The sequence below is a fragment of the Gavia stellata genome, chromosome 5, assembly GCF_030936135.1.
Source record: "Gavia stellata isolate bGavSte3 chromosome 5, bGavSte3.hap2, whole genome shotgun sequence".
Classification (NCBI taxonomy): domain Eukaryota; kingdom Metazoa; phylum Chordata; class Aves; order Gaviiformes; family Gaviidae; genus Gavia; species Gavia stellata.
In genome coordinates, this window is record NC_082598.1 from 58,111,805 (window position 1) to 58,623,192 (window position 511,388).

The window sequence follows — 511,388 nt, forward strand, 5'->3', positions numbered from 1 at the left end:
GATGGTAGGGACAAGCAACCAGAGAAAGGTCTGGATGGATTGTATGCTAACTGGAAATCTGCTTTGCAGACTTGGTCCCAGTGCTGATCCCCCTTGCAAACTCATCCTTGGGACCTCTTAAGAAAAAAACCATCATATATAAAACATCAGAGCAAGTTTATCTGTAGCATAAGCAAGCTTCATTCTGCAGATCTCATTTTAGCACTGGATCCAGATAGTGATCTACAGCAGTTTAGTAATCAGAAAGATTTTTACACTGGTCTGAGATAAAATCTCTCTCTGGTCTGAAATCAGAGAAATTGACTGACAGTGTCTCTACCGCAGATAAATAATATAAAAGAAGAAAGAGCCATATGGAGTATTTATTATTCTGATTAAAATAGTCAGCAAGTTAATTTTAATGCAGTGTAAATGCAGGTTTTATGGAAGGGAAAGTACATAGCTAAACGCTATGTAGCGGTTTTCCATTGCTACAGGGACCTCATCGCAACGTAGTTAAAGCCCCATCCTCTGTTTCAGCGGGGCTGAAAGCCTGTTAGTGCTCTGAAATGATGAAAGCAAATGAAATTGAATAGCAAACAAAAAAAGTTCAGACTCGATCAGTGATGATGAGAGAACTCCAACTGGGTTCTCTTGGGAGCGATGATCAAGAATTAAAGTCTTGATTTTTTTTTAAGCTAACAAATGAAGCTTCTTTATTCTACTTAAATGGGATAAGAAAGGCCCTATTAAAGAGAGCTAACAGTAGTATTAATCTGCAAGCCGCATCCCTGTTGGCCCCAGTAGGGAAAAAAAAAAGGAAATGCTTCTGAAAATGTTTAACAAAACCCACACAAAATGAGAGGAGCAAGAGATAACTCAGAGATGTGCAACTTTGTCTGCACGAAGGAAGAAAAGTCTGTTTTCATGAGTGAGGGAAGAGGCAGGCGCGTGGGCTGCAGCTCTCATCCCTTGCGCTCCAACCTCCGGAGTTTACAGCCTGCGAGCTGATTGCAGAGGGGCACTTGCCAGGTGTATGAAGGGGTGGCCTGGACTTGGCTTTTTGCATTTCTTTCCTGGTTTTGACTAAGGATTTGATCCCCCCAGGCACCTGCCTTACCAGGATTACTTGCATTTCTGGCCCGAACGATCTCAGCAGGTGGCTATGTGGGGGCATCATGCCCATTCCTGGGCAAGCCTCAATATTGGCTCTCTCTGCTGTCACATTGGCAGCCTTTAACGTATGCTCATCTCCGTATAAGTATTGCTTAGGCTCCGAATTTGGACAGCTGTGAGATTATTGTACCATCTGTAAGCTGTACGCTCTCCTGAATTGCTGGCTGGCTTGCTGGCTAAGGGGATGTTTCAGCAGTCCTGCTGTATCTCCTCCCATGTCCGCATGCTCTTGGTGGTACCGTTCAGCATTGCTGGTTTGACTCTAGCTGGCAGGGAGAGCAATAGCCATGAAGATGTGTCAACATCACTGGATGCCAACATGTGGAGGCAACCTGAATGCATGCCCAAGACTCCTCAGGAGTTAAGATGTAGCTGCTAAGCCTTGGGGCTGTTTCTGCACAACCATGGTGATGTGTGCCAGCTAGATCAGTCACAGAGTAATGCCGTAAGGACACCTTCACAGTGGTGGTGGACTAATCCCTCAGCAAGGGAGGAGAGAGAGAGAGACAGCACCAGTGAGATGAGGCAGAAGAAACCTTGGCATATATATTGCAGTAAGTTAGGAAGGAACCATTGATACGAGAACTGAGGAAAAAATATCCTCATTAGTCTAAGACATAGAAAAGATGGGGGGGGGGGGGGGCGGGCAGGGAAGAAGCATAAAACTTGGCCCCGTTGTAAAACTACACAAAACAATAGTTGCACCAGAGTCTTACGTTACTCTTTTTTCAGATGGACCAAGCCCATCTGTGAATCGGTATCCAAAATACAATTTCCTCCTCATCTCAGATCAATGTTTAAATGCTGGTGATCAGGAAGAGCTCTTGGTATGCAGATTAGGTGGTCAAACACTGGAACAGGTTGCTCAGAGAGGTTGTGGAGTCGCCATCCCTGGAGATATTTAAAACCCAACTCAACACAGTCCTGGGCAGGCTGCTTCAGCTGACCCTGCTTTGAGCAGAGGGGTTGGACTGGATGATCTCCAGAGGACCCTTCCAGCCGTTTTTCCCTTTTCACCCAAACTCATCATGGGCTCAGATTGCAACCTCTTGAGGAGATCAGTACAGTTCTTAAACTACTTCTCACCAAAGACATGGGAGATGTCCCAAGAAGATATGTGCTCTTACATAAAACTCTCAAATTCTCCAAGACTTACACTTTAAGGTAAACATTTGCTCTTAAAAACACAAGCTTCCTGATTTGCTGTTACTGATTGCATGAAACAGAGCAGTGATGAATTCAAAGCCAAGATCGGGCCCTTTAGGTGGGTCTCAGAACTTCTAGCTGCTACACGCAAACCCCATTACTACCGAATTTTGACACAGAATAATCATTTATCCAAGCTATAATGGGTCAGAGTTTTGACAGTGACTGCAATGAGAGCACGATGAGGTCCTTTGAGTGGGGCTATATTTTTCAAAGAACCAAACCTGATTCCTAATACTAGGAAGTATGCTCAAATTACATGGCTGTATATTTTAAATAGAAATTCCTTTTAATAACCTGGATTTAATGCATTTTACAATGTATTTATTATCTCACACTGTGATATTTTGTAACTTAGATTTTCAGCTAACGAGTAGCTCATCTAATGAAAATAATGATTTTTTCATGCTGTACTACATGGAAACTTAAAGTATTTCAATTAAACAAACCACCTCATTAGTGTGCCTTGATAATATAGTTGAGTTTTCTTTGATATGGTCAGAAATATCTAGCATGCTTTTGGGATGCAATCAAACTCTCCAATAAACTTGTTGCTAAAGACAGCTGCCTAGCACCATGTATTTCTTGAGCAGTCAAATGACCTAGTTTAGAAGTGTTTGAAGCCATTTTACACTGTGGCAGGAGAACAAATTAACCTTGTTTAACAAGTAGTTTTCAATTTGTGTTCCAGCGCTCTTCCTCACTCTACCATCTCCAGGGCAGTAGCACGGCCTTATTTCATCCTCCCTCTTCCATATCACGTATACGTAATGGTACAGCTTTGGGAAGCACCTCTCATCTGCTGCACGGACCCTGGGAGGAGGCACTACCATTGCACTCCAAATTTATCTGAAGCCACAGGGCTGGTTATCTGAGGTCTGCTTCACTCTTCTCTGCTCTAGGAAGAGCAAAATCACGGCCATCGCTGCCTTTCGCTTTGAGTTCTTTGGCCTGCTCCTTTGGAAGGCTTGTTTGAATGAATATTGCAAAGATAGCAGAGGAACCTGCAGGAGAAACCCAGCTTTTGGTCGAGCCGAGACCAAACTGGGCTACATCTTTACTGCAGAAGATTTCTGTGGCTGCAGCTAATTCTTGTTGGGATGTGGGGTCAGACCTTTGGCTATTATAAATCAGCAGAGCTCTATTCAGGGAGCTGGTTTTTATCAGATGAAGATCTGGATTCACATTCCCGTCGTTTGTCTGAGAACAAGCATTTCTGGGTAATACTCTTTCTATATAGGGTTAGTGTACGTTAAAGCTACGGTGAGGTGCTGTTTTTTAGGCTCTCCCCTTGGAAAATTTGGTTCAGATCTGGCTCCCACCATAGGCAAAATGAGTTGCAGGAAATCTCTCTGATCGTTGAAAGTGATTAGCTGCTCCCCAGTCAGCTGCAGTGGACCATACATTAAACACAAGATAGCTTGACCTTCTATATGTATTCACTATAAAGTAAAAGCAGAGGCAAAGGCTTTTACTAGGCGCAGCTTAGTCCTCGTGCCAGCTTACCTGCAGTAACCTTTCCTCTCACTCTAGTCTCTAGTCCTTTAAATCATGACTTTAGCGTGGCTTTTTATCACTGTTAAAACCACATTAAACAACAAACAAACAAACAAACAAGCTTCTTACACACCAAACTTAACTGCTGAGCTGTAATAGATTCGGGAAGCTACGTGGTATCTCCCATCTGCATTTCTTCCTCCCGCAGCAGCAAAACTAGACGGCACATGTTACTTTTGTTTCTCATCAAGTTAATTTTTGACGCCTTCTGTTCTGAGCTCAGCAATAAGATACTTGTCTTTGCCCTGTTGCAAAGAAATATTTACACCCAAAATACAAGCTCCCATCCACCTACGCCTGCCTATTACAGAACCCTACATTCTAAGCTTAATATAAGTTGGCAGTGTCCCTTTAATCAAAATTTCATGCTGGTCTTCAATCTCCTCAAAGCACTTACTAGAGGCTTTAGAAGGGAGAGAATCATTAGCGCCGCTGTCCTCCTCTGCTTCCCAGCGAGCGGGAGGTTTGACCGTGGGGTGTTAGGCAAACCCAGGTTTTGTCTTGCTCCCCACAGAGCCCTGTTTCGCGATCAGACTGTCAGGCTTTTGCTCTTTTTGCTGCTCACGGGGAGGAGGGTGCAGAGCAATCTAAAAACCTGCTTGAGAGCAAGATGCAGCCAACGCTTTTCTTCGGGAGTTTAGAGGAGGCCCCTGCTTGCGCCTGCCAGCTCTGTACAGGCAGGTACTAAAACTCACCTCTGAGGGTGTCAGAAATACTGCATTCAGCTGTCTCAATTTCTGCCGCAGGCATATCTGCTAAGAGAGGAACCAGCCAGTTAGTCTGGGACATTCAGCAGAGCTCAGCTCCCGCTCGGTCCTTCCCATTCCTGGACCTGCGAGACGCCTGGCTTGCAGCTCGGCAGCTGAGCGCTTGGCAAGCTGGCTGTGAGCCCCCCTGAAAATTTGGCCTTGAAGCTGCAAATATGCAGCTCAGAAACCCCCGCAAGGAGCAGCCAGTCTGATCCCAAGCGTAAGCCAAGTTCCTCACAGCTTCATCAAAAAATAACACCTTCTGGTGCTTTTGCCATGCACAGCAAAGTACAGTGTTGCAGAAATATTTTGTAGGCAGCTTTCTATACAATGACCTGCTGCTCTGCAGGTGCAGCTACCCAACACTGATCCAGGCATTTTTTTCAGCACAGCATCGCATTTTGTGGTGCTATCAAGCGGTGTGATATGCTTTACGTTTTAATATGCTCCGTTGTTTTCTTCTCAAACCACTTCCTTGTTCTTCCCAATCCCCTTAAACCACGGCAATCTTGTGTTATACAGCAGTATTTCTTTGTTGCAGAACTTCATAAATACAGGTGTATATGGGTAGCTGTAGGCCTTAATTTTTTCTGTTAAACACCAGTAAAAGTGTATCTGGACAGATAGCTAGATACTTTAATGTGTCGCTAATTTTTAACGTACAGTTGAGGGTGTACCTAGCGAGGAATATCCAAAGCCTCACGTGCACAGATGTGCACTCACTCTTTCTGCTTCCCTCCCTTTTGCATTTAAAGTGTGTCGTAACATGCTGGACTTTTACCTTTGGAGAATTTGGTTCAAATCTGACTTACACTGTGAGCAAAATTAAGTTGCAGGAGACCATTCTAAGTATTTAGAATGCATCTAAAACCATTGAAAGCATTTGCCTAATCTTTAGCACATTATAGCATGGTCATCACCATTTACAGTATGTTACTCTCATAGCTTTTAACGTACGTTCACAGCAGGGCACTACCTTGACAGCTCCTGTAGTGAAAACCAGTGTGAGGGGAGTATGTGCTGCATACAATGCAGCCTGACAGTCTAAAGGGCAGTAAACTTGGCCCAGTGAATGAGCGGTAGATCATCGTTTGAAGGTGGATAATTCTACATTGGTTTAAGATGTAGTTATCTGTACAGAAAACACATCCGAAGGGACTGTTGCCTTCCCGTCTTCTTGAAGAAGGCAGGCATTTATGGAGAAGTAGGGTCTGGAGGCAGAGGGAGAAGGCAGAAGACAGCTCCTTTCGTAGTCTTAGCGCCGAGATATGGATACACTTAACTGAAGGGGGAAGGGGGGATGCTGTCTCCTGTCTTTATATGATGAAAATAAAAAGTGATCAGGATAGATTTTTGTTATCCTCTGGGCATTAAAAGCTTAAATGCAAAATGCATGACTTATCATATCTAGCCAACTCTTAGGGGTAAATAGGCAGTATGGGGAATTAGTTGTTGTTAATTGGACTTCTGAGCGGAATTCCCAGGGTGCTGCACTGCAAGCATACCCCTTTTGTTTGAATATTGAAAGAGGGGGAAGCCAGCTCTCTGATGGATTCATTCCAGTAGAGAACAGCAGAGCACACTAACTCCTCTTCATCCAAATACTTAGTTGCGTTTGTTGAATGTAAATATTTTAGGGTTAATTTATACACGTGCTATAGAAGGTATTGGGTTTTTCATTGACCATTCTAAAACTGTCAGGCAGGTCTTCAAGTAGCATAAATTGCCTAATTGTTCTGTAACATCTGAAGATACGGCTCGCTGTCTCTTAAGCCATCATCTAAACGTATCAAACATTTCCTATGAAATTTGGGGTGCTCGATTCTGCCGCCGGTGAATTGAACTCTTCAGTACTGCATGGCAGTGAGTGCAGTTTCAGCGATACAATTTTATTGCAAACAAAAAGCGCAATCCTGAAAACCATATTTTGTGTTGTTTTATCGACATCATGCACAGTATTTCTTCTTTAGAGAGTTTTAATAACGATCACAAAAGACAACCAAAGATCTCTCACAGATTCGGGAGACGCAGAAAAAATAGGTTTTGCTTCAGGCTTTTGTTCTAGGAGCCAGTCCAGTCTGCACATGCTGAAAAAAGTGATAAAGTAGCAATCCTGGAGCAGAGGCCACAGGTCACACACCTCCTTTAACAGCCTGTTGTAGCTGATCCTCCTTGCATAGCTAATTGCCCCTGGTATAATCCAAATGGAACAGAAAAACCCAGGCTAGCCTTGCATGTTCCCGTCAATAAAACATCACAAAGAAATGTCCCTAGTGCTCCTGAAGTACTCAGAAAAATAACCTAGGGAGATGCTTAAATGGATTATAAACCTCTTAGAGAATCTAAGCAGCAAAACCTTCCTGTACCTCTTCATGTATGTTTAAATCACGAATACATTTTTTTAAAGGTACACTGATGCATGATTGACCTTTCATTATTCTTTACCTCTCCCCTCACTCCGGCATGGTCAACATTTGCCATGGTAGGTAGCTCTTCCTATTTTAAAGAACAAAGCAGCAGCAAAATGTCCAAAATGCCAGAACCCTTCAACACTTAACCTCTCACTCCATAGTTTGGTCCCAGTCAACGCAAAAGTGTTCTATTGTTTATCGGCCTTGAAATGGAGTCTAGCCTATACCTTTCTCACCTGGTCATGGGATCCATGTCAATTTATGGCAGATGTTTTTGAGTCATTTCTTGTGGTAAGCAGCTCTGTTGGAAAGGAGCAGCTACTCCTAGTATTTGGTGTTTACTACTCTCCCAAAACTTCTGCAAATAAAGAATTGCGCACTAATTCTCTTGGTGGAATCCCTGAGATTTTATTGAATAGTAAGACTAATTACTCTTATTTTAAAACTGGGAAAGCTGGACTTAGACCAGTTAGGACTAGCACTTCGGTAACTAGATTGTTAAGGTGTTTGGGAGATCACACCGAGCTGCCCGAAGACACTACATTAGGGACACTCAAAATCATGGTAACCACCATCAGTGCCCACACAGCTGATTACACTGCCATTAATTAAGTGATTTACCCAAGTCTGCCATAGGAAGCTGTGTCAGTGAGGGCGCTTTGCCCTTCGATCCCGGGCGCAGAACGCTGGGAGGCACATCCTCCCCGTACGGCAGGAGAAACGCAGCCGTACCCCTCACCTCGGTCAGCTGCCGTCGGGAGAAGGAGCAGCGAGATGACGATCCTGAGCAGCTCTGGAGATGTTTCCAGTGCGAGTCTTGCTGGAGATGTGAGCTGCCTACAGCATCATACACATTGCTGGGAAAAGATTGCCTCCGTGCCCTTGACGCCTGGACGGCCAGAAGGCTTAGACGTGAGCCGCAGACAGGATTTACCTTGTGTTTAACACCGAGGGTGAAATACAGTTCTCTCAGCCTGGAAGAGCTGCGAAGAGCCCCTTTATTTTTTCATTGCTCTGCACTGTAGATGGGTGGACCGACATAATACCGCTGCAGCGGGAAGACCGAGCCGGGAGATGTCGTATGCCAGGGACCCCTACTTCATCTCGGGGACTGGATGAAAAGCAGCCGTGAGCCGCCACCGCGCAGAATTCACGTCTCAGCTGCGTGCTCTGCCCGCAGGCTTGGCACCCTGCTCCGTCTTAAACACTTTCCGCAGGGGGAGCGCGCACAAAGCCTATTTAATTAGGCATTGTGTAGGTAGGACGAACTCCATCCCAAGGGAGATGGAGGACTGCATGTCTCCTCCAGATGGTGGGATTATTATTATTATTTTTTTCTAAGGAAGGAGAAAGTAAGCAGGTGTGAGTATGGGGCCTACCTGTATTTGTTTTAATCAGCAACTTTAAGCAAACTCAGTGTTCTCATCAGAAAAGGGGAAAAATAAACAGCTGAGCGCTGTGATTCATTTACACTTCAAATATACTTTGAGTTGGTTATTCCTCAATTAATCAAATAGCTGGTGTATCCCTAAAGTAGTATAAAGTGACACGCTGTGTGAAATCAATTTTCCCTTCCAAAATCATTAAATTCAGTAGCCTGTGACTACATCCCTGCTAATTCTAGTACCGGTCCTTTCATCCTCCATTAACTTTGGCACGCCTAACAGGCTGTCAAAAATAATTTCCCAGAACGTAAATAATTCAGAAATTAAAAATTAATAAATAATAACAGAGAGCTACTGGGAGATAGACTGGGTCAATTAGTCAGCTCTGCATTCTGTTTCTTCGCAGCAGGGGGGCAGCCACATTCGTTACTAGAATCTTTCCTCCGATTCCTAGGTCTGATTTACGGCTCTTCATTACTGGATCCAGTCAGACACAATTACCTCCATCACTATCTCAGTTCCTAACTTCAAAGAAACACACATTTTCTCGTCTGCTTTTTTTCTCCTTGCAGCAGCCTCAGCTTGACGTCCCTGGAATTTCTTCCACGCGGACTAATTAATAAGACTTTGACTTATCATATTCACTTCTCTTCTTTGATGTCCTACCTTAGTCAATCATCCTATTTAATTAGAATTTCAATGATAACTTTACTTATCTCGTGGCTAGATGTAAATTAAAATAACGGGATTTTAATTCTCTTTCTTACGGGGTTATGACATTTCTGACAGAAAAAGTTTCAACCCAAATATGATGCTATGTAGTTCCTATGCTAGGAGTGCGTTCCACTAAATTGTTTTTCCCTTTGCTACAAAATAATTTTGCTTGTTTAACAAGCTCCACTGAAATGGAAATGAACTACAGTTTCTCGTAACGTAATTTGCACAGGTCCGTGTTGTGGAAGGTTATGTTGATATAAATGAATATAATCAGATTGTGACACATGCCACTTACTTAATGAGGAAAGGGAATGGGATTTTTAAGAAATAAAATCGCTCTGGAGAGACAATGGACCACAGGGCCTCTTCTTTCTGCCCTTCCCGGCAGTTGCTAGCACTTTTCCAAGGTTTCTCACTTCCTTCCCTCATTTACAGACCTAATCCTGCTGGTTGTATCCAACCAGCACCTGAGGTTGGATTCCGATTTCAACCAGACATTTCTAAAACACATATCCATCCGCTGCTCATAGGAATGGTATTGTGGCTGCGGCTTAACCGGAGCAGTATATCCCTCAGCTGCCACTGTTTTTTCCTCTCTGCAGTACCCAGTACATCCTTGCACACAGGCTCGCTTTCCTTCCCATCACCCCTCTTCGAATCTGCCAGTCTAGGTCGGTACGACAGCAAGTGAATACAAGTGAAAACAATCTCTTGTTTTTTAATTGAAGCTTATGCTGCAGGGACAGCTGTAGAAGGATCCGTGAAGAGAGGCTGATGGAGCAGCAGAGTCCTCGTGGGGCCTGGGAGATCCCTGGAAGTGGGACAGGAGGGTAGGAAAATAAAGGGGGATGCTTTCTGGGGGTCCAGCTGGGCTTATCGAGCCTTACTCATTTGGGCGCTCTCGCTCTCACTCCGGTGGAACTTCCCATGTGACCAAGCAAACTATTGTGCACATAGGTAGGGACTTTCAGAAAAAGGAGAGGTAAGGAGAGGACCATGTGGAAAAGAAAGCAAGGATGGTCAACGTGTCAAGAACCGGTCTTAAACCGTGAACAAAGCGTTCTTCTGGTGCAGTAAGCAGAATACGGTGACAACTTGATGGCCGGTGCAAAATGCACCACATGACTAATCTGCCATCAGAGATGATTATCTTCCTAATCATCTCTGGTGGAAAAGAGGTTTCCAGTCCTAAACCGCCCATAAGCAAATACACCCTGGAAGCCAACCTCCAGTTTTCGTAAGGAAAAACACCCACATCCTCAGGCACTGTGCTTCCACTGACGTCCTAGGCAGAGAAAAAATGGGGTTTATGGGATGCCACTGTTACTTTTCCAAGTCGATGGGTTGTGCGTTTGCTACTCCTTCCCCTTTGTTGTATTCAAGGGAAGAAGAAAGTGCAGAAAGAGTTAATGAGACACATCGGACATGGAAAATAACTGCTCCCCAAAGAGACGGTTCTGTCCCATGAAGAGGTAGGAGTAGCAGAGAACATGAGAGAATCACTTGACTAGCACTAATCTGTACAAAATGGGCTTCGTGAGCTCCTGCTTCAAATCTTAGCCCCACAATAGATAGCATTAAACCAGTTGTCATCAAGCTAACATTTCTAGATGCTCCGGCGAGCCGTTTGCCTGACAGCCCTGTTCCTCTGACAAAACCAACTGAAAATGTTTGAAAAACTAGGCCAGCGCATCGGCAGGAGCGAACCGCTGGAATTTAATTGACGGCTCCTAAAATTTACACCAGTTGAGATTAGAGCCCAAATCGGGTAAGTTCATAAAAATATCGATGCTGTTGTTCAATAACAAAATAGTAACCTGTTGCACTGACGACATCTATTCCATCATAATTTAATAGTGTTGTTCTTTAACAATTGGATTCTGTTACACTTTTATATTTAAGCATGATTATTTAATCTAATTTAATTGGCTTTCTTATTCCCCTCAGGGTTCTGGGCCTAGAAAGTTCATATTAAATACTCTAATTGCTCTGAAATTTACTTGTCGTCTGAAATATGCTCCTATTTTAAATATACCCTAAAATCTAGTTCATACATATTTTCTCTTCTTTCATGAAGTAAAAAAATTCTGATGTCCATAATTTGCACTTAAAAAGAGTCAATAATTAACCAAAATAATAATTACAGATCGAAAGCAGGGAGGATGCAGTACAATGAACTGCGAGTTACAAATCCGTAAATAAGGCCGGGAGCACACATCAAAGCTTTCTGAGCACCCGCTGCTCTCCAAAAGCAAAGCTGAAGCCGCTAATGATGGCAGCAGCATCCCACATATTTAACCCGCAGGTCCCTGGTTATCACTGCAGAACATTGCTCAGGCCAGCGAAGCACAAGAGCATTTTGGGGCTCCCAGCCGCTGGGCCCGATCCTGCGCTCCTTGCAGGCGGTGATTTCCATCGACGCTATCGGAAGACTTCTCCCGTACAAGTCAGCATCAGTTGCGGCAGCGCGTTTCGCAGCTTGCCAGGGACCCGCACGTGCGGACGGGAGCTGAAACAAACGTCTGGGAGAAGCAGCGTAATCCAGCGGGGCTCCTTTTAGCGAGCGATCCTCCTTTCCTTCCTGCGACAGCAGAGCTTGATGCAGTTGCACGGGGCTGACAGGGGTAGCTTTTCTGCCTTTATTTTTTAATAACGGCAGATTTGGCAGATCTGACACCACCGGAACGCCGTTTCTGGCTGTTGACAAGCCATCTTACGCTCCCTTCACTCTTGCTGTTCCCTTTTTTTTCTTTTCTCAGGGATCTACCAGAGGCTGTTAAATACAGAAGTCGGAAACCACGACGCAGGAGGTGGGTGTCGGGCGGTAGCGCGGGCGTCTGGAGAAGCGAGGCGCAGGGAGGATAGCGCTGCGGCGCTCAAGGCAAGGTGCTCTTGACCAACTTGAACACTGCCAAAAGAGGGAAGGAGCAACCCTCTCCCCACTGCGGCTGGCAGGAGAAGGGGTGCAGCCTTCAAGGGGGACCAGCCTTTCGCCCGGGTAAGTTTTGCGGACGAGCACGCCGTTTCCAGGTGTGCCATCTGCCCGTTTGCTGGGGAAAAAGCCCGTACGAGCGATTTGTCATTTAGAGCTTAGAACAGCGGACTGAGCAACGCCTTGCGGGCCTGTAACTGTTGGACTTGATGATCTTACGGGTCTTTTCCAACCGCAGTGATTCTGTGTGTGATTCTGAGGACAGAAGCTGGTGCTCTAGAAAAACAGCTTTTCAGTAAAAGATACAAAAAATAAAAAAAGGGTGTGGAGGGAGAGAGCATGCGTAGGATCCCTGCGAAAGGTGAAGCACCTGCAGCAGAGAGGATTTTGTCGTGCTTTACCACGTCCCCCCGGGGTCCAGCACCTCCCGCACCTCCCGCAGCTCCGCTGCCGGCTCTGCCGGGGCTGCCCCCGATCCTGCCGCTGAGCGGCGCCCCACGCCGCCTCAGCCGTACAACATGGCGCCACACTAGCGCCTCCGCGTCCGTACAACATGGCGGTTGCTCCGCCGCGGGCGGGAGACGGGCTGTAGCGCGCAGGCGCTGCTATTCCTTCCGGGCTCCAGCGCGCCGCTATTTCAATGTTGACCCGCGCGTTCGCGCTTCCTCTTCCGGGTCCAGCGGCGGCAGGTATGGCGGCGGGTGGCTGAGGGCTGTTGGCGCCCATCCGCTCCCATCCGCGCCCCGGCGGGAGGTGGGGGCTGCCGGCGGGCCTGGGGGGCTGTGGTGAGGGGCCGGCGGGCTGTGGTGAGGGGCCGGCGGTGGGGCAGAGCTGCGCGGCGGAGAGGACGGCCTTCTCTAGGCCTCTGCGGCCCGTCTTCCGGGCCGGGCCCGCGTCTCCCCGGGCCGCAAGCGAGCCGCTGCCCAGGGCTGCGGCGCTGGCACCTGCCTTCCTCCGGCGCAGCGCCCGAGGAGTGCCGGCCCCGGTGGCGTGGGGGTTGCCCTGAGGGGCTCTGAATGCGGCCGGCGCGTCGTTGGGGCGTTGCTCCCTTACGCCGCTGCAGAAGCGGGGTAGGGCGGGTTTCGCTGCCCTAGTCGCGTTGTGTTGGGCCCGGAGAAGGCTCCGGTCTGGGCCTAGAGTGTCACTAATATAGTTTGTTGTCGGATGAGGTAGGAGGAGACAGTGGTGTGTTTCTTTCAGCTCGTTTTTCAGCCTTGGCGATGAAACTTACATTGACTAGAAAACACGCAGCTGGTAAAGCTTTAAACGATTTTCTGGAGGAGCGTGACCTCATATAGGCAAGACTAGAGTGTTGAACTGCATTCAAGTTAGTTTGGATGAATCTTTATTGCAAATCACATTCTATCCACTGTCTCATGTTTTGGGTTTTTTTTAATGTAGCTGTGTTGGCTGTCATTGATGAGGAAATGCTTTCATTTCATTAATATTAATACAGAATCAGCAGCTGCTGATTCAGATCTAGCTTGGTGCTTCAGTGCAGGTGATGTTGTGATGTGTGAAATTTCCTGTGGACATTGAGCCATTAAACCAGTGCTGCTTTGGTTTTGACTTGTTTAGGTGTAAAAAATGGTTCAGCGCCTGACCTACCGCCGTAGGTTGTCCTACAACACAGCTTCAAACAAGACCAGACTGTAAGTAATATGTAGTTTCTAAGAAAACTTAATTTTTAAGACAGTTAAGTTTAAGTTTGGATTGTTACAGTAACAGAGTATTTTTCTGCCGTATTTAGGTCCCGTACACCAGGGAACAGGATCGTTTACCTTTACACCAAGAAAGTAGGGAAGGCACCGAAGTCGGCATGTGGTATATGCCCAGGAAGACTTCGTGGTGTAAGTATTAGCCTTATTGGTGTTAAGATTTTTTTTTTACAGCAATGTTTTTCTCAGTACAAAGAGCCTTTTCAAGTAATATGCCTGTTTCTTGATGAATTCTTGTTGGAACAACTTTTTTCTTTAAAATACTATTATCTGAATGTTGTAAAGTTTAACCAGTAACACAAGCTTTGAAAGCTTAAAAAGAGTAAGTGCTTTTTTTAATGCTTGTGGTTCTCATTGCTGTTATATCTGAACCTTCTTGTTCTATAAATTATAACTGGCTGAAAATTTTAGAGTTAGACTGAGGTGATACTGTAGCAGGTTTAAAAGTCTAAATTGGAGCTATTAGGTAGGCTTTAAAAAAAAAACAAACACGTAAGCCAAGTTTGACTTTCAGTTTTAGAAAAAAGGGATAAATGTTCTTAACGTGATATTATCCTCCAAAATGTATTCTTGGTGTAACACCGTTGCTCTTAACAGTGATGGGAATGCTTGAGTAATGTCTGTCTTTAAGCAGTTCCTATGCTTGGGAAAACAATCTCTTTTATAAACAATTTTTAACAACAAATCTATTGGTGAACGCCTGTGGTAGAATGAAAAGACCAGCTTAGGAATGCTGAAGATGGCATGTACAACAAGCTGTGACTTCAGTCAGGTTTTTGCGTCTTGAATAGTCAACTTCAGGTGGTACTGCTTTTTTAAACTATCGAAGCGAATTTTCTTAATATGGCTGTTATCCAAAATGACTGCCTTTATGATACAGTTCTCATTTTTGCTTTCTGTAGGTTCGTGCTGTACGTCCTAAAGTTCTCATGAGGCTGTCAAAAACGAAGAAGCACGTTAGCAGAGCCTATGGTGGTTCCATGTGTGCTAAGTGTGTCCGCGACAGGTAAACTTACATAAAGCTAACTTTATTCTTGAGGTTACTTTGTATGAGATTTTTGCGTCTCACTGCATAACATGGGCCAAAATTTTGTCTGGGTCTGACGGTGCAGTAAAAGGGAGGAGGGGGTAAGCATGGGGCACATTAGCAGTGATGTCTGCGATGTTTGCCCCTTGGATTTGAGCTATCTAATGCATGTGGAGCTCCTTCGTAGAGAGTTTGTGTTCTTCATGATTTCTTACTGCACTGTGGTGCTAAACAGTCTGTTCACTCTGGATTTTTATTTTATATTCAGCCCCCATAGTAAGGATTTTTCTCTTCTATTCTTTTGTCTTATGCAAAGATACTAGTGTAAGATCAGTAGAGCTTTTGGCTTTTTTTGTGGTGTTTTGGGATTCAAAGATACTAATTGGTTGCACATTAAGCATCTTTATGTGTTTAAGCTTTAAGATGGCCTTTACTGGGCCTCACTGAATTCAATTTCATTGGGTAACAACCATACATCACATACTTCCTTGGCAAGTTTGAGGAAAAAATGTGTATTACAAAGAATATGTCATCTCTATGAATGTTAATCAAAGCGGATCTCTGGAGTCAGCAATCTAATGCTGTTTTTTTCATCTGTAGTGCAAATCTTGCCAGTGTTTGTTTTTTTGGCTTGTGTGAGTTCTAAGTTAAATCACATTAGGTGCCACTGAAGACGAGTTGTTACAGCTGCAGATCCATAGCATAGCTTTTATGTGTTAAAAGCCAATTCTTTTCCGAGTGTTTTCCCAAACACTTCATGAGCTTGGTAGGTCGCTTTTAATATATGAGTATGCCTTATTCTACCTAAACCAAAAAACACAGTCACCTTCCCTGTAATCGGCAGGTTTTCTCCTGCATCTGTTCAGGTATCTTTGGTAGGTTTTGTGTACCAAATCCATATGGAATGGGATTGTAATGTTTCAAGGTAGAAGGGCGCGTGGTATATTTGTGCTTTTAACTCGAAATCATCAAATAGGCTGTTGATGTGAGTGTTGTCCCTTAGGTCCATCTGCATGGTGGCCCTACATGTCTTCCAGAAATAATGATAAATAGGTATGACTTGACCTGCCAGCGTTTTCTCTGTTTATGTGCAAAAAAGCTTTAATCCTGAGAGGGGAGCTGTTCTTGTTTGGATAACTGGACTCACATAAAGTTTTCTGTAGTTCTAAGGAAGAGAGCTGACCATGACTGGTCATGCCAGTTCTGACTTGAAGAACAGCTAAATCAGTTTGCCAGCGAGGAGTTTTGCTTTTTGCCTTTGAAGTTAGTGACGGTGGTAATTTTTCCAATGTTTAGCCATCAGGCATTACCGTGCTTGCCTACAAGCCGCTCACCCTAAATCTGCAGGCGCACTAGGCCTTCTTCCCCAAACTTCTGCATTTGGACAGTGCCACTGTCCCTCTCTTTTGATGCTGGCAAGAACATCGATGGCTTCTCTTTTTATGTAATTGTGGAACTAACACCACATGTGCAATGAATGTTGGAGACAGCAAAGCTAATTGTAACTTTGGCTTATTTTTGTGTTTTCTCTTAAGTGGATACATGTCCTAAAGTTGTTGTTTTTCCTTTCCAGAATCAAACGGGCTTTTCTTATTGAGGAGCAGAAGATCGTTGTGAAAGTGTTGAAGGCACAAGCACAGAGCCAGAAGTCAAAGTGAATCTATTTGTAGTTTCAGCCCAATAAATGAAAGCTCCGCTTTTCTTGTGTCCTGTCATTCCACGTGCTAGTCAAAGCTGGTAGGAGCTGCTTCTCACAGCTTGTTAAATGCAGAATTGGGTTTTGGTGCAACAAAAACAGTCAGGGTGCTGTGTTCTGTGCTGCCTGCAGACAGGGAAATCAAGCAGGTGGAAGGAGGTTGGGTTAAATAGGACTGTCTCACAGTCCTGTAGAAGGGTGGGAGTAAGTTCAAGCAATGCAATTTTTTTCATGGCAACAGCTGTGTAGGATGTCATCAGAGGACTTGGTGCAGAAGGAGGTTGGGAATCTGAAAAAGAAAAGCAAATGAAGGGAGGCTATGACTAAAGAGTGGGAGAGAGATTGTCAGACTAAGAAGAGGTGAGCTAGTATGGGCCTAAGGTAGATTTTTTTTAATAGTATGTGCTGTAGTTACTGTTACTCAAGTCTGAGGGTGGGGGGGAATTGTCTGACTTCTTGAAGCCAGTGCTGTGTCCACCAGACTGTTACATACTGTTACACCTGGATATCCTGGAGGAAGGCTGTTGTATTCTGTTTGTTGTTAGGTGCTTCCCGGATCAGCAGTTATGGGTATGATACAAGCAGAGCCCCGGGGCCCAGCTAGGGTAGACCTTTAACGGCTCCCAGAATTAGGTTTGAGAGTAGCAATTTAGGCCTCTGGTATGGAAACTTGAAGCAAAGTTCTGTTGGATCTTTATCCCTGAGGATGTCATGGTAATGTAAAAAGCAATTGTAAAAGGTGAAAATGGGCTTGTTTCGCTGCTTTGCTTCATTCTGTTGTGCAGAGAGAACTGTAGATATGCCTCTAACACTAGCCGGGAGTGCTTTAAAACACTCGGGGATAATTCTTGCATCACGTGTGGGTGCAGTGGTGTTCCTCACCCCCAGCTCTGAATTTTGGAACTTAGTACGACAAGAAGTGGGTATCTTGTTTTTACCAATAACAAATCTTTGGGATTTTTGAATAACCATTTTTTCAAAAAGGAGTGAACTCAACCACCGGAGTAAGGAAAGAGGAGAAATAATTACTGAACACGCGGACTTACTTGGGAGCACTGAGGATGCCATTTGAAGAGGTTTCTGAGATCACTTGGGGAGTCTGCTCAGGCTGTGGCCCTCAGAGGTGTGTGCAGATTTCTCTTTCTGACTGTACACTGTCTGCTTGCACTGTGCCTAGCTCTGAAGCTTGTCAGGCTGTGCAGTCAGCCAAGAAACGGGTCACAGAAAGCTTTAGTTGATGAAAAGACCTGCCCTTTTTGGCGGCAGCTAGCTGGTACCCTGGGTCAGCTGCCTGCAGGCTCACAGTGGTGGTGGTGCCTCCTGGGTTGGATTGCACAAGATGGCTGTGGTCCAGGATAACACCACGCCTGGCGAAAGGAGTTGTACCTCCTCAAAAGTTTCTTTGCAGTGTCCCAAGTCATTAAAATAATTCTGTCAAATTCTCAAAACGGATAAAATGTTGCAGCTAACTCAAGTAGCTCTTAAGTACGAAGCGTTTCTGTCTCCTCAGCTCAGGTTGTGCTAAAACTTGTTCCAAAGGCTGCAGATAATTAAAGGAGGTTTTAAGAGTAACATTAGCACCCTGGCATTTTTAGGTGCTGTTAGTATAGTTAGTTTACAAGGTTAAAATTCTATTAGTTGTTACTTTACTGTGCTAGTACAAACTTCAGTACTTTGGCATGCTGGAAAAATGGTTTTAAAGCAGAAGTGGCAAGTAGGGTAGGCGTGTCTAACCTGCTCCCACAGTACTCTTGATTTACATTAAAAGCTGTGAGATTAGAGGTTTTCCTTGGGGCTTTTGGAAAGGAGGCAAGATGGAGGGAGAATACTTTTGGAATAATTAGGCGAAATGTCACACACATCTGTTGAGAGGCAAGTCGCATTGAGAGGGAGGTTTTTTCCAAACAGGAGGGCTAAGACTGAAAGGGCTTGGTATTGAGATGGTGTGTACTGCCTCTCTCCGGTGTTAAACTCTGGCTGCTGAAAGGCACCCCTCTCCCGTGTCCGGGGCTTGGTTTGGGGGTTTTGTGTGGTTTTATGGCCCTGTTGCTCCTCTTCAGCTGGCGCTTCCATTCAGCCCCCGGCTGTCAGGTGCCTTTTCCGAAGGAAACGCTTCCCCTGACGTCAGGAGGCTTGCACCTCCCCACAGGGACTATTGCGTAAGGGAGGCCGGTGGCGAGCGCTTGTGTAGCCCTACGCGCACACGCGTGTCCGCGCCCACCGGCCCCGCGGGACCCGGGAAGGGGCGGCCACGTGGCTGCCCCGCCCGTGGGCGGGGCTCTCGCACCTTGCCCCGCCCCCGGCCCCGCCCCAAGCGCCTCGCCGTTACCCAGCACCGACACGTCAGGGCTGTTGGGTCCTGGCAGGTGAGTAAGATGGAGGGATGCCCCGGCGGCGGCGGGCGCTCTACGTTTCCAGGTGGTTTTGCGCAGACAAAAAAAGTCTCTGCTTTGTGCCGGTCCTTCCCGCCCGGGGCGTCACTTTTGGGTGCTTTCGTTTAGATTGGCTCTTTTTTAATCGGTAATTTACCCCTGTCAGGACGCGGCAGCCAATTTCCGTTTCCGCCTTCGTGTCCGCTCGCGGAGGGCAGCCGCGGCGGGCCGAGCCGCTCCGCGCCGCCGCCATGGAGACGCTGTACCGCCTGCCCTTCGCCGTGCTCGAGTGCCCCAACATCAAGCTGAAGCGGCCGAGCTGGGTGCACATGCCCTCCGCCATGACCGTTTACGCGCTGGTGGTGGTGTCCTACTTCCTCATCACCGGAGGTGAGGCCGGGGCGGGCGGGAGACCCCGCTTACGGAGTAGCTCTTCCTCTGCGGGGCGGGCTGCAGGCCCCTGCCCCGGGTAGCAGAGCCCTGAGTGCTGCTGAGCACTCGTCCGGCTCCAAATCGGTCGTAGAACACGAACCTCGGCCACCTCCGGGCTTCCCTGCGGTGTTAAAGCGGTTCTCGCGGTTTGCTGCTATGAGTCAAAAGTGATGCTTTCTTTTCTCCCCACAGGGATTATCTATGACGTGATTGTGGAACCTCCCAGCGTGGGGTCGATGACAGACGAACACGGGCATCAGAGGCCGGTGGCCTTCTTGGCATACAGGTGGGAGCAGGGCTCAGCCCCCGCAAGTGAGGTGCTGCTAATGCCTAAGCACAAGTGAATGAACCCATCTTACAGGGCTGTGCATCTACCTTGGTTTTTTTGAGCTCTCTGTGCAAGGCAGGATCCGTTCTATATCAGTCCTTGGTTTGCAAATATTCCAAAAAAACCCAACCCCAAAACAGCGTTGAAATAAATGGAAATAGAAAAACTCAGTCCTTCTAAAACTTCTAAAAATGAAAAGTCTGGTAAGAAAAAAGTTTTGAGCTGGCAGTACTTACCTTCCTTCCAAACGCTTGCTATTAAAGTTGAGTTTTATAGTGGATGCGGACACATTTGGTCATATTTCATAACAGCATACATAATGTTTGTGAAACTTCCAGTTCTGGCCTTTTTAAACTCTAATGTAATTGGGACTCTTGTGTCTGAGGGTGGGGAACACAGTTACAAATGTGTAACAACACAGACTTCTTTGACTCTTCTGCTTCTATTACTGAAAATTAGCTATAGACTACTTAGTAATAAACTGGTCCAGGGAGGGTTAAATCTACATTTGTAACTCTGTTTTTATGTGTGTGGAAACAAATAATGGTTTTTGCTGAATACCAAGAAAGTTCTTTGAATCTGTGAGGTCTGTGAAATACCTCGTGCACGGACTTTGACTTGGACTAGTATATGTCTCAGACTGGCTTGGATAGTTGCAGTGTACATGAATCACGCTACTGCAGGGAGTTGATAGCACTTTAGTACAATTCAGTGAAAACAACATGAAAGAAGATGAAATTGTTTGTTTTCAGGATATGAGGCAATAATGATAATCTCTGTTTCTGTATTAGCATCCACAGTAGTTTCATCCATGCCAGTTCTATGAGGTTGCTAGTATTGCGAATTACAAGGTGTGTTGGGTTTGTGTGGCAAGATTTTGGTAGAGAAGGGGCTACAGGGGTGGCTTCTGTGAGAAGCTGCTAGAAGCTTCCCCCCGTGTCTGATAGAGCCAGTGCCAGCCGCCTCCAAGACGGACTCGCCGCTGGCCAAGGCTGAGCTCATCAGCGACGGTGGTAGCGCCTCTGGGATAACATATTTAAGAATGGGGGAAAAACCTGCACAACAGCTATTGCAGCTGGAGAGGGGAGTGAGAATATGTGAAAGAAACAACTCTGCAGACACCAAGGTCAGGGCAGGAGGAAGGGTGAAGACCATGGTGAGGCAGGCTGTCCCTCTGCACCCACGGAGGTCCACAGTGGAGCAGATATCCACCTGCAGCCCATGGAGGACCCCAAGCTGGAGCAGGTGGATCCCTGAAGGAGGCTGTGACCCCGTGGGAAGCCCACGCTGGAGCAGGCTCCTGGCAGGACCTATGGACATGTCGAGAGAGGAGCCCATGCTGGAGCAGGTTTGCTGGCAGGACTTGTGACCCTGCGGGGGACCCACGCTGGAGCAGTCTGTTCCCAAAGGACTGCATCCTGTGGAAGGGCCCCATGCTGGACCAGTTTGTGAAGAATTGCAGCCCGTGGGAAGGCCTCACGTTGGAGAAATTCATGGAGGACTGTCTCCTGTGGGAGGGGCCCCATGCTGGAGCAGGGGAAGAGTGTGAGGAGTCCTCCCCTGAGGAGGAAGGAGCGGCAGAGACAACGTGTGATGAACTGACCGCAACCCCTATTCCCTGTCCCCCTGTGCCGCTGGTGGGGAGGAGGTAGAGAAGATCGGGAGTAAAGTTAAGCCCAGAAAAAGGGAGGGGTGGGGGAAGGTGTTTTAAAGATTTGGGTTTATTTCTCATTATCCTACTCAGATTTTATTAGAAATAAATTAATTTATTTCCCCAAGTTGAGTCTGTATTGCCCGTGATGGTAATTGGTGAGTGATCTCTCCCTGTCCTTAGCTCGACCCACAAGCCTTTCGGTATATTTTCTCTCCCCTGTTCAGCTGAGGAGGGGAGTGATTGAGCAGTTTTGTTGGGTTGACCCTGGCTGGACACCAGATGCCCACCACACAAGGAGAGGAAAAAGATTCAGTGACTGTGGGAAGCAGGAGACTCGTGATCCAGGTGCAGTATTCTTTCTGCATCTTGGCTTCCACTCTCACCATCTGAGCTTTGGAAGAAGGAAATCCGACAGTGTAGGCTGACAGAGAGCCAGGGCGCTTTCAGGCTGGGTCCCCACAATCTACGTGCAGGCTCAGTGAGCCAGTAGCAAAACGTACTGCAGGAAAGAACTGCTTTTGCTGTGTGCTGGAACCAGTAGATGTGCGTATGTGCTGACGTAGTGCTTTGAGTGGGATTTGTGCTGAGATGAGGATTCAGGCACTGCTGCCTAAACATTGGGATGGGAATAAGAGTTGGAAAGCTTAACGGCCCAGGGGTTGTGGTTCCATACTTTGAATCATCTGTGAAACCAGGTGCTACTTTGGACTAGATATTTCTGAAAACTGATGAGCTTGTGAGGTAGCCATTAGTATACGCTATTATGTATAAAACTACTAATATGCTTGACTGGTCACCTTGCAGACTATCGGTCCCAGAGATAAATTACATATCAAAGCTTTAATGTAACTGCATAACATCAGTTTTCATTCCTTCTTTTTATTAGAAAGTCAGCCATTGAAGTTATTCATCCTGTGTATTTGTACAGCTGAAGCAAGTTGAGTAGATGGGGTTTGAAATGTAACTAGTGTCTTTAAAATTGATCTTTTTCTGACTCTCTCTTCTCCCCCCCTCTTTTTTTTTCTTTAGAGTAAATGGGCAATATATTATGGAAGGGCTTGCATCCAGTTTCCTCTTCACAATGGGCGGCCTAGGATTCATAATTCTGGATCGATCCAATGCACCAAATATCCCCAAGCTGAATAGGTTTCTTTTGCTCTTTATTGGATTTGTCAGCGTGCTTTTGAGCTTCTTCATGGCCAGAGTTTTCATGAGGATGAAATTACCGTAAGTGATTTAACACTCTTTCAGCTTTTCTTCTCTTCTGTGGCTCATGTGTGCCTATGTTAAATTCAAGAGTAACAGAAAATACAATGAGGTATGCTAAAGATGTGCAGCTTGGCTGTAAGTTGCTTTTTTTCCCAACGCTTTTTTGGAACAAGCTGCCTTGAATGAGGTGGGATGTTTTGGGGCCAGCTACTGTAAGATTGTGCTGTGGTTAGAAAAAGGTGACGGTTCCTGGTATGTCAGAAGATTTGATTTGTGAGTCTGACTTACAATGACTTTTAAGGTAGACTGAGTATGTACTGGTCAGGTAACAGTAATTACAAGGTAGGGCTTTGAGGAAAAAGCAAGTGTCAAAGAACTTGAAGAAAGGCAAATGAGTACTTTATAATGACAGTGTACATGAGAGATCGTAACTAGAAGAACTGATGGCAGCAGTAACGAGTGTTCAGAAACATCCAAAGCAGTCCTAAAGTAAAGATGATGTCTCAGGTTTTTTTTGTTGCTGGAAAACCGAACGTAACATTGAAGCGTACAGTATATGTGATGCTTTAATACATCTATACTCACAGATCAAAAAGTAGGAAAGATCTGGAGCTTTCAGGCTATGCAAAATCCAAATGTAGGATTTTCAATCCCCCCCCCCCCCCCCTTTATTTCTCAGTCCATCTATTTAATTTAGAACAGCCGAAACCTGATGTTTGGAGGTACTGGTAGTTAATTTCTGGAGTAGCTCCGTGAGGTGTTGACTTAACAATGACAGTCATTCCCCCTTTCTTATATATTTTTTTAACCTCTGCAGTGTAGTTAAAAAATTTTGTTTCATAACACAGAAGTGATGTGTTCCCTCGCAGCAGGTGGCTGGGTAGGGACCTGCTCTCTATTTTTTTTTTTTGCTTCATCGATGCTATATATTTTCTTGTTTCATTGAGTATACATTTATCTTAACAGTTCTCTTTCTTAAACTTATTAAAGAAACAGGGCTTCAGAGAAATGGAAGAGAAAAAGAGACCAGAGTTGTGTTGAGTGCCAGAAAATGTCGGGTTATACTGAATATCTTAAGACTGGTAGTTTGTGTAAAGGGTACAAATAAAGAACCTTTCATAGGGTTTAACCTGGGCTTCAAAAATGCCAAACAATTACCAAAGCTGGACTGAGAACAAGCTAATCCATTTTGAAGAAAACCAGCTGAAGAAGGAGCGTGTAGTTAAGCTGGCCAGTTTGTACCTTGGACAGGATTTATTGTTTTAAATAGCCTTGATCAGCAGAGTTTTTGGCAGTCTGATATTTTTCTTTTAAGACCATATGTCTCTTGATTTTTTTTTTTGAAGAGTGCTGCCTGTGTTTGCTAACTTTTTTTTCTAACTTATATTTTTTCTGTAGGGGCTACTTGATGGGTTAGTACCTCTTGTGATGTATGAAAGCCTGAGCTGAATTTACTCCTCTTCATGAAGTGTTTTAAGAAGAAGCAGCAAGAAACAAATTCCATAGTCACCATCAACAGGAAAGACACCTGGCCATGAGAAACAACTGGGGAAAGAGTGCTTTCTCTGCAAACAAACTCTCACTACCAGTGGCTGATTTGTAGTTTTTGAAGCAATGTTTTATCATTTCGGTGTTAGAGCTTTTGAAAAGAGCAAGTTACCTAGCTGGGTTTTTCTTTTATATCCCAACTCAGTATGAAACAGAGAACCTATCTTTTAGCTCTACCTGAAAAGAGTATCAGCCATTGGCTTGACAGTTCTTTGTTGCAGGTCTGTCTCCTCTTCCCTTTGCGGGACAATTACATGTGTGCATCGGAGAAGAAACACCTGAAATGTTTCTTTCCAAGTTATAATTAGAAAACTAGTAACTTTGGATACTTTACAGTTAAATACAATGTGTCTGAAATGATTTCAAAGGCACCTTTTGCCTTGATATTAATGGCTCTATGTGAGCAAATCCAGACATGCACTGGGAACGGCAAACTGTATGAATGTGCGTTTCTTTTTGAAAAAGTGTACGAAAGGAGCCAAATAAAACTTATTTTCTACAAAGTTATTTGACTTCTATGCAGTTCCTGAAGCTTTTTCTTGTGTGCATGGCCTGTTCTACATCCAGGTTTGAAATGCCATACCATAGCATGACCACATAATTTCAACTGTATTTTTCACTATTGGATAATGATTTTTTTGTTTTAAGTATCAGGGACAAGAAACCTCATATTTTCCATGAACTCATACTGTATCCAGATGACATACTGTTATCAGTAGCCAAGGAAACTTACTTCTGAAGCTGCTGGTTTGTCGTGTGAGAGGCGAGGTTCCGACTTATTTTGTCTTCATTTTAAAAGATGGAATGTTACTATCACGTTTCATTGAAGTAATGTATTGCATTCTGGGGGAAGAAAAGACCCCTCTAAACCTCCATAAATGTCTTTTTTGCAAGCCATATGTGTATGAAGCACTATTTTCATCTCTATAATAATTGTCAGTGAGAAATGTGGTTTATTCCCATAACTGTGAAGTAAGTATTACTGTTCACGTACTTAATTAAATTTCTGAGCTTGAGCTGTTAATCATCTGCTCTCAGGATGTCACTTCCACTCCCTCATTCTTACGTACAATGTGACTTCTGCGTTTGTTCATCTTACATGTTTGTCATTAAGATTTAAGGTAGCTTAAGCTGTTTTATGAGGCTCATAACTGCAAAGTTCCAGTCTTTTCAAAGTGGTTATCTTTTGGTCACTCTGGTTTTGCTGAGACATATGCTTACCTTCAAGGGGGAGTATTGATAATATGTAAGTAAATAACTGGATGCATAAGTCAACTTTTTAATACATCTGATAAGGAAGTCAAACCAGAAAGTCACTGAGTAATAGAGATCCCTATGGCTCAGTACTTGTCCCACTGCAGTTCAGCTTCAGCCTCCAAGTTTGCAGCTGATTCTAAATGAGCATGCTCTTAAACACTGTTTTTAATGGCATAGTTGAATGCCTGTGGTCTATGAAATGCATTTGATTGTAATTGCATGCTAGGTGACATAACTTGGGACAAATAAAATGGACTTACAATTGCAAGGTAGAAGATAGTTTTGGGAGAGTAAGAATAAGATGACTCTGTCTGCAACAAACAAGGTTAAATGATCCCTTATGTTTCTTTGGTTACAGGCTATGAACTAGATCTTGTCTGATCTCTGATCCTCTGCCAAAGCATGAGGCGCAGAGAGAACCAGGAAAACGAATGCAGAGCAGAAGACAGACCACCCAGAAATTAGGACCGTGCTAGGTAGGAAGATGTCAGAATGCACAACTGGAGGTTGGTTCATTTTGGATGTGGTTTTAGAGGCTTCTTGGTCACTCAAGGAAAAATTTCTACTGAGCACTGTCAAATAAACTGCAGCAAAGAGATATTGCTACGTGTTACAGGAATCCCATTTTCAGTTAAAGAAAGGCTGATATGTTCTGTAAACATATGCTGTTCTTTATAGGTAACAGCAGGTGGCCTCTACTGTAGCAGTTCAGGATAGTAATAGGAATATTTAAGTGACTGAAAGAAAACTACCTGTAACTAGTGACAATATCCATCTGTGTTTGGTGCTTATATCTTCTAGGGTGAACTGAACTGGATTGTGGGGTGGGAAGTTAAAAACGAATTTGAAGCACTGTGAAGAGGTAAAGCAAAGCTTATAGGAACACATCTATCCATGATTAAAAACAGAATTTTGGCAGAAAGAGTCAGGGTGAAGTGTAGAGGTCTTGATTTTCTGACTCTCTTGATGGAGAAAATACTGAATCCATGGCTCCTCTGTAGACTTCAGTATAATCTCTGAGTGATGATGCCTAGTCAATATAGTCAGGAAGAGATACATAACCTGTGTAGCTTTTGAAAGTTAGTATATGGATATATGAACCCTTAACAAGCCAAATGATCTTATACTTAATTGAGTTAAGCTGAAAAATACCTCTAGATAAAGAAACCCAGACATTGTTTTCTTTTTTCCCCCTCAATACTTTTTCCAGACTTCAGCAAATTGTGGAACGGTAACATAGAATCATTTAGGTTGGAAAAGACTCTAAGATGATCAAGTCCAGCTGTAAACTTAATGCTGTGAAGTCCACCTCTAAACTATGCCCTTAAGTGCCACATCTACAGTCTTTTAAATACCTCCAGGGATGGTGACTCAACCACTTCCCTGGGCAGCCTCTTCCAATGCCTGACAACCCTTTCAGTGAAGAAATTTTTCCTAATATCTAATCAAAACCTCCCATGGCACAACTTGAGGCCGTTCCCTCTTGTCCTGTCACTTGTCACTTGGGAGAAGAGACCAACACCCACCTTCGCTACGACCCCCTTTCAGGTAATTGTAGAGAGCGATGAGGTCTCCCCTCAGCCTCCTCTTCTCCAGACTGAACAACCCCAGTTCCCTCCAGCCGCTCCTCATCAGACTTGTGCTCCAGACCCCTCACCAGCTTCGTCGCCCTTCTCTGGACACGCTCCAGCACCTCAATGTCCTTCTTGTAGTGAGGGGCCCAAAACTGAACACAGCATTTGAGGTACGGCCTCACCAGCGCCGAGTACAGGGGGACGATCCCCTCCCTACTCCTGCTGGCCACACTGTTTCTGATACAGGCCAGGATGCCGTTGGCCTTCTTGGCCACCTGGGCACACTGCTGGCTCATCTTCAGCCGGCTGTCGATCAACACCCCCAGGTCCTTTTCTGTGGGGGAACTTTCCAGCCACTCATCCCCAAGCCTGTAGCGTTGCATGGGGTTGTTGTGACCCAAGTGCAGGACCCGGCACTTGGCCTTGTTGAACCTCATTCAAGTTAGCCTTGGCCCATTGATCCAGCCTGTCCAGATCCCTCTGCAGAGCCTTCCTACCCTCCAGCAGATCAACACACCTGCCCAACTTGGTGTCATCTGCAAACTTATTGAGGGTGTACTCAATCCCCTCATCCAGATCATTGATAAAGATATTAAACAGAACTGACCCCAAACCTGAGCCCTGGGGAACACCACTTGTGACCGGCCACCAACTGGATTTAACTCCATTCACCACAACACTTTGGGCTCGGCCATCCAGCCAGTTTTTTACCCAGCGAAGAGTGCGCCTGTCCAAGCCATGAGCAGCCAGTTTCTCCAGGAGAATGCTGTGGGAAACAGTGTCAGAGGCTTTACTAAAGTCCAGGTAAACAACATCCACAGCCTTTCCCTCATCTGCCAAGCGGGTCACCTTGTGATAGAAGGAGATCAGGTTAGTCAAGCAGGACCTGCGTTCATAAACCCATGCTGACTGGGTCTGATCGCCTGGTTGTCCTGTACGTGTCGTGTGATGGCACTCAGGATGGTCTGCTCCATAATTTTTCCTGGCACCGAGGTCAGACTGACAGGCCTGTAGTTCCCTGGACCCTCCTTCCGGCCCTTCTTGAAGATGGGCGTCGCATTTCCTAACCTCCAGTGAACTGGGGCCTCTCCAGTTAGCCAGGACTGCTGATAAATGATGGAAAGTGGCTTGGTGAGCTCTTCTGCCAGCTCCCTCAGTACCCTTGGGTGGATCCCATCCGGTCCTATAGACTTGTGTGGGTCTAAGTGGTGTAGCAGGTCGGTAACCATTTCTCCTTGGATTGTGGGGGCTTCATCCTGCTCCCTGTCTTCCAGCTCAGGGGGCTGGGAACCCGGAGAACAGCTGGTCTTCCTATTAAAGACTGAGGCAAAGAAGGCATTAAGGATCTCAGCCTTTTCGTCATCCTTTGTCACTATGTTTCCCTCTGCATCCAATAAAGGATGGAGATTCTCCTTAGCCCTCCTTTGTTGCTAACATATTTATAAAAACATTTTTTATTGTCTTTTACGCAGTAGCCAGATTAAGTTCTAGTTGGGCTTTGGCCCTTCTAATTTTCTCCCTGCAAAACCTCATGACATCCTTGTAGTCTTCCTGAGTTGCCTACCCCTTCTTCCAAAGGTCATAAACTCTATTTTTTCCTGAGTTCCGGCCAAAACTCTCTGTTCAGTCAGGCTGGTTATCTTCTCCACTGGCTCATCTTTCAGCACACGGGGACGGCCTGCTTCTGCGCTTTTAAGATTTCCTTCTTCAAGAATGTCCTGCCTTCCTGGACTCCTTTGCCTTTCAGGACTGCCTCCCAAGGGACTCTTCCACCAGGCCCCTAAACAGACCAATGTCAGCCCTCCGGAAGCCCAAGGTAGCGGTTCTGCTGACCCCCCTCCGTACTTCTCTGAGAATTGAGACAAGTTTGGAAGGTCTGTGCCACTGAAACAATTTTTGGAAGGAGGGGGACATTTCAGCCATTTTGAGGAGATACTGATAAATACTCTTGCTGGTAAAGATAAGCGTGGCACTTTTTATAAGTCCAAATACCAGCTTTTTAAATGTGTAATTGTTAACTAAAACCTATAATATTTTTTACAGGTAAGTTTATTTACTGGTATGAAGTAGTCCGCACTGATGCCTGAAATAAACTGACGCCTTAGACTGATGCAGAATATTTTTTAAGCACTGCCATTAGACTTTCTTACTAATTTACAGCATTCTAATTCTAAATATATTGTGCTTAATGGAATTTTGCTTAGGAGGCTGAAAGCGCTTCAGTTACCTACTCACAAAGCTGGATACCAGTTATGTATTCTATATGCATAAATACATGTTCTTAATATATGAATTAGGAAGCACTAGATATTAGACTTAAGAGTTACATTCTTGGAATCAGAGACAATCCTAAATTTCTTCTGCCGCTCCCACTGCAGGGACCCAGCGTGGGTATGAGGAAGACAGCAATTCTCACTTGTTTTCCTGACACGCATGGAAATGCTGCAAGAGATGGAAACTGCTTTCCTACAGCACAGCAACGTCTGTGACAATGTAATTGGTATTGTGCGTTTGTGAATGTGATGATTGTATTTTTCCTTCAGCGTTACAATTTTCCTCACAAAAAGGGTTGCAGCAATAGCTCTGGCCTATTTTTAGAATTTCTAATTGTCACTTCTCAACTTTGCAGTTACTTTGGAATATTTTTCTTCCAGAACATGGTTAAAGAGGGTTGAAACCATTACAAGGAAGGAATTGGAACAACTGTAAAAATCTCAGAAGGAGAATATTTTGTAATGTTCTGCAGTTGCATTGAGGCCTTTCGGCTATACTGATGATGGGAGAAATCTGGATAAATCTGGATTTCAGTAACAGCAAAAAATACGCTAATGCATCGAACTCTTCTTAAAGGGTAGTGTTTCATGGGAAGCAGCTACTAGAAATAGGAGAGTTTCTAGGTGACTCGGTTTCTTTGGTAAGAACTAATTATGCTGGTGTCTTTTTTGTTTGACATGGATACCCGTCAGTGAAGAACTGGACTGAGACCACGAGCTCATTTTAGAGCAACAGCTGTGGCACTATAATGGGAGTCAAGCGTGTCTGACTTGCACCACGTTTTAATTGGTGATATAGATGCCAGGCGCCACATTCTGATACCTAGTCTCTCGAATCTATAAGGCAACTTGCCGAGCTCCTGTTTGATATCAGTTTTGTTACTAATGTTCTTTGGGTGTAAGCTGGAGTTTCACTTCATCACATAACTATCCCATGTGGGTTCTATAAATGTCAAAGCTCTTAGAGTGTTGTACCTGCAGGCTGCAAGAAATAGCATTTAGCTGTGAGTAAATCAGATCAATATGGTATCACCTGCTGCCTTATGCATGCGAAAGACTGACATTTGTAATTTCCTTCTTTTTTTTGTATCAGTTTTCACTACAAAATCAATGTTGAGGTGGGGTCTGGTATCCCTTTGTTGTCGGTGGCAATTGTATGCTCTTAGCTGGAAACAGGGAAGGAAAAATTTTGAAAGGACTCGGACTGATTGGGTTCTTCTAGAGTAAACTGTGAAAGCTAAACTTTTTCTATGTTAACTTGGTAGACAGGCTGAAACAATTTCAGAACTTTCCGCTATTCCTGAAAGCTCCTGGACGATAGGTAGTATGTTCACTATATTCAGCCTTCCAGTACCTCATCTGTCTTTAAATGCGGCTGAAGAGTGTGAGGGATGGGGACTAGTAAGAAAATAAGCTTAACTTTAGCCTGAAGAAAAAGTTTTGGGGCGTGGGGGAAGCATTTTAAGCAGCTGGAAGAAAATGGCCAAAGGATGAGTAGCCAACTTGGGTTTTTAAAGAATAAGTCTTATGAAGAAAAAGCCGTACATGAGAGTTACGGGCCCCGTGGATAGAAGAAAAGCAGATGTTTAGGCTGTAGCTTTTGATACTGTCTTGCATGTTATGGAAACTTGGCTTAGCCAAAACAACTGTAAGCTGGATGCAAAAGTACTTGGAAAACCATTTTCAGAGAGTGTTTACTGATTAGTTGGTGTCCTTTTATCAAAGTGGAAAGATAGATACTTTTCTTTGAGGTCTGTCCTGTGGCTAGTTTTGTTCAACACCCAGTGACCTGGATGGAGTAGGGAGTACTTACTAAATTAGCAGAAATCATAGCACTCAGAGGCTGCTGGGAGGGCAGAATTAGGATGCATAGTGATCTTAACAAATCAAAAAGAGTGCCCTAAAAAAAGGTAGGCTGGTTCATCCTTTCTAGGAACAGGTGCAAAACACCAATGTTACTCAAGCAAAATAACTGATGAAAAGTGGGATTCCTCAGAGTAAGTCCTTGGGTTCTGCTGCACCGTAAGCTGACAAGGAATGTTTGCCTTTTGTGCAGCAATACACCATCACACTGAGATATTTGCAAAACTTTTAACTACAAAGTATATGAGGCATAAAAGTGAAAAGGAAAGGAGTAATTTCATTTCTGCGTCAGTAGTAGGTAGAGCTTAAATAGCGGCAAGGAAGAGTTGGGATAATACTAGAAAAATATTTTTGAGGGTGAAATAGTTGACTACTGGACTAGCTGGTCTATGGTGGTGATGGGATTTCTGCTGTGTGCAGCTTTAAGAACAGGCTAGGCAAATGCTTGTTAAAATCTGCAGATACGTCTGGCCGTGTTTTGGGGTGAGGGATTGGCTTCTTGAGGTGTCTTCCAGCAGCTGCCCATCCTTATTACTCCACGGATGAGAACAAAACTTTTGACCTTCCAAACACCGCTGCTCTCTGTCTTTAAAAACAGTTATGGAAAGGTCTTTGTAAATAACTGAATCTGTCCTTTAAAAATATCCCTGCAGTACAGTTGTAGGACAGAATCCTGCTGGCCTTGGTTCAGTCTGAAAAAAATCGAGTAGTTATATGACCTAGACATGACAGCAGAAAAATAGCTCCATTAACTGCCTACTGCCAGAACAGCAAATGAATTAGCTGTGAGGTAAGGAAAATAGAAATGTATGGATGAATGTTTAAGGCCTTTTCCTTTCCTAATTTCCATGTTGGTCTTTCACCTAAACTGTGTTACAATTAGGCGGCTGTCAGTATGGCTGCTGTATTAGAACAGGACGATGAGGGGGTGGAGGGAGCCTGTGATATTTCTAGGAAGTATTTTGCTGATGGAGCTTTCTCTCTGTTTCTGCCTTCTCGGAGCTGGAGCAGCAGTAAGACACTAATACACTTTTCAATTACACGGGCTTCTCCAGACCCCTCCTTTCAGGAGCTGTACTTCACTGACCCATGGAATTTAACTTCTTTCATGTTTTACCCAAGCGTGTCTGCCTCTCTCTGCTACAGTTGGATGTTACACCAGCTCTGAACTACTGTGTTTCATCTGCTTTTGCTGGCCCGCTGCTGGCCTGAGCTCTGTTCGAGGGATTTATACTATTGTCTTTCAGCAGCTGCCATCCCTTGGTTCTTTGCTGTCATTCTAGACTTCCGAGTTTCAGGACACCACTGCTGGTTTTGATCGCTCTCTTTCTAACTGCTGTGGTATTTCTGCCTTCACAGGGTGTTATTTATCAGCCTCCTCAGCTCTTCCACTTCCTTACTCCTCCTGCTCTGGTACCTCCTCTTTTATCACACCGAAATCCATCACTTCGCCCCACCAGCCACTTGGCGATCCATCAGCCTTGCTCCTCTTGGCTTTCCTACCTCTGTTCCTTCTACTCTGACTACAGGTCCTTTAATATTCCCTGCTGACCACTGTCTGAGCTACTTCACCCTGCACTGACTCCACACTTCATTAGCTCCCGCTATCTGTGGCAAAGCTCAACCTCCTGGCTTCTCTCATCCTTTCAGCCTCTCTCATCCTCTCGTTGTTCCTTTGACTGTTCCAGTTTTCTCTTAGCTGTCTCATATCTTCGTCCTTATTGTTCTACACTCCGCACCATCTGTTGTGCTGCTGCCTGCATGACTCATCCCGAAAACAATAAAAATCCTACTGCATCCCCAAGCATTACACCAGGGAGCCAGCGAAGGCACTCCTGTATCCAAAATCTACATCAACAGCAGTCAAGCCAAGATCCTCATGGAATTCAGGTCCATAATTTTGGTTTAAATCAATAGAAGTTAACTGCCAAATACATCTGAGAATCCTGCCAAAGTTTCATCGCAACTCTAAGAAAAGGAGGCAATTGTTTCCCAGGGCTGGATTTAAAAACACCTCTTCAGGGATAACCTGAAAGTTCTTAAGTTTCTTAGTGGATAACTATTTTTTTTTCAGCTCATACATACAATTACTGAGTGTTTTATGAGCATAGACAACATATGGTCCGTACACAATGGAACAAACTAAGAAAAATCTGTCACAAATACCAAGATTCATATACACAGTAGACAAGGCAATAAATATGAAAGCTCATAAAACCAGGGAAATGGAATGTTCCATCAGACCTTTTTTAAAGGTACACAAGGCACACAATGCTTAAAGCCACTGCTACTTAACAAAATGATTAACAAACTAGATTGAAATCATCGTTTGGTTTCATAGCCCAAGCAGGAATTATTTTAGATGTACGAGGAAGTTTTTCCCCTCTACTGTTTTAAAAGGCAGTAGAAACACATAGTGGCCTTAAATCCTACCTGGATAAACCCAGTCTGTACTTCACTGAAATCAATGGAGAAGGACGGATGCAAAGAGGGAAATCAGGCTTGTAATGTTTCGGATGTGTCTCGGAGTTGTGTTTAACCGCAGCTTGTTTACGAGACTGTGAGTGAACAAGCGTCATTTTGGCTGGTCAGTACAAAGTATTGCCTTTGGGCAGCTGCGTTTGGAAAAGAAATGTCTTTTCCTTAAACGTTGTAAATAATGGCTGAAGCTGACTACAGAAGTTCTTTCTACCATTAGTAGTTCCAGCACCGTTATTAGCTACTACTCTTAATCTTTTCCAGCCTTGACACCTTTTAATTTTCCGTAGCTGGAGTTTCAATGACCTGGTAAGCCCTTGGCTCACCACTGGATGGCAGTCCCTGCAACGCTATTCAGGAAAGTCTGGTTGTAAAAGTAGCGTGCTGAAATCACATACTGCTTTGCACAAGAGTATCTACATGAAATATTACAGTGGTGAGTATATTTGGATCCATTTCTCTTGTTGCTAAAGTATAAGTATGTGAAAGACTTTTCTGTAGCTTTCTTTCGCTTAAATTCCTTTTCCAATTGAAACTTCAGGGCTTAAAAGCATACAAGAGGATAACAACTTGCACTTCTATGGCACCGGCCAGCCAAAAATTTCAAAGCACTTTATACAGACTAGGTCACTTAAGAAGTCAGTGTGTGTGTATATATATATATTTTTTTTATACATACATATAAAATATATATGCTGACTTTATCCGTAGCTCATAAAAGGGAAAAATATCTGGAGTATTACAAAGTTGTATGAGTTACTCAAAATTACAATGTTCCGTAGAGAGGTAAAAAAATAAAGCCTCAGTCTTTTGATTGAACATCCACTATATGTCTCATGGTGGGGAAGGAATTAAATGGCTAAAAGGAACGGACTATTTAAATGGTTAAAATACAGTAAGGGTAGGGATAAGAACTACTTAGCATTGAAATCGTGACTGATGTCCATAAATTAAAATTAAAAGTCAGAACATAGATTGGAGAGCTAGAGAAAGCCATGTGGACTTCACCAGGATTTCTGTGTGTATTATTATAAAGTAGGGTGAGTTTATTACCACAAGAGTTTAGAAAAGTTCTTGCCAAAACTTGGAGCTCTCCCTGCTGGCATCTGTCTTGTAACCTAATGTGAAAAAGTGTTGATACAGCCCCCATAAAATACTGCAATCTATAAGATGCATTTACCGAAGGTAGTAGGGATTTTACCCTAGTGTACTTTAAGGCAATGAGAGTCTCTTGTTTCGCTTGGATAGAAATTTAAATGACAGCTTATTACAAATAAGTCCTGTAGATGTCTCTTCAACAGTGAAAGGGAGATAAATGAAAATCGGAGGAAGAACGTGTGCATCAGCGCCTGTCGAAAAGACCCCTTTCAACACCCTTTACAGATGCCTGCACCTGAGCATTTCAAAGCATTAATGTCTGTCACACAGATTTTATGCCCCTTTTACGGATGAGATATTGAGACACTAAAGTGACCGGCTTAAAGTTATGTAGCAGCTTAACATCAGAGCTAGAATAAAATTTAGATCTGATTGTCAGTTCAGCATCTACCACCAGCGTTAGGCACTGTCAGTTCAGCAGCAAGCATTCACTAGAGTTTTTACAATAACTTTTTTTGTTCTAGAGATTTTCAGGACTTCTTAAATGTTTTTGTCCAGGGGCACTTTCTATAAAAAAAAATTTTTGCAGCAGCATTTTGTTGAAACTTTAAGCACAGTACTTCCCCTCCTGCGTACTGGTTTGTTGGCAAGCTCCGTCTCTTCCATTTCCTGAGATGTAGACCGCTTCACTGCAAGATCATTCCTGGTGTCTCCTACACCCTCCTTTACATCTCTTGTATTATTGAACCAGTTCCTCCCAGCTCTCTCCAGTTAGTGCTAAATTTTCTCCCTTGATAAATTTTCAAAGGAGCCCTGTTATAGTTCCCCTTCTCTTAGCCCTTTTGCTTGTGCCCCATAAACTTCTGCTGAAATATCACATTATTCTTTGCCAAGCACACCCTCCTTTAAAACTGCCTCCGATCCTCTGGTGCCTCCAAAATTAGAGGACCAGAGTTCAGCTCCGGCGCTGAGACCGATCCGACGGTGCCGCTCCATCTCCTCCTGCTGCCCATCTGTTTGCAGCCATCTGCTGCGTCTTGCCCAAGGGTAATTCATAAGCTCCTTGGGGCAAGGGCAGCCTCTGTTTCTGCCACACCTTGTCCACGTAAAGGACTCCTCGGCGCTTTGGTTACACCCATAGTAGATTTTGCATTAATTAAATTTCATCACGAGAAACCCTACCACCAAATTCCTGACCAACTGTACTGTCCAGCTCTGTCAGATTGAGGTTTCAGATTACTTTCTTTCTAAAGCTCTCTTTGCAACTCTTCCACTGTTTTCCATGTCCGGCTTTCCTTTCCTTTCCCTCCACCCTCCTCCCCAGCTTTCTGCTTGCAGGGAAGTGCCGGTGCCCTCATTAGCGTGGCCCAGTTCTTTGCATTTCCGAGGCCTTTATTCAAACCCCCGGCCAGCGACTTTCTCCCTGTTTATTCTGAGCTTTTCTCCGCCTGGGAGCGTGCCCCGGCACACCCTCCGCTCCTGCCCAATCCTTTCCCATGCTGACGCAGTCTGTTTTTTGGTCCGCTGCCTGTCCCAAGATAACCTCGCTCACTGTCCCCGCACGGTCACATCCTCTCACTTAGGCAGAGAGGGAGTTTTCTTCTCAGCTGGACGGTCTTGAGTGGGAAGACTACTGTAATAACACGCAGACCGTGGGTAGATAATCTGGGAGACAAAGCACGTTACTTTTTATTGTTCTTTGAGCTGATACCACACGCAGAGGCACGTTCTGCATAGAGCCAGGCAAACGGCCGCATGGCGATGACGTTACAGCAGCTCTAGTGCAGTTGGACACATATGCTCACCCTTTCTCAGTCCCTGTCCCATCAGAAATGGTGAGGACAGGGAAAAATTGCAGGAATTTAATGATCTAGTACTTGACTGCGGGGGAGGCAGGATATTCAGTTATTGTTGACCCTTCCTAGGCTGAGGAAAATATCCGTAAAGAAAAAATGTCCCACAGGGTTAGAAAGACCAGTCGTTCACTAAGGAATAATTGGAGTACAGTCAGGTTAAAGCCGCAAAGCTTTGTTCCTCACTGAGATACAAGCTTCTTTACGGTGCGAACGTCCGTGATTCCAGGGTTTTGGTTTGGCCCGCTGTACAGGCAACCAAGGCCCAGCTGTGACTGGCATCCAGAATTACAGCACATTTGCCCAAGGTTTGGAGATGTCGTTTAAGGTTTTCCTGTTGTATGGGGAGTATAGACTTCCCCAGTGCACACAGTGGAACCATATTTGTGCTCTGAAATTCAGGTGGTGATCTATGAGTTGCTGTGTTGCCCTAATAAATTCAGAAAAAATCATATCTGCCTGAAAAGTCTCTTGTATTCTCTTGTGTTCATTTATGAAATGTAACTGCACATAGATTAAGGATTAGTGGACGAAAGGAGGTTGCTGTAACTCATGCCTGCTTAGCCATGATGTAACACGGTTGTAAAACATTTTATTAAAGGCTTTTTGTAACTGAGACCCTCTTGCCCTGTACACGTTTCCCTGTCTCGTAGTGGGAGCTTGGGAGAGAATTATTACAGGCAGCTTTGTGCTATGTCTGCACTGAAGGAAACGTCCTTTGGTCCTAAGGAGCTCCACTGTGGGTTCACGTACGAGCTTTAAGGCAGCTCCATGCTGATTGCCCTCCACGTAACCTCTGACACGAGGGGCCTTTGACGATTCCCATTTCAGAGTTGTAGTTTCTTGTTGATTACAGAGGATACTTTTTGAAGTTACTATTATTAAAAATACGTGGTCATTGCTTGTTGTGTGGGAATGCTTAGAGGAGCGGACTCACGTTGGGTTTCATTGCGTTGGCTTTGCAGACCCACGGGTGGCATTGCTGAGCTCAGGGTAGGTTGGGTAGGGAGGGAAGAGGAGTCTGGTGATGAGAGCGCTCTTCCTCCGCAGGTACTGCCCCCTCCACCCCTCCAGCCTGAAGTCTCAGGTGGACTTGCATACACAGTGGAATTGAAACTTTTTGGTTGCTGCCAGAACGCTGTTTCTGACACATTTCAGGGAGTCACTGGCACCGTATTTTCTTATCGCCTTGAGAGTAAGAATTAAACTGCCAAGTTTAGTTCTTACCTGTTTTTGCAGGGAGCATCTCTCCTCTGCTGATCTCCTGGAGCCTCATTGCTCTGCATTTTACTTAGATGTATTGCCCTCTAGGGACCTGTGGAAAATTCCCTGGCGGGAATTGCTTCTGGGTGGACTTATGTCTGTGAAAGTTGGATGTTTTGTACCCTGTGAACACAGACTTTTAAAGCCAGACAGTCTGAGAAATATAATTGCACTGTGCTTATTTGATGACTGCAAGGATACATGGTTTTGACCTTTTTTATTAATGCAGTACTTTTTTTGCTGATGAAAGGAAAGACATGGGAAGAGTACTATCTCGGTCCAAGATCTTTCATATGATTACAATTCGCCCTTAGTAAAACCCAAGAATGACCACCAGGATAGCAGAGGATGTGGGATATTTTGAATAGCTTCTGTATATACCATTTGTCTATGTGACTGTTGATATTGTAGGCGCAAAGGGTTAATCTAGTCCTAAAAGGATTACACATCTGCAGGAAGGCAGACGATACTTAACCAAATTGCTGAAATAGCTAGTCAGCCAGTTCAGGCACTAAAACATATTTTTCTCCCGAGTCCAAAAGAGGACATCCAGTATAGGACAGGAGCAGAACTATAGCTTCATGAGCAAAAAAGTCTGCTGACTGGCTGAATCTGTCTTATCTGCTGTAACTAACAGAGAAGACAGGAGAATGATAAAACCCCAGGGGAAGGACAGGAGGAGACAAAGATATTGACCTTCTGCTCCTTAAAAAGAAAGTTCTTTTCAGCAAGGAGAGTCAATAACTAGAGGTGACGCTTGAAGAGAAGTGCACACTGTATTGCTGTGGAAGATGCAAAAGACTCTCAGGAGGGGTTAGGCAACTGAGATGGAGTCCTGCGCTCGTGTTTCAGATGCATGGAGCAGCAACCATAGGTATGTCTCACATGGTGCAGAGCTGCCAGGTGGATGCTGACGCGAGTTAGGTTATCCACATGCCACAAGACAGGGCCATGCAGAGGCTGGAGTGCTGGAAGCAGCACAGCTGCATTAGCTTGGTGCCATAGAGATATAAAAACTTGTTTGGTATTAGTTTAGGTGCTACTATTCACTGTACTGTGCTGCTTCAAGGCCTGAAAAGAAGTCACTTGGTGATACCTACATCTTCATTGTGCTGTGTAGACGTAGCCTGTATCTTTCATTTCATTTGTGAGTAAAGCGGCTGAGGCTGAGAATTTCCTTTTGACAAAGGGGGTGTAAGGAAGTAGAAAGGTGGAGTTCTGGCAAGAGCATGCAAGGACTGTAGGGGAGTCTTGCAAAGTTGCTCCTTAAAGTCTTGAGGACCCTGACAGGGGGAAAGAAAGAACAAACATCATTGCTGGAGTCTGGAGAATGTTTTCAGGCCAGATGTAGTGCCCCTGTATGAAAAGTCATCCTGGCCAGAGCAGTAGGAAGCACAATTGAGGTTCAATACCAAAATATGCTGACTGTTCACAGAAAGACCTCTGTCAGTGTTGTAATAATTTTCTTCTCGTTTTTTATGAGCTGCATTTTGTTGTTGTAATCTCCTTGCCCTGTTTCAAGCTTTGCAAGAAAAGTTGGATCCTTATGCAGATTCCCATTGATACCAATGAAAATCAGCAGTGCGTGTCAGCGAAATCCTGACCAAATGTGAGTTTTCCCTGCAATATCATTCATGTCGGAATTCACCCCAGAAACTTGTTCTTCCTTTATTTTATAAAATGATGAGGTACGTTCAGTTGCTTGCAGTTAGTAGCATGACAGTAGTAAGCCATTAAAAGAAGGATAGGGACTTTGCAGATGAGCTCAGGAAACTCTTGCTGCTCATAAGGGACTCAACGGCAGTGATTGTGAAGGAAGCTGATGGGAGCTCTGGCAGAGCAGCTGGGGTGAGGAAATGTGGAGTTAGACATGGAGGGATAAACGGGAGGGAGGGAGGAAAGGCAGTCGTATCTGGGATTTGTAGGTGGTGACAGGAAAACTATATTTGCTGTGACAGTAGATAGTGAGCTAGTGGGACATCTGTCACCCTTGCTTTTCAGCTCTATGGAAAATACTGTTAGGGCTTCAAAGTCATATTGCCTTTTCAAAGTGAAATGATCAAATAGCATGTTTCAGGGAGGATCGCTGTCTACCTTAATCCCATGCATGATCTTTGCCTTTTGCCCTTGGTTTGTTAATTCACTCAGTTGTTTTGCGCACACTTATCAGACATGTAAGAGCCAGGCCAGCATATCTCATCGTTATCAAGGATGATACTTTGAGCTCTAAAGAAGTTACATACGGGGGTAAAAGGCTTGCGATTTGTACAATATATTAGCTACTGTTTTCCAAAGCATGAAAATCAGCGGAGCTTTATAACCCTGTTGTAAATAGGGAAAGACAGACTTTTAACTGATGGAGACAGCACCTGCAATGAAATACATATTATGAAACCATGAGCATGTTCCTTTATCACAGGACACTGTTGGGAAATGCATTAACTGTTAACCGCCGGTTAACTGGCAGGTCAGGCAGGCAAACCAAGGATTCAACGTAAAGGTCTATTACCTCTTACAGCAACGCGAGGTATGACAGCTCAGCTGGGATAAATCAGCGAGGGCTTGTCAATGTGCTTCCCCTGCTGCTGTCTATTTTCTAGTGATTTGGGAAAGAGCATATTTTGGTCTCTGGAGATACTAGAATGGGCAGCAGTTACTCTCATGAATACAAATGAGTCCTCTCTATGAATCTGTCTATGCATCCACATTAAAAAAATTAAATGCTATAAAATAGGACTATGACATGGAGGGAAAATAGCAGTTGGTTGTATTTCAAGGGTCCATTGATAGGCTATAGCTTTATGAAAAAGGACTTTAATTCCTCAAAGAAGGGCTGAATAAAAAAGAAGGCTAATGATTAAAAGTAAAGAAGGTTGCTTTGGAAAAGTATTAGCCACTCATTAAAATACCCAAAAGGCAAAATAAGTCTGCTTTGCTTCTTAGTAAATTATGTGTAAAAGCTTTCAAAATTTGCGTTGTCTTGAGCATAATTGAATGTGTTCTGGAGGTGGAGGGAAAGGAAGGTGTGGAGATATGTGCTAGAAGGAATCTAAGTCTTGTCCACTGAGGAAGGAATCTAAGTCTTGTCCACTGAACTTTCCAGAACTGTAAAAATCTGGGGGTAATGTAAGAGACCACACTCTGAAAAAGTGGCAAGATAGAAGGATTTCTGGTCGTACCAGATAAAACCCTACTTTTGGCAAATGGTAAAAGTAAAGTTTTAGAAAATGTTTGAGCCAATCTAACAGCGTGCTGCTTTTTTTACTTTAATTCTGCATTTTTCTGAACCCTCAGTGAGTTTGCTCAAACCAAAACAGAAAAAAACTAAACCGTGGAAAAAGAGTGATTAATTTTCTGCCGTCTAAGCTTCCTGACCTGGTTCTCCATAGCATCAGATGAGTGCTGGTGCTGGCCAAGGGGAAGGGTGGGAAGATGCAGCCGGGGGTCAGAGGATGTGAAACCGTCCTTTTGAGCAACTAGCTGTTCACTAAGGAACAGTTTTACAGTATGTCGAAGCCAAAATTAACTCAAATGCTATGCAAAGAGAAGATTCAAAATAATGCTTTTTTAGGTATGTGATAGGCACTTTCTTGATCTTTTTCCAAGAACTGTGTTCACCCTTGTGAGTTGTTGCACATAAAAAGGAACACAAAGTTTAATATTGCAGATTGGGATAGTCACAGAAAATTGAAATAGACAAAAAAAAAAACCTTTTGGAAGTGAAATGAGGGGGATATAGAAACGTGAATTCAGTCGCACATCAGAAATCAGGAGAAAGGGCACAAATCTCTTGTTTTACTTTTGGATAGGCTGAATGATTTCAAATAAATAGAAAAGCCCAGAGCCTTACTAAAGAATGGCAGCAATTGTCCAGCTTCCACCAAGTCTCTTTTATTCTGTGATCCAGGCCACCAACCACTGGCAGTCAGTGCTTTGGTTCCAGTTTGATCTTGCAGTTGGCGCACAGGTGAAACTCCCAGGGGGTTTAGGTGGAGACCCACCCTCCAGATGGGAATGACAAAATAATTCAAACATTGTCTCATTTGTCACGTCATTCCTCCTCTGGATATCTTTTTGGGGTCGGGTGTGTGTGTGTGGTTGATGTACAGTGGCACAGTGGGTAAGGAATTGCTTTTTCTTGTTAAATATATGTGTTGGATTCCACAAGTGGCTTGATTCTTCTGTCTTTACTAGACAAAATACCTAAGAGGTTCACTAAGTATTTTGCCTTAATAAGGACTGGAGAAAGGGGCCCAGAATGTGAATTCAGTCCCTGGGTCAAGTGTGGATCACTCACCCGAAGGCTTAAATGGTAAGTCCCTTCACGGCCCCATCTGTATCCAGGGCAATTTCAGAAAGATCTAACGCCATCCCAGCCTAATGGGGACCCAACTTTGAATTGCTGCTGTTTGACTTGAGCCACGGTCCTTGCCTGCTTCTGCTGGGAAGTTCACCAGGCATGTCATGAAAGGTTATCAGTGTAACCCAGCCGGGAGGCATCGCGGGATAAAACCAGCCAATTTCAAGTAGAGGGACAAAAGGTCAGAGCGCTGCAAACCCAATACTGCCACCAGCATCTTGGGTTACGAGGTTATGGTACAGAGGAAGGAGGGGGATGAAGCGTAGCCTAGTAAACACTCAGTCAGCTCTCAAAAATAGAAAGTGACATGGATCCTAATGAGAGAAATATGAAACTACCGTATAGTACATATTCACCTGCCATTATCACTTACACATGCTGAGAGGGAGGGCAGCTGGCTCCAAACTCCTCTCCAAAGCAGGAAGATATTTTTAAATAAAGTTAATGCATTAAATTTGAATTACTTTGGCAGCAGGAGAGACTCTGGAACCTGCATGGACATTTTGGAAGTGCTTCACTTTGGATAACAGTATTTCATGGTGTCTCGGGTTGAATCAATGTTGTTCCAGCAGTTTACATTCAGGTAAAACTGAGTATAGAAATGATAAAGCTCTCTTTCTGATACAGTCTTAATCCATTTGAACATTCTTTTTGGTTAAACTACTGCCTGTTTCCTTTTCATTTGCTGTATGCCAGAAAGCAGGTCTTTGAGGGACTGTCTTCAATCTATATTCTTTGCTTCTAGGGAAACCTCTAAGTGGAAAATAGTTCATTGCAAGTGAAACCCCCTTGGTGCCATCTTTGATTCATGGGTATATCTATCTCCTCTACTGCATCATCTGCAAAATTCTATATAAGAAAACAGCTTAGGTACCGTTGTGTGATACGAGCATAGGGGAAAGATTCTAGCTGTGAGATTTCCACCACTATTGCAAATTGTATTGGAAATAAATAATGCAGGCATAGATAGTAATGCAGCAGTAATGAGGTTAGCTAGAAAGTCTCATTTTACATTTGACAAGAAAATAGAAGACGCCAAAGGAAGGAGGTTGGCCAAAAGACTCTATCATCTAAACTGTTAGTCTGTATAAGCCAGAGTCCTATTAGTCTCCAACTATGCTTCTGAGTCAGCACAGCGTGCTGGATTAGCTGGAGTGCCAGGTCCTGCTCTGCCTCTCAGTGCATGTCAACATTGGAACAAGCCATGAAAAAAACAGGTTTTGTTTCACAAATACCTCCAAGGCTTTCAAAACTTTTGAAATCTTCTGAAATCTCTAATCAGACATGACTTTGTTGAAACCTCTGCTTGCAGAGTGAAAAGGTCAGTCTCTGTATTTAAGTTTTTCTCTCTTACGTACACTGGACTTGCAAAATCTAGTCAAAAACGTTGAAACTGATAGTTCAAACAAATGTGTTTGGTTTGACAAAACAATTTCTGAAGCAAAATCTATTCATTAAACAGACCCAGTGTAGATCCAGCCTAGTTATTCAGAATAAGGCAGCTAGAGGGATGGGGCGCTCGCTCAAAGACTCCTGCACAGAATAGGATTTTTGTAGTCACTCCTTCTCACCACGTCTCAATCTCACGTGCCTCGGTGGCCCTGGAACCGGTTGCATGGTTTTGGAACTGTTTTGATCAGAAACTTTATGGACAGTTTGTTCCTGCATAAGGGCTGTTGATGTACCTCTGCCCTGTACTGTTTGGAACTCTTTATTTAATTCTTTTCAGGCAAGCCATGGACTTTTACTGTCCTGATAAGTACGTTCCTAGTACCTGGAAATAGTGTAGTGTCCTGCTGCTACCAATGTATTCCCATTTATCTGGGAAAATTCCTGTGTATTTTTGTAGGAGACCTGCTATGATTCTGAATAAAGAGTGACTGAAGCTTCCCTGTCTTAAACCAAGGCTGTCTAACTGTTTTAGAAAACCTGAATCAAATTACAGTAATTCTCCTTTAAGTGCTTTAAAGTTTATCTCCTTGTAATGTGTATCCCATCTAATGCAGTGCAAACAGTACTGAATTGGGCTGCCAGGGGATTTGCAGACACGCTGTGCAGATGATATAAGCTAGTAAACCATGATATTTGTAGGTGTATGCCATGCCAGCCTCTAAAAACACAATTATCTCTTCTTTTTATTTTGGTATCCATGACCAAAGCACTGATCGTGCTTTGCCAGTGTAATACAGAGATTGCCATTTACCAAGGATTACACTTTGTATTTTAGTAACAGTCAATTGTCGTAGGAGCCGTAAACCTGGACCAGGCTTTCAATGTTCCAGGTGCTATACAACTAAACACCAAAATGACAGTTCCCCAAAAACTTTCAGTGAACGTAAATAAAGCGAGTCAACAGTGACATGCAGCCACTTAATGTAGTATTGACAGACCCTAAGGAAAGTCACAAGAGCAAAGGACCAGAAAGGACAGTTAGGATTACCTGCTTTGATTTATTAATACTTTCAGGCCTACATCATGCCTGTAACCTTCAGCTAACCTGCAGTATTTATTTGGAAGAGCTGGAAAATAAAGGGAGTTAGGCTGGAGGCACAGCTGAGAAAGGAACTGGAGTTAACGCCGGTCACGGTAAATACAGCTTTGAGTAGATAGATGGATGATGTCAGTGCTGTTTGGAAACGGGGACTGGAAAGATGAGCTGGGTGTCAGCAGAAGGTAATTCTGTGCCTCAGGACCCACCATAACAAAGGCTGCATTCAGATATTTGTTTTAAAAAAGGAAGGAGAAAGAGGGAGAGATCAGAGTCAGAAATGGCAGCAGGGCAGTTCTGGAGTAAGCCTGACAAAGCAGGAGCAATTTAGCAGCACGACGAGTGGTCAATACAAAACATGTCCTGCTAGAAACACATATATAGTAATTTATTTCTGTATTTATAGCTCTGCTCCACAATAATGTCAACCTTTTCCACACTGCTTATTAATTTCCTCAGTCATCAGAGACACAAAAAGGGAGACCCTTTAAATACAGAGTATTTATCGAGTGCTTTTGCCTTTTTTATTATTATTGACTAAGCTACCTGCTAGTCTTAACAGTAACTCACTACAAACAAATGATTACTCATGGTTGATGCCATATGTCCTACCAGGTCGCTCAAGGTTCAGTAAGAAATTAAACATCAAACAAAAAAACGTGCAATAGCCAAATGCAGCAAACCAACTAAATGATAGTTTATGGGGATTCTGTTGCTCACAAAGACTAAGCCATGCTCTCACCACCTCTAAAGGGTATATCTGCTGCTATATCCCTCTGCCCTCTGGTTAGCCTGAATCACACATAACCCGGGAAAAGAGCCAGCTTTTGTGATTACAGAGTCCATGAAATTCATGCAAACGGATGAGCGGGGTCAAATGCTTGTTGCTCCTGAAGGGCACAAGAAAATCTGAATCAGGGAGGGGAAAAACAAAGAGCAATGTCAGTCATTTTAGGCTCCTTGTTTCAGATGTTACTGGCTGTGTAATATGTGCTCGAAAAAAACGATTCCTATTTTTGGGAATTCAAGTGACATGTAGTGTTTCTTGCACATTCTCTTATGTTTGTTTTCCCTATGCCTGGTGCCTTTGCACTATAAAAACATAGAAGTCACATGGTTATGCAGAGCTTAGAAAATATCCTATCTTCCAGTCCAACGTTGTTCCTATCATGCAGTCAACGCACAGTCACTAATTCTATAAGCCTACTAGGATGTTATGTCACCTCCTATGAAAGCCTTTGATGAAGGTGATTCAACTAACCCAGGAAGCGGGTTATCCCACTGCATAATTTGCTTTATAGTAAAATTAGATATGGACTCAACCAACAAAGTTTGCATTGAGATCCACATTTTTCTGAGACTTGGATTCACTTAAGTAATTTAAAAAATATTGTTCCTAGACTACCTTGTAAATTCCTATGTAAAGTTAGACAGTCAATTGCAGAAGAACTTAAGGCTTGCATTTTCAATCTTAGAAGAAGTAGAAATAAAAGTAGTAAAGGATGTAAGGGGGCAAGAACCTAATCCTTTCGTACTAAAATAAAAAAAGTTCTAACAATTTGCCACCTACTCCTGTGCCCCAGAATGGCTCACATCAGTGTTAGCCTCCAGAGCGGGGTGTCTGCATCCAACCTAACTATTGGGAATGGTCTCTTACCTGCACTAACTCCTTGACTGTGTCCAGAAAAGTTTGGAAAAAAGCTGCAGGCCAACGTCATGCAACACCCTGTGAGAACAATTTAAGAGCATAGACAACTGAGCTGCTATATGCAGAAATGTTTGCAGACACTGCTAGCCAGACATCGAGCCTAAGTTTATCTGACCTTAATTTTCAGTTGAAAAAGAACCGGGTTATTTCTGCACTGTATGTGACAGAGAATGAGGTTGTTCATATTGAAAAAGTTTCTTCTCCCAACCAGCCTCCCAAAAATGAAACCACCTTCCAGGAGGGATGTGTTTGGGGAACACCAGAGCAAAGAGCAGAGGCTCCTAAAACAGTATCCCATGCCCTGGGACCAGGGGCGGGGAAGGATGCGTGCCCTGGGCGCTGCCAGGCCCGGTGGCCCCATAGCTACCTGCGAGGCTGTGGTGTTTTGGAGGCAACTGTTCCTTTGGAAGAACAAGTTCTGGTTTTTGTAGAGCAGAGCCAATGGTGTTTTTACAGGTAGCCCCTGTCCCTCTGACAGCCTCTCTGGCCAGAGGGCTTCATAGGGAGGTAAGGGTCTGTCCCATTGGCTTTTTTTGTCTCCTTCAGCATATCTGTGAAGCTTTCAGCGGTGAGCAAGTACGAGTTTGCCTGACAAGCCACGTGCTCCAGAGCACGTGGGGTGCTGTGATAGTTTGTCAGGGGGTGATGCAAGGTGAGCGGGGTGCCTGCGAGAGGACAGTACTATTTGATCATGTTGAACAGCGCTGGGAGGTGGTAGTGCCGTGTGACGCAGAAGACACCCAACTCTACGGCAGCCTCTACGTGGATTTGGCAGGAGGTGTGTTGGGTTTAGGAAGTGAGGCGTAGCCTGATGCTATGGCCCACTAAGGGTATTTTTCCTCTGCCAAGCTTATCATAGGTCTGTGCAATAGCAGTTCTAAGTAAGTTTAACAGCTGAAGCAATTCATATTGGAGAAGTTCTTCACCCAGAAGTTTATTTTAAACTTTAGGGTTTTAGTTGTGTTCCTTGAAAGTGTGTTTCACCAGAAGTTGTTACTTTGACCATACCCATGAAGCAGAACAATTTTTTCTGAAAGATGCTTTCTGAAGTGGCTTCCTTGAAAGCCACTGAACATACCCTGAAAGCAAAAGACAAATATTCCAATATGTTACTCATTTTTTAGAAAAGCTGTTGATTATTCGAGGTCTTAACTCATAACTTTGGATCATTTGCGGTTGGCAAAGAATGAACCAAGTAGATTTTACAGAATGGCCATGCATGATACAAATCATACTTACAAACCAACTAACTTTACGGTGAAGCCTTCCCCAGCCAAAGAACATGGTACCTTTGGAGGATTAGCTGTAATCTCACTTTTCCTTATTTTACTCATTATGAATTTGGAGAGGGGATTAGTTCGAACTACACTAAAGCCCAACGTTTGTACAACATCTAACACAGGGTTTTGTGTAGTTTAAACAACTTGCTGAATCTCAGTTTTCAGTTCAGGTTAACCGCGTTGTACCCAGCTATTTAAGCATGCTCAAAATTGACATATAAGGGTTTGAAGGTGAAAAGGGGAGTAGAGGTTCTTAAGCTTTGATACCAAAAATACAAATTTCAGCAAAAAGTAGAGGTTGCTTGCTGTGAATTACATTAAGCGCTAGCAAACCAAGGGACAAAAATGACTGCATGTAAGGTTTTGAGCACCAACCCTAGAAGAAGTGTAGCTATCTTGCTGTTATGTTAATCTGTGCTAAAGCCAGTTTTGTAGGGGAATGAAGTGTCTGCTGTGAGCTGTCTGAATAGAGAAGTGTTTCAAAGTGACTATTAAAAATAGCTTGATTTTTCATGTGGTATTTGGTATTTGCTGGTATTTGCTTTTCTTTTCTTTTCTTTTTTTTTTTAAGTAAATAAAAAGACCCTAAAAATCGACACACAAACCAAGTATCTCCTTCAGTGACATTGTGAATTCTGCCCTGACTTCTTCCCTTTGAGAATGTGACCAGCCACTGTGGAGGAAACAAGATTCTGTTGTGGGCAGGAGAAGGACTCCGGAGACCAATTGCTGGAGCTTCGCTGCCCAAAAGCTTTGTGGATGGCTTCTTCACTGCAGGTCAGGAAAGTGTTTCAGGCACTGTTGTTCAGTTGGAGCTGCCTCTTTCACTCTTGAGCATACCAACGCAAAATTGAAGCGTGAAGTGTAGCAAAGCGTAATCCTCTGGGCTTGTGAGTGCTGGAACTAGTGGTGGGAAACGGGATGGGAGGAGGAGAGAGCCTGCGCGGCAGGCAGAGGTGCAGTATAAGTGGTGGGGGCTCAGAAGGTACGGGGGAGAGGTAGCAGCAGTGAGGCTTTTCTCTCCCTTTCTGTCTCTGTTTAAAGAAAGTTACACTTGATTTATTCAGTGAACAAGCTACCGTATGTATCCCTCAGTCACTGCTGCCAAGAGAGGAGGAGTTGTGATGGATGAGGAGGGCAATGTGAATGCAGTGGAAAGTCTCTGATAGGATGTGGGGGAAAAGGAGGATTCCTTTTTCCAGACGAATGGTAGACATAATTTCTTAGACACTTACAATTGCCTATTTCACTAGAAATTAATGCTAGGAATGAAGTGGACTTCATCTTTCAACCAGCTTGTTTAATTTGTGTTGGTACTTCCTTTTTATGGTATCTTAGTGCAAGATAGCACAACCTGAGAGTATGTGAGCTGGTGGAAACCTCTGGAGTGTAGGTTTGTACTTCAGGCTATCTATGCACTTTGGGGGTAAAAGCACTCTGTCAGTTCACACTTTTTTTCAGACAGTAGTTTGAATGCATGAGACGGGGATGCAGGCGCGTGAATAAATACTGGTCCAAGGCTGTTGTGACTTGCATAACTTCACTGAAGCCAAAAGTGCCACAGTAATTTATACCAGCTGGGAATATGGTCCATTCTAACAAATTTAAGAGCTGTCTTTCTTAATAAATCTGATGAGCAAGCAGAAGCTTGATACATCCTTTCATGGGGAAAGCTCTGTGTGGCTCAAATATTTACATACGTGTTTCAGGATGGACATGCACACTCCTCTCTCTGTCTCCCTTACTCTGTGAGATTGCTCCAGACCTTTGAAACGCTCAAATTCCTGATGAAATGTGCTTCCAAGGCGTTTTAAAAAAGAACAGTCCATGGAGGCAAGGAATTCATGTAGGATAGGTATCAAGACATCTCATTGTAGCAGTCATAAGCAATATAGATAGTCTCTCCTAATCTGAAACAGCTTCTCTCTTTTAGATACATTACAAATTAGTGGAAGACCAGTGGAAGACCTCCTGCTGTTATTCCACGTCCCTGAGGTCAGCCTCTGTCATGCTCTGGCTGGATACCTTCATGTGAAGTAAAAGGTAGCACATATAAGTTACTTGAAATTTATTCCAGTGGCTCCCCACCCAAGCCACAGAGGGTCTCAAGTGTTAATGGACCTAGTTAACTAGTGTAACTGGTGCCACATGCTGAGATTTTACGTGTCTTAAAATGCATTGTTCGCTGCCAGCCATTTTTTGTTCAGTTCATACTGCTGCTGGAGCCTAGAGACACTCCTGCTAGAGATGCTGCGTCTCTTCTTTTTCTCATTTTGTTTTCTGAAACTGAAAATCATCATCACTGGTGTGTTCAGTGGCTCTTTAGGTATCATCTCCAGCAGCGCTCTTCATCAGCAGAATCCGAGGATCGCCTAAGTCCTGGTGTGGTGATTTACAGATGCATTTTTGCTAGAGTAATGAGTGCGTCTGGTGGGCATCTGTATGAGGCTGGTATCTAACTCCCCAGCCTCAGGGTACACCATCCAGTACCAGATACTGGCTCTGTTCACTTCGCGAGCATCCTAGAGCCATCGTTTGACACAGATGAGATGAATACACTTGACGATTGAATTTCTATCAAATTCACCAAAGCACATCAGATAGAGTTTATAGACTCTATGCTATCTACAGCAGGACAGTTTATGCCTCATCTGGTGTAACATCTGTCAAAATAAACTTCCCCTCTCTCTGCCCCCCAAATTTAATAAGCTGAATGTGTACTGAATCAGCTGTGTGTAGCTTGTGGCCACAGTGGTTTTGATCTGGTAGGAGCCAACCTAAAACTGTCACATCAAATCCTGGCCCTAGGTGTATGGTCAAGAGCACAGTACTGAAAACTGGGCTTCCTGCCTAGCTAGCTGAAGGCTAGGACACAAACACCAGTTTTGTTCAGAGTACCAGCTTTTCCCACAGTCAGAACCGCAGCCAAGGAAAAGAAATACAGAGTGCCTTGAATGATCTGGAGCCATCTATTGCCACTGCTTTGATTTTTTATTATTTTTATTTTTTATATGTATTTTTTGTTCGACAGTTGTGCCAGGCATTCCCAGCAGCAAGAGTGGCTGCATACGCAGAGGAGTGAGTATTTCCTTTTTGACTTTATGAGCCCCCTTGGAGGAGGTTGATCATCCCATTCTACGAGGGTTAAAAGTCATGGCGTAAGCAGTGCTGGCCTGCTATGTGGTACTGGAAATGAGCGTGCTGCTTGTCCCTCTTGCAGGGAAAAGGAGTAAAAAGCTGTCTAAAGAGCTACTGACTGCTAGTGTCATCATCATTGCTCTGTTTGGAGGCTCTAAAAGAGTATGGCGAGCAAAATCTTGTGCAAGACTATGGATCTCTCTGAAAGTAATGTTATCGGCTGCCGCGGTGATTCATTCTGCAGCTGTAGTGTCCAAGCTGATCCTCTCCCCACCCCTCGCAGAGTTATTGAGACAGAGCCTGCTATGCAAGCTACATAGGGGTCTTGAGTGCTGTGGTCCTGAAATTCTGAACCTAAAGGTACAAGCAGAGGCCTCAGATACCTGGAGATCATTAGTTACAACATTTGCTGAAGAATTCAAGGACGTTGGCAGGAATTAATTAATAAAAGGCTTCTCCAGAAGGACTCCCTTCTTTTTTACTATTGCCTTTATCCTTACGGCAGAGCTGAATTAAATGTATTCCAAAAACCCTATTGAAAATGGAAAGAGAGAACAGTGAAAGACAATATCAAATTCAAGTAATTCTAAAAAAAGAGCTCTCAACTCTGATATGTGTCAGATCCCAAATTCTTTCTTTCAGAGTGGATTAATCTAAAGTGGAACGAGGCACACTGATTCCAGAACAGGTTTTCACACACGAGTTATTCTGCAACAGTTATTGCAATGTACATGTACTCTGTCCTGGTCAGAATTAACTTTCAAGTACAGACAAGCCTTTCCATTAGACTTGAGCGAATTGCGAAAACATTTAATAAAGGTAATTAGTTATAAAATCTGCAGTGGCATTTGTAGTTCAGTTTGGTTTTGCTTTTCACAAACATTCTGTGAGCTGGCACTAAATCCCCTATATTTTCCAAGCAATGGGGAACCTTGTCAATTCTTCTGTGACAGTGTTTGCCCAAGTATTGATACCAGAACTTTTGATGTACCTGAAAATTGTTAAGGACTACTGCTCAGGGAGCACTTGAAACTTAAATAATGAAATCTCTGTGAACAGTACTCATAGCATTACAGATGTAAATGATTCCTGAACAGCCTACTGGGTCACGACGAATGTTTACGACTTACTTTCATAAAGGGAGCACAAAGAGAACTGTCAAAGACATAAGCCTACACATCCCTATTTGCCCGGACCGTGGCCGTCACTAGCTTCATTACCACGGATTCGTCCTTCCGTGTACGTTAGCGCTGATATCGAAAGCAACAGGAGAATGAAGTTCCCTGTGCATTTTGCGTCAAGTTCCAAATCAATGTTGAGTTTGTCATTGACATTTCAATGGCAAGCACACCTCCCTATTCAAAGGATGAATTGTGGCACCGTCTCCTTTAGTTAATCCTTTTTAAAAGTGCTTAAACATCAATGGTAGTATTTGGCTCTGCATGCATGATTTCTGGGCAACTACTCAAAACTTACTAAGCAATAATCTTTTTGTTTAATCATTCACTGCAAACATGTTACATAAAATGGACTGATAACAGAGTCATGAGACTCTTTTTTCCACTGGTATTATACAAATGATGAGACTTGAAAAAGTTTTTGAAAGCTAGGCAGTGCAAAATTAAATTTGCTGCTGCTGTGAGAAACAAGAACTTTTTTCAAACCGCTGGAATTAGATCTCATTAAGTCACTAGTGTGTCTCTTCCCATGTGAAATAGATCATCTTTTGGAAAACGCAGGTCCTGAAGGGATGATGCATATTGTTTGGTTCAGGTAACAGGTAGGACGAGGGAGACGCGATGCATCATTAGAAGCTGCACAGGCTTTTGTGGAGCCTAACCAAGAGGAAACACTTGCCTACTGCCAAAAAACTTCAACCAGTTCAAGCAAGCCGTCATTGCATACCCACTGGGAGAGACTCCTGGGTCTGAGATGAAGCAATGCTGCTGCTCTAAGGCCCTCAGCAAGTACATACAAGGGGCGGGATTGTAATACCCTCTAGATAGGCATTAGCAGGAGAAATATATGGAAATACACTGGCACTGCTCCATGCTCTGTTGGCTGGCAGAGATTTCCTCATGTTGTGCACTTAGAAGGTGCTTAAAGTCATGTGATTTTTCTGCCTCCTTGTTTTTATTTCCCATTTGCCTCTTGCTTAGGACAACCTGGTGCCCACGGGTTGGAATATGTCACTGCTTTCTCCCTGCGCGATCTGCTTTTCATGCCTATGGTTCAATTGCCACGATCCTTCCCGCTTGAGCCGCCTGCTGCAAACCGTGTTCAGCAGGAGCCAAAAGCAATGTTTGCTTTGCAAGGCGACATTGCAAATGAAGCAGTATTTGTTCAGAGAAGGCGAAAAAAACACAGTGATAGAAAATGCAGGTGTGACTGGCGGACCACTCTGCAGAAATGAATGCTGTATTTGGGCAAGCCGTTGGCTTGTTTATTGTGTAAGTGTAAAGCACTTAATTCAATAGAAACCAGTCTGGAAAAACAGGAAAGAAAGAATAGACTGTCTTGAGGTAATTCACCATTCAGCAAGCACAGGGGGATCGTTACCGGACATGCCAGAGCTGCCACCTTTGACTTTCAGCCCCTGGCAATCCACCCAGGAGCCTGCCTTGAAAGAAGGCAGGAGGGCAGTCTGTGAACGGACCAAGAGAGAGGGGATGGGGGAATGTAGTTGTGCCCCTTTTTCTCCAGGTACTTTTTGCGTGGGGTGTGAGAGGGAAAGCCAGCAGAGAGATGATTTTCATCTAGGGAATTTTGAAGATACTCAGTCTGTTGGTCAATATTCCCGTAGGCGCTGTAGTTTTGCTTCGAAATGCTGAAAAGGAGATGTTTTTTTTGCTTTCAGAAAGCTAGGTAATCCGTGTGTACCACTGGTCTCAGATGCCTGAGCAGCAGGATTGTGGGTGCAACCCGTAACGTCCGTGCCGGCGGAGAGATTTACGGCCCCACGCTCAGCCCCAGAGCAGAGCAGCTCCACCTCAGGAGAGCTCAAGGCCGTGACGGCTGACGATACGGCGCTGCCAGGTTTCAGCAGGGTAGCTGGCCCTGTTGCGGGGACAGCTCGTAAGATCGCAAAGCGGTTGTAGCTTTTGACAATTTTCCTGTGTGTGCAGTTAAAGAGGCCTGGCTGTTTTTGTTTACAGGCATTCTGTAGGCATTTAATGTTTCGAGGGTCTCTAAGGCATTTTTTGGTTGCAAGGTTTTCCACAAGAGCTCATTTCTGACACTATTAAACCTATAGGTAAACCAGGTTAATCCATACAGCATGTTTTGGTGCAAAGATTTACTCGATTTGAAGATTAGCATGCAATGAAGACCTGAACTCCTGAGATTTTTTTGTTTTGTTTTATTAACGTAGTCTAATTTGTCAACTACACTTTTAAAGCTCTGTGTTTTTCAGGATTTGTACTTAGATGGTATTTCTTTTCTTTTCCAGCAGTGGCCTACACATATCTTACTGTATTTTCCTTTTCCTTGCTGCCTGTGGAAATATCTTTGCCCATGACAGCAGTAAGCTGAGGTATTCTTAAAGGGTTCACCTGCAATTACGAGTCTCTGCTCAAGACTCCCCCCTTCATAAAATTTATTTTGTTCTTTATCTCAAAAATATGTCAAACGGTGATTCCCTCTGTTTCACATTACATTTCTTGAACATAAAGAGCTTGCCTCACAGATAAATTGCTTTGGAATGTGTCTGTATACATGTTTCTAGATGTGTTTGTGCAAAAATAAAAGTATATATGTATATAGATATAGACACTCCTACCCTCCCCTATATGCATAATGTGCATGCACACATATTATTTATAGAAGAAATGCCTGTATAAACAGCTGCTATTTGTTGTTCTAGATTGTTCTTTTGGCATGTGAAATAGCAAGTTTATACAGAAGGCATATTGTCAGTAGCTGGCAAACCTTTGAGGGACAAGGAGGAAGAAGATGTTTGATAACTTTATGAACTCCAGAAGACAAAATAAAAGTGAAGAGAAAATATATCTGGAAGCAGGTACCCAGCAGCACCTGAAGGTTTACGCTGCTTTGGCTGTACTAGGGGAGGAGGGAATGCTTGCAATACAAAGGTCTCTCTTAGCACGCTTTCCAGTGTGCCCCATCGCCCTGCTCTCAAATCCAAACTGGGGAAAGATTCATAGCGTAGGTTAGGTGTAGCAAAAAGAGAACAGGACTCTCATGGGGATGCAGGGAATAAGTAAATAGGGGCATGAAGGAAAAGCCTTCTGAACTTCATATGAAGCCATGCGCATTTGTGGGCAAATATTTTCATACAGTGCTCGCAGGTAACTCTCCAACCTCTCTTGTGAATCCCGAAGGAAATAGCTTAACACACTTCAGACAAAAGAGGGAAGAGGCAGTCCTTGCTTGTAGATATTTGTTATATTTACGCATTTATGTCAGAAAAAAACTTTCTTACATCAAATCTAGCTTACACTGGAACTCACTGTTTTTTCACTGGAGTTTTGCCACCTGTAAGTGTCCTCATTTAGCTGTCAGTTAAGAAAGCAGCATTAAATGCCGTGATTATTTTTGCACAGATGCGTAAGTTGGAAGGGAATCTGGCCCTGTCTCACAGAGACTCGTAGGTCTCATCTGTACTACAATGCTGTTCTTCAAAGGCGGCTGTGCAAAATATAGTCTGTTCTTATAGTTTGATTTCTTTATGGTTTGTATGATCTGTGTCTTGCCTAATAGAGAGTAGAATCAAGCTAACTTAATTGGGAGCTGATTATAAGTACTGTGAACGGAAATCTTTGTTCTCAAGAGCAAGCCGCTGGAGCGTGTTAGCAGCGCATTTTCCAGATGAACTCCTTTCCTGCCTTATTTTGTGACTAGAATGAAGAAACTAAGGAACGGAGACCAAAAACTTTCTTTTTGCAGGGAAGAAATGCTCTGTGCCAGCTGAAAATGTATTTACAGATCTTTAAGCTTCCTGGGAGATGCTAGTCAGACTGCTCGCTTCCCTGTTGTTCTGTGGTTGTGTCTCTTCATTGCTTCATGATATTTCACGTAAACAGTCTCTGCACATTGTAGGGCTTTATTTCCTGACAAAACCACATGCAAGTAGGGAATAAAATGAGGTAACTGCAAATAAGTAAATTGAACTAACTGTACTTTGTGACTTGCAGTCCTATATAATCGGGATCGTGCCTGATAAGGTGATTAACCTTCACAAACCATAATAAAGGTTATTACAGCTGCTTTTACATGTGGAAGGAAATAGCGACATAAAGATGTTAAGTCACTCACTGAGCCGTGTAATGAATCAATAGCTAAGCTGAAACCAGGAATCCTTTTCCAGGCTTTCATGCGACCACAAGACTTTCTGCCTTGTCCATTATTAAAGACTTTTGGCAACCTTCAGTGACCTGTGCCGAAACACATTTCTTCATGTTTTTCCCCTTCTGCTTCCTTTAATTTTTTTTATTCCATATTGTTGTAAATGAACTGTATTGTGATATTGGAGCAGTGTTTACCCTAGCACACATGAATGGTGTCAGCAGAGGTGGGAGAGACTGGAGGTTGTTTTGCTTAGTGCATGTTGGTCTTGAGTTGTGAAGCTCATCAAAGGCTTTAGACTTTTTGGTGCTTGTATCTAGGGTCTTCATTTAGGCCCAAATGTGTTTCCTTATGAAATATCAACATGAAGAGTCCTCCTGTGTAGACTTCTCTCTCATGGCCTTTGTAAGACACCCTGCATCTCTGGAAGTTGAAGCCTACAGAGATGACAAGACACAGTCCAGGCACACGACGAGTCAGTGGGAAATGTCTTTTCTAATTCAGCTTTTCTGCTGAACCACAAGCACCAACAAAATCAAATGGTCCAGGTGGGAAAACACAAAAGCGTATGGATAGCAGGGATAGGGAAACCCTGTCACAGTCATTTGGCTTTGTCTTCCCTTGCATAGTCCTTCTGCTAAAGCTTGGCTGGCAGCAGCACAGGCCAGGTCCTGGTTGAAAAGAGACACTACTAGAATGCCTGCTCAAGTCATTGCTGAGAAACCTGGAAAATTAAACTAACCTTTCTGCTGCTATGAGCTAATTTGCTGTGCTTGCAAGCATTACTCACTTGTTTTTACTGAATTATTATATTAAATGGAGAAAAAAACAACAAGGTAGATCAAACATTCTTATATACAATATGCTTATAGGCATATACACAGTTCTTTTAACCACACAGTATAATGAATACTCTTTCATTGACATCCCAGTTCCTTACTTTGTCTTCTCTAGTATATTACTGAATGCAGCTTACTTCAACACTTACTGGTTTTTCAGCTCTCTGCTTAGAGTGTCTGCAGCGCTGGGGACTTACTATCCAAGAGATGTCTATACAAAGTCTTGGTCCCATTTTGCAAGAGACATTTAAGCAGCTTTCTCCACTGAGAAAAATTTTTGGATGGCTGTTTTTGACTTCTTTTTTTAGGCTCTATGTTTTGCATGTTGGTGCTGAAAGCTGTGGTTTAAGATGAAGGTGTCCCAGGCCCAGTTAGACATTGGACCCAAACTTTTACCACATTAAAAATGAAATTTTGCCTCTGCTTTATGATTATTATTTTTTTTTTTTGAACAAAAATGCCTTGCCCATTGTAACGGCACATGTAAAATAAGTGTTTCAGACTTGTCCCTTGGTCCCCTTCATTCATCTCCCTTTTTTTACCAGATATCATCAGAGATTGCTTCTTTGGGGGGGGCGGTGGGGGTCTGTGGGAAACGGGGATGGACTTTTCCCCTCTGGACTTTGGTGTGTTGGGGCTGTCTGTTAGTTTGCAGCCACCAAACTTAACAGCTGTGAAGATTATAAATGTATTTTCTGATAAGACACTGTACTGTATGTCTAAGAAACCATCCATCTAGAAAGCAACAGACAAAATCTAATACTACTGCATAATTCTTCTACTCAGTGTATTCCCATTGCAATGGTTAATGGAGCTAAGGCTGAGGCTTTTTTCCCCAGCTGTGGACATGCGGCACGCTCTGTTTCCCTGGCAGTTCAGTGGTGCTGTGGTGACACGGCGACTTTTGAGCCTGATTCTTCTCCCCAGAACAATGCCAGCTAAGGCACAGCTTTCCCACTCCACACAGGTTCAGCAGTCATCAGTATTTGCAGCAAGCACCGTCCTTTCTTTTTCCCTTGGTCTAACCAGTCTGTTTGCTTAAAAGTCTTAAATGTGCAATATAAAAGTGATTGAAACAGTGGTAAACTGTGAGAACGCAATAAAATTTTACCTTGATTCAGCTTCCAGTAGGATGATGAGCTAGAGTGAAGATAAAAGTAACTAACTAACTCCAGCGTGAGATGCCCACTTGGGATGGAGCCACTCTGGCTCTTCCTCCTGCTGCAGGTCCTGCGTGGTGGACTTTGGGATAGAGCGGGAACATTAACAACGATGTAATAGTAGTAATTCTAGTAGGTCCAGCTCAAGTCCTGGTAACTGTTGGATTGGTTCCTCCATTTAAATGATAGTGGGTTTTCTCAGTCTGTATTATAGAAGTGACAGCCTTTCTTGTTTAAAGCAAAGAGAAGACTTAATCGTTCTAGGCAACTCGCACCTTGCATAATGAGCGGAATCAATAGGTGGAGAGCTTCCTAACTTGCGAAGCAGAAACTGGGTGAAGAACACTGGTAAATTGGAGCAATGGTTATTCCATGTATTTCAAGCAAGACATAGGTAGGGTAGAGGTAGAGGCACAGGCCCCTTGTGTTTATGAAGCTGTAATCTTCACCTCCTCCCAGATTTAAGCTAGTTGGATTTTTTTTCCAGTTCTTTGACATGCTTTTGAAAATTAATGACCTGCCACAAGAGTCAGTGCCATAGCAGAGACTGGTGGGCTGCGTGCCGTTAAGCTTAACCCTTCCAATAAATTGCACAAGTATTTGCTTGCTGGGAAGCGCGTGCTGCCGCTGGTGCCGCACGTGGTGGATGAAGTGTAATAATTGGTGCAGTTTCATGTTGGAAAAGACCTGTGGCGTCCTTCCTGGTGCAGGGTTGCCAGGGGCTGAATTGTGGCAGCTGAGGTAACATCTGGCTCGGAGGGTAAGAGCTGCCGACGGCTGAGGGCCATGTAGGGCCTTGGGGAAACACAGCCCAGCCCGTTCTGCTTCGGCATGGAGACAACCCCCAGCCAAAACTGAAGTTACTTCCCTCATCAAATAGGTGTTACTGGAGAATAAAATTAAAACAAACAAAAAAACCCCCTCTTTACGGAGACCATCATAATTACAAGTAAGAGATTTATTTTTACGGAATAATTATTCAAGGATCATGAAACAGAAAATAAGCCAGCTTGAGGACGTTGGAAGATGTTACACCAGAAACATCAATATTAATATAGCAAATTGTGGAAAACATGAAATTAGATAAGGTGCTCAATTTTCAGTCGTATCAGTAGGGTCATTAGCAGCAATTACAAAACAGCAGAACTTACTTAGGGTTATTAAAACTGAAGAGGAAATACATTTTGTCTTTTTTTTTTTTTCTGAAGTACAAAGCATTTGTAAAGCCCTCAGTGACTTCCATAGCATGGAGTTGTGCATGTATTAAAAAAAGAGAAGCAGGGCTTGTGTGCTCTCGTTGAAATTTAACACTGACAAGGAGGCAAGCCAGTCTAAAGTATCTGCAGCACAGATAGGCAGTGGCTGCACGCATGTTTTATGCAGTGGTCCTCTTATTTTAGTAATCTATCAAATGTTAGCATAGCCATTTATGTGTCAGGATCCCATGCAGCTGGTATGCGACTCCGCATCACCACTGACAAAAAGTAACAGCACTGCTGCAACAGGATCAGGCAGTAATTCTCACAACTGTCAAAACAACTGAAATCCATGGGAATGCAAGCTGGGCTGTCCCTGGGAACCTCACTTTGAGAGACCCTCAGGTTAAATTCAATCTGTCAGTGTGTTTGAAATTATATATACTCTACTTGCATTTTTTTTGGACTGAGAGGGTTCAATATATAAACTTCTGGAAAAAATAATAATCATAAAATCTTACTCTATATAAATAGTAATCTATAAAAGTTGCTTTATCCATAGAAAATTAGGATCCAGATTCTTCATTTTCTTTGAACATAAAGTGAGAATCATGTCTCTACACACATAGTGGTAGCCTCTTGGTAGAGCGTCGTTGACATTAACAAAGCTACACCAATTTACATCAGCTGGGAACATGGTCCACAGGACCTAAGTTACTCTGGAAGATAAGAATAATTTCTCTCTCAAGCATTGTTTCCTGAATTCAGCCATTAAAACATGGGAAGTAATTAACATCTCAATATTACATATTGAAATTTAAAATATTGTAAAAATAGCATGTTAAGCCTATAATTTTAAACTTAATAGGATTGGCATTTGCTTGTATGGTGGTTAAGCAATTCAGATTCTGTGCAATACGGGTAAATACACAGATTTCAGTTAGGTTCTGTACCTATGTCAAGCCTGCCATCAGCACCAAGGTATTTGTGTATCACTTGTCCGTTCTGTCACATCTAGATTTCAAGCCACATGGTGCAGTTCTCATGTATCTGAAAAGGTATTTTAAGCTCCTACTGAAGCTAATAGGAATTCAGCCAGTTTATGGAAGGTAGGACTAGGCTTCAAAGAGATCCTAGGACTCAGACTATTGCACTCTTCATCTCAAAAGCAAGCCAGACACAAATTCAAACTGAATGAGGGAACTTTCCCTCTTCATGTTCTTATTCCTTTACTTGGCCCTGAGCGTTCTTTAGAATAAAGCCCATTTTCTTGTCTGCAGGCAGCTCCATTCATATGGCCAATGCCTTCATTTGCACCTTCTGGTTGAGAACTCCCTTCAGTCATCTGAAACAGAAACGAGATGTCAGTGGCGGCACGTGCATGTCTTCCAACAGGCATCCATTGGACTTGGCTCCCATTAGGGAGCTCTGCCTGACTCTCCTCTTTTAGTAGCACAGCTTCTTAGCTTTGAAAGAAATTGAACCAAATGTGTACAAGTGTCTGTAAGAGGAGGCTTGCACCCCAAATCTAGTATAATCGAGACAGCCAGTAATTCTTAGGGTCTCTGCCTTAATTACTACATCCCTAGATAGCTGAGCTATTGCCTTTCTGCTATTTGCAGCATCACTGGAAAACTCCAAGGGACAGCTCAGCGAGCCTTCCCTTAACACAGTGGGTGTCATGTTTTTAAGGGTGTGAGAAATTACGTATGATTTATCCAAAGCTGGGGCTGCAACTTAAGACGTCCTAATTTGGATGCACATGAGCCATTCATACTCAAAGAGCTATGGTGGAAATGAAATCCTTGAAACACTCCAAAAACTTGGACACCTTCCAGGCTGAAGGCTTGCTTAGAAAGCCAAACATCCATCGGTAGCATGCAATACCTAGAACTCGTAAAATTGTTGACTGCTGAGCTCACAATTTTGTGCAGCCTGAAGTCTAGTTGGTCTTGTTTGCACACAAGGCAGACAAGGCGAGGGGCTTGCCTATAACACATTTCTCGTTGTAGATCTGTATTACTCAGCTCTTTTTAGATTTGCCCCAGTAACGCAATCCTCTCAGGTTTCTAGCAGCAGGTTACGTTCTGAGCTCAGTTTCAAGGCACAGAACCACTCACACCACCAAAAATGAAGGTGTGCTCTACCAAAGTCATTTATACTTGCTTTGCCAAACGCCTATCTGACTAAGAGTTCAAAAAGAAATTGAAAACATACTTTTGTTTTACACTGTGCATTTGTAGATGCATTATTTTCTGTCTTCATTCCAGTTGCCGCTTCCATTTCTATAAAAAAATAAGAAAATAATTAAATTAAAAAGAACGAGGGGTAAGTAAGCATACAGTCAATTTAACAGCTGGCTGAAGTAAAAAATATCTCATCAGCTATTCCTCTGGGCATTTATCACACGAAAGAATAACTGAAGAATGATGAATACTTCCTAAAACATTTTTCTGAGGCAATGTGATTAATGTATCATCAGGACTGTGTAGCTTGGGGGTGTTTAGAGAAAAGACTGAAATTAGCTGCTTGACCGTAGCAGGGGGGTTCAGATAGACCTTTCAGAGCTGAATCCTGCTTTTGTCCAGCAGGTTCGTGCTAGTCGAACTCCAGTTACTGTAATCTCAGGAGATGGGAACGTTCAATGTAGAATGGGCTTGGAGAGTCCTTATGCTAATAGTATACCTGACGTTATTTTCCCCTGGATTGGTCCCCAGGTAGAGGCTAAATAGAGCCTGAAAACCTTCAGGCAAAATTTGAGTGAGACAATCATGTTCGCCAGTTAAAAAAACAAAGAAAAAAAAAAAGGTAGAGTACATAATGGAAATTTTCACCAGTGCTTCAGCAGTGTCTATCAGGCCTGTGCTGAATTAATATATTCGTTCCTTAACATATAGCATATGAGACCAGAAATGAGTAGTAACACTGAGTCTGTGAGAAAAAGGATCAAAGAGCAGGATTTCGCCTAAAAGTTTGGATGAAGTACCTATGGGGCTTTTTATTTATTTATTTCTAATAACTGGCATTACGAACAGCAGTTTGGACAAGTGGTAAGAGATGTAATTGATTACTTTCTCTTGCATGTAATGGCCTAGATTCTGGTGGCTGGTGTTTTTAATGAGTCATCTGGAAATGAGCAAAGAAGAGTATTCCTCTGAGCACTAAAGCATACATACCCGTGAGAAGCGCATCAATTGTCTCCACTACGTGTTTTGCATCTTCCATTGTGAAACACATTGGTGGTTTAAATTTTAGTATGTTTCTGTGGGGTCCATCTGCACTAAGAAGGATTTGATGCTCTTTCAGCCTGTGGAAAGAGGCAACATCTGTGTTAGACACAGATTTAAAACTGTATTGTGTCCCGTCAGACCCTTCTGACTGTTAGATTTTGAAACTTTTCTTTTTCTAGTACTATGTTATCAAAAGCATCACAAATTTCAGCTGAAATTAATGACTAACTGCTGGCGAATATTAGGAGGCTTTGATCACTGCACATAGTCTTTAAAAGCCATTTACTTGTAAATAAGGTGAAGGGCTTCAGCTGTGGCTGGTGTTCGCTTTTGTTGATCTTTCACCAGATCCACTCCAACAAACAATCCAACACCCCTGGAGTAGAGAAAAAAAAAATACAGACAAGTGAAATCCAGTGTCAGTAACCCAAGCCTTCTGCTGCAAATGCAAAAATGTTTCTAACAACTACAGTTCCCTTCCCTGGGGCACAAGCGGGGAAGGAACAGGAAAGAGAGGAGACACTCTCTTTGGTCGTCTTTTGGCACTGGCTACTTCAGACGATCAAGTGGGATAACAGATATTTCTGGATAAATAAATTTAGCTGGCTCATTAAGGCTACGTGGCCAGTTAAGAATGATAGAATAGTTTTCTTTCTCTCTTATCCCGCAAACCTCAAGCCAGGGAGCTGGGGAAGACATAACCAAAACCAAGAACTACAAAAACCCCACGACCACCCCCCCCAAAAAAAAAAACCCAACCCTGAAGGCAGTTATCATGGTAGTAAGATGAGATGAGGAAAACCCACATCAACATCTCCAAATGAAACGGACCAGAGATTTGAACAAGGTCTCCATCATCCCAACAGTATGCTGACAACTGGGCTATGGTATGCGGATGGCTTTCTCCTACTCTCTCCCAGACCCTTTCTACAGGCTACGCTTATACCTAACTAAGGAGATGGAGGGACAACTTTTTTGAAAAATATATTGCCTTACAGTATCAGTTTTGGGTAGTCCATTTTAAAAAAGAGAGGTAGCATAATCGTGACATAATGTTTCTGTGTTCTCCTCACCCCAAACTTGTTGATTTTTCTAGCACAGTTATTTTTATTTTCTGAGATTGCTGTAAGGCACCCACCTGATATCTCCCACTAAGGGATGCTTCTCCTTTTGCTCAGCCAGCAACTCCAGGAGATAATTTCCTACACGTGTAGCATTTCCTTGGAGATCTTCTTCTTCTATTACCTCCAGCACAGCCAAACCAATAGCACAAGACACTGGATTGCCTCCAAACTGATAGTAAAGACAAACAGGAAAACAAAACCCATCAGAAACATTCATCTGTGTCTAGCCACATAGTTTTCACTTGCTCTCTCTTGCTTGGCACGTCATGAGGCAAGCTTGAAGAGGTGGGGATTTTGTGCCGTGCAGCCTGCGGAGCACCATCCCCCACGCTTTGGGCAGCGTACGAGGCCCAGGGGAGGGCCCCCTCTTCCTCCGCTTTGCGTTTATCAGTAATTTGAAGATTTCACAGCTGAAGCGTTCAAGCCGCTGTCATGGTTTGCCGATTGCACGTGCAGGCAAAATGCTCCTGTGAAGAGCAGTGGGTGATAGAGCCGGTATTTCTTGAACCGAGGGGTATACACTCCATTGAAAACAGGGGGACTCATGATAGCTGGGAAGAAGGCTCAGTCACAGGAGCAGAAAGAGGACTCAGTAAACAAGAAGAAAGCTGCTCCTCTGTGGCATGCACTCAGCTCAAATGCCTCCTGGTAAAGGGTCACTGTTTTGTTAGGTGACAACTGCAGAGCAAGGTCTGCCAGGGCATGAGCCCCACCAGCACAGAGCTTATCCTCGAAAATGAAATTTTACATGGTCATTTCAGAGGGGGGAGAGAGAGAGAGAGACGTAAGGGAGAATTTATCTGTATGGATGTGAGTTGAGATGCTCTGACTTGCCAGAGAGCTAGTGCTGGTCCATATTAAGATATACCACTTGGTACAGAGCGTATTTTAAAGCCTCTCCACTTGCTTTTAGATATTAGACTGTGGTTGACTCGAGCTCTTAGTAATGTGATGCAGTGATGGGTGCGGATGTTGGCTGAATCACCTGAACAATTTCTTATTGCTAAACACAGACCAAAAGTGAAAAAGGCAAGCCTTCCCCTACGAACTTACTGTATTGAAATACTCCAGTCCGGAGGCACCAAAACTTTCAGCGATTTCCCTTGTTGTGACCACACAAGACATAGGGTGGCCATTGCCAATGGGCTTTCCCATGGTGACAATGTCAGGCACAAAGTCTTCGCCTTGCAGCTGGAATGCCCAAAAATGCTTCCCAACTCTGCCAAAGCCAACCTGGACCTCATCAGCTATGAACACTCCACCTGCCGCACGCACGTACCTGAGAACAAATAGAATAGCTTGAATGACTAGTGCTGCACTACACATCTCGGGTAGGTAATCGAGGACAAGGGAATTCGTACTACAGCATTTCTCCAGTGTGAGACCAGGTTAGGAAAAAAAGAAAGAGCGTGGCTGCTGAAACACAGCTCTACCTATTTCAACTGATAAAATTTTTAGTTTGCTAAATGTTAGGAAAAAAAATCTGATATTTTGATGCAAAATAGGGGTACTGGACTGGTACTGCAGGGTTATATCTCAACTTCATCTTCCATCAAACTTATGGCCTGAGGATTAAAGATAGAAAAGGAAAGACGATTATCCAGCTAAAAAACAATGTCAGCTGATGTTCCATAAAAAATAGAAGTGGAATCATACTATTCAAAAAGTAGAAAGGAACCACAGATAGCCAAGAACAAGAGAGGGTGATAGCTGAACTGATTGGATAAGCCTATAGTGAAAAACCTGTTTCTTTGGTTAATTTTCCAGTTACGCCCTTTTGAAGTGATGTACGTACTCTGCCACTTTCTGGAAATAGCCCACAGGTGGAATTACTTGGCCTCCACAGCTCTGCATGGATTCGGCTATGAAGGCAGCAATCTACAAAAAACAAACTCAGGTGAGAGCTGTGTTCATCTACTTGGCCTTTGCACAAATATCTAACAGTCTAGAAACAAAGGTTTAAATGTGTGCCTTAATTTAATCGCGCAATGGGTTGGACAACTGAGGGCTCTTGAGAACAGCTATGGCTACAGAATTTATTCATATTGTAATCTGGGGTGCCCAAATTTGCAGTAGCCAGGGCCACCTTTGCAACCTGATGGGAATACAAGGACCTCCGCTAAGCCCTAGTCCTACAGCTGTTGAAGTGGAAGGCACTTACTGGTGTCAGTGGACGTTGGATCAGGCTCCTGGGAGCTCTGTAAATTTATTTACAAATTTCAATTTACAGGAGATACACAACAGTGTTTGCCATTTTCCCCAAGAGGTTAATGAAACTTGCTTAATGCCAAGGCTCTTCAGTAATGGGTATATGTGGTGATCAGCTTTTTTGTTCAGTCCTGAACACCAGGTAGAGGTGGGTAGAAGCTGAACTGTAAGATGACCTGAGGCTACGCTTTGGGCACCCCTGCCTAATGCAAATAACTACACAAGTAAAACGTCAGCATGAGATACTTGACAAAAGAGGAGAAAAATTCTACAGGTGAAATAATTCCAGTTGCTAGGAATGAAAAAGAAAGTTATTTCAAGTCAGGAAGGGTAAGAGCAGCGGATCAGATACACTGGAACATCAAAATTTGTTTCTTGTCAACAGCAGAGGTCTATGCAGCAGAGATATGATATTACCCCAAAGTCTCAGCATAAGTCTGCTATTTAAGGGATTGCATCCCCACACCACTTGTGAACCCCTCCCTGAGCATCAAGAAGTCTCTCTGGGCTGGTGCAGTCTTCCTGGAAACAAGGCCGAGCAGTAACGTGTAAAGAACCGTACACTATATTTGAAGAGGCATGCTACGGCCAAAGAGTACGAAGCTTCCCATAGCAGGTGAGGCTTAGCCTTTAGCACAACTTGTCCTGCCACAGGTCTATGTCACCAAAACCTAAGAAATATGCAAAAGAAAGGAAACAAGGGAAGAAAAAAACAAAACTATCCGTTAGTAGAGAATAAAAAAAAGTTGATGAAGAAACTAAAAGAAGAGTGGTGTAAGTCCATTGGACTAGAAGGGGACATGTTGTTCCAGTCTCCACTGAAGTCTTCCGTGACTTCAGTGGGCTTTGGATCAAGCCCTACATGTCTCAAAATGCTAACCCCATCATACAAAACATTAACAGACATTTTAGGTATACCTGTTCAGAAATTGTCTGGTTTTAATCAATGTCATATTGTATATGATTGAAAGGTTCATCTTTTTAGATGACTCCAAAGTTATCTTAAGCTACTAGACTCAGAAATGCATTATCAAGATTTTATCTTACGTATTTTCTCCATGCCCTGGAGACTTTTATATATCTTTGCTAGAATTCGTGATGTAGCTTCTCAGCTGACCTCAAGATATTTACAATCTACTGATTCAATGCATAAAATAGAAAATTAAACTGCTTTGGTTGTATCTGCTTATTTACAACTGCATTTTGATCCTTTCATTGATGCCTAGAAAAATTATGGTAAGAGCATCAGGTAGAAAAATGGCCCATTTTGAACACAGAACCCACCACAGAAAAATGAAGGGCAGGGGGAAGCAAGGGAAACTGAGTCAAGAAACATGTCCTTAGTTGCCTGTTTCGTGTCCCCATGCCACACTTAATGGATGAAGCCTCAGCATTTCCAGAGCACAAAACACACACCTTGCGTCCATTCTTCTGTGTTTCTTCAATAATCTTTTTCACCTCTTCAGCATAAGCACTTGCTGGATCTGGGTGGTCTTCCCTATATTTCCCTCTGTAGATATCTGGAGAAGGAGCCTGAAAAGACCAATATTTTTTTTTTGTTTTAAAGCCCATCCTTCTATGAAACATTTACTTTCTTTTCTATTGCTCTGCGTTTTTGTCTTTCCACACAGATAGATAATAGGAGTTAGTACAGCCTGAATTTCACCATGGAATTGCAAAAATGCTTACGGGAGCCTAAACTCAATCCAGCCCTGTGATGTGTTCAACATTACTGGACGCAACTGTTGAAAGAGCCACCGTCTACTTCATCCACCTTTCAAGACCATCCCTCCTCTCCCAAGACACAATACTGAGTCCTCATCCATCATCTTATTTCAGATTCTTGCAGAAAGATCCATTTCTGCAACTGGAGAATAGGGTTTTCCAGTCTGTCACTTCCCTTCCAGCGTCCTAGTCACAGTACAAGTCTGTATGACCTTCAAGCTTCTACAAACAGTGTTGGGAGAGGTTCAGTAAGTGAGAGAAAGGAAGTGGTATAAAAAGGTGGCTACTGCTTCGGCAGTGTGGTTAATGCAAGGAGGTCTAGATAGGAAAGACCTGCTTGGTGTACACCTCTGGGCTGAGAATGATTTTTGCCTTTGTAAGATACACAAGTTCAGGCTGAAAATCAAAGAGTATCCCACTCAGTTGGGCACCCCTGAGCTCTGTACCCAGGTCTGTGTGAACTTGTGGTGTCCTCCTTCCCAGTTTTTGGAAGTAGACTCAAAAGTCCTGCGTATCTTTAGCCAAACCAACACAGCAGATATTGGCTAATTTCTTCAAACTGTGTAACCATACAGTGCAGGGACTCAGGAAACTTGTGGCACAATGAAGGAAATCAGCCTCACAGCTGAATAGTCTCTTAGAAATCCAGAAGCAAACAATTTTGCTGTATTTACTGCACTGTCAAACAGCCACTGTCAAACAGTATGTACTCTAGCATCAGCAAAACAGAACGGAAGTACCTTTACGCTAGAAGCAGGTAATTCAATATGCTGCATAACAGGCATAAAAATGACAAAAAGCAAAAAACCACACTTACCACATGCACAAACTCCTTCTTGCTGTCCTTTCCCAGCTGATTAAATTTATAGGGGCTGATGTCAATCAGAGATGTAACATGGCCATGGTAAGCACTGCACGAGTGTTAAATATCGAAGTCACTTTTCATCAAATGTATAGAAGAGCTAAATTTACAACTGTGCCCATAAATAATCCAGAATAAGCGACTGTATCTGCAACACAGTAGCAATGTTTGTGAAGGGATCGTGATTCAATTGACTTTTTCTCTCAAAGGCAATATGAAATTGCTGTTGACTTTAATTCACTAGCAAGACTGGAACCAGGAGGATTTTTTCTTGCATAAAATCAAGTTCCAGCATGGGGACAGACCACGATGATGTCCCCTGGACAGCACCGCTGCCCGAGCAGCCTTACCTAGCAATTGAAGGGTGGGTCCAGCTCCCTCATTTCCAACCTGTGGCCCCCACTCTGGCCAACCCAAGCTTTGCAAGCTAGACCCCAACACCATTGCAAAGACTCCCAAGAGCGTGCATTGCATCGGAAGGTGGGGATTTCATGCAGCAGCAACACACCGCTACCTGCCCTGAAGGCCCTACAGGCTAGACTGTTTGGCAGAAGCCACTTTCAGGATAAGGATGAATATTGTTTGAATATAAAAGCTTCATTGTTTGAATATAAAAGCTTCATATAGCAGAATATGCTAAAGCTCGTTACTACTGAGGCCCATTTCATTTAGAAATGAGGAAACAGAGCCTTTTGAACCTAAAGCATGTCGCAGCTTCATTCAGGGAATAAACACTTTCATCCAGCCATAAACGTGAAGCGAAGGGAACCTCAAAACAAATCAAAGACCTGTCACAATCTCCCAGTAGCACACACCTAGGGCAGAGACTCCTTTTGAACTCCTTTGTCTTCTTTACACCTTTCTACTAGCCAGTCAACAAAATCTGCCAATGGACACAAAGAAAGGACAGAAAGCCCACGCTGACTGGGATGGCAGCTATGGCAAAAGCCTACGGAGCCTTGGGACCTGGGCAAAAAAATACCCTGTGGTGTTCAGGAAGACAAGACGTTGCAGCAAAACAGTGACACAGCTAGCTCCACTCTCAGTGGCTCCAAATCTTGGCCACGTAAGTCAAGGAGGGGTAACAGGGATCTGAGCACGGCTGAGTCAAACGAGCTTTGTGCCGTTCACATAGAGGCACGTGCTCCTGGTGTTGCTCCGGCTGGACTTTCTAATCACAACCTGAGAAGAAGATCCAGCCCTACAGAAGCGTAGCCTCCCGATTTTGGAGCTGCTTGGTTTTGTGTGCGTACTTGCGTTCGCCGGAGGAGAGCTGAGCATCGGTGCAGCACCGTTGCAGAGCTACAGGATCTTTCTTCTTGACCACTGAATATTTATTTGTACAACAAGAAACATGTCCAGCGGAGCGTGACAAACAGAAAGCCCTTTTCCAGAGCAGCCCAGCGGCCAGACCACTCACTGATGTTGAAAACCAACATTCAAGTCTCTGGCCTGAATTGCTTTGGGAGTCTCTGTGGGAAATGCCCTGTAAAAGGTGATTGACCTTCTGGGGTGACTGACCAACTTATTTCTCAGAGGTCTTCAAAACTCATGTTTATCCCAATGTGGAAAAGGGATTTCCTGACCTGTTCTAGTACGAAAGCAGCAAAGCTTTTCTTTCAGCAGGCAGTGGAGTACAAACAGCGGGGCGTTGCTGCAAGGCCGCTTCTGAAGTAATGGCAGGAGTTGCTGGCTGCATTCACATAAGCTACTCTACGTACTTACTTCTCAAGGGTGATCACATCTTGGTGCCCATGGTACTGCCGAGCCAGTCGTAAAGCAAGATCATTTGCTTCAGACCTGCATAATAACAGATACAGCCGCAAAATAGTGAGGAAGTGCTTCCAATTAAAATGGTATTCTGACACAGAAGAGGAGGCACGGGACTAAGGGCTATAATAAAGCAACACAGCAAGCTCTGTTACTATACAGATTACAATGCTAAGGTTGAGACTGTAAATGCCATGTAAGAGGGCAAATTAGAAACAGCCCTTTGTATAAACAGCAAACAAAGAGATGCTTTCTTTCCCTCCCCCAGTTTGCTTGTAGACATTTACCTCCTCTTGGTACAAATGAGACCGCTTCGCAGCTGAGAGTGCAACGCGGCTGCAAACCCTCAGAAAGCAACAGTGCGCCAGCCCCGTCTCCCACCCTCCCCAATGGCTCCGTCCTCCCCAGCGCTTGCACCATCAGGCAGCAGAGAACGCAAATCTGCTCCCCGGACGAAGACCCAAGCTTCCAGCCTGACCCGTAACAGCCCCTCTGCTCACAAGTCCCTGCAGGTTGTCTGTTCTGGCAGCGTAAGTGATAGCGAACTAATGGGACCACCTAAAGAAGACTACTCGTTTCCAAGGTTGTATGTCAATTTACAGATAGCATTCACCAAGTTGTACATAACATTCACCAATATGCAGTCTAATTTGCTTTTCTTGCCTTTCCCCCCCCCCTTTTTTTGCATAGCATTCAGCAGACCAGTTTCAGGTTTTGGCTCTCTTGCGTTGAGCCATCACACTATATATGACAGCTGCAAATAGGAAGGATCCTTCGATCAGTCCTGGAAATATTTTTGTTGCTTATTACTAAGCCCTACTTAGTAAGATTTAGACCAAGCTGTTCTGAGTGTCCATCTCAAACAGGAGCAAAATAGTCATAATGGAAAAAAATAAAGATTCAGACATACCCAGAGTTAACAAAATAGCAAACAGAGAGTTTCTCGGGCAGGGTGGCTGTAAGACGCTGCGCGTACTGAACAAGGTTGTCATGCAGAAACCGGGAATTTGTATTGAGCAGTTCCATCTGTTTTGTTGCAGCCTTTATCACATAGGGATGACTGTGGCCAACTAAAGAAGAAAACAATTAGTTATTATTAGCAAGCAGTCAATTATTGAACCACACAGGGAGATTCAGAGAAGCGCTGCGAACATCATCACTCGGAAGAAGTGTGTTCTGATCCCTGTTAGAGATGAAGGAATACAAGCAGTCTTACAAGTTAAAGTGCTTACCATGCGCAACGTTGTTGATACAGTCTAAGTATTTCTCTCCTTTCTCATCAAACATATATTGGCCCTGAGCACGCACTATTTTCAGAGGGTCCTTGGCAAAGAAAACTTTGCAGGAAGGCCTAAAAAAAAAAAAAAAGTATTAAATAACAGCATTTTAGTTTTCTTAGTTTTTCCCCCTCTGAGTTTTAAGGGGGTCGATCTTTTGCAGCTCTGGAGACAACTGCCTCCCTCTGCAAAGAGCTTGTGAGTGGTTCAGACAGTGGTCAAGCGGGGCTCTTGCTGAAATCAAAACCAGCCACCGCGTACCTGCCCAGGCGCAGTGGGAACAGGAGTAGGTCTTTAATAAAGGGTGTTTTCAAAGCATGATTCTGCCCGCAAGCAGCTTCACGCACGCACAGTGACTGCAAAGTTGTTCCAGGTCCTTATATGTCCTGCTGCATTCCTAGGCTCTAGCTCTGGTTGTTTACATGCCTTACGAACACGTATGGCCAATTAACTCGCTGGGAATAAAACTAAGTTGTTCAGCATTGTTTTATACTATGGCCAAAAATTCATTACGCGATGGGTGACTGTACCGTAGAGAGGTCACATTCACGAACAAAACACTAATTCCTTGCAGGCTTTATTTTTAGAGGTGCTGAGCAGGTCCTAAAAATCTCAGTATCTCATCCTGGCTGCTTTGGATAAATTCTCTAAAAGAGGCTTTTTATAAGCACCTAAATCCCACTGGCTTCTAGCAAAACTCAGGCTCCTTGTAAAATTATCCAAAGTACTCTCTAAACGCTCTTTTTTTTTCTTCTTCTTCTTTTTTTTTTCCCCCCTCTCAGAGAACATGCCAGCTATGTAATTATGTTGAATGATACTACTGAGCAGAAGGAAAGTCTTCTGAACTTTTAGTAATGTATACGGCCTCAGATAAACACAGTTATTTCCAGGTAACTCAGATAGTGCTGCTAATGCATCCCTATTGTCAGGAATAGTGAGATGATGAACTTGCAAAGCCCAAATGTGACTCTTAGAAAGTGAAGTCGGTTACTTTCTCGTAGTTTCTAGCCTTGTTGCATAGGTCTTTGCTGACATCTTCGGCTATTCCTCTGGTACACTTTAAAATCAGTGCACATCATCATCATCCTCACCGGCCAGTTCTTCACTACAGTTTTTTCTTCTGTTAGGTGTCAGACCTTTCTGTGAAAGTTTCTTTCTGTTCGCTCAGCACAGCCCAATCCTATAATCCTTGCACAGGCCAGAGGCCCTTGACATTGAGCTGGCCCCCAAAGGGAGGTTGATGTGCACGCTTTATGAAGCCATGACTTCCGTGACCCCTCAGCGAGCTTTCCATACCTTCCACACATTTAGGATGCACTCTGCAAATAGCCAGTGCTGGTTTTAACAGTCTGGACTCACTGTTCGCTTGGCAACACCTACTGAAGGAGGAAGTAATGGAATATGGCAATATGGGGGCATCAGATACGCGCGTGGCCGGGGCTGATGCTCAGGTCACAACTGCCGCAGCCTTCCTGCATTGCCCCCCGTTAGACTCGGCTTGAGAAACCTCCTCAGTGTCATTTAACAGAGACCTCTGTTTTGCAGGAGCGTGCGGTTTATTCACAAAAAACACCCCGAAACAACCCGCACAGCAGCGTTTTAGAAACGCGCCTGGGTACTGCATTCTGGTTGTGGTTTCAGCTGTTCATAAAAATGAAGTGGCGTTTGACAGGCTGTGTTTTGGTGAAGTGGCCCAAAGATCTGGCAAGTGGAAGGGCTGACGGCTCTTCGCCTTCCCCCGCAGCCCCCGGGGCCCCGCAGGGGCTTGCCCGGGGTGGGGGGGGGCGGCCCAGCGCTGGAAGGCCCCGGGCAGCGCCGAGGGGGTCCGGCCGAGCGCTGTCACCGCCGCGGGAGGGTCCGGTGCAGCCGCCGGAGACCTTCCTCATCCTCATCCTCATCCCCATCCTCATCCCCCCCCCCCGCCCCGCTGCCGGCCCCGCCGCCGCCCCTACCCGATGTGCTTCCTCCGCAGGGCCAGGGTCTCCGCCTTGCTGTAGCGCTCCTCCATCCCCACGGCACGGCTCGGCACGGCACGGCACGGCTCGGCACGGCACGGCTCGGCACGGCTCGGCTCGGCTCGGCTCGGCACGGCTCGGCTCGGGTCGGCACGGCTCGGGTCGGGTCGGCACGGCACGGCACGGCACGGCACGGCACGGCACGGCACGGCTCGGCACGGCTCGGCTCGGCACGGCACGGCACGGGGCTCCCCGCCTCTTATGCCGGCGCCCGCCCTGCCCAACCCCTCCTCCCCGCCTGCCTCCCTCCGCCTTCCCCGCCGGGACGGCCCGGCCCCCCCCGGGTTTTCCTTTCGGGGCCTGGCGGGTGTCCAGCCGCGCCTTGTCCCCGCGCCGCGGAGGTTTTTTTAGCCACGCAAAAGAGCACCGACTGGCAAACCAAGCGGCTTGCCGCGCCCGGGCTTGCCTTCCCTCCGTCCGTCCTTCGGGGGTCAGAGCACTTCTGCGGCAGACATCCCCGCGGGGGGCAGCGGCCGTTGGTGTAATCAAAATCAGGGGCGGAATTCAAGGACCTTCGCAGCTCCTTACCTCCCAGAACCTGTCCGTAAGCGTACGCTGAGCTATAGCCTTGTCTACACCCATCAGAGCCAGTACCCGTATTTCTTGTGAAGCGGGGCGAATTAGGAAGAGCTACGGTTTTGCTACGTTTCTATAAATGTAAATAGAACAGGGCTCTGATGCATCGATACACCCTATTTCAGCGTAGCCAGGACCGAAGTATAACCAGTCATATAATCCCTTTCTAACCGCAGTGCCAATACAGAAGCGATTTGCTTGAATGCGGCATTTCTTCCTGGTTACCCTTGATAACCATCTCACTGGACATCAAAGCCCACGAGAAAAAGAGGGGGCGATTTCACAGGGAAGAAGGGCAGAATTCACGTCAAGAGGCATCGCATTTGAAAACGGCAAGCGAAGCTGCTGGTGGAGCACCTCGGCTCTACCCTCTCCCTGCCACGGATGCACCCTTCTCCTCGTCTGGAGGCCGCTCCTTGAGCTGCGCAGGCAGGCAGCAGCAAAACCCGCGCCCACGTCCCTGCTACCCCATCTGCAGCTCGGCTGTGCGCCCTGCAGCGCGATGCGTGGGAGAGTTTTCAGGGAGCACGGGCAAAGCCACACAATTTCCGATGCTGACGATACTTGTCTTTGCTAGGTGGGTCTCCAGTAAGTCATCCCAAATTTTGCAGATGGAAGAAACACACCTCCTGGTTCTTACATTTTTTTGTATCTCTGCCAGTAAGCCACCTTTCTGCTTCGCTAGCCAAGCATTTCTTTTCCTACAGGCGTTTTCTTGAGCGTCTTCAGAGAGTGTTAATTTTGAAGCTCTGCAGCTTTCACATCCCTGCATTCCTCGGAAACCTTGCCTCACCACCACCGACCCACCGAGTAGCAGAAGTGGTAGGAGGCACCAGCAGCTACACCTCTATATCCCGGTGTTACAGGACATCTGGTTCGGAGAGTTTTCTTGGTTACGATTTTCGGTAACCCCAGCAGAGACAGCAGCTGCCTGCCTTCAGTGCCTTGTCCAGGCAGAAGACAACGTGGACTTAAAAGATACGAGGGAGCTGTCAAAGCTGTCAGCTGTGCAGTATCGTACGGGCAGCGACGAGATGCACTGATGGGGCTCGAGAAGAGAACAGGCATTTAGATCTCCTAACATCCAAATCGAGCCTGCCAGGAATGCTGTCTGCTTTTCCGTTTTGCCCGCATCTCTGAAAGCTGGGGAATTAGATATATTGTAGTGTTGTACACGTTATATACCAGACCTAATTGCAATCCCTTTGTGACAGTAATGTAAAGAAAGGCTAGAGTCCAGGCAGGGAATGGCAGCATGTGAGTCGGTGAGTCCAAAGGAGTTTCAGGAGAGATGATTTTCCTACCCCCGGCCAGTGTCTGCCCTCTCTCTGTGCCAAACACAGCCTTGTCCCCTCTCTGGGGCTGCTGAGAGCGCTAACACTGAAAAATCTCAGCTGTTTATGCTGACCTGCCTGGTCTTGCTGGCACAGAAACCCTGGACCACGAACAGATTTAAGGGATGTGCAAGCTACCGTGCTTCAGCTCCTTTACAGGCACGCATCGGTAGCTGGCCCTGCTCGTATCGGGGCTCTGTGTTCCAGGATTAGCTAAAGCAAGTTTGTTTGCAGCTAGATGAGTAATTGCTTGAAGCAATACTCGACTTCATCAGGACAGCTCAAAGCAGCAGGCGAAGTAGCTTCTTAGAAGTGGGGTGTGTGGGGTGTGGGGTGTGTGTTACTTCCCTGTTCCTTCACTACCATGGAAAAAAGCTTAACAGTCAAGGAGATACCCTCCCTCGTAGCTCCTCGTTCTTGTATGCTCTGCAGGCCTGCCAAGTCTCATGCGTAGAGCGGAGGAGGTCTCCCCCCACCCCGATTCGTAGAGAGAGACCCTGCCCGAGGCACAGGGCTTTCCAGCACCTTGTCACTTGGCTTGTTTAGACCTCTCCTGCTCCTTCCACTTGCCCTCATAATGCTGTGGAGTAAATACTAGCCGCTATTTCTCCATGATACAGAGAATTATTAAAATAGTGTCTATTTTTTTTTTAATACTTGTGTTGTGTGGTTTTTTTTAAAGCATACTGTTTTCTCCGTCCTGCTCTGTTTGCTTTCTGAACATTTTAATTGATTTTTTTCCACCCTTGTTTAAGTGATTTGCCCTGCCAGGGTACCAGCAACCAGCAGCCTGGCTCCCTGTGTGAATGATGCGAAGGAGTAAGTATTTCTAAGAGCTATTCAAAGCATCCAAGTAAGGTATCTTTGTCTCCCTATTTAACTGTTTAAGGAGTTACTGTACCCTGGAAAAACGTGTTGCGAGTGCATCCTGAGCAGCAAACCCATTACAGATGGTCAGCGGAAAATGCTTTGCACTGAAGATCGGTTTCAGCATGGAAAGGTAAAGATGGCCAAACCGTACCCGCCGGCACCTTCTCAGGGACAGCCAGCTGTGTGGTATTTACTCTGAAAGGGGAACTGACTTGCCTGCGAGTTGATGTGGTGATGGGTCCAGCAGCCCCCCGAGTCAGCCGCACGCAGGGTGTGTTAACCGGGTACAAACGGGCCAAGGGGAGGGCAGAAAAGAGCCAGTTATGTTACCCACGGAGCTTCACGGCAGCATCGCTTTCCAGAGCCATTTGCATGCTTGCTGGCTCCTGAATAACTTTTGTCGAGGATCGTTCCAGTGCTGAATGTACCAGTAGTGTTTGCAGTTCCAGATTTTTAAATGGCAAATTTATTCTATACACATCTTTCCAACACAAGATAATTGATACAATAGTGAAAGTTAATAGTTTAGATTTTTTTGGGGGAGGGGCATATTTGTTCTTATCAGTTTAATCTTACCCAGAATCAATTACCTCACAATGGTCTTAGTATGCCAAAGAGTAGAGAGCTCCCACGGCGGCAGGAGAAGGGAGGGGAGGATGCCCTGTGAGTACTCCCTCTGCAAATTAGCAGAAGCCAAGAGAAGACAAGACAAATTAGTAACCCTGGGAAGACAGAAAGACTCTGCTTGCAGGAACATGGCTTAAATGTTCTGACATTCCCTTTGTTTTCTTTAAATATTTATTTAGGTGCGGTTGTTACTACTTCACAGAATCACAGAATCACAGAATCACAGAATCACAGAATCACAAAGGTTGGAAAAGACCTGTAAGATCATCAAGTCCAACCATTACAAAAAACAAAACAAAACAAAACAAACCCCAAAAAACCACACCACAAAAAAAAAAACCCAACACACAACACCCACACACAAAAACCACCACACAAAAAAACCACCCACACCACACAGCACCATGCCCATCAAGCCACGTCCCACAATGCCACGTCCACACGCTCCTTGAATACCTCCAGGGAGGGTGACTCCACCACCTCCCTGGGCAGCCTGTTCCACTGTGTTACCACTCTCTCAGTAAATAACTTTTTCCTAATATCCAGTCTGAATCTCCCCTGGCGCAACTTGAGGCCATTTCCTCTTGTCCTGTCACTGTCACTTGGGAGAAGAGACCAACACCCACCTCTCTGCAACCCCCTTTCAGGTAGTTGTAGAGAGCGATGAGGTCTCCCCTCAGCCTCCTCTTCTCCAGACTGAACCACCCCAGTTCCCTCAGCCGCTCCTCATCAGACTTGTGCTCCAGACCCCTCACCAGCTTCGTCGCCCTTCTCTGGAAGCGTTCCAGCACCTCAATGTCCTTCTTGTAGTGAGGGGCCCAAAACTGAACACAGCATTTGAGGTACGGCCTCACCAGTGCCGAGTACAGGGGCACGATCACCTCCCTACTCCTGCTGGCCACACTGTTTCTGATACAGGCCAGGATGCCGTTGGCCTTCTTGGCCACCTGGGCACACTGCTGGCTCATCTTCAGCCGGCTATTGATCAACACCCCCAGGTCCTTTAGTGCTGGGCAGCTTTCCAGCCACTCGTCCCCAAGCCTGTAGTGTTGCATGGGGTTGTTGTGACCCAAGTGCAGGACCCGGCACTTGGCCTTGTTGAACCTCATACAGTTGGCCTCAGCCCATCGATCCAGCCTGTCCAGATCCCTCTGCAGAGCCTTCCTACCCTCCAGCAGATCAACACACCTGCCCAACTTGGTGTCATCTGCAAACTTGCTGAGGGTGCACTCTATCCCCTCATCCACATCATCAATAAAGACATTAAACAAGACCGGTCCCAAAACTGAGCCCTGGGGGACTCCGCTTGTGACCGGCCGCCAGCTGGATTTCACCCCATTCACTACAACTCTCTGGGCTCGGCCATCCAGCCAGTTTTTAACCCAGCGAAGAGTGTACCTGTCTAAGCCACGAGTCACCAGCTTCTTCAGGAGAATACTGCGGGGGACAGTGTCGAAGGCTTTGCTGAAGTCCAGGTAGACAATGTCAACAGCCTTCCCCTCATCCACTAGGCGGGTCACCTGGTCATAGAAGGAGATCAGGTTGGTCAAGCAGGATCTGCCCTTCATGAACCCGTGCTGGCTGGACCTGATCCCTTGGTTATCCCGCACGTGTCCCGTGAGCGCCCTCAAGATGAACCTCTCCATAATCTTCTCCAGCACCGAGGTCAGGCTGACAGGCCTGTAGTTCCCCGTTTCCTCCTTCCTGCCCTTCTTGTAGATGGGCGTCACGTTGGCAATCCTCCAGTCATCCGGGACCTCCCCCGTTGACCAGGACTGTTGATAAATGATGGAGAGCGGCTTGGCAAGCTCCTCCGCCAGCTCCCTCAGCACCCTTGGGTGAATGCCATCAGGCCCCATAGACTTGTGAGTGTCCAGGTGGCATAGCAGGTCATTAACTGCTTCCTCCTGGATCGTGGGGAGTTTGTTCTGCTCTCCATCCTTGTCTTCCAGCTCAGGGAGCTGAATACCCTGAGGGTATCTGGTATGGCTGTTAAAGACTGAGGCAAAGAAGACATAAAGTACCTCAGCCTTTTCCTCATCCTTCGTGACAATGTTCCCCACCGCATCCAGTAAAGGATGGAGTTTCTCCTTGGCTCTCTTTTTGTTGTTAATGTATTTATAGAAGCATTTTTTGTTGTCCCTCATGACCGTGGACAGGTTGAGCTGTAGCTGGGCTTTCGCCTTTCTAATTCCCTCTCTGCATGACCTAACGAGGTCCTTGTATTCTTCTTCACTTGCCTGCCCCTTCTTCCAGAGGTGATAAATTCTCTTTTTTACCTCGAGTCTCAGCAAATGCTCCTTGTTCAGCCAGGCTGGTCGTCTTCCCCGCTGACTCTTCTTATGGCACATGGGGACTGCCTGCTCCTGCACCTTCAAGATTTCCTTCTTGAAGAATGTCCAGCCTTCCTGGGCCCCTTTGCCCTTCAGGACCGTCTCCCAAGGGACCCTCTCAACCAGTGTCCTGAACAGGTCAAAGTCTGCCCTCCAGAAGTCCATGGTAGTGGTATTGCTGACCCTCCTCCTTATTTGGCGAAGAATTGAGAACTCTATCATTTCATGGTCGCTAAGCCCAAGACGGCCTCCGACCTTCACTTCTCCCACCAGACCCTCTCTGTTTGTAAACAGCAGGTCAAGTAGGGCACCTCCCCTGGTAGGCTCGCTTACCAGCTGCGTGCGGAAGTTATCTTCCACACACTCCAGGAACCTCTGGGACTGTTTCCTCTCTGCTGTGTTATATTTCCAGCAGACATCTGGTAAGTTGAAGTCCCCCACAAGAACAAGGGCTTGCGACTGTGAGACTTCTGCCAGTCGCTTGTAGAACGCTTCATCGGCTTCTTCGCCCTGGTTGGGTGGTGTATAACAGAACCCCAGCAGGATATCCACCTTGTTAGCCTTCCCCCTCATCCTTCCCCATAAGCATTCAACCCTGTCATCACAATCATCGAGCTCTATACAATCAAAGCACTCCTTGACGTACAGAGCCACCCCACCGCCTCTCCTTCCTTGCCTATCCCTCCTGAAGGGTTTATAGCCCTCCATCGCAGCACTCCAGTCATGCGAGTTGTCCCACCATGTTTCTGTGATGGCGACCACGTCATAGCTGTCCCGCTGCACAACGGCTTCCAGCTCCTCCTGTTTGCTGCCCATGCTGCATGCATTGGAATAGATGCACTTGAGCTGGGCTATCGATCTTGCCCCCGACATTGGCACGCCACCCCTAGGCTCATCTCTAGGTACCCTGGCTTCATCCCCTTCCCCCTTCAAATCTAGTTTAAAGCCCTCTCAATGAGGCTTGCCAACTTATAAGCAAGGATCCTTTTCCCCCTTGAGGATAGTTGAACACCGTTTGCACCCAGCAGGCCCGGTGCCGTGTAGACCGCCCCATGGTCAAAAACCCCAAAATTCCTCTGACGGCACCAGTCTCTGAGCCACAAAAAGTATTGGGAAAAGTTTTCAACTAGCAATAATCGCGCCTCGGATTAACCTCACAGGCTATGATACTGCCACTTGCGCAAAACTTGCTGGAAGATGAATGCTTTGTCAGTTCCTTGTTTTGTTCTTTTTGTTTTAAAACATTTCTTTGTGTGTGGTTGTTGTAATTGAACGACTAGGTGAAGCTGTGTGAGATGGGGATATAAAAAGCCGCTTCTGTTGCATTTTTTTTTTACTTTTGTAGAGTCCTTGTTACAAATGGGTAGGGATTAGCAGGTTTAGTAGGTCCACAAAGCAGAGTTGGATGTGAGTAATGGCCTTTAAGCATTTAATTAAAAGCTCCATTAAAAAAAAAAAAAAAACCTAAACGAGAGGGAGAAGCGTCAGGCATTTCACACGCAGTACCGTGACGTGCTTTGGAATGTCACAAAATTATGAAGTAGGTACCTGGCTAGGAGGGAATGCCAGCGGAAAGTCGTGTGCCGTGAGTGCGGGAGGATGCGAAGGCTGTAGGATATTGGTTAGCTGAGGTTTGACTTCAGAAGGAGCGGGGGTACCGAAAAAATAACAGGGAGGCAGCAAAAGGACGGAACGGGAAACCCACGGGCAGTTAGCTCTAGCAGCAGCCAGAGCGCCTTGGTTGTTACTATACCAGTAACGACGCTACCAAAAATACGTAGACTGCAGGCAGAGCGCTTATGGTGACTCGGCAAACGTCAGAGTAGCTACGGCACCGAGAGGAGCAAGAGTGGGACGTGCCCTGAGCATACTTTGTGTCTGCTTCTTGGCAGGACAGCTGCAGCAGCATCTAGAACTGCCTTCCCTCCTCTACGAAAGGAGAAGAAATGAGAATGCTGGAAGGAAGAAAAGGCCAAGGGTGACCACAGCAAAAGCCAGGACTCCGCCTGGCTCGGGACTGCCTGGCTGGGGCGGCAGCAGTGCTCGCAGCCCAGGGGCTGCACGTCCAGCATGGAAGGCAGCGGCTGCTCTCGGCCTCGCCGGGCACGTTAAGCTAGAAGTACCTTGTCTGGGAAAGGGAGCAAAGCTATTCTTAGTCCCCCGCAAGAGTCTAAAACAGAGCTAGATAAGATTAACGGACGTTTGTGGAGATTACCAAGAGTTAAGCGTAGAGGTCAAACCCCCACGGCACTCATTCTCTCGCATAGCCTAGAGTAACTACATTTTTGAGGTGAAGGAAGGGGAAACAATGGGGAGTGTTTTATTTGTCTGAAATATTTTGGGACTTAGAAAACCCGAACATTTAAATAATGCTTTGAAGAGATTACAGCTGCTGCCCAATGTTCTATTTTTAAAAAAAAAGTCCTTTGTTCAAGGAGACTCCTGCAAAAATGCATCTTCTTAGACCAGGGTGCTTGAAAATACACCATTTTGCAATAATTACTATGCTCCATCTTTTCTGAACAAACTGGATTTGCGGTAAAACAGACCTTCACGTTTTCTAGCTTGTGCTGTGACTCCTGACACCGCATGCGTACGTCTTTCTCAGCAGTCCAGGTTTATTTTCCACCTTCGATATTATAGAAAGGAGAGATAGGTGATTTTCAGCTTTATTTCTTTGGATCCTAGGATGCCTGTGGACTTGCCTAAGCAATAGTTTCCACTTCTGGTTAACACATAGACCCTTGCAGCTTTTCTAGAGCGAGGAAAGGCTCTAAGGTTTGCAGCAAGTCTTCTGCCTGCCTTCCTTTTGTGGATGCCCATAGCCTGTGCTGCCCATTTAGAAAAGATGACTGGACGGACTTGACTTTGAAGGGCAAAGACATATTAAGAGTAGGAAGAGCAAGGAGGGGTTTTTTATTGCACGCTGTAGGAAAACAGAACATGTTGCAAAGGCCCCGATTTTTGTGTGAATGCGAATGCTGACCACCACGACCTGCGCTAGACTTCGAACTACGGATGGGCACAACGCAGCGCACGCTTTTTCCAATCCAGACCGACAAGAGCAACTTTTTGCCCCAACACTAACAACTTTATAACTATGCAAAATCAGCAGCAATGGTTGGATTAATATTTTAATAATTACACACTTTTTACATTATGAAAATAAATCATAAATAGTGTAAAAATAATTCTGAAGATCAACTTCTCACAAGCAAGAAACAAACCCCAAAGTACAAAACTGAAAGAAAACAAAACAGTATTCAACTGAAAAACAAGGAGAAATTTTAATAATAAAAACAAAAGCATGCTGTTTGATCGGGTTCAATTAAGTCAGGACCAGAGGCCACGAGAAAGTGGTAATTAATAACAAATTAAAATGGGTGATTAAAACCTTGCAATTCTTTACACTACTCGTCAAAAGAGGTCTCATGACATATTTACAGTGCTAAGACACTCAAAATATTTCTAGTATTGATAATACGATACTGACCCATGGGTTTTTCCCCCCAAGCATTGTAATCCTTGCCAAATTACTTTTCTTTGTATTTTTATCTCTTCTACTGCATTTATGAGACCATTTGCAATACAAAAATAACGGCACATATAGATGAACTTAAAAAAGTAAAAAATACAAATAAAAATATATAATATTTTCCAAAGGAAAAAGTCAGATACATACATCTTAGTAACATTTTTAAAGTTGTGTCATATTTTCCCAAACATGTACAATAATATAAGAATATCCACATATATGTTAACAATATGTAAAACATTCTTCCACCAACCCAACTCTTCATAATACTTCAGAGAAGTGTGCAAGTACCAATGGTATCTGGGAAATCCATACAATTTCTTTTTTAAATAGAAACAAGTAAAACACTAACGGTCCCAGGTTAAGTTAAGGCCCCCTGTTTTCCAAAGAAAATTCAATTTCCAAGCAGCATTGATAATCGGATGCATTTAAAAACAAAATGAAACAAAAACAACACTCCAAATCCTTTTTTTAAATACAAACTCCACTTGTTTTGTGGAGTATCTTTTTCAAATTCTGTCAGCAATGATGGTGGCAGGCACTTGTTTCTAACAGCATTTAATGAATCCAACCACCGTGTAAAATACTTCAGTAACAGAGGGTGCAAGAAAACCTTCATTTGTACATTCAGATCCATAAAAGCAAGTTGCAGAAAGGGAAAAAAAAAAGTAAAATCAGGTGTTAGTTTTAATTCTGGTCACTGAAATTGAATCACTTTTTGCAATGACTAAAAATTAGACTTTCTTTTGACCACTATGTTTGCAGATATTAGTGTTTTGTGTGACCCTTTAGTGTGAAAATTTAGGTCTCTCATTAGGTGAAATACAGAGATTTAAACATGTAATTTAAGATAGTCAAGCAGCAGAGATCAGGAAATTTGAAAGGAAAGGTCAACTTCTGCATGCCTTGAACATCGTCATCACATTCAACAGACTGGGACTATCTCTGCAGTCTTTACTCACTGAAGCGGTCCTGATTGAGGCAAAACCCCACCGTTGACATTGATAATATTCCCCTGGGGACACAATACCTGGGTCCTTCCTTCTGCATGTCTCAAAGCGCTTTGCAAGGGAAGGATGTGTCACTCTCCCCGTTTCATTGCTGGGGAGAGCGAGGCACAGCCAAGTGAAGAGCCTTGCATGGCCGAGCCCAGGTTTACAACCCAGTTGCGCAGCAGTCAGTGGGACAACTCCCTCTAAACCCCGACGGGATCCAGGATCTGAACCAGACCTCCTGACGCAGCCCCCAGCCTTAGGCAGCACCACTTTCCCATGAGGACCAAAGGTCTGCTCGTCTCATTGGGGGTTGCATCGTCTCTTCCGCTGGCATAGCTGAGTAACTGATGCTCACGAGCACTCTTCCACGAGCACAACGCTCAATGGAGCCAAATCTAACTTTCCACACCGTGCATCAATCTTAAGAATTCTCCCTTTTTAAACTCTATGCTTTACATATGTGCAGGTGGATGGATTTGATCATTCTGAAACTCATTCATCCCACTTACATGGTAGACTAAAAGAATATATAAACAGCTGGATGAAGAGTGTCATTCTGCCTTGCTACACTATCAGAACGTGACATCAAAATCAGCAATAAATAAAAATATAAATCAAAAAAATACGTTGTATCATTGCTCCATGAATTAACGTTTCATGCTTTACCTCAGGAAAAAATAAAAAGGTATCCAAAACGTCCTGAAAGAAAGATTCCCTATAGCTAATCTATGAATATGAAGACAAGGACCATGTGTGTCGGACATATTCCATACAGTGCTTAAAAGACTTGCTGCTTCTGTAGCAGGACTTCCGCGCAATGTGGTTATAATACACTGGGGTAACAGATGATTACAAAACTTGGTATGAAACAAATACTGAAAACTCTCAAAGAAACAAGAATTAATCATACCTGAAAAAGTTGGGGATATAGAAACTGTGTAGACTAACACCACTACACATTTCTACAACTGAAGAGACTGGTAGAGGAACTACTGTTCCCGTCACAAACTAAACAAAACAAATCGTATCTGTTTGGAGGAATGCTACTAAAAGGTACAACAACACACAGGTGGTTCAAACTGTAGCTTTGCCATCAAAAGGAAAAAGATATACTAGCACCAAAAACAGTCGCTTTTTAAACAAAATAAACACGTTGCAAGTCTTCACAGGGTGCTTTTCTTGACGAAATATTAAACCAAGTTCTTTTTTTTCTTGTACTGAACATGCAACTTTTCTAGATACTGCTAGGTTTCATTTCAAGTCAATCTTTTTGAGATGCAAGTACTAATGTCAAATCTATGTATGTAGTTTAGCCTGTCAAGTTAAAATGTTTATCTGCTGTTCACCCATGGTCATTTAAATGGAATGAACCTTTCATGATATTGAACAAAACAGAAGCTTAAAAAGTTAAGTTAGATTATTTGAAGGAAGAAAAAAAAAGTATTCCTACCTGGCGGGAGTTAAATATAGAAATTACTTTACAAGACAGAAAAGAAAGTGAATAAAGGTGCTTAAGTGTTTCTTCAGCAGGTTCTCAGTGTCAGGGAGTTAAAGGAGAATTGAGTTTTGACTAATGCTTAACAGTAGTGTCTATAATTATTTCCTGAATGAAGAAATCATGAACCAAGGTTCTGCTAGCTTTATTGATGCATATAGAAATGGGTGCTATGAGGACAGTTTAAAAATGTAGATATACAAATTTAAAAAACATGGAAGTGCTAAGGACAGCATGCATTTAATAGCTCTTTATCTTGTTGCTATTTCTTAAATGAGTTGTGTTTGAGGACACTCTTGATATGGAATTGCTAAAACATCTAGCCAGATGATAAACATCCTACTTGATTTTGCATTGGAATACTCTAATACTCTGAGAGACATTTAAAAAACATTTTGTCTTACTGTGTGATTGCCAGTATTTTGTATTTTATAAAAATGTTCAACTTCTGGTCTTCACATCTACAGTATACCTAGCCAAACGTGCCAAGTCAGGACACCGGCATAAGAGGCTCTTTTCTGTCAGGTGGGCAGCTTGCTCCTCGGCCTGGGTTTGGGTGATGTTTTTTTTTTTTTTTTTGAGATAGTGCCTCTTAAAGAAGCAGACTGAAACTGGCAAATTAGGGGGCTTACATGGTGCTCCTCTTGTCCCCTTTTCTGGAAAGTCCCTCATTCACATTACTGCTGTAACACTCTGCCTATTAACACTTCATATTCAGTCTATGCCACGTGAAGGCTTTTACTATTGTAATCGTGATTATTCAAACAGGCCGATACTTGCATCTCTGAAAATTTAAGCAAAGAAAAGCATTTTTCCTCATACCTGTGAACGCTTGTTTATATCTTACTATTGGAGGATGGAATTGAACAGTAAAAAATATATATATATTCAGTATATATATCTATATAGCATTGGAATTTTGTTTTTATTAGTAAGGTACTACTAGAGGGAGGCCACTAAATTAATTTTTAGTTTTAAAAATCTGTGGAAGATTTCCCCCCATGAAAAGCTGTTTTTGCCTCTGATATACCGAAACGACAATAAAGGTTTAGCAAAGTGAAAGATCGCATTATAGTGGCATTCCCATTGATCTGAGATTGTGAAGCAACTCGAAAAGTGCAACCACAGCAGGTCCCCATCTTCACGTGATTTAGAAATGATGGAGCAAGGAAAAATGTGCATTCCAAGGGCAAGGTGCCCGCACATGGATGGAGACAGGCTGTCTACCTCAACTTTAGTTTTGGTCTACATATGAAAGACAACTCTCAGAAAAGTAACTAAAAAAGTTTGTGATCATCCTGCTGTACACTAGGAACGGAAGTGATATAAAAAGAATTTCCATCTGCCAAATATGGCACCATTTCTCATAAACTAGTCTCTCAAACTAACTACAGTGCACCATATGAAGACTCAAACCTGGAAAAAAATACCTCATGGCAAAAACTACAAATGTGCACAAAGTAAGTATTTCTAGCAATAAAAAAAGTGGAGAAGCAAAACTTTGCCAACGTTTCTCTAGAAAGCTAGTCATCTGAACAGAAATGGAGAAATACCGACACCTTTAACAGTGTAGTGCGATGACAAGTGTGCGGTGGTAATCACACAGACTTGTTTCTCTCCAATGTTTTTTGAGTAATAACGTCCACTAAGGTCACTGTAACAGCAGAAAAAGAACAAGATGAATAAATCAGTCTGTGAAACACAAAAATAAACTCTTTTCTTTTTTAGACTTAAAGGCTTCAAAGACTCTGAAATAAAAACTGCTAATACTGAAACAAGGTGAACATGTGGCTTGAAGTATTTTCTTCAATGCCATCATCACAAATGTTGACTAGATTACTGAAATGCATCCTTTATGGCAACAGTTACGGGAAAAGGAAACAAAATTAACCATAGCTTCCAAAATTCTTCAGAGAAGTTCAGCTAGTTTTGTGTAATTTAAACTGAATCACCTGAAAACCACACCATGGTACATACGTCTCTCGTCAGTTCCGTTATCCTCCTCCTCTGGAGGATGTTCCGATTCATCCCTGCCTCAAGAATGCTTTTTCCTCCTTCCATGCTGTCCCAAAATGCAACACGCAGAGCACATACTCTGTCCATCCTCGAGTAAGGTTGAGAAGCTTCTGGTCTCAGGCGGTGACTGCCATCAAATGATCCCCGCAGCACCTCTGTAACCTTTTCAAACAACGCACAGAGAAGTCTGGTTTCTTCTTCAAACTTCTTTCCTTCTTGATTAAGGACTCGATAGGGCCTATCGTGAATGTCTTCACGACCGTGAGCAGTGCAAGGCAAACCGATGCTGATTAACAGGCGGGACCCTCTTTGATCAAAGGGGCCGGGTGACCCGCAAGACTGGAAGCCATCCACCTGCAGCTGGAACTCTATTCCCCAAAAATTCAAGGCCTCTTTCTATCCTCCTCTGGTTTATCTCTTTTTAGCAATAAGCCATGGTGTGACTCCCTTGAGATGACAAAAGGAAATGATTCAGAAGCTGGAATCAAAGGTCACCGTGAGCAGCCATTTAGCACGTGACGTGATCACACAACAAGCAGGTTTGGCACACAAGCTCATGCTTTTAGTCCGTACAAACAGATATGGTGGCATGAATCAGTGACGTGTTTAAGATGGACATGGAAGCCAAGTCAGTAAACTCCAACGGCAGCTGGTACAGTACGTTTCATAGCATTTTGCTCTTATTTGGTCACAATTTCTTGTAAACTAGTTCATGGCACTCATTGTCCATGCAGGTCCACAAGCCAAAATATAAGAATTTACAGAAATAATCAGATTTCTAGTATTGATCGCTGTATTGAGATCTCTCTCTCATTAGAGAGAGAATCTTTGCAGGTTTACCCTGCAGTTATATATCACCTAACTGCAGATGTAAGTGAAAAAAAGATGTACACACGGACTATTGCAAACAAGTAGAAGCAGCTACATGTAAACATATCTCAGACTTGTAAAATCAAATTTTCAGTTTTCAACTATAAATACAAAAAGTGGAGCACTATATACACAACTTCATGCTTGTAAGGTTAGATTCATCACTGCAGAGACAAAAAGAGATACAGATTAATCAAATTAGTAAATCGGTATTTCCGATGCCTATTCCAAACACATAGATACGGCAGAGTTGCAAATACAGATAGTTATTTCCTCAGCACCAGGTATTCTTCAGAGATAAATGCACCCAGGATTTCACTTATGCTTTATGTTTTCTAATGTATTATATGCCAGCATCCCTCGACCTACCTTTTTTGGAACGCTATGCTTTTAAATCTAGCACTGTCTAGTTAAATCTTTACTAAAATCATGTCGCCACTTAACATTAGCATACAACATAACAACCAGGAGAATGTATTGAAGAATAGAAAGGTAAGGCAAAGAGAAAGGCAGGATGCACTGTTCTTCTAGGTACCCCAGAAAAATAGTATCATAATAGATCAGTAGAAATATTTGATAAAAATGCCACATCCATGAGCTTTTATAAAGAATGGGAAGCAGTGATCATGTGCAGAAACCAAAGGATGTGTGAGTCTTCATATGAAAGAGAAAAGTCTTGGACTTTCTAGAAATCTAACGCCAACTGTTTCTACAATACTGCCTCAATGAGTTCTTACTTCTACATATATTACAACCTCATCACACCAGCTACTGTCATGGAGAGGTCTTATTTTGCATTGCTGCATGCATCTGTCTAAGAGGCTCTGAAGTACATCCTGATACTCTTCAGCATGACTGTGACAGGCTTTGCTGTGTGCCAAGGACATACTGCCCCTGAAAAGAAAAAGCTCTGCCAATCCTACCTTTTGCCAACAGCCAGGCATTGGTAATCCATCGGGACCCTGTTTCAAGGGAGGGGGAAAAAAACCGAAAAAGAGCATAGTTTAGTTTCATAGGATAGATATTCCATCAATATCTGTTAGAACAGCTGAAGCAGCTCTGAGTTTTTAATCTAATAAGCAGCTACCAGTTCCTAACTTATTTCCTCTCTTATTCTCAAGGCAAAGGAAAAGCCAAAGGAGAGAAGGTTTACGCTGTAAATGCATACGTGCGCCTCTCTGCCATAAAGATTTGTTTTTCCCTAAATCATTAGAACATCTTCATCAGTTTCTTATTGCTGTTAGAGCTCAGGCTGCGTATTATTTTAAATATAATCTGTTATTCACAACAATCTGTAGCTGAATGTACACGATCAATGAGCAAAAAAATATTATCACTTTTATCTGGAGGGTATTGTGTTTTATGGGCCCCTAGTACAAAGTTAACCCAATGATAAGATAGCAAGACTCAAATTTGAGTAGGATCTTTTCTGTTCACTTTCATCCTTAGCTTTCGAATGAAGCAGCAAAATCTTAAGGCCTGAACATACCTCAAGTGACACAGTGGAAGAAAACACCAGCGGTGGGAGCAGGGCGGTACAGCAGCACTGACTATTTCACCACTTGGACAATACGGCCATCTAATTTCTTCTTATATTAGTGACAGCTACTCCATTGCTTTTCTGACACCACCCTACTTCCGTGTATCTCCATGTGTCCAGTAAGATCAGAGCCAACTTTTGACCACAGTCATACTGGTTTTCATGGAACTAATTCCAATTTACATGGCTATACAGTGCTTATCCAGAGAGTTACATGCTCAGAATTAGAGGCACGTATCATGTTACTAGACTATACATGAGCAGAAAAAAAGATCAGGCCTTGACATTTTTTAGAATATAGAATAACAATACTTATCGTGTGAATTTACATGCGAAGATAGTGGTTAATGAGAATTTTTGAATGTGCTTGCATGTAGTCTGATGGGAACGGCTTGCTGCCCAAAGCAAGAAACAGTGCTGTTTGTTTAGCAGCTTATTCTAGTAATTACCTATGAACAGAATATTTTTCATCCATCAACGATTGTTAGTGATTCTCCAGATATAAATGATAATACAGAGACAGAGAAATATTTTTAAATTACAAAAGCATGCTTGATTATCCCCAACAAAATATGAGATATGGTTACCATTAACCGGAAGCAAACAAAATGGACTATGGAATAATCTTAATGGACTATGCATTTAAGATTAAAATCCATTGACTTCAAATTAGAAGTGCTATAGTTGAAATAAAATCTACTTAATTTAACATTCGTCTCAGAGAACCGTGCTTAACCACCAAACAATATCAGAACATGCAGATCAAATTTTACTGCGAACAATTAAAAAGAAAATCTTCCTTGTAGCTTTAAGAAATGTGTATGTACTGTTCTTTTCTTTTGGTTTTTTAAATGGAAAAGAATTTCAACTTACTTTGCCATTAAATAAAAATCACTGTTGCCAGATTGGTACAAAGGAGAGGGTCAACAAGTAGCATTTTAGTATAGGTGGGAACTTGAATTCATGCTAACATAGGGTGGGGAGTGTCGTGTGTATTCCAGGAAGGTAAGTTCCAAGGGTAAGACCATTAAATTGAAGACGTTAAATAACAAAGACAGTGAGGGTTTGGGCTGCAGACCGTTATCTTCTTACAAACCTCAGGTAAGCTTTTCATTTCCAGATCTGTTTGAATACTATTTGTTGAACAGGCCAGACACCAAAAATATTACTTGTGTAAGGTCTGGGAGATCAGGCTCCAGCTTGACTTACTGGAAACCTATGACTTGATTTTTAGAAATAATATTTACATCGTTCTGTACACGACTCATTTTGGCCAAATCCTGAAAACATGCACCTAAGACTGCAGGGATTTGAAGGAAGTCCAGGGTGCAGAGTAGCTCTGGGATGGGCTAGGGTGAAGAACTGAGCCAGTGCAGACAGAAGTCATCAGACTTGATTAGAAGTGGACATTGTGCTGGATTTCTACAAAGGCTTGCGTTCGGGGTGAGTAAGGCAATAGGTATTTTGTGAGGAAAATAACAAACCAACGATTCTCAGGGAAAATGTAGGAAGGACACAAACTTATAAATTGCCATGTGATGTGGGAGCAAACTGCTGAGAGTTAGGTTTGAGGTGTCAACAAAAACGTGTGTTCTCTCATTGCGGTTATGATCACTGAAGCAGCTGGTTTGTTCATGCACATGCACGTGTTACGTGAATAACGTAAAGTCAGCTCAGAAAAACATTACTTTACATTGAGAATGGCTGACTACAAACAAAGGAACCGCATGCAGGGTTGGTAGGAAAGAGAAATACTGTACCAATTGGCAAGGGGCATCCAGCCCATCCAGGCCAGGCTGGCCTGGCTCCCCTTTTTCCCCCTTAATTCCACGGAATCCCTGTTTGTAAAGATTAACTTGCAATGTTACTGTCAAGGAAATGCCTTCAGTATTGACTTAGCTGGAGCGAACAAGTAACAACAGAGAGGCAAGAGGAGCAAGCTGACCGCCGTGGTGTGATTTCAACCTGTGGGGCACTGACTCTGGCACATCCCAAATTTGGTTCCTTTCTAACGTGTTTGGCAGAAAATAATGGGAAAAAAACACCACCAAACCCCACAAATTTAGCCTGAAGGTCTTAAGTCTGGTGCATTAAACCAAATTAGGAGGCTGAGAAACAAAGACTGCTCCAGAATTTGCTAGGACTTGGGATAAGGCTGCATTAACAAAGAGCAACAGGTGACAGAGTAGCTGGTGCTTGTTCCTCTCCCCTACTTTCTTATTCCATCAGTCTACAGCAGGACGATCAATTGTCCAATACACAAGTGAGACGTACCAATGGGCAAGGTGCATCTAATCCAGGAGCACCCTGTTCTCCTTTCTCCCCTTTAGGCCCCTTTTTGCCTTTCTTTCCCTTTTCCCCCTGTGGATACAATGGTTTGGATAAAACAAGTTTCATTCTTTTGGAAAAAAATTAAAGAAAGCTTGGTTTAAAAGTTTGGGATTTTCTTTTTAAGCCAATGGAGAGCTGAAAGGACACTTACCACTGTGTTCTGGTTTGGATGGTGCATTATGTGGAAAAATAAATTATATGATCACAAGCAAGAACTGCAATCAGTCAGTATTAGTTTGTGTTGGTATTTCATATCAGTATTGTGAATGTTTTGAATCCTAGAACAGGGCTTGAAATCATTGATTTCTTGAGACAGAGGCAAATCTGCAAATCCCCCCAATCCACAGTGCAGAATACGAGGTCTCCTATTTGTCTAAGTGACAGTACTGAAGTGCACATGCATGCTAAGCTGAATTTGTCGGCCTCCCTAGAAGATTTGTCACTAGTCAGAAGTAACTTTGCGAGAGCAGAGTACTTCAGCATAGTCTCTCTAAAAAAGACCCGTGGCATGGATGCTGTGCAGGGACGGCTGGTCTCTGGCTAAATTCTATCAGCTTCCTCGGAGTCATGTCAAGAGTGAACTTGGCCCGGAGCATCCTTTGCTGAACTGACCCTTTGCACTCCAATAGGAGTTTGGGATAAATCCTGTTCTCAGTGGTGTCCACAGAAACCCCCAGACATCACTGAAGGTGCACTCCTGTCACTCCAAATACAACACGACCATTTCAAACCCCGTTACAGGAATCACAAAACATTCGACCTGCTTGATGGAGAGGTGCTACGACACTTTCAATGATTTTGTAATGTCTTAGTATCATAAAGTAATCAGAAGTGATAATTAGATGATTTATTTAAATATTCCAATATCTAAATGTTCTCTCTACTGCAGGCAACGTTTCATCTACTTATTTTACCAAAATTCAGTCCTTTGATTTCACACTGAGTTTTCTTTTTAAATGTAAAACTTCCAATCCTTTAAGTACTCATGGAAATGAGTTGACTCCCCTCAAAGCTACCTGCAAAGATGACCTCACCTTCAAGCAGTATAAGATGTTTAGAGAGTTCCTTTTATAACTGATTTCACACCAGTTGATCACAATGGTAAATGAGTTTCAGGTTTGCTCTCAATTTCACAAAAATCAAAAAAGGTGTCGTTAAAAAAAATGAAACAAATTGTACTAGGATTGTAAAAAATGGGATAGGAAGGATGAGTAAATCAGGAATACCACAAAGAAATGGGAAAAATAGTCATAGGAAAATTAGTATGACATTGGAGAACCAGCAAGCGAGGTTGTGGCTATTGGGAGGATTTAATTTGTGAGGAAAAGGGTAAAAAAGACAGAGGAATTGTAAGGAATGAAGGTAGAAGGAGAAGGAAGGAATGCCCCTTTGGAAAGACAGATGGATTTTGGTGAAGCATGGTAAACAGACATTTAACTAGTTCTACAACGGTGCAGAAAGACTTAATCCATTAACAAGAGAGAAAAACCGTTTTTACACAATTAAAAATTAATTAGCTATATCATATTTAAAAAAGGAAGGAAAGCACATTATTCATTTCATATCATAGCACACTTGACACATTTAAATGAAAAAAAATCTTTTCCATGAACAAAACATTCTGCATTCATGACACGATGGGAGGAAAGTTTCTTGTCTATCTTTTCTGTGTGCCAAAAAGTCGCAGGATAATATTTAGGAAAACAGCAACCCAAACACTACCCTTCTTTACCACGTTGTAAGACTGTGATGTAAAAAAATCCCCACGAGTCAGGAACTGTAAGCTGGCTAAGTTTTCATCTTACACCTACAAACATGACAGCGTAGCACAGAAGTCCAACAGTTTCAGGGTCAAATCTCATGTTATTTGTGCTCGATGTAACCCCAATATATTTGCCATGAGTGTATGCAAGCACAGAGCATGGACATATGCCAAAAATGATTCTGCAAATGGACAGTACAGTTTGGTTTCTGACTCTCTTTTTATCTTTAGGACTTGTATTTCTTTAACTTGTTGTGTTACAAGACAGCAGATAACTACTGAAACTTCCAGTTTTGCAGGGCAAACCCATGATCTTATTCAAACCAATGCAGCAGTCATCTGTGTAGGGAATAGTCTGGATTTCCCAAGTGCTTTACTACTTTTTCCACAGACTGAGTTCTTGTCTCTTAATCTTCATCTCCTTACCCTGAACTATAGAGATCCACAGGAGATATGGAGAATCTACATCTGATGAAGATTAAAAAAAATGTCCTTCCTGCCCTTCCTCAGTGCCTAGAGAAATACAAATTTGTGGCACTTCTGTAACACTGTTATGGCTGGAACAATCTCCAATCCTCACGTGCACAGATTTTCATCAATGCAGAGTGTAGGGGGAAAAGGATGATGCCTTTTCAGCCACTGGTGTGATACATCATAGCCCTCTGTCAATATTTATAACAAGAGACACAACTGCCCATTTGGGATCAGGGCCTCCTTCCCTCCCTCTCCCTGCAACACAATCTCTACCTTTTGTTAAACGTTATTCCTTTTTAAAAGGAATTTTTTTTCTATTCGTACAACTTGAAAATACAACATCAATTGTACAAACCTTTTTCATGCTGAGTGCTCCTGGACTATAATTTTATATGAGTAATTATAGCTAGAACACTTTTAAAAATTATTTTTACAGCCAAGTTAAGCAGACGTTATAATGCAAACACTGACTTGCTTTCACTGTAGCAGAACTACTGACAGGCTAGAATAAAAATCATCAGTCTAGGACTCATCTCAAACTGCAGAAGTAAAGATTTATTCCCTGCCTATCATAGTACATCTATGAAAAAACCAAGCGTCACTGGTTCTCAAGAGAATGTTAGTAATGATATCTATTTTTGCAATGCAATTTGAATTCTGTTTCTTAACTAGAAAATCGCTAATCTCGACTTGTGCGATGTCAGTCTAACAGCCAGTTCTGGAAGGAATAGTTAAAAAATAAAAAATCATGAGCTAGACCCTCAACTTGTAAACTGGTTTATCTATATTGAAAAGGGTGCTGTTACACCAATTTGGTCATAGATAATTAGTAATTCACATACGGAAAACCACCAGAACTGAGAAAGTTTGTTACAATGAAAGCTTCTATTAATTGCATTACTTTGTCTTTTGAGATTCAGCTCCATTTGGAAAAGGAACTACTCATGCAGGTAAGGCGGTTTTGGTAAAACCAGTTTACTTGCAAGACACAAGTATTCCCTCATTTCTGGAAAAAATGTGTCAAAACTGTGCAACAAAAGTCTCTTTCACAGAGATCTCAAGCTGTATCTTCCCTGATTTTTCACCAAGAAATACCTTCCTTTGCCTTCTAATTTTCTTTGAATATTCTGAGAATTTTTAAGGCAGAGATTCCATCTCCATTTTCACTTTACAGACTTCCTGACAACCCTCTCAATCTGAAAGCCCATAAGATAACATGGTTTCTGACATACCTGTCAGACTTGCTAAGTACTTTATCCCATGCATTCTCCTCAAGAAACAGGTTTCGCCTTTTCCTGAATGTCTAGCAGGATGGAGGACCAGACTTCCTAGGAGATGTGTCCTGCAGCCCAAGAGAACAAGGCTACACGGGCAGCCTGAATCGCAACTGAACTCCAAAAAGGGCCTAACTGTGCCTTGTGCCCACACCCAATTCCCTCGCCCTCTTGCAACCGGAGGCCCTGTGTTTGAGCTATTTAGTCAGTCTCTGGGAATAAGGAACTAATAGCCAAAAGCAGCATGCTGGACTCTAGGACATGAAGATATTTTTACACCCTGAGTGCAAGAATCTCAGCGGTTCCATTTTCACTTGATGTCATATTTATCTAAGCCAACTGTTCTACCAGCTTTCCAGCTTTTCTTCCAGGGGTCTTCCGGAGCTCCGATGGCTGTGTTTTGTCTGCCTATCTCTAGCTGTACATGGAAACACAGACTCAGAAGGTCTGGTTGGAAGGGACTTCTGGAGGTCGCCTAGTCTGACCTCCCATCCTGAGCAGGATGATTCCTGACCCTAGATCAGGTCAGACCAGACCAGGTCCTGCAGTCCTCCTTGGGCAGTCCTCTCTGGGTAAAATGTCCCAGCACCGTGCTGCCCTCCTAGGGAAGAAGGTTTTCCTAATAGCCACTCGCAACCTCCCAGGAGCAGCTTGTGGTCCTGTGTTTTCCCATTTGCCATTACCCAGGATAGTTTTGCTCCATCATCTCTGTATCTCCCCTTCAAGTAGTTTGGCATCCTCTTCATCAGACTAAGCCAGGCCACCTCCTTCAACCTCTTCTATCAGTTGCGTGTGCCCCAGGCCCCTGCCAGCTCCAATTTCTCGAGTTTCTCTTGAACTGGAAGGCTCAAAGTACCATCTGCAGTATTCAAGCAACCTCACCAGAATTGACTGGAGAGGGGTAATAACTTATTTTAATCTTCTGGACACAACCCTTCTAATGTATCCCTGCATGAGAACATACTCTTAAGCTCATTCAATTTGGCACCTACTGTAACTCCCCCTTAGCACAGGCTGGCCATTTTGCCGGTCATCTATCAGAGCTGGCAGTTATCAGTTACACCTTTCTACTGATAACTGCTCTCAAAAAGAAAAGCTGTTCACTTGTGACAGACGGAACTGCAGTCTTTGACAGCAAGCAAGAGCTCACCATTCATCGTGATTACTCTGCCAGGTCAGACACTGCCTTCATAACATTGACAGAGCACCTGCTTAAGCGACACTTGTTCTGTAAAATCAGTACCTCCCCAATGATCTCTGAGCTCAAAATAAGCAGTATAACAAGGGACAGAAGGGAAGGATGCATTTCATAGTACCCTTATCAATGCATTCTTGGGAAGCGTTTTGCCTCACAGTATTAAGAAAAGGAGATAGCTCAGACAGCCGTGGTGACTTTTTAACCCTGCTTCTTGTTTAAGACACCGTGATGGGAAGTGGACCTAGTATAACCCCGTACATGTCAGCTCGGGGAAAACAGTTGTCTGAACTAGAAAAAAATCACCTGCTGTATGAATGGACCTCTATATTAAGTGGCTTGGTGTGAGTGCTAATTCAGCAGTTTTAGCAACTGGGCTCTGTGTTGGTTAGAAATAGGGGAGATTTGCTCATGAGCTTTCTCCGCACGCATTTAGTCCTAAATTGCTTTTTACTAAACATATTTCCAAGTCACTGTGTTGTCTGGACAGTGAAAATGAAGTTAGGCTGTTTCTGTTAACTTCACTGTCTGGTTGGTTTACCAGAACGGCAGAGTGTATGATTTAATTTCAATCCACAAGTATCACGAAGTACTTAATTGTAAATAAGGCTGCCAAAAATAAAAATTTAAACAGTTCCTGTCCTTATCCATTTGGTGTGGGACAGGTAGTGTGTACAGGCATGGTAGTCTAGGATCAACTGCACATCCTGCCAAGGAACAGAGCTGGGCTCTTCAGTATAAAATTAGTACTGCAATGACACATTTCAGTGATGTCTGCATTAAAAATTTCAGGCTGACAAGGATTTTCAATGAGCGTAGGACGGATTGGAGAAAATGAGCCTAAAAAGCAAGCTGTGCTTTGGGACATATGTTGATACTACTAGTTCTGTGCGTAGATTTTTGTGTCTTTTCATGGTTTTCCTTAGCATGTGTCTGTGACCTGCCTTTTGGCACACAGTAAAACAAAGATAAGTTTTAATGGGACAATTTATAGCATAAAGACAGCAGAACTGTCTAGGCTGAGGAATCAAGCAACAGTTAATAACACTGTGGTCACCTTTTCTCCCTTTTCTCCTATATCACCCTTTTCTCCTCGAGGACCAGGGAAACCCTATGAAAACAAAATGGACAAAGATAGGTCGACTTTTATTCACACGCAGGTTAAGTTTTCAAATACTCTTGGAAAACATAAGAAAAGATGATTTCACTACATGCTTTGTATGTGTATGTGTGCACACATGCATGCACACAAGAGCGTGTGAGACAAGCAAGTCATCGTGTTTGGTAGAGTCATTTTGCCAGCAAGGGAAAGAAATCATATCACTTGAAATCGCAATAGTCCATGCTATGTAGCATATGTACATTCTGGAAAAGACTCCTCCAAGTTAGGGATTTCAGTGTAGCACCAGAGGAAAAGGCTTTCAGTAAGTCTTTTTTAGCATGCCAAAGAAAGAGCCTAAATTTTGAAATATATCCCTTACAGGTTATGGAATTATTCTCTTTAATTAAGATAAATTTACTTAACCAAATGTTAGTGACTCCTTGTTCTTCTATGACTGAGTCACAAGTCTGAATATTTTCTTACCAAGCGCAGTTTTTCAGCCTACCGACTTCCAAAGGACCAACTACTTGTGTTACTAAGCACTATATCTGGTGGGGTCTGCGTATTGCATAATCTTTGTCCTCTTTATCATAGAGAAAGAGCAAGTGCAGCATTTAACCTACTCTCTGTATGTACTGCATGCACACTAAATGGATACAGAGGTGCTACACTCACTAAGCTATTTCTTGAAAAACGCTTACCTACCATTAAGAGTGTATCGGTCATACATATTACTTACATCAAGGCCAGGCTCGCCATCTTTGCCCTGCCAAAGAACCATATAAACTACGTTAGCGTCCCTAAGCTGCGATACCAACGGCCACCTTGACGCCCGACTTCTGCGCTCCCTCTATACAGTGGTACCCCGTGGTGCTAAGGCTGCACACACAGCATTGCCGTTAGCGAAGGACATCGCTGTCAGTGTTTAACATTTCCAGGAACTGATAACTTGACTGTAAAATTTTGCTTGACTGTAAAATTTTGTTTGTACGCAGATTCCAGGAGCAAGCTAAAAATACAGGGAAGTCTATCATTTTTCATTTTTACTTCACAGGAAGGGGAAACAGAAATCAGATTTTTTTTTTTTTTAATTTAACTCACAAAAGTGACCCTCAGATAAACATGCACTGCAAGCTAATTTAACACTCCACGGAGCCTGAAAACTGTCTCTAGTCATTGACTCCTGATCCAATTAAATGGATCCAGTTAAAAAATGAGTCTGTATTCCAGCTTAAATTAAAAGTAATTGAACAGATTAGACTGGAGAGGGTAGGGAAACATTGCAAGTCTCTTGCAAAGGCTGGTTGTGCCTGGCCAAGCACATTTACTCGGCTTTTCTTGTGTCAAAGTACAGAACAGACATGTGTATATGTACACACCTGACCCAGTCATCAGCAAAGTAAACAGAGTAAGGCAACCGATTTTATTGGGGCTATCCTCATTAGGGCAAAGGAAGTTCTCACTCGTATTTTAAAAACGGATAATATCATTTAAATGGTTGACTTAAAGCATGTCATCTCCACCTGTGAACGATGAACAATGAACTTCTCAAATTGCTTCTGAGCACACGGCACAGAAATGAAAACCAAACTGGGCTCTGAAGTGTCAAACGAAACAAAACCGTAATGGCGAAGTAGCCTTGCAGCACAAAAATCCAAGCAGCTTATTGACATTGAGAAAATCACAGCTTTCCGCAGTTCCTCCCGAACTCCTGCCACTCTCGCATGGTCCCCAGACAGCCGATGGCCACGGGCTGCGGAAACGGGAGGGCTTGCAGTCTGGATTTCCTCTCTTGCTGGTTCATGTCAGGTTCGTTTCATTACTTTTGCATGCCCACATGCCCGGCTAGGAATCGAAGTCTGCGATACAGACCAGTGACCTTGCACCCTTAGGGATTATTACCTATCTTTGCCTTTTCCAGCTAATTGTATTGCTAGGGGAAAAGCAGTCATAAAGCACACAAAATTTAATCAAGGAGTGATGAAAAGCGCAATGTGTACAAACTCTGTGCAACTTACAGGCAAGCCGTATGGTCCTCTGGGTCCAGGGTCACCTACAGTTCCCTTTTCACCCTAAGAAAAGAATACAGAACAAGCAAACAAAACCATTGTCTATCTTAGACAGAAACGATCTCTACCAAGTGCTTTAGGTTAAAGTTTATGCATTCCTAAATCTTTTGAGTGAAAAATATCCAAGCTCATTTATTTTTATTAAATGATTAAGGGGCGAAGAGAAGGTGTGTATTCCTTCCTAGGCACAAGGACTTTTCAGGCATATATTACATTTGTTTTTAAATCCATTAGTAACTGAAAACCTTTTTCAAACTGAACTTGCACCGATTTCAATTTTAAGCTTGTAACAGCTGCAACGTCACACTCAGTAAAAATCCAATGTTGTAATGAAAACTGAGGATGTACAGCATCAAGCTCCAGCACAGCCGCTGAGATGCAACACAGTGGCAAGCAAAAATAATGCGTCCATCAAAGCTTGTATTTAAGCAGGCGATGCTATTAACAGTGACATTGTGAAGATTATCCCATGCACTGTACTGTGTTGCTAACTTCTCGGTTGGATTCTAGATTAGTGCTGTAAATACGCTGGCTTATTAAATCAATTAATCAATTAAATTAGTGTGCAAGACAAACAAGCACAGAGATTAGTCCAGAAGTTTGATCTCATTCTGCACTAAAATCCACGGAAAAATTACCAGTTTCCAGAGGGATGCTACCAAAATAATTTTGCAAGCTTAATATAGAGCAAACTTTTCCAAATGAAACAAAATTTCAAGGCGACAAATTTCAGGCTGACAGGAGTAATCATCTTTGCTCTCCAGTTGTTCTTCATCAAGATTGATATGGAGTTAAACTTCCCGAGTCAGCCAACGTTAGCCCATGTAAGTGTGAGCAAACCCCTCCGTGAACTCGTTAGGGAGGCAGGGCTGGTAAGTAGGTGCCGGCAGCAGTCCTGTGGTGCTCTTTCTTCTGAATAAAATCCAGCAGGAAAGCCACACACTCTTGAGAGAACTAAACTGCTCAAAGCGTTGATGAAATTAAAAAAAAAAAAAAAGGTCCTGACCACCTCCAGTTTTCAAAGCTCCTACTCTGGATTTGTTACGGAGGGTTCCCTGGATCCCTTCTTCACCTCCTTCGCTTAACATAACAGCAAGGCTTCGTGCAAGGCTCCTGGCATACTAGAAATTGCAGCACTTAAGCTCTTGAGATAATTCTGTGTACAAGATCTTCTAACAATCTGGGTTATTTACTACTCATTATTAATTCATTACTCTGTTATTAAATGCACAAGACACGTAGAGAAGTAGATGTGCACCGTGGTGATCACGGGCACAGCCGAGGCCCTTAGCACAGCTCTGCAAATGGGCTGCTAAGTCTCAGTTTTATTGGCTGGATAATACAAAAAAGCAGGCACCAGAATAAACCGGGTCTGAACCTGCTGTTGAATAATCACAGCAGTAAGGAGTTTGTCGGAGTAACTGACATTTGATCTATTTTAGATACTTGATATTTTTACATAGGTGGACACTGTCTATACTCTAGTGGAGAGTAGATGTGTAATGTCTGGTCTTTCTGGATTCTGTTAATCTCCAGCCATTTCTGAGCAGCGCTTAGGTTGGACGCCCTTGCTGAACAATAGGTGGTATTGGGAAGTAACAGCTGATTTTCAAAACAGTAAATCCCTTGCAGCTTTAAAACCTTCTGCTGAGAAGAAACTAATGTGCTGACCTATGTATATAACAGCTACAAAACTGTTTGATCAATACTTGAAATACGTCAAGACTAGTTAAGTGTCTTTTTTTTTTTTAAATCTTCAGCAACAAAGACGATGTACAAAGTCCTCTCAAAACAGGCCTATAATGTTGCTAAACATATGGTAGACATAAAGATACTGAATGTATCAGTCTAGGAAGTAATCTCATCTGTTACGTAAGAATATATTTAAAGAAATGTATCTCACAATTTTTTGCCTCCAATACAAAGCACATGCTGAAATGTGTTTGGAATATCAGATGAGGTCCTGAATGTTTATGGATTACACAAGACTGATGGACTGTCATGGACATACTGCCCTCAGCCATCACGATAAAGCATTTCCTTCAGGGAAACAGACATTTGCAAACTTCAAGAAGGTTTTTAACATCTTTTTGTAAGACAATTCATCAGTGCCCAAAGAACAGAAACAGTAGCCTTTGGTTTTGCCTCCTATTTCACTTCAGTTTCCTGAACCATGAGTGAATATGAACTACCATTTGCATGAATAAAGCTGCATAATCGGTCTCTCCATTAAGATTGATACAGAGATTTCATAAGACTGTCATGGTGACAAATGTTTTAACCAAATTAAAGAGAACGCACTTTCCCTCCCAGTACAGAACATGTGTAGTGATGACAGTGTTGCACAGGCTACACATGTGAGAGCCAAAAGCAAGCTCAAAACCAGGTCTTTGCTGTCAAGGCAAGAGTTTCAGAAAATTATCATTTAATTAATTTTGTCTTTCAGCTTCTTTTGGATGGACAAGAAGTTGGATACAGATTATGCCTGTCATTACCCTTTAGGTTTATATGTCCCCTTTCACTAGTAGTAGTTTAAGATGTTTATCTGTTTACCACTGTTCTCTATTTTCTCTCAAGACAATATATAAGTGAGATTAATCAGTAACAGCCAGATTCAGAGGCCTGTTATGATCAACTCCTTCAATTAATGAAGATGGTCTCAGTAAAAGCTCTCTAAGCACCTAGAAAAATGGTATTTTCAATAGCTGAAGAATTTATTAAGGACTGTAAGACACCAGCCTAATAAACGATATTAATTCACGCTATTAATTACCATTTCTGTTTCTACCAAAGAAATGCACAAAAACACAGTATTGGAATGTTTACCGGTATCATACTTCAGGAAATGTTAAATCCTGTGTTAGTTTTTAATAATCAATGAACAGTTTAGAGAGACAATTACATGGTTAAGCTCACACAGGGAGTTAATAGCGCATTTATTCTAAAATTCATATTTTCCTATTTTCTAGTGACATGCACTATTTTCCTGGTCTACTTTCTCACCATCTAAATAAGTTTTGTATAAAGACTGATGTTTTCTATTTTAATTAAATAGCTAAATTGGAACCAAACTGACCAACCCTAATTTGCAAAACAGTCCGTTCTACCCAAGAAGAGTAATCCAGTATTGCCTCAAATGCAGCCTATGCAACAACGAATCCATGATTTCTACAGGAGAAATCACTAGGCTTCAGTTTGATTAAACTTGCTTTCCTTAACTTTTAAGGAGACATAAATATATAGTGACCAGCATTTTACATGCATTCTCTTAAAGTGAGATTGTCTTTCCAAATTTTAAATAATGTGGATTTAAGAACATGGTTATGTTTCACGTTAGGAATCCCTAGTGCCCTTCTGGGTTAATATTGGCCCAAGGTTTTTCTTATCAGTATGGTCAAAATATGATCCTGTCCAGTGATAGTGAGCAGTGGCACTATGCACCATTTTTAATTAAAAGGCAAAGTCTGAAATCTGCGGGCAAAAATGTTTTCCTCCTGCTTTCACATAAACAAGTTCAACAGTTGCAAATGCAAGTTGTAAAACTGCATTAAGAACACATGATTTGTTATTTAGATAACAAGACGTATATCAACGCCAGGCACCTGTTAGATAACTATGCTACAAACAACTCCTCCTCCCAAACAGTATTGAATAATTAAATGAACAATTACAGAAATAATCTCGCTAGTTGATTGCTTGGAAAAAAATACTTCCATCTTTCTTGTGAACTTCCTCCCATTCATTTAGCTACATAGAAAATGGTGGGTGTGCAGAAATTTCTTGCACACTTTAGTTTCTGTATTTTTGCAAACCTGTCCCTCTGTGCTCATGCAATTATTGAACTGATTTACATCGCAGCAGTTCCTATCCCCTTTGTAACTACTACTTGTCAACAGCCATGGTAGGGCTGATTCTAGATCCAGCTGTATCACTTATTATGACCTTGGATACTTTAATAAGAAAAAACAATTACAGTTCTTTTCCATATGTTAGAAGAATAGTTTATACTACAGCACATTGTTTTTGAAAGAAATTTCAACCGGTAGTACATACATGTATCCTTCAAGATAAAAGCTCATAATGCAAGAATAAAATGTACAGTATTTATATGTGCTTCCACACGTATATCTCATCTAAATTATTTCCTGAAGTTCAGAAGATGATGTTCAACTATCTTTTCACAGAGTTGATAAAAAAAAAGAAGTTATGTCCTAGCTGAAAAAAAGACTTGAATCTGTAATTCCCTAGGAAAAAAAGAAAAATACCCCAGTTCTTCAGACAGTTAACGAGCCTGAGTGGTAATTACAGTCTACTGTTCCCATTTTGGACTACACTGCATGTCTTGTATTTATTTCTCAACACACAGCTCTGTAAAAGGTGTTCAAAAAATGTGTAGACGTGGGACTTCGGGACATGGTTTAGTGGGCGTGGTGGTGTTGGGTTGATGGTTGGACTTGATCTTACAGGTCTTTTCCAACCTCAATGATTCTGTGTGATTCTGTGAAAAATGAATCATCAAGTTACGCATACCTTTCTCAGATGTACCGCTGTTAAAGCTAACTGGACCTGTGCCATATGGCTGTGTCCTTAATACAGCAAGTCTGAAGTCGTTTTAGCACAGCTGTTTTGTAAAAGTGAGAAATTCAAAGAGACAAAATTCTGGGCTGGCAACTCCTTGGAGGCTTTAGTAAGTATAAGGTATCATCTTCGATTTTGTTGTACAAGTCGATGGTTGTATTATTAAAGATGATGGCCTCACAGTTAAAGATTAAGGTCCCTATCCTATTTCCATTGGAGAAAATTTACTGTGAATATTTCAAATTAAATAGGAGGACTCCTATCTTCTAAGCTTAAAAAAAAAGGAAAAGCTTAAATTTTATAGAGGTTAGAGAATTTTTTCAAGATAAAACATTTAAGGGCAAAGAGGAGAGAAATACTCTTTTTTTTTGCTATTGCATACATATCTAAACAGATCACACTATCTCCTTTTGTCCCAGTTTGTTCTCTCAACCCATTTACACAAAATAATAAAACAAATCAAAATCACGGTCTGTGTACCACCGTGAAAGTCCTGTAAGTTTCTTACTGATTAGTCATGACAAAATACCAGCTCCTCTGAAGTTAATGAGTTACAGAATCAGCCCTTAAACAGATAACTGTGTGTGTAACCAGAATACATATACAGTTCTGGGCTGATCCTTAAACAGATGAGATACTGTTAGGTTTAATAACGTCTGGGCACACTATAAGCAGCCATATGACATTTTGCCATTTCGACAGTTGCTTTGTAAAGAGAAGCATGGCGAACATATACTTACTCTGTCTCCTTTGGGACCTGCAGGGCCATGGGGACCAACTGGGCCATCTACACCCTACGAAAGGAAACAAAGAGGGTAAGAGAGAGGTCTTGTTCTTACAAGCCTTTAGTTTTAATAGTTGTCTTCTAGCCAAGAACTAACATGGAATCAGTCTTCATTGGTTGAAAATTCAGACTTCCTTGTGATGGGACCTGGCCAAACAAATCCATTTGGCTTTCAAAATTCCACCTATAAGCTCTCCTGTTATGGAGTAACCCATCCATCTTCTAGTTGGATATTACTTTATTCATGGAAGTCATCGGATTGACAAAGATTTTAAATTTATTCAAAGAAATTTTGCCAGGAAAAATGGAATGGGCCAAACAAAGATTATTTTTTTAAAAAAACCATTTGATTATTTTTTAAATTGAAATGTCCACCAGTAAGGTGGACTTACCTGTTGCAATGATCAATGGGAATCTCACAGAAGCCTTCAAATACATAACTTCACCCCTCTTTCACTTTATCCATTTCTTTATCATTATAAAAAGCAAAGAATTTAACATTTATGTTAAATTCAAGAATGCCTGCAGCAGAACCCCAGCACGTCTGCACCCATTTCACTGATTCCATATTAGCATTAAACAAGGATGCTTACTCGTGTAAACCAAATCCCTAACCTTACTCAGGAAAATAAGCACCCCAACCAAGGCAGTTATCCAACCAAAAATCAAAACCAAACTGCCTTTTTAAGATCCAGAGCTCCTTCTATAGAGAATTGCATTCTCCTTCCCCCACACATTGCCCTAAGAGTCTGCTGGAAGCCCCATCTCATACAGCATGGAAAACGCCTGCAGCGTTTGGCCTTCCTTCCCCTGTGCCGTGTGTGAGCACGGCCGGCGGAGCCGCTGGAAGGCACACGGACTGGCTAACGAAGAGCGACACGGAAAGACGAGGGACTCACCCGGGGTCCTGGCTTTCCGTCTAAGCCAGATGCTCCCTGTGTGGTTAGGTGGAAGCATGGATGATGGGTACAACAACGAATGACAAGAACGTGAGATTAGTAAGTGGTGCTGATGAATAAACATAATTCAAACGTACAGTACAAGTTGTGACAGGGTTCTGGAATGGGTATCACATTACTACAGCATGTTAGTTAAAAATTCACATAAAACATCAAGAGCCTGATTCCGTTCTCACATTAGTGTAACGTCACGGACCCACCCCTGCCTTCTTGTCACAGTGTATTAGACCAGAATAGGGTCAAGCTATAGGAGTGCTCCAAACACCAGATGTTAGGGTGTTTTTGAGCCTTAACACGCAAATATTTACTTTGTAATTTACTTGCATACTTTCTAATTTGTAAATAACGACAATACTGAATACTACACTACACAAAGAAAGAAAAACGTATGTTAACCGTGATAGGAAGCATTGAAGTGCAAGAATACTGCGGTACGCGGCCAACAAAATCTGGATCCCGACTACAATGGCCTCATTCATTTCCAAGAGCCCGGGAGACAATCACATTTCCTGTTTTCCCAATAAACTCCCAGTTCAGAGCACAGTCAAGGGCTGGAAGCGGACAGCACCCGGCACTTCGGGCAGTTTGCTTCAGCATCCTTGGGGAGGGGCTGACCTCTGGTGGGTTTTATGCGAATAACAGAGCAGGAGGGACAGATCTGCTCGACTATCCCAGTAATGCTGGGGCCGGGGGGGGGCAAAATTGTTTGGGACATAGGGAATAATCTAGGGGGGACCCCCCCCCCAAAAAAAAAAAAAAAAAAAAAGAAAGAAGAAGAGAAGAAGAAAAAAACCTCACTATCGGTAAAAATGAGCCGTCTTTAGAAAGTCAAACACTTGGGCTTTGCTCCTTAAAATGACATTTAGAAAAAGTAGCAAGCAGGAGCAAGACGACATCTATATAAATTTAAAAAACTCATGGCATATTTTGCTCTGGGTTAGAACAAACTTTTCTGGCGGAACAAAAAATTTCTCCTTTCTTTCAGTCATTTGCAGGGGGTTGGCTCAGACCTCAAAAGCTCCCTCTCTACATAGCTGTAACTGTCAACTTGAAAATGATTTTTTTTTCAAAATAAATTAAAGTTCTCAGTGAAGCTGACCTTGTCCAGAGGCCCTGAACATAATTCTTGAAAATATTAATTAGAGGGGTTTGGGTTCCTTTGGGTCAACTAAATCTTTTTTCCTCCATTTGACTATTTACAATGTAATCACATGGAGTAACCCTCACACTAAAAAAGAAACAAAAAAAGGGAAAAATGAACTCTTTTTTGTGAGGAACAAATAAAACTAACTTTTCAGAGTGCTTTCAAACACACAAAGTATGCACACAAAGTATTTTCTCTTTTGTCAACCTAAATTTTAAGAACTATAATGTTTCCATTTGAAAATTTATTTTTAAGGTCCTTCATTTCTTTCTAAGACAAAATTTATGCCAAACACTCAGAATGGAAATTTTCTAAAGAACAAGGCAAAAGTAAAAATCCATCCTCCCTAATGAATGAGAAAAAAATAAAATTCCCTAAGCCAGTTTTTAATTTTCCTCAGTTAGACTTCTCTATTTTAACTGCAGAAGTGCAAACAGAGGAAGAACAACTGAGGATACGGAGAGGGGAAAAAGGGAGGATTCCTTTTTAAACGCAAACACCATACAACACTTAAATAACAATGTGACTAATGTAATGGGGGTGATGGCATCCTTGTGACACTGAACACTTTCAACTGACACACAACAAAAAAAACCTGACGGCACTGGGTGTTACAGGACGTTACTTTGGACGATAGCACAGATTTGGGGTAAAGCAAAACAAGACTGATGCTCTGCTCTAACATGGTATATTCTGTGTATGCTGTTGAGTAAACCAGAGTTGTTCATCAGGAGTAGAAAGAGAAGTTTGTGATTTGCACTGAGATTGAATAGTTGGTTTTTTTACTTACTGGAAGACCAAGGGGCCCTCTGTCACCCTTTTGACCTGGTTCACCCTTCAATCCTTTAAGACCATTTAACCCTGGTTCACCCTAAACGTAAAAGTATAAATGCCAAATTTTTGGTGCTATAATGGGTGTTTAAGCCGGGACAGAAGAATCCAGTCTCAGAAATGGCTGCAAATTCCAGTTTGAAACGAGGACACAAATTCAACCTTCTCAGCGTACGGGCACTTTACATACTGATACAGTACTGAGCAAAAGCACTTGGGAGGTGTCTGCTGGAGATTTAAAATCTGTGTGAAAAAAACCTACAGGAAACTTATGAGCAACAGATCCTTCTGAATCTTTTCCTCATAATTATCACTATAGTTAGATGGTTGGAATTAAGCATGAGTTTCAGGGGTTTTTGGAATTTCCTCAAATCCCATAAACCACCCTATGCAGATAATTCAAACTGAAACAAAACTTGCAGAAAAATAAGCCATAAAACTGGAGGTTTCTACAGTGGGATCTCCTGAAAAGTACATTTTGTAAGGAAGCAATGTTTTTTCTTAGGGCAAACTGGAATTTGCAGCAAAATCTTACATAAAGATATTTTAAACCTTTAAGCATACATAATTAACCAGTGACAAATTAAAAGCAGCAGTATAGCTTACACAATGCCGAGCTATTTGGGAGGTCCATAGTTTCTGTGTTCATACAGAGAAGTTTAAACAACGTAAGAAATGGCACTTGTCTCCTTGTGATTGTTAAATTATGCATAGGCTATGACATTAAACATCACTGAGAGGAGAATGGTGGGCTTGGAGTCGCCAATAAATCATTCTTGCATCATGAAAAACTACCTCACCTTGAGGGCTGGCCAGTCAAAAAGAGTACTGACCACGCCTGTCTCTTTTGGGAAAGAGAAATACGCGGCTATTTCATCCAGGCTGCTCCCCACAGCCTTGTTCCTATGTTTCTCTTTGATGTATTATGTTACCTTATATCATATTCTTTTTTTTTTTTTTTTTTTAAATCTGAATAGAACCTAGTCCGCTGCTTTAAGTAACTCCAGACATCATCTGCCTGCTTTGCACCCTGCCTAAGCAGCTATTTCTTCATTCTTCTTCTATTTGACGCGATGTGACTTTCAGAGCGGTAGCACTGAAACCGCTGAAGTTTTGGAAACAGACCTGAGAAATCTCCCAAAAGCCCGAGTCTCGGGCCAAAAGCCTGAGGTAAGGCAGGGCTGGTGCTAAGATGGAACAGACTTGACTTCAAAAAATGATTTATGACTCAGGCTTCTCACGCCAAGGTAACACAAACAGTCTCATAACGATTCAAACCTGTGATTTTCTGTCTCACACCTTAAAAAACCAAAACAAAATCCAAAAACTAAACCAAAACCCCCCTCCTCCTCTTACTTATTTTTTGAGAAAGGTACATATGATTAGGGAACAACAGTGATCGTGCCTGACAACAGCACTGGCCCTAATGAATGCTATGCTATAGTGTCACACTGAATTTTAGTTTGGTGATGATTACTGAATTTAAGCACAAATTAAAATACCCAAACTGTGCCAAAACCCACTTCCCCCCTCCTGAGCTGTTTTCTGGGGCTTAGAGAGTCCCTACAGTGTATCTGCACGTACTACGCTGTGGAAAATGTTCAAATAGTATTGAAGACCTGCCTGATCAGGGATTCCAGGGTGGAAAACATGAAAATGAGCTTATGGTGGGGAACTTGCGTAATGTGTGAAGGAACTGGTCAGCAAAGTACATGGCACCTAAGAAGGTGCAAGGCCATTCATACTGGAAGAAGTAGGAGATGCAAGAGAGCATAAATGAAGAAGAGTTTATTTGACTCCTTTCCTGAGCATATAACACGCCTCTGAGTTCAACAGTAATTGCAACTGCGAGTGCAATGGTGAGTAACTTGCCCGTAAACAGGAAACTAAATAATTTAGTGCCACCATCACAAATATTAATACAAAGAATGGATTCAGCCAATGCTCAGGAGAAATACTATTCAGAAACAACCACAGAAAATTTTAAAAGCTTTTAAGCTATCTGTTAATATTAAAATCTGCTTTAAGGTTTAAGAATATCAGAAACATTTATTAAATGAGACATAAGACAAAACATAGCTGCATGCATTAAAGAACAAAGCGTGACACTTTGCAGACATCAAGCACATGACTATTCAAGACAGCCATTAATTTACCTTTGGGCCAGGCAGTCCATGAGGTCCCTGAAAATAACGATACCATTTTTCATTATGAAAAGATGCCACAAATTTTTAAGAGTTTGTTGCTTTATAGGGGTGCGAGTTACACCTGTATTTTTGTCCTCACAAATGAAATGCAGCTGCCTATAAAGCAACTGTAAACACCTGATCAGAGAAGGAACCAGAGCACTAGCGTGTTAACACTAACATAGGCAGGTGCAATTTGTTTCTCTAATTCCTATGAATTTCAAGACATGCAGCAAAGGTCCTAAATGAGGTCCTTCTCTAACGGTGACAATAGTCTCACAGCACTTCTATTATGTGGGCATTAATATGACAAGAGGGCTGAAGCCCCTTCTAGCCCCGCTCTTCCTCCCGAGCTTACCATAGGTCCTGGAGGGCCGTGTGGCCCTGGTGGTCCAGGGGGTCCTATCGCCTAGAAATAAAAAATGATGGCATTAAATCACACAGAGTAAAGAACGCCCTCACAAATATCAAAAGTCAGACTGAGTCTTCTTCTGTTGGCAAGCACTTACAAACATAGCAATGCAACGGTGCACATTGACAGCATATCTAGAAAGGGGTTTAGGAGTGGGAATTACTTCGATTCAAAAGACAGGGTACCTGAAGCGTAGAGTTGCCTGTGCCATATGGCAGCGTGCCTGTCTCCTGATTCTTACTCCTAGGGTCTAAGATACACTTTAAGACACTATGGGGAAAAAAATAATCTCTCTAAAACAAACAGTACTGAGCAGGGATGCTTGAACTTTTAATATTTTATGGTATGTGCTCCTTAGCTGTCTCTGTACTACATAATCCACAGAAACAGAAGAAGAGGATGTGTGATTTTATTCCTCCCCAATACAGATGAATGGAAAAGATACTAAATTCAACCTAGGGTTTGGCATATTTTCAAAACTGCCCTTTGTCTCTCCTTTTTTTTTTTTCATTTAGCCCACTTGTACCAAGAATTCCCTAAAGTCTTTAAAACAGGTAATCAGGTTGCTCAGCATCTAGTGCGTGCATATTCTGTGCTGGTTTCTGTGTTCCTAACAAATCCATGGAAGAGAATTTGATGATGATATTTACGGTTCAATATCGCCTCTCTTCCCGGGTTTAATCCCAAAGGGCTTTTATTGTAATCTGCAAGGTGGCAGCAGGGATGCTAAATCACATCTCCAGACTTGCACACAACCCCTCTGCTACACTGGCTGTTGGCGATGGCAATAGTGGCAACAAAATGAACTTTGCAACGTAAGACAGAGATTCCATCATCTGTGAAATCTCCTAAAAACTGCAAGCCTTGTTTCAAGGGAAAACAAGACGAACGAGTTAGTGAATCAATTTGTAACAAACTAATTTTCATTTCAGCTACGGCTCCAAATACCCAGGGCATGTCACCACTGACAAGGCAATGGTAGTTAATTTCTGCTCTGAGGTTTCCTAACCTACTGTGCTCTGATAATGTTAATCACCCATATCATAAAGGTATTGTGTGTGGAGGTGCTTTTTTTTTCTTTTTTTTTTTTTTTTTAAAAATGCCATTACAATGCTTTGAAAAATCAGAAGAATGTCCTGTCTCGTAAAACTAGTCTCTATCCTGGGTCACACGTCACTATTCCAGACATCTCTGAAGTCCATCTAGTCTGGTTCTCATTGAACTTTCTGAGATCCCCAGAATACAAGGTGTAGAGAGAGATTTGGTTTTGGTTTTTTTTTTTCATCAGTTTTGTCTCTCTATTTTATCTTGCAAAGCATTTATCTTTTGGTTCTTTACAGAGCCAGAAGGGGAGCAGGACTGTCATTGGTAGTGAGAGAATAGAACAGAACAGGATTATATCTTTAGAATTTCTTAAAGAGTATTTAGCTCTATGACCAGAAGTCTGTTCATTCGCAAAAGGGCAAATAATTATTCAAAGAAGAAAAATATTTTGCAAGTTCAAGTGTAGGAACCATCAAGGATGTCAGGAAAGATCAGTCATGAATATGAGGTATTGTTCAGAATCAAAAGCAGGAGAACCGTTGCTGGACTACTACGTTCCTTGCAACAGCATGCTGAGACTTACTGAAGGGCCTTGGGCACCAGGCAAACCAACGTCTCCTTTTTCGCCTTTCATACCATTGGCTCCCTACAAAATCATTACAAACCAGCATTTATAAACAGCTTTCATCGTATTAGCAATCAATCTAGAAATGATAATATTTATTTGCAAATTACGACAATTTTTGGAAAAGAACAATACAGCACACATACAAAGGAATTCCTTCCTTTTTTACATTTTGGTGTTACTTTATTGACAACTGTTAACAAATGTAAAGGTATGCTTTTAAATTGTCAGATATGAGTTGTGGCATATTTACAAGTCCTTAAGTTGGCACTCCATTCATGATATATTGTACTATGGATACATTTTTGGAATTGTTTCTATTTTCACTGAGAAATTTCATTTGTACATAGATATATACGTATATAGGAATAGGAAGAATGCATCCCATAAATATTGCTGCATTTTCTCTCCCTCCTCAGTCTAGGCCATCTGAAATTCCTAAGAAGTGTTCAAAACATAGCTCCTTTCTCCTACAAGCTACACTTGCCCAAGTTGTGCTACACATTACAAGAGAGGTACAAATCTGATCAGTGTGCCAACTAATCTCTCTCTTCCCAAAGCAATATTGTGTTTGACCGTAAGTGGAGTGAAAAATTCTGACAATCTTACACCTCCTCCTAGATTAGCTGCACAACAATCTCAGAATTTTCCTCTCCAGTGCTTTCTGCCCCATTTGCAATTTATCAGCACTGTTGAAAATTCCTGAGAGTGGAAGAGAGAAAAAATACAAACATTTTAGCTAAAATTAATTCATTTTTCATACTCACTGGCAGGCCAGGCAGCCCAATTCCTCCCTTTTCTCCAGGCATTCCAGGATCACCTGTATCTCCTTTTGAGCCTTTAGGACCCTAAAATATGTACTTATTCAGCAAGTCACGTGGAAAAAACAGAGTCACCAACAGAATTCTAGCTTTGATCCTAATAAGCAGAGTAAGTCATTTTATGCATTGACCTTTGCTATCGATACGTAGAAATGCAGCCATTATTAGACTGCAGAGTATGCAGCAACACAATAATGATCTTTATTAATTACTATCATATTATTATGATTATGAAGTCTAAGCTACAACTTGGGATCACAGAAATAATCTCCTGAAATAACCTATGGTTGCTCACATGATCCGCACTACATGATTTATGCATAACGTACCTGCTCCCCATCAGCTCCTGGAGTTCCTGGGGATCCTGGTTCACCCTGCAAAAGATAAGATGGAATTGGATTATCCCAATCGTCCCAGACATTAGAGGAAAGAGACAGTGCTAAATGAACTAAACTGAATTGTAATGTCTGAGATTCGTAAATTGCCATAATTAACAACAAGAAAACCAGAGAATATTCAGTCCAAAGGAACAGCATATATACAATACCTGTATGCAACATGTTGGATAAATAGCCCTGCCGATTAGGCCAACTTTGGGTTGCATAAAGGCCACACAAGTGCATAAGAAGAAAGAAAAAACGAAGAAACCCTAGAAGCCTGGTGAAAATGCCCTAATCCAATGGAAACTTTGTGTCAGTTACTATAATAAATATGGAATCACAGCTCTCGATATATGTAGGGTAGATAAAGACTTTATGTTTTCTTTCCCTGGCTAATATAAATCACTCAGTGAAGGCATTCACGTCCACCACATTGCCCTACGCACCAGTTCCTGAATAGCATTCTCCAAGGAAACAAGCTACATTGATGGCTAGAGACTATGATCCTGGAAACAAACTCCTGTAAGGTTGAATTCTGCTTTACGTCATTAATTTTGAATGGGAATGCTCACCCATGTGAAGGAACACAACCTCTTCCACACTCCAACTCCTCTGTGTTTTACAACATACTCCAGGCTGCAGAAATGCTGGGTAGATCCTAGTGCAGAAAGCCATTTCTGCACACTTAACTGTGTATTCCATTATCAGTTTTCATGTAGAAGAATGAACCTGGTTTCTCACAATTTCTCAAAGCAATTAACACATATAATGTGATGTATTTCCATATGGTACCTTGGATGAAGCCTAAAATTGAAACATCTAGTATTGTTATTGAAGAAACACGTATTTACTCTTGGAAGAGCTTAGAGTCACTGATAGAAGATATGATATATGCTGCATTTAAGAAATAGGAGAATTATCTCAACTAATTTAAAACCAATTTAAGGAGAGTCCACTAACTGCGACACCTTTTTTTTTTTTTAAAGTCCAGGCAAATTTATTATTTAAATTTTATAGAACAGTGCAGCATATGGTATTCATTGTCTCTGTGTGGGCTGCTCGCTAATAGTTCTGGTACTACACACAGCACCAGCCAGGCGGGATTAGCAGGCTTGAGTTTGCAGCCAGACTCTTGCCCACACGTGCACGTTTTAATGTGTCCTGAGATTAGAAAACTGTGCTTATTTGGGTGGGCACCACTGTAATATAAAAGCTGCATTTACACGCAGTCATCCTGTGGGCCAGCGGCGCCTTGCGCACGCTGTTTTGCCTACCTCACTCCCAGGCAGCCAGAAGCGATGCGCAGGAGCGACTGTCTGGTTGCGCAGCCCCTTTGCAAACACACAGAGCACCCTCTGCAGTGGCAGTCCTAGGGAACAGCCTCAGTGCAGATCCCTGGGGGAGATGCTTCTGCCCTGTTTTGGTACTGATTCATTTTGCTGGTTCTCAGCTGAGCATCTCTGTGTGGCAGCTAAAGAAAGCACCTATTCTGGAAAGCTACATTTCAAAAGGCTAGGACGCAAAGTTTGAAACATGCCACATTTGGTAAAATTACAGTTAAATATGCTGTACAGGAGAGCTCCACGTACCTGTGTGCACACGTCAGTTAAAAAAGCAGAAAATACCTCCACCCTTAAGATACAATGGGTAAAATAAGGAAGATCACCTTTGGCCCTTGCAGCCCTTGGGGTCCCGGTGGTCCTGGTGGCCCCTAAACAGAAACATAGAAACCTCTCAGCTTTTAGTTCCTGCAGGTCTTGCCACGTAAACACCAGCTGAATGTTAATATAGCTATGGTAACAAAATGGGTTAGCTTTTTAACACAAGGGGACCAAGACCAGTTATGGACAAGTGGTTAATCTATGACACCTCTCACCAAACAGAAGGGTACCACAAAAACCAATGTTAAAATAACAGTACAGCTCATATTTCATAATGAAGTCCTGCTGCTCCCACTGATGAAATGGCAAAGCTCCTCTTCACGGCAAGGAGACCAAAACTCACCTCAGCCACATTTGCCAGCCCTTACATCCTGATCCAAACCAATTCAAGCTCAGGAGAAATCTCCAACTGATTGCAAAGAGGATTCTGCTAAAAGATGCTAAGTGCATTTGAGGATACCCAGTGCTTTGTGAATTTGCCATGGAATAAGTTGCAACTATTTCTTTCATTTCTACCTCAGGCTGTGGACACAGTGTCACGTATCACATATCGGTCTGGATGGTGCACAGCGGGGATGCTTTAAAAAAATATTTTAAAATCCCCTCCGTTAATATAGACAGAGCATTTGTACATAGGACTAACAGCAATCTGGCAGAGAACAACTTGCAACAAAAAGAAGAATAAAATAATTTGCTTATATCAAGCCTGCACCTTTGAGGGGAGGCTGAACCTGCAATACTATAAGCATCTCCTAGCCGGCGTCAGTATTCTCCAAAATTGCGTCCGGCCTGATGTGGCTAAACCTCCCACAGAAACTGGCTGGAGTAAGAGCACTGGAGTGTTCAGTCGTCCGCGCATTCTGGGGACAGGTGCTGGAAAATTTATCTTTAGTTCTGAGATCTGATAAGATGGGACAAGAGGATTCCTCATACTTGGGCTTTCCACTTAGCTTTACTTATCTATAGTTAACTGAGACAGGTCTTTTTCATAAAGTAATTTGCATCTGATCTGAAAACTCCCAAATGATGTTTCTTCACAAGCCAATTTGCAAGAACTTAATTTCTGCCCTGAAAATAAGGTTGATAATAGAAAATTGTTTCGTACTCAAATCCTGCTTCATGTTTTCGCTCGACTTCCATGTAGACACACAGAGATGGGAACACACACCAAAAATTCCTAAGAAGCTATCCGCCTAGATGTGTACCTACAGAAATACTGAGTTCCATATTTTCCTGGTCTTCTACTTAAGTGAAGTTTTGCCATTAATTCAGCAGGAGCAGAAGTGGTTCCATTGTGGAATGGCTTTCAACAATGGGTTCTCTGTTATGGGAACGCTAAGCAAATCAATAAATACATGTGATGATGAACAGAGTCAACATCCAATGAAGACATATCCTGAACTGGCAGATTTATGAACATGCTATGACACAAAGGAGAAGTTCTACAACACACAGTAAATCATGCGATAGGAATTACCGTGACAGTCAGGGTGGCAATCCTCTGTTGGCAAAATGTATTAAAAAGAGACACCATTACCAGAATTGAACAAGGATATAAATTATTCTGCTTGCTACAGGTTAGCATCTCCACAAAACCTATGCTGCATCTGGGATACACCACGCATCCAAAAAAAATGAGAGTGAAAAGCACGTTATTCTTAACTCCCAGTGTTGTACTAGCTACTTGGCTTCTATGGGAGTCAGGATTCTACACAGGTGAAGACTGCAGCTTCTCGTACAATTTAAGCAATCAAATAAATGATGATTAATAGGAAAATAATAGCAAAAGTCTTCAAAAGTTTTTTTTAAACATTTTAAGATAACATGATGAGTTGGTATCCTAAGATGAATAAAAGGCTTGCCCCATGTTTTGCAATCTCTGGAGGTCATGCACCACTGTTTAATTAACAAGTACAGTTCCTAGAATGGAGACATAACATTGATTTTCATATAGAAAGTCAGATGTATGAAAAAAGTTAATTTCTAAATCCAAAACTGCTGGCCCAGGAACTCAGCTATATATACTACAATTCTGCTTTAAATGATTGGAAAGGCAAAAGACGTTTTCATCATGGAAGGAGGCAAAATATATTGACCCGCCACTATTTTTTGCCGAAGGAGAATCTAAAAGCAAGTGAAAAAGTGTTTCAAACTAATTAAAATGCTTGTCTATATTTTTAAACAGAGTAAAACCTCAAAATACTGCTGCTAGCACATCCTTTCCTATTGCCTGTGAAGAACCTACTGGCATATAAGGAACAAGAAATATTTAGCTTCACTAATTGTTTTCCTATGTGCAAACAAAAGTTTGCAAATCTTCTGTTTTAAGCTTTAAAAGAATCTTCATTTGCCAGTGCAATAGTGTATACTGTTGTCAAAAGTTTGGAACCTGCTCAATACAAAGTACTTGGGGAAAAAAAAAAGTCTCTAACAGATGACCTTTGCATTTAAACATATTTATGGAAATATATCAAGAATTTTAAAAACAGTGAAAAATTCAGTTTATCTAACATGAAAACCTAAAATAACCATTGCAAATGAGTGTTTGCATGTTCACGCTAATGGGTTCCTTTTCAGCAGCATATTCAGATTTTAATATCTAAATATCCTGTAGTTCCTGCAAAGGTTAAACTTTTGCAGCTACTGCCTTTTGCCTTAGGAAATTCTGCAGAATAGGCCTGAAGAGCAATTTCGATAGAGACGCACACTTTGTATCTGGTCCTCCAAGTGAAAGCAACATACGGGTCAGCAGGGGTCTTGCTTGAACTATGGTGATAATTTTAGGATCACAATTTTCAGTGCTGATGGACCAAGACATCTTATTCTCCACTGACACATGGGATTGAGTAGGAGGCACAAGGCAAATTGTCCTGAAGCTTCTGGGCTGCTTGATGGTTTATTACTAAATGCTAAAAAAGCTGACAGGCAGCCCAGATCTTGCAAACTCTTGTCAGCTTCTTAAATCAGTCGGCCAAATTCTGTGCAAGTTCATAGCTCAGTGCTGAGCACTGAAAGGTCTCATTTGCTTCTACGGAAGAGCTGCAAATCTCAGAGTCCCTGAGAATTTGGCACCAGGAGATGTAGGAATGGGTGCTCCCCATCTGCAAGGACTGAGCTGGATTCGGCAAGGATATTTTTGACTGATCCTATATAATCTTACTTACACCATCCTTGCGCAGCCATTCCCATTAATATAAATTATTTGTTGCCCTGGATCAGAAGGTGATGACATTTGAAATGATTTACAATGGGATAAGAGCCTCCTCATCTGTTTCAACCACCACAATAGGCTTTAGTCCCGTTTTAAGACTTCTTTATGTGCTGCAGCTTTTCTGAGGAAGCTTGAAAGGAACATTGATGCCAGAGTTAAGATACAAAGACAGAATACAGGAGATACAGGGGCTAAAGCCCCTGGTAAGTCTGTGTCTGGTAATACGCAACATTAATTTTGGGCTACTTTAGGCATCTAACTCAGGGAGTGATTTAAAAGACTGAAAATTGTGTGTTTGAATTCCCTTAAGGGTAAACCAAAAGAGACAGGTATAATGCAGAGCCTCAGAACATGCCTATGTAGACTTCCCCATAGACAACGCTCACAATGAAAGAGTGGACTTAGCCTTAACAACATACGGGCTTTTAGATTTTAGTAAAGGCAGTGAGATTTTTTTTCTTGTTCAAAAGAGTCTTGAAAACCGAATGACTGGCCAGACATCTATCCACTCCCACTGAGTAAATGCAAGACAAAAAGTTCAGCGGCTTCAGTGAGAAAATGATCAGCTGCACAATGAGCCGAATTCAGTCTTCAGTTGCACATAAGCAAGCCATTCACTGTGGTGGAGTTATACTGCACAGAATTTGCATCTGAGTATACCCCAATGGAAATCACCTTGACTGCAATGACATATGTCACCTTGATACTTCGCTTTTATGCAAACACTCATTCATTCTCTTTGTAATTCCACTTTAATCCTCCACACTTTTCTGCACAGCAGTCAAAATAAGTTTTCTGGAAATGAGTAAGTGGGAAGAAGGGTGCTTGCTCTATTTAGCATATTCAAGTTGCTGATTGAATCCACAGCTTGCTAATGGAACCACGTTACATGGTTTCCAAATCTCAAATATTCTGCTCTTTGCATTTTATAGGAAAAGGAGGAGGAAAAGGAGGAAAAAAAGAAGTGTCAATATTATGCTACATGAACTGAAAAGCAGAAACTTCTGTTGAACCTATGTATGTGGTTTATTACATGAATTCAGCGCGTTAAGCACCAGAGCCAGCAATGAATCAGCTTTATCCTCATTAGATGACGTCAACACTCTCCAGGGGAAATGAAACTAATTCACTCAGCTAAATTGTATCAAGGAAACAGTTTGTCTAACACCAAAGAGCAAACCTGGTTTCCAAATATAGAAAGAGATTCCTGATTAAAAAGCTCAGCAAATCTTTGCACCCAAAATGTTTTCAAGGCCTACACAAAAGAGCAATACAATGAATGATGTCAGACTGCTCTTTCCCAGACCGGACTGCGCCACTCCAGCCTTGTCATGTTTGCATACCTGCAGTGCTTCATGGATATTGCCATTATAATCAATTATCTCTGTTGCGCCTTGATCACCCTTCTGTCCAGGTGGTCCCTGTAATATATTTTCCATAAAAATTTTAAGACACCTGCCAAAGACTGCTCTAGACACTTAACTACTGACACATGCTTTGACTTGATTGTGCGGTGTTGGAATCTTGTGGTACTTACAATATATTACTACAAACCACAAAAGTTAGCATTAAACTAAAGATTGCTTTTAAAGGAAATCATTTTTTTAAAAAGGTAACTATAAACAATCAAGTCAATACCCAGTGACTTGTGCTGCAGCAGGAAAGCAAATATATGAAACCTCTGAGGTTAAATATTTAAGCAGTTCCTGTACTGTAGTTCTGTATTGGCTGGGAACAATGTCAGAACATCTGGCATCTACCACCCTGCCTGGGGACCGTGAACAGGAGACTGCTTCAAACAGAAGCAAGGGCTGCCATTCATGTTAAAGGCCAGTTAGCAACACGCGTGCCACCAGTCAAGTGCCCACTTTCACTGGTTTAACTGCAGTTGCTGCAACAATTTCAATTCACAGTGTGGACTGAACCTAAGAGTACAAAACAAAGGGCTGAAGTGAGAAGTAGACTTACCCGTGGACCTGCAGATCCCATGTCACCTCTGTCACCTGTATCACCCTATGTAAAAACGATATTTGAAAACAGATATGCCATTTGACAATATATCACTTAGTTCTTCCCTTTTAAATATGTTCGCCTTAAATAAACTGGTTTAAAACGCCTCTCATCATAAACAGAATGTGAATCTAAATTAATTAAAGAAAAATTTCCTGCAAAATCTGTCGAGTGGCAGGGTTGACAATGATGCATCTGTGTGAATTGTTACCGAGTGCTGTATTGGGTTGGAATAAGAAATCCCAAAGAACCAATAAAAGATGGATTAGCAATTAAGTAATTGATATAACTTCCCTATTGGTAATGGCACTATTATCAAAAGCTTTAGAAGAAAGCTAGAGAAATGAAATCACTCAGTCTGAAGACTGAAAACACTCAACAGATTCTTCAAAGGTGTGTTTCAAAGTGTCTAAACTTGTCTTTCTGCGACCATGACTCCACTAACTTTCTGAACTTCCCTGCTCCGAGTCCTTGCCTCCCCTACAAACACAACATTACCATCAGCATTAGAGTTCCTTTACTTTCTTACTGCAACAGGCATAAGATCTTTACCATCTTGCACACAGCTTTTTCTTCCTGGCTATTGGTAATATCTCTCAAGCAATGGAGGGGGTTTCAAACATGTATGCGTTCGTAACCCAACATCCAGTGACTACGATTCATTTCATTTCACAGCCACTTTCATAGCAAGCTCTCATGTTTTTATATTACTCAACATTAATTTGGGTAAGAACTGCAACTTTTGTTCCTGTTGAAATCTATAAAACATTGGTACGAGTCAGGGAAGAATGATTAATTCACCAGTGGTAATAGAAAACACAGAAAACTTTCATGGGGCTAATGAGGGAATATGCAGAGCAGGCTGGTGGCAGGAGATAATCAAGCTTGTGCCATCTGCCTTTCCTTTCAGCATTGCCTTGGCAGCAACTAGTGAACATGTCATTGGAATTGTTAAAAAAATGAAGTTCCCAACCACTAGATTGACTTCTGTGGGCCAGATTTTCAAGACAGGTATGCAGGTAAAATGAAAATCGTACCTCCTTTTTTGATAAAAAGGGAATTAAAGGGGATATCTTTTTGGTGCATTTGGGAGGTACTCAGCTACTGTAGACACACGAGAGGCTGATTTACTCTTCTACTCCCACTCTGATCCTTTAATCCCCTCATCAGGTCCCTCACTTTCCAATGCTTCTTTCTGGAGAGAATGAATGAGGTTAAGTGGCACTTATCTAATCACATCCTTAAGCACTGTGAATGGGCTGCTCTTCAAGGACCTTACAAGTGCTGCAAACAGTATCCTACCAGCCTGCATTTTCTTGTCTCCTTTATTCTGACAGTAAACTCAATAACCACCTAACCAAATGTATTTTCATTTTGCTTTGACTGCATAATATAACACGAAGAAGTCCAGTGAGCACAGTATTTGCACAGCGGATGAAGTAATAGAAAAGCATATATTTTATCTCTTTCTAAATATATGTGAACCAGCTGTATCCATATAAAGATGGATGGATGGATAGATAGATATAATCAAAGCAGTTTTTTAAAGTAGGTAAAACAGTAATGTAACCTACAAGTCTTGCCTTTGTAGGACTTCTAGCCAGCATATCTCAGCCTGCAGTACATGGCATACCGCTGATTCCTAACCCACCAAAGTGCGGATCCACAAAATTACTGTGAAAACCGATTAAATCTCCGCAGGCTTAATCAGGTGTTGGTTCCTGGCATCTGGGAGGACGAACCCACCTCAGTTACACAGAGAGAAACCAAGTTGCACGGGGAAACCAGAGCAGAGTGAAATAGATGTTATAACAGAAAAAGAACTAGAATGACAGTGTTTAAAACACACTGGATTCAACTCTAACAGCTAAAGCTGGAAGTCAGGAGGTTTCACTTATAAAGAATACTGCAGACTGTTACAGGTTCTTTTAAAGAGATAAGTGAAGTTTCTGTGAAATGTTACGAATAATTTATCATAAAAATCATTGTGTTAATTATGCCACTAAAGACAGTTTCTTTACTACTAACCTTCGACCCTTTTGGGCCTCTAGATCCAGGTTCACCTGTTTTCCCCTGTTTGAAGGAAGACAGACAGGAGAAAAATGATAGAGAAATGGGAATGCAGAGAAAAAGAAATTAGTAATGACTAACTACAGTATGGAACAGCAGAAACACTTCATTTTATATGACCAAGATAATGAATCTGTAAAGGCACTGATTTTAATAGCACCCAGGGTAATACATTCTTTAAGACCAACATGCCAAGGCCACAGCTTCCATCCTTCCAAAGGAAAAGTAGCATTGGCATTAGTAAAGAGTAGACATCATTAACACCGATTTGCAGGAATGACCTACATCATTCCACAGCTTCTGAAAAACGATAGCTAAGAGATAGAGAAGATACTTAAATATCCTAAAATAAGGAGATTAAAATAAATTGTTGCCACAACTTCTTTTCCCAATGGTTCAGGTGAATACTAACTAGCCAAGGAGCCAGCTAGGTAATCTGCCTTGTGGTTTTCAAGATGTATTAGGAAAGGAAAACTTGATGGTATTCACACAGTGGAAAATACTAAGACAACGCTAAAATGTAGTTAGAAAGATCTCTCTCTTACAGAGTTAGAAAACAGCATGCAAAATGGATTTTCTCTGCATTCAATAGCTGCACTGGTCAAAGAGTTCAAACTCCGATGCTGAAAATTAGGGACCTGGAGGTCAGGACTTTAGCTGGAATGAATTAGGCCAACTCCATGACAGTACGTGTAGGTAGTGTCTTTACTTTGTAGACCAAATAAGAGTCCATTCAGATTGCAGTTCCACAGCTGTGAACACAAAACTGGCATTGTCTTCCAGACCCAACTGGAGTATTTGACAGCATTTTCATTTAAAAGCTCACTCACCAAGTTTTTGTTCTATTTTTCAGCAGGAAAAGATGTGTTCATAGGTGTAAAACTAACAAAACATTTCCAATGTAAAATCAGACTGACCTTTGGTCCAGGAATTCCAGGTTCACCTCGCTCACCCTTCCCAACAGGGCCTGCCTCTCCTCTGTCACCCTATTGCAACAGATACACATACGTATCACAAAATACAGGGCAGTCTTCAGCACACCACCAACTCAGCACGACCAAAGAAACCAAACCATCAGAAGGCAACATTTTCAAGCTCATCTATGACTTGTAATGGGTTGGGGAACTCTCCCCTGAGTAAATACAGTCTTCTTGAAGGCAAAAGAAGAGGGCTTCAAAATGGAAATGGGATTTGTAAGGTATTTTTTTCCCTATTCTGAAAGGGCTGGAATAAAGGATCCCAAACTGTGAGACTGTTTGTAGGATTCATAATATTCTAACTTTGCCATACAGTGGCTAAAAAAAATCCCATAGGAAGAAAGAAAAAAATACAGGTTTAGTGGATCTGTACTTTCAGAGTCTGGTGTGTAGTACCAAAGTTCCAATACCTGCACACACTTTCAAACTTTTTTTCTAAAAAAAACATTTATGAAAATATAGTTTCTTCAGTCATACATATTCTGCTTCTTGAATGCATGACTTTTGGGATGCCAACATGAACAAAGGCAATGGATGAACTTAAGTTATGAATAGATATAACATCTACCTTCACATCGTTTGAGGGCATCAGTACAAAGACACATGTATCATAGCACTGGTCCATGAAATATGACTTTCCACGTTTTCCTCTGTTAGTACGGTCTCAGTCTCTGCTACGTGCTGAGGAAATTGAACCTGACATTGGCTTTAAGGGCTTCGCACCAGAGTGTTGGCCAATTACCCTTACCTTTGTTCCTGGTAGCCCTGGCAACCCAGGTTCTCCTTGGGGACCAATGAAACCTGGTTCACCCTTTAAAAATACAACATGAGAGGAATGTTAGATTATTTATTTTGCAGTATGTAATTACAGTAACACAAGTTTCTTTTGGATAGTATTTTCCCTGTATGCTTACAGCTCTCTAGCTGTGATACAACAGTTATATAGACGCACTTTTCATCGTGGGTAACTTTCATCAGCATAAATTCTTGTAGCAAGCCATCACACAGCACATGAAATGCAAATGAAGCAGGAGGTGTCAAACATAGTTTTTATGAGGTTAAGGACCGTTAATATGCAACATGGACTATAACATAGTATACCAAACTAATACCAAAGCAAGTCTGAAGGCAGGAGGGAAGTTCTGAGTGATTCCTAAATTTAAAAAGGGACAGTTTGTTTCAGTCATGTGTTACGAGGTAGTGTTTTATCGCAGCGTCTGAATAGATGGGCAGCCAGGGTAAGGGTATGACAAAGCAATAGCAAACGGAGAGGCCCGATGGTACTGTTTCAATGTGTTTTCAAGGGAGGTACTTAGCTGCATCACCCCCAAAAAGGAGAGCAAAAGTGATCTCCTTTCAAGTCAGAGACTCCCAGAGCCATGGTACTCTCCTTCCTCATTCTGACAGTAAAATACTTCAGTTCTCTGCACCCGGACAACTTCTCCGGCTGTGTACAGCTGGGAAAGAGCCACAGCTTTCCTCATTCCCTCTCTGTTCTGTCCCCTTCCTGCCCATTCATTTGTACAAACATAACAGACAAATAGCAGGATTCAAGCTGAGTTGCAGCAGAAGCAGCATTAAGCAGAGGAGTAAGGACATATTTCATTACCTATCTCCATGCCTGAAGGGGGATAATGGAAGATTAATAAGCCATATGTTTTCCTTCACAAACTCTCCTGAACAAGGTTTCTTGTTACTTAATCTTGTATTTTTTTCACATGGATTTGAATCAAGAAGATGTACCCACAAGCTATTGTAAATTTTAAAATCAGTAGTATAACCAACTTGATAAAGATTTATTTATTAGCCTTTTAACAATATCCCTGAACTTAATGACTAAAAATTACCTATCAAATGCCTCTTTAAATAGCTAAAAGACAGATGTGTCATAATCCTGTATTGATATAATTACTGACAACATATAGAGACAGTGAATATAAGCAGTTGGATAATATTTCCCTTCATCTCTTCACCTCCACAGAAATACAGGCATGCTGCATGGGGCAAGCAAATTAGGAAGTATTCTTGCACAATCATCTGCACTCTCATCAGCAATCCATCATTAACAGTTCAAAGCAAAGAAGGTCTCTAGCAAACCTATAACCAGAGAAATCTTTCCTGTGGTGGTATCGAGGGCCCTAGCAAGCTCTCGGTGACCTCAGTTTGGATTATCAAAAAATACAACTAAATAATGAGTTTTCTCACATGAAGTTCCAGCTGGTCATGGTTCAGAATATAACAACAAAGGAATAAACATGACATGTCACAGAGAAGCATGTTTTTTTGCCGTCATAGGAAAATAACCTTACAGTTTGTATAAGTCTTTGTATCAGTGCACACCAGCAAGAGTAACATAATAAGGTTGTCATTGCAGATGGAGGACTTCAATGTCAGCAAATGAAGAACAATTCAGCTTCAGTCATTTATTTTAGAATGAGAAGGTACTCAATAGCCCCAGATGGTTTTAATACTGACTTTACCAGGGCTAATTTCTTGGCCAGCTAATTATGACTTCAGGCAGAAGAAACATGCAGTGACTACATGATTCGATCTTTTCAGTGCTAAGGCTTAGAAGTGTCATTCAGAGGTTGATGCACATCTTTTGAGTCAAATTCTTGCACTGTGCTCAGGACTATACCAGTTGCATACCACAAGAAAACTTCCAGCCAAAGTCCAAAAAGAAGTCCCACATTCCCGAAAAATCTCTAGAGGCAAGAAAAAGGTGCTTTGCAGTAGCTAGTGGAATTGATAATGGAAGAAGCTGGTGGCTTAATTAGCATAAGTAGAATACAGATCTTATATGACACAGAGCTTTAAAACATTATCAAATGTGGAGTGGAAGAAGTGGTGTGTCAGTAGAGACTAGGCTGAGCAGCAGCTCTGCTGAGAAAGACGTGGCAGTTGTGGTGGATGCCAAGTTGAACATGATCCAACAGTGTATTCTTATCACACGTGAAACAAACTGCAGTAGTTAAGAACTGGCTACATTAAGAAAACCATGCAACTCCCCCTCTACCTAGTGCTAGCGAGGCTAAGTAGATTAGAAGACAGATCTGATTTGCCCTCTGAACTAAGCTTCTAAGTAAAAAGACAACATGTTTGGATGATTTGAAACTAAGCCATGTCCTCTCTAATATTTCAAATCTCTTCAGCATAACCACAGCATAAAGCATTAACTAAAATGCTCATCGGGTATACTTCTGCACCATTCACAGCTAGTGGAGGTAACAACTGCGTCAGGTTTGTCTCTGGCATTTCTGTCTCAGCTACTCAGAAGAGAAACATTTACATGAGAAGCAATGCCCATTCCTCGTACCTACTGTATCCTGCAATTATATTCTGCAAATATTGCTGGCTTCCTGCTTTATGTTATCCTTTATGCCGCTCAGACAGCAAAAAAAGAAATGAGAATCCATCAAAATTAGCACTGCCAATGATGTGTGAAATGTAAAGGAAAGAGTTCCTCTCCGTAAGGCACGCTGATGTTCCTGGTATGCAAAGGCAAGGGAGAGACCATTCTGATTAGTCCATCACACGAACATGATGCCAGAGCAATAGAGGAATGTGGTTAGGAAATTCAGGACTAAGGGTTTTAGGTTTTGTTTTAAATATACAACGTCTGTGATTTAGCTGGCACATAGCTGCAGGAAAGCAGGAGTAAAGGCTTGCTCGGGACTGCACTTTGATTTGACAACGTTGTAGCTGTGGGACTCACTGAAGCATCCCCTGATCTTAAGTCTCTTGCTTGAATGAGCACAGAATTTGTTCTAAACTACTGTGAAATGCTGAGAGGAATGCAAGGAATCAGAGTAACCAAGATTTGTAATACTTTTCTAAACATCTCACTACAACTTCTTAAAATAAAGTTTTATCTAGTAAGAATCTCCACAAGCTGCTTTGCCTGCTAAAGCAGGGGCAGGGACCACAAAATCTGGAAAGAGGAACTAAACAGGTAGGTTTTGAAAGAAGATTAAGGAATTCCCCATTTGAAATACTGTTTGGCAGCTGTATAAAAAGCCATCAGCAAGTGACGACTCTTTGTGCATTTTAGTTTAACCCTTCGGCACAGTTATGGAATCACTGCTTAGAAACCACCACATTGCACAGGAAGACAAGATGAATTCCAGCATTCGAACTTCACCTGCTGTTAGGGCTTGGAGTAATTTGTATCATATGACACAGGCAACTTGGTATTAAAAAAAATCAGCAAGCTTGTCAGCAAGCTTGTGAATTGCTTCCAGTTTACAGGAGTGATTTGTTATCTTTCTAAGAATTATTTTTAATGGCTTGATATGTTAATATTTTAAGAGACTAAGAGACTACCTCTATGCGTGCTCATTTTCACCCTCAAATGTTTGTCAACTGTAGAAATACTAGTAGGTCAGACAGCAAATGATATACTACTATTCACAAACCTTGTTAATGTTCATTTTCACATCTTAGCATAAAACGTCTGAAACAGAAAAGAGTCCTATAACACCATGCGGTACACCTAGCATATTGTGAGCTCCATCAGAATTTAACAGTAAAAAAGCCACCTTGTAATTTACTTCAGAGGATAGTCAAATTTTTATGAAGATTATTATCTAGACATATTCATAACTGGTTTCCATGATGATCAAAGCTTTTACGGGCTGAGGCAGAGGCTAGCTTTGATATCAGAACGTAACCCTAAGACACACTGTTCACTGCTGCTGTCTTCTTTTAACGTTTGTACAACCTGTAATTGGCTGAAACTTGCACCTTCACTTAAAAAAGGGCAACAGTTGAAATCCCATTTGCAATGCTAATTACCATTTTGAACACCCCTAATTTGGCAAACATTTATTAACAATGTAGTTCTAATACTGTACTCTGTTAGACTTAGCCTTCATTGCACCGCTGAGACACACAGCAACACGATTATTTGAAACTTGGTTCTCACAGACAGGCCTAGTCCACTTCCAGTGCCTGAAATACACGGCTCTACGCTGACACAAGCCATCAGTAGAGAACGGCAGTTGTTGGAGACACTGTTTTCCCACAGAAGGCTCTTCCTTCTATAATTATTCTTCTAATGCATATAACACACTTTCTCCCATCCAGATCAATGTTTGCCTGAAAAGAAAACCTGTGCTGCAGAAAAGTGCCCAAACCATCAACTGTTCTATAGCAATGAAATAAATTTGCTTCCATTTCTGAAATTACAGAAGCTATCCTACTTTGGTAAATAAAAATATTTGAACTTACTGATAAAATAGTTTGTTGTTGCTAAAGCCATAGAACACACAAGCTAGTTGTTCCCTTTACAGATATAAACTGTGCAAGAGCTCTTAAATTTATTTTTTTTTAAATTGTCATGGTCACCTTGCTATTTTCCTTCTACATGAGATTACTGCATTATTTTCTCTGTTACAGGAATGAGACTAGACCAACCTTTGGACCATGAATTTGCAAGGACCAATGTGATTTCAAGCCTTATCCTTACCTAGCGCTGTGCACGAGAACTAGCCAGAGAGGTTTAAATGTCAAACTCTCCCCTTTACTGCATAGTTCACGGCTCCTGCAATGTTTCATTCAGTGTCCGCGCCAGCGCTGGGACTGCGGCAGTTCTGCACCTCCAGGGCTGGCTGCCAGGTCTGCCACGGAGCCAGGACACACGCACGCTTCCTTGGCGTTCACCTGCAAGGCCGAACCTGCCAAGGCCAGGACTCCCGCGCGCGCTCCCCTGGATGGCAAACCAGGTCAGAGCATCCAGAATTTCCGGGGAGGATTCTGGCAATGTGGGTCCATGCCACAGTTTCCATACAGGGAAAACCTAGTCGTGTGGGCTGGAGGAGAACCCTGACATGCTCCAACACGCAACTTGGGGGTGGGCTTGGAGCTCCCAAACTCCTGCCTGGAGGTCTAGCCGTTCTCCAAACGCTGCCCGCATCTGGCATGGGGCAGCCTGCAAAATCCTCAAAAGCCACAGTCCCTGGGAAAGCCCAAAGTGTCTTTTCTGACAAGCACTGACATGGAAGGGTCCTCATTTTAATCACTTCAAGAGACCAAGGTGTGCTTGTCTTAAATGTTACCCTGACTCACTCATAGGCATATTTAAAACAAAACCAGTATGATGCCCTTTCCTTGCCTAACGCTACTGAAAGAATCCTGCAAAGGTGGAGATTTATAGAACAAGAGCTAGCAAAAAACCCCAAAACCCAGATGCAAGGCAATGTGGAGAACAGCTATGAAGTTATAATAAATTGAATTTGGTTCACTGGTGCCTGTGTTGATTTTCCAGAAATTGCCATCTGCTGCCCTCAGACTTTGTTTCTGAGATTGCTACCTAACCAAAATACTGCAACTTTTCCACTCTGGAGGGGAGTAAGAGCCAAATCCTCGGGAGTCTAGAACAGAGCAGTCCGGGGCATCTGAGGAAGCTGTACTGGCTCGTGCCGTGCCTGCGTCTGCGGCACTCGGTTCCACTGAAACGATTTCTCAGAAACTCAGCCGGCCTTACGCTATACAAGTCAGAGAACAGCACCTTATACTTTCTTGCTGTGAAGGGCATTAAAAGGATTTTATATATAGCCTGATGTCCATGGGAATTTTGCTCTCAGGAGGACTACAGTATTCAGCTCATAAGAAGGATATGAGCAAGGTAAAAGGAAATCTGATAAAAAAACCTAACCCCATTTTATAAGGTCTTTGTTAAGGCTTTTCATACCAGTTCGGAACTGGCTCCAGAAATGGCCAGTTAAAACAGACTGTCTGCCTCACTCATCGCATTTGAAACAATATCTTTACTCCCTAATCAGTCTCTAAACTCAGAAAAACAATTCTGGTTTAGAATTTCCAAATGCATGTTCAGCCTTTATGATTCTTTTAGAGTTTAAGTAGTAAAATGTACTACCTTACAACCTGGCTAAAACCCTGAATCTTCACAGCTAGCCCTACTTGGTATGACATTTATTGCTTTTTAGTGAGCCTAATTTTCTCATCACTTTTATGTTCTGCCTGCTTAGAAGATATGCTGCTTTGGAAGGGTGCTAACAGAATCAGTAATAATTCTGATTAATTCTGCATGCATTAGTTGTATCAAGGACTTCTTACTTCAGGGCTAATTACAGTTCAAGTCAGCATGGTACCTACTTTTGAGGATTAGAATCAAAACAACTTGTTGTAATGAGCAACTCGTTTGTAATTCTTTGCAATGACTGAAGGCTAAAGTATTAAAAGTCTGGCCCCAAATTGTTTCCTTTAGAAAACAGTTAGATGACAAATCTAAGGAATTTTTGTTGCTACTCCAAAAGATAAAGAACTTTACCGCACGCACTCATTTCTGACCGTCTAAAACTGTGTATTTGAAGCACAGAAATACTTTTCAGATTACTGGTGTCAGGTCTTCTTTGTGGATGACAAAATACTTGATTTCTGAATTCAACAGTATATTGGACTCTCAGATTATTCAACTGTGTTCAAAATTTGGATTTGGATTGATTTGGGTATTTTTTATACAGAAAAATTATACTATGCTATAAAACAGATGCTGTGAAATAGATCCTCATAAGCTCAGTCTTCCACCTAGTAATAGCTTTAGAGGAAACAACAACCTGTGTTTCAGTTCCTTATGTTTTAGCCTTTTCCAGGAAAGAAAATGAGAGCTTTCATGATTTGGAGGATATAGTTTCTGATGGGATTAATAAGAACTGCATATATCTCAAAGAACGCCCATGTAAACACTTCTGACACGCGCGTACCGGCCAATGTTAATGATGATTTCATTTCCTGGCCTTGATTCTCAAAATTAAGTCTGGGAAATTACATGCCTACCCTATGCAAGTGATTACTGCCATAGCATATGGAAACCAGACAGCTAGGAATGAATGAACAAGGCTAGATATGCAACTACATATGTACAGATATATGTTTGTATATATACTTCCACTCTGGAAACCAAATACTGAAAATTAGTTGCATGATTGTGTAATTTTTTTTTATTTTATCTTTTTTATCTACCTATGCATAGAGCTACTTCCAAAACCTAGCCTTCCAAATGCAGGTACTAAGTCCTATTTTTTTAGATCAGCTCCCATTTTCACCCAGAACATGCATCATTATAGTCTACTTTTCAGTATTTGAGCTATACTACACTGCACATTTTCTTCTGCTCAGACAGATGACCCACCCTTAAGAACACTGTATGTGAGTGATGAAAAGTTGGAAATCAGTTCACACTTGAATATTTCAAAATATATATCAGCTAAGGCAAGTGCGTATCAGGGAGAAACGTAAGTTTTTAGAAAGCAGGGTTTGAAGCTGAATTCCCACGATTTTTCAACTGCTGCAATTAACATGTTCTGCACATCTCTGTATCCAGGATTCGGAGATGCCTGTCACAAGGTCAGCTGGTCCCTTTCAGCTCCTGAGTTCAGGCTAGAAAGGGTTCTGAGTATGGTGACCTATAGGAGAAAGATGAACTGAAGCCTGGGCAAGAGTATCCGAGTCCTAGAAAAAAGGGAAAGAGAGAGACATAGGCCCTGCAGGTTTGCCGGTAACAGTCACTAACAAGGAAGAAAACCAGGAAGAAGAATGGAAATATGGAAAAGGAAAAATGCATTAGGAAAATGTGCTCAGCCTTCCTAGGGACTCCTGGGGGAAACGGGGAGTTTGAAGAACTTCCCTGTAGGTGGTGAACGTGGTTGACTCCACAATGAAATGCTTGGAACGACCATTTACTTCAGATTTCCTTTTGTTTTGCTACCAGATTACAAGAGCAACATCTAAATATATCAGCTTCAACAATAGTCGCTCTCTTTTCTGAAAGAGTTTAAATAGGAGACTAACTTCTATGCATCCAGCTTGAAAATTCTGCCTCTCATTTTCTCGGGAAGTTTTCTTCTGTAACAGAACTCACCGGATGAAAGGAGTATCAACTCTCCTAGAGCTAAAAAAATGAGTTCTGTGGAGCAGCAAGTTTTTCAGTCTTTACATGGAATCAGAAAAGTCACAGGATAAGATCTTTGAGTAAGAACAGAAAAAAAGAAATTTAAGTACAGGACAGATGAAAATTAGAACTGCTTTTGCTTTCGTAAAAAAAAAAAAGACAAGACAAAACCCATGATTCAAATTCCCATATCCTTACCCAGGCTCTTCTAAAACCTTGCTCAGGCACAGTCCCAGGGAAGTCAATCCACAGTAATCGTATAAAAAGATACAAGGTGCTGCATACTGGCAAGTCTATTAAATCAGCCAGTTCCACCGGATTTGAAAACACAGAAAACTTTCCCTACCTCCCCAAAGCAGAAGGGCTAAGCAGCCTTTCTTTTCTCGTGCCAAATCATTCAACAGCAGTTTTCTTGAACACGGTAGAATAAAAACTTAGTTGCACTCACAAGCTTTGTTTCAGTATTTCTTTATAAACAGAGGGAGAAATGCCAGAAATGCTAAAGAAAAGCCAGATCCTGCATGAAGTGCTGCTACTGAGAAGAGGCTTGTGTTCTGTGAAGGCTTCCCACTGCAGTGATGAAGTTGAGGACTGTACTGCCCAAATGCCAGGAAATGCAACACAGTGGATTTGAGAGATGTCTGACATTACAATGAATAAGGGTATGCACGATTTCCATTACAGTAATTGAGTGCTGCCTTGGACGTATCATCCCATAAAAGTTATGAGATAAAACAGATATGTCAAGTTTGTGTTTCATAGAAAGTATTCTGCGTCTGCTTGGCGTCAGTTGGGGGATATCGGAGCGATGAGTTAATATTCTGTGTTTAGGTGCCTTACTCGCTTCCCTAGTGACACGGTGGAACACATTCAGGGGCTCATTAAGTTTCCAGCCATTCCTAAACAGCAACAGGTGCTTGAGAAACGTTTCTTCAGCATGTCACAGACAGCTTCATCACTGTCTTGGAAATAACTGACTGCGCTTGTGTTTCCTCCATGGCACCAACTGACAATGAGGAGAGAACGAAAAAGAACAGGAAGAACTCCCAAAACATCAGCATGTGCGCAGTGAATGGGTCCAGAAAAGTAAGTAATAAAAAACCCTGCTGCATACTCTGAATTCAGATACGATACTTGCTTGTCTGTCCAATGTTGCTGTTCATTCAGACTCCAGTATCCCGTTCAAGCAAGCTCTAACAGGTTCTTGGGAACATTGATTAATTAATTGAAATGTCATTATAAGAAGCTGAAACTTGGCCAGTGATGAGTATTTATCAACCCTTTAAGTAGTTTGGCTACATGTTCAAGCATACTGGACTGGATGCCTCGGGAAGCTTCTTCAACCATGAGAAGAAAGATGAGATGTAGCTGGAAAGACATGGTCCACTGCCTGGCATGGCATTTATGTTTTCACAGGCTGGTTTAGCATTTGTAAAGAGCACTATGTATGTGCACAGTTACCTAAAACATTTCATAACACAGCCTGCGACTGTGGAAAGATTCATTCACAAGAAAGCAAATTTGTAGTCCAACTAACAGATTTAAAGAAAAGGAGACTTCAATTCCTTACACAATAGTCAAAGCATAAATATTTAAGACCAGAAGAACTACATCCAAGAGTCTCCTATGCGTAGAATATCCCTGTAGCTTAATCTTCTTTTCTTTACATGGAAGTATAGAAGATACTAAAGGAAATTCTTTCAAAATCAGGCAACATGGAGTCTTCTCTTGCTTCTTTCTTCTCATCTGTCTCGAAGATGCCTGTACATATCAGTCCATCAACACCCAACAATTCCACAGCTGTTCAGAACATAAAAGCTCTGTAAACATGATCCTCAGACAACTAGTTTGTTCATTTGAAATCACCTGTGTGATTTGAGTTACTGTATATCAAATGGATATGAACTTTTGCTATTTATTTATCTAATTTCCAGAAAATACATTGTCCCCATGCCTTGACTACTTGGCTGGTTGAACACAGGTTTAATCTATATCCGTTCACCTACAGGAATTAACGCATTTCAGATGCACTTGCCACCTAGGGCTAAGCTTTCAAACCTGCTTGGGAAATGTGTTTTACCAATAACTAAGGGCAAAAGCCAGAAAACAAATACAACGTGTTAATTTCTAGAACATCATAGGAAGACACAAATTTGGAGAACAGTCTGTAATTCCAATTACATAAGACTGTAGAAAGATCAAAAAGTGCGGTGAGAACCCTAAAGCTTTTTAGCTGCAAGGGACCTCAACAGAAAATTCTGTAGAAGACTTTTGAGCGTGCATATGCATGCCTGCATAATGTAACAGAAACTGAAGAGAACAATACTGAGAAAACAGGAACAGTATCAAAATAATACCAGCAATACAAGAATATTTTGTTTTTTCCTACTGGAAAAGAGATTAAATGGTCACTGCATTGTATTGAACGCCGTCACTTTCTCCTACACGCTCCTGCTAGAGCTTTGCTCGAGTTGCCAAATGTCCACCTCACAAAGTTTGGGAATAGCCTGCAAAATCCCTGCTGACAGCTACTGTGCTGGCAGGCAAATGCACAAGAACTCTGTAATCCATTTAAGTGTTAGGAAAAACTTCCCTTATGGAAACTTCTTACATGTTGTAACAAGTTCCTAGGTGTTGTAATGACATTGTGCGAGGTTTGTACTACATCTATTGCATTATGCCACCACTGCATATCACTATTAAGCTAGAACAGCAAAGACATATCTCAGAGAGTTTTATAAAGTCCTGATGGGAACAGACCCCAGAAGCCCTGGAAAAAACGTAACAAACAACAAGGAACAATCGAGGGGGCAGGGAAAAGTCAGTGCTCCAAGTAAGATTGCTTTCAATTTTGTGCCGTAATGCCATGAGAGCACCAACAGATTGCAAGTCCAGATAACTGGATTTCCTCCATGCTCAAGTTTCTCATCCAGTCACTGTTATTTCCAAGTAGCTTTCAATCAACATCAGTTCACTGGAAATTTGTTTCTCCATAAGACATCACTGAGGTTGTTCGTGGAAATTGATGAGATGACTTTACCATGGCGATACATAAAACTTTGCTAAAACAGAGGGTGAGAAAAGGGGCTGAACTACTGCTTTTTCTTTACTGAGGAGTGCCATATTCCTAACTGCAGCCATTCTTTGGTTTCTGCTACCACTTCTCATGCCACAGACATAGTCTCTGCGACAGAAAATCTAGGCCTTTTTCTTAATTAAGATTCCTTAATTAAAACAGAGTTTACAAATGCCTTGAATCAAACAGCACCCATCCTGCAAGTCTGATGTGACGAGATCTGCTTTGCCCTCTCCTACGCATGTTCTGCTGGCTTGCTTGCCACCATCTAGGGTGCATCTAGCCACCCCAATGCAGAATTGCATTGGGTGGAATTTCTTCACTGAACCACCGCTACTCTCCCTCTGGCCTAGATTTTAAAAGTAGCTAGCATTCTCCTAAAGGATTAATTTTTGATCAAATTATTCCATTTTATTCTGCAGGCAACTGTACTGTTTTTCCACTGTATCCGCTAAATTCTGAAACAAATTTTCACTGGGCAAAACTCCCACACTTCACTCATTTTTCACTTCACATTTTGCCTTTCAGGTGAATCTGAAAGCTGCCCTTCTGAGCCATTCTGACCACCACCAAATAAAGCTTAACAGCAATAATTTTCCCAGAGCAGAGACTCAGATTTAGACTTTTTTATTGACTTGCTGATGATATGCATGGACATGCATGATCTGCATGAACATGGAATCCCCAAAGATCAGCCAAAACCCCAGCTGGTTTTGGCAAGTGCCTCCAGGCTGCTGGCACTGACCTCCAACTGAGCTACCTCTTTGCTCACTATTAAAGTAAACAGAATAGGGATTACTGTCAAAGTTCCTTATAAAAATACAGTTCCATCACACGAAGGACTCTGCTCCTACATGATCTTCACTCGTCAATATAGGGTTCATTCTCACAGAAAATGAACAACCTCCCTGGGAACTATATTTTCAGATATTACAACATACAAACTTTAATATGCACGTTCAATTCTCCCCATAATTCAACTAGAAACACAGAAGGGACATTATGCTTGAATGCTGTGGCAATTCACATGTCCCTTCAGAAAACCACTGCAAATGTTACATTCCATGAGATAAATCCTGAATCCTACCAAAATGGACAAGAGTTTGGCCTCTGGCTTATCCCCCTTGTTATTGGAGAAATGATATGAACTATCTCCCGAGGTATGCACTGGCCCATGCTGGAATGCAAAGAAAAAGTTTCAAAGAGATTTTGTTCTCCGAAAGAATAGTCTTTGCCATGGAGGAGAAGCAACAACTCTAATCTGCACTCCCTCGGGATATGTGAATCCACTCACTTTGTGCAGCATTATACAGTTACAGCTCAAACTGGGCAAGCGTCTGCAACTCCCAATGCAACCACTTATGCTAGAACTAAACCAACCACATGTCTTTTCTATCAACTTACCTAAAGATCCCAGACAAACCGGAAGGCAGGGACTAAACCAGGTATTAGGCCAGGGGCTGTAGCTAATACTGAATAGAATCTTATTAAAACATTTTGACTTGTCAGTGGAAATCACTGCTGTGTAACGGAGCACAGAGTATTTTTGTCGACAGAGCCAGTTCTCCACAGCCTGTGTATAATTAATGCAGTTCTCTGGCTGGAGGCTTGGTAAATTCAGTAGACTGTTGCTACTGGAAAGCACCCATCAAAGTGGAAACCAAGTAAAACTTTGATGACAAGCCTCTTCCACCAAGTAAAAACATAAAAACCTACTATATTAGATTATTTTTCAAAGCGCTAGAATGCAATGTTCTATTCCACATGTTAATGTAAGATATACTGGTTGCTTACTCATCAACACTTAACCAATTTTCCATGTGAAACCTCCCCGTGACAAACCCCGGTTCAACACCAGAGACTCAGAAGAAGATGTAGCGCAAGTACAGGAAGTCCATTTCAGCCACATTCTTGCAGTCCCCCCCTCTTTGTGGTGTCCCCCCAGTACAACAGAGACTGCAGTTTATTTACCTTTATCCCAGGGAGTCCAGGAAGCCCAGGAAGACCTGGTTCACCCTATACAGGAAAATTACATAATATTACAGACATTATTCAGTTATGGTCACTATCCAGCGACCACCCCTGTATATTCTGAGCAAGATATAAGAGCACAGATGACTGCTAGTCAGTTCAACCAGGACCGATATTTTCAAAATGAGTGACTTAAATGTACAATTAGTAAGAGTCATGTTAAGAACTTAAATATCGCCTGGGAACCTTGGATGTGAAGATGACACCCAGGTTGAAAATCCACGTCAGGAAAGCCAAAAATGCATTCACACTAGCCTTCACCAGAAGAGGAGAAAACAAGCAGCACTGGTTCATTTTACACGCTGCCATTTCAGTTCCATACTTAGGACAGATGTTTAATTCTGTTCCATTTTCAACTCTGAGCTAGATACTGTGCTGTGTAACTGTCTGGTTTAGCTACAAAGCAATTCAGAAGAGCTTAGTTTAAATTGTGCAGTTCAAGCAGGACTGCCTAATTATAACTGGGCCATCATTTTTATAGAGCTATCCGTAGCATCATTGCAGTGCTTGCTATTTATCTGTGAATATACAGGGTGTCATGAAGGATAGTGGGAATGTAACCTTCTATTGTTTTACCCAGAAACGCCTTGCTTATTTAAATTGCAATGAAAAGACCTACAGCACTGCATTTGCAAGGGTAATTTTGTAACAGGAATTGAAAACTGAATGTATTAATTTTGAAATGAAGTTGCTATTAGTCTAAGACAAGAATGACAACATTCGCACCAACGGTCATTTTGAGATATCAGCTAAATGGAAAGATGTTGTCTAGGGAAATAACAACGATGAACAGAAAAAAAACAGGAGCAATAACATGTGAAGAAAACATTATTTTAAAGGCTGGAGATTTCATTTTAATACAGAGATGGATTCTAACCAGCACCTTGGATCTGAATATTCCCTGAACTTTCTGGAAGCTCAAGTCTGAACTCTGAAGCCAACTTTTACCTTCATAATGAATTGAACTATATTCCAGATTTTGTACACTCCTGAGCTTTATAGAAATCCAGATTTCAACTCTGTGGTTTGGGCTGAATCATACAGATTGTGCCGTTAAAATATTTTACATGTGTGTGTATACACAGACATTTACGTACATACACTCACATATACACGTGTATACATACACAAACATAAACACACGTATACGTAACACAGATGTTCATCAGACTACGGTACCCAAAGACACTTCTTTGAGGCAGTAATACTAAATAGACTTGAAGCACTATTAACAAAATTACTTTCTGCCACAAACTGAAAAAGACAATAGAGGGTCTGCGAATCGCTTTACCAAATGGAGTGATTTTTACATGTTATAGAAGGATCTGATAACAGCTTCTTTGTCCCTTTCAGTTACTCCAAAATTTTAACTGTTCATACTGCCTAAAAGCACAGGAAAGATTCCAGTCTCAAAATATTAACTATAAAATCAGATGAAAGAATAGAGGCTAGGATACCATTTTCAATAGACACTATTATTTCTTGGTATGTATATCTTGCCTCACACTTTCTAAAGCAGAAAACGGGTTGTCACTCTTGCAAAAGAATAATCCTTTAAAAGGCCTCCATCGCACTCATTCCTGACAAAATGTTAGCTCTAAAACCCTACTCCTCTGTCTTTTGGTTTCTTATTTGAGTAGCCATACATACCACACACTACTACCATGACCTTTTCTCATCTAATTGGAGAAGCACTAAATTTCACTTTTAAGCACAGCATTTGAATAATTATAACTGATAATCTATTAGTATTGCTGCAGTAGGCCACTGTTTAGTCTTGGGACAGAGCTAACCCCCATAGACGCACACATAACAAGCAGAAAGGATCCACCAAAGCCAGTTCAGAGTCACAGTAATCTAAAACAATTAAAATGCCCCTCAAAGATACATTAAACAACGTAAAACACAATGAAATCACTAATGCTTCATTAGAATCGGTATTGTAGATGAATGCATAGTATTTTCTTTTCCGGACCTTTCCTGATACAAAAGATCCGAGTATGATTTATGAGAAAAATGATTTTTAAAGAAACCAAGGCTGTATACTAACTCCATCTCCTAACGCTCGGGTTGGCAGGGTAGGCAGGCCGTTCTATCACCTCTGCAACACATATGGCACACAACAGCCTCATCAGGCCACCAAAATACCATCACATTTCATTTCATGTGAATAATATTCAGGTGGGCAGCTCAATGTTTGTCTGTCCTTAGAAGATGGACAAGGAATAACTGGAAGAAGAGGAAGAAGTCGAATACAAGGAAGGAGGGAAGGTACAGGAGGGAAATAGGAATGGGACACAGTAGGGGGAAAAGTATTGAGATGATGTAGAGGGCAGAGACATGCCTCCAGTTGAAAAAAGGGTCCCCCACAACCTCTGGTGGGGTGAACGAGGCCCTGCTAAGGGGCAGAACAGCAGACACGGGGCACCTGGCCGGAGGAGGCACTCTGAATGCGCGCATTACGGGAGCTGCCGCTTCGGGCTGGGGACATGAATGCGGCGTACTGGAAGCTTGTGAGGTGAAATGGAGAGAACACATTAAGTCCCCTTTGGTATGAACAACGAGCTGAGACTATAGAATCACAGAATCACAGTGATTCTGTGATTCTGTGAGACTATAGAAAGTCTGAACTGCGTACCTCTTGCTTATCTATATTACCTGAATGAGGTAAAACCTGAGTGCCTGGGGACTGAGATCCAGGAGCCTGCTGATAAATCACTGCTAGTTTTGCCTCCGTGGCAGCCAGCTAATGAGAGTATGAATCTCAACAGGCTCTTAAGTGCATTTTCTAGTTTATTACCCAAGCAAGGCACACACTGCAGAATGCACACACTGAATGATTCTGTGGATTAGATAGCTTTAAACTACTTTGATTACCTTTCCTAATTAAAACTGCGTTTTACTAAAGAACTGCATTTGCAACCATAATAGTCTTTGTTTAGTCTGTTATAATTGATGACAGTTACAATTTCTCAAACAAAAAGATTTAACTTCTTATTTTATTTTACACTGATAGGTGTTTTGGGGTTTTGCTTAGTCACCAAAAGACCTTGAGTATTAGAAAATGGTTGTGCTGCCATTCACTATATAGAATTTTAGCCCTTGGCTCTCTGTCTGGAATACCTGCTAGCTCAACTGGCAGCTGGACTCTGCTCCACTCTGGCAGCAGTGGGTAATTCTCAATGTTACAAGAGGCAAGAATGGTGCCGAAGGCTCCTGCGGGCAACCAAGTACTGCAAAGCAAAAATCTGGTTCTCTCGTTGTCTCTTCTCTTTGCCCTTTCACCAGCTCTCCCAGCAGGACCTGCCTTCTACTCTCATGAAAGGCAGCTGAAGGCACAGCATTCACTGTGTTTGATGTGCTACGGATTCAAAGAGGAAATTCCCCAGCTTCAGAGGGCCTCATGCAGCACAGAGTCATTACCTTTACTTGCAAAAGCAGTCTCAGCTACGCAGCTCCCAGGGGAATTTCTTCCCTTGGAAGGAAGAACAGAGCGGCATTCCCCGCTCTATGTCCTTCCAAACATACCGTGTGCCTCTGACAGTTTGATTCCCCTTACAGGTATATGTGAAAGGGATTCTAGTCAATATTTATTTCTTCCTAATGAGATGTAATAACGTACCATAGTCTGAAGGTTAATATTCAGTCAAACGTGCAGGGTTAACCTGTGATCACTCAAGGAGCAGAGCCGTTCTTTGTTAGCCTCACCAGCTGCGACTGGGTAAGCTTTCAATGCAAGAAGCGTGCTGCGGCTAGAAGACGGGGTGGGTTAGTCTAATATTGCTTTTCATGTTAATTAGTATCATCATTCCTGTGCTTTTTTAAAATACAAAATGATCGTACACCAAATGCATACAGGCCTTGGACTGTTAAATTGTACTGCCTTGGCCTTGTCCTAGTACGGGTAAGTGCCACTGGTAACATCTGTGTAACATCGTTTATCACAAATCCAACAGAGAAGAAAAGGAAAACTGAACATTTCCAACCTTTTGTCCAGGCCGTCCAGATTCACCGGGTTCACCCTAAAAGAAAAGAGATGAAAGACATGAGATCTGACAAAATCAATTAAAAATAGAGCTGGGGAAAACCGTAACATTAACGGTACCAGAAATGTCTGTGACACTACGAAGTAACACAGACCAACCACCCCTCTTCTCCCTGTACAACGGCTTTAAAACTAAATTACCTTAATTCCCGCAGCAGAAGAACCAGGGTCACCCTGATACAAAATCCACAAGAAATAAATCACACTTATTACGTGTACAGTTTTTCAGGAAACAGATATAACAAAACATACAAAAGTATGGCAAGATTATATAGCAAAATAACTATATAGCAAGATTACCTGTTCTCTGTGCTGCTACGTAGGAATTTACCCAATGAATTAAATCAGTGTGATTCAGAAAAGTAACAATATTGTTTTCAATAACGTGCAGAGTGATTCAGTTTCACTCATCCAAACAGCATAATAGCTAACCTCAAATTTCACAACCAATAATGTAGATGTAATAATTGCAGATTTTGTATAAATGTACTTCATAAAGCCAGAGATGGGACATATTATGACATCTCTAAATTGCTGATATACATTAAAAATAATTTACTGCCATTTACAAAGTATATGAGCAATCTTTTTGACCTAATTCTGCAGACGTCAAGTGCCGGGTCTCAACGGACAAAGCTTTTTGTGTTAATGAATGTTCGCCTTGAAAAAAAACCCCAGTGACCTGTGTGTTTATCCCCATCAGGATAGGTCATAGCTCTATTTCCACAGCTCTTTAGCATATTTAAACTGATAGTTTAATGCAGTTAAGCGTTAAACTTTACAGGATGAGAGAGCTCTAGTAATTTATGCATTCAGGAAAGGTCTCTGTTCTGAGGAGGCATCCAGCATTCAAAAAGATTCGCCTGTGTTTTGCTGGGTTGACTGGATTTGATAGGCAGTGATATGCACAAGGGCAGAGGATCAGTGAGTGACCTGACCAAGGAAGCTTTCAGCTCCCAGTTCTGTACAGTTGTCACAGGATCCTTAAAATTCTTGTATACTCACATAGCTGCATTTTTTTTTCCTTAAATGACACGCCAAACAAAAATGAAAAAAACTAAATTAATGAAAGGTTTGCTAGTCAAACTACATGCTGTTGAAGATGACTAGAGTGCTTATATTTGAAGAATTGTCTCATTATTCGTTATTCAAAATAAATCTGGATTGTTCATGGAAAGTAACAGGTTGCTACACAATAGCAACTTCAAGCTCCCCAACAGCCCGCTAGTGATTTACATAGGAGCGAGTACTGTAATCCACTTTGACCAAGCAGAGTATAAATGCTTAATATTCTTTGTATTAAAATACAAATAGAGGATACCCATTCCTGATGGTTCAGCGAAGCTGCAGGAAGTGTTCTGTGAATGCCATAGTTTTAAAGTTGGTTTGGGCATGGGGTCTTCTTGGTAACAGTCTCATAAAATTAAATGGTACCAGATAACGTGCTCACTGCCCTTTGAAGAACAGGAATAGACTTCCTCTACACAGTTACTGCAGCTTGCTCTTGCGCGAAGAAAACACAAAAATCAGTATTATGAAGGGTTGATTCATGTCTGGAAACCTGAGCTGCCTCATTTTGATAGACATGTATGAGTGATACCGCTCATACCCCTTACAAGCATGTACAACTGCAAAGCCTTAAGGACTTTTTATAGCTATAAAGTGGCAAAGCAGCTGGTAAGAGACATTCACCAGTTAAACATTTTAAAGGATAATGATGCATATGGGGAATACAAGACACAAAGTGTTTGTAATCCACCTTCATGCAAGAATGAAAATTAATATGGTATTAAAGAAAAAAATTATGGTACAGCATGTTCTCAGTTCTCTGATGAGTCAGACAGTTTGGAAATGAAGAAACTTTAGCAGAGGAACATGCACACAGAAGGAAGATACTTGGTAGTTTCTAGGGACCAAGGCTACAGTAGAAGAGTAGAAACAAGAACTCAAGTCTGGCATTGACACTGTCTTCAAAGTAGGACAATTCAGCAAAGAGGGTTTCTTTCTTAAGTCACAGGTCAAGAAGTAGGCACCCAAGTCTGTGTTTCTGAGAGCCACTAGGTACAGCCGTCCAGAAAACAAAGCTACATTAAGTGCACAAACAGGAACCCATTCCTAAACCAAGTCTGTTGTCACCTGATTTTTCTCTCTCTCGCCATATAAATGAAAATTTAGTATTTACCTCACAGAAACATTATTTAAGCTTTTAAAGAAAGGTTTTTAAGTTTTGTGAACTATGAATTAAATCTCTTAAGCATATGTGTAGCATTATGATCTAGTGCAACGGTCTCTGCATTTATTTACATAAAATTAACGGCTTGTTTACTGAGCAGGAAGGGTTTGTACGTGTATGTGACTGAACACCTGAGAGCTGAATTGATACTAGCCTCATCTCATCTCTGAATACATCCAGCAGCTCTCTTAAAAACAGTCTTTTAAAACTGAGCCTTAATAAGTCTTACAGTCCTCCCCACAAGTGTTTGGCTGGCAAAAACTTTCAGTACTCATCTGGTAGCGAAGTTCCATAATGTAACACATTCCCAAACTTTTCAGAGCTACCCAAATACAAGGTACAGGTTGTGTAGTAGGGAAAAACTGTAACAGAAGATATGTATATGCATAATGCATCAATAAGGCTGGCTGTGAAATCTGCTGGAACTCAATTTCATCTGCTTCTTTTAAGACAACAGACACAGCTTTTTATGTTAATCTCTTGCCCAGTAGAAAACACCCAGTGGAAAACATAGAAGGAATGCTCTTGAGCTGCTTTGAAACCCTGCAGTATAGCAGGGTTTACAGTCAAGGTAAGTTTAAATGCCTCCTCAAGACGATCATGACACCAGGAGAGAAAGTGCAGACACAATACAGAAAAAAATACAAATAAAAAAAATATAGAAAAAAAGTCAAGGCTACATTGTGAACATGTTAATTAAATGTGGCTGTAACAGTCATTCTGATTTCCTCTAACACTTGTATGATTAGCGATTGCTGGGCAAATTCATGCTGGGATTATACATAATGATCATACAGCAAAAACTTCCCCCTGTGCTGAAGAGCAGGAAAGAATACAATCCTTGTTAAGCAGTACAAATGTAATGTAATGACACCAAGTGTCATGCTCACTCCTAAATTATCTGTCAAAAAACACCCTCCTAAGCTCCCTACAAAGTGCTGTTTGCAGAGCTACCCATCAGAAACTTTAAGCTGCAGCTCTTCTATAAGATCTGGGTCTTTTTTTCTGGGTGGCAGATTGTCTTGCAGGCAGCGAAAATGGAGGAAGAATCACGAAAGTCAACTAAGTCACAGTTCTGCTCACTCTCTGTTGTAAAAATTCATGCAGTGGATTCTAGCCTGTTATGGTTAAAGCAATGCACTCTACACAAACAGCACGTATTCCCATGTCACCACCTCACCTCTGAAACTTATATGAAACCTGGAAGAGATGGGAGACTTCTGTATTATGAAGTTCAACAAGTTTATTGACATTTCTTCAGATACAGCAATATAAGAAAGTCTTCTGATGACCTATACTTCCCACAAGTTGATCCCAACTAGACTGCCAAACCATTGAAAGCTCACACAGAAATCCTTAAAACATTGTACTTGGGGAGAAAGGATTGCCCACTGAAAGAAGGAGAGAACTTTTTCTTTTCTTAAACAAGATCCCAAGCAGGGAGATGTGCACGCTGTGGACCACAGCGCAGTATAGGTGTTCTAGAGAGTGCAAGCTGGCTCTCACAGCTGGTAAAGTAGAAAAGCAACAAGTGAGGCTGCACCAGGCCTCCCAGAGAGATCATAAACTTCCCATTTACTTGTTGCACGACTATCTATCTGAACAATAATCTCATACCTGCTAAGAGATTATATTCTTGAATTACATAAAAGCGGATCAAGCTGATGTTACCGGCATACATTGTGTAAGTAACTAAATAAGGTTCTTAAGACTCTCATCTGGGTTAATAAGCATGACTGCAGATAAAGTATTATTTAAATGAACTCTGGGAATCAAATAACTTGACTATTCTTAAATCTAATGTCTATTTTTAATTGCTGATTTTAGAATATGCCCCATAAAATCCTTGTGTTCTCAAAAGCGTAGCTTTACTGTATCCAAATGATAGGACCTGAGAGATTTGCATGCATTCCTTACCAGCTTGATAAATCCATTATAAATTTCTCCTTGCACTAAAGTGATGTGAGTTGGTTAAGCAATTACACATACAGGGCTACAAGAAAAAAATTTTCATGCTTCTGCCCAAGCGTAGTCACTAAAATGAATGTTTTCAGAAGCATCTGAGTTCCAAAGTGATGGCCAGAAGAGATCATTATGACTGACCCTTCACCCTGCTCAACACAGGCTTTGCGCTGACTGCTAAAGACTATGACTTGTGTAAGGAAAGCACATTTAAAAACTCAAGTTCAATTTTTCTTTTTGTGGAGTGATACAACATGAGTCTCACATAAAATAAATCAAAACTAAGTAAAATTCTGACAATGTCTGCTCTTTAGTGACTTCTACAACACATTGGTACTTTGCAACAATGAACTAACAAGGTATTAAGGGAGGTTATTGCTGATGTCATCTGGCAAAAGGATTTAAAACATAGTTTTTATCTTCAACTCTCAGTTGTCCAGCTGACAATTTGGAGGGAGGTTACCTATCACGATACCATATTTTTTGTCCCATATTTGTTTGGTCCCTCTCTTTGAGGGGAACACAGAAGGGGAAACGTAAAAAGATACATCAGAAAGGTCTATAGCTCCGCAGACCTAGTTCCAACAGCCTGGCAGGTTGTGATCAAAGTTTCTGTATGATGCTAATTTCAGCAAAGGGGAGTGCTAATTAGAGACATGCTGATGTATCCTGTATTAAAGCTGCTGCCTTATAAAGTCATATGTATATATGTATAAAGGAATTTTATGCTTAGTTGGACAGAACAGTGATATTTTTTCAGCTGTTCATAGAAGTGAACTCAGTCAAATCACTCAGCATCTTTAAAAAAAAAGTTTAAAATGCATTTTCTTTTGATCAAATTATTATTTTAACTAGCTGATTATACTGCAAGCATGCCTAAAGCACGCATTTTCTTCTCTACTGATAAGTAGTGTACCTTTTCTCCTGTGTCACCTTTCGGTCCATTTTCTCCAGCATCACCCTATAATTAAAATGCATATTATATTTTAATGATTTTATAAGCAAACAGCATGCAGAGAAGAGTCAGCATTCCAACATGATTAGCAAGCTAGTTTTGTTAATCAGGTAGTCAATCTCTTTATGACATGGTCAGGAAGCATGGTTTATATAGCTGCTACGTCTTATACTGTCTTCACTATAACTGTAATTGCTTTCACAGGTCCTCGGAAAACCCCACAAACTATCAAATAACTACCTGTCAGTATAGTCTACAGACGTCCCCAAGTTCACTGTGGTTTAGCAAGGAAGGAATTATTTCATGATGATTCAGCATTTTAAATTACCAGTACACATGTATTTTTCCAACACAGAGACGTTCACCTAAACGCATCTAATCAAATTCAGGTGACAGTTACAGAAATCCAACATTTTTTATTAGGATTCTCAAGTAATCTATGGCATATACTCTCTGAGCCTGGAGTCCTTCATGAATGATTCATGAAGTAGAAAAACTTCATTGAATGCCACTCCTCCAAGGAGCCACCAAAACGATTGTTATCTCTACGTAAATTCTACACATTGTTTATTGTTAAAAAAGTGATGTTCAGATATGGGCTTTTTCATGGCTGGGTAGACATTTTCTACTTTAAAAACAACTTTGTAAAGAAACATTTCAAAAGATTCGCCTATAAAAAGACTCAATTTCCATTTATAGTCATATAGACATATAAGAAGTCCAGACTACACCAAAAAGTCTTTGTTATATATGAGACTATACGCCAAAAATTTCTGTGGGATTTGAGGTTCATGCAAAGCGCGAGAAATACTTAAAACGCCAATATATGAGTCTAAGGAGGCTAAAAAACATTCTTGTAGGCCTTGGTCAGATAACCAGCAGTAGTATTCAAATAACAATATTTATTCAGGATCTGTCAGATTGCTCTGAAAACCTTACTTTAAAATTCCATTCAGAGGACTTACAAGAGAGACCATTTTGTATATCAGAGTCACTGACACAATGGGAACCAGCTAACAATCTAGCAGCACTTTAATTAGGGGCTTAATGAAACATGGAAAAATGAAACAGTAACTGTTAGGAATGTCATCCCAAGTTCATTCAACATGATAAAGCATATTGAGGGCGTTTATAATGACATCTTTTAGGAAAAGACAAAGGATGATTATGGAAATATATCGTGATTTTAAGTAACAGAAATTCAGTATGTGTTAAAATTTATAGTTATTCCTTTTGTGTCTGAAAACAAACAAAGGATTACTGAAGTTCTTCAACAAATACAATTTTAATGAAAGCAATGATTTAATGAGAAGAGATTCCCAGTTACACACTTCTACATGTGGTGTATACACTTTCAAGATTCCCCTGGATTATTTTTATGACGTGCTTTTCAAAACGCGAAATGAACTGCCTTTGCAAAGCATGCTTCCAGCTGCTATTACATGGATTTACACAGATCTGGAAGTGAAATTCAACTGCAGCTGCAAAGACATGGGTGAACATTTCTCAAGAGCACATGACACCTGAATACATGCAACTTACTTTTTAAAAACATGCCTCAGTGTACTCGCAGAAGATGAGGCTGCGTACAGATACCTACTCAAAATAAGGCTTATACCAGTTCTCAAACTGCCCTTGTACAGATGCAGAAGCTTGACCCTCGCTCAGTGCCTACTCTCGCGTGGGTGCTCCCACTGGCCACTCTCCCTGGAAGAGCAGAATTACACCCACGTTTTGCAGTGTGGAGCATGTTCCACCCCCTCCTCTTGTCTTGGTATGACTGCGGATGTCAGAGAAGTTACTCCTCACTAACTCACTGCAAGTCAGAGTGTACCATTTGTGCTGCTGGTACCTCCCCAGACAGTCTATAGCCTAAGATCATTGGGGCAGGTTCCCTTGCTCCTACTTAAACAGATCCAAGCAAGAATGAAGGACTCCACTTTTATGCCGAGAACTGGTTACCCATATATCATTTAGAGTCTATGTAGTTATCACTCTGTTACCGAATTGTTTTACTCTGCACAGGTGACAGAGCATCGAACCCAATTTATGAGCAATGTGTGGATCTCTCATTTATTCAGACAGGCTCATCTTTTTCTGAGACTCATCATAGTTAGGATTAGTTGCACATTTGCTCAGCCGTGCAGCCTTTAACACATGGCCACTGCTCTCTGTGACTAATCCCACTGCAGTAATCGCAGATCAGTATCTTCCATTAGTAGGTATTACTTGACACTCGTAAAGGCTGCACAAAGCCGCTCGAGTTCCAGGTAGTAGCTCTATTTATTTCTTTTTAAACTCTGAGCCAGTGCGCTGGCAATTCTCCAAGCAGTTCTCCAAACCAGAACCACCAGAAAGGAAGTGAAACATGTCTCACCTTTTCTCCTCTTTCTCCAGGGTCACCCTGATGAAAATAATTGGAGCAAAGAAGTCATAAGTTACTCACACAAGCAAAAATCCAAGTGTTAGTATTACTGTCATTAGTATGTCAATTACTAACAATTATGTCACTACCAATGACACTGTCTCAGATGATAAAATCCAGCAAGAGAACCTTCAATAAAATATGTAAATTTAATAAAATTCTACAGACAATATATCTTCAACACAATTTTAAAAGCTTAATGATTTACACGTAAAGACTTTTTTCCCCCATTTCGTCCTAGATTAAGCCCTGACAAACAGGCATATGTCTTTGAGAAGTGGCCTGCCAGGACTTAGGTGACTCCTACATTTGATTCTCCTTATTTTGGGAATGAACAAAGGAAAAATCCAGAGGCCGAATGTGAGGGGAAAGTCTTATGATTCTGTTAATGGCTTAGAAGGCTCCTCAGGAGAGACAAAAAGCCTTAAGTGTCTCAAACTAATTCATAATTGATTCAGAGCAAAGAGCCTTCAGTGCTCCTTACATTCTCTGTAACAAAAAGATGGCTTAGAGCTGTTAGTTTTCAAAATTGTAACTTGCTGGAGAAACCGGCTGAATGGCAAACGCACTTCTGCACACCAGCCTGAACGTGACAACTCTTCTCTGCGTTTCTGGCTCAGAACCGCACTCTGGCTCATCTTTGCCCCTTCTGATGGCTGGCGGTCGCTAGGCAACTCAAAGACTACAGCTGTGAATACAAATTAAGCATCAACTGCCATAATTTGGCTTCTTCTGTATACAAAGTAAGAAAAGGTCATGCTCCCGAATGGTTTGTTTTCATTCCTGATGGACAAGCAGCCAGGCAGTAAATGTAAAGAGCCTGCCCCGCGTGTCTGTCAGCAGCAGCGTGATGCACAGAATCAGCTGAGGAGCACATGTGCACCGAAGACGCACCCTCACAGCTGATGGGATTAGAATTTAGCATTACCCCTTCCAAGAGGCCCACAGATCCCATTATCTCGGACATGTCGAGCTTTCTTTTAAATGAAGTTATCATAAGCGTTGCGTTCTATTCCACTTGTTCAATATTAAAACAGCAGAACAAATTATTTAATAACAAAGTAAGTGCAAAGAGACATTCTGATGTAACAAATACAAGCTGAGACACGCTCCCAATAAGGCTCATTGCTAACCTCCGTAATAGCAGCATCAGCCCTCAATACTTAACCCTGACATTCGTCAAAGAATTGACCACAGTAGTTCTTGAAAAGAAGCCTGAAACACATTGTAAGGAGCATAAACAAAGCCTTTCTAAAAAGGTCCCCAAATTCCCAAACACTTGAGGCATATTGCATTCACTTGGCAGGGGATGCATATGCGTCAGTGCCACTGACTGGAATTATACATGCACAGCAGAAGAATATGCTTCTTTATGGCGAAATGTGTAAAGCCTCTTACAACACTGATGGCTGGAGGGAGCAGATCATTAAAAGCCAGTCAGAACATAAACCCAAGTTGGAAAGCATGACTGTCACCTATACATGCACTCACGTACTGTGTCCTTCTGTTTTTAATCCATTTTCAATACCAACCTTTAGTCCTGCTGCTCCCTTCTCTCCCGCTACGCCAGGCAAACCAGGTTCACCCTGAAGGCAAAGAAAACAAAAGATGGGATTACAAAGACATGATGAAGTATATTAACAGCATTTCACCTGCTGTCTCATATTGTGTAAGTCATGATAAAATTAAAAAAGACTCTGTGAACACGTACTCCCCAGCTGGGCACTAAAATGCCTTATTTCATCAGGTAGGGTGGATTAACTCTAATGAACTCCTGTATGGATAAGAAATAATTCTACTGAAGGTGGTGGAAATACACAGGTGTCAAACTAAACAGAAAACAGAACTGCAACTTTGAATTCTGAAAAGCTGGCCAATTAACCTTAAGAGCATAGCCTTCCCAGCAAGACTGCCACTGCTTTCCTCTTCTCTACAACTTAGAAATACTGCAAGAAAGGCTTATCTTAAATGATCTTGACATTTGTGCTTCCGGTCTCATATGGAAGGCAGGTAATGAATCAAAATGAGAAGGACCCATTCCAGAAATGGAAGAGTTTAGAAGAATAGGCAACTTCTTGTTTTTTAAAATATACCTAACTTGTCCATTTTTCATACTCTTATACCACTGGCTGAAAAGTAGATTTAAAAGATTTTTAAAAGTTTTCAGCATTACATCAATGATCCAAATTTTGGATATGTTTAATGGATAGTATATACCTTCTCCCACAGTTAAAGGAGGCATAGATAATTTTCATAAGTCAACCAACAAATAACATTTATTTACAAACTTCTTTTCTTCCCCCAAATTTAAAAACAAAAAAAACAATTAAAAAACCCCACCCAAACCCAAACAAACCCTTAAAGACATTTCCTAGAGTTTATTTCCCAGATTTATGGAAAAAACACAGGTATTATTTATTTTACGTAAAATGGTAAAGCAATGGCTGGACTTGATTGTAAAACAACTAGGGGTGATGGCTAATTATGTAAAACCTTCTGCAGAAGTATGCCTCGGTTTCACAACACCTGTCTTCTTTGGTAACCTTCATGTACACAACTGCATTGCACTTCTGGGGTGGCAAAGCATGTTAACATGCCATCCAAAAAAAGATTTGAAAAAGCCTACAACTAGGTTCTTCTATAAGCCCTTTGCTATGTAAATGTATAGAAATGCGTAGAAGTTAAATACAATAGCTAACATACTAATCAAATTAGAAACAGTAGATCACATCAGAAACTCAGTGGACAATTTTCATACAGTGTTCAAACTTAGTAGACATGATGAACCAACCCTCTACTCAAATATTACAAAGGAGTTAATATAAGGACTTGTTCCAAATGCAACAACGGGTATCTTCCAATCCTCTGTATAAGCCTTCCATTAAGAAAGGACTTTTCTCTTTTTTAGTTCCACAGTCATATTTTAATCATAGATACATAAACTCCGATTCTTCATGAAAGCGGGCTCCATACTATTTCGACAATTAGGTAACAGGATCATCAATTACATTTTAATTTCATCAAGAGCTGGACTATCTCAAAATATAAAACAAAGACATCGAGGTTCTAGCAAAAGTCTAGTGAGATATTTTCCAAGCCAGAGAGAAAGTGTTAGGTACCGTTAAACTCACGGGGAATTAAATAGCCATTTGAGTCAGCCCTTTTTCAAGGCTCCTTTGTACTCCAGTAGCTTTAAGGCTGATATAGGAGCACAGGCATTTGATATATGAGTGGTCAGGATTGGAAGCTGTTGGAGATTAGGCCTAAGTGGCCTAAAGGCACTTGAAGAAAACTGCCAGTTGACAAAATGAAGCAGAAGGGACCAATGAATATGCACTTGTTTCTCCTCATCCCCACACCCCAAACAAGTTTGTTTCTGTCCCCTTCATTTTAAAACAGCTGCTGTCGGCTGACACTTTCAGGGGCTTAAATCTCGAATCAAAGGGTTGAAGTCCCAAGCTTGCACTTTCCTCCCAGGTTTGCATATCAGTGCTATGAATGCAGAGAGCTACTACTGGGACAAAAAGGAGACTGCAAAAAATGGGACAAAAGAATTATCTTGTTTTCTTTGGAAAAAAGTGAAAACCTCAGGCTGTCACCTAGTCATAGTAAATCCCTATTCACACCAACAGCCTCATTTCTGACCTATATGTAACTTTCCTATGGCCAACACTACACTCCTGGCACTGAAAGTACTAGTCAGAGGCAGAAATTAGCTCTGGGAATGGGAAAGATTGAAGGCAAACCTAGAAGGGACAGCACAGAAATGACCTTGTGGCTTTATGCTTTTGAAGTGATCATCCTTCTAATGGCCAGAAGAACAGGGGCTAAAAGAATTTTCTGTCATACTTACAATATTCCTTTCGCTATTTTAGAACCCTGTTTTCTTGTCCGTAGAAGGAAGCAGGGAGCAATAAGATGAAAGAAAAATGTACAGCACATAACCTACTCAATATCCTACCCCTGGTGAACATTCCCAGCGCACAGCAAAACGAGCTTTGTGCCAGGGAGCCTCCCTTTTTCATACTGCATGTCTTGTAGGCATGGCAGAGTCTGGCTTCACGTTACGTATTTTAACAATTCCATTAAAGCCTAACATTAAAAAACCAAACAAACAATCAAAAAGAAAAATCAAACCACAAAAAAACCCCCACCCCACCCCCAACCGAACCCAAAAAAGAGCGAAACCTTGACAGACCTCCCATCAATTAGGAAATGCCAAAAGTAGTTATAAAGCAAAACAGAAGCTAACATTTTGAAGGCAAGTAGATTGATAGCTCTTCCCTTGCTAGACACTAAAATACTGTGTTATTTTAGGAACATTGGTCCCAAAAGATGATTTTGATTCTTGGCATGAAAATAATTTAAAATACTTCTGCTAGGAAGTATAGTTAATTACTTTCCTTCCATTTATTTACTTTTATTTATTTAGTAATCAAAGTATATATTAAAACTGGAGTGCAAAATGTTGTATGAGTGTGTTTCGGCCCCACAGGTTAGTATTTTGGAGATGAACAAAAAGTATAGCTGCCCTTTAAAAGGCTGAAGACTGTTACACTGCTGTCCAAGGAGTGAGGCGTGCAAGGGAAAACTAGACATTCAGCGTCACCTGATGCAATAATTTCAATTAGACTGCTTTTCAACTTGGTAAAATGAAAGAAGTTATAAAACTAGATCCTTAACCTCACATACTTTTTTACATTCACCAGGCCATGGCTAATGTCTTTGCTGACTCATATTGCAGTCTCTCTTTAATAGCACTGACCGCAAAGGTGTCAGGCTGCAGAAACAATTGTCTTCTGCACATTATCTAGCTTTCAAATTGAGACAGCATATTTTTATTTTTTTTTCTTTCACAGATCCACAGAATGGTTGAGGTTGGAAGGCGCCTCTGGAGATCATCTGCTCCAACTCTCCCTGCTCAAGCAGGGTCAGCTACAGCAGGCTACCCAGGACCATATCCAGATGGCTTTCAAGTATCTCCAAGGACGGAGACCACAGCCTCCCTGGGCAACCTCTGCCAGTGCTCAGTCACCCTCACAGTAAAAAAAGCGTTTCCTGATATTCAGAGAAAAACTTCTGTGTTTCAGTTTGTGCCCATTTCCTCTGGTCCTGTCACTGGGCACCACTGAAAAGCGCTTGGCCCATCCTCTTTGCACCTTCCCTTCAGGTGCTTGACCACATTGATGAGATTCCCCCCGAGCCTTCTCTTCTATAGGCTGAACAGCCTCAGCTCTCTCAGCCTTTCACAGAATCACTAAGGTTGGAAAAGACCTGTAAGATCATCAAGTCCAACCATCAACCAAAAAAAAAAACCACCACCATGCCCATTAAGACATGTCCCACAATGCCACGTCCACACGTTCCTTGAACACCTCCAGTGATGGTGACTCCACCACCTCCCTGGGCAGTTTATTCCAGTGTGTCACCACTCTCTCAGTAAAGAAATTTTTCCTAATATCCAGGAAAAATTTCCTCACAGGAGAGATGCTCCAGCCCCTTACTCATCTTCGAGGCCCTTTGTTGGACTCTCTCCAGCATGTCCATGCCTCTCTTGTACTGAGGAGCACACAGCCGGACACAGTACACCAAGTGTGGCCTCATCAGTGGTTTTTCCCATCTAAAGAGTAATTTTGTCTATAGTACATCTGATTTTAGGTCATAGCTTGCCTTTCTGCAGCCGTGAACTCCTGAGAAATCATCGCTCAGGGACAGAGGGACTGGAATAACTAAAACACAATATGTTCTAAAACTTTCTAGTGCCTATGTAAAACAGAACCCATGATCCCAATTAAAATTATAATGAGGGACACGCTGCACCCTCCCACAAGAAAAAGATGCAAGGCCCAGAGAAATTGTGTGAAGCCGCCCTCAGAGCATTCCCTTGGAACTTTCCCTGAAAGGGATGGGCTGTGGGGAGGTGTGAAATGTCTCAGTACTCAGTTTAAAGGAATTGTCACTAGCCCTTTCTGCCCTTCTCCTGCATTCTTATTCTTAGCTAGACCACACCATGGAAGCTGCATGTGCAAAGAACATCATGTGGGACAACCATGATATACGACCACAAAAATAAATTCTCCCTGCTGGCATTGAGATGGGCTATGATTTCCACATACTGCCTCGGCAACGCGGGGCTTAACTGACCCCGTGATTGATAGAGAAACAGTCCAGTGGGATGCTGTGGTACCAGCACCATCTTATCTGAATATACTGCCTACCAAGGTTTTGCTGTGCTTGTAAAAGCAGTAACAACAGTACCAGACGCACAAATGTCATGCCCCAAACTGGTACACCTGCAAATATTGCATCAGAAATACTCCTTAGGTAGCCTTTAATTTCTGTTTCATATAAAGTTGTTTTCCCTTGCCTTTGAGTAACTGGACCAACCCCAAAAGAAGGATTCGGTTTTCATGATATGACCCACCACTCAAATAGACTATAAAATATTAGAAAATGCTAGAAAAGCTGCCTTTTCCCAAATTTCACATAAAAACTATGCAGTACTAGAAGGTAATTCTCTAGCCTCTCGTCTACTGCAGGAAAGGACACCACCACTAGGAGCTTTGTAAGCACTTAAGTCCCCAGTTATTCACCACCAGCATCCAAGTTTATTCAGATCCAGTTTGAGAAAAATCTGTCAATACAAACTCATAAAACCTACTTTAGAACAGCTCTGAAAATGTATCACCCACTAGAGTCCATATCAAAGGAGTCAAGGCAGTTGAAAGCGTGCTTCTCTTTACTGGAGTGCTCTGTGCCCTGGAGGCATATACCTTCATACCCAGAATTAATCAGCTAAAAATAACGTGGCTGGAGGCCCCAGCTTTTCTTGTTTGTAACAGAAAAACAGCCTGGAGGCTGCTGGTCTGAAATAGATTTTGTTTTGGTGAGATGCATAACTGTCTACACCAGCTGGTTGATATCCACCTCGCCCTGAGAAGAAAGGCTGTCAGTATTGCTATATTTTTCAGTCACTAGAATGTAATCAATTTTAAGGATAAGGAAATACAAGAGGCCCCCAAACCCAATCCAGTCTAATTTTACTCTAAAATACATAAATGAGGACAGAAGGGAAAAAAGCGGTTTCTCAGACATGTTACTGTGACTTCCATTTCAAACCAGGGTTGAATTACCTCCTTTCAACTTGCTTCTCACCCCGCTCAAAAGTAACTTAAAATTGTTTGTTTAAGGACTGGAAATCTCTCCTGGCCTGCTCACCAGCTGAAATTAAGTGGAAAGACTCTTCAACAAGACTCAGCTGGCCTGCAAACCTGTCTTAGAGTTTGTGAACTACATTTAATGATGTTTCCTTCCTTTATCCTTCTGTTATTTGAAAAAATGTTAGTACATGCATACCCTTCCTCATTTCTGTAAAGAAATGTGATAATACTACTTTCAAAATGTGTCCCCTACATAGTACAGTACACACTGATGGGGAAATACATGTAAATTAGAGTAATAAGAAGCCTGAAGAAAGCAGTAAGAAATGTCCACACCCAGACTCTAAGTCTATTGATAAGAAGGGAAATTCTTCTGAGGTTTATCAAATTGCCATTGTCAAACTACTGAAACAATTTGAAATGAAGGGATCTATCCTGACCACACATTCTGTTCTCAACACAACTTGCACAGCTGAACTTTCCAAGAACCCCTTTGTGGCCATTTCAGGGTGATTAATGTAGGGAACTGATATCCCTAGATCACTGCAATCTCGTATCTCCATGCAGGTATAATCCTTTTTCGTAGTATTCGAGTGCCTGACAACCTCTTGCCAGGGATGGAGAAAGGGAAGGTTATCTCCCATTGCATCTTGCTAGCAAGCAACCTGCTACAGATGGGTTGCACAACAGTCTGCAAAGGAAAGGGAGCACTCAGACAGACTCTCCTTGCTATCTCAGAAGGTTTCTGTCCATCCCAGGGACAACACTCTCTCTAGGCAGCTCCTTTCCAGTTACTGTCCTCAACAAGATAAGTGGAGTGTGACTATAGTTTCCTAAATGTAGGAACAAACAAAGAACGTGAATGCCCTTGCAAGACTACCTGTAATGTTTCATTGGATTTGGCCTAAAAGAAAAAAAATGCGTGAAGTTTTTATGGCGATGATTTTGCTACTACTCCTAATTCAAGAAAAATCTGCTAGTTAACAGTCCTGCAAAAACATGTGGGTTGTGTAAAATTACACTTACTCTAATATCTAGAGATTGTCTAAGAGAAGTGGTTTCTGTGTTAAGGGATTAGAAAATTGTTCTAAGTGCACTCAGAATTTATGATCTCATTCCCAGACCTATTGGTCAGACTTGTCAATCGTCTCCCATAATCCACTATTTCAATTAAAGGAGGTGAAGGGAAAGGAAAAGGAAAATTACAGAGACACATATAAGATGGACATGACCTAACTCTGTATTATTTAACCGCTTAAGGAGAGAGCAAAGCTAATTCACTGCTGACATTCATCGGCTGAAAGATATTTCATTGTCCAGATGAGGAAAGCATTCACACACACACACACGTAATTTTAAGCATGTGCTTAACACTCACTGCCTTTTAAACTAAGAAAAAATATTAACTTGGAACTCAGTGCACTGCACATGCTGCTGTGTGATAGAGCGAGCTCACTGATTAAAAGGCTACCAAGACAATAAGGCTTTTGTAAAGCCTTTTAACTACAAAACTTCTCAAAAGGGGATGACTTGCATCACACATTCAAGTCGAGTTCAACTATTCAACTACTAGTCCTGTAGCAATAGGACAAGGGTTAATGGTTTTAAACTGAAAGAGGGTAGATTTAGATTAGATAGAAGTAATTTTTTACGATGAGGGTGGTGAGGCACTGGAACAGGTTGCCCAGAGATGTTGTGGATGCCCCAACCCTGGAAGTATTCAAGGCCAGGTTGGACGGGGCTTTGAGCAACCTGGTCTGGTGGAAGGTGCCCCTGCCCATGGCAGGGGGGTTGGACTAGATGATCTTTAAAAGGTCCCTTCCAACCCAAACCATTCTATGATTCTATTCTGCAAATCAACATGAATCTGTGTAAGTAAAGCCAGCAGTGTCAGCAGCCAGCTCACAGGACACCCCGACTCTTAAAATTACTACTCCGGTCTTCATTCAACAGTATCTTCTGTGTCACACTGCACAGAGAATATGTTTTTTCATGGAAATTGGAGGAATGGACCTTTTGGTAGCAAAATATTAGCATGGGAGTCCTAGGCTGCACTATACTTCCTAACTTTGGATAAATACTTCTATAGTTTAACTTTATTTCTACCACCATTTCCAAGCCAGCAGAATTTGTTAAATATTTATTAAACCAGAAATCAACATTCAGCTTTCATCTGCTTAGTATTATATGAAAAGAATACATTTTCTTTACATCAGGAAGTGCTTGCTAGTCAATATCAACCAACAATTGTGAAAACAAACACAAGAATGTGACCACATTTCATTTTTTTCTGTATGGTTTTTGTCCTGATATCTAGATTTCAGTTTAGTAATTAATTTATTTTTTCCGTAAAGGACAAAAGTGGAACAGTCCAGCTACACTAAAAATATGCTGACATCTTTATTAAAGTGGTAATAATTTAAGAACATCTTCAAATTTTTAGATGCCATAAATATTGAAATAAATCAAATAAACATAAAACCATAAATTGAAAGTGTTAGGAACTGTTTTTAAAGCACAATTTAAAGTTGATAAACAGCATTTAAAGGTGTGTTTGGATTTTCCCTTAATCAAAGGAAATTGCATATTTCTTTTCTTCCCCATAAAACATAACTGCAGGTAAGTCTATGTGGTCTCCTAAAAATAGACCTACAACAAACTTGCCAATACAGCTTAAAAAAAATTCCACATCTCCCAAAATGAAACTTTAGTAATCACATAAGTTTTGCACGTTTGGCACATTTAACTTATTTCATCAATGTCCATGTTTTGTGCTCATCTGAGTGAAGATTTCTGGCTGGAGTTTGTGTGATGATGCTATTAAAAATAAAGCTCTTGGCTAAAATGTGAATCATTGGTTCTATTCTATTCAATGTGGTTTGCAACTTCACCCTGTCCAGTCGTCTTACATCTTCCTGCACATCCAAAGAAAATTATGCTACAAAGTGTGTCCTCACTGGCTTTTCACTCATACGTTGGTCACAAAAATTACTTAAATTATGTACAGAAACAGCATCTGTGTGGATGCTTCGCAAGAGATGGAAGAATTAAAATACAATGTGTCTACCATTCATGTTGCAATTGAATGCAGCTATAAAATACGAAGGAAAAAATCTCGGGTCTTAAAGCAAATTTGTTTCACAGTATTTTCTTATGATTTCTTGTGTGCCATATATAGCTAATTCTAAGCATTTTTTGTTGTTGTTGTTCCACAGTAGTCATAATACTCGGAATCGGTTCCTAGCATTAACAGTCTCACTAAAGTGAAATAAGTGATTATTACATCATTTCTTATAACCACCGGCAAAACACAGGTCTAATACTGTGTATTATGCTATTAGAAACAATACATGCTTTTTGTTAGGAAAGAGGAATTAAAATTAAATTATTTGAAATGCTTTTATTCCTAGGGCTTTTGGGGAGGGAGGCAGAAGAAGGGATTGTATAATATAATCCTTATAACTACCACCTATTGCTGCTTAAAAGCAGTGAACAACCTATATCATCCATTTTCCTTTTGGTATTCCCTGCAAGCACTTTTGATGTGCACTAGGAATGTTAGTGCTTGTGAGAACAACAGATGGATACTACTGTTTACAGTCAGGGAGGGATATTGTTTAAATGTCACCACCCAGATTTGCCAACAAACCCCAGCAATGCTGTGAAACAGCCCTGCTGCTTTACTGTGACCCCTCCTTATGGAGGGCTGTTCAGAACTAGGAGTTAACTTGGTGATGGCACTGGAAGATGACACTGACTTGCCTGAGTTAGCATTTCGTCCCGGTTGTGTTCAAGAATATTTCTGTTTGATTTATTTCTCTGCATTTTTGTCCCCAACTTCAGTTTCGCATTATTCTCCACCTGTGTTGCCAGTTTCTTTTTATTCTCTATTTATAGGTTGTATCAACAATGTATTGGCACTGTATAAATACCCAATATCAACGTAAGTGTTTGTATCATGGGACTGAGTTAACAAAAAGTAAGAAAAATATCTGCAGAAAAACTTGTTTGTAAATATACTGTCCAAAGTTGCACGCCACTAATACACATTTCTCTCTGGAGCCTATCAGTCATCATCAAATCTGAACATCAGACTACCAGCTTCATTAATTACATTTGCTGCCTGCTCAAGTAAAACTAGAAGAAATGACTGCAGAGCACAAACCAGATTGTACAGCCTTTTCCACGAAGCCAATTGGAAACCACAGCTCTGGATGTAAGGTTGCATATGGCTCATGTGAACAAGCCCTAAGTAGCTTTAATCAACTACATAAATAACAGCAGTGCTGACAAAGTCAGTGAACTCACCACTTGTCCGTCTCTCCCTGGAACACCAGGCACTCCGACAGAACCCTGGTGGGAAACAGACGCCGGTGTTTAGCAAATTAAACAGGTCATGAAACCTTTCATCTCTTAATACAGTACTGAGAAATAACGGTGAATGTTTGCTTATTGTGACTGCAATAAATTTTTCAAAAACTAATTTTTATCCAAGCTGAGCTCTCTTTTCAGTTGACATCTTATACTAATTAGGTATGTTCTCACATTGTACATTTTAATGACTGTCCCACTGTATCGCCTCTTCCAGAAACAAGCTTCAAGCTGATGGCTGCTTTGTAATGTTGTGGATGCTTCACAAGAAATGTAAGAATTAAAATACAATTCCATTTAATGCTCTCGATAAATTTTGAGACTGATCCTACACGATGGAACATAGCACCTGAACAAAACCATTAATGCTTCAAGAGGGATGCTTGAAGCTCAATAACTGATAGCGCCAATCTATTTTAAGGCTTTTAAGAGATAATCTGCAACAATTCAGCCTGACAGTGGAAATTACAGATACCCTTTTAAATTGCATCAGTATTACTGCAATCAAAATCCAAAAGCCAACACCGGCCAAACACAAGAGGCAGACAAAGAAGGAAAGCAAAATATTAGCATTGACTTGTGACGTTGGAGGGATCTTTTTACAAAGCTCTTGCACTATAAGTTTCTGTATGATGGACAGTTTTTTTGAAAGAACTTGTGCAACTGTTGGTACGGATGTTCAGTGAAAACTTGAGGTATGAGGAGACAGGAAAACTGCACAGGCTCACACAGCGTTCTCCTCTTTTTATATAATAATGGTGTTGCTCAGCAAGGAAACTGAAAGCATTATTTTTATTTTTCATTCATAAACACCTTAACAGGACACAAAAACATGATCGCTATTTGAAAGGCTGGCACCCTAAAAAGAGGCCAGGGGACTGGGAAAGGCAGAGGCTTTGTCAACACTGAAACGTGCAGTTTCCCAGGACCCTTAAAACAAGCACCCTGTGAATCCCTTCATGCCTCGCATTCTCTGCGTCCCAAGAATCAGTGCAGGACATTTCCCCCTCTATTCATGTTGGTTAGAGGTTTCACTAGAAACGGGTTAGTCAAAGGACACCAACACCCAAGGGAAATGCATCCAAAATGGATGCACATGTTTGTCAATGAATAGAGTTGAGAAATCCTGTGAAACAAGAAAAGGAAACAACCCATGAGGGCCTCACAAAATCTCCAACATCTGAACGCCCAGGAGGCTCCAGCTTATAGCAGAGCTGAAAATCAGTAAGAAATAATACACTGGCATCCCAGCATATCTCCATGAGCCAGAGTGCTCTCCCCTTACTCCCAATGCTTCCGCTTTGGCATTCCGATTGCCTCTTTTTGCTGGATGCATGGTCACAACTGCTAGCCACTGCAAAGGGGCCCTAGCGAACATTTTCACATCTTTGTATGATTTTTCCAGAAAAATAGAAGATAAAGCTCAGGAGGCCATTAAACCATCAGCCTCAATAAACTATCCTATTCATAACAGTTCCTCCTCTCGGTGACAGTCTTCCATAGGTGCTGACTTTTCTTTTGAGACATAGGATGTTAGAAAGTGTAAATGAAGCCCGTTCTACCATGCCAAGTAAAAGTTTATCAGATATGCAAAAGCTTATCAGCACAGGGGTTCTGCTGATGCTGTACGTGTGTAAAACACTCTCCTCCCCAAGCCTTAGGATATAATTTTGTAGGGACAACTTAGACGTCAGTACAGCTTTACGATGTCGCATTGCTGCATTGCCAAACATGAAGGGTAGTCCTCTCCTTCAGCCTGCAAACTCTGTACAGCTCACAGCTCACCAAATTCCACCAAATTGTATGCTTTAGGATTACATTTTTACATCTCAGCGGGTTTTGCTTTCTTTTGTTCAAACAGTTCCCTTTGAGCAGATGCAAGCAAACCTTCACCTTAAAGAATATTATCTCAGAAGAAGAAAAACCAGAGGTGGCATCCTTCTCATATATGTTAATACTACTTATTCCTTTCCTCTTTCTTTTCTTCTTTACACAAATTAAGCCTGTTTTATTAAATATCTTCCATACAACTTTTTAATCTTTTGAAATCAACTAGAAAATTACTTGCCTTGGCGGTGTGTGGGTGAGATGCTGGAAAAGTGCCACTTACTAGCTGTTATTGCTGATATATCTAGGACTGGTTTAATGGTGTAATTCCATAAATCCTAAGCTCACTCCATCAAACTGAGGCAGTCAGCTTTAATGAGCGTAAATAATGCTGAAAGCATTCCCAGGAAGTCAGGTCTCTGGTTACCGAAGGAACAGGAAGACACCGGCAGACCACCTGAACGCCGCCAACCAAGCACCATTTATCAGCAACACCTATGTCCTTTGTTTCTGCTGCTCAGTTTTTTTAGTCATATGGCACTGATCTACTTGAGTAAGGACGTGCATTTAATCAGAAACTCTATCTCCCCACCTTTCACAACGTTTTAACTTTGGTTTCCTAGCCGTACCAGTGCATGAGTAAGAAAATTATAGTGACCTTTTCACCTGAAAGTTAAGCAGACAGATTGAAAACAGTCTGTTCTGCATTGCTTGAACTTCCTATGATGGGGGAAACGGGAAATGTGATGTCTCACGTTATATGGCTGCATTTTGCAAAAACAAAATTCAGAGCCTAAACTAACTGATTCAATTCGGTGTACGGTAGCTAATTCCATTCACCTTTTTCTGTTCGCAATTTGGCACCAGGAGGAATAATCACTTTCACAGTATTGTTGTTTATACTATACCTTTTGTCCTGGAGGCCCCTGGGGTCCCTGCAAAGGGAAAACAATTCAATTAACATCATAACTCTAGCCAATTTAAACTGAAATGACCAATTAAAACTGTCTTATTGTGTAAGCATTCCGATACTGGACTGAAACCAGCTGATGTTTTATACATCAAGGAAAAGTAAAACTTTATGCTCAAAATGCACAATGGATCTTTTATCTTCTCTTTTGGAACTGAACTAACTACTAACGGGAAGACTCAGATTTTCCCCCTTTCTAATCTTTTCCAACCCATCTGTTTCTTCTAATACTGACAAATCTGTCAATATTAAGACGACTGTGGTTTTTCTCTTTCTGATACCAGCTAACAGCCAGTTGCGTGTCCACAGTAATATATCTGCTCAGCAGCATAAAACCAAGGTTTACGCAAACAAGTATTTTGAAGCACGAGCCTCAAAATCTCTTCACCTTCTAGGTATCAGCATACATGACTGTGTTTTACCCAACACATGATCTGTGCCATCGTTTGCAAGTTGAGAGAAAAATCATTAAGAATTAACTTCAGAAATCATTAAGAATGCTCTTGGGAAGTAAAGAATCACCATTTTGTCCCCATGACCTGAGAAAGCAGCAAGAGGTATCTCAATTCAGGAAAGCTTAACTGCTTAATGTCATACCGGAGTCAAAGTCTCACTGATATTAATAGGACCCATTTCTCATCTGGCGTTTCTGAAGTACCCAGGTGGTTTATGGCCACAGTGGAGAGGGGAGGCAGCAGGGAAATAGATCAGCCAACCATGTCTTTGACATTTTGGCAGTCTGTTTTGGTAAGAGCCAGACCATGTCCTCCGCAGTTCTTACGCACTCTTTTCCCCATGTTCCTACTATGGGTGTCGGTGCTTTATCAAGCAAGGTGAATTCTGAATCCGTGAGGGTGCAAAACAAAAAGCCAAAACTGGAGAATCCAAACCCTTCTGATGCGTGAAAGAATAAAAGAAGACTTGACTGATATCAGAACAGCAATTATTCATAAATTCATCTTGAACAAAAGGATTGCTGCTTTGAAATGCAGGGCCAGTTTTGTTTTTAAGGTAGTGTGAAGGTAGGCAGAATCTCCCCTGTTGGTAGGTGCAGGGCTTTTTGGAATATTGCTGTGATGCAACTTTACACTGCTAACATGGGAAAGCTCCACTGGTGGTAATTCTGGTCCTGCACCCACTGACGTGAATGAAAACCTTGCAGTTTTAAACGTGGATTCATGCATCTAAGGTTGGACATCAAACCTTGCAAAAGGTTTGCATAGGTTAGTGTTGCTTCTTCAAACTTTTGCCTGATTGTCTCAGCAGAACTAGGGTCTTGTAAGCATCTCCTTTTGACTGGAGGGACAGATTTTGTTATTGGAGAGCCACCTGTGAGGTGCAGGGTGACAAATTTACTCCCTTGTCTTCAAAAGGAAGCAAAAGTACTCAAGCACTCAGCACTGGTGGTGATCAGAGCAGTGAGTAGAGAGTTTATCTGTGTTTTCAGACTGGAGAAAAATCCCCCCAGCCCACAGTGTTTCAAAAAAACTGCTGTTTAAATCAGGTCATCTTTTCATTGAGATTTGCTAGAGGCTGAGGACACCAGTAATGCCGAATGTGGTAATTGAAGCACAGCCTATTTCTTAAGCAACACTTGCAAACAGTCTCCAAGAAAACTAAAGATAGGGAAAAAACTAGCTAAAACGAATCAAGAGGATGTTGGTAGGTGAGTGTGGCTTGCTGGGTAAGGAACCACGGATATAACAATATACTCCACAAACAGGTTTTTTCCCTTTCTTCCAGAGAAAGAAGTAAGTTTCTTCCAGTGCCTCCCCTTCCTTCTGTGAGAAAGATGCAATTTTGGCTAACATCTTAAGAACTCCAAGAAATTAATGCTCAAACTAGATCTTTCCTACACCACTGTTACCAAAATAGGCTCCAAATGTCCATGGCCTGAGCATCAGTTATCTGTTGACCTTTCACATATTAACCAGTTCCATTTTGGGGGTATTTCAGGTATTTCAGGTCAGTAGGCCAGACTGAACAGAGAACAACTGACGACTACCTTCACAGCTCATACCTCTTACTTTTATGTCCAAGGAATGGATATTGCCTCTTCAGTTTCTAACTGCTTAAGAAGCTAATAAAACCTTCTAAAGACATTCAGCTATATCAAAGTACCATTTGGGAGCCCCCAATACAAAGTCATTATTGAAGGTAAAATGATCATTCACTTATTAATACTATCCCCCAAAGTAAACTGTTCAATGTGCTGCTCTCTCGAGGACTCTATGCCTGGTGCTTGCAGCTGTCAGCCTGTGGGATGGATATAATTCAATACATTGCAGATGTCTCCAGAAAAAGATCTTTCCCCAGAATTTCACCCTCACCATTGCCATCATTCCAGCTTCTCTGGAGGAGTTACTGAATAAGAAAATATTTACACAGTAGCATAGTCTTGCTCTTATTTTGCCTTTAAAATGAATCATTCAGAGAAAAGAAGCAGCAGATACTTATCAATAAATATTTTATACAATTAGCAGTTTTCCATTTCTGGTACTTAAGCCTTTACTCAGCCTGGGAATGGCTCTGGTGTCTCATGCCCATTGAGCTACCGTGCTACCTGATGACAAGAACAGTCCTCAACAATACGGCTACCTTCAGCACTATGCTCAGAAAACCAATTGCAATTAAAAGCTTACCTGAAGTGGTACATTTCACAATTTGCACATGATAACTAGTGCTTTTTATCCTTCAAATGTTCAAGCTGTAAAACATAGCTGAATAGGAACAAATTTTCTTTAAAGCACTGCTCCCTAGCACTGGGAAAGAAGCTCAAAGCCACTGGAAACTTAGCAGCTCATCCTTTGACGGCTCCCATCCCTCCCCCACAGAAGCCTGCCAGCAGCCACTTAACCAGAAAACCTGAAATTAAATTACTAACAGAAAACAACTTCAGAAAATTGTAAAACACTCCGGAATTGCTGTAAAGTGCCTATGTTCTATGAGTTACCTACATTCTCTGAGCAAGGCACAGAATCACACTGGAGAGAGAGAAATAAGCAAGTAAATACAATCTGGGAGAGAGGAACGTGAACAGATAACATAAAAAAAGCCCCAAGACTTAAGTTCATTTCCAGAGGTACAACTGATAGCTTCTAGAAGAGTTTATATAGGAAATTCAATATGACCATGTGGATTTTTTCCCTGATTATTCTACTGAACTGCGGAGAATGCTGTGTTGTCCACTTGATGAACAGACAGTAAGACCAGCAATCAAAATCTCTCTGTAGGTCTTGAGAGAGGAGCATAAGGCAGGAAATGTGTGAAGGTTTCCAACCAGCTCCTTAGATTGTTTTGTTTTGTTTTTTTCTTTCTTTTTCTTCAACTGTTCTGTGTTCCATAACAGCTGTAGTGGTATACTGGCTCTGCTGGTTGCTCCAGTACAACCAAAGGGATGGCTTTGCATGTGCAAACTTGGCTAAATTTCACTTTGGATAGTTCTTCTGCCACTGGGTCCAGGCAGCCCAGTGCAGACAGCTGCTACCGCTGCTCCCCACCTCATTCCCCTCAAGCCCAAAGCCTCTGCTCTGCAGTGACCAGGCACGTATGAAACACACGGTAGTCGTCACTAGTTGGAGGCTTGATCTACTACCACAGGTAATATATTATCACTCAGCCTCTGTCTCTGTCATCCCTAGGAATACGAAGGAGGGGAACCAAAAGCCTTTAAGACAAGAGCTATAGAATTCTTTCACCTCCTGCCTATATATATATAGATGATATCTATAATATATATATATATATACACGATCAACAAATCATTCTATAATAGTCTATGCAGATGATGTTGATAGTAACTATTTTTGTTTTGCTTGTATCATTGGAAGGTGCCAGAGTTTCCATGTATGGATGCTCAGGATCAGCTCCTAAACCATTGTTGACTAATGTTAAAAAGCTCATTTCATAAAAAGCATCTAGGTTTCAAAAATTCCAGTGAAAACTCATGAAAACTGTTTGGATTAAGTCACTGCTTAGCATTTTTGAAAATTACGCTACTTTTCTTTAAGACGCACGTTCACTGAGAAACTTCAACTGAGAGGGCTGAAAGTTTTGGTTCTGAGAGTTGCCTAGAATACGAAGATAACTAAATATAACAAAAATTTAAAAGAGTTCTCACTGTTTTAGATATCATGAACACTTCAGAAGAACCCTTTGCCGTCATGTGCAATTGAGTAAACTAGCTAGGCAGCTATGACACGCTATTGCAGGGCTTCACTGAATTAGTTTCTCATTCAAATTGCTCCTCAATAGGAGGATGGAAAAAGAAGGTGTGATGCATCAAAAAAATTCAACTGCTCTCTATGTTTCTCTGGAGATAGAGAATTATTTGATAGTTACTTCAGTACTTGGAAAACTGGGTAACCAATGATAAGCAAATGTTTATAAAAGCCTTCTATTCAATTGTGTTTTTAAAAGGTAAAGTATTTCCATTATGAATGCCACTCTGCAATCACTGTTTTCTGAAATCAACAGACCTCCAGAGATTCCTTGTATCATATCAAACCTTGGCATCATAGAAATGATTGAATGAAGCTGGACACTTTGGTTGGTCCTTGACAAATAACAATCTGGAATAAATGAAAAAATAACAACTGAAAAGACTGACCTAAATGTAGTTAGAACAAATGTTCTGAGTCCAGAATTCTTCCTAGACCTCCCTTCTACTGTTACAATTATATTTTTCTTTTAAGCTCACTCTGTTCCTTGTGCTTTAGCAAGCTGCAAAATAAGAAATAATTCTGCCCTGTAAAGGTTAAAGTTGCAGTTTCAAATCACAGTAATTCAGGGTGTGATACATTAGCAACAGCCTCTCAAGATGTTTTTGTATTCAACTTCCAGTGACTGAGTTGCTTAACATGTAAAGAAATGTATGAAATAGAAAGTTTGGGCATTTTCAATTTGCAGGTCTGGGGCAGCAGTAATGATCTGTTTTACAAGGTATCAGAGTTCATGGAGAGTGAGCACAAACACCAAATGAAAATGCCTAACAAAAATATAATGAAAAAGTGAATGTTTCTGCATACAGAAAAATTTATACAGCAAAATACATCACAATGGTGCAATACACTGTCATACAAAAACTCTCTTATTGCAAAGCTTTGGGAAAGGAAAAAAAAAAAAGTCCTGTTTTTTTAAACTTCCATACTTCTTATGTAAAGTAAAAGCTCTTCGTAACTAGAAGGCCTCTGGGAGGTCCTGTGTCTCTATGTTTATGGGACAAAAGAAATTCCAAGACTGTCCTTGAGGACCATATTTCCCCTTTGGTGCCTATAAGAATCATTGAACACTTAGAATAAAATCACAGAATCATTTAGGTTGGAAAAGACCTTTAAGATCATCAAGTCCAACCACAAAGCTAACAGTGCCACGCCCACCACTAAACCATGTCCCTAAGCACCACATCTGCACATCTTTTGAATACCTCCAGGGATGATGACTCAACCATCACCCTGGGCAGCCTGTTCCAGTGCTTGACAGCACTTTCATTGAAGAAATTTTTCCTAATATCCAGCGTAAACCTCCCCTGGCACAACTTGAGGCCTTTTCCTCTTGTCCTGTCACTTGTTTGGGAGAAGAGACCAACATCCACCTCTTTTCAACCCCCTTTAAGGCAGTTGTAGAGAGTGAGAAGGTCTCCCCTCAACCTCCTCTTCCCCAGACTGAACAACCCCAGCTCCCTCAGCCGCTCCTCATCAGACTTGTGCTCCAGACCCCTCACCAGCTTCATTGCTCTTCGGACACACCCCAGCACCTCAACATCTTTCTTGTAGTGAGGAGCCCAATCCTGAACATGGTATTCGAGGTGCAGCCTCAGCAGTGCCGAGTACGGGGGGGCGATCACTTCCTTACTCCCACAAACCAATTTCTTACCAGTCTAATGGCATAAAGAACTTAAGAAGGAAACGTGAACTAGCAGATGTATGTGAAGAGGAAAGCACAGGTTTCATACAAAGCATTTATCTGCATTTCTGTTGAGCCTGCGTTCCACCTACTGATCCCATTTTCTGTGTGTAACGGGCACAGGATGTAATTCTGAAAACGTGTTCCTGCGTGGTTGAGGAGTGTTTCATAAAGACTGCAATTTCTAGAGTACTAGTATTGAAATGTGCAATGCTTTAGTTTTGATGAATCACCTAGATAAAAGAATGACCGCCTAAGAAAACGGATTAACTATGATGGGAAACCTCATGTAACTTCTGATTAAGCAGTGCCCCCCTCCCATGCTATCTACCTTAATTGACGAAAAGAGCAGCAATAACTATTAATTACTGCTCAGGCAGAGTTTCTTACCATCATTCTCTTAGTCCTTGTTGTGGCAGCCATTACTGAAGTACAGAGGTTACAAAATGCCAATGACTATTTTTCCTGAAATTTCCTGCAAGTTAAGGCCAACGCAATTGTATTGGGGAAAAAAAGAATAGTTGCTGTGAGAGGCACAGGCTGAGAATTTCCATTTCATCTGCTAGTTCTTAGTAAACTTTTACAGCTAAACAGCTTAAGAACAACACCTTATAAAATTTACTATGGACATGCTACCAGAATGAAAGAAAGAAGGCTGCTGCAGAACTCTGGCCACTGAAAACAAAATCACAATTAGTAGTTTCCCGGAGGAGCTATGAAGATTCACACCAGCTGAGGATCTGGCCTTGGCCGTTGGCCTGAAAGGCTGAATCAAAGCCAGCAGCACTTCCCAGTCAGTTCTGCCTGGTCTCTGTGAGTTCATTTTGTTCATTTTAACCTCCGATGAAAAATTAATATTAATTCATTTTAAAGATGTGATATTTTGCAGACTTAACTGCAAGGTTACACTTTTCCACTGTCTTTCACAGAAATGGCAATATCCTTTGGGAGACCCATCCTCCTTATTCTGAGTAACTAGTAAAAGCAGTAACATTAGGTCTTATTTTCTTGAACAGATGCCCAGCAAGACTGTATAAGCACAAAACTACTAGTTTGGAAAACCATATATCTTAAAGCAGAGGGATTTTGCATTTGGGTTAATCATTATAGTATAGATTTCTTTTGCAAAGAGACACCTTTACCTTAATTCTCTGGTTATTCTGGACTGTTCTGTTCATGCAAAACATCTGTAAAATTACTTATCTGTCTTTAAAGCCAATTTTGGGGGATAAAATAATATAAGGATTTTTTTCAGTGACAAGAAGTGGTTGATTCATACACTGAACATGTTTAAATTTACTTTTTTTCCAAGGAGCTGAAAACATTGCAAATTTTGATCTTCCAAATTTCTATTACTAAGCACTAGTTTAAAATACTTCAAACGAAAGCACCAAAAACTCTCCCATGTGGAAATTAGAAACAAAACCACTCCATGCACACCTTCTATCCTACTGCAGTTTATGAATCTGAAAACATTGCTCTATCAGTGCCAGCCTTCAAGATTTCCCATCACTGACTCACTTTAAGTTCTCACAAATAGTCTGCAACCAGAAATCCTAGCTCTTGGGTAGCAAAGAATCACAAATTCATTTATGATTCATTCTGAAAATGAGAAGATAAAACAGAAAAACTCTTGTATGGTATTTAAGAGTCCTTATCACCAGGAAGAGCAGACAAATGGCATGGAAAGAAGGATGAATTATGAGAGGCAGGACACAACTTTAGCTGAAAAGGTTGAAGAGCTAAGGAAACTACCGGCCTTCCCTCTTGCATAGCGTACATTTTGCTAGTTCCACGTAACCTTTCGAAGCTTAATCCCTTTGGTCGCCCCACTGCTTGGCCTCCCTCTGAATTCTCTTAATCCTTTCTGCACAGAGGAATGATACCTTCAACTCTTGTAGAAAGTAGATCTGCAAGGCCTTCAAGTGCCCCGGAAACCAGACACAAATTGCAACTAACTAGTCATTCTTGCATTGCCTTCTAACATTAAAGATGTATACAGTCACACCTTTCTAACTCCAACCTAAGTCTCCGTCTCACCTAAAGAGAAATTGAACTCTCTTGACTTAAAGAGAAAACAGATTCTTCCTGACACAGCAACATATAGAGCCAAAAACCCCAGCTCTCCCCAACATCTCAACCACAAGGATAGAAAAGCAACAGAAGCACACTGGCACTTCAATAACCTGGAAAGATTTTCAACAGGGAATGAGAGACCCCTGTAAGCAACAACTAGCTTTCCTAAACCTCTCCTCTCACCACCCTGCCCCAACCCACACATTGGAAATGGGGAAAAAGAGAAGCCATTCCCTGTCTTCAAGGCAAATTTCCCTTGTGCACCTAAGATAGGTTGAGCTCTCTCTGCCAAAGCAGAACTCACACCAGAGAACTCAAACATTGCCATTCTCTGTATATGGTCCAAGCAAACCTCCCCTGCCTGAGAGGGAGAAAGGTTATTACTGGCCTCTCTCACAACATCATCTGAAACATGATTTTCTTTTTCTTATTGACACAGAACTTCATTAAAAATGCAGGAGAACAGGGCAGCAGATTCTCAGTTGGAGTGAATTGCCACGTCTTCACTAGAGCCACTGGATTTCCTGTTTCACTGAAAGGAGAACATGAACATTCCCAGAACTCCAAATGCATTAAAATTCTTTCAACTTTTTGTGAATCAAGGGATACATTGTTTGAGTTGGTCACAAGTTACTCAACGTGCATAATAGGCTTGTGGTATGTTTTGAGACAGAAGCTGGAAAACACTGTTATCTCATTATCTACTATCTTGTGCTCTTCAAGAAACTTATTCCACTTCTTGTAAGAAGAGAAAATAGAAAACTAAGTAATTTCAAGCTGTGCCATTGTTGGTTCACGGGTTAAACCTGAGTTAACCAGCTCTATCAATAACATGTACATTCATCTAGAAATACCAAGGCATGTTATCAAATACAGGTGTTAAAAATGCTTTTGAAAGAGAAAAGTTTCTATCCCCATTATTATAATTCAGAGGTCAGGCTTGCAGCTCTTCTTCACTTGAACAGCATCATGGGATTTAAAGCTGCTGAGAGTGTGATCCTATAGGCTACAAACAGCCTTCAGCTTCCACAACCTTCAGCAGGTACATGCAAACTGGAGGGATTGTTTCACAGCATCTGGTACTCGCCTTGGCTGTATTCTGCCTCCATCCTGGATGAAGAACGAGAGTACATGTCACAGTACTTGCTTCTTACTGGAAAGGGCCTTGGACATGGGGACAAGTCAGAAACCGCAGTACACCCCAACGAGTGGACCTCTGGGAGACGAGGACTGGTAGTACTTTATGGGACCCATCGACTTCACAGTTTCAATTTCATCAGGAAGAAAAAAGAGGAAGCTAACTCTGACTTCAGACACTTGGTATGAAACAAAGGCAAGTCCTTACAAAAGAATTCCTGCAGAATTAACCCAGAAGCTCCTCTGGGCAGAGATCTCCATTTTGATTTACTTTGAAAAGATAATACATGGATAATGCAGAAAAAGAATCTCAGGTAAGCAAAGGCCTGTGTTCTCCCCAGCAAACTATACCCATTTTCTCTGGCAACACAATTTTACAGCATACTTGTTGGGAAATCAGCCATTTCTGCAGTAGTGTCTCAATTTCCAATATGGAAATAGATATCTGAGTGCAGAGATGCATGACAAAGATGTCAGAAGCAGCTAGACAGCACCTGAATAACTGTAGCACTTTCCACAGGAAAGAGTCTGGAAATCTGTACTGGCGTAAAGAGTATGTCAGAAGCACCAAGAAGAATAAAAAGAAATCAATTACTTCCCTGACATCCTGATGCTCTTTACTTGATCTATACACAACCTAACATTTAAGCCGTCAGACTGACTTTTAGAGCAGGCATTTGGAGCTGGAAATTCATGTAATCTGGGATCTTTCTCTAACTCAGGCTTGGTGATTTGATTTTTTAAACACCTTTTCTCCCTATTAAAAAATGCCTGCATTTAGAGAAACGGATCAGTAGCAGTTCTTTAGTTCTTACACACAGATGGTTACTTCACAGCAGTGGGAATCTTCTGAACACGGAGACTAAAAGGTGACAGAGTACGTTTTCATTGAAAAGCCTTCAGGGATGCTGTGACCCTGAAGATCTGGTCTTGAATAGAAGGAATACACTGTTGCAGAATCTGAGTAAGTTTTGTCCAGGGGTCAAATAGGAGAATATTCCAAATAAAACAAAACAAATAAAAACCCCTCCCTTCCCAGCTCTTGCACCTATTATTAACAGGCCCTCAGACACCAGAAGGACAGAACACAAAAGAGCCCAGAAGCATGCTAAAACGCTAGGTGGTACCTTTGGGAGGCTTTGATTTTGGTTTTGTTAAACCATTATCTCAAAATGAGAAAGTACAGGACTTTAACTGCCTGATCACAGCAGGTATTTCCGAGTCTCAGAATCTTACTTGTTTCTTCCAAAAGAGATTGGATTTTGTCAATTCCAAATGTTTTGCAATTTGTCAAGGTAAAACATCATCACACCTGTTTAAAACTTCATAAATTCAAACAGATAGCAATCATATCTGCACTGATTGCTGAGCGTATAATCTTCCTCCTCAGAAGCATTCAGGAATCAAAAACACATGCCATGGACTACAATTCTGTCATCTCTCATAAAAATAAGAATGTCCATGGGTGTTTAGGGAGGTCTTAAGGGAAAAAACCCACCGCACGTTTCACAGTTCTGGTAATATGACAGGCAGAAACTTCTGATGCCTTACCCTGTGGCTGAAGCTGATTTACAACCAGTGGAGCTTCAATTTGCTTCCAAATGAATAGGGTTAATTAGTTCCTGATGCAACAGAAAACATCTACTCCCATATCTGAGTATTTGTAAAAAAGGCATTCATTCGACTGTTACATTCTCACACACAGAGAGGAGAAACCCAAAACCTCGGGAGAGGAGAATATTCTGAGAGTTTCAGCATGCTGTGCTGTGTCTTCACTGTTCCATCAGGCAAAGGGCCAGAGCTATTGCCCCAGAGACAGCTGGCATTTTGGCCCTTAAAACAAGTAGATGGTTCTTGTGCTGCTCAATTGTCTCAAGGTGGAAAGAGCTCAACTTCAGAGACAGTGATAAGTGGGGGCCAGGAACTAGGAACACCTGGCTTGGCTCTTTTTTGCTTTGCTGTGCCCTTTGCTGTTTTATTTCCCTCTACTTCTGCAAGCTTCTTTAGAAGAAGTTGGCCTTTTAAGACAGGTGACTGTATGTAAAAAGAGGACGTTGTCTTTCTCATGTTTTCTTCACGAATGAGGCCTCAAACAGTCTGTGACAAAGGAAGGTTAGGAAATACAAAGCTATAAAGCTTTTTGGAATGTCGCATTTTAAAAAGTGCATATGTCATGTATCTGTTACCGTTTCTTAGCAAAGTGGAAGAGAAGAGTACTTACTGCCAATCCTTGTTCTCCTGGTTTTCCTGGCTCACCCTAAAAACAAACAAAAAAAAAAGGAGTGAATCATTTCAGGAACATGTCTTGAATTCAGTTTTCTACCTAATAATAAAATAGCTTAAAAGTTCCATTCTTAAACAGGTACAGCAGCTGGCTGCACATTAAATATATTGCTTTTTTGTTTTTTAAACTAGTAGGCCAAACCTCAGACATTTTAAGAGGCAAAGTACTATTTCACAGTCATGTAATGGTATAGTTCTCGAGGCAACAGTTAAGTACTGTTGTCCTGACTCTGTCCCTTGGTTCCAAACATAATATTCCACTTCAGCCAGTGGTGCTAAAGGACACAAAGAAAGGTTATTTTCACATATGTGCTGAATCCCACTGTTTACGTATTCCAAAATTACTGCTCTGTGTCATCACCTCAGTCAGCAGGCATAACTTACTGTTGCAAATTATCATGTTCCATAAACCCATGAATATTGGTATTTTGAAGCCATGCAATAATTACTCAGCTGTTAAACACTGGGATTGGCTTTCAAAATGGTAACTCATCATTTTTCCAAAGTATTCTCTTTCTGTGGGCACAGCTCTACATAAAGTCAGAATCTATCTTCTCCCCTTTCTTCCCATAAGAACACATACAACTGTCTGTAGAGACAGTAAAACGTATCAGTCCTACAATATGGGCTAAAAATACCCATCCAAACCCCAGAATTCCTATCATTTCAGTGATCTGGTTTACAGCTCACTCCCTTGTAAACCCAGCAGAGCACAGGGCGGTCCATGTGCTGTTGTATCAGCACAGCTGCAGGATCTTCTTTAGCAGCTTTGTCATAAAAGAAAACCTGTCAAAAAACTGATGAGAACTGTTCTGATGTTCTTGGCAACTGAAAAGAATCCGGATGCCTTCTCTGGGTATGCCACATTGCATTCTGAAGCAAAAATGTAGCATCTGCAAACACACTGAGATGCCCAGGAGAGAGAAACCACACAGGCACAGGTTTCTGACAGGTAATTACCCAAGCTTGTTGGACTTTTCAGCCTCGCTAACTTACGTATACAGCAATCATACAGCCTGAAGTGAGCATCAAAATATCCCCATAAATGCTGAGAAATAATGGTGAAACAGTTTCAAGAGTTTGTATCATATTCTATTGTCTTATGACCAGCAGAAAACCTCGTTCTTCTTTTACTTCTTTTTGGAGGTGTTAAAGTTTCAAAGTCTTTGTGGTGGTGTCTGTGCAATACAAAGGGAAGGCAAGTATTTTAGGTATCCCTCTGTAGGAAGGCAAGTATGTTCTTGTTCCAACAGGTTCTTCTGTTGACATCCCAAGAAAGGCTTAGCAGAAGGCTGCGCAACCCGTTCTTACACCCCTACTCTTCCTCGGTGATCTCTCTGCTGGCAATAGGCCCAACAGCATTTCTCTAACGTTTCTACCTCCTCAGCTCTAAAGATTTCCTGCCTGAGAAACCATCACATTCTCATCTCTAGAAGCTTTAAGTATCTGTCACGGGATGCACGCTTCTGGGATGCAAGGTGGTGATGGCACAGATGGAGACGTGTGGGCACAGATGGAGACGTGTGGGCACAGATGGAGACGTGTGGGCACAGATGGAGACGTGTGGGCACACAGGCTGCTCCTCAACCCTGCTACACTGTGAAAGAGAAGTAATGGTGGCTGCTGGAGTTGCTCCCTGTGCCTTGCTACCTTGGCTGCCTGACTTTCTCAGGATACACAGCAAATGCATGGGCCTGGGGGAAAGCAAGGGCCAAAACATCATCTTATAGCTCTGGTGATTGTAAAGCTCCTTGCTTGAGAAGGACAGGCTGGAAGAGAAGCCCCTGCATTGCCTAGCACTGCAGAAGAGGAAACGACTGCCTTCTAATGGTGGTTGGCCACTGTAGGGACTTCCTCCTATAGCTGTGTGATGCTGCAACGTCCCTACTCATAACACAGTGCGGCTATTCTTTTGTTGTTCAGCTCTTTAGCTCCAAGGTCCACTCAAGCCCACAAAGCTGTCACTACCTCTCGGCTAAGTTTCCCCTTTACAGCTCTCCTGCTTGACACAGCCACGGAGGAGCAAGCCTTTGAGGATCAGCATCATTAACCTGAGGGTACAGGACAGTAGCAAGGAGCAGGATGGTAACAACAGTCAGCAATCCGGATGGTTTCTATCTGAGTGTGTGTTTGTATCTGATTCTAAAGCAGTATTATGAGCAGATTTTCCGTAATGCTATAGGGCTTAAGATAGCCACGGCTTAAAAAACTATAAAAAGAAACTCTCTCTTGCCATCTAAAGTCAAAATCACTACAGAACTATTATAAAATGGAATGACCTCATTGCATAAAATGCATTACTTTCTTGTTATGAGAAACACTAATGTTCCCTTTGCTAAGAAGCACAAAACCCCAAGCAACACACAATCACGTTGTAATCAGCAACACCAGCCGATTCTCCCAGCCTCTTGTACATGAATTATAAAGATGGTATCGCTGCAGTCAGAAATGGGTTCTGGTTTCAGTCTCGCCCTCACTACACACCAAACCAGAAGCAACTCTGCTGACCGCAGTCAATTTTACCACGTTAAAAGAACGCGAGGGAGGCCCAGATGAGGCCCAAAGCCTGATGTGCTGCCAGACTAACAAGAAATGAGTAGGTGGTCAAAGTAAAGCAACGCAATGGAAGCAACAGACTTTTCATGTCATTTCATAGCCTTGAGCTAGAACTTATAAGGGCAATGGTGGTAAAAACCCCACAAAACCACAAAAAAAAGAACAACAAAAGCAACCCTAGAGTACTACAGGCCTTAATTGCCAAACCTTGCTGGATTCTCACAGGAAATTTTAGCAGAGCCTTACTATTATCATTAGGCTATATTATATTTGTCCAGTTAATACAATTTCAGGTGAGGTAACCTGAATAGGGCCAGAACAGGAGTATAGATATTTTCTTATTTGGTTTTACCTAAAAAGGCCCTGCAGAGAAATTTTATGCCTTCCTGGCCTGGCCTCATATAATGAGCTATGCTTTTTCTTCAAAAAACCCATTTCTGTTTCCAGTGCTGGTCCCCACCTTGCTAGTTCCCTATGTGTCCTCTTGGCTGCAATCTTTACTTATCATGGGTGTGGGGGGGGTGTGTGCATCTGTACATGCGGCATTTCAGTTGTCACATCTCCTTCCTGACTGTTATTCCATTTCCACACTGGTAACACAGTGGCATTCATGAGGAAAAGAGAGGTACTTCTTTCAAAAGAATGAAAATTAAGGAGGCTACAAAATATAAAACCCAACCCATACTCATATTTTGCCTAAAAAAAAAGAAAAAAAAAAAAAAGTCTTGTGTTTATGCATCTGTTTAAAAAGTGTTTAACCATCAGGTCACGAAGTGCCAGAGGTGGTAGGTCTGATCCTACGCCTAAACCAAACAATAAGCAATATACTGGATTCTGCTGGTTGTTCTAATGAAACACGGGGGATGAGCCGAAGAAAACGGTACTGTTCTACTTGTGTAAAGAGGGCAGCATCTCACTCCAAACTTCATCATACTTTAGGCAGCATTTAGCAGTTTGTTACTTTAATTCCATGGTTTTTGAAGCTAAATCACTAAGAAACGAGAAGTCAAGCTCGGCCATGCTACAATGTCTCAAATTCAGCTTTATCTCGAAGCCTGAGTAGAAACATTTGCTCCTTGTGGAGTGGGGCAGACCCTCCTCATGCAGCCATTAAACATCAGTGAGCAACTGAGAAACCTTAGAATGTGCGGAGAAACTGTCAGGGGTGGGAGGCAAGGAACCTCGGTGTTACTCTTGGCCCTGCTATGAACTACTTCTGTGTATGAGGGACTTCAGGTACACCATGAAATTTGCCTGTGGTTCAGCTTCCACGTGGCTTACTTGCCAATCTCGCCTCAGAAAACATCTTTGAGACTGAGCTGGCACACACTCGAGAGGAATTTGGACACCACGACAGCAACAGACTAACTCACCGGTATGCCAGGCATCCCGCGAGGACCGTCTTTGCCGGTATCTCCTGGGGGACCTCTGGGTCCTGGTGGCCCTGGAGGCCCAGGGGGTCCAGCTTGTCCTTGGTCCCCCTAAATCAAGAGAAAAATTTGTCAGAAGTTTGCTTTAGAGGCATCAACCACACAAAAAGACATTGATTTACCCAGAAAGAGCGCAAGACAGGCTGGAAGAAGCGTCCGCGAGCTGGACACTGGCTTCTTCGCTGCTTATGGCAGCGACGGCTCTTTGCCTTGAAGACCAGGGGGTTGTGCCTGTCCAGGGCAGTCAGCCACAGAGCAGAAGGCTCAGATTCTAAATTGCTTGTCCTACCACAGGACATAAACCAAAATTTGGGGTAGCCTTGCAATATTTTACTCCCCCAGTTTTCCAGAGCAAGTAACTCTGTTTTCAATAAGCAGCTGTTTGCTTCACGATTGGCATAATCGTAACAAAGCTGACGTAAAAAAGAAAAGTTGCGTCTGAGAAAATACGGTTTGCACAGCCATTTTCCAAGCCCATCAATGATGCACGGATAGATTTCAAAAACGAGCACGGAAAATAACTGCTTCCCCACAAAGTTGCACATAATCTTTCATCTGTTTTGGGGAGCTGTTTTACAGCGACAATTAGCTAACTCCCTTAATGATTTATACCTGTTAATTTGTAAAAGCCAATTTTCAGGAGAGTTGCCAAAACAAATTACCTCCCCCTTTAAAAAAAAATAAAAAGACAGCAAAAAATGGTGCTCAAGTTATTTAATTTCCAGCACACCACTGCAAACCGCTGAAAAAAGCTGACTGCACCTGAAACATGAATCATTTAAGCAAAGCTACCGATAGCTTTTTAATTGTTAATATCATGAACAATTGCTTCATTCCAAAGCATTTTCAAACGAACGACCTGCTATAAGAAGGCATCTGACAAAAAGGTACAGCAGAGAGTAAACTGAACGTAAAGAAGAACCAGACTCCAGCAAGATGAAGCACTACCTTAATGAGGCGGCGTTTAATGAGCTGCTGATCAGCAGAGAGAAACCCATGATTGATTTTAGGGAACACCATCTGATCAGGCAGGTGAGGTCAAAGGTTGAAGATCAGAGATGAGAAAATTGAAGAATAGACATCAGAAGGCCCGAGAAAGAAATAAAGACATATTCATTAGATTTGTAATAGCTCAAATAATACAAACCGGTGCTTCTGCCTGACAGAAACTGTGCATTCTCTTTTGAAGAAATTGATCTCTAATGTACAGGACATACCACTTTATGAATTTGTCATATACAATGAATTCATTGTGCAATTTTTTTCTCACCAGATTCCCTGTGAGAATTCTTCACTTGTATTAATTTTTTCATTACCCGGGCTCTAAACATCAGAATTTTTATACGCTGTTCTTTCAGCAAAGCTTCCGGAGACAAAGCACCAGTTCAACTTTCAGCCAGATTTTCTAACCAGCATATTGTGCCATGAAGAATGGTGTCATTTTAGTAAGGACTGCAGTTCCAGCTTGACCAGATTGCTTCAACCCCTCCTGCTTAATTTGCAAATGCGCTTTGAAAAAATCCGTTATGTACAGATCAAACCGCCGATATCTAACGCAAATAGCTGACTCTATATGTAACCAGGATAGAGTTCACTGACATTTTCCACACTCCTGTATGCCTTGGGGAAGCAGAGCTACAGACAAATCTCATCTGAAGATAAGATACTGACCAAGATCACACGGAATGCGGGCGCTGCCGGGGGTAACACCCTACACAGCTATAGAATTGATCCCACGCTCTGCATCAGGAGTACTCACAGCAGTGCAAAGGCACTGAGGGTTGACTTAGGTCAGGTCCAGCAGAAGGATTCATTGGTATCCCATGGTAAAAACAATTTTTCATGTGCACTTCTATGCTGATACAGAGAGACCTGGCTGAACGGGTACGTGTCAGCCACAAACCTTGACGGTGAGGATCTGATTACTGTGCAGAGCAGCGACTGTGGGGAAGCCTGGCAGACCCTAGGGACACAGCATAACATGGTACCAAAACAGCACAACACAAACATCACAGAGACAATTTACTAACAGACAAACAGAACAAACACCGTCTTTAGTATATACCCCACATTGCCTACGGACAGGAAACAGCCTCTCTGTCATATGGGAAACAGAATTAGGTTTGCACTACGCTGCAGACACAGATTGTTACTTTACAACAAGAATATAAAGAGATTTTAGAGGGAGCAGTCCCACAGAGGTAACTTTCCTTAACGTTGCAATAAATTGTTATGATTATTTGACAGTTGTTAGACTATCAGCCAGCGGATGACTGAGCCGTTTTCAATTAAAATGTGCTACAGCACTTCAAGAGAGCTACGCAGAAAGCTTTGACTTCGGATTGCTGCAGAATTTGACAGCAGTGACGGTGGATTTTGAAACGCTTTGTAGAATTAACATCCTGCTCCTCACGTTCTGTTTAACATATGACATTTGGGACATAAACTGGTAGTACATACACAATTATAAACACTGAACAACAGTCTACTGCTAGCTCTTGGGTAGTCAAGAATGGCCAAGGTCAACGTTTTCAAGACATACATAGCAGCATTTTCATATCCAGGGCAAAACTTCCCCTTAAGCGCTGTATGCTGCACGCGGTTGCTCATATCCTACTCTATCAACATCTGCAGAACTTGTACTGTACTGCTACAGAAGAGAAGAGTGTGGTAATCGTGGCCTGCTGTGACAATACAAGGGGTGAATTTTGCTCTCAGTTCAACACCTTTCTTGTGCTGCCTTGTAGGGTGCGAATTAGACCTCCTGATAAAGCTGAAACCTTGTACAGTTGAGTGGTGAACTCCTAAAGAAAGAAATCCCCAAGTCCTCTCCTTGCCTTTAGCATAGCACACTGTCTGAAGCAGAGGCTTCTTCAACGGCTGAGAGACATCAGGCTGAGGAACACAGAATAAAATACAGTCTGGTAGCCCTAAGCTCCCTACATGCATGCACACTGGCCACCTCTGTGAGGTGGAGCTGGTGGCACAGACCCTCAGCGAGGTCTGGAGCGTACGGCTGCAGGGTTGCAGGGTGGCACCTCCAAAAGGCAAGGCTGCACCAGACAAGGCGGCTTCCAAGAAGTCCTGCGTGAAGGCTCTGCTGGGGCAACCCACATTGCCGCAGCGCACGAGCCCTTTGCAGCCCAGCTGGCCTGGTGGAAAGCACCAACAGGCAACGGCAGCCTGCCACGTCTCTCTTTTAACGTGGCAAATATTTGCTGTATTCATCTCCACGTGCAATCACATCAGAGGTCCTCCGGATCACAAAGACCGCACTGGTCTTTACAAAAAAAGGCAGAGTAACTTTCTGATGCATACATGTCCTTTACTAGCACCTTTGAGTTGCATTCAGCACCTTTATTCCTGACACACACCCATGAGACGAGGAAGCTGAGACCCTCTATGTGGATCCCATAAAGCCAGTGGCAGTTTTACCAGCCTTCCCACTTCGTTCGGATGAACCGTGGTGTGGCTAACTGCATTGCTCAGTGACCTGAAATCTCCTCTTTAGAAACAAATAAAAAGAAAACAACCCCAAAAAAGGCTAAAACTCCAAACACTTAAAGAAACTCACTCCTGAGACGCTGCTAAGACCGGAATGATACATCATTTAGAAAACAGATGTATCAAATTTGCATTTATCTTATTATGGAATATAAGTTAAAGAAGTTATTAGATGGTAATGTGCCAGAATCTTTACATCTGTGACTCATTAGCCCTGCTGTGCACATGGTCTGTTCCTCTTCTAGATAAAACTCCAATACCCATGTAATGGAAATGAGTACAAACAAGAAACCTACAAAAGAACTAAAATCTGAGTAGCAAGCAATAAACTTTAAATCTCATTTATTAAAAAAAGGGATAAACAGAAAATCTTTTAACAACTTCATTTTTACTCATCAGCCTTTAGAGTTACAGCACAGTAATTCGGTTACCTCTAAATGTAGCGCATTTGCAATTTGACATTTTAAAAAGTGGAAACTCAAAACTCATATTAGGTTTGATTTATTTCATCTTGATCACAAAGGAGAGCTGAGAATTAATCAAGGAAGGAGTTTAATCAGAAAATATGCTGGTTTGCCATGAAAGGTGTTTTTTTTTCTTGAGAAGAACTGAAAGACTTCTGAAAGTTTTGTGTAGCTCCACACAAAAACATTTACATAGAGCACTTCACAGCCCAGCCCCAGCATTCTCAATGCTTCCCAACACCACACAGACAAGTTCAAGAGTAGCTATCAGTACTGCAGTTTTCTGCCTACATAAACAGCACGTGAGAGAAGGGGACAACCCCATTCTTCCATCAGCGACTTAGTAACTTCTTTCAGCTTGTTCCCAAGTAGAACAAAGCTTTCTTTCCTTTGCCCAAAGCAGGCATAATCTCAGACCTAATGGTCAGAGACTTGCAATGCCAGCTTGGACCTGGATCATCTCCCCACGTGTAACACGCGTATTTGGAGAGAGCCAGAAACACGGGGATATTAAATGGAACCCAGCAAAGAAACTATAATGGGTGCATAGTTTTTGCATGCGTGGGAGGCTTTAGAAGGCATTGCATCTTCTGGCATCCTTGAAAGATAATGTTGGCACACAATGAGCTTCTAAAAAGGCACAAAAAGAGCTATCCTTCCCACAAAATGAGTTCTCTTCCTTTCCTGTCACTCTGCTATAAATATAGCTGCAAATATCCCCTAGATCTGTTTTATTTTTTCTCTATCTAAAGCTGTTCTCAACGATGGATTCAAAGTTACTCAATTTTCTCTTTATTTGGTTTGATTCTTGAACTGCACATAGGAAGGGCTCCGGTTCTACACCCTGGGAGGCCCTCACAGAATACAAAACACTACAGTGATCAACAGCGACCACTGGCCCACGAAATTCCTCTGCTGACAGCAACTCAAGCTCACCCTGAAATGCTAGCTGGTCACAATTTCTAAATTAGCACTGTTGTCGCATGCCTCGCTGCAATTTTTGCCCAAATGCCAAGCAAAACACGATGCTTGGTGGAGGCTAACAGGCATGAGACCACATAATGCAGTGTCCTGCTCACCTACCTGGAAATGTAAATAAAGCCTACTCGTCCCCATACAACGGCTACCGAGAAAAACAAAGGATGCCAGAACATCTTGTCATTCCCTGGGTCTGATTTTTTTACTTAGATGAAATAGTTCTCCTGTAACATCCATCACAGCCTTCAAAGATGTAATTGCCACTAGCAGTCCTAGTTTTTTTCACAGTACATTCAGCTTTGTGCATTGGTCTACATCAGCTCAATATTCTAAGGTCATCATAACCTTCTCTGGCAAGTATAATAATATTAAGCAACAGCATTACTGGTTTTACACTATGCTGCGTACCCTCCATTTTGACTATTGCATTTGCTTAGTATAGTAAATGTCACAGTCCTCCTTAGGATTTTCCTTCTGACCTGCCAATAAACCCAAGCTGCACAAGCTTCCACGGGCCTGTGAAGACATGGTAAATGAGACAGGAATTACCACCTGCTGTTCACTTGCACTTCCTAAGGTTACAGCCAGCTGCTGCTATTTCACATCAAATCACACAGGCTTCAGGCCAGAGTGATCCTGACACTCGTTACGGCTGCTTTACCTTCCCCCAACACCACCTCCAGTTCTAATTAATCCCTCAGACCGAGTGTCAGTCCTGCAGCTAATTATTGTACCTGCCCTGGGGAATACAGTGTTCGGTATCACCCTGTACGGTGCCATGGACTCTCAGCAGGAGCTCTTTTATATAATCCCTTTTATCATAACTGCTGCTTTCTCCATCAGCAGATCTGCTAACTAAAACAGCGCACCACAACAAGACAAGGATCCGGGAATTTCTTTTCACTTAGGCAATCATTCGTCAAAGAGTTTTCATTTAAATACATTATGCAATGATGCAGACTTCGTATTAAAATAATAAAAACGTAATGTTTAAGAACTAGCACAAACGGATCATTATAAAACTGTTATTTCCTATAATGACCTCTGTATTTTCCCAGTGAGCTCTGCCTGACACGGCACTCAAAATGAACAAAACTGGAAAAAGCCAGCACTTCTCTGTTTTGGTCCTAGTATTAGATGAATTTTCAGTGAGGCAAATAATCTTCTCCACACAACTCAGTTATGAGTTTTGATGAGTGATCACCACCTGACCTACACAAAATATCCATCCTGGAGGCAAACCGACTACTCTCACTGAAACTGGTGGTAGGCATGCAGTTAGCTTTGGATGGTCCTCCCCAAAACCAAGTTGGTTCTCACAGCAAAAATCTTCTGCCCTGGCTTATGTTTCTCTTCAAATTTTATAAGCACTGCAGTTATGTGAAGCAGGTAAGTGGTTCAAGCCACTTCCATGATATTCACTAGGACTGGATGAAATATTTTTAAAGAGCTGCTTTTGATCAAATTGGTCTAACTCAAGTGTTCGGTATCGCAGCAATTTGTGGAACAGCTGCAGTTTGAGATAAAACAACTACATGAGGCTTCCTCAGTCACAGGACAGGGCTGTAGAAGAAGGAACAGGATGTCCAGAGACTTCCTTCCTCACCATTCCTCTGGCATTACTAAAAAGGGGCAAGACGCAAACCAACTGGTGGTGAGTGAAGACATGCACTGCCTAGCTCGCAAGGCAGGAATGACAACATCCTCGTCTTTGGAGCAGGTATGTGGCACTCTGTCTGGAGTGTCACAGCTGTTCTGCATTCCCCAGCGGAACCTCAGGAGCCGACCATCAAAGGCATAGCTTGGCCCTGGAGAGTCATCCAAAGCCAAAAGGACGCTCCTGTGAACTCTGACAGGAGGCACATCTCAAGTCTGAGTGTCCCAATGCTTCAGACAAAGTTGGCAGCCAGGGCGACCCGAGTTCTTTCCTAACCTCTTCTAGTTACAGAGCTCTCCGAGTTACCTTGCTCCAATTTGTTACCCTACTTTCAGCTTAATGGAAAACAGGGGAGCCACAACAGCCTAATACTAGTGAAGTAGAACAGATAATTACTCCCAGGAATGGAGGAGGTAAATAGCCCTGTTGCCTTTTGGCAGATAAGGAAACAAAGTCCCAGAAGTTAAATTAACTGCTCACAGACAAATCGGCATTAAACCAGACGTCCGGCAGTTTTCTCAATGAGGCTGCTTTGGTGAAAGTTAGGTTTACAGAAAGAATCATGAACAGATTTTTAGCCTTCTTGTTGTGGCACACTAAGAGTAGAGTTTGAAACAGTGGTTAGACATAGTTTATAACTGGAACTATAATTTGCTTTACACAGGACAATTAATAACAGAAGAAACAGTTATGTGGGTAGTCATACTGGCAAAGCATGAATTTAAAGCAGTACTGTGTTTGTACTATATGTTTGAAGTAACACATAGTAAACCAGAAAATACACTTTTATACACACATGAGAACATCACTTAAGGGAATGCCATCACTATATCACCCCCTCTGCCGCAGCTTTTGACAGCATATTCATATAAATGAAACCAAAGAGTATTTAATCAGAAAAGAAAAAGCTGGGGACAATGCTAATTTATGCTAGTGAAAGCGGCACAGTCCTTCTATTAAGGTAGACAAAATTCATTACCAGTAATTATAGAAGAAATTAAGAGAAACTTTAGTAGGATATAATCAAACTTCATCAAGGACAGTCCTGGAAGTAATTCATAGAGCATGTTTAAAATACGTAAAATTGTACTTATTTAACATAATACTCTGACTAGAATACTATACATTTTTGCTTTGACAAGATGTTGAATGAGGATAAAAATTAGCAGCATGCACTGCTTGGGAACAAAGCTTCCTGTTACATCACTGATTTACCTACATTTGCTGCAGTCACCAATGCCTCCAAAAAATGGAGTCTTGCTTTTGGTGAAGGCAAGAACTCAGATTTATTTGTATACTGCTACCTATTTTGTGAAGCAAATCTGTTCCTGTCTCAAAACAAATGTTCCAACCTTCGAATGAAACAGAATACAAAATAAAATGGCTTTAAAAGAGGGTGAAAAGTTAATGATCATGGTTCAATCATCACTCAGTAACCAGCATTTTCTGATTTATGAATAAGGTACTGATTCTAATGACATGAATATAGGTTTTCCATTTATTGTCAGTAGAAGCAGGAAAAGGCCAAAAATATTTATTATACATTCCTTAGAAACATATTAACTGATAATAATACACACATACTAAAACCAGACTTTTAACCATTTCCTTAAAAAAAACAACCATCAGGTCAAAATGTATTGCTTGGATATCTTTCATTTCCCTTTAAAATGGGACAGTTTGTAAAAGTTGTGTCTATAATATAACAAGTGAAGCAATACTTCAGTTAAAAAGGTAGCTTACATCTATAGATACACACATATTTGTATTTAGTTATTTCAGTAAATAGACTGCTTCCAGGACGATTTCTGTTAATATTAGATAATTTTTAAATAGTTTGCCAGCACAGAAGAATAGAACCTGCAAAATTTCTATTGTAAAACCACGATTTCTCTCTAGTGGGCAGCAAATAAGTAGCAAATGTATTAAAAGTAGAGAGGAGGGGGGAAAGGGTTAAATAGAAAAAAACCATTAAATCACCACCCAAACCTAACTGTTTTAACAGTACACAAGGAATCTTTTTAATCAAGTCAATAAAGCTTATCATAATTAAATAAACTTCTTAGTACCTTTCAGTTCTAGAACTTAATCTCTTCTGCTGAAGATATTTTAGAGATATTATCAGTTCTGTGCAGACCCAGCTGCTAGGAAAATTTACTTAAACATACCAAAAGGAGAAAAGAATTTTATGGAAATACTTAAGTATGGCTTCTAGGTGGTTTCTCATTCTACCTAGACCAAAACCAATTTAAAGGTAGCTGCTAGCTGATGATTTCTAGACCTGATAAGCAAGGAATCTCTCATGTATCGGAACTAAAGGATAGAAGATATTTATTATGTTATTTACAGAAGGATGAGAACAGACTGATTAAGACACTCAGTACCAGCTGTTCCATTCCCAAACATTCACCTCTGAAGATCTATTTCCATTAATCAGGGTACAATCTCTACTTGGACAATATATCCTTTGCAATTCTACCATTATGAGATCTTTAAAGGCTTTTTTTAAGCTGGGGTAGAGCTGAGCAACGGGAACCGAGCAGTGGACTGACATAAGCATTTATTCTAATAGTCCACAGGCTAAACCCCATCATTTTTAATTTTGTCACGGCTCAGTACAGTAACGCAAATCTCCATGGACATGTCTCATGAAGCCATGTCCTCTGAAAAAAGAAAAGCATCCAAAAGATTTACTAACATTACTGTTTCTTACACTGGTATTGAGGAAAGCTAGTTCTGCATTTGACCTAAATGTTTAGTCTACCAGAAGTTTAGAGTAACAAGTAGAGAGCTGATATAAAATATATAAAGAGATCAAAAAAGCATTTCTTCAAATAAGATCAGGACTTTTGAACGCATCCACCACTACCTTATCTGTGGTCTCATGTGACCACAAGCTGTATTCACCTACTGCTCAAGCTCACACTCAGGGCATGAATTTCGACATCACTCGCATCACTGGAATGTTCCTTTGGCTCACATTTTCTACAGGCAGTATGGGCATAAGTAGATTAAGCCACATGGCATTATGAACTAAAGCCCTTACGCCATCTCTGTATGATGAAGGAGATGGATCAACAGATTACTTCCGAATACTTCAGAAACCCCCTCAGATTCTTTAAAAAAAGACCAACAAATTCAGACCCATTCTTCTAAAAATACAAGTGCCTGACTTCTGGGTGGTATTTGCAGGGTCGGGTTCCTACTAATGTATTAATTTACTGAAGATATTTTCAAGAAAACCTGAACTTCAAAGCAGTTCAGTATAGACTCAACATGTGCAGTGACGGTGAATAAGAAGTTTCGAGATAACTGATTACTGTTCTTACAGTTTTGAAATTATTTCAGAAAGAAGGATCTCTCAAAAATCTCAAGGCCCAAGGTGAAAACGTGGGTGGGGACAGAAAGCAACAATTTCTTGTTTCACAAATATTTTTCATTTCATTTCAGCAGCATTTTGAAAGTTTAAGGTCTCATCTTGACCTGGACAGTCTCTAAATTTTATTTTGGTTTCTTTTACTAATGAAAATGCCTGGAGGAATGAAAGCTGCTTGTATAAAGAATAAGGGTAATTTTGAAATTTCAGTCATGAAAATGACTTTGAAAAATAAAAATCTTTGCTAAGCTAAATGTTAGTTTCAAACCAATATGTAAAACTATAAAAACAAAGAAACTTCAGGCTCCTTAGCTGTAAAAGATTAATTAGCATTAAAATGCCCATCGCTTTTAGATATTATATCCTGTCTGTCTGCAAACTTGTCAAATCCAAATGTTGATGTCATCCCACAGTCACTTTCAGGTACAATGTTTCTGTAAAATAATACGGTATGGTATTATCTCCAAACCAATTTATTTTATATAGGTCGTGATGGAAAACTATGTGCAGAGGTAACCAACCAGGTTTAAATGGGTTTAGTTTCATTCGGTGCATGACTGGCTTACACATATAATTTCCATTAATTATATTGTAAATCCCCTGGCACAGCAAGTTGAGCAGATTCACCCTGAAGACAGTCATCAGAAGCAATAACTGCTGTACCATGAACTATAAAATGGTCAGAGGCTTCACAGTACTTATTACTTGTGAAATACACCAGGCAAAAAAGAAGCTGCTGTAGAGCACATTCAAACGCGTTTCAAAAAAAGATAAAGGGAAAACCAACAAGACTGGGCAAATTACCGACGTTATACCCATATACTTAAAAAAGAGCTATGTTTCCACAATATGCATTGACTGAACAACCAGTGAAGGTTCAGCTAGCCCACAAGGTGCTCTTCACCACCTCTTCCTCTCTATTACTGACCTTATTCAATTCCTTTTCTATATTCAGATATAGAATTCAGTCTCAACTGCCAGCTGCTGCTGCAGATACAACTTTGTGATGTCCTTAAATGTGAATTCCTTAGGTTGGGTATTTTTTTGCTTTTTAGCTGCACTTGATTTAGCAAAACCACAAAGTAGCCATAACCATGATTTGTATGGTCCAGTGAGGACTCTACTGCTCTCCAGCACAGGGGCTGTGTCTTGGTGAAGCTGGACACAACAGTCTCTGTGTAGCAGATATTCCACTGCAGTCCTTGCAGGTGTTCCACCTACAAGGGAACGCTGAACGAACTTGCATCTTCTTATTGGGTATTGCCAACACTTCCAGCTCAGGGACTGAAAGCCACCCATGCTTAACCACTTTCTAGTTCTTACATCTCTCCAACATTTTGCCAAGATTTCTGGACCAGTGGAGGCTCTGGTACCTTTGCTTTCCCTCCAAAACTGTCCTCTGCTCTCCTGTTTTATGCCCCCGTGAGAAAACACAGCACCATCATTCCCCTGTGTTACTATCACTTCATTTGGTTTTTTGCATTCAGACCTTTGCCTGGAAACTTCTCCAACACTCTTAATTCCAGATTCTTATCCTCAGCTATGTAATACTCTTTACAACATTGTTCTTCCATATTTTTTTGTTACTATGTCCCTCCCTGATACCTCCGTCAAACTTGCTCTCCTGTTCCAAACCGAACACCAGTTCTTCTGGATGTAGGGTCACTTAGTGCAAGCGCCGACGCACAGCAGACCTCTGACTTAGGCTTTCTGAACAGAGCATCCTCTCTTAAGCCACAGGCACGGCTCCATTCTCCTGCTCTGCCCTCCCTCCTCATGTTCCCCGTGAGGTTCTGTAGCACAGAACCAGCCAAAATATACAGCCCAGCCGGGCTTCTGAGAGATACTAAATTTGCTTGGAAGTTCAAAGGAAATTTTTACATTCTTCAGAACCTTCAGTCTGTGTATTAGTAGCCTAGATAAAACATCTTCCTCACATTGTTCCTCTCTACTTCCTTTCTATTTCTTTAAACAGTTTTCCAATTCTTCTTCTTGAGTTTCAACTGAAATAATATTTAAAGTTCTTCATTAATAGGCCTCTGTCTTTATAATATGCACTCATCACCAAGCATAACAGGACACCCAACTGAACCCTGTAGACGAAACACCACCGGTAGCACCAACACCAAATTCAGCTATAAAAGCATGTTGTGACTTTAGATAATCTTAGTGATTGCAAAAAGTAAAATAAAATTAAAATAAAGTAAAATAAAATAGTAAAATAAAATAGAACTACAAATTCAAAATATTTAACGTAGTTGACAGAAAAAAAAAAGCCATGGAACATGCTGTTAGGGAAAAATTTATAAATGTGTAACTGAAGAGACTCACTATATCATCAGAACAATGGAACCAAACGTTTTCTAATGAAGCACAGATGTAAAGAAGAATGAACTGGCACAGACAATCTATCTGAACTTTCACCCCTGTATTCCTCTATTTCTCTGTTAAAATAAACAGGATATTTAAAAATTAGAAGAACCTTTGTATTTCCACAACTAAACCACGTTCTGTCTAACTGTCTGGATATATTTACGAGGCGATAATATTGTTATTATTAAAAATATTAAATACATACGTGCCAAGAAAAAGAGCTAATACATGCATACATGATATTTGTTTATAATTCACTAAAGACTAGATACATTTTACATGAAATCTAGAAATACAGTTATTAGGAACCCACCGGCCCTCTGCATTGTGGGAGCCCATGCAAGGCGTGAAAGCATTGCTGGGGAAACTGAAAGGTCTGGTTAGGAAAGCCAGCTTTTATACAGCAGAGCAAAATCACTGTGAAACCTGCTTCCACCCCTAATGGCAATGGTATATTTTAGCGCATTACTTGCTATTGTTACTCACATCTTCCCAGACGCTATCTGGTCATGTTCAGTATTACCGTCCTGCAGACACTTACTTCAACATGCAGGGTAAATGCAGCTAATAAGCATAATTAGCTCAGACAGTGTATGTAATTTAGTTTTGCACTAAAGACTAATTGCCTACTCAGCGAAGGCGAAGTGTAACATTTTTTTTAAGATGCTTACCCGAGGGCCCTGATCACCTTGATCTCCCTGCAAAGTGGAAAGATGAGATGATAGGTTTAACACAGCATCTGTGTGCTACCCAGCTCTCTTACATAATCTAACATTACACTGCGTCAATACAAACGGTCTCTTTGGCTCGTGCTGGGAGGGCTGTCCATTCACCTCGTAAGTGGCCCCCGTACATCAACTCACCTTCTCGCCTTTTGGACCAGGAGGGCCCTGAAAGAAACAGAAGCAAAGATGAGTTACTGATACTGATGAAGTCCTGGGACACGGCAAGAAACAGGTCTGCGCCAACCTAGGATTTCTTCCTAACAGTGTATTTCCTTATCATTTTTCACTCCAAATGCCAGGGCTATTCCAGAGATGGCTTCTTCACTGTATTAATAATAGGCACTCTGCCTATTTCTTGAATAGTTTGCTCGCCCCGTGTGTTCAACCAGAATACTTAGACAAGCAAAACTATGCCTGAAATGGCAAAATGTCTATTGATTTCAGTGAGGCACAATAGTTTCTCCCCTATCAGATAATAAATGTTTTCTAAGACCGTAAAACTTCTTTGCAAGTGCAACTAATAAATTCAGAGGCGTATAAATCTGCCATGTATTTTGGCACCCTCCTTGGCTTAGATTGCCAAAGAAAAATGGATTAGGGAATCTAAAAGTAGTGTTTTCGTTCCTATCTTTGGCAATGCTGAAGTTGATGTTTAGTCTCCAGCATGCTGTTTTAGGCAAAATGAGCTCTTCGTACAACATGATTTATTGTATAGCAATATTTATTGTTACTTACCACCAAACAAACAGTAAGGTGACAGAATTACAAAACAGTAAGGTCCTTTCCTATTCTGTTTTTATTGACCACCTTCCAGAAAGCTACCAGCAGGTTTCTAAAACACTAGTTTTCAGGTTAGTGTCTCGTGAATAAAAACGCTAGCAGTCTGCAGAGAACTGGCTGCTTACACAGTGCAGACTCTACCTCCAGCTTTCTGAAAGACACACAGGTGTTTCATTACAAAGAAGGACCTGAGGTACATATGAAAGCAGCTGGAAACAGAGAAGGAGCCATCCAAGCAAGCTGGATCCACTATTATAATAGAGAGGGTACAAACGCGTGCGCGCGCGCACGTAGCACAAGAAAAGGTTTCCACCAGCAACAAAATCAGAAATAACCAAGTGCAACTTGGTTGAGCTGAGCACGTTTAGACCGTTTCAGAATTTATGCTAGTCAAAATTCATGTGGTTCACATAAATGGAAATGGAAGGAAGGTCAGTCTGCTATGTATTAAAGATGTGATCAACCACATGCAAGTCTTTGAGAATCCCTATTGTAGCCAATTTTCTGCTTATTTTTAAAGGCTTCTGATGCATGCCAGAGAAGAGCATCTGCTGCTAAATCTTTCAAGGAGTTAAAGCATATGCCTCTCCTTCCATAGCCTGCCATCTCGTCTGTCTGCTGCAGAGGACATTGAAACGAGTCTGCTACCTGATGTCCCCACATGTCCTTTAGAAAGGACAGTGCTCGCTACAGGCTGAGTGGAAACCATCTGCTCAATTAACTGTGACCCCTCTCCACTTTACGTTGCCCTGCAGGAACTTCTCCTCTTTAAAAACAAATTAAACAAAATGACTTAATGAATGGATACAACCTTGCTGCACTTTTAAGGTTTCCCCATCTACTTTTTTTATACTTTATCCCTTACTGCCCCTTTCCAAATGCACGCATTCATATATATATACACTGGAAACTACATGCGGCATTGTCTCCTGTTACAGACCGCACATACGCCTACTTGGATTTGACATTACAGTCGAGCACATTTCCAGCAGGCCCATTTTAAAACACACATACATGCCATCAAGCTTGCGAATCTGCAAACTCATACCGTCAGTAACACAGTAACCGCGGAACAGGAAGAACTAAAATCACTCACTGCTGGCTGTTACTGCCTTTTTTACAGTGAACACTGAGCACAAGCGAAGGGCTGTGCTCATGTGTTCTATCTGCTTGAATTATCAAACCATTGCTGGCTCCGAGCATCTTACCGCCTGCAAACTGCAAATAACATGACCCCTATCTGCTACAGTCAGAGTCCTATTTCTTAGGTCTTAGGCGTGAAATTATAGATAACGTGACGTGACCGAGACTGCAGACAGATGTTGGCTTTTGGATCACGCCGCGACTGTGGGAGTTGTTACTGCCTTCATCCAGATCTTGATGCCATCCTTACGCCCAAGGGTAGCCCTGCTTCTGATGGGTTTTGGCTCACAACTTTTCTGAGGCGTGCCTGCCAGAGCTCTGCCAGTGGGTACAAACTCAGACAAGCAGAGACCGCATCAGCTGCCTGAAGTGGCTTACTGGAACAGAAACAAGTTGGAGCGTGCGCACGCGAGAGGCTCACCAGCAGATCGGCGGGGCTGCTAGACCGTCTCCCTGGTACAACTGCTGGCAACACGCTCAGCCGCCTCCACCTGCGGAAGCAGCCCCTGCCTTTCCCCTGCGTATTTCCCTCCGTTAAGAGTTCTCTGAAAGCACAACCCATACCCAAAGGTATAGGGTTTTTTTGATTTTTTTGATATTTTTAATGAGACTGGCTCACATATCTCAACTACATTTTGTTCTCCTTTTCCTGTGCAGGGTTTTCTGAAAACTACCTGTCCGCATCGTATTCGGAAATCCAGGGTTTTCTCATTGCTCTCTACGGGGCAAAGCCAGCAATTCGGACTGCGTGGTGTTTGCTCTCCCTGAGTGCCGCACACCATTGTTTCTAGTAAGTCATCCTTCCAGCTCACAAATTTTTCATACAAAGTCTTCATCAATATCTAACAACTTCACTGCAGCAGAAGTGAAAAACAGCTTTTCAAAAGGCCACAAGAGCATTTCTGGTGCGAACACTCTCACGAGTCTCTGCACTCCTATTTGCAATGCTTCTGCTTTCCACCAAGAGTCTTGAAAAACAAACAAACAATTGCAAACAGAAATAGCTCTTTTGGATGCCAGCGAAGAGAACCAGTGGGGTTTCATCAAAAGAAAATTAATGCAATTCTTTCATGGCTTGTTCACCCATCTCTGGCTCTTCCCCCATTGTTTCAATTGTCTATTGTTTTTGCAACTTTAAAAAGAAAATTCCTGTCCTCAGCCTTTGACATCTTCTTTCCATTTGTGCTGAGAAATTCTCCCAAGGTTTTTACTGCAGAATTTATTAGTGTGTGTACACTGAGTGGAGGCAGGGAGGAAGAAAAATCTGAGGGAAAGTTGGGTTTGCGGGGGTGGGGTGTGATTAGGAGACAGATTTGTTTAAAGGAGGGCAAGGTTTCTCCTGTTTAAGGGTACAGACACAAAGAACAGAGTGAGTAAAATAACACTAGCTTTGTAGGCCACAGCATAGACATCCTGCTTTTTTCCCAGGGAGACTTCTGTGCTTTCGTTTATGAGATGGCAGAGATCAAGCCGCTAGCTGCTGCACAAATGTGAAAGCATTTTGTGTAAGTTATATGAAACGTCTGAGGTCAGAGCATTTCTGAAATAACTTTACAGTGTTTTCACTGGAAACAGAGGCTCTTTTCTCAAAGTGTAATTATCTACTCCAGACTACTACACATTTCCAAGGAGAGTTTATAGCCTGTTTCACATAAGCAAGGCCTTGTAAATCACAAACACATGCAAAATCTGCATTCATAATTAGGCGACAAATACTACTGTTTTTAAAACAAGGTCTTCTAAAGCAGACTGAAAGGCCTCCAGGCACCTGCCAGCCAAGAACAAAGCTGAAACCAGGGTCAAACCCATTCAACAGTCATGTTCAGGATTACTGGCAGGTGACCTTTTTTTTTTTTTTGGCTATCAAAATCCCATTTCCATTCTCTGATGAAATCTCTAAGTTATTATAAATATGTGTGCAAGAAATAGAAGAACGCAGGGCTGGAAAACACGAGACCAATCTTTGAGGTCTTCATTCAGACAACATTCCCCTTAGGGTTAACTGAGTGCGATCAGCATGATTTTTCACACAGCTGGCATTTTAAAATTCATTCCCTGAAAGATGCTAATTTTGTATTCCACCCTTGCAGCCATTGCGGCCAACTGCAACAATTACATCCAGAGGACCTCTTAAAAAGCCACTATTTGATTTATATTGGTTTGTACAAATATTCAACATTATCTGAATTCTCTTACAGATCTATTCTCTCCGTATTCCTATTGCTACAGATCTGCCTTTACCCGAAATACAGGCAGTTCTACCATGACTTCACCAAAAAGGCTCCAAGCATTGAGCAGAAAGCAGAACTGAAAATAGTAAGGGATTCTGAGGAAGGGGTTCAAAGAAACAGCAATGTTTCTAGGCTCTGTAGAAAAGCTCCAAAGTCAGGGCAGAGGAATCCAGATTTTTAGTGACTGTTAGATAACCCATATGCTGCCACTGCAAAAAGGACCTGCCAGTGCCCGGCACAAGCGGGCAGCAACCTGCCAAGCAGAATCAGTGGGACTGCGAGTCTGGGATCATCCACCTTCAAGGCTCCTAAGGAACCTTAGGTTCCTATAGGTGTTCAAGGAATGTGTGGACGAGGCATTGTGGGACATGGCTTAATGGGCATGGTGGTGTTTGTTGGTTAATGGTTGGACTTGATGATCTTACAGGTCTTTTCCAACCTTAGTGATTCTGTGAACCTGAGATGTCAAACTCAGCAGCTCCCATCAGACAGAGCTACCACAGAAGACACAGGTAATGATAACCTTTTAGATACAGTCACTGCTTTCCTACATTTCAACCACAACAGCCATAGGCTAAGGCAACCTGGCAGCTAGAGGACTGAATGTAGCATGCGATATTCAGCCTTCGTTTTCATTTGGGGTAAACCAATGCGTTCATCCCTACTAGCAGCTACAGCATCCACAGTAAGAGTGTAACTGGCAGCGTAAGGGAATAGCAGCCTTGTGGAAACGAGCAGAAAAGCGCAACAGACAGTCCAACGCCAGTGAGATAAATTCAAAAAGGAAACCAACTTGCCAACCTAGTTTAATCACATTTTCACAACTGAATGACATTCCACACATTGCCTAAGTTAATTCAATTCCTGCAGTTTATTTTGAGGGTGCAAGGTGGTTTTAGCATGTAACAACAAAGTATTTAGTCACAAAAGTCAAACTTTTCCTTTCTTTGAAATTCGGCTCATGACTTTCACAAATTACAGGTTCCTGACTGGAACAATAGTCTCCAGTCTAACCTATAGTTGCTGCAAAATATTAGGATCAGATATGCTGAATTATAAGATAAGAGGTTACACAGAGTAGTACGAAACACAATGCTATTTCAAAGTTCCTACACTCATTTTAGTCTTGCGTCCACTGCGGAAGCCCTGACTAATGTGGTTTTGGCATTTGTTGAACTTGGCCATGTTTACAGCCAGTGTTTATATACACTAGTTTACAATGCCAACATCTCACCTTGCATCAATTTTACAAGTGCTTACAAGAATTTCCAGTGAATCTGAACAGCTTCTACCACTGAAATTACATTCCCTTCTCTTTTACTTATTTTATTCTTTCCCTGGGATATGACTGACTTCTAGTGAAAACTTTAAAGACAAAACCCAACCCACCACCTAAAAGACTCTTACCAATCTTTCCTTTGCTCCCCTTATATTCTCAAGATTTTGTTACAATATTACAAGGCAGAGAAAAGGAAACCTGAATATTTGACACATTAATCATGCCTGACTTAATAAACATTATGTAAACGGACATAACCTGAGAAACATAAAATTGATATATATAACCATCTAGATAAACAGCTCAGTTAACATTCACATCAACAAGTAAATTGTAAGTGAATCCTGCCATAAATTCATACAACCGTATTCAGAAGTCGGTGATTTATGCCAATACATAAATCAGACAAGTTCATAAACTGCAGGCAGGAGAACACAATCTACCCAAAATGCATCAAGAAAGCATTTCGACATTCATTTCTCATGCAATGCTCTTGCTGAGATCGGGAAGGGGTGCTTTTTTGAACTTCACAAAAATCACTTTCACAAAAATCCTCAGATTGCATCACAAGCTGCAAAGGGGGCATTGCTAGCTGACTAGTTCGGTGCCCGGGAAGAAGCATAAGGCTCAGTGTCCCAAGCAAGAACCTGCTAGAAGACGTGTCCTCTTCCTTTCTTTGATTTATCAATAAGGCTGTCCTCTTCCCCGCCTTTTTCTCCCCTTCTACAGACAAACATGATGTTTTTCTTTGAAAACCTACAAAACTCAACACAAATAGTCCTATAAAGATTCCATGGTACAGACAGTATACGACTACGTACCCATTGCTTGAGTGTGAAAAATTAAGGATCAACTTTACATTGCCATAAACAAATGTAAGCAAACATTATAATCTGAATCAACTGTTAAGTTTTTTGTGAATTGGGTAGCTGCCGTACATGCCAGGAAGACAAAAGATATGGTGACAGAAAAATTTGTCACATTATTAAAGATAAGAAAATGGCTTCTGGTAAAGTCAGAAGACTCTGAACTACCACTTACTGCTCCATGCACTGCAATACACGTTTCTTGAATCTAAGCCCTTATTGTCTTGTCCACAGTGCACCTTCCTATTCTACTTGCTAGATAAGCAGAAGTTTACCGATGATGTTAAGAGTTTTGATGCAATACTGTAAAAAAAAAAAAAAAAAAACAAAACACAAAGGAAATCCCACTCTACTGAAAGTGTAATACAGCATATTAAAACAGATGAAAAAATCTAATATTGCTAAGTCTCTCATTTTATAAGAAAACATCCAGAGTTTCTGTTTTCAATAATGCTATAGGTGCAAGGAAGATACAAACACATGATTTTGGTTACATCAAGAAGGCAGAAACACACAAATTTTTGGCTGGTGCTCCGAATTGCAGGAGGAAATCTGAAAACACAACTGATATGTGCCCTACAGAATCAAAACTCCTAAAACAGACTGAACAGTGAGCTTTTTCTACTCTTACTGTTACATTTGCTATTTCCAAACCAGTCTCAGGATTTTTTAGAGATCAAACCATGATTTTAAAAATATTTTTTAATGACAGTACAACAAAATACCAGTTCCAGTGTTCAATACGTGGTTTATAAAACATTCCAAAAATGAGACATGTTTTTGATAGAGACTGGTTCACGCTTCCTAGTCTTCCACCAACGCTCCAGCAGATCCCTGTCTCATTACATGTCCACCTGAGACTTGAAAAAGCATCACATGCTATCTTAGAATCATGGAATCATAGAATAGTTTGGGTTGGAAGGGACCTTTAAAGGTCACCTAGTCCAACCTCCCTGCAATGAGCAGGGACATCTTCAACTAGAGCAGGTTGCTCAGAGCCCTGTCCAACCTGACCTTGAATGCTTCCAGGGATGGGGCATCTACCACCTCTCTGGGCAACCTCTGCCAGTGTTTCACCACCCTCATTGTAAAGTATTTCTTCCTTATGTCTAGTCTGAATCTACCCTCTTTTAGTTTAAAACCATGACCCCTTGTCCTATCGCAACAGGCCCTGCTGAAAAATATAGTATGACCTAGATTAAGTCCTTATCCTCCAGTATCTCAGGTAGGCTGTTCTGCACTCCTTCACCTTCACAGAGCCTCCCAACTTCTTCCTCCTCTTCCTTTTGCTGCACTGAGAATAGACCCATTCACTCAGTAGTTGAGTGCTTATGTCAAAAGTGACAGAAAAAAATCATATATAGGCTGGTAGCTAGGGAAAAGGCAAAAATGAGTCTGCTATCAATGGACAAAAATATTATAAGTCATGGGCTTCTTGATAAGATTCAATAGTTTATATGATTCAATAACAAGAGAAAGTGCAGTTGACTAGAGTCTTGTACTTTCATTAATAAGTATTCACTGCAGTCAACAGAAATGATGCCACAGAAATTCAAATTAAACAACTATAAAAAAGCATATTTGGGCAACAGGAAGACCAAGAAGAATAAAAGGCTGCTTTCAAATTTTACAATAAAAAGAACTAGAGTGCAAAGAGTTTTCAAGGTAGATTGCTTCACCTTTTCCTCAGACGAACTGCATTTATTGTTGTGTCAAAGTACTGAAGCAGGAAAAAAACTTATAGCTCTAAACAGATTTTATCGCCACAGACTTCACGCCTTTTATTTTGCATTGAACATTTAAAAAGGATATGAAACAAAGGAAAGAAAATAACTAGCGCTGCTTAACCTCCCAATTATTAGAATAACAATAGCATAGTACTGCTCCAGAGGAGTTTTCTGCACTCGCCAGCGAGGACTGTACCAGTAAGCAGCCACTAAGCAGCCTGTACAAATACAAGGCTATTTTGCTCAAAAAGCCTGGGATCCTTTTACCCCCTGGTCTAAGCAGATGCATTAGTTATTGATGCCTTGAACCTGACCAAAACATTCTAGTTTATGGAAGCAATTAATATGCTCCAAAACCAAATGAGGACTTGGGAAAATGGTAATTAAAAAAAAAAAAAAAAAAGGGAAAAGGCATAAAAAGAAGACCAGTATAGTCCGGTGGAATTTAGGGCTTATAAAACTGCAGGGATCATGGAAGTACATTCTGGCTTTCTTTCCCAACACAATAGAAATTGAAAAGAAAAAATTACACCTCCTGCCAATCAAACTCATGAAATCCTTTTCCAGATTTTTGAGATAAAAAATACACCATTAAATATTTTTTATACTTCCTTTGGTAGATTTTTATCCACAGGCCAGCTCTCTCATTTATTCCTAGAAGTTTAGTAAGAAAACAGCTCCTCACTGGGAGTTAACAACTTCCTGTTATTTTCAGAAACAGTAGTTCACATTCTAATGTTTCAGTCATTTTTTACCTAAAACTTGAACAGCGGCTTCTGTAATTCAAAGACATTTGGTTCTTCCCCGATTGCTTAGTGGCCTGGTAGATAATTCAGCTGAAATGGCAGCGTCCTTTGCTCATTTGGTCTTTTTTGTTTGACTTAAAAGAACCTTTTTGATGAGGATGACAGGCTGAATTTCAAGCATTTTGAAGAAAACAGACCAAGGAAGAAAGCAAGGGAAGGGGAGAGTTTCAGAGCAATGGGGATTCGCCACTGCCAATCACTACCTACAAAAGAAGTACCTGTGCTCATTGAAATAGGTCTTCCAAGCTCCCTAGCCTCCTGGATCTTTCAACTTTACTGTCTCCATTACTACTGTGTAGAGGAAGAGCACACAGCTATCTACCAGGCAGATCCTCCTTTGACCGGCAATTGGGTGAAGGCGAAGATTTGTGTACCTCATTAACACGTGCTGCACAGGGTACAGCTCTACAAAAAAATCATAACCACACAGAAACAAATGATTGGAATACCTGAAAAACTCTCTGTTCATCTACTTGAAATAAGGACTAGTTTCAAAACAAGGCAGCTAATGAAATAAAAGTAAGCCGATTCAAGGAAAAAAACCACAATTTGATTGTTGTGACCTGTACCCATTTCATTCTGTTTTCATAGATTCTCCCACTTCCCCACCTCCCTCTTTGGAAGAAATTAAGAACAACCCAAAATTCGTTATTGAAAGCCCTAAGATTAATTTCAAAGAATCTGCTACTAAAAGCCCGGTACCCTTTTGAAAGAATTTTGGCCCATACCTGCTATCATATTAAGGCATATTTACATTAAAGTAATAAAGGCTGAACTTGTGTAAATGAGCAAAACGGGAGATGTCCCATGCAAACAAGGTTTTGCAGCTACCATACGTTTGCTGTATTTCAACACTAAACTTAATTTCAGCAAACGGATTTTAACACAGACTTTTAAAAAAGGGGAGGTCAGTTCCATTCTACTTACTGTGGTGAATCCACACTTGTTTCAGTAGCAATGCCTTGAGTTTCATTCAGTATTTCAAAGGCATGTCATCCTGTACATACGCTGTCTTGGTTTTTTTTTTTTTTCCAAACTTTACTACTCAGTACAGGATACATTTGCTCATTCAAGGTAGTAGAATGCCAAAGAAAGATTTTGACACTCTTTCAGTGTTCTCTGCAAATGCTACTATAAAATACTGCTGTAAAAGAAGTGGTGTGTTAGATCACTTAAATCACGAATTTTTTTTAAAGAAAGGCAGTAAAATATTAGTATAAGCTTGTATTATATAAGCCATAGCTGCTTAAAATATAGCCCAAGGGATGGAAAGCCTTCTGAGACTGCAGTATAACCTCCAGAGATTAAGAGCAATGAAATTATTTCACAGCCTAGGTAACTTTTTTAACTTGAGGATATGCTAATGGTTGGGAAAAACGTATGTTAATGAAATACCAACATACATTTCTCTGAGGATCTTATCCTTCTTTCTTTCCTATCCCCTCCTTGCACATCCTGTAGTCCCTCAAACAGTTTCTGTGCGTGCCAGGCTCCATTTGGGTACCTTGTTTGGTACCCAAACAAGCCTTTTTACAAGAACTGCCTCACTAATGATAAAAGCTACACTGCACAAATCAACCTGAGGCAACCTGTAAGTACTAGGTTATCGCAAATGTCTCCAAACTATCCCAGCTACAAGTCATTGCTAAGAGGCAAAGACTTGACACTCTAAGTCATAACTCTAGTCTTGCTGGGAATCTGTCAACCCTTAATCACAGACCAATTTATTCAAATGAGTCTACAGAAATAAAAGCGCATTAAAATAGCATATAAAATAATATGTGTTACAATAAGACAAACAAATGCTAGTAGAAGAACTAAACATTTCGTTTATCTTCCTCAATTTCCTCAGCTACAACAGGGGAAAACTACAATGACATACTTCATAGAGCTATTTTGAGAACTGTTCGGATTTGTGAAGTTTGAGTTGAAATGCCGGATAAATGCGAAGGAATTTTTGTATCAGCTACAAGCATAGACATACTTTTATACACAGGCATATATAAAAGTGAGATGACTGAAGATATTTTTGTAACCTTTAAGGCTGGCAACATCTTTCTTTATACAGGAAGCAATTTAAGACAACATAAAGTTTATTAAAAACAAAACAGTTTTCTCCTCAGGACTAATAGTTTGGTCTACAAAATTCAGAACATCTTCAGGGGAAATTACACACATATGGATATGTATACTTAAATGGATATTCATTCTTTTTGGCAAATGATCACTAACAGACATACTGTGCAATACAACTGGATTGTATTTCTGAAAATACATGATTCTCTTACATGTTTCTCAGCAGCTCACAAGTCTTGAATGTTACTGACAGATCTCAGCAAGAAAGATTATTAGGAACTCCTATGCCACTGCAGGGACAGCCAAAGCATTTTTCAAATGTAAAATTTTGGATTAAAGCTCACAGAATGGACACTTCCATGCCGTGCTCATTAATAACATTACTGGTAGTATACAAAAAGACTCCAATGTAAGGAATTGCTGCATTTTCTATTTTTTCTTCCTTCTCCAAACTTGACTCAAACTTACAGGAGAGAAGAGCACATCATCACAGCTCTTCATGCCAGCACAAATTCAATCTAAAGAACCTGAAGCATTCCTGCTAACATCTAAGGTTGCTTAAAGTCAAATTTCAGTTGACAAAAGAGTCGCTTTATAATGGAAAATACAAATTTTGAAGCTTCCATCTGGCAGCCTGACACCCCAATCTCCCAGGTCTGCTCTAGTTTGCAGGACTTCCCAGCTTCCAGCACAGAAAGTCATCAGCGCTCTCGACTGATAATGGGTGATCAAGGAAACTCTGATATTTTGAAAACCTTGTGGAAGACTAAGGTCTTAGGTATCACAGCATTATCTTTAAGTCGCCATAAGCTTGATGAAATACACATTTTTATAACTTTTTTTTTTTTTTTTTTTTTTAAAGCTAGTGAAACTACTGGGATCTGCAACAAATTGAACTGGAATTCAAAGCTGAAATACAGCATGAGGATCAGTAAAAACAATAAGCCAGTAGGAGTTTAATATCAAATTAAAAACATGTGCAGCAGGATAGTAAAATACTATATAATATTCTTGAACACAGTGCAATACTTTGCTTTGACATAATTCTTAATAAAATGCAGAACACACTAGTGTATTTCTGCCATCTGTAGAATAGCATGAAGAGAATACAAAGGTCATTTGATAAAGAAATGATTTAGGAACACCAGAAATATTTCACAGTTCTTAATTATATTTTGACAACTCTCTGTACATCTCATAAAGGAACCGCAGTAGTAGGCTTGCAATTGCTTTTTCATACTCATATGTACTCTGTTAAGCTAAGCAATGCTATACCAAATTAAGGATTACAAGTAATTTTTGCTTCACAGTTCTTCACGTGCTGTTAGAAGATCTAGTATGCCTTGGGGACAGCTGCAATGTCTAGATGAATAGGTGGAATGCTAATGTGTGATTCCCCATAACATTTATGCTAGCATATGTAATGAGTGAAATCAGACCTTCACGTTTATTAAAACAAAACCAATTCTTTTCAGAAATTAATGATGCCACCATAAATAAAAGTTGGTAAGACCCAACAAATAGAAAGCCCTCCTTCCTGTTTTCTTTTAGAGTTTTATATATTAGTTTTATTTTTTTTTTTCCTAGGACTTGGTTTTTCAGAGAAACAGTACCATAAATGGTCACTATATGAACTATGAAATGAGGGGATCAACTTCTAAAAGTTTTGGGCTAAACAACTTAAGCTGTTCCAAGAATCCATCTTCGAAGCTTTCTTCATCTATTGCATACAGCTACTCTGGAGGGGGATCTTCAGGTTTAGTAAGAGAAGCCGCCTTCATAACAACAGAACCTATTTTACGAGGGCATCCAGAGCTGACATTACCTTGCATGAAGAGCCCTTTCCACAGAATTCTGTATAATGAATATTCTTATTTTTGTGCCTGTAGAAAAATCAAACCCTAGTTTGAATGGGTAATTGTTAAATTAACAGATTTCAAATTTGACATTTTTCTGAATCAGGTAACCAAATCAGAAATAAATTACCAGTTCCAGGAAATTCTGTGGAACATTTGAACCTCTTGCTATTTCAGCACAAGATTTCCAGAGATAGTTACTGAAATCGTAACTCAAAAGCATGCCTATCAGAGTAGGTAAAAGAACGCAGTTGCACAGCTGGGATAGGAGTCTGGCCTCTGCTTTGGCCGTCGGACATTAGACGAACAGAGCTCTAACGAGTCTGATTATCCCCACCCAAGCTCATTTAGCAGGGTACTGTAGGGAAATCATTAATCTGCCCCATTAGAGGCTCCTTCACAGATCCTGGCAAAAGGACGGAAAAAGACAAGTAAAAAAACGTGTTGGAAGCAGAGCACAATATCCAATGCTACAAGAATTTTCCTTGTTGATGCCTAGAACTTACTCCCCTCGGGCTTTTTAAATTATGTGTGGTGCTTCCTTAGTCTTGGTACAACTGATAGTCCGGCATAATTTGCCCCTAAATCTCCAATTCTGTGCTCTCTTCTTCACAAAGCAAAGAATCCTCTTATTTGCACTAATGCCATCTGCTTAGCTGAAGAGGCATTTAACATTCACAGCTATCCTGGTTTACACATGTACATAAGTCTACCAGGGGAAACTGAAGTGGTTTATATTTTAAAAGTGCTTATTGTTTTTGTCAATTCCTTTTAACAAAATTAACTTCTGCTTTATTACTTACAAAGCTGAGAAAGCAACATACTTTAAAACAATTAAATACATTAGCTCCTTCTGGGAAGATATATTTCTTGCATCTTTTGTATCAAACATTTATGTACACATCAGACAGTAAATGAAGTTTTGAGCATGATTTCTCCTCCTATGTTCTCTGATGTGGTTCAAAATGACTGAGCTATAGGGTTATAAAAATGGTGGGAAACAAGAACTAGGTCCTTGCTTCTTATTTGGCAACTAACATAAAGTAGAAAGCCATTATGATTGCATTTGTTTCTTCAGGTCCACCAGTCAATATGGGCTGAGTGTTTCCTAAAAAGTTCTCATAATTTCAATAGTGTTCAGGAATTCTATTACAGCTTTAGAAAGGAAGGGAAATGATAAACAAGTGGTAAAGCTCCGCCTGCTAAATACATATGAGACTTAGTACAAGCCTGTTTATTTATGTGATACCCTCAGTTCTCAATTTCTGTTCTCAAAATTGATAGCAAAATGTTATTAAAGGCAATGGGATCAAGTATTTGGCCTCGTTATCGGTACAGATGCAAGTAAGAAACAGATTTCTACATACTGTGTTCGGCTGTCCTCCTATGTCTACCTGGCCATTAGACGAGACTAATTATTTTTTAAAAGACGCTACAATAATCTACTTCTACTGCTGTATATGAGCCAAAGCTCTCAGGCTAAGCCTAAGCTCATTTTCATTTACACAGATATAACTAATTAGTTTGGACTCGATGACAGTAGTTGGGAGGAAATGTGTGGCATGCATATGAAAACTTAACAGCTACAAATGTTTTAAACTCACTTAGGAAGAATTTCTTTGCAAGACAAATAAACCTGTTATATATTCTCTTTCAGTACTTGTCCTTCTTTGCCAAAGCCTAACAAACTATTCGTTCCCCCTTTGAAAATACATTTCCTCTCTAACTTACGGTCCCTGCCTCGACATGACGTCGAGGTTCTATTTTGCTGTATTCAACTCCCACTGAGGTCAGTAATACCTAAGGCAGGACGTGGGCAGTGCAGTAGCTCTTTGCACTGTTTACATGCTAGCGAAGACACTTCAGAAGAAATGAAAAACTGAACCCAGATCTTCAGATACAAAATGGTATTTGGCTCCCTTTAAATGAAAGAGCACAGTATTAGGGTGCCTCCCCCCATGAATTTACACCAACTTCTAACTCATATTCTGATTTCTATATAAGTAATCACAGTTTTACATAAGGAATTAAGAAGAAACCAAGACGCACAAAGTTTATTGAAGGAGTTTCATAACCTAAACTGAAATAATGGCCTGATGGCATCTGACAAAGTGCGTACACACACGCATAAACACAGAAAACAAAGATAACATCACTCCATATTTGCCTAGAAAACAAAAATTTGAGTGACTGTACCTGTTCTTTGTTAACAAACTAACTGTTAACGTTTGATAGCAAAATCTGACCTGCCACTCGCAACTCAAAAGCAGACTAGCATTTGCGTATTCAAACTGAGCCATACAATCCTTCAGCAGGATCAGAGGTTTACAAAGGAGCTTAGGGTATCAGCTGCTAAAAGAAGAAACATGCCACAAGATCATTCTCTAGAGGGTGAACGGCTGATGGCCTGGATGCAACCATTGGGCTTCTCTTGGAGCAGCAACTTCACTGCACTGTGTATCTCAAGGTGATGAACTATTTCTCCAGCCTTACAATGATTCTGTCCTTCATAAGTGTACTTCTTGCCTCCTTCCCCCACTCTCCACACAAGCAGAGACTCTAGGCATTCCTAAAGGCAAACTGCTGGGAACAAGGAACGTGGAGCTTAAACCCCAATTTATCGTGATCAGAACAGAAGCAGCATGTCCAACCCTAAGGGTCCGACAGGCAGAGACCACTTTGCAGCATTAGTCAATAGGACATCTTATGTACCTTATGTACCCATAGCTTAAAAAGCCATTGAAACACACACATGATCACTTCACCTTATCAACCGCCCCAGTGCTGAATGGCATGAGCTAGCGGAGAGGAATATTTAACAAATCTTGGAGCGCAGATGGCTATCCAAACTATCAAAACTGAAAGGGAAACTCAGCAGGACTACAGTACATTTTCTTTACACAACCCCCTTCCCGTCCTTCCTGCTGTCAGATACTCAACTCCTTCCTAAGGTCTAAGATTCTCCCTACCGTCACAGTGCTCTCTAGGAAGTGAGAAACACATCTCTTACATACACTGCTGCCATCCAAAACAGCTCAAAACTATGGCCTATGTCCTGCAGGCTATTTTTCTCAGTCCTTGACAAAAACCAGAAAACTAAAGTTTAAACGGTTCCCACCAGCTCTGTTGACAGCACAAGCCAGTAATAGCCTGTCTAACCATGAATCAGAATCTCTGCCATCAGAAATTAAAAATACTCCAGTTGCATACACTGAAGCTTGATGGTGAAAGAGACACACGCATACATTTGTCACCAGAATTGCTATGGGAACCCTTTATCACACACACAACACTGGAAAATTTCAGACTGAAATAACATCACTTCCACAGACATTTCACATACAGGAAAACAAGAATCTCATGAACACAAGTATCAATCATCAGCATTTTGTCCATTTCTAATGCAGATTTGAATGGCTGCCAAAGAGAAGGGCGAAGCATCTGTGGGGCTGCTATATCTCAAAGTCCCACACAGAGAGTGATCACGTATGCTGACATGAAAGAGAAAGTATCTTGCACGAGAGAGAGACCGGGGAGAGAATATTGCCACGAAGAAGAAAACAGTTGGCTGACCGAGACAGAGTCACACCAGAACACCACCCTGCCCCACATTTATAGTATTAGTTCAGCAGAATTTCATAAAGGATTGTTTTGTCTTCCTTCACCATAATACTAAATGCACTGTTTTCTAATATTTATATGAACTTTACTTCTAAACAACAAAAAAAGTTAAAAATAACAAGCCTTCTCTCTTTACCCAGATAGTACATTCCTTATGGAATTAACTTTAGACTAGAAGCTTAAGTCTGTTCTTTGACAAACATGAATACTTCCATTATTTTAAACAGGAGATGTATGGGCAGAATTTGGTTGTATAGATTTATTGGGAAAATAAACCTTTCTGGTACGAGCTAATCTAAATACATATTTACATTCTAAACAAGAAAAAGCAGGTATTCTTTGGGGTCACTCAAAAGCCAGAATTTAAGTTTCAGCAAAAATATTAAAAATCTTACTACTTGCTCTTCTACAAAGAAACTCAGTTTACATGGTATTTGAAAGAGCGTTCTTTTTAACAGAAAACCAAAATCATAAGGTACTTTATTTTTTTAAAGGTTATGCTAGACATTCTTTAGCTATTGATTATGGTCTTCACCTTTCAGAGATACAGTATAACCATGAGCTTTTTCTGAAAAAATGCTTGTGGGTCGTAATAAAGTTTGTTTTTACTTAAAACAGGAAAATATGAAGGAAAATTATCTTTTGTGATGTGTTTTTGAAGAAAAGAAGCAGTAAAACTCTAAAGATAAAAAGATAGGAGGTGTTACTGATCTGTTATGAATGTATATTGGTAGACGGTAATTATGTACGCGTTGGGTGAATTTAGTGTGTACTTTTTGAAAATCATAGCAAAAAAGAATAGGTGCTAATAAAACACTGAGTGTAAAAAAAATAGATTACAATTTATCTTTGATTGTAATGTGGACTTACATGGCTATGACATCAAAAACTTTCTAAGTGCTGCTTTTGTCAGCATAGCAATTCTGATCTTTGAAGCCACGGAGCCTGCACTCACTAACCAAACCGACCAATACTTTTCATTTTGGATTTCTCATGGACACAGTTAAGACTGGGGAAATTACTGACAATCATGGGTTGCTGAAATTTCTGCAGTTTTTAATGAGAAACCGAGGGGGTTTGACTTATATTATCTGTATGTGAACAGATTCAGTTTTCTATTGATACTTTCAAAATAATTTTAATAAGTCTTGAGATTTTCAACCACAGCTTTCAACATTTTTAAAATGCTGTCTCATGAAGTTATCTGGATCTGGGTTTCAGCTGAAGAGGAAAGACATCTAAATGTACAGCCTACATGTAGTTGCCCAAAACACGTAGATGTCAACATAGGCTAGAAAGCAATTCAGAAGAACGTTTATTCGATTCAGTAGCTGCCTAGAATCAGAATCTGTAATTAAGAGGCACAAATGCGTGCAACTAGCATCGTGTGAGAGGTTCCTGAGATATCCAAGACAGCTGCCCATAACTGACAGATACAACAATGGTCCAATACAGACTCCCACCCTTGTACATACAACAGCCAGAGGCTAGGCAGGAAACCTTGGATCATCTCATGCAGCAACAAATGCCTGTATGCAGGCAATGCGATTGAGCCCTAGAAGTTTACAAGGAGCTGAGGAGGTCTCTAGGCACCCTGAGTATTGACTCAACCTTCACTGACTACAAGGAGTGCTTAGACACGTCACGTGTCAACACCTACACACAAACTTCTAGGTTTAAGCATCTTAATCTAAAGCTGAATCTTACTCTGACTATGACTTCCTCACCAGTGCCCTTGCAAGAATTCTTCCTGGACTCAATCAGCCAGTCAAAATGATCGAGTACATACATCTCCTCCTGCCACAATAAGAGCATCTTGAGCTGAGAAGGAGGAAAAGGCAGCACTAAGAATAATACTAAGTGTTGCTCAGAACAATGGCAATGGCACAGAGATGAGCATTTCCACTGGGAGGAACTACTGAAGTTAGGATGTAAGAATTCTCATCCAAAGTCTTGTGGGTCCTAGTACCTTGTACCGGTTTTCTGTATGATCATTCAGGGCACAGAGAAGTTAATACAATTCGGGGGGGGGGCATTTTTAGAGGGTTTTTCCTATGGTTTGCACCCTACTTCTCCTACAATCGTGACAAGATTTCTCTGCCTTTCTACCCTTGAAACAGCACTGAATGCTGCCATCTCCATTGTGGTTCTTTGCCTACAGCTATCTCAGGGCATTTCACGGAGAGATATCAGCTCCAAAGACGGAGAAGCTGTTTACAAGCATTAAGCAAGAGACGCTCTCCAAGCAACTGAAACGTGGGAGGTGGGGGTCCAAACCCAGAGGGAAAAGACACGGGTGGCAGCACAAGTCAACATCAACTAGAGGGCTGCCCACAGGCTCGAGCAGCAGCCTCAGGTCCTCAGCAGAGCTTGTTCAGAGCCCGAGTGCCACACAGAATTACAATCTCTCTCTTCATTGACCCCCAGCAGCACAGAGGCTGAAGATACCTCTCTGGGTAGGCCACGCATCAAGAGCCTACCGCGAAACATAAGTGCTATGTGGGGGTTGTCATTTCCAATCCCATCCGGACTACTTATATAATGCTATTAAATGGAGCCTGGCGCTGCAAGGATACCAGGCGTTCAAACTGAGTGGGATGAAGGCTTGTAACACAAACTGTCTTTCAACAGAAAGTGATGATTACAAACAAAAAACCTGAGGAAAACGCTTGCTTCCCATAAAGAAAACCTTAACTTTAAAAAAAAAAAATTATCAGGCAGTAAGGCTGTAAAGCTTTGACTTTCAATTATGATTCTGAAATGTAAAAGGCCCTCACAGAAATCCTGGTTTAGGCACCTCATTTGTGCTAAGATGGTCCCACAGACCAGAGTTTACTTTGCATAATGCATCTTCAGTATGCAAAAAGGTAGTTTTTCAACTGATTTCACTAAGTTTGGCTTTGGTATTGGCTTCCCCGCACCCCGCCCCCCCACACCCCCCCGGCATTTCCTTGCTCTTCCACATTTCTATACCGCTCTAACTCAAATAATTTACGTTTCATTTTTGCTATACCTAAAGTTTCCTTTCTGCTGGTCTATTTCTACCTTGGAACTGAAGTTAGATCCCTAGATTCCCACATCTTCAATTACAGCTCACAACACAAAGTTCTACTATTCTTAAATAAAGCAGAACTAATTCAAAGCGGTGTATATAATTAATCAAAATAGCTAGCAGTGCAATATTTAAAATAACTGAGGGCTGCCTGGATTATAGCAACATTATTAGCATGTGATTAATAAGCAGTTGAAGTATTACATTTGCTACACATTTGCTAGGTTATTTTATCTTGCTTTAAAGTTAGGTGGCAAAGTTTCAAGCCATAGTTAGGAGATTTGCTTTATTCAGTATTACGTTGTTAACCCCACCATCTGGTCAAACAGCTGAGGGAACTCAGACAACCATATGGGGGGGCCCATGTTTCTCTCTTGGGAAATATTTGCCTTACTGAATTATGCAATGGTTACCAGTTTCTAGCTTATTACTGTAGGATTAAAAAACCCCATCAAAATACTTTGTAGATAACCTGAGTTTGGTGGGCCCTGTGTTTAGCTTTAACTTATGTAGGAAAATAAGATGGCACTTACTTGAGGACCAGGCTGACCCTGAAAAACAAGAAAAAGATAAAGTTATGGAAAGCTAAGACAAGGATTAACTCCTTAAATAGTAGCAAGTAGTTACAGTACTCTCTAATAGGGAGGTAACAGAAAATCCAGTAACTGTATCGAAGTCAGATTCTAGACTCTTAGTTCCATATTGAATTTCCATGTTTTAATTCAAACTGATGAACTTTCTTTCAATTAACTGATTCCAGAAATAAATTACAGTAACACATCATTGAACCTGCATTTGAGAAACTTCATACTTGAGATAGTCAGAACAATTTAGAAATGATGAAAATCCTAACTCAATCATTCTCAAGTGAGAAAGAATCCACAGATGCTGAGCTGATTTAGAAGGAGGTATTGGGTGCTTTTTCACTATTATGGCTCACCCCCATGTTTCAAGGAGGTGCTAATTACTGCCTGTTGAATGAACAAAGTCTAAAAACTGGAGGAACACATTGCTGGGCAAACAACAGTCTTTTTGCCATTGCTGCAAGCACCACAGTTTTAAGCAAGCATAAACCAATATTTAAACCAGCAAGTGAGGAGTAGATAAACCCTTGTCAGTCAGCCCAGGAGGTAGCTGACACGTTTCCTCTCCCTTATTTATCACCATTACCCTTGGACCACCCTGGACAAATGGAGAGGCACCCTCTGTACACTGAGGAGTTGTATCTATCTCTTGGTGGTGCAAGCCCTTACAGAGCAGACTTCCTATCACTAAGGTGCCTAGCCTAGGAAAGCCAGTGAAAGTCATCAGTTATTCTAGCCCCCTCATAACAAATTACTTGCATGAAGCAGAATTATATTACAAAACAGTATAGTAGCTGTGACTATGAACTACAACCACCCAGACAATCAGCTCACACTGTAAGACAGAGACAAATATTTATGTATTTCTCCCTATAAAGAGAGAATTTCTTAAACTCCTAGGGCTAGCGTAGCTTCTAGTGTTTTATGACGCTTCAATAATATTTCAGTTGAATTGAAATGACGTTTCGTTTTGTTGAAAGAAAGTGAGCATGGAGACTTCTTTTAAGTCTTACAAAACCTCTTCACTTTGGCGAGAAGGTACTGCTACACAGAGCTGAAACTTTTCCGTCTGAACATCAGGAAACACATTTTGCTGTGAGGGTAACCAAGCACTGGCACAGGTTGCCCAGGGAGGTTGTGGAGTCTCCATCCTGGGAGGTGTTCAAAAGCCATCTGGAGGTGATCCTGGGCAACCTGCTCTAGGTGGCTCTGCCTGAGCAGAGAGGTTGGACCAGATGACCTCCAGAGGTCCCTTCCAACTTCAACCATTCTGCGATTCTGGGTGATTTTAAAGAAGGGAGGGAAAAAAAGCATTTCAACTGGGAACTATTATCTACAAGGAAAGCAGCTGGAGAAAAATGCTTTTTTAAGTAAGTATGAAAATTTTTTTGTGCTACATTAAAAATCATATTTTAATTCACATGCAAGTTTTTAAAGATTTTTTTTAAAAAAATATTAGAAATAACATTACAGAGGAACGATGGTAAAATACAGAATTGTTGTGGCTATCTAATCCTTACACTGAAGGCAGCCTAAAACATACCTTGTTGTAGATGCTGCAGTTTTGTATTAGTTCCTCACAACAACACTGCACTTTAGAGGTTTTCAGACAAAAAAAAAAAAAATACTGGCTGAGGTTTGCCAGTTCTAATCGGAAGTAAAGTTTTCTGAATTGGTCAGTTCTATGAAGTTACATATCATTCTGGGTTAATGAATACGATTGGGACTCCTCAGCACTCAGCCTTTGCCTCAATCTTCCCATCACAGCAGGTTTTAAGCTATTATATGCTATACCTGATCCTAAAATCATCAGAGATTGCTTACTGATGCAGTATTGGGCAGCCTGTACAATAAATTTGTGTAAACCAACTAAACTGAGACCTATGCACGCAACATTTTATACACAAACTCACAATACCTTTGTCTCACAGGTATATCTAAAGTTGCAATACATTTTGACAAATCATTAAAGGCTAAGATGTATATATTTAAAAAAAAAACCCAACTTAAATGAAAGTCAGAAATTACCAAAATGTTTCAACAAAATGTTGATTTAAAGCAGTAGAAAGCAAATAAACAGTATATATTTTTTTAAACAAAAAGATTTGAAAACTGACACTTTTTTCTTCAATCTAACTTAGACATATGGGCTACTAAGCATCCACGTGGTACTTGCTATATGTATGATATAAGGCACATACACACATAACACAAACATACCCTGAATTGAACATCAGGGATGGAATCATGCTCCCATGAAAGCATTTTCTACTCTCAGTCTCAAGAGCATTACCGGTTTGCCTTTCTGTTGTTGTGCATTTATAATTATGCTTTTATCATGTCTGCAATACAGAGAGGAAAGCTGGAAACTGAATTTTTATAGGACAATTGTTTTTCATGGTGACACAGAACTCTACAAGATAATGAGGAATGTAATAGTTGCATCACTCTTAGTTTATATATGCTGTCAATATTGCAATTATCCTGCATTTAACTGTAAATGCAGATGCTGAATACAAAAGTGCTCACAGCAGGATTTTTTTTATCCTGTTGGCTATGAGCTCCTTGAACATGGAAGGAACTTTGCATTTGTGAAGGTAATTATTTTCTGTTTTTTAAAGTTGTTCCTAATCCTTCAACATTTTTTGAATGCTCCTAGATATTCCTTGCCCTACTAGCTACTGCAGTTACAGTATAATTTTCCCTTCTTGCTGATGAGCCAGTAAGTGACACTAAGCAGAGGATGCAGCACACACTATGTTATGGAGCTCACCAGCTCTGCTTACAAAGGTACAGGTAGAAAGAGGCATCACAATAATGACTTTCTTGATTGTAAAGGGTCATTGTCACACAACAACAATTCAAAGCATGGGAGACGAAAAAGGGGCTGTTCATTTTGCTTTGTCTCATTTTTGTATGTTGTGCAAGGGTCAGGAATAAAGCTCTGTACAGTTACTTTTGCGTTCATTAAAAAACCCTCTAACATGAATACAATCTGATATTATAACTCATTTGAGCAAGCTCAATCTCAATTAATATGGTTGTGTTCCCCAAAGGGCTCCAGGATTGCTGAAATCACTCTGCCTCATTGCTGCATAAATTGTTCCCAATGCACGTTACTTGTGGATTAAAATGTTTTAGCTGGAAGTATTTCTCTAAATTTTAGACAACAAACAGGGTGAAAATATTCTTCAAGACTGAAAAGTCAGCATTACTCCGATTTTTTTCTAATGAACTTCTCTTTATTCAAATGCTTTACATACTTTAAAATTGATTCATTGATTGTGGCTACCAGCTGACTGCTGTTCTTTGCACGCATTTACGGATCAGTCCCGACACCAATAACTGATCAGGTGTATTTTAGTGGCTGCTGCTTTGAACCTCTGGATCTTTGCTCATGTACTTGATTATCCACTACTGATTGCTGCTTTTTATGTATTTATTCTTTTAAAATTTGCATTACTACAGTGGGTAGAGCTGCATAATTGTCATGGTTTCAGCAAAATCTTCAGAACAATTTTCCCTTCTATATTCCTATTTACTGACTTAATACGTTACTTTGCAGGAAAGAAAGGGGTTAAGTTTGGCAGCCTCTTCCAATTACCATGATGGAAGGTCTTCTGTGGTTGATAGTTACTCCCTTCCTAGCAATTTAACCTAGTATTAGCTGCTGATATGTAAATGATACTAAAAGAAAAAGAAAAGATATATGGTGTAACCAGGTCTAGCTGAAGTCAACAGGTAAGCTATCAGTCTGCTAAAAGAGGAGATTAAAGAAAAAGCGTACTGCCTGGAGGCTGCAAACATTGCAGAAAAGTTACTTAACAGCAGGAAAAGACCTCAAGGACCACAGGATAAAGTCTTCAGAGAAGAAAATAGAAGCTGACACTGCAAGTTAACAAGTTGAGCTTGCAGAGGAAAACGGGGCTTGTAGCAAATGAAAGGATAGAAAAGAAAAGATGTATTCAGGGTATCAGAGAAAAAGGCTGTCTTGGAAAAGGAGAAAGAGAGAAGGAGCAAACACAATAGCATGAGAAAGTGCAGAAACTGGATTTTCACAACTTTTGCATGATTTTAAAGACCTGGGAACATATACTTCCAGGCTCATACATCCAAATATATGGTTATACAAATATATTCACAAATACAAATGTATTTATAAATGCATTGTATAAAATTAAAGGTTATTTCTAACTTAATTCAAGTAGCATTTCCCTAAAGAATACCTGGGATAGCATACAAATGCATTTAAAATGAGACATGGGGCTGTTCACATCTAATCAGCCAACAAAAACCAGGCAGAGAAATTAAAACACAAAAATGAAGAACCCATGGAAAACGGAAACCAGCAAGAGTCACAGATATGTGGTCAGAAATAATATCCTGCTGTTTGAACGGCCCCACCAAACTGCCCTTGTGGAGCGTTCTCTGGACAGAGCACCCCGGTAGGAACATCTGTCTTCCAATCTAATCCAGGTAGAAAATGATAAGGAAACAGGAGTAGCATGGCTGGCCTCCCTTTCCTTGGACAGACTCAAAAGATTGAAGTGGCTTTTCAGCACTCTGTTAAAAATCTACGCTACTGAGGTTGAAAGAAGTTATGCCGAAGGAAGCCAATATGTGATTAGTATACATTTCAGCATGAGTAACTACAAAAACAAAGAGGGAATATACGCAAGACCTAAATTACACCGGTTTTCAACAAATCACCTACCAGCTTTCCATCCATACCAATCGGACCCTGGGATAATCAAAAGTCAAAACAAAATGGAACAGTTAAACCAGAGGAACACTGAAGATGAGGAAAAAATATACAGACTTGGGGAATACGGTGGGCTTTAGAAGATGAATAACTATGTCAGCAGTTAAATGCAATACCTTAAAGATATTTTGAGAATTAAAGCACAGAAAAGAAACAACAAAAGAAGCCGACCTAAGACAGAATTAATAAAAACAGGATGGTGGGAAGTAGCCAGGCAATAGCTGGCGTTTAACAAGAGACAGCTTTAACATGCAATGAAGGAATTGTTAAGTTTGGCAAATCACAGTGGCACAACATAACCAAACATATGAAATAATGCATCTGGCTTGCGTATTTTTCCCTGAGTAACTGAGAAAACAGAATAGATAGCCTATTTATTGAATGCTCTTATCACATGGTTGCAAGATGAAAAGAGGACACTTAAAATCTCATAACTAATCTGTATTTAAATTACCATTATAATAGTGATGGTTATTAAGAAACTTCAGCTCACGCAGTTCACTGAGGTACTAAAGATTTCTTCCTATACTTGTTGGCCAACAAGTCCTGTGCCTTATCCTGCTTGCTTTTTTTTTTTTCCCTTTGGGAAACATCCTCGCTGACACTTTACAAGTTACTTATTTCCTTCAGAGTCCAGAGGTTGATTCCAGTTATATGGGTGCAAATTCTAGAAAGGATTTAACGGGGATGCACGCTGTTGTAACTCAGTAACTGGTTCTGTATCAACTGCATGTTTAGGTGATCAGAGGAGGGAGAAGAGGGCTAGAGAAAGTTGGATTAATTTTAAATTCAATGTTTAATTGCTATGTCTTCTGACAAATGGACAGTCAAGTTACCTTTCACTGACAATGGAATAAGAGCAGGCAGAGAAATTGTTTCTGCCATTAAATTCCTCTTTTAGGCTGAAACTGTGAGCTCTCAGGTCTTTGCCCCATGCAAAAGGGACACTAGCTTACATCTGCTGGAGAGAAGTTTTCTCTAAAATGCTGGCACTGCAGCCAGACTTTCCCCCCGGAGCTTCAGAGGCACTCTCTCAAGACTGCCTTCCCCAAGCATACGGCCCCTTAAGACTGATCGCTCACGCTGCTTGATTTGGATCACTGTTGCTGAGAAGACAGCGCATAACATATTTGCTGGGTTTGTGTTGGTCCGTTTTATCTTCGCTGCTTTTTGCCCCCTTTCTGAGTGCTAGTTTGGCTTGTGAGCAAAACTCCAAGTGAAATAGTTCAGTCTAAATCAGGTCTGCGGGGGTTCTGCTGACCCCTTCACCCAGGAGTGTGTATTCCTACCTTCTGCACTAACAGGTACTATAGCCATAGGAATAAGTCAGTCCAACCAGCTATCAAGAAAGTAATAAACACTATGAAAAAGTGATGCCGTATCAGTCTAGCGAGTTCCCTAGCTGTCTGTCCTCTCCCAGCCTAGATCATGGGCTCTGCCAAAAATTCCAGACATACTTAGTATGAAAGAGGACATCAGTTGGATGTACATATTGTGAAACTCAATGATTTTTGGCACATCATTGGCTTTCTAAGAAGCCTGTGCACTAACCTACTTGTCAGATCCAATAACAAGTTACGGTGTCTGGGAAGCCCTACAGGAATAAAACCCCTTACCTCTCTTTCCCTCCAGCTCTTACTGTGGTTTCCTGTCACACCGTGAGTAGATGACATGCTGAGAGAGTAAAGCGGGTCACCAGCATCTTGGTTATCTACGTGACAACTACCTTTTTTATGTGCTGATGTCCTGGGAAAGTTTGTGTCTGTTGGGATGCCCTACAATATCTTTCAAATGTTATCTCTGAACCATTCTTCCCTGGTATCCAATACAGAAAGCAACACCTTCCAGTGCATTAACAGGACAGCTTTTATTATTACGCTTCCTCAGTGCCTCTTGATCCCTCACGTGCAGCACACATGCAGCACTTACTAATCTTCTCATAGTTATTTAGCAAATTTCTAAACACGGTACTATACGCCTCAAAAGTCAAGGCAAGTCTGCAAATTATTAGCTTTCCCAGATTTTTCTAGCACTGCACTACAGGATGTTTATCTAGTAATATTTACACACACAGTCTGTTGCAGGTGCAAAAACGAAGGCTGAGCTGAACCCTGGCTATGAATACATTTACTTCTATAAAGCAAACTACAGCTATTACCAGTTAAAACACTCAACAGTAAGGTCATGGTAAGTATATAAAGTTCCCCAGAGGGCTGTGTGGGCCAGCAGCTAAATTTAACTGTTTGGTCTGCTGCAAGCTTAGCCCAAAAGATTTAATTATTCTTATGATGAATGAATACAGAAAAGAATTATGCAAATATTTGTAGAAAGAAAATTATTACAGGGTCAAACTGTTGGCTTAGAGGGACCAGCCAACAGCTCTCACAGCTGTAGCAGTGCTTGTATTTTGCATATAAGCACAGTTTTCAGGGAATGTTTCTTTATCATAGAAAAAAAACACTATATCTGTTCCCTTACAATGATAGGTATTTTAACTACTGTTAAATTTTTGCCTGCTCTTTATCCATGCTACATAGCTCCTGCACTTGAATTAAAGGACTATATGTAGCATCTTGAAGTCTCAGTAAAGAAGAATCAGAAATTCCCAGTAGGCTGAAGAGAAGCACCTGCTCACAATGGAAAATAATAGGAATTTCCCCCATGATTCCATTTGTATCAGGACTACTTGGTCTGAAGTCTGGGAAAGTCTTCTGGGATTTGCTTTAAAAAATAGGAGAATAAAGGGAAATTTGCTTGAGACACACTGCCCTAGAAAAGAAAAAAAAAAATTCTGAAGATAAGAGGTCATTACTGTGAAAACGAGTAATATTCTTTTTATTATAAAAATACTAAATCTTTAACAGCAAAACATGGTAATTTCCTTCTTTCCAGTGTCGGAAAGAGAGAGAAAACACTCTTCGAAAATGGAAACAATCAGAATTTCCACAACTGATACAGGCTGGGTGCGGAAGATGAGCTAAAATAGCACATAAGGCTACTTCAGGATGCACTGAGGAAAATCCTATACGTGACAATATTTATTGAATTTCATTACGTGATTGCACTGGAAGTCGCACGGAATACTCAAAGACATTTTAATTCGTTTTGAAAGAAAGACTTCAAACTATAGCCTGTCTTTGACTTAAACTTGATTGTCTCCAGAGCTGTGGACTATATAGTTCAAACTACTTTCTGCTTTGTTCTCTAAATAACTGCTACTACAGATTAGCAAGTAATTTCTGACAAGTACCAAATACATGGTTTTCTGTAACACAATCCCTGTAAAACATTTTAGAAAACTAGACAAGACAATGCATCATCAAAGAGAAGGGGATGAGGAGGTTTATATAAACCGACATTTTTTTTGCTTACTGTAGATACTACAGACAGTATTGAAAAAGTTTCTTCTGGACTATGCATTTCCTTTCTAGGTTTCCACTACCATTTTTAAATGTATGCTATTACTGGATATTTACTTACAGTATTACACACACTTTTTTCCAAGATCCTAAAAAGCAAAGATGTTGGTACAGTAGATTTTTTCCCAGATAATACCCAACTATTTACTTAGCACTAACTACCTATCTAATAACCCTAATAGGGACAGAGACAACACATGGGAGAAAGGGGAATATAAGTGCCATTTTGGTCTGGTTTTGTGAAAAGTAGCTTCCACTCCTCAAAAATACTGTGAATATAATGTTTCTCAAAGGAAGATATTTTTATTCAGATTTTGAATGCTACACAAAACTGATTGTTTTCCATTTAAGCAGTATCTTCTTACATATGAGTTACTCTGGGGATAAATGTCTATAAGGATTTTAGAGGTTATTGTTAGAAATTGAATATGTAAGCACATGCATCAGAAACCTTTAGAGTGTTCCTAATCAAAAAGATAGCTAGTATTATTACTTTAGGCAGCTTTAATGCAGTATTCATTTCTTTGGAAAATTCTGAGTGAAAAGTGAAGATAATAGTAGATTTCAACATGTGATATCCTTTATGTGATAAAAGAATCTTGCAAGGGAAGGAGAAGAGGAAGATACGGATTATCTTCTTACTCTTAACTTCTCCACTCATCCTTCAGTGATCCTTTTCATTTAAGGAATGCTCGTCAGAAGGCTGAACTGTGAATCAGGAGATGCATAATAAACAGAAAACAGACATCATTTCTTCTTTATAAACTACAGGCTTCCCTCTAGCTACAGGAAGTTTTTTTGGTTTTTGTTTTTAAATGAAATGGATTGGCATATTTTAACAGTGCGCAATTTTGGTAGGTTTATATTCATTGGAAGCCTGCAGAGAAATGCATTTGTTGCAAACACAGTCTCTGTGGAAAGAATGAGGAAAATTTTTGATACTGCAAATTACTCCAATTCTAGTTTTGTGTATAAATAAATTACAAGCAGGCCAATTATCATCTCCAAATGCGTAATGATTTCTCAGACTTTGATGACTCATTGTTTTTGCTGATTATTCGGTGTGAAATCAAGTATTTTGGAAAAAATTCTCTCTCCCAGTGCAGACCATAGGTGTCTGAAATGCTCTGCATACACAAAATTAATACAGAAACATCTGCATCTCAGAGACAGACATGAATACAGAAAACTGAACAGAGCCCCAGTAACACCACGCTGGATCGTGTTTCAATTTACTGGAACTTCATGGCACAAATAAGCGAATGAGGTTATTTCAGCGTTTCTGATGGCCAGTGTTGGCCCAACAAATAAAGCTAGTGAGATATAGCAATACCACAGCTGAAGTTGGCCAGCGTACAAGTATTTTCTGGACTAACGTGTAGTGCACTGAATTAAAAGTGAGTTTTCACATTGATTTAATAAGACTGTGATTTGGCACTCAGCTGTCAAAAAAAAAATATTTAAAAATCACATTTTAAGGTACCCCCCAGTAACTTTTCAAAAATCTTTTAGATCACACATTTGGCACTTTTAAGATATACTAATTCAGACTATCACAGCAGCATTTCAGAATTCAGAAATTCTTACCCTAATAAAATTATGTGACTAAATTATTCCACATTTCTAAACAATCTACAGTAAGCTCGATTGTTAAATTGTTACTTGCAGCTGCCTGAAAATCTCTTATGTCAATACATATACAATGGGAGATTCAGAAGAAAGCAGGAATCTAGTTTTACAGCAGCTGTAGGAGCTGCACGCCAGTTACTACGTCAGACTGAGTTTAAAATACCTATGTGGAAAAAAAAAAAAAAAAGATCTGCCGCAAACAGCAGGTTTGCCGATCATCCCCCCTAAGTTCAGGTAAGGTGAAAGATGACACACTGCCATTTCAAATCACCTATTTTAGTTCAAGATTGATAGAAGTTAGAAAACTCACAACTGTCAGGCTTCCTCAGCATGATACCGTTAAAATGATGGATCTCCATGGCTGTCTTTTTCTCTCCTTTGGTTAATTACAGGTTTATCAAGGCTGACTTTAATTAGATGCAATATAGTACTCCTAGCAAGGCTATATAATTCCCAGCAAGCCTGATGAGATTTCTTTTTACTGAAGTTTTGTTTTAGAGCTTACGTGGGCAACGAGTATGATAAGCTCATCAGCTCGCTAAATTTCTCCTACTGACGAAACATCACTGGTTCTTTTTCAATGACTGGCAGTGATTGCTGTTAAGAGCAATGTCAGCGAATAGCCCAAGTACAGAAGTCACTTGCTCCAAGCCTGGGAGAAAAAAAGTTCATTAAATCAACCAGCAACAAGCGTCTCTGGCCAGCAATCAGGACATTGCTAAAAAAACCCCAAATAATCCAGATCATTTGGGCTGGAGAAAACTTTACTGTGAAAAGAACGAACTACAAGAGTACAAGAAAGATGAGCTGAGCCTGCTGTCTAAAACCCCTTTATCACAAAAGGAAAAATTACTGACAAAGACAAATGAAGCACCACAAGGCTCTTTCAAAGAAGTCCATTTCAGAATTTCCTGAATTCTTCCCTCAAGCAGTCTATATTAGCTACTACCTGAGACATAAAACTCAGCTAAATGGATCACCACCTGGAGGTTGCAAAGTAAGTATAAATGTATTCCAAGGTAGGGATTTAGAGTTTTAAATGAAGGTTTTTTTTGAAAAACAACAAAATTCACAGCACTGTTAGGCTGCTTGATCTTTTTGACGAGCAACTTACGGATCCCGTCTGAACTGCTAGAGACTTTATCTCATTCAGCCTTCAGAACCAACATCTTGCTTCTCCTAGACTCATTCAAAACACTGATGCAAAATTAATCATTCAAGATCTGAACTACAACCCCTCCCCAATACACCACATTTTTTATTTCAATGGAAAAACAACATTCAATTAAAAAAAAAAAAGAAAGAAAGAAAAAAAAGTGCATTCTTAAGCCCTTAATAGCCTCATCCTGTAATTCCAGGAATCTCTCGTTTGGTTGCAAGCCATGTATTAACTCCCTTATCAAAAACTCCTACAAAATTGCCTTTATCAAGCCAACAAGGATCTCTAAGCATACCCTGAAAGCATAGAAGAGACTCAGAAGCAAGGTCCTGATAAAACCTGGAGAATGAAGAATAGCAGCACCGTGATTAAGGCTCCAGACGACACTTCCATCAGCCAGAAGAGCTACACCAAGCCTAGGCTAGGCTCTCAGGAGTGAGACTTCAGTTCATGAGCATAAAGGTAATCAGAAGTTATTCCAATTTATATTTTAAACCACCTGTCAAGTAGTGCCCATATTTCTCAGCATGAGAAATATGCAGCATGCACATGTAAAGCAATAAGCCAATGCTAACAGTAAGCTGCCAAGCAGAACTGGCAGGAATCTTACACATATTTTGCTGTTCTTGTTACAGAAAAGAAAAGTTTTGCATTTTTTCATACTTTCATTTTAGTTTTCTTGGAATTTCAAGAAACAAAAGGACCTGTGACCTGAAGCTATGGAATTCATGAAGTGGCTCTAGTGTCCACATTAGCCTAAATTAGACGATGGAAATCATCAATAACGGAAGAAGATGGAAGATAAGGGACAGTTTTAAAGATTCCAAAATAAACTAGAAATGCCAGGTACAGTCTCCAAAACTTTTCTTTGGAGCGACATCACTCTAGATTACAAGACTCCTAGCCGAGAGCCCCACATGCAGTCTGAATACTCTAATAGCTCCTTTGCAATTATAAGATGGACTGATTATGTCTAGAAGCAAGCAATTTGGAGAAAGAAAAATTGTTCAGAGTTTGGCTATTCAGAGAGTGGCTGAACTACAAAAAAGTGCCGCATATGGTAACAATAAGGGAATACAAAGAGTTCTGTGCAAGAAAAATTATAGTCACGGCTTTTCAAAAGCATATTTCACAGCTGAAAAATAATTGCCGAGATACTTTTTATTTTTATAGTTCATGCAGGAAATCTGACAGGCAGTTTCTTGTGGTGCAGATGCATTTTTGAGTATCTGAGCACTATGACTGCTCTTCCTGCTGAAACACATACGTAAAAAAACCATGAGAAAGAACTGGGCAGATCTAAGTTGGAACAAACTCTTCTAAAAGACTGTAGGCAGATATCCTTCTATTTATCATGGCCAACATTGCACTCATCGCACATATATAGGAAAAAAGGGCCAAGTGTGACTGTGAACCCCAAACTGCGAAGCACCCTTTTTGTCTTCATACATCAGGCTAGCAAAAAGATTATTGCCAGACAGACACTGTTTTTCTCCTTGTAGCCTATACATCTCACTGGCATCTGCAACATCTGTACAGTCATATCTGTATGGCAGATTACTGCAATGGGAAACTACTGTTGACCCCAGAAAGAGAAAGAGCAATGTAGTTCAAGTTATAGCAAAGAATGGAGTCATGTGGACTCTGCTTTGTTTTGGTTCATTTTAAAGTTTCTTTACCACTAACTAACATTGTTTATTGTAGACTAAAACTCCAAGTATGAAATACCTAACTGATACTCAGATACCTCTTCAGGAGAAGGAAAAAAAAAAGAAAATTGTAAAATTAACCTGCCTAATCTTGGCAAATCATACATGGTACAGGGAGTTGAGAAACAGCACATTGTAACTGCCCGCTGTTAAAAAATGAACTGTATTGAAATTGTGATCTCAAAGTGCTTACCCCCGTATGCTTCACCCATCCATAAAAACAGTCTTGCGAAGGGTTGCAGAACTATGTGTTTCCATAAAAATACTTCATTATGCTACTGAATTCCAGCATAGCTTAACAAGTACTTTGAACACGGGGAACATACACACAGACCAGAGAGAAATCTCCTACATCCTACCTAAAAGTTCTCATTTCTCCTGAAGAAACTGAAACTCCTGCATCCGTAAATAGAAAGCACATGGCTAATTCATCAACGCCAACATCACTGTGTGAAAATACTTGATGTGGTTGGTGCCATGTTGATGAGAAAACAATAAACTGTGAAAAATGGCACTTCTCAAAAATTAGCTGGCTAGCATTCAGCGGGAGACAGATTGTTGTAACAGCTGTGGCACGATGACTTTGATGAATTAGATTTTTGTTCTCCTGGAATAATTCTGAAGAATCTCTCTCCTCACACCACCATGGAAGGGAATCCATTTGCTCACTGGAGACCTACTAAAGAACAATCTTTCTTGCTACCTGTGTTTGGATGGCTTTACAGAATATGAAAAAATTCCATTTCACTTCTTTCAGTCAATCTCTTTTTTGGTTTCTACAGATCTTCTCCTTTCAGGGGGAATGAGGTTCATTAAGGAAAAATAAAAATACAGTCTTTTGGTAAATAGCACAGTATCATAGAGAACTAACCATCAGAGGCCAATTTTTGACCTTCCCTTGGTGGAACCATCAGCTGTGGAAGATGAGAAAAACTCAAGAGCAGGTACGTAAATCCATTTTTGCTCCATTAGGATAGAAGAATCTGAGCATCATGCTCCTTTTATCTGCCCATAGAGGCACATATTTTGAATGGGGCTCCCAGGGAATTAAGAAAAAAATATAGCTGCCATAGAGATACTTCCCTTTTGACTTACAAGAAAGGAGATCAATCGGAGTGGATACATCTCCATAAAAGAGGAGAAAAGAACAGTTACAAAGGGTTTAAAAGAGAACAAAACTAAAAGCCAAGGTACTGAAGTGTTTATAAATAAACATGTAGATAAAAACCCCAAGCTCTTTCAACTATCGTGTGGTGGCAGAAAGCTTCGTTTGAAGAATTCCAGGATAACCAAAATGCCAATGTTCATACTTAGTCCTAGTCCACAAATGCAGTATTTCCATCTGGGATACAACATAAGAAAAAAAAACTTGTGCAGATGCACTGCGTTAAAACTTAAACTCCAGAGCAGGTGCTTTCAGCTGTGCGCTGCCACATGTGCTCAAATACTGGAATATAAAATTCTGTGCACGCAAGCCCATTCAGATACTCCTGTCATGTACCAACCAGATTTAAAAGGCACAAATACACATGCAGCTAGTTTAAAGACACTAGTGTTTTCTTAAACACATTATAACCTAAATCATTCATTAAAAGTCGATGGTGCTGCATACAACTCTGTCCCCTCCAAAATGACTTGGAACCAGTAAACTCTCAAAAAGCATAAATCATTATGGAAAAACTCTATGAAGCACACCTAAAAAGATTATTTTGTTCCAGAAAATAAAGCAGAATTCAGGGATGCACTACAACCTTTTTCATTCTTTCTTCCTGAAATGTCTCCCCATACAGTTTTTAATGACGCACCACCTGTTCTATTTCCCCAATTTAACATGAAGAGGGATGTAGCAATCAAAGAATTTGTATTTTAAGAAAGGATTATTTCTAGTCCTTGAAGAAAAATTTTCACATAAATCTTGCCATGATCAGCACCAAAAGTTGGTTTCCAGAAGGAACGTCTATTACTGTGACTATGAAAACAAAATCATTAAGCATGTAATAACAAAGATCATAAACCACAAAGTGCTCAGACAGGCATAGAGCATCTTTGTTTGCAAGTTTGTGCTTTTACTAGTTGTACTATCTTAACTGGGGAGCTGAACACTACTTCATTTACTGCCTTAATGTCCTGTCCCACCAACCTCAGACCTCAGTCCTAATGGCCTTTCAAGCAGAACACTGGACACTGCAATTTAAACCCAAACTGTAATGTTTGAAGGTCATGACAAGGTTGAAAGTTGCAGGTTGATTCATTCACTAGAGTGTGGAGGATGAGGAAGAGGAGGGAGAGGAGAAGTTGCATGTTCTTTATTTTAAGCCCAGGTGTAACTCATGCCTGGAAGATTACAATGAATAGTGTCTGGATAGGAGATAATGTTTGACACAGGAAAACCTTTCTATTGGTGCCAGTATTTTTATAAGAGATAATTAGGAAAACTTTAAGAACTTTCTGCTTTTCAGTGTTTCACTCAAGAGCAAACAAAGGGGTTAAAGAGAAGGAAAATGCTTACATTAAAAAAATAAAGTGTTGTCAGAAGTAAGCAGATGCTTGAAAGAGTGTAGATGCAAGACCATACTGGCTGCCAAAAGATTTGAGGGACCTAGAAACCATATTGCTGGGCAAGGAAATGGAGCAAAAGACAGAGGAGGAAGAAAAGAAACTCAGTCAAGAGTGAGTCAATACAGTAAAACAGCCTGGAGCCATATGTTCACCAGCTAGGTGGAGGGTCTAAAGGGAATTTTGGCTTGCTCGCAACTGGCTCGACAGAGGCTACTGAGAGGATGCTGGAAGAATCTTGTCACTTTAATTCAGAGCCTCAGCAGCAACGCTGCTTCAAACTACTTTTTTTTGTAGGTGAAAGGCTATATACAGGCCCAACTTCCAAACAACTTCTCCTGACAATTCTTTTTCTTTTATGGCAAATTCCATTTATGCGTTTCTGAAATTTATGTGAAAAGAAGCAGAATTTCTTTTGTGGGTTTTGTGGGGTTTTTTTTTGTTTGTTTGTTGGGGTTTTTTTACATCAGAGGGCAAAAGCTCATCACTACAAAATCTTCCTACTGAGTTGGTGCCTGTTTGCCCCCTCAAGCTATTTAGGAAAAGCTACTAAGTTTCTCTATACTCACACCTCTGCTTTTTGAAGCTTGCCTATCTAGAAACAAACTCAGATTTTTCTGCTTTGATTCCAAAATCCCCTTTTAACTCCAGGTAGAGCCAGTGTCTCATCGCACAGTCAGAAAGAAGTCCTTCCTTCTTCCTTGACCGCTGCTGCACAAACAGAAACAAGCAAACTCAACCAACAAAACATTTGACCAAGGAATCAAAAGTTGCTGAAATCAGATCGCCCTCCAGTACAGAACGTGGGCTAACCCCCCAGCCAAGAAAACTTGCAAATTCAAACGTTTCATACCTGTGCCTTTCTGAGCCATACTCCAGTAAATCACACACTCCTCTCACCTGTTTTCTAATTTCAAGTCAAGTTACGCAAGTTAAACTAAAGTTCACCAGAGCTGAACAGGTGAATCCAAAGACAGAATATAGTTCAGTGAACAGCTTTTAAAATCCTAAAGCATTTACCAGTCTCATTAGTTCATTTAATCGTAAAATCTCTAGACTATTCTTTTAAGTTTTGTGGATCCACACATAAATACATCCAAATAAAACATTTTCATTACTTTCTTCTGACATAAACTGACTTTCAAGATGATAAAAGGATTTTTGCAGAAGCTGGTGACAGCATGAAGAACAAAAATGTGTTTCTTTGCATTCCCATCTAGGGAGAAACAATTTGGATGTGATGGCAATACCAGATCACACTTTACATACCCTAAGGGCAGAGACCTAACATGAGAGCTCTCCTATCGTATGCAGAGTAGATTAAAAAAAAAAAAAATCAGGATAATTGATCCACACGGCTGGAAGTGGAAATGTTGAGGTCATTTTCTCTTCAGAGACTGGCTAATCAGTCAGACTACCTGAACGAAAACCACAGGACTCACTCGGGAAGAGTATTCCTACTAAAAGAAGGAACCTACACTTGCACCTTCACAAGGACTAGGAACGCAAACACCATGTTATGCATGACAAAAGATACCGAACTGCTGTATGTTACTCTTGGTGCTTTTGGGGCACTTGCTTTCAACCTTCACTCTCGCCTATGGAAAACTGTACCGTTGTTAACGTTACCCTCTGAAACTAACTGCAAGTGGCAAACTAAGATCATTCCAACTGCCGGAGACCAAAAAATCAGTATACAGGTCTAATACTACTGAACTACAATATGAATTTGAATGTAAGCCTTAAACTCCAGTATAGTGATACAACTTCTATTTCACAAAAATCCGTGTACTGAGAAGTAAAGAACTTCCTTAGCACCCACAATTTGTCTCCTAATTTCTTCTCCGCAGAGGTCCCAATTCCACTCTGCCCCCTCATAGTAAGTAGTACTTATTTTGGGGATTGCTTCTCTGAGTAAGTGCTGTTCAGCATGAACAAAAGTAGAAGAATTTACCCTTAGCTTTGCTTATCTTAGTTGCAGTTGATCTGGTAAAATGAGGAACTATTACAGAAAGGATACTGTGGCTTTTAACAATTTCCAAATTTTTCCTGGTTTTGCTTCACTTGCTAAGAATTCCAGCCTTCCAAGTAGGAGCAACAGCAGTTCATTTTGGTAAGAATATCATGTAGCAGCAAGAAGCTGATTTCTACATTAAAAACATAATAATCTTTTCAACTGATGAGTGCTTATGTGCATGATTGTTTTTCATCATGCTCCTTTTGTAAGGCAAACCAGCAAAGGGTTAAATTTCTCTCATTTATACTGAGAATGACTACCATGAATGTGTACAAAATAATCCAAAAAGAATTCTTAAATCAATGGTCCTCTGTTAGATTATCAGTACTGTGTAGATCTCTATATTAGCAAAAATAATAAATATTAATTGCTTTAGCTTAAGCCAAAAGAGGCGGGGGGGGGGGCGAAGAACCATTTTGTGAGGGTGATTTATGATCTGCATCCTACACAGTCATGGAAAAAACTTCCAATTGACATTCCACACTGCTTGTATAAATCTTTTCCTACCAGACAAGCATGTTTGCTTTCAGAAACTGCTTTAACTAATCTTGATTTCGATATGCACACATGCAGCTGAGAAAATGCAAACAAGGGCAGTCCAAACAACCCCCCAGTACTTTCCTTGTGATGCAAGAGGCAAGATGCACATTAAATGTGCCTGTCCCAAAGATCCCCAGGAATGGAAACAAAAGTGCTTTAAGGCTTTGTTCTACCAGCTAACTTCTGGCATTGAAAAAGAAACCCAAAACCATAGAGCTGAGAACCTTATTAGCTTGACAGACGCCAACCAAATCATTTCTGGTGGAGTGACCGGATGATGCTAAGCAGCGTGGGGGCCACTGCAGGCGTACGAAAGAAACTTTTCGATTCCCAGTAGGGAAACTGTTCCTCATTCAGCTTTATAAGAACCACCAGTTCAGGTGCCCGCCTGCTCCTCGTATCGTCTCTCTCATAAATGGGAACTGAAGGCTGACTGGAGGGGGAAGCCAGGGTGCAAAGAGCGGCAGAGAAAGCACTTCCACCCTGCGCTTTCTGGAAATCACAGAATCCAACCACCTCGTCTAGCGATTGAGGAACAAGTTTCTTCAGTGAAAGTTTACACCCCTTGACCTCAGCTAGGATTAACAATGCACTTAAACTCCCACGTCGCAATATTTGTCTGGGAGCTGTATGGGTAGTAAAGTTTTACGTATCGTTCAGCTATATCATAAGTCCGAATGAAAAATCCAGCGTGAAAGAGAATGATGCATCGTGTTTGCAACCCTCCTTCAAGGTGAAGGAATTGATGACTTAAGAATTCTTGTAGGATGGTTTGGGATCCCCCTTCCCATTTGCGACAGAGGTAAATAGTAATTAAATACAGGATTTCTACTGCAAGTGCTTTAACATTTTCTTTGAATCTCAAAACTTCTTGTGAGAGAGTGACAGTTCAGGCAAATTGCAAGAGGCACTTTTAGCAGTCAACGGTTCCTCACTCTACATCCACGTGCAATTGTCAAACATAAATTGAGAAATGAGGCCTGGAATTACAATTCCTTTGGAACACAAAATTTTGCTCCAAGGTAGTTTGTTGCATAAATGAAGCTATTTGTGTTAACACCAGAGAGTAACACCGTGAAGAAACGACTGGGAAATTTTAAGTGGCGTGCCCAACAAAAGGCAAGTATGAATGATCTTAGGTACAGTTCAAGCATTAGCTATGCCTGCCAAAGCATAAATGTGAAAATCATTACTACAGCCTTCTGCATGCCACCTGCTTAGCTGCCAAGCTGAACTCGGGGAGTAGCCTAGAGAGAGACCAGAGATTTATTTACACTGGCAAATAAATGAGCAACCAGCTTAATTCCTTTCTTTACCTATACATGCTTTATTAGGAAAGAGATGATGGTAATTTTTAAAGCTGCAGAGGAAAATACTGAAAAAAGACATTTAATTGTTAAATTACGCCTATCCTATCAATCCACCATCAGCGATAATTCTGTATTTATCTGATAGATATATGGGGTTGTGTCATTTTGAACTGATGTCAGCTGTGAATCTAAACTACCCTGATTCACACTAGCCCACAGTATCCTAGCATTATGTGCTCAGTTCTCACCACACACTGACATCCAGAAAGCGCCATGCGGAGATGTGGCTTTTGCAACACAGGAGTTCTCTCTCCAATGCATCCAAGATGGAAATTGCTAGTTTAAAAGAGGGTCTTGGCAGATCCAGCATATGGTAACAATTGTCTGTATTACCAATGATACATTGAGGTTATCTGTTATAACGTTGGTTTATTATTCTACATCCTTATTTGTAATGCTATGTAGAAAACGGACTAAAATAATTTAGAAAGTTTAATGAGCGCCTACTACGTAGGCAGGCATTTCCTGCAGCACAAGTAATTTTCATAAGTCACCATGTGAAGTATCTACTTTAGCTTATCTATGGCAATTTCTTTTTATAATTGCAAGTGAGGAAAAGGGTAGAAGTATCTTTTTATACTGCTGGCTTTTGCAGATGAGGCAGCTGTTACTTCACTATCACAGCCACAGATATGGAATAGCTTGGGGCACTCTGGGCATCCTCCAGGGATTTGCAGAAATAAACACTGCCTTCTCTTATTTATGCACTCAGCATTACATGAACGTAACAGAGGAAAGGATTCAGTCCACGGTTCATTCAAAACGGCAACTGGCTTCTTAGAAGCTAATAAACATGTTTGGATGTATAGCTTCAATTGTCATCTGTGACGCAAAATTAATAGCAACTATAAGCTTAAGAGGTCTCAAACTTTTCTGTTTGAGTCCACTTTTATGATTATCTTCAAACACTGTAAGAAAATTGGCATACAAAGAAATTAAACTGATGAATTGTATTATATATTATTTATAGATTCAAAGGTCATAAAAACCATTATCTTATTAACGTGACTGACATCATTACAAAGGGCACAGTTATTACTCAGACAGCCATGCGAATTTAGAGACTCTCCCACAATTTGTAAGAAAAACTGGAAGTTTATTTGCTGAGTATTATTAGTATGTCCTCAGCTATTGTATTTTTCTGAAAAATTACCACATTCTTACAGCCTTCTTCTGGTTCTCATGGCACAGAAATACCACTTAGTTAACCTGCTTAGCAGCAAGTGTGTGTTGTGCCTGTATTTGGGAACAGCATAACTGTTGAGGATTCTGATATTGTATTACTGGGATATTCTGATACACTCTGTCGTGACCGTTAGGAAGATTTTTGAGGTGCCACTGAAGTTTTCCGAGAACAAACAATTCGACACAACTTGCGACTATAGGCCTGTTAACCAATACTACAGGATGGCTAGATGATCTCCAGAGGTCCCCTCCAACCCCTATCATTCTGTGATGGCAACAACTGCAAGGAAGAAAGGTGTAACTCACTTTTTTTACAGAGTGGATTTTATCTTTTACCTATCAGAATATTAAGCACCAGAATGCAATTTTTGATGCTGCAGTTAAAAATTGCAATTAGGACCATATCTATGGTTTGATATCAAGGCAAAATTCATACTTAAGCAAGTGACCCACTTCTGGTTGACCTTCGTTCAAGGCTGACATCATATAGCACAGGTATGGCTTGAAAAAGGCCATACTGGTAGCCACCACTTAGAACCATCAATTCCAGTAGCTACAGCTACCACCGAGTGCTGGACTTGGCAGATGCATCCACAGAAAAGACCGAAAGCATCCTTTGCCTACAGCTGTAGAAAGCTGGCTTAACTTCATGTGTGAGAGTGGAACTGAATGCCGTATCTCCCCAACTTCTACTCCTGGCCTGACTACAGTAAAGAAGTCCAGCTCTCATTATAAGCCTCTGTGGCAGGACTGTAGCACTTGTGTGCAGCATACAAAGAAGTCTAGGGACTGGCTGTGACAGATCAGTGTTACACTCCAAGTGAGTTGAAGTATGTTCTTGGAAGACTCACTAACAAACGGCTTGTATACAGAGTTTTGGTGAACCATGGCAAGACTACCTGGAGTTCCGATTTGTTGCAGTGAATGTATTAATGGAAAGTTGATATGTGAAATGAGAAAAAAAAAAAAGTCTAAGGACTTAATTTATGCTCATCCTGAGTAGTCACTCATTTTCTGCTGAATCTAAAGCATTGGCATCAGCTGGCAACTTTTTGGAACAATGGGCAAGGAGTACATGGTTATGAATAAAGAAATCTGTAAACCCAGTAATCTTTTGAGACGGACAGCTGACCAACTGTGTCTCTTTGAAGAAAGCAGAGGATTTTCCCCGCTCCCTGAAAACAAGCAAGTAGTTTGAGGCAAATGGATCAACTGAAAACCTCGTGTCTCCCAAGCCAATCACCTCTGCCAGGACTAAAAATAAGGATAAAGTATACAGAACTGAGAAAACACATAGTAAAATCACAGTACAAAGAAGCTTTTGAGATTCCAGATGTTTTGAATTTTCTGTGTATTTAAAAAGAAAAGAAAAAAAATTAAAACCTGAAATAGTTATCAATGCTTCACTACCAAACCTGAAATTTATTGCAAAAGTTTTGCTGGTATATGTTTAAGACGTTACTTTGGTCAAATGCCAAAAATAAAAGGTGGTCTGCGAAGACACCTGTTGAGAAAAAACCATGCTATAGAGTGGGAAACCTCTATAGGATCACCCAGCCAAATCCTCAGGGTAAGGTCAGGAACCGACATAGCTGCTCCTTGAGCTTAGACATTTGTATTTTACTACAACTGTGAAAAAGAGGAGACCTGATCAGCTACTGGAAATAGCACCGCTGTTGCAGAAGTGCTTAATACTGCGCCTTAGGCTGTGCTTAATCACAGATGAACAACTCTCAATCTTTGCTCATTTCTTCTCTTTTGATTATTCCAGTTATGTTTGGTTTACAGCAACTGAGCTTCCATAGTATCTGAAGTTGAAAACCCTGCATTTGGATGGGATTCATTTTACATACATACGCAGACACTGCTACTTACTACACGTTTGCCTACACACCCCCACCTCTAACTGGAGGCCCAGCAGAAAATGAAATATGAAGCACCATCAAAGACAAAGCAACACAGCAGGACAACAAAATGCCTTTTTCCAATTTCTCACAACAGTAGTTTTCATGTTGTTCCACACCAGGCCTATTTCTTCAAATTCAACCCCCTCACAGCCCTTCTCTGTGCTACCTGGAATTCCCTTCGCCTTTAGTAATACAGGAACAGAAAAGAGGGTGTGGGGGAGCCAGAGCCTTCTAACAGCAACCTGAAATTCTTTACCTATCGGGATACCAGCTTGTCTTATGGTATATTGGGACATGTTTTTACGGGTGCAAAAATCAGAAGTGTCATGATAAAGACATTTTCTAAGCTAGAAGGAATTATAACAGGCTAAAGAATAATTGAAATTCTCTACCTGTAGTCCTCAGCTCTGCCAGTTTGTTATCTTCACCATTCAGAGGTAAGTAAGTCTTTTCAAGAGCTAGGAAAATTTTAAATTAAATGACAGGTGAAATTTTAAAGATCTACATTTCAGGTTTGGGCAAGTGATGATATTTTACAGTTACAGGAGAACCAACTCCAATTTAGACACATCCTTTTCTGCAAGAGAGGAATCTGCCTACATTTCTTGAAGATGAAACAAGGATGTTAGGAGAAATGGGATTTAATACAAGGCACATGGTCACCTGGAGCAGCCATAACCCTCCACAGCTCCTCAAAGTCTTGTAAACGCATCAGGTGTTCTGCAGACTGACATCATGGAAAAAGGTAGGAGAAATTTCCCCAATCCCCTCTTTTATGAAGCAATGCTACATGGGCATCTTCATATTCTGACATTTTATTCTGAAGATAGTGCAGCTTTACCGCCACATACGCAACAACTTCCAGGATGATTTACTTGGGTGTTGAGCTTGATCTGTACCCCAACTTGGGAAAAGGGGTAGGAAAAATTCTCACAGTCTGCCTCAGTTTTTCAATGGAAAACAGTAAACAGCTTCTACCCATTCAGCCAGCTTATAAGATTCTCTTTCTCCTGCAGAGCACTACACGGTTTGTGTATTTGGCCTCTTCACTGCATTCACAAGCTGCTGGTGCTTTTTTAGTGGTTGGGTTTTTTTGTTGGGTTTTATTTTTTCCCAAGTTCTAGCATTATTTCTGAAGGGACATTGCCATACAAAACCCCTGCAACAAATGCCTGTGTTCTCATTCTCTAATGTTGGTGCACTCTTTTATTCTCTTTCATTTAAGAAGATGTGATAGCCTATTTCAATTTTAAACTCAAGTTGAAAGAGTTACAACTCTGAATTTGGTGACTGTCTGTTATACAAAACTTTTAATGAGGAAAAAAAGGAGCTGTACCAGTACACTCTTCATAGTATTCATGGTGCCTTACATAATAACCGATTAGTCATGGTCTTATAAACCCCTTAATAACTGTGGTACTCATCAGTAGTAAGTCCAGTTTATTTTCTTGACTTTTGATACCATATCTTCCCAGGAACTTAGACTTCTCACTGTAATTCCTTTTACTGTTGTTATTATTATTATTTCTTAAGGCACCTTTAAAATTAGAATGAACACAGACAACGAAAACTTAAGTCTCGGAGAAAACAGCCACTAGCTTTCGTGAGATCGCAACGTTTTGATTTGGCCTATTGAGCAGTGAGCTTTTTAGGTTATATAGGGCAGATATACCTCACTATCCTCACAGAGTATCCTATAAAATTCAATAAAGATTAAAGCAATAAGGTTTCTACAGGAGTTAAATATGACTCTAGAGAGATAACTTTAAACACTAATAGCCTTTTCATAGAGCTCTACAGGACTGTATAAGTACTTTTAAAGTGCATTGCACTTGCTGTTACATATTTCCCAGTCCATGCAGAAGGATATGGCTGTAACTGTAAAGATCGAAGCAGCCAGCCAAGCGACGACCAAAGCCAAATTCTATCCCCAGTCATTTTCAAGCAGGAAGAAGTGTTCAATCAGTGCTAAGCACTACTGAAGGCACGCATTTGCCTGTGCACGCACGGATGGCTGCACGCATGCACAGAAATGCATTCAGACTACAGTTTGCCCATAACAATACCACTATTAGACCCAGCAATTTCAATAACATGGCCTCCAAGAACCTTTATTGTCTTCAGATCCTACGACAAATCTCTTCAAGAAAGCAGCTGGACCAGGACAAAGGACTGGGCCTTCAGGCTCTAAAGAAAATTATATTTTCAAACTGTCCTCATGAAGCCTTCGAAACATGCATGAGTCCACCCTAATACATTCACCTCAACTTACACTTTGGGCCAAAAAGTTAAATCTACAAGGCTTTTGTGCTTTGCACAATATAAACTTTACCTTGTGTGTTAAGCTCATTAACTGGAATGAGGAACACCAAAGATATTTAATTTCCACAGAAGCTGTGATGTAAGAGCTGGTTTGTTGCCACTGTGGGTCTTTTTTCTTTTAAATCCCAATCTTTGTATACAGAGCTTCCAGCTGGATGATGACCAGGAAAGGTTTATTAGCAGGCTTTTCACTCCATCTTCTCCTCCGCACACCTGTGCGCTCACCTACACAGATTAAGCACTCTAAGTGAAATTGGAATGTGTACTCTGAAACCTGGTAACGGTTTCAGTATCTCCAAGCAGGTTTCTTGATACTCATGATCGATTCCTCACCAGCGGACTTTCAACTACTTGCAATAGTACGTTGTAATAGACAGTGGATGATGTTTCATCGGGAACGTTTCTCAGAAAGCTCTGCAACTACAGAAGATGCCCAGAGAAAAGCATTGAAATGGGCTGCATCAAAAGAAGTGTGACCAGCGGGTTGAGGGAGGTGATTCTCCTCCTCTACTCCGCTCGTATGCAGTACTCCCACCTGGAGTACTGCATCCAGCTCTGGGGCCCCCAACAGAAGAATGACATGGACCTGTTGGAGCGAGTCCAGAGGAGGGCCACGAAGATGACCAGAGGGATGGAACACCTCTCCTATGAAGACAGGCTGAGAGAGTTGGGGTTGTTCAGCCCGGAGAAGAGAAGGCTCTGGGGAGACGTTATTGAGGCCTTTCAATATATAAAGGGGGGTTATAAGATGGAGAGATTTTATTTTCTTTTTTTACCAAGGCCTGTAGCGACAAGACAAGGGGCAATGATTTTAAAGTAAAAGAGGGTAGATTTAGATTAGATATTCAGAAGAAATTCTTCACCATGAGGGTGGTGAGGCAGTGGAACAGGTTGCCCAGAGAAGTTGTGGGTGCCCCAACCCTGGAGGTGTTCAAGGCCGGGCTGGACGGGACTTTGAGCAGCCTGGTCTGGTGGAAGGTGCCCCTGCCCATGGCAGGGGGTTGGAACTAGATGATCTATAAAGGTCCTTTCCAACCCAAACCCTTCTGAGATTCTCTGATTCTATGAAATTGCCCTCTACCTGTAGGTGTTCAAGGTATGCCATTTATATTTACCAACAGAAACATTTTTTAAAACTCACTGAAACATTAGGCATCTTCTGTCTGAAATACATAAGCAAATCCATATGGGAGGGCCCTCCAAGCTATACTATCAAGTGCTCTAAGTATGATCATTATCATACTTTAACAGTCACTATGTTGTACATATGTATTGTCTCTGAGATGCCTCCACTAACACCTTTTGTCACCTGGTTTCTAGTACACACGTGACAGTAGGCATATACTTTCCTTGAGTGGGACACTGCAGTCAGCTTGCCTGCCCTCTTGAAAGAAATATATTGTTAACAGATTTTAGAAAGATGCATTATTTCATATATTTTTTTTCAGGCAGTAAATCCTAAAGATATGAATGAAACTGGCAGAAAAATGATTTACATCCATTATCAGAAAATTACTCTGTGATAGATAACGCGGTCAACTGCTCGGACCTCTGTAATAGCATTTTACTTTGCTCAAAAGGTATTGAATAAGCAGTCAAGAGAAACAGGACAGAATTAAAAGAAAGGACTCAGAGGTTCCCTATGGCAACTTTACCATACAGCTTTGTCATAGGGAAAATTGAGATGCAGTATCTGGCTAAAGAATTTTTTTTTAAATAGGAGTAAAAAATTAATTTTGTATGCAAGAATGCAGAAACTCAACACAAAATATGTACAATGTCAAACAATCAGTGCATTGCATTTATGCATTGTAAACACTCAGGTTCTTTTCAAAAACTTCTCAAAGGTTTTTTGTTTTGCTTTTAAAGGAAAGTCCAACATTTTCTAGGCATCTGAGAAACAGAAAAAAGCTCTTTTTGACAGTCATAAAGGAAAACCAAAATACAACAACATGATTTTAGAGTAATATATGCTATCATAAATATATGATGAGTTACCGGATAGCCATTTCGCCCTGGTAGACCCTGGTTGAATGAGATGAAATGGTATGACACACATTAACAACACAGTCATGACATATGACATAACAAACATGCAGAGTACGTTACTGGCAAATTATAATTTCCACATCAATTAGTTTTTGATATGTGATGGTATTACAAACCAATAAATATGAAATAGGTACTACACAGTGAAGAAACGAGGCTGTGGCAATGGAAATTATACGTTTTAACTTAAATAAACCCTCTGATTAAAAGGCTGCTGGCTACTTCTGATGCTCACTGAAATTCCTTTTGTTATGAAGAGAATTAGCCATATAGACTGAAGGGCAATACATGGTTAAAAGAAAAAAAAGGTTTAGTGCTTAAGCAGTAAAGTATTAGATATGTAGGCTAGAACATAGGTGCCAAAAAAGAAATTTGAGAATGCTGCAACAGATCATAAAAAAAAATTGAAAGCCCCAGCCTTTGACTCTTATTATATGTGACACTCAGTAGTCATGTAGAAGGAAAATAAACAGAGCACTGCGGTAGCCTTTGAAAATACGCCATACACCTAATTCCAGGCAGTGCTATGCGGGATACACAAATATTTGCTATTTTAAATGTAAACGACTACCAGTCTTCCAGGTGAAAACAATAACTAAGTTCACAACAGTTGCCCCTAGCCAGACTGTAAGTGTCTATGAAAATAGAAAAGTGAATTAGAAACAGAAATTACAGTTTTAAATGGCTTGTAGCAACTTAAACCCTTACTGCCTGTCAGCAAGATGAAGCCTTGTAAGTTTTGAGTATGAAACTCGGAATTTTAAGTCAGCTACTTAAAATTATTCAGTTTGGGGAGCTGTTTCAGGTTTGTGTCCATACCGCCACGATTTAGACTTTTTTTTTTTTAAATGGACCTATACTAAAACAGTGGGGAGATGAAGTCAAAGACATTCATAACGAGGCACAGAGTGAACTCTTGCCATGTTGTCTCACTACAGGAAAATCGCTTGTATCATGATTTATGATTGCTCTTTGGGTTTCACGGGAAGACCGCAAAAGAAAATGGGCAAGCCAGTGTTTCTTTCAAATAAAGAGCATCATTATGAGTTAAGCCTGGCTTTTCACTGATGGCTTATTAAATGAATTTGCCACTATGAACTGCTGAGCACATGGTCAAAATCTTTCAAGGATAAGTAGTATCACTGCTCAGTATATACAGTTTACAGAAAAATCATTAGGTCTCAGCAAAAAGTCAACTTATTAATTCACTATTCTGAAACATGCGTGTAGCATAGAATAGACAGATAATCTGGTCCTGAAAATATTATGGAAATACTATGCCTATCAAAAGAAAAAAAAAAATAGTTAGACTTCTGCAAACACTGTAAAAGAAATACTGTTTTAATGGTCACACTTTTACACCATATGGTGCACATGGATGGCATGACAAATACAAATACTTGATATACATGTGTTTAGTCCTGTTCTTCAAGACAGACTTTTGACCTACCCTGGGAACATACAACAAAGCAAACAAAACCCCAACCAACCAACTAACCCACCCAAGCAAAAACCAAACCAACCATTAAACCCCAAAAGAGAGAAACTGTTTTCTTACAAACAGGAGTAGCACAAGATTCAACCAACTTACTAAAGTGAATAGTTATTATTTAATATTCGTTTTACACAAGCACTTACTGGCTTCAGTAGCAATTACACTGCAATGAGCTGGATAGCCCGTATACCTCCAAAGCAGAAAGAGCCTGTACCCCAAGACTTTGTGAGAGCTGCAGAGGAAGTTACTGACCAGCAAAAGGCAGAATAACCGAGTCTGGACTAAAGATAGCATACTCACACATTTTTATACTGCAGGAAAATAGCTGTTATCAAGTCATAAGCAAAATGAACGTAACATACTTACGTGGAATTGCGATCCAAACTGCTATCTGGAGCGCTGAATATAAAGCTTTGTTCTTTTAGAGACTTTTTCCTTAAGGAAATTTTTCTGATTAAATTATTCAGCTCCAAGATAATTAGCGAGTGTTTACACTGTGTAAGTATAAATATCAAAATTCCCCTCTTGATGATACATGATCATTTTATCATGGTGACAACTTAACAGGATCTAACAGATTTCTCCCTGATTCTGGAAGAACCAACAATGTATCACTGTACTTACAGGAGGTCCTGTGGGGCGGGGGAGAGGGAAAGAGGGTACAAAAAGAGAAAAAAAGAATATGTAAGCTTATGAAGTTATTAAAGACAGACACATATGTACGAAGCCAAGCGCAAGGCCTCAGGATCGTAAGTGAGCAACACTCACTTGTTAAAACACTGTACACATCTTCCCATTCAAGTACATTTCAGCTTTGGTTGTGCTTTGCAAGTTGTAAACACAACTAATGCCTAAATGCATGCGCTTACCTTCCCAATTCTTCAATTACAGTCATGCAATCTTATGCAAGTTGCTTCTCCATCCATTTCCATGCAATTTCATGCCACGGACTACAATTCATTTTGTCAGACTCCGCATAAAGCATGGGTAACCACGTCGCCAGTTAGCCACGCAGTTGGCATTTGATCACAGCTGGGCTGCAAAATTGCCCAACGTACCCTTGGCATTTAACCTTGGCATCTCGTCAAGACAGACGTGTACCAGCATCCCCCAGCCTTCCAACTTTGCCTACGAGGGGAGGTTTCAGTGGCCACCTGACAGTGCTGAACTTTCTTTTCATCACCTTCCTTTCTCAAGGCACACATATAAAATGCTCCCCGTTAAAATGTCACACTTCGTGAAGTGATATTTGCACATTTTTTCAATTATTTAGACTCAAAGACTTTTGTATAGCAGTTCTTGGAAACATTATCAAAGGGCCACAAATCAAATCTACTATTTCAGTCTTATTAAGCTGAGCAGCTGCAGCTCCCAAATCAATGGCATTTCATTAAGCTTTTATGCCTCTCTCTAATTTCTGAATAAAGTGAAGTGCAAAAGGAGCATAAAACAGCAGCAGCTGTACTTTGAGATTGCTTTTAATATTGACAGCCTTTTGGTTTTAACAATGCAATTTTATTGGCCAGTAACTAAGGCAATTTCTTTATCCTGGTAAACATTCTTAAACAGCATTTTAAGGTGCAGGTCTGTTTTTAAATGAGAGAGATCAATTTCCTTTATTAATAGTTTAATATGTGTTTATTTGAGATGTAAAATGAATCGACAAGCATCCTGCAAAGTAATTGCCAGGATCACCTGTAGGACAATCTTAAACCATAGAATTTCCTTCTGTGCCATTGCATTTTTCTCTGAAGTAAATACTAAGCCAACACTGAATGGAAACACCAAGGTGATTTGTATTAACCTTTGGCAGGGCTTGGCTTCAGTTTTGTGATGCAGGAAAATACGGGAATAGTTTTTAAGAGCCAGATAAATGGTCATTTACAGAGATAAGAAAGGCTACAGAAGATTTACAGAGATCAAGTTGATTGGAAGATTTTCCTAACTGGCAGATTAGACGAGACAGCCAAGGAGAACAGAAATGCTCATTTTCTCCTGCATCGCCTCCAGAAAGTTCACCTTTATGAAAAACTCAATCCCGCAAGGTAATCAGCGGTTCCAATTGCCGTGAATGTCAGCAGGAAGAGGTGCTCAGCATCTCACAGCATTGTCTCAAATGAAATTTCGAGCTCCACACCAACAGCGGGATTCTCTCAACAACAACCTCCCTGGTACAGGGTAACGAACCAACAAATGTTTTTCTCATTTCCGTAAGAACTTAATTGCTACTCATTTCTAGTAAACAACAATTTCTCTCATACAGAGTAGTCTACTTAGCACATTATTTCCCTGAGTACCAACATTCTTAACACAAGGAATTTTATTTCCTTCTTTATTTCCTTATGAAATTGTACGCCTCAAACCAAGGGAGCCTGATGCAACACTGACTTACAGTGCTCCAACCGCTGACTTACATGGAGTTATTCTAACTTGTGCAAGTGTGAGAAGACACCAAAATGGTTTGACAATTACCAGTGTGTTACCAATGGTAGCATGTCAAGCATTATGAAGTGTGCCTACAAATTAATGATGCCCAAGACTAGAACACTCTCTGGAAGGCCAGCAGGTATATGCCAAGGGTCACAAATTTTTACAAGAGAAGTCTCAGAACTCCCTTTCAGAGCACACAAGCCATAAAACTAAAAATGAAGGCATGCTGGGTACGCATCCTCACAAAAACACAGACATCAAATAACAATGGATCTTACGAAAATGAAAACTTACCAGTCTCTCCTCTTCTGCCCCGCTTACCTCTTTTCCCTGGAGGACCTAAAAAGAAGATGGGGGGTTGTAACTTTTTCTCTTGAAATTATATGCAGAATATGATTTGTGTTTGGATGTAAGGGCATTAAACAGATGCACTACATGAAGACCAGAGACTTTGGCTGAGCAGGGGTAAAAGATAACCAGAATAAGATTTAGGAAGTTGAAGATAAAATTGACAGCTACATTACCCACTATAGGCTCTCAGAAAAAAAGCCTGGGAGAAACTTTAGAGGTCAGCCAGTTCATCCCTCTTTCTCAAGGAAAAAGTTAACCACATCTAAATTATTACTGCAACTTCCACAGGCATTTTTTCCCCAGTATTTCACTGTTCTGACAAGTGGAACATTTTTCTTTATGTCCAACTTGCTGCACTGAAGCCCATCAATTCTTGTGCTTTCTACCACGAACCCCAGAGAAGAAATTGTTCCTTTTCTTCTCTCAAAAAGTCTTTGTATTCTTCAGAATTGCTGCACCATTCCTTCAATCTTCTTACACCAAACTTAACACAGGGCATTAAATTTCTTTCAGTTATTCCTGTATTAAGCCCAAATATTAGTATTTATTTATAAGAGCAAATCCTCCAGAAAACACATGTGAAAACATCCAAGAGATGAAGAAACCGTCACCTAGCTCACCATCCCCCAAACACTAACAACAGCCTATATGTTGTTAGACTCTAAGGTGCTTTGCTTCCAGTTTGTATCTGTTAGCCGTAACACAATGGCTTAGTCCCTGTATGCTTTTGCTACGGAATCCTTTACTATTCATTGTTCTTTCTCCATGAATATTTACATACTACAGTCAGTGTCTGCTGCCACCTCTAAAGACAAAATAAAATCATTTTCGTCCCTCATTTCTGCACTCCAACCTTCAACATCCTTTCCAAACTGCAGACATCAGTACAACATTCTTCCCCTCTTCTTGGTGGCCTTGACATATTGTTCCTGAAAACGCAAGGGAAGTACGCTTGCACTTCTCCTCGTGCAGCCAGGAGGAGAGGCGGCAGCTGTGGTGGTGACACAGAGTTTGGAAACGCTGCCGCTCTGAAGAGACAACCCCAGGTGGGACTCTCAAAGCTGCTGAAGAGAGGCAAGCGCACGGGTGGAATTTCCAAACGCAGCGACGCAGAGCGTAAGGACCTCTGCTGTGCCTGTATCTCACCGTTTGTAAGAGATAGTAGGCGCACAGAAGTTTTTGTGCAAATAGTTAAGCAACTGTCTGCCACTTTAAACAGCTCCAAGATTTTACAAACCATCTGAACTATCATCCCATAGCTTTTAAATGCATATGAATGCCAAATCTTACTTTGCATTATATAGTTGTGTCAATTTGGCTTAAAAGACTAAGATGCTGAAAAGCAATGTTAGTGATACAATTTCAATAGACACGTGAAATAGCATTAGTTTGCCAGGGAAATAAAAGAATATTAATAAAAACAGAAAAAGAAAAAAAAAAAGCAGAGCAGCTCTTGCTGCTGAAGGTAGAGAGGTTTATTCCTATCAGAACAGTATAAATCTCACTAAAATCCTTCTTTCTTGTTCTGTTTTAATAATTACAGTAGTGGCATAATGCAACACAAGTTTAAGGCGACAATATTATACGACGCAAGAAAGACATAGGATACTCATTAATCAACAGCATACTTAACAAGACAAGAAAATTTTGTTATTATACGCTGAAAAGTAGCAAAAGTGTCAATTCAGTTCGAAGAACCTTGCAACTTCCTCCTGAAACATTCCAGCCTCTGCAAGAGATATCTATGGAAACTTCTCACACAGGTAACAGCATTTTACAACATGTAGTAAGTTTCTATACACACATACTTTTTTTTTTCTTCCAACTAACAGTGAAAATAGAGTCCCTATGCACGCACATACCCCTGCAACAGCCCTCAGTGTAGAGCAGCAGTTTGGGCTGATCACAAACACGAGAAACTTATAAGGTTCTTCACCAAGTAATGACCTGTCTTTCAGCATATAGCAACAAAATATTCCCATCCTGCTTTGCAGAATATTTTTTTATTAAACTTTAACTGTGCTATAGGTGTGCACGTGCACACACACAAACATGTCTACTCACAAGTTTCCTTTTGAGAAAAGAACAGGACTTTGAAACTAAAAAACTTCAGCTACCGACCAGCAAAAGGCATTAAAGCCACTAATAGAAAACCCTGAAGGTAACTTCAAGATATGAATTTTAGGAAGGAATAAAATTTGGCCAGCAAAACATATTTCCACAGAGCATTAAATTGCCAGTTTAGTGCTGTGTAGAGTGATGGCAAAGAAGGGGCTCCAGTTCAGTTCTTTCCTCTGACATCAAGCGCTGATCCCTTCCAAGCCGTTATTCTAGATCTAGATATAAGTGTTAATGACCAGAAAAATGCTTCTTATTGTTATATTCCCAAAGTAACCACACGACTTACGTTAGGAAAATTACTCTGGACTTACACCACTATTAATGAAATCATGATATAACAAGAGGAAACGGCCTCAAGTTGTGCCAGGGGAGGTTCAGGCTGGATAATGGGAAAAATTTCTTTACTGAGAGAGCGGTGAAGCACTGGAAGAGGCTGCCCAGGGAGGTGGTGGAGTCACCATCCCTGGAGGTGTTCAAGGAACGTGTGGACGTGGCACTGTGGGACATGGTTTAGTGGGCATGGTGGGGTTGGGGTGATGGTTGGACTTGATGATCTTACAGGTCTTTTCCAACCTTAGTGATTCTGTGATACCACCGCCTCGACCTTTGGCTCGTCAAGCCAGCAGTATTTAAGGGCTGCTGAGTGATGTGAACCACTTCTCCATCTCATTAAAAGCTTTTTTTGATTTCTGCGCCACTCGGGTCTCTGTCAAGGTGGTGGCATTTGCAAACCTCTTATAACTTGTGAGATGAGAGGTGGGTCTGGCAAACTTCTACTGGGTTTTGGGGACCATTTGAGGAAATAATTTCTATATATTTATCTATTTATTTATACTTTACCAATACAAACCAATTCATTTTAAACAGTTAATCACACATGGTTCCAGTACGCAGAAACGCTAATGCTGACATTTAAGGTCATCGCTAGATGACCTACCACTTCAGAATGTACACGAGCTTTCATGTTTCCTGAACAGGCTGCTTTCTCTAAATCTTAAACTGCTCACATCATCTATTGCTCCAAGAGTTTCCAGTTATCAAAACCCTGAGCATTTTGCTATAAATATTAATTTTCCATCTGTCTGTAGTTTTATAACTTTGCATTAATTGGAGGATTTGGTGGAGACTCATTGCAGCAGAAGGAGCAGTGCATGAAGTTATACTAAGCACAATCTCAGCTTACAACAAGTCCACAGATTTTTACAGCTTTACACAACACATGACACAACTATTCTGAACTTTCTTGCCTGGGGGAAAAACGTCTCTAAAAACGTCTCTACAATAGTATCAGAAACATCCATGCCAAACTGAATTTAATCCAGAGTATTTAAAAAGTAGTTTGTTTTGAACATCTTTTTATATTAAAAATATAAAGCTTAGAAAGAAAAACAAAAGTTTGAATCTCAGTGGAGTGAGCTGGGTTAATAACGATTAATGATACTGAGCAATAACCAAAGCTAGTTTATAGTAGCCAAGTTTGCCAATACATTGTTTTCCTAAGCTCACTACATTTACCTACGGGTAGGGAGTAAGAATAAAATGCCAGAAGATCAGCTGGTTTTAATTTTTAACTTAGTTTAGCTTCAAAATATTTGAAATTATTTTATTCCTCCAAAAACATTTATGAATCTAATTTTTATGAACAGAAGGTTTAGAAAGGATTTTTTTTTTCATTCAAATGTCAAAAAAATTCATGCCACTGCTATTCCATATCTACGTAGGGAATTTTGAAAATTAAAGAAATTGGAGGGGTTTATATCTCCAAAAACCAAAAGTCAATTACTTATTTGAATTTATCTTCTCAAGCACTAAATGTCAGCTGCTCAAAAGCTTTTGCCTTTTTTACCTACCATAAGAAACTGGCAAAAAAACAAAAAACCCACAAACAAACAGAAAAAATCCTCACACCCAACACACAACCAACTTCAGCCACATAACAGCTTTAGACTTTGACACTTGATATTTTAACTGAAATATAAGCAATAAAAAGTAACAAGTCAATAATAAGGCTGTAACAAACAATTCCTCCCCCCTCCCCCAAATTCCTCCAATTAAACCCCAAAATGCTTCTCAATCTTCATTAGAAGTAACTGTCGAAATAACTACCGATGTAGAACCATTGTAGAGACCATGTAGGAACAAGAATGTAACTATTAACAGGTTTTCCAAGACATTTGCAAAAATATCAAGCACAACTTTGGTGACGTTCACCTCCTAGTAATGGGTATTTCTAATCTTTGCAATCAGAAATCCTAGATTATAGTGACCCAAATCAGAAATAATTATTACAGATAGACTATGGTCAGATCATTGCTGTGGTCCTGGGGAGGTTGCCTCAATGTGCCTTATTTCTTTTTAATGATTTAATAATTTGTTCTCTATGTGCATAGCAGTGCCAGAGGTCTGTGGCGGATCTACTACTTTTATACTGCTGTACAGGAGACGGTTTTGACTAAAGGAAAGCAAACTACTAGTGTACGTACTCCACTATATGCCTTGCCATATATCAAAAAAGGTCACATAAATCAGCCACGAACCTTAAGGCGTGGGAGACAACATGCCATCTTCACACTACAGAAAGACTCAGCTATGCACTTAAGCTTTAACAGACAAGAGAATCTATCTTAATCTGATAGTTAAGAACACCATAAATCTTCATTTTAGATCTACGCATATTTTCAAATCAGATACAACAGATGGAAAAGACACTCTTTCAAAATTTGTTTATTATTGCATTTTTCCAGTGCTTGCGCTTGAATCATGGGTTAAACTATGACATCATTAATTTATTAAGGACACAAAAATATAAAGATGGTGTATATTGTTCACACTTTAGACAGCAAAACCAGGATTTTCTTCAGTTCAGTTCTCCATCTACTTTCTAAAAAAGAACATTCCAAAAGCATGAACAGGTTGTCCTTGCTAAAGGCAAAAAGGACTGACCTTTCAAAAGCCTAAAACAAGAATAGTGTTTTTCTTCTCCAAGATACATTTTTAGTTATAGAAGAAATAATTTACATTGTAATAACGCACATTTATGAGGCACCAGAAAAACTGGGCTCAGGTTTTTAATTGGTATGAATCAGTGATGATGACTAAGTTACATTGCTTCACACCAGTTAAGAACTTTGAAAAGAGAGGGATAGGCAACGTGCAGTGTGCCTACACGTCAAGCTTTGGCTCTGTAACTTTCTCTTAATCTTCTAAAGACTAATCCTATATTGTTAAGGAGATAGATTCAATAATTAAGTGGCCCAAACTGGGAGAGGAGGTTATGCCTTAACAGTCAGGTCTTTAAAAAAAAAAAAAATCCACATATTCATCTTTAGAATTAAGGGTGGTACTAGCACACTGTTACACCGGCACCACCTGTATTCTTTCATTTATTGATATATTTACAGCAAATAAATTCTACTTTTCAAAGCAGCAGACTGAAAAAGAAAAAAAAAGAAAGAAAAAAACATTTGGTGGATGAGACCTAGGCCAGGCACGTCAAAATGCTTTGCCATTTGGCCATCAGCTGATCTAGAAAGTCAAGTTTGTCCTAATTTTGGAAAGAAGTACAGTGGCATTATCAAGTCAAAGGAAAAGGATTTGCCCTTCTCGGGTTATACCAAACTCTAACAGGTACTCACTGTCTCTGTAGGTAAGAGCTCCTACACCAAACCGGCGCACCAAGCTAAGGATACCAGAAGAGTTCAGAATCCTGTTCCCTGTTTTACCGACGTGCAGGACCGTGCTCACATGTCGCTTGACACACACGCGTAGCTACTGTTAAAGGTAATGAGTATTCCGTGTGTACATGAAAAGAAGAATATTTTCCTGATCATTTCAAAGGACATCCATTTCACACGTAGTTTACAGCAATGTAAGATTTTTGCCTGTCAAGTCAGAAAAATGAACTGGCCCCATTACCTTTTCAGAGTAAATCCTGAGCAACTTTGCTGAAGTTAGTAGAGTTACTTTGGTATCATTAGGCATAAAACTGCCAACCTTGCTTAAATCAGGTGATCAAAATATCTAGAAGTCAGCTGAACCAAACCAGCCAAGCCACTCTAACTACCCTTTCTGATTCCACCATAACACTGGCAAAATAACTCCTGTTGGTTGCATTTCAAGCTCCATCAATGGATTCAACTCTCTCCTTTCCAATTCCAGAGTACAACCCAGCTGCCATCATTTAATCCCATTCCACATTTCTCCCTGTCAGACAAACTCAGAAAGGACTTGCAGTGCTGCGCTAACCACAGCCAACAGCTCACAGGGAGAGGACCGCTTCCCCAGCAAACTGACACCTCTCTGTTTTACGGCCAGCGACATGGGTAGGCAGCAGAGCAGAGCGGCCACCGCTGAGCCTAACACCTCTTCCCGTGAAACACGCACGCCACGAGCAGCGTGGTGACTCCAGTTAACGCTACGTGATTAACTCCCCTGTCCTGCTAGCCGCCTCCTCCTGGAACCATCACCGACTTCAGTGCTGAAGCATCCCAACAGGCTGAGCTCTCACCCGATGGATGTTTGGGCAACATGAGATTCAACACACGCATCCGTGGTCCTTTCCCATAGCGCTGCCATCGATTCCATCCCAAGTAGGGAAGACTGGGAAGATATCTCTCTCCAAAGCTGAGCACTTCCTTACAAACGCTGAGTGGATCTATTCCAACCCTCTTCATCAGCCTGTTTGCTCTTCCCTCTTTTCTCAGCTTTTTTAGCTCACATAACACTTGGACTCTTCTTTCCTCCCACTCTGCATAATCATCCCACCTAGCATGTCAGTCTTCTGCTTTGTACCTCGGTCTGTCTGGGGCAGCCTGCCTGAATTTCCTACCTCATAAAATTATCTACCTCAATTCGAGCCTCAGCTGGACAAATAACATTCATTGTTTCACACACAGTACATCATCTTTTTGGCTCACCATGAAACATCATTGCGTTGCAGGACTTGGATCCATGTCAGAGGCTATTACACAACTTGGCTGAGGAAATGCCAAAATTATTCTATCTGATCCACAGCAAAGAAATCTGACCTCCCTAAGTCAGATTATTTGTACCGCTTCTGTGCACGCTGAATGCCATCTGATTAGAGGCATCTAGCCTAGCATCATAGTACCAGATACGACTGAGGGAGCTCAAAGAATCCCATGATCATCACTTGTAAGATAGCCAGAACTGTGCATGCACATACGTATTCTCTGTTTTTCCTCTGGTAGTTAAATATGCTTGAAGCATGAAAGGTAACGTTCCTTCCAAAAATTCTAAAATCATTCAGTATTATCATTCCAAATTAATTCTATATCAATGTCTACTCCTTTTTTCCCCGTTAACCTTGTAAAATTGTTGGCCTAAGAAACCATGTGTGACAATAAGTCCCTCCATGTAAAAGATTCTTCAAGAAGTATTTGTTTCTTTTTTGTCAATGGTAAGTTTACTGTCTCGTAAAATCACAGATGTCTCCTTCTACTTTGTTATGAGACTGAGAAACTTACATTCCTTACCCAGCTTCTTGATGCCATTGTGCTAAATAGCACACACATTTTAAAGATATTCTCTTGCTTGTCTCCTTTGGAAGGTGAACATACCCTATTTTTTCAATCTCTCCGTCTGAATTTTCTCCATATCACAGAATCACAGGATTGTGGGGGTTGGAAGGGATCTCTGGAGATCACCTAGTCCAACCCCCCGCCAGAGCAGGGTCACCCAGAGCAGGTTGCACAGGAATACATCCAGGTGAGTTTTGAATATCTCCAGAGAAGGAGACTCCACAACCTCTCTGGGCAGCCTGTTCCAGTGCTCTGCCACCCTCAAAGGAAAGAAGTTCCTCCTCATGTTCAGACAGAACTTCCTATGACCAAGTTTGTGCCCGTGACCTCTCGTCCTGCCACTGGGCACCACTGAAAAAAAAGACTGGCCCCATCCTCCCAGCACCCACCCCTTCAGTATTTCACAGAATCACCAAGGTTGGAAAAGACCTGTAAGATCAAGTCCAACCATCAAGCCTTAAGCCTTGATAAGCATTGATAAGATTCCCCCCTCAGTCTTCTCTTCTCCAGACTGAAAAGACCCAAGTCCCTCAGCCTTTCCTCATAAGACGTCCCAGTCCCCTGATCATCTTCGTAGCCCTTTGCTGTACCCTCTCCAGCAGCTCCCTGTCCTTCTCAAACCGGGGAGCCATATCATAAAATCATAATTATTATTACCTTTTCCTAAGCTTTCTCTGATCCTGCAGTGCGTCTTTCAGCATGATAAGGCCGAAACATCTCATGCTTTGTCCACAGTCCTGAGCGCTCGCTCCAACATGACTCCTACAGAAGGAGCACTGATGCACGTCCAGCAGAGCTGCTCTATACCAGGAGACAGCAGCTGGCGAGGAACTGCCCGGCGCAGCCGTTCCTGCAAAGCCCAGCAAGGAGCATCTCTCAGCCCTGGGGTTCTCAAGCGCTTTCCCAAGAGCAGGTCCTCCTTCCAAGCACTGTCTGCGCTCAAAACTTAACTTCATACTTTCTCTAAAGACAGCTCACTTTAAATGTGCAAGTTTCACCCTGCCTAACAACACACTGGCTCAAAATGAAATCAAAGGCAAAAATTTCTTAAGCAAGGCTTAACGCCTTCAACTATAAAGTAGAAGATAAGCCTTGACAAGCAAAATGTACATAAAATTCAGTTCTTGGCTAGGGGTAACCACTGGACACCCTTTCTTGTTTTCCAGCTGAGAAGTCCAAAGGCACTTTCCTTCCGTAACAGCTGCAGTAGATGGTTCACAGCAGCCCTGGGTTTTGAGCATTCCCTAAACACCGCCTGACTTCCACTTCTCTCTCCCTCCACCTACACTCCTCACAGACAGAGTTCTCTGGCACGATGGTACTTCACCTGTTCGGTCCTATTCAGACCCAGGCCCTGGGAGTGTTTGAAGTCTGGTTCTCCTTGCCCAGCCCACAGATAATTCCTTGGGTTGAAGCTGCCCGAGACCTTTGCGAATGCTGCTGGTGCTGCTCCCTGGGGCTAGATGCTTGAGTGCTTAAGGGGTATTCCCCCTTTTTGTTGCTCTGAAGAATCTGAAGACCGGGCTCATTAAAGGCTACCTAAAACAGCAGGTACACGTATCCTCTCTTAATGCCACAATGTAAGGTGGGTTATCTGCTTTCTACAGATACCACACATGACCTTATTAACACAGATAAAGGTGTGAGAGCAAGTTGTTCTGTCTACAAATCCTCCTCCCACCAGTTTGCACTTTTTTCCCCTGTGTTTGTTTCGTAACGGTTGTTTTCATGTTCTATATGAGTGACCATTGTTCTCGGAAAAATTACACCACTAGTTTACCTAACAGACCTACAGCGTATCTTGCATTATTCTTCATCCTTATGTATGCTAACACTTTGGCCATGTCCTTCACCACAGCTGTAGTTGGTAGGGTCTTCACTGACCTATTCATACATATATCACAAACCTTTACCCAATTACAGGAGTCTGGTGATGCATTACAGTCCTGAAGTTTAATCATATTGACATTTTCTCTTTCTTTTCTCTTCAGTAGGAGGAAGACAGGACTGGGATAGGAAACACTGCTGCTTACGTGACCTCATTTTAGGAAGACTTAATGCAGAACAAATAGGTTCTTCAACTCTCCATTTTTCACAGGTTACTGTATCACCAAAGTGCTGTGGCGGAACATGTGTAACTGATGATATTTAAAATACCGTCAGAGGTGATGAGTCACACTTGTAAGGCAACCAGTGAAATGATTCACCTCAGATCACAGCTTTTGTGTCCAGCTACAAGCTAGAATTATGATCTATCTTGCTAAAGCAGACTGAAATAGATCCCAGTAGCTTGGGCTGGAACAGTCCGCTGGTTCTTACAGACTAAATTTTAGTGGTGAGGCCACTAAACTATTTTAATGAACATATAACACTCCAAGCACACATGGTCATCTTTGCAAACACAGAAATAGCTGCTATCACCTGGCTGACAAATATTGCTGAGGGACAGCTGAAGTATGTAGGGATAGCTATTCTATACTAGCAAGGCACGAAAGTCTTCTCATCATTTCAACTTGCCATTCCATTGTATTATTATCATGTCATATCAATAGTTGGCCCTATGATGCAAAAAGCATATGTCATATTGAGAAAAACTATTTAAGCTTCATTTAACTTTTTCAGACCCTAATGTAGATGAAATAAGAAATAAGGTATCAGAATTAAATTCTTCTTTGGCCTCAATAGAATTTAGATTACCTTTAGGAACAGATTTAGACAATTTTTGAAGACAAGCAGCCATACCGGATGGTTAAGTAACTACACAGTACAACTCTAGTTGTATAAAAGCAAAAGCTTCAGAATTAAAAGTCCTTAAAACCTAACCCTGCATCATCCACCTTTAGAAAGCCACGTTATATCTCAGCGTCAAAGTTATGCCATCAGGACAAATGGCAAACAACAACATCATAACAACAGTGGAAAGCACATAATCTTTCTCAAATGTGGTGCTTTGAACACGCTAACTCTCAAGTAGAGAGTCTGTCACGAGTCAACCTTTCTCTAGTATCTACACAATTACGCAGGCTATAGGTCAGGACGGAGCAGGACTGCAGCATTTCAGGCAGTGCTGTTGAGAAACAGGGACTTTTCCATGTCAGTCAGTGCACTCCCCCCCACCCCAGTAAATGGCAGGTACCCTTCCATGCACTAAGCACTATCATAGACTGGTTTGGGTTGGACGGGACCTTAAAGATTATCTGGTTCCAACCCTCTTGCCATGGGCAGGGATACCTCTGACTAGATCAGGATGCTCAAAGCCCCGTCCAACCCAGCCTTGGACACTTCCAGGGTTGGGGCATCCACAACTTCTCCAGGCAACCTGTTCCAGTGCCTCACCACCCTATGCAGACATCCATCCTGGCTGTGCCTCTCATGTTACTTGTGTCAAGCTACACTCACTCCGAACGATTTTTCACTTAAGCACATGGTCTTGCATGTGCATGGGAGACTTTGGTCATTACTTTCTCTGAGAGTGACCTCAAAGCTTCCTCAAGCAACCAAAGGTGCCCAACTCTTCTCTCCTGAGGAAAAGAGGACACCTCTTCCATGTCGCAGTGGGATGAACACAGGCTAAGATGTATGGACCACACCAGGGCTGAAACGCCTGCAGCATGTTAGAATCAAAATGGCCTTTTCTATTTCTCCCAGGTCCTACATCAATTTATTCCTTCCGCTATAACTTTCCACCAAGTTCCTCGCATTCTTTTCCCTTTGCATTTCCTCAATCTGATTTTTGTTCTGTTTCATTTTTTAAAATGCATCCTTTCTCCTTGCTGGCTGTACGGCCCTCAGCTGCCCGGCCCAGAACAGCAGCAAATAGGTGCAACAGCTAGAGAGAAGTCCTGCTCAAGCACCCACGTGCCAACGAGACACCCCCTCAGAACTCTTGGGAGATGGAACACAGGCTGTTGGTTTTGTTTTGGAAGGGTTGGGATAGTTCACCCCAGCGCAAACACAGGCTGTGTTAAGCATATGAAAATCATTTTTCCAAGACTTATAATGATGAAATTAGAGTGTCGTCTTTCCCCCCCCCAACCCCCACATGACAATAGCAGAAGGTCATATAAACCTGATAAAAATAGCAGCCAAGGTTAAATCTCAGTCTTTCACTCCAAATTATGGCTACAGGAGATTTTATTGACGAAGAACAGGCAAAGCCAGAATATATTTCCTTTAACTTTCATTCTTAAACAGCTGGCCCTGTTTAAAAAGAAACATCAGACTGTGGTTAATTTTTGGCAAAAACATAAGCCACTGAAAACTGAGTCTCACAATGGCAAGGGAGAGGCGATGCTGATAACGATACCTCAGCTACTCACAACCCCTATCGCAGCCGGTCACGTTATTTTCACTGGCGGTAGTGAAAGTAAAAGTACCTAGGGATCAATGATTCAGATTACTCTGAATGCTCATCATAGGTTGGGAGGTTTGCTACAATTTTCAACGAGTATCGATTTAGATCAATATAAGTGCTTTTGAAAATCTTACTTGAAGTGTTTTCAAATAGATTTTTCACTTCAAACACCACAAAACGCCTTGAAGACAAAGTGTGACACTCCAACTTCAATTCTTACACTGTTCTGTTACAGCACTTACAGAACTAGTAATTTCTTGAAAAGATTACCACCTTTTAAAATGCATTTAACCCAACTTTTTAAATCTGACAATAGTAGCAATATTGCCTTAGATTTTATTGAGAGGGTATAAATTTTATCATTTTAGGTACTATGGATATGATACTGAGGTAGCTGCTATATGACCAAAAAGCAAGATATTTTTTAATCTGCCTTTGAAATGAACCTGTAAAAGCAAATGGCTTACCAAATATATCTGTTTACAAGCTGAACCAAATACACATTTCAGTGTCTACAGTCTCTTTCAGTTTTGGTACCTTTTGTAAACCCGCAGTGATCTACCTTGGGTAGCTTATAAATAGCTTAACTTTTCCGCATTTTCTGGTTTTTCTTCTCAGCTCAAGAACAAGCCTAAAATCCAAAGTATTGACACAAACAAGTAAAATTTCCATCACATAATTTGTCACATCAGTTTCATTTGATTCTAAAAATCTCCTCCTGCAAAGTCACCAAATAGCCTTGCTAGATTTTTAAAGATGCGGAACAACAACATCAACACCATATTCAGTTAAAACTGTACAACACAAGTGAAACAAATATTTAATATCCTAGACTATCTCCACTTACATTGTGGAGTCCAGGTGTCTCCTCTTACCACAGATTTGATCCGCGTGCTTAACTTTTAAGCCATGATTGACAAGACTTTCGTGATTATGATGACAGATTAAAGTGTTCATTGAATTGAGAGGGTTTTTATTTCAGTTGTGACAGTAGTGTACTGGGAGACAATGAAATACAATACCACAGGATTAAAGGCAGCACATAACTAGTCAGGCACTGGTACTGCAATCATCTTGGTCTAACCCACACATGCTGATCACCCATTTAAACATAAAACCCTACCCTCAGCAGAGCATATTCCTTTCAAAGTCTTACTCACGTGCCTCCTCTCATTTCTAACATAATAAATATATCATCTGACGAGGAGCTTAGTGACAGCTGCACAAGTTAGTTCTAATTACAAAAAATAATAAGTGGTTTTAAAAGGTTCAATAAGTCTCTATTGCATAACAGCACCAAAGCAGCACAATTACTGCTTACAAGCAAAAGTAAATAAATATAAAGAGTGCCAGGACTGCCTTACTCCCAAACCCCAAGTGTCAGTTTCTTCTGGACAATCTATAAAAGCATCCCCTCCACTGATGCACCATTCACCTCCAGAAAGAGAAAACAACAAACCGAACACAGATGCTTCACAGTATTTTGTCTGAATTAACACAGCAGGTACACAACTGCGATAGACCAAAAATAATACAGAGGAAGAAACTTGTTCGCTTTGGTTTACATCTTACAGCTGCCTGTGAACTTTTGCCATGATATTGGCTCTGGTTCCTCAGGAGGCACATATTCAACCTGACAGACAGCAGTAAAATATTTTTATCATCCTGGGCTACATCCTGCTCCTTAGTCTCGATTATTTCAAACAGCATACTTGCCTGAAAAAAAGTCTTCAAAGAAAGTACAATCTCCCATGCTTTAAACACTCTCGTGAGAGCACGCTCGTGAAATATAGCAGTGTGTCTTTGATCCACTGGCCATTACTTCAGGCTGAGATGCGCGTGTGCTGGGTAATGACAGTAAAAAAAAGACTTCAGCAGGGGCCAAACCAACCAGGACTTGGATTGTTCTTGCTAGACAAGTCTCTTTCATCATTTAAGAGGACAACCAAGGGAAGTTGTACTAGATCAGGCTCAGGGTGAAATTAAAGAATTAATAGATGAAAGTTTATTATACTACTATAGTGACTTGTTTCACTATTTGTTTCCAATTATTTTTAAAGTGTCAAAAATGGCCTAATATAAATGTAAAGCTTCGTACATGCCCCACATCTAAGGAGCTTGCAGAAAGCAGCGCAAGAGAATGGATGCTCTCAGCTGCTTCTCTGTGACCAGCTGTATCTTCGGTAGCTTGGAAACCATCCAATGCTGAAACTTTGTCAGCCAACTGTAACCCCATGTTGAACTTAAAGAACTTAATCCACTCTATTATTGCCTCTTCACAGGTGGAACCTGTGCCCTTCTCTTTTATCAAGGTCTTTCTCGTGACATAATAGAGACTCCAAAAATCTAATGACTGTTCATACTAATTTATATAGATCATCCTTTACCCGTACAAAGAAAATGGACTAGCGGTACAAATAAGTAAAAAAATTCCATCTCTAGCAAAGCACCTGGAGTTGATCCATCAATTTAGACTGCCAGACACACAAATATACATTCAGAGTCAAGTACACACACAAAAGAGCTTTCTACTTTAAGGCAACTCCAGAGGGTATTATCAGCTTTGACTGAGGCAAATCTTCTCCTGAAGCTATGGGGCTTTTACTTGGGCAAGCGCTGATTTAAAAAAAAAAAAAGCATTTTGAGATTTGGCTCAGTCTCAAAGAAAAAAACAAAGTAATGGATATTCTTCACAATACATTACAAAGCTAGCTGCCCTCTAACATACAATAGTTTACCCATGCTACCGTGTAAATAAGTGTTAAAGTTCCTTACACACCAAAATTACACACTGGTTACTTATAACCTGCTATCGTCTATGCTTGAAGATTAGCTGCAAACTTTACTCACAGTTCTTTCAGAAAGCGAAATAAAGACATTAACAATGTTTTTACACACCTACTACAAGCACAGAGTCAAAGCTAATTAGACCGGTACTTAAGACAATCAAGTTAATCAAATTTGTGGATAGCAGCATACTTTTCTAATTGTGTCCGTGCACGAGCACGTATGTGTGTAAGCCAGTTACAAAAGAAACACACCTCACTGTCAACAGGACAACCTGCTTTGGCCTTCCATCTGCAAAACACAACTGTAGCTTTCCACAATCAGTAAATGGCAGTAACATTTGGAATGAAATGACAATAATGGAGAATTGCTCTCTACAACTACCTGAAAGGAGGTTGTGGTGAGGTGGGTGTTGGTCTCTTCGCCCAGGTGATTAGCAGCAGAACGAGAGGAAACGGCCTCAAGTTGTGCCAGGGGAGGTTCAGGCTGGATATTAGGAAAAATTTCTCCACTGAGAGAGCGGTGAAGCATTGGAACAGGCTGCCCAGGGAGGTGGTGGAGTCACCATCCCTGGAGGTGTTCAAGGAACGTGTGGACGTGGCACTGTGGGACATGGTTTAGTGGGCATGGTGGGGCTGGGGTGATGGTTGGACTTGATGATCTTACAGGTCTTTTCCAACCTTAATGATTCTGTGAGAACAAGCTTGGAAACAACAAGCTCTTGGCTTTTTACCCTACAAGTCAAGCTGCAAGGAGCGTGGTACATTCTGTGTGAAAAGCTATTGAAAATCTGGCTCTGAGCATCACAATAGAACTGTCAGGGAGCTGAACGTGACAGGCTATTCCTTCTACAGGTGTTTGAGCAAGAGTTACATTCTTAACCTGCCCAAATGTGACACATTTAAGGTATCGCAAATGGAATAAACCACTTTTTACAAACATCTTTCTTAGTGAAACTGGACAGTATGACTTAACACTGCCTCAAAAGAATGGAATGTTGAAAAGCACCAGGCTCTGTATTACACCTAAAACACTGTCCAGAGTTAATAAATTTATATGGTGCTGTACTTAAATATCCTGAAAGCAGAATTTACAGGAAGTTAAACATTAGCACTTTGCTATGACTAAGTGTTGCGTTTTACTAGAGGCAAGGAAAAGCTATATTCATGATATAATGGGAAGTTATATTAATAACCCCCATCAAGGTTAAGCATAAATAAAAGAATCTTCTTTTAAAGTTCCATCTAAACTTCAAGGACTGTCCGAGTCAGGAAGCGAGACAGCCTCCTACCCCCTTACAGTTACACCACTGTCCTAGCAAGGGCCACAGACCTGCCGAAAGTGTCCAGCGTTCTTCTAGTGAAAACAATATGTGGGCAGAGCTCCCAGGCAAAAACCAAAAAGTCTACAGCTTTACTTAGATCCCAAAATCAGTGATATGAACTCATATGTTCCTGAACAAAATACTAACTTGGCAACAATGTTTGGAACAAGTTATAGTTTGCATATAAACCTACTTGGCAAGCCAGAGAGCAAGGTATTGGAATAATTTCTCTTGGATAAAAGCATAGATTAACTCCTCGGTGTCAGTCATGAAGAAGCATGCTAGGGTCTGGCAATATTTCTCAGATGTTAATACAGGGTCATGATCATCTGCTGAACATCAAAGCGCAGACATCACTTCTGAATTAAGACTACAATATCAACCCTAATTAAAGGGATAGTGAATGCAATCAGCAGAAGCCTATCCAAACTGAAACGACGCTGCAAAACCACCTGTTTACCGTGGCCTTTCAAATACAGCCATAAACCAGGCAGTGCTAGAGTGCACACGCATGCATACATACAAACACGCATGGAGGAGGAAGCAAGCTTTAGCAGACCAAGGAGAGGCAGCCCCTTTCTATGGGCCACACAACGCCAAATTGGAAAGTCTACTAGGTCCTCAGATAAGTCACATGCAAATAACAGACCTTAGAGCAAATATCAACCATATTATTACAAAGTTCAGCCATTTCACTATAACACAGTAAGAATTGCAGAGAAGAAAAGGATTTTTGTTGTTGTTATTTGCAGCTCCTCAGTTATGTACTTACACAATCTGCTGGTAAGAGCAAACAATTCAAGTTGCCCAAGTTAACATTTAAAAGCAATCAAGGAAAAAAAACCCACAAATTTCATTAATAGTGAATATGAGTCTCTAGTCTCTACCAGAGACAAATGGCCTGAACAAGTTTAATTGAATTAGCTGACAGATGGATTCAGATCACGTCATGAGAAAACTGAAAGAGAAAAATGTATGAACAATTTAAAATCAGGGCAACATTCACATATGAAATAAAGGCAGACTTTTAACTATCAATCTATCTTTTTGAAAAATTGTATTAATTCCTGTGCAAAAGAATATCCGCTCAGATACTGGTGCAATGTCAGACAGGTACCTTTAAAACCGCTTTATAGAGGAATCGGACATGAAGGAAGAACACCTCAAGAATTTAAAGGTATGTCAAAATCAATGGTGTTGAAAGCAGGATTAGGATCAAGCACTTCTGGATGAGGATAGATAGGAAGACAAAAATCTGCAACAGGGTCACTCAGAGGCTCACTAGGAGTTCAACACAGGCAGCCCATTCACCTTCATGCTCTTGAAACTCTTGCTCAACTCACCATGAAGAGAGTACTTTGACAGCCAGATACTGAGTCATGTAGCTATTACCTATTAAAAAACCCATTTGGTGGGGAAAGGGAGGAGGGAGAGAAGCTTTCCACCTTTTGGTTCTTGACTGCCAGCAGAAATGTCATCACTGCTAGAAAATGTCCAGATTTCACCTACTTCCTCTTCATGGTCTTTAATGTCATTACTGTTAATATGTTCAGCAGATTTCCCTCTTCTCGTTATCACAATAGTCAAAGAAAAAGATTGCTCCTTCACCTACGGAACAATCGCTAAATGCAACTAGCACCCTATGATCAAACCCCGATTTTGATTATTCAAGCTTTCACAAAGACGTTCCTGCTTTCCTACTTCTAAAGTATAACAAAACTTAAGTAACCTTTCCTCTAAAAATAAAATCCAGCAAAGACAAAAGCCAGAAAACAAAAGTGTTGTTGGTTGGTTCAGAAGGTCTCTGAACCAAATTTCTTTCCAATTCATAAGCCTGGTACTTTCCTTAGCCTTGCCTAAAATGACCTACAGACAAGCCCTGTGCTCCATTGAGCCTCAGCTCCCACACTTTTGAAATATGGATAAGGTAATGAATACATGGGGTTGGTTAAGACCTTTAACATAACATCTACTCCCTTCCAGTCTATTCAATAAAGGCTTTTTTTCAGTGATGTTCACAACGTATAAGCCCCTCTTCCTTCTCCAAAGCCACAAAGTTTCTAGGACCACATTACAAATATTACACATTTAGTACACAGGCTATTACAATTTCCTCTGTAAAGCACTCAAGATCTACAGAAGAAAACGCCTAAGAGCCAGTTACTGTTATTAGCACCATTACTATCACCGCTAGCGGTACACTGTCTGGCATAAACAATGCTGAGCTAATGTTCCAGGGTACAAGAATGTAACTGTCACCATTCAACACACAAAAAAAGTAATGTAAGGTAAAAATATATACTTTGGATATACAAAAGAAATACTGTCACAATAAATTCATAATAAGTAGTTGCCTCATTTGTTAGACTGTCATGCATAGCAAAAACTCCTGAGTTCCTCTGAAGAGTTGTGCTATAGGTATTATGGCTATTAAGTAATTTACTTCTTCTTTGTCAGCTTAATCAGGAAGTGTGCATCCAGAAGTTTTTATGTTTAAGTATGCAAGTGTATGCAATGTATGTAAATACTTGAGGAAGAACAGCTCACAGCAGTGAAGCTATTTGAAATCAGGTTATTACTTCTGCTTGAAGAAGCAGATTGAATACGGAAAACAGTTTGGTAGCACTAGTAAAATTGTGGGTGCTTGCTACCATGGACCTTTTGGAAATCTTCATGTATTTATAATCTCTGGTTAATCCAGATCTTTCACAGCAGGACCAGTGGGGGAGTAATGAAATTGCCTTCCAAAGTCTTCTAAATCGCATAAACAATTCTAAGGTTTTGTTCAATACTGTCTTGCAGTTCTCCCAGACAGTGAATCTATCATATGGAAAATAGAGAAGTACTGAATTATCAATGGTACCCAAGTCATTTGCCCAGCATGCAAGGTAAAATCTTGATTGCTGAGTTTTTCATACATCTTAGAGAGCTGAAAACGTCAGTCATGACTATGAAAGAATCTTTGCCCCCCTGAGAAATTTTGCACCATATGGACAGAACAGGGTAGAAAATGCTAGACTGGAGTCCAAGGTGCTCATTCATTACAGTAACAGTAGAAGTATTTTTCTGTTCCTCCCTCTTTCTGCAATCTAAACAGTCCTCACAGCCTGCTTTCCATGAGACCTAAGGGTATTTGTATATATCTAGACATATAATACTAGTAGTTTTCAGAGAACACTTTCACAAAGAATGAAAATGCCAACCTTCCCAAGTATCTCAATACTTTTTCCTTGTCATGAGATTCTCAACACCTTCCATAGCAGTAAAGTGCATAGGCATCACTCCTTTTTTCACAATTAACCTTCCAAGCTCAGGATGCTGTCGCATATAAAAATTACCAAAAAAAAAAAAAAAAAAAAAAATCAGATTGAGAGTTGCAATCTTCTTAACTCGTGTTCACATTCTGTAGAACATCACAAGTAACTGTCAATTTGCCTTCTTAATTGCCATACCATATGTTGAAAACTTCCCTCAGCTAATACCTGCCTGAGGAATGGGAATTTTTGATGAAAGGACATAATGTGTAGTGTTGGGAATTAGTAGGTTTTATTAATTTTTTAAATAAAGTAATGAAAATCTGACAAGCACACAACTACTACTTTGTCATCTTTGTATCAACACAGTGAGAAACCATTCTAAGGACTATACCAAAACCCTTAAGGGAGTTTGAAACTTAGTTTGTGTGTTGTGTGAGAGAGCAGTTTAAAGCCTAAAGAGAATGCGAATAAAAATGATACTTCGTTCAGAATCCTGCTCTGTGTGTGAATATTCTGGAACTTTTCAGTGTCTCTAATATCTTTGCACTAATTCGCTCTTTTCCTCCTATCAGGAGTCACTCATCTTGGTTTCTCTTGAGAACTTAGGCTCACAGGCTCACATCATCACCATATGAACTATAAAAATACAGAAACTAAAAACTAAAACTTGAATCACTCAGTATTTACAGGTGCTATACTTTGCACCTGAAGACAGTTTGTTTACTGTCAGTTCTTGGAGTAGCCATTTACTGTAAAATCTTGGTCAAGCTACATGAAAAGGATCTAATCCACTTTCTATTTTCCAGTATGGATTGACTTTACTTTCAGTAATATCCAAACTATTACATTAGGGAAGAGAAGAGATGTTCTGTATTCACAAATCATAGTAAGCTGACTCTAAAATGTTTATTTAATAGGATTATTAGGTAGGAGAATAATATTACATTACTATTTTATTACTGTTTCTGGCAGTGCAAGGTCAACGTGTATGAACCTATAACATTCATACTATCGATATACTACTCCAGGTTTCAAACCTGCAAATACTTATCTCCTCCCAGTATCGTGAGTACTTCTGCAAATTAAAATGTACAGTTTCTACTCCATCACAGCAGCCAATACAGCAATCTCTAGTAAGGGTTTTAAGTCCAACCTCGCAATGATGGGATTAAGAAATATACTTGTAAACTGGTATTTAATGGATCTAAACAAAAACCTCAAAGCTAACAAAACAAAAAAAAAAACAGTCTGTGCAGGATCATTGGTTTCCTCTTTTCAAAATGACAGTCTCTTTAAAGACATGTTTCAATTATTTCAAGGTCAAGACTTCTCAAAACTCAGTACTGCTAATAAGAGGAATCATTTACCAAGCACTGCGAGATCTTTAAAAGGCCACGTATAAACATCACGTACTCGAGAGCAATAGTTTGTATCAGTCCATATCGCTAGGGCATGTTTTCACTTCAGTGACTTAACATTATCACTACAGGAGGCCTAAATGCTTTCTGAATAGTAAGCTATCTTCTTCAGGAGTTTATGCCAATTCTGCAATAGCCACGTGCAAATTTGCAGACTGGGATTTTATTCCCATCTACCGCAATGAACTCTGAAGACATCTGCAGTTGGGCATGATGCCCACGCTGATACAATTACAACGCTATGTCAGCTTCTCATTGTTTAAGGTGACGGATTTCATATCTGGGCACGTTCTCTTGCTGGAGTCAGTGGTATTTTTTTCTTGGAAGCAAGCTGGAATGGCATAGGACTGTGCCAATTTCAAAGCACTGCAATGTGTTTCCACAGCCTTTTTCACAGGTAACATTATATAGCAATTTCTATTGTGTACCCTGCCAGCACTTTATCCTGAACAGGTGCTCAACGCATTTTCAGACTATTACAGAGCAGCGTATTTGAGAAAATCAAGATATGAACAGCCAACCCTCTCGACAAAACAGCAACAGTAGCATGCAAGTAGACTGGCACAGTAAGTTTAACAGGCCCCTCAATAGGATCCCACCCCATTTATTAGATCAAGGATCACATGTTACATTGACAAGGGAAAGAGAGCTTTAAACTTTGAAACAACAGACAAAATTCATTCTCAGCAATAGTTTCCAGTTGTATTCACAACTGAAGAGAAGCCTTTGGCTTCCAAATGTCTTCTTGTTACTCAGCCACCACAGAATGCAGTGTGATCCAAGATGTTTTCCCAAGGCTTACTCTTGTTAATTCAACACTAATAAAATACAATACCTTTGGTACCATGAATAAAATTTAACTGCCCATTTACATATTTGAACTTACAGTCTTTGAATAAAGGGGTTTTCTTCTGTTGTACGGAATATTACAGACTGTGAATATGAAGTATCTGGTTGAAATGTACAGCCCCTTGTCTGGTTCACAAAACAGGAAAAACAACCAATACAGAGTTCTCTACAAATCCGTGCTGGATAAAGAGCAAAAGAGAATCCACCCTCTGCCTCCCACCCCCACCCATCACAACCAAAATACTACTGCTTAAATATGATTCACTATGGGACACTTCATAAATATTGAGACCATACCAGATGTACATTATACATTAGCTGCTGTACATGCAAATTTGCCCTGATGAAGATAGAAACACCAATTCTTGTAGAAAAAAAATAGGTGCAGTCATACACATAAAAAAAAATCAACCGAAATTACTTTATATAAATAATTTTTTAAGAAATAAATATATAGGCTTTCACAAATATAACTAACTACAAACATCTTTGAAACACTTATTTCAAAGGTAAGCACATAAGAAGTTGGAATATTCTCAAAAGCCATAAAAGGATAACCTCCCACTACAGACTCTGCTCTCACAAGGATACATTATCAGGCATTAAAATCACCTGAAGGAGGTTCACAATGAGACAAGACACTGCTTCCTCTGCCTTTGCAAAGGCCTGCAGAGTGCAGCACCAAGCCCTAAAAATTGGTAAGTGGGCTGCCTTCACAAAGTCTTCATTGTGGACCATCCGTGAAACGGGCTTTTAGCACAGGCTGAGGCCAGAATACGCTGGAAGGAGACGTTTCCACATCCACAATTCATTTGTGCTATGTTATTCTGGGCAGGTCGGAAAATCTCTCTGAGCCTCAGTGTTTCTCTGAATGAACTAGGTACAACCACCCCAAACTCTGGATGATGCTGAAAAACACGATGTGTGCAAAGCAGCTTGAGATCGTTGGTCAACATACTGTAAAAGAGCAAACTATTACTAGTTCTTCATCACCTGCTGCTCCGTGCTTGGGAATCCAGTTTTAGCATAACAGACTGTAGAGAGAATCACAATATCTTCACAGACCTTGTAAGGAGCTAGTTAAAAGTCCCACCAGAATTTCTCAGGCACCTACAGAGCATTCTCTAAGACTCAATGACAGGTCCAGCGGCGGAACAAGTTGCATTGTGTTGGGCAGCAGGGGTTGAGGTAAGAAAAGGGTTATCAGACAGTGAGTAATGGAACACCTGCTGTCACCTATAGTCCCCTTTGAATCCATGCTATACAGTTTCATCACTGACAGCATCAGAGTGTGAGTAATGCCGCCGGCCAAACGTGGACCTGTCTGTCAACCTCCCGGCGTTGGGACAAAATGTCCCGAGAAGCTGATGTAGTAGCAACATTCAAGAAATGCAGGAATCATGGCTGGATCCCAGCCACTCAGCAGTAGCATTAGTAATTCACGCTGCGGGTATTATTCTTAAATTCTATGAAACCTTTCATTGTGTGAGAGTCACATACATGGAGTCAATGCGGCCCCTCAGGACTACTCAAAACCTTCCTCGCTTTTCAACACTGAAAATAACTCGAACCGATATCTCTAAATTGAAGCACGAGGGCAGACAAAGTGCTGCAAAGCACCCAGACATGTTGTCTCACTAACACTGGCCTGATCCACTGCCACGCGCTGAGCCGGTGCGCTGCTCCGGATCCACCTCCCAAGCTATCGTTTGTACAGGTGTAGGACAGGAGCCCAGGCTTAAATGGAAACAACATAAGCGCTGCTCATTTGTCGTGCGGAGGATGTGTGGTTAAGACCTCGAGGCCCTTTTCTGTACATTGCCTCCTCAGCATCTCGAAGTAAAGGGAAACATTTATACACGCCTACAGAGAAGGATTACAGGAGCTGGATGCTGAGCCCCACTAAAATCAATAGAGTTGAATTTTCTTTCTTCCCTTACCACATCACTGTACAGAAGAAAAAAAATAAAATAATATAAAAAAATCTATAATCACGACTTTGAGAGTTTCCCCTCTGAATCTGAATCAGCAATTCTGGCTCTTTCTAAAGTCATCTTTATACTAGGGAAGTTTCCACCAATTTTAAAACTATGTTTTCTTGCATATGATCTGCAGGGTTTCTGGTACCTAAAGCAGCAGTACGTGCTGCAGAAAGGTCTGACAACTCTACACCTGTTTCCTAAATCATCATAGGACTCAAAAACCTGAGAATCAGTAGAAATATGTACAAATGCTTCTTTAGCATAGAATCATATAGTTCCAGATTTATACTGGAATTATATATTACAAGTTTATATTGGGTTAGGAAAAGGATATGCATACCATGGTGTTCAGATCATTATTGTACACTTAGAACTAATGAAGTCTCTGCTCTATGAACAACAAGTTCCCTGAGAAACTGACCTTATACGCTGGCAATACAGTGGTAGTCAGCTCTGAAAGATGATATTTTGCTTTCTAGAAAGGATTTCAGACAAGTGGCACTGAATCAACAGCTACTGCTCTTCTCCGATGTTCTGTAGGTTCTTCAGTCAATTTAGAGTTGCTGCCTACCTACAAAGAACAACTTAAACACATTAAAACAACCCTCCAAATTTATCCAAGTCACTGGCAAACACAAACCCAGCTTTTCAGCATTAGCCTCGCAGTAAAAGAGTATCGTTTCAGGCACCCTTTCACCTTGCCAGAACTCAACCACTGGGGAAGTACTGTATTTCAGGCAAAGATATTTGAGAAGAAAAAAGGCTTCTACGAAGTGCCTCTGAAAATCCAATTTCTAATCATTCAGTTACATGAGCCCTGTGGCTCCCTTCCACGTGAGGACAGAGAGGAGATCAGAACCACAGATGGGCAGTGCAGAGCGCTCCATTTATTACCATATTTATAACTACAGGGCTTCCTGTATCACCAAATAGGTGGCCGCAAACACCGCCTTACTGTGGGGCTGCCGTTAGCCTGTCCGGTTAATATTCTGCCCAGAATTCTCGTTTTCATAGTACACAACAGCAGGTTTAACCGACCCAAGGCACTGCCGAGATAAATGAGACTTGACTAAATCTGCCCAGCTCAAACTGACTAGATTAATCCAGCATGTGCTGGATAACAAAGGTAACGTTTCTTACAACACATACAGGCGGGAGGCCAAAGGGCGATAGAAACCACAGCAGCAACCACTAATTACCCTCAAGGAAGGAGAAAGTCAGAGAGATTGGCCTGGGGATATATGACTATGCCAACGATTTAACGTAGAGAGTAATAAATAGTTAAGACAATAGTCCCAGGGCAGGCAGACGGGCCAGGGGGGAGGAATGCGACATGTGGATGTTGGACACCTTGTAGAAGCTGCAACCTGATGAGAACAACTGCTACACGTAGTAGCCAAGCTGCCATCCGCACACCTTGCATGTCGCCTGGCTGAGTATCCCATTCCCCCGGCACTGGACAGGCCTGAACTGTAGGACTGAGCTCTGATTTCTGTGTGATACACACATGTTTGTACAACAGGAATCGCTATTGACCCACGGTTATCTGTCTTGCCAAATAAATACATTTTAGATTATATCTCAACATGGGACGTGGTTCTCTTCCAGCGGCCACCTCACCCGACCTCCCATAATGACTTCTGAGTGTTAGTAGCAACTCAGTGCATTACTAACTATAGTAATACGAACACCCGTAACTGCTTCAGGAAAGTTCTTTGAAGAATTAAGGTACCAGGAGAAAAATAGGAAGAAAAAAAAAAATAGTATTTCAATGACCTCATAAAAAACCCAAGCAGATGAAGTTTACAATATAACGCGCAAACATCACATTGTCTTTCGGAAAGGTTAATAACAAAAAGCCTTAAAAGAAAATCCAAAGCCCTGTGCCTCACATCTGAAAACAAGCCAGGCATTCGCTCTTACAACCAACCAGAAATTACCTTTAAATGACAGAAATCACTTGTGGAGAAAGTCAAAATGTTTTTAAACTAAATGATTTCTCTTGAACAAGGACGTCTTTTTGCCTTTATATAAAGCAAGCATTCGAGACAGACAAGGAAAGAGACATAGGAGTGTTGTCAAGCTTTTTCCAAGGTTTAGCCATTTGATAAAGCCTTTGATAATTTATTCATGAATGTTTAATCTGGGGCTTTAATCTTCAAACGGCTTCCTAACTAACAGATTTGCTTTATTTCCCTTCCATATTCTGCCCCCACATAATTACTTTTTAGTTTTGCTAGTGATTTTCTGTGTCGATTAGCCCAGCAAGGAACACATCCATCATCCAAACTTAACTACGCTTATCACAAATTAGTGAAAACTAGTGGTGAAAAAACCCCACTCATGTTGTTTACTTAAACTAAATTAAAAGGTACATTGCTGGCATATGAGGCAACCACTAAAATATAGGCCTTTCAAGTACTGAAATGTAAATGAACACTTTCCTTCATCTCTAGTTTGCTGCAAGTGTTACTGCAATGGTAATTTATTCCTAAGCGTTACGAAGAAATACTTCCCTTGTCACTCTCATTTCAAATACTAACACCTCAGTTTGAATGTCCAGAAGAATATACTAGATTGAAATTACACTTGAAAGTTTATTTTCTCAACCAACATCATCTGAGCTTATAAAAATAACAGCACTCTAATGAGCGAAGGAATTATTTTGGGTTGAGTATGAGGTACTGAGTGATGAAGGCAGAAGGACACAGACAGACAGAGAACAGGACTTCCCGAGCTCATGAAAGATGACGCTTGTGGGAGTGTTTCTTGAAGAATCGTTTATAAGGATAAACAAAACCCATTAGCCAAAAGAATTGAGTATCAATACCTTCTGTAACTGCACTGACCAGCGTGTAGACTCATTTCCTCATTTCTTAATATTTTGATAAAGGAAAAAAAAAATCAGCCAATTGCAGTGTCTGTTTATAAGAGGCTGAGAAAGACATGAAGAGCTTTCAAAAGCAGCTACTGTCGCTTCTGAGGTCAACAAATTATTTTAGGGTCAACTATGTCAAATTTTCACAGCCTACGTATAACGTGTAGCAGAGTACTCCATTCACCTTTTGTAACAAATGGCAATTCTTTAGCTAAACCAGCCATTTAACCAATTTCTTTCTTTAGAAACTGATGCCATTGAATTAGTTCCAATCTGAAACAGGCTGCCGCATTTCAACACTTATCTTGAATAGTCTGCTGCTGGGCTTGCACGTACAAGTGGAGTAAAAGATTTTCCAAGGACAACATTCTGCTGTTGAGTATCTTAGATCAGAAATGAGCCCCAAACCTGGACGCTTGCTAGCAGAATCACTGAAAACTAATGAACCCCCAATGGTACTGAAAGCCATGGTATTTATTTAGGTGCCCAAAATAGACTGAAGAACCTAATGTCTCGGATTATTACGTACTGAAATAGACCCTTCACCTGGATGTCAACAGCATATAAAGAGGAAATTTGGATATCAGTTACATTCCTGTACTTCAAAAACACCTCGTTTGTCAGTCTCTGTACACTTTGGGAGTCAAATATGAAGAAGAGATTAGGCACACATTTGGAGTATTATAGAAACATAAGTGTATTTGGCAAACTAGTTGATAAGAAGGTGGCTTATTCTAGGATAGAAACACAAAAACCTCAAACTGCCATACCTAGAGATAATTAAAACCATAGAACAAAGTAGTACATTTTATGAAAACAGATTTTTTCATTTTATGATGCAAATCTCATCTTACATATCACTATATCCTGAGTTCTAAGGATTTTTCTTTTTTTTAGTGATAAGACAATCCAGCTATCCAAATTGTTTTCAGAGATCTTTGTATAATGAATAACATTGCATTAGGAAAGTTTCAGTGCAGAGTCCCATAGTGTGGACCTGAATATTTTTCCCCATTCCAGACAAAAAGCAAAGGGGATCAAAAGCTCTTAATACTAATGGTATCTATAGATTCTGATTTTCCCTCAGGGTAGGGGGTTCAAAAAACTTGCTGGAATGAAAGGATTTTATGATTGCATGGAATAAGTTTAATTATACATCATTATAGTTCAACACAAACACCTATGGAGAGGTGAACTTGGTTCCCGCCACATTATTCACTGGCTGTGTCACAGCTGAAGCAGGGTCTACAAACTCCAGGTGGAACTTTTTGAGCTTTGACAACCATAACTGCATGGATCTTTCTACAGCTGCACCCAACGCAGATACTTTCATGTGTACAGCATGGACAGAGGCAACTGCGCAAAAGGTACTTCTGTTGCAAACGGGGATGTGTAGGAGCCTCACAAAGTGCCTAATCTTCTCCTTATTTGCTTTGGGGCAATTAAACAGGCCTTATTGCAGAACCTTTGCTGCCTCCTCACTTCAAAAAGGTTTCCCATTCAACGCTTTGCTACAGCTGACCGTCAGTTCCCAGGAGGGAAGCTTTCAGAAATGGTTCCACAGTCAGCAAGGGATCCACCGCACAGCGGTCCCCTGGCGATACAGGCTATGCCCTCCTGAGAAACAAATTTCCACACCCTTTTCAGACTTTTCTGTTTATTTCAAACATTTCTTCAGTACTAAGAAGATTTTCCCATCTGATTAAAAAAATAACAAGCTGACAAAGTGCACTGCTACCAGAACAAGGAACCATTAATTCAGAGAAAAGGTGCTTAGAATAGGCAATTTTACTCTTTCCTGAGTGCACTGTAGTCATTACAGAGATAATTTGTATTAAAAAAGGGTCAGCCTCTAAAGACACATCAGAGATGACTAGTACTGAAAAATGCAAAATAATTGAAATCAGCATTATATTACAGTCTAATTAAAAAACCTGCATAATACACAACTTTCCATCTATTACACAGACGTATTTCCTCAGAACTATGACCAAGGCCAGATTAGACTTTTTTTTTTTCCCCCCCAAGTAAAACCTAAGTGCCACTCCGCTCTTTGCTGGTGAGTGACATCCATCCTTCCTGATGCTCCGACAGTCCCACAGATCACTGCCAATCAACCCAACCAGCAAACGCAATCTTGTTTTTATACAACTTGAAGATGACTCGGCAGACAGGCTACCTACAACCTCCCAGCCAAAGAGCCAAACCAAAGCTTTGATGAGGTGCAGTCAAGCATCTGTACGAACAAGTCTCCCCAGCACGGAGTGGGCAGAGCTCCTGAAATGTCATTATTGGGAAAAAGATGGCAAGCCAAGTCGTGGAAAGTGATGGCTCAGCCTGTACTTGGATGGGCTTGTCCTTTATGAAGAACATGTGGTCACTTCCTTTTATGAAAAGGAAATTATTTCCACTAAATTCTGCAAACAAATTCACTGTCAGTCAAAAGTGAGCAGATCGCACTCTTACACAGAATGTCCTGTGAGGGCTAAGAAAGCCTCTGAAGTTATTCTTCGAGTGAGTTTCCATGTGGAAACAACCTGGCACCTAGCCCACAAAACAAACAGATACCTTGCAGTCTCACAGTAGAGCTATTTTGGGAACCACGATGAGTTCTAGAAGCTTCACAATAACATAAGAAATTTCTCCAGAGACGGTACTCTACATTTCATTTAACAGGAACTGATTCCAGCCTCAGTCAACATCCTTCCTCTCTCCTCTTCCTCTGTAAGGAATGATTTACTTATAGTGATAGAGCAGCAGAGGCTAAATTAAAGAAAAAAACACCAAAAAAAACTTGGGAAGAAGGTGATGAACGCTAAGCAACAAAACGCACTCTGTATTTCAGGTCACTTTTTGGACCAAGGACAACAGACCTTCCTAGTTGTTCAGTGACAGCATCCACTTGTAGCCATATTCTTGACCTGGAGACGTACTAAGGCATCAGACTCATTTCTCCATGAAACCCAGTTTAACTTCAGTGCTGTGTATGTTAAATTCTCCAAGGTGCCAATTATAATGCTGGAAACGGATTCACCAGTTCTTGGAAGTGACGTTACAGAGAAACACTGAGTAATTAAAAATAATTTTAAAAATTAAGTATTTGCATTTTAATACCCAATTCTTAGAATCTCTGTAACAGGCTTGTTGACCCACTAGCTAAAGAGGAGTTTCAATAAAAAGGCTAAGGAGCATATACATATCTTACACTTTGAAATATCTGTATCTAACACTATTCTGATAGAACAAAGCTGCATGGTCAAAAAGTCTGGTAGAACCTAAATTTTATCCTCTTTCATCCTACAGCATAGGAATACATTACGGATTAATTAAAATAAATAATATTTTCTTGTATTTGTTCATCATCTGTTTTTCTTTTAAATACTTTATGAGATATAAATATCCTTCAGTAAAGTATAACGGAAGAGATAAGTTCTTTCTAACCTTAAAGAAAAATTCATACAGTTTTATATATAGCCTGACTTGTATCTGAGTGATTCTGGCAAGTTTCTTTTTGAACCTGCATTTTATTATTTTATTTTTATTTCATAGACTATTTATGTTTGCAGCTTAATTTCCTCCATAATGACATTTTAGGCATTCATAAAAAAACCTCGTGAATGTGGTTGGAAGCAAGTACTCATCTCTCCAAGTAGTTTTGAGAGAAAAAACCCCAGGGTAGCTCTGCAGGCTGGATGTCCCACTGTTTTCTAATCCTCTTGCTATTACTTGACTCCATTTTCTAGAAAATGGTGCCCTTCATTTATTTTGTGTCAACACTGTGATTGCTATTACTCTTCTCCTCCTTTATCAACTGCAGGCTTCTAGTTATCTGCTAGCATAGCTGAAGTTGAGTACTGAGCTGAAAACGTTATTAGGTTGCATTGCTGGAAGAAAAGGCGGCACGACAGCGTGTCTAGAGTCAAAGCACTGTAGCTATAGAAAGAGAAATTTTCAGAACAAATTATGGCTCTGTGTAAAGGCAGTCTGCAGCATCCAATACCATACTCCAATAAAGGATAGATGTTTGCAACATTAGACTTCACTGAGTAATATGAATTAAAAGCTTTTCTGGTTTTGCAAGAAATTATCCAAAGGCTATAAAAAGTCTAGCTCCAATTCTCTTTTTATTTATACTTCGTAATGGGATTCATGTATCATGTTCTCAGATTTTATTACCTTACCTGTCAATAAGTAAAGAAAGAGCTACTTCAACCAAACTGTTCAGTTAACAAGCTCAAGTCTATATGTTCAGCAACCGTTCGCTCAGTGCATGAAAACTGTAGCTTGGCATACACAGAGGCACCCTGTAAGTTATATTCACAACTTTTTCTGAATAGTTCATTGTAGTTATTGCAGGTTCAGTTATGTAACAAGCTAAATCAGCTATCCCCCCCCCCCCCCCCCCTTACAGGAATATATTCTTAGTGTACTGATAACAGTTTAATACATAAATATAAACCAATCAGATTACACAGGTGACAGACAATACCATACCTCATTAAAAGATCTTTAGAAAAAAGAGGTCCTTATTGAGATCATAGAACCATTTAGGCTGGAAAAGACCTTTAAGATCATCAAGTCCAACCATAAAGCTAACACTGCCAAGTCCACCACTAAACCATGTCCCTACGTGCCACATCTACATGTCTTTTAAATACCTCCAGGGATGGTGACTCAACCGCTTCTCCAGGCAGTCTGTTCCAATGCCTGACAACCCTTTCCGTGAAGAAATTTTTCCTAATATCCAGTCTAAACCTCCCCTGGCACAACTTGAGGCCATTTCCTCTTGTCCTGTCACTGTCACTTGGGAGAAGAGACCAACACCCACCTCACCACAACCCCCTTTCAGGTAGTTGTAGAGAGCGATAAGGTCTCCCCTCAGCCTCCTCTTCTCCAGACTGAACAACCCCAGTTCCCTCAGCCGCTCCTCACAGGACTTGTGCTCCAGACCCCTCACCACCTTCGTCGCCCTTCTCTGGACACGCTCCAGCACCTCAATGTCCTTCTTGTAGTGAGGGGCCCAAAACCGAACACAGTATTTGAGGTGCAGCCTCACCAGAGCCGAGTGCAGGGGCACGATCCCCTCCCTACTCCTGCTGGCCACACCATTTCTGATACAGGCCAGGATGCCGTTGGCCTTCTTGGCCACCTGGGCACACTGCTGGCTCATCTTCAGCCGGCTGTCGATCAACACCCCCAGGTCCTTTTCTGCAGGGGAGCTTTCCAGCCACTCGTCCCCAACCGTGTAGCGTTGCATGGGGTTGTTGTGACCCAAGTGCAGGACCCGGCACTTGGCCTTGTTCAACCTCATGCAAGTTGGCGTGGGCCCATCGATCCAGCCTGTCCAGACCCCTCTGCAGAGCCTTCCGACCCTCCAGCTGATCAACACTCCCACTCAACTTGGTGTCATCTGCAAACTTGCTGAGGGTGCACTCGATCCCCTCATCCAGATCATTGATAAAGGTATTACACAGAACTGGCCCCAAAACTGAGCCCTGGGGAACACCACTTGTGACCGGCCACCAACTGGATTTAACTCCATTCACCACAACTCTCTGGGCTCGGCCATCCAGCCAGTTTTTTACCCAGCGAAGAGTGTGCCCGTCCAAGCCACGAGCAGCCAGTTTCTCCAGGAGAATGCTGTGAGAAATGGTGTCAAAAGCTAGACAGGTAGACAACATCCACAGCCTTTCCCTCATCCACTAAGCAGGTCACACAAGGTTGGGCCACTTACGTTCAATATGCCACACTTCCATGATCTTTACATGGTACTCTAATACCGATTGATTGCCTGGTTTCTAAACTATTTTAGCAGTATGTTTTTACAATTTTCCTTCTACATGTATGGGAAACCTTTTTCATTTCTTACTACTTACAGAAGAGTTTATCTTAATCCATATATGTACCTAGTGCATGATGTAAGGTTCACTGTTTGGTTAGCAGGTTGTCAGAGTTCAATTAAATAATTTACATCACAGCACTAATGCATGGGCTTTAGCAACACATCTCATGCCATCTGTTTGAAAAGTTTTGAGAGCTCAGAGATTAGTCAGACAGGAATATTAATTCTTACTCAGAATACATATTGTGATACTTCATTCGCAGTAAGCCACAAGGGAAAGTCAGCTTCGAAGTATTAGTTCAGTTCACAAAAAAATAAACAGAAATAATTTGGTGGATCATCTGTCGGGTCAGGTGAACAAACTAGATAAAACCAAGAACTAACTTAAAACTCTTGAGGGACTTTTTACAATTCAAGCCCTTTGGGGGAAGGGATAAAAAAATAAATGCTACTCAGTTTGGTTTGTATTGGCCATATGTAGAGAACCAGGTAAAATGGTAAAACATCTGATAATGTTTTAATTCTAGGCTCTGCAGATTTTGTCTATTCATAACTTGGAGAGAACTTCTGAAGCGATTTTATTTTCGGTAAAGGCTCATAAGAAAAGCCAGGCTACATCGAGTATACAAAGATAACAAAGCTACTCCCACAAAATAATCTCTAAAAAGAAAAATCTTGTAAGTATTACTTTCTTTAAGGTTAATAATACTAAAATCCTTTGACCTGGTTAAGAACAGAGCCTGGGCTCAAGCGAAACACCCCATGAAACAGAGGTTTTTGAGCATGACAAAGCACTGAGCAAACCAAGGCAGAAACGTCAAAATTAGCACTGTTCACACAGCTAAAGCCTGAGAAAGGGCATCCAGCATCCTAACCGCGGATGATTCTCTGCTGAAGGAAGTCATAGTATTGCCTAAGAAGAGGAAATCAACTCATGCCTGATGAGACCTTAACACCTAGAAGGAAAATACGAAAAATTGTGTCAGATTTCGACAACAAAAGGATTAGAGTGGCTGATGGGTAAATATGGTGGGCATAGGGGCTGTTGCATGGTAAGGTAAGAGGCCGAGGTACAAATGAGGTTTACATTTCTCTTCAGAAATCTCTCAGCTGGTTTATTTCCTGAAGACAAGCACTTGTTTTCCAGACCTAATGACTTCACTCAGAAATTCTCTCATTTTACTTTAACCAGTACGTAGAGAAAATAACTTATTGATGAGTTACAATGTCACCTCCTTTCTAGGTGTTTTTAGGCTTTATGTAAGGTATTCATTACTATTTGTATTATTGACAGTTCTGCATAGGAATTCACCACAACATCAGCAACATTTGACAGTACAGAGCTATTTCTGATCACAGGGCTGCTGCTGGCACGTGAACTTCCTAAATCGATATTACGTTACCCTAAGTAAATAAGAAATGCCATTCTTAAAGCAGTAAATGAAGTTCATTTGAAACAATGAGGAAACAACATCCGCAGAGGGATAGACAGTCTATCAATTTTCCAAATATCTCCTCTATGCAGTCCTACTACATCACTCTTCAGCAGAGTGTACACAAAGGCCTTCCTTGCTTCGGACACTAATTTATAGTCCTTCATCAAAATCACGTGCTTCCTGAAAAACTTCCTGGACTTACAGCGTGCTGCTTTAATTTAAGCAGTCCCACTGCTGCTACATTACTCAAAGCTGACACTTTGCAAGACACAAGCAATCAAGTATGTCTGTCTGTTCACAGAGAAAGGGGTACTCAGTAGCTGAAGTGGAACGTGATGGTTTAACGCAGGGGAAGACCATAGGAAAGAAAAGGGGCATTTGGATGCCCACAATTTTAAGAGACCTAGCTGCTGAAATGTATTAGCTTTTGCCAGCGCTGTTGTCTCAAAATATATTTGTCAAAGCCCACATATCCAAAGGTGGATAACTTAGAAGTGGATAACTTAACATAACTTGGAAGACACGGGTAACCACCTGCTATGCTCTAAGCCAGTGAAATGCTTTCTAATGTGCAAGAAAGTATGCTTGAACCTAATTTAATTACCTTGGGCATGCCAGAAGAGGTATCCTTTTCCATTTCTCTTTCTTTCCGAATAATAATTAAGCATTTTTTAGTATGAGACTAGCTTTGATCCCAAATTTACACCAGCCATCATCACCATCACTTGAAAGCACTCCTGTCGTTTCCACTTCTTTGTTTAACAAACTTGGAACACAGGCTAATCTCACGCAGATCGCTTCACCTGTTTGTAAGAAATTTAATACGTACGGGGAGGGAGAGGCAGAGATAAAGTGACATGATGCGTCAAGCTCCTTACGCCAACAAGTTTTTTCATGGAAATCGCTATTTGGCAAATGAACAAGTCAGATTACTGAACAATGTGCCGCCCCCATATTTTGTCTACAGGGCATTATGTAACAGCTGCTTTACCAACCGTGCTCTCCCTTTCTGGGGGAAGGTAGGCAGCAGAAAGCAGTTTCACTTTTAGCTCAAAGAATCTTATTCCCCGGCTGGGAAAGGTAAGCCTAACAGAAAAGGAGATTACCAACTTATTGGACAACATCCAACTCATTCTAAAACTTTAGCGTTAGCATGAGGTGTCCAAATCCAGTATTTTGATGTCTAGACAGAAGGGTGCAATATTTTACTGCTGTATATATACCCATTAAATAACGGAACAAGAAGCAGCTTTTCACGCAAAGCTAGTGCATTACAATAATGTCATGAAGGCGGTCATGTTAGTCTTCAGTAAAGATAATACCCCAGCCACGTTTCAATACCATGCTTATATATTACATCATATGTATAGTGAGAGAGAAATTCAGGAAGTTTCATATGGAACTGGTGAAAGTATGTAGTACAGCAGGAGTTGTTTTGGAAGCAAAACCAGTGCTCAACCAATTCCATTCATCTCTGTGAAGGAGAAATATATTTTTTTCCCCTCAATTCAAAATAAGCTGTGTTTTATTCCAAAACTTAACAGAGGCTTTAAGGAAACACACAGCTCCATTGATCCACTTGGCTTGCCTATCCCAGGGTACTCAGACTCGTATGTCAGAAAAGGCATATTGTTTAATGATCAAAGCCAAGGGACTGGGAATCAAGCCACCTGGCCTATTTTACAGGGGGGGAGAAATATAAAATGGATTAATTGATTAAGGATAGGTTGGGACTGTTACTTGCTCAGGCACTTACCAGAATAGGAGCTCACAAGGCCTTAGCACTTCTGCAGCAACACTAATAACCAGGCACAATCTCAACCTCTGCCTTCTCCCAAGGCCAAGCCTCTATATGGCTGATATTTTGTACTTCAACCATTACAAAGGTAAGAGGGAGGGTGAGGAAGGAAGTTCCCCTGGAGGGTGCCTAATTCGCCTTCAGCTCTGAGAGAAGCAGAAATGCTAACGGAGACCTACACCTTCCTTTGCAGTGGCACTTGCCTGCCTGCTATTAGGCGTGATGCTCTCCTGTGCGCACAGCACGGCTGCGTCTAGACCTTTACCTCCTGAAGGCCTGATTTTTACATTTTCAGCCTTCACAAAATGCTCTAAGTTCCTTGCATGTGCACATTAGTCTTGTAACTCGGAATAATAAGCACATTAGGTTTATAAGCACATAAAGTTTAGATGAAGATACAGGTGCAGACCCTCCAGAAACCATATCACCACTCAGGTGCCAGGCTTCTACAGCAGAGGTGAGAGGCGGGGACTGTTCAGATGCATCCTGTGTTAAAATCTGACCCATTCCATGGATTCTGATCCACCAACATGGAAAGTACAACAGGTGGCTGGGCAGACCCCAGCCCCACTCGCTGAGCGGGCACGGCAGCCATGGGCCACTCCTGCTCTCCACCCGCTCGCTCCTACAGACGCACCTTCCCACAGGCTCACGCTGCAGTGGGTTTGAGAAGAGAACCAACTGGACCTGTGGCAACCTTCTCCCAGCTGCCACCTCCTCCGGGGGAAAGAGAGGGAATCCGGCCCTCCTACTGCCCATCATCAGACCGTGTGCCTTTCAGCATCCCCAAAGACGATGCCGCCATGGGCAGGATAAATGATCTCAGCCAGCTACCAGCAGTCTGTATGCACCTGCAGTAAACGAGTTATTTCATCAGGAGGTTTGGAGTGCTTTATCAATGAAGGAAAGGTAATAATGGCTTGAAATGCTGATACATTCAGATCCGGCGTGAATGGCATCCAAACAGTTAACAAAGCTTTTCTGACCTCTTTTTCCAAGCAGCCACCATAATTAGTGTCTCCTCCTAGGGACATTTTTTGACCCAAATCCTATTTGCTTTTGTCAGCAAACACTGAAGGCTATTCCTGATTCTCCTGTCATCATGTGAGACATGAAGAGACCTTCTTGCTCTCTACAACTACCTGAAAGGAGGTTGCAGAGAGGTGGGTGTTGGTCTCTTCTCCCAAGTGACTAGCGACAGGACAAGAGGAAATGGCCTCAAGTTGCACCAGGGGAGGTTCAGGCTGGATATTAGGAAAAATTTCTCCACTGAGAGAGTGGTGAAACACTGGAACAGGCTGCCCAGGGAGGTGGTGGAGTCACCATCCCTGGAGGTGTTCAAGGAACGTGTGGACGTGGCACTGTGGGACATGGTTTAGTGGGCATGGTGGGGTTGGGGTGATGGTTGGACTTGATGATCTTACAGGTCTTTTCCAACCTTAGTGATTCTGTGACCACATCTTTTATTGCTGCCTTAGCACCAACAAAAGAAATATTAAACACGTTCTGATACCTAATGACTTTCTCCCTCTAGTTACAATTAGATGCTTCGGCTCACAAAGCAGCAAGATGCTGGCTTTTTTCCACTACCACCAAGCTCTATTTTCAGATCTCGCACAATCACCCTTGAATTGTAGGAAGTTATTTCTATCTCTCGTTCTTGATCTAAACCAGATGGAAGCGGAATTCCAGATTTTGGCTTGTGTAAGTGAAGAATAAAGCTCAAGGGCCAGATTACATGCAAGGAAAGCAACTGTGGGAAGCCCTTGGAGGGCACAAGATAGAAAGAAGGAATGGACAAGAGAAGAGGCCAGATACAGTAGTCCACATGAACACAAAGTTTTCTTCACTCTGTTTCAAAACAATTATACAGTAAGATCTTTTGGTACATGCTTATACTTAAGCACAAAGATCAATTTCCTGATTTTACAATGCATACTAAGTGTATTTATTTGTATTAAGGCTTTTATTTCACACTTCTCATTGTGAAAGCACAGTCAGACAAGTATACGATCACCTACTATGGGGCGACTTCATTTGTGAGCAAAGGCTCTGACTGCACATACTGCAATTCAAGAGGAGCTTCTGGTAGAAAACAAAATAAAACTGGAGATATCTGAACAATAATGAACTGTTCAGATTTTAATTACCCTTGTGCTAGTTCAAAAGAGCATTGTTTTTCTACAATATTCATCTGAGAGCCACAGTACAAAATGTTTAAATTTCATCTGCTGTAGAGTTATAACACTTGACGCGAAGAAGCTTTTCCTCTAAACTACTACTAAATCAATTTTTTGTCTCTGCAGCGAGCACAGGACTGTAAGGGCCTGATTCCAAACTAAGTACCCTACAATTTTATTGAAAGTTAAGGCAGGAAACATACAGCCCCATGGAAAGATGGTCCCTAAGCAGGAAAGGAGAATATTTCATTTTGTCTCACTTGTACCACATCACATTTATAAGAATGTACAATTAGGGCATAAGTCTTGGAAGATCTCAGACAGGAGTAAATTACATTTATAGAACAACTTATTTTTAATTCTATTCAAGAGAGTAGGGATAGACCAAAATAGCCTTGTACTCAAAGATGTCAAAGAAAGATGTGGAATATGTAAACCGGTAACCTTAGAAATGGACCAAAACAACACAGAGTCCGGAAGCACAGCTTTTTGAAATGTTCCCTACTGTCTCCTTGAGTCATAAATTAATCACCATATTTCGCTTTCTTGTTAGCCATCCATACAGCACCATCTTCCCCATACCACTCAGACTATTGTGGAAAGGTACTCTATTTGTGAAGGGCAATTCCTTTCAGTTGCCTAAGGACAATAACCTTAGCCTCAATTAACTTGCCAGTTTTGAAACTCGTATTTCAGCTTGGAATCAGCCTAATATCACAGCTCATGACATCCCAACAGACCTTGAAAATGCCAACTATTAGTGAAACGTTCTCTACTCTGTTGTCCATAGCAATACAGTTGTTACCAAACCAACAACACTACAATATCCATATTTTAACTTCATTCTCCTAGCACCAGGCTGGAGATGGATATTTCAGAACACAAATATTCAAGAAAAAAACGTAAAAAACACAGACACATCAGGAATAAAAAGCCACCTGGCCCTGAGTATCTCCTTACTTCAGGATGGTGTTAATGCAGCCATCCTGTTTTCTCACAATATCCCTCAATACTGCCTTTCTCTAGAAAGAAATCTAGGTGTCTCTCAAATTCATTTATGCTTTAGCTTCAAAATAGCTTCCCCATAATTTATCCCATATGTTTATCATCCTCTCATGAAACATCCCACAGCCTGAACAGAAATGGACAGAAGCTTCCCCACCAAGCTGACATCTGGCTGTCTCTTTCTGCTCCTCCTGAGCCTTCCCGGCATACACACGAAGCTGACCGAGCTACTGATGGAGTTTTCTTTTCTCTCCCCGGTGAGAAATTCATAACCAGTAGTCCTCTGCATCTCACCTTATTAAAAAAAAAAAAAAAACCACAACTGTGCTGAAGTTGCAAGAATTTTTTTTTAAATTAATGACATGAAATCTATCCCCTTTTATACTATTAAAATATGTATTATTTCCTTCAACAATTAAACGCTTAGGAAGCACTAATATCCAAAACCAATAAAGGCCAATAATACAATCTCAGAAGCTCAAGTCTCAATTACATTGAAGAAGAGCGTAAACAGGGCACATCCTGGCCCTTGTAATAAAGTTTGCCAGACGTGGTTTCACATGACTCTTCTTTATACACCAGTACAAGGAAATGAATTCAAAATAATCCATTTAAAGTTAATAGCATTAAACTCTGCCCCAAAAAAAATGAGTTCAGTCTTGAATTTATCCCAGTACCTTGGCATTCAGAAGCATCATAGGAGTTGTACATTAACCTCCTGCCCACTCTACCTGTAAGGTGTTCTATGCGGGACAATGTGCTCTTCCACTCAGAGAAATGCTAGACCTGGATCCACAGTACCTCAAAGGGCCATTCTCTCATTGCCTTTTCTGATACAAACTAATTTGGCTACCTTATTTTCACTGAAACCTCAAAAGAAATCTAGATAAAATTAATAGCAGAAAACTGATGGAGAAGAGTGGAATCCCACGTTGGAACTTGGCTGCCAATTTTGTGACACTGCAGAACATTACCCTTCCACGGCAGAGCCATCTGTGTGCAGAGACTCGCGATGAACAAGGGCTACTCTCTATGAACAGCTACTACACCAACGGTATCTGGCCACTCAGAACAGATGTAATATAAATTCCTTATATTTGCAGCACATCCATCCATACAGGAGCTCTTATGACTACAAGGAAATAGAAATCCTATATTAAACCAGAACTTGACGACTTTATTTTGCGCACATACTTGAGAGCAGAAATAGGAGGAAACCACCGTATCATTTAATCACTGTAACACTCTCTCACAGTGTAGTTAATGCCACGGTAGAAGTTAAACTTCCACTTGACTTAAGTGTCACAGATTCAATTACGCTGGACAAATGAAGAGAACTTGGACTTAAGAAATTATTTAATCTTAGGCCTTTGAAAAAGAAAAGGAAAAGAAAAAGGAAAGAAAAGGAAAAAAAAATCAATCGGTTATATCTGCCTAAAGGAAAACTGCATCACCAGTGATTTTATTGAGGGAGAAGGCATGAAATGTTCCTGTAGCTGATGACTGAAAAACAATTTCCCTTCTATTTTGCCACAATACATGACATTTTCTTTAAACACATTCCATTAAATATTGTCCTGAAAAATCCTTCAGTTACTGAAAGGGTTTCTAAGGAGCTCAGAGCACTGGAATTTCAAACCCCATAGGAGAATTTGGTTAGAAAGACAGATGTGGTCATATTCATGAAAGCTTGTTTTCCATATTCTTAATCACCTCCAGACATTGTAGAAATCATATTGTGCAAGAAAGGTAGAGTAACATATATTTTGTTTGCTGCCTACAGCGTGTGTTACATTCCAAGTAAGGATTAAGTATCTGTTTGGGAACCAAACACAAACCTCATGCTTTATCAATAGCCAGAGAGTCCCAAGATTGATAACATTACTGAACATACTTGAGAATTGATTATTTTTCTTTTGCAGAGCAAAGAAATTAATTATGTAATTTAGAAACCACAAATTCTATTTTACAGACTTTTTATTACATTACCCTTTTTTTAAAAAAAAAAAAAAAACCTGAATCCAGGTTCAATATCAACAGAAGTCCACGTCAAAGGTAGTAAAAGTCAGGAATTAATTCCTGTTACAATCGTCACGTGAAGCACCCAAAAAAGCTTCCTTTTCTGATGCTCAAACTCTGTTAGTGAAGAGCTTAAAAAAGAAAAAACAAGCAAAGCCTTCTGCCAAGCGGTTTTCCTAAAAAACTTTGTTAGCACATAGCATAAATAATACTTCTTTTCTTTCTCTGATATTTTGAGGCAATTGTTACCAACTGAATGAACACACGGATAAAGCCTGCTGTCAAAAAACAGATGAAGTCTGAGACTTACGGATGTTTTTATGGGGAACGGAATGATTAGCAGGTGAAGTTAAGTAGACACTGCCTCATTAAGCTGTCACATTACATTTCATTATTGTCTTTCAGCTTCTAATGAGAAGCGAACACTAAATGTTTACTAAATTACCACAAAAATAGAAAATGCTCAAAATTATTCCATTAGCCAATGAAAATCTGCTCCCGTGACACAGAACAAAAAAAGCAAAACCCATCTGCATGTCTTTCCTTGCCTATTCTTTGAAGAACATAAATAAAGAATAATCACAAATACCATGCCACACTCTCACGGTACAATTGTTGACACCTGAAGTCAACAAAAAGAAACAGCAAATGTTGATTATATCAGTAAGTTGCTTCCCTACAAAATAAAGACAACCGTCAAAGAAATACTGATATGTTTTGAAAATTGAATTGCCAGTTGGGCATGTGTTGTTAGCAATTTTCCCTATTCACAAAAAGAGCCACAACTCAGCCTTTCTAATGGGAATGCAAGTCAAGTCTGTTTCTGCAAAATTTTAAGTCAGCACCTTTCAGCATCCACATGATATTTCTAAGGAGAAAGCATGATAAATGCACTATTACTGCTTCATGAGGCAATATCTTTAATGAAAAGAGATTTTCACCTTGTATTCATGATCCTCTTCCTTTCTTATGTCATTTCATTCACCGAGCAATGATAGCTTAGTCACTGACACTGCAAGCAAAAGTAGACTGAAGCAAACATCCAAGTTTTTGCAACTTTTTGATACTTTACTCTTGATTTGTTTTCCCCTCAGTATTGTTCCATAAACCCTTTCTTTCATTTTAACACCTCATAACGAATTCAGATAGCTTTTCTGTTACAGGTTGTTTAGTTTGGTTGTGGTGGAAAATTCTGTATAGCTTTGATTTATAGTCCATTCCACATCCAAATTTGAGGGAACAGGTCATTCCAGATGCAGTATGTGGCAGTTTTCTGCTGTCTTCCAGATGGGTGTTATCTTTAAGATTTCAGTTTATTTTTACGTTTTCCTGTATATTACAGTCACTAGGCACTGAAAGGTTCATGTATCCAGTTAAAGGCTAACTGGAACATCAAATCATAGGTCAAAAGAGATTCATTTAAAAATAAGATTTTCAGGAGGCTAAGCTGACATAGATTAAGCAAATGCAGTGAATATGCTATGAATGCAATTTTACAAGATGCATAGAATATTTCTCTGGCAAGAACAGATCTCTCAAACCACAGATATCTTTTATTCCAGTCCTTCCTTACATTCATACCTCATCATTGAGGACTGTCATTCAGCACCAATCTTTTGTCAGATGTGCTACTTCAGTATCTGAAGTTGTCACAGCACTGGGTATGACCGTTAACTAAACCTTCAAAACTAATATAAGCAACAAACTGCAGCTCCCCAATTATTTTCCACCAGCTTTGTCACAAATTAAATTGCAGGAAGGTACTGTTTCACTCATCACCTTCCACCCACACCAATAGCCCCGAAAGGCGTGCATTAACAGAACTTTGTTCCACATTTCTTGGTCTTCATCTCCCATCACCTTTTACTTCCCTGTACTTTTCCCAAATAGAATTCCTCTAACACTTCTCTTCAGAGAGAATGGGTGGTTTAGCGATTATTGTAATTTCTTTTTTGCACTGTTTAGCTACTGCAAAGTGAATGTAGTGAAAAGGAGTCTACAGCTGAGATATCTGTCATCTGGATTCTGGAAATAATCAACCTCTTACCTCAAAAGCTAGAAGTTACATTATACAAATTATTTGACGCTGTGTCAGTCTGAATGATTGCAGCAAAGCATAGACCTTCAGACACGATTGCCACTGAGTAGTAATGTGCTGACAATGTTTTTCTTTAAACAAGGTGTTAATTTCTCAGGAGCTTTCCATGGTCAGGATAAAGAGAAGCAAGTCAGCGAGAGAGGGGATCCCCGTGGGGCTCCAGGCCAGGCTGGCCTCAACAGTTGTCCGTTGACACTTGCTGATCTAAGGACTTTGTCAGAGGAGATCGTTTCCCAGGTGAACACTTCAAAGGGCTGGAGGAAAGGGAAAAGCCAGACTAAGAAGCTCCTTCCCATTACAGCTCATTAAACTCTGGATTGGGTCCAGACAGCTTGGCAAACAGTGGGCAAAAAGAGAGAAGCACGAAAAATGAGACTCATCTTCAGCGAAACATGGATTCCACTGCCTCCTCCTCTTGTGGGGAGGAAAAACTACTAGCACAGGTTAGGGACTTCAAAGACAAACCCTCCTACCACCTGCAAAGGTAGCCCCAGGAAGAAGGGGCTACTGCCACACCAGCCTGGTGGCCAGCGGAAAGGCAGGCGTCCTGCTCGCTGCCAGCAGACCTGTCCAAGAGAAGAGAGCTCAGCCTGATGCCTAGGGACAGCCCAGGAGGCTTTCCGTGTCACTCTCCCAGCACTCAAGACACCCTGTTCATCAGTCTCCCATCTCTTTCACAGGGAAAGACAAAGTGTTAGAGAGAGGGCTACTGAAGTTTGGGTTTTTTTCTGGTTGTTGTTGGTTTGGGTTTGGTTCATTGTTGTTTCGGGTTGGTGTTTTGGGTTTTTTTTTGGTGGGGAGCAGCATTGCTATTGCCTTGCACCAGTAAAACCACATTCAAGCTATCAAAACAGGAAAACTTGAATTCACATATCAGGCCAGTTAAAGTCAGTGTAAGAAACAAAACGAAGAAGAATGAAGAATTATGTACGCTCTCAAATCAGCCTTCGTTTCAAGCTTTTAATGCAGTTATTTTCCCGGTTGCTATATAGCTGCATGTTTAATATTTCTAAGTAAAAATAAAAGGGTGGTGAAATCCAATCTTGCCTATTAAAATTCACAAAGTAAGGATATTAGAATAAAATATACTTAAGTTCACTTCAGGTCTTATGAGAGGAAATAGACAGTAATAAAAATTCTTATAATAGAGAATCTTTTAAGTAAGAGTTATTCATGACAATTATAAAATCTCTCCTAAGGTATGAGTGCTCGTTTTCTCAGTTCCATCAAAGGCTATGTGTACAGAAAGCTGTACAGCCCTCATGGTAACAGCTAGGCCAGAAACATTTTTTCTAAAATAAAATATTGGTGGCAAAAAAAAATTCCTTCCTAGCTCTGTTTGGGCAAGTCCAATAGCTGGTGGCCCCATTCAGCTATCAGCATCCACTCTCACACCTTTCCCACATCCCTTGCCTCAGCTGCTTCCAGTATCAAACTAATAACAGCACTTTTTTAAAAAAGGAAATACTTGAAACTATTTAGGTCATTTATCAGCTCATTACAACATTGTAATCACTTTCTCTAACTTATCAGGTAGGTATAATTGATGTTGAATCTTATCTTCCTGTAGGAAATTACTCCTCCTTCCTGTAAGGAATTACCCCTGAGAGTCTGGAGCCCCATAAATGAAAAAAATGAATCTTGTTCTATTTTTTTTTTTTAAATGGAAACAGCAACCAGTGTAGTAAATCTGTAAACTACTAAAAATTTCTTCTCCTGAAGTCCTGCAATGATATCAACTGTCAAACACTGTTGCGGAGAATAGTCTTCTCTATGATGAATCATTATAGCTCAATTACTGGGGCTAAAGGCATATCCAAAATGCCAGACAGCACTCTCCGGAAATATCCTTTAGTCAGGCTCTGCATTAAGATAACCACACATCTAAAATGAGTCAAAACTCTGGAGGCTACAGCATTTAGTCAAGACACACGTGACAAGAACTTTGGCTCTAGGTTGATGATTACATTAATCTACAAAATGCCCTATTTCTTTCAGTCAAATGATTTCACAAGTTTACCTATGAACAAAAAACTACTCAGCAAGACAGGAGAAATAAATGAGTTGACAAGACAACATCTGAAGTTCCATATTTTCTTAACACTGGATGAACAGAGTAAAGAAAAAGGCACATTTTTTAAAAAAAGAAATGTAATGGCAGTATTGGATAACTGTGAATAATCCCTTTCCTATGATGTATTTCCCTGAATAACTAAAAGTGGATAAAAGTTCCTTTAACAGAACAGGAAGACAACTGCTTCTTTAACCCCCTGATGACAGAAGCAAATTGTTTTGTAGCTATGGGGAGAGATTTGCCATGAATGTGCAAAACAGATCTCTCCCCCTTGATATTACACAGAGCTGCAGCCTCACAGTTTCAGTGATCACAATTTTTATTCTCCTTGGTGATATGCAGGTTTTTTGCTTTTTAAAAAGCATCTAATTACCGAACTCTCCTTTTCTGTAGGAAAAAAACCCAAAACACCCAACCTCTAAGTATTATCTATCTGTTTTTCTGTTTAATTCTTTAGTCATACAAAAACAAAACACACTTTTTAAAAAAAAAAAATGTGTTCTGATGTTAAACAAACTCCTTTGGAAACCATCAATATTACATAGTGAAGATTATTATTTTATGCCTGTAACTATTTTCTCAAGTCTGTTTCCAAATCTCTACTTCTTTAAAGCACATTCAGTGAAATCACTCAACTGAGTGATTTCCTACTCAACGCTAGGAATAAAGAGCCTATAATCTGGTTTTAAATTATTGAAGTCTAAAAAGCATTTCCAGTTGCAGCAGTTACAGCTACAATTAGGTTTTTACTATTATACATACATAAGCTTTATCATCAACCCCCCCCAAATCACATCTTTCATTTACTTACATTATGTATTTATTGCGCCTGTGTTCTGTATGCATCCGTACATGCTTTTTTGGTTTGGGTTCTTATTTCCCGTTCAGTAAGCGTGTTTCAAGATGGAAGTGAGACAGAGAATTAGAACAACTTTAGTGTTCACAAGAATGCCAATTACAGTTGAAAGCCCTGAAAGCTGCACTTATCCATGTGACCAGCAAAGCACAGAAAGTGGGATGATAACAAGTCCCTCATGTTTTTTGCTCTGGCTACAGCCTTTCTCTTGACATAACCAAAAAAAAGATTCTGTTTATGACAGCAAACTCTATCGCAGAGGTCTTTGTCCAGTAGACACTGGCCTTCAACCAGCTGACTTATTCACACAGAAATATGAAAGTATCAACATATCAGTCACATTCTTTTTTGATTTGATACATGCTAGTTTTCTAAATGAAAATATGAAACAAAAACATGGAAACACAGGAAACATCTTCCTTCATGGAAAGTTTTCCTGGACATTATTACTTTCTTTATTAACCCACCTGGATAGGTGAGACCATCTAAGTACCCATATTTGTGGTACCTCAGGTTACACTTCCCTTGGGGAAAAATAAAATAGCTTCTTACAATGGTAATGATGATTTCATCTTTAAGTAACAAGCTGAGGATATCCTAAAAAGCCTCTGATCGATCTATCTTCAGATGCATTGTAAAATATTTTTCATTAGCATACAAAGCAGTAGTTTTGACTGATTTGTTTTGCCAGAAGTTGTGCATCAGAGACAATGGGTTTGAGCCACAGCTGTCTTCAGGCTCTTCTCAACTCCTGCATATGGTTTTCCGCACAGATTACAATTCGTCCTGATGCACAGAGCTGGAAGAAGAACCAACTTGAGTCCTTAACAGAAATAATTTGAGTAATTTTTTTTAATTTTTTTTTCCACAGGGATATTTTTTGTTCTTTGCTCTTGCATATGTTCATTGGGCACCATGGTATTTTAATCATGGTGATTTGTATGTGATGTATTAACACTTCTCAGCTGATTCTGAAATGTGAATGATAAGTGTCCCTTTCTTACAGGTCCAAAATTGAAGAAATTTGGCACAAAATTATGGCAGACAAGTGAGCATAAGAAAAATCCAGTGTGTGAATCTTGTCTTTGCCCTGGCAGAGCATCAGACTAACTGAGATTATTTTTGAGGAGGTGGTCAAGTAGGGTAAGAATCCACACGATGCAGGGGGGGTAGGGTAGAAAATGGTCATCGTTGTTAAAGAAGGAAGAGTCTCTAGGTCACCAGTACAAGTGCTAACATCTATATGTGCCTGAAACATACACCTACAAGATCAGATAAATAAGAATAAAAGTCAGCTGAGACTAAATAATAAAGCAATTTACAAGCCTGAAGGGCAGGGAGCTTTTCTTCACCCTTTCTAAAGCAAAATTAGAGCTTGAACAAGCGTCATTGGATATGGTGTTACGGATTGGGGACTATGGCTTCCTGCATTATACAAACATGGTAAGGGAATAACATACTTCAGGAATCATCACTTAACTGTTTCATTACTAATTTACTTCCTCCATCCTCCCTCTGATAATCTGATAAAATAATTTACACCACAGCAAGGACAGGAAGAAGCTATATACTAAGGAATCTCCATTCTAAAGAGCACTCTATATTAAATATTAATATGCCTTCCTCAGTATTGTACAGGGTATATAGACAGAAAAAAAGGAAACTATGACTCACATTTTCCACTCAATTTATACAAAGGCTTTCATTAACATACCACCAACCAAATGCCTGCAGCAAGGAGAGCATAACCTCTTCACCAGTAAATGTAAACTATATGTCCACATGCACACACATCAAGAGGGTCTGATTACACCCAGTGTAATTAGAAACTCAAGTAGTTGGTGATACCTAAACCCAAGATGTATACATAGTGTTAGGACCATATTCTATCCATGGAAGGATGCTCACAGGTTGCATGGATTTCCACGTTTCATTGAAGCACTGCAGTAAAACAGATTTTGATGGTGGTTTTCATATTTCAGTAGCATTTGGCTCTAGCACATTGTAATGAAAATGTAATTTATGTTAAGCCTCACTGCGGAACCCCAGATATTGACAAATTCAAATTCAAACCTACCCTCTTCTATGCCTGCTCTTAGAGGGTTCGTCTAACTGCTAATCTTCTGATTAATAAACAAATGGCTGCTTATCAACCCTTTGCTGTCAGTTTATTAAGTGATACTTATCTTTCTCGGCATTTCTCAACTTTCACTACATCATGAAAGCACCTGTCTCTCACAAACACTATTGTGTACCTGGGAAGATCTTGTTCATCACCCTTCTGACCATACATACGTCTACGGACAGCAGAGAGTATGAAAACCTAACTCTCAATTCTAATGAGGATATAGCAGCAAATAAAATCAGTGGTACTTCACTTTTCAGCTTCAGCGTTAGCCTTACCTAAGAATAATCAATATCACCTCAGAAAAAAAGATAGGGGAGAAAAGAAAGGGAAAGGGATGAGGCAAGACCACAGCTGTAACTCAAGGTGCCACGTAATGGTTCTGACTGGGCTATCTGCAGCACGAGGAGCAAGTAGGTGAGTGTGATGTGGCCCTACCTGCCCTGCAGGCCAGTAGGTACAGCCAGCCAGACCATGCTAGCACTACAAGAACATCCAACACCATTAAGCAGACATGACAGGGAGCCTCAGCTGCAGCTCTCTACAACATATCCAGTGTCTTGTCCCCCTTCGGCAATAGGAGCAGAAGAGCATTTGTGGATTGGATAAGGGATTAATCCCATGGCAGTACACTGCCTAAGTCCCCGATTTCTTGGAGAGGACGTGTGGAAAAGCCCTTAGTAATTCTACAGAATATAAAGTTCTGCAGTAAGACCCATATGATCATACACCATGTGCTCTGATGTCCCTTGAGTGATGCAAGATATTTTATATTCGTTAAAAGCACATGAGAACAACTTTCACAGTAAAGCATGAAGACTTTGTCTTGTGCCCATTGCCAATTAAAATCTGAATAACATTTTCCAAATATTCTTACTCAATGTTACTACACTTATTTGGCTCTATAGATCTTACTATTTAAAAATAACAATTAAAACAATATTCAGGAACAGTGTGTTAAAAGTTGGCAGTATCATAAAGAGAAAAGAAGGAAGGAAAAAAAGGAAAAGAGATGGTTCACTATTTCTTCTCCATATTGCCAAAGTATCAAATCTTTAGAGTAAGCGTTATCACTTAAACTACTACTACTAGTACTATTTTGGCATGCAGTAGTCCAAGGACATCAGCCTTGGGTTCCACGTAAAAAAAACCCAAATAGTCCCATCCCTTTTATCCATACAGTAAAAAGCTATCAATATGATCGGCATGACTGCCAAAATGGAGAGGTTCTTAGGAGAAAAACCCTCATCATCCAAGACACCCTTACCAAAAGCTAGCAGAGTGAGTGAACTATTCTTATACATCCCTCATTTTCCATTTCAAAATGCCCCTTTTCTTCCAGAAAAGATATTTTTGTAAGGGATTATTGTTTACCATTTGCATTTGCACAATAGGGCATTTTTCAAGTGTTTTACATATACTTGTTTACCATTGAGTAGAGAAATAAAATAATTTTCCATGGAATAGCAGTAGTTTTCAAGATTCAGCGCAAATCCAGAGGTTCAGGTGGTTCATAAAGGACCCCTATAAAAGCTTACATTTCAAATGGAGTTCATGTAACAAATCATCAGAACTATAAAAAAAAAAAAAGAGTAAGAAACCCTTGTGCAAATCAGCAGTATTATTCTCTCCACTACTACTGCTCAGAACAAATAGTTCAGTGATTACAGTTCAGACTATATTTAGGATAAAGTAAGCAAAAGGCACCCTGTTGAGAACAAGAAAGAATGGAAAAAAAGAGATGACCATACTTTCCGAGGAAAGCTTAAGTACAGTTGTTGATGGAAATAGTTTTTCTTTTCCATAAGGGGTTTGTAAATTTAAGTTTTCCTTGCTTACTCCTAGGCGGTGAGAAGGAAGAGAAACCAGACAGCTATCCATTAGAGGAAAGACTTTGATGTGTCTGCATGACTAATGAACATACTGATAAAAATCTATTCCTGTAAACTTTATAATCTCTTTAACACGTACTTTATCCTCAGTGGAAGGGAGCACAGTCCTTCAGGATGTAACACTATAATGAAAACCTCTGACAGAAGCAATGTGGTACATAGCTGAGGATCAGAAAAAAGTGTTCATACCCAGTATGTGTTTTACTGAACATATACCTATGCTGTCACATAAAATTCAGTATTTTTAAGTTTGCAGGACTTTAAAAATTATTTTGAAAGCATGTTTTACTAGGACATATTACTCAGAAGCTGTTCACTGACTATATGCAGTTTCATTACACCAGTTAGCTTAGTTTGCCAAGTAGAAGCATTTTGTTTTTTATTTTCCTGTTTCTGCAAATTTAGCTGTGTTTGAAAGGTAGTATCATCATTCTCGCTCACAAACAACCTGATTTGGGGTGGGTGGGGGCTGAGGACAGACAGTCTTTGGCCATCTTAGTCTTTTACTCCAAAAAGACTAAGCCAGCACACCTCAGAAGTGCAAGATGCCAAATCTTCTTGAGGAAAGACTCAGTTCATCAGCCAAAACTCAAATTAACATGCAAATAAAGCCAAGCCAACAGCTTCAGCCACTACTTACATCTCTGAACTCCCCAGCAGTTCTCCCCTCACTAGTATCACTCCAAGGGAACAAACCCCGCATGATAGAAGGTAGCATCATTGTAAAGGGGAACAGCCATGCTCTTCTGCTGAGACAGATCAACTCCTCCAGATGCAAGACATGCATATTTTTAAATCCAAATCCTTCCTGGTCTCCGAAGTTTTATAGCTCCAAAAATGCATACAAAACACATACACATGCTCTTCCAAAAGACTGTAGGAAATATTACCTTCAGATTCATCTAGCCCTTCCCAATCCAAGTGGAGTTTGGTCTGGTTCAAAACGGGCTTTTAAAAGCAGCCATCCCCCCTTTCTACAGCCAGAAGGAAGGTCAGAGCCCGGTCCCAGGTGCAGGGATGTACCCCCACCTCCCCACCATACTGCTTACAGCTGGCCCTCCCACAGCCCCAGCAGCACCTGGGCACCTCAACCTTTTCATAACAGACCATTCACAGCACCTCTGGCACCCTTGTTTCCCCAGCTCACTCCGAGGGAAGGAAGGCGCAGAACCCAATCCACAATCACGTCAACTCTTTTTAGGGTTAAAGGGTGTAAATTAGTAAAATTCTACACTTGTGGCTAATCAACACAGCAAACAGCTCTGCATCGTCAAAATGTCCATGTTTCACTTGGTCACATCTCACTTTTCAGTAAAGAGACACTAGAAAAGGCAGTCATCTCATAGTTCAGAGACTCAATGTTACACACAAGAGGTTTAGTACACTCACAAATAATAATAAAGGAAAAAAAAAAATCACGGCATCCATCCAAATTAAGGTGACGCATAGATCACTGCATCTATATCCAAAATTTGTTAACACTCTTGACGCTGGTATTTCCCTGACACTAGCTACGTAATCGAAAACATATCCCTCACTCCAGTTGTTCAGGGAAAACTAGGGAAATTCCATTACAACACAAACAAATCCTTCAATAAAGATGATGAGACAAACTCTGCTAGCTCTGGTTTTGGCACTGTAAAGAGGGAGACAAAGTCCCGTGCCTCAATCCTGCATAATGATCAAATTTGAACAAATCAATAAATTTAGCTTTATCTTTTTCAGTTTCACATTGCAACAGCTTCATGTTGGGCACTGTTGTGACCTAATAATGTGAATCTACTGTAATTGTTAAACTGTCTCCTCCTGCAACAAATTAAAAGCACACAAGTATTTCACATACATACTCCACTTTTGGTCTATGTATATGCTTTGCTTACGCGTATCTCCTTTTAAAGCCAGGCCACTGCATGTTAGTACTAGCAAGAATATAAATCTTCAAGCAATAAGGTACCCTGATAGGTAACATTTAATACACAGCTGACCAAACACCCTAAGTGTTTGCTTCAATGTCATTACCACCTCTGCCCACACTGAGAATATCAAATACAGTATAACCGCAGTGCTATGACAATAACAGTTCCACAGAAGGCTGCCTGTGGGACCTACTAGTATTATAATGGCTCCATGAAACCTAGTACATATATATGGCTATAAAAAGTGGTGGGTTTTGCAGAAGTATGCTCTGCGTGCACGTGTGTATGTGCACATGTAAATGTTTGCATGTGTACACGTGTACAGATGTGTATTTGCCCACCCTGCATCAATATTAAGTCTCCAAAGAGATTAATTTTAATAATCATTGAACACTTTAAAATAGACTTTAAAGGACTTAACGTTGCATAAATGCCAGGAGAAACTTCTTATTCTCAAATTACAGCACAGGCTGGATCTTCAAAAGAGCCTAAGGGTCTAATGTACATGGTAGAGATAGAGGAGCTAGCTCTAAGAGAACCCATAGCAGGTGTAAGACTCAATATAGCCCCGTTGGCATGGAGCTCCGCACTTCTCAGCAGAGTAAATCATCATGCGTGCAGCTCCATACTGAAGCTGCTGATCTGCCTTTGCCATCGACTACAACAAGCTTCTCTAAAGCTGAGCACAAACTCGGTGCGAACAGAATCAGATCACTGCTAAAGCTTCCCAATATCCAGCATCAGGCATCTAGAAACCTCTTTTGCTGTTGCTGAACGTCATGGAGAATTGCTACATAGCAACTACAAAGCCCTTTCAGTTAGGAACGAGAACTTACCGTTGCGGAGATTAGACTGATATTTCAGTTTGCTTTAAATGCCACAAAGGCTTCAGCTGTCTCCCAAGCCTGATCATTAGCAGGGTTCCTCTTGGACCCTACTTGCTTAGATGACGTACAGAACTCACCTTCTTTCCAGCACCCTGGTGTTAACTGAATCACTTTGCGAGTATCACTCAGCAGGGAGAGTACCTCAACTGTCATGACGTGGTTTTAGCTCCCAGTTACGGGGTAAAAATAGATTGAATCAACCACTGCATACAGACAAATTTTTCTTGAGAAAAGTCTGGACCGCTGCCAAATGCAAAGTGACGTCTTCAAGAACAAAGCACGACGGCCCGTGTTACAACGGGGGAACCTTAACCAGGGACAGCTATGACTTCGAAGAGGCCTCCATGGTTGTGGTTACTAACCAAGCAAAGAGGAGCATCTGCAGGGTGCTGCAGTTGAAGCAACTCTAGCTTATATATACAGTGAGGTAATGCTTGTACTTCACGTAACATTAGCTAGATCGTTACTGAAATTAAGCGGTCAGTACTAGTATCAGTTTTAGAATGTGAATCTGACAATTTGGAAACAGTTCAGAGAACAGCTAAATAGTATTATTCAGGGCTTGGAAATCTGCCTTAGAGTGAAAAGCTTAAGTACTTAATCTATTTATTTTATCAAAGAGAAGGTTAAGATGTGACCTGATTATGGTTTGTAAGTAGCTACACATGAACAGACTCCTCAGATTAGACAGCCATTTACTCCAGCAGAGAAATGCATGGCTAGATCCAAGAGCTGGGAACAAGGTGAAGGCATAAATTTTTAAGTGAAAGGAATTAACCATTATGATGACCTATGAAAGGGTAAGACAGATGGATTTTTTTTTTTTTTTTTTTTTTTTTTTTTTTTGTGGTACATTTAGTCATAAAGCATTGTCTCAATAGGTATTTACCAGATGAAATTATATGGCCTGTTATCAGAAGAAAAGAACTGTCCTTACCACCTAAGGACATACACAGCCTTCACATTATGGTGGCATTTTCACTTCAGGCTGCAAATCGATCAACACAAGCTACTGGGCAATTACACGCCAGTAAAGAGCTGTCAAAGAAAGAAGGCAACCACATTATCTCATCTATATTCTGCCTAAAATCAATTCCACTTTGAAGCACTGACACAAAGATGTGGATATGCAAACCTGCCTGTACATGCACACACACAAAAAAACCCTCAACAAAACGAAGATTTTTTGTTTCCAGCCTTGAAATATTTGTACAATAAACTTTGCTCGCTATGAAACTCCCTGGCCTAAAGAACAGTGTAACAGAGGTATAAAATGTGAACAGCAAGATTCCTAACATTCAAAGGCCCTAGCCCTTTTTCTTTCCTTTCTCTTGGCAATATCAGTTTAAGACAATGATCTCAAGGTAACACAAAGCAGTGTGACATTTCAGGATGCTGCACACTACAGTTTCTCTGTATGCCGTCATTAGAGTAGCAGCAAGAAAAAACATTTCACTCTTGAACTCTTCTGCATCACTAAGATCCGCTTTGACAAAATAGCTCTATCTTCCATTGAACTCCCACCCCCTACTCAGAACAACTGCCAAAGAGGATATCAAAAGGCACTAAATAGCATAATGCATTAAAAAAATAAAGCCAACGTAATTGCTTTTGATTTGATTCTTATGCTAAAAATACACTGAGGAGCCTGAAGAGATGCTGTAAACGTGTTCTGAAACGTGAGATCCTGCTTGGCCCTGTTTGGCACCTTAGAATACATGCTTTTTTGTTATTTATGCAGGACGCTATAAAAATGATGATGAGATTTTACTGCATAGAACTAATATTCTTAATCACGTTTGGTAAAATATCATTTTTGTATCTCTGTATGGCATTCAGTATTTCCTTTACTTTTTTTCATTTGCAAAGCAATGAAAATTCAAGAGAGCATTAGATTGCGACTGAAAAGTTAAAATCGAGTTGTGTTGAGAAGTCAGTGTAAAACCTGAAAGTGAGGAAGAGAATCAGCTGGCAGCCTCAAGAGGCAACAAAATGATGGAAAAAAAATCCTGTGTTCTTCAAGGATACAATAATTCAATCCAGGGAATAACTACGACACAATGTACACCTCTAAAAGAGTAAGAAGTTTTAAAAGCTAGTAGGAAAGCATGAGAACTAACATTTTATTGTGTCTTTATGCTTATAGATTACATACAACACAGAACTGAGTTGGGATCTTCAGGACTGAGAGCAATCAAAGGACTATCATATCGTATGGTATTTACTCCTTAGCTAATTACGGTTCATGAGAAAAATGCAAGGAGCAGGAGGAATTTGGTGTTCATGAAGCACTAGGCAATGTTGGTGACACGGAGGTCAGCAGAAGCTGAAGTGAACTTACATGGTGAAAACACGGGGAGGCATTCTACATCTATGACATCTTTTTGTCTACACAGGTGGAATGTGCCTGTACTCCAACCCTTCCAGGGGCTATACCATGTTGGGTTTTGTTTTGTTCTTGGCTTCAGCGTCTCCTGCAAGTATAGCTCTGCTTCAGTTTCATGACTATCTCGGTTGCTGCGTGCCTCCATGAACTATGGATAAGCCAGCGACAGTATGTTCCCAATATGATTTATGGTTCTTGCAGAAGCTCTCTTTGCTGTTCTCCTCCTCTTTTCCACAGACATATCATAATCTCCCAAAAAGGTACAGAGAAGGTGATTCAATGGGATTTTCCTGTTTTACAAGATGAAAAGATTCCTTTTCCCTCCTTCCTTCTACCAAGCTATCTGACCAAGCCACAAAACCTTTTTAGGACTTATGATAAAAAACTGGGGTATTTTTTAAACTTTGTTCCTGATACTGATTTGTCAGAATGTGGTTAGTATATTTTTCCATACATACTCAGAGTGTAACAACCGTAGGTAGAAAGACAGACTAAACTTCAGCCACTTCATTACCAAGAAAACTGATTTTTCCATAATGTATGGCTGTATTCAGGTGTTATTACTAGACATATAAACTCAAAGAAGAGGTATGACAAAAAGAAAGAGGAATTTACTCTCAGTGACACAGCAAATCAAAAAAAGACAGACAATAAAATATAATAAAAAATAAATAAAACAAAATTAATAAGAATAAATAAAATATCAATATAATTATATAATATAATATGCATAACAAAATGAAAATAATAAATACAAAAAGTAAAAGCAAAAAATAACAACTCAACATGAAATAATGATGTGGACACAAGCTTTGCACAAACCCATCCTCATCAGCAGTTTAAGGCAGACGATTGAGTAGCAGAAGTAGACTCGTACGCTCCTCTCCTGCTGCTCCTATGGTGGGAAGAGTAACCTCCAGAGAAGGGAGAAATTAGGCAGCTCAAAATGGTAGTTTTAAGTAATGTCTCCATATATGCCAGAGACATCCCTTTTTATCATCCAAGGGAGCATCATCCCTACGAAAGCAGAAGCGAGACAGAAGTTTCATCATGATTTTAAGTAAGATTTAGCATTAACTTGACCACAATAATTGAAAGTGGGTCCTAAAATCCCTTAAATGCCTGTTATTTTACTTTCAGCTGTGCGAGATTTAAAAAAAAAAAAAAACTAAAGAGGAAGGACGGAGATTTGAGCGGACAGTAAGTACTTCTGAAGCTGTCTGAAGCACAATTCTTGCTGCAGCAGCAAAGTTCATAGCATATGTTCGCCGCTCTGACCTCATTCACCCTAAAGAAGGAATTGTGTCACTGTGTTCCCTTTATTTCACGATTTCAGTTCTCCTGCTGTTCTCATCTGGCTGTTCAGCAGTTTGTGACTACACGTGCACTACCCAGAACAGGAGCCACAAAACGCGCGTGGCTCTGTTAGGCTCTTTCCTTTGCGCCTTCTCTGCCTGCCAGAAGGTGATGTAGCACATCGCAGTTCAGACAGTAGGATTTTATGGAGGATGGCACAGAATCATTAAAGGTGTATTAAAAAATATCCTCTTGGCTTCAAAACCATGGTGCGCCTCACTCAATAAATTACAAGCGACAGGTCTTTCACTTTACTAACGGGCTTGTTGTGTGAGACAGCGTGCTGTCGCTTCACTGCCCCTCTGAAATTCAGTTTAACTTTATAATGTTTGTGTTGTTGCTGCTTTTGGGGTTGAAGTAGGATTACTGATAGTACGATTAACCGTCTTCATTTATAACAGTCACAGGAGAAAGAGATATAAAGGAATGAAGTGTACTAACTTTTTTATGAACCTCTCCAAGATAGCATCACGATAACAGGTGATGATTTGCTTACTGCATTTTGCATTCAAGATCGCATATTTATGCGAAAGAGACATGAAATCTTCTGTCGGGATGGCAATGATCTAACTGCTTCACCTTTGTTTCAGCAGAGACGTGAAATACTCTATCTTCCTCACACATCAGCCCTGAACAGAAACGAGAACCAAACTTACACGTGATATAAGTGACTATTAAATAGAGGATTAAAAAAATCTCGATTTTCTATCCTTTCTTACTTTCTAATTTACGGTGAAGACATATTACAATTGTGTCTTGGGTTGAAAGGAAGTTACAATGGAAAATAAACAGCACAATTAGTAATAAAAATAATTACGCATACTGTGTTTCTAGAGTGCTAAAGCTAGAGATTTATTTCATATTTCTCATCTTTGGATAACTCCCTTTGCATGATCTACCTCTGCACTGGGCACCATGTTCCACATTTTCCTGGCAGGCATCCAGTCATAAAAAGATGACACTTGAAATGGGGATGTACCATTTCTCTTAAAAGTGTTAAGCTCCAACGTTTAATCATCTTTTTTTATGCTTTATTTTTAGTTTTCTGTGATTTTAACTGTCATTGGCCCATGTTCTTCCTTTCACGTCTACAAAAAAAGCCCCCAGTATGCAACACAGTAATTCAAACTACCTTTTTTGAAGAAAATAAGTTATAAACTTATCTTTTTTTGATAAGCTAAATCTTTTTCCTTTCCCAAAAGTCACAAGGATATCTGAGAACAAAGGAAAGATGTTTCGATGCATTTATTGATTGTAGGCTGTTCCATACACCATCCAACTAAGATGTCTAAACCAGTTATGCTTAGAAAGCTTGGTAAAGCATCTGTTATGTAGGCTGCTTCCCATTGAACCAGAAACTGATGTACCAACAAAAAGAAAAATATTTAGAAATGCCCTATCACTGGGAAGTTGATCCAATAACGTCTCCGATGGAAGAACCGAGTAGTACTTTCATGCTCTGTCCTTAGATAGTGTCATTCAGGTTAATCACGACTGTACTCCACTAGTAGAACGTATTCATACTCAAGACCGCACTAAGAGTTGGTAGAGGGAACTGCCGAGATAAATTGAATTGTCAACTACCCACTCACTGTCTATCTGTCTATCCAGGTCTCTTGGGGACGTTAAAGCAAGGTCTGCTTAAACTCATCTTTACTTTTATCTGCGTACATCTTAGACTTTGTGAGATCTTACCAGGAATCTTCTAAGAAAGAGACAATGTCTAAGACGTTTTTGTCCTCTACTTCCTGGAAGGAAAAAAAAAAAAAATAAACAAACAATGGCCTGTTTGTGAAGGGCCCTACTGCAGGGACGCTGCTGTCCTTTTTAGCTTTGATACTTGATGGTCTATGACACCCCCTGCTTATCTCCATCTAGCAAGGGCCAAAAGGGGAGAATAAGATCGCCTGTATTGACCTCCAAATGCTCGTAACACTTTGCAACACTCAGCGTGACTGAATCTCATGCTTCAGGGCTTCAGCCAGATGTTGGAGAGGTCAGGAACAAATGCTATTCTGCAGTTCACTGTGTTCGGGCAGGCCTTCCCATGGACCATCAGAGACTAGCCACAGGTTCAAAGCAGATAGGAGATGAAGCGACCCACTGTTCAAAAATTGCAGTAGGAATCCGCCTTTGAGATACCTGACTGGTATGTGACCGGTTCACATGCTCAAGGCATTACCGATCACCAGACCATTCAAATCTGAAAAGACTTGCCCTCTGTTAGACGAGCACGGGCCTTTGCTTTGTTGCCTTATTGCCCCCTCCAGTAGAGAAGACAGGCTTTCCCTGGGGCCACTGGGATATATTTTATACAACCCGGACAATACAGAAGGCTCAGATACTTACCAAGGCATTTGTCTCTCTTTCTTACTGCTTATGGCATGCAGTCTCCCGAGGAATAATATTTTCATTATGGTCTCTGGGTAAAATGTATTGCCTGTAGTATACAGAAGGTCGGCACAGGTTATCCCTTACTATGAAACTTTGATATGAACTACCATATTTTTTAAGGGGCGCGTTCCAAAGAGTATTTTTGGCTACCATTGCAGAAAATTATGTACTTTACTACGGAAATCTGCTGATGTTTCCTTTATTAGTACCATGTATGTGTACACATCCATGTATGTACATATGGATCTGTATATACATTGATATACAGTTGTATGCTCACATGCATTAACATACAAATGTAACTAAACAGCACACACACAACAAACTTTTTTTTTTTTTTTTTTAAATGAATTGGTTTTCTTGTTCCAGGACCAGCTTAACCCAAAGGAAAAACATGAATTAAATTGCCTGTGGGTTTGCTCTCAAACAGCTCTCTGTGCTGACCAGGAGGGTGAGACTATGAATCATCCACTGGTCATCCACTCATACCGAAACAATAACAGACAGTCTGAGAACAGCATCCAGCACCATTGCTAGAGTTCAGCAACTGTGTTCCTATTACATGCCTCTGTTTTAAGAGGTTTAAAAAAATGGCATTAAGTGCACTTGCTTTAGGCCAAATTTGGGGTTGAAAGGAACCAATTCAGAAGGAAACATGCTGAACAAATTAACTCTCTTCCAGTATTCTACTTAACCATTTTAATTAATGTGAACATTGATAAGTGAAAAGTCAGCTAGTTAGGAGTGTTTATTCTGAGCTTGCAACTTAATGGGAAGGGTCAATTACAGAACCATAAGAAAATATGTGCATGTGTGAAATGGTTCTTAATAGCATAAAACTATTATTTTTTAAGTGGTCGACTCAAAGCATCATCAGTGAATATTTTTTGCCTTTAGATTTTCAATGAAACTTGGTAACTGATTTGTCTACACCGTTTCCTTGCTCAGGAGGAGCTTGTGTGCAGCCTGCTCTACAGAATAAAAAGTAGGTAAGACTGCTAAGACAGACCTTTCAAAGACAAAGAAAAGGATTGAGTCATTTGCACTAAGACAGCACAAAAAGAGGGAGAATGAGAACAGGTCACAGAATACAATCCCAGTCCATTGTCTGTGGAACCATAAACGGATTTTCTCTGTTTGCACTCTAAATATCTACAAACCTATTACTAGTAGCATGTTTAAAAAAATTAAGAATTCACACTGTATTCCTCTCAGAGGACTGAGTTTTTACATCTCCTCTTTGTTATTTTCAGACATTCTTTCCTTGCGTTTACAAATGTATGTGACATCAAACAGTTCAGGTTTCAGGCCATGATCAGCAAGATAAAATTCATGCGTTAATGGCCCTTTTTACATATGTATTTCCAGGACCAGATCCTTCTCAATGATCTGCTTTCAGTCAACAATAACACTTGTTGTTAAGAAACTGTAAAAGCAATACACGATAGAATTAATGAATGTTACGTATAAAATCTATATATTCACCTTGTCAGTTACTAAGATTAACGTTAATGTGAAGTCCTCATATCGCTGCATACAACCCTGTATTCTTTATTACATCTTGAGAAATATATTTAAAGTCACTTTGCTAAATATTACATAACAAGCAAATCCTTTTAGCCCTTGTTTGCAATCTACACTTCACTTAGACATCTTAAAATCACAAAAGCCATCCACAGAGAGGGATTTAAAAATCATTACTTCAGAACACTTGTTTAATAGAAAGTGATGGCTTAAATGCTACAATATGTTCCTTGAATATCTTCACATTAAATGGTAATTGAACAAAAAGCTGCCTGGCCCTCTTCAAGGGCAAGTCCCACAAAGCTCCTCATTATCGTAATTTCCAATTTGGAAGCCAAACTAAATAACAAGAAGTAATTTGCCAATTAGAACTTCCTGCTCTTTTTCCCTTTATTCCTTAAACACCATTCAGGGGCTGAACCAGTCAAACACTTTTAGCTTCAAAACTGCAAGTGAAAGAATTTAATTTGTGTCTCTCCACGGTGAACCTGTCAAGAGGCAGCAGTGATGCATACCATGTCCCGACACAACAGTTGCCCTTAAATACAGAGATTTCTCCATGTACTTGCTCTGCCTAGGGTTTCTTTTTCTCATTTCGTTCATTTTGCTTCCCTTAAAACATACAGACACACTTTTTCCAAACTCTAAGACTCCTCATCAATGATTTCTGACATATGGAAACGTCCCACGGACAAAATTTGTCTTTTGTGTTCAAGAAGCTTTTAGAAAGTAAGAGGCACATAATGACAAAACCAACACAAAAGAGTGCTCAGAAGAAACAAAGTTCCATTCAGCCGGTGAAAGCCACAGAGCCCAGATCACTCCAGAGAGATTTACAGCTTCAAAAACAAGACTATGGATGAATTCTGCTATATGCCATCCTGAGAATTCAAATCCTGACCAAAAAAATAACGAAATCGGTTCACCTTTCAGAAGTTCATTTGAAACGCGTACATACAAGGCCAAGTGCAGGTGTACAGATGAACGGTGCGGTGTAACAGTGATGCTCAGATCTAAGACTAGGACTTAGAGTACACTAGTCTCCTGCCACATAGAGTTTCAGCATTCCTGCAAGCCTTTCAAAGTGGGATTTTTTTGTTTGTTTTTCTTTTCCTGACCAAAGTGGCCAGCAAGCTTATATGCCTTAATTTCAAAGGAGGTAGAAGGAGATGGATGGAAATGGAAAAAGCTTTAAGAAGCTTCAGGTAGAAACTCTATGGGACGTAGCGCTAGCTCAGGTATCACAGCAGTCTTGTCATTATGGCAGGGCGGAGGAACGAAGTTATTAAGCACCACGCTAACACAACTCCAGTCCTTTCAGTAGGTAAGCAAGCCTTTTGACAGCACACTGCCACGCCTTGGTGTTACACTGCATTGTGCCATGGAGAAAAACTCGAAACCTTGGGAAACATTTAACAGCCACAATTACTTTTGAGGTCAATAAGTATATTAGGCTGGAGATGCTTCACAACTGAGAAATTAGAGAAGTTACACACTTTAATCCGTGTCTATCACCATTTCAACTTCCAGTCACTGGCAGGAAATCAAAAGCTGGGCAAAATTCAGAGGTACAATAAAGAAAACGTATGTAATGTGACATGAACCACTCAATTTACCCAGGGTCATGCTAGACAGCGTATCACCGATGACATGAAAAACCCAACTGTGTGTTTTCCTAAAGGAAGAACTAGTTTGGGGAATTCCACAGACCTGTTTATACACCAGTTCATGCTAGCAGATCATAACCAATGACTATAAAGTAAATCTATGCTTTTCAATGTACTGAAATGGCATTCAAATTAAAGTGAGCACAAATTCATGGACTGTAAAGCAATTTGAGACAATCAAAAAAAGGCATTTTCTTAGGTAACTGAAAATATTGTGTTGCTATGAAAGTCTGCCATATATCTGCAAATATATTTTTAAGAAGATAGAGAAGTATTAAAAAGGAACAGTCAATCTAGAGCAGGGATGTCTCTGCAGTTTTTATATGCTTATGATAAAATAAATGCTAGATACTAAAAAATGTTTTTTAGAATACATTTGTCGCTATACATATGCCCTCTTAAAAAAAATCAGTGTGATTATTTGTTTAAAGAAAGGTACTTAGCCTTTTCCTTTTATTTATTTACTGAAGGCTTTCTATTCACGTTTCAGATCAGCAGCTTGATCTAAAGAGAATCTGGTATTTCCTGCAACAGTCTTCGATAAGAGAAGATTGAAAAGAAGGATCTAATAGTGTACAGATTAAACTGTCTTTTGAGGAATCAGGGCTCTGAGGTCAGAACATCGCATTGCCACAATAGATCCCAGGGGGGAAAAAAGTGTATTATTTTGAAAGCAATAAAAAAAAAATTTAGAACTTCGTAAATTTGTGATTTTTAACATAATTGCAATTCCTTAATGCTCTTCTGTAATTGCCACGTCCACTACATTGACTATTTAAACATTTTTTTTCTCTTGCTCAACTGTTTCTGGCTAAACTCTCTCTTTTTCAAGGGAAAACTTTCAAAATCTAAAACCACAAGGATATGCTTACCTCATACATACTGTGTGAATAACATGGGCTAGACGGTTCAGAAAACCTCTCTTTTTGGCCTTTGTGATGCTGTCTGTGCAGCTATTTTGTGGCATAAGTGGAAGGCAAGATTTGAGGAAGGCTGCAACAGAGAGAAATCAATCAAACCTAGTCTGACTTATACCATATAGCTTGAGTGGCTGAACCGGGTTTAAGGGAGATAGTCACGGAGAGTATTGCTTGTTATAAATTATGCAGGAAAAAATACAGTAGGACAACCACGTAGGCAGTATGTTTCCTGATTAAAAAGGTCTATGGAGAATAGTAACAAAAATTCAAACCTAAGGGACCCATCCAACTCTGAGTACACAGCAGTGATTGTGACTTATATTGATATATCTAAGGCAGGTTTAAATCAGACAGCATAGAGATACCGACTGCTCAGCCTGGGCAAAAAAATCTCCATGGGAAGTTTGCACCTGACTGCCTTTGAGTCTAAGACTTTAAATTTGATTCAGGTATGCACCTGAAGAAATGAGAGAGAATAAACACCTCCATATACTTTTAAACTTAACATCACTAAGCTAGGGTGGACTTAAAGTCAAAGAAGATTCCTTAATAGCCCTAGACCTTGATGATTTCACCATTGAAGTCTTCTCCAGCATGGGAACTTACTATTTTCTAGGTACATGCAGCTTGTCTGAGTGAACAGATTTTCCGGTTTTTAACACTGAGCGTAAAGTTCAGCACTTCTGCTGAACTTCTGCATAGTCCAGTCAAAACATTCCTTCCCTCATTGACCCTCACAGAGTATAGGAGGCATGTGGATAACAAACTACTGCCTAGCAATCATACCTAACGTGTAAGTCTTTGCCATATATGATGAAATCTGAAATAGATGTACTGTGAGCCACCAGACAAAAGGTTTGTAAAAAAGCACTACAACACTTGAAAAAAATTGCATCTCTGTCAGTCAAATTCTACATTCAGTCTGCTGGCAAGCAGCAAACCAGAAAAGGAGGAAAAAGCAAAAAAAAAGCGAAGCATGAACAAGAGCATTTAACTGGTCTACAAGAAGATAAAACATCATTAAATCACATCCATTTTATGATATTCTACATATATCAGAATATAAGTTGCAATCTCATTTCTATACGAATTCTGGTGGAAAAGATGAAATATAGCCTCTGGTCATCTCAGACGAGAGCCTAATGTGAAAAGCTGTGAAAAACAAAGGTTCATTCATAGACCATCAGGATAATATAATTATGTACTTCAAGATCAATCTTGCTGTGGATACTTTGAAAATTGGCTTACCCCAGTACGGTTCTAAAAATAAAAAAAAACACGTTAGGCTTCTTGAATTTCGAAAGTCTTTGGTACTTCTCCTCAACTCAGTTAATCAACTAGTACCTCCTAAGGGTTCTTCTGAGTTGACTAAAAATCCCGTTTTCATAGTACTCAAGGAATTATGACCCAGTCTTTACACATGGGGTAAGACCCAGGAGTGAATCTATGAAACAGGACTTTGTTTGGCAAAAAGATAAATTTATGTACTTGAAGAAATATCTTTGCTACTTTCTAATTTATTTTAACAGCATGCATCAGAAATAAATGAGTTCCAAGAGAGAATAAGCAGGGGAAATGGAATTAAATGCTAAAAAAAGAAATAACTTCTGTAAGTCCACACTAAACCTCCAAGGAGCAACCTTCGCAGTACGCTGAAGTCACAAACAAATATATAAATGCTTATTTTAATATTCACTAGAAACAATATACCATTATACAGTACATATTACACCCAGAGATCTCAAAGCACACTATCAGCCGTGGCGATATCCCACTTCCATATGACATAGGCATCACTACACCGATTTTGAGGGTAGGTAAAATGAAGATGACACTGATTTTTCTGTTTCCTTCCTTAAGAAAAGTAATTGACTACGGTCTCATGTTCCAAAAACAAGTGTTTGCCGAGTGGCATATGGAGGACAGCAGTGGGCAAAGTCCCCTGAACCAGATTACTAGATTTGGAAATGCCAAAGGAAGAACTCGGTAACAGCTATTTTCTAACCCACACGCTGTTCAACTTCTTAACAGGTATCATTATTCTCACTTTTGAATGACTTCACTATCACATAATCCAGAATCATTCAAAATATTTTGTCATTATCCTGTCAGACAGCTATGGATTAATGAGATAGCACCCAAAGCCGTTCATAGCAACTCAGTCATCAGCTAACTCAGTTTTTGAACGGAATTCTGTCAGGCTGTGAAATCTTTCTTACCTACAGAAACACAGGGAAGTTTTTAAGAAAAGCAAACACATTTTAATCTTCCACTCCTGCAACAGAATTCATATGGTCAACCATGACTTAGACACAAGATGTACAGGTATCTGAAGCCCAAATCAGGACTCCTCCAGCTCTCTCGACCCTACTGCAAGCAAGATGAGAATACTCCAGGCACTATTTTCTGACTCACGCCTGCAGTTCATTTGGCTGATGCAAACACAGAGTGATAATCTGGGGCCACGATGAGGGCTGTGAGACCAATTAAGAGCACATTCAAAATACCGTAGCAATGAAGTTATACAATGAAACAAACATCAGAACACCGCACTATCAGATGTGAACTGATCAGATGTGAACTGGCGGTTTACGCCGCCAAGGGGCAAGGCCATGTATTCTCAAAGCCTGTCCTAAACCATGAGCCAGTCTGTCCCTCATCCCATGCTTGAGCAAAATGGAGGAATCTGAGGGAGAATGTGCCCACCAACGCACCGCCTCCCTTTGATCAAACCTCACAGAAACACCTCTTTGGGTGACCCATATGCCTTGGTCTTCATTTCTGGGGACGGTACGCACCAGGGAAACTCATGAGAGGAAACGGGAGGAAGTAGGTTGCTACACAACGGCCTCTCATGGCTATTGTGCATTCCTGGTATCAAAGCTATTTCCACGGCGTGTTGCATGGGGAAAATTGCTCATGAACGGGAAGACTCTGTCAGACTAGTTCAGCCTTTTAGTTTTTACACAGAATATATAGCCAACTGTAACATTTTATTGTATCAATTAAAAACATTCTCAGGAAAACTTGTAATATGGTGTATAAACACTAAAAGTATATAGCAGTACATTTACATATACAGTAATATTCACTCTTTGCTGTGCCTTACTGTGTCAAACGACTCGGTGGTCCAATTCCTCAAGAACACCTGTTAGCCTCACAAAAACCCCCATCGTAACTGGCGGTTTATTGGCAGCCTGAGCAGGGAGGCCAACGACTGGCGTGAGGAATGAACTGCCCTCAGAGTCCTGGAAAGCGTCGGTCTGCAACGTGGCTGAGGCAGATTGGCAGGAGCTGCCTGCATTAAACCTGTTCTGCCAACGCACATTCCTATTCAGCAAAAGCCATTAAGCGAATACGTAAATACAGCTCTGCTCAAGGATTTGCGCAAGCACAAGGTAAACAGCTGTTGACTTCAGTAAACACATGTGTCCAGGTCCTACCATATCTCTTTTTTTCTTCAATTTCAGCAAAGCCAAAGGCATACTGTATGAACAGATAAGAGGGAGATGTTCTCAGCGGGCACCCGCCTCCGTTATAGTCACACCTGCTCAGAAAAACCACAGCCTGGGAAGTCCCACTGTGTGCCATTCTGCACAGCAAAACTAGAGCTGTCGCTGGCTCCTGACGCTGCATGCAGCTCCCACATCTTCATCAATTCACTTTGTTTACTGCAAAGACAGTGACGAGCTGATGAGATGGGATCTTCCGGATATTTATTTTAGGAGCCATGGAAAGCAGAAGACGTTTTGCTGTTAACTGCAGGTTTTCTAATATAAATATTGCCAGGTACAATATTGGAGCATCTATGACTCAAGGCCAGATTCCGCTGGTGGTTAATACTATTCGGAGAATAGTCTTAACTCAGTACTAAGTCACATTCAGTCCACATTACTTTAAAATGTGGGCTGAGTACGACTTAGTACTAAGTTATTCAGTATTTAATTAGGAAATACTTTATAAGATAAGCCATTTTCTTCCACATATGATGCTTCTCTCCACTTAGCATTTAGAGGTAATGGCCCATGCTTTGAAGCATGTTTGTTTTATAATATATAAAATGCTCACTCTAAAGCATAATTACCATATATGTAAAACTGGCTGCATAATGACGACTTGTAATTAAGAAATAATTTTAATAATGAACTTAGGGGAACATTCATCATCTCACTGTTTATTTTGGTAATATCCTAGAGACGATGTTCCACTGGGATAAAAGTTAAATTAGCTGGGACTCCTTGAACTTCACAAACTTTGCATTATGCACTTAAGAGCAGAACAAAGAATCCCACTAGCTTCAGTAATACAGGAATTAATAATTGTAGCAAATACATAGGAGAGCAGATCAAATACCATTTTGAAATAATTGATATCCCACCAATGTTACTATTAAAATATTGAAGCAACTAGTTTTCAACTCTGTAATTTAGTAAATCATTTCATTCTCAAATGAAGTATTTCCATCTCCTGCTGTACTTCCCAGTACCAGTATTTTAAGTTACACAGTTGTTAGAATTCAAAACGTTTAATCACAACAAAGAAACTAAATTACGACTGCTTCAAAATTCAACACAAATAAAACTGAGTCATCTGCAACCGCTACTTCACCTGAAACATTATTTTTAATGCCCTAACATGTACAAATGTATTTATCTAGGTATTTATCAACGGCTTCTCTCTGCAGAATCTATTCACTGAGAATGATGGTGCCTCAGTATTTATGCCCATTTGGCCTACACAAACGAAAGGTCACCCAGAAAAATGCAGCGGCCATCAAGAATTTTTTTGAAGCAGAAATGTTTACATTTGAAGGAATATTCAACATGCCTCATTAGGGTGTGAAAATTCACTCTGCCACTACTGCTAGAGCAAGCTGAGAATAGGCTTGAAATAATCCTTCAGCAGCTTGGTGATGGTAGCACTGGATGCAATCCTCTGCTACGTACAGACCTTCCCTTCCACGAGCACGTAGCCTGCCCCAGCTACCCAACAACTAGTTCCACCATGGAAGGGCAGGATGCAAGGCTAGCTACCCATCCGCCACCGCAGGTTAACGCAGTTGTCCTCCCTCCCTCAATACGAGGAACTGCTCTAGGTGCTTGTCTCGTCTGTGACTCTTACCTAACACCTATCATTAAGGGCTGAATCCGCAAAGACTACTGGATACGGCTGAACAAGGAAAAAGCCACAGAATGGATTTTCATCGCTAACGAAAATGGAGAAAAATCTAACACTAGAACAATTTAAACAAGACTGGACAACGTGTACTTAGAGAACCATCCTGCCTGAGAAAGACAGCACACAGGGTAAACTTCTGAGGCTTCTCCGGTCTTTCATTCCTACAATCCCCAAACAGAAACTGATATACTATGATGACATGTAAAAAAAAAAAAACCCTAAGACCACAGTTTGCAGCTTTGATGATGCTATCAGAGGCAACAGGCTGGGCAATTCACAATAAAAGGCACTAATACCTGTAAAATTAAAACTTATCCTAAAAAGTTCAGCTGCAAAAGTTTTTACTCAAAGTAAAAAGAAAAAAAAAAAAGCAAAAACTAATCCAAATTTACCCTAGGAAAAGATAAAAGACCCTTGAAGCAATTAAGTTATTCTGAGACAACTGGCCCGTTTGGTTTTTTGCTTTGTTTCAAACCAGAAGCACTGAGGCATTCTAAAGAAAAGGCAAGGTTGCCTGTACAGCATGTCTGACCTCCACATCTAACCCTGAGCCTACTGGGAAAAAGCAGCACATTCCAACCCCCCATTTATCACTTATTTTAACTGTCATAAATTACTTTCAGTGCTATAAAACAACGGGTTATAATGCAGTAAAATATTAGAACTCCAGAAAGTTTATTCGGGCTTAGGTATCAGTTTTAAACACCCTACCACCCCACCAAATTTGCTTATTATAAGAGCTGGTTTCAACAGCTATAATTCATAAGTGAGGTGCCCTTGCTGCAGAGAAAAGCAAAGCAGCATTTGGTAGCAAAGTTGGATCCTGCATGAACACTATCGCAAGGACCAACAGAATATATCTAAACAAAGCATTCCATTGACCCTGCCCGCTCTTCTGGACCCGGCTATTTCATGCTGTTATTCTAGTTTTATTAACATATTTTCAAACATATGCTGAAGCACAAAAAGACTGTCTATATATATATATATATATATAAATTCCAGATTTAAATTCTACTCTGAGCTCTCCCTTTCCGTAGCCAGACTAACTCCACTGGGTTTCCATTAAGTGATCCTGGAACTGCATAATAATTAGAGTGCTAATTCTGGATCTAGTCAACTAAGATACACTAGTCTAATGTTTTACAGCATACTATTAGTTTTGTTCACAAAATGCATTCATAATACCCTGAAGCAATTCTGCTTAGAATGGTAATATAATAGTAATATAGGTAAAATAGGAAAAAAGGTGCAAGTATTCTTCTTCCATATGAGACCAAATGAAGCCATTTACAAATTTCAGGGAACTATCTATCCACTTGCCACCCCTTCCATTCTCTGTTTCTTTCTCCCTCACCCCCCCACCCCCCGTGTATTAAAAAACCAAACATATCTTATATGGTCTCACCAAATGAACAAAAAAACCCCTTACATTTAGGGTAAGAAAACAGCCCATGGGAAAGTAAACACAAACATGTCTAGCAGATGCACTTTCGGAGTAAGAAATTTTACAGGGGTTACATTTAAAAAGGCGTTTTTCCAACTGTCTGCCCAAAGAGGCAGAACTGAGCTGGTCCTGTCAGTTGTCACTGTCACAGCTCAACGCGTGCAAGCTCTAATTTGACCCTTCTGAAAAAAAAAAAAGCAATTAGAAACGCATAAAAGGAAGCATTTAGACATCGCTGTTTAGCACACTGGCTAACCTAGCGTGTAGGTGTCAAGTGAAACAAAAAGATAAAGAAACTTTCTAAAGGGGTTTGTGTGTTCCAGATAAAAGCAAGGACCTTTAAAGACCCAGCTTTTGAAGTGGGCTTCCCGGGACTAAAACATGGACAAGAGTAAAACATATCTTCATTTCCACTGACTCCTCACCTTCCACCCCACTCCTTCCGCCCCCTTTCCTCCAAGGGAACACCAAATCCTCTAGGAAATAGAAACATGACCTCTAAGTATTTAAAGAGCAATCAACTGAGGAAAAACGCAGTAAGGCATCTTCATGCATCTGCGATCCATCTCCAAGCGCCTTGAAGTTGTACTTTATCACAGTTGCGTTCTAACGTGAAGTATCACAGCTTCGCAGATAGCTTTAGACGTACGCATCGGTTCAACTCAATTTTCTGAAATGGCCTCTTTGCCAGCAATGCCACACCAGTAACCAAATCAGACAGATGCATGAAGTTGGCCTACAAAAGACAAGACAGAATTTTGCACGGTGTCCATGTAACTGTAAACACTATATTGTAAACAAGTAAAAGACAAAAAAAGTGGATAGAATTTCAGTTATACACCCTTTTAGCTGAGTCCTGACAGGCAAGGAAAAACTGTTGCAATGAGAGAAGTTTGATACGACATTACCAGAATATGGTACGGGGACAGCTCTTGAAGCAAGAGCTAATACACATTACACTGCAGACACACAGCGAGAAGCATCTTTGAGAAGTTAGTATAATCGTTCCTAGCCCTATTTTTTTTTTCCAAAATATTTTCAGTTCACCTTTTTGAATTATTTCCAATAATATTCTTACTACTATTAACATGACTACCAGGTGCAAGCACTGCACAGATGACGTCTTTCAAAAACCTGCACGGATTACTAGATGCAGTTTAGCAGTCAAAAAACATCTTCATGGCCTTCCAGTCAAATCCCCACTTCAAGCATTCATTCATGTTTGCCACAGGGATTTAAGGACAGGTTTGTTTACAAAATCCTCTTTGTTAAAGGCTAACACTGATAAATCTAATATCAAAACTTCCTGGCTTTTCAGATAAGAGCAAGAACAAGAACTCTGTGAAAATTATATAGTCACGCAGCCTGCAAATTTGAGTAGCTAGGCCACCAATATCACAAAATAAATTAAATTTCAGTGGCCTCCTGGGATGGAGTGGGAGTTAGTGACCCACCCAGGTTCTCCCTGTTCTCAATGAGTCCTTAAACACATGGATCTGTAGAAAATGCATTAAAAGCCAAATCCATCAGATGCTAAGAGCTGTGATGACAACCATCCTCTGTTCTGTCCCTCCACACTGCAATTTTTCACCCATGTAATATTCAATATATGGTAGTGTGTATTAACCAATTGCACAAGCAATTGTGAGTCATTGTTTTCACTCAGGTAGAAAAAAAACCAAACCTGTCATTTCCTTAGCATTTTCTTTACCTTTAAAATAACATGAAATGATACAGTTCAACAAGGAACCTTCTAAGAATATTAAATAGCTTCTACCCAATTAACACCGTGATCTTTAAAGAAGAAAAAAGTTTACATTAAAAAAAAAAATTACAAAATCCACATTTTAAAGACTATTTAAAAAATACTAAAATTAAAAAATCGTAGCAGTATCCTTTGCTGCTGAATGGATTACAGCAATAAGACACATTTTTTCTTCAATAGTTATATAGGATGTGCTTGCTTCCAGTGATCATACTGTAAACACTTTCTACAGTAGATTTAAGGCAATGTAATCCACTAATGATCCCAACTGAGAACAGCCTATGTGATTAATACAGTTTGAGGTATGGTACTAAGTAAGACAGTCTATACAAAATGCTGAATATGTAGTTTTCACAGAAAAGGTGAGGATGTGCCTAATACTATTTGGGGTTTTTTCCAGTTTTAATTTTTCAGGCATGGATACCGAACCCAACACATAAAATAGACAAATAAGAGTAAACTCCCTTTCCTACCTTCACTAAGAAGACGCATAACATTAAAGGGCTGTTGGAGGTCGGGGGCAGTTGAATGGCACACATACGTAGTCAATTTTACTATTTTTTTAACCATTATGGAAGTGTTACACAGGTCCTTCTCAATACCTGTTGAGCAGAGAACCAGTGGCAGTACAGAGTTACTTCTTAGCTCGCTGTGTATTATTCTGCTATGGTAACATAGGAAATCAAGCTCTTTTGTGATAATCCTTGGTACGTTAGATTTGACGCATAAAGGGAGGCACTTTTGATTGAATAAAAATGCATTGCTAACTACTGTAAGCACACTGAGCCATTCTTTTGGAAGGCATCTTCAGAAATCTAGCTTTAGAGAAAACCAGTCCATACAGGATTTTCTTAAGGGTCTGAGATTAGGTAGGTAACTCTCTGCATCATTAGCCTTTGTTTAGGAACACTTCAGGCAAACAAAAAAGCCCTGCCTATATCTCCTCTTGTCTTTACAACAAAAACATCTAAACTGTCAATAAAACATATAAAATGCCTCCTTTAAAGCACTGTTTGCCTTGTTAGGTGAACAAATTATTTAAGCATTGTCAAACAGTTCAGTGAAAGGCTAGGTCTGAAAACAAACCTATCACAATCTTAGGCAACCATTGAAATTCTGATGAACTCTGACGACTCTCAACGGATTGCATTTGTTCCTTTTTCAACCTTTCCTGATTGCTCTAATAATAGCAAATAATTTCCTATAGGATTGGCACACACTACAGTAGTATTCAAAGAAGTAAACCTTCTCTCAGTTCCCAGATAAATCGTGAATCTGTAAACTTCAGTCTGTCCTTAGGTGTTGACCAGCATCTTTTTCTCCAAAAGCTGCTGTACCAGAATGTCAACAATTCAGGGTTTTTTTATTCTGAAGTTCACAGCTCTTCACTATGGCAGATTTTTGCTCTCATTAAAGCTGAAGCAGCCTTCAAATATTATACCTCTGGCTAGCACAAGATGAACATCCAGACACAATTTTCTCTTTTATGGAGAAAAGTATCAGTTTGATCAGTCAGCAAACATAAGCTACAATAGACCATACATTCCCCACCCTTACCTGAAACGCTGGTATTTCTCTAGTTTTTTATTCTTGAACATCAGCAGTAATTCCAGATGTGACCATCTATGACAATCGTATCTCTTCCACTTAAAGGGCTGCTATTATACGCACCACATTGGGAAATTATGATTCTGCTCCTGTGACACCCGAATTAGTCAACTGACATATTGTTCAGCCTCTTACATTAACATTGATTTCTGCTGAGTTAAAGGTACAGAATCTAGTGGCTATGGTGGGAAAGGTTGGCCTCAGACTTCTGACAAAAAAAAGTTCAACTGGCATAACAATGAGCAATCCTACTCATTGGACTGCAAACGCTAGACAAGGTCTCCAACACCCCCATGTGAAAGGAAATGGGTTACCTAGAACTTACCACCACCCTGGCATATATATCATAAGGATCAACCCCAATATCTGCCTTTTAGCCTGTGGCTCTCAGTTCTCCTGCTCAGCAGTTCTGGTTCTTGTCTTTGGGCACTCAGGCCACTCCACACTGCGGGAAAAGAATATCCACTGTCAGGGGTGCAACTTCAGCATCCTCCTCTTTGCCCTGCCGAGCAGCTGCATAACAGAGAGGGGAAGCAGAAAGCGCTGAGCACTGCTCCGCTGCACAGGCTTGAAGTGCTCATTTATCTTCCCTTTTGGCACTCCTGCTCCTTAATAGGGTGCTTTAAACAGACAGGAAGAAACATCATGTTGTTCCTGGTATCCTAATCAGTGGGGTTGATGACTTTTCTGACTATATTCATGTACCCTCATGCTGCTTTTTCCTGCATCTGTTCTGCTTTTAGTATATCCAGAGAAAGCCCAGTCTTTTCCTCCTCTCTGAAACTCCAGACTTGACAATAAGTAGGCGTTTGGGTTTTATTCCATTTCAAAGTGGTGGTGTTTCTCATGCCACTTCCCTGCTCTTAGGGCTGCAAGCAACCCTAGGGAAGATCTAAGCAATCACTCCTCTTTCTTTTTCTTAGAGCTGCCAACGCATCAAAAGAAGCAGCTGCAAGTGAAAAGGGGAGCTGCAGCTACGAAGTACGCAGTAGACCATCAGCAACCCACTAAGCAAAGTTCGAGACCAAATGAAATAAAAACTAAGCATTAGAATTGATTACTTATTATTGCAGTGACTATAAATCGACAATCTAACGTTATTACAGTTAGATGTTATGATAGAAGGTTATCTCCTCTGCAATGTGATTTTAAGGGTAAAGAGCCATACAAGATCTTTTAGAGAGCAGACAAAAATGTAAGCGAAATCAATGTCATTGGGGGACCTTCACCCAAACAAGGCAATTCACAGTTCAGATTTAAATGAAAATTATCAGGCTAAAACAGACAAGTAACTATTTTTGCCATAGAAATCTTGATGAGTAGTTGTCAGAGTTTGTTTCTCTTCTATTTTCACCTACTGGAGGAAATTAGAAACGAACATGATTTTATTTCAGGCTGATGGGTAGAGAGCATAATGAATATAAATCTCATAATGACTATAAATCTCATAGTTTTGTGTTCGCAAGAGAGGCACAGCAGTGTCGCCTGTATCAAGTGCCTCTGTCATCACCAGTGAAAAACTCTATTCAGCTTAAAGGAAGCAACATCAGGCTCATTGCTAATCAATTCCTTTTACAAAGAAATAAGCAGACTTTGAACACATCAAGGACTCTTGGTGTTATCAGAGGAATGAAAAAGTGGCAGAAGTAAAAGTACATATCTGCGACCATGCTCCTCCTCCACGTATACTGATACAAATCAATAAAGTCAGTAGAGCTACTCAACCTAAATAAGATAAGAAAGAAACCATATGTCAGAATACAAAACTAAAAAAAGAGAATATTCTTTACAAATTTGAAGAAATCTTAAAGATTTCAAGTTAGTCAGTGTGTTTTATCCCATGGGCTTAAAATACTCCTTAAGCCACTCTTCAAATCAAAAAAGTGTCCTTGTTTCTTCCTAAAGGTTGCAGAGAATGTAATATAGCTCCTCTTGAGAGACAACAAAAATAGAACACACACTCATGTAGTCTGCATGGACCAGAACCATTAACAAAGGCGACACTTTAAACCATGGGCGATTATCTCTCTACTTATTAAACTCATACATTCAGCTGACGGAACGTCATGCATTAGCAAGAGGCTTTTTTACTGTGATGTTTGTAACACAGCGTTCATCCATATTATCAACAAATCTGCGAAACCCAAGCTTTACTACTCCAGCTGCCTTCTACATGCACAGCATGAGCAGTCATTGACACAAGAAAGTGTAGAGCTGGCACCAGGCACACAACCATGTAGCCAACACTGACATACACTGAGTTTAAATAGTGCCATACCATTCCCAACACTGTAGCGCCAGTATCAAAGGCATGGACATAATTGAAATGCCATAGTCTATGTCTCTAAAGCTTTTGAATACCTCTATATAAAATTACAGTTATGTTGACAAGCCACCTGTTAGGCTGAAGAAAAACCGTGTAACATTGTGCCCTTGTGAGGCCACCTTTTACTGCATGTCCTCATGACATTTTTCCTTTTCCCCAGCGCACCAGCCCGGGTGCGTGAATCACCGCGGCTGTGTGTTCGGGGCAGGGCAGAGTCAGGCGATGCCTGCTGGAACCCTGCGACGGCCCGGGCTCGAGAGGCACGTTGGCTTGCTCAGCCGGGGCAGGCTGCCCGGGAGCGCGCAGGTCCTGTCATCCCTTCGAGCGGCGCCGCGTGCTCTCCCACAAGCACCAAATCTCACATTTGTTGCAGTGGGACAAAATGATAGGGGCGGAAAGAGAAGAGGCTCCTTACTGTAATGGGAGCTCTATGGGAAAAGAAGCTTCCCAAAAAATTCATAGGTCATATATCACATTACTGAGTCGGGGGGCAGGGAGGGGAGGTGGCTAAGACAAAACTATTTCATGATCCATCTCTATGACTAAGGATTTTCATTTTTAATTTTTCAGATTGTCGTCTGTCAAAGACTCTCTCACCTGTAGGCAGGGCGCGTATCTGTTGAAAATATTGGGTTTTAATATTCTGTAATTGCTTTTCAGTACGCTCAAATACCGTAGCATTGCTCTCATGGAAGACTGGGATTGTGAAAAGTGATATGGGAGACGGTATCACATGAGAACTACAACATGGAACAGGAGACAATTTCAAGGAACTTCTTTGATTATTTTTTTTTTTAATTCATTGGCTTCTTAAAGTTTTAATTGCAATGTTGTATACCATAAAAAAAATCCATATGCTGATAACGGGTGCTGTCTGATCTTTAGATACTTGGATTAGGCTGTCATCTTACTGTTTCCTTTGTAAAAAGGTAATTTAGAGTTTCTGACACAGCCATCTTGGCCACCATATTAAGCATTCTACCTCCCCTTATTTGCCATTTAAGAAGAGGATATAAGAATTACAAACCTTATCATTTTGCCCACAAATAAACTTCAGTGTCTATTTGGGGAAATCCTTTTTAAGTGCTGCAGGGCAGTTTAATTCTACAGCAACCCAGATCTTTACTCCCGTACAAAGACTGCCAGCTAAGCTAACAATTGTAGGAGTAGCTTTTTTGCAGTGTGGACACCTGTTCGCTACAAACTGAAGTAAGACAGGCTACTCATTTCACATAACCCACCAGCTGTTAGATGGTACCAGGATTCAGTGACTACTGACCTGGGATAGATTTGAACTGGTGACCCAGGAGTGGAAGACTGTATATCCAATTACGAAGCCATACTTAAAAAACTGAACTTGCACTTTTTAATTGTGTTTTAATCGCAAAGATCTCCATTTTAACAAACGGCCCTCATTTCAATGACATGCAGGCATACCTGGGAACTTCATTCTTTTTAAATTGTGGATTTAATTGCACACACACTCGATTGCATTATATTGTAAGAGAGTATTGGTCAACAGCTACTAGCTTGACTTCCTAGCTGTCTCTCACCGTACGTGTAATAAGAATGTACAAGTCTTAAGTAGTCTGTGCCTAAAACAGAATGGGGTTTACAATTTCTTTGCAGCATATGAGTTACACTACAGAAGAAGGTATTTAAGCAGTTGAGGTACGTTCAGCAAGTTGGAGGACATGGGATCTGATAATAAGTGTTAGTAGATGGTTACCATTCAATACGCAGTACCAAAAAAGACTACTACTCTTAAGAGCTAGGAACAAGTTGACCTGGAGAGCAGAGAAACAGCTCGAGAGACATAACAGAGACTGGAAGAGATGGTAACATTTAACAAGTCCTGGAGTGCCAGTACTGTTCTCACTGTTTCTGCAGTAAAAGAAACACGGCAGCTGCACCGTGTAGGATGCCTCTGTTTACTGGAGAAGGAGGGAGAAGAGGAAAACCAGAAAAGAAGAGGGGGAAATACAAGCAGCTTTGCACTAGTGGTGAAGAACTAAATAGCGAGGGTATATTTATTTCACAGAATCACAGAATGACGGGGGTTGGAAGGGACCTCTGGAGATCACCTAGTCCAACCCCCCGCCAGAGCAGGGTCACCCAGAGCAGGTTGCACAGGAATACGTCCAAGTGAGTTTTGAATATCTCCAGAGAAGGAGACTTCACAACCTCTCTGGGCAGCCTGTTCCAGTGCTCTGCCACCCTCAAAGGAAAGAAGTTCCTCCTCATGTTTGGATGGAATTTCCTATGACCAAGTTTGTGCCCATTACCTCTCGTCCTGCCACTGGGCACCACTGAAAAAAGACTGGCCCCATCCTCCTGGCACCCACCCCTTCAGTATTTATAAGCATTGATAGGATCCCCCCTGAGCCTTCTCGTCTCCAGACTGAAAAGACCCAAGTCCCTCAGCCTTTTCTCATAAGAAAGATGTTCCAGTCCCCTAATCATCTTTGTAGCCCTTTTTATTCATGACTGAAGTGGCATAGAGGCACAGCACAGCTCACTGTATTCACCTTGCTAGATTTTAAGCTAGCTTAGCCATCTTTTGTGCAGCCTAGATATAACCTAAGCCTTATGCAAAACGTTCTGGTTGCGCTCTAATTTAGGAAGTTCCACTGCCAGAACAAAGGGAAAGACAAGAGACTTCAAGTCTGATTTTGAGTCTGTAAGAATGTAGAAGTGAAAACACTTCTGTAAACACAGAACCTATTCAGGAGTAAGAAAACTACAGACAGAATCTTAGACTGTACAATTGGAGGTTTGCTGAACTTGGGGTCTTTGCAAGTAAAATGTTTCTGAATAGGTGCAAGTGTTACAAGTGGGAAACTTCAGAACAGACAGACAGAAGCTGACTCACAACGAATGTGGTCAGGTATGCCGGAGAACAATCTACGAGAGAAGAATCTACAAGAAAAACAGCGGCGGAAAAGAAGCTATAAGCAGCAGACTGTTAGGAGGGAAAGCTACAAAACTAAAGATTGCAAAATAAAGCCTAAAGAAAAAAAACAAACCACAGACCTTCAACATGCAGACAGCAACTCATGCACCCCAGTGTTTGAGGAGTAAGGCAAATTCACCTGTTATAAAAATTTCTTTTATATGCTACATAATGCACAATATATTATGCACAGAAAAGACTCAGTTAAATTTGAGTATTTTGGGGATGGAAAAGTACTACCAGCACTACTTCATGTCTTCTTATGGAAAACACCAGAATAGCAGCAACTCAGATCTAAGTAGATTGGGAATTTTGACTGAGATACACACCTAACAAAAGGAAGTTATGGGATTGCTCAGAGGGAAAGTTTTCAGTTAGCCATTAATAAGTCTGTGAAAAAAAGGAAGGCTCATCCCCCTTGATTCTTTAAACATCCTTTCTATTTACAGCATCACACGAATGCTAATGACTGCCCTAAATCACAAGGTTTATACTTGGATCGAAAAAAAATCCCAGTATCGATGTATATTCTGTCCCATTTGAACACAACTCCAAAGCCTGCTCTATATCTTGAGTCAGATCATTGCCTCTTTAGGATAATCCCCAACCTTTCCGGAATTTATTTCTTCTGTAGTGGGAGAAACTTGTATTCATCGTGCAAAATCATTAGCTTTTCTGTAAAGCACAGATTAAAAATTGCTAGATATTGGAGAGGAGCCTGGGTCTAACCTATCTGCATAAAAATTGCATCACAAGACTACGCACAAATCACTTTCACACACTCATTACACTGCCCTTCTGACTTGTGCTGGCTTCACTGGAGTAAAAATAGTACTAATTTGTTCCTGTCAGAGCCACAAACAGATGTGAAGTGAAAGCCAGTCAGGCCAGCTAGTAACCTCACTGAATTATGAGAGTAGCTTTAAATGGTTATATCAGAAAAAAAGAGGTAGATTATAACTCAAAAGCAAGCTCGCAAGGTTATTAAAAGACAAAAATACGCTGATTGATTTAAAAGCACATAAACATATATAGACACGCAAATATACATATGCATACATACATCTTGGCAAATCTATTTTTATGCTTCAGAGCACCCAATATCACACATTGTCTGCAGCCTATTTTCCTGCAAAATGTATTTCTGCCTTGCAGAGGCTGGCAAAGTAGACTACAGAAAAAAAGGCTTTATAAGTTTCTCAAGGTAATGAAAGAAAGCTTAATCCACACAGCTCCTTTCTGATAGGAAAATTCACATTTGAAATGACAACTTGCATCACGCTAAGGCAATTTGCAGGTGACAAGACACTGTATTAGCTCCCCAATGAGTATAATATGTTAAACTGCAATTCAGTCTCAACTATCAGCCAACTGCTGTAAAGGGAATTAAAAGGACAAATAAAAATGAAACCGCACAGAGCAGTGGAGTTGCAGGATGAGTATCAGCAGCATACGGTGCGGGCAGGCAGCTCTCACTTCAGGTCCTAAGCGAGTCGTGTCTGGGACTGACCGTGTGCCTGGGAGGGTGGCAATCGGTGGCAGAATTTGTGCTGTCCACCCACACATTGACAGCCCTTCTACTTACATGTTAAACGCCTCCCTCCTCCTCTACACGGCCACCACACCACACTTCCCACAAGGCAATAAGGTAGCGTTTTACAACGCTTTTCTAACACTGCTGTTTCAAGCTCCCACATGACTTTGCTCAGGATTTGACCCTACAAACTATGAATATTTGTTGGAAAGCTACCTTCCCAGAACAGGATGATAGGCACGCGTATGATACAGGAAACTAAGAGATCATCTAATCAACTTTGGGAAGATGACTCAAAATCTTGAGCTTCTTTCTCCTCCCACCATATGTTTCTATCAGTCAGGAGCTTAAACAAAACCAACATGAAGTTATGCATCTCAAATACAAGTTCATAAACAAACAGTATTTAGATTTTTTTTCTTTAAAATAATACTTATACTGTATTATTTGCTCTTTGCATATTCACCAATACTGTATGACTAATATCCTCTTTTAAGGTCTATTACTGAAATCAAACATTGCTATAAAGATATGAGATGAACACACCACATTTGATTATATAGATAGTACGCGTGTATGTGTAAGACCAAGTATTGTTAATGGCATGATTCAGCAAAGTTTTTAAATGATTATACTTAAATCTTCAAGGGGTCACAGTCTCAAAACTAAAAAACAAAAGTCTATGCAATCTGAATTGTTATGGGAATTTTCTCTCTGTACCATATTTACACCAAAGACGAAGCAACTGCCAAACAGTACATCATTTAGGAAACTCTAGGTTCGTTCAGGTGAGAGTGAAACTCATTTGGCTTACGTTGTTGTTTCAGCTTTTAATCGCGGACCCAGCCACCACCTGTATGTTCCTTTAAGTCGGAACCTTGGCCAGTGGCACAAGCTTGCCACGTTTCCTAGAATTAGGAGAAGAGCGGCCGTTTGTTAACCCAATGTCAACTTACACACTGGGCCAGTAGTCAAGCCAGAGGCGACATGTGACCTTTCCGTTGACCTGAATGACTAGGTGATGACCTCTGCGGTCCAGCCCGCAAAGGAAAGAGAACACTTTAAAATGGTCATTATGATTAATGGTTTTCCCAGGCTAGGCCAAATGAGTAATTGCTCAAACAAAAAACCCTCAGGCCCCAAACAGCTTTATTACCTGCAGATATCAGATATCTTTTCAACTTTGAATCCTCTTTGCTGTAACTGGGAATTACATGGAGCCTTTTTTGATTTGTACTGTAGGAATTCAAATTAAGCTTCTCGGAATAAAAGTGTACAGAATTAAAATATATTCCACCAGCAAAGCAAAGATGATTTTCATAACTCCCTGTTACACTGAACTTTGGGTCCCAGCTAGTGAGCTTCGCTTGTAGCATCCCGGTATAACTTGCTAAAACTTGATTTCCAAGGAAGATGTTTCAGAAGAAGAGGTAATTAACAAGACAAAATTGTTAGAAAATGAAGCATGCTTTTTCAAGTTCTTCTTGAGCAGGACAATCGTCTCTTATTGTTTTGAGCACATTAGCAATCTGTTCTGTCAGCCCAAAAACATTTGCCATGCCAAAAATTGAACAATTCAGCATTACGAATTACGAAACTCTATTCTAACACAACGCAGGCGAAGTTATATATATTGCTGCTCACTAGTTCACAATGCAAGAGAGCTGTCAGTAACTTCTTGACAGGGCATTGCTAATGTTTGCCATTAAGTGAAATGTTGGTGGCAAGACCGCCCTATTCACTTTCATAACCTCTCCAATCTGCAAAGGGAGTGCAAACTTAAGAGATAAAGCCCTGAATACCCTAATAAAGCACTGACCTTTCCTAGCCACCAAAAGTCAGCATAAAATCGACAGGTAACTGCAATTAACTGTAGAATTCATGTCACGTGTGTTGGTGAACAGGGGGACACTCAGTTCTGAGATTGCTGGGCACTAAATTTGCATGAGGGGCTGTATCTTCATATCTTCAGTGCAACTGACTTCAGAATCAGGCCTGATAAACTTTTGTTCACAATCACTTCTCAAGCATCTTTTTCAGTATAGAGGGTGAGCAGAGCATCTGTTAGCCTTAAGGGAGCTCTAGGTCACAGGATGATTGCACACGAAGAGGTTGCACAGCCTAGGACAAGGTCAGGGGCTCTGCCATTTATCGAACACTGTAACTGTTGTCAGAAAGCATATCCTATAACAAGAGTCTCAAAGCCAACCTAATGACCATATTGACCATATGGACCTTTCCATTGTTAGCAGCTCATCGGAAGGAATGTCTCTCTGGAGAACCAAAAAAAATAATAAAAAAAAAAAAAAAAGAGTTAGAATTCCAGAAGTACTGAGTAGAAAACCTCCAGAACTGCTGGAGAAATTACTATGATTGGGCACCAGCTATTTGCTTACCTAACAGTCACGAATAATTTTACTTTATTTTATTTACTTTTTTTTACAGTCAGAGAGGCCACCACTAATACCCTTCTCCCTATATCCATGGAGATAACAGTTCTGAGTTTGCAATTCCACAACTTATGATTAATTTTTAAAAAGTTACCTGGAGAGTATAATGGAGAATCCATACACTGCAAAAGTGAGAACAGGGAATCATGAAATACTGCAGTCAGTCCAAGAGTTCGGCATTTCATTTCCTCTGAGGTCAGTGATTAAGTTCTCTCAGAAAAATGCTAAGCAGTCTACAAAAGTAAAGGTCAACTGACCACTCAGACCTGGTTGGAACAGAGGCTGACAATGATATATACCATATAAAGTAGCTTATCCATTTTCTTTTTTTAGTTTTATTTAATCTTGAGTGGTACTTACAGGTAATGTAAGGAGATATATCTTACAGTCTTCTAATTAAAAGCAGTAAATAACAAAGGAAATCCTTGTCTATACTTCCTTGCTTTGGAAAGGAAAATGGCATTTAGAAATCTGAACCCTTGAAATGCTAATACAATTGGAGTGTCTCTATGCATAATGTCTAAAACTGAACATGAAAATATTGAAGTGCAAATGTTTACTTGCTCTTACATGCAGGTAAAAATAGCCATTTCTTTCCTTTTAGAAAGATTTACTCATTATATGATTTTTTTTTCAGCTTTGTATATCTCTGGACTATCTTCAGGAGATCTTTGCTTAAAAGGTTCCCTTTCAAGATTGTTGCCCTTATCATCTGCTCTCTCTTCTCTGTCTTGTCAACCTTTATAAAAGTTTAAACTCCTGACATTTTCTGCTTCTCTTCTGCATCTGTGGTTCCAAACCTGTCTATATGAATTGGCTTATATACAGGATTAAAACTGCTCTATAAAAACAAGCTTTGAGCGAAAAAGAATGCCAGAATTGGTTTCAACCGCTATGAGTCATTACTCAGTACTATTCTTTCAATTACCTGGCTTTTTATTTTTTAGTGGATTGAGTTCCTGCTCCCTGTTCCAAAGTGCTGAAAGCTTCTAAAATGCTCTCCCCTCCACAAAAAGGCCACAGCAGAAGGACTAAGGTGGCAGTTGAAAACACATCTTACTCTGCTTTCCCTAGCATCATAACCGAGTCTTCATTTTTCTTAAAACATTGAATTGTATGAGGTTTTTGATTCTTTCCCCTCTAACTTTTCCAGGTGAAGCATCTATTGTTCATTTTGAGAATCGGCTCAGTTATATCAATATGGCAGCAGATAAATTTAACTATTACCATGAAGGCTGAATGCTGGCAGAATATGGCTATAAATCTGTACTTCCCTGTATCGCCTCCTTCTGTCCAATCCCCCACCAAGTTTTAGATGTAAAGCTACTGACACGCAGACACTATTAAGAGCTTGCAACCATCTAAGCTGGCATCTGGCTGAAAGCACCCTCCCACCCTTTACATTTTTACTTTTAGAGTAATAGAAGTAACATCTCAAATGGAACGTCCCCAAGTTCGTAGATACCTCTGTCCTCAGTCATGTCCATCCAAATTCTTACAGCTCCGTCAGATCGTATAAACCTTAAGAAAGAGACACTTGTTTAATTACACTAGGGGCACTCACCATCGTTCTCTGTATCCCCTCCAATAACTGAGATCTCATTTTTAATTTTGTATGCAATTGTTTCAAACACACTTCCATTAGAGAGATCGAATAATGCTGAATGTGTTAAGCCTGCAGCATTCCCATGATCTGGAGCCAACACAATACCCAGTTCTACATTCACACGGTCATTTGACATGTTTCTTTTGTTTAAAAAAGGGTATTACCTTGTATTTTCTTGCTAAGTAAATTCCAGAAAAAATGAAATCATTATTATAGCAATCAGTATCCTATGTACTCCTTTCACAGACGTAAATGAGCAATCCAAAGCCCTAATCAGAAAATAAGCCTCTTCAAAGTAAAAATAAAGCTGAAGTAATATAAAGCTTTATTGCAGACTAGGCTCAATCATACCTCTTGAAAAGTTTCAATCTATCTAATAGTGATTTATTCTAAATGTCTGCTGGGCGTAAGACCCTTTCATATTACTAAGGGATTTGTTTGAGAAACTATGTCGGTACCATTTTAATAGCCTTCAGTAGACAGATATTGTTGACAGCATTCTACATGAAACTTTACTCGCTGGATGATAGAGACGTGCAGCACTTAATCGTGAGCTTTATCGATCCATTCAAATTCAACATATGTTTACCAACAGACAGAAGTCACAGCTGCTGGGCACACAGAATCCAATTGTGGAATAAGATTTTAAAAGCTTCTGAAACTGCCATAATCATTGCTATTGTTTTGGTCCTGATTTTTACATTCTCACTAGAAATACTGGACACAAACTGCGTGTCTCATAGCACTTTGAAAATCCAATCTATTATTAAAGAGCTGAAGTCAGATTTAAGTTATTTTACTACTTCCATTAGGTATATTTTGGCTATGAAAAGAACAAGCAAGTAGTATGGGAGAAAAAAAAAAAAGACTTTCTCTTCCTTCTTGTCTCCTATTCCCCTCTCTCCCCAAAGCCCTGGAGATTGAGCATGTTCCTTAATTGGTTTCAGCCTGCTATATCCATCTTTTCAAATCACAGTGCACCAACCAGGAGTTAAATTCAAATTTAGGTGCAACAGTGATGAAATACAAGATCTGACAGCACTAGATTATTTAGTCTCTTTTAATCCTGTTCTGACTGGGGGAGAGGGGGAGGAGGAGAAGACTTCCGCAAAATACAACAAAAGATGTCCCTTTTTTAAAAAAAGCAAAGTCTAACAAAAAAACCACAACAGAGTTTAAGCTTATATTGTGAGCTTTCTAGGACAACTACCATCTTCTTGTGCCACGTTCACACCATGCCTGACAGAGCGCTGCTAGCCTATGATGACTAGAGCTCCTAGGCACTTCAACAGTACCAAAAAATTATTAGGACTATTAATGATAATCCACAACCAACTGGATGGTGGCATTTTAACACTTTGAGAGAGCTGGTGTGTCTGAATGCTCAATGAGTATCTAATGCATATCCCTGAACGCAGTGCCTCCTCAGCCTGGATGTAAGAGTTATTAGATTTGACCATAATTCTTTATTAAAACATAATAAAGAAACATGTATGTATGCACAAATTGATGCAGAAGGGAGGGGGAAAAAAAGAGTCAAGAGAGTGAAATTCTTTCTTGGGAATGACTGTTGGCATAATTTTAAAGTATACTTTATTTATATTACGTTCCAAGTTGTGTTGAAGGGTTTCAGTAGCATATATTTTATTCCCTGTTGGTAACAAATGTGTTTCACTTGGCACCACTGCCATATCAATTGTCACAGCCTCCATCCATCCATCACTAGCTAATTTTCAAAACCTGAAAGATTTTCTTTTAAATACAGCTGTAACTCATTAGCTTCTTTTTGCCAATCTAGTTGCAATGCACTTCTTCAGTTCCTTCCCCCCCACACAAACCTTTCTCCCTGAATGATAGCACTATTTTCATGCCTTGGTTTTGACTCTAAAATCAGTAAAATTAGAGTGTCACAAGTATGGTCAATGTAACTCTGTTAGTCTTTCTGTTTCTGGCTTTCAAATTATTAAGCTCTATTTTACCAATAGATTTGTCCTCTTGAATTTATTTGGGTTGTGTGTACCACAGCAGGGACAGAAGTGCCTACCTAATCAGAGCAAAAACTGTAGGGGAAAGGGGAGGGGAAATTGGTACAGTCATCTTTCCCATCCAGTAACCCCTTCTCAAAGTACATCTGACAACAGACTGCACAGACTTATAAGTAGCTCACTACATGGCTCTTGGAGCTACCAACCCTATGTTGACCAAGGAGTACGTACTGTATACCAGCTACTAGGAAGCCCATCGAGGCAGAAACAAACATCAAAGACGCAATTTACTGAACCTGTTCTACCTCTGCAAGAAAAAACCTTTAGGTCTAAATGAATCCCAAACACAAGGAGCACAAAGCCCCAGCCTCGCACAGGTACTCTCCTGGTAGAACATTGCCCTCAGCTACATCGTCATTTAACAGAGTCCACAGTAACTGCTTCTGCAGGATTACAAAAACAGCAATGTTTTCTCTGCCTGACGTATCTGCCACCACAGCAGAAGAGGGGCATGGTTACAAACTGTAGCTTCTTGAGATGCAGACCGCTGCTCACAGACCATAAACCGCTCAGAATTTGAATCTGTATGGAAAGACCAAGACTGTTGAGACCTGAGGAATCTTTAGGTCAGAGAAGTAAGTCTAGACTTCTTTGCCCTTTTCTTGAATCCATTTAGAGACTATAGTCAGACACAAGAAATGGTCCCATTACAATGTTTACAGTCTCCACAAAACATCCATGAAATGCTAGGAGCTTTTGTAACATCTATGATGTATATATAATGCCATGATACCATATAAAGGCTTAACAGGCACTCATCTAGAACTACAAATGTGATTCACCCATTGTGAATTAAACCACAACAAATTATATACAATTAAATAATCTCTGAAGCTCTTGTTAATAGAGCTTTTCATAGCTCTACCACCACATAATTCTTCTCAGTCTCTTCTTCCATGAAGACATGTACAAACGTAGACAGAGGACAGGCAGGGCTACAGTGTGATGTGGCCGAGATCATACTATGTTGTAACCTTTTAGTTTATTGACACAAAGAAGCAAGAATGAGCAGCGTAAAGTTCACCACCCTGCCTGGGGATGTTCCTACCTAGCAGGTTCCTGGTCTCTGAAGGTTGTTTACCCTACTGGAGTAAGAGGAGATGAGGAAAAAAATAAACACTTCCAAAACCAGACCAGCTACACGTTGCCTCATGCTCAGTACCTACAGATCATTTTCTGCGGGGCAGCTTTCCAGCCACTCGTCCCCAAGCCTGTAGCGTTGCATGGGGTTGTTGTGACCCAAGTGCAGGACCTGGCACTTAGCCTTGTTCAACCTCGTACAGTTCATGCCATCAATCCCGTTCAGCCCATCGATCCAGCCTGTCCAGATCCCTCTGCAGAGCCTTCCTACCCTCCAGCAGATCAACACTCCTGCCCAACTTGGTGTCATCTGCAAACTTACCGAGGGTGCACTCGATCCCCTCATCCAGATCATTGATAAAGGTATTACACAGAACTGGCCCCCAACCTGAGCCCTGGGGAACACCACTTGTGACCGGCCACCAACTGGATTTAACTCCATTCACCACAACTCTCTGGGCTCGGCCATCCAGCCAGTTTTTTACCCAGTGAAGAGTGCGCCCATCCGAGCCATGAGCAGCCAGTTTCTCCAGGAGAATGCTATGGGAAACAGTGTCAAAGGCTTTACTAAAATCCAGGTAGACAACATCCACAGCCTTTCCCACATCCACTAAGTGGGTCACCTGGTCATAGAAGGAGATCAGGTTAGTCAAGCAGGACCTTCTGCCACCTGAGCAATCGTTTTGCACTGAAGACTTGTCTACAAGTGCAGCTTAAACAGAAGCTGAATGATCCTCAAAATGCTATTAATATTTCTTAAAGTTTTGTGCAGAGCATCTGGAGTGTTAGAAACAGTCTTGAGGAAATACTACAAAATAAACAAGCAGAATAAAATGGTGAGTGCCTGCAAGTCAGTGTTTTCACTCTTGTCAGTTCATGCATGGGGGACTATAAGACCACATAACTTGCTTAGGGTGAAACACTTGTCCTGAGTTATGAGTCCTTCTGTCACTTGTAAAACAGTAAAGCTAAGAGTAATACAATGCCAAACCCATTTATTTTATATTATATCTACAATAACAAAAACTCTCTTCACTCTGACACAAAACACTCGTCCTTCCCCCTCTACAACTTATCCACAAAATGGGTGTACATGAACAATACCAAAAAAAGTACCAAAGACAAACAACTTCATTCCCTACTGCATATTTCTTTCCAGTTTTTCAGAAGGTAATTTCTAAGTGAATTACGTAGAATCGAGCACAGGTGGCCAGGGGGCTGGCAGTGGGAGGCTGCAGAGGTGGCCTCTGTGAGAAGAGGCCAGGGGCTGCCCCATGCCAGACACAGCTGGGTCTAGCAAACACCAATGGACCCACCACAGGGCACAGCTGAGCCCCCCTGCCAAGCTGGTGGCACCTCTGAGAAAGGGCAGAAAATGCCAGGCAGGCAGAGGAGGATTAAAAAAAAAAAAAAAAAAAAAAAGACTGAAGATGGCAGGGGCAACACCAAGGCCAAAATAAAAGGAGAAGGAGGTGCTCCAGGCATCGGAGCAGATATCCACACTGCAGCCCATGGAGGACCCCATGCCAGAGCAGATGGGTATTTTCTGAAGGAATGGTGGCCCGTGGAAAGGACCTGTGCTGGAGAAGAGGAAAAGCGTGAGGAAAGGAGCAGGAGAGAGGAACTGCTATGTACTGACTCCCACATCCCACCTGTGCCACCTGGGGCATGTAGAGGAGTGTGGAGGAAAGGAGTGAAGTTGAATCAGGGGGCAGGAGGGGAAGGTTAAGATTTATTTGTTTCTTACTACCCAAATCAATTTTATTTGGCAGCAAGTTAATTTTCCTCATGTCAAGTCCTGTTTTGCCCGCAACAGTAATTTATAAGCCATCTCCCTGCCTTTATCTTGACCCACAAGTTTTCTCTTTTTTTCCTATTTTTCCCCTGTCCCACTGAGGAGTGAGGGAGAGAGTGCCTAGGTGGGCATTCAGCTGCTGTGCAAGGCTAGCCCACCACAATTAGTAATACAACTTCTATGATTTTCCTTGAGATTATGCAATCAACTTGATGCATTTGACAGAATATTAATTGTTCATCCTACATTTTCCATTTTCTTATGTTGTTCTTAGTCATACACTCTGTTGGATATCTTACATTTGTCCATTAAGCAGCTGTTAGTCTTCTCTACATCATGTATTTGCCAACTAATACTAAATCACCATGTCGAACATGTCGTATTTACAACATGTTCTTTTTACTTCAGAGTAAAACTTTCTCTCAACATCTAAATTGTTCTTCTTGCACTTCTGCTCATTTACTGGCTAGCACCAGAAATTGCCCAGTATACATCTGCAATACGTTTAGTCAACGGACACTTTGCTTTCCCTGGTAATTGCCTGGTACTGCAAGAGCCACTCTCCAAGAGGGTGTTTTGGGAGGAGGGTTGGGGTGGTTCATTTTAATTGTTCCCACTCTTGATGGACTATACAATATCAGGACTTCATAACATGTTTGCTTCTCATTATCACTAGCTATTTTTAATATTTTCTCTTCCAAAAGTATCTCCTTTTCCAGATTTCCCACCTCACTTCTCCAAACAGCCTGAAACTCCTATGGCTTTAGGATTCTCCCCTTTCATCTTAATTATATCTTTATTTAGGATTCTCTCAATTGCCCCAAGTCAAGATGGGTGAGCTCATATTCTCTCAGATTGCTCTCCAATTCTTTCAGATATATTCCTATGCAGGAACAGAAACTTAGTGCTAGAACACAGAATCATCGCTTAATTTAAACTTGCCATTACTTAGTATTAGCTTATCTTGTTCATATTAATATGTTAAAGATAAAATGCATATACAGACACATGCATTTATCTAAATCTATAAATACTAAACGTGTAAAACTAAGCAATAGTTTAACTCCAGTCACTGAATAGTGAAAGATACAAATTTGATTACCTCATTTAATACCAACTTAATTTGTTTTATTCTGAAGTAAAAAGAAATGTGTTCATATTTTAAAGTCAAGACCAAGCAAAATATGTTTCATAGGACTGAGACAACAGTTCATAATTTTCCAGAGAAAGAATGCAGGGAGGAGGAAATTAAACAAGCATTCTTGCATATATTTCCTGATGTTATTTTCATTACAGAGAAGTAAAATTACATTTACTCCCTTGACAGCAAAGGTCAAACAATCTGATAAAATGTAGTTAATGCACTGAGAATGATTGATGCTTAAATGAAAAAGTCATGTTATTTTATGTAGCAAAAAGTGTTCTCTCTTCTTTATTCTCTCCATATCTCTAATATATTTATGCATAATATAACAAAAGGGTCTACAACCAAACTAAGGGTCAGAGGGGCCTTCTGAATTATGTACTCACATATCCAATAAAGATTTAGCCATCCATGACATTTTCATAATGATAACATACCTCCTTTGCTAAGTACTTGTAGCTCAACCACAACATTGATTTTTAGCCTAATCCTTATTCCGTACGAGGACTCACAAACCTATTTTATAAATTTCATGTTTCTCTGAAAGAAGCAGCACTAGATACTACCAGTAACCGTATGTACAATAAGATAAATGAAACCATCGAACTCATAACATCTTAAAGGATTTTATTTAAAACCCCTTGGAATCAATCCTGAACATGGCTTTTTAGCCCTCAGGAACCAAAGAACTGGTCACTCATCATTATAGGTGAGTGTGTGCTATCACATCTTTTCAAAATCCATATGTGTAAAATAAAGTCTTCCAAAGAGCATACAGTTCATGCAGTGTCCAGTAGAGTTATGCTCTTCTGCTACAGAAGCATTTTAAGGAGTTGCAGAACAGCTATCAGTGTTTACCGCACATGAAGTTACTGAGATGTTCTGGAAAAACATTAAGAAATGCTCCCCTGGAACACATGAAGAACACTACTCACTCCACCCACTAGCTGAACAGTGGTTCGCTTCCTTGACCTAGTGGTTCTCCTCCTAGACCTTAGAAGTAGGACAAAAAGTGGGAGGATAAAAAACCCAAGGCCGTATGAGATTTTTTTCTGAAGTTGTTTGCTTGTTCATCTGGCAGCATTAATTTAATTTCATGGCAATGGAGCCGTAATAGGTGATCAGTTGCTCAGGGGTTCTGTATAAAAACCGCTATGAGACAGACAGACCACATAAGTCAGCTATTTAACAGTGCCATGTAACACAAATCCATAGCTTTCAATACACGCACCATTATATCAAGCTGGACTGACTGAACCAATACCGATGCTATCCTATTTTTGAGCACTGCCTTTCAGGATAGCAATAGTTTTCTACTTTCAATCCAGTTATGATCAGCAATACCACATTTTCTGCTGTGGACACCTGATACAAGCTTTGTGCCGATTTTTTGCTTTGAATTTACCCCTTCCTAGTAAAATCCCACTTTGGTTTGGCAGCTCAGATTTGAGGTTACCTCAGACTGCCAAATCACCATTATGGAATTTTATTCTTTTTTTCAACTCAGGAAGATTGCCATTTGAAATACTCTCTAGCAACCACTTGCACTGAGAAGTGATGAGTATTCTCTACTCCGGGTACAGCAAAAGCAGCATCTAAGGTAATAGTCATCAGCAAAATAATCTGCATATTAACTCTTTCTTTTTTTTTTTTAATAGTAGTATGTATACAGTTCCTCATTGGCCCAAGAAACTAGTCAAAGCCTAGGATATTGTTGGGCTATACCAAATGTAAGAGAGAAGTACGTGACTACTAAATTGGCGGTTTCTTTGGTACCGTTTTGTTTAATTACAGTATTATAACCAATGAAATGTAAGCAACAGAAGCAAGTTTCACCGGTGAGAAATTCAAGCCTAGTTTTCATCCTTTGCAAATTGCAAAGCCAACCCCTTTCATGGATACACAGCCAAACCACTGCCTTACTTTAGTCCTTTCATTTTGCCTTTCGTGGGCTTTCTATCACCTTTGAACCAGTGACCTGGCTCCTACCTATTTAGACCACCCATAAAAAACTTCTTGGCTTATTTGACATAGCTTCCTCTCTCTCCTGTGATCCTGATCAGGGTCCTGAAAAATATTTCTATAGCCTCTGATACTGCTTAAGCTAAGTCTAGACGATAGACCAAAGATTCATTTGTGGGCAGCTGCCACAACTCTGCAACACAGAAATATTATTTGCTGAAGGAAAACAAAGATTAAATTTCATGCTTGAATTTGCTGATAAAACATCAAGCTCTGACTGAGTCAGCCATCAAACTTACATTAAGTCTCAGAGCTATTTGCAGGTGTAGCTTTACCAAATGAAATCTGAAGTAGAAAAAAAGGATGGGGTATTAAAAAAAATTCTGGTCTTCACCATTTCCTTCAAAGCAGACCAAAATACCATGCAAAAGCATAATTCTATCCTACAGTATTACACATACTACACATACACCATTCTCTCGTCTTCCTTATGACTCATTTTAGTGGAAAATTCTGGAGGTCTTGGGGACAGTTATCGCTGGGATGAAATCCTGATTTTCCCCCCCTGCCCTTAAATCACTGTCAAAACCCTCTTGACTTCAAGACGACCAAAATTTCATCCTATATACCGAATGTATCGATATCATTATGCATCATGAATGCCAGCACCAAAGCAAAGGAGCCTTGCTGTTTGTTTCCTAGTTGCGATGCCGCTAATTTTCATGCAAATGAAAGTTAGGCTTGGCTACTGAGCTCTCCTTTCCTTGCCAAAAACAAACAGGAAAATGCTTGCTTTAGGCAGAAGTTACGAGAATAAAAGGGATGTCTTTCAAGTTTAAAGCAATAAAAACATTAAGTAATCTCCTCCTAAAAAAGGTTAAATATTCTCTTCAACTCCAGAAAATGATTTTAAGGAGGAATCAGGCACACGGAGCACAGTTGTGCTCATGACTTTTCTCCACTGTAGCACTGTATTCAGTCAATCAGCGACAGGTGCCTACATCATTGAAGTTTGGACTGTTATTCTTCAGCAATGCAAGGCAGCAAGTTCTCCTTTTTATCTCTTCGTATTCGAACGAGTAACAAAACCTTCTTCTAACCATGTCCTCGCTCTTCAGCCTAACCCATCAACGTGTAGCAGAGTTTCTTCAGGGCTAATGGAGTGGGTACCATCTGCTATCAATACTGTCCACACGTTCGCCAGTCGAGACTTGTTTCAGGCCAAGTTTCTCTTCTGAGTTAACAGGAGGTGACAAGCCTGGCAGTTCACAAATTTTCCCTGCGTGACTGATTCAGCCCGGCTAACCAGTTCCATGCTAATGAGAATGTGCCAGCTCACAACAGAAACATTTTTGAATAATTTAAAACTTCAGAGCTTGGTGTGCCAGATAATACAATTCGTTGTTTAATTATGGTGCCAGCAGAATCGACATGCATCTACTACAAACACTGTTGAGTGCAAAATCGTCATCAGAGCTAACTTTATAAATAATGCAAAAGGAAGAAGAAGCGAGATTCCACAAAGCCAACTTAAACTTAGTCAGCGGTGCCCTTTATCTTTGAAAGAAAGCTAAGCATTCACAGAAATACATGAAGCCTCATAATCAAGAATATATGAAATGTACTTAACACATTATAGCTAGTGTCATCAGTCTTGCTGATGCAGACAAAAAGTTTTAGGTCCTGAAATTTTTCAAAGACAATACTTATCCTTTTCTCCTTTTTAGCTTGCTTGTGGAAGTGTATCCCCAACACCATCCACCCAGGAAGGCAGAAGTGAATCAGAGGCGCTTCAAAACAAGCAAAGAAAAAAAAATATCTAGGACACTGGCTTTTGTGATAGGTCACACCGTACCACACTATGCCATTACTGCAAGCTCTTCAAACTAGTTAGACTACTCTAACTTGGAAAATCCTGCCATTAACTGCCTTCCTACACGGGAGTATTTTTGACAAATCCATCCTTCACGGCAGGAGTTGAAGGCTCGTGATCCCGTATACTGTTGAAAATCCAGTCATGAAATCACATTTGTTTCAGTTTAAAAAGAGTTTTTAACCACAGGGTGAGTTTGGGTTTTTCTTGGTTTTGTTTTAAAATATTTAATATACTGAACTTGTAGCAATTTTTAAATACAGAAACCTTGCCAGACTTGAATAAAACCAGCCTGACTCTTCAGAACACCAACAGAAGAATTGCTAAATTCAAAAACACTGTAAATACTCAGCAACTCTGAAGAGCAGACCACTGTTATTTAGATGCTTCGGAGTTGAAGCAAATCCTTGGTTCAACATTAAGCTGGGGATGAAGACACACTTCGAGCATCTCAGTACTACTTGTTGGAATAGAATCAGTCTGACGTATTTCCATGAATTACCATAACTCAGGCATAGCAAGCCTTGGAATTTTTTTTAGATACTTTAATAGACATGGACAGGCAACTGTTAGGAGTTTTGTAACTACTCCAATCTTTCCGCATGCCATAGAAGATTGGCACAGTGCTAGAATAGGTAGTGTAATAAAAGCCCAGTTGCAGTAGCAAGAATGGTCGTTGAATTAACATTCTATTAAAAGAAGAAAAACCACACACACACCGCCATAAAGGTTTTGGGGGTTTTTTGTTTCTCTCTTCCACTATATTATGCTTTGACAACTGGCTGTGTGTTCAGAGCTCAACAAATTATGAACTGGCCTTTGTTCCAGGAATCTTTCTGTCTTAGTTTTGACAAGCCTTTGGATATTTTTTTTTTTAAATATGTTGCAGCATGATTAACTTATTGCTTCCTTTACAGATATATTTCATTTACAAGAGAAAATGTTGTGTTTGACAACCCAAGAACACGTTCTGCCACCCTCATACAAGCATGTTCTTGTCATTTCCTCATACCTTGTTAGCACTTTCCGTTCACTGCAAGTTAGCATTCGCTACGCTACGACCACCAAAGGCGACAGTCACCATCTGTACCCTAGGCTGGGCAGCTGATTTTGGAATTCCGCCAAACTGGCAAAAACACATCCTCCACCACGTCATAGACTGCTTTCCACGCAACCTGCCGTGACTGGCCCCAGCTGCACCTGACACAACAACTGTTTGGACAGCTCCAGCCAGTGCTACGGGTTTCAAAGCCCTGTACGGTTAAACTATGCATGCTGGTCTCATCCTGGTTATACCATGGTCATCCGAGACCTCTGATATGTTGTCACGATCCCAAACATTTGCTACATCTCCTTTGGACTTCAGAAACTAAATCCCGATTCAAACTTCCATAAAACACCTTCATATTAGAACTTTTTTCCCCTTTTAATACCACTCTCTGATACTCTATTACATAAGACTTGAGCTGCAATACATTTAGGTGTCACATCTGCTGAAAACCTGAAAATAAAAAATAAATCCTAAAGATTAGACATATTTCTCCTCCTCTTCTTCCACCTCTTGCACCTCCTTAGCTAAGGTGCAAGTATCGCTGGCGGGGCATGGGTTTAGGCAAAATGTTGGATTGTGGCTGTTACAGGTACTTCAAGAATTCAGAATTTTATCTTGCACATTCGGTGCTAGCCTCTGCTCCATCCACCATCTTTGGGGAGTCTACCAGTAGTTCTGAGTTAATTTCAAAGGCTCTACCCCTCCCTGCTCTTTCTATACTTACATGGGCTTGGCCATGTTCTACATTAAAAGCACATCCTTTTTATGTAAGAAAGGCAAAATAGGCTCCCGTTCATTTTCTGACTCAATTTGTGTGTCTGGCTATTTCAGCATGACGGTTCTATTGCGGAGATTAGGAAATGCATAAGCTATTTAAAAGCAAATAAAAAAGCTGTCAGACTTTCTGGCTAATTAGCGAGTGCTCATAAATTAAGCATTTTAGGCTAAATACTGAGCCAGCTGTTTGTTGTACTAAGGGACAACAGATGAAGGCTGCCGATAACAAGATGCCAAGAAAGCCCAACACCACCAGCATTCTCACATTCCTGTAAAACGCTGGGCAAGGACTTTGTGGGCCCTTCCCCGGAGGTCTGAGTTCTCATTTCCCAACTTACCGGTGAGGCCAGGTTTTCCCACCTCTCCATTTGCTTCTTTGCGCCCTATTCCCACTTCAGCGTTCACCTGGCTAGTGACCTCATCTCTAACAGATATGTGGGAGGCCCTATACAAGACCTCTATTTTCGCAGCTGCCAACCTTGCTGTGCCCTCACCATTATGTCATCAGAGGAACAAGAAGAGAGAGAAACGAAGGGTTTGACCCCGACAAACTCTGCATCAACATCAGTGTACAGTGCTATGTTCGCTGCCTGGATTTTGCTCCAATGATGACACCTTCCTTTAAAATGGTGCAGGGTACAGACTACATATGAGACTGTTGTTCCACATGTGTTTTTCAGCAGGCAAAGACACTGCTGAAACTGGTTCTTCAGGTGTTTCTGGGTAGAGGAAATTAGCTTTCTACGACTAAAGGTAGCAAACTAATCAAACTGTTCTAGAGGTGACCTGTAATGACCTCTTCCAGACAGACCATAACCAAACCATGGCAAAACTGGAAGGATCAAGCAAGTCATCTCCGCAGCAGCCAGGATACGACGTTTTCACTGTCCCACCCTTTTCAAACACACCCCAGAATGGGCAGGCTGTGGTTTTCTTGGCTTTTGGGGTCCTGTGACCAAGCAATTGGCTCGGTTCCAGAGGTAAGACTTCAAGGAATATTGCTTGTAGGATCACAGTGAACTAAATATTGAGCAGATAATGCATTTTATTAGTTTAGGAATGTCTGGGTTTATTTGGAAATTGCACTAAGAGGTCCAGAATGCCTGTTGACATAGTTCTTCTGTGCAAGTCAGGTGGTGCTTCCAGAAGTTTCTCAATAAGACAGCCTAGGTTTTTTTCCCTCTTGTTTTTTGGCACTGGAATAAAATGGGTGTACTGGCATGTAGTCTGGGGACCACATCTCCATTCTAATGGGGTGTTACAGGGCTGAGCAGACAATAATTCTCCTGCACAGGCCCCGAGTGTCTAGAATACAAGTGCAATACTGGTATTTTTATAACTAGAACCAGCCATGGCTACTTAAAGCACAGACTGAACAGGCTTCAATGTAATAGCTTTGGGAAAAAAATTGGAAAGCTCAGTAGGATCAGGATATAGCAACTTCAGGGCCGTACTTCCCTATGTCAAATACAGATTCCACATTCAGTAGAAGATGACTTCCCAAAACAATGAGAAAAGAGAACAGGGATACTTCTGGGTATGATTTCTGGGTAAAGAGACCTCTTTCGCCACAGGCTTCAACTAGGCACATGCTTACAGTGTCATCTCCAAGTATGAGAGAGACATTTCTACATTGTCTGGTCCTGTTGCAAGCAAGCATCTGTTAAAGACATTGAGCTGTATGAATAGTAGTCAAACTGCACAAAGGCAGTGCTGGACATGGGTTTGGGGGTTTTTTTGTTGTTGTTTTTAAAACCAGAATGAGATGTTAGTCACTCCTAACCCCCAAGCTAAAAGGCAAATTTCTGCCCTCCTATAATACTGAAATCTGTATACTCTTGGGAGCAAGTATTTTGAGAGCTTAAGGTTGACTACCTTACCGAGGTAGCAACAGGGGAAGCGCAATAGCCATTTAGGGCTCTGAACTTTTGGAAGGGTTGTGTTCCATCAGCTCCCCTATGATACTAAAGCCAGAGTTTACAAACCTTAAACAGGCACAACACATGCTACCGTTGTCACGGCTTGCCCTCCTGCCTGTTACTCCTACTTTGGTGCTACGTGGAGGAGGGAAACTGCAATCTCCCTGTGAACACTCAACAACAGGGCTCCCTTGCAAATCCAGCGGGCATAACTGCCCCTTCTGGGATAAAGTTTGGGTCTCATTGCAGCTGCAAAAACAGCCAAAAGGTGCCAGAATGCCAACTCATGTGTCAGAGTGTGGCTAGTGCCCCTAACCATGTTGTGCCTGTGCCAAAAGTAAGTCGTAGCACATTTCATTTGTTTAGCAGCCAGGTAAGCAGATTCATTTCAGGAAACACTACAGTACTACAAGGAAAAAAAAAAAAACCTTCCTCCTTCAGAATATTGATCTTGTCCTCGTTATCTTGTGCCTTTACAAAATTCCCCATGCCAAAACAGTAATGTTGCAGTCTGAAGAGGCAATACTTGATCTCTGAAAAACAATCCAGAAGTCGGAGAACTTCATAACTCAAAATAATCCAAGGTAATGCTCACAAGTGGTAAAACCCCCAGTAATAGCAGTGGGATTTATTATGGGCTTACATGTAGAAGTGTGATTAAGCACCCATCCAAACTGGGGCAAGCTGCTGAATTAGGTGTCAAAGCAGGTAATGACTGAAGTTTGATAACAAAGTATTATATTAACCCCCAGCCATTTTAAGAGAGGCTCCTTGTAGAACAAAAAGCTGGTAGCAAAGTCAAGAAAAATTAGATAAATGCTTATGTAAGTTTAAGAAATAAGGCACACTTTATTGCTATTAAATTTTGAAATTACCTTTTTCTAGATTTCTACAGCGTATCTCATTCATGTCTTCTGCAAAACCTCAGCTTCTGAACAATTACTGATTTTTGCTGAACAAACTCAAAATTATTGCTTGAGAGAAATTTTTAAAAGTTATCTAAACACAAGCCTGACTTCTGTTTATTCCCATAGTTTAAAGGCCTGTAAAAACATAGTGCCATTACACAGGAAAACCGCAAGGGGCCATTACTCAAGTTCTACTCTGATGTTTGCAGACCTTTTGAACTTATCCTCTCCACATAAATTTCCAGCTATTGTAAACAGAGCTCTACCCGCTAGACCTACTAGACTTAACGATATGGAGAAATGCCACACTTTGCAATCTGGAAAGAACGTACTTCATACAGCTTCCAGCTCAACGCCAGAATGAGCATAGTGGCCAGATCCACACTTGGTCAAATTGCTGTCATCCCACTTCACCACTGGGGTTTTTCCAAGTAATGCTGGCTGAGAAGCCATTAAAATTTACTGACATCTTTGCATCACAATAATCTATAAGTGGTGACTGCAGATAAACCATTATAGCAGGATAGAAAATTAAATCTAGAAGGCATTAGGGGACTGCAGACCCCCTGCCTTACAGGGTTTTTGTATAGCCCATCTTCAGCCCGCTTTAGTAAAACCTGTGAAGCAAGGCAATGAAGAATGCAGGTTGTGCCCACAGAGGTGTGTAGGAGAAGGTGACAATGTTGAGGGCAGGTAAACTCCTTGTGGTACACAAGGACAGAACCACTGTCGCTTGTACCAAGGAACAAGGAGGACTCCTGTCGTTGCCCTACCATCATTGCCCTACCATCTACCATTATAATCAGCCAGTCAAACCATTCTGTCTGCGACATACAGCTGCAAATCTGTGGCACTGGGCTTATTTAACTATCTGCAGAGACAGCAGCCATCACACAGGAAACCCAGTTGTCAACTACCCGGCATGTATTTTGTAGTAGCGTAACAACTTCTGGCAATGAAAACCGAAGGAGTGTTGAAAAGCTCGGTCTCACTGTACGTCGATAGACTTATCAGGCTGAACAGAAGTCACTTTTCAGATTACTATTCACATGACCAGAGCAGATTTAGACCGAAGTTCACCGCAATACCCAATTATATGTATGACCTTGTAGGCTGTCAGGAAGAATACCCTGGGGGAAACTCAGAAGAGAATCCTAGTTATCTGATTTGGGTGATGAGCTTCAACAGCTGAGGCTATGAACCCCAATGTCTCTTCATTCTCTCTCTGCCTCTCTCCCCCAGAGAGATTTTACTTATCACCCACAAGAAATAGAGAGAAGTGAAATGAACTTAAGCAGCTGTTCTGAAGAGGCCAAGTACTCACAGCCCAGCAAGCAGACTCTGATGTTCCTCCAGTGCCCAAACTCTGAATCTGTTTTTCCTTTATAACCAACATAAAAACACTATCCCAGACACAAAACAGCCAATCTATCAGGATGAGCTCAACAAATACCTTAACGCAAAGTTCCAGGAATTATAGCAATAGATAGAAGCTAAAAGCTGATCAAGTGAAAGCTACTCATAGGGTAATTTCTCTGGCAACACCACTGCCTTTTCCTATAATATCAAACTCCTATCTATTTGAGATGTTGGGAAATCCTATACACTCTAGAACAGGGAGCTGTATTTCAACAGAAGTGGTGACTTGCAGCTGCCAGTTAAGGACAGGGACTTGCAAACTTGCTTTCACTTGTGACCTTAGTCAGCTTTGCACCGAGGTCCACGTAGGTAGATGGGAAAATCTGTGCTTTAATCTGACCTGCTGACTAGACCACAAAACATTCATATTTGATTAGGATCAAATGTGTTACATGAGAGGCTGATGGACCAACATTTTGACCCTACTTAAAAGTACTTATTTTGGTAAATAAAATGCCACTAAATAGAAAAGTGACAGAGACTTCCCCCATGAACTGTCCTTTGGCCAAATAAAATTTGGGAGAAGTCAATACATATTTCAGTAATGAGAAAGCCAGAGCTCCCCTCTCTCTAGCAATTTTTGTCATCTCGCTGACTTTAGCCTATCTTTTTAAGACCTTGCCTTACAAAGAATTCCCCACAGGTGCCATGCCTTGCACAATCAAGGTCCCACAGGGCAGCACTCTGCACTGGGCAGGGTATAGTTTTGCTTCCACGGTAGCTAGTACAACAGGACCACAGTCCCTTACAATTGCAGCTGTTCTTAAAATACTCATATTAAGCAACTAGTGTTTGAATCTTTAATGTATCTTTGAAGAAGTAAAGTCATAGTATTTCAGGGTTGGGTTTTTTTTCACATTCCTTATGAAAAGCTCACCTTCCAAGCTCTTAAAATTTAATTTTGACTATATTTTTTTGCTTTTCTGAACCATGTATCTTAGCCAGATAAGGTAGGGGAACCCTGTCTTCACCCTCCCCAACCCTACCTTTTCAAGAACAAGGCTGAAGGAAAAACAAATAGCCATATGGCTCATTTCAGCTCACAGCTCCTTAAATGGTCACAAATCAATGAGAGCACACAGATGCCCATTCACTTATCTCCATCGTTCCAACCTGCCTGGCAAACTCCAAGGACAATACAGAAATACACCAGAATCCTGGCCTCAGCAGCGGTACTGGAGTGGGATTTGCTGCTGCGGTATGTAATTCTGTGAAGAACTGCAGGCAGACAGAGGGAAAGGACAGTGAGATGCAGCTGCAAAGGCAAACAAAACTATTAAGTCCAATATTAGAGCCAGCAGCTTTGTCAGCATACCTGTAACGTAAACAAAACGTAGGCTGCACAGTAAACCCTCAGGAGCCCAGCTGAACAACAGCCTTCCTCCTCCTACCAGCCTTCCTCTGCAACATGAAGACAAGGCTCAGGATTCATACTTGAGACCTAACGAAAATTTACAGTTTTCCAGACCCTATCATCTTGAACACATCATGACACACAGAAGCCAAGGAAAACAAATGAAATTCATGTTTTACTGGGTCCCACATGCTGTGATATTTCCAAGCCTACTAGCATCCACCAAGAAACATGCAGAACACTCAATTCTGAAAACAAATCCATTACCAGGATGGAGCACAGAACAAAATCAACTCAACAAGCTACTCCATGTGTTTTTCATTTAACTGTATTCTGCAGAGGAAGTGGATTTGGTGCATAATATACTTGGCTTCTGTCCATATTCTCTTTATTATTAAGTTTGGGGGGCAGGAGGGCTAGCGCCCATCTTTGTAGCCCTGATTCCTCTTCCTTCTTGGTGTAGACTCACTCCCACTCAAAGCCGATGGCACATGAGAATCACCCAGTCAAATCCAGATGAGGGTACTACCCTGGCAGTGAAGCACACGCAGGGAGATATATTCATGTGTACTGTAAACAGAACACATCTTGTACATACATTGTAGAAATATTATGCCGGATCGACAAGACAGGAAGCTGGACTTAGAGACCCTGGTATGCTTACACGGTAGTAGAGGAAAACTGACAGCAAGCAGAGCCAGGCAGCTTTCCCTTTCCCCTTAATGAGGTTAAAATGGCAACATAAAGATGACTGTACAGCTTGGCTGTCACCCAAAAGTTTACTCTGAAGAAAGAAATTTGATTTACCCAAAATTATGTGCCGGATAGATACCATATGCACAGTAAGTACATATCGTCTGGAAGGATATATACACACCCACATTTACATACTGTAAGTAACTGACTGAAGTGCCATCTAGGAAAATACAACAGATAACTCCAGCAAGTCAAGCTCTTCCTTCGGGGAGTTACAGGGGACCCCTTCATACAACTGTTGTTACTTATTACCCCAGAGCATTCCACTTGCACAAAAGTGGAAGTCGCTGCATATACCTTCTATTGTAAAGCGTCTGTATAAAACAGTACTATTGGACGGCTCTCCCATAGAAAGCACAGAAACGGGTTAAAGAACAAAGAGGGGAACCCACAGGTGAAATGATCTGTTCTGTACAGCACATTCCTTCCACTGAACCGTATATCTAAGCATGCCCAAAATAACAGTATAAACACTAGAGATTAATAAAACGGTGAGGTTTTTATTTTTAATACTAAACCAAGGACAGTTTAGGCACAAATCTGATGAATCTAAATCACCTTTCAAAGCCTACACTTCATTGCCAAAGTTTGAAGACAGATTTTGATACTAGATCTGATTTCTTCATCCAGTAGATGAGCTGCTACTCAAAATATCAACAAGTTACTAAAACATAAAAATGGCCAGGCTATTTCTGTGTTGTTAACATGATAAATCATTCATCTAATTCCTTCATTAAATACCACCTGATTATTCACCCCCCTATTTAGCAAACATTCATGCTTTGTGCTACAAATCTAATAGCTGACAAATCACTGACAGGTAATTATTGCCTAGGACATTTATATTCATTATTCACATACAATTTAAAGATTAAACATATTAACTATGAAGTTCGTATGAGTCTAAAAGTAGAATAAATGAGTACGTCAACACAACTATATATGTATCCGCACATATAAGTTACTTGTAGAAACTATTTCTAATGCAGTTAAAAAAAATAAAAATCTTCAGTTGTGCAGGAACAGATCCATGTTTGAAAACAGACAGCTGCAAGAGATGCATGCAACTTCATACCTACAGAAGACATGTTTCTGGCCAATATTCCAGGACATAATTTCAAGACAGCTAAATCAGTTAAGGAAACCCAACCAGTCTTGTGAGGAAATTTTGGGAAAGCACTGTTTCTCCCCAAATCACATGATGTAGAAGGTGCCCCAAGAGCCACTTCACCTCTAGGGAACTAAGAAGCCTGTATGGATGTAATGCAGACAGAGAGCCCTTGGCAAAGGAAACTTCTACTGTTTCCCATCTCTGGATCTGAGAAACTGTAAAGCACTGCTGTCAGACTTCTTCCCTGCATGTTTAAAATCCTCCAGGGAACAGCATATTTATTACTGCTATACATGTAGCTATATTCAGCAATATTTAGTTATTATCTCCAATAACATTTTGTTTCTGTATGAGATTAATGCAGGAACATTCTGCTACTTGGAAGTATTCAGGCTTCTCAAAAGAATATTTCCTCTTTTCATATGTTGAGTTCTACTTCCTTTCTAAGTTGGCTTGCCGTTATTTTATTCCAGCTGTGAAGGCATGCACAGTCTCCTTGTCACTTACCAACCACCCAGCAGGGCTCTTAAGTAAACAAGCCAGCATAGCACCCCACACCTCAGAAACACAACGTGATCTTGGGGAAACAGAATTACTCCGTCCTTTCCAGTTAACAGTTGACTTTAATAACTAGATCAAGTTCTGCTTTCAGTGACAACAGGATACACTTCAGAAGACAAGAACATGAGAGCCCTCCCAGGTCATCAAGTTCAGTGCTATACTGTTATCATACAGTACCTAACAAACTGCATTTCAAAATACTTTGGGGGTTTTGACCCAAGCACTCTCTAATTAGAAGACTGTTCCAGACCTTTGATGTAACAGTGAGGGATTTTCTTCTAATTTGCAGCCAGAACTTATTCATGTCCAGTTAAAGCCGATTCGGAAACAACTCAAGCTACTGCAGATATCTATAACCCTAAATGAAAGCAAAATTCAGTCTGAAAACTTAGACTGTAACCAAATACATTTCAATCTAGAAAACAAGTGAGAAACAAAATGACTTAATTTTAACTTCCCTTCCAAGTGAATTGCAATTACGAAAAGACCTTTAGTTCTGCAAGAAAAATAGGTTTTAAAACCCTCAAACCTACCTGATCACATGTAAATCTACTGAAAAGCACAGTCCAGCAAGAGATTCCTGTGAGATTCTGCAGGGTTTGAAGAAAACGCAAGCTGCAATACAGTGTTCCAAGAAGGTTACACCACAGACGAGATACAAAATCACAGGCTTTTTTTCCCCTGCCAGCAAGCCTAACCATTTTAATAAGCGTAAGAAACACCCAAAACCAAAACCACTCCTTTCAAAAAGGATTTACTTCATTCAATCCTTCACTAATCTGTCATTTTAAAGCAAACCAGACTAGTGTCCCATCCAGATCTGCTTGATCAAAACTTCCAGTAAAGACAGAAGCAACTTCTCTAAGGTCTAAGGGGGATTTTGAAATGCAAGATTTGTAAAACTGTCATCGAAAGATGAAATTAAGATGGCCACAGACCTGACATTGTACTTTTGGGGAGTCGTCTGCTTACTGCAAAAGGATCTGGCCAAACATTCGGAAGGGGCAGTGCACAAGTACACTTTTCCAGCAAGCACATCTTTTCGATCCACAAATCAGAGTGCCTAGAGTCAAAATGTTATGACAGCAGTAAAGAAGGAGTTTCTCACGTAACCACATTATTACATGAACACTACCACAGAAGGGTTAAAAAATGCAGATGAAAGATGACTTGGTTATTCTTCTGCTGTTCTGCAGGTATTCTTGTCCTAGAAACTCAATTCTTTCTTTATTCGTTCTTAAAAATGTGTTCTAAAGGTTTTTAATCTGCACTTATATACAGAAACAGTTTAAAAGCAAATGCAGAATTTATGCAGGCTGGAATTAACAGACATCTCCTTTGTTCTGATAGAAGGGGAATTGCTAAAGGTCAGAGTGTTTTCAGTGCACACCACAAAAGCTATCAGTCACAAGAGAGCCGCAATAGAAAATCTCTGTATAGAAGTTGACGGCTACAAGGCTACAGCCTAAACTCCGCTGTCACCGCGTTACAGTAAAAGGCACACCAAGGAGAAACTTCCATTGCCACAACAACGTTTGTACCCACGTTGCCCCAGTCAAGCAACACATTTTGTGTTGCTTTTATCAATAGCGAGAGTGCTGAGATATCAGAGAAACTTTTCTAAAAAAGAAAGTCAAAGCTTGGGGGGGGAAGGGGGAAAGATTAGAGAATCTTGACCTCTCATGTCATCAGCCTAATCCTCACTAGCATACAATGAATAATATGGAGATGAAAAAAGTGACAGTATAACTGGTTAGATGCAGGCAAAGCCGGTAAGAAAGAACACAAAGGCTTTACAAAGTCTCACACAATGACAGATGTTCGTCAAGGCACAGACCTCCAAAAATCTTTAGTTAGAACCACGTCAGCAGGTACAAGTGTTTCAAGTCATATATTCTCTTTCTACTCTCCTCTTACAGTGGACAGAAGTACGAACTTCTAAGCAAGCTAAATACTGCTTTTGAGAGGTTACAGAGTAATGGAAATACTACTGTAACAGCAGCTGTCAGCAGCATAGTGTCTTGTCTTTCATAAAACGCAGCTCAGTTCACGCGATCACCTTTATGAAAACTGCTTGGCAACACACAAAACCCACCAAACAGCAGCGTAGAAGAGAAAATAAAGATTGATCGTTTTGGGAAACACGGCTATTTCGTCAACACCAGCTTAGTACATTAGTTACTGTATGCCTCAGAATTGAACAGGCAATGCAAGGCTTGAGGAGATCCTATACCATTACCGTAACCAGAAGAACAGATTAGACAAACAGAAGAAACAGTCTACCTTATTGACTGTACTGGACTGAAAACAGGCAGAAGAGGGACTAAATCCCCCCCAAACTAAAAATCTTATTTTATTATATATATTGGCAGGCAGCAAGATTTAGAATATCATCAAAACATAAGAGAAGGTAACACAGTTAAGACATGAAAGTCAAAAGGCAAAAAGAGAGTCAAAAGAAGCAGCATTTTTTCTTTTCTTTTTTTTTTTCCCCCTCTCCTTTTTTAGGGGAAAGCCCTTTTAATAGAGGACCAACTACAGAGGGAGATCACCAATGATTAAGACAGATAAATATAATTATTTGGGTAAGTGAGAATTGAGCAAAGGGATCAAGAACTTTGTTTAAGACCAAACCCCAAGAAAGAGGCAGTGAGGAAACTGAGGTACATCTCAATTTCCTCTTGGTAGGGCAAGAGTTGTACAGATTTAAGCCAAAGTCTGTTGACTTTCTCTGGCATTTTCTGAAAGTCATATTTTCCAGTTACTACATTTCCTGAAAAGGTGAACTGAAAAACCATGGTCCAGACATTAGAGCTTTAGGATGCGGTGTAGCTGAGGCACTGTGTTTAGGGAGCTCTAAAGGCAGCTCAACTGCAAACTCTCCTTCCTGTGAAGTTACATTAGACCAAGACCTTGTGCCTAAGGGGAATGTCAGATAAACGGGGCTGGCTCCTTTACAGACGATCAACATGAAAATTTAGGTGTACCATGGGTTGGATACTGTGGCACCAACCATGGTAGCCTGGACAGCATACAAAATATGATCAAGGAGTAACGATGACTACGGTTCAGCTCTATGCAAATCCATCTGGAACAATTTAATGGAAATCATTGGGTTATTACAAGATTAACATTTATGGAAGAGGAAGCAGATTATGTCCCACTTTTTGGGTCCTTTTCTGATCTAACTCCAGTGTTAGGGTGATTTTACTCCAAATATTTCAGTGAAGTAAAATTCACAGCATGGAAACAACACAGTCGGAGGAATTCAGGGAGATGGAACAACATTTGCCAAAACAGAAGTTAGCTAAGGCCACAAGCAAAATTGCAACCTCCTCATTCACGAGGAAAAACAGGTTTTAGGGCAAGACCTAAAGTGAAGAGTGCCACCTGCTGAAGTGCCAACATACCCTACCAAAAACTAGGTTTTTCCGGGAAACCTCCTAGCTGTATAATGACCAAGCTAACTTTGCAAGATCACAAAATCACGGATTAAGGAGATCTGGCTGCAGGCCACATAAAAGTAGATGCTGTACAAAGGCCAGACCTGAAGAAAGCATTTGGCATTGGAAACAGATGGAAACCTGAGCGGTCTCTGTTTGTTTGCTTTGTTTATCAGAGATTATCCTAGACACGGAAGGACTGGGATTTATCCATTTAGATTGATCATAGAAATCAAGCTGTGCTTGATCACAGAGACGTGAATTTCCACAGTAAAAATATAAGACTGAGAAGAACCCCTCTGGCTCAGTATGCCTTTTTGACAAGCAAATACAATTTCTCAAGGCTCCAAGGAACCTTGTCATAAGCTGATCTAACTACCTAGTCCAGCTAGTCTATTTTTCCTATTCCTATTTCTACTGAAGGAACTTGCAGAAACTCATCCTTTCAACAGACAGATTCCTGGTTTCCTGCTTCATTTCAGTTGTAGGCAGCGTACACCTCTTTGTTCCTGTGCCAACATTATCCCTCAGCTTATTTAAGCTTTTTCTTCCCTGATGATTAACCCTGTTCAATTCATTTATAGGCAGGAAGCATTTTTCTTCATCTTCACTTTGCAAGGCCAAAGAAGCCAGCTTCTTTAGACTCTCATAAGACAACCTCTCTTCCCTACAGTGATTCGTATGCCCCTGCTCCAGTATGAGCTCACCTTTTTGAACACAGTGATGCAGTACTCCAGATAAGGCTTTAGCAATACCCTGCACAACGGCATTAGTAGTCTCTCCTGATATTTGTTGTTATTTCTTTGGGGGGAGAGGGTTGTTTGTTTGGGTTTTTTAAATGCAGATATGCCACATTGAAGGTTCAGTCCTTCACTGACTGAATAGAACTCAAGTCTTTCTCCTTTTCCAGGAATTCTACCTGCTGGCCCCCCATCTTACAGTGGAAATTATGATGACTGTTACTCCCAAGTGCATGACTTTTCACTTTGAACTAGACTGTTTTATCTCCATTTTATTATTCTAGTCCTCAAGGTCATTCAATTCTTCTATACACGGTTTTCTCATTGTCTTTGAATTAAGGAGGAAAAAAAGAAATTATCATTATAGGTAGAATTCTGCATTTCTGTGCTAAGTATAGTCATGAAAGTATCAAATAAAATTGTCTTGAGGACAGAATTGTAGAATCCTGTTTACACTACATATCCTTGTAAAATTTTGTTGTCTCCCTGGGTGCTTAGTTACATACACTTCCAGAACTAACCCCATCTTCTACAGCTAAATTAGTATCATGTCAGGTCCTTACCAAATGCTTAGAAGTCCACATTAGACCAGTTATACCTCTGTCTTCAACAACACAATTACATTACAGAGCAATTTCCAGTATCATCTCTGCCAGTACTTTATTAATCACTTTATTAGTACTGGTAAATACTGCATTAGTTGATAAACCCATGTTCTGCTCTGTGCCATTACGTGCATCCATACGTTTCATAATTCTTTCTCTCAGAATTTAGTCTCATATTGGCATTTCATGTAAAATAAATTTGGCAAGGGTCTACAGAAGCAAAAGTTGAGAAACACAAGGTTAGGCAAGAATGCTGAAGCCACAGCATGTGCACTACCAGGGAAACTGTTTACCATCTCCTCAATCTGTCAAGTGGAAGAAGAGATTAGCTTTGTATTAAAGAAATACTTCAATTATTGGTTTATAGTCCTATACAGATAATAATTTACAACTTAATTACAAAGAAAATATATAAATGGATTATTAATAATGTAAACAAAAATGGCATGGTAAAAGAGGAACTTTTAGTTCAGTCCATAAATTATTGAGTGTTTTATCCTTAATCTGCTATCTGACACCAAAGCAACTCTGGCTAACATCCTGTTTACCCTCACACTGGGTTAAGTGAAAGACTTCATTACTTTTGGGTGAAGTGCCAAGTGTTTCAGTATGCCCCGTGCCGATTTCGGAAGCTGCCAAACATTGAAATTAGAAATGAGCATGCCAGCTGCCCCTGTACTTCATTCTGTGTATATATGATACTGCCAAGTCAGAGCAGCCCACATCAGATAATCAATTAGCTGGAGGGGGGAGACTTAAAAATCTTGGCACAGCTCTAAAGCATGGTTATAGAGATGTAAATAATATCAGTGCCTGCATGAATAGCAAAAGGGACATTCAAGGTCTTAGTATTAAACAGTCGCCACTCCCTTTCTTACACACGCTTATATCTGAGCTCTACTATAGCATCTGTAAAAAGCTTCTAAGGCTCTATCAACCAAAAGTACAAGGTCTCCCTCTCAGTTTCCTAACTGGACTGTATATCCTTCCATTCCTTCCCATTTTAACAAGAAATCACCATATGCCTCCTTTCAGAGACTGAGATGTTACCAACTAATACCTCTTAAAAATTCATTTCTGAATTCTGATTCCGCCTCCCTTCCCAGGGAAAGGAAATGTGAAAGAGAAATGAGCTCAAATAAGAAATGAGCTCAAATTTACATCCTTCCCATAAGAAAAAAGGCAGCCTTTTACAATGAGGGCATCGCTATAATTGCAAGCCAAACTTTGACCTTCAGGGTATTCTAATTGGAGTTGTAGCACCATTATTCTTGTGTCCTTTTCCATGGTTAGTCACCGTTATTATTATTGCTTCTGACTGCTGAATAGTTAGGAAAACATCAAGAAAAGTTCCAAAGGGGAAAAAAATTGGAAAAGCAGCATGCTGGCATAACTTAGGTGAAGGTATATACAGAACCACATATTCAGGAATTCACCTAAGTTCAGTTCCGTATGCACAGGCTGTACAGTAGTCTCACGTTTCTGCTTGTCACGTTTAGGACACACTGGGGTTTTCTAGCTAACGAAGGCCTTACAAAGTGTATCATGGGGTAAGTTCCTATATTTAGTATGTTCTTCTCAGGAGGAGGCCTTCAGGTTTAATGTTATTATTTTCCATATGAGGCTGATGCCGAAAACAGGGACCTGATCATCAAATGTTATCTTTGCGTTTCCCTAATCTCAGAGCTGGACCTGGAATCATACAGCTTTCAGCACTATTACGGGAAGTAATCAAGGGCCATTCAACCAGCCAGAATCCTACCTATCCTTCTCATTTCACAGCTGCTATAGTTTGAAAATAGTTAACGAAGGAAAGAGCAGACATTTCCATATAGCTTCCCCTGCAATACTCTGCAGCCATACAGGGAATAGGCAAAAGCCAGGCTTCACAAAGCTCGAGATTCTCACTATCTGGCTCTGGCCTAAATTTGAAATTGCCCATGCTGAGCTGCTTAAGTAAACAGAATACTACTAATAATTATTTAAAACTACATCCCTGAACATTTTCCTCCAACAGATTCAACACATCAACACATTCACTGGGTGGGAACTCTCAATACATATGCTGAGGTCCACACGCCATCGCATCTACCCGTGAGTCTAAGCTGTACTTGCCAGAATTTCCATTTTAAGAATGAGATATACACATCCCAATGACCGAGCTCTGTAATACCTGTCTTAGTAGAGTAATGTTGGCGTGCTGCTTCTACAACAGCATTTTATCTCAGCTAGTAATGGCTGTGGACATGAGCTAGTCTTGAGAAGACAGTTTCTACGTCCATCGACACCTTGTTCTTTTTATCTTCACCCACAGATGAAGAGAGACTTGACTGTCTGTAACGATTACGAGGTAAGGAAGAGACCAAGTTTAGCAATTTGGGCACAGCCAGCAAGGCAACAGAAAAGCAGCCATGTACGGCACGTATATTCACAGCAAGAGAGTCACATTTTCAAAGAAGGAGCAACTTTGCTCTTGCTGGACAGGACTTAGTGGTTGCTACAGAATCTCAATCCTGATTGATGAATTTAAACGCAAAACTATAAATGCTCTGCGTTGACCAAAGTAGGAGCTGGTCCTTCAAATTTAGTATTATATTACTCATTAGGAGGACAAAAAGACTGACTTTATTAACTTTATTATTATTATTAAAGCAGTCCTAAACAAGTCACCTAAGTTGATTAAATATCCTGATATATCCTTCTGCTTCTCCCTAGATTCTCTCCCCTACCCCTGCAGAGTGTGATCAGTGTAGCTAGCTGGAAGACATACCTAAGCATGGTGGGACTAAGAGTAAAATACTGCTGAAATGCTTTAATCACCCTTTGGGCTTTGGTAAGCTCCACAGTTGTGTTGGCGACTTGAGCTTTCCCTTCAGATTTGCTACAGGAATACCAAACTGACAGGTCATCTGGTTTTTTTTTCCCCAGAGCATTTAGATTTACTATGTGAAATCACTGACAATAACATTTTCCAATTTCCCATATGCAAAGCCGTATTTCCCTAAATGCACTTTCTCTTCAACACCAAGCACAATTTCAAACCAGCATTAAAATCCTCATTTCTAGAGAAGCAAGACAAGTCTGAAGAGAGGCTCCCACTGAATGATTTTTCCTGTCTCCTTAAGACCCTGTACTTTCTGACAGGGGCTCTATTATACCCGGAAATCTCACATGTTAATTACTAACATGGCTATTAATTACTTAAGTAAGAAAAAAAGTTTATAGGGCTCTAAAAATGCCCTAAAGATAAAAAATCTGACCCATGTCATAAAAAGATTGTAACAAAATGGATTGCTAAACAATAGCTATCAATATGAATTCAGTTCTAAATGTATTAATACTGTTACAACATTTAGGGTAGGTAGCTAAACTATTTTCCAGATAGCTCTATACAATATAACTCATCACCGCTGTAAGACTTTATTTTGTGCTCCCTAGACATGGAGGTAATCATTACCATCACAATGATGCAGGATCAGCCTAGGTAACCAGCATAAAAATCACATTCCGCTTACAATGATGATGGAAGTTAAATGACAGGCTACATCATGATAAACCGCAATAAAGCTGAGATAAAAGCTGATCCAAGTTTTGACTACCTAGAGTACTACAGTTGACAGGATCCTTGCCTTACATAAATTAAGGGGATCTGTGGCCACCTGAATACAGGCAGGACTGTTCTCAAGCCATGGGTTTCTCCCAGGCTGATGTACAATTCTGTACAGCAGAACTTCTTCAGCGCCTGTTTGAAAACCAGCCACTGCGAGTGCAAACACTAACACCCAGCCTGGGAAACACCGAGGAAGAAGCTGGACAAACAGATGGGGGTTTTATACCTTAACACAGATTTTTTTTTTTTTTTTTTTTTTAAATGATTCAGGCTAGTGGAAAAGAAACCCTCCCATATCTTTTCCTTCCTACAGCCTTTTCAGAACATCTTCTCTTCAAAGGGTGCAATCCAGCCTACAAATAAAGAGCAGGGAGCACACTGATAGAAAATTACCTCTCCACCATTTGAGGGAATAGGGTACTTCTGCAAAAAAGGCAGCTGACTGCCATCTCTGCCTTCCAAGAAAAGAGCTGGTAAAAGCCTCATAAGTGATTCGGTATCTGAGAGGAGGCTGTGCTAGAAGGGAATGTCTACGACCTCTCTCTATACGCTGGCTGTCAACATAAACACTAAGAACGTCAGAGATCAAGCATTCAGTCATGTTTTAAAGATCAGTCACAGATTTTCATCCCGTACATTGTATCACCATAAACAAGCACCAGACGTGTCAAATGCATTGCTCACTGTGGTAAACAAGCTCAGTAACAGCAGCGCTTCAGCTTCCACTCTTGTCTCACCTCTTTCCACACTGATGTTTTGTGTAGCAGGCAAAAGGGTGCCTGACACACCTCACAGAAAATGAAAGACCTTCTTGCCTGTTGGACTTCTAAAGTATTTCAGTATCTAGGAGTGCAAATAGATGTCCCTAATATCACAAACAGGAATGAAGTGCTCAGGCATTATTTTTTAATCCCAAGAAATTTCTATGCGTACCTTTAAATACTCAAATACCTTTGAGAATTTGGCCTCTGGAGGACTCAAGTCAATTGAAATCTTTGTGTCTACAGAATAAAAAAAAAAATGCATCAAACACATTATAAAGCACAGTGTTGTCTGGGAGATATTATAGGATGATGTCAGCTATGTGAACTGTGGTTTCTTTATTTGGCTCATTACATTTTGTCTTAACCATTAACTGATTTGCTCTTCAGTAGACCCCTGTTTGAACCTTAAGGCTCCTTGAGATTGAACAGACCTCCAGATCACTCTAGGTACTTGTATTAGCAGTTTAACTCACACTGAAGAGACATTCAGAAATGACCATACAGAAGACATCTATTAAAAACAAAAGCAGTTCAGTAGAGACAAACAGATTGTCTACAAAGGCCATTCACGAAGCATGCATTGGCTTTTTTGGCTGCGGAATGCAGCGGGGGGAAAAAAGTTGACCACAGAATTTTAATTACGTTAAACAAGACTCAACTAACTCTGCCAGTGCATCAAATTTGAGTTTAATAGCCCTCAATCAGGTATACAAAGTGCTGAGCGTGGCAAAAGGGGCTGTATTGTATACACTTACGGCTGGAATACATTGCTCAATTGAATGGAACCTTTTCCCGAGGAAGGAAGACAAGACAGGCCTGAAGTTCTCTCCAATTTATTTCTAAATCCATATAATAAAACCAAAAGCATTTACCAAGCAGGTAACCAAAGCATGGTTTACCTTTCAGAAAATGAGGTCTAAATCAACATTTAATTTGAGCAGACGGAACCAATTTTCCCTTTTGCAGGGCAAGCACACAGCATTCTTTAACCCTGAGTCGTTTCAACACTTTATTGGCCTGATTGCACCATGTTTCAGTATGTCCAGTCATAACAAGGCATCGTCATGATCTGCAAAACAGTAAAGTCCAGCAAGCTACACATAATGAAATAATGGTACCTTCAAGGTAAAATTACACACCTACAATTCAATTCCTTATGGACTAAGCTTCCCCGGCTAATACAGCAAGTTGCTACACATTTCTAAATAATTTTTTTCAGCTGTAGGTCAGCTGAAACGCCAAACTGTTTATGCAGTCCATTACTGCTAGACCAGATGTGCATGTACCCATCAATACACAAGGTTAATACACTCTCTCATTCAGGTGCCCTAGTATAGTTGGGTTCAATTAAGTGATCCGTTCCTAAGTCCAGGCACCATTCTAAAGACAAAAAAATAAACTCTAAATTGACTGTAGCAGTCTACGTAAGGGCAGACCTGTGCTTCAGAGAACTGCACATAGGTCAGCTGTAATAGGAGATCTGACTAGCGACTAAAATGTGATGGAGGAGTAGAGGCATGTCGTATAGGCACGCCATATAGCTGTCCTTCAAGACTCATTTAGTTTACACTAGGCTGTTATGAAAAGAATCACCAGTACAAGTTCAAATCATACATCAACTTTGCAGCTGGTGTTGAGAGTGAAGCAGGTTCCCAGAACCCCCCTACGACTAACAGCACCTGTTCACCTATTCGAGTAAATAAACTCTATTTTCAAGATCTCCCCCATTTACCTTCTGAACATGGGACACTAGAAGCCTTAGTTTGTTATCAAACCAAAGTTGAACAGTTCTGAAAATATGATCCAAAAACATACTGAAAAAAATATTGATGAGATACAGATCATTTCAAGAGTTTCATTAGTTGGAATTATTTCTCCTTTCAATAAAAAAAAAAAGTTTATAGCTATTATAAGAGCAAATAGCAATGAATGGCTTACTGGGATTAATAATTCCATTGATTCCTTTGTGCACAGTTAACCAAAATTAATTCTTTTACTTCACACTCATATTTATGTGAATGGCACTCATCCTTTGACCTCCTGCTTAACCCCACACTGGAAATGCATTTATGCAGCACAATTCACACTTTGTTAGGTCTTATATCAGAAAGCAAATCCTTATTCAGGCTGTAATCGGGGCTTCAGTGGGAGTTCTGTCCCAGGACTATGTTTCTATGGCTGTTATGATGGCTTATTGTCTATTCTATGAACTTTTTCAAGGAATCTGACTGAACTGGCTGACAAACAACACAGTAATTCAATAAATTCAGATATCGAAACCTGGAAGAAAGCATTATGATTATCCACATCATTGGACCTCTTGAATTTCACCAACTGATGCTTTCAACAGCCCCCTAATTTCTACTGGAGATAGAACATCTCTCTTAGAAAGTCATTTGTTCTTGATTGAAGTGCTTCAGGTGCTGGAAAATCCAGTGAATCAAAAGATAAGTTCCAGTGTTTAATTACTATTATTTTCTTTTAAATCTTTCATTCAACAGGAGAAACCCCAATGATTTAGAAACATTTAGAAATGAAGACAAGCAAAAGTTGTCAACATACAGTGTCATTTCTAAGGAAGAAAAGAATCTGACAAAGTGATAGAACAGGTCAAATTGGGTTTTCCTTCTTAAAACAAAAACAGCAGAAACATTTATGCACCATGTAGATTTCAAATTTAACACCTAACAGATATCTAAATTAAAAATTAGTAACTTGAAAGTCATCCAACTCCTCAACAGTATATATGTTGCCATATAGGAATAAGAGAAACATCTGTTGATTCACTGCTTTCTGGCTTTCGATGATCGGTAATTCTTATTTCATTAAAAGAAAAATCCTATCTCACTTTCCATTGTGTTTTAAGACCTCAAAGATCAAGATTTATGAAAAGATTTTGGGGATACCTAAGGACAGACTTGCCTTTGATTTGTGAAAAAATACTACCAATGTTTGTCTAAATTAACTGGGGAGTAACTAGCTCATAGTATCATTTGCAAAAGCCTAGTAGTACAGGCGAGGTTGGGGGGAGTTTTCGGGCAGTTTTTTGTGTGTCCCGTTCCCCCCCGCCCCAATATAGAAAAAGAAATACTATTGCAATATAAGAGCAGTACCCATGAAGAAAAATAGTAGATAAAAATCATTCTTTGCCTGTTAGGGCATCTAATAGATATTTCCATAAAAGAGTCCCCTAATTTTTATTCTCTAGTTCTGTGGTTCTGTATGTTGCAAATGGCATTATTTTAAAAAATATAAACCCCCTTCTTTTTGTTCAGCCCTGTAAGACATTGCTTCTGAAAGCAGAATTTGAATATTTAGTTTACTCACAAGAGAGAACAAACACTGAATTTTATAGTATGTGCTCTAAGCCTCTTACCCAACACCTTGTATTGGTTAAAGCAGAGTTGCCCAGTACTGAAGTTTTCATCTTGTAATTGTTGCAGCTCACTAAGTACCAAAACCGTTTGTATTCAGAAAACAGAAGTCCACTACATTGAATTTCGGTTATGTAGATCAATTCATATGCTCAGAGTTGGAACCATTATAAGTGTTTAGACAAACTTTCTGCTTAACACAGGTTCATGCAGGTTCCAAGACGAAGTCCAAATGTGAAGCTCGCAAATCCAACACTTCTCTGATTTACCAGAGATTCACAGGTGTGATTCCTGTCAAAACACGTATCTCCAGATATACAAAATTATTCAGATATGCAACTCTTACGCAGATGATTGACTACATTTAAAGTCTGAAACAGGTACCTAGATCATTTCTCTGCCTGGGAGAGAAATAGGACTCCTGTCCTATTCTCCAGTGACAACCACTTTTATAAATAAAAAATTTGAGGCATAAATAGGAATGATGCTTTTCCCCCCGCCACCAACAGCTCGTATCACTAATGCATTGTTCCTGACCAAACCAGCCCATAGCATAGGAAGACACCTACATAGCTAAAACTAGAGCATCATTTTTAACCTCTGTATTTATAGTGTAAATCTTGCATAATTTGTGCCAATACATGGGAGGGCAGAAACTGAAAGTTTGACCTTTTGCTCTTTAGGAACTCCATCTGCAACCTGTGTTAATATTTCTTACCCATTTCTGTCATGTTCTTTAAACACTAAGTGCAAAAGCACCACATAAAGTGTAGATTAATCAACTTATTTGTAGACTGCAGCTTTTCAAATTTGACTGTGAAGATTTTTCAGTGGTATAGATGCCTCTTCTAAAATTTTGGAGCAAATTGAAATGTGCCACGCAATTCTGAAGTTACTTGACTAGTTTCAAGCCATTACAAGAATTTGTTTACCAGATCAAAGGTGGATATTTGGGGATAGCCATTACAGGACACTAGCACATAACGATATTTTCTCAGAAAACTGTCTCAGCGACACTGCAGCTCAGGCATTTGGTGAAGCAAGGGTTTATGCCTAACAGACGTAAACATTTCTCTCATAAATTCATAAAGATCCTTTCTGAAGCCATGTACACCATCAGCATCCATCTTCTGCGGCAAAGGCTTCCACAGACTAACCAAACATTGCTCAGAAGTCATTTAATTTTGCTTCCTGTAAGCAAGCCAGTTTTGTATGATGATCACTTGACCTTGCATTAAAGAGACAAGCAAATTGTCGTTATCTACTCACCTTCTCTGGATCAACTGAGGTTTTACACAACGATATATGCACTTCTTTCAATACAAAGAGTCTTAGCCGTTCCTTACACAGAAGCTCCATAGCTTCAGTCAGCCTTTCACCCCTTCCGATGACTTTTCTAGTTCTACCACATCCTTTTTGAGACAGGGGACCAGCACTACCTATGCACCAAGGAATGATGCCATGATACTATGAAGTTCTTTTCTCTGTTCTTTTCCACGCAGTTCCTCAGTGTTACGACACCAACATGGAAGTTGATAAATACAGGTATTTTTTTCAGCATGAAAAGTAATGGCCTACTAATGAAACATTCATTTATACCCTCTGTGGACACAGAACCAGTGGGCAAAACCCTGCTTCCCCATATGAGGAAAAAAAAGACAGACAGACTGAGCCTGAAGAACTAAAATTTGGTATCATTTCATGAGCATCCTGGACTGTGACCACACTCTTTTTTTTTTTGTTCTAAGACACAGTATGGTCATTTTCTTCTTTTTTTTTTAAAAAAAAGTGTTGCATGTTATTAGTAAGAGCTAGTAACAGAAGCCACCCTGTACTTCACAGAACAAGTACAGCAGAGGCTATATTAATAAAATATTTACCTTGCCTAAAAGCCACTCTTACTGAGCTTTAAAAAGAAAAAAAACACCCAAAAATTATACTGATTCCTTATCAATACAGCTTTCCCCAAAGGAAAAAACACATTTATCCCCTTGAAACAATGCAGTTATATTATTATTATCATTATTATTATCATTATTATTTACTCATCAGGCACTTTTCAAATAATGTAGCTGATACTTAGATCTGCCAAGAGCAATGACTTAGAGAGTAAAATGATTCCATTGCACAAAGAAGGTTGGGCCATGGAGGTTTTTTTTTCCTGAACTTGGATCTTGACTGATGTCATCAATATTAAGCTATGAAGACCTACTCTCCCGGTAGCTTGGGATCCTCTTTCCTCAACCATTACACCAACATGCATCTCTATAAGGACAGTAATCACATCTCAGTGATGTCCAGGCCCAGTAAAATTCATAGCAGCTCCTTTTTCTATATGTGAAATAGGCCAGTGTCAATCTAAGCTTTATTACTCTATAGGAATATTTCCACGTAGTTAATGGGAACTGGACTGAAGGACTGCATTTTTCTGCAAGTATGGCTGTTATTTCCACAGATCAGTAGAATGAACCTGACCCAATTTTTACCTGGCATTAATGCCTTGTTATGCTACAGTGTCATTGCACTTGACGTGATGTTGCATTAACAATAGGGAGTGTTATTTCAGCACAAAAACTTATTTTCACACCTCCCATGTCAAAACAACATTCACACATCATAATTCACTTTAAACGGGTTTGAGGTAATACTACAAAAATTAGACATGACATTCACAATATAATCACAAAAGATGAATGTATAATAGTCAGTTATTTTTAATGTACAATAAAATTAAATCAGATGTCTTTTCATGTCTTTCAATACTATCAGCATCCAGAACAACCCACTGAAGACATTGCTAGCTAGTTTTCTCATCAGCACCCTCACCCTGAGCCTTTGTAATGTCCTTGCCCTGCTTCTCATGAAAAATTAAGTTTTCTATTATTTCTATATCAGCCCCCATTATCTAAGTTTTGTTCCTCAAACATCAAAAGCACCTCTGCAGTACAAGTACCCACAGTACAATTTCCAGCTCTAAAAACTGCGTAATCTCAGTCTTAAGCACCTCAAGTTAGAAGTCTACAGCTGATCACATCGCCAGTACCTTAAACTAGTTTTTGTTACATGCAAACCTGATTCTAAAATCCAAGTTATTAAAAAAGAAATTACCTTTAATTAAAAAAAAAAAGGTCAGTTTTATTTAACATATTGGAATGAAACTGGCGGTTTTAACTGAGAGAAAAACAGCATTTTAGTAAGTCTGATGCTTGTATTAGAAAATGTATAGGTAGCACATTATGTATTGTGAACCAAGGTGGCAGGCATCCAATTTAAGAGACCATAAAGAAATGCTAGGCTGACAAACAATGTCAGAGCTGGTGGAATCATATCCCTCACAAAAACACCATATGGGAGATTCTCTTAATAGCTCACATTTAGAATGGTTTTAGATGCAAGAGTTAATAGCCACAAAATATGAAATATTGTAACATATTATATCTGATAGGGTATTTAGTTATCCTGTTGGGTAATGACTACTGAAAGGCAAGCCTTAGAACTTCTGCCCCTGACTGAAGAAGAAAGCACTTTAATTCAGCCACTTATTCTACTGCTGGTTAGACTTAAAATAACCTTGGTGTCTTGGTTTCAGCATGCATTCATTTTTAAAAACCATCAAGAGAAAAAGTATTAACCAGACAGAGCCAAAGAAGCAGCTGGCACCACCACTATGTGAAAAGAATGTTCCCCAAAAGTTCAAGCATCTACATTACTACCCATCATGGTTCCCCCTTCTAATATTTCAAAGTCATAAAAAAGTGCTAATTGCAGTCTTAAGTGAGAAAGAGGAAGCAATAGACTGCTGGAATGAGACAGACATGCCTTCTGCTTCCCGGACACCGCCAACGTCGCAGATTTGCTAATGGTGAACAGAGGTCCAGAGAGAGAGGATGAACCCGAAGGCTCACAGCTCTTCACAGGCTTTACTAGAACCTCCAAATGCAGAGCTAGCATTCAGTCCCGCGGCCTCCTGAGACAATGATCTCCTGAGTCGATGATCTTAAAGGTCTTTTCCAACCTAAATGATTCTATGATTTCACTATACCAGCGTGAGAGAGCAGGATTGAGCCTATGTACTACATAAGCACAAACTAAAACATTGAGCTCATTCAGGAGATATAGGATCTCATACACAATATATACCAGAACTTAGACAATATATACCAGAACTTAGACAATATATACCAGAGCCTGAATTAGTCTTGTGTTTAGTAACCTGTTAGAAAGCATGGCATATTCCTGCTATGAAACCAACCTGGTCTTTCGGCTATTCTGTCAAAGCAGAATATTGCTTCACCCCCTCTTTTTCTGCCTTGTCGACTTTCCTGACTTACCTGAACCCTAGGATTTTGTCGCAAGGCCTCCCTCCAGATCTTGCTGCTGCAAAATGGTGTGTGTGTGTCTACATGGAGGAAGAGCGTACTACTTTGCATAACTGCAGCACAGGCACCCACATCAAGCTGAACTTACAGAAGTACTCTGCACCTTTTTAAGACATTACTCAGAGCAGTAGTGGCACCAAAGACAGATTATGCCTCTGGGACATCATCGCGTGTCTGGAGCATCCTCTGTGCACGGCCCGCCAGTCACAGAGCAAAAAGCACATTCTAGCCCACAGCCAGAGTTTAAAGTCTAAATAAAAAGTCAAGGTATTCCATTTGACACAAGTTAATAAAACTACCAACCTGGTATTTTTCAGTCATCTAAAAACTATTACTCTACCTTCCATTTAAGTTCTTGAACAGTTTACATTTCAAAAGAAAGGGTGTCATTGTAGAATAATACATTAAAAATTGCCTGTAACTGCTTTGAATGCGAACTCAAAACGGGATTAGTCTTTTCAAAGAATCTGAACTTTTGGCATGGCACACGCTTTTCATCTTGTCAGAGTGCTACTTGATGCCTATATATAGCCAGCTACATTTTTTTGTTGTTGACAAAAAATGGTTTAGTGCAATGCTTGAATAAATTACATAAGAGACATCTAAAACCAATTTTCTTTCAAAAAGAGATCTGTAGTCTTCTGACTGCCGAAAAACTGAGGCTGGCAGGGCACTTTCAACTGAGATTTAAAACTCCCACTACAGCTGTAATTTCCCAGATGTTTTTAAAAGCCTCTGTCAGCAGTCATCCCTGCCCACCAGACCTGTACATTTCATAAATTCAGAAAGTTAGAGGATACTAATAAGTTGTACACATCCTATGAAATTCTTCCCCAAATGAACCAGTTTACATCAAAACTTGACTATGGAAAGCCTCTAGATGTTGTTAGTCCTAAGCTATCACAATTTTCTTGACAATGGAAAGATTGTTCAAAAGAAGTTATTGCTCACGAGAATTAGTTTATTGTCAAGTAGAATTTCCCCTTGCCGATATCTGCAAATCAAAATATATTATAATAAGTGATGCATTTGGAGGAATTGGTGCCGTTATGCACAGTACTGAGGCTATGGAAACACATTCAGCAGGTGTAAATCAGTGCTTTGACTTCAATGACATTACTCCTATTTGTGCTAAGTGATAATCTGATTCATGACATTTAATATCCTTCCTGCTTAATATCCTCAGCCCCAGGAAAGAATTAAAAACACTTAGTTTGTTTCTGTCATTCCAATTCAACTGTCAGACAGCAATGAAGCGAATGAATGCTAAGAGTGTTGCATGCCATCATAGTTACGCATTTTCACTAGACAGAAAAGTAACTTGACGTTGTTTCAGAACCTTGTAAATTGAGGTCCAGATAAAAGAAACTGTGTAAAGCACTACTATATGACCTACCGTTGTCATTCTGGAAAACACACCTGCCTTAACAGACTTCAATCACTATGATCCAAACCAGTCATGAAAAGAGAACAACTTACATTGTGTTCTGGTTTACTTACAACTCTTATCGCAGTCCTGGGAGTATGATAACAATGCCTCTGTTTCTTGAATTGGTAAGCAGATAGTCACACATAAAAATATTTTAAATGTGATATATTTCTTAGAGAGAATAAGGATTCTGTTTTGCTGGAGGTGACTATTCAGATGAACATCACTACCGCATAAAAACTGGAGGGGCACATTGTCATAAATCATTTCTGAATTAAGGATGAACAGTAGATCAAATCACTTCTGACAGTACATTATGAAAACAAACTGTTGAAATTTTTTTCTTGGGTTCCTTATTTCAAGGTTTCAGGTGATTATTGATATTGATGTAATATTGATTATTATAGCCCATTGTCTTAGAAAAGAAAATGCATCTTAACATTGGGAAAAAAAAAATCTTTCCTTACATGAAAAAGCCAGGCTGTAGATTAAGATGCTATGATTTCCTCAGACCTCACAAACAGTTCCTCTGGGTTATTACTTCTTCCCAGCATCCAGAGAGCCACAAGTGCTAACACTGATGAGTCACAGTTCATACTAAAGCCATCCTGCAACATGGCCTGCAGGCAAACTGTGCAGATGGTAAGGTTGCCATTTGTCAGGTAGGAATTTAGATGCAATTTAAACTCAGCACAGCTACAGATTTGAGAACTTTTTTTTTTTAAAGCTCCACGGTTATTTTTTTTCATTATATTTTTTTTGCCACAGCAAATATCAGAGCTGACTTAAGGCACGAGCACAGCAAGACAGCCGCCTGTAGGTTTAGCCTGAAGAGGCAGCGCTTTGCCTCCTCTGCCTATGCTTCAGGGGACAAAGGTTGGCCGTCATACCCTACCTACCGACAGGCTACTAGGAAGAAGGCAATGTGCACGGGGGAAAAAAACTGCTGCAGGAGTAACCATCTTCCTTACTCTCCCCACAGCAACCCCTAGAACAGAAAACCCCCTCTCTGGCCACAGGACTTACTGGCTCCCTGCCTCAGACCCTCCCTTTTCACCTCATGCCCTCCTTTGAAAAGAGAAGTCAGCTATGGCTTTAGCCCCTTCTCCTCCCATCCCTTCCCCTCCCCGGCAGCCCAAGAGGCAGGTGGTACGGATGGTGCTTTCTGCGAGGCGACAGGGTGGAGGCAAGCCAGTGCCCACGGGCAGAGCAGGGAACCTGTGGTTCTGTGGCTGGAAACGCGCAAAGGAGGTCCATACCCCAGTGAACGCAAGAGGAGAGGCGGATACACTATGCAAGGCCCCCATGCTCATACCCATAACTCCATAAAGCCCGGTACGTTAACTCCAGGTCCTGCTCGCATACTCCTTCCCACTCAAAAATCCCTTTGCCTTTTCCAGGCCATCTCACCTGCTAGGGATTCACCGAACTCCTCCAGCCAGCCACTGCACCTCACCCACAGCCCAATCTGCAATACCAGGAGATGATCATAGAATGGAATGGACCTTCAAGGTCATCTAGTTCCAACCCCCCTGCCATGGGCAGGGTCACCTTCCACTAGACCAGGTTGCTCAAAGCCCCGTCCAACCTGGCCTTGAACACTTCCAGGGTTGGGGCATCCAATCATCACCCTTACCGCTGAGAAGCCTTGGATTAGTTCTGGCACATGTGAGCTTATCTATCTGTATAGAACAGTAAAAGCAAAGAAAAAAGTTGGCCAATGCATTTAAGTGAAGAAAATATATATGTATTTTATAAAGCGTTCTGGAACATATTGTAATTCAGACTTCAGATATTCACTACTATCGTTGCTATTACTGCTACCACAATGGCTATACATACTGAATAAATTCAATTTTAGTTAAAAATCAGGAAAAAATACTTCCCTCCCTTCTCTGAAAGCAGACTCAAGCCAGTTGCTCCCCCTCATCTTTTCTGACCTTTCTCCTATGCTCCATCAACCACAATATAAGGTAAGCACCCTTTCTACCAACCCCAGGAGCATCACCTCATTGTAATAGCTAGCCTCCATCAGGGTATAGCTGTTTCTGGCATATGAAAGAAAACACAAGAGCAGCAGCAGAAGGTCTTGCCAGACAACCTTTGTGCAGTGCTGCTTTTCAGTTGCGCTTTTCGCCCTTGTAAATTAGAACAGGTCCACTAAAAAGATTATAAAACTCTCCTAGCAAATAATACAGAGTTTATCTGACTGGACAGATGACCATAAGTATTTATGCATGGATCAAAAATATTTTGACATAGAGTTTCTCATTAAACATGTGGTTATATCAACATCTGATATTTGGAACTACACCTGGCTGGCAACCAGTCACCAGCGGTGTTCCTCAGGGCTCAATTCCAGGGCCAGTGCTGTTCAATCTTTTTATCAACTATCTGGACACAGGAGTTGAATGCACCATTAGCAAGTTTGCTGAAGATAACAAACTGGGAGGTGCTGTTGACTCTCTTGAGGGATGAGAGGACTGGTAGAGGGATCTAGATAGATTGGAGCATTGGACTATGATCAATGGGGTGAAATTTAACAACTTCAAATGCCAGATTCTGCACCTAGGATGGAGTAACGCCAGTCGTAAATATAAATTGGTAGAGGAGTGGCTGGAGAGCAGTCCTGCAGAAAGGGATCTGGGAGTGCTGGTCGACAGCAGGCTCAACAGGAGTCTGCAGTGTGCCCTGGCAGCCAAGATGGCAAACTGCATCCTGGAGTGTATCAAACACAGTATAACCAGTCAGTCAAAAGAGGTGATTATCCCACTGTATTCAGCGTTGGTACAGCCTCACCTTGAGCACTGTGTGCAGTTCTGGGCCCCACAATTTAAGAAGGATGTGAAGGTCCTTGAAAGTGCCCAGAGGAGGGCAACAAAGCTGGTGAAAGGGCTGGAGGGCATGTCCTGTGAGGAACGGATAAGGACTTTGGGTTTGTCTAGTTTGGAGAAAAAGAGGCCGAGGGGCAACCTCATGGCTCTCTACAGCTTCCTGGGAAGGGGACGTGGAGAGGGAGGTGCTGAGCTCTCCTCCCTGGTATCCAGTGACGGGACACGTGGGAATGGTTCAAAGCTGTGCCAGGGGAAGCTTAGACTGGACATTAGGAAGCATTTCTTCACTGAGAGGGTGGTCAGACACTGGAACAGGCTTCCTAGAGAGGTGGTTGATGCCCCAAGCCTGTCAGTGTTTAAGAGACATTTGGACAATGCTCTTAATAACATGCTTTAATGTTTGGTCAGCCCTGAAGTGGTCAGGGAGTTGGACTACATGGTTGTAGGTCCATTCCAACTGAACTATTCTACTCAATATCAAAATATTTTATGGACACATTGCTAGATCTAATCTTGTTACTTATTATGTGTGAATTGAACTCCATTTTCTCATTTCATATCAGGAATGAAGACAAGTGCACAAGCACATACATATGTAACATATCAGAATATTTTTCCAAAGTAGTTTCAGTTCATGTCAGATTGCAAAGTGTAGTAGTAACCTTGAATTATTAGTAGTACTAAATGCTTTCACCATAATTAAACATTAAAAGCAGTTCAAGAAGATTGACATGAAAGAATTCAACTGTATCTCCACAAAATATGTGATTACACCAAAGTTTTATGCAACATGCATTTTGTGGTAGACTTCTATGCTATAATTGCACTTTTTTCTTAAAAGCTTACATTTTCCCATTCAATGGTAATTCAGTTTTCTGACCAGATAAGAGATATCAGACAAAAATACATTCAGACGAGAAAAGCTGCAGTAACATTGTACTGCCATATCAAACAGGACTGCAAAAATGCAAAGACCTTTCAGCCATCATTCTCCATACATGTCTCAGTTTCTGTATACCTTAGCTACAGCAGAGAAACTGATTTATTAAACCGAATCGGGCTATCATCCGGAGCATGCATCATACAAGCATTTGCAGGGCTGGGTCAAATGGAATTCACTGCAACAGAATTTATTGCATGAGTGTTAGAGAGTCAAATGAAATAAAATAAAGGGAAGGGGGAAAAAAAGATCACCTTGAGTAACATCCAGTGGCAGACAGAAAACCAAAAGTGAGAAAGATTTTCTAAACTATTTGTGAGGAAAAAGTAGTCCCTGCATCTTAGGGGTTTTTTTTCCCCCCAATCACCTCTTTTAGAGCAGTTCAGACAAACTTTAATAAACTTGTCAGCATTGCATTCCTTCATGTATAGATAGACTGCTCCTGAAAAAGGTTGACATAAAAAGCACAAGCAGGCTTTCAACATCAAGAATGCATGCTTTCTCTTTGACTCCTCCCCTGAAAAAGAACTTTCTGAAAAACTCATGTCCCCATAAAAGATTACACTGCTGGTAAAAGAATCTGGAGCTTTATCTTTCCACACTCCACCACTCCAACTTCTGCCTTGCATCTATTAAAGCAGGGTCCGGAAGGTAGGACCTTTGTTCCTACATATGTATAAATACTTGCTATAGATGTCAATGACAATGTAGTTCTTTAAAAACTTTGGATGCCAAATGTTAGGCATCTAAGCATACATCAAAAGATACATTTTCCCTTTGAAGTGAATAGGAACACTTTGAAATCCACTGCTTACGTAAGTGTCCAACTACCAAGTGGCGTGCCTTATGCTAGGTACTCAAGGTGAAAAGTTTATCTACGTCCTCACTATCGTAATGGAACCTGCACACACCACTACTGGCAGAAGTGCTCTGTGACAAGGCGTAAACAGTACAGAATTTTCCACCCAGAAATACAGCCAGGCACTGCCACAAGAGCAAGTGACTGCAAGGCAATGGAAGTCTGTCTTCTGTCTAGTGACGGTTAAGGGATTTTTCTGGTGCTCCACCTTTCTCTTCCTCTAGGATTCTCTCAAAAATTGCAACATCTGTACCTGCCCCCACTCTTAGAGGAGGTGATAGCATACTGCAGTTCCAGAGAAAAACAGTTCATTAAGATTCGTCCTCTGCTCCTAGCTGTGCCACAGACTTCCATGGAGTTAGCGTGGACTCTCATTGACCTAACAGAGGAAAATATGCACTAGACTACATATAAAAGGCTTTGAAAGTCCATAAATTAATTTCAGATGAAGGGAGAAGAACAGAAACACGTATGATCTTCACAGTGCTAGAAGGAACAAGCCATTACATCATGAATGTGTCTGGTTACGTGATGTAATGAGGAGGTCAGCCTCTACCTTTCTTTTTTTTTTCCTATCACAGAAAGACTTATATTTTCTATATGGCTCCAGGGACATGCACATACGTGCTGTATGCATTCATAAAAACCATACATCTGCACATCAGTTCTTGTAACCTTGTGCCTACCCATCAAACTGACACATGCAAACACCCAGGTGCACCTGCAAATTTTGTGGCAGCATTAATCAAAAGATAAGTTTAGACTACGTATTAGGGGAACATGAACTAAATAGCCAGTGATTTAAGAGGCATAAGTTCAGCTGATTTAAATCAGTATAGCGCCATTAAAGTTGGATGAATCTCAATTCCTCTTAGCTGAGAACCTGATCGTAGCATACAATCCGTAAAAAAGGGAAATAATCTTTAAGTCACACATACGTGCACATGCACACACAGACACAACCCTGTGGAATACAACTGCAAACTCGCTGTGTTATTAGTACCTACTTTAAAAAATAAATTCTCCAGTATTAAACTAATATGAAACAGAGCAACACTATCATCCTTCATACCCCCAGGATTTAAAATACTTCCTGTTCTGCTTATCAAGGCTCAAGTTCCTGTGTGAAGTTATCAGCTGTAGCAGGATAAGCAAAGTACTGAACCTAAATAAAGAAATTTAGCTCTCAACAGTAGAGTGTTTTCAGCATTAGATACGCTATGTGCTACGCTAGAGGATTTATGTGAAAAATTTGGCTAACAGGCTGTTCAATCCCATTTCCCCTCCTAACAGGATGGCAGTAGGGATGGACCTGATCTTAGGAAGCTGTGACTATTTCATAGAGCTATTCTCTCTTCTTCTCCATCTGCAACCAAGACAAAGGCATTTGGCTCAAGCAGGCAGGGTTGCCTTCAGTAAACGTGTGGTTTCAGCCAACTTGAAAAGGATTAATGAATCCAGGTCAAATTCACTGACTAATTTCATCTGGGGAAAAACAAACTAAGAGCTAGTGTCATCAAACCTCCCTCAGAGGCTGGAATTGCTTCCTCTTTACCCAACAGCTCAGCCAGAGCACTGTGGGTATGTGGAAATCTGGGCTCCACCTAGCACATCCAGGGCAGCTAACACAAAGCTCGAGCTATCAGATGAAAGGAGACACCTTCTCAGCAGTTTAAGCCTCCCTTTTTATTCACAACTCCACAGAGTGTCCAAAATGAAGTACTCTGTCTCTATTCAGACAAACCATTTCATGTTAAATGAAGCATCACTTTCAACTTGCCCTCTTGAAACACACAAAAATGAAACACTACCTTTGGTTCAGTCTGAACCAACTTCATTTCATAATTTTATGCTTTTTGAAGTGCAGGAGTTGAAAATGCCCACAGCCTTTTGCACTGTCCTGTACACTCCATTTAGTACTGCTTAGGATGAAATTTAAATTCCAATTACTCACCATCTAAAGGGAATGTGCACATATATGCAATATTCTCCCCAAATACCGTCAAGCCAAATTGCCTGTCCATCTTTTCTAATACTACACAACGTAAAAAAAAAAAAAAGTAGTGACTGCAAAATAACATTTAATGATTTCACTCCATTCAGCACGCTGCTTTGTAGAGAAAGCTTCTTTCCTTGAAAGCAAGGAGCTACAAAGGCTGCTTGCACCTTGATGTTCTCCTCTACCTTCAGTCCCCTTTGAGCTCCCAGATGGTCTTAATTAAGATAGAGTAGTTTCTAATTTACAGCACAGGAGACATTTTGAAACTGTTGTTGAAGTAGTGTTAGTGAAACCCCAATAACCCAAATCTCACCTCCAGACAGGTACATCAATATCTTTAATTTATTTAAGTTCCTGTTGTGCTCATAAGTCGTCTTTACTGTAACAATTGTACTGTGCTTCCATAGTACCTTAACCCCTCCAAAATAAATAAGAAGTTTCACATAAAATATGAGTCATCACATAAAAAATTATTTATTCTTTTCCATTCTTGCATCCCCCTCCTTCGAACCGTTTCAGGTCTGCAAATAGAGACTAACGCATACAGACAACAAACTTTCTGTCTGGAATATTACTAGCAGTCTCGCTTTTTCTCTCAAGCACATCACTTTTGTAAAAGGGACGTCACTGCTCCAAAGCTTCTAAGTGGGATACCATACCTCTTTGCAACACACTATTTATGCATCCCATCAGTCTGCTTTTCTTGTAAGCAGACAACCAGAGAAGAGTGCCATGTGTACAGCTCAGTAACTCAAAGCATAATCAACCAACAACCCCTCTAGGACTGAATGCAGATTTTCAGTCTCATTTCTAGCTAGGTTTTTACAACAGGTAGTGCTTTACGTTGACAGAAACACGGGCACAAGTTTATTACTAGCTTATAACCAAAACTAAAAACAATAGAAAATGTTTCATAAGATTATGTATGAATTGGAAATGGAATATCATCCTGTCCTACTGGATTTCATTTATGGCATGTGTGATATTTCCCCCTTACACCAAAATTATACATACTTACCTAGAAGAACACCAGAACAACAATATTATTAACATGCTACATAAACATACACAAAGTATATTGTACAGTAAGGAGGAGAAATCCGTTGTTTACCATACCATAAAGTTTGGAAAAGCTCAATATATATTTTCTTGAATGGAGAATTTTCCCCAAGAAACTACATTTTTCTCCTTGCAGAATTAATTCTAAATCCTTGGCAATGAACATATATTGCCTCTACTTTCTTTTTAAACGTCACAAAATAAAAATCTTAGTTTCAAGTTAAATTGACTAGCACTAACAGTTCAGCCATACCTCAACCTCCAGGTATTGCTCTTCGAGAGAATCCCATTGAGCAAAAGTATGTGTCAGAAAAGTAAATTCCCTTAGCTGTGCTCCGTTTCAGTGATAAAACTGCAGACACGGGTGAATTTAATCCAGTGCTGTTTAACTAATGGTGCACATCCTCATTTTAGCGTCTCAGTAAGGTGCCCAATTTGAGTGGCCACAAGCTGGTCCCAATGGCTTCTCACAATTAGGGCTTACATATGAAAAATTGTGTGTAAAACTACCATTAACATACGGCTTTTTTATATATTAATCTTTTTTCCCCTTCTCTGCTGTTTATTACCTTTCCTCCTCTTCAGCCAGTCTCTTCTAACTGTCCCTTCTTTGCCACTCTCCTACCTTCTTCTTCCTACATTTCTACTTCTAGACTTCCTCCATTTTCCCTTTCCCAAGCACCTACCAGTGTCTCTTACTGCTATTCACTCTCGTTTGCTGAGTCCCCAGCAACTTCCCCTTCATACCTTTTTATTTGAGGTATTTTTATACGAGAGCAAGGCAACAGGATGCCCCCCCCCCCAAGGATCACTCTTCTTTTACTTGTTTCAGCCGTCCTCTTTCCCACCCCATTTTCTGTTTACACCCTTTAGTTGGAACATAGCTCTTTAGAAAAAGGACTATGTCTTCTTTCAGGTTTACACAACACCTAATACAATACGATCCAGGCCCCAACTGATGTTTGAGTTATTTGCAATGCATGATCACAAATCCTGAAGCTAACAATGGAGGTTTCCCCAACGCCTGTACGCAGATTGCTCTCATTAACATTAAGGTGACATACACTAACATGAAGTGCAGCTTTGCATACATCCCCAGGGAAATCCTCCCATACTTGCTGAACATGCCCACAAGTCTGCTCATCATTGCCAGGAAGACTATTAAACAGCTTCAGAAGGCCCCAGGATCTAGCTCCCTTTTGAAAATGCTTTCCATAATACACTCTTGAAGGAGACGTGGCAGATATGGTTCTGGGTATGTGTACCAAAAGGAACCAGCTTGATCGGTTTAATAAACTATCCCAAATACCAACAGTAAAATAGCTGGTTTGCCTGGATCTTTGGAAAGAACAGAAGACAAACTCCATCGAAAAGGTCTTGAAATGAAAATAGCATGTTTACACACAAATCTGCACGTGTGTTGTCATTCTCTCACTTAAACTTCTAACTTGTTTCCCTGCTGTGTAATTCTACCTTAGCCAAAGGAGGAAGGTCCATCAGCCAGTCAGAAACTGAACTCTGCTTTATCAGTATTTTATTTTAGCATCACTAAAAAAAGTACATCAAGTACTATGCCTCTGCAGCAATTGTTTCTACTACTCCATTACATAAAACCAGGTGTGCAAGCAGAAGATTAGAAAGCAAAAGGTGAAAGGGAAAATGCTGAAGAGAAGAAGCAAGGTGAGAGTCTGCTACGAGAACACATACATATAGAGTTAAGGAAAAACTCAAATTCCTTCCTGCTACAGACATCAGAAACAGACTACACACAACCACACTAAGCATACAGTAAATTTATGGCACTTCTGCAGCATGGAAATAAACACACATATAACTTGCAAACATACCAAATACCCTGGGAGTTCTTCAGTCTCCTCATCCCAACAACGCTCTTGAAGTGCTCAGCAACAAACTGCTTCCCCACGTGCACTTGCATGGAAAACATTTAGTTTTCAGTCCATCTTTTCTTAAGTCAGTATTCAAGCTTTTTCTCATATTCTGGTAAGCAATTACCCCCACTAAAAATTTCCAAGTAAACAACCAAGATGAGCAGTTTCACCTCATTTACTCTACTGACTTACTGGGTTTTTGGACGCTTTTACTTACTGAAAGTGGAGACGTGACCTCAAATATTAACATGCCTGATAACTCAGCATTATTTGTCAGGTGATAGCCTGAAGAATGATTGTCCTGCTTAATTATTTTCTCCTCAATCCTCCTTCCTATGAAAAAAAAATTACAGTTCGGTGCTCTTAACTGATGTCAGAATAAATATGATTTAGTGGTGTCTAGGTTTCTCTGATCACTGCACTTTTAACTGATGCAAATTCATTTATTCATAATAAAATATAAAAGATATTTGACCTTCTGCAATCACCAAATATACACAACCCATATATTAGCCACTGATTTTTCATGGAGACAACATCATGATCTTTTAGTAAAGGAATTCAATGCAAGCCTTGATGCCTAACTACAGCATAAACTTTAATATACATATCTTTTTTTTCCTCCTTTCTTAAAAGTCAACAACTTTCCCACTTGAGACCCTGAACAGTGGCACCTGAAATTCAGACTCCCACACCCCCAAGATCCAAAGAGTGACTTTGTTTTCTGGGTGATTTAGAGACTGTCTTTAAGTACCCTTTGATGACTTGAACACTATCATTCCTTCATGGTTCAGACTGCCCATTTCCTTTCAAGAGTTGAAGCCTCTGTTTTTCTCTCTAGTAGATTTTCCTATTAGGGCAAGGAACTTGCTGGGAAAATTCTTTTTCATGAAAAGGTTACGCAACAAGCTACAGAAGTAACCCTGCTTTCCAAACTCCCACAAAGCATATAGAAAGAAAACAAGAGACAGTTAAGAAAGTGGACTTAAAATGTTAAAAACTAAGCACGTGATTGTTAATTATCGTATTGGGTGTCTTTTTTGCAGATGGATATTCTTTTCATTGCCAGGGTTAAAATTTTACAATTAAAGTCACAGCAAAGGACCTGACCATACCCAACATAACTCAATATCCTTTAACCGCACCCCTAAAGCTATTTCCTACAAAACCTTAATGACAGAGCTCCAGTGGTTTCATAAGAGCGTTCTCACTGGCCTTCAGTAGGTCATAAACTGCTTGGCTTGCAGCTTGATAAAACAATTACTCTGCCTCCAACTTGGGCCAAACAGCAGACCAGTAAATTCATCGCTGCCAGTTTAGTAGCGCAGCAGCAGAAGGAAGGTCCTACCTCCTCCGCTGGCTCCCTTGCAAACACGAGTGTTAGCCACAGCCTCCACCGCATTCCATGTGCCCTCTACTCAGCGATATTCTTGCACACACTTTCAAAGAGAAGATTCATGCATCCCCAAATCCATTATAATGCACGTCATCATCAAAAACATACTAAAGCGACTGCTCGGCAGTACCCAAAGCATTCAAATATAACGTCTAACCCATGAAATTAAGAGATTCTTTTAATTTTTTTTATTTTTGTCTCCCCTACCCTCTGCACCCCACACCACCTCTTACAACAAGGAGCTCCGTTTCTCTTCTCCAAGGACAAGGCTGAGAATCACTCTGCTTTCTGAAATAGTTTTGGGACTCCAATCACTTTTGAAGTGTAAAACCAACTAGTATAAAGGAAATTCCCTGGAGTCACGTTAGTCAATACAGCGAAATTCATGCTTAACACATAGAATGCTAATGAAGACAAACTATGGTTATTTTACCGTATGCTACATCATTAAAAAAGTATTAAAACTATGTATTATTTCCAAAGACTCAGTTTTAAGAGCACACAGACCACCTGAGATGCTTAGAATAATAATCTGTGTTTGAAGTGATGAAAGCATTACCTCCTACAGGCCCCTCTTTTTCTCAGAGTAAAGGTAGGAAACATCTCACCCAAACTGATCTGAAAGGCACCCCATATCCAGCTCCTTCATTTGCTAGGATAAAGTATTTTTAAAGTCTGTTTGATCATTGAAACATCTCAGGACACAGATATTTCAAGAAAAAAGCATCACATTTACAGGCAAATCATATCTAAGCAAGCAACTTTTGCAGTTTTATACTTTTACTATCTTTTTTTTCATAGCATCACTTTTTTTTTTGCAGTATCCCCTTTAAATCCAATATAAAGAGCTGTGTAACCTAAGCCAGCCTCATTTGCCTAAATAATGATAGAGTCCTGTAGTCTGTCATTTCAAAAGTGACCCTTGTTTTTTTTTTAAACTTAACTTGAAAGCTGTCTCACAGTTGAATTCAAAGACAAACTTTTGCCCTCTGTCTGAAACGCAATTAAAAAGTAAATCAGCTAACCGTTAAGAAGACTTTCAAGTTCTATTTTACTTTCAAGTTCTATTTCAGCACTTTCAAGCTATTAACACACACTGCAGTTATACAAAGCAAAAAGACACTTCTCCCCCTCTCCCAATCAATAATTGGAAATGTTAATCCACGATATAAAACACACATGCAGTGGCTAACTGGGTTATACAATTGTGGTTTTACATGAATAAACAAGGAGTTGATACAAGAGTTGAGGAGTTCATACAAGATACTTCACGTAACTACCTCCATTATTAAAGCTGAACCCAAAACCTAAGCAGATCTATCTTCAAAGACTATGGAAGAAAGTACACGGGTCTCAGGGATCATAAGATTAAAAAAGCCCTTTTTTCCCAGCTCTCCACATGTTTGATGGGATGCTATAGCTGCCTCTACAATTAGGTTTAGCTTTTCTTTAGCGAAACGTACATTTAAATTTGCTTAATGCTGAGCCCAACTGGTGTGGAAACTGATGGGTTTGACTTGTTTTACAAGCAGGCCCAGGTTAATCTAAATATTTAAAATACTGATCAGCAGTGTTCCCGAAGTGTGTATATTTGGCTCCGTTCGAGTCTCTGGTAAATTAACAGACTCGTGCTGTCGACACACATGGCAATAGCCCAAAATTACAGATGCCGAAATGACAGCAGCAACGGCTGCACCTTGCTGTTACCTGCAATCAGATAAGAATTAAGCTAATCATCTCTGTATTAGATCAGATAGACCTCTGACTTCAAGGGGTTATTCTCAACTTACTGTAGTATAAAGGAACAATAAACTAAGCGCTATGCATCAAACATGCCCTCAGTCCGACAGCCTGTGCGGTTTGCTCTGCCAGTATGACCAACACATTACGCTTTGAGCCTGCTGCTCTGTAGACAACCTCCATTTGATAAGTACCCCTCCAAATTTAAGGCTGCTCATGTACAAGGGCCGTTTGGTTTTCTTGGTGGTGATTGATTGTCGGGTGTTGTAGGGTGCTTTTATTTTGGGGGGGGGTAGGGGGTTGCTTTGTTTTTTAGCTGGAGGACCTAGCTTTCACTGTCTTTGAATACAATGCAATAAGCTTGAAGCACCACGTTCTCAAAAAAGAGCACACACATTTAAACAGATTAGATGGATGCATTTGGCATCTGATACGAGGACATTAAGGCATCTTTCAAATTGCCTGGAAGTTTAAATTCATTAGTGACAGGCCAAAAGATTCAGTCGATTCCACCAACCTCTACGGAACTTAAAGACACCTCCAACAAATATCCAGATCAAAGCCTTGGGATACAAACAGATAGCACATCCGGAGAACTCCAGTTTCACAAAGAGAACTGGGAATGGAGGGGAGGAGAATAACTGTTATCAGCTTTCTCTATGTTTTCGTAGTTCAGGAATCCTTTCAGGTGCATTTCCAGCTACAATACAACAATTTCTGACCTGCAGTCTATCTCTTCCTTTTTATATATGAAGCAAGTTGCTTCCACGGGCACACTGTCTAGCAGTACTCATAAAGGTCCATATGGCGGGTCCAGAATTAGCTTTCTTTACTCGATATTCCTTGAAGGGATCTGATCAAATAACTGCATTTCCATTAAATATCATACGCAGTTCCGTAAACTTTCTTTGCAAAATTACAGCGATTGTCTATGAGATGGAAATCCAGAAGTTTTTCATTATACTTTTCCCTCCTCCCGCTCCATATTGTATTTTACACATCTGGAACCAGTCGAAAAGCTATAGTATTAGTACAGGCAGTAAGAATCACAGCAAATCCACTTACAGTACAGACATGCTGTTCCAAAAAAATACTGCCAAAAGTAATGGATTCCCCCCCCCCCCCTCCAAAGTTCACATAACTTCTGAGGAACAACAGAACTATTCTTCGCCAATAGGCACTGCAGAAACACGCATACACAGACAGAAAGGTGTAACACCTCTGATTATTGGGCATTTCTGCAATATCAGATCACCTAGTGACCTTCTGCAATCACATCAGTCAGTAGCAGTACTACGGCCAATGCTCAGGAGCAGTTATGCAGAAGGGGAAAAAAAGTTTTATTTAGTTTGGCTTTTTATTTTCTTTTTACTTCTGAGCAGGTACTGTGATTGAATCCTCCCCTTTTAACTTTGAATCCTCCCCTCTTAACTTTGAGTGTCCCCATTTTACACCCAGTCATACCCACAGATATACACAAAGTTCAATTTTAACTATTTTTCCTTCCCAGCCAGAAGACTACTATGAATAAACTTCGCTGAACAGAGGCATGCTTACCTGCTTTTTATCGTCTCTCAGAAAAACAATGCTGAGACTTGAAAAAGCAATATATGCCTGTAAAATCCATGCACCTGAGTAATTATTGTAATTAGCATTCTAAGAGGCACGAACTAGTGCATCAGCTAGCAATGACACCAGATTAAGTGTGCAGAACACCTGCACGTTGATATGTTTTACAACCTGTGAGATTTATGTGGAATTGCAGCCAGTAATACAAGTGTTCCTTTTTGTCTTCACAAGTAGCACTTTTATCTATGAACAATCTCAATTTCAGCAACCATATCAGACAAACAAACATGGGGACTTATCTTTTGAAAAAGTAGGATGTGTTAAAGATTATATGGTTCCAGAACTGGGATCAATGAAATAGCCCTACACAGAACAGGTCTGGTTAACTGTGGCACTACCCCAACCGCGTCCTTCTGTTTTAAGATAACTGTACTATTAGCTGAGGGAGGTTTTGTTTGTTTGCAGTCAGGTACTTTTACAGTACCTTTCATAATTTTCTTGAGAGCGAAATAAAAAGGCAAACAATTTGCCTGCAATACATTTAGTTGCTTTTAAGCAAACCCACAAGTTTCACGAAGCAGCAGAATGAAGTTGAATATTCACAGATCACAAGACAAGACGTCTTTGTCACAGTCTTTCCCCTTCAGCTTCTCGTCATTTGTTAGACTGTTTTCACAACAGTCTCTCCTACTATCCCTGCTGCTGACTTCAACTTCTCATCTCATCAGATGAAAATAACTCTTAGAGATATTTTGCTTCAGCAGATGGAAATACTCTCATAAAGCAACTTCAGAAAAATTCTCCCAACATAGTATCAGAAGCTACCACACACTTTAGGTGTAATGAATTGCTAGAAATCCTGTGTTGGTTTGGGTTTGGTTTTGTTTTTTTTAAATCATGTCGGTTTTTTAAAATTGTGCCAATTTGTTTCAGATTGGGGTGAGTTAATTTGCCAGGGTCCAATCTCAGATTTTGGATTCAAATTTCAGCTTAAAAAAAAAATCTCAGCTGCAGCTAGCACCTTATGCTGAAAATATACATTTGCTTAGATTCTCGCAAAACTTGCTTCAGAAATCAAATCACATTCTTCGTCAAAGAAGGTTTGTTAAACTCAGATTTAGACTGAGACTGGAGACTTTAAACTGTCAGACTGTTTCCTAGCCAGGAAAAAAACCAACATGCTGACATGCATGTTCACAAAAGGTCTTATAGCAACTTCATCTTCCTACAAGAAGTGCTTTTCAGAGGCTTTTAATACTGCTTGCAATAAATGCAGGATCTGAGGTCTCCAGGGGGTGGATAACTCTTTATAGTTTTCTCAAATCCTCTTATTCCACCCACTCTGAGAACTCTACAGCCCAAGTTTAATGAGTAAGCGTACTGCAGTTCCACTGCAAAGCTCAGCCACATTTGCACCACACCCACCCCCAAAAAAAAAAACAACCACCACCCAAACCCAAATCTTTCTTCTTTTGCAACTGGTCTACAGAATCAGGCCTTGAAATACTAGTTTGAGGTCATGTACCTATGCATCACTGTGTCTCAGCCTCTGAAGTGCATTCTATCTTCAAATAACAAAAGTCTTCTATTGTTTCAGGGCAAACCATGTTGTCTGTGTTACATGAAGGATGTGTGAATATTCAGCAAACTGATGATTCATTATGGTCTTGAACAGCAATAGGACTTCATCATAATTCCAAGCAAATCCGATCATTTGTAAAATCATTTTTTAAGAAATATAATTAAAGTTTCGTGTTCATGCATCATGCTCAGAAGGTGACATTTATGACATTTTCAATCTGAGCACTGTCACTAAGATGGAGAAGTCTGAGATTTACTCCTTTCAGCAGAGTACTGTTACATGCCAGTAGCTACTTTAAATAATCGGAATTTTTAAGGCCTAACCATGCCCTATCTGCGCAGCTATTTTTTGTTTGTCTTCACAGACCATTGACCAATTCTAATATTTCAGAAGTGAAAGAGTCCAAAGTGCTCAGAGTCTAGACTAAACGCTCTTGGCTTGATGCTTCTATCATGAAGTCTGGTACAACTGGTCTGCACTACAAACACAGTATCATTGCCAATGGAATAGCAATTTTCAATTGTGCATGAGACTGCTGAGGGTGAGTGTATTCCTCATATATTTGATGAAAAAATAGATACTTGGCTCTTACTGTATTACATCTTGGCCCTAGTTTAACAAAACATTTAAGCGTGTGCGCGTTCGGAAGGCAAGACGTATGACACACATCATCATAATAAGGACTCGCACTTAGATTGATTTCAGTGCCTAGTGCCCTTCTCAATTAAGTCGGTGAGAAGCAGGTTCCAGAACAGCTTCAGAAATCCAACCCTCTCTTATTGTTTAAAATTCCAGGTCTCCTACTTGCATTAAAATTATTGGCCATATAACACTTCAGAAGAACTAGGAACTATACAGAAAGTAGTAGCTTTATCATAACCAGTTAAAATACATGAGTATTATGAAAACATAAAACTTGTACAAACCAAAGCCATGAAATTGGATGAAGTAAAGCACCCATCTGTTACAGGCAGACAACGCTGAAGAACAAGGTTCAATTCAAAGGACGCTGAAATATTTGTATCACCTTAAGCTTGGCTGGCTGAGGGACCCTCTGTTTTCTTTCTTTGGTCCTTACTATTTCTACTTCCATGCACCTTCTCTAGGTAGTCTCCAACTTTTCCAGTTCAATAGTATGACCACTATGGAGATGTCCATACTGAAGTCACTTCAGAGCCCAGTGATAACATCTAGCATCTGCCCAGCTATCTCTTATCTCTCAACTCAACACTGAGTTACTCTAACATTTTCAACATTAAAACAGACATCCTGATCCTTCCATCACAAGACTTCTCTCCATGTCTCCCAACTCCGAAACAGTGAATAAATTCCTGGTCACCCGGGAACGTAGTTTGCACATCATCTTGGATTCAAGCCAAATGTGAGGACCTGTATGGAAGTCTATGCCTAAATCTCTTCTCTCTCCATCTCTCTGTCAGCACTACTTTTTCTAATGGATCAATGCTTACCTTAAAGTTCTTCCACATTCCCCATAATCTCATCTCCAAAATATGTCTCAATGCCTAAACAGCAAATAGCAGTGTCTGCCCACTTTTGTTTGTTCTAGTTTTTAAAGCAATACCTTTCAAAATAGCCTTCCCCATCCTGCCCTTCCCATTTTGTAGGATATCTTCAAAAATCTGCAAAGCTTCCTTATTATCTTCCTTAAAGTCCCACTGAAAGAGACATACCCTCTACTTTCCTGCTAAAAGGCAACATAATCAAATAAAACAACCTCATAGCACTTACGGTCCTAATTTGATCCAATGATTGCCTACTATACTAACTGACATTGCCGCACTGTTTGAGTATTCTCCCCACGAGCCTGTATTGAACTTACCTTTTCCTGTTACTCCACACTTAAATTGTAAGCTGTCAGGAGTAGAGACTGCATCCCCCTTCTCCCCACTCCCCATTGTGTTTATACAACACTTGGGGCAACAAAGTCTTGGTCCCAGCAGAGTTCCTAAGCACTATGGTAATACTGAAAGGAATAAACCCATTATACAGAAGACTATACATATATATCTATCACTTGTTGATCACTATTGTAATCTGTTCTATATAGGAAATATCACCTTAAGAACGTCCTAGTAACGTAAACTGAATTTGGAATGCTAGAACAATTCAGTACTGTATGTGGAAATATGCCATCTCTCTAAGACCACATCGCTAACTTTGCAAGCAGTTAGGACTGTTCTTTCAAAACTCCTCCTCTTAGCAGCTTACTGCCAATTATAGTTACCAGGATTAGAAGATTATTTAGTGGCATAATAACGATACACTCACAAATGAAGCGAGTCTTAAGTTTTGTAATAGTGATTTTGCTTGGGGTAGGTTTTTTGGTGTGGGTTTTTTGTTTGGGGTTGTTTTTGGGGTTTTTTTTTGACAGAACATACACCAAAATGAGCAAACTTTCTGGTCAACAGCTGCCAACTGCTACATGATATTACTATAACATTTTTAGGGCTCTTTCAACAATGTAGAATTGTCCAGGTCTTGGGAAATGGTAAAGATGTTATTTAAAGTAACCAAGATTTCCTAATCCAAAAAGTTACTGATGACATGTGAAAGTTTCCTTGGCAGTGCACAGGTACAATGTGGGAAACCACTTCACTTTTAAGTGATCAAGTAGCTGCTGCATTCTTTAAAATTCACTAAAAATCATCAACAATCTGCTCTGTATTAAAAGAAAAAAAAACCACCCACACAACCCCCAAAAACACACCAAAACTGCTGACAGTTACAAACCCCTCAAAGTAATTTAATGAAAATTATTACTTACCTTTTCAATACTGTTACAACATAATTAACACGTTTGTTATTTCAGACTCACATTTCTAAGGTCATATAAAATAACAAGTGCTGTTCTAAGATACGCCTTTATATCACTCATTTAAAAAGTTAAATTGCTTAAATCTTAAGGATAGACTACAATCCACTGGTTACGGGAAACAGCCCCCTAACTGACATATTCACACAATTTTTATGCACCTTTGCACTTTCATAAAAGAGAAATAGCCATCACCCCCTTTGAATGAATCTAGATCACAAAGACATTTCCTCTTTCCCCCCTTCACACTAACAAATCCCCCAAAGACGAGAGACTAGTTTCCCATCGCCGCAGGGGGGCAAAGGCCAAAAAGCAAACTTAATGAGGCCAAACGGAGGCCTTCTCTTGCAGAAACGTTAATCTTGCTCTTAAGGGAAACAGAGAGGTAAAGAGAACCCCATAAAAGCTGGAAGTGCACAAAATCACTAGCGATAAAGATGTTTACGGCACTTCTTTTGTCCAAGGTTATCATGAAGGGCTTTAATCCAAAGGAACTAGTGGGAATACAGTTCCTCTTATTAAAATATATTAATTAGTGCGATACATACAGTTGTCTCCTTTGAAAAGCAAACCAAACCCATGAGACGAACAGCAGGGTCCTCAAAGGACCCGCCCACTGTCTTGGATTTACTCCTCTGAGAAGGGAGTCCCAGTAGCTGCTTCTGAAGTTTCATTTCTTTTCATGTTGAAACCCTTCATTTACAGGCATAAATAACAATGGCATAATCATTAGCAGCAACAAAGCCTAAACTTCATCAAGAACTTGCTGTCATTCTGATAACAACTCTCAAAATAGAAAGGCTAATCTACAAATTGGCACCTAGCTTTCAAATTGCAGATTGCCAATGAAATCCCTAAACGTATTTCCCAGGTCTGAAACGTGACTGTCGTGAAGACACTGGTCTTAGTGCTTCATTTTATATGTGCACATAACAGTGCTTATTTGGTTTATAGGGATATCCTGATCCCTAGAGTTTGCAGCAGCAAGATAAGCACAGTTTCTCAAAAATATTATCCCATGTGCTGGCTGATTGATAAATAGCAAGTTTTAGCAGTCAGCAACTGCCTCTGAACTGCTTATTTCAGGTGAAAGTAATTTTAAAGCATAATTTTGGATACCAGTTTAGATGGTAAGCTGTAAATGCCCCCCACAAAAGACATCCTCTCTACCTGAACACCACTCCAAGAAGCAAATCACTGGAGGTTGCAAAAGTCTTTTGGTGAAAAATTACTCTGTGTTCACAGCTGACAGTGATATTTTCAGTTTTACGCTTCTGATTTACACATAGATATATTTGTATCCAGTGTATGTTTTTCTGCAGACCTACTACTGGCCAGAAGATATAGCAGTAAGTGTACAGATGTTCGTAAGAAAAAAAAAATTAAAAAAAATTAGTCTGTAACCTATTAAAGAAAACCCACAACACCAAACAAGATCATTCTTACTTTCATGCACACTATTGCCATAAAGTTTGTGTAAGTCAAAACACATCAGTCATTTCACTGGCAAAGACCTCTGCAACATGAGCTTACGAGGGTTAGCATGGGTGAGAATGATTAGCCTTGTAACTTGTGCAACAATTCTGATGATGCCTAAGGAGAAATAGTAGCCAGCTTACCCTGCTGTTGACAGGACTAGGACTAATCATATTTTTTGTCACTTAAGTCAATTATACTTCGTGTCTTCATACACATACGGAGCAGACAGTCAGCGAAGGTGTTAATTTTACAAGTCAGTTTTGAGAATTCAACCACGCTTTACTGTCATGTTTGTTTAATCGCTGCTGCCACCTCATATATACGGAAACGATGCCAACAGTACTATGGTTTTGACTGCAGCGTTTTTTCATAAAAGGCACAGAAAGCACCCAGCTCGATCAAACTGTGACTCAAATCAAATAGAGGCTCCCCTTACTGTGAGGCCCTGGGTTTTTCTGAACCTAAGGAGCATTCATCCCCCATTCCAGCACTTAGCTAGCCATGCCAGCTTCTTTAAGGTTTACGGAAGACAGGGGGAGAAATGAGGAAAAACACATCAGACTCAGAGTCCGTTAAATCTTGCAGGAGGTTTCCCACTAAAGTAAATTCATTTGTGAAGAAGGAGACAGGTAAAGAAGGTTTGTGGGGAAAAAGGAATAAAGTAGTACAGCAAGCAGATCCAATCCGGGTTCTACACATATGTAAAAAGAACGTATGTATGTCTAGAACCCGGGTTCTATACATACAGCTTTTCCAAGTGTTCCCCTAACAGATTTCCTAACAATTTTGGAAGTACTGAGGATTTAGAGAGGCATGTTCTATGCTAACCCTTATTAATATGTTTTACTGTTTATTTTAGAAACAGAAGTACATCTACCATATCAGTGGTCAGAACTTCAGTCCGCACCATGCCAAAAAAGAAAAAAGGCTAACTTCACAGCTTCTCCAAACACTACTGCAACCTATTGAGTCAGCAACAGCACGCAAGGGGGAAAAAAAAAAAAAAAAGGCACTGTGAAACTTAACCCACTCTAACATCTCCTGCGGCATGTTTACTTTTTTTACTTGACAGTCTACCAACCAAGTATTTACTAGAGCCATACTTGCTTGACTTGCGTGTAAAAATATCACCAAAGATACATACAGCCTCACTGAAACCAAAGTAAAAATTCTTACCAAAAAAAAACCAACCTCACATACCTGCCAAATAGAAAGAAACCAAACACTGGCAAGCAGGTCTACAAACATGTAGTCGCTATGCTACTAAAGCAAATACACGTCCAAAAAGCACTCTCCTCTCTCCCAAATCATGTTAGCAGCAGAGTTTACGTTTTATCTTGGCAATTTAGAAAATTACCGTTCAACTTTAAAAGCTATGAATTTGTTGAAACAAAATCATCTGACTGCAACATTTCAGTACTACCATTCTATGCAACAACAGACAACTGGAAAAGGGAGTACTGCCAATCTCTCACCTCCTCTGGACCCTTCTCTCATAGACAAGCAGGAATTCTTAGGCCCGGCTTTTAAGCTATGTTTCTCCTTTCTGATCTTGGGAGGGAAAAAAAAAACCACACACCCCACACATTTCCAATATCAACATTACACCTACAGGCAGTCTATCTTTTAAATTTAATTTAAATTTAATTCAAGTGTAAAGATGATGGCAAACAAATCCTGGGCTTCTAAAAAGTAGTAATCTATGAAAGGAATTGATGAAGCAATGATATCTGCCACAATCAATGAATCAATATTTAACTTGCAGGACATCTAACATTTGAGCAACTGAGAAGCAACACTAAAAGGAATTTCCAAAGATCGTCTAGATTACTTCCATAAAGTAAGGGCAAAAGTTATCGATATCACTCCGGACAGATATTTACAAGTCTGTTCTTAAAAACATCTTGCAATGGAGATGCTATAACCATCAAATAGAATCTGTTCTACTGCTTACATTGTCTTCTGCAGATGAAAAGAAATAAAAACCACACCGCTTACTTTTCCTTTTTTTTTTTTTGCAGCTGACTTTTAGGTATTTGAAAAAACTTACTCCTCCCCTCAGTTGTATCTGCTCTAATCTAAACCACTGCAGTTCTCCAACTCCCTTGCATCTACAGCCTTTCTTCTGACAGCCGGTGTAGCTGTGCTCTGGACTCTCCTCATTTGAGCCATGTTTGTATTTAAACGCTTCCCATAACTGCACAAAATTCTGCATGTGATACCTTACCAATTCAGAGTGGAAGAGCTATTTCATACGGATAGCCTGTTTCCATACACCTACGCGCTGTTTGTCATTTCTCATAGGAGCGTAATGCTTAACTTATGCTCAGCTTGCGATCAACTATAAAACCCAGAATAGCTACTTGGTCAACATCTGTACAGCAAGCTTATTTACATCCAAAGTATTTTACTCAACTGTACCCTATTTTTTTCAGATTATTTCTCCACTTCAGGATTCTCGTAAACCTTTCAACTGTGAGACATCTGAATCCTAGTTCTGTTCTCAAATATACTTGCAGATTCTCCCAGGCTGTTGTTCCAGAAACTGAGACACACAGAAAGCAACAGGAAAGGAAGACCGAAAGACAAGGATTGAAATTGAAAGGCATTTTCAGTGTGTAATTAAAACACTTCTCACTAGCTCACCTGTTAAAGCAATAATCAATGCAGTGCTGGACAGCTAACAAGAATGTGTAGATGAGTTAAAATATGCAATAATGGCATAAATTATTCTGGTGAGAATACGGTACATAAAGGGGAAAAACAAAAAGAGTTTGCTGTAAGAACAGGGTATGTTCTTTTATTTTTGGTACTGTACCACAGGCAGACAAGAATTCATTAAAACAAGCAACATGCAGGAAAAATGCAGTTTTGAAAGTACTATTGACTTAATGAGAACAAATTTTATCCTAATGTAACTTCTTTCATTAACTTCTAAGTAACTGTAAATATCTAAAATATTACCATAAAAAGTTATTCACTTGTCATCATTTGCTTATAAGTACCCGCCAGACCTCCAGAAAAAGTACGGTAGAAACTTTGATACAATATAAAGTTACAAGCCTAGGTATTTGGGAGATCTTAAGAAATCCAGTGGGACAATAAAGGATCATGCAAACCCAACCTGCTAAATTTTGATTTACTTAAGTGGAAAAAGGAAAAAGCCAACTTTGACAGACATCAGCAATAAATGAGATATGATCCAGGCTACATTTGTTATATGAATAAGACTACTTTTTGGGTTTTTTTAATGCTTCAAGACTAATGGAAGGCAGGGGAATTTTTTTAAATGCTTTAAGACTAATGGAAGGCAGGGGAAATCTGTAAATTTGGATGTGACAACTGGAGATTTAAGCGTTAATCTAAATTCTCAAAGCCAAAAATTCAGAAAACAGAAGAGCTATCAGCATATATGCGTGGGCAGGAGTGAACCAATATATCTGTATAGCTGCACTTGCAAATAAGTAGCTAAGGACCTAACACCTCATATATATGTAATGCCTACCCTATTAACACATCCAGCCAACATCAATATACATCTGTTTGAGGAACTTGCACCTTCTTTCTAGAAAACGCAGTCCAATAGTTATTTTAATGGGGAAGAAGAAAGTAACTTAGAAATGTCTCACCTTATTAACCACAGCTTTCTTTCCTGCCTATATATCCTTACATCTCAACAGCCATCTCTACATGCAAAGAAGAATCTCCCTAGAAACCAAATAAGCAACAGAAGTGCAAATGGCATGTTCTGCCTCCTGATTCATCAGAAGCACTACCTCAAAAGCTTTATTATTGACAGCGATTCCTGGTGGGAGGCAGGGAGAAGGGAACTTCACACTGAATACAGCTTTGTTTTTCGCTTATTAGCATTAGTTGCAAAGCTGCCAAATAGAAAGCAATAACCCTCTCTCATCTGCAAACAAAACACATGTATGGAGGACACAGGATTCACTTTTTCCATATATCTTAACTGTAACTGGCTAAAACGAATACAGTTTCTAATTCAAAATCAAGGTCAGTCTAACAAGTCCAGCAGTGCTGGAGTACCACAGGTCCATCAGGAAGAACACGCTGAGCTATTTTAAGCTGTTCAATGTAGTAGTATCAGGGCATTAGAATAAGTGCAACGCACGGGAAATCCAGCCCAGTAACAACCCAGATCTTGTATACTGTGCAAAACAGATTCGTAACCCTTGAAAATAAAGTATTTCAGTATGAGTAGCACTCCATCGCCAACCATTAAATATGTAAAACCTTAAGGCTGGATTCATCAGCTAGATACTTCCCCTATATCTAGTTTGTGTCCATCCAACAACAAAAAGCAAATGACACCAATGAATAAAGGCCAATATCTCTCAATAACTGTCATGTATTTCAAGAATCCTGTAAATGTTCATCATATGAAGTACTGCAACTTTATCTAGTTCTCATTCAAGCCAAATGAAAATATTTCTACCAAATCAAGTAATACGAGATCAAGTCTCCACAGAAAAATCACTTTTGATTCCGTAGTAATGAAAATAAGATAAAATTACACAAAGTTGGCTGCAAGGAACTGTTTTTCCTCTCACCTTAAGTGAACATACTTGGATAAAACGGGCAATGACTTCGTAAGAAGGCTAGACGAAAACACTAATAAAACCCTGAGAATTCTATTCCTCCACTCCCTTGATATCCTGTAAGACCACAAGTATCTAGGAATGCTGTACAGCATGGAGGGATGCTTTTTGCCTATAGCCAATCTCCTGTTTCGCTCAGTCATTTATCAAACTTCTAATGAAAAACTTCCTTGTAAAAATGGGGGCTTTTTTGGTTTTGGTTTGTTTGGGCTTTTTTTTAAAGTTTCACTTCAGAAAAATCAAAAGAAGTGTTTGTTTGCAGAAAAAAATTCTGCAGTTTTCCATCACCTTTCTTAGCAAATAAGGCTCCAAGATTTTTCAAGTTCCAAATACTTATAAGACGACTATAACTTCCAAGATTTTTTGCTAGCTGTCCTTTTGTTTATCAAAATTTCCACAAATAGTCTGTTCAGTGATACTTTAAGCAAAAAATTTTGGTTATCTATAACACACAACCATATATCCTAGCTCAAATTCTAAGTTTTCGAACAGTAATTACTGAAAAATACACTAAATGCGAGAACAGGTTAGAAGAGAACTTATTGCTAACAACACTACTGAGAACATTTTGACCCTATGGTTCATCTTTTGGGGCAAAGTTTTTCAACCATTGTTTCCATTAAATGTATTCAGCTGTTGGCAACGAAGTAAACCAGCAAGATTTGTATTTACTCTTACTCCCGATGCATACAGTGAATGGGCAAATAAAAGTGATACTAGCATATTATCACTAAAAGATATTGTCATTGTCCACAGTAAGAGATGTTCCACTTGGGAAACAAAAAAGGAAAAAAAAAACATACTAACTTTAAGTATGTCATGTAGGGATAAAAAGACTCCTGACTTCCATCTCATTATTTTATAACTGGTCTTAGCTGACAGCAGAATAAGAAGTCAAGAAGCATTTTTAGACTCTAAAAAGGCCAATGTCATAAGATCATATTTTGTACACAACTGAACGAGAAAATTAATTGAATGGTAAAATGCAGCATATTTAACGAATGCAAATGAATATGAGCTGCCCGCTGCTGGTCAATACATCAGTAGTTACATTATTTGCAGCATGTTTAGGAAAATTAATTTGTTATGTACCTTCTTTGCTAATCAAAAGGCATGTAATTAACTTTCTCTATGGAAAAAAATTGTCATTTTATTCAGTTCAATCATTTGACAGCACAATTAGAAAAACTAATTGTATTTTACCAAAACACAAACAACAGGGATTTGGAACTATTGGTTCTAGCCTTCCTTTTGATTGCATTTCAGAAAGAAAATGGGGGCCAGTTATATGGAAGGTACATATGTATATAATGACATCCTTTATGAAGCTGTTGTTTTACTAAGAACCCTGTTTCACTTCACAAAAGGGCAGTCTTATTCTCTCAGCAAAGCAGCTGAAAGGAAAGTAGCAACAAGTAGACGCCTCCCTGCTGCGTCTATGAAAAGTGTATGCTCCCATCATGAAGCAGCCATGCAATCTCACTTGGTGGGGATGCAAGTGCTGGTGCTATTGTATATTCTGCGTGATCTCAAGTGGAGAAAACCATCTGTCCATTTGCCATGAAAAGGACCCCCACAAACCTTTCCTCACAGATCACTATAGTTTCCTTCCAGAGTTTAAACGGGTGGCTATCCGTCACAAAAAACGTCCTCCTCAAGCCACTTTTACTCAGCTGCTTTATTGGGTTTAGACTGTGGTGACCAATCACGGCCTAACAAAAAGATTAGTGTGTCTGAACACAATGCCATACAGAGACGTGAGTAACCCTCTTTGCCGTCTCCAGCCACACAGTTTAAAGAACACTGAAGGCAGTCAAAGAAAGAGAATGCTTGGGCATCTGAAAGATGACAATTTGGGGCGATATCTGTCCTCATTTGAAAAAAAGTGTTCTTCAGAACCAGCAGGAATTTCCTCAGAGTCAGAAAAATTTTGGCTGCATTAGTCCCTATCCAAGTGCTATTATTAGGAACTAAGTTAAACAATTACAGTTCATCTCGAAGTATGATTAATGGCAACGTAATAATATTGTGCACCGCTGATCTTTTCCTCTAAAGTCCCACACTTTACAAGACAAACACACATGTGATGGGAATATGAGCTCACTAGGCTACTAAGTCAAACATATAAACAACATGCCTTAGGGAAAAAAGAAATCTGGGACCATAATTGAAGTCCAGTTCTAGCAAAATCCCAGTCCATAGGAGGGATCAGAGTTCAGGCCCTAGCTGTTGTCCTTCCTGCTCTACACAAAGCAGGAAACCAAAGAGAGGTAAAGGACTGATAGCGAAACGATCAAGCAAGGAGGGATGATAACAGCTTTTGGAATAAGTCAAGCCTATCCCCATGCCTTTAGGACTTCATCAACTTCTACCACAGACCCTTGGTCTTGATGCTTTAGTATGTTTCAATAGAGATAAATAACATGCAGAGTGTGATGATAGCTCCTACGGGCTTTGAGGGACACTGCTACAGCACAAGGGAAGCCAGCACACGCACTATTTTCACGCTTCTGCTTGCGTAGCATTACTACCAGACCAGAAGACAGTCATGTAGAATTGGAAAGTTACAATCGCTCCCTTGCTTAGGGAATAACTTACTCCTAGTTCACACTAGCTGCCATCTTCATATTAATTCCTTCCCTATCAGCTCTGCAAAGCAGCGTAACACCCTCTCTCAGCAGGGCAATGTTCAGGCTGTGCATTCTCCCTGCCCACCATTTTGCAGGAGAACCCTGGCAACGCTACAGGCTTGGGGATGAGTGGCTGGAAAGCTCCCCCGCAGAAAAGGACCTGGGGGTGTTGATTGACAGCCAGCTGAATATGAGCCAGCAGTGTGCCCAGGTGGCCAAGAAGGCCAACGGCATCCTGGCCTGTATCAGAAATAGTGTGGCCAGCAGGAGCAGGGAGGTGATCATGCCTCTGTACTCGGCTCTGGTGAGGCCACACCTCGAATACTGTGTTCAGTTTTGGGCCCCTCACTACAAGAAAGACATGGAGGTGCTGGAGCGTGTCCAGAGAAGGGCGACGAGGCTGGTGAGGGGTCTGGAACACAAGTCTGATGAGGAGCGGCTGAGGGAGCTGGGGGTGTTTAGCCTGGAGAAGAGGAGGCTGAGGGGAGACCTCATCGCTCTCTACAACTACCTGAAAGGGGGTTACAGAGAGGTGGGTGTTGGTCTCTTCTCCCAAGTGACTAGTGACAGGACAAGAGGAAATGGCCTCAAGTTGCGCCAGGGGAGGTTCAGGCTAGATATTAGGAAAAAGTTCTTTACTGAGAGAGTAGTGAAACATTGGAATAGGCTGCCCAGGGAGGTGGTAGAGTCACCCTCCCTGGAGGTATTCAAGGAGCGTGTGGATGTGGCATTGTGGGATGTAGCTTGATGGACATGGTGCTGTGTGGTGTTGGGTGGGTTGGTTTTTGGTGTGTTGTGGCTTGTTGTTGTTGTGTGGTGGTTGGTTTTTTTTTTTTTTTTCCAGGTTGGACTTGATGATCTTACAGGTCTTTTCCAACCGTAGTGATTCTGTGATTCTGTGAGAAGCTGAGGGTGTGCAGTGACTACTTGCCTACACACATCATCTAGGGGCCTGATGGGATTTGTCCCAGGGTACTGAAAGAGCTGGCTGATGTTATAATGGAGAGAGGTCCCATGATTTTGCAATGGTCTTGGGAGTCTGGAGAGGTCCTAGTTGACTGGAAGCTGGCAAATGTTGTCCCCATTTTCAAGAAGGGTAAGAAGGAAGACTCTGGTCATTACAGGCCTGTCAGTCTCACTTCAGCGCCAGGTAAAATTATGCAGAAAGTCATTCTGGGAGTTATTGAAAAAACATTTGAGAGACAATGCAGTCATTGGTCATAGCCAGCATGGGTTCATGAGGAGGAAGTCCTGCTTAACTAACTTAATTTCCTTTTATGACAAGATCACCCATCCAGTTGACCAAAGGAAGCCGGTAGATGTGGTGGTTTTGGATTTTAGCAAAGCTTTTGATACTGTCTCTCACAGTATCCTTCTGGACAAAATGTCCATGATACTAGCTAGACAAGTCTATAATATGTTGGGTGAGCAATTGGCTGACGGGTCAGGCTTGAAGAGTTATAGTAAATGGGGTTACACCAGGCTGGCAGCCAGCCACCAATCAGGTTCCCCAGGGCTCACTTTTAAGGCCAATGCTCTTTAATGTTTCTATAAATTATCTGGACGCAGGAGTCGAATGTACATTAAATAAGTTTGCCAATGATACTAAACTAGGAGCAGCTGTGGACTCCCTCAAGGGTAGACAGGCCTTACAGAGAGATCTGAATAGACTAGAGAGCTGGGCAATCACCAACCATATGAAATTTAACAAGAGCAAGTGCTGGATTCTCCACCAGGGATTGGGTAATCCTGGTTATACGCACAAACTGTGGGATAAGAGGCTGGAGAGCAGCCCCACAGAAAGAGATCTGAGGGTTTGGGTTGATGGCAAGCTGAGTATGAGTCAACAACCCAAAGGGCCAACTGTGTCCTGGGGTGCATCAAGCACAGCATTGCTAGCTGGTCAAGGGAGGCGATTGTCCCACTCTACACTGCACTGGTGCGGCCCCACCTCGAGCACTGTGTGCAGTTTTGGGTGCCTCAGTAGAAGGACATCAAACTATTAGAGTGTGTCCAGAGGAGGGCAACCAAGATGGCGAGAGGTCTCAAGGGCAAGACTTAAGAGGAGCGGCTGAGGTCACTTGGTTTGTTCAGCTTGGAGAAGAGAAGGCTGCGGGGTGACCTCATCGCAGTCTACAACTTCCTCAAGGTGGGCAGCGGAGGTGGAGCTGCTAATCTCCTCTCTCTGGTGACCAGCGATAAGATACGAGGAAATGGAATGAAGCTGCATCAGAGAAAGTTCAGATTGGACATTAGGAAAAGGTTCTTCACTGAGATGGTGGTCAGTCACTGGAATAGGGTCCTGAGGGAAGTGGTCACGACACCAAGCCTGTCGGAGTTCAAGAGGCGTCTGGACGATGCTCTTAGTCATATGGTTTAGTTTTAGGTAGTCCTACAAGGAGGAGGGAGTTGGACTCAATGATCCTTATGGATCCCTTCCAACCTGAGATACTCTGTGATTCTATGATTATTCCAGATTTTGACAGCCCAAACAGGGATCTGCAACCTTTTCATACCACTGCACGCAACAAAACTTACGAAGTGCAGAGGTATGAAAAACGTTAATTAACGCTTCCATAAAGAAAGGAAAGGAACATTTGGGTTCAGCAAATAGTGACTTTTCAAGCATAGCCTCAGGAAAGCGGAGAATGGGAAAGCTAGTTCACAGAGTTAAAACAATAGTCTGAGCTGAACAGAAGGATCACCTCTTGTGCAAGTATGGAAAAAAAAAAATCTATTTAAGTAGAAAAACACATGCATATGCAGAATTCAGTCATGTGGGTAAGGAAAATAAGATGAAGGTCCAGCTGTATATACAGGTCTATTTATTTCTATCCCTCAGAAGTGATGTTTTGAATGCTTCTGTAAGATTTTTAGTAGCTTTATCTAATCACTTCTAAACAATCAACAATCCTCAGAACAATACTCACTGGGTCTGCAAAACATGAATTGAGATGTGAGAATACATAACTTTCCCATAAATACATTTAATAATTTCTACTCTTCAGACTGTCCCCAAGTGCAGCCAGAACTCTTACAGTATTACAAAACTAATTCTGTATTCCTAGAAGTAGATATAGACATAGTGTTCTTGCTCAGAGATTGGAAAGAATAAATGATAAACTGAATGGTAAATAAATAACAATCAGTATTTGAATGATGGAAAAGAACTATATGTCAAAGCTAAAGTAGATGATAATGACTGCACATAGAAACAGGTATGCACATGGATCCAAAGGAAAAAAAAAAACCCCTCAACAACAGAAAACCCAAAAAACCACAAAAAACCAAGGCCACACTCAGCTCTTAGATTCCAGAGTAACTACTGATTTCAGTTAAGATCTGTAACGTATTTGCACGTATCAGGTCTGATTATCGTCAGTCAGAACTCCAGTTAAAGGCTACTTTCACCTACCATCAGTTAAAAGCAAAGTAATGTTTGGATACCAGAAATTGCAGTAGCACAAGAAGCTATTTCTATCCCTGTATAAGTGATCTGAGCTGGCATTGGCCCCCTGTTCAATTAAAAAGATTCTTCAGCATTGAGTTGTTTTTAAAACAAAAACATCCTCCCAGAAAAGTTCCTGAAAGGTTACTTCAGTTGATGTATTTGCAACTACTTTCCCAAGTAATGATTCAGCAACCTAAGGGAAGAAGAAAGAGCACTATACAAGATCCCGTTTCACTATCCTCAGAAAATGAACATGCGACGGCCATCAATGATACTTCAACAGATGCCATCTGATTACGTCCTGTACTACTGATCAAAATGGAGCACAGAGAGGTGATTACCGAAATTACAAAGGAGAGGAGAGGAATGCATCGGAGAGAAAGAAACTTCTGCTCCTCAAGACAGTAACTGTATTCAGAATTATGAATACTTTGTACTTGTAAGTCTTCAGCACGCTTTGGTTAATATATTTACGTCAATTCTCTTTTACAGATGGAAGAACTCAAATATGAAGACGTTCTACCTCACCTTTACAGTCCCATAAAGGAATACAATCGTGATACAGAACTGTTACTTGGTTGTCCTTGCTGTAATTCATTAAGCACTATGTTTCCTCTGAGGTGCATTCCTTTAAACTTGCTATGAGACCGCTTTTTCCAGAGTGTTTCCAGAGTGTTCCAGTTATTATAATACACATTGAAAACAGATTAGTTTCTCCCTATTATCCTAAAATGGAACTGTTTGGAATACATCAAAAGACCACCTTGTAACAGCAAATCAATTTTAAGAGAGGAAAAAAAAAGGTGAGGCTTTCAGGCTTGCTGTATTTCTCCCTCATTGCTGGTGTTTCAGTTTTCAAGCCTCATGCTTCTTTTTAACCGGCCACTCTAATGGCTTATGTGTCATTAATTGAACGTGCTAAAAGAAAATCCTCCTACCGCACATTAGGATGTGGCTCAGCCTGGAATTCAAACTAAGGAATTATGCAAAGCTGTCCTAAAGTGAAATCCACAACTGTCAGACTTAAATACTGGTCTCTCTTCACTAAGGTTAGTCTCCCTACGCTAAAGCAATACAGTGCACTTACATGCTTGCTGCATTGGAAAAACACTTCATCTTCACATACAGAAACATTTCCAGCCTTCTACAAACATGGCTGTCATCATTACAAAAGACACCGACTCTAAGTAAGTATTGACAATGGCTGTCTAAGCACTGGTTCATTTTAAACTGATGCCACGCCGCTGTGTCTTTCAGCCTCTCTGGTTCATCAGTATTCTGTGCGCCTACTGCCAGGAACCACTTGGGAAACATACGCAAGATGATCCTTACTGAACTGTGACTTCTTCATAAACACACATAGATAGCTACAGCCAACACCACAATCCGTTTCTGTGATACCACCGCACTCATTTGTAAGTGCCAACCAAAGCCATCCCCCAAGCTGCGTATTATTAACTGACACAAACAGCTATCAAGCATCAGAGAACAAAGAAAAGCAGAGTTCAGGCTCAGCACTGCCATAAGGACCTTAACAATGACCCCACTTTGGTCTACGCTTGAGTATGTCTGCACAGAGCACATCTCCTGGTACAAGGACCAAACAATGAGTCAGGAAGTATTTTTACCAAAGTTTGAGACAGCTATCCGGTCTGAGAGGTGAAGGGTGTGAAATCAATAGTATATTAATCATCTCTACGTCAAGCTGAAGTGACAGTTCTCAACATTTGTCATCCTTCAACTGGCAGTAACCAGCAGTACAGCAGTGGAGATGCAAACATTAAAGGCACATTTGATAAAAAGCAGCAGGAGAGTTGACAGTACAGAGACTCTCCAGCCAACACTTAACAGTATTCTTCATAGTGATGCCATTGGGCATTATCTAGATGTAAACGCTGTGACTGGAGAAGAAACTATTAATACACAGATGATGGAGTTTATCCTTTTAATCCCCTGCAGCCATACCCCTATGCTCAGGTATCAAGGCTTGCCCTAAGAACATGAAGGGAATCAGAACAGGAGCTTACTCAAAGGGTATGGGCACAGGGTGGGGAGGAAAAGGAGGGCTGCCTTCGAGCAGCTGGTTCTCATATTCTTAAGAGATTAGAGGTGCCAGCTAAAGGAAATACCTCCTCAACTTCAGATGCATACACTTTGACTTTCAGCACTGCAGTCCTCCATGAAAACCCTACCATCATCCAGCTGAAGCACCGATACATAAGAAACCTTGTATTTCCTAGCAACACAGCTAGCACTACCAGCACAGGCTCGGCCTTAGTCTGTAGCCAGCTATGCTCCTGCTTTTACAGACTGTACACGATCTTAATCACAGAAATATCTCTGCAGAGAGTTTATTTACAGAATAACAGAATTGCAGAATCACTAAGGTTGGAAAAGACCTGTAAGATCATCAAGTCCAACCATCAACCCAACCCCACCATGCCCACTAGACCATGTCCTACAATGCCACGTCCACACGTTCCTTGAACACCTCCAGTGATGGTGACCCCACCACCTCCCTGGGCAGCCTGTTCCAGTGCTTCACCACTCTCTCAGTAAAGAAGTTTTTCCTAATATCCAGTCTAAACCTCCCCTGGCGCAACTTGAGGCCATTTCCTCTAGTCCTGTCACTCGTCACTTGGGAGAAGAGACCAACACCCACATCTCTGCAACCCCCTTTCAGGTAGTTGTAGAGAGCGATGAGGTCTCCCCTCAGCCTCCTCTTCTCCAGACTGAACAACCCCAGCTCCCTCAGCTGCTCCTCACAAGTCTTGTGCTCCAGACCCCTCACCAGCTTCATCACCCTTCTCTGGGGACGCTCCAGCGACTTCAAATTACAGGGTGCTGTTTTGCTTTCAGATATGCACACAGAAATCTGTCACTGCAATGGCAGCCACACCTCTGAAAAGATTTTGGTCTCCAATTGTCAATACATTTTCCTGGTTTCCAAACTCCTTCTGTGTTCCCCATCCCCCACCCCGATTTTAGAAAAGAACTTTTGAATAGCAGTTTTTCAGCATAATCTTAAGCACAGTGTGCTAAGAATGAGATTTTACTTATGGAAGGAACCTCATTCATGAGCTAAACCTTTAACATGTACTTGTGGTATGATTTTTTTTCTGTGCTATTATATTCAGAGAAGGGATACTGAAGATACTCAAGTGGAAGGTAAAATAAATATATTTTTCTTAAGACAGCATAAACTGCAAATGGCAGAACAAAGGCCTGAAAATTACTTATTTTCTACAGTCTTCCTCCCACGATATTTACAGCTCTCATACTACAGCCCCTTATTCTTAAAAGTACTAAAACTCTTCAAAAGGGTAGGAAGAAGAGCCAAATTCATGAGCTAATTCATTCTGCTTCTTTTTTTTAAAAAAAAAGAAGAGAAAATAAACCACTTGCCTCCCACAAATCTTCGCTGCTCGGAGGAAGCACCTCCCAGGTACCAACAGACTGAAGTAGTACCAGGAGGTGGCACGAGCCAGCTATTTCAGTCAGCGGAAAGCAGCGGATCAGCCACCTGGCTTTACGCGGGTTTTCCCTGCTATAGCAAGCTATATTCTACGCTATGTCGCCGTGACTCGGCAGGCAGCCCGCTGTGTGTCCAGGTTACGGCAGGGTGTCAAAGACTACCAAAACCGTCACCCTGCTATGTTATGCAGTACAGTGTACTGCGTTACAAAGAGGATCAAAGAGGAAGATCATTTGATACCCTTCTTCCTCTCCTCAGCACTTCTTCAGCTGAGCTTGTGGAAGAGCCACCGAAGGGTAGGGGAAGCTACTTAGAGGGACTCACGTCTATCGTTATTCCCTGTACAGCCTCCTTTTCAACCTCCCCAAGAATCTGTGAATTCGTGATCCGCTCTCCATTGTGAGCCCAAACAAGACCTATTAGCAAAGGTAAACATCTATGAAAAACATCTGTAAGTCGTATTCCTAAAAACCCAAATTTCAATTCCTGAGCGCGTAAAAAAATACACAAAGCATTAAAGGAATTTTCTAATGTACTTGCACAACTCGCAATAATTGCAAGATGAGTTTCATGCACAACCAGAACTAAGCTGATAATCCTAACGCCTAACACAGACTAAACTAAAAGTACTGATTTTAATAGACCTACACCTATTTCCTCATGTAATTCTAAAAAAAACTATACCTTCTTTACACTTGACAACTTCCTGCTCGATTTTTAAGACAGTGTAGGACAAACTATCGTTGCTTAAAAGCTACATTGCTTCTTCGTTGAGCGTGTCTAAGCAGAAGTCTCTGAAATCATTGTATTAATTTTCAGAACATTCTAAAAGAAAAAGTAACACCCCAGTTTTATCACCTTTGTTATTACAGTCTTTCTCCATTCCATTTATTGTTTCTTTGCCCTACAAAGGGCTGCCATCATACCTTCAATAATTATAAGAACATACATTTCTAGTAAAAAGATTTACATGGGTGTATAATAACTTCATATTTCTTCAAAAAGCTTGCCAGGCATCTTCGTCTGTTCCAAAGCTTTCCAAGCACAAGAAGAAACAATTCTCCCCAAACATGCATGCAATATTTACAACTGCATGTAAATGCCTGCTCCTATAAACATACATCTGCATAGATAAAAAAGAATCAATCAATTTTAATACAACAACAACAACCCTGCCCCCCCCCACCCCCAAAAAAAAAAAAAAAAGACAGAAGAGCAGGAGCGGAGCAGGAGGGCTGAGAAGTCTTACAGTGTGTATCGCAGACAAGACCATCTTCCAACATACTTAAAAAGCTGTTATAAGGAGAGCACAATGATCAGGTTTTCTCCAGGAACACGAAGGATAGGACAAGTGGTTTACTTCACAAATAAGTAAATTGTAGCCTGGCTGCTAAGAGCTAGGCAACCTATGGAAATATTTAAATAGTAAATTATTTTCGCTTAGGCACATCTACGCATCTGCGATTTCTTGCACGACACAGCTACTTATTTACAGAGCAGCATATTTTTAACTGAGGAGACTATTTACATGAGGCTGCTGCACTTAATCACAAAATTAAGGCAGATCCAACAACTTGTTGAGCCTTGACCGACTAGACACTGCAGTTGCAAACCACATGGAAGGAAATACCCGAGAACAATGGCCTAGATATTCATGCTTCTGTTCTCTGGAGCAAATGTAAGATGATCTCCTGGGATACCAACCCAACCTCTATTTCTAAAGTTGTTCAAGTCTACATAGAGAAAAAATAGCTGTATTTGCATGAAAGGTACCTCTGAATCTTGCAATGTCAAATTTGGCACTCAGTTCTGAAAATTTGTCCTGACGTTTCTTTTTATTAAGCTCTCACAAACAGCTTCTTCTGCTTAACTTAATCTCATGAAAAGACCCAAGCAGATGAATTTAAGCAGGCACTGCTCTACTGTAAGTCTAACCAGTAAAAACATGACAGTCCACAAGCTTCCAAAAAGCCTGCAGCATCGTGTTCGCTGTTGTGTGTATTATCTAACTGCAAGCTGCAGCTTTAATCGTATAGGGTGAAGACGGTTTCTTCCAGCCTATATTACTCTATGACTTCTCACATCTTCTTAATGGTTCTAAGTAAGCAGTCGGATTTCCTTTTTGTGGCTGATTTAGGAAATCAACAGAAACAATGAAGGGGAAAAGTGTTCTGTGTAGACGACCTTCCTGAAGAGGCTGTAGTCAGCGACGTGACCGACTCCAGTTCTGTGTGCGTTAAAGATAAATGGTTTCACAGGGTTGGTAACTTGCACATATTCATTATACGATTCTGTCAGGTAACCTAAAAGGCCCTATAAAAGGCAGCTTCTGTCAGTCACGCTGTTTTCAAAGCTAGCTGATTTTCACTGCGCTAAGTATACAAAAGATAGACAGGTTAAGCTGCAGCCAGTAAATTTAGAAGGGAGTGAGAAGAAGGATGAGTGTTGTAATGCGGTGTGGCGGTGCTGTTCGTCTGGCAACACATTCCCAAGAACCCACTAACCTTTACAGAACGGGGCAGGGTGTGAGCATGGCTGAACAGAACTCAGTTATCCAAGCTTTAAAGAATCTTTTAAAGGAAATAGTTGCACATATTTAACGATTTAAGAAGGAAAAAAAAGGAAAAAACCGAAGCACACAGGCACTGCAAGCATTGTTCTAGAGGTGGGCTCAACGGCCACTTCTCACACTGCAAGACTCACTGTACTTGAACTGCTTTGACACTTCAGCAGTTCAAGATGAACAGCTGCCACATGGAAGGACATCTAAGAATATATACAAAAAAGTATATTGTATGTTCTTATATTAATCTCATACGAAGGTAATGCAGATAATCAAACCTTCCTTTTAATATGCCTTCTTTGACAAAACTCTGCAAGTTCAATAAATTTTAATTCAAGTCATAGGAAAACCTTTTGTTAATAACACTTCTGCGGTCAAATCAACCTTTGTTACAACACCAGCGACATCAATAATATTACAAAAGACAGAAATCTGGTGCAGCCTGCTGTCAATCAGTTCTTCTTTGAGCCACATTATGTTTCATTCATCGTGCTGCACACCCTACCTCCTTAGCCAGAGGGAAGGGAATTAAAAGGTCACATCCTAGCCAATAAAATATATTTAGCTATTCTGTGGGGAGAAAACAGTATCTCTCATCAGTCATCCAAACAAGACAACAGACTACCCAGAAGGTTGCATGCTGCTGCACATCAATAAACATCTTTATCTAGGAACTGAAATGAAAAATATCAAATCAGTGAAGGTATGAAAGGGGAACTCAAAGCCCTGTCAGAAAAATTACAAAATTAGGGCTGACCACTGCATTCAGCAAATAGATGATACAGACATGGCAGAAATGAGTCGTGCTGGGAGCTAGGTTCAGATAGCACACTCTGGAATTTCAAGTAACAGAGAAAAACACTTTGGATACTTTCTATATCTATTTGTATTTTCTTTTGGGTCTCCCTACTGGCAAACACTTAAGTCAGGTCCTCTTCTCCTTACCTCTTCAGCCTTTACAGAACTGCTTCACTATAATCGTAATACACAAAAAAAAAAAAGTACCCTGCTGATACCTATTTAGGGATTCTTTTAATCCCCCAAATTGATCTCTCCTCCATTCTTTCAGCCTCACTAATCGAAATGCTCCAGGAAACAATCCTTATGGAACACCTGGAAATAAGAAAGAATGCCTAAATTGTACTTCCACTGCACGTTAAAACAAACATTAGGCGCTTAAGAAAACAAAAAGAGTACTGGGATGCTAAAGAAATACATTGATTCTTGCCATCCATGCTGCTACCAAAATACATACAGCAGACTCATCACCTTACGGAAGAACCGTAGCTGTAGAACACAGTTTTCCGACTAGAATTACTATAACCAGAATAAGACCAACTGGTACTCTCTATCCCCCAAAAAACCCCTTGGCTTATGGCATTTTATCTCCCAAATGAACAGCTTTATATACATACAGCTACACTGAAACAAGCTTTATAACCTGATCGCAGCAAATTTCGTAGTGAAACAGGAGGTACTTCAACTCCCAAACCATAAAGCTCTTTACGACTGAAACAGAGAATCAAGATGACACGATCGCAAAAACGGCACAAAATAGCTGGCTGAGAGAGAAGGACGATGACAGTGTCCATGCCTGGGAAGGGTCTGAAGCCACAGGTATCTGAACACAAGAGGAAGAAAAATGCAGGGTTCTTGATAGGAAAAATACAAGAGAAAGAGCAAAGGAAGAAACACTGCCTGTAGCACAGGAGAAAAAAAGAAGTAAATTTGTTTGGTCAGCTTTGCCAGGTACCCACCAGTGAAGTTTAGCTAATGTTCTGGGGAGAAAAAGAAGGAGAAAAACAAAACAAAAAAACAACAGCAACAAAAACACTCAAAACCTGCAAACCCCATCATTTTACATGCAAGCTATGGTGAACATACACACACAGTGTGTCATAGCAGTTAGAGATAAAAAAACATCTCTTATGCAACCTATCCTTTGTCAAGGCAGAATTAAAGAAATGTATGGGATATAAGCATTCCTACTTATGTAATACTGTTTGGTGTTTTTTTTTTTCCCCCCCAAGGAATAAATTCATTAGAAAGGTCTTCCTCAAAAGAGAAGGAAAAAAAAAAAAGTAATTGCTTCCCAAAACTGGCCAAAAGGGACATGCAGAACCATACCTAATCACCTGCTACCCTTCCTGCTGACCAAGTTTGAACCTTCTGTACTAACAGACTTGACTCCTGCCAATATCACCTGACCCCAGAGCAGCCTCTGAGGACCGCTTACAGAATGAGACATCACGGCACACGACCGCAAGCATCCAAACTTGACCCTTACAATACAGAAAGGATCGATTCACTAAAACACGCAAGCACGTGTTCATTTCTGTTGAAGTCTGCAGGTTGTAGGCATACACATGAATGCTTTCTGGAAGAGGAGAGTCTGAAGAATCTACAAAAACCTAAGAATTTCTTAAAACTCTATTGAACTGGGACCATCCCTGTGCTTTCTGCACATGTTACTCTTTCCACAACAGTAGAATTCTGGGCACTTGGCAAGAAGTATCCAGCACGGTGCTTGACTGTTCCTCGTAAAAGCTGGTTATGCTCCCACAGCCATTTAAAGGAAGATTCAAACGTATGAAATAATTACCTACACACGTACTTTTTTGGTCATCTTTTACAGTAGAGAAACATTAATTTACAATAAATAAATTAATTGTCCTTTTCTGGATTTATTATTATGCTTAAAATAATTTTAGCCACTCAATTTGCCCCCCAGTCCTATGTGCAGAAGGCTAACGGCCAGCACTGACTGCAGCTCTAGTTGCAAGCATGGGATTTAAGCTGGCACTCTTGTTAGAACTGAGGTAATTTAAGAGGAATGTCAGCGTGCATTTACTTTTCAAACTTTATTACTCCGCTTTAAGAAGAGAAAGAATGCCTGCTGTTGTCATTTTAAAAATATTTACAAAATCTTTGGTATCTGGTTTTAGTCCTGCAGAATTAAAGTCAAAACTCTAGTATCTCCTCACTTTGTGTTTCTTTTATAAGAAAACAGGAAATAATAATTAGAAAAACCACATTCAGGGAAAACAAAGTTTTTGAAGAGAAATGTGACCGCTCTTCAATCCAGACAAAGATCAAGGCTACTGCCGAATTAAGAGGAGCTACACGTGGACAGCTCTGCAAGCTACCAGCAGTTGGGAATCCGACTGCCTTTGGCATCCAAGCCATTCAAACCCAGCTTCCGTTGAACGTGCAAGTTCCTACCACGGAAAGCCACGAGGGGATGAACATCTCAAGCTAATGAGGTCTACGCCAGTTGCATAACTTTAATCCTAAATCAGAGGCCGCATTCTCACCCTCCTGTCTGCAGATTGAATTTCCCTCTTTTCTTTTGGTAGGGAACGATGTAGCTTGTTTTTAAATAATCCTTATTTCTCTTTAAAGAGCAGGATGGTGGAAACTGCCTCGGTGGTGGCCATTTGGCAGCAGCCTTTTCTCACAGCATAGGGAGGTTTCCAAAAAATCACCTCTGTACCATGAAGGCTTTCCAAAGCCATCTCCAACAGACATGTATTTTATTATTACAGAAACCCAGGGAAGAAATGCAGGAGCTGAGCAGAATAAAGCAGCAGAATGGAATCACGTGGGGAAGTAGAGAGGCAATTCACTCTTTGGCTTCACAAAGAGCGGGCAACAGAAAAACCACCCCATTTCCGTGATCCTTTTCCTATTAAACCAAATGCCTTTCTGAACACAGTAGTCCGAATTTGTAATAGTAGCATTAAGGGTGAAAATAAAAGCCCATCCTGTCCAGTCAAAAAGGAATTCTAACAAACAAAGTGAACCAAATGAAGAAGCAACAGCTTAATTCGCTCTGTCCCCTCCTGCTCTGCCTAATGCCTGGGGTTAGGAAGGCACAGGGCTCGGGCGCTGGTGCCACTCAGCCCTTCTCCTCTCAGACAAGGCTCCCAAGACGACGCCATTTGGAGGTAGACACCTGTCCAGTGGCAACACGCATGAGAGCATCAACTCCTTTTAAGCTGTCCAAAACGAGGCTATCACATGGCAACATCTTTCAGTCCCTACAAAACTTGCTTCCAAACCGAAATAGCTACCCAGAGGTGAAAAGCTCCGTATCACATTTCTAATCCCCATACCAGCTAGTCCTCTCCGCAATTTATTTTTTTACTTCATAACAATTCATATAAATTTTCGTGATCTTACGACTCTTTCTCCCTTGAAAATGTTCCCCAGACCGCTTTATTTTGACTTTCATCTAGCGAGGATTTTTACGATGCACGTGGGGAATATTCTGTTGCTCATTATCTAGTTGATAAAGCCTACTTCTTAAGAAAAAAGGTCAGGTAAAAATTGGTATAATGTGGAGCTCTAGTGGTAGCGGGGAAGTAAAGCAGCGCGTAACCCCAACTGTGAAACAGTAGATACTGACCTTTAGTGTGAAAACAGTAAGCAAAAACATTGTAACACATTAATTGAAACGAGGAGAAAGAAAAGGGAGAGAGCTTGGCATCAAATTCAACCCTGTTTCAGGCTCGCAGAATACATCTTTGCACACGACATGACGAGCAACCCTCATTTTTAGTGCACAAACGCGAATCTTGTATTTTATTGCAGTTAAGCAACAGAAAAAAAATAAGATCAACACTGTATGCTCATGTTAGCCTTAAAGGAAAAAGTTATATATAGTACAGCAGGAAACCAATGTTCCTTACCAAAACTAGCTGGCAGTCGAGGAATTCTGTGCACTCTGTTAAAACAGTCCTATATACCGTCCTTTTCACACTAGCCATGGTAACTCCTATACCAGCCTGGAAATACTCTGCTCTCAGTTGTATCATCAGCAAAACACCCTACCAACAATCGCAGTCAGTTTAAACACCCAGATTCAGTAGCCCTTTCAGACTGATGAGCTTGTCAGGAATTAAAACTTAAACTCCTTCCTTACATACACAGTATCATCACACATCCTATTGGCAAACATCATCAGCTTAAGTGTAGCTGACAGTCAATATTCCACCTGTAAAGGAGATGGTTTTTTCAGAGTGGCAGGGTACGTAAAGCATACTGCATGTCTAGCGTGCTTCATCACACAGAGGATGCTGGAATTCCTACATCACCCTGCGGAACCCTGGCATTGTTTTCTTAACCTTTAAGATGCCATTTGAACTTGGGTACCTATTGCAGTAGTTTATAAAACTAAAACATTATTGACAGTTACCAGACTGTCAAAAAGCAGCATGAAAGACACAGGAAACATTGCAGGGCACGTGTATGAACAACGGATCCCGGTATCGGGAGGCCCCATTTCCAAAGTCAAGCAACATCACTGGTTGCATAAACACGCGCAGTTTTGAACCCTCGGTACGAAACCCGCAACGCCTTCCTAGGGGAACTGCTTTCATCCACCACTATAGAAAAATGAGGCTGAGGAGCTCTTGTACGTATTACTGGTAACTCGCGACGAACTCTCTGCCTATTTCAAGCCCTGTTATAAGTTGTTCGGTATTTTTGCTAGGAACTTTTGTTCTGCTTCCCAAGCTTGAGCACACAACGCCTTGATTCAGTACTACCCCCTTTAAGACAGAATATGTTTCTTCTGGCTAGGGTAGATCACCGACTTCTCCGTAAGCGTTACTGTTCGGCATCACCCAGCCTAACGGGAGTTTTTAACTAGCGTTAGTTCCAATCCAGTGCCACGGTGGAAAATAGATGATTTTGGGCTTTACGCCTTTTCCACCCGAGGCAGAGCTGTTGATTGACGAGACGGGGACCTGACTTACGTGCCTCTGAAAAACACGGGATACCAAAACCCCCCGAGTGACGAGCCTCCGAGCGGAGGTTTCCAAGCTGCGTCCGTTACCTGGTGGGCAGCTGCACTCTGCAGGCGCTTCTCTCGCGACGCGGATTTTCGCCAAGTGCTCGTAGGATTTCTGTGGGCGAGAGAAGCAACGTGAGGGGCACCCGCCGAGCTCACCCCGCCACAGCCAGCGCTCCCCACCCGCCCGCTGGGATTTACCCGCTATCCCATCGGCCGCCCAGCCAGCGATGACTTCTTCGCTTGGACGCGGCCCAAGGCGTCTCACCGACTTCGCCACCCCCCCACAACAACACAAACAAGCCCCACACCACCGCCCCCCCACACACTTTTTTGTTGTTGTTGTTTTTTAATTTTTTTTAATTTACACGCGCGGTGGAGAAACGCAAGGACTGAGGCTCGGGCACGGCGGCGAGTTAAGGGGGAGAAAAGCGCGGGGGGCCCCCGCGAGCCCCCCTCAGCCCGCCCGCCCCCGGCGCTCCCCTCAGGCCCTCCGGCCGCCCCCCCCCATCGCCTCAGCCGTCCCGCGCACCTCATCCCCGGCACAGCCCCCGGGCCGAGAGCAGCCCCCCCCCCCATCCCGCACACCTGGGCGAGAAGTCGCTCCACTTTCTCCTGCATCATCGCGTTCAGCTGCTCCAGGGAATAGCCGAGCGGCGGCGGCGGGGCGGAGAAGCCCCCTCGGGCGCCCTCGAGGGCCGCGACCCTGGCGCGGAGGTCGCTGGTCCGCACCCCCAGGTAGACGCAGGAGGCGGCCGCCAGCGCCGAGAGGAGAGCCGGCAGCGCCGAGCCGCAGGGCCCGGCCGGCGGCGGGCACCGCTCCCCGCCGCAGCCGGGCCCCCCGCTGCCATCCCGTCCTGCGGCTCCGCGGCTCGCCCCGGCCGCGCTCTTACACCCTTCAGCTGCGGCGGCTTTGATTTCCTTCCCTCCGCCCCCCATGGAGGCGAGTAGTTTAGCGAACAGCGGCGACCAAAACGCTAACAATCGGGTGCGAGGAAATAAATCGCAGAAAGGGGAAACGGCGGTGTTTTTTTTTTTTTTAAAAAAAAAAAAAAAGGAAATAAAAACGCGGCGAAGCAGAAGAACCGCCCGCAAGCGCCTCACGCACTTCGCAGGCGAGGCGGCGGCGCGCACCGCAGCCCGCACCGCCCGGCAGCGGGTCGCGGCTCAGCCCCGCGGCTGGCGGGGGGGGGGGGGGGGGGGGGGCGGCGAAGGGAGGCGGGGGGGAGGCGAGGAGCCAAAAGCCGGCGGCAGGGCTGGGTGCGGGGCGAGCCCCCGCAGCTTCCACCCGCCCTTCGGAGGGAGCGGCGCGCTCTGCTACGGGTTTGCCACTTGTCAGAGGGGTTTTCAGGCGCGGGGCGGGAAGCGCCCCCCCCCACCCCGTCCGCCTCCCGCTCTCCTCCCCGCCGCCGCCGCCGGACTTGTTGCTCCCCCCGCACCTGCCTGCCGGCGCCCAGCAGCCGCGCCGCGCCAGGCGGGGGAACCCGCAGGCGGCCGGCAGCCCCCGCGCTGCCCGCCGGGCCCCCCTCCCCTTCCCCTCCCCGCCCTCATTACCATAATTTATTCACCTGGGCGGAGGAGCGGGCTGGGCGCGCTCTTTGCATAATGTATGCACGGCGCGCGGGGCACCGGGCTAAGAAGCGGGGGGGGGGGGGGGGGGAGGGGTGCCCGCGGCCTCCCCCCCCCCGCCCGGGTCCGTTCTGGAAAACCGGGCTGATTTAGGGCGGTTCGTGGCCGGGCGGTCATGCCCAGGGTGTGAAACACGGGCAGCGCTCCCTCGCCCCGTTCTTATTTTAGAGCGCGGAGGATAAAGGCGTGTCGCTCAGCAGCCGGCTCCCCGGCGGAGCAGCAGGCGTGAAGTCCCTCTCGCATGGGGTCGGTTTAATTCGAGCTGATTTTCTTCCTGTTTGCGTATTTACCAGGTTGCTTCTTCGCTGGGTTGGGCACACCAACCCCTTTTCGTTGCTGCTGGTTTGCACGACTGGAAAAGAAGCATCGACACCCAAAGAACTGCAGGCATGGCCTGGCAGAAAGCATGGTGGTTTCTGTTCCTTCCCCCTCTGCCTCTCATCTTCCACGCCTTCCACCTCCCCGTTGTAGTTTGGTTCTCATCTTGGCGTTACCGCAGCATATCTCCTACATAGCATTTCTTGCGCCCAGCAAACTTTCGCAACCGGAGAAACTTCTCAAAGCAGGACCAGACTCTGAAGGAACACGTAGATAACCCTGGTTGGCGTTCACTCATGTGAATACTGACTACTTCCAAGATACAAAGACTCGCGGGATGAGGAAGAGGCTTCTCCAAGGCGTTCACTCATGTGAATACTGACTACTTCCAAGATACAAAGACTCGTGGGTTGAGGAAGAGGCTTCTCCAAGGCGTTCACTCACGTGAGTACTGACTACTTCCAAGATACAAAGACTCGTGGGATGAGGAAGAGGCTTCTCCAAGGCGTTCACTCACGTGAATACTGACTACTTCCAAGATACAAAGACTTGTGGGATGAGGAAGAGGCTTCTCGAACTACGGCACTTCTCAGATAAGACTGAGAGTGCTGGTCTGTGCTACAAACCAAGTTTTCTGATGGAGTCGTACTTGTGCGGTTTTATTACTTATTGTTTCCCAAGTATTCAAGCGATCACAACTGCCATGAAAACATGGATCCAAAAAGCTTTGTGGGTTTCAGTGTAATTACTTAGGCTTTGACTAAAGTGTACCAGAAGTTCATAGCTAGTCATTTATTCTTCATAATTTGTCTTTCTCCTTTCTAAAAAAAGCCTTGTGGACTCTAGTCGGGGAGCAGAAATCACAACGACATAGCCCTAGGTGATAATTTCTTCACGATAAACAGTTAATAGTTGCAACGGACGGTTTGCAAACGAATTCCCCCAAGCGGCACATACCTTATGATCAGGCCTTGTGAATAACAACCGCTCTTTTCAAAACAAGGCCTTGCTCGCAGACTATCTCTTGGCAATAAGAAGACGGAATGGTATTCGGGATGAATAATCTGACAGAAGAAAACAAACAATACCCACATGCTCTTATTTGGTGCACAGCGCGGGCTCCCCGAGCGTGGTATGAGCAGTACCCAGGCGGCCTCGGAGCGGCTGGTGGGCCCGCGAGGCGCCGGGAGCCATCGGCGCCAGCTCCAGCGCTCAGCATTACCCCCCGCTGTTAGTAACCAGCACTGTTACTCATCCCTGCTCGTGGTGACATCCAGCAAAGCAAGGCTGCAAACCCTCGGGATACAATTATCCTCCGGGGTTTATGCAGGGGGTTGCCGAGGCGTACCGAGCCCGCGCCCCGCTGCTGCCGGTGCCGTACTCAAGTGGGTGCTGCCTCGTCTAGGCCAAGGTGGAATTTCCCCCCGAGATCAGCTCTTATTTCACTGCAGATACGGACGTCGCAGTCTTTCTGTCCAAGCATCTTTCTGTCCCAGCGTCATGCCGTCCGTTTGTTTTGGACAAGGCACGTTCGGCATCAGAAGTGAAACAGCCTGAGACAGAAAGTCCCCCGCTGCGTTAGATTTACACACACTTGCTGTCGTAAAGATCGCCAGATGAACCAGATCACCGTGTTTCTGCGGGAGACGATGCAAAGGCTCTTTCCGACTGGATAACAAACCTCAGGCTAGGCGTTTCTTACTCTGAAAAGGTGTGATGAGAAACCTTTATTTTTCTGTCTGAGACAAATAGAAAACTCTGCCATACTAGAATCAAAGCCCAGGCAAGAACAACTTTAAAATACCCAAGAAATAATTGGTTTTGTGCTTTTTTTTGCAACGGGCAGCTATACCGCTGCACACCTGGGAGAAATGTTGGCCCTGCCTGATCTCACCGCTAAAAGCAGACGGGGCTCATCCATTCCTTGTGCGTGTGTGTGCTCACACGTATCCTCGGACAAAGGGAAACGTGATGAAGAAGAGTGAGAGGAGAAAGACCAGTGCCAAGCCTTCCTCCTTGCTCCAGCTTAAAGGTACATTTTTCTTTTTGCCAAAGCTTGGTTCTGGGAAAGATGCCGTCTAAAAGTTTGTTAAGATGCCGTCTAAAAGTTTGTTAAAATGCTTAGAAATTATTTGATAATGACAGAATTTGAGAATAAATTATTTCCAGTAGCTTTTTTTCCTAATGTGTTTTCACATAGAAATAAATACCAGAGAGTCTTTGAAGATGCAAACTAGCAGTGTCCTCTTTGTACAGAAAAACCACGGTGGTTTTCCTGAGGGAGGCATATTTATCCACCTCACAGCAGGGCTGGTGCAGAATAGGCTAGACTGGACTACAGAATCTGAGCAGGAAGCTAAATTAAACACAGTCTGATTAAATCTAGCACAGGAGTTGTTCGTGTAGGTGAAGAATGTAACACGGCTGGTTTACCTGTTATAAAATGAGCTGGTCACGTCTGCCTGAATGGAGAGCATCCAGCAGCTGTACCCTCCCGTGTTCAGTTACTTGATACCATCAAGTGGACAACCGGCAGCTTTGCAGTACACTTACCCCGTCTAAACACAATAAACCGGAGAAAAAACATGTAAGAAGAGTCAGCCTTGCTGCTTTTGCCGGCTTCCCGCAAGCGGGAGGCAGAGCGAATCCAGGACATGCGTACGTTCAGTGCCAGTGAGCCTGCTTCTTATTTTGCAGCCACGATGATGCCAGAGTCAAGAAGGCATCTACTTAGGATCATAGCTAAGATTGAAACCAGATTGCTGTAGCACTTTTGAGAATGCTATCCATGCAATGAAAGAACTGGTTTTCTTTTTTTTTTTTTCCCCTCTCTCTTAAAAAAAGCCACTATTTTTTATTGGTGAAGATTTATAGGTTTTGAATTAGAGAGAGTATCTTGGTCTAAGGAGTCAAACTCCTACTCCAGGAGTAAACCAGATGGCTGTTCACATGGGCAAGCAGTAATTTAACTGCTTGCAGCCAGGAACTGTATCTCAGACATTGCTGGTCACACTTGAGGTGGTATATCATGCAAGTTCAGGTTACAAAACACTTAAAATGCTTAAAAAGCCTGTTTTGTATCTGGTAGCTAGAACAAAGCGGCTTGAAATAAGAACTGTACCCCAGGTATATTGAGCTGGCCATTAACACGTGCAGGTGGAGTATAAGAAATGGCAGATCTGCAGCACTCCAACTCAAACAGTAGGAAAAAAGGAGGAGAATTTTAAATAAGGTCAGCTGAAGCGCTCGTGCACGCATGGCCACGCTTCCCACCGGGAGGGGTGTGCTCTCACTTTGAAGATTTGAATCTCTAAACGCTGCGTTTCAGCAGATCTCGTGCATGACCAGGCCAAACAAGATGCTCCTGTTTGCATTTCATGGGTCTGTGTTTGAAGATGTGGATGGTGTTTGCAGATAACAATTTTCCACCAGACAGGACTAGTGTCTGGAGTTCTTTCCATATTTTTATGTCTACGGCGTGCCGTATTCTGGCTGACCAATCCACAATCCACTACTGGATTTCTTTACCAGATACAACATAAACTTGTGATTAGAATTACGCAGAAACAGATCAGTGAAAAATAAGCACTCATCTGCTGAAAGGACAAGCCGCATTCCGTTTGTAAAATATTTTGCATACACTGTCAAGAAAGGCAGAAGGCAGAGAATAAATACAAGTAGAAATTGGAGTCTGGGACTCTGTGTTGGAACCGAGGTGACACGCACAAGGATAAAAGCTTGAATGGTTAATAATGGTGATGCGTGCTCCAAGATACGAGTTACAACCTTCTATTCCAAATGTTCCCGCTTTCAAATGGAGTTTATATATTATTTATTTTATGTGGACTTGAATTGTATCTGCATTCTATTGCTTCCTCCATTCCTCTCACTCCTTCTCAGTTCAGCCTTTGAATTAGCGTGCATCTTGCACTCTAAATGAGACTTTACTCAACTTTTCTATACTTACATGGTTAAAATGCATGGTAGAACCAGAATCCAGCACTTCTGTGCCTTGCCTCACTTCTCAGCTCTCTGGCAGGTTAGGTAGTACGGTATTTCTCATTGAGCTGCTCATAGTATCTGCCAAGATAGCACAGAATCACCAAAAAACCCCAGAAAACAACTTACTTCACTGTTTTGGGAAAAAAAGCTGGAAAAGCCTTTCACTTTCAAATATCCAAATTGATTGCCTTCTGCCACTTTAAATTTAATATAAGCACACTAAAGTACAGTATACATGATGCAGTACATTAATATACTTAGCAGATGGATAACACTTGCTCGTGATTTAATACTTAGATATACTCATTTCACATCTACTATACAAACACTTCATATATTTGAATCTTTAAGTCAGACTTATCTTCAGACTAGGGGCAATTTAGTCACATGAGCAGAGGATTTAGTTTATTAGTTCCATAACCTTACTGGTATTTTGGCAAACCTGATAATAAAAAAAAAACAAAAACAAAAACCCCATGCATCTGGATTTTAATATATTTCACAGGATTTCCTTTTTCAACATGATGAAACCAGCTTTCCTAGACCTACAAACTGACTGATTCAAGATAAAATTCAGACCCTGTATGTCATTCTTTACTAAAATTCACGAGCATTTTTCATGTGAATGTATTACAAAACACTTCATAACAGATAAACCAACTATCTTACATTTGTCACAGCTTCAAATACTTGCTTAAAAATGCAGTTGACGCTTAGGAAGCCCTGGCAAGAATTTTACTGAATGGAGAACCATAATCAGGAATGGGGCGAGGAGACCAGACTTGAGAACCTCCGACTGAAAAAAAAGACATCCTTGCCTTGGCTCCAGGCCAATTAATATCCCTTGGTTCCCCGCTCTGTTTATTTGTAGATGAATGAACAGCAGTGGAATTCACGGGTTGTGGCGAGAGGCGGGGAGGACAAGGTTCGGATGAAGAGTTTCTGAGCCCACAAAGTCCTATATGAACATCTAACTTCGCTCACGTCAGTACTCTGATCCAAATCAATAGGATTAGTCATGGAAGTAAACTTTCACGTGAGCTGGAGTATTTGGAGGATATAAAAATGCCAAGATGAGGGTCAAGATGTAGGATCCAGCACAAAAAGCTAATTATACAGCAGAGAAATTTTCTTCATCTTGTTAATTCCAAATTTCTGGTTCCTTTTTTCCTATCTATCTTTTTCACATAAGGTCATTACTAAATAATTTCTGTATGCAGAAGCAGTTACTTTTCAGAAGTGATTTTATTTCTCAGAGAAATTACTACAATAAAGAGCATACTCCCCAGAGATCACAGTGGAAGCCACCTCTGAAAAAGGCAACAGTAACTCTGAGGATATTTTTATGCCCCAACACAAAGACAAAAGTTACCAGAAATGTAAAGGTGAAGAGCACAGGACATTGGCAATCATAGAATCATTATAATGCAGTTAAACTAATATTTCTATAAGCACTGTCAATGATTTACATCCTTAAAATGGACTGAACCTTCTGAAATGTACAGATGTTGCGGATTGAAGATGGAAAAGATTATTGTGGGACAAACAATAAGGAATCAGAAAAGGCAGCAGATGGAAGGAAGAAGATTTGATTACCAAATTAAAAGGAAGGAGCCAGGAAGCAAGCAGAAGAAAAATCTCTGTATGGGTTTTAAGAGGGTGAGGGAGTTAGTTAGTTGCAGCAGGAATTCTTCCCTTGGTTCAGTGGATGGTGTTCTCCAAGTGACTTAAAGACAGATAAAATCTGGTGGTTTGGGGTTTTTTTTCCCAATTTGGAATTAGTGTATTCCAAGTAATTTATCTGGAATAAAATATCATCTTACAATCACTGCATATATGAGTATCACTGCTTCATTTTAAACTGGCCTCCACAACTCTGCTCAGGGCCATGGTCTTCTCTCTGTTTAACCAAATTACTATGATGATATCAAGTGAAAATCCTTATCAGGATATCCAGTACCCTCAGTTATCTTCAGCTTCCCTTCTTGATGCTATTAGTGATCCTTTGGTCCTCTCGAGGTTTCTATTTTCTGTTGCTAAGTCTGAAGAAGGCAGTGGGGGGCCCTGAAGATTTGTCTTTTCCAATCAGTTGTTGAATCTCTCATTACTTCAGTGAGGTCTGGGCACAGACGTCTACGGGCTCACCACTACCTCCCCAGGCTGTCACATCACAGGAAAAAAGTGTCGCATCGTTCAGCAAATTGTAAATAAGTCAGTAGTCCAAGCACAAGTCCTCTGTCATAAATCTCACAGCTGTTGTATCTTGAAAGGAAACTCTGAGAACTAATTTAATTTCAGATTTGGCTTCCTCTGTTATAGAAGTCAATGAGATGTTGATATAAATTTAATGTATCTTTTTTTTTAATGAAGGATGGTTCATCTCAGGCAAATTTATCCTACTCTTCTGAAGACAATCAGAATCCAGCCACTGCTGAAGATAGATTTAGGACAAAATACAAAAATTTGAACAGGTCAAACTTGGATTCAACTGAAATCCCAATTTCATTACTTCTTGTATTTTTTTCTGCGCTAATCCCTAATTTGACTACCTCTATCAATGTCTGTCCCTTCTCCAGTTATTCAAGTACAGTTTCAAAATGCTATGCCATTAGCGGCTGAAGATTTCAACCCACTTTTGAAGGACATGAACAAAGTTTTCTGGGAAATTGTTGCTTGCTCATACAAATTTTCCAAAGAAAAATCTTTCCATCCCGATCATGCTCAGATCAGGTGTGTGTAGCGATTCCTTTACTGGGAAGATGAAAAACGCCCAACTGTATCACACCCCAGGCAGGGAAAAGAAAAAAACAAAAAAAACCAAACAGAAAACCCTACTCTAAAAGGCTTGTCTGCATCTGCAAAATAATGGGTTAGCTTCTCTGGACCAGGGCAAAGTAAATTTTAAGCTGCCTGCAAGTAGATGACAAAACCTACCCAGCAGGTCTACTATCAGGTGCAAAAGGAGTGTGTACTATGGATTTAACTTCTTTCTCAGACCTTTCATCCCCACCGAACCACCAGCTGTTAGATCACCCGCTTTCCCTCTCCTTACAAGGGGCTTGGATCTGCCGTGTGGGCTGCAGAGCGGAGCACGTGAAGGTGGCCAGAAGGCTTTCCAGAGCTCCTGGCTTTGGGACTCTCTAGGCTTCTCTTTCTCTCTCTACAGAGGGAAAGGAGGAAAAAAGCACAATTCCTTGAAGGCTGCACAATTGTAAAAGCTTTGAAAGGGTGGTTTATAGGGCACGGGATGGTCAACCGTTGAGGCTGATTCCAAAAATCGATGTTACGAGGTTTCTTTTGCGTGTCTCTCCATCTATGAAGAGCACTGTAGCCTCTTCTGTGGGAAATTCTCCAGGAAGGAGAATAGGGTAATATACCTGTGATATTTGGACAAAAATTAAGTTGTTATCATGAAAATTATGGATCTAAGGTGTCACTGAGCACAGCCTCTGGAGAGTCACAGAGCTAGAAAAGTAAGCTGGCGGTCCGAAAAGTGTCTGAAACCCGATCACAAACATTTAGGACATTTTTCCTTGCCAAGAGTATAGAGATAAAGGAGGCCAGTCAGGAGATATTATCAGCTAAAGAATCCATAGATCTCCTGTAGATCTCACAAGTATTCACGTGAATAAGCATAATAAAATAGCCCGGCTGCTTGGGATTACAGGTCCCAGCCTTGTGTCTGCATCATCTCAACTCCGTCAGGCCGCCAGCTGCCGAGACTTTACTGCATCTTTCAGGGGCAGAGATTCTTCAAATTACTGTCATAGACTTCTTCTAGCTGCCATATTCTTTACACTACTTGTATTATTTTTATGCCAAAGGTAAAGTCAAGCTCTTTTGTCTTCCCTATTTGCTGTGCCTGTAAGAAAATTTAAGCCTTTGATGATAATGCTGGCTATGGAGGTCTAACCCAGTGAGTACTGACTTAAGGGAGAAAGGGACCACTAGGTAACCTCTTAATTTACCATCCTTTCTATCAGTCATGCTCCCTAGTCCCAGATCTCTTCTGCAGGGCTTCCGTTTTCCACAGCCCTGCTATGCTGCTTCCTCACCCAGCGCCCTCCACATGGATGCTTCCCAGAAAATGACACCGCTGCATAATAGATGTCTGCTTAGATGTCAACACAAGCTTTCCCGTTCCTTTATCTTCCCAAGAGTGCACTGTCAAAAACAGTCAGCTGAAAGTTACACGTGTGTTAAACGCTCTCTCTGTCTCAGTCTCTCAGGGAGTTGGGAGCGACATTGTCTTTATAAGGTGAGCAGGAATATATCGGCAACCGGTCACACGAGATCGACAGCCTGTGTCAGTAATGGTGGGGGCTGATAAAGGAAGGAGACAGGTAATCCTGTGTTAACGCTGCAGAAAGCAATAATGTTTGGAGGGAAATATGAGGAAAGGGAATTCATTGCAGCCTGTTATAGTTGAGGGTGATGCTTCTAAAGGCTCTTTCTTGATGGAGCACAAGAGAAGAGAATGGACAGGCTTTGATGGGGGGGGGGGGATAATAGCACTATGGATGAAAAAGCAGAAGGGCAGAAAAGATCTATCACAGTGACACAAAACACTTGAAATTTTTATATGCAGGGCCTGGGAGGAGATACAGGAACTTTCAAGCTTGTGTTTTGCCAGCTAGCTGGGGAACAGGATGAAGCCGTCTTATCTGGTCTCGACAGATCTCACGATGGGGAAGGTGGCCTCTCGCATGTGGAGAGGCTGCCCTGTGCACGGTGCTGGGAACGCCTTGTCGCAAGAAAGTGTGCAATGGACTTAAGGAAGAACGTCTTCCACCTGCGAGTTGTGTTCTGGCTTGGTTAAAACCTCTAAAAACATGTCTTTCTGATGTTTCTGGTTAAGGACAGCTCGGGTCTAAAATTAAAACAGTCCTTTTGGTAGAGGGACGGGAACAGACCCCCACGGGCTTTGGGAGCAGCATTCCCCAGATGGGGCAGGAAAGGGAATGGTTTTGATCGCCGCGGCTGAAGTATTTTCTGCTTGACGTGGAAGGCCAGGTGGGCGAGCAGAGATGCGGAGCACAGAAAGGCTCTCTGGAGAGGGGTCTGTTATGTTTGGGGTTTGCTCTCCTGGATGAAAGAAAGAGAGGAAAAAAGGATGGGGGCGAAGTCCTCTCCCAGAGTACTTACTTGTATTCTGATTTCTGACATATACCTACCCAACATCAGGGCTCCAGTGGTTTTTGCCTGACATCATATTTAGACAAACTATCCCCCTGAAACAGCAGGATGATTTGTGTGTATAATCCTTCATTATTATTGAATGTGGACTTCTAGTCATTTAAGAAATCTTGTGCTCTTAATTTTCTGTTTCATCTTGCCCTGGAGGATAGTTTGGTTCTACTGTACTTTTCTGTACTTTTCTGTCCTCTGTGATTGTAAGTGTTTGAGACTTATTAAATATAAAAGCTCTTTGATATCAGCTGGAGCACAGCTGAGGATTAAGCCTGCCCCTCAATGCTCTGCCTGCTGCTGTCATGTGTAAATCCTACGTAGGAATCACTCCCTTCCACAGAAATCAGCCGTAGCCTGCATGAAACATAGCAGATGCTTTGCAAAACAGATCTGAAAGGAAGTGAAGATACCTTTTCCAATGAACTCCGTGATGAATCTAAAATCCAGCATCAGAGCAGCTCCCCTCAGGAAGCCAGCAAATAGGCATCCATAACTCACTCATCTATAAAATGCCTCCTGGAATCTTTAATGGGTACAAAGATGGTACCGGCGGTGCGCTCAGCATCAGTGCTGCCAGGCTGGCATGCTGCGCTGCTTGGGAGCGGAATCATCATGCACACCCGTGGGTGCCCGGAAAATGCCCTATCCGGGCGTCGAGCTCGGCTGACCCTGACTTAACCAAAGAAATCTGACAGCGTCGCAGTCCTGGGTGTTACGACTGCAGGCGACAATACATTAATCTCCAAAACGTAAGAAACACTTAAAAGTTACCAAGACCAAAGCAAACTGGTAGTACTGGTCATCAGAAGCATTATGAAATTTGGCCATAAGTTGGGAATCTACCTTTTTCTGGCAATACTCAAATATTTTGCTGCCAAGGTTTCATCAGCTGTGCTTTATGTTTCAGTTATTTGAGTCTCCATTAATGTGTCTGTTCTGGAACTAATTTTTAGGTGGTTTACCCACAGGAATACCAGCTCATATACTTAAAATGGGGGAGAGATATATATATAGACACACGTAGAGAGAGGGAATATATTTTTTTTTGCAAGTGATAGCATGCCTGTATATGATTACAATGTGTAAAAAATACCCAAAGCTTTATCCTCAATCCGTGTTTATAGGAAAAGTCCCGTACACTTATAAAAGAGTGAAGAGTTCTGAAACCAATACCATAAATCAGCTGTAAAACTTCATGAACTACAACCATGATGTAAAGCTTCCTGGACCAGGACACCATAACCAAACTCCCACTCTGTTTCTCAGGGGAGCTGCATGTTGCCCTGGCGATTTCATATGGAGGCTGATTTGTTTGGGTTTTGGTGTTTTTTCACTAGATGCTGATTTGAAAAGATACGTTGACAAAGAAACGCAGATAAGCTGTGGGCAGGTTTACTGCTGTAGCCCTCCCATTGCTGCTGTTCATACCCTTGAGAATCAGGGCACGCTGAGGCGGCTGCCAGAACGTCACTTCTTCCAGATTTGAGGCTAACATGTATTGATTTATTGCAGTCAGGAGATGGGACCCATCAAAATTAATCACCCTCCGTGTTTACATCCCACCTTCGTTGTTTCTCCCCGTGGCTCCTGTGATCCCTCCCCGTTAAGGGCGTGTCTCATCGTCCCCTTAGTTCAGAGACAGCATCCTTTTGTCCCCTTTCCGACTGCAGCTGCACTGTCATGCCATCCTAGCTCTGTAGGCTTCTGCAGAGCTCTACTGCCAAACACCCATTGAAGACTGACCTGCTACATCTTCCTAAACGCTTCCAGCAGAGTTGTAGCTCCATACGAATGTTTGCAATGGTGTCTCTTCACTTACTTTGTTTGTGGCTATATGAAAAATCATGCAAGGAGGTGTATTTCCTTGCAGGATTTATTACATGGCACAGTGAAAAGGGGAAGGAACACTCTTTACAGTGATGTGCTGCCAAAAATGTATATATATATCTTTGCAGTTACCTGCTGGCTGGAGTGAGGAGTAGCTCTTTGTTATGGGCTACATATCTAATGCCGTTACTACAGGTCAATGAGATCTACTAGAGGCAAGGAAGATACCTGGGTTTAGGGTATGGGTCTCAAATCAACTATCACCTCTTTATTTCCTCTGTTTTATTGGTCTTATTTTGTTTTCCCAGTGGCTCACTCTTTGCACCTGTACTCTGCCTTCCTTTAGAATTTAAGCAACTTGCTTCAGCTACCTCTTGTGCTGCTCTGAATTTTGTAGGATCCTATTTAAGCCCACAAAGGTCACTATTCTTTCCCCATGAGCTGTGTATTCAAGTCCCATTAATATTAAATAGGATTTGAGGGAATACATTAAGCCTCTTAAACACCTCTTTTACCATACCTATTTTTTTTTTTTGGCTTTTCTCACCTCTTGAAGCTATTTTCTTATTTCCCTGTCTATACAAGCCTAGACCACATCTCGCCCTTCTAACAAGACTCCCTCCCTTCCCCTGCTGAGGACTCTAAAGGAATCCAGGCACACGGCTCTTTGCACTGTTTTCTTTTTCACTTCCATTTAAGAGACAGAGTTTGCTTCCTCTCTAAACCCATTTCCATTCAGAGACCAAAACTACTTCTTCTCTGTTTTGGCCTGAGAAGGAACGTGTACTTGCCTGAAGCCATACGATGTTCTAAAACTAACATAAAGATTCGTTTATGTATTAGCCTTCTTTGAGCTCTTTAAAAATACAAACCTTTTTTTGACAGCATCTTTCGTCCTTAAGTACTTCACACGTTAGGATTCTAGCACTGCCCAAGGAGTGCTGTGGGTTGTAGGGTTGGGCAGCCTTGCTGGAGCAGATGGCTTTAATGTGGGTCCATTTTGGAAAGGAAGCGCTTTCACATGAAGTTCAGTCTCTGTCCATAGGCAGGGCCGCTGATTTGTGGCAACCATTATGGTGGACAGAGCTAGGAGTTAATAGACAGCTTCGTGCGTTATTTCCGTCTCGAAATGATGGCCTGACATAGAAAGTGCCATTTCTACACGTCTCCAAAAGAGTAAACAGCGTTTCTGTACTCACATGAACCATTTAGCTTCAGTCTCTGATTTAATTGTTTTTCCATCATCCAACAATGAACTGCTAAATGACTTGAAAATCTGTTCTGAGCTAAAGATATCTTTTCTGTAGTACTAATTGCTAACAAAGTGAAACAGAACATCAAGATGCAGGAGGACAGAAGGTCACTTGCATGCAATCTAGTTTAAAAAGAAATGATCTGGGGACATATTAGCTGTGGCTTAGAAATCTTAGAACAAAGGCACTTAAAACTTGAGATTTTGAGGATGTTGCAATTTATCGTAGAAGAATTCTGCTTTAACTACCTGTAAACAGCTTCCAAAGATGTCTGTATAACTTCATAGTACTTTCATGGCTAGTATGTTGGTCACAATTTTTAGCTTTGGGTGACAATTTCAAAGTGTCCCTAGTTTAGTCATTACCAATGATTGTTAGTTAATCTTGCCTGTCTCGGGTGCCTGTGGTATGAACTTGTAATCGCACAGGGCCAATTAACCGTTATTTCTCCGGTGAGCGAGGTAGCTGATAGTGTAATGAAGGAGCGCTGAAAGGAAGTATCATTCCATCTGGAAAACTTACAGCAGGAGAGGGTGAGAGAGAACAAGGACCCTATCATGCAAGGTAGCTCTTAAAAGGTGTGGATAATAAAGGGGCTGTGTGAGCCGTACACAGGGACTCCAGTAATAGCTCCCGTGTTAAGGGGAAAGTTACCACATTACTGTTTGCTTTTTACTCTTTTTTTCCCCCCCTCCTGTTAACAGTGGCCTTGTGAGAGCCACAAAGTAAGAGCTTTGGCTTGCCTTCGCTTTGAAACCGCCACAGCTGTTTGCTGCAGGGCTGCCCCGGCCGGTTGCTCTGCCGGAGGTGGCTGCTCCGCAGCAAACGGGGCACAGCAGCAGCACCCGTGTGCCTCAGCCGCTCGCGGCCCGGCAGCCCGCAGAAAACTGATGGTGGAAGTAGCTTTCTGAGCCGTCACCGGCATGCCAACACGCTGGCTTGTTCCTGGCCTATTCCTCCTGAAGTCTAAGATACCCCAGTCACCAATGCCACGGTCTTCCTCTTTGGGCTTCGTTCGTGTCTTTACTTTCTTTCTGGGTCACTAGTGTTTTCTTTAGCTGTTGAGCAGGGCTGTGTAGCCAGCGATCTGGGAACGTCTCAGAATGAAACACGATCCCCCGGTCCTTCTCTGCAAGGCAGCACCAGGGTTGGCAGCTCCTGCAGAGGTGGGGTGGCAGGGAGGGACTGCTCCTTTGCAGCTCAGTGTCAAGAGCCAAGATTCCATGAGAACCTGTTTAAACAGAGAAAAGAAAGACAGCGAGGTAAGTTCTTGCCCTGCAGATCTCAGAAGAGTTTGAAAATGCAAATACTAAAGGCTCCGGCCGTAAGTGACCTTGAAAAGAAATTGGTTTTGTGTACATTGAAGATTCACAGCCAGTCTCATGACTTTTTTATGAAGACCTGACAGATTCACGCTTTTTGAGTCCTTCCCGTTGGTGGAACGGGTGATTTACCTCTTGGTTCACTCTCACCGCTGCTGATACCTTGAACACATTTACTAACGCAGGCAGACTCCTCTTGCACGTCAGGAGGCAGAGGGGTTGGGTTTGTCTGGAAGTTGTGCAGGGCCATGTCGCGGCTGACCCCTCGGCCGGTGTGAGGAGCCCAGCGCGGGGAGGAGGTTCCCCCCCGGCACGGCAGGCGCGGGGCCCCTCGCAGCAGCAGCACCGCGGGGAGAGCACGTGGACCATTTCTTCTGTGCATCTGCACAGGCAGCGGCACTCCCGGGGGAGCGGCGCAGGGAGGAAACAAGATGACTCCTCCTCATTTACCAAGCTGGAATACGGGGGGATTATCTACAGCATCCAGGAAAGCCTTTAGTGCACTGTTAAATAAAATGGTGTAATTGTCAAAAGTAGCACGAAGCATTTCCGTACTGCCCGCTGTGCTACATAAGCAGGCGCAGAGCTTCACTAACACGCCGTCAATGTGTATGGTGGCACTGAAAGCACGGCATACGGAGGGAAGGTGTGAATAAATTAAGGTTTTTCTGTGTTACCAGATCACCAACAGAGAGGCAGAAAGGGAGAGGGGCACCTTTGGGCAATGTCCCTGCCTACAGTGACAATAAGAGGTGCTTAGCAGCTGCTGCCACATCAGGCTGGCCATACATTAATGCTCCAGCTCAGACCAGGAGCGTGCTTTTTAAGTGAATTGCCTGATTACCCCCCATTAGCATGTTCAGGTTGGCAGTCTGGGCGCAGGAGGCCGGATGCCTCCCTGCTGCAACAAAACAGGACGATGTGGTTGGGGACGAAGCTCCTGAAGCCTGTGCAGCGTCAGTGCTGGAGCACCTGTGGTTCCACTCTGCAGCTTCGCTCCTCTTGTCCGCACTGCTTGCCAGGAAGCCATAGCCTCTGTGCACCTCTTGGTAGGCCTGAGGTGGGACAATGTATATTTACGCAAGGGGAAAATGAGAAGGCAGGGATCACGGCAAGGAACGGGTATTAAATGGGTTGGAGGTCCCAGGAACTAAGGAAGTTCTTGATGGCTCCATGTGCTGTAGTATGCTTAACGTAGTGAAACCATTATGTTATTTTTAGGTCCAGTTTTCACACGTGAGGTGCGAACACAGGCTTGGTTTTGTTTTTAAAGGTGTGACTCTTCCTCCACAAGCTGTTCTAAATATGTGCCTCCATGTTTAATGTGCCAAAATAAATGTTCTGCTACATTCTGATTCTGGTTTGGATTTTGCTTCTGAGTTTTAGGCCAGTAATGTGCACAATGACAAATTTGATATCAGTGTTCAACACCACCAGATACATGATACTTCAAGGCTATGTTGCTTTGGTCATCTTTCTTCTTCCCTTCATTAAGTTATTGGCTCATTCATTGCTAAGAAAAATACAGAGAAAGGAAAGTCTTAGAAAGAAAAAATCATTTAATTCCCTGATATGAACCCAAACCTGTGGCCAATTTTTTTTATTTTTTTTTAGGGAAAAGCCTGTAATCCAGTTAGGTTTTGAAAAAAGCCTGATTCTTTTCTTTTTAACAAGGCTTCTGATCATGCTGGTAAAAGTCAAGCAAGTGTTACTGACTTTATTTAAAGCCTCAGCTGCTCAGGTAGCCACCAAATATAGCTGAGCTCTTACAAGAACAGCTTGCAGGATTCTAGTATTGTTTAATTTGAATACAAACCCTAGTCTAGGGTTTCATACCACAACTAGACTTAACGTAAGTGAGATTCTGATCTGGAGCCAAGCTCCACATCTGACCCAGCTCCAAATATGTCAGAATCCCAAAATATATTTTAAGTGTACCACATGACAGAGTCCCAGAACATCATGAAAAGTTATATGATAAATATATCCAAATAGGAATGCTTTCATAAATAAAGGAGTTCTTGTGCCATTGAGTCCTTCTGCCATGGTGTTGAGCATGCAGGGCCAGGTCCTTGTCTGTTTGCACAGAATAGGTTTCCATCAGGCTTATGGACTTGGAGCGCTCCAAAGCCATGTGTGAAGAGCACAGCATCAATTGCAGAGATGAGAAAAAGAGCCAAACCTCTCAAATCCTACGACCAGATGGCCCAGCGCGTAACGTTGAGCACTGCTGATCCTCAGGCCAACTGCGAGGCACCCGTTTGTCTGAGAGATGCGACGCCGCGGGCTCCAGGGCACCCGCGCCTTGCTCTTTGGTGCTCTCGGCAGGTGGTTACCCAGCAACAATGCGGCTTCAGACCTCCCTGCCACTGGATGGATGCATCACTCACAGCTGCTGCTATCGGGAGGGAGAGAATATGATTTTGGGGATGGGTGGGAGGAAGGTAGCCATAAATGAAGGAGATTTATATATCCCCTGCCCTCTAGATTGCTGCAGATCAGCTGGCTGGTACTTAGAGATAGGCTTTGAGGAAAATTCAGGGATCTGAATTCATTCACTTCACAGCAAATGATATTACTGTAAAAGAGGAAAGATCCCAGATGCTCACTCTCCTTGCAAAAGAGCAAATGCTCTTGCATGATTTTTTAGACTGGGTAATTGTAGCACCTGCCTTTGCTAAGTTGTGTAATGATGCAGCTCACCCTTACAGTGACCTTCAAAGGAAAAAAAAGAAGAGGAAATAGCTCGTACACAGAAATACCTAAAACACATCTTGCAAGAAAAGGCTCTGAAGAGCACTTGCCTGATGGCTATGCCGTATGTGGGGGTTGGGGGCTGGGACTTCACCCTGGATTCTCACACCATTCCTCTTTTACAACCAAAGAAGGTGACTGGTTTCTGCTTTTTCTTAGCTGTTTTTCCTATGGCTGGATTTGTAGCCTGAATAGTTAAGACAGGAATTTGGTGCAGCACTTCATCCTGCTCACTGCTATAGCACTACAAATAAGCACCAGCGAAGGAAGGGGGACTGCCCAGGCGAAAGCCGGTGGAAGTGCAGTGCAGGGAGCCCTCACTACGCCCGCTCTGTCCGTATAGCCAGTATATATATCCAGCCTGCTGATCCCTACTTTACGCTTCTACATAAATGCCTAGTCCTGGCCAGCAGTGCCAACTCCTCCCCTTGAGCTACTGAAGAATCATTTCTGCAGTCCATGAGGGATGCGACACAAGAGGAAAGAGAGGGAGTGGGGAGGATGTACTCTCCTCGCTGACATCCACGTAGGACAAAGCATAATTTAGCCCTTTGCTTCATATCTAGTTGCCCTTAGCTGCAATGCAGCCAAAAGAAGCCTAGTCTTCATTTGCTTTTCAGATTTCTCAGTAATGTTAGACACCTATTCCTCAAAAGAGGAATAGGCACACAAAGGGTGTCTGCATCCAGGAGCACTCATGTAATGGAGTTACCTTGCTCACAGGCTGAATAAGCTTCAGAAGGGCCCTTTTAAAACTGTATCCTGCAAAAACTGGTGCAATTTATTCCTGTTAAAATGTATGTTTAAGCAAGCAAGGCGGTATAATGAGCTATGTCTAGTTTCTACCCAGTTTCAAAACTGGAAATTTTTTTGTTTGCAAAAAGAGACCTGAATTCAGCAAGCCCTATTCTTTGCATATTCTTGGCTATGAGATCTGCTCACCGCCCAAAAGCGCTCAGCATCTCTCAGGGTGAGGACCTCAGGACCGCATTCAGGGTCAATAAGGGTGGCTGAGGCTGTATCCGAGGGAGGCCTCACCTGATGAGCGGGATCGGCAGCCGTGCCGGCGTTGCAATGCGGCTACGTGGCGGGGCGAGGGACGCAGCACATTCTTCTCCCTGCCACAGGCATTCCCGCAGAGGCAGGGAGGCTCGGGGGCTGCCAGCTGCTCGGCCCTTTGCTGCTGGAAGAATGCAGCTGAATGTGAAAACTTGTCACCAGGCTGAAGCCATGATACATCTGTCCCTCCTGTCAGTCTCCTGCAGCAAAGGCTCACAGGGACTTAAAAACTGAAGCCATAAAAGTGGGATTTAACTAGCCTTATTCTAGAATGCAATATGTAACATCCATGCTCCATATGTCCCGTGATGGGAATGTCCATTTAAACCGTGCTATGTAAACAAGACAACAGCTGTGGAATGGCATGAGCCGTCCCGCAGTAATTCAGAGAAGAGTTAGGCAAAACTGTAGAGGAACATTCCTTTTTGTTAAATACCTATGCCCAGAGAAATGGGAAGAATGTGTGATGGGGATCAGTGTCATCTCCTTTTTTATTAAGTGGCGGAGCTGTGAGAAACCCATTAGAAGGAGGAAAATGGCTCCTCCAGCAATGAGAACAGGGGAAACTATTTCCCTTTTTCGTGTTGTTAACAGTCTTGCGTCTAGCCTGGGAAGATAACACGTCGGGAAGCTCCTAGCGCTCACCTTTTATAGGTCAGCAGTGTGGGAGCCCTGGAGGAATGTACTCTGGTAAATGTATGGAAACAGCTGGCTGCAGCTGAATCGGTTGTTTCCTCCCTGGAGATAAATGTTTGTCTTTTTTTTTTCCCCCTGTTTTCTTAAAAATCTAAATTAGACTGCCATAATGCAGAGAAATTTCCTGATATGTCTAGTGAAAGCATGTATAACGAATGCAATAACAAGCACTGCCCAAAGCATTGCTTTTTCTATTTGTTGGCTGAAGAGAGAGGAAAAGGCTTGTGGTTTTCTGTTTGTTCCTTCGGTGGGCTTTTCTTCCACATGAAAACAAATATATTAATCTCTGGTTAAACAAAATGTTTTATTTTACTATAAATCAAACATCTTGGCTGTTTTCCCCCACACACTTTCCTTTATTAAACTTGGATAAATTGAAACTCAGCATCTCCAAATTGCAGGTCAAGATGCTTGACCACTCTTAAAAAGCAGCCCAGTGGTTTGATTAATTTGACTTTAACCTGAAAATAATTAATTCTACCAAACTTTCATTATTGGTTAATAAAGCTTCCAGCATTACAATTTTCTTCTGTTCTAGTTACAATATATATACTGACTTTTGTAACAGACACTAAGATTTAATATCCTCCTAGGCACATATTGACCAAGACAAGAGGTCAATATTAACCTGTCAAATCAATAAATCCAAACATTCACATTGGCAGTAGTTAACCTGCTTATACTTAATTCAAAAAAAACCCCAAAAGCCAAGATTACCAAAGAATTTAAAGTTCCTGAAGCTCAGAAACATACTTATTTATCACATCATTTACAAAACTAGTAACAAGTGTTTACTTGGAACATGGAAATTAAAAGTTAAGACCACCATAAATCTTACCTACTTTGACCTAACCAGAAACTAGGAATCATCATCACACACACACTTTTCACTTGGATATTTAAAAGCTGCTTTTGACTAAGGCAGCTTGTAATTTTACTGCCTGAGTGCAGGCCTGCAGGGTCAAAAGTGAGAATTAGGTGCAGTCTCTTCAAAATACCTGCTCTGCTAAACACCCTGGCTAAACCCACTTGTGTTGAGACACTGCTAGCTCTGGGGGAAAAAAACCCCTCTTGGGGAGGGAAGGAGAGATTTTATTAGAGCAATTTCTTCAAAGCTCTGGGTGGGAAGCCAAAATCTGCATTTGCGAAGGTTTTCAGCAAGGAAATCAGTACAAGGTGTCCATCCTAAAGAGCTTTCCATCTGTGGTTATAGAGCAGTAAGACTTCCTAGCAATGGTTCCAACTTCCCCTAAAATCCGTTATTTATGATGGCCTTGTGATAAAAAGTTAGTAACCTGCCTGAGTTACAGGGAAGTGGGCATACACCTCATCAAGCTTTCAGAGAGGATTGTGAAAAGAATTTCCCACTTACTGCATTAATAACCCTGTGTTTGAAAGAGGTACAGTGCAGAAGCTGAGAGCAGCGGGGGAACAGTCTTCTTTCTCCTCTGCAAAGCACATCCTCAAATACAATATTTAAGGTCTCTGGACCCTTTCTGTTTATTTCCAGAATTCAAGCAACATCCTGGCTGTGGATTATCTGTGAGCTGGAAGTGCAAATCGCCATGCAAATGAGTACACCGAGGACCCTTATTAACAGAAAGGCAACAAAGACTCTTCAGGAAAAGAGAGGGGTAGCAGGCAAGGAGAAAAGGTTCCCTTTTCCCTCACAGGGTCAGCTGTGGGGTTAGCAGAGGGAATTCAAGGCTTGGAGCTGAACCATCAACAACCTCTCTCCATTCTCACAATGGGGCATTGTCCAAGCATCTCGGTGATGTCCTCTATTAATAATGGTGTATTCTCTTCGAGTAGCCTGCCCTAGAAACCGTATGGATTAGACATCAAGTCCCACATACTTTAGCAAAGGGGAAAGAGAGAAAGTGTAGAAAAGCTAGGCTTGCTTTTGCATTCCTTCACCATTGAGGGCAGAGGAATAACACAAAGCACTCAGGAAAATATTCTTAATAAGGTGCGTAATCCAGTTGTGAAAAGGGGAGGGAAAATACAACTGTAACACTACCAGTTTGATCCTAGCTTTCAACGTTGGGATCATGGTTGTATTCTCTGCCCTTCACGTTAATGCAGCTGAAGTGGAAGAGGTTTGCAGAGTGCCGTTTATTTCAGTTGTCAGCTGTAATCATGATCACCACCACTTGTACTGCGGCTGTGCCCCGTGTAACAGGATAGGGGTCCCCCATTCTCCTAGACCTTGATGAAGTATAAAAGACATCAACCCTGTCCTGAAGAGCTTACCATCCAACCAACAGGCAACAAGCCTGAGCAACATAAAAGCAAGCAGTGAGGTGGAGGAGGTGCTGAAGGGAAGTTTATAGCATTTCTGGGTTACAATGGATAGCTTTATACCCAGCCAAAGGTGTCCGAATAATTTAGAAGTGTTGAGCTTATTGTAAAATGAGTAATTAAATAATAACAGCTCTGCTCAGGCACGGTTCCACATGGTCCCCTGAGCATGCTGCTCTCTGAATATGGGGTAAATCAGTGAGCTCACGCTTAGCTTGTGTTAAGACTTTGCTTTTCTCACACAACTCTAATCCAAGCCAGTTACAAAGAGCTGCAGAGGAGGCAGGGGAAGATGAAGTCGCTTGTGGAGGACAGAGGAGGATGGCCACAGAGGAATTAACAGCAGCAGTTGGAAATATGACAGTGGGTGTAAGTTGAGGTATCAGCCTACAGCATCCAGGTTTTCCAGCAGCCAAACCTAGTCCAGAGAGCTCAGAGGCCATTGGTACCGCACGTGAGAGCAGCTGCAGGAACTAAAGGTTTGCCCAGCTGGTAGTATGTAACAAAAGACTCCCAAAGGCAAAAAGGAAGATGCATCAGCGAGCATATTCAGAAATTAGGCAATTGAGGAAAAGCAGAGTAATGAGCCACACAAGCTAAGTAGGTGGATAGACGGTGGGCTTGTCTACAGGGGAAATTTAGTACCGACTAAGCTAAGGTGTGAATTTATACAGCCCTAGCTACACTGCACTAGCTTCCTGTGTGGATAGCCTTAATCTGTACTAAGAATGCTTTTGTGAGCACAACGACATGCGTACTACGGGAGTTAACGTAGAGCAGCTAACGTGCTGCAAATTCACACCCTAGCGAACACCACCATGCCTGCCCCCCCGCTGATGCCACAGGAGGGCTTTTTCAGCAAGGAGCACTTCAAGCCAACTGCAGTCAGGGAAAGCATTCCCAAATGCTGATGCCGTATTGGGGCGGGGCTGCCTGTGCAACCTCATGGGCAGAGATCATTAACAAGGATTCAACAGGGATGCTTGTGAAACAAATAGGTCTGGACTTTTTAATAAGGTTGGGAGGGTATCCCCAAGGAAAAGATTTTTTTCTGAGGTGTCCCAGAACATTTTTATATTATTAAATAACTCTTTGAATATATGCATACTAATATGATTTATGTGTCCTACAGACATGATTCCCTTTCACCAGATACAAAAGTTTATTTACTTACGTTTTGTTGGAAATGGTGAAACTGAAATACACAGAATCACAGAATCACTAAGGTTGGAAAAGACCTGTAAGATCATCAAGTCCAACCATCAACCCAACACTGCGAGGCCCATTAAACCATGTCCCACAGTGCCACGTCCACACCTTCCTTGAACACCTCCAGGGATGGTGACTCCACCACCTCCCTGGGCAGCCTGTTCCAGTGCTTCACCACTCTCTCAGGAAAGACATTTTTCCTAATATCCAGCCTGAACCTCCCCTGGTGCAACTTAAGGCCATTTCCTCTTGTCCTAAGTGAAATGATATGACTGAGATCACCTCTGGAAAGGGACTCCTAATCTTCTGATACTAAATCCTGGTCTTAGGGAGTCTGGCTGTCATAACCCACAATTTTTTGTCTCTGTGAAGAGCAGAAAGACCCGAGACTTTGGCCCAGCTATGAAGCTGGATCCAGATTTTGTAGCTGAGGCACTGCAGTATATGATGAACCTAGTAAAAACTGTGCTTGCCGGAATGCATTAAAAATAACACTTTAAAGGAAGAGGCTTTTAACAAATCCCAGTCACTTCTGAAAAATGTTCGCTTTAATCCTACTGACGTTGCTGAGACCCTTAATCCTGGAATTGTCTCGCTTACTTGAGTACACGTGGGGGGAGAACAATCTGGTTCTATAGACACAAACACACTCTTTTTATAAGTGATAGCTTAAGCATGCAAAGTCTGTCATTACCATAATGACAAGAGTGATGCTCTACGAAGAATACTAATGCATCCGTACTCACTCCATCACGGAGGGCATGTCACTTTTATTATTGAAAGCTGCTGATGTGAATAACACAGAAAGGTTTCTCAACATTTCCTGTTTTGCTGAATAGTATGTCACATTGTCACAGCACACTGTTACATGATCTGGTAATGAAACACCATAATGCACTTGTGCGTGGAAACAGACTTAAGGATATGGAGAGTACATTAGCCCTCAATTATCTGGCCTTGGATGGCCTATATCTCAACCTTCTGGATGCTTTCATGTCTTGTATAAATGCAAAAAGTAGCATTCAGAACTGACAACCAGCACTGGCTGCAGGAATGTAACAGCATCTTCTGTGAAGGCAGACAAAAAAGTGTGCTGCTCTACATGGAAGTATTGGGTACTTATCAAGAGACATCCCACCTGCTCTTAACTCTATCTGATTTTACCCTTAATGTTTTACAAATAAGCAAGCTTCCATAAACACTCAGCTTTATTGTGTTACGCTGCAGTTATATAAAGAAGCTGCAGTGTGCTGCTTTGCAGGGATGAAGCTGTTTTATAAGTGGATGCTCCAGTAGGAAACATCTGTCCCTTATTTATGGGCATGGTTTAAGCCACTGAAGTGCTGATTTGTTACTCTTTCCTCTCCCCTCTCTCCTAGTGGCCTATTTGACAGTTTGCTGACTATTTACAGTCTATTCCAAATGTCCTTCTCTTATATCCAGGCCTAAAATTAGCCATGATACTACTCGATATGCCGACTTTTCTGATGCTTAGGATCTAAGGAAATCTGCTGCTTCCTTTCCAGCTCATAGAAGATGGGTACGGAGCGGGTGAATTCCTCAGAACTCCGAGGCAGCCAGTTCACTCAGGCAGGGAACAGCTCTGCGTTACCATATCCCATCTGCAACGCTATCGTTACATGGTTGAATTGCAGTTTCCATTATAAGCCTCATTTTCCGGGGTTTGTAGCTCATCCGTAACTGGCCATTAAGGTTGTCAGCCCAGCAATGAATATTATTCTAAGACTTTGTTAGAAAATTGGCTTAGCTTGCCTTTTTTTTTTTTCTTTAAGAGCTGAAGTCTAAAAATAGTTTTTAGATGTGGGCTGTGAAAATCTCGACAGATCGCAGTGCCCTCACCAAAATATCATGGGTACTTTGACGCACACTCCTAGCAAACAGAGCAGCACAGACTGAAACATGGAACTTGAATTAAGGTTAATTGAATATCTTTCTGCATCTTGTGTGCCATGCTGCTCCATTCCTGGCCTTCCAACTCTGATTAGAGACACTGTCTATATTTAGCTTTCCTTCACTAACCCCCTTTGGTCTGCAAGTTGGACTTGATCTCGCAGATTCTTCATTTAGTTTAGTTTTGCTCAATTTCAAAGGCAGAAAAGAGCACTGCTAAAAGCTCTGTGCACCTCCAAGGACTGTAAAATAAATTCCACGCTTAGACGGCAGTTCAGAGCTTTATAATTATGTACAGTTTTGAGTTTCACCCTCCCTCTGCTACCTAACCATATTTGCTTGTCCACCTGTGTCTCCACTAGGCAAAAGTGGAGGCTGACTCTCATGGGACGGATTGCAAGGAGGAGGTACTTTCTGTCCTAGTTACTGAGGCTGAAGGAAGAACAGTGCTCATTCTACTGTGGGAGAACATCTTCAGCTTCCAGGATCTCTAAAGCTCTGTGAAACCTGGGTACAAGATATGCAAGCTGTATTTTTTGATGTCTTTCATCTCTGCTCTGGCTCTGGGGTCCTCTCTTTTTCCTGCAGCTCTCAGACAGCCTGACTTCAGATGGATATCTCAAAATGCTTAATCCATTGCTGAATGTCTGCATTGTGGAAGGGTCAACTCATTCCCTCCTGATAGCACCTCAGCTCCTCTGCAGCCACAGAACTTCTCTTTCAGATAATGTGGTTGTGGTAAGCTGTCTAACATGCTGTTGAAAAAGACTTGCATCCCTCCCTTGATTTAATTCTGTGTCATGGTCTGACTGTTGGATTACAAGCCCTTTGGAGCTAGGACCTGCTTTTGGTTTCCTTGCAAAATGCTGTGATGAAGTCAGGCAAATGGCAAAGAGTGTGATAAATTAATAGCCTTGCCAATTGCCTTTGGAAAACAAAATCCAAGGGAATTCAAGTAGAGTTCCACTATTGGATTGTGACCTGTTCCACTACTTTCAAAACTGATGAAGACAGTAGGAAACCTAGTGAAAACATAAGACTGCTATAATATTCTAATACATCACTAACAGGGAGTTTGTGCAATCATATTCCTCCTCTTCCCACTAGCTTACAGTTTTCCAGTTCAGTAATACAGTACACAATTCCCAGCATGTATAGCAATGCCATCCAAAAAGTTTGCTGCCCCTCAAATCCTCTCTGTCCTTTTCTCAAAAATTGCTGCCCCGATGGCAGAGACAGCGTAGCAGGCAACACGTCAGCTCCACCGAAGCCACAGTGCACAACCCAATATATCAACTTAAAAGCATCACTGATTTTAATTTATGTTAAAATACCGAGCAATGCACTGCTGCTGAGGTGCAGGTACATCTCTCGCTCCATCACTCCTGCTACAGGAGCAGTAACCTTAAAGAAGGGGCAGGACAGCCAGCTGGGGCAGCTAGGATTTAGCTGCCACTGCCAAATGTGACAGGGATCACAAACCAGAGCCCTCAATTTCACCTACATTATTCACTCATGCTGTATTAACTCATTCCTATCAGCTTTTACTGCTTTGGCTAACATATGTGGATATCGTATTGCCTATTGCTTAGCCAAGCTTGCTTCAGACCACAATTGGAGAGAATTCAGAGAAAAGCAACGCAATGAGTTTGTCACTAACGCTTCCGGCAATGACATACCCAGGAACCGGGCACAATTAGTCCAGGATCACGCAGAGAGAAGTACCACTGCCTCCCTGCTCCACATGCATAAGTAAATCACATTTCCTTAAGTAAACTCAAATGCACAGTAGAAAACTGAAGCTTTCCCCCAAGTCTGCCTTTTGCTTGTTCAGTTTCTGAACTCTCATTTCTTTTTGGAATGCCACTACTAATGTAAAGGAAATTAAATATCAACATTTCTTTCAGCACTTTTTAATCATATGCTTTGTGGCTAGAACTTATGCTGTTAGTAAATGCATGTTAAACCTTGAGAAGATTACAGTGCAGCCCTGGGATTTCCAGAAACTTCAGGGAAATAAACAGTCATTGTCCCACTGTTGTGTTACAGCTACCTACAGTGTTAGGAAACAGAAAATTAATACTGATTAATGTGTTTCTCTGTTTTACTCTCCATGCAAGAATGAGCTAACAAATTGAAACCTAAATTAATTTTGATAGGAATTAAATTTATTCCATCCAAATTCATATCTAAAGATGGTAAAAGTCATCTCTTTCTTAGAAAGAAATGAAGCAAAACACAGTATCTCTAAACCCATCTCTTTCCTAGCTTCACAAAACAAATGTAGACTTGCCCTAAGCAAGCCCAGCTCCCTGAAAATAAGAAATAGGTAACTCCTTCTAACAGGTCCACAATTTCAATGTATTTTGCTCTTGCTTAAATTTAAAACTGTGCAGACACTAACCCTTCTTTAAGGGGAAATTGTGGTCCTAGAGGGAGTATGACTAGAAATGTCTCAAAGACAGCAACTGTCTATACCAGAAAATGAAGCAATAACCTACTAATAATGTGTCCTTGAACCCAACAGTGACCAGGACTGCGAATACTTCTTCTCGGTTGCACATTATTGAGGGGCCTTTTGGTATTTTTGGTCATTGGAGCAAGGCTCTCCAATAAGCTGTAGCCAGCTGTGAATCTAAAATACTGCCTTGGCCCAACGTGACTGCTGTCTTGACATGAATTTGTGCCTTGATAGCTCACCCTGCTGCTTGCACCACTCTTCATTATGAGCCAACACAGCCTCCTCTTATTCTCCCATAACCTCTGGAAAGACGAGTTTGTGTTATGCTCAAACACGGGCTAACAATTTAACAAAGCGGGAGACCACCACAGACTTGCCAAGCCAGCAAAAACCATTACCCATCAGAATGCCTTCCCTTCCTTTTACATTGCTGTCTTATGGACGTTTGCACCTGAGTCACATTAGCAGAAATGTTTTACACTGGGATGTGCACTCCTGCAGATTGTTGTCTGTTTTCTGCATGTGGAGCAGCAAGAGTGGTGGGAACCTGCAACATGCAGCACAATATCTGAACTGAAACAAACAGTGACAAAAATGGGTTTGCTACTTAAAACAACTGAGGTGTAAATCAGTAGAAAAACAAAGATGCAAATGGTGAAGGAAATTCAGATTTGATATTTTGTGGATGCAAAGGACACCAAAAAGGATTCTTACTTAATCAGAGGCTAGAAGAAAGGTAAAAAGCAAGTAACAAAAGAAGTTGTGCATGGGTCTGGAAGACTAATTTATTTGAAGGCAATATCTTATGTGATTTTCTTGTTAAAATCACTTATCTTCACAGCACAAAGTTATTATTTTCTCACATGCGTTACTGTAAAAATATTTAGTGCAAATAACACTGCTTTCCCACATACATCTACTTTTTAAACATTTTGCACCTGAGGTGCAATTTCTATCAGTACTGAAACTAATTCCTCACATCCTACTAGTGAATTTTTTTCTGGCTGTGAGTGGTTATGTCAGCACTAGAGTCTCATGGGGTATAATGTATGAATATGCACCATACTAGTGCTAAACTCCATTATTATGGGACTTATTATAGGTTTCTTTGTATACCTGCTTTTTCTCGTTAGTTATGACTTTAGTGTCAGCAACAAATGCCAGTTGTCTGACTCTCAGCCTTTCCATCACAGCATCCCTTTAATATAGACTTCCCATCCAGCAATAAAGGAAAGGCCATGTAATCCCCCCAACACTTAATACTAATGCCTCTGCATGACGCTCATCAAAAAGCAAATAGTCCACCGCTGTTTTAAACCTGGTGGAATGCCAAGTTTACATTTGCATTTCAGGATATAATCTGCTAAACAACCTAGCACCATTTAACACAATGGTAAAACTCTTTGTGGCCCCTGAGAAACTAATATTGGTACATTCCCAACACTGACCCACAAGAAGAGTCCCGAAACAGTGGAGCTCAAGGCCAGCTGGTTAGTTTTACTGAGGTTTGGTTCCTGGAAAAGTAGCACACATCACCTCCACAGCTGGGGACTGTGGCAGTGAACTGCAGCTCTCCCCTGGGAGACCTGTAGGGTCTGGCAATAAATACAGATTTCCCACATGTCAGTCTGGGACCTTGGTGAGGTCTGGGCAAACTGTGCTGAAAATCCTCACCCACGCCAGAGTGCCCCATTTGAGTACCCCTGCTCTAACGCGTCAGAAACATACGTACTAAAAGCCACTAAAAGCCACTAGTGAATTCACCTAGTGAATTCAGTGCTCCTCTGTCTTCCATAAAAGAAGGTAAGCAGCTTCCAGCTGTAACACAGAAGTCTACATATCCTCCAAAAGCATATTTTTCTTTCTACTGCAACTAAAATACACTGTCTTCCCACTTCTCTGTACAGGGCCAAAATATATGTTATTGATTCATTATGAATAGCTTTGTCTAGCAGAGCTTTGCCTATTCAGCAGGAGAAAGAATCCAAGAAGTAGGGCTCAAAGATGGTGGAAGACATTTACTTTCAAGAAAAAGGTTATAAACAAGCTGTATGCTGTCTGTAACACCTTATTTCCTCATGCACAGCTGAATCCTTCCTCGTGAGAAAATTTCACGGGGACTTTGCTACCATATTTGTGGTGAAGCCACAATAAATCCAACAGGATATTCCACTCAAGGGAGAGATCCAGGGGGGAATGGTATATATTGCCAGCAAAAGCAGAACTATTTCAGGGTGGTCTACTTAGAACTAACTTCTCTGCTTGTTGATTATGTTGTTGACGGTTGGCCAAGATTTTTTTCAGAAGTACCTAAAGTTAGCTCAAAAGGTCATACTTGGGAACGCGGGTAAATGGCCCAAATTACATACATTCTGTGCTCCAGCAGCTCAGCCACCGGTTTAATTATGAAGGAAGCATGCTGCTTATTCATCTTCCTAAACATTTTGAAAATCTTGACCTTTGATTTTCAACCAACTGCGATGCAGTGTCTGTCTACTCAGCAGTTCTTAATCTATTCCGCCAAGAAAAGAAGTAAAACTCTGTATACGTGAGATTGTAAAATGTATAAAAATGAAGAGAGAGATGAAGCTAGTTTCCCCAGAATGGCCAATCCAAGAGCAAGCTCCCAACATGTCCACTTTTTAGATGCGAGCCTACCAAGACAGGAGAGCCTCTTTCAACCCTTCCTAAAAAACCTTAGCCTGGAGGATGTTAGCTTTCCTCTGCAGTATCATGTTGTTGAGGGACATCACCAGGAAGCAAGTGCACGGAATTAGATAGCGAAGGAGAGACCGAGGGATCTGAAACACAAGTGGTGGGATCACAGTAGGGTACCACTGAAGAAGTTGGCACAGACCCAGCAAGCTGTTTGCGGAAATAGAGGAGAGAATTACTACAAACCCTCATCCTCATTCCACGAGAGCAGTTGGTAGTTGTTAACTACATGCAGACTATAAAAGGAGAATGAGAACCGCCACCTTCAGCCAGAAGAAGAATGAATAAAATGCATTAGGTCTCCTACATATGGAGAATAAGAAACCTATACAAATAAACTATTTCTGCAACAAGGCACAGTGCCAGCAGCAACAGTCTGAACTACTCGTCTGCTCTGACAGCAATGAGAAATGGCAGCTACTCAGAAGACATCACCTTAAAATAATAACAGCAAAAAGCACCCCAAATCTGTATATGTAACTCACTGTCTGGCTTTTTTAGGAACAGAAATACTTTGGCCAGAGATAGATTAGTTTCTGGGTTTGGTTTTTGAGTAATTGAAGGAATCAGGCAATGATTTAAGAGGAGTGGATCACCCAAAGTCCATACACAGCTTGGCAGTGTTAGCAGAGCTTACTCTTCTTATCTCATCTCGCTTGATTTTAAAAAGACTAATCGGCAACACAGCAGGGTACATGCAGAAAACCAAAAGGTCCAGTTCTGCAGTTCTCTGTTTGCATAAGCCTGCAGTAACTCACTGGGGTGAGTGGTCAGTAGAAAACTGATAGGAGACAAGGATCTGACCCCCGTCTGGAGAGTCTCAAGGCAATTAAAGGCCAGAGAAGCAGGGCTTCCATTAATGTTAAAAGCATTTGTAAGACCAGATTCCCCCTTTTCCTGTGAAAATGTGTTTAGATACATCTGTGTATTAAAAACAGAGAAGAGCCCCCCTATAAATTCATACACACTGAGCTGAACTTCGTGGCGGGGTGCAGTTAAAGTAAACAGTGGAGAATGGGAGAGCTGGGAAGAATGGATTTGACCAGAGTCTCCAGTTAACTGTTCTAATTCCTTCCTTCCTCTTACATTTTATTTCATTCCTTCAATCAGTCTGTGTATTTTTCTTCTGCAAATTAATCACTAGGGAAAGATGTACTTCTTAGAAAGTTTGAAGTAGTGCTGGCATTCTCCTACCAGGCAAAGGAAAAGTGTCCAAACTCAGCTCCAAGAAGCTCTGATTGCTCTGATGAGCACTGAAAACACCGTAATCTGCACATTAAAGGGGTTTCCATTTCCCCAGTGCTAGCTTTGAAATTAATTTCATACAAAAAGCTTCATATAACAGTGGGCCTGTCTGTAAGAAGAACAGCATTGGCATCAACCACTACCTTTGGTTTCTTTCTCACCCTCTGTGACTGTAGACTGCTTCATCAAGATTCTTGTCCAGCTGAGTATGTCTCCCATTTTGATACTCCTAGGAGCACTGTTAATCCTCCTTCCAAAGGAGGACATACATTTAAGATTAACTTTTGTAAGAATTCACTGTGAAATGCTCACAAGCAGCCAAGGGACTTTTCAGGCTTGACACTTGCAGATCAAATATCCTATGATTTGCTTGGTGAGACTGTTCTGAATGTTGTCCTGTCATTTACGGATCAAGTCTAAACATTTCATCATAACCTCTCACGTGCAAAGCTCTCGCCACTTCCTCCTTCAAATCCCTCCTTAAACGCATTTCCTTTGAAAGGCTTCCAATGTTCCTCTGCTCACCAATAACATCTGCACCCACTTTATGGTAAAGTAGTATCAGTGACTTGTGCCTAAAGTAGACTTTGTGCTGCCTGTAGCAGGGCCTAGTCATCCATCTGTTTGCAAAGCGTATACGTATCTTAAGATCATCCCCTTCCTTCCCCCAAAAAAGCAACCAGAAACTGATACAACCCAGGATCAAGATTCGATGGTATAGCCTCTGGCTTGGTCCTGCCAGTGGAACAGCTGAAGAAAACAGCACAATCTTCCAACCAGTTTCTTAGAGAAAGAAAAAAAGGGAGGATTGGAAGCCTCACAAGTACACTTGTCACACAAGGAATATTTGCAAGCCTTATAGAATAGAAATAGCAAAAATTGAACTATTTCTCATTATGCTCCCTGTTGTACAAGACATACTTTTCCTGGAAGCTTAAGGCTTATCAGCATAGGCTTTCTGATCAAGAACAAGTTTTTCAGCTTACCCAATTAAATGTAAACAGTTACTTTATGCTTTCAGTGTATATTTACCTCCCTGTCTTCTCCCTGCAAAGCTCCACAGAATTACAGTTGGCTTATTGGCAAGGCTGACCTGGAATTGTGCCATAACACCTGATTACCCCTGACCCACGCAAAAATACCAAACGTGTCATGCAGTATATGTGTTCCCTTCACCACATCGATTTCCATCTTCCTTGGGACCTCAGACCCCCACTCCCCGCATCCCGCTCCTACCTCTCATGCTGCTGGTTTTGCCATGGGCCGATGCCTTGCTTCCCACTGCTGCAGCCGCCAGACAGTATCTGCCATGCCAGCCTTCAGCAGCGGCAACAAGTGGGATCTGGCTGCAAAAGTGGCAGCAGCAGCAATGGAAGCTGCGTGGAAGCAGTGGCCGAGGAGTATGTTTTTCCCTGAAATGGCACCTTAAAGAATATACATTTGCTTTAGGTGCACAATATAGTATAACCATAAGGTGGGGCCATAAATGCACAGAGAGTTGAGTCTGACTGGGAATCGAGCTACTTATTTATACACTGCGCCGGACTTTTAATTCCCTGTATTTAGATACCCAAATAAATGGCCTCTTTTCCTGCAAGGCTGAGAACTGCATTTACTAAATATGGAAATAGGGTATCTAAAAATAAACACACAAGTATGAAGATGTTAGCCTTATTCTATAAAACAGGGGCAAGAGAACTGCAGCAACTTGTATGTCCAAAATACTTCTCAAAAGTAGCCCTTCTCCCACCCACCCCTCAAAGAGCCCTGAGGAAAACAAAACTAAACAAAACAAAAAAGCCTTCACAAGAATTCCCAGAGTTGAGTGAACATGTCAAGAAAGGCACAGAGAAAAGATTGCTAGTGATAAGTGGACTCCCTGTGCATGAATAGCCATTTATGTTGCCAAAGGACAATACAAATTTGACATTGTTTTACTAAATTTCACATTCTTCATTTTATGGCAGCAATCATCATAAGCCAGCAGAAGACAATACTATCTAACGGCAAATGAACAATGCAAGCACTCGCGGCATCCCCAGACACTGCGGAGGGTGATAAAGCTACACAGCATCTGGAGTTTTGCTACAGCGACAAGCAAATATAAACACATAAATGGAGTTTACAGTTAATCTTCATCTTTTTGGAAGTCCTTCAACACAGCTCCAGCAAAAGCTTTTCCAACACCTCAGTTTTGAACTGGAATCACCATTAAACCTATCGGGTTTCTGCCCAGACATAGAAAATCCCCTTACTTGAATTCCCAGGTGTATTTCTGATTTCTCTGTTTAATTACATCCCTGAATTTTAATTTCATTTTATCCTGTAAGTTTTTTTCAATACATGTTTAAGTCATATTATCAAGCAGACTAAACCCTTCCACATATAGAAACACAAATCTTTTTGTTACCCAAATCCCAGCAGTTGATATTCTAGATTAGAGAAGTAGATTCCTGGGTTAGTAATTTATATCAAACTAAAAGGCAATGCCTTTAAGTGCCAAAGTAGTCCTCCCAAATTACTGCAAACTGTGAGTTACTGTTTCACTCAACACAACAGTCCTGTACATATTTCTGTCTCAAATTTCCCCTCTAAATGCCTACAAAAAAATGTGCCATGGCTCAGCCTGGTTTGAAGCATTTCTGCCTTCTTTTTTGCCTTCCGTGGGGCTCAGCGGATTCCACGTACAGCAGCATCTCCTAGTGGCCCCGCTGCCTCTGCTCGGGGGGAAAGGCACTGAACAGGGGAATTTTTGTTTCCCACCGTTTCACTACATTTCCATCTGCCTGTGCAAAAAGGAATTAGCTAGAAGCAGGTATTGGTACTAACGCTGCACAGCAGTATTTACCTTTGTTGAAGTGAGGGCTTGTCCCCTGGGTTACAGAAGGATCTGGCAGTGTGAGGGTCATAATCCTTCCCAGCAGTTGCCAGGAGAGGCAGGGTGGGCTTTGCCGAATGGCTCTGTCTAAGGGTCCTTTGTGGGAATAATTTCTCCAAGGCTTGAATCAGATATCAGGTCTAATTTTGCACTAGTTTATACCATGTAACGCTACTGAATTCCTGACTTCTATCGGCTTAAATGAAAAAGGTGTCTACTTACTTTCTGAGCAGTTCATAATGAAGAATTTATTCTCTGCTTTACCTGGAAAAAGAAAAGTGCTGCATGAAGTTACAGAGTACTGTGGATAGTTTCCAGATAGGCAACAATTTACAAAGAATTGGGGGAATGCCTCAGTCCTTTCTGTAGAAAGGTTAGGGAGGTGCATAGGATTTCAGTAGGCTAAATGCAGCAGCAAGATTAGAGATGCTGTTAACATTTCAGCTCTAATCTGTAGCTAGCAGGCTGGAGCTGGGTTCGTCAGTGTGCGCAGAACCAAGCACAGTGTTTTCAACACTCACAAGAAGGACGTAATCCTCTGAGCTGCTGGACACCCACTGCATTCCCTTTGACCATTGCCACTGCTGGGCACAGCACAAAAAGCCCATATTCAAGAGCCAGTCGCTATTCAGGGCAGCTTAAGCACCCGTTCAGCTCCTCTTGAAGTCAAGATTAAATGTCAGGCACATGTTTCGGGACTTTCCTGAATCAAGTCAAGTCCATTATTTGGAAGGGAACTTGCCTACCGAATTCACGTCTAATCCTGGTCATTATATCCATGCTTGCATTACCCCAGTCTGCAACTGTTTGGCGCTTCAGTATTGTTTTCTCTGAAGCCTGCTGAAGAACATTAAAACAGGTCAAGTATTCAATCTCCAGTGGTAAAAAAAGAAGCAAAGAAGTAACATCGAACTTGTGCAGGAGTGCGCTCTCACATGGTTTCCTGTCCTCCATGTAGATAGATCAGACTGCTTCTTTTTTTGTTTCATATGGGTTTTGATCTCTGCTCCACTACAATTTCTCTGTCAAGGGAAATGTGATACAGCAGTAACAAACCCAGCATTATTTACTTATTGAGCACTCTCTGTGTGATTGACATTTACAATACCCAGAGGGAGACACAGGCCCTGTCTCAAGGGTCTCACAGCCTGGAAAAACAACACAGTTTAGAGTCATTGGCCAGACAATCAGACCCAAATATACGAACCTCAAACAATTTGCCATTTACATTTACATGTTGCTTTTTTTGCCGGATTAATATAGAAAGGCTTAGCAGATGAACGGAATTTGGGGGGAAAATGTAGACTCTTTCCACTGCAAAGTAGAAAAGGCAGAGAAAATGTTATTTTCATTGCACACAGAAAGACTAAGTACACTTGAAGAACCAAGGGATCAAATCGTCAAGAGGACTGGATGCTGGTGCTCCTTAATAGTAGAATTAAAAAAAACTCTGAAAATAACTCCATATGTCTTCAGTCTGAAGTAAGAATTGGAAATGTGTTAAGTGTTGATGTGATCTTGAAGCCCAGAACCAGCAGCACTCTCCTCTTCATCGTCTCTCCCCACCAAAACTCCTCTGTCAACCTGTATTGTATTCTCCCAGGCAGGAAAATCCCATCTAAATCTAAACAGACTCTCTTCTTTTTCCTCAAAGCCCAAAGAAGGTACTGCGGCTCAAAGGGAGTGGGATTATCTCCGGGGGCTTTATGAAGTGGGAGGAAGCTGCTGCAGAGATTGCAGAGCAATCAGTTTTCTCTGCATTATTGTGCAACCTGCCGCACTAGGCAAGTCAAAGCCCCTATATACTATTAGCGACCACTATCACCAGCGATGTTGCTTCAGTTCAAATATTATTTCAGATATGGGACATCCCACTGATTCTCCTGTTATTTGATTGCCAGTAATGCTGCCATATTGCACACTGCTTCTGACATGCTATACGTCAATGGAAGGAAAAAAAAATTTTAAAAATTCAGTAAATCCCACATTATTTTTTTAGATTCTGAAAATAAATTGCCAACTTTAAAAAATCAATTTTTTTTTTAAAAAATTAGTATTATTCCCTGCCATTTGTTGAAAATCAGTGCTTTTTCTAATTTAAATCCTTAAGAACTAATGACCTCAGAACATTAAATGTGAATCCTGGGGATAGATTCATCTCCAAAGCTAGCAGAATGCTTCTTGGTTACGGCTCCTGCAGCTGGGAAATGTGAATGCCTGCGGCTTTTCTCAGGGGGCAATTTATTTATGGTCCCCCCCTGTGCTGGACCAGCTCTCTTCACCAATGTGTTTACTTGGGGAATAGTAAAATAAAAATCTTTGAGCACAGGCTTCTCAGCTGCTCACAGATCTCCAAGGAGATGGGAAAAAGGTCCCTCATTTCTCTGTTTTCTCCACCCCGTGTGTACATAAAGGTTTTGATCCTGTGACACAACCCCGGTGTATAAAAAGCAAACATTGTGCAATAAGAGCAAGAGAAGTCGTCACAGCTATAGGAAGTTAACAGCATGAAATTTTGAACAGGAAGGCAAAGTTTAACCCCAATTGCCCTGTTCAGGTCTAGCCTAGAGCTGGAAAGAAAATAGCTGGAAAGAAAAAACCCTGTTGCATGATGGCGTTCACTGCTTCCTGTACAGCTCCAGATTCTCAGGGGTGAACGTGTGAGTGCTCCCAGTTTCAGAGACCTCAGATGACATTGGGTTAATGTATCTCCTGTAAACATAATCCCCACTCTTAGGAACAAGCAAACTGGGGGAATGGGGCCTGCCCAGTTGATTTTTCTGGCAGTATTTTGCCCTCGGAATCTACACAGGAACACACTCAGACATACGCTTAACGTCCTTAATCTAGAAGGCACTTAAACACATGATTAACTTTGGGCACGTGTTTCTTGAAGCAGAAAACTTGTTTAAATACTAAAAGGAATACAAGAAAATGGCTGGTTTGATCTTCTGGACAAAATGAAAATAAATAAACAGATCTTTTTGGTCAGCCTGATATGAAATTTTTTTTTTGACACAAAGGAGAAAAAGAAGGGTGACGGGAGCTGAACCCAATTTGAATCATTTAGTTGCATTTCAGGTGCTCCCAGTCCTTTCATCACCTTTCCTTCTTTTGCATTCTACAGCAGTCAAAAGTGCTAAAGAAAGTACTTTTGAAAGTGAAAACATTCAATCATGTTTCTAAATGGTGTCAGGCCAGAGCTGCTTTCTTTGCAGGTAGTAAATAATTTGTCAGCAAATGTTCATCTGCTTCTAGAACTGACCCCAAACTGGGATCTCAGTCACAATGAAAAGAATTAGGTAGAGGTCAAAGGAGGAGAAAAACCAGAGATGCCTCTCACTGCCAGCTAAGCAGCAGCAATGTCTGGTTGTCCCAAGTCATACCAAGCACCTACAGAAAAATAGTTCGCCTCATAAAATAATGCCACAGATTGTGCTACTTGTTCTTTTGCAAACAAAAGGCTTCCCCTTTGTCCTTGCAGGTGTGATCTGCATCTGCGCTATTTCCAGTACAATGTGAAACCACACAGCACAACCTGCTCTTAAAAGATAAGATGGCAGAGACCTATTTTCACTTCTTTTTAAAGCAAAAGCATCACACCAAAAGTAAGTTGATCTTTGCGTATGAAAATTTACACTCTATGTTAGAAAAATATTTAGTTGTAGGCACTTTATTACTGAAAAGAAGTCACTGACTTCTATTGTTATTTTTATAATTCTATGTTGTGGGATAGTAAATGTTGCAGTCTTAGCAAAAGACGTGCTAAGCAGAGGTGCTTGCTCCACTGCTTCCTCTTCAGGTGAGTTTGAAATTATAGTGCCACCGCTTATTTCAACAGAATTCCGTGGTGTAAAAATAAAAGGTGATTTCACCCACTATGAAGAATGAAATTAAATTAGGAGGCAACTGCTGGGAAGAAGCTACAGATAGCTAAAAAGCCACAGTTTAAAAAGCTCAAAGTAAGATTGAGACTGTTAAGGCTGTCAGAACAACTATAAGCACAAAAGGATTTTTCAGATGGGCAGTTTACATGTCTGAAAAGATTTTAAACAAATGTGTCTGTCTCCATGAATGCTACTACTTAGTTTGTGCTTGAAAATGAAACTGAGCATTACTGTTTGATTTTTTTCATGCATATAATGTTGCATGAATCAATCTGTAAGATTTTTATTAATTAGATTTATTTATTCTTCTGCAAGTGAAAAGCACTCTCTGGGTTCCCTTGGCTGAAAACAACGCACTGCTACTCACAAAAAAAATCTTAAAACCTTAAATGAGTAGTACTTGATGGGGTACTATGACTATATGGCTGTAAAGGGAGAATATGTCACTTTATATTATGCCTTTGAGTAATGTTTTTCCTTCCAACGTGGAGCTTCATATCCTTCCTCCAGAGTTAGTCCCACTGAAGCAGGCAAGGCAGTCAGTGCAGAATCTGGCCCTGGTCAGCCAGAGTCCGTAATATTTAATTGGCGTGACAAGCTTCCCAAATATTGCCAAAACATCTTGTGAGAGGAATTTTTCAATTAGTTTCAGAGGGCAGCAGTCTCTTCAGATAAGGATAGAGGCAATTTCAGCTTCTTATGCTGTTTTAAATGTACACAGAAAACCAGAGTTTCTAAAGCGTTACTGCAAAGTCCTTGAGGTTTACGGCATTAAGCTGCTAATCCACAGCATGGTACTTTTAAGTTTTCATTGTGCTTCAATGGTTTAATTATCTTCTATTTTAGTTTTGGATGGTTTGATCTACTGTTCACATGAGCCTATCTCATTGCCATCGTTCATATGAGAAAGCCTTTGAAGCCAAGGGTATTACCATGTGACTGAGCTCCTCATGACCTATGGTACACATAAATAGTGGAGCCTGCGCAGTCATATAACATAGCGGAGGAACTGTGTCTTTTGTTTTGGGTCTGTGGTTTTCTTACTGCCCATGCGAAGATACAGTAGGGGCCAGTGACGTAGACATTCAGAAAAATTGAGAAACTATTTTTGGACACAAGTTCCCATGTTTGCAGCACGTTTCTCTTTTAGAAGTAATGGCAAGCTTTGCTTTAGGGGCAAGCGGCACATCTGGAGCCACAGGAGGAAAAAGGGAGCTCCAGTGGTTTAGAAGAGTCATTGTTCCATCTTAATGGAAAACCTATAAAATACCAAACTGCCAGAGAGTAATAGATCTTTCAGGGGTTTATTAGTTTTACAGGTCTTATAAAAATTACTGGAAAAACATAAAACTTTAATAGCTGAAAACTGAAAAGGTTTCATGAGCTTAAGCTCGGCCTGTTTGGATCACAGCATCGTATGCTTCTACAGCTGGGATGTGGCACACCAGCTGCAAAAATTCCCCAGAGTCTATCGCTTTTGTTTAGCTGTCCTCCAAGGTCACACAAAAGCTTGTGGCTAGAATTTCTCTTTAAACACAGTTTCATGAAAATATTTAGATCTCTGGATATAGCTGAGGTTCTTCCTTAGTCATAGCTTACCTGGTGATTTACAAGTACTAATGCCATGGACTGAAGTTTGCAGCTGATGAAACCACCCAGGAGTATTACAAGTCTAGATGCAGATACATATGTTTATCTACACTGCACACTTAAGAGGCTTACCAGGCATAACTGCCAATCAGGGGTGTCAATTCAAGTAAGAATTTATGTCCTATTTCCAGATTTTAAGAAATATCACAGAAATCATAGACTAGACTGTGAACAAGGATGACACCCATCGTTAGGGGTTACAGAATGGAACAACTACTCTGACTTTCAGTCTCAGACACAGAGGCCATAATGAATAGCTACATCCAGCATCTATCAGCTGTAGCAGTTAGCAGAGCTCATCGCCTTGGTCCAGAGAAGAGCTAAGTCATTCTCTTACATCACTTACAGCCACCCTAGGATGATGACAATTAGACTGTTGTTGATGCTAAGGTAGTCAAAAGTGGCTGGATCGCCACCATTAGGTTGGTAGTGGCAGTGAGAGTCCCCTTTATCCTATAATCTGCATAGAGGCTGGTAAAGATGATGTCTGTATAGAATGTGCGTGCGTAAGCTTTTCCTTAGAGTTGGTGAAACCACAGCCAGGCAGATCCTACTGCTTTTTGATACTTTTCCATTACAGGTGGACAAACAGAAGCCCCGCTCCTTGCTGAGACAAAGAACTCCTTGGGGGTTACCTGGATAATAAATAAAATAAACTACATGGACAGTAAATCTGCACATGTGTAAGAAAGCTGAGCTGCATGATAACTGATTTCTCTTTCTCTGGTCAGTTTTAGATCTTTGAAAGGTTTTTATTTAAAGTGGACCATGACTACCCTGAGGCCTCATCTACTAATTAGCCAGCTACAAATGAAGTATAGCACAGATCTCACCCAGCGGATACAGGGATTTATCCTTCAGTCAGATGCAGAGGTCACCCAAGCAGAGGCACACTTTATAGTGACATGAAGAGTCTTGATTTGCCTTTCTTATTCTGGAAAGCAATTGCACTACAGCGACTACAGGCAACTTACCCAAATACTATGATGTTAACACCATTTGGGTCTTCTGATTGTGAAAATGTGAAGCTTTATTACTTTGCACTGAAGTGGCCCACTTCCTGTAAGAAAAGCAGGAGAATAATTAGAAATTTATTAGTGAGCTAGGGTGACCCACAGCTATATTTTGTTGATGGAGATTATAAAAGCACCTAATTTTGGCATTCTCCTTCTGAAATGTATGGCAAAGTGGAAGAGACATGGCTTAGTTATGTTAAAGCTTAAAATTATTTCTAGCTCAGTTTATACTGATTTTGTTCCCAGATTTTCCTCCTTGCAAAAATAACTTTTGCTTTCTAGGTTTAGACATTTAATGCCGCTTTTATCAGATTACAGGTAATGAGATACCCTTTCATGTTTTGCTCCCCCAAACTCAAATGACAGAGGGACCTTTTTGTGCCATTGCAAAACTTCCTGCACCAAAGGTCAAAATAAATCTATCAGTAATTAAGCCTCCCCAACTGCCCAAAGAACTTGTTACTCCTTAAGCTTGTTACTTAGGCAAAGTGGAAGCAATGGCCTAGGTGAGCCAGCTCATGTGTTATTTGTTGCATGATAGCATAAACAGCAGATGTTAACACTCCTTTCTTGCTAATGCATTCAGATTCATTATAAATGAGGAAAACAAAATGAATGGATTTGAGTTTAAGGTGACTTGTGTTGCCAACACATCTGGATTTCCTAGGGATCACAGAAGCACAGAATCACAGAATCACTGAATAACTATGGTTGGAAAACACCTGTAAGATCACCAAGTCCAACCATCAACCCAACCCCACCATGCCCACTAAACCATGTCCCACAATGCCACGTCCACACGTTACTTGAACACCTCCAGGGAGGGTGACTCCACCACCTCCCTGGGCAGCCTGTTCCACTGCTTCACCACTCTCTCAGGAAAGAAATTTTTCCTAATATCCAGCCTGAACCTCCCCTGGCACAACTTGAGGCCATTTCCTCTTGTCCTGTCGCTGTCACTTGGGAGAAGAGACCAACACCCACCTCTCTGCAACCCCCTTTCAGGTAGTTGTAGAGAGCGATGAGGTCTCCCCTCAGCCTCCTCTTCTCCAGGCTGAACAACCCCAGCTCCCTCAGCCGCTCCTCATCAGACTTGTGCTCCAGACCCCTCACCAGCTTTGTTGCTCTTCTTTGGACACACTCAATGTCCTTCTTGTAGTGAGGGGCCCAAAACCAAACACAGCATTTGAGGTGCGGCCTCACCAGCGCCAAGTACAGGGGTACTATTACCTCCCTACTCCTGCTGGCCACACTATTTCTGATACAGGCCAGGATGCCGTTGGCCTTCTTGGCCACCTGGGCACACTGCTGGCTCATCTTCAGCCGGCTATTGATCAACACCCCCAGGTCCTTTAGTGCTGGGCAGCTTTCCAGCCACTCGTCCCCAAGCCTGTAGCGTTGCACGGGGTTGTTGTGACCCAAGTGCAGGACCCGGCACTTGGCCTTGTTCAACCTCATACAGTTGGCCTGGGCCCATCGATCCAGCCTGTCCAGATCCCTCCGCAGAGCCTTCCTACCCTCCAGCAGATCAACACACCTGCCCAACTTGGTGTCATCTGCAAACTTGCTGAGGGAGCACTCAATCCCCTCATCTAGATCACTGATAAATATATTAAACAAGACGGGCCCCAAAACTGAGCCCTGGGGTACTCGGCTTGTGACTGACAGCCAACTGGATTCGACTCCATTCACCACAACTCTCTGGGCTCGGCCGTCCAGCCAGTTTTTTACCCAGCGAAGAGTGCACCTCTCTAAGCCACGAGCCGCCAGCTTCTCCAGGAGAATACTATGGGATACAGTGTCGAAGGCTTTACTAAAGTCCAGGTAAACAACATCAACAGCCTCGGATGAATGGGTTTAAGCACAGTGTAATTGTTGTTTGTAGAAAATAATTCATTAAGCCGTGTAAAAGGGTTTGTAAAAGCATTCAAAACAATGGGAAAATTCCCAGTTGCCTTTTCTTGCTTTTAGTGCAATGATATACGTATCCCCTTGTGCTTTTTTTTTGCAATTTTCACAGATTGTGATACAGGATATATTTACGGTCTCACAGTACAAGGAGTTCGAGAAACAAGACTTTGAAAAGGGAAAACCTTTGTCAAAACACAGATTCACATGTGTTGCATGCTGTGACAAAATATAGTTGTAGTACAAGGAAGCAGTTACAGATCTTCTAAAATGGCACTGAGAATGAAAAGACAAACCAACTGGTTGTCCGTATTTTTGAATTATTTTGCTGTCATGCATTCATTTCACGCAAGTACTTTGTGTGGGATGGAGGATGGGTTACAAAGAAGGATGAACAGCTTTAACAGCGGAATGTGTTAACCGTATCACAACAGTATAGCCCTGGGAGGGACTTCAAGAGGTCACTTGCACCAAAGCTGGATGACAATCTGACTCTCGACATGTTTGTGTAACCCCTGTTAAGAGTCCTTCAATCATGGCAACGTCACACCATTCCCATGTCACCTAGTCCTTTAGTATCTTAAGGTAATTTTTTTTTCTTAATAGCTCACTTGACTTTTGCTGCATTTTGAGCGCATTATTTCTTGCTCTAGCTTATTAGGACACAGAGAAGAAACTATTTCATTCAGATATGGATTAGTCTATCAAAGGACTAATGGAGGCCTGTGCAAGACACCGCTGCATAGTTTGATAGGGTGTGAAGGCTGAGAAACTTTAAATTACAGTCAGTTTCTCCAATATTTAAAGATGCCCTGCACACTTCGTAATAACAGTAACAGTCAGAGCATACCGGCAAGGTAATTAAAGAAGTATCAAAGTATGTAATGACAGACATGCATAATAACCAGTAGGAAAAACAGCATACAAACAGGGAAGGAACTGGTCAAGTATATGCAACAAGTAAAGGTGCCTCAATCTCGTTGGACTTGGTCTTGACAACACAATCACCAGTATATGTTATTGTGCTTTGAATCCTATACATAATTAATAAAAGAACCGGAGCAATGAATTCAGTCTTGAATAGCATGTGAGTGAAAGACAGATGATAGATAGGTGGTAGAGACAGACACACAAACAGTCGAAATTAATATGGTTTAGTGTGTGATTGACTGCGGCAAGACCTAAACGGAACAGAGATCCTTTGCCAACAGGGGAGGCTCACCAACACCTTCCTTTCTGTTTAGAGGATATATAGTATATATTCTGTACAAAGACTGAAAAGCTTTGCCGTATCTCGCCTCGCTCTTCCTTGTCAAGGCCTTTCTGTCTATATAGATAGTATATACACACTATATAGAGAGAGAATATGCAGTGTGCACTCCTAATGCAGAAAGAAAAGCCTTGCCTCAGCTCACCCTGCCTCACTGAGGCTTTCCTGTCTGTATATAGAAAAATTACAGAGGGAAAGTTGTCACTTCACCTCACCTCACCTCACCTCACCTTGTGCGGCCTTTTCCCCCCACGCAGAGCACACCCATTACCTCTGTGTGTTCCAGGGTACGTATATTCCTAAGGCATGGATAGCATGTATTATCTATACAGGCAGAAAAGCCTCAACTAGGCAAAATGACGGGAGGTGTGTGTCCACGTCTGTGCTCTGCCTCACCCTCCCCCTGGCCTGTCCGCCCGCACCCACAGGGTTACAGACGGGGCATGCGGCCGCCGCCACCCACAGACTAAGCGGGCCGGGCCCCGCCGCGCCGCCTCTCCCTGCCATACAGGCCGTTCCCGGTTCCCCGTTCAGGTTGGCACTCCCCCAGGGTGTGCGGGGCCCGGCCGGCCTGCGGCAGCCGTCCCCGCCGGCAACCGAGGCGCGGGAGGGCGGCGGGAGGGCGGCGGGAGGGCGGCGGGAGGGCGGCGGGAGGGCGGCGGGAGGGCGGCGGGAGGGCGGCGGGAGGGCGGCGGGAGGGCGGCGGGAGGGCGGGGCGCCCGGCCTCCCTCACGCCGGACAGGGCGGTGCCGCGGAGGCGCCGCCAGGGGGCGCTGTGGGCGGCGACGTTGTTAACGGCCGCGGGAGCGGCGCTCGGGCCCGCCTGCGCGCTCCTGCCCTTCGCGCTCCCGTGGGGCGGCCGCGGCCTCCCGCCCGTTGGCGACCCTCGACACTCGGCTGCGGTCGGGGCGGAGAAGAGGAGCGGGCCGGAGGGAAGAAGCGCTGCGAGAAGCCATGTCCGCGCCCGCCGGGCTGCCGCCGCGGCCCGCCGGTGCCGCCGCCGTTTACCCGGGCGGGCCCGGCGCCTCCCGGGAGGCCGCGGCCCCTCAGAGCGACGCGCCTCGCTGCCAGAACGGTGAGGGGCCGGCGGCCTGCGCGGGGCCTAGCGCTGGCGGCCGCGGCGGCGGGGAGAGGCCGCCCGCGGGGTCCCCGGGGCGAGCTGCGCTGCTCCCTCGCTGGGGGCCCCGCGGGTGCTGGGGGCGGGGGGTGCCGGGGAGGGGGGCCGCTTGCTTCTCCCTCCTACGGTGGCGGGAGGTGCGGGGCGGCGAGGCGGCCGCTGTGGGGGGCGGCGCGGGCCCGGCGGGCCGCGGCGGAGCCGGCAGGTAACGAAGCCGTTTACTCTGAATTCAGACAGCAGAACCCGCCCGAGCCGCTCGGGAAAGGCGCGTCCCGCCCCGGGCCCCCGCCGCTACGTGCGGAGTTAAGTTTGAAGAAAGGCGCAGCCTCTCCCAGCCTCGCTAAAGGAGCGGGGGAGAGGGTGGCCGCTTCCTTCTCTCCCGGCGAATTGCGATCCGCGGGGTGTTGGCGGCGCCTGCTCCATGGCGTTTCGGGAATGCTCTGGAGGCCCCGGCACCGCCGGGCCTCGGCCCGGGCAGCCCTGCACGAGTATGGGCCGAAAACCGCGTCCGGTAGACGAGAGTACTTCACTTACTCCGTAACTGTTTATGAACTTAAAAGTAGCGGGTGGGTAGGCGTTCACACGGCTGGATGTCGGGTTTTGAGTTGAATAAACAAGATCGGACCGGTGAAATGTGGGTCGCTGGAAAACAAAGGGAAAATAATTCAAAGACACAAAATACTGACTTGCTTTTCAGGTAGAGAGTTGTTGAGACTAACTGCACTATGAATTAAAATAATTAGCGTGCAGTGCCTTATTTTTAAATTGGTGCGCTATAAAATCAGTTCTTTATTAATACACCTCGTTAGCTTTTCAGAATGCCTGCATGATCTTCGTCCCCACCTAATGATGGTTTGGTATCTAAATTGGGCCTCTTGCTTGCATAGAGTTCTAGCTCTTAAACCCTCTATTTTATAGTCAGGCTATTTTGTGCACAGGTGTGTTTTTCTGCACAGATGAGTATGCAGGGTAACAACCTACAGAATTTTTTACTCGTGAATATTTCTCATGTCTGAAGGGGTACTTAGGCGATAAGCGCAGACGTGCCTATAAACTAGGTTTTGACTCAGTTTGCAGATAATGCAGCAGTCACTGAAGTGAATGAAAAGGAAGGTAATTAAATGGTAGATTTTAGGGAGATGCTAATGCCTCAGATGTGGCCAAACTTTAGTACTGTAATGCTGAGTTTTGTGAAAATTATTCAGAAAATGCTAACTTGTATGGCTTTTAATAAAAAACCTGTTGTTATCAGCTACTACAGCATCAAGAACCTGAAGGTGTGTTTCACAGAAACAATAGAAACTGGCATCATGCGTTCTCCTTGTGTTTTTAACTGAATGAAACAGTAATTTTAAAGAGCCATCATTACTATTTGTTATTTTAATTAATGAACTCCATGTTGCTGCTAATCTTAAAAACAGCTTGTTTAAAACCTTATGGCAGACCATTTATTTTCTGCGAAACACTTTAATTCTGAGAATTTTTATAGACTGTTCAGTAATAGTCTTGAATTTTTATTGGATAACTTGATAACTACTCAACTTAACTTTGGCTTCTGTGTTCCTTAAGATATCTTACAGTGATGTGTATTTGATGATTTGTAGGCAAGAACTCTGAATTTGTCTTTTTGTGCTATTTAGCAGTAGCGTTCCAGAATTTCTAGATTAGTGTATCTGTCTTCTTTAACTACTAATCTTCTGAAGTTATAACGCAGGATTTGAGGCTTCTTTTTTCAAATTGTAATAGGAGGGGGAGTAGAGGGGAATAGTAACAGAAAAAGACTGTACTGGAAATTTCCATTCTGTCCGATAGAAACAATTTCAGAAAGGTGATTGTCACTGCTTTTGAAATTTAATTTTATGTCAGTATAATGGAGTTTAGATGTAGGATACGTAAGTGAATACAGCTATTTCTGTACTGGCTGAAAGAAAACACTGGTGCATCCTTGCAGATGTTTAGACTGTTCTGTCTTTTAATTTCATAAAATGCAAAATTTTCAGGTAAAACTTTGAGGTTACTGGGATCTGATGAAAGAGGGGCTGGTTTTTGCAGAAAGGAAGCAACCTGTTGCACATTCAGTGATAGGATGTTCAGCTTTGTTTTTAGAACGAGGTTCAAGAAGGATGTTCAGCTTTGTTTTTAATAAGTTTTCCCTGGTCCAATAACCAAGTCCATTTGAAACCCTTGCAGACTTTAGTTTTCGTATAACTTAGGTTTTTAAAAAAAAATTAACTTCTTGCTTGTATTTGATTATTTTTTTCTTCTCTCTTACAGTGCTCTCAGTTTGAACCTATACTGAAATTAAGTCCTTTTTTTTAAAAAAAAAAAAAAGCCCTTGTTTGGGGCGGTATTCATAAGTCTGGGGCTTTAAAATACAGTTTGTCTGAATAAAGTGTTGCAAGTTTGAGAAGCTTTTACTGTAGTAGTCTTACAGGTGGCTTTGCATCTGAGTGGAAAATGACCCGTTTCCTAATTTCAGCATAATAAAATGTTGCTTGTTAAATCAGTACTAAAAGATGATGTATTTTTCCAGTAGTGATGGAGGACTTCAGTGCTAACAATTTAATGTATTGAAATGTAACGCTGAGAGGATAACTGTATTGAATCCCTGTGTTTCTCCAGAAGGATTTTGTCTGGTGTTGTCTACAACTGGTTTGTAGAGATAACCACTGGTAATCTTATTAGCATTTTGGGACCATAATTTTCGTTATGATGTTATTTAGCCTTGTTTCATTATGATGTTATTTAGCCTTGTTTTCCGTCCCTCCTCAGACTTCGGATCCTTTGGATAATTTCATTAAATTTGATAAAGAGGATAGAGGTCTGAAAGGTACAAAATCCCTGAATATTTTGCGAAAATGGGAAGCTGGGTGAATGAAGGAGCTAGACGTTAATTCCACAACTGAGCTGTTGGAAGAGCTCAGCAGTGGCATGATTTGCTGGCTTGTTTGCCAGCGATTAACAAGGCACAGTAGTGCTGCTCCCTGTCCATCCTGTAAGGGATACGTGAGGGAGCTGGGGTGAGTCTTCTCTGGAGGGTGGGTAAAGGGATGTTAAATTTCAGAAAACTAACAGGTGGTCGTGGCTAAAAAGGAAGATGGTGTTGTAGGGTACGTGGCAGATGGCTAAATTATTCAGGTGAGAGAGTGCATGGAAATAAAAATCCAAACAAAGATGACACTAGCAAGCAAAGCTTTACTAATTCACATAGTGGTATAGTCATAGTGCTGCTTTTTTTGTGTATGTGTGGTGGCTTCTCCCCCCCACACCTTAAAAAGCAATAAGGCTTTTGGGGTTCACCTGTTAATGTCTGTAATTATACATTATAACATTATAGAGTATTAATTTGTCTGTAGAAGGAGAGCTTCACTGCGTTCGTTATAGAGATGGCATTTTAGCAGTACACCTTCTGCGTGCAGCTAAGGTTTTCAACTCCTCTTGTGGAGTTTTTTGAAAGAGATTTGTCGGGTGTTTTGGGAGGAAGGTAGAGTACTTGAGACATCAGGACAGATTGTGCAATTAACCAGATTTCAAAATGACACTGAAGATGTACCCAGATTTCCAGTGTTGAAGACTGTCCAATTATCTAGTCATCATTAGTAATTTCAGCTACTAATTGCAGTACAAAAATTACTTTCTACTCACATTCTTTATAATCAAATGGACAAAAAACTCATTTCAGATAATGGGAATAATCTTTCATCTGTTATTGTAAAAGTTGCTTTTAAAGCACCAGGAGTTTGAAATAAATGTGATTTTTCAGATGTTGGGTGTGCCTGTCTTAGTATAAATCCCATGAAGACCTCACTCTTCTGTGCTCATGTATTTTTTAAACTTGCAGATGTTTCAACTTAAAAATGTAAGTAAAGATGACTCAGGCATTCTGTAATGTAGAGACTGATACCTTGTATTGGTAATTTAATCTGTCTTTATTTATGGTGTGTGTTTTTAAACCAGAGCTAGATACTGCAAGACTTTGCAGTAGATGATTTGATATGCAACCTTTTATTTAGAAGTCAGGTGCTCCTAAACCAGTTTGTAAATTATACCTGCTCAGTTAGTTTATTCTGCATATTTTAGTAGAACAAATGCACAGTCTTCAGAGAAAACATCTTTTCTTGCTATCTTAAGTGACATAACTGCTTAAAGCAATAAACCTTTCAGACATAAGTTCTTGGAGTATTTTTGAATTTACTCTTCCAGACTTTAAAAAAGCAGGTGGAAAGTCTGCCAAAGTTCACGTAGCTGTTAATGACTTGCTAACTCAAACTCATTTTCCTTTAAAGGAGAATAAACTACCGAGTTTCATGAAGCAGCTTCCATTTTTGCAAGAAAATAGTGAATTGGAAGCATAGTTACATATTCTCCTCAAAACTTGGGATGTAATCTTTTTTTTTTAAGCTCCTTATGCTTTCTCCCAAAGTGCCTTTCTGTCTTTTTACCCAGCAGCCCAAGATACTGTTGTTAATTTTTTAGCTTGTTTCTCTTCTCAACTTTCTGGGTTGTCAGTTATGAAAAGGTATTTTTAGTTTTATCAAAAGCAATTTTGGACAGTATGTTCCTTCCTTACAAGATTCCGTTAACAAATTCATTATTAAAATTGCCTTGCAAGTTAATCATAGAACATCTGTGTGTTAGTTTGAGAACAGTGACTTTTCAGAATTTCAAGACAAGAGGAATAATACTTACATTTCGTAATCATTGTAAATATAAGGGGGGAAATCAACAATTTATTATCATCATAGCGGTTGTTTAAATTTGTGTGTGGCCCAGTGCTGTGCTTGTGTTTCTATTCACCGAGGGCTGGGAAATAATACCATAGTCATTTGCTGTGATGTAAGCAGTAAGGTGTGGTAATTTTAAGAAAGAAAGTTATCCAGGGAAATGCATTTGTAGTTCACTAGAAAATAAAAGTAGGGTTCAGGAAAAGAACTTGAGGAAGAACTCTCAGATTTACGATTGATCAGCTGGCATTGAAAAAACCAGTTTTGATATAGTTAACATTCGGTCTCTAGCAAAGTACTTGTTTGACCCTTGTAAACCAGTATGTAATTAACCTCTAATGTTGCAGAGCCGGCTGCAGTGACAGCAGAGGGCAATTTCTCTGATACCAACATCTCCTATACCTGATATAAGTATCAGGCAGTAAACAGAAATGAAGTGCCTGGTCAGATACTCCGTAGTTTCATAAAAATGTTGGGTTTCATAAAAGCATAATACAAAACAACACAGATAACAAAAATAAGTGTCCTGCAGCACTTTACCATGGTCACTGTATTGAGGATTTGTAGAGAAGAGTACCTACATTTTTATATGTTGACATACTGGTTTGCAGCTTTTCATTTTCCATATGAAGTCAGTTTCTTTAGACATACTGTTGTATTCAGATACTTAGAAACATCGGTTTGGTGCTTACTGTTGCTCACTATTTGTTTAAATATTAACCTCCTAAAAATTCTTGGAAATATTAAAAGTACAAATGTGTAGCTTACAATCTTGGCATGGAGACATCTTTCGATAATGGAAGCAATCCATTTTTCTGTTACTTCAGTATGTGTTTGCAAATTACTTTAAATATTGTATTTTGCATGCATTATACTTGGTTTGTTCTCTTTCTGCTGATGGAAACTGACCTCAAAAATAGTGACAGAAAACAAGAAGAAACCAATTTGTTTGTTAGTTAAAGTACAGACTCCATTGGCACTACTAGCAGATGCACTTCTAATACATGTGACACTTTCTCTTCCTTTCAGGTCCTGTGCAGAGTCGGATGCAGTTCCCCTCTGGCTATGGCTCGCATCCTACAACCTACAGTGCGCCCTCAGGACACTATTCCCAAGTGCCCAATAAAGCTGCTGCTTCACATTTGGATAATCAGTATAGAGCCAGTTACTACCCTACTTACTATTCAGCACCAGCACAAAATGTTATGACGCCTTCTGTGGGTTCCAACGTGTTGAATACACAGGATTCACAGCAATTGTACAACAAAACTCCTCCCCACACAGTGGGGTCAGCTGAAGGACCTATTCAAGGAGCAATATCATCGGCGTCCTACTTGCATACAAGTGCTCAGCAGTCGTATTCAGCATTTGGTAATCACTACAGCACTTCTGTCAGCTCTTCAGTTGCATCTCAGGGATTTCCCCTTAATTCTGATCACTACGCCATGCCCGTGGTTTCTAGTGCCATGTATCCTAATGTTTCCTATCCTGCGGCTGCTGGCAGTGCCTATGGGCAGGCATTTACCTCTCAGAGCCTACCTGCTGTTGGACAGTTCAAAGAGACAAATACATTTTCTAGCCAGAGTACATCAGTACCTCATTTACTTCAACAGCATGTTCCTGTGGGATATAATTCAACATTATCACCTATTTCATCTGCTCAGTCTGTTCAAGACAACCTCAGCAGGAATCTCACTGGATCGGTTGCTAAAGTAAACAACCAAATAAATACAGGTACTGTGTTATTTGAAGGATGGTGAACTTCCAGATGTGTCTGGGAAACATTAGAAATCATGTGCTTTTCTTGGTTTGTACTTGTTTAGTACGTGAAATTCTGTGTCATAATTTTGAATCCTGTCCTTATTCATTCTTGAAGCTTTTCTCATTTGGTTACCACAGTCCTCACAATAGCAGCTGATTGTATCACTGACACGTTTCTATTAAGAGATACAGAAGAAGATGCTATTTGGGGGGTGGTTTTGGTTTATTAGGTTTTTTCATGTAGGTGGCCTTGGAAGGGAATTTTTTCATGCAGCTTTCTTAAGGAATGTGTGATGTCTGAAATATGTCTATTAATCACAAAGATAGTTTTTTTCCTTTTCTGGCTAGAGAATTTTTTAAGTCATGATCTAAACTGATCTTTAAATTTTACCCAAGTGAACATGCATGTACTCTTTTCTTCAGAAAGATCAGAAGAAGTAGAAGCCTACGTGGGTTTGGAGGCAATTGGGGTGTTTCAATTAATATTTTTGATAAGCTTTTGAATGAAAGAGCAATTTTGGTGGTTTTAGCTTGGTTTTTAAGCAACAAGTTGATGTTTTTAGTATGGATGTAGCTATAGAGAATGAAGTTGCGAAGGTGGCAGTTGAGGCAGAGTATGCTCAGTCCTTGCTAGTAGCTTCTGCTTCATGGGAAGAGTGAGTACAAGTTCCTAGGGTAAGTAGGCAGTACTTGGTGGGAAGCATGGAAGAGATTAGAGATGTGGGAATGCCTCGACATAGAAACATCTTGCTCTCCCTCTGAGAGCACCATAGCATGTGCAGGAAAATACTGGTTTTCTTTCTATACTGGTAAAGTTCTGACTTCATGCAGTTTTGGCTTATAAGCTGTGCAAGACTAATGGTTTTCTGATGAGACAGATATTAGAGAACTGTAGAATCTTTCTTTTTTTATACCAGATATTTCAGATTATAGTTGAAGATTGGAATTGTTTTAGAAGTCCTTGTAGCTGAGTTGTTTTAAGACCAAGGACTTATGAAAGAACATGGCTTTGATGGTAAAGCTGGGAAAACCAGCTAAGCTTAAGTCGAGCCCATCCAATCCCTACCAAGGTTGAATTTAGTTTGTATTGCTTTTTTTCCCCCCAAGACTAAGATGTAGAGTGTCATCCTTCAGCTCAGTTTTAGTAGTTGGAATATTAGTAGATTTTAATTCTGCCTCTGAGGTGCTTTGTGCTATTTTCTTTAACATTTCAAAAATATGAAACAAAAGACTGCTTAAAAAAGAAAAATAGGAAGCTCCTTAAAAAGCTTCTGAAGTTAATGGCATTTCAAGGGTGAGCATAAAAATGAATTCTTTCAAGGACTAAAGGTTTAAAACTCTGGCCAAAAAAATTGATTCTGAGTGCAGAATCTACAGCTGGACTTGCCAGAATGCAGGTATCATTCCAGAATAGGAAGATTTGCAGTAGTCGTATGAAAACAACTTATTGTTTGTCCAGACTGTTAGTGTTTTAGTTACAGAAGTTTTTCATTTAAATGCCTGCTAATTTTATTTCCTTTGGGGTGTCTTTAAATCTATGATTTGTTCATAACAATATTTTTTATAAGGAACAGCATTTTTAAAGGTGAAACAGTGGAGCTGACCAGACCATGAAGAGCAATATGAGCAATGGATAGTCTTATTCCCGAACCATTCAGTGCTGCTCTTAAGGCAGTGATTGAGTTAACACATGGCCTTAAAAAAAAAGTAGTCATATTATGCTTGATTTTCAAAGAGCTGGTGATAGAACTGCCTGTGGTAGTGGTGTGTAATAGATATGCGCTTTGCAGTTACAAAAATGAACACTGGTCCACTGTTTCTGTTAGACTTCAGTAATATTGCAGTACTTGGTTTGTTTGCCAGGCTGTAGGCATAATTACTTAAACAACATTCAAACTCTTTCTGAGCTTGTAAAGCTGCTGAGATAAGCATGCCCTGTGCTTTGTTGCACAGTGGACTGGATTGTGGAACTGATTTATCTGCAGAATAACTTTTTTCTTTTCCCTCTGAATCCTGGTTCAACCTCAGCACACAAATGATTCTGTATTTACTGTCTGGGAAAGAGCAAATAAAGATAGCAACCAGTAGCTAGGCTGAAGAAAGAGCTGGGCCGTTTTATTACTAAATTCTAAAGACTTACACCATTTTTGAAGTCTGGGGCTAAACAGACTGCGTCCAATAATATCCGACTTTTTTAGTCGAAGATGTTGAATTCTAGACTAAAAATATATTAAAAGTTCAATTGCTACAACGCCTGGCTAATAAAAGATGGCAAATACTTGTTTGGTCCTGGCATAATTGATTTACTTTTTGGGACACTGATATGCTTTCTAAATTTCCCAGTGCAGTCTTACTGTTCTTAGATGGAGTCATTTTATATATAGTATTCTAATTGTTTGCAGCCTTTTAAAAAAGGAGTTGGATCTTGAAAATTATTTGCCAGTTCTTGTACGTCCTTGGAAAGTGTTTTGAGTACAACATACAAGGAACTTAAGGAAATGATGAATGTTTGTAAGAAGGAATTTTTGTGAATATTTCATCCTCCCTGCTGTCCTCCAGGAAGGAAACGATGATGGAAAACAGTTGCAGTCTGTTCTGTACGTAGCTTTTTAGCAAAATTGCTTGAAAAAAGAAATTAGATATACTGAAATTCCTAAGTGTGCTTTCTGTGACTGTTCCTGTAAAGAAATTTTGATACAGTATCCTATTATTAGTCAGAGTGCCAGTAAGACAGTTTGCTGTCATTGCTGCTGTGCTGTGAAAGAAGACCCCTTAACAATCCTTAAATTATAAAAAAGCAAATGTCACTCAAGATACTACTGTCTGAATATATTTTTCAATAGCAGTTTTGCGCAGTTGATGAACACTGAAAGCTCTCTGATGAAAATGAAACATTCTTTACATAGGAGAATGCCATGTTTTAAATAAAATGTGTGTGTTTAAACAGGACTTACTCAGGAAACTGAGGCTGGCGTAAGCTTTTCAGAAGTTTGGTGATTTCTGAATTGTTTTCTACTTGAATCAGAAAAGTTCTAAGTGTTGGACTTAGAACTGGATTTTTAAATAAACCACTTTGTGTAGGACCTTGGAAAGCCCCCAAAAGGCCGAATCTATTCAGATCAAACCCCTGAGCTGCTGTATGTCACGTACTGAGGACATAGAACTGCAACAACACGTTTTTCTAAAACTTTGGCAGCCACTGTCTGAAATCACTGAAGTATTTTCAGTGAAGCTTGCTGAGATTTCACTGGAAGGAAAGAAAATTATTTTAAGGGGAATCTTCTGGTCGAAGTTCACTTGTTTTGATGAATAGCAGCCAGTGAGAATAATTTTCTTTGCTTTAGGAAGTATAAATAAAGTAGAATACAAATATTTAATTTGAGATTTTTCTGCTTGCTGGTTTAAACTAGTTTCATCTAGCAAAAATGCCCTCTTCTAGTTTTAAGTTCTGTATTTCAGCAGGACAGTGTTGGTATAACGGTGTTATGCTATGTTAATAACACAGTTTGTATTCCTAGGCTTTTGTCTTCCTAGGTCAGGAGCTTCCCTTAATGTTTTTCCAGCTGAAATTGGTGCAATCTGATTTTTCTTGGTGCTTTCCAGTCAGTGTGGATGTCAACCAGGATGCCCAAATTTTACTGGACTCCCCCCTGCCTTCCTGAGGAGAGGGAGATAGAGAACTCCTTCTGTGGGTATATGGTATGGGTTTCTTTGCTTCCTGGATCTTGTCTGCTGTCCTGAAATTGCAGGCAGTCTGCTTGAGCAGGAGACACTGTAATTTCTTTCTCATGCACATACTTCCCCTTATGTCAGATCAGAATCTAAAGTCCTTGCTGCCCCAGTTCCATAGGAATGTAGGCTATAATCCTATAAATCTGCTAATGTAGGTGTGGTTGGAAAAAGGGGAAGGACTGCAGCCGAGATACAGAAAGTTGGGGAGATAGGATGCTGGTGAAAACCAAGCTGCAGGGAGGTGGAAAATCTCAGAAATTGCATGATATGTTGCGCGGGTCGGGGAGGGGGGAATCAAGATCACAGCTGTAGCAACTCAGAAGGGATGGTTCATTTATCTCTCCTGAAAACTTGAGAAGTTACTGTGGTGATATATTTTTTTTAACTACTAGCTGTAGGTCTCAAGTTGGAAATTAAAGAAACACTTTAAGTGATAGTGTGTAGAAAAAATGATGAATTACACTGCTAATTTGCACAGCTCTGCAGATTCTTTCTGTAATGTACCTTTTAACTGTAGATCTTTATTGGTACATGGCTTTTGTAACCAAGTGGTATACTTGGTTGTTTTTAGTGCAAGAGATGTCCTGGTTGAAAGGCATGGGGGAAAACTTCAGTGCAGATTAAAGGTGAGAGGAGTGGAAGGTAAAAAACAGAAAATACTGTCTCAGAGATTGGGGTTTCTATTTATTGCAGTCTGACAAAACTCTTGGCTTCTTATGGCACCGGTTGGTGGGAATGTTGTGTGGCCTGATTGGGCTTGTGCTGGATGAGCTGATGGGAAACTTGTACTCTAAACTGGTGTTCAGTCCAGCTTTGTCTTGAGCTAAAATATGCCATTCTAAATTGATCAGTACTTATATGACAGGGTGCAATCTTCTTACTGGCCAGAGGAAGAAAAAAATTGATAGCATAATTACCATAACTATAGATTGTCTCATGTGATGATAGTTACTAACAATGCATATGGAAAGATTAACTTTGTCCAGGTGTTTCCTTTGGTTTTAGTTAGTTACGCTTTCAAAAACTTTCCAGAGTCACCAAATAAAGTTTAACATGTGATTTTGCAGGTTGGATTTTTGTACAAAGAAAAAATTTACATTATTTTTTTTTCTCAGAGTTTAAAAATGTTTTCTTACAATACATGTAAAGGATCCATATAATTTTGATGGATGTTTTGGATAACTTTTGCTTGAGCACAGATACTAGTACTTGGCAGGAAGGTATTACATCTTCAGCTAATCTGGGTGTAAGCTGGTTTTGGCTTTGAATGTGTGACACTGACATTATAGCATTTAGCATGCTTTACAGCAGTGCTTGATGCTACAAGCATTGCTATATTGACTTCAAGCGTGATAAATACCATAACCCCATAAACACCTCTCTCTGCTACAAAACCTGGGTAAGCACACTAATGTTGCAGAGAACGTCCCTTGTCATCTTGAGTCTCTTGCTTGAGAAAGCTGTGTAGCTACCCTAACAAGAACGTTTCTCAATAGAAAATGCTGTATATATCTACTTTAGAGAAATACATATTAATTTAGATTTTGATAATACTTGCGGAAAAGCAGTATGTATGCTCAACATTATATTTGAAAACTGCATCATAAATAAAAGTTCCATTAAAATGGTGAAAATGTATGCTGTTAGTTTTGACAGTAAATTAGAGAAACAGAAGGATCATTTTAAGCCACCTCTTCTCCTTCCCCCCTCTAAAGGAAGCCTCAACTTCCCCACAAAGTCCTTTCAGATATCGACTTCATTATTTAAGGAAAAATCAGAGACTGTATGAACTACGCTGCTATGTGTGCAGAGGAAGCAAAGTTAATATTACATGCGCATCCTCTAGTGAATTCTGTAACTGAAATAAGTGCTCTACAAATACAAACAGTTCATTTTGTTCTTGCTTAATTTCTGTGTTTAGTGAGTAGTATTGGTCAAACTATTTGCTTTCTATTCTTTTTAACAGTTTGGACTGTGGGTTTTTTAGAAAGAATCATAATATGATGATTTTCTCAATTTTTAAACAAGGAGTGACCCTCTTAAAGTCAGATTAGTGCTTTGAGAGATTTAACACAGTCCAGTTGAAATTCCTGTCAGATAAGGACAATATAACTTCAAGTAAGTGAGTTTTTAAGCAGATTACATCTAGTCCAGATGTTTAAAACACATCAGAAGTTCTGCAGAATACTCAGGGTTGATTGAAACAGATTGCTTGGAATATGGGTCTCTTAACTGAGTACCAAAATTGCAAAGTGCCAGCCCTGTGACGGAGGCAGAATACTGATCTACTACACAGCTGACTTTCAGGTTTTCTGCCTGTGGGAGGAATATTGAGAGGGAGCTATCCCTCATGGACTGTGTTCTCCTTATCTGGGAAGAGGAACCTGTGAAAGAATGGAGTTGTGGGGATGGATCAAAAATGGATCCATTTAGCTTCTGCTTAATCTTGATCTTACTAAATCATGCTTTCCTTTTTGCTGTTAGTTGTCAGACCGAGTTGTGTAATTGTCTGTGCAAATACAAACAAAGCATTTCTGCTTTCTGCTGTTGTTTTCAGGTGGCGTTGATTCTTCACAGCCTGTGCATTCTGTGAGCCAGAGCATTCCATTTACCAAACCTGGGGCTGGAACATCTGCTTCCTCTGCTGTGATCCCATCAGTAAGGACACCCGCTCCAAGCTTTTCTTCACAGCCACAATCTTCACCCTCTGTCACGCAGTCACCAGAGTCGGCCCTTCAGGAAGGTACTAAAAGGGAATGGGAAGTGACGCTGCAGACTTCTGCCCTTTTCCACATGTGCACATGAATGCTGGAAGCTCTATTGCAGGTCTTCTGCATTTGTCTGACTGGAGTACATCTCTTACATCTCATCAGGCTCCCTTAGTATTCTTGTTCTGCACCACCTTGGTTCTAGCTTCTCTTAGCTCTTCTGTTTGATTTCTTTTGGCCATATGTCATCTTTGGCTTGTTTGTCTTGTCAGCAGTCTTACATGTCTCTTCCTCAAAAAGCCCTTCTTTTAGTTCCCTTATTCTTCTAAAAAGCAGCTCGCTATTTTAACTTCTTGGCAGAAGGTCTGTAAAGGTAGCTTTTGTAATCAGTCTGTATTGAAAAATCCGGTGTAAACTAGCAATTTGCTAGTGCTGGGAAACAGAGCGAGTTTGAGTATTAAATTCAAACTGATGGAATTGTTTTCTTACTCCCTAGCTGTAAGCTCCTGTGGAAAGCTGCTGTGAGAGTTCTTGTGGGAGAACAGAGTAGTTCTTGTTTAAGCTCCTTTCTATTCTGATGTTGGTAACCTCTTGACAAAGAATCAGTTGGGTCTTGAGCCTTCTTCAGCCATGCTAATTCTGCCCTGATGTTTTGACTTGCCTCTTGACTGTTACATGTTCCTGTACCTAGTATTCCAAATGTAGTTTACTGCACTGATTTTTTTTTTTGGCTCTGTTTTTCTCTTGGTAATTTCAGAATTTTAAATTGTTACAGAAAAAGAACTCAGTGTGTGAGGTCACAGTAGGCATTGATTTTGTCCAGAAAAAATGTTGTGTGTCTAGTGTTCAAAATAATTCTCAAAATTGTGGTGTGTGACTGTCACACAATGTTTTTTATTCTTAAATTTCAAAGTACTCTGACATAAATGTCTAAATTTCCCCTTTTCTCCATTTCCTCCTTTTTCTGGTGGAGTGGAGAATGTAAAGAAATAACTTGTATGTCAGTCAGCTCTGTATATCTTACAGGCAAAATATAATTCTTCGTTGCTATAAAGTCCTCTGGACTACAAGTACAGTGTACCATTTTAAGGAAAATGATAAATCAATTTTTGGAACTGTGCTTGGTCCTTGCACAGTTTTACAGTTGATTTTGGTACTGGATGGAATTTGTACTGTAGATGTGCTTGCTAGAAAAAACTGTTGCTTCATCTTCCAAAGAGATCGCATAACCATGTTTCTAATGAGGAGAAGGATTTTAGCTGTTTAACTGTTTCTGCCTTGATGTGCAATATATATATATGTGTTCTTGCAGTGATTCCTGTGTAATGTGTGAACACTTGGTACATTAAATACAAATCACTGTGATTGCTGCTGAAGTCTTCACTAAATTCAAATACTTCCATATAAGTGAAGGTTAATGCATATGTAGCTGAATGAGCACACTTTAAAACCAATAACATACCTATGTCAGGAATATATAGATAAATCATCAGGAGTGTGCATTGTTCTAGTTGTATTTACATTAATATACTCAATCCATGTACATTTCGTATGTACACCTACACGTATGTTTCTATGTTTAGGTTATATTTTTATGAGCATCAGAAGACTTTAAACTCTTCTCATTTAGTTTCATTTGAGGAGTCTGAAATACATGATGTACCCTTGCAATACCTCTTTATCAACAGTCAAGTGTGATAACTTTATTTGTAGAGATTAACCTACGGAAAAAATAGGACATATCTACTGAATATTTGTCTGGGTTATTAGAATTCCAAGTGTGTTTCTCATGCAGAGATTAAACAGACTAATTTTTTTTCTTATTATGGAGTAGAGTTGTCTACATGAAAGCATTCTGGAAAACCAGTTTGAATTAATTTTTAAAGTGGACTTCATTGTTTTAAGCTCCTGTGTGGGCATTCCTGTACAGAATTAAAATATTCTAATTGTTTACTTGCCTTAGTTCTAACAGGACAAAAACTTAAAATGTATTAAAGCCTATTTAATCTTACGTAAATATCTGCACAAATTTAATGCAGATAAACTAATATACTTGAAAACGGCATCATAGAGATGAACTTTGATAATGTGTGTCCTGTCTGGATGTTATTTGTAGACTTCCTTAGGTTTTATGTTGATGAGAGGAGTTGATGAGTAAATGAAAATAACTCAAAGCAAGGAGTTTAAGAATGGAGAAGAGGAAGGTTCATATTGTAAGATCTACTATTTATAATATTAAAAACCTTAATGCTGTAGTAAATTAATTGAAAATATGAGTGTTATGGGTAAAGAGCTGGTTAAAGAACTTCAGAATATAGTTTGGTTTTGCATGTGGTTATTTCGTTTTCATTTTTGGTGGGGCCTCCATTATGAAACTTAAGCCACATAAAATGTACGCTTTACGTTTTAAAGTCTTTCATGGTATGGGTGATTGTACTTAAAACACCTAAATAGTTGGCTTATTTCATAGGCAAATGAGTTCTTATCCCAGTTTATCCTTTTGTGTCCTCCCACCTACATTTCTAGGTGTCTGCAAAATATAGTGGGATAAAGCCTTAGAGTGCAATGATATTCTATTACAGGTACACTGGTAGCAGGGATTAGAAATTTCCAGTCCAAGAAATTTGTGACAATTTAAATTACATGGTTGCATTTTAAGCCAGACCTATGAAGTAATCTCGCTCAAATAATGATTTCAAAATAAGCTTTTGCAGTTCTGAGAGTGGGCGATCTTAACATTATCAGCAACTCTGTAAAAGATAGTAAGCAGAACTGAGTTTTCACAACAGAAATCGTGATTAAGCACGTGGTAGCGTTGGAACTGCTGTCTTCAGCCACCCATTTCTGCCCTCAGTTGCTTTCTCCACTGTGCTGGCCCACTGGTGTCATTGCTGAGCAATGAACCTGAACTGGAGGCTTCCTCATCTGAGAATGACTTTTGAAACTAGGTTATTTTTCAGCCATATCAGTTCTCAGATTGATTTTGTGGCTGGACGGTTGTGCTAGCGCAGTGCAGGAGTATCCTAAAGGCAGAAATTTGAAGTACTGCTGGCAATGAAAATAAAAAATCTATGCAAACTCATAAGGCTGGTAGGAGTCAAACCAGCCCTGCCTCCAGAGGATTCATAGTGACATAGCTCATGATTACTAAACCTCTGTGTCACTACCGTGTTTTTAAATCTCTTTTTCTGTATTCTTTCTGAACACATTGTTCCTTTGTTCAAGGAATGTGTGAACGAGGCATTGTGGGACATGGTTTAATGGGCATGGTCGTGTTGGTTGATGGTTGGACTTGATGATCTTGCAGGTCTTTTCCAACTGTAGTGATTCTGTGACATGCATCCCTTAGGTGTGTGACCAGTGACTGGAGAAGGGGGAGTTTTAGCAGTAGAAGTTTATTTGTTTTCAAAAAAAACATTCCAAAGACTCCAAAGTAGCATTAGTAGAATGACTAATTCAGTCACCTTCTCTCATCTGCCCATGCTTGGAATTTTTACGTTGGCATGCCCTTTCCAGGTAGATTTACTTTCTTCTCTTGTCTGCGTACGTGGTATTTGTTAGAGGTCTGTCTCTGCACTCTCACACTGTGCCCATCTTCTTTTACTTTGGCTGTCTGTGTTACAGTGCATCTCTTCTTGTCATCCTGACTTTTTTCCGTTTTACTTGCATGTTATTTTAAGTTGGTTTTCCCCTTCACAGTAATGCAGTTGTTCTGTCTTATTCCTTGGTAGCATTCCCAGGCCTGAGAAAAGACATAGTCTCCTTGGCTGTAGTCTGGTTTTGCGCAGAGAATGGTTTTCTTGTATCCACCTTATCAAGTGCATGCAGTAGCCTTCATAAAAGATGGGACTATGAATTGTTTGAGTTACTCCTGTGGTTTAGCAGTATAAAGAAACTGAAGCATTGTACCTCCTCAGTTGCACTTGGGTTGATTTTTTTGCTTTCATCATTGTGACTACTTGTATTGTGGAGAAACTTGATTTATAATTGTAGGAGGATTAATGCACTAGATAAAGTGAAATAATATCAGTGTCTTCTTGCACTAGCCTCTGTGTGAAAGTTCAGCTTCTCAAGAATGCTGTGATATGGTTTTGCTTTGTTTTCTTTTTACTTCCACTGTTTGAATAGATACTCTTCACCTTGATTCTGTTGTTTTTTCTGAAGTGAAATTGAAGTGGTCGTCTTGGGTTCATTTGCTAACCCTTTTTTAAAAAGCCATGAAACTAACAGCATTTTTAGCCCATTGTTTAAATAAAATAAAGGTTGATACAGTTGATTTAAGTTGTGGATGGGGGGATTATTAATTACCATGGTGGTTTCAGATTATGCATAACATACAACACTTCTGTAGTGCTTTATAGTGTGAAAATAAAGAACACTACTCTAATGGTGCCATAGTGCTTCTACAGGGGAAAAAATCCCAAACTCTTACGAGTCTGAAAAGTTTTGAAAAATTTTGAAGAATTAGGATATTTTCTTGCTATAGCAATCCATTGGATTGCTAAGAGAGAAACAGTGTTCACTTGCATTTATTTAGGATGTCTCTGCCTGACTACAAGCATATTTAAAATCCTTGCTAGTCCTGCTTTGTGACAAGAGAAACTTCAGATTTCTTGGAGGTGCTGAAATTGCATCAATATTGAGTAATATAGGGAATTAATTATAAGCCATTGCTGCATACTTTATTCTGTTTTAAAATGGTGTATATATATGTGCTGCTTTTGTGTATTGTTCCCATATGTTTACAGTAGATATTGTAAAAAAACAACAAAAAACCCCACTACCAAATAACCTTATAGATTATGGTTTGGAGGTGACAGTGGTAAGTTGTTAAGTTGTCACCAGATCTTAAAAGTGGATAGTGTATTTAAGTGCTTAAATATTGATCTATGAATCTGTGTTGCTGAGGTATATGTTTGGACTCTGACATGTTGCAGCAGCAGTATATTTCATTAATTTCTGGCAGTGTTCAGAATTCCAATGTGAATTATTCCTGTCTTAAAAGGGGCAGGTGTGCCATGCAAAAGTTTAATGTTAGTGTTTTCGTAACACAATTTGAATTTATCTGGGAAGGAACTATTTATTTCTATATATTAACTTATGAAAGTATTCCAGTGGACAAACTGATACTAAATACATATGTAGAATGTGTGTGTTTAACTTCCTCATATATGGGCGTACACACACATAGATATATAAAAAATTTCCTGCTAATTTCCATGTGCTACTAATACTTTGCTAAACTAGTCCACTAAAAACTGCTTCTGCTGTACTGCTGATATAGTTCAGTATGAACTACAGTTCTGTAGTCTAGGGTTGTAGGTTTAACTTTTTGCATGTTGGGATTTTCTCTAGAACGGCTAATTTCTCTTGCTTTTAATGCAATGATTTGTGACTTCTGTTTCTCATCTTTCCTGTCTGTCTGACTCTTATGTTTGTGCTTTCCACTTCACAGGCATGCAGTATGGTGGATATGTTAATAATCAAGCTAGCTCTGCACCAGCTCCCTTGTCATCAAGTTCAGATGATGAGGAAGAGGATGAGGAGGATGAGGAAGCAGGTTGGCTTTAGCTTTACACCCATATCTTGTTCTCTTCCTACTGAAGTTTTGTTCCATATTTCCATCCCCTGAAACTTTTTTTTTCCTTTAAGACAAAACATCACTCTGATTCATCATGTATTGAGTTAACTAGAAATTTCCCAGCTGTTATTAGTATAGTAGACAAAAAGGAGTTCAGTAGTGGTCAGCAAATGGTCTATTTTTTGGTCATGTTAATATCAGATGTTTTATGTATCTAACAAAGTCTTATTCACAACTTGCAGAACTCCCGTATTTTTAATATTTTGATTTGCAGTAGGTTTTAACTCTTAAATGCAGGTGACTAGCTCTAGAACTTTGACTGATAGTTGCTTATGCTAAGCAACTAGATGCCATTTGTATCATTACATTAAACACTGTTTACCTTGTTTCCCATTTTACATATAGGGAACTCTTGTAATTAAGGTGGTAAAGTAAATACTGAAAGGTAGTAAGTGTGCTTTTTAAGAGAGTAAATTAATCTGCGCTGCTTTTTTTTCTCCTTCTAAGGTACGTCTCTATGGTCAGGCACATAAGTACAGTTTTAACCTGCTTGCTTTGTAGGGAACTCAGAAAGTTTACTCTTTTTTTAAGAAGCAGTTTGTCCTGATTGATTGAAATGTTACATTCTTGGTTGCAAGGATTCTGCCTGTATTTTGTAAGAATGGCATGGTTTTGTGAGTTTGTTTCCCACCACCTTAGTTTCCCAAATGGTAGCTTTTTTTCTTCTAACTTAAAAGTTTTTACAATCTATATAAGAGTGATAACAGCGTAAAAAGCTTTTTGAGATTAAACATTAGACCTTTACCCTTGTTGATAGATGGAAGTAATAGCACATACCTTGTGCTGATATACTACTCCCCTTTGTGCGTGCTGGCTTTGAGTATTAATTTGGGATAGCAAACTTTTGTAACTTTTTGTTTAAGCTTGTAATTCATATTGTAACTAGGCAGAAAAAATCAGTGCTGTGTAATTCTGAGTTCTATTAAAATAATTAAATCATAGAACTAGAGTACTGTGAAAATAGCTTTGTGCACTCTTAATGGTGTCATGATGAATGGAGCAAAACAATGATGGCATCCAGGTCTTAATTAAGAACAGTGTGATGTTATCAATTTGAATAATATTGATTCAACTGTTATGTTGAATTATTAGTAGAACATTAGAATAAAATAGTTGCTGCTGTTCTCTTTCCAAGGAGGAAGGCATTTTCAGCCGAGGATACTTGTCATTGTTCCAGACAGAGAAGGACAATATTGGGAGGGTGCAACAGTATCAGTATAAGTGATACTATTACCCCCATGCCTGGTGGAGCACAAGTATTAGGATCATTTGCATATCCTGTGTAATTCTTGCTATTTCAGATTATTCAGTTTCTTCACTTTCTTACACTCTGTGTGATTAACACGTTTGATCTTTCAACAGGCTTGAGTATTAGTCTTAAATCATGCATAGTAACTGTTGAATAACTCTTCTTTTTAAATCTAAGGATACTTCCTAATTTTAGATACCAGGTTTTTTTCTAATGCTATGATGAGTCTAATTAGACTTTACCAGCTAGAAAGCAATTCCGCTTTGGGATATAAAGTTGACTTTCGCTGTTGTGGTGCAGCTGCTGTTTGAACTCCACTTTCTAAAGAGTAGGCTAAAAGAGCCAGGAGGGCATTTTGGGCTTTTATGCAGGGCTACCTGCTGAATTATCTGCAGATAATTATCTTTGCCTAATCCCATGCCAAGGTTTCTGTTAAAGGATGCGACAGAATTTTTTTTATCAACCGCAACCTTTGTCTCCTTAATTTGTTCCCTAAACATACCAGAGGGAAAGTTTTCGTACTCCCAACCATCTTTCTCAAGTTCTGTACTTAGCTGAAGTCTGTAGCCTTTGAGCTATCCTTGTATTTAAATTTATCATATGCACCCAGGTTTAATGCATAGGCTACCTGATTAATAAGCATCCTGTTTTATGCCGTGTCACCGGGAGTTAATGTTAATTCTAAACAGATCCTGTAGACAGGTTTCTAGCTCAGGCTGTGCCAGTGGTTTTATGAAAAATAAGTGTTGGATTTGCTTGTGTTTGTGTAGCTTCTCAATTTTTTTTGTCACTCTTACCAGTTAGATCTCTAACTATGTTGCAGAAGAGTTCTTGGAAACTCTGAAAGCAAAAGTTCTATTGGTGAAATAATCACTGAAGTGTAAAAACATGTTATAAGTATTACTTTTGTCTAAGCAGTGTTTTGTAATATTTTTTTCTTAGTATGTTCTCTGGTCTGTTGCTTATTATGCTAAAGTAAACTTTGACAGCTGTTGTAGCTTGATTTAAGCATAGGAAAACTGTTACTTAATTTTGTGGAAGTTCTTGTGTTTTTTATTGATGGAGAATCTGTGAGATTTCATGACGCATGACCAGCTTAGAGTTTGAAGCTACTTTTGCTCTGCAAGAAAACTGTCCAACTCATTGGTTTTGAGTCAACTGTTTGTTTTCTGGTGCAGAGTAGAACAGGGCCCATCATAATTCTTGTAGGCATTGGGACTCTGACAGTTCTCAAGAACATGTTACAAAATTTCTAAGTTCTTTAGAAGCAAAGACCTCAAGTGAAAGGTCTTCAGTAAGTACATGGGATACTCAGTAATAGGATTCACTTTCTTATTTTAAGTTAGGCAGACCTTGTTTGTGTTTCAAAATATCTGAGATACTTTCTGACTAAAACTTTTCTGTATGTCAGAAACAATGCACAGATTTTTTTTTAGTAGAAGTACAACTCAGTTGCATTGTTTTCATTTACAGCACACTTTTAAAATATATTCTTTCATATATTTGTCAAATTGGTTTCTCTCGCCTTTTCCAGCAGAGCTTGGGAAGTATCTAATATTTCTTCTTTGCAACTCACTGGATCATTAATATCTTCCTGGTGAAAAGAGCAAACTCATTTTATATGGAATTATATTATAGACGGATATATGGAATTATATTATAGATGGATCTAATTTTATGAATGCAGTTTACTATGGGGAAAAACTCTGTAAAGAGTGACATAGTGGTTAAATCAGAAAGCTTGAACTAGTGTCTTACATGTTCACAACTGTGCTTATATCCTCGTATTTTTTTGAAAAGCAGAACTAACTTCTGGTCAGACAAGAAAAACGTCTTGAAAATGGTGATCTTGGCCTAATAAAAGTATATTTTGGCTTTTCTGTAGTAGGACTTGCCAAACCTTTAAAAACTGTGTTCCTGCACAGGGAACGAAATAATGAATCCTGTTTATTTCAGTTTCTAGAATAGAAAGAAAGATGAAATTTGGTAGGAGAAGAAATCTTGCAGTTATGTTCTTTTATAAACTTCAGAAAAACAAAGGGAAATTTACAGTGAAAATCTGAAAACTAATGTATGAGTTTCACAGTGTTAATGTATTGTTTAAAATAAAATCTATTGTTAGTGTTACGGTTTTTTGGAGTAGTTTTTCTGTTTCTTAGCTGAATGCTTTAAAGGCAAAATGCTCAAAAAATAATCTATACAGTCATGATGTTGCCAGGGTATTAATGTGTCCCACATTTCAGTGATGTTATGTTTCCATATGCAGGAGTCTCTTTACTTGGGAATCTCAATTGAAGGGGGGTCAGATCTCAAACGTTCCACCATTGAAGTTCTCCCTTGAAATAGATGCAGCTTCACAATAGGGATGTGTGGTCACGGTTGATCCTTCTGAGCAGAACAGTATCAGTGAATCTCTTTTGAGTCTATTCTGCCACAAGAGTTATATATTTGTCTCTTTTGATTTCTTAAATACACTTTTTCTTTTCTGTCGCACTTTGTGGCTTAGGATGTTTTAAGGAGCAGATACATTTAACCTCCTTGGCCCTTTTTCTTTGGAAATGTATGTAAAAAGGCACTGGAAGAAATATTTTAAAATATTTTTTTATTTGCAATGTTTTACAGTAAGATATTCAAGATATATACATAGGGTGAACTAAAAATTAAGCATTAGTAGTCTCTTCAGTACTAACAACTATGTATATGTCCCTGTGCTTTTTTACTTTTGGCTCCTTAACTTTTGTTACTTACTTTTACATAGTTACTTTTGGCTGTACTGAAAGTAACTGTTTATTCTGACTGAAGCTGAGATCTCTTGTGACTGTTCAATGGAAAATAGAAGCTTTACATAGAAAACAAAACAAGCTTTGAATCACAACAGCAGGGAAAGGAGGAAAGAATTAAATACTTGCCAGTTTTGCTTGAAGGTGGGGATGGTGCATAATCACTCTGAAGTCAATGGGAGGTTTCTGTTGTTTGCAGTCCTGAAGGAAATCACAATAGAAACTATTTTAAGTGTTGTACATTGCTTCACTTGAGGTAGTGTAGAAAGAACTTTCAGTTTAATAGAAAAATATTTTCTTTATTTCAGGAAACAACTTTTTTCATTGTTTTTGTCCTTTTCCCATTGATCTCTCTCTTGCTGTTTGTTAGGCATGTGCTTGTTTGTTTTTTAATATCATGTTGATTGTTTATCTCTTCCTCCCCCTCCTCTTTGCAGTAGTAATAGCTTTCAAGTCTTAGGGCTGAAGTGGTCTTTTTTCCCAGGATCTTTCTGACAGTTTCTTACCAAAGGTTTTAGAAAAAATTCTCAGTCTCCTATTTCTCAAAAATTTGCCATTTCTGAAGCACCTAACTTTAAATTATTTTTGTCCCCCAGCAATTGATAGTTCCTCTACTACAAGCAGTGCCTCGCCAGTTTTGAACAATTACGATGCCCTGGAAGGAGGTGGCTATGCAGGTAAGCAGTTTATCGCATGTTAATTCTGAATTCTTTGTTTAAAGACTTACATGTTTACTGTTTATGATTTTTTTTTTCCTGTTTGTGGTGGTGTTTATTGTTAATTAACAAGTAGGTGAAAGGAAATGCCTCTGAAAGGAGTGGGGGAAATCATCAGAGAGAACATACCTTGCTTTTTTTAATCACTTTTCAGTTTTAACACTAAAGTTGGGGTAACCATTTAATAAAACTTCCCTGTATCATAGGTCATACTTTCCATTGTAATATTGAGGGTAGTGCTGAAAGTATGCTCCGTGTGAAAGCAGGCATCTTTCTCTAGGCTATACTGTATGCCTGATTGTGTTGACATCAGTAGCTGATAACAGTTGACACGCCACTGAAGTTTTGAGAGTCCAACAATATCAGTTTGCAGAGATGTTTGGATCAGGTTATTTTCTTCTATTTTTCTTCATTTAAAGAAAATGACTGCTATTTTGCTTATTCTTATCTCTAAAAATCAGGAGTGTCAGGTTTGTTCTAAACGAGCCTGCTAGCAGACTACCTCAGTCTTGAAATCTGTAGAGCTGTCGTATTGAGAACAGGTGGAAAAGATGCTGTTCAATGTAGGTATGTTAGCCAATATTTTAAGTGAGAATTGGATTAATTTGGGGGGCCTCTGGCTCTTTTGCATTGCTCTGGCCTCTGAGAATGTCATGCTAGTTTGCTTAGTTTTAATGGGTTCAAGTGTAAAGTGAAATCTCTGTCAAGTGAAAAGCTGATATTACGTCGGGTCTAGTTCATGCAGTAAGGGTAGCAGAGGCATAGCTGCAGGATTATGAATTCTAATTTCTCAGCTAATGACTAACCATTTTGGTTTGGCTCAAGGCATATTCTAAAAATAACTTGTTCCTTTTCTTTTCCTTAAAGAGTAACAGGATCAACTTTAAATTTCTTTAATCTGTTGATACTTTTTTTTCTTTTCTCCCAGCATAGTAGTTTCTTGCCAGTTGGTTTCTTGAGTGGTTGGTTTCTTTGCCTACCACTTTTCCTGGTGGATTAAATTCTTAAATTCTTCTGAAACTTAGCTCACATATGTAGACATTTCTAAAGAGTAGTTTCATCTCTTTACAACTGTTAAGTTTTCTATCAATTTAGGTCTATGTATTACTTTCAATTGGCCTTTGAAAATAGCAGGACCAAACTGCTGCAGGGATATACAGGAAGGACTTGCATTACTTCAAGAAAAGCTCTGTGTCTACATTTAGAGAATAGTTCTGTTGCCTTAGCCTTATGTTTTAAAAGTACTTATAAGTGGTAGAGGAGAGACTAAGCATGAATGGTTTCTTTGCGGTTTAGATCAAGTGCAGGTCTTGGAATAAAATGTGGTTCTAAGGGGGTTTTATTTCTTGTTTTGTTCAGTTGAAATACTTTAAGAAAAAAATTCTTTTTTTTCTAAAATAGTATTTTGTTAGTAGTTATACAAGTCTATGGTCATCTTCCCACGTATACCCCCTTTATCAGCATAATTGCAGTAATCTGCCTTGCTTATTTATTTGGTTGGTGCAGATAAACAACTTGATGGATAATGCAGAAACTTATACATGGAAGAAGTGTTGTTTGTTAAGCATTTAGGAGTTTACATTTAAACTAAGAAAGAAATAGTAAGTATATTCAATACCCATGGGATTTCTTTTGTCCTTCCAGAGACACGTTCTGTGACCAGCAGCCCAGTTCCTGCTCCATCAGTCCCCCAAACATCAAAAGCTTCTAAGCCCTTTGGTTATGGATATCCAGCCCTGCAACCTGGCTACCAAAATGCAGCGCCACCTACTCCTGTGCAGCCCAGTAATCCAGGACACCATCCTGGGTTTCAGCACTATCCACAGGTTTGTATTTTTAATTTAAAAATTAATTCATGAAGTAACTTCATGGGAAAAGTCTTTTCTGCGTGATATATTTTTTTACATATTTTTGTATTTTATAATTTCTGAGCCAATAAATGTTAAATATAATACTCATGTCATAGCTCTGGATCTTAACTTCTGATTAGGCGGCTTTTGAATTAAAATTTTAAGTGTATCTCCAAATAGTTAGGCTTAAGTTTGCTTCACCAGGTGTTAGCAGCATCCACAGTTTCAAGGGGTGGTGTTTCTATGAGCGCTACTTTATTGACAGGAACCCATAAAGAAGCATAATGTGAAGTACTTCATCAGCAAATATATGTTTGATCAGAGCACTGGTATAGGCTGTGGTCTCAAGCATTAAATCACCTTATGAGCAAGGCATGGTGTAGGATCCAGATGAAGAGCTCTGTAGAGCCTGTGCTGGGTGTGTGGTGGAGCAGCCTGCCTGCATCTACACCAAACGCCCAAGAAGTTGCATACAATCATCTGGCTCCCGTTGCGCATGTGAGTCGCCCAAGAGCAGTGAAATCTGAAGAAGAGGCAGACGCTGAGGCAAAATACTTCTCTGCACTGCCTCAGTATTTGTGTATGTGTGAAGGAGTGTAGAAACAAAACCTACTGATCTACAAATCCTGCTCTCTGCAATAAGGCCCAGCTGGCAAATGTAGTGAAGCTGCTGTTGTAGGTGATCAAAATTCCTTACTGATCTGAGTGTAGTACCATAAGTTAGCATGTAATATCCAGGAATTATTTCATTGTTATGGAGGTAATGTAAAATGTGACCTGGAGGAAATGCTTGATTTTTTTTTTATTAGTTTTTTTTAAGTTGAAAGAATTAGCTTCATCTTCACTATAATGCGAGATGGAGTTAGGCTGTTTTCAGTAGACAGTAAAAGGACAAAACCCAACAATTACAAGTTGCAGCAAGTGAAATTCCAATTGGACATATAAGCAGAAAATTCTTCAGAATGGGAGTGGGGAAGCACTATAACAAATTGTGCTGTGAAATCGTCAGTCCTTAGATATTTTCAAAACTCAGCTGGACAAGGCTGTGAGCAGCCTGATCTAACTTTGAAGTTATCCTTGCTTGAGCAGGGGATTGGACCTTCCAACCTAACCTTTTCTCCTCTTGTATCGTGTTTTGGTTTAAATAAAAAATAAATATATAAAAACAGTTTCTGTAACTTGAAAAAGTTACATTGTAACATCTTTGAAGAGGGAAAAAAATTTTCAGCCTTTCTAGTAACTTGTTTTCTTATGCCTGGAAAGCTTGTGTGACTTCCAATGTTGATTTGTACCATGAATTTGAATTTTGCCCAATGATACATATTTGGAAGGTATGTCACATTTGTCTTAGCATTTTTAAATTTCTACCATACAACCTCTTTTCTTCTTTGTTTGGGTTTGTTACTAACTATTGCTGTATCTTTTTTAATAAACGTCTGGAAGAATTGGGATTACAAGAAGATTTAAGGTTGTTATTTAAACATGATTGCGTGCTTACCCATTTGCAATGTTCTTACTTTTTTCAGCAATATCCAGGTGTGAACCAGCTGTCCTCTTCCTTAGGAGGGTTAAGTCTACAGCATTCTCAGCAGCCAGAAAGCTTGAGACCAGTAAACCTTACACAAGATAGAAATATTTTGCCTGTATCTACAGTTCCAGCACCTGTGCCTAACTTGAATTCTGATCTTAGGAAATTAAACTGCAGTCCAGAGTAAGTGCAATGTGTCTAGAACAGCATCTTGCATTTTTCAGTGACTAATAATTATTTAAAGTGTCAAAAAAAGTCTAAGCTGACTCCTGCCTTTAAATCTTTGTGATGAACTAGTATAACCCTTTTCACCTGAAAATTAAGTCTATTGTCTGCATCCTTACACAAATGTTGACACTGTCCTGCCATCAGAATAGATTATACGTAGTGTGAGTGTAGCTCACTTATTAAAACATTAAGAAACCTGCTTAATCTTTACCTTCTTTTATCCATCTAAAAAAAAAATCTATTAATAAACACCTTAATGTTATGCAGTACATTTCATAGAATATTTTTGTAATATTGCATAGGATTTTTTTCCAGAAAAATTATGATGGTCATGCCTAAATACACTGAATAAACTGTGAGTATATTTTACTGTGGTAATCCTGCAATCATGATGTATTCTTTCATCTCTAATTAACATTAAGTAGTGTTATCTACTATCCCAAGCCAAGTGCAGCTAGGTACAGTGGAAATTGCTCTCCCCCAAAGATCTTAATTCTAATTCCAAAATACATTTTATTCAATGCTCCAAATTAACTTCGCTCGTGACAATGCATGGTCCCACCAGAAAACACAAATCAGAAAACTGAGGGTCTCAAAATCATTCTTAGGTGTGGAACACTTTGGACAGCACTATTCGTGCATTGGGGTTTTTCAGTGCCCTTTATTTAGCTTTAAGTACATCCTCCACTTCACATACATAAAAGAAAAGATTTTGACTCTCTCAGTATTTGAGATCTTTTTCTACTGTTTTCTTATATATTATTATATTATTTGCTGTGAACTAGTAAATACTGTGTTCCTTCACCCAAAAAATCTTTATAATGAATAAAAAAAAATAGCATTTTACATTGAGTGTTGTACTTGAAACAGTTTTATCTCTTTATTGCAAGTTTGTTTTGGTATACTTGCATTGCTGAACTACTAAACTGGGGAGTGGGGGAGTGTTTGTTTATTTCTTTAGAAGGCTTTTTTAATCTCTTTGATGCATTGATTTTGTTGATTAAATCAGCTTTGTAAAACAAGATTTCCTAAATCTCAAAATTCCTTAAAATCTGGTGTTAACACACAATGTTTTAACATCTTTTAAAATTTCAGCATAAGGTTTTTATTTCCTTTCAGCTCATTTCGATGTACATTGACAAATATTCCACAGACACAGGCTTTGTTAAATAAAGCTAAGCTTCCTTTGGGTTTGTTGCTACATCCCTTCAGAGATCTAACGGTAAAGTAGCTTACTTTTTTTTCTAGTATATGTGTTTAATATACGCATCTGTCCTGTTTTCATTCAAACAATAAAATACAATGAACTATAAGTTCTGAATTTAACAGAAGTAGCAGAAAATTGTTTGGGACTTAAAGAAGAGGAGGGAGAAAAGCCTTGAAATAGCTACTTTGTTAAAATCCATAAGGGAAAAGCTTTGGACAAGTCTGTCAAATTTTTTTCCTTATTCTTGGAAATCTTTGCTTGCCTGTGGTTCTCTGAAGCTCTGAATTACTACTCTGTGTGTTGGGCTCAATGGTCAGATACCTCTTGAAGGTGTTTACAGTGCCCTGTTCAAGAGAGGTGCTCATGTTGAATGTATTGCTGGCATGATAAATGCTGTCACTAGAAGGTAAGCACAATGAAAGATTGAAGCTGTGCTCATAACCGTTGAGCATCTCCTCTCCATCTAACTTATTTGTAGTTACATAAAAAGGTGAATAACTGTCTGGTATGACTTCTTTCCATATAATGTGTGTTCTTTGTGTAAGCTTTGCTGTCTGTCATGTTTAGTCACCCAAAGTTGTCCTATCTTTCATAATTCCTCTTACCATAGTAGCTGTGTTATTGTAACTGTGTAATTTAACGTAATTTCATTAAAAATCTAATTACATCTTTGATTTTTGGGATTGGATTAAGACAATAATTAAATGTTATTTCTTCTGATTTTAAAGGGGAGGATATTTTTAATAGGCATCATAATTACTCTGTATGAAAATGAGATAAAAAGATAAGAGGAAAGATGATAGAACATCTAGTCTTACGAAGCTTTTATACACTGTACTGCACAGTAATGTTTTCCATATGATGTATTACAAACCTTTGTTACAGCTTTCCATTGTTTTGTTTTAGCAATTACCGGTGATAACATCAAGCACAATAGTGAGATGCAGATCCTGTAGGACATATATCAACCCTTTTGTTTCTTTCATTGATCAAAGGAGGTGGAAATGCAATCTGTGTTATAGAGTTAATGATGGTAAGTTTTTGTAGCCGGAGATGCTTGCATTTATCGAATCTCTTTCAAGTATTTGCATCACATTAGTCCATGGGATACTTTAGACTAAAATGTAGATTAAAGTGATGGTGTTCTTAAGATGTTTTTTTAAAATGTCTGGATCATAAGTCAGATGTGCTGTGCATCTCCTGAAGCAAAAGGTTGTTTTGCAATTTTCTGAGAGACGAAGAAAATGTAATCATATTACCCTGATTACTTGTATAATGAAATCAACTTACTCCATTGACTGCTGTTGGAATATGCAAATGGAAACATGATGACAGCTAATACTGTCTGCAATCCAGGGCAGAGGTTATGAGAAACAATACAGATTGAAGCTTGTTGTTGTGAAACGTGCTATTTGCATTGGTGTTTTAAAGTTGGGGATATATTGCTGTTTAAAGTAAACCTTCTTTTGTTTCCAGTTATTTAACTTTGTTGCTTGGGATACTTGAAGTGTTCCTTCATTTTATGTATCCTTACTGTGAATTTTTTTTTCTGTTGTTAGTGATAATTGAAATATGGCTGCATTAATTTGCTTGTAGCTGCCATAATGGTTTTTATTTGCTGACAAATATATAAACTTCTTTGTGCAGAAAAAAAAAATATTTTTTTTTTAATAGTTCCTGAAGAATTTATGTATAATCCTTTGACGCGATCTTACGGAGAGCCTCACAAACGGCCGGAGGTCCAAAATTCTACAGTGGAATTCATTGCTTCCTCGGACTATATGGTAAAAAAAGCTTTCATGGTAACTTCAACAACAATTGCATGTTAATATAAAGGCATTTGAAATTAACGTTGCATATTGCTCCAGTGTTGTGTATTAATTTTCCTGTGAAGGTTCTCTTAACACCAAGGAACAGTTAAAATTTCTATTTCTTTTGAGTTTTGACAAATGTAGGTACTCAGAGGCTCGTCAGTTAAGGGTGATTGCAATGTGTGTAGTTGTCCAGCATAGTTTAATGTGGCATAGTCTGGTTTGAGTCTGATGCAGTGTGGCTTCTGGGTTTCCCCCTCATTTTGAAGAGGTTTTGAAAGACCAGTCATGGAATAATGAGAGAATTAAGTTGGGTTCAAATTTTTAGTTAGAATAATTTCTGTCACAGTTACTAACTAGGAGTCAGCCTACAATTGCTGTGATAGTAGTCTTGTCTCCAAGAAAGATAAATGAGGCCTGAGAAAAGGCCCTGTTCATAACAAACTTACTAACAGCAAAAATAAATTGTTGTCTTGTCTTTTGAATTGAAACACTGTGGCCAAGACACTTGGCAATGAGTAAATACAGCTTGTTATATGGTTGGGAGAAGGATGTAGGTAGAATATTTTAACCCCGTTTAATGGATCACATTGTCCACATACTGAAGCACAGTGGTGTTTTGAAGAGTGAATTCCATACCTGGCATCAGACAGTCGTGTTTGAGTTGACTGTTGAAAGGAGAGACTGAAATACCCAACTTCTCTTCTGAAGCATAACATTGTGTGCTTACTACAAATGGGAATTATTAACCAGTGGGAATTGTGTTTAAGTCTATCCGCATGACTCTTAGTAAACCAGTTTTATTTCATTGCATAATGTATACCTTGCATTTTTCTAAGTATTCCCTTTTCCCACTCCCCTTTCTAACGACTAATAATTTTTAACACTTCCTTAAATATTATTTTTAAACTTTTTTTTTTTACTTTGTAGCTTCGTCCTCCTCAGCCTGCGGTATATTTATTTGTTTTAGATGTGTCTCACAATGCAGTGGAGGCTGGATATTTGACAATAGTCTGCCAGTCATTGCTGGAAAACCTAGACAAGTAAGAATATAAATAACCTTTTCAAATTGGCTAATGTGTTATTATGAACAATACTAACCTACAGTTTTGGAGAAAACTTGTGTATAGTGTTTAAACATTCTTTCCCTAAAGGACAGAAGTTTTGAAATGTAACTTACATGTCTTAAAAAAAACCCCAAAAAACACCAAAACAAAGAAACCAAAAAAAAAACCCCAAACCACCAACCAAGGAAAAAAAAAACAACCCACAACAAAAAAGCTGTTGAAGCAATTTACATGATGCAAGCTGTCTTCCCTGTGTGTGGTTAAAGGTGGATCTGCAAATAATTTACTTGTTTATCTCCAAAGAATATTTAGCTGTGACTTCCAACAACATGTGGACTGTACAAACATCTATAAAGCACGCTTCCCCCCTGCCAAGAGCAACAAAAGTATCTAGATCGCAGAGGCTGAATTGGCTGGTTCTTACGCTGAAACGGCTGAGGTGCTGCGTGCTGGAATGTTGTAACCACTAGTGTGAGAGTGTCTAGGTGAATTGTGTTGTCAGTTCGGTTTTTTAGATCACAGTTACCTAGATCTACCGGTGCCGCTTTCTATAAGTTCTCATTTTTGCACTGTGCAATTGTGGTGGTGCTTTTTGAGGGAGGGTTGATAAACTTCACTATGTTCATGTCCTTTGAAAACTAACTTGCATCCTGTGGAGGCCTCACTCTGTAAACTGTTTTCTACAAGGTTTTCTTAAGCAACTTAATTCTAATTTCTGATAAAGACACCAACATGTATGATAAAATTCTCCACTTGTATTTATTAGTTTAGTCTTTCTTCAGATCTTTACAGGTATTCTCAGAAACATCCTAAATTATTTTAGGAAAATTCATAAAATCCCATGCAAAGTCTATAGCAAAATCAGTATGTCCAGTTAATTTATATACCCAGGTGGTAAAAACAATATTTGCCTCTTTTGCTTCTGTTCACCATCATGATTTTCAGCACTTGCTGATGTTTTATATTTTATTTGAGAAAGCCTGTTTAGTTTTTCTTTTTTTATTTTTAATGCCATACATAAGAGCATGGTACACATGAGAAATAAGTGTGTTGCATTGTAGAGACATTGGACTTTGGTTTAGAGTTGTAAGTACTCTATAACTACATTAGTAAATGGGTTTTCTGAATTATGAAAGAGCAGAATGCACTATTTTCTGTTGAAGAACTGAGAAGACTACCATCTTTGTGTCAGTGTAATGTTTAAATGAACCAGCTAAGTTCTCTTGGAACTAAACATCACTGTATTAGTGAGTGCTTATCTGTAACACTTAGTCTTGTAAACTGTATCATTATCCCAGCTCTTCAGAAAATACTGAAGAAAAATTACTTTTAATCATGTTTCAGATCTTTCTTTTGTTCTCTCTTCACCCCTGTATACATGAGCTGAGTTTCTGCTAACATCAGCAGGAGCTCTGTGTGTGTATGTGTCTTGAGAGAGAAATTTAGGGCTTAATAGATGTTTTTTTTTTTTAATGCTTCAGGCTGCCTGGAGACTCGAGAACAAGAATAGGGTTCATAACGTTTGACAGCACTGTTCAGTTTTACAACTTGCAAGAAGGTTTGTCTCAACCTCAGATGCTGATTGTCTCAGATATTGATGGTAAGTCAAAAGAAAACGGAAACTAAATTTTTGAGAAGCTACTTTTTCCCCCCCACCTCAGAAGAAAGATTAGAATCTCTCAAATATTCTGGTATTAGGTCAATTTTATTGAATCTATAGGGAATATATTTTTTTAAAATAATCTTACACTAACTACAGAGTACGTGGTATTTAAAAAATGAAATTGAAATGTTAATTTTGCTTTAAATAAAACAGGCTTGGTATAGACTGTCTTATTCTGTCTAATATATGTATCAGAAAAGTAGATTGTATTTCATGGTATGCATAGCAGTGGGCAGTGAAATGCTTTGTTCTATTTTTATGTTATTTTTTTCTTTAATAAAATGCTTTTTTCTGTTCTCCCTACAGATATTTTCCTACCTACTCCAGATAGTTTACTTGTAAATCTCCATGAGAGCAAAGAGGTACGATTGCTCAAAATATATCATTACATTTAAAGAGTTAACTATTCAAAATAGAGGTTCCTTTTAAACTTTGAATTCAAGCCTGTCTTCATAATGCGTAATTCCAATGTGACGTTGTAATTAAAAAAGTATTACATGTTGGTTGGTTGATGCATCATAGTTTTTAAAATTATGACTTTGTTTTCCCTAGTCTGTTGAAACTAAGCTGAAATATTTGGTACTGGTTGTTCATCACTTCAGTTATGGCAATACAGCTTTTTAGAAATAGCAGAAAATCTCATCACCACCTTTCAATCTGTTCTGCAGCTGATAAAAGATCTGTTGAATGCGTTACCAAATATGTTCACCAATACAAGAGAAACACACAGTGCGTTGGGCCCTGCTCTTCAGGCTGCGTTTAAACTGATGTCTCCAACGGGTGGTCGGATATCTGTGTTTCAAACTCAGTTACCATCTTTGGGAGCAGGGCTTTTGCATTCCAGAGAGGATCCCAATCAAAGGTCAAGCACAAAGGTACAAAAACTTCCTTTAATATTCATCTCAGGAGACTAGGGACTGGCTGTTTTTCTGACTTGTGTAGTTCTGCAGATCATCTCTTGTTTATAGCAATTCACTAAATTTGAATTATTCAATGTCTATGTTTGTGCATTTAAGATCACTAATTAATACATGTATGCGTGGTATTACTTGTTTCAAAGTGCATGAGCTGTCTTTTGGGCCTTTGGTCCATAGCTTTTCTTGGCAAGCAAAAGAAGCTGCAAATATTTTTGACTCAGTTGATACCAACGTGGGTTTTGAACCAAAGCGTGGGTGTATTAAATTGTAGATCTACAACATGATTTCTTACTGTTTTTATGGCCTTGTAGTTTACAGTATGCAGTAAGTGTTACATAGTTAAATGAATGTTTATTTGTATGAGAACGTAAACTTCCTTGAAAGTAGGATCATAACTGCTAGTAAATACAAACTAAAAGAATATGGAGCAGGTGGAAATGCCTAGATATTATTGCTTAAAGGAAACTTCCTTATGATACTTTGCTACTGAATAATCTCTGTTGTTCCATGAAGTCTTAAGAGAACACAGTCATTGTCTTAACTTTTCTGTATAATTTATTTACCAAAGGTGGTCCAGCATCTTGGTCCAGCAACGGACTTTTATAAGAAGTTGGCACTGGACTGCTCAGGCCAGCAGACTGCTGTGGATTTGTTTCTCTTAAGTTCTCAATATTCTGATCTAGCGTCTCTTGGTAAGGAGTGCCTAATGTATGCATTCACTTTCCACACTGCTGTCTGTCTTTGGAAGCAGAGGCTACTTCAGGAATCCTCAAATCATGTAAATCTTTTTGCACCTTTGTAAATGCACCTGGTGCTGCAAAGGAATTGACTTTGAAGTTGATAGCAGTGAAGAACAGGAGTATTGGGTTGGTGGTATCGGACAATTTATTCTGGGATTTCACAGTTTTAAACTAGAAGATACTCTCCTGCTCAAGAACAGGAAACAACCAGATGGCAAGGAATGAGTAAAGTTTAATCATTGGGGTAGAACAGAGTTCTCATCTTTCAGATTAAACCAAGATTTGGCTCTGGGCACACACCTAATTTTGCCTCTACATCATTAAATATTTCTGCATGCACTCCTGTCTTAGCTGCCAAAGGTAGCATACTTATTGAAGTAAGTGTATAATTAGATAATTGTGTATTGGGGTGACTCAGCACTGTCTTCAGTGGCCTGAATCTGCACTAGTTCTCGTTATCTTACAGGTGTGGGTCATAGCAAGAAAAAGATGAACATACATGTAATTTGCAGAAGGTTGGACACAATTTTTGTGTCCTGACTTTGTTACAGTTTTACCTCTTAACCATATCTTTTCCTCTTTCACAGCCTGCATGTCCAAGTATTCTGCTGGATGCATCTATTATTATCCGTCTTTCCATCGTAGCCATAATCCTGCTCAGGCTGAAAAGTTGCAAAAAGACCTTAAAAGATACCTTACAAGAAAGATTGGATTTGAAGCAGTTATGCGTATAAGATGTACAAAAGGTACGTTTTAAACACTGATTTGTATGGAAAAGTTGGTGTAAGCATGTTAACTATAATTTTGAATGTGCTTAGTCTTTAACAACATTAGATTTCAGGTTATTTCTCTTTCACTGAAGAGCAAGGTATTTGCTTTCTTTATGTAAGTTATGTCAGCTTTTGCCATTAGTTTTTTTTGTTTTTTTACTTAAGATGGCACCATCTCACTTCAACTAAGTTGACATGTGTAGTGTAAAGGCATCATTCAGTTTGGAGTGTTCAGAATTAAACATGAACTCTACAGTATCATGCTGAAATGTCAAGTGATTCACGTAATTGATTCTGCCTGGTAATTAGAATAAGTATTTTTACTGTTTTCTTAAACATAGCTTGAGGGCTGTGGGTTTTAATTATTGATAGGAGTTTTTCATGCTATTTTTACCTCACTCTGAATTATTTCATCTGCTTCTAGGTCTTTCAATACACACTTTTCATGGGAACTTTTTTGTACGCTCTACTGATTTATTGTCCCTTGCCAATGTCAATCCTGATGCTGGATTTGCAGTGCAAATGTCCATTGAGGAAAGTCTGACTGACACATCTTTGGTTTGTTTTCAAACAGCTCTTTTGTATACTTCCAGCAAAGGTAAATAAATTCAAATGAATTGGCCACTGGGCTTTTTTGTTTCTTTTTCTAACATAATGCTTGTATAGTTAGTTCCACAGCCTTTTGTTGTTCTCTATACCCTAGGAGAATCTTGTCAAAGCTAGTGAGCCTACTTGGCAGTTAATCACATAATGTGAATCTTTATAAACTCTATTTTGATGGGAAAATGTAATTTATCTCCATCTTACATAGAGTTGCTTTAGCAAGATTCCTTTACTTACAGTATACTGTTGTTATAAGCAATAACATGTTTGGTACGCACTTTGTCCAAATTACACACCTGTGATGGATTGGAGTGAGTTGCTAGTACATTGGGTGTGCAAAAAGAATAGCAGCTCCTTTCTATTGTGGAAGAAGCCACAGAATTTTGAGATGGAAATCAATGTACTTCATTTGTAGGATCAAGACACTTACTGTGGATGTTATAAGCTAGTTTGTATTGTGAATTGGTGCTGATTCCTAAGGTGAATGCTTTAGAGCGTGGCAGAATTTGAACAGGTTAAGAGACAAGAACGGGAGATAGTGTTACAGCAATTTCCTGACTGGTATGTTTTTACAAAATGAGTGATCTTAAATGAGAGGAGATAAGCTGTAATGACTGAATTTATATACCTCTACCAGGAGATACTGCATAATGATTTCTACTTATTTTTATTAGGTGAACGTCGAATTCGAGTGCACACACTTTGCTTGCCTGTAGTAAGTTCACTGGCTGATGTATATGCCGGAGCAGATGTACAAGCAGTTGTATGCCTCTTAGCGAACATGGGTGAGTACAGACCAGGAAGATTCAAATATCCTTTTGTATGTTCTTAATTTTGCTGGCCGTTTAAATGAAGTAGTGAATGAAGCCTGGGTATTCTAGAAGAAGGTTGGAGTGGAGCACCCTGAAGCCTGAGAATACAAAAGATGACAAAAGCAAAGTTGTACCAAAACTATTAACTGAAATATGCCTTAGTCTGAATACTTAGTTAGTTTCAAAAGGAGCCTTCTTACGTTGTTGTCTAGAGTTTATTAAAGGACAAAAAATCATAACACACTTGGATCAAAACTCTCACTTTTGTATCGTCATCATCATGGTTGTTATCTCAAAGTTTAGCATGCTAGGATTACTTAAGAAACAGAGTGATCCAGTTCAGTGAGTTGCTGGAGACTAAAAGGGAACTTCTGACAACGGTGTATCCAAGATAGGCATTAGTTTTCTTATGCTTCTATCCTGTTGTTGCTGGGTTGAGGATTCTTACTTAGCCGCCTACTTGTGGGTCATAAGTAGCTGTTTCATACAATGATCTCTGCCATTGAACGTGTATGACTCTGTGCAGATTCTAGTATATGCTGTGGCGTATATTAATAGCCAAATAAATAAGAAGAAATAGATAGTACTTCTGAATCTCATCTGAAATGTGCGTTCAGTCCAGCAGGTGGCTTGCTCCAAGCGAAGGCTTTGCAGCCCTTTCTCAGCAGAGAAAGATGAAGCTTCATTTACACTAATCCTAATTATGCCACTGAAATAATGGAAGAAGTTGGGGGGGGTTGGGGGGGGCAGGAATCAAAAATAATTGCTGCAAATCTTATCTTGGAGGTGGGACAGCAGAAAGTTTCACCAGTAGCTAAGTTATTTGTATAAGGTTTATAACAGGATTTATATTTAGTCTCAAGTATATATGACAGTTTTAAACAATTTTTTAAATTTTCCAAGAGTAGGAACTAGGGCGTGGAGATCAGCCATGCTGTATTTTTTAAGCAACATTAAGGTGGGTTTCTGTGTGAGCACCCATCTTTATTTACTCCTCAAAAAAGTTAGGACCACAGGTGTGGGTTTTTTAAAAATCTTAAAATATCACCCAAAAGCACAACTAATATTTTCAAGAATTAAAGAGAATAAACGAGGCCAACTCTAATAACTTCTTGTTATCCTTCTACCCCAACAGCTGTGGATCGCTCAGTTTCATCTAGTCTTTCAGATGCAAGAGATGCCTTAGTTAATGCCGTGGTAGACTCCTTGGCAGCATACATGTCAACTGCCTCAAATCTGCAGCAGTCCATGCTGATAGCACCAAATTCCCTGAAGCTGTTTCCACTTTATATTTTGGCCCTTCTTAAACAGGTATGTATAATGTAGTGGAGTAATGTTTGATATTTAATTCATTGTCCCATTTGAGGAATTCTTCAGCTCTCAATCAAGCAATGTCTGCACTTTTCTAAAATTACAAAAATGGGGTTATCCTCTTCAAGGTTACAGGACTTCCACATAAAAGATCACAATGTTAGGTTATTTTAAATGACTAGTGCCTGAACAGTTTATTGGTTTACTTGACTTTTAATTTTTTATATTTTGTTTTATTTTGTTTGACAATGAAAGTAAAAAAAATAATATATATTGTAACAATTAGTATTTCTCAGATTTTGGCAGCTAATTGGTGTTGCCCATAAAGATTGTTGGAAGCTGCTTATTAGTACTTCTTCAATTTCATTTTATGACGAAAAAACAAGTCAAATATTTTTCAATGCATATACTTTGTACTTTAAAGTACCAAGAAGGAAAATGAGTTTCTGTGGAGATACAACGAAATCTGTTACAGAAACTAAAGTGATACAGTTTAAAGTTCATATAGAAGTAGTTACTACTTTCTGTTTTATTTTTAATATCTTTGTATTACCAAACATCATACTTAAAAATACAAAGAGAACTTACTGCAGGGTTTTGTTACCAATAAATCTCATAGCCTACAGATTTTCATGTCTGACAGTTCTTTGTTTTCGTATCGTGAATAAACCTTTATGTAAGTTTGGTAAGAAATCCAATCATAATGACTTATTTTCTTTGGCTTAGTGATTACTTTAGTCTCTAATATACTGATTGGGACTTCTTTGGTACTTGCATAGGTAATGCAGTTAATGGTGGGGAAAAAAACAGACCACTTATTGTCAAGAGGGTCCATGTAAAAGACAGAAGTAAGAGTGGCTGACAAAATAAGTTGCTTAGGGGTTTTTTATTATCTTTGTTAACAATAAAAAAAAAAGCCTGGAACATAGAGAAACCAAAGCCAAAACGCTCATGGCAGCCAAGGAGAAGAGGACTGATGTACTTAGCTTTGTTGTAGAAGTGAATATCAACTTCGATTAGAGGAATATTCTCCATTGTATCAGTATATGGTGCTTACCTCATTGTGTTGCTTCTAACAGCCATCGCTTACCGACTGCTTCTAAAGGAGATCTGAAAAATCCAGTAGGAAAGAGAGTTATAAAATAAAATTTATCCTACGAGAGCCTAGTTTCTGCTATAAAACGTGGAAGTGTATCTCCCTTCCAAAGCTCTTCCTTAACATTTAATTTTTATTAATTAAAAATCAGAGTTAATCTTACCTACAGAAGTATCTTTTTTGAACTCTGCTAGGTTCATATTGTCCCGTGATATCTTGCATCAGTGAGTTTCACAGGCCAGTAACATTTGTCAAGAATAAAAATGTGAAATGCTGCCTCCATCGCATACAAATTTTACACAAAGTGAGGGGAAAGTTTTTTATTCTCCTTCATCAATAAGGAGGGAGAATAGATTAAGTTTTAAAAGGCGTTGTGTTGAAGTTGTATTTGATGAAGATTCTAATGTATCTCAGTAAGATACATTTCTTTACAAAAACTTTGCCATCTTTGCTTGACACTTTCAAAAAATCTGAAATACACTGTTTAGATGTGACATAAAAGACAGGATTTATTTGAGTAACAACACCGTTCTCTTACAGAAAGCATTTAGAACAGGCACGAGTACACGCTTGGATGATCGCGTATATGCAATGTGCCAAATGAAGAGCCAGCCTCTTGTTCATTTGATGAAAATGATACATCCCAACTTGTACAGAATAGACAAGTTGATTGATGAGGTAACGTATGAAGCCTGTTTTATAACATTTTTCTATTTTTAATGGTCTGTTAAACCTGATGTTGTGCTGCAATAATTCAATTAAAGTTTTTATGGTAATGTAAACTGAGCATTTTCCATAAGTTGTTAAAAAAATCAAGAAAAACATTTATTTTCAAGTTTTGAGTTGCAAATACAGTAGTGTGTTATGAGCAGAACTGTGTGTTTACTTCATCTTGTTTCAGTGACCACAATAATTCCATCTTTTTCTATTATACAAAGAAAGCAGAGAAGATTGAATGCATTGGAAACATTTCCAGTGTGGTTTTGTGTTTTAGAACTGTTTTGGGGAAATGGATGAAGTAGATTTGGTGGAGGATTCTAGATTTTGTATACTGAAACCAGATAAAGTTGCCTCCAATAACAAACTTCTGGTGGTTTCCCTGACTGATGTGGATGAAACAGAATTGTATTTCTAGATGGTCATAATCAGACTGAGGAAGTAACTTCTTCATGTACAAAACCAGGTTTTATTAGTTCGCCTTTTACAGAGGTAGCTTAGGAAATGAATGCATTTTTAATAGTAAGAAGTAAGATGGGATTTTATTTAAGGTCAAAGTTACTTGTAACTGCAAAAATTAAATTGTTTTTTTAAGTAAGTTTTCATGAGTTTGTTAGTCACTAGCTTTGGAAAAATAGATGTAGGAGGTTTTTTTTTTTAAATGTCGTACAAGATTATATGGAAACTTGAGTAGGCTCTCTGGCAGTTGGTATTGTACAGCCCAACCTGTGAGCTATTTATAGTCTCAAAGTATCTTTTAAGGTATTTCATAAACCCACATATGCAAGTCTAAACTCAGTGTTCTTCAGTGGAATTGATTAGTTAGTCTTTTTATATACGTGCACACACAGAGTATTTAAGAAGCAAACTTCTTCAACTAACCTTGTTATGTTTTTTGTGAAACTTTTGCTGAAACAGTATATTCAGTGTGAGAGCACTGGAAAGACCCAGCGGTGTCTTTGGGAGATCCAGTTCTGTAGGCAAAGGATTTCAGATCAGTTATTTCTAGTAAAATAATACAGAAAATAGGGCTTATTTGACCTACTGAAATTAAATGACAAGCCACATTTTAGATCATAATAGAGTGCTAATCTGCTGTTTAGTACTACTTCAGTTTAAAGTATTTGTGACAGAGGCTGTTCTTAAATTTGTTTCTTTAGAAAATTCTATGATATATATATTAGAGAAATTTTTTTAAGTTTTTGCTGGTTTTCTTTTCTTTTAACACTTGATTCTTGACAGCATTGAGTAAAGCCTGGAAGTTTCCTAAGTGGAATTCAGTAGCTTGTTTTTCATTGTTATGCATAAATCCCGAAAAGCTTCTAATCTATTGCACTATAATATGATCTTTTTAAAGTAGTGATTTGGTTTTTAATAATATTTTACCACGTGGAGATGTGCTTAGTCTCTAGACTATTTTTCCCCTACATTACTTGCAGAATGCTTCACAGATTCTTAATAGATATTCAGCCTGGTTTTGTATTGGAGGGGGAAGCAGCTTTAGTCTGTAAATACGGGGGGGTGGGGTGGTGGTGGTTTTGTTTTTGTTTTTATTGCTGGGGAGGAAGGGGGTTATTTTTTAATAATGTCATTGCTAACAGCCAAATTGTTTGATCAGATCAGGCATAGTGCTCTGCAGACAAACCCATGTATCGCTTCAGGTGGGATGTTAAATCAAGGAACTTTGTTACTTGAATGCAGTAAAATAGTGAAGCCTTACAGGGAATAGAATTTGATGTTTTTCTGCTCTTGCAATGTTTCTAGTGAAGTTGAATGCAATGAGAAAATCTATGGAGGCTGACTGTAGAAAAATAAGTGTAAACACTAGAATTCTCTTGAAAATTTGGCATCTATAGCATGAGAAATGTTACATGCACAACTTAACTGAACTTGCGTTATTCTTTTTTTGGGTAATAAAGTAGCCTTTAGGTTAAGTAACAGTTTAGAATTGTTTAATGTACATAATCATTTTAGGTTTAACATGGCATTTTGTTACATGAGAATTCTCAAAATTTTGCTAGAGATTAACACTCTTTTCCTGTTTTATTTTACCTGGTTAAGATAAAAAATAGTATTTATTTATATTCTAGTGTTATTGCATATTGTCTTTTGTTACAGAGTACAATACATGTGAATGACAGAGTTGTTCCTCAGCCACCTCTTCAGAAGCTGTCTGCAGAGAAGTTGACAAGAGAAGGAGCTTTTCTTATGGATTGTGGCTCAGTAAGTTACTGGTTTCACACATTCTTTTTTTTTTTTTTTTTAAAAAAAAAAAGGCAAACCAAACCTTGCTGAATTATTAAAAGCAGTCAACTCTCAACAATTAACAGCGTAGTGAATCAGCATTCCAGGTAACCTGGCAGTAATCTGTGTTCCAGTGAAAGGCTTTCATATTTTGATCAGAGGAGTACCTTTGAGGTTGTATATTAAGGCTTCAGAGGTTAATTTTTTTTCATGCTAGACTGATCAGAATATATCAAGAGTTTACATCAAGTTTGGTTTGGTTTTTTTCTGGAAACAATGGATTTCCATTTTCCAAAATTTCTCTTAATGGTTATTAAATTGTATGTACTACAGTCTCTCTAACAAAGCACTTCTCATTGATGCAGGAGCCTTCTCAATTATGCACAAGTGTATGTGGGTTTATGATTTGTGACTTGTGTGACATAAGAGTTGCAAGAGTGAGGGAACTGTGGGGAGTGAACAAGATCTGTAGATACAGTTTAAGGTATTCATAGAAATCACACTAAAACCCACTTTATTCAAGTAGCATAGTGCTTTATCCAATTCTGTGATAAAACATTATGGTACTCTAATGGCAGTCTAGAAAGTGCTTTAAACCTTGTATGAGTTCAGGGGCTGAGTCTGAATGTCAAACTAGCTTCTGTCTCCAGATGTCTGAAATAATTACTATAATGTGTTTTGACAATTGATGCTTTACTGTGACTTGTTCAGATCGGGAAGTCAGTATGCAGTAACTGACACAGTGGTGTGACTTTATAAAATTTAGGTTTTTCATTGTAGGAGGTAACATGGGAAGTTAGCGCATTAACTGTTCCAAAATAGATGTGTCCTGCACCCTCATTCTTTCAGTATTTGCGTTCTACCTACACTTTTTTGACATTTAATTATTTTATTTAATTTTGACATTTAAATTATTCCAAATGCTACCGATGTATTAATAAGTAAATGTACAAATAACAAATATAGAGATACATATATATGAATTACAACTGGAACTCTCAAGTGATTCATTTCCATGAAAGGTATTATTCTGCTGTTGTTCCAGTTATGTCACCACCTGTCTCTTTCTCTAAAATGTATGTAAGGCCTTTACTAAAACTGATTCTGACATCTTGCAGATTTTTTACATTTGGATTGGAAAAAACTGTGATAACAACTTCATAAAAGATGTCCTTGGATATCCAAACTATGCGTCAGTACCACAGAAAATGGTAGGTATTTTAATGAGCTGTGCTGAATAGTGCTTATGTTTTGGAATCTATATTTAATCTTTTTTTTTCTGCATTTTCAATTTTTTAAATTATGTAACTGAATTAAGGGTTTTTTACTTGGGTACCTTCCAACCTGTTGCCAGCTTCATAGGAGACAGATAGAAGTTGTCAAATGCTTTCAAGGAAATAATTCATGGAATGCCAAAAAATTGTTCTGTGACATTACTGCTTTTATTATTTTTATGGAAATAAGTCTGGGCTCACAAGAATAGGATGGAATTTCATAGAAGGAATACAAAAATTATCTATTCAGATGTGTTAATTGTTAAGACTTGAGTTACTGTATTGATATCGTGGTTTTCAGAAGCCTTGTGTTGTCTGAACCTGGTGTAAGATACCATGTCTGTGGTATGAGGTGATAAGCCTGTAAGTAAAGAGTAAGGGTTGAGTTTTGCTGAGCTTCCAAGCCTTGAGTCAATGTTAAAAAGAAATGCTTTTAGCTAATAGAACATCAAAGACCCTTGGATGTGTGTTTTGGTGGAGGGTTTTTTATGTTATAACCCGTACCTATAGTCATGAAACAAAGCAGCAATTAAAGAGAAGACCCCTCTTCTGTGGGTGGTGATTCCAAAATGTCAGCAAGTGGCGGGTAAGGATGGACCCTTTTAAGACACTCTAGAAAAGTTCAGAATCACATGGTTATATTCAGATAGTACCAAAAATATGTTAGTCATTGTAGAAACACATAGGAAGATATTTTCTCCTTACAAAGCTTGCATAGTATGTGAAAAGTAAGTGAGATGGGGTAATTATAAGAGCAGGTTAAGAGTGGTGAGCTTTAAGACTGCTATAATATTGGACTGCTTGTTCAGAGTTTTGTATTTTGCTTGTATTAGCAATTTAAAACTGTCCCCTCTGATCAGCTGGTGGTAAGTATTAGTTGACAGAGTTTTTAGGAAGAACTTGGTTAAAGGAAGGATACTTTTTTTTCAATTGCTATATAGCATCTGTTGTAATGAGAAGGAGAGAAAAAAATAACATAAAAGTTACCTTTGCTTTTAAATTATGTCCTCCATTCATTTACTAGAAAGGTAGCAATGGAACTACTTCTAAATCTGTAATCAATTATTTTATGTCATATTAATTGTCTTAAATGGTTATACTGGCCTAAAAGCTGGTATATTTAGCTTGATGAATGGCTCAAGCTTTTTTAATTCTATTTTTTTCAGCTCATTCCCCAACCAAAAAGTACGGTATAATCTTTGCGTTGAAATTTGCTTACAATTCAGATTTCACTTTTTCATGTTTTGTTCATCTTTTCAGTGATGCAAAATGCAACATGTAGGAACTGGATTGACAGGGAAGATAAAGGCAAGAAAACTGCGAAAGCAGATTTTGAAAAGATGACTTTTTAAGTGAGCTTTCTTTCTAAAATCTTTTGCACTTAAAAGGCAGTTTCAGTTAAAGATGTACTGCTGCCTACAGAACAGATATTACTGAAATTTTGTACTTTAAGCTGAAGAAAAATGTATATGTAATCCATGGCTGATAATTTCTTAATAGAACTTGTGGCTTGGGTCATGTTACAACTATCAGAAGCTATTTTTTTGAAATAGTTTTGATAATAAAAGATGATGACTTCTTTCAATTACTTTCAACCAGACACAGCTTCCTGAGGTAGATGCACTTTCTTCAGAAAGGACACGATCTTTTATATCTTGGCTTAGAGACAGTAGACCATTAAGTCCAGTTCTTCAAGTAATAAAGTAAGTATTTCTGTTAGATACTGAGTAATTATTGCAACTTGTATTTACAATTTCTAATTGAAACTGATGAAAAGTGGGAATATCTGATCCGGAAGAAAGTGAGTAACATTCTCTTTCTCTTTCCAGTTGATATAGTGCTGTTATCTAAAACCCCTTAGGAACAACTGCAAATTCAGTTACAAATAGTTTTATTGGTAGGAATTAGTTGCATATTTTTATATTGTTAAGAATATACTAAAGCCGTGGATGTCCTTATGGTCAATGGGGTTAACCAGGTTAATTTCTGCTATAGCTTTATAATTTCAGTACATATCTATAAAAAAAAAAAAAGGTTAATAATCTGTAGATAGCCTAATAATTGCATGTTACTGAGCTCCATAGGACAGCAGTTGATTTATGACAGATGAGGCAAGCTCTGAAGCCTTTTTCAAGCCATGACCCGCTTAAAGAAGTTTAGATTCTCTAAAATGTTTATACTTGAGTTTACGTTTCATTTGTCCTCTCTAGAGTACTCAGTTTACTGAGCCAGATGGGAGATCACATTTTAGAGAGTATGACAACTTTCTTACTTGGATAAATAATGTTTAAACATAGGACGGAAGCTTTTCAACTATTGGCATTGTGGCTGCTGCTTGAATTGCGAGTAGTGCTGAGACACCATAGTAAATAGCAGATCTTTGCTGCATGCTGTACTATACGACCATAGAGGATGGTGCCCCAGCAAATATTTGCTGTGTCCCAGTGAATTTCTTCCTAAATTGTTATTGGGGCAATAATTTTGGATACTAGGTCTTTGACACATTTACCTTCTCTGTTCTGTTGCCAAGTAAGAAAAACTGGGGAGGGGATTAAGATTACATGTAACCAGAGATGTAAACTTTCTGGGTTTTTTTAATCTTTATCAGGATTTAATTTAACTCTTTCAGAATTCATTGCCACCAGCAATACTTCTAAACCAAATTAAATTTTGTGTTTCCTTTTTTGTGTTTCTACAAGATACTTGAAATGCTGTTTCACCTACTTTTCTACTGGTTTATATTTTTTTAAAAGATGCAGTTGTTTGATAATGTATTACAAATTCTAGGTTTTTTCCTAAACTTTGGATTATTTGCAATTGTAGTATCTTTGGACTGAATCTAGACTCCAAAGGAGAATAAGTAATTCAGTAGAACTTATGCCTCTTCTTGAATTTGGGGATTTTTTTTTTCCTCAATGTTTGGACTAAAATACCTTCTTCTCTTCTTTCAGAGATGAGAACCCTGCCAAAACAGATTTTTTCCAGCATTTAATTGAGGATCGGACAGAAGCAGCTTTCTCATATTATGAATTCTTACTTAATATTCAACAGCAGATTTGTAAGTGAACAAGGAATAAGTAGAAGAAAAATCCTGACTTCGGATAGAAACACGGGCCGAAGAGAAGCATATGGGAAGTTACGAAAGTGGATGCTTGTTCTTCGCAATATACAGTGACCAGCACTGTTTTGGAAGCTCTACAGCTAAAGAAGTATATATTTCCAAAAGAATTTTGCAGATTTACTTCAGTCTAAAAGTGCTAGGAGTGATGAAGCTGTTTCACTAGTAAACTTTAAAATGGTTTATACACGTTTCCAGTTGTGCAGCGGTATGGTGCTCTGTTTATTGCAAGCTGGTGAATTTATGTAGCTATGTGGGATGATATTTCTTAACGAAATGTACCATTAGGTAAAGCCTTTTTTCTTACATTTATTATAGTAGCCCTTCCAGATCCAAATTCTTAACAGAGATGTCAAAGGGCAGTGATGTATGTTGGTTGTTTATATGACTTTCTTTTTAAAAGGAATTATTCATATTTACTAAAGACTTCGGCAAATTCCCTGTGAAAGTTGTAGAGTTTCAGTAAAGTACATCAGTTGTAGAAATAAAATATATAATGTACATAAGTATTACATTTGTAAAGAAAATGTAAAAAAATGTAACTAAAAAAAGACTTAGCTCAGTGTGCAGAATTGTTGAGTGCTCAATGATGAATTGTTTTGTCCCAGGCTAGACAATGAAGTTGACTATTAAAACATGCTAAAAAAAAAAAGTATCCATGTAGAAGGAACACAGCTGCTTCTTCTGTTAATTTTAGGTGAATTTATTTATGATTGGCTTACTAATTAAAAATATTTTGCTTTATCATGTGTTTTTATATTTATGCAAGTATAACCTTTTTGCAACTAAACTCTTACTGAACTGAATATTGAAGAGAACATGTTTACCACTTTATTTCAGACCTCCGGAAGGGAGGAGAAAACATGGCATAGTCTGAAATGAGCTATTGATATGAAGTTCCTAAAACTCTTCTTACATATTATCCTAAAGAAGGTGTATCTGTTAACCTTGTTTTACGTTTTGTAAACTACTGTAGTCTTAGTCCAGCTTTCTGTAACTTGTGTTGTCTGCCATTTAGAGTAAGCATGGCTAATCACTCGCTCACACTTGATTTGATTTCTGCTGTGATCTAAAGAAAAAAAAAAAGAGGGGGTGTAAAAATTAATTACCTCACATCAATGAAAGTAAAGGCTTTAAAATGTCAAAAATTCAAAATGTAATCACACTGTTGCATCTTTCTGAAACCTTGTTCTTGCTAATGTTTTGGTAACTCAATGATTTGGGCTTTTTGATAGATTTATCCCAGATTTTTAAATTTGGTTGTTAAGTTGGGATGGTTTTGGTTTGGCTTTTTTTTGTTTTGAGGCACATTAGAAATAATTCATAAAGCACAATCACTCGTACTTATTATTCTGAACTTTGTTTATTTGTTTGGTTTAATTAAATGTGACTATAATGAAATAATTAAGTACAAAAAAGTAAATGATGATTAGTATGATTACATTTTATTTTAAAGTAGCCTTGAAAACGCTAACATTGCATAGCCCCTGAGTCAGATAGTCAAGAAAAAGATGTACTAGCTATGGTTTGCAAATGCTTCAAAAGCTATGCTAATTAAATTCTGCAAAGTGGTGTTATTCTGCATGTTAGCACAAACTCATTGTTTGGAGAAGATACCTTATAAGTTATATTTGTGTGTTGTCCTCAACTAAATGTGTTTAAGTTACCCAAAGATGACTTAAGAGAAACTTTCCATTTAGTAAATTAATTTATCATGTAATAAATGTCTGAGGCGATGCTGAATGTTGTCCCTACATCAGACCACCAGGATTTCAGTACTTGTTTGTAGATTAATTTGCACTGGGTGAAAGCGAAGTGCTTCTGAAAAGTGGGGCATCTTAAAAATCATTTGTAATTGCAAAGATGAGGGCATGTTACAATTGTAAATGCCCCATGATAGATGCTTCTGACTTGTGAGCTTAAGATTGAATATCTGGGAACATACTACGTCACGATTAATTGCAACATATTCTGTAAAACCATTACTTAAAGCTTTATTCTTCTATGGGTTTTGTATATAAAAATTATGAAAAGTACATCTTGAGAGCTTTTTGTTCAGTAAAATTATTACACGGCACAGAGAACCTAGTTATTTCTTTACTAATTATAGAGCACATCTCCATTCTGACTGATCTTTGGTTTAAATTTTTAAAAAGATAGTCTCACAGAAGTATCTTGACTTTGCAACATCTCAGGATTTAGCGTTTTGAACAACAGAGTATCTGTAGGCATGGCAAGTGTATCTAAAAGACAGTTTTACTTTCAGTGGTTTGGATCACACCACTCTACCAGAAGATACATGCCAAAAGATTAATCCCTACCAATGGATGCACTGTGAAGCTCAAGAAGCTTTTTCCCTCCCGAGTAAGATTTTGGAGGAGAGAGAAGAGGCATGCTTTCCCATCTCTTTATATAAAGTGCTGAGCTGTCCAAAGAACATCTCTAGCCATTTTAGGGATTGAACTCTTCTCAAAACGGCTTCAATACTGCATAATATAAATCATGCCTATTTCATGAGAAATTTCAGATTTGCTGGGGAATATGTTTCCTTGCCCCAGCTAAGTAAGTCTTTGGAGGATCAGTTCAAATTCTTAGCATTTTAAATACCAACAGCGGGTGTCCCTTTCTGTGTCTTGGTTCTAAAAGCAACATCTTGTACGTCTTTTACCAACTAAGTAGTGTGGGAGTTCCTCTTGGAGAAATTACAGTCCAGGAAGCTCTTGCAATGGTAGGATATGTGATGCAGCTCCCAGAGAATTATTGCTAAGCTTGATTCTGTATTTTGTTCTTAAGCTTATTCGAAATAAGCCTGATGTAGAGCTTCGTGGCAATGGAGGAAAAGATGACCAGGTGCAGGTGATTTTTGTTTGGCTTTGATTTTCGGTAGATTTTGTCAGATATTGAAAAGATGGTTTTGTCATTACTGTTGTTTTTAAAGCCAGAATCAGTTGTTAGTAATCCTGAGAGTCAAGAGCTCTTCAGTAATTTAAAATGTTGTGTCTTACATTTTTTCCAAGCCAAATACATTTTAAGAATTTTATGCAAAATTTTCAGGGTATGGAACAAGTGAGTTTATGAGGGAATAATTGCAACCTCAATTGCTGATTTCTGTAGTTAGAAGTATTAATTCATGCATAAGAGTCCTGGAAGATTTTTATTTCAATTTTAGAGTATATTTTGTCTCAGTGCTGTATTCTGATTGCAGGCAGGATGTAACCCTGCAAAAGCTTAGCACCCAGTTGCAGTAATAGCAAGTTTAGAGGTCTGAGGCTCTGACTGGCCATGAATTTATGGAATACCCCAAATATGTGTCAGTTACTCTGTCAAAAAATTACTGAAGTGACTTTTTGTTTAAAAGCAGTTCTTCAGATGTAAATACATATTAAATCTTCTATGTATTTCTTTCTGGTAGTTTACTCTGTTTAAAAAAAGGATGGAGGAGTGTCTACATACGCTATTGCTTCTCTTTTTCATAAAGGAGGTAGAATATAATTCTTTCAGAATCACAAAGGTTAAATTCTCGCTGGAAAAATGTAACAGTAATGCCTGTTGGACCCAGGTAATTCTGAGCTTTAGCGTAACAGGTTTTTTAGTACAGTTACGTTGGGAACTTTAAAGGGGGGGTGGGCACACTGTAATGATTTATTGATGTAATTTCTTTACCTGTCAGTTCCCAGAATTAAAAAAAGCACATTTCTAGCAGCCTTGTATGCCTTTACTTAAACTGACATTATGTTATATTCGAATGCAGGAATCTGGACCGTGTGGTTACAGCTATTGCAAATAACTGGGATTTGAAGTCTCTTGAGAACATTTTGTTTTTCCTCGCAAGCTACCGGTGATGCCTTTTCATGACAAACCCAAAGGCATCCGACTTGTTTGAATGTAACAAGAGAATTCTCGCATGATTAGTGCCATGTAAAAGACATTATTACAAGAGCAATGACAATTCAAATAACCACATTACAGGTGTTTCTTCAGTTTATGCCCCAATCCTGAATTCTTACTGATTTCCACTTGCAGGGCCTTTGATGTCTTCTCCTTTACAATTTTGGTAACAAGAAAATATCAAATACTTCAAAGGAAAATAAGAAATTCTGTGAAGGTCCTTAGCAAAAGTGATGGAGCTGCCTAATTTGGAGTATCAGTCATGCACAAGATCTTAGCAGTTGCATGCTGCTACAGAAGAAAATAGAGGAGATGGCAGAACTCCTGGAACTGTTTCAGAACCTGTTTAAAAAAAAAAAATATTTTTAAAAGGATAATGAGTTTTTAATCTTGTTTTTCTTGCACCGGTTTACCTTGATGATTTTCTGCTTTACATTTTCTTAAAGCTACCTATGTGGCTTGTATTTGGTTTTTCAGATGTTAAGAGAACACCACCCTAGAGGCATCAGCAAATACAGATCTCCAATTACACCCTCAATCATGTTACCATTGAAAGAAAAGTGACAGTTTTAAAAAGGTCAAGAGTGTTGGAAGGAAGTACTGTTGGGCTAGCAACCAGTAGAATATTTCTTTTCTTGTGTTTAATCAACATGAGTAGAAAGTCTCCGCTTGTGAGACGCTGAGGCTGTGTGGGGTTCTTGAGTGAAGTGTTTACTGGCACAAGAATCCTCAAGCATGAGGAAGGGTTGGTGATAATTAACTGACTTGGTAATTTGCTGGCTACAGGAAATGTTGTTCTTTAAAAATTGAAAAGTTGTTTAAAAAGTTAACAAAATACTGTAATGTTAGAGCAGGGGGGGAATCACGTTTAGGAAAATATTGTCTTTTGTTAATAACTTCTGTAGATATGATGCTTTCAAAAAGTTCTGCAGGCTGTAAATCTCAGCTTTTATGAATACAAAACGTGACTAAAAATTACCTGATGGCCTAACGCTGAAGCAAAGAAAAAAGAACAAAAAGTGTATCAGTCATCTGTAGCTAAGGAATTCTTTCTGCTCTTCTTTGGCGGCTGAATATGCTGCCTTTGTTATTTGAAGTAGAGCTTAGAGGAAGCCAGGAGTAAAAACAGAGCTGGAACCAGTGGTACATGTGCTGGTTTCTTCATCCAGCTTGGTGAGCGTGTGCATGGCTTCTGAAAGATCGGTGCTTTGACTGTCTATCCAGCTGTTGGGGTTTAGCAATTTCTTGTGATATGGCTGTATTCCTAAGTGCCTTGTATGTTTCTTCAAAATAAAAAGCCGTTTGAGTTTCCAAGCTCTCCCCTTTCCCCCATCCAAACTCTTATTTCTAATTACCAAAAATACTTTGTTTACACGAAAGTGTAAGTTATTTTTGGACACAAAATTGTTCAGCCTTCCAAACGTGTGTTTTGAAAGTTTAAGTTCTTGGCAAAAGAGTGGAAAGCGCCTCTGCAACCACGACTGTGGCATCTCTAGCAGTGCAGACGGATTGGTTCTGCAGGAGGCACGCAGCCCTTGAGATGAGCAGCACGCGAGGGCTCTGTCAAACTGCAGCAGGATCGTCGAGCGGCGTGGCCCATCCACCTGCGCCGGCATCCCATCTCCTTGAAGAGTGCCTGGTATCAGATGGTCTGGGGTGAAACGTGAGAAATCCCCGGTGCGCAGGTTGTCCTACCCGGAGTTGGGTCTCTCTGCATATTTAGAGATCAGTTTGACACATGAAACCCTGTCGGCATTTTTGCTAATGGGAATAACTGAGTGTTGTTGACCTTAGATTGAATAATTTTTTCTCATTGAAAGTTTTTCAGTCTAATGACCTGTGAAGAAAAATACAATTTTTTCTTCTTTCTGAAAGTTGCCAAAGGCTCTGCAGCTTCCTGTGTCGGGGGGAATAGGAGATAGCAAACTGCTCTCTCCCCTTCTTTCTTTGATACACAGTTATCATGTCCTCTCCTTCATTTGCTTTCTAAGGCTTTCAGTTTCTCAGTGTGTTTAAATTTTTGGTGTTCATCTGTCCTCCCGCACCACCTGCTAGGACTATACTTGAGATAGAGTGCCTGGTACTATGTGAGGTATTGCAAACAGTGTTGCATGAACTGATTTACATAAAGGTGGGTACACCTGCCTTTGCCCTTTTTCTACTCTTTTTCATCCTAATTTCTTCTTACAGTGAACTTTAGCAGTAATACCTGGGTATTTAAATAAGCGTGTGTTATAAAAAAAATAAGTTCTGTGATACGGTTTCCTGAAGAAGTTTAAAAAAATCAAAAAACCCCCAAACCTGTGAACTATCTTCCTTCCTCGGTGGCAGTTTCCTAAGGTAGCAGGAAGAATCTTTCAGCTCCTTACTTCAGAGTTTAGGACTTGCCTTAAAAGATAACTAGAAGTAACAAAAATCTTGTAGAAACTGTGCATGTTGTGAAAAAGATCTAGGCAGGAGTTAGGACTTATAGGCATGTCCTTCAGCTTTAACTTGTGCATTTTCCATGAATCGAATATAAAATGGTTTAGAAGGCAGCCTTTTGTCCAACAAGTTGCCGTGCTCCTGGCAGCCTTTCTTCCTTAGCCTAAAACCATAACAGTGCAGACAACATGATACCCCCTCAAAGGGAGGGAGAACTATTACCCAGGCAAAGAATATTACCACAAAACCCTTGCACAAACGTGCTCTGCGGATCAGGTGAAGGGAGTGGGGCTGGAGTGGATGCCCAGGTCCCTGGATAGTTGCTTAAAATGGGATGTCAGAATTTTTAAAATGAATAAGGTTGTGACTCACAGAGTTTGTGCTCAGCTCCGGTGTTCGTTTGTAATGATTAATGTGAAATGGCTTAACAAAAACAAACAAAAAGAACCTGTGTAGCTAGGTGTGCGTGGCTTGCTCTGGCGTAATCAATGTTCATGCTTGTTTTGAGGAGTCATTTGTTCTTGCTAGTTGCAGTTTTTGGACTGTAAAGTATTTCTTTATTTCAGTTCCACCCTTTTCCCCTTGATTCCATGGTCTCTTCTGTGTATTTGAGTGAAGTGTGTCGAGCTGTGCATAGCTATTACTAACTCTCAGTTACTAGCAGTGAGTTCTTACGCAGAGGTTGCACTGAGGACTGCTGACCAGAAGGATTGTGCTGCGCTGTGTTCTGAACAGTCCTTGCTTCCTGTCCCACACCGATGACCTTAAATCTACAGGTTCTCATCTTTTAAGCTAAGAGACATTCAGAGGTGTAGTGTAGGTCACTTAGGTAAGTATAGGATTTCTAAGCTCTTTTTAATACTGCAGGTGCCAAGCTAAAGACTTGAGCTCTGTCTCTGGGGCAGACTGGTGCAAAAGGAGCCAGAGTCTGAACCCGGCTGAAGCTCTGCCCGATGCGGGTGGTGAATCAAGGGAACAGCTGAACTTTTCCATCGTGCTACTGCTCTGTGATGACAGATTGTCCTGCCTCGAGCGGGAGCTGGGCCTGCAACGGCTCCAGAATTAGGAAACCCCCAACAGGAGATCTCCGCCTATATTTTTCCGATGCGTTGGTTGCATATTTCTCCCTGGAGCTGTGGCTCCAGTGGCGGCTTAGGCTGACTTCCCTGCACACTGCTGCCAAAGGGGGAATCTCCCTGTCCCCACGTGCTCCCGCTGCCTCCCTTGTGTCAGCTGCAACAGGCATACGACTGCTTGTCCTGAGACACCAGTATTCACAACTGGGCAGCCAAATAAACTCTCGCCAAAGCTTCGAAGTATGCCTACGGCATTCACATCGCCCTATACGAACCGTTCCTGTTGTTTCAGCTGGCTGTTCCTGCGGGGTCCTGAGTGCTCAGCACCTTGAGGGCCGGGGACATTTTATCCCCCGGAAAAGGTGTTAGTGATAGGGATCCAGAAACTAGCAGGACTCTTCTCTTCGGGACCCTGCGCTCCCCCGGGGTTGTAAGGAAGGCTCCTCACTGAAGAGCTGCGCTGGTGTTGGTACCTGCTGCACAAAGGCCTCATGGGCTGCTAAAATTGCACTGGGACTGTGAAATTAAAAACCTGTGTGCTGCTTCCATAACTAGAACAAACTTTACATTGAACTTGTGGCTTTTAATATTAATTAATGTATTCAAACAACAGTCTTTGCCATAGAAGCTATTCTAAGTGAATTCCTGGTGAGTTGGCCTGTGTTATCCCACTGGGCTCAATTTAAACGTCGAGCTGCAGCCTTTCCCTCTTGGGTCAGTTCTTTCTTCATCTGAATCTTTTTGGGAGATAGGCTCTGAACCATATTCTGTGCGCTGATTTCCTGCTTACAATGCATCGAAGATAAATTTAGAAGCAAGAGAAAGCATACAAGAAAGTCTAAGCAAACAAGGAGATATAGTCAGAAGTCTCCGAAGAGGGAGTTAAAAATTATGACTGTGAATGATGCAGTCTCCCCATAATCGCGACTCAGGTCTCTGCTCTGCTGACTTAAAGCTCCAGTGCAATTTAGACAGCCTGGCAACTCTGTAATGTGAGTGTAATTTATGGTCCTCTGCCTAGTCTTAAGGAACGAGGAGTCCAGGTCTTTTCCCATGTGGCGTCGCACCTTCCAGCAGTTTATTTAGGAACTCTTACGGGCATGATCCACTGCTCTGTAGAAAATACAGAGCTTTTGTCTGTGTTCTATGCAAGTTGGTGATAGGTCTCATCTCACTCTTCCTTTACTAGAGCAGGAAGATTAGTGTATTAGTACTGGCAGAGCTAACATTTTGCAATGAGCTGCTCTTCTATACTTTGAAGAGAGATTTTTGTTCTCTGCGTGCTGGGAGGGAACATAGTTTTCCCTGGTGAAAAAGTTTGTCTTTACACTGAATGATCACAGTGCTGTTACCATGTCCAAAGGAGCAAAAGAACTTTATATGCTCCCCTCTTCATGAAAACATAGGAGTTTGGGTTTCATCCTTGTGACTTTTGGGGCAATTCAGGCTGTTCACTAATGACTTGTAATGGCCTTACCTGGAATTCTGCAAACAAGGCTTGAGATCTTAGCTCATATTGGCTGCTGAAGAGAAGAGATTTTGCAGCAGCTTCTCATCACCAGTGGCAATATAAATCTCTCAGTAGGGATGTGGTTTTTGGAAGATGTGTCAAGTAATTTTATTCCATTCTATTATATTTTCTGTTTTGAACTGTAGTATGCAACAGTTAAAAGAAAAACCTTTAGCTGTTGGTTTTCAAGTAAGATACACTGGAAAATTTTGCTCCAGGGGGATGCTGGAAGTGGGAGGAGGAAATCCTGCTTACTGAGGGAGGAGGGCATAGAACTGCCTTAGGGGGAGAGCTTCAAGCTATCTGCCGTGTGTGTTTGGAATTGTTGTACAGATGGGGACTTTGAGTTTTGTCATCAGGTTTTTTTCTGCTTGCTCTCCTTACCCTCCAAAACTGGAAAGGTACCCGTCAACAAATGAGGAAGCATTAAAAGAACTGTGAGGAAGGAAACGAGACAGAGGATGAGGAAAAGGGCTCTGGCTTCCCTGGAGTCACGACTGAAGTTACATCTGATCGTATCTGTTTCCTTGAGTGATGGGAAACAGATGCCTCTGACAAAACCGTTGGTCAGGCAAGTCTGGAGTCAGGGTGCTCTCCTAGAGTTTGATATTTTGCCCAGGGAAAATGTTTTTAATTTGGAAGATCATCTGCGTCCTTCTGTCCTACCTTAAAGTTTGGTTTGGGTTTTTTTTTACCTTGACAAAGATTTGAAACGCATGCCCCGAGATCTATGAGATAGACCCTTCGCCTCTCGGAAACACTGTGGCCGGGGTCCCTCCTATTCCCCCTTAATTTCACTTCCCTAGAACTCCATCTGGTTTTATTTTAGGAAATAGTTTCCTCTTTAAAAAATATAACTCAGAACCCTGAGAATATAACTTGAAACAGAAGTCTCAAGTCTGCAATAATCTGCTTGTTTTCCTAGCCATTTTCTTACTGGAACCGAGGCCAGTCATGCGTATATAATACAAAGACAAGAACCCTGATGCAGTGTGTGCGTAAATCACTCTCCTTGAAGTGCCATTTCCTATTGGCAGAGCACATAGATACCAGAAGGGAAGAGATTAATTTGCATCTGACAGAATAAGAAAGCTCGTTCCAAACTAGTTTCAAGTTAACATAATCTAGCTCCTTGTTACCAGCTACGTTGTAAGCACAGGGGGAGAAAAAAAAAAGGTGGAAGTTTGGGAACTAGCAAGTCATCCTAAAAGCTGTCCCCCTTGAACAGCCTTCAGGTCCAGAGCTTGTTTTAGTGGTTGCACTCAAGAAACTTTGCCGTTCATGCCATTTTATAGCTATTTTAATGGTATCTGTGACTGTAGTGCTGTTTCACAGGATTTTTTTACATTTACTGTATTCAATGGGTAGGAACAGATAAATACAATGACAGTTTTATGTCGACTTTTCTTTGTCAAGTGTTAATTATGTATGATGTTAGTTTAGAAGCGAAGTATGTTACAGATAGATTTTGAGGTATGCTTTGGAAAAACTTAAGTTACATTGACCAGTGAGTACTCAGAGTGGAAATGGCAAGACACAAACCATGTTGCTTTCCCAACAAAGCAGGAGTTGCTGCGTAAGGCGATCAGAAAGGTGTGAAAGGTAAACGTAGGGTAGGTTTTTCAGAGTCAAAGTCATCTTTTTAAACTTGGCAGTGATGCAAGGCCCAACTAGTAGAACGTCCTCTTGTTTCTCCCGGCCTGTAGATAAACACGAGTCGTGATTCCCAGTCCCCTGCAGAAGCTAACATCCACGGGTTGCCGTGATTGGCAGTGCTTCTTTGCTGCTTACTGACCTTTTAAAACAAAGTACAGAAAATAAGTGTAGCACTGAACAATGACCAAAACTAAGTTATCTCTCTTCTAGTCCTGACACTGATTTTTTCCTCCCCAGAGAAGATAATTTTCATAAAACCATCACTATGTGGTAGGAGTATAAAAAAAAACCAAACCCAGTCACCATGACCTAGTTACCTCTGCTTGATGAAACCGTAAATATTCTGTCATGACTTAATACACTTAACTCTTTAATCCTTTATTTCACCTTTGGCAACTTTGTGGATATTAATATAACTTAATAAGGTACTTAAGTCCAGAAATTAACTCTTACTTTGGCTAAAGGCAAATTACTCCAATAAAATTTGGGGACCTTTTGCTATGATAAACATTAATTGTGATTGTATCACAAGTTACCACCTTTGGGAGTCACTGCCTGTTAACAGTGCAACTTTTCTTCTGCTGTTCCCTGGGACTGTGCTCGCTTTAACAGATTGCAATGACCCTGGAACAGGAATGAATGGCTCCGTGAGCTTAACTGCATAAGGTTTCCCTGCCAGAGCTCGGAAGATGGACACGAGTGGGGTCTTCTTTAGTCCCCCAGAGCCGTTGAGCGTGCAATCAGTTGTGGGGTTTTTCCATGATAGCGACACTCTTTCGGATCTGCGACAGCCTGGGTTCTAAGACCCTTTTGTCATCGTCGGATGAAGATGGTTTTGTTTTGCGCAGCATTGCTTTGGAGGAAGGTCATAAAGGGCGGAGAAAGCAGGGGAATACACCACTTTGCTGTATGTTTCCCTGCTGTAATGCCATGGCTCTGATGCGCTTCAGGGGTTTGTACTGAAGACGAAAACCTGCGTTTGTGGGCACGGAGATTCTGAGGGATAAGGTGATACCAAAAAAATTACTGACAAGAAAAGGGTTAAGCCTCGCTGATTGCTCTACTGCTATAAGCAGAACTTTCTTGTAAAATACCGAACTCCGGGAGTGTTTTCCTTTTGTGCTTTGCTGTGCGTTTCTGTGGTACCGGAATGGGTTTATTCCAATGAAACCCGGGGGGTAGCAACAGTCCTGTTGCTCAAAAGCAGGCACTTAGGAAAGTAAAGCATCTAATAGTCAGCTACATAAGAGGCAGGCGTTTGGGGAAGGCAGAAATTTATGATTCCCTTAATCTCATTTGTAAATATGGTTATTGAAACCCGTTTTCACCTGCGAGAAGAAGAAAGATGCAGAAGAGGGGGGGCGGCACCTGTACACGAAGGGCGGTGGGTTGTGCACGGGCGGAGCCGCCTCCTCGCCCGCAGCTCACCGTCGCTGCCGCGGTCACGGCTCCGAACCGGGCCGCGCCTGGCCCCGCACCGAGGGGGCGGGCGGACACCCGCGCATCC

General features: G+C 40.7%; 5 protein-coding genes and 1 non-coding gene across 7 annotated transcripts; 3 read left to right on the forward strand and 3 right to left on the reverse strand.

Annotated features, from left to right (window-relative positions):
• Positions 1–12,823: 12,823 nt before the first annotated feature.
• RPL34 (ribosomal protein L34) lies at positions 12,824–16,556 on the forward strand. Its single transcript, XM_059817961.1, has 5 exons — positions 12,824–12,865; positions 13,691–13,764; positions 13,863–13,962; positions 14,733–14,836; positions 16,431–16,556. The coding sequence occupies exons 2-5, from the start codon at positions 13,700–13,702 to the stop codon at positions 16,513–16,515; spliced, it is 354 nt and encodes a 117-aa protein (XP_059673944.1). The 5' UTR covers positions 12,824–12,865; positions 13,691–13,699; the 3' UTR covers positions 16,516–16,556.
• A 2,599-nt stretch (positions 16,557–19,155) lies between these two features.
• On the forward strand, positions 19,156–24,603 carry OSTC (oligosaccharyltransferase complex non-catalytic subunit). Of its 2 annotated transcripts, XM_059817811.1 has the most exons (4): positions 19,156–19,315; positions 19,550–19,643; positions 22,369–22,566; positions 23,947–24,603. In XM_059817811.1, the coding sequence occupies exons 1-4, from the start codon at positions 19,177–19,179 to the stop codon at positions 23,963–23,965; spliced, it is 450 nt and encodes a 149-aa protein (XP_059673794.1). In that variant the 5' UTR covers positions 19,156–19,176; the 3' UTR covers positions 23,966–24,603. The 2 variants fall into 2 exon arrangements, with proteins under 2 accessions (XP_059673794.1, XP_059673795.1); XM_059817812.1 differs by lacking the exon at positions 22,369–22,566.
• A 34,413-nt stretch (positions 24,604–59,016) lies between these two features.
• ETNPPL (ethanolamine-phosphate phospho-lyase) lies at positions 59,017–73,432 on the reverse strand. The gene is made up of 13 exons (XM_059817521.1): positions 73,377–73,432; positions 71,380–71,498; positions 71,058–71,217; positions 70,103–70,177; positions 68,333–68,426; positions 67,207–67,323; positions 65,378–65,460; positions 64,636–64,861; positions 63,597–63,751; positions 62,745–62,834; positions 62,405–62,535; positions 61,446–61,513; positions 59,017–60,573 (listed from the first exon to the last, which is right to left on the reverse strand). Exons 1-13 carry the CDS (start codon positions 73,430–73,432, stop codon positions 60,442–60,444), a joined length of 1,506 nt encoding a protein of 501 aa, XP_059673504.1. The 3' UTR covers positions 59,017–60,441.
• A 6,796-nt stretch (positions 73,433–80,228) lies between these two features.
• LOC132317166 (U4 spliceosomal RNA) lies at positions 80,229–80,367 on the reverse strand. Its single transcript, XR_009484019.1, has one exon. It is a non-coding gene; the product is annotated as a U4 spliceosomal RNA (small nuclear RNA).
• A 6,775-nt stretch (positions 80,368–87,142) lies between these two features.
• On the reverse strand, positions 87,143–408,381 carry COL25A1 (collagen type XXV alpha 1 chain). Its single transcript, XM_059818218.1, has 41 exons — positions 408,031–408,381; positions 407,488–407,557; positions 242,824–242,868; positions 240,724–240,731; positions 238,554–238,580; positions 216,695–216,721; positions 211,930–211,947; positions 192,098–192,124; positions 191,906–191,932; positions 179,831–179,902; positions 178,826–178,933; positions 174,835–174,870; positions 163,435–163,461; positions 160,637–160,681; positions 150,701–150,754; positions 149,121–149,147; positions 146,705–146,749; positions 141,735–141,767; positions 141,535–141,570; positions 137,489–137,533; positions 124,279–124,341; positions 123,471–123,539; positions 122,512–122,556; positions 120,442–120,486; positions 119,817–119,894; positions 116,740–116,763; positions 115,268–115,312; positions 113,551–113,595; positions 113,168–113,248; positions 112,359–112,421; positions 110,678–110,728; positions 110,290–110,316; positions 108,093–108,173; positions 106,099–106,134; positions 105,156–105,209; positions 99,787–99,840; positions 98,508–98,534; positions 97,715–97,777; positions 91,905–91,991; positions 89,014–89,052; positions 87,143–87,580 (listed from the first exon to the last, which is right to left on the reverse strand). The coding sequence occupies exons 1-41, from the start codon at positions 408,379–408,381 to the stop codon at positions 87,143–87,145; spliced, it is 2,643 nt and encodes an 880-aa protein (XP_059674201.1).
• A 44,516-nt stretch (positions 408,382–452,897) lies between these two features.
• Positions 452,898–501,297, forward strand: SEC24B (SEC24 homolog B, COPII coat complex component). The gene is made up of 24 exons (XM_059817759.1): positions 452,898–453,018; positions 458,814–459,518; positions 465,835–466,020; positions 471,441–471,545; positions 476,252–476,332; positions 478,016–478,197; positions 479,748–479,932; positions 481,097–481,199; positions 482,091–482,217; positions 482,859–482,968; positions 483,926–484,038; positions 485,544–485,662; positions 486,032–486,087; positions 486,394–486,600; positions 487,211–487,334; positions 487,970–488,128; positions 488,577–488,750; positions 489,430–489,540; positions 490,703–490,878; positions 492,515–492,652; positions 494,810–494,914; positions 496,054–496,146; positions 497,809–497,912; positions 499,161–501,297. The coding sequence occupies exons 1-24, from the start codon at positions 452,898–452,900 to the stop codon at positions 499,273–499,275; spliced, it is 3,699 nt and encodes a 1,232-aa protein (XP_059673742.1). The 3' UTR covers positions 499,276–501,297.
• The last annotated feature ends 10,091 nt before the right edge of the window (positions 501,298–511,388 follow it).

Coding starts and splice junctions, on each gene's coding strand:
- RPL34 (XM_059817961.1), top strand. CDS start 13,700: ATGGTTCAGCGCCTGACCTACCGCCGTAGGTTGTCCTACAACACAGCT. Junction 13,765..13,862: donor GCTTCAAACAAGACCAGACT/GTAAGTAATATG, acceptor TGCCGTATTTAG/GTCCCGTACACCAGGGAACA. Junction 14,837..16,430: donor GCTAAGTGTGTCCGCGACAG/GTAAACTTACAT, acceptor TTTCCTTTCCAG/AATCAAACGGGCTTTTCTTA.
- SEC24B (XM_059817759.1), top strand. CDS start 452,898: ATGTCCGCGCCCGCCGGGCTGCCGCCGCGGCCCGCCGGTGCCGCCGCC. Junction 485,663..486,031: donor GATTGTCTCAGATATTGATG/GTAAGTCAAAAG, acceptor TTCTCCCTACAG/ATATTTTCCTACCTACTCCA. Junction 488,751..489,429: donor TTTGTATACTTCCAGCAAAG/GTAAATAAATTC, acceptor TATTTTTATTAG/GTGAACGTCGAATTCGAGTG.
- ETNPPL (XM_059817521.1), bottom strand. CDS start 73,432: ATGGAGGAGCGCTACAGCAAGGCGGAGACCCTGGCCCTGCGGAGGAAG. Junction 70,178..71,057: donor TGCTATTTTGTTAACTCTGG/GTATGTCTGAAT, acceptor GTTATTATGCAG/GTCTGAAGCAAATGATCTTG. Junction 64,862..65,377: donor TATTTCCAGAAAGTGGCAGA/GTACGTACATCA, acceptor ATTTGTTCTCAG/GTACGTGCGTGCGGCAGGTG.
- OSTC (XM_059817811.1), top strand. CDS start 19,177: ATGGAGACGCTGTACCGCCTGCCCTTCGCCGTGCTCGAGTGCCCCAAC. Junction 19,316..19,549: donor CTACTTCCTCATCACCGGAG/GTGAGGCCGGGG, acceptor TTCTCCCCACAG/GGATTATCTATGACGTGATT. Junction 19,644..22,368: donor GTGGCCTTCTTGGCATACAG/GTGGGAGCAGGG, acceptor TTTTTTCTTTAG/AGTAAATGGGCAATATATTA.
- COL25A1 (XM_059818218.1), bottom strand. CDS start 408,381: ATGGGGGGCGGAGGGAAGGAAATCAAAGCCGCCGCAGCTGAAGGGTGT. Junction 113,249..113,550: donor CAGGAGCTGATGGGGAGCAG/GTACGTTATGCA, acceptor TACATATTTTAG/GGTCCTAAAGGCTCAAAAGG. Junction 87,581..89,013: donor TGCCTGGCTGTTGGCAAAAG/GTAGGATTGGCA, acceptor ATAGAGTTCCAG/CTGCAGGTGGATGGCTTCCA.